This window comes from Danio rerio, chromosome 6 (assembly GCF_052040795.2).
Source record: "Danio rerio strain M-AB ecotype USA chromosome 6, GRCz13ab, whole genome shotgun sequence".
NCBI lineage: Eukaryota > Metazoa > Chordata > Actinopteri > Cypriniformes > Danionidae > Danio > Danio rerio.
This window is the reverse complement of record NC_141026.1, coordinates 31,479,427-31,950,000: the sequence shown is the minus strand read 5'-3', so window position 1 is coordinate 31,950,000 and position 470,574 is coordinate 31,479,427. Positions and strand designations below refer to the sequence as shown.

General features: G+C 35.9%; 10 protein-coding genes, 4 long non-coding RNA genes and 1 gene segment (V, D, J or C); 8 read left to right on the top strand and 7 right to left on the bottom strand.

Moving 5' to 3' along the window:
• Window positions 1–41,121: 41,121 nt before the first annotated feature.
• LOC141386294 (uncharacterized) lies at window positions 41,122–65,213 on the bottom strand. The gene is made up of 3 exons (XR_015493764.1): window positions 64,973–65,213; window positions 43,696–43,772; window positions 41,122–43,598 (listed from the first exon to the last, which is right to left on the bottom strand). It is a non-coding gene; the product is annotated as an uncharacterized LOC141386294 (long non-coding RNA).
• On the top strand, window positions 65,206–204,460 carry pex5la (peroxisomal biogenesis factor 5-like a). 23 transcript variants are annotated; one of them, XM_087257356.1, is made up of 17 exons: window positions 65,206–65,580; window positions 109,231–109,310; window positions 129,420–129,524; window positions 141,384–141,495; window positions 157,576–157,770; window positions 157,986–158,106; window positions 159,183–159,276; window positions 159,467–159,496; window positions 163,815–163,910; window positions 179,273–179,389; window positions 179,479–179,622; window positions 182,892–182,962; window positions 188,754–188,960; window positions 192,227–192,392; window positions 196,816–196,973; window positions 199,473–199,670; window positions 199,769–204,460. In XM_087257356.1, exons 3-17 carry the CDS (start codon window positions 129,456–129,458, stop codon window positions 199,785–199,787), a joined length of 1,797 nt encoding a protein of 598 aa, XP_087113482.1. In that variant the 5' UTR covers window positions 65,206–65,580; window positions 109,231–109,310; window positions 129,420–129,455; the 3' UTR covers window positions 199,788–204,460. The 23 variants fall into 23 exon arrangements, 14 of the variants coding, with proteins under 14 accessions (XP_087113482.1, XP_087113477.1, XP_087113476.1 ...); XM_087257351.1 differs by lacking the exon at window positions 109,231–109,310 and having other exon boundaries at window positions 157,989–158,106; XM_087257350.1 differs by lacking the exon at window positions 109,231–109,310.
• On the top strand, window positions 90,094–94,659 carry LOC147836379 (uncharacterized). The gene is made up of 3 exons (XR_015493766.1): window positions 90,094–90,434; window positions 91,871–92,205; window positions 92,260–94,659. It is a non-coding gene; the product is annotated as an uncharacterized LOC147836379 (long non-coding RNA).
• Window positions 204,461–206,193: 1,733 nt separating the features above from the next.
• LOC147836378 (uncharacterized) lies at window positions 206,194–209,379 on the top strand. Its single transcript, XR_015493765.1, has 2 exons — window positions 206,194–206,945; window positions 207,327–209,379. It is a non-coding gene; the product is annotated as an uncharacterized LOC147836378 (long non-coding RNA).
• usp13 (ubiquitin specific peptidase 13) lies at window positions 208,276–266,438 on the bottom strand. Of its 4 annotated transcripts, none has more exons than XM_087255657.1 (21): window positions 266,299–266,438; window positions 262,800–262,925; window positions 258,725–258,785; window positions 253,816–253,937; window positions 251,357–251,499; window positions 248,111–248,295; window positions 246,710–246,804; window positions 245,380–245,570; window positions 244,802–244,873; window positions 244,455–244,548; window positions 242,718–242,843; window positions 236,346–236,499; window positions 235,746–235,920; window positions 233,772–233,860; window positions 231,673–231,795; window positions 229,803–229,829; window positions 229,451–229,594; window positions 218,414–218,580; window positions 215,160–215,352; window positions 212,718–212,802; window positions 208,276–211,131 (listed from the first exon to the last, which is right to left on the bottom strand). In XM_087255657.1, the coding sequence occupies exons 1-21, from the start codon at window positions 266,407–266,409 to the stop codon at window positions 211,035–211,037; spliced, it is 2,580 nt and encodes an 859-aa protein (XP_087111783.1). In that variant the 5' UTR covers window positions 266,410–266,438; the 3' UTR covers window positions 208,276–211,034.
• A 1,318-nt stretch (window positions 266,439–267,756) lies between these two features.
• ndufb5 (NADH:ubiquinone oxidoreductase subunit B5) lies at window positions 267,757–274,131 on the bottom strand. The gene is made up of 6 exons (NM_001105596.1): window positions 274,011–274,131; window positions 273,533–273,618; window positions 273,351–273,417; window positions 273,202–273,263; window positions 272,972–273,078; window positions 267,757–267,998 (listed from the first exon to the last, which is right to left on the bottom strand). The coding sequence occupies exons 1-6, from the start codon at window positions 274,126–274,128 to the stop codon at window positions 267,878–267,880; spliced, it is 561 nt and encodes a 186-aa protein (NP_001099066.1). The 5' UTR covers window positions 274,129–274,131; the 3' UTR covers window positions 267,757–267,877.
• A 439-nt stretch (window positions 274,132–274,570) lies between these two features.
• Window positions 274,571–279,594, top strand: mrpl47 (mitochondrial ribosomal protein L47). 4 transcript variants are annotated; one of them, NM_001326393.1, is given in 7 exon segments: window positions 274,571–274,744; window positions 274,851–274,981; window positions 275,141–275,201; window positions 275,284–275,380; window positions 278,804–278,934; window positions 279,023–279,118; window positions 279,379–279,594. In NM_001326393.1, coding segments are annotated over 7 exon segments (750 nt in total). In that variant the 5' UTR covers window positions 274,571–274,619; the 3' UTR covers window positions 279,488–279,594.
• A 1,529-nt stretch (window positions 279,595–281,123) lies between these two features.
• actl6a (actin like 6A) lies at window positions 281,124–290,037 on the bottom strand. 2 transcript variants are annotated; one of them, NM_173240.1, is given in 14 exon segments: window positions 281,127–281,631; window positions 282,354–282,440; window positions 282,523–282,618; window positions 283,095–283,175; window positions 283,273–283,387; window positions 285,061–285,122; window positions 285,195–285,284; window positions 285,363–285,469; window positions 286,179–286,273; window positions 286,448–286,545; window positions 286,654–286,754; window positions 289,206–289,380; window positions 289,473–289,549; window positions 289,864–289,996. In NM_173240.1, coding segments are annotated over 14 exon segments (1,290 nt in total). In that variant the 5' UTR covers window positions 289,889–289,996; the 3' UTR covers window positions 281,127–281,550.
• Window positions 290,038–299,661: 9,624 nt separating this feature from the next.
• On the top strand, window positions 299,662–367,094 carry tmem131 (transmembrane protein 131). Of its 2 annotated transcripts, none has more exons than XM_087257349.1 (41): window positions 299,662–299,803; window positions 312,178–312,239; window positions 316,442–316,482; window positions 322,304–322,372; window positions 326,598–326,718; window positions 332,152–332,268; window positions 332,368–332,490; window positions 332,592–332,672; window positions 332,768–332,918; window positions 332,994–333,050; window positions 333,145–333,206; window positions 335,848–335,956; window positions 336,242–336,350; window positions 336,429–336,582; window positions 336,979–337,149; window positions 337,291–337,401; window positions 337,508–337,642; window positions 341,800–341,904; window positions 342,360–342,446; window positions 342,793–342,945; window positions 344,207–344,282; window positions 344,361–344,475; window positions 344,568–344,709; window positions 344,838–344,947; window positions 347,394–347,466; window positions 347,637–347,788; window positions 347,881–348,023; window positions 349,564–349,747; window positions 350,760–350,945; window positions 351,424–351,579; window positions 351,701–352,152; window positions 355,505–355,701; window positions 355,786–355,922; window positions 357,705–357,820; window positions 357,915–358,067; window positions 358,169–358,325; window positions 359,661–359,776; window positions 359,960–360,047; window positions 360,132–360,235; window positions 360,316–360,458; window positions 366,050–367,094. In XM_087257349.1, exons 1-41 carry the CDS (start codon window positions 299,683–299,685, stop codon window positions 366,308–366,310), a joined length of 5,400 nt encoding a protein of 1,799 aa, XP_087113475.1. In that variant the 5' UTR covers window positions 299,662–299,682; the 3' UTR covers window positions 366,311–367,094. The 2 variants fall into 2 exon arrangements, with proteins under 2 accessions (XP_087113475.1, XP_087113474.1); XM_087257348.1 differs by having other exon boundaries at window positions 357,912–358,067.
• An 889-nt stretch (window positions 367,095–367,983) lies between these two features.
• si:ch211-201h21.5 lies at window positions 367,984–374,927 on the bottom strand. Of its 3 annotated transcripts, none has more exons than XM_087255632.1 (6): window positions 374,870–374,927; window positions 371,891–372,082; window positions 371,629–371,808; window positions 368,850–368,961; window positions 368,545–368,681; window positions 367,984–368,466 (listed from the first exon to the last, which is right to left on the bottom strand). In XM_087255632.1, the coding sequence occupies exons 2-6, from the start codon at window positions 372,071–372,073 to the stop codon at window positions 368,107–368,109; spliced, it is 972 nt and encodes a 323-aa protein (XP_087111758.1). In that variant the 5' UTR covers window positions 372,074–372,082; window positions 374,870–374,927; the 3' UTR covers window positions 367,984–368,106.
• Window positions 374,928–375,209: 282 nt separating this feature from the next.
• bivm (basic, immunoglobulin-like variable motif containing) lies at window positions 375,210–386,054 on the top strand. The segment is given in 10 exon segments: window positions 375,210–375,248; window positions 376,344–376,909; window positions 379,305–379,434; window positions 379,510–379,605; window positions 379,807–379,911; window positions 380,996–381,090; window positions 381,307–381,439; window positions 382,515–382,598; window positions 382,679–382,775; window positions 384,208–386,054. Coding segments are annotated over 9 exon segments (1,509 nt in total).
• Window positions 386,055–387,190: 1,136 nt separating this feature from the next.
• Window positions 387,191–392,037, bottom strand: zgc:172121. Of its 10 annotated transcripts, none has more exons than XR_015492535.1 (10): window positions 391,833–391,869; window positions 391,519–391,598; window positions 391,380–391,447; window positions 390,540–390,712; window positions 390,337–390,416; window positions 390,101–390,262; window positions 389,660–389,801; window positions 388,328–388,533; window positions 387,785–387,858; window positions 387,191–387,684 (listed from the first exon to the last, which is right to left on the bottom strand). XR_015492535.1 is itself a non-coding variant. In XM_087255118.1 (9 exons), the coding sequence occupies exons 1-9, from the start codon at window positions 391,834–391,836 to the stop codon at window positions 387,620–387,622; spliced, it is 912 nt and encodes a 303-aa protein (XP_087111244.1). In that variant the 5' UTR covers window positions 391,837–391,869; the 3' UTR covers window positions 387,191–387,619.
• nme7 (NME/NM23 family member 7) lies at window positions 391,864–452,724 on the top strand. Of its 2 annotated transcripts, none has more exons than NM_130929.3 (12): window positions 391,864–392,156; window positions 397,329–397,430; window positions 397,516–397,682; window positions 401,187–401,297; window positions 406,035–406,085; window positions 406,266–406,473; window positions 407,504–407,609; window positions 421,597–421,661; window positions 422,533–422,601; window positions 427,280–427,381; window positions 448,781–448,888; window positions 452,629–452,724. In NM_130929.3, the coding sequence occupies exons 1-12, from the start codon at window positions 392,154–392,156 to the stop codon at window positions 452,659–452,661; spliced, it is 1,125 nt and encodes a 374-aa protein (NP_571004.3). In that variant the 5' UTR covers window positions 391,864–392,153; the 3' UTR covers window positions 452,662–452,724. The 2 variants fall into 2 exon arrangements, with proteins under 2 accessions (NP_571004.3, XP_087111103.1); XM_087254977.1 differs by lacking the exon at window positions 452,629–452,724 and adding an exon at window positions 448,972–450,283 and having other exon boundaries at window positions 391,888–392,156.
• Window position 452,725: 1 nt separating this feature from the next.
• Window positions 452,726–462,787, bottom strand: atp1b1a (ATPase Na+/K+ transporting subunit beta 1a). Its single transcript, NM_131668.3, is given in 6 exon segments — window positions 452,726–454,192; window positions 455,938–456,021; window positions 456,586–456,779; window positions 457,390–457,545; window positions 459,102–459,230; window positions 462,600–462,787. Coding segments are annotated over 6 exon segments (921 nt in total). The 5' UTR covers window positions 462,694–462,787; the 3' UTR covers window positions 452,726–453,928.
• A 126-nt stretch (window positions 462,788–462,913) lies between these two features.
• On the top strand, window positions 462,914–470,133 carry LOC147836377 (uncharacterized). 2 transcript variants are annotated; one of them, XR_015493767.1, is made up of 4 exons: window positions 462,914–463,149; window positions 463,527–463,616; window positions 468,051–468,119; window positions 469,287–470,133. It is a non-coding gene; the product is annotated as an uncharacterized LOC147836377 (long non-coding RNA). The 2 variants fall into 2 exon arrangements; XR_015493768.1 differs by lacking the exons at window positions 468,051–468,119; window positions 469,287–470,133 and adding an exon at window positions 464,795–464,877 and having other exon boundaries at window positions 462,930–463,149; window positions 463,527–464,684.
• The last annotated feature ends 441 nt before the right edge of the window (window positions 470,134–470,574 follow it).

Below are 470,574 nucleotides of genomic sequence, written 5' to 3'. Positions count from 1 at the left end.
TTTCCATGGACATGTCATCATTCACCAACAGTACCTCGAAGTACCAGCAGTGTGGCATCAATCTAGTCCAAATTACAATGGAAATATATGATCCATCATCAAACACAATTCTGCTACTTCAGAGATATCAAAGCCAACAGTCAAAGGATGAGAAACATAGCAGAAAGGCCTTATATTAACAGTAAATCTTACGTCTCTGCAGTGGTCTGCAAAATCCCATTCAATCTATTACATAAATTGCTGCCACTGCTCCTCCTGACACCCTGAAATATACTTCTGCATGGATTTCATTTTTCCCCCCTTTACAAACACTACACTATTTGACATCGCAGCTTTCAGTCAGATTGCTCAGCCATAAATAGCACTGTACATTTAATTTAGCGAAGCTGGCATCAATACATTAACAGTCTAAAGTTTAAGCAGAGCATCTTAATGGTTTTAAAAAAAATAACATTATGCCAGGAAAATACTTAAAATAGATTGAACTTTGCATTGAAACACATGCTCTGTTATTCTGTCACACATTGTTTTGGTCAATGTCAGTAAATGCAGTGATGGAGAATAATGGCATATGAAGGATAGGAGCAAAGATCCTCTACACCACAAGCTCATCACTTCAAATTACTCATCCAGAGTGAAGACAAACTTGGACTGGAGCTGTTCAATTAATAATTACACCTTTCGCCCCATCTTTAATGCATGATTAGATCTCATATCAAAGGTGGTATGATGAGAAAGCACACTAAAGGGAGAGAGGCCTAATGACATATACACCCTATAGAACCTCTTTATCTTCACTATATTCTTAGTTTTGAGTTGAGCAACTGAACGTGGACTGGAGGAGAACATGCACATTTTCATCCTCACTTCAAGCATTTATAAAAAACATGTGCATGTTTACAACATAACTGATGTGCTTTTCAGGCAATACTCTCATAAGAATTACGTTCAATCAACTTCATCATTTGCTGTTTTACTTGATTGTGAAAGTTGCATGTTATTCAAGTTCTTTGAACCTTGCTTTGAACTGAGCTTTGCCTACGTTGTTTTTCCTGACAGCTCAGAGCAGTGAAGCCATTACATAAAAGACAGCAGTGAATCCAGCCTCGCACATGTAATGCTGTTTTATGATGTCAGAGCTGCAGCTGTTCAAATCATTTCTAAGAAAAAAACATAAAAGTGGACAAAAGACAAAAATCGCATTACCAGTTCCCAGGAAACTGCAATATTTGGCACCTTGTACAATGTGATAATCTCTTCATGTCACATCAAAATGTAAGTGTTTTTTGGGGTGTTTTAAAAGTCACACAAGGTTAAAGTAGGTCTGTCTGTCTGTCTGTCTGTCTGTCTGTCTGTCTGTCTGTCTGTCTGTCTGTCTGTCTGTCTGTCTGTCTGTCTGTCTGTCTGTCTGTCTATCTATCTATCTATCTATCTATCTATCTATCTATCTATCTATCTATCTATCTATCTACATACATACATACAAACATACTGTTTCAACCACCCAGGAAACATTTGTAATCACCCAACAAGAAATTTCCCACCCAGAAAACAGCCATTTTTTTTACAACACTCTAGCCTTTTAACTAGTGTCATAATGGCATGTTTGACCTTTTGTCTAAAGGTTATCATTAAAACAAACAAACCAAAAAAACTTTTTTAGAGTAGTGTGAGGACCACTATTCACCAAGGAATTTGGACATAAAACTGTCATGACACCTTTATAATCATTACATGGCAAACAGGAAAATATACAAGAAATTGTCACCTTTCCTCTGTGATTTAAAGTATTGAGAGGTATGTGTGTACTCTCTGAGACAATATTTTGAAATTATTTTAAGCAAAACATAACTTGCCACCACAATATCAAAATAAAAATCACTGATCACACTTTATTAGGGTTATGTGCTCTTAGCATTTATGCTAGCAAATTGAGTTTTTACATCCGAAATCAGAAAAAGTCGGGACAGTATGGAAAACACAAATAAAAAAAGAAAGTAGTGATTTCCAAATTTATTTCGTCTTGAATTTTATTGCAGACAATATTAACACAAAATATTTCATAATTTGTCTAGTCAACTTCATTTCGTTTCAAGAGTTCACACTTAGCTGATGGCTGATTATAAAGCTTCTTTGGCATGCTGTCCCGGGAGAGAGCCCTGAGCTCATAAGATCCTCGAGCTCGGGGCTTCCTCCTGTTTGCAATGCGAGAGGGGAGTTTGAGCTCAGGTAGAACTTGAGAACTCCCCTGCTGTAGTAGCTAATAAACAGATGGTGATTGCTCTTAAGAGATAATTACTTACTAGGAGCATGTCTATAGTGGCAATTTGGATTAGTCATTTAACTTAAGTTCCTTGTTTTTGGATGGTGGGAGGAAACCGGGGAACCCGGGGGAAACCTACGTGAGCACAGGGAGAACATGTAAACTTTGCACAGAATTGTCGGCTGGCTTGGTAAGGACTAGAACCAGTGACTTTCTAGCTGTGAGACGACATTGCTAACCACTGGGCCACCGTGCCACCCATCTAGGGGTGGAAGGGGGGATTCTTCAAAACGAAGATGGCTGTTTAATGGAACTTAGGGTATTTATAGTGGCTTAGGAATCGTCTGATGGGTGAATCATAAATTAAAAAATGCTGGACCGGATGCAAGCAATCCTAAGTATGTAATCTTCTTGAAATTAGTTTATAAATAAACTTCACTTGTAAATATACATCCTTTCCTGTCCTTTAGACCTGCAATACAAAGTGCAGACTGTCAAGCAAAAGCCCTGGAGGTGATTTATTGTCAGCAGGGGTCTCCAAACTCAGTCATGGAGGGCCAATGTCCCGCTGAGTTTAGCTCCAACTTGCTTCAATATACTTGCCAGGAAGTTTCTACTATATTTAGTAAGAGCTGGATTAGCTGGTTCTGGTGTGTTTGATTAGGGTTGTAGCTAAACTCTCCAGGACACTAGCCCTCTAGGACTGAGTTTAAGCACCCTTGATTTACAGCATCCAGAAGGTAAGTGCAATGTAAAGGTAAGTAGGACTCAGGGAGGTTTATGGATGGTGAGATGGGGCGTTTTCCGGGGTGTGCTTGGTGCAGTCTGGTAAAGGTGAAGATGCCGTTCTAGCTGCTTGAATCTTGAGAGAGGGGGAGAGAGCTATTATTGTCTGGTAGGTCTGGAGTTGTAGCTTTTATCCTCTCCCTCTAATTGCTTGCAGGTGCTGGTGGTTGGAACCACCTGGTGACTTAGCATTTGTGTGCTTAGTTGATACTATCCACTGCAGGGGTGCGTGGTCTGTCACCAGGGTGAAGGATCGTCCTAGGAGAGAGTACCTCAGCTCCAGGACAGCCAACTTTATAGCCAGAGCCTCCTTCTCGACGACCCCGTATCTTAACTTTGCAGGGGACAAATTTTGACTCAGGTAAAAGACAGGGTGCTCCTCTCCCTCAAGGACTTGTGAAAGCACCGCACCCAGTCCGGAGTTAGAAGTGTCGGTCTGGAGGATGAAGGGACAGGGTCTGGAGTTCTTTTTTCTCCAGAAGGGACAGCTGTTCTCGCACTTGGTTGATGGGTCCCCCCTCATCCACGAAGGCAGCTATATGTCCCGATGGTTAGACCTACCATTTCAGGATGTTAACGTGATACAGCTGTTCCACGTGCCTTTGTCCTGGCTGACGAATTTGGTAGTTTAATGCCCCAACTTGTTCAAAGAACAAGTAAAGACCCTTCCAAGTAGCTAGAAACTTTGATGTTGTAGGGACCAGTACCAGTACCTTGTCGCCGAGATGGAACTCACAGGTTGAGCAGGATGGTCATAGAGCCTTCTCTGGGTGAGCTGAGCATACAAGGGGCATCACTCTGTCAATTCTCTTCCTCATGTTCTGTATGCGTTCAATGCCAGACCTGTGTGGGGCTGGGTTCTGTTCCCAGGCTTGTCCGGCAACATCCAGGAGACCGCGGGGCTGGTGACCTAACAGCGGTTCGAATGGGGTGAAGCCAGTAGAGGCTTATGAAACTTCACAGATGCTGAACAACATGTGCGGGATGATGAATACCCGGGCACGCCCATCCTCTGCCACCACTCGTGGTTAAGCATCTTCTTCAGGGTCTGGTTGAACCTTTCCACTAAGCCGTCTGTTTGGGGATGGTATACCAATGTCCAGAGTTGTTTTACCTTAAGGATAGTGGCGGTGGTCCGCCATTATCCAGGACATGAATAGGGTTGCCTGGTCAGTAAGGATCTCCAAGGAGATGCTCATCTGGCTACACAGAAGAAATAATTCTTTAGCTATCGCCTTTAATGTTGCTTTTGTGAGGGGCACCGTCTTAGGGTAGCATGTTGCGAAATCCATGATGACGAGGATGTGTTTGTGTCCCCAAGCGGACTGCGGCAGTGACCCTACTAGGTTCAAGTCAATCTAATCTAAATGTACCTCGATAATGGGCAGTGGGATCAGAGGGCTGGGGGGAGGCCAGTGTGGTAATGCTTTCTGGCAGACTGGGCATGTCTGGCAGTATCGTTTTACTTCTGCTTCCAGTCCATAGGGTGGGAGTGTACCAACACCAAAATTATGGGAACTTTGGATTTTGGTACTACCAGGAGCAACTTTTTCTCCCCCCACTGCTCTGCAACACAGTACAGCAGACCGTACTCTATGGTGAAGTAGGGGAGGGGGTAAAGTGCTGGTAATCTGTCCTTGTTGTCTATCACTCTCACTTGAGACCAACAGTTGTTTAGAGAGTTGCCATCTCTCTGTGCTTTGGCAAAGAAACCCCCAGCTGTCACCTGTTGGAACAGAACATGGTACAGGTTAGTTGAGGAATGTGCTGACTCAACCCCTGTGTCACTCTCGGTGACCATCAGCGCTGGTGGGTGGTCCCGTGATGATCGAGGCCGGGGAGGGCAAGGTGGTTTCCTTTTTCTTGCCATTGATGGCCGGGTAAGTAGGGTTGTAAAGCCTCGCCAGTCTCGTCCAAGGAGGAGGGGTACAGGGAGATCGTTATGTAATGTAATGTAATGTGTATTTATATAGCGCATTTATTGTGTATGGCCATACACCCAAAGCGCTTCACAATCATGAGGGGGGGGGTCTCTCCACACCACCACCAGTGTGCAGCATCCACTTGGATGATGCGACGGCTGCCACAGGACAACGGCGCCAGTGCGCTCACCACACACCAGCTATTGGTGGAGTGGAGAGACAGTGATAGAGCCAATTCAGTGGACGGGGATGATTGGGAGGCCATGATCGTATGGGCCGATAGAGGGACTTTGGCCAGGACACCGGGGTTACACCCCTACTCTTTCACGAGAAGTGCCATGGGATTTTTAATGACCACAGAGAGTCAGGACCTCGGTTTAACGTCTCATCCGAAAGACGGCGCCCACTGACAGTGTAGTGTCCCCTTCACTTTTACTGGGGCATTAGGACTCACTTAGACCTCAGGTTGAGCGCCCCCTGCTGGCCTCACTAACACCACTTCCAACAGCAACCTAGTGTTCCCTAGTGGTCTCCCATCCAGGTACTAACCAGGCTCAGCCCTGCTTAGCTTTAGTGAGTAACCGGTCTTGGGCTGCAGGGTGATATGGCTGTGGCTGTTACCACCCTACTACCACTGTGACTGGGCTGACTGCTATTGTGACCTGTTGTGAAGGAACATATTTTGTATTACCATGTAATGGGGATTATTGCTTTACCTCGTGGGCTGGCTGGCACCATGTTGTCCGGTCGAGAGGTAACCTTTGTCAGTCACATGCACATAATGCACCCATTTTTAAATTCTATTAATCTGTATTGCATGTTTTTTTTTAACTGTGAAGCAAACCACAGTGACTCTACTGCGAAGAGACAGAGCTAACTACTGAGCCACCAAATCATCAATAATCATTGGGGAGCAATTTACCAATTTAGGACAGATTTAGGAAAAATGGAATAAAATTTAAACATGTAGAAAAATCCATTATGACAATACTGTATGATGACAACGTGTTTAGCCATTTTGTATGTATGTTATGAACTTATACCTAAATGTTGTGAGGGGTGAGACTATTCAAACAGAGTCCATTATTATTCTATTTTGATTATCATGATATAAGCAATTGATAATGTAAAAAACGTCAGAGAAATGTAACAATGTACAAAAGCTTTTGTAACGTATTCAAAGAAATGAGAAATTGTTTTCTTTATGTGCTCAAGTAACACAATGATGTGACGATTGAACAAAGTTTTGAGAATTTAAATTCTGAAGAAATGTTCCAAAATGACAGAAAAAAACTGTAATAGAAGTCATTTTAATGGATACATGTGGATGGGGATTGGTTTGACAGAATTGTTGTTATCTGCAAGTGGAACTGATAGATAGATGTATAAAACATTCATTTTTTAGTACATGCTTATCATGCAAATATGCCCTTAGCTACAAATGCAGAACCCCCTAGTAAATTTATTGCAACCACTCAGGACATCCTAGCAATGTCCTCACAAAGCATAGCATAGCATGTGTGACAGACTGACTTTAATGCCATAAAACCTTGAGCTTTTAATACTAGTTCAAACATCAAAAACTCAAACTTTTAGAACGACCAACATTCTGGCAGACTGTCTCCAGCCAGCATCAAAGCTTGTCTTTGCAAACATTTTTAAACATAGTTAAACATAACTGCAGTCTTTGACTGGCTTTCAAAAGAAACAGCAAAAACATGGACATTCTAAGAAAAAAATCACTCATTCGACTGCGCTCAGTGCTTTTGGCCACACGTGTGCCTTTTTGCTATTCGCCCCATGGAGTCATTTTCTTTTTGAGGCAATGGAGAATAAAGACTATTCATACTGTATGAGGGAAAGCTGAATAACAGCTCTCACTTTAGCTTACGACCAGCATGAGTTCATTGTGACTGTCAGAAAGTCCAGGTGCCACATCCATCCAAGGCAACTCAACTGTATGTATTGAGCTTAGCGCATGATTATTATATCAATTTGGGTTAGTTACCATCAACAAAATGACCAGATTATCCATTATCATTTAAACTTCTCTCTTCCATGGCAAAATGATGCCAGAATTAGCTCTAATGTTGTCTGGAAATGGAGCTGAACAGGAAATAAGAGTGTGTGAAAAGGGCTTGCAGTGGCTAAATGGGAGAGCGCATAAAAAAGAGCAGGAAATTAGGTAAAGCTCATTAAAAGAGAGTGTTGCAGCTGGAAGATAAGCAGACTGTGACTTCTCTATTAGACAGCTCGTTACCTGGAGTTATCGAGCAGCAAAGACCAATCATATTGCATGCGGTTATAGTCTAAAAAGAAGATGGATTATTGTCCACAGAGACTTTGAAACAGAGAAACCGTTAAAGCGTCTTTGTGTGGATAATGCACATGAGGGATTCAGAAAGCTATATGATTTTACAGCTGGACTTCATCAAGGAATATTTGCCACTATGACACATTGTACCTGATCTGCAAATCTTTGAAACGCTTCACATTTGAATCTGTCTACTGTGATCACGGTAATATTGATAAAAACCACCATTTGCCAGCCAGCTAACTGTAACTAATCAGAACAGAAAGCTTTTTCATCAAAACAGGCACATTGATTTTTCATCACAACCATTTTTGTCCTCCTTCCCCATCCATCACTACAGTTATAATTATTGTCTTGTTTCCAGTCTCTCATCAGACTAAATTAGATAATATTTCAGTCCTCATTCTGCCAATGGAAAGATATTTTTAGTTCAGTGTTCAATGAGCACTATAGTGACTTTGTGTTCCTGGAATGAAAGTCTGCAGCAATATTTAAATGTACTGTTTATTTTGGTTGCACACATTGTTATTCTTCTCCAAGTCTAACTTGAACTAACTAAAAGTTATTCTTTAAGACAATCTGGGCAAGTTTATCTATTGATAAAAAAATAGTTTTTTTTGGAAATTTTTTTATTAAAAAAGATCATTTGCTCCTACTATTGAATTGGCAGTCCTTCTCTGTTGACATCAGTATGATGGCTTCAGCCACAATATTCTTAACCACGTCCCTCTTACTGTTAATATGCTATGAGGAAATTATGCACAAAAAGAAAGCTCAACCTAGCTCACTCAATATTTTTTTTTAAGTTGTAAGTTTCAACATGCTAAAATAAAAGTCTCAGCAACTTCCACTTCAAGCAGAAAAAAGTAACACTTTATTTGTATTAATTTCTTCAAGGTCGATTCTTGCCAACACTCAAATGCCAAAAAAACATGTTGGCTGTTGTATTGTGTCATGTTCACACTGCCGCAACTATTGGCATGAACAATAATTAATTAAGTAATTAATAATTCTCATGGCTAAAAAGACATTTTATGTGAGGATTATCTGGTCCCTGGTTAGATTACATCAGGTTTTTGCCGTTTGTTGGAAAATCATATCACATGCTTAGATGTTTCACTCCAATCAAAGCCAATTTAACACATTCAGTAAAGTGAAAACAAACTCTGGCCGACAGCAACAATAGGAGGAACACACTAATCCAACAAACTCATAAAGATTTGTTTTTTTGCCTTTATACATCACACTGTTGACTGTCAAATAGGTGATTTTAAATATATATATATATATATATATATATATATATATATAAATCATGTATAATTCTATTTTAAGATACATTTATTTCTCAATTGCTTTGGTTCGCTTCTCAAATGACAAGTTATTTATTTTTCATCACAACAGTAAGCTCAAATGTCTAAACAATTATTTTTCTTTCAGATTTGAAAAATTCAACCAAACTGCAGAATTTTGACATGTGTTAACCTGCAAATTCACATATTCCATTTTTGACTAGTGGGCGGCACAGTGAAGCAGTGGGTACGCTGTCATCTCACAGCTAGAAAGTGGCTGGTTCGAGCCCCGGGTGGGTCAGTTGGCATTTCTGTGTGGAGTTTGCATGCTCTCCCTGTGTTCGTGTGGGTTTCCTTTACAAGTCCAAAGCCATTCACTGTAGGTGAATTGGGTAAGCTAAACTGTCCGTAGTGTATATGTCCTGGTCCTCCAGATTGGTGCTTAAACGTTGGGCTAATGACCCACCTCCTAAAAATTAGATGTTACGAAACCCAACATGGTGTGACTAAATATCAACTTCGATATAAACGGTGCTGTATCTTGCATTGAATTTTGGTCACCTGACGTCACAACCTAAATCTAACCTAATATTAACGTCTTATGACATTGTGTTCCTGCAGGGCAATAACTAAATCTACTACAGAATAATACGTTTACTAACACATACAAATAACATGTAAATACATCAGGTTTTTATAGCGTAATTCTGTCGATTACTGACTACTATTAAGTACTTTTGAAAGATCTAATTTTACTCATATTTTGAGTAATATTTACAACAGATACTTTTACTGTACTTGAACTACATTTTTAGGCAAACAATGGTACTTTTACTTGAGCATGATTTTGCAGTACTCTTTCCACCACAGATTAGCAGTCAATATTAACAAAGCTGCAATAATAACAATAATAATATTAATAATAATAATAATAATGATGATGATGATGATGATGATGAACTGGTAAAAAACATGATGCTATCAAACAAACAGGTTTACTGATAAAATAAACACAGATTATTGTTTATGTAAGAGTTTCGCACTCTATTGTGTGTATGTATTTACAGTATTTTTGTAATAGTCATATTTCTATATCATAAAATTCTTGAACAATTTAGAGAATGTTAAAAATACTGAGAGAGAAAAAACTGATATTATAGATACATTTCTAGATATTGGCAAATAGCCTTTTTAGCCAGCTAGAGAGACAGCCAGCCATATAGTTGTTATCATGCAAAAATAATTAACATCTATAATTAATGTTACACAAAGTGGATGCCTGTTTAAATCAGACAGGAATCCACATTTAGCTTCCTTTTCAAGCTCTTGCAGCAGAGACAGAAGTCTCAATAGGCATCCAGGAAGTTATAAAAATGGAAACACAATTCTGCATGAAAGAATATGACCAGAATATAAGCAAATCATCCGAATAAATTTCATTTTTGTACAAAGAAAATATGCCAACATTCATTGTTTCCTAATTTCTCCACAAGGAAAAAAACTGATCCAAATACGGTCTTCTTAATGACTGCATGTGTTCACTGCTGTTTCTGTGGAAAGATTGGGCGAGAAAAGCATCCACAAATCTGCTTTATCAGCAAAATCCACCTAATGTCTGCTTTTTCTTCATGTTCAAGTTGCCGGTCCTCTCTCCGCTCCTGGTGGGAAATAACAGAAACAGATGCACGGTGCCAGTGTGAATTACAGATACAGCTCTGGATCATATCATCAGCATTCAGACGTTTTGTTTGTGTGTTTTGCATCCTCTAAGCCTTGCGATTTAATCACCCAGATCGCTTTTGATGCCTTTATACTTCAAACGCAGCCATGGTAATTTATCAGCCGTGAATGAGAGGTATGGCTCTGAACATTACTTTGACAGGCCAGGAACACAAGAGCACTGTCTGGCAGACACCCTCACATCTGGGTTAATTTGAGGTTATTTTAAGGACCTAATCATACGAACAAGGGCAGTATTTCCCAGTCAAAGCTATTGTCAAATATGGGTGAACAGGCCATTTAGGAATGAGAGCTGGAGGGTTTTCAAACACATTCTTATTAAAAGGTCAGCAGAGTCAGGACTGAGCTTTGAGAAGCGCTGTATTTAACATATGTCTTCAGACTCTCAGCAGTAGCTTTGATAAAGGTCAGCAGAAAGCCTCTGTGAAAATGAGTATCTAGGAGTTTCTCATCTGTAATGGGCGAAGGATGAAAAGGAATTCAGCGGGCTTTAATACGTTTTCATACATCACAGTCACGTTAACACAAAAATGGTTTTGCTTCTTGCAACAAATATTTGGTCATGACTCAGTTCTATTGTGTGGAAAACTCTTTGTAATTTGTACTGGGGCCGCATGAATAATTCTCATTTAAATGAATGGGCCTTCTGGAAAAGTACACTTTGACATACTTTTTAAAAGTATTCATTGTGGAAATGATGTACTTTAAAAAGAAATACTTAAGCATGAACTTAAAGGAAGAGTTCACCAACAAAATAAAAAAAATATCTCAATATTTACTCCCCCCTCATATGGTTTTAAACTGGGTTTCTTTCTTCTGTTCATTACAAAGGAAGATATTTGTTCACACTTTATTTTGATGGTCCGTTTGTTGAATTTAAGTTACATTGCATCTACATGCAAACTAATTCTCATTAGATTATAAGTAGACTGTTAGGTTGGGGTTAGGGTTAGTTGAAATGTACGTGCAAAGTAGTCAGTTAAATGCCTGTTGAAGCAACAGATATTAAGCAGACAGACTACTTATATTCAAATGGACCATCAAAATAAAGTGTTAACAAATATTTTGAAGAATGCTGGTTGCTCTGACCCATTAACTTCCATGGTGTGTAAAAAGGTTTATGCAAGTCAGCTATCAGCATTTTTCACAATATGTTATTTCATGTTCGACAGAGGAAAGAAACCCAAAGAGGTTTTGAACAAGTAAAGGCTGAATAAATCCTGAATTTTAATTTTTGTGTAAACTTTCTCTTTAATTTAATCCTAAATGCATGCTATATAGTGTACAGCACCAGTAACATCTTAGTTTAATATACAATTGTGGCTATTAATGAACCAATAACTACAAGTTAGCCTGAAAATTCTATTTAGCAGCTTTTTATTAGTGACAATGTAAAGGTTGCAGTTGGGTATATGTATTGGCTTGGAATAGGGATGCAGAAAAAGGAAAAAATATATAAGTACTAATATATAATTCAAATTAATATGTTGATAGTTTTATATTATATTATTCATTCATTCATTTTCCTTCAGTTCCTTTAACTGAGAAACACCCATACACACTCATCCACACACACATACACTACAGCCAATTTAGTTTATTCCATTCACCAATGACCTTCTTTACTGTGAGGTGACAGTGCTAACTACTGAGCCATCATGATGCCTAAATTATATTATATTATTCATTTGTTTCCTTTTTGGCTTAGTCCCTTTATTAATCTGGGGGAAGACCCACACCAACATGGGGAGAACATGCAAACTCCACACAGAAATGCCAATTGACCCAGCCTGGGCTCAAACCAGCGACCTTCTTGTTGTAAGGCGATTGTGCTACACACTGCGCAACCGTGCTGCCTATATTATATTATATTATATTATATTATATTATATTATATTATATTATATTATATTATATTATATTATATTATATTATATTATATTATATTATATTATATTAATTGATCTTTATCTAACTAAAGTTTTTGTCATATATAAATTTATATTTTGAATTTATAACATTCACATTCTTTTTGTCTTTGAAATTTAAGAAAAGTGTGAAAGTATGTTATTGAATGTGCTTACAAACATGGTAAACACACATGTAGTTTAGAACCATTTTTACTGAAATGTGTCATGAAAGTTATATAAAATGATAGTTTATTTGATTTATTATGTTACACTTAAAATTAATACAATACAGTTATAATTTTAAAGTTGTACAAAATTTAATTACAAAGTTTTATTGTATTTATTGTATTTTTAAAACAGTATTATTGCTATGTTACATGAAAATGAGAACTTTCATAAAAGACCAATGAATGTATTTTATACATCTCAAATATTTTTATACAGTTAACCAGCCTTTATTTTAGTTAAAATTATATTAAATACAGTTTTGAAGTAAACCGCAAGTGCACATTCGATACAATTTGTTTTATCACAAGGGTAGGTTTTATATTTCTATTTATTTTACAAAGATGCTTCATATTTGAACATGATTTTAAAAAAATGCTGATATGTGTTCTTTTAAGATCTTGTTGTATATTACTTTTATATATATATTTTATATAGTAACATATTTTGACATAATTTGCGTTGCTACTAGCTCAATTGATGTGCTTTGATTTATTTTATTGGGGTTTACTAGATTAATTTACTGAAAATTCGAACAAAACAAGGTATAAAGAAGTTTCAAATTAGTATTATTAAGGCCCTACATCCAAGAAAAGTTGGGATGTTTGTCTTTTTTTAGTATTCAAAGCAAACAACAAACACGCTTCATGTTTCATGTTTGACCATTGTAATCACAAAATCCTTCTGAAAGCATCCAACTGGTGTGATTTATAAATCCGCAACCTGTCATTCTTAACATAGCAGTAGCATAAAATCAGACATGCATGTAAAACATCAGAAGAAGGCCACAGCTGAACGACATTGTGCAATTCATTTCTGAATGTTTTACATGTGTTATGTATGTATGGAGATCAATTTATACAACATTTTCAATGCAGAAGCAAAAGAAAATCATTTGAACGTGACAACGGACATGCTGAGCAAAAAAAAAAAAAAAAAAAAAGTAATTTTATTTTGTAGTTTTTCACCACTTTCCACAAATTATGGGGCAAATTCATTAGAAATATAGCTTAGGATGTTGTTTCAATGCAATAATCCGACCTTTATTCACACTCACCTAAAATCTAGTTTCAGGGTAATTCTTCAACTATGGGCACTTTTATGTCCTTTGATCATATATCCAAAAATATATATAATTTTGTTCAAATTTCTCTTCCTTTGTCAAACTAACAATAAAACCTACTTTAAAAAATTATACCTTTCTATTTTTTTTTTTTTCATTTTATTCAACCTCATTTTAGGTGTCATAATCACTGTTTTCACCCTGTCACACACCCAACAATGAAAATAACATTTTAAAATATTTGTATTATTTATTTATTTGCAATGCTAATACCCTTCTCAGTTTTTTTTATACTGACACTAGAAAGCCTTGGCTTTGTGAAGGCAATCTTAACCATGAAAGCCTTTGTACATCTCTCATTGTCAATGCAATGGCTCATTTTAAGGGTCATTTACTAAATTATTTTACATTCTCATTCAGCTTTGCCTCATCCAGCCACACTTAGTTTGATAAAGGTGCAATCCACTTGAAGTATGTATAATTTCCTGTAATGGAACAATAATGGAAGAAGTGCTCATTCATTTCAAAGAGACGCTTATCATTACCTCTCATGATGTCATTGAGATCATGCACACATTATAGCTGGTGTGTAAGTTATTCAGATTGACTCTTTGCATGTTATTTGTGTGCATAGAGAGCTTCTCTTACTACAACTTACACTTATACAAGGACTATTTAACATGTTAAAATGAAAGTAAAAGGGGAAACCTTCTGACATTAATTAGATGAAAATATAAAGTTCTCCCCTCTCTCTTTTCTCATTTAGGATTGTGAACAAATAATATTTAAACAGTATGATGTGGAACTAAGTAGGCATAGAGAATTCTATTTAATTTATGATGTTATCACCTTAATTTTTTTATAACTAATTATTATTGATTTGTTTGTGATTGTCATATAACGGTTTTTCTTGATGCTTTTTAACTGATCATATTTTACCCACATAATAAAAAAAGAAAATAAATAATATAATATCATATGATTAAAAATTACAGAATTGAGGAAGAAGTGGTTAATTTTTTATTTATTTATTTATTTATTTATTTATTTTTTGCGGACAATGCAGTTCCTATCTGGTAATTCTGTATTATTTAACTCAGTACTCAGTATGATCATAAAAGCCACTTTTGAATAAAATACCACAAACCTGAAACAGTAGGAGCATATTTTACTTTATTTTTTTTTTATCGAAATATCTTTTTATTTGTTTATTTAGTAAACACAGCAATGTTGTGCTTGTTAAAAATTTGTATGATTGTACAATGAAATATTTCAGTGTGTAAAAACTGATAACAAAATAAAATAAAAATATTGTGGCAAAAACATTATTTATTTTTATATTTATTATTTCTTGACTAAGATATTTGTTTTATATTTAATATTTTTATATGCCTTTGAGAAGTTCAAGCCAGAGCAAAATTAGCATGTTTGAACTGAGAATATTTCTTTAAAAAGCAAAGAAACAAACAAACAAAAATGCATAAATTCATTCATTCATTTTCCTTCGTCTTAGTTCCCATTCAGGGGTCGCCACAGCGGAGCGAACAGCCAACTTATCCAGAATTTGTTCACGCAGCAAATGCCCTTCCAGCTGCAACCCAGTATTGGGAAACATCCATACACACTCATTCACACACATACATTACAGCCAATTTAGTGATCCAATTCACCTACTGTATCAACACAATCTTACGGCAATTTGTAACTTTTTGATTTAGTGGCGAATTCGTACTGAACGAATTAGCCACTAAACTTATATTTACGTTTCCTTGTGGGATCAGGCTGACTCTATATACCCAGCCTGATCTCACGAGAAAACGTAAGTATTTTACGTTTTGCCAGTTTAGTGGCTAATTCGTATGAATTCGTACGAGTTCAGTCGTACGAAATGGTACGATTTTTAAAAGGAGGCGTGGCACCTGACCCCACCCCTAACCCCAACCGTCATTGGGGGATAAGCAAATCGTACTAAATTGTACGAATTAGATTGTACGAATTCATACGAATTAGCCACTAAATGAAAAAGTTACGAATTGCCGTGAGATTGTGTTGATATACCGCATATCTTTGGACTGTGGAGAAAGCCAGAGCATTTGAAGGAAACCCACGCCAATTTGGGGAGCAAACTCATGCAAACTCCACTCAAAAAATAACTGCTTACTTTTGAGGTGTGTAACACTGAAGAAACTGTCACAAAAAAAAGTATAATAGGTTAACCCAGTATTTCTTACTTTACTTTTTTGTTGTTGGCCAGTTGTGGGTTAAACAAAAGAAATCAACACATTGAAAATGCTGAAAAAAAAAACACTAAAAATACACAAAATTATGTATTTTTTTTAAAAACAGAAACTATTTCCCACTTAATGAATATATTGCAGTAATGTGTTCTTTAACAAATGGCTGTCAGTTTGTGTTGTGTAATTAGTTAGTGTCACGATAGAAATAAGAATAATCACAGTTAAATTAGTCTCTTTGGAGAATTGCTTGCGCCTCAAGCACATCCACCTGTCTTTGACTGGCAAGAGTTCATGCTGTGATGCAGATGAAGAAAATGAGAACAGAGGAGAACAAATCAGCTCAACATTCCTGATCCATTACTGTGTAATAACCGTCAAAAATGTGACTGCAGCATAAATGGTAATTTGATTTGAGAAAACAATCATGTTGATTTTTCTCCACTCGTGTAGCGGAACAGGTATCAATTTTAGCCTGTAATAACCTCCCAAAAGTTTTGTAGATTTTTTGTTGCTGTGAAATCAGCATTGAGAGAGATGGAAACAGTGACTCACTCCTGCTGCGGTAAAAGCTGAGAGAACTGGACCCAATGAGACACAAATCCTATAGTGGTTTGAAATCCCAGTAAATGAATCAGATAGTTTTAAACTTAAAGTGCATATATGAACCATGAGCTGGACTGGTTTTCTTGTTATAATGGGAAAGATTGCATTCGTTTTTTTTTTTTTGTATATAATGAACCGGCTAAATCATCTAAATATATCAAAATTTTATATATAATTTAATTAGATTCAATTTTCATAATATATATATATATATATATATATATATATATATATATATATATATATATATATATATATATATATATATATATATATATACACACACACACACACATACATACATTTTTAAACCTAGAAGAAAAAAAACTGATTTGTTTATAGCTGTTTATTTACTTATTATGTTAAATATATTTAAATAGATACATGAAATATTTAATTGATTAATATCTTTACAATGAAAAAAAAAAAAAAAACTCAACATGCAGCACTGGTGCTCAGGCTTCCTTCACAGTACAAATATATCCAGTATAGGCAAATTGAATGAAGAATAGATTTGAATGATGTTAAGGACAGAGTTAAACATAGAACCAAGAAGATTGACACATGCAGTTATGGCAGATCGCTTGGCCTGATTAATTCTTATCCTAATGTGCACCTGATTACAATAAAGGGTCTGTATGAAAAATGTCATAAAACGACCCAATGCAAACAACTAATAAACAAATTAATTAACAAAAACATGCTGCAGTAAAAATTAATTGTAATGTCTTGGTAAACACTGGATTTACACAGGACTTGTATGACATGAAAAGTTAATAGTTTTGTTGTGAAACTCTGTTTATGAAAATTAGTGGGACTGAAGTTGCCAATAAATTCTGAAACACACTGATGTTGTCATGTGATTAATCTGGCCAATTGTGAAACAGCTGTGTTGTCATCAATGCTCACTTTGGAAAAACTTTGCGGGCTGAGTCAGAAGAGATGATTCCTCCCTGGATTAGGCAGATTCAGCTGCTTTCTCTCTAGAAGCTGTAGGAACAGATGCTCCCTCAGAGGACCTAGGCAGAATAGGTGGTTCCTTGGGTAACATGGCAAGCATGGATACTCCATCAGATGATGCAGTGGTATTACAGGGTTCCTCAAGGGACCCTTTGGGAACAGATGTTGCCTCAGGGCACCTAGAGGGAACAGACGCTTCCTGTGAGGCAGCAGCATCAACAGATATCCCCTCAGATGATGGGGTGAGAACAAATACTCCCGCTGGAAAAGGTGCTTCTTTGGGGGACACAGAAGGCTGGGTTCTTTAACAGAGAACCTGGTAGGAAAAGGTAATTTTCCTGTGGAAGTAATGAAATCAAGTGTTCCCCTTAGGGGATGGGGTGAAGGCACTTATCCCTGTAGGAATTCTGGCCAAAAGAGTTGGGTCTTTTGGGGATGTGATGGGCATAGGCCTCCCTCAGGGGACCTGCCCAGAATAAGTGGTTCTCTCTCAAAGTACCTGGCTGGAAGCAGTTCTCCATTTGCATTTTATGGAAGGTATAAGAGGTTCTTTCAGTTCAAAGGAGTTAAAAGGGCATCTATTATAAGGTAATGACATTTTAAGGGAGTCAATAAATTTATTTAATACTTTATTTAAAGGGATATAAAATGATAGAGTGAACTTGTCCAAGAGAGTTGCTTCCTCCAGTCATATGAAGTAGACATGATATGTTAGGTACAAGAACAAGAGAGTCACAAGTGCTTCTTGTGATGGCCTATTAGGCTTAGCTTTACTATGGTTCTAGAAGGGACAGGCACTTCCTGTTGTGAACTGGACAGAACATGTTTATTTTTTCTGTAGGATAAGACAGGCATACAATAAATGCTTCCTTAAGGGGATATAGTGGGAACAGGGCAACCCAGGCTAACTGAAAATACATGCCTCAGCCTACATTTTTTTGCAAAACATCAAATAAGTTGCACCAGGTACGTTTCATTGGACGTTTGAGATGACAACACAGTTCACCTGTCTACATTTTTAAAAATCTGAAATATGCTAGTTAGGGTACACCTTATTATGTTTTCGATGCATCCTTCTTCAACACATCCGCAAGAACACTAGGTTTGAGGACAGACAAATCATCAAGCAAACCACCGACCGGAACCCTCCCCTAAATCCAAGCAATAGTGCTTTTAAAAACAAAATTAAGAGAAAACTGCACTGTGACCTCATAGATTACCTTGATTTTACATTGCTTTAATCTCTGTTATGGAACTGTGCTTCACCAGATTCAAACCCAATCGTGCTGCATCAGAAGTACAACACCATAAAAAGTGAGCTACTAAGCAAACACCAGAAACCTGACCAAACCAGACTACACTAGAAATAAATTCTTCATATGGAGATAGAGATACTTTTATAAAAAGTGATATTGTATTTGAAACAATGTGAACAATATGCTGCGTTAACATGAGACAGATAAAAAAAATATCGCCGTTAATCTATTCTCAAAGTTGGGTTGGGAGCTGGGTCTATTGCACACAAGCTATGATGATTTTCACCTTGATATTTTAGTGGGGGTGTATACCTGAACGGTGAGCCTTCTTAAAAAAAAGTGCCCTTCCTAATCAATTTAGCAGGATGCCTAAATTTAACTGCAGTTTGGCAGTTTCACTTTAACTCATGAACATTTCATTCATTCCCCCGTGACAAACTGGGGTATTAGATGCAAATAAGGAGCCAATTGAAAAGAAAAAAAACTGCTGCATTTCATGATGTGTGTGTTTGTGCGTGTGTGCGGCCCTTTACTGACAGCCGCGTGTGTGGATCTTGTCGGAAAATATGGCAAAAGTCCTACATGACGGTAATAGTTTGATCACGGTGTTTACTTCAATAATTCCACTAATATATGCATACTCCACATGTCTTAATTCCATTTCTGTTAAGTTCAGTTATGACTTGTTGGATTAATGTGATCAAATCGCTGTTTGGAGCTTATGTAGGCCTACAGTTTAAAATGCATGTTTAACTAAATAAATAGTTAGTCAACACAACTACATCTTATTTAACATACGTTATTTTCATCACCAATTATCATAGTAGAACAGTTTCTCAAGCAGTTTGTGATGCATTTTGGAAACAGGAGATAAGCATGTGTGTGATGCCAGGCATTCATGCTAACTTCAAATCAACATGCTAAACAAGTTAACTGTCACAGCTGCTTGGAGTGGGGATAACTGAAATGGTTTATTAAAAATGATTCAACCAGCCTTTTATGTTGATTCATATTTTCCTTTCACAGCATGCCTAGACCGTGCAAGTGTAAGACAGAAATGTCCCTGCAAAAATTCTGAGAAAAGCTGCAATTGAAGTCAGGCATGGAAAATCAGAGAGATCAGTTGCCAAGGCCCATTCCCTCTGTGACATTGCACTGTGCAGATATTGTAAAAACTATACAGAAGCTTAGAGATGAAGAATCAACTGAGAACCCCCATGTAGAGTGCCATAATCAGAGTGTCCCGATAAGGAACAGGGGGAACTCTTGATGGAGTATTTGATGGGGGCAACTGATCTGTGCTATGTGTTTTCCCCAGAGAGGCTGCACTTGTTTTTTATAGTAAATATTTTATTCCACAATTGCTGTCCCCATGAATAAGACTCCATTGTTTAAAAGCATTTCTGTTATTGTTTTTGTGGCTTGTTCACCACTGATTGCCCAATGCATTATTTATGGGGAATAACATGTTTACTGTTAACTTGCTTTCAGGTCAAGAAGTTTGCATATCAGCTGGCATTGAAAAACAACTTTAAACATCTCCTTTAATGGACTTGGAAATCCATGGCAAGATCCGAGTGGTTGTCAGGTTATACCATTCAAATCTGTCTATTAGAAATGCACTTTTAGTTTTTTTCATGACGCAGACTTCAATTGTCCAAATGTAGAAATATTCTCCATGAAACCTGGAAATGTATCTAAGAAGAACAGCTCTGATGGAACTCACAATGTATTTAGAATATGTATGACATTTTCCAGACACTTGATTGTGTAATATCATGCTGTAGTACTAAGCAAGTTGAAGCAATGACATCCGGAAATTTTGTACTCTACATGCACTGGGAAATGTCATTCTTCCAGTCTTTGTTTTTCCATGGAAAGGATTCAATGCCGATGACACTCAGATCTTCATACTTTAGCCTACTGCCTAATAACTTCAGTCCCATTGACACCCCCTGCCAATGCATTAATGAAGTTAACAGCTGGATGTGCCAAAACTTTCTTCAGTTAAACAAAAAGAAAATTGACGTCATCGCAAGTGGGAACAGAGATGAGGTTCTCAGGGTGAATACATAACTTGGCTCTAAAGGTCAAACAATAAAAAATAAGGTCAAGAATCTTGCTGTTATTCTAGAGTCAGAAATAAGTTTCAGTAGTCAAGTCAAAGCAGTGACAAAATCAGCATACTATCATCTCAAAAACATTGCAAGAATTAGATGTTTTGTTTCCAGTGAAGACTTAGAGAAACTTGTTCATGCTTTTATCAGCAGCAGGGTGGATTACTGTAATGGACTCCTTACTGGCCTTCCCAAAAAGACAGTAAGACAGTTGCAGCTAAATGTAAATGATGTAAAAATCATTTACATTTAGAGTAGATTTTAAAGTTTTATTACTTGTCTTTAAATTACTAAATAGCCTAGACATGCTCACTGAACACAAACCTAACAGATCACTTTAATCTTTAATCTTTTTTCATGTTTAATATCATATAAACTAGATATTCCAAGAGTTTAATCAAAGCAGGGTGAATCCGCCTTCAGCCACTATGCACCCCCCCCCCCCGCCCCCCCGCCCCCCCACCCCGCTGCTGGAATCAGCTTCCAGAAATGATCAGATGTGCTCTAACATTAGGCACATTTAAATCAAGACTGAAAACACATTTGTTTAGCTGTGCCTTTACTGAATGAGCACTGTGCTACGTCCAACAATCACACTATTATTTTTATTCTTCTCTTTTTCATTCTTTTATAACTTGTTTTAACACATTTTAATCTGTTTTTAATCACTTTTATTATTTGTTTTTATTTTCTTATTGTCTCTTTTAATCATTTTTACGTAAATCACTTTGAATTGCCACCGTGTATGAAATGTGTTTTATAAATAAACTTGCCTTACCTTACCTTACATGTTGATATACATATATCTTCAACACTGTGCTACATCTTAACTGTTATTTTATTGATGCTTTTGTTTATATGATTGTTGTTTTTTATGTTTTCGACATGTTATTTTAACCCATATGGTGTTACAGATCCAGCCAAAGGATATTACTTTTATTCATATTTTATTCACTTCCATGACACAAGTTGAAAGCAATCTTTATTGCATGGATGTAGGGGTGAAAAGGGGTAGAAAAAGAGGAATGGTTAGAGAAAGATGGAATGAAGGAATCGGTGGGAAAGTGAACAATGGAAGTGATGGTATGCTGATTTGGGCACCCAACGATGATGGCCCAGAGAGACTCAAGGTGGGAAACCATCTCTGTAATATTTGGTGGTTAGAGTGATTAGGACCCTCCGATTCAACCTATGAGGAAAGGAATGGATAAAAGGAATGTTAATGAAAAACAGAATGAAATAGAGAGAGAGTGGGTTCAAATGAACCAGTTGAACAGTGATAGAGGCCTAATCTGCCTTAAATAAATTTAGGAAGTAGGTGATTGGATAAGATCTCAAACCTCAGTTTACAAGTTAACCCCATTTATAATAAAAGCTAAAGTGTCCACATCGGTCTTGGATTTTGTTTTTTACAACAGAATAATCTCTCTCACTGTAATTTAACAGGTTAAGCCATATTGAATTACCACATATCACAGAAGTTTCATGTTCTGCTTTCATGCAGTTCAGTCGCATTTCCTCAGTACTGTGTTTCTATGGATTCACAGAGGCAAATCATTAGGTGCAGATGTGAATAATTTCTAGCATTAACATTTTTCAGTCTGCACACATTCAGTGCCTGTTGAGGGTACATTAAATGTATCCATGGAGACAAATGCAACAGGTGCAAATCCCTTGTTTGTGTGAGCTGAGAGATCTCCCTGAACAGCCTCAGCTGATTTGTCTTTGGTGGAATTGTCTTGAAATGGTCCTTTTAAAACCAAGCTCTTGGAAGAGGCCCCTAATAGTATGTGGGCTGAAGTGGTGATGGCTTAAATAACTGCACCAGTATAGTGCGAGTGGTTTTTAGTTCTTTTTAATTTAAATTTGAGAAGGGCAGAGTGCAAAACACAAAGATTCAAGTGGAATCTGATAATTGCTGCTGGTGCTTTTACACACTCTCTAGTATTTCTCTTTTAATGTGTGTGTGTGTGTGTGTGTGTGTGTGTGTGTGTGTGTGTGTGTGTGTGTGTGTGTGTTTCTCTCTGTTTGTGTATGTGTCTGTGTTTTCATTCAGAACCACCCACACTCAAATGGTGAACTGCTGACGTGACTCCTTCCTGCAAAACATCTTAATGGACATTTATCTTAATGGACATTAATTATTTTTGGCACAATATTATCAAGATGTTCCACACAGATCAGCAAGAAAGGCTCACATTAACCTTAAAGGAATTATTTTTGCAAAATAGCATATAATATTGCAAATAATACATTTTAAATGGGATATTGCTATTGAAGTTATTTCGTAAAGATTACAAATATTAGAACATCTTGAACACTGACTTTTATGTTAGTCTTAGGCCACTAGGTTAAAGTACAAACAGTGTGGAAAACATGTCTAACAGTAGGTTTACATGGTTCAAATTGGCCTTGGGTTCAAACCTAAAGTATTTTTGAGAGTCTGCGCATATTCAATAGACACTTAAGAGAGAAGAACATGAGATGTGTTTTAGACAAAGCACAAACCTTCAGATATAGTAAATGAGCTCTTTGCCCTTAAAAAGGGATCACAAGAAGACATGCAGGGTTCAACCTCTTGAGGCATTACACAAGAGTTTATGCAATGCAGTCTCGTCACTCTCCAGCAGGTACAGCACTCATGCAAGATTAAAAAGAGTCTGTAGTTTGGCTAAAGTGTCATCCCAAATGAATTTTGTACTTAGGTTGAATTTTCTACTTATGGGTCAACATCTGGTCAAAGCTTATGCTGCTCAGGGCTGCCGAGACAGCCTTTTTTGCAACGTTGCACAGAAAGAGATGGTGTAAGCTGTAGGACATTTTACGCTCATTACTCTTCACAGTTTCTAAGTAGGATTCCAGAGATCCCAGTGCTGCATGAGTATTCCAATATATGCACTCTCAATATTCACACTACCAACCCTGTTCTGTTGATTTGTCTGGACTTTTTTATGCATATTTTGGGGTATTAATTAATTAACTATTAATGGAAATGCCAAGATGTGCATATAGTTTGAAAATGCACATAATTTACAGATTCAAAGTTTTACATATTAAGGTTACAGTAACATTTACCAAATAAATTCGAGCACATAATAAAAAAGTCAGATCATGTGATAAAAATATTTGGCTAAAATTAGCTTTTTGTCATTCTAAAATGCTTAGCCAAAGTGTGTCATCAAAAAACTGAAAATAAACTAAATAATAATAAAACAAGAAGTTGATGTGAAGAATATTGTGGCTGGAAAGGAATCCGCTACATAAAAAAAAACATATGCCAGTGAGTAAGTGAGTGAGTGAGTTAAGAATATTTTGTTACAGAACTTCAAAACAATGCTGTGTGCTGAGCTAAATGTGCTTGTGTCTACTTGTGATATTTCTTATCTGCTGAGAACATTTAGGAAAAGGTGCGTATAACAGTCTAAACATTACCAAGATTTCATTCATCACATAAAAACAAAGATCCTCTGTAGGGAGACACATTTTCAACAGTTGTATTCAATTGTGATGGGCAACATCGCAACTACAAAAAAAAAAAAAAAAACTAAACCTTACATCCTCTGACCAAAGGTCTTATTTTTGCTTCATTTAGATGCCTTAGGTCAGTTATCTACTTTTATCAGTTGAACTGCACTAGAGATCTAAACATGGGCTGAAACCAACTTTTTAGAAGTCTCTGTCTGCTCAGCTGCTTGCACACCAGGGTTGATTGCCAGCGTTTAGGCTTATTCAAATCAAACACACTCGCAGAGCAATCAAAAGTTCATTTTAAATTAACCAATTTAAATTTAAGTTAACTGAATAAGGAGTCATATGGACAACAAAGCGGCTACTGAAAATGGCCAGTGGCTAGTAATGTTGGAAAACTACTAGCCACAGTGGCTGGTAATTAAAAAAGTAAATCTCAAGCCCTGACTATACCTATATTGTACTCTTGCCACACTTAACAGCTAAGCTTTGATTTATTTGTACCATGAAGGACCTTTTTTAAAAATCAAAACAAATAAACGATTATTCAAATTTGTGCAAGACATTCTGCACATAATACACAGGTGCTATACAATTCAGTGATATTTCACCTCGACAAGCATATTCCATATCACCCCATCACACAAGTGTGTCTCCTCTTCATCTTCCAACTACAGGTATATAAAATATTTTTCATTAGTGGGAAAATAGTATTTTTTAAATTTTGCTATTTTTTTGGGACTGCTGCTTTTGTTTACTTTTTCCACATGACATTTAGTAACTAACTACACTCTCAAAAATAAAGGTACATAAGCTGTCCAGCCTGATCTCACAAGAAAACGTAAATATTTTACGATTTGACAGTTCAGTGGCTAATACGTACGAATTAGTACGAGTTCAGTCGTACGAAATGGTACGATTTTAAAAAGGAGGCGTGGCACCAGACCACACCCCTAACCCCAACCGTCATTGGGGGATAAGCAAATCTTACTAAATTGTACGAATTAGATCATACGAATTCATACGAATTAGCCACTAAATGAAAAAGTTACGAATTGCCGTAAGATTGTGTTGGAGCTGTCAGTAGGTGGTTCCTTTTCAAAAAGTACACATTTGTACTTACATGGTTTATATTGGTACAGGTGTATATTAGTACCTACAATTTTCAATAGGTATATATTTGTCATTTTTAGGTACTAGTATGTACCCTTGAGGTATTAATAAGAACCCTTTAGTTACAAACTTGTACCTTTTATAAAGGTACCACCCTAGTAACAGGTCTCGTACCTTTATTATTTCTGAGAGTTTAGAACCTATTACACCTTAATTATGATACTGATTGATGCAAAAAAAATATATTTTGTAAGTTCAATAATGTTCATTGTGCACTCAACCAACCAGCTGTTTTCTATAAATGCTAAATTATGTTAAGTCATTCACACTATAGTGTGTCACTTATCACAAAGACACAGACAAAGAAAGAAGAAATGAGTGTATGGCTACAGAGAACTTGAGCCAAGCACATCATTCATGATAAGACAGGACTAGTGTCAAGACTTTGCCACCAAAAACAAGAATAAACAAGACTGAAGTGGCAGAGTCCTGACACCAAGGGTTATGAAGTTTTTCTCAAAGTCCAGTTGTACTGATGAGGGATTGCTATATACAATATTAATATATTTGTGTGCCAATACTGAGAACATTACATTAAATTCACAGCAAGGTCTAGTATATGTAAGAAAAACAAATATATATTTTTGGCTTACATAGAAAGATGAAATGAAATTTCATATCTGTAACAGGAGTAAAAAAAAAAAAAAAGAATGTTTCCCATATATATATATATATTTTTTTTACTTCCATGAGTGAGCAAAATTGAAATGCAGCCATGAAAACTGACTCAGCTACAAAACCATATTATTTTTATTATTATTATTATTTATTTATTTTATTTATTTTATTTTTATTTGCATGCATACATTTAAGCCCTCACGGTTTTAATCAGGCTGTATGTTATTCAGTAATATTGTTAAGCTTTAACTGGATGAGTCATTTATTACATTTCCTACTTTCATTTGTGTCAAATGGCACTTAGAGCAAAGATTCAACATTACAGACAAGCAATCTTTGCTCACATATCCACCTTGGCAATAATAAATAAATAAATAAATAAATGGGGGGTGTGACACTGTCTGTCCCTCTGACAATTCTTTAAAATCCCCATCAGTCTCTGAGTATGCTGTTCTGCATGACCACACTGACTCATTCTTTCTAAACTGAACTATTCATTGGGCTACCTCTGCCTTAATAAAACATACTAGAGAAAAGTACCAGACAAATAAAGGCAGGTGTTTTCATAAATGCCTTGTGAGAGGCCAAAATGTTTTGACTTCAAAGGCACTAACCACACATTTAGTACACTGATCAATATCTTCTGAAATCAAAGTTTGAACATTGAATATATGTCATGTCAGGTTTAACAGTCAAAACTGAAATAAAGATGAGATGGCAGCAGTCCACCTACAGGAACATAATTCATAAACTGGCCCTACTGAGAAACTTAAAAGTGACAATGATTCATTAACACCAGAAAGACCTCTTTAGTCATTTTTTGGCTCACCTTCTCAGACTTTGTTCTAATACTTTTCAGTCATATTGTGTATTAGTTGACCTTTAATGCACTGTATGTAATAATGCTCAAAACAATGTTAAATACAAAAGTATTAACTGTATGTTTGTGTAACCACACGTGGTTCTACAAAACTCGAACAACTATTGCAAATGGGTTAGCAAATGAGTAATGTTAGGTGCATGAGTATTGTCATGGTTAATGATTAATAGAGGGATTTTAGAGAAAACGTAAAAGTTAAAATAAGGTTTGCGGTTGCAGTTTGGGTTACATTAGAGTAGACAATAAAGTTAACTGCATTAAGTAGTTAAGGCCACTTACATTTTTTTTTTCAAACTATACAATCCTGTTTAAATCTAATAATTAAAAAATTGAATTAAAATAATGATAATACTAATAATAGTAATAATAATAATAAATACATTCATTTTGATTAGCTAATGCATGTTTTAAATAAGAAATAGTTTAACTGCTATTTCTAAAACTGTATATGCGAGATATCAAGTCACTTTGTCATAAGTTTAAAATGATAAAGTGTGGGAAAAAAGTAAATATTTAGTTAATAATAGTATCAGATTTATCAGAAAATGGCCAAGAATAGTCATTTCCTTTCCATTTTTGTACTTAAAAAAAATCTAAATAGATTTAAGGCCACTTCACAGACAAGGACAATAACTTTAATAATAAAGACTATTTTAAATACCATTTAGTTATGTAAAATTAGCAGTTTATCTAATAAGTAGTTGAGTGATATGAGTGATATTTACACATTTACTGAAATCACTGTCAAAAGGATTGTTTTTAATCATAATCTATGCTTCCTTAAAAATTTTAATTGGTAGATAACAAAACTTAGAAACAGCTTAGAATAAAATAAACAAGATATTGGGCTTGGTGTGGGCATGTCATTGGGAATCTTTTCTTTCTCTCATTTCTTGTAGATAAGTCTTGGAAAAAAAGAAAAAAATGTTTACAAGGAAGTAACATCAGTACTAAAACATAATTTTCAATCAAACTATAAAACAATTTCCCAAGAACAGCAGATTTATTTGTTTGTGTCCTCTCCGGTGCTATTTTAATCTCACTGTTGTCAGACATAATAATCCAAGTTTATCCTTGCTGCACTTTGAGATGAAATATTCTGGGCTGAGTGAAGGAGGTCATTCTTTTTACACCACTGAAGCAAAACACAGTCTTCTGACAGCCCACCCGTGCAAATGTGTTTATTTTACTCCTGCTTTCGTTTCCCGCTGACAAGCCAGGTTTTGCATGCACACATTTGTGCTTTTTTGCTGCTGGTAGTCAGTTTGGAAGGTAGTGTAATGAAAAAGGAAAGAGGCTTTCACTTTTAAACATTTTATTTGCTTGACATTTCAGTGTTTACTTTGTTAGTTTTTCATGAAATTGGTTCCAGAAATCAGACTGTAATATTTGCCTTTAGATGACATTATATTAAATATTTCAACAGCATACCTCTTCACCGATTTAACCAGAGCTCAATTGGCAAACTCTCTCTTTTGGAATAGAATAGCTCTAGTCACAATAATAGAACTATTACCAAGGCTCAAGAGGCCTTGAGAGCTTCAGCAGGAGTTTTATAAGAACATACATCCACAGCTGTGATAATGTGCATCAAGCACAGTGTTTTTCACTGATCTTTGTGTAACTGAAAATCAAACTGGAAACCACAGGTTTCTAGAGGAGACAAAGTTATAATCAATACATTATGTTGTATTTGTCCTGAATATCCTTTAGAACCTACAAATCATTACAGCCGTGCATGAAGGCGAGAAGGAGAGCCATTTCACACAATTTTTTGAATTGATTGTAGTTACCAAAAGAAGGTTTGTTTGAATCTGAGAAAGACAATTCTCTATAAGATTAAAATGCCTTCCGAATTTGCCATTTGTTTGCAGTTTTAGCCATAGAATGTTTACACAAATGGTACATTCAGTTACTCCTGATATATTGTCCACCATTTTGTAATGGTCAATATGTTATCACTTAAACATTACTAAGTTTTACAAAATTTCACAACATTGTGCATGCAGATGTTGTAACACTAAGGGCCCTATCACAACAGACACCACATTGTTTAAATAGGTTTAAATGTGGTATAGGTGAATTGGATTAACTAACTTGGCCATAGTATATGAGTGTGTGTATGTGTGTGTGTTTGTTTCTCAGTGATGGGTTGTGGCTGGATAGGGCATCGTCTGTGTAAAACATATGGCAGTGTAGTTGGGGATTCACCCCTAAAAAAATCAGAGACTAAGACAAAGGAGAAATCGCTGAATGAAAATTAAAGGATTAAAATGTAAAAGATTGTTATAATACATAAACATAAAATTGCTACATCCGTTCAGACCTTATTCACATCAGGGGGCTTTGGTCGGATCAAACATTTTAGTCTCATGCACAAACAGATCTGTTTCCCCTCTAGTGAAGCGTTCTTTGAAGTGTTTGGAACTTAATTAATTAACTATATTTCATATATTCAGAAACTCAAAATAGAAAAACTAATGTGAGAAATCTGAAAAAGAGTGCTGAACAAAATTACAGATGAGAATATAAGAGGCTCATCTGATACAATTATTACATATTAAAGATGTGAAAATGATAAAAGACTGCTTCCATTCTATTTGAAGTCCTTATAACCTTGTCAATGTTTATTGTGCAAAATAAGCTAGCTATATGTACACAATATCCTCTACTTATGACAGTAAATAAAAAAAAAAGTTAACAGGTTTATAGACAAATGCAACAGCAGTGAAACTGTTTAATGAATTACATTGACACAAAAATTTCAAAGACGTGCAATGAACATACCTTCAGCAAATATATTCTGTGATTGTCGAAGCAATGCTTGGAAATTCATAAGAAAAATGAAAGACCATTGTGTGAAAGATCTATTAATTTGGACATTTGAGGTGCTTCATGGTGTAATTCCAGTTTATAGGTCTATAATCCCAGTTATGACCTCATCTAAATTGTGAAGTTCAGTCTAATGCTTCTTTCCATTTCACATCCAATAAACTCATTTAACTGTGTCCCATATAGGAAGTGAACATCTTTATGGCTGAACAAATTAAAAAAAAAAAGACTTCATTGCTATACAAAATATTGCAACTATTGTACTATTATATACAACTTGCCCAACATAGACATTGAGAAAACTGATTATAAGCATTGCACTCGTGTTCCATCAGCCTTCCAGCTCAATTTCACAAGGAAACCTAATTATTTTATGTATTGTCTGAAAAGTGCATTATAAGTAGCAAATTCATACAATTTCATTCATATAAAATGTGTGATTTTAAAAGGAGGTCTGCACCCAAACCCCAACGCTACCCTTCATTGAGGAATGGAAAAATTCTACTAAAATGTACAAATGAGATCAAGCAAATTAAAATGAATTAGCCACTAAATCAAATAGTCAGAAACTATTGCATTGGCCATTCTGACAGAAGAGTTTGTTTGACTGCCAACATTTTTGGAAGACTGTATGGGTGACGGACAAAGTAAACTGAGTTATTTAAATTGTTAGTTCCCCTTCGGTTGGGGAACTTCAGTGCTATACAGTGGATTTGATCTTGGGAAAATCCACGTATGGGAGGATACGGTTCAGAAGCCGCTTGTGTGAAAGAGTATTGAACGGGCCAATGAATGCAATGAATTGGCAGCGTAAACTTGCACAGGTGTGCTTCATTGCCAATTATCCCAGCATATAAGCACACCTGGAGCGAGCAAACGCCATCCTTTTCGCTTCAGAGAATTTCTGATCGAGTCGATGAAGGTTCCTCCTGCTGTGATCCAGCGATTCCGAGCGAATGAGAGCATTCTCCCGGTCCAGAGTGTGTACACGCAGCGACAGACGGTCGAGCTGGGTTTCTCCCTTGCCTGGCGTTCTTTGGGTCCGGTCCTCCAGAGCGGTGAGTATAAAGTTGCAAACTTCACAGAAAGAGCAACACAGTCGTGCAGCACGTCTTTTTCAGGACGGTGCCTCAGCAACTTGGAACGACCCTTCGTTCCTACAGGCCGGTGTACCTCTAGGAAAGGCATCCAGCCATGTTTTTGTTCAACAGATGCTTCCAACACGGGTTGGGGGGCCGTGTGTCGCGGGCATGCAGCTGCGGGCCTGTGGAAGGGTGCCCAGTTGCATTGGCATATCAATCGCCTAGAGCTGTTGGCAGTGTTCCTATATCAATCGCACGGGGGGTATGCGCTCTCGCCGCATGTCTCAGCTCGCCCGCCGTCTGCTCCTCTAGAGTCACCCGCGGCTGTAATCGCTGCGCGCCATTCACGTTCCAGGCACGCTCAACCGTGCAGCCGATGCGCTTTTACGGCAGCTGATACGATCGATCTGTTGCTTCCCCCGAGAACGCTCTATGCCAGTTGTTTTTTTCCCTGACCGAGGGCTCTCTCAGCACGGATGCCGGATGGCCTCGGGGCATGCGCAAGTGAGCGTTTCCCCCAGTGAGCCTGCTCGCACAGTTTCTGTGCAAGGTCAGGGAGGACGAGGAACAGGTTCTGCTAGTTGCGCCCCTCTGGCCCAACCGGACCTGGACATCAGAGCTCTCCCTCCTCGCGACGGCCCTCCACTGGCAGATCCCTTTGAGAGAGGACCTACTCTCTCAGGGACAGGGCACCATCTGGCACCCTCGCCCCAATCTTTGGAACCTCCACATGTGGTCCTTAGACGCGAGGAAGACTTAGGTAACATACCGAGTGCGGTGGTTAATACCATCACTCAGGCTAGAGCCCCCTCAGCGAGGCGCGCCTACGCCCTGAAGTGGAGTCTATTCACTGAATGGTGCGTCTCTCGTAGAGAACACCCCCGAAATTGCCAGATCCGTATTGTGCTCTCTTTCCTCCAAGAGAAGCTGGACAGCAGGCTGTCGCCCTCCACTCTCAAGGTTTACATGGAAGCCATCTCCGCTTATCATAACGTGGTGGCTGGCGGCACCGTGGGAAAGCACAACCTCATCATCCGGTTCCGCAGGGGTGCTAGGCGAATTAATCCATCCCGCCCCCCTCTCATGCCCTCTTGGGATCTCGCCCTCGTTCTCACGAGTTTACGCGCAGATCCCTTTGAGCCACTCGATTCAGTATCTCTAAGATTTCTGTCCCTGAAGACAGCTCTGCTGGTCGCGATGGCCTCCATCAAGAGGGTCGGGACCTGGAGGCATTTTCGGTCAGTGACTCGTGCCTGGAATTTGGGCCAGACTACTCTCACATTATCCTGAGACCCCGCCCGGGATATGTGCTCAAGGTTCCTACCACCCCCTTTAGAGATCAGGTAGTGAACCTGCAAGCGCTGCCCCCGGAGGAGGCAGACCCAGCCCTTTCCTTACTTTGTCCAGTTCACGCCCTGCGCATTTATGTGACCATACTCAGAACTTTAGATCATCTGAGCAGCTCTTTGTCTGTTATGGCGGTCGGCAGCAGGGAAGTGCCGTATCGAAACAAAGATTTTCCCACTGGATTGTGGATGCCATTTTACTCGCTATTAGCCACGTCCCCCGGGAATGCGTGCACACTCCACTCAGAGCGTTGTTTCCTTTTGGGCGTGTGGACGTGGCGCATCTCTAACAGACATTTGTAGAGCTGCGGGCTGGGCGACACCCAACACATTTGCAAGGTTTTACAATCTGCGAGTGGAGCCGGTTTCCGGTTGCTTATTCTGCCACGGTTAAGTCCCCACCCTGGGTGGACCCGTGTCTTCCCTCTTCGCTAACCACTTGTTTTCTATGCGTACTCCCCCTTCTTAGGGCTAGTCCATATGTAAATTCTGCCATCTTTCTCCCCTTGGGTAGCGGATGGCCTCCGCAGCGTCCTCCCTATCGGGATTGCACGCTTCCCAACGTACTGTCGTATTTTCCTAGAATTATCTAGAAGCTCAAGACTTCCCAAAAAAATATATCTAAAAATATAAAATAACGCTTGCTTGACTATTCCCTCATCGGGGGCGTTGGTAAGGTGCAGTCATTCTGGCGTTTTCCATAGTTCTCCCGTACGTGGATTTTCCCAAGATCAAATCCACTGTATAGCACTGAAGTTCCCCAACCGAAGGGAAACGTTGGAGGTTGCAGAAGTAACCATTCGTTCCCCGAGGAGGGAAACGGAAGTTCGATACTCAGTCGCCATAATGACTGTCCCTTAGCTGTTTGAAAGTCTCTTCAGCTTAAAAGGATGGCGTTTGCTCGCTCCAGGTTTGCTTATATGCTGGGATAATTGGCAATGAAGCACACCAGTGCAAGCTTACGCTGCCAATTCATTGAATTCATTGGCCCGTTCAATACTCTTTCAGACAAGCGGCTTCTAAACCGAATCCTCCCATATGTGGATTTTCCCAAGATCAAATCCACTGTATAGCACTTCCGTTCCCCTTCGATTGGGGAACTTCAGTGCCATAGAGTGGATTGATTGAATCCACGAAATGGGAGGATTCGGTTCAGAAGCCGCTTGTCTGAAAGAGTATTGAACGGGCCAATGAATGCAATGAATTGGTAGCGTAAGCTTGCACAGGTGTACTTCATTGCCAATTATCCCAGCATATAAGCACACCTGGAGCGAGCAGACGCCATCCTTTTCGCTTCAGAGACTTTCTGATCGAGTCGATGAGGGTTCCTCCTGCTGTGACCAGCGATTCCGAGCGAACGAGAGCATTCTCCCGGTCCAGAGTGTGTACACGCAGCGGCAGACGGTCGAGCTGGGTTTCTCCCTTGCCTGGCGTTCTTTGGGTCCGGTCCTCCAGAGCGGTGCGTATAAAGTTGCAAACTTCACAGAAAGAGCAACACAGTCGTGCAGCACGTCCTTTTCAGGACGGCGCTCCGACTGTGCGTTTCTGGATGCGGTGGTTTCCTGTCCTCGGATGATGGGCACGAGCACTGCGTTGCATGTCTGGGGGGTCCAGCATGTTAATGCGCTGCTCGCGGGCAGTTCATGTCGTCATTGCGATGCCATGACTGTTGCGCAGTAAAGATCGCGGCTAGCCTTTGCAAAAGGGCGAACCACCCCAGTTGTCCCCTGTTCTGCAGTGGGCACTCGGGCAGATCTGAGGGTTTCAGCGAGAGATAATCCGTCGCCCACGGGCCCGCAAACCTCCCGCTCCTCTAAGCGCTCCATCCAAGCTTCGGGCGGGGGAAGCGATCCGTCTAACAGATGGTAGCCCTTACGCCCGATGACACCGGAGACCAGACGTCCACCGCGGCATCGGAGGGTGGGCTTTTATTGTCCGATGATGATCCAGACCCGCTCGCCCCCTTCGGGCTGGTGAGCGCTGTCACTACGGATCCTGAAACGGACATGTTAGCCGTGCTTTCCCGGGCTGCTTCGGCCGTGGGTTGGAGATGGTTTATCCCCCAGCTCCGCGGCCGGACTGACTAGAGGGGCGTTCCCTTCTTCCCGGAGGTGCACAGTAGGCTCACGCGGTCTTGTAAAGCACTTTTTTCTGCTCGTGCTGCGTGTCCCTCCACCCTAACCACTCTTGACGGTGGAACAGCCAGGGGGTATGTGGCGATTCCTCAGGTTGAGTGTGCGATGGCGGTAAATACGCGCGGCGCCTCTTCTTGGCGGGGTCCGCCTCGTCTCCCATCCAAAGCCTGTAAGTTATCTACCTCCCTCGGAGCTAGAGCTTACATAGCTGCGGGCCAGGCTGCTTCCGCCTTGCATGCGATAGCCACCTACCAGCGCTACCTAACGCCGGCGCTGGCCAAGCTGCACGAGGGTGGGTCCAACCCAGGCTTACAAGCTTCGCACCGCCGCCGACTTAGCTCTTCGGACTACTGAGTCCGCTGCGTGTGCGTTGGGGAGGACGATGTCCACATTAGTGATCCAGGAGCGCCACCCCTGGCTGATATGCGCGAAGTCGCTGAAGGCGCCCGCCTACGAGAGCAGCTCCGCCCCCGCACACGCCTCTGGCGAAGCGAGCGTGTCGGGCACCTCGGAAGCAGGCAGCCCCCCTGCCCAGAACGCCGCTAAGTCTGGCAACGGACCGCGAAGCGTCCCTGGGACAGGCCATCTGGAGAAGAGGGAACTTGCTCTTTCCCCGCTGGAGGGCGGGGCCCCATTTCCAACGGCACTTTTTACTGCCATGAAAACATTATGAAAGGGCACTTTTCACTTCCCCAGATGTGACAGCCCGAAATCTGCCAGTCTGGGATGCTATGCTTTCTAGCTTGCAGATTCGGTGCGTTTCGCCAGTGGCTCACGAGCGCTGGGAGGACGGTCTCCTTTCTCCCACCCCTCGAGCCTCCCCTCCGGAGCTCGGGTTCGGAGTGAGAGCAAATATCTCACCTCCAGCTTTTCCGTGGGACCCGCGAGCTTCCCGGATCAGCACACCCACTCCGCGCTGCCCCACTGCTGGTACGTTAGCGATTGTAGCGATGAGTCCATTAGCGGGAGCTCTGCCTGCCTGGTTAGCGCGGGCCAGCTCTTCGCGGTGGCTCATACGCACAATCAGACTCGGCTATGCGATTCAGTTCGCGAAACGGCCCCCCAAGTCGCGGGTGTGTATTCACCAGGGTCAGCCCCCTGTCCGCCCCTGTCTTGCGAGAGGAGATTGCTGTCCTCCTGGTGAAGGATGCAATCAAGCCGCTCCCTCCAGCCGAGATGGAGAGCGGGTTTTACAGCCCACACTTCATCGTGCCCAAAAAGAGCGGTGGGTCACGGCCAATCCTAGATCTGCGCGTTTTGAACCGCTGCCTGCACAAGCTGCCGTTCAGAATGCTCACGCAGAAGCGCATCCTCCGGTGCGTTCGTCCTCTGGGTTGGTCTGCAGCATTAGACATGATGGACGCGTATTTCCATGTCTCCACTCTTCCTCGCCACCGTCAGTTTCTGCGGTTTGCGTTTGAAGGTCGAGCTTGGCAATACAAAGCCCTCCCCTTCGGGCTCTCTCTGTCTCCGCGGGTCCTCACCAAGCCCGCAGAGGGTGCCTCAGCGCCCCTTCGGCTCGCGGGCATCTGCATACTCGATTTCTTTACGACTGGCTGATTTGCCCTCTCTCGGAGCAATTGATTATGCACAGAGACAAAGTGCTCTGGCACTTCCACCTGTGGGGGTTTCAGGTCAACCGAGAAAAGAGCAAACTCGCCCCCATGCAGAGGATCTCTTCTCTCGAGCTGGAGCTGGACTCGGTCACCATGGCAGCGCGCCTCTCCGGAGAGCGCGCTCAGCTGATGCTGTACTGTCTGAAAGAGCTCGACAGTAAAATAGTGGTCCCACTGAAACTATTTCAGAGGCTCCTGGGGCATATGGCATCCGCAGCCGCTTCATGCCGCTTGGATTATTCTATATGAGACCACTTCAGCACTAGATAATTAATAAACTAATAATTACTGCGCTGTGTCGCCGCGCCCTCAGCCCTTGGAGCGACCCCTCGTTCCTACAGGCCTGGGTGTCTCTAGAACAGGCGTCCAGTCTTGTTGTCGTTTCAGCAGACGCTTCCAACACGGGCTGGGGGGCTGTGCGTTGCGGGCATGCGGCTGCGGACCTGTGGAAAGGTACCCAGTTGCATTGGCATATCGCCTGGAGCTGTTGGCAGTGTTCCTCGCTCTCCACCGTTTTTTTCCGGTGCTGGAGCGGCAACACGTGCTGGTTAGGACGGACAGTACGGCGGCGGTGGCGTATATCAGCCGTATAGGGGGTATGCGCTCTCGCCGCATGTCTCAGCTTGCCTGCCGTCTGCTCCTCTGGAGTCATCCGCAGCTGAAATCGCTGCACGCCATTCATATTCAGGCAAGCTCAACCGTGCAGCCGATGCGCTCTCACGGCAGCCTTGCGTCCTCGAGAATGGAGACTCCACCCCGAGTCTGTTCAGCTGATATGGGCGCGATTCGGGGAAGCCCAGATCGATCTGTTGCTTCCCCCGAGATCGCTCATTGCCAGTTGTTCTTTCCCTGACCGAGTGCTCTCGGCACAGATGCACTGGCTTACAGCTGGCCTCGGGGCACGCGCAAATACGCGTTTCCCCCAGTGAGCCTGCTCGCGCAGTTACTGTGCAAGGTCAGGGAGGACGAGGAAAAGGTTGCTGGTTGCGCACCTCTGGCTCAACCGGACCTGGATGTCAGAGCTCTCCCTCGCGATAGCCCTCCCCTGGCAGTCCCTTCGAGAGAGCACCTACTCTCTCAGGGACAGGGCACCACCTGGCACCCTCGCCGATCTTTGGAGATTTTAGACGCGAGGAAGACTTAGGTAACCTCCGATTGCGGTGGCTAATACCGTCACTCGGGCTAGAGCCCCCTCCCCGAGCGCGCCTATGCCCTGACGTGGAGTCTATTCACTGAATGGTGTGTCTCTCGCTGAGAAGACCCCCGTAATTTGCCAGATCAGCGTTGTGCTTTCTTTACGCCGAGAGAAGTTGGAGAGCAGGCTGTCGCCCTCCACACTCAAGGTTACGTGGCTGCCATCTCCGCTCTCATAACACGGTGGCTGGCAGCACCGTGGGAACGCATAACCTCATCATCCGGTTCCTCAGGGGCGTTAAGCGAATTAATCCACCCCGCCCCCTCTCATGCCCTCTTAGGATCTCGCCCTCGCTACACAAGCCGCGTCAGATCCCTTCGATCCTCGACTCAGTATCTTTCTGTCCCTGAAGACAGCTCTGCTGGTCGCGTTGATATCAATTAGAGGGTCGGGGACCCGGAGGCATTTTTCGGTCAGTGACTCGTGCCTGTAATTGGGCTGGCTTTCTCTCACGTCCTGAGACCCCGCCCGCGATATGTGCCCAAGATTCCTACCACTCCATTTTAATACGAGGTAGTGAGCCTGCAAGCGCTGCCCTCGGAGGAGGCAGACCCAGCCCTTCTTTATTGTCCAGTTCGCGTTTTGCGTATTATCCGGACCGCACTCAGAGTTTAGATCATCTGAGCAGCTCTTCGTCTGTTATAGCGGTCGGCAGCAGGGAAGTGCCGTACCGAAATAAGTTCCCACTAGATTGTGGATGCCTTTCTTTCACTATCAGAGCCGAGATGAGCCGCGTCCCCCGAGAGCGCGTGCGCACTCCACTCGGAGCTTCGCATCCTCTCGAGCGCGCGCACGCGGCGCCCCTCTAACAGACATCTGTAGAGCTGCGGGCTGGGTGACACCCAACACATTTGCAAGGTTTTACAATCTGCGAGTGGAGCCGGTTTCCTCAAGGGTATTAGGTAACCCTTGGTGATTGAGGAAACAATTCGGTAGGGTGTTGAAACACGCTTGCTGCGCCATTTTCCCTAACACGGAGATACGTGCGCCTTTTTATCTGTCAGTAAAGTTCCCCATCAGGTGAGCCCTGCAGATTCCTCCGTGGTCCCCAGCACTGACTCAGCGGAGGAGTCACTTGCTGGCCCACTACGTTGTAGGTCTGCCCGCTGGTCAGCCCGCGTTTTGGGTAAAGGTGCCTGCTATGCGTGATCCCCACTAAGCGATCCCATATGCTTATTCCGCCACGGTTAAGTCCCCCCCCCTGGGCGGACCCGTGTCTTCCCTCCCCGCTAACCACTCTTTTGCTATGCGTACTCCCCCTTTTTAGGGCTAGTCCATATGTAAATTCTGCCATCTATCCCCCCTTGGGTAACGGATGGCCTCCGCAGCGTCCTCCCTATCGGGATTGCACGCTTCCCAACGTACTGTCGTATTTTCCTAGAATTATCTAGATGCTCACGACTTCCCAAAAATATATCTAAATCCGTAAAACTTCTGTTGAAGTAGGATAAATTAGGGCCAGGGACACGTTGGAGGACCGAGCCTCCCATGATGTGGGTACGTCACGCTTGCTTGACAATCCCCTCATCGGGGGCGTTGGTAAGGTGCAGTCATTATGGCGCTTTCCATACTTCTCCCATTTCGTGGATTCAATCAATCCACTCTATGGCACTGAAGTTCCCCAACCGAAGGGGAACGTTCGAGGTTACAGAAGTAACCCTTCGTTCCCCGAGGAGGGGAACGGAAGTGCCATACTCCGTCGCCATAATGACTGTCCCTTAGCTGTTTGAAAGTCTCTTCAGCTTAAAAGGATGGCGTCTGCTCGCTCCAGGTGTGCTTATATGCTGGGATAATTGGCAATGAAGTACACCTGTGCAAGCTTACGCTGCCAATTCATTGAATTCATTGGCCCGTTCAATACTCTTTCAGACAAGCGGCTTCTGAACCGAATCCTCCCATTTCGTGGATTCAATCAATCGACTCTATGGCACTTCCGTTCCCCTCCTCGGGGAACGAAGGGTTACTTCTGTAACCTCGAACGTTCCCCTCCACGGGGAACGAAGGGTTACTTCTGTAACCTTGAACGTTATGTTGCATCATTTGCAGACATTCTTTATAAATTTTATTCGATTATATCATCACAAACTATTTATTGTTGTAAATAGTTATGCTGAGTTCAGACTGCATGATTTTAGCCTCGATTTTGACTCGCCGACAGGTTTTGAGAAATCGCTGACAAATGCCTGAATTCACAAGCTAATCAGTGCTCGTTCATGTAACAATCACACCGTGTGAACTATTAAAGACACGTTTTGAGAGAATCACAGATGAGTCGCTGACACCTGTCAGATATTTGACATGCTTAATATCTGGAGCTGTTGGCGATTCAAATCATGCCGTGTAAAATGTGTTCTGATTGAAAATAACATCAGCAATTACCTACAGACAAAGAGAGAGCAGCATATACAGCGCAATCTCATGGCAATTCCTAACTTTTTGATTTAGTGGCTAATTCATATAAATTTGTACAATCTAATTCGTACAACTTAGTACAATTTGCTCATCATTCATTGATGGTTGGGCTTAGGGGTGGGGTTGGGTGCCATGCCTCCCTTTTAAAATTGTACATTTTCGTATGACTGAAATAAGCCACTAAACTGACAAATGTAAAATACGTTTCTATGTGAGATCAGGCTGCCATACACTAATATGGGTATGTGCAGGCCAGCGGGAGGTTGAGGAGGAGAAGTGAAGTTTATTTGTAAACTAATTTCTAGAGGACCACGTGCTTATGATTGCTTGCAGCCCACCCCGCATTATTCATTATTATTATTATTATTATTTTTATTATTATGATTCACCAATCATACCAATTCACACCACTATAAATACTTTAAGTTCCATATAACAGCCATCTTCATTTTGAAGAATCCCCCCTTCCCCCGCTTACTCCTCCTCATTTCCTAGATGGGATACCAAGCCAGCCGACATTTCTGTGTGGAGTTTACACGTTCTCCCCATGTTCATATGGGTCTCCTCTGGTTTTCCTGGTTTCCTCCCACCATCCAAAAACATCCAACTTAAGTTAATTGACTGTACCAAATCGGCACTATAAACATGCTACTAGTAAGTAGTTATCTCTTAAGAGCAATCACTATCTGTTTATTAGCTACAGTACTACAGCAGTGGAGTTCTCGAGATCTACCTGTGCTTAAACACCCCTCTTGCCTTGCAAATGGGAGGGAGCCCCGGACTCAAGGATTTTATGACCTAAGGGCTCTCTCCTGGGACACCATGCCAAAGAAGCTTTATAATCAATCATCAGCGAAGTGTAAACTCTTAAAGCTCTTATTTTCGGTCTACGCTGTGAAAATGCAGAGTTCCACACAATTCATTCATGTTGTCCCAACACAAATTGATTAAGTTAATCTTTTAACAAATTTATGTGGATTTAACATAAAAAAATAAGTTATCCTAATAAATTCTCAAGAACTGTGTTGTTTCAGCTCAATTTAATTAGGTAGTTTAAACAAGTAAAAAAAAAATTTGAGTGTATTTAGACATAAGGAACGGAGGAAAAAACTAGTGTAAACAACTGAGTCAAATAAGAAAAAGGTCCTATTACTTGGTCACAGGTAATCCCCTCACCGACCAGCAGAGGTCCCTCTCACCAGAATTCTGAACTGTACGAAATCCATTCCCCACAAGCCCTCTTGGTACTCTGTTTGCTGGTCACCTGAAGCTTATATACACACACATATAAGCCCTCTTCTTTAGTCTCTGCAAAACTCCCACACTCTCTGGACTGTTAATTTGTTGCCAACTTGTACTGTTTGCCTGACTTTTGATTCTCTGCTGCCTGCCTCGAGTCTGTACTGTTTACCGATGTGATTCAATGCTGCCTGCCTTAACCATCGCCTGTCTCATCGTTTATGGATTGTTGCCGCCTGCCTACGACCCCGCTTGCATTCGACTTTAAGTGAGTGCTGTCATTTATTACTGTCTGCTGTTAATCAACATTATCTGTCGTCACTTTAATAAAGACTCTGCCAATGGATCCTTCTTCATATGACCCAACGTTATAACTGTACGTCAGTTGTGTGCTGTATAATGTGACGTGTAAAATGACAATCACTATAATTTGTATTAGCAATAATTATAATTTATTATGCTGAGTTAATTTGTCTATTTTATTGTGACACAACAACAGTTACTCAATTAGGAATTTTTGTTGTTGTTGTTATAGAAACAACTTGAGCAATCAGTAAAGCTACATATTAGCATGACCCCATATTCACTAATATAAACACTGTATATAAATTAGACAACAAAAGCTTAAGTAACTTTGCAAGCACGTCACAATAAAAGCTCAGATCTACACCAAATGATTTTACCTTAGGTCATGAGCTTCAACTGTAGGCCTTGAGCTTTAATGGAGGTGAACGGATGAGAGCCGAGAAGCATATTGGCACAGAAAGCCATTGAGGCAGTAACCACCACACATTATCAACTCAGGGTTGACCCAGCGAGCAGTATTACTATAAGTGGCAATATAAATGTAAATAAGATACTTCAACTTAGAGACTGGTAAAGATGGAAACAATTACTCAGTCCTATTACATGTGAAAATAAAAAACACAACACAGTTGACAATATGATTATTTCAGATTTATGGCTTCTATTATGATATCTTATGGCAATGAAATGTCGCGCACATTGATGTGATTGCTGCTTTGTATACCTGATTTGATCTCCCGATTGAAGCTAATTTTATTATACACAATAATCATGAGCCTGCTTTGCCCGATATAATTATAAGTCTTTAGAAAAGGGTTCATAGACAGTGGGCTTATAACCAACTCTCTCTCTCTTTTTCACATTATGGCTTATTGCTTTTGGAAGTATTACAACTCTAAAAGTTCATACAAAGAGCAGTCTCAGAAAACGGATCTAACTGCACTTTGGATGTGACCTAAAATTAAATAATTATATCCATGATGAAAATACATGAGGCATTTAAAGCACATTAAAATATTTATATATACTTGTGCAAGTGTTCATCCAAGCATCTCTGGGTTGTGTATACACATTTGTATCAGAACTTGTACATCAGGTTCACAAGAGTTAGAGATGAAAGACACTCGAGTTAAGTTATCCTCTGTGCTTACATTTGCTACCTTAAGATTTCATTTGGATATTCATAATAGACAGCTCCCGTGTGCATAAATGCTTCCTGGCACTTTGAATGCCTTCTGAGAGAGCTGAATACATGCAATTAGATTTGAAGGAGCGTAATAGGACATGCACTTCAAACCTGACGTTCTCTAGCAGCAGAGAGAATCTAATATTTTTTGCCTTTTGGGAGCTGTGAGAAGTTCCACTAAAGCACAACAGTCGGGGGATTATTTGTGAATAAACTGAAAATCTAGAGAGAGAATAAATGAATAATGTAATCCACATTTCTTTTAAATTTACACTTTTACAGAAAACACCATCTCAACTGTTTTTATTGCTCTGCAGTTTCTTTCAAGGCTGTGCAACACATTTAAGCATATGTTGAGACTTAGTTTAAAAACATGAAATAGAGGATAGTTCAGAAAAGTGAAATAACCAATTAACTAAATACCTACTAATTAACCATCACATCTTCTTTGCATTGAGTTGATCTGGTTGTTGATTTTGGCATGTGGAATTTTGATCCACTCTTCTTCAGTGGCTTTGGGAGGTTTCTTAATATTGAACATATTCGTGTATATGCTGATCCAGAGCATCCCAAACATGCTCATTGGGGTGATATGTCTGGTGAGCCTTAGGGTTGAAAATGCTGAATGTGAAGGTCCTGGGATGGTGTGGTTACATGTGTTCAGACATGTACAGTTTTGAGGCCGGTTGTGCAGAATGTACTGCCAAATTCTCTGAAAGACGTTTGCAAACAGCCAACACAGGCTCATTATGGATACGTACCCCATCTACATTCCTGGAGAGTGCAAATTATGTAGCCTGAGGTAAGTATGGCTGCATTTCATCTTTGAAATGAAGCTACGAGTCAGTATGATGACGCTGACAGCATATATTCCTTTTAGCGCTACCAGCTGGCCACTTACTTCTGTATGGACAGCTTTTCTAGTGTTTGCCCATTAACTCGCCACATATGCCGATGGACTTGGAAGCTCAGCTGACCGCAACAACAGGGTTCAAGTCCAGTGAAGAAGGGTTCCAGGAACCAGGAAAAACAAAAGTAAAAATAAATATATAAAGAACAGGCTGAAAATGTGGTAAAATCAATCGACTGCTTTTCTTTTTCTAGATTGCTTTTGAAAATACTATCGGTTGGGTTTTGGGATGAGGGTGGATAGGTGTGTGGTTCAGTTGGTCAGACAGTTAGTCGACAGCAAATTGGCCTGGTTGGCTGAAGTGTATATTGCGCCTTCTGGTGGATTTATGCAAGAAGGATGTGCGAGAGAAATTTGAGATAATCAGAAAGCATTGTTGGCGTAATAGCCTTGTGGTTAGCATGCTGAAATATAGTGCACTAGCACATCAGTGCGTCCCAAGTTCAAATGCCGGCTCAAAGACCCCCCTCTCTCTCTCTCCAACTTTGCTTCTTGTCTCAATACTGTCCTATCTAATAAAGGCAAAAAGGGCAAAAATAAATTGTAAAAAAAAAAGCATACACATCGGCCTCTGGTAGATTTACAAAACAAAACTGCAAGCAGACCTACCTCCAGTTACGTATTTCACTGTCCCCAGAAATTTAGACCTAGCTACGTATCCATAATAAGCCTGGGTTGGAAATGACCTATGGTAGAGAAATGCACATTCAATTCACAAGCAACAGTTCTGGTCGACATTCCGTCAGTCAGCATGACAATTGCACACATCCTCAACTTTCAACATCTGTGGCATTGTGCTGTGTGATAAAATGCACATTTATTGTGGCCTGCCTAAAGCACCCATAGGCAATGATCATGTTGTCTAATCAGCATCTTAATATGCCACACCTGTGAGTGGGATGGATTATCTTGGCAAAGGAGAACTGCTCACTAATGCCAAGTTCACACTGCTCAGTTTTCGCTGACCATCCTGCAGTATGAACACAGCAGCAACTGAATGCTACTCTAGATAGTCATGTGATCCAACAATTATGAAATTCATGCAGTGTGAAATGGAACTACACAGTGAGATTTCAGAAATCCTAAAAAAAAATCTTGAAATCCTAGGCTAAAATTGGAGATCATTTATGTGATATGTTTAAATCTGATGTTGCAATCAGCGAGACTTCAGACCATCACAGAGAAATGTCAAAACTGTTTTTTATTGTTTATTATAGTGGAATTCTGTGAGCAAAATTGCCAACACAGTTTTTATTTATAAATTTAACAAAATTAAAATAAATTGAAATTGAAATAAATAGGGCCTTTGTCTGCATGGAAAAGGTTCTAGATTTTTGAGTTCAGCTCATGAGAAATGGGAGCAAAAACAAGTGTTTCGTTTATATTTTTATTGAGTGTATTTATATATTAATTTATTAAATCATTGAATGGCTTTATAATTGTTGATTTATATTGTTCTCTTCATAAAAACAACAAAGCTTTGATTTATTTTTCTCTTTTTTTCCCAACTCTAGAGCTTCTAAATCTGTTTCTCAAAACCATCTGAACCAGATCAATTTAATTTGGAAACCAAGTAAAGGCAATCAAAATGCAATCAGTTTAATCTCCGTGTTATTCCGCAACACCAAGTAAAGCCCTCTGTTTCATCCAAGGGGTTTGATTGAATGGTTCAGTGCGGTCATCTGGAATGGTGACTGATAAGCACTAGACAGTTGGCCGGGCATAACTTGACCATAATTAGCATTAAGCGAATGCTCATTCACCCCGTACAACATTCTAATTTATGGATTGTGCAATAAAGGATCAACTGGTTGTGCAATAATTCCAATTACGCTTGTAATGCTGAGTCACTGAAGAAGAATAATGGGAAACCATCTGCTCCATGAGTACAGTAATGCACACAGTACATTAAAGCACATAACAGGAGAAGGTGTGAAGGAAGACTTCAATAATTCACTGCTTATTCAATTTGTGGAGGTTAAGTGGGTTAACTTTTATAGTTGGCAGTGCAGAAACCTTCAGTAATGCATGAAACACTGAAGAATGATCTGATATATACTTTCCAAGTGAAAAAGATAAGGAACCTAGGCCGCAGAGAGTTGATGTGCCACAAGACGAAATTGTCACCATTTCCTCTTGTTTAGATTCTCATTTTGTTATTCAAAACATTGAACATTAAATCACATCTTAAATATAAAAATGAAACTAAAAACTTTTAGATGCTCTGTATATTGACATTGTAGATATAAATAATTTATCCAGTGCTTTGGCTTTAGAGTCTCGTTTTTTGTCAGGGCCAAATATTGCAAGTACAAAAAGTTTTGATTTTCATGAGTTTCTTTTTTACATCATATTTGTGGAATGAAATGTTTTCTCAAAGAAGGTTACAACAGAATCTGTTTAAACAACATTATAGAGACTAAAACATCGTTCCTCACTGTGTCATTTCTTTTCTGATAATATCTTCAGGGTGAGACGAACAGACATACTGTAAATTGCCAATACATCAAAGAATGCTTGCTTTAACAAGAGTAACACGTATGCACGCACGCACACACACAAACACACTCACACACACACACACACACACACACACATAAAAAGTTTTTTACTGCGTGGCACTGGCAACTATTAAAAGTTTTTAACCATGACAGTGTTGCTGTTTGTTTGTTCTATCTTCATTTTTGTTTAGGCCTAATTGATTTTAATTATGGTCCATGTCTTCTCTAAATGAAATATATTTATAAATTACACACTGTCATAACAACACAATAAGGTATTAATGTCACAATAACACAATTACTAATTACAGTTTTTTCCAACTGCTTCTCAAAACTGCATCAAATGGCAAATAATACTATCATAATATGTCATGTAAACACTGTTGTTCTAAGTCTAAAGCTTTTTGCTTTTTCATAGGCTTATATCTACAATTCAATGCAATGTTCTGCAGTGAAAATAATCAGCTGAAAGGAGCTGTAAACACCAATGACATAGAAACAGAAAATATTTACAGTTTTTTTTACGATTGTTAAAACTCTAAAATAAAAATTTCCACATAATTTGCAAAATTGTACTCCAAGGAGCAAAACACCGCCACATATTTGCACAACATTACACACAATGTCTGATTGACTCTTTTTGTAAGACATTACACACAGTGATTTGTAAAAAACTACACACATTTCGACACCTTAGACCAGTGGTTCTCAAAGTGGGGGTCGGGACCCCCCGAGGGGTCGCGGGGCAATGAAGGGGGGTCGCCTGGTGATTTCCAAAAATCTATTTATTTTTATTAAACCATAAGAATTAACATATTTTATCCATAACTATACTGAAAATTAAAATAGTCGTTTATAGTTACTATATACTTTATAGTTACTATAGTAGCTTATAGTTACTAGTTCTATTTGATTGCGACCCCTGGGGTAATAACATTATATTACAGTTTTTTACAATTGCTATGACACTTTTATCAATACATTTAACAAGTTTCCTAAACTCTTAACACAATTAGCACAACATCCGTCTTCGTGGGCTATACAATTAACACATTTCTTGTTTTTTTGACACAAAATGCATCCAGTTAACACAAATTTAAAATGCTTTAACTTCTTTTACACACAAGCACAACCAAAACCAAAACAATGTAATTTTACAGTCAAATTTACAAATGCTTTAACACAGTATGTCAGAACAGATAACACCATGTTCTAAACAGAAATTATATTCTGTATAGGAAGTATAGGAAATAGCCACTATTGACCTTCTCCATCCATGCTGTCACAGAAACAGACCCTCCATCATTTCCAATGTTTGCAGACTGATTGCTAAATGAAGATTTGTGTGAAGGTGTGTCAAACCGGTGCTTCAGTGAATTCATACTGATCTTGGTAGTTTCTAATGGTTAGGAATAGATGGTTTCTATTTGGTTACCATAGCTAAAACAATGGAGTTTAGACTTCTTAAATGACATCCGTGTTTACTGTTTTGATAAATGGTGGGGAAAATGTGTCAACCCAATGAGAAAGGGTTTACACATCTGCAAGACCTGTCTTTTGTTCTGCTGGGATAATGATAATGAAAATAAAGTGGAACCTAGTTTCTTTAACCAGGTCAAAGCAAACAAGAAAAACTGTAAACCTGGAGTTCATTAGTACATACAGTACATATACAGTACAGCATTTGCATACACTGTGTCTAATTACTTTCAGAGAGTCATGAAGTTAGAGGCCAATCAAGTATGAAATTTTCAATGTTGACAAGGCTGGGGATGTCGCCGTAGGAAAAACATAATAGGCCAAAGGGCCGCAGTTTCGGTGCCGGGCCACAGAAGATATCAAGTATAATGTGGATGAGAACATTTGGCAAAAGACCGGGCAGAATAGAAGATTACTTTGTTATTTTATTATAATTGTGGTGCTTTTTCTGTTTGCAGTGATGTCCTTCTGCAAAAAAAGTCTGTACTGCAGAAATTCTGTGTCTGTATTTTTTTTGTACATAAACTGTTAATTTTATGAAGCAATTTTTTTTCTTCGTTTTGTATAGAATTTTTGCCGTAAAAGAAAGAAAATGCATGCATTAACTTAACCCAATGAAACAAAACTGTAATGAGACTTCAAATATAAGGGCAGAGCTGACACATAAACTAATGGAGTTTCTGTAATGTCAGCTGATGATAGTGTTTTTATTGTCAGTGTGTTCTGATTGACTGAATGTTTCTGTTGGAAGAGAACATGTGTTTGTGTTTTGAACAATAATTTCATTTTGAAACATGATTGCAGTGTTTTGTTAGACATGGTGTAGTGTGTTCGTTTATTATTGTATTTTGAAAAGTAGTTTAGAGGTTTCGTTTATAATGTGTGATTTTGAGCATAAAATTAACTGTTTTGCCAATTGTGTATTTTAGGTGTGTTGCTGCGTTAAGAGTTTAGCAAACTTGTTAAATGTATTGAAAAAAGTGTCATAGCCATTGTAAAAAACTGTAAAGGCAGCAATAGCGTCAGATGCATTTTGATTTTATAACATCAGGTTATACTTTCTGGCACATTTAAAGCACTGACACAAATTTAATTGGTGTGTCTGCGTCATTGCATGCAAGGTTTTTGTATTTATAACCACCTCAGAGGATATTGGGGGTCGCGAGTCACTGGCATTGTTATTTTGGGGGTCGCGGGCTGAAAAGTTTGGGAACCCCTACTTCCTTGTCATTACAAATCCCCGGATTGCCAATGACCACGATAATGAACAAATTAGATAAACACATCCACAAGGTGTGGAAGCACACATGTGCTAATTTGAAAATGCAGCACTCAGGTGTGCTATAAAAGGCAGCAAGTGAGTTCACCTGTATTCATCAAATATGGAAGGAGCTAGAAAAAGAGTGAAAATGAAAGGTGGAGCTCAAAGAGGAAAAGAAGGAGGTAGAGGAAGAGGAAAAGGAGGTAGAGGAAGAGGCCTAGGTAAAGGAAGAGGTAGAGAAGGACTTGAAGAGTTGATAGATCCTGAACAAAGAAGACGAGGACCAAATTTGACTTAAGAAATCCGTGCTACACTTATTGACCATGTTATCAACCATGGACTGACACTGATGGAAGCTGGACAAAGAATTCAACCAAATCTCAGCCGAATTACTGAATTTCTAGAATTGAAATAAATACTTGAAAAATTCAGTCTGCATCATCAGTGTTGTGCAGTGCTCAACAAGTTTATAGTGGGCCTATTTGTGTACATTCTCTCTATATCTCAAACTAATCTTGAAGAATGTGGTGGGTTTGTCACTATTTTGTTTTGTCATCGAAATGATCCCTTACATAACAATGTCTGCCCAAAAATGTAGCACATGCTATTTCCTAAAATTAGTTTTTTTTTTACAAATGTGTTTTTTATTTATCACAGCAGTGTGAAACTGTCTACAATAGTTTGTGGACTGTGTTGGTTAAATGAAAAATAATAGCATTTACACAAATATGTGTATATGTTTTGATTGAAATGTGTATCTTTTAACTGAAATGTGTATGTTTTGACTGAAGTGTGTCATTTTGCAAAAAAAATCTAGGAATTCTGCAAATTGAGTGTGGTGTTTGAATAATTGTGATTATATTTCGAAAAAAAGAACATGGTTTTCAAAATTGTGTGTAAACAATTGAAAAAAACTGTATTAGGCCAAACATTACTGGTCTATACAGTAGCATACAACAAAACCATAAACACACTGTATGCAAAAATGTAGAAAAAAAAAACATGTAAAGCAAAAGTGTGTTCTTTATAATACAGTAAATGACACAGTTGTGTCACAATTGCCATCAAGTCATGTGGGCAAAAGGTTGGCCCTCAAACACTTTACAGAGAAGAATTTCTCTGTTCTTTTTTAGAGGGGTAGGTACAAAACTACAAATTGTGGATGGGTGATGAACAAGTTTTTTTTTTTTTTTTTTTTTTTTTTTTTTTTTTTTGGACCAGAACTGTTGTTGACCTATTTATAATATTACTATACTACAGTAAATCAGTAATTGTTAGTGATCAGTTACAATTGTTTGAGTGCTTAAGCACAATTTTGAAATTAAGGCTCATTTTGTCAAAACACTAATTTACACATCCACACACACAAACAGCAGAACACATTAGAAATTTTGCAAAATGAAACACTTCCTTCAAAACTTTACAACATTATAACAAAACACAATTTTGACACCTTACAGAAACACACGCCTCATTCAATATGAATCTGTTTGCTTCATTTACACACTGCTGTTATCAATCTTAATAACTTGTATAATTTTTAACAGACTAATACTGATATAATCTGGGTTTCAGAGGTATTGCTATAAAGTACTGTATTCACCAAACAGTGATAGTCTGATAGCTAAATGCTAAATTGCATTATGCTAACAAACCATAAAACAATGTAAAGCTTATTTATTGAGCTTTCTGGTGATGTATACATTTCCGTGTAAAGAAAAAGTCATCCCCTGTCTCCTGTTTACCAATCTTCCTCACTTTCGTGCTTCCTCTTTCATACTGCAGCATTGGCTTACTAATTGTAAGATTAATATTTATAGCTCCTGTAAAACATTTATTAAAGACTACTATTTTTAGCTATACTACTGTAAACATGTTTATTGAAGACTAATAGTTTATACCTATTGCTTTTTTATTGTGGTTCCAGCTGACTGGTGTGTCTGCAGTTTCGCAGCAGTGTGTGTGCACACCCGATGGCTGTGTTTAACCCATGGTTCATGTGTGTGTTCATTTGAAAGCCTTTGCTTTAAAATGGCAAGGGAACTCCATCATAAAAAATATCCGTGTCAAAAGCATCCAATTGTGTTTAGTGATTTGCATATCACTGTGTGTTATGTTTTGCAAAAAGTGTGAAGCTGACAATGTGCTTACAGTTGTGCAGATTTAGCCTTGTGTTTTGCTCCTTGATTCTACAATTTTGCTTATTGTGGGAAAAGTTTAATTTTAGTGTGTTAGCAATCATGAAAAACTTTAATAAATTAGTGTTTCCATATTTGAGCAGTGTGTGTGTGTGAGATCTGGTGAATAAGTGTAACATTTTGATTAGTTGTGTTTCGAAAAGCATAGCAAGTCACTTGTTTGAAGTAGAGCATTGTGTGTACAGTTTTGAAAAAAGTGTTTAACGCAATTGAAAACGTATGCAAAATAGAGTTCAAGGCTGAGAAATAGCTTCTGATTTTGGAGATTTGCTGTGTAGTTTTGCATTTTGAGTGAGAGCTTTCTGAAATCATGTGACATGTAAAGATTTTAGGTGTAAGCAGTTGAGAAAAAACTGTAAAATAATGAATGTAAGGTTTGTTCATGACGGTAGAGCTGTTATTGTACCACCGACGATAAATACATTCTCATAAACTTTTTTTATGTTTATTATTCTCAACTAGAGTGTGAATTGAATGTTTAGAAAAATAAAATAAAACAATTATAATACATTCTTATTATTATTCATTTATTCATTCATTTTCTTTTCAGCTTAGTCCTTTTATTACAGTTTTTTCCAATTGTTTTCACACATTTTCTGTAAGCTGGTCTCATATTGTCAGAACTCTACACACAAATCACAAAACACTCATACATTGGGCAAAACCCTTCAATTCTTCTGCAAAATGAAACTCTACGTTCAAAACTATGTGATTTCTTTTCAAAATGGTATTTTGTTTTCAAATGACACACACAAGCCATCACTTCAATAGACAATTATAGGAACATTTGAACACTGATGTGCTTTATGTAAAACACTATGACCACTTCTTCTCCATTGATCATAATAACTTATGTCAGCCTTTTTTGTTCAGTGTTACACTTACTACAGAAAGTAGGCCTACAGAAGTGCATTGTAAAATGTTTCAGAGTAATATTTATATATAAAACACAGAAATACACGGTACCAAATATATTTTATTGTATTTTTCTTACAAAAACTGTGTACACAGTGTTCATCAACCAACACAAAGTTGCACATAACATGGTCTACATATACCATCAACATAAGTTTACTGAATACAGTTACAGTAAAAATAATTATTTTAAAAAACAATAAAAAAAATATATAAGGTATACTGTATCCTCTTTTCTTTTTTGGTCTGTCCAAGCAGCGGGGGAAATGTCACCTTGCATGGCGAATTCAGCCATGAAAAGCATCAACTGCTATAGCTTAGAGAAGGGTTATATGTGTGTCTGGGATTTCGGTCATACACTTTCCATCTCCAGGCAGAAAAACAATTCCTCAATAGGTTTGAGGAATGGAGAATATGGAGGGAGATAAACAACTAAAAATTGTGGGTGGGCAGTGAACCAGTTATAAACCAGATAGAATCTGATTTCTAAATTGAAATTCTGTGTGACAGGTGTTTACTCATGTGATGAGATAGTATGTAAAGTAGGGCAACTGACTTTACAATCGTGAATAACAGTGTGTTCCTTGTGAAAACAAGAGATATTCTGCATGAAAATTGCGCAGAATGCAGAGAATTGTGTGTAGTGTTTTGAAAAAAGTGTGTTTTAAACCTGCAATTTGAGTGTAAAGCAGGAATTGTGCTTGTAGTTTAGCAGAATTGGTTCAGGGGGTTGGTGCATCAGTTACATGTTGTAGTCATTGTGTGTGAAGTACAAGTAATTGTGTGTAAACAATTGGAAAAAACTGTAATCTGGGGTCGCCACAGCGGAATGAAAAGCCAACTTATCCAGAATATGTTTTAAGCAGCGGATGCCCTTCCAGCCGCAACCCATCTCTTGGAAACATCTATACACACTCATTTACACTCATACACTACGGACAATTTAACCTACCCAATTCACCTGTACTACATGTCTTTGGACTGTGGGGGCAACCGGAGCACCCGGAGGAAACCCACGTGAACCGTGCCAATTGTGCAGACCAAAATAGAAATGTGTTTGGAGATGCCAAAAAGTGATGAACATGGCTGCTTCCTGTTAACAGTCAGGTCTAAGAGATCTGATAGGTGTTTTTTTTTATTTTATTTTATTTTATTATATATTTTTTATTTCCTGGTCATATGATTCCTTGATGCTTGTATATTTTTAGCCCAAATAATCTGAGATATTGCACATTAAAATTAACCAACTCTAAACAGGAAGGTGCCGGGTTCATCACTCTTCGTAATGACTTTTTGTGACATATAACAAATTTGCAGGTGTGTGACCAAATTGATGATGTTTTCTCAGTTTGATTGTGTTTTTCTGTTTGAATTTGTTTTCTTAACTTACAGCACATTTGATCTCTTTCAGCCACCGTAATGTTTATCAATGGCTGTACAAGCACATTTTCCTTCCATTTATACACACCGATATCAGATAATGAAAGAAACAGGAGTATTATTAGGCAGAGCTTTATTGCTATGCTGTTAGTTTTATTTGTTTGCTTGTATTATTTGATGTTTATTGCAATATAATTGTTCTGTGAATAGCTAAATTTTTCAGCAAGTATATTTTACACTGCATAAAGCAGTAATAAAGTCCTAATTGCTCAGAGGCTGCTTTACATAACAGTCAGTGTTACATGCATGCCTTTACGCTGCATCACAGGGAGAAACATTCAGCACTCTTGGGGAAGCCAAAGCCATGAAAATGAAGGGCAAGGCATTGTCACAGAAACAGAGGGAGATTAAGAGGCTGTCAAATCTACCAGCTTTGACCAGTTCGAGTTTACATAATGATGTTGTCTCTTCTTTCTTCCCTTTGTAGCAGTTTCAGGTATTCCAGATGAGCCACCTTCTGTCCCCCTCTTTACTAATGAGAACATTCCCTTGTTATTTTCTGCCCCAAACTATGGTGTGATTGTGTAACATACATCTGCATTCAAACACTTAAAATTCAAGATGATGGAGTAACACTTGAACAAATCCTGTCTTAATTTGCATGGACAGCATACAGCTGTTCAAGACAGCATAATGAGCAGTAAAAGTACATGGCTTGAATCATCGCAATGATCACCTCCTTTCATTTTGTTTGTTAAAATAATTCAATAAACAATTAAAAAAGTATTTATATATTGCTTTGTCAGTTAAAAGTACTTTTATTGTGCATCTATGTTAACATGTATATTATTTACATTTACATTTAGTCATTTAGCAGACGCTTTTATCCAAAGCGACTTACAAATGAGGTCAAGGAAGCAATTTACACAACTAAGAGCAACAATGAATAAGTGCTATAGGCAAGTTTCAGGTCTGTAAAGTCTAAGAAGGGAAATATTAGTAGTATTAGTGTTTTTTTTTTTTTTTTTTTGGTACAGTTAGTGTGATATTCAGAGAGGCAATTGCAGATTAGGAAGTGTAGTTGAGATTAAATAGTTGAGTTTTTAGTCGTTTCTTGAAAGTAGCGAGTGACTCTGCTGTTCTGATGCAGTTAGGGAGTTCATTCCACCAACTGGGCAGATTGAGCGTGAGCGTGAGCGAAAGTGATTTCTTCCCTCTTTGGGATGGAACCACGAGGCGACGTTCATTCACAGAACGCAAGTTTCTGGAGGGCACACAGATCTTCAGAAGTGAGCGCAGATAAGAAGGAGCAAGGCCAGAAGTCACTTTGTAGCCAAACTTCAGAGCTTGGAATTTGATGCGAGCAGCAACTGGCAGCCAGTGCAAACGGACTAGCAGCGGAGTGACATGTGCTCGTTTAGGTTCATTGAAGACCACTCGTGCTGCTTATTATATATTATATTATATGTATATTATACATGATACTGTATGTAAGCGCATGACATCACTGTTTTCACAAAATCACCATTTTTACACAAAGACAATAATTGTAGTTTTCAGGAACTTTCACATTGCAACCAGTTTTTTTTTTTTTTACTTTTAATTTCCAGCCAACCAATTAATACTTTTACGAAAATTGAAAATTATTACTGTTTTAATGCACCACATAGCGAAGGAAAAGAAAATTAAATAATGTGGAAAGTCAAATAAAATTTGAAATAACTAATTTATTTGGAGTTGAGATTGGGAGGTCTAAGGCTAAAGTAAAGAAGAGTACTGTAACAAACAAAAAAATACTATGTTTAACCTTTCAACTTAGTCCATGGTAGTACAAATAACGTACCCTAAGGAACAGTTTTGTACCTGTGATGAAGGTACAAAATTGTATCAGCAAGCTACAAAAGTCAGCGGTACATTTTGGTTGTCCAAGGTACAAATAATGTTCTTAAAGATACAAACTACAGTGGTACAAATTAATTTTTTTTTTAAATTTTAAGTGAAGTTTATTAATAAACAAATCACTTGTTTATGATTGTTCTCAGCTGTTCCAGCATCAGCTCATGATCGATTATCCAATCAGATGACTCCTAACTCACTATAAATAACCAGAGTTTTCTTATCGCAATATCTTCGTCGAGATCTACCTGAGCTCAAACTCCCCTCTCGCCCTACAAATGACAGGGAGCCCTGGGACAGCATGCCAAACAATCTTTATTATCAATCATCAAGTGTAAACTCTTGAAAGTACAATGCTGTTCCATAAAAAGGTACTGCCCCAGTGACAAGGGTTTGTACCTTCCTTGGTACAACGTCTGAGAGTCTACCAATTTCAGAAAACACAGCATACATTTAGGCCTTATTTGGCTTCAAAAACAGGCACCATATAACCCACAGTCGTGTGAACCTCTCATCTTTATCTTTAATCTTCACTAGCACATAAAACCTCTTGTTAGAAAGTAATTTCGTCTTTCAGAGTTCATAATAGTTTAAAAGGTGATGATAATAGTTTGTTCATGTTTTAGATTGCTGAAAGAATTATTTGCTCCTTTGTTTTTTCTGACTTCTCTTTAGTTTTTTTGTGCTTCCCTCTTGCGTTGGTTTGTTTCTGAAAGGATCTTGTTTTAGAAACACTTCAATGTGCACGTCATGAAGTTTGTTGTTTCAAATATAGACATGTGGTAAGTGCATGTGAGCTCTCTGGGCACTTTTAGACGGCCTCGTAAAACAAAAACAGGAGGCAGCAGATTTTGTTCTTCTTGGCTTTGTGGCTGTTCATCAAGACGATGACAAGGTTTGATTGAGCTCAGTTCGACCATGGCTCGTTATTATATGTATATATTATTACGGTGTAATGTCTTGTCATGTTTAAAAAATTGCCAGTTTCTTCGTTTTCATTCTCCTGGCTTGTTGCAGGAGCAAGTGATATATCTTTGTAAACCAATAGCATCCAGTTGCGTGTCTAACTACCTATTTTGGTACCCTATTGTTGTGCTAGGTATCTTTTGCAAAGGGTACTCAAAAGTGGTAGGGTACTGTACCTTTTGACATTGGAAACAGCCATAAAAGGGTACTGAACTGAACTGTACCGTACCACTCAATAGAAACAGGCCATAACACCTAAACAAAATCATCAATCAATCAATCAATCAATCAATCAATCAATCAATCAATCAATCATCCACCCCCCCCCCCCCCCACACACACACAAATGCACACTTAAAGTTTTATAGGCCTGAGCAACAATCAGCCTGTATAAAGCAGCCAGATGATTTCCCAAGGCACAGCAGAGAGACAGATAACTCCAACATAACAAACATAAGGTTGTAACACTGCTGCTTGTGTGCTAAAGATCACCAGGCTACAGTAGATATTAAGATATTGACCTTTGGATAGTGTCATATGATTTAATTTCATGACTTTTGTAGTGAATGTTGGCGCTTTATCATCCCAATTTTCAATGGTTTTTATTATATGGGATTGATCAGGATATTCTTCAAAAAGTCTTTAGTCTTCCTTCAGTTTCATTAAGACAAAGAAAAGCATCCATTTTTTTTCACTTACTACCAGTATGTGTATATAGCCCTTATTGCTTAAAGTATATATACTCATACTGTATATACATACAAGTAGTTCCTTTTGTATTTAAGCACAGGAAAATAATAACCCAAACCCTAAAACCAAAAACAAAAAAGTTTGCTCTTTGGAAAATTGAATCTTTAATACTACACATTTATTTTGGATTAACTGAATCTTGCTGGCAGATGGTGGAGATAAAGATCTGGCTCAAGAAAGCTGATCTTATATTTTGTAAATCGGGAGATCATGTCCTGTTACTTCAGTGTAAGTGTGGCCCCAGAGAACAGCTATTTTTTGTCACCGTGTTCTGAAGGCTTCCCATGGGCCCGTTCGTCTGCCTCTCCTTAAAGCAGCTTTGCTTATGTTGACATAACCTCAGTCTTTGTAAACAAACACTTGTCCGAAGCAAAAAAAAAAAAAAAAAAAAAAACACACCAATGATTTCCGGGAAACAAATTTTGACAAGATTTTGAGAACGAACCAGTTACAGATTTGCTGAACCATAGGCTAAGCGAAAAGCTTTGTCCCTTAAGGCCTAGCCATTGCTTTGTAGTCATAACACTGGAACGCTCTATAGAAAACACTCCGAAATTAATCCCACAGCTGGCAACATGCCAGCATTTGCAAATTATAAAGTAGCCTCATTTATTGTCTTGCACTTTTCAGTGCTGTTTGTAATATATTTCATGTGTCTCTTGTAATATCTTCCTTTCAGATCCCTTTCACCTTAGCGCTGGGCTTTTGTACCTCAGCTGCTGTAATAAAGAATGTTGTCCCGACATGATAATTCATCATGTAGATTGGACTGTATATCAGGGTGTTCCTGTTGCTCGTGTTTAAAGTATCTGCGTTTTTCAGCTTGTGAGCAGAGCGTACAGCAGCCAACATGTATTTGTGCTTCCAGTGCAATGTCAAATATTGTTCGCTCTGGTCTTAAAAAGTTTTCTTACCTCTTGAAGCAGGCCAACAAACGTGTCACCCCATAATTAATTGCCGGTTGCTAAGGACTAATCATGACTAATTGCCTGTCCAATTTTGTCTCTCTATCACAGCAACATGTACAGGCTTGTGAGTCTTAGGGGACAGAACAGACGCTGTCGGCTATCAGAATGAACCAATGATGGGATTTTCCTCTTTGTGCTTCTAGTTGGATGAAAGTTGTTGATGCAGAAAGGTCAGTGATGTCATGCTGTTTTTCTTACCCTATCTTTTCATTTATTTTAAAAATACACATTCTAACTTTCATTGACTATATAGATAGATAGATAGATAGATAGATAGATAGATAGATAGATAGATAGATAGATAGATAGATAGATAGATAGATAGATAGATAGATAGATAGATAGATAGATAGATAGATAGATAGATAGATAGATAGATAGATTATTTTTTACTTTAGATATATTAATATGTACTATACTGTTATAGTATGTGCTATAAACAAAAAAGAACACTTTTTACTGTAGGTATGCCATTAAAACACAGAATCTTGTCCATTGTTTTACTGCAGGTATATTATTAAAACACAGAACATTTCCACTTTTGTTGGTATTCTCCTAAAAACACAGAAAACAAATGTTTTTAATATAAAAACTTTTAAATTAATATAAAATGTTTAGTGTTTTTTAACAGATGTTTAACCATCAAAAATGTGATTTATTTATTTATTTATTTATTTATTTATTTATTTTTGTGGACACACTGTCAATTAACGGAAGTTTTCTGTTTTTTAATTTGAGGTAAAAACTCTGTGTAATGAGCTGCCAGTACATTTTCCCGTTTTTTTACAGATATATTTTTTAAGTGTAACACTTATACTGGATGTGCTGTAAAATTGATGCAATTGTACTGCTTTCATAATGAAAAAGCCAGATTGATGCTTATGAATGCACATCCACCATATATGTAGAAATTCAAAAGAAAACAGTGATGTCCAGCCAAGAAAAAAATCATATTTTGTCCATTATTAAAATAGTTGTGCTTGGAAAATATGTGCTCTATGCTTCCACTGTTTCTTTTCTATAACCAAGGAAACCTTCTTGCTATGAAATGTGCATAAGAATGTCTGCTAATATAATACAAGAGAGAAAGTAATTATGTAATACACCCAAATAGCTTCACAATTATGCATTTACTTGGATGATACGATGGCGCTAGTGCGCTCAACACACACCAGCTATAGGTGGAGTTGAGGGACAGAGATAGAGCCAATTTAATGGACGGGGATGTTCGGGAGGCCATGATCAGTAAGGGCCGATGGATGGAAATTTGGCCAGGACACCAGGGTTACACCCCTACTCTTTTTCTTAAAATGTCATGGAATTTTTATGACCACAAAGTGTCAGGACCATGTTTTAACTTCTCATCTGAAACACTGCCCTCACTGACAGTATAGCGTCCCCTTCACTGTACTGGGGCATTAGGACTCACACAGACCGCAGGTTGACTGCATTGTGTATATCTTATTTCTTGTGAACTTTTGCTTTAAATTCACTTTATTCACATTGATTTCCACAGTATTTATTTTCTCTAATTTTAATGTCAATGCTTCCAGTTTTCAGCTTTCTTTAATAAATCTTCTTTTGTGTTCAACAGAAAAAGTAAACTCAGGATTAACTCATAATCTATCTTTTTAATTTTTCAATGTTTGTCTCTTGTATTTGATTACCAGCGATTCTTGTGCGCAGTTTCTATTATAAACTAGTTTGCTTTTTTTGGTCCAAATATTTTGTCAGTTAAGTATTTTAACCAAGTTTAGTGACTTTAGATTTTTAGTGTTTAAAACAAAATGATGATGTGATCCTTTATAAAATTCATGTGTTATACTATTGCAATGTTAAATGATTATTTTTTATATATATAAAGATTATGTTAGTTCAGGATGTTTAGTGTAGTTTTAGTGACATTTGATCATACCATTTTTTGGTGGGACTTTTTTTTTTTTTTTTGCGAAAAAATAAGATTAAGAGATTGGAGTTAGGAGAATGTGGTATTGTTTTTTATTATTATTTGTTTATTACACTTTGTTAAATTTATTTAAAACTTTCTTGAACACTGTTTTCATTCATGCAGTATTGAATTTAAAAAAAAAAAATATTTTTGATTTAATTCAATAGCCACTTGTTGAATACTGTTTACCTATAAATAAAAAAATAACAAATAGGGGGTGCTTATACACTGAACAAATTATTTTGACAAAATTGTTACAAACAATTTATATGGTTTGAATAAAAAAACAAACAAATTTAATTTAGTAATGTTCAACCTAACTTGTTTAAATTTAGACCAAATAAATTGTTTACAATCACTTACAGTACCTTAAAAATGTAGTAAATCCAAGGAATCATCTTTGAATATTTTTTTCCAGAGTACCACCCAGTTTTAACCAAAGCAAAAAGCTCTGTTTAAAATATAAAAGCATGATTTTGTGAAAACAAGACATCATGCACATTCATATGACATGCAAATATTTGAAACAGCAGCAATGGTAAACATTTTTTTTAAACAAAATGACATCACCAATACTGACTTGTAATCATACCAGCATTGGTGGCTTTTTTAAAGTGTATTTAATGAATAAAAATATAATAAAAATACCAATTCAACATAAGACATGGTGAATGACACTACAATCTGTACCCATTTAGGTTACAAATGACCGCATTTGCATCATGTTGAATATTAAAGTTTATAGATCAAACATACAGCCCAGTGTGTGTTGCAATTGACATTCCAGGAGTTTTAAGGACATTTGTCATAATGATGTTAAAATATGCAAGGGTATATAAATATGTGACTTTGCCAAAATGTGAATCTATTGACTTGAAGCAGTGCAACCGCGTGATGAGGCCTTTGGCCCTCGTTTTTATTGAGGAGACTTGCTTAATGAGGCTAAACATGGTGGAGGTGTTGGGCCATAATGGGGACGGATGCTGCTCTGTCTGGAAGAGGGGAGGCTGTTATTATAATTGATAGCCTTTGCCGCTCACTCCTATTTCAAAGTTCATTAGCAGCGCTGCACTCCGCACGTCAAGCATTCGCAAGGTGGCTTCATGGTTCTCTTCAATGCAAGAGAGATTTATGGACCTAAGATGGATCATCAGGGCTTTAAAAATACACTAGGAAATGAGATCATGGGCTCTAAATCCCTCCAGATCCAGTTCCCTCTCAGTCCAACTTCCATTTTGTTTTACTATCATTACTTTCAAATGAAGCAAAGCTGCCATTTACCCCCAGAGAAATACAAAAATACTTCAAACGCATTAAATGGAGCAGAAAGATAATAATAAATTGTCATTTAAAAACAGTGACATTGTTAACATTGCTTCATCACATGCAAAGACTTGAAGCAAATGATGGCAGGGGTATGTGTTAACACCCTATATGTACAGTATACACAATGCCTTACTGTGCTGAGGTGAGTGTGAGGAATTACAGACAGTTAATTATGGCTATGCCGGTGTGCTAGTGGGGAGGTCACGGGCCAACATCTGACTGACAGTACTGTGGATGAAGCCAATTGTGGCTGAAATTTACAAATAGAGTCAGTTTTTATGGAGTCTCTAAGTTTCTATTTAAAGCTCACCCCAAAGAAATCGGTTACTTCTATTTTATGTGCCTTTCAGGCATTCTGTTCACTAAACTGTATGTAAATTTAAACTACAAGACAAGGGTTAGCTGCTAGGGATTACCGAATAAGCTGACATGTACTTGCAAAATTGTTTGTACAGTTGAATGTCTGTGGGGAACCACTAAGACAAAGTGTTAGCAGATATTACAGAGAACGATAAAATGTACCTTCAAAATGTGCCTATGAAATCATTCCCTGATAAAACATTAAGTCATTGTCACATGTCTGGTGTGTCTGTGTTGTATTGTATCATGTGATGTTACTGTATGTTGTGCCGTAATCCCTTTGCTTGTGTTTGTCAGTGTCCTCTTTATTCTGTTTCTCGCTATTTTCTGATGATCATGAGTTCCAGTTGCTGTATCACCCCTGATTGTAATTTGTCTAATCATGTCCTGTGTATTTATACCCTTGCTTTAGTTTAGTTTACTGTCTGGTAGTGTAAACGCTCCATGTTCAATGAGTTTTTGTGTTCCTGTACTGAATGTTACTGTAAAAGACTTAATAAATAAAATAAATGTTAATTAGTTAGCAGTTGGAAATATTAATGGTGCAGAAAAGCTAAATATTTTTGTGCAAATTTTCAGTAAATAAGTATTATATATGGGCATCATGGTGGCGCAGTGGGTAGCAAGATCGCCTCACAGCAGAAGGTTGCTGGTTCGAGCTCCGGCTGGGTCAGTTGGCATTTCTGTGTGGAGTTTGCATGTTCTCCCTGTGTTGGCGTGGGTTTCCTCCAGAAGATCCGGTGTTCCCCACAAGTCCAAACAAAGACATGCGGTATAGGTGAATTGAATAAGCTAACTTATAACATAAATTTAAGTTCAGAACATAAAAGTAAATGTAGCTTCCTAAAGTTTGGAACTAAAAAATAATTGCATTTTATGATAAGCTGCGCCTTTAATATACGTATAGCTGCAGTTTAGGTTTTAAAAAACTCTGTTAAAAGAACAAAGTGCTATTAATGGCTCCCCTTGTAGTGTCTTAATGTTTAAATACTGATGAAAGCTGGTTGAGGGATTTCACAGAGTCTCACACAATACATAAAGAAGTAACAAGCACTAAAAGCAAGACCTGCTGTTGCTCTTGTCATAACTATTCATTTAAAGCATCAATGGCGAATGAAATTAGCTTTCAAACTTTGGTCTGGTAGGCAGACAGTATTCATTACAATGATATATAGTCCAAGAATCTCTCTTCCTTTTTTCGCTTAGTTACGTAAATTTTGACTCAGGGACAATTTGTATTGGGTTGATGCTTTCACTGTTTGTTTGTTTTTTTACGATCAATAATCTAGCAAGATCATTTGTCTTACGTTACACAGACAGTAGTACACAACTGGAAACAGGACAAAAGATCACTCAGATTAAACCTCCACAAGCACTGAAGAATCATTTATGATTTAGTAGTGCAATTATAGACAATATGAAACCAAGCTCTCTTTTTTTAATGAGTACAGGATGTCTACGAAATCCCTGCAGTGTACTGAGTTACAACTGACAATTAGACTGACAATTATGGGAGTCCCTCCTGATTAGTTTAATCATATCTGACACATTGAATATCAAAAATAAATAAAATATTGTGGAGTCTAAACTTGATATTGTTCAGGGAAAGTTCCTGACGAGCGGTGCTGAGTAGATTACTTACAAATAGTGTACAAATAGCCTGATAGTGATTATTCTACTATATGATTTAAACTGTAATTCTATGTCAGTTGTATTTTAAGTAACCTAATCTGACTACTTTTGAATTACTTAAGAGCAGCGGTAGACAATATCGGTTCGGGAGAACCACTGTCCTAGAGAGTTTTGATCCAGTTTGATAAAAACCCAAGCATTCAAGACCTTAACACTCAGACCTTGAACTTGCCTGATCTTGCCTATCCTTGCTTTAGACCAATAACATTCGTTTACTTTATAACTGCCATTAGCGTCATTATTTTATAGATTCTTGAGGGTATCTTTGAGTTCTTGGAGGAGTGAAGCATCTCAACACAAATACTGGGGTGCCTCAGGGCTCAGTTCATGGACCCCCTTTAGTCCCCATCTTCATACTATCACTGGAATATATCATTTAGAAAAATGCATTTTCATATCACTGCTATGCTTATGATACCCAACTCTACCTTTCTAACAAAATACATATCTTGTTAGATGAAGGACCGTCACCTTCAATTCAACCCTGCCAAATCAAAACATCTTTAGATTTTAGCCTATCAAAAGCTTAATCGCACCTTCTCCATCAAGTTTGGCTTCTTTCAAGACAATCAGAAACTTTTAAGACCACCCTTAAAACTGACCAGTCCTTAAAATTTGCCTAGTGTAGTATTAGAAATATTGGGCCTGTCCTTGTTGCACAAATCCTTAAGGTTCCACCAATAACTAGCACCTAATATTTTATCTCTATTCTATTTTTTATCTCTATTTCATTATACATTGTATGTTTTATTCCTTATTTATTTATTTAAAAAAATTAAGTAGTCCATAAAATGTAGCTTTAATCAGATTATAAAAATTACCGACTGACTGACTGACTGACTGACTCAATGAATACATGTAGTCAAATCTAATTAGTATTACAGTACATAATTCGTTCTTTTTGACAGACTTGGTGGTGTTGGCTGTTGGGGGTGAAGGAATGAGTAGTGTTATCTCAGTTTAGCACTAGCACTTTTTGTAGATAAATAAATATTTGCGCAAAAATAACCTTATTCTTCGTTTTATTTATGCAATTCAAGTGGCAGGAAATTAAAAGCAGAATACTGAAATCAAATTCATTAAGACCTAAAACCATAATTTAATAAACTTGATATAAAAGCATACATTTTAAACTAATTTAAAAATGTATTTTAAAAACTGTTTATGCTCACAATGATGTCACATCCGTGTTCTCTGTTTTTGTTTTCCCCAGAGCTCACTCAGACCTATTGATGTAACAGCATTCACTTTTTCCATTTGTCCTGGTTTGTTTGCAAGCTTGGAGTGTCACTGAGTGACATCAGTATTCCCATCCAAGCCTGGAAAACCCTTACTTGGAGCTAAACTCCTCTCAGCCATAAACCATAGATCTGTCACTGACATCACATGTCCGTATAACCAACAGCAGGCCAAACAAACACAGACAGCAAACACAGGTGGATCTTTAACTCTCATAAGGGATTAATGATGATGCTGTTTTGTTGACAGAAAAAAAAAACCCCTCTTAGACAGCTGCAGACTGATCAAGAGCACAATACTCACCAAACCCATGAAACCTCTCAATAGATTCAGTTGTACTATATTATAGCAGTACTGTATATGTAAAGGCTCTGGAATGGAAAAAAATATAGCCGGGTCTTACTTTTTTTAACAGCTAGGGATCACATTTATCATACTCAGAGTGTTGTAAAAAAAATCCTGCTGCTGACAATTTATTTGAATAAATGAAGAAATCTATTCTTGCCCACTCTTATACATATTTCATTAATCTAATCACCATTCTTTATTAACTGAACAGAGGGCATATTTTTCACTGACAATAAAGGAGCTGCTCTATTCTGTAGAAGAGATTCATACTTTATAAAGGAATTTTATAATTTTATGGTTATATACTAAATGTTTACTAATAGAACTGACATTTGTCCTGTGATATCATTCATTAGCACATAATACAGTACAATAAAAACATTGTAAGTTTAGCTGATTATTTCCAGTACACAGTTTTATATTGTGAAAACATTATTTTCCTTTTTGCACTAATGATGTAAGCCAGAAATGCATTTTATTATTTTAAAACAAACATTAGAAACAAGCATTTATTAATTGGCATGTTGTTAATAAGCTTGTTTATAATAAGTATTTCTTCCCATCAACACACTATTATGTAATAAAACAAATGGAAGTGGCGCCTCCTTGCTCCGAGGCAGAGAAGAACAGCACACGAAGAGAAAAATCGAGACATTCACCTGATTTAGTGTCTGGTTGAACAAAATAACCACGAGAACACCTGGACTGAGCATCTGCGCGTGCAGCGACGCTCCCGTGAATGACGGAACCGACTCCGCCTAAATTCTCTTGGCTGGAGAGAGGAGGAGACAGTCGGTAAGGAGAGAGAGAGAGAGAGAGAGAGAGAGAGAGAGAGAGAGAGAGAGAGAGAGAGAGAGAGTCTGATAAAGGAGGGAGGAATTGCTGAAGAATCAGACCAACTACGATAAAAACCCCTCAGAGCCACACTGAGGCTTTGATTATGACGTAGGCAAGATTCTCGAGCGTTCAGCGCATCCGTCGCGCGCCTCAGCAAGTTGGTGAAGAGACTCGCCGGCGCGCGTGAAGCTCGGAGCGGCTGCACTCAAGCCTCCTCACCCTATAAAGTGCGTCGGTGACGAAAGCAAATTCAGCACTTAGTCCACGAGACAGCTCCAGTGCGACGACTCCCCAAACTGGACTTTCAGTACTTTCAGAACACTCTTGCGCGCATGAACAGTAGAAGTCTCCTCATATTTCTTGTGTTCATCTAACTGTGATCTGGGACCTTTTTTATTCTCCACTAAATATGTACCAGGGGCATTTGCAGGTAAGACTCTGTTCATATCAGCACTTTTTATTTTACATTTTGTGTTTGCTGTTATTTTGTATTGTTTCAGTTCCACCGAATTGCATGTGATCAGTGCATAAAAGCACGTGCTGTATGAGATAAGTTGGATTTTATCCTTCTCCTGAAGAGGCTTGTTTGCTGTTGATGTGTATTGTGTTCATTCTAGGATATTAGATATGTTAATATCTAGTTGAAATGATAAGTTATGAATACTTATTGTCTGATAATTTTACAAAAAATCTAAGTTCTAGTGTCAGTGTAGCTAAAGGATGCAGATGACCAAGATAAGTAAAAGGCAAACATAAAAACTGTTTTCTTTTTTAAAACACTTGTGTTCTGAAAACAAGTCTGTTTTTTTTTACTCGTACATTGTGTAATATCACCACCAATAGTGAATTTCCCAACACTTTTTGTATCACTCTGGAAATAATAAATAGGCCTACACAGTTGAACTTCAAGAAGCAATCCATAAATCACATTATGTGGAAAATAAGACCCACCAGGGTCTTTTGAACCTCTATATGCTTTCAACAGCCACAATGGCGTTTGATTGTGTTATGTTTGATTAAGATCTCTTAATTATGTAACCACAACAATAAAGCTTGCAGCGCTTTGTCTACCAAGTCTTACAACTTCTAAGTAATTTACCAGCTGAATATTTTATGACTTCTATAACTGCTTCATGGGAAACCAGAGTAGTATTTTGATACTCTTTGTCCTTATGTCCACTGATGTGTCTTCAGTTACATCATATCACTCATATAGTGATTGCTTCACATGTATTATAATGAGAATAATTCTTAAAACGGGAAATCACTAAATGAATAGACACTCATGTTTTCATGTATATAAAACATATGTGTCCAATTAAATTTGAAACAATGTTCTTCCTGCAACTTTGTACAAAAATAATTGTTCCGGTGTGTTATTAATGTTCCAGGAGATAGAATATAGATGTGTTTTCAGCACAAAGGTAATCGGACACTTGATAAGAGTCTCATATGGTCCTATTCATAACTGTTCTCAGCGTGTTAAAGGCTTTTATTTCAGGCTTTTGGGAGTTAGGGAGAGTAAGATATCACATTTTCTCTGTCAGGTAGGGAGGTAATTTAAGAGGAAATGTTCTCTCTGTTCAAAGCAGATGTTTTATCTGTCCTTCACTGGGCTCTCTGCAGCTCCTCCTCCCTAAACAGACACACTTATCTTGACAGTGATGGCTCATTCTCTCTTGAAACTGTCTCAGCGTATATATTGTTTACATAGTTTGTGTGGAATGAGTATGGCTATTCTGCACTAGTGTCTATTCTGCACTAGAGTTTGCATTATGTACATTAAGATACATATAGTGATCCCATGAAAACTTCTTATCAAATGGTATATTTCATAGCAGGATGCAGGAAAGACAGAGTTGTTCAAAGCTATAGCATCAGCCACTAACAGATGAATATTCTTTTCTGATTTTTGCCATTAATATAAAACTAGGTTTTTAAAGTTGTATGTGGTGGAATGTTTGCGAGCAGCTTTGCTGTATTAAACATCAGCCTCTTACCACACTAGGGGGCATTGGAAATCAATATTTCCCTTTAATCATTTTCATAAACCATATTTCTTTCCGATTGGTGGAGTGTGAGTTTCATATTGACCAATACAAGATTGTATATTTTCCACAATATTTATATTTTGATGTTTAGAACAGCTATAATCATGAACTTTCACCATAACAGCTTATTATGTTTCCTATTTCAGGCTATTTTTAGATCAAACAACTTAACATTCATAACAATATTCATCATCATCCTATAGTATAACATTTAGTATTGATATCTCATACTGTACGAACTCAACGACACAAAGTCTGTGTTTCTTCTGGAACAATCAGTGCATTTATTGTAGTACTTGCAGATACATGAACTCCAAAGCAGTTTATTTTAAGGGTTATGTGACCTATTTAAACTAAATGTCAGCTCACACCTTACCTTAAATATAACAACTTGTTATAATTACTAAAAATAACTCCAGTTGCTTGGGTGATTCCTGCCCTTTAGAGCCATACTGCTGTTTGAGATTAATTTGCAAAGCAGTGTGTTGCGTTCTCTATCAAACATGGGCATCACAAATTGTCCAAGTGCAGCTATCCGTGTGCGTTATGTGTCTAGCTTCCCTTTGCTATCGCTGGAAAGCACCATGCTGTCTGGCCAAGATAAAGCACCTCATGACAGAAAAGCTTTTTACTTTCATATTCCTTTAATTAGCTGAGGCATCTTCTGCGTATTCAGAATTAAATAGAACATCTTTTGGTTGGTTGTAATTCTTGTTTCTCGAAAACCTGACTTGTCTCCTGTTCATTTATGTTTTCTATGGGATGAAACCCTATAGGATAAGACACTTTATTTATTATTATTTGTGCATAAATTGTAATGAATGTAATTGAAAAAATATATAGAGAGAGAAAATGAAGAGTTCAGATGCAAAAACCTTTAAGTGCCATTTGAGATTTTCTTCAAAAAATATAATTTATTTCAGTCTACTGTGTGTAGGTTCAATAGTTTCTCTTTCATGGCAAAGAATAAGTTCTTTTTAGGGTCTTCAAAGTGAAATAACTCAACATAAATAAAGGAGGCTGAGAATAATGCTCATTTTCTATGGACATTTCAGATGACGTTTTTGCATCTGAACTCTTCAAATATATTTGTTTACTAGTTATATTGGTCACACTTTATTTTGATGGTCTGTTTGTTGAATTTAAGTTACATTGCATCTACATGCCAACTAATTCTCATTAGATTATGAGTAGACTGTTAGGTTGGGGCAGAGATCGCGTTAACTGAATTATTTTCCGTCATTGACAGATTTTTTTTCAGCAGTGATGGAAAAATCTGAAGGTGATCCGTTATTTTGACGGATTATGCTGAGGGTGATCTATTGTAATTTGTAGCTAATTGTACCTCCCACTCTTGTCCAGTGGATGGCAATTGTCCTTGTTTTGTCTCCTGTTTGTCACCGCTGCGTATAGTTGCAAAAATTTTACAGCAGCTGAGTGTGAGAAGTTTCTTTAAACGGCCAAATAGTTGTGATATTAATAATAATGTTGAAAAAAGAGTAAGTGATGCAGTGGACGATGAAGAACAAATAGACAAAAATCCTCAGTCGCCGACAGCTGTTATGAGCCAACCAAGGAGGTCAGGTGCTTTGGAGTGCGTTGTGAGCACTACCAAACGCAGAGGGGTTCAGCCGCGCCCCTGGTGCAGAAGGAGCGCATGCTGTAGTATTTTTTTTTCTGGTGAAACGAGTGCTTGCAGGATCGGGAAATCCCACATTTAGAGAATACAGCAAACTTAGTTCTGATCACAGCCTTAGGAGAAATGTTTCCTCACTACAAAACGCTGGCTGAAGTGGCGCTAGTAAATCCGGTCTTTGGTCACGAGAAGTCGACTTTCCGAGGCAAAGACACAGAATTTAATGACAACTGCCTCTGCATCAGTCTCCCTTGATGCGTTTACTTATGCACAGGCAAGCACCCAGTTCAGGTCAACGCAGGAGGAAGATATGAGTTAAGGCAGATAACAGTTTTTGTTCATTTGTCAAATAAATAAATGAATAATTTAGCCTATATGATCGTCGTGCAAGTTCATTATTATAATAGTAGGTTAATAATAGCAATAATAATAGGTTATGACAGAATTTTTACAACCCTCTCTGTCAAAATGACGGACAATGAGAAAGTCTAACGCGACCTCTGGGTTGGGGTTAGGATTAGTGTAAGTTGACATGCATTTGCAGTTTCTTATAGTCAGTTAAATGTCTGTTGAAGGAGCAGTAGCAGCAGATATTAAGCAGACAGTCTACTAATATTCAAATGGACATTCAAAATAAAGTGTTACCGTTATATTTTAGGAACTGGTCACTCAAACATTATTTGGGAAGCAAGGAAGGTCCTCAATGGCATGTTCTAAAACCCCATCGCAGTTGTATTTTACATTTTGGTGAAGTAATGCCTAAATTGTATGATTTCATTCAAACATTTTCATTCAATCTGCTCACACAACAGTGATGGTTATGTTAAACAATATGCTTACTCATTTCTAATGCTTACTGATGAACTATATGCTTACTCACTGATGCTTACTCATTTCTAGTAGTCAAACATTTCCGTACAAATTATTATGAACAAGCCACCAATACATTGAACCCTAAATGATTTACATTATATTGAAATGGCTTCTTGGAAACCACACTTTTTGGAACCTTTTTTAAATGAGTGCAGATTAATTGTGTAAATTCCTGAATTTTGAAGACATCAAAACACTCCACTGTTTCTATTACTCCATGTTCTGAGATGTTCCAGTCTGTCATCATGAATGAATTGCAGTCTAATTTGTAAAACTTTTATTTAAGGATTAAACTTAGAGAAGAAAAGTTAATAAATTGTGTGGCAAATGTAATTTACTCAATCTTGGGTTGTTTATATAGCTAATTGAAATAGTATGAAGCATATAAAATGTCTTCAAGAAATAACAAATCAATAGAATTATTATTATAACTTTTTTTTGCAAAACAAGCATGGTACTATATTTTAAATGTCTATTTTAATTTATATCTATAATATGCAGTGCACTTAGTGAGTAAGGTAAGTTAAAGTAATGTGCATGGCTAACAATTGGCCATTACCCTCAACAGAGCCTCTACTATTTACTGGGCTCCCTCACCTCTTTCTTCAAACATATAGAATGATTTAAATTATTTGAATGCAATGTTATCCTCTCATTTTTTAAATTGCCTACCTAATGTGCACATTGTGGAGCTGTTGTGTTGTGGATAATCCCTTGGCGTGGCTTTTCCGTGTGAATAGAGACTCTGATTTCCCACAGGTGTGCAGATACAGTCCTGTCAGATGTTTTCCTGCCATATAGGCTGACAGGAATGGGATCTGTTGGTTTTTCATGTTTCATCTCAGGGTTTGACAGTGATGGTGCTTTTGGTAAGGAGGTGAGCAGTAGTTCATCTTGGGCTCTCGCCTCTCTGAAAAAGAGATTGAGATGTGCTTGTGTGACACCTCTGTGAGTGTGAAATATGCAGGCCCAAACCATAGCATGTTGAAGAAAGACGGAGACTCTCAGAGAACCTACATTTGTGACAGCTATTGATTTATGTGAGAGGGTCTCAGTGTGACCTTTTAGGGCCTTTCCCCAAAGAGAAGCCTGGGAAAGAAAAAGACAAATAGATTTAGAGAGTCAGTATCCTCTGAATATTAATGTAATGCGCATAGATTAATCCTTCATGGGCTAATGAAGATTAGATAAATAGGGTTACAAGCAATGCTACTAAGCATGTGATAAAATTACAAGCTAATTATAATAGTGCCCTGCCGGAAACTGCTGCATGCTTTAAAGATGTATAACAGCTCTCAGCATATTGTAAAAATGTCAGGAGAATATAGTGTAAGCTAGTAAAATCGATTCATTTCAGCTACTCAGGCATCTCTTAAAGATTTAGATTTTTGCTAAATAAATAGATGGCAGATTCAATACATAATGGAGCAAAGTTTTTTCCACTTATAGACTTTTGGTTGGTGTACAATAATATACTATTAGACAAAGTTATCAAAACAAATCCCATCCATACAGATCTAAACTAAAAACACTGTATTATGCACATCTGGCTATTTATTGGCTGTAAAGAAACACTATGCACACACAACCTTGTTGTTGTTTTAGAAATTGATAGCCTCTGATATTTTTTTTCATACTATGGATGTCAATACCCAGCAGACACATAATGTCATAAGACGTTAATATTATTTATTAGATTTAGGTCACCACCATAGGGCAGGGCAATATGGCAAAAATGCAATCTCATTAATTATTTTCCATATTGAATAACAATATATATTTTGATATACGCTGTTAATGCTTCCAAATATAAAAAAGTACCCCAACAATGACTGAAACCAGAAAAATTAGAGGGTCCATTAAATGGCAAAACATTTTCAGGGATAAATTCGGCCAAAAATTTGGTGCATCTCTATTATCAGCACATTTTCAGATTCACATTGTTGTACATTTCTGCTGTGTGATTGGCACTTACAGTGCATCCAGAAAGTATTTAAAGCGCTTCACTTTTTCCACATTTTTTTATGTTGCAACCTTATTCCAAAATGGATTAAAATAATTTATTTCCTCAAAACTCTACATATAATACCCCATAATGACATTGTGAGAAAAGATTTTTTTTAAATTCTTGCAAATTTATTAGTTGTAAAAATCCAATCCACCAATCAGGCCTGTATGGTAGAGTGGCTAGACGGAAACCACTGCCCACCTAAAAATTTGCCAAAAGGCATATGAAGGATTCTCAGACCATCAGAAACAAAATTCTCTGGTCTGATGAGACTAAAATTGCACACTTCTGAGTTAATGCCAGGTGTTACATTAGGAGAAAACCAGGCACCACTCATTACCAGGCTAATACCATCCCTACAGTAAAGCATGGCGGTGGCAGCATCATGCTGTGGGGATGTTCTTTCAGCAGCAGGAATTGAAAGATTAGTCAGGATAGAGGGTAAGTTGAATGCAGCAATGTTCAGAGACATCCTAAATGAAAACCTTCAAAGTGCTCTTTAACTTAGACTGGGGTGACTGTTCATCTTCCAACAGGACAAGGATACAAAGCACACCGTCAAAATATTAATGGAGTGGCTTCACAACAACTTGGTGATTGTCTTTAAGTGGCCCTGCCAGAGTCCAGATCTAAAAAAATTTTTTTAAAATATTTCTTTACATTGTCATTATGGGGTTATTGTGTGTAGAATTTTGAGCAAATAAATGAATTTAATCCATTTTGCAATAAGGCTGTAACATAAAAATAGTGGAAAAAAGAAGCGCTATGAATACTTTCCGCATGCACTGTAGATCATTATAGAGTAAACAGTTCCAGAGGTTATCAATGTTATTGACAAAGCTTATTGCGATTCGATATAGTATTGTTAATGGACAATGTTATTTTACGTCCAATAATGTTATGAAATGACATTCATACTTTGTTGATTTTAAATTGTGTTGGAAAATGACCAAATTCCAACATCGAGCCAACATCTTAAACCAGCATCATATTGATGTCAAATACTTACATTTATCCATCAGATATGGCAACCAAAATCCAGTATCTGATAGACGTCATATTGGTAACGTCCACACAACATCAAGCTGTAACACTGTAGACGTTGATATTTTGTTGTTTTTAGGTTGCATTGGAAAGTAACCAAAATGCAAGTCTATTTGACCTTGGACATCTATGTCGGCCTGACGTTGGGTTCTCACATCAACCCTATTTTAATTTCCAAAAAAATTGTAATGCTCCACGACGTTGGGGTACAACGTCTATCTGACGTCATGTTGACGTCCTGTGCCTGCTGGGTTGCTACAATCTTTTTTTTTTTTTTCAAAGTATTTTCTTTTGTGTTCAACAGAAAAAAAGAAACTTATAAAGGTTTGGAATCAATTAAGAGTGAGTAAATTTTCATATTTGGATGAGCTATATCTTTAAATAGCAGAATTGCAATATAGTCGAGTTTTATGGAGTATTTTCATGCTATATTAATCTCCATAATGTTAGAGTCAATTTTAGAATGGCAAACAACAAAGTAATAGGTGAATGAGACTTCATAGGAAAACTTTTGATTTAAGAGGAGAGTTTACCCACAAAATTGAAAATTACATCATCACTTACTCACCATTTACTTGTTTGAAACCTTTTTGAGTTTGTTTCTTCTGTTGATCACAAAATAAGATATTTTTGTTTTAAATCTGCTTGCTAGGACCCATTGAGTTCAATAGTATTTTTTCCCATTATGGAAGTTGATGGGTGCCAGCAACCAGCATTTTTCAAAATAATATTTTGGATTCAACAGAAGAAACAAACTCAGAAATGTTTAAAACTACACAAAGAAAATTAAGGAAGTAACTTATATTTTTGAATGAACTATTAATTTAAGTTTAAAAAATTACAAAGTTGCAAATACTGTATATTGTTAATAGACATCAAGACGCCACCTATATGCTGAAATTGAATTTAAGCTGAATAAATATGTGTCAATAACAAAAGAAGCACATAGGAAAACAGAGAGCAATAGGAAAACAACTGTTAGGAAAGTATCAGGTCATAATGAAGCAAATATGTTATTTAAACACTTCATAAGAACTGTTTCCCCTGTCAGAATGCAGGACAGGCTTTAAAAAAGAGCTTAATACATCAAAAAATCGTACATTTTAAGATTTTAACTGCTCACTGCACACCATTTTTAAAGTAGAGTAACAGGTAAGCTACTGTGTATTTATTTTATTCAAAGACACATGGACATAAATGTTAATGAAACATGTTTGCATATAGCTCAAGTGATACAGCTTGATGCATGCAAAGCCAAGGTCATGAGTTCAGTTCTTAGTGAACGTGTGTTGATAAAAAATGTATAGCTTGAGTGCAGCATAAGTTTTAGCATCTGCCAAATGCATAAATGTAATGCTGTAAAGGGGTTGTGTGACACCTTGTGTGTTATGACTACAATAATGTTGTATTTCTAGAGCTTACGCAATCAGTTTGTCTAGCTGTTTTGAATGCATATGTCGCTCTTGTATTCAACACAATAATACTACAATTCTGTTGATAAAGTCCGGAAGAAGGACAGTGTAATAGAGAGGGACATGTGGCAGGCTTTCAAATAAAATCAATACACCATCTGTCTCACTCAAGGTGTGCTTCTTCTTGACAGGGGGTATTTTTACATCACCGATGAGGAGGTTTGCGCTGCTGCTCTTTGAGTTTTGCTTTTCTAGCTCAACTATTCGAGCTAAACTCTTGTGGAGATCAACAAAAAAAGGACGAGGGACTATTTTGTCCTTTACCTGTTAGGGCTGATTAGGTTGAGTGTGTCACGTCTCTTTTGGACACTTATCAGAGAGGACAAAACTCAAGGCCGACAAGGAAAACAATCAGCAGGAGATACTTAGGAGGAAAAGAGTCTGTGGAAAAAGTGATAGCATTCACTTTACCCCAAGAGAATATGCAAGCGTTTTTTTGTCTCGTTTCAGCTCATGATGGTCCGTCTGACTCTATCACTTTTGTAAATAAAAGATGAGGGTCTTACACGTAAGCTGTTATGTAATGCATAAATAAGAGGATAATTAATATATAATAAATTAGAAATGTTCAAATTTCATGGACGGAGGAAAAATTGCAAGGCCAGTGAAAGACTTTCATCAAGGAGCATCTTCTGATGTGCTCAGAGCACAGCCAATGCTTTTGCAAATATTGGAAAACCATGAACCCAGGGTGCAATGTTATTCATGTTGTTCACTGTTGATGAATTTAAAGAGAGCATCCGATTATTGTGCTATTTTTGTAAGAGCCATGAATATAAATATATTTTAATACATGAGGTATTATAAAACCAACAAGGCTGATGTTGAGGGAATAGAAGTTTTGCACATTATAATTGACAAGAATCGCGTATAGTATCGTTTATGAGCAGGTCAGAGCAGAACAGTTCCTTTGAGCTTCAAATTTAAACTCATTGCTGGAAGTAGAACAGTTTCCACCGCCCCTTCAGTGTGCCTCAGAAGCCTATAGATACGATCCTTGTACATTCATCAGGGTGTTTGCTGTACTCATCAGCTATAGGCGTCATATGAGGCTCGGCATCAGGGAAGACAGGATGTGCTTTGGCACTGGATAAATTGGACAGACAAATATGGCCCCACATCTAATCTCTTTGAAGTGGCATCAGTGCTTGCAGGGGTGTACCAGCCAGGCAAACGTGACCCCACCCCCCATCCCCCACTTGTTTCTGTTTTTGTCTTTGTTGTTTTAGTTTTTTGTTTAATTTGGTTTATTCTTTGTTTATTTTGGATGTGTTTCCATTATGTATTATCCAAAAAATCAAATACTGGTCAAATACAGTTAGCATGTTAGCATAGTTGTTTATTTAACCTAGCATACCATATCGGTTTATGCTAGTTCATTTGTACATGTTGTATACCAACTTATTTTGCCTCATGTTAATTAATATCTTTATTAATTAAAATAGATAGTTGGATTTCCATAAAGAAGTATGTAAGAGTGAGTAAATGTACTTTTATGTTTACCCATTTGAAACTGATAGTTACAAAAGAAATCAGATTAGATTTACAGAATGACTATAGAACAAAAACATTTAATATTTTTGAGCAGTCACAGTCTTCTAGTTTTGCAATACACAGAGTATGGTTATAGTAATAAAAAGTAAAGTCTTGGTGTTAACAGGTCAGATTTTTTTGTGTAAAACAAAAATTGTACTTTTCTTATTTCTAAATGAATGTAGTAGTGTGTTATTTTGTAAAATTAATTTTCCCTTACATTAAATCAAATACCAAAAATGTCCCTCCTAACTGTCCCACGTTCATACTAGCTTTAAAAATATTTTATTATATACATTATTAACTACTGAGATGACAACAAAAATATATAATAATAATAAATATGATATAATAAATAAATCATGTAAAATTTGTTTTGCCCTCATCATATTTTAAGGCGGCGGCATGGTGGCTTAGTGGTTAGCACTGTTGTCCCCTTAAATAGAGACAAAGCTGAGGAAAAATGGATGAAAGAATTAATATTTTATGGCCTGCCAACACAATCTCATGGCAATTCGTAATTTTTAGATTTAGTGGTTTATTTTTGTATAAATTCTTTCAATCTCATTCAAACAATTTCCGATTTGCTTATCCCCTAATGACGGTTGGGTTTAGGAGTGGGGTTGGGTGCCACGCCTCCTATTTAAAATAGTACAATTAAAATTATACAACTTTGTATGAATTTGTATGAATTAGCCACTAAACTGATAAATTATAAAAAAATTACATTACATTAACTTACTGTATGAGATCAGGCTGTAAAAAAGATACAGTAGCCATTCATATTTCCTCCATCTATTCTCTCTCTTTTTCTCTCTCTCTCTCATTACTAATTAGCTGAACCAAGCCGTTCTGGAAACTAATCCACAGAGAGTAGAAAAGAAAACAAACAGAGACTGCTCTGATTTTTCAAATGAATGTTTAAGGCTTCGTGTGACACAAAATTGTCTTAAAACACTATTACGTAACATCTGGTCGAAATCAACAGCATCTGAGAGAATCTTGATACAGACAATCAAGATAATTGCTAGAGTAGAAGGTACGCTTAATTGCATGAAGTGAGAGCAGCGTAACTGAGGGTGTGGATGTAGTCAGATTTCTTCTTTTTGATGTCTGAAGATTTATGGTGGAGACGGAAATTTTATTCATCACTCAGCAGGCAGTCTTCAGCTGTAATTGAATAAAAAATGAATACTTACACAAGCCTGTACAGTATGTTGTAGAGGTTCATACTTTTTGGTTCTTTTTTTTTTTTTAAACACAAGACATGAAAGGGATACTTCATCTAAAAATTGTGAAATCACCCTCACCCTAACCTTTACAAGGCATACATTTTACTGGGAAATAGAAAATTAGTAGTTAAATAGTTAAATAGTACTTTAATCTTCTTATGCAAAAATCTAAATATTTCCATTTACTTTGGGATTATTTGTAAATAAAAAAAACCCCAATGATCATTCTGAAAACGTAGCCCTATATACGTTTCTGGAAATCATGAATTATGAAGAGAAAAGTACTTATGGCTTTATTTCATTTTTAAAACGAATGATACTGCGCGGTATGACGCCGTTCCTTTTCGCGCTTACCTCCTTATGGATGGCTTTCTCACTATTACCAGTTACCAGGACTTGAGACACAGAGTTGACCACGACAGCAGGGTTCGAGTCCAGTGAAGAACGGTTCTAGAAAGCAGATGAAACAAAAACAGAATCCAAAAAATTAAAAATAAACAAGTAGATAACAGGGTGAGAATGTGGTAAAACAATCTGTCAACAGCATGTAAACCATCAGGTAGCTGATGGGTTATGTGAGAACAGCAGGTGCTTATGGCACTCGCGAGAGAAAATTGAGATATCAAGAAGTGTACACAGCGGCCTTTGGTGGATTCACGATAACAAAAATAAAAAAAAACATAACCCCTGGGACGTATTTGGCAGTCTCCAGAAATGTAAGTAGAAGTATGTTTTCAGAATGAGCCTGGGTTGAATTATTTATGACAAATCAAATCAATTCTATAAATGAATCTACTTCTTAAAACACGACAAACAATATTGTATTATAATGACAGTTATAGCTACGTATAATAATAGTGTTATAAATACTTAATAGTGATGCATTTCATTTTTATAATGCACATGTTCATAACACATATATGATTTATAAGCATTAATTCGTCAGTCATGATTGTATTCAGCATGAGCTACATATTTTACTATTTTTCACAGTTTAAAAAGCAAAGCTTTGTGCAAAAAATAAATAGAAAAAAATTGACTTCATTCATCATCATTATTCTTCTTCATTGTATGAAAATGGGCTGTTTTTCGCTATTACAGTAATTATATAATACCAATACTTTTAAATATGCATTAAAACCTTTTACTCCTCCAAAACTGCTAAAGAAGCAATGAGTCGCATTATCTTCCAGAAAAAAAAGGACATCAGAAAAACTAAATCTGACTTTTGGCATCATCAAATGCATGGGACAGATCTTTGGACAGTGTTTTAGGATATTATGCTGTAAGCTGGCACTTCATGTCACTTCCTGTTAAACAGAGCAGCGCATGGAGAATTAGACCTCCATAAATATGCATATTAACCCTAATATCCCGACCAAAACAATGTTCTGCACTGCTATAACAAGGGGCATTTGATACAGAATGCAACATCAGCACTGTTTGCTAGGTTGGGATTTACCTGAATAGAGGGATTTTTAAAGACACTCAAGGATATATCAGCAGGGGGCAGCTGTGACCCAAACCCTCGCCTGGTCCCATCTGTTCCACACAAACCCACATGTGCTGAGGTCAAGTGGAGCTGGCATGATGAATTCCCTTCTCACAGACAGAGGAGATCATTCTACATGCTGTAGAATAGGGCAAAGGGCACCATACAACCCATACTTTACTGGCTTCTTTATGAAAAAAATGATGGATGTGACCACTTTTGACAGGACTGTATGGCAAACAGGAAGGACAGAGAAAGAGATAGGAGAGAGTTCATGGTGTAGGAGGAGTAGATGATTAGATAAGAAAAAAAAAACCAGGAAAACAATGTCACATGGCACAGCAAACTAGGATGAAGTGTTGAAACCAAAGCCTTTAAAACCCAATCAGCTGCCTACAGATGCAGTGTTTAGGCGGCCTGCTGATGCAAAGGCTGTTGCAAAACTTTGGCATCTGAAGTATTTTGCTTACTAAAATGTTTTCAAATTATAAGGCATCACATGTGTCCTTCATGGAGATGCCAATCCTAAGAACATTATATAATCCTGAAACAGTAATATACACTGCAGTTTTGGGCAAGCTACTTGAAAAACGAAGTGAGCTAAGCTATTAGAAACTCTTCTTAAAATGTAGCTGAACTACACTAAAAGCGACCCCCTGGGAAATGTAGCAAGCTAAGCTAAAAGCTACAGTACATGGCAAAAGTAGCTTAGCTACATCTAAGCTATTTTTAAAATTTTCATTTTTAAATCGAAGCAATTTATATCCAAGTCAATCATATTTAAATGATCAATAGAACTGCCAGTGAAACATATGAGGCATAATAGTTTGGTTTAGTTATTACTGTAAATAATATGCTGTACTAAACAGAAACACATTTTAGTATATAAAAGCTAAAACAAAAAATCCAATAAAACCAGGTGTTTAAAATGCTATAGTAATTTATAGTAAAGGGAAATATTTTGGAATAAGCATTATAGTGTATTTATATACTAAAGTATTTTTATTTTTTGAGCACAGCATCAGAAATTAAGTTATTAGATCGTAACATGTACTTCTCGAGCTATGGTCACGAGGAATCTTGCTTCAGAAATAACTCCTCTGCCTCAGTCATCTTTCCATCAAGCAAGTTTCACCAAAGGTGGCAGTAACGCACCGAAAACTTTGTTGTCGAACACCGTAAAACAAGAGGAAGAAGAAATCACCAGTCTCGCCATCATATGAATTTACTTTCATTGGCTAGACACTGGCCTCACAGCTCCTTGAATGTCGGTACCATCACTTATTGATCCGCAATCGGTAAATGTAGCTAGTGTGGACGCTACTGCGCTAACTTGACTAATAAAGTAGCTTCGCTACTGAAAAGCTATTTGATTTAGAAAGTTGAATAGATAACAGCCAGGACCATGTTTCTAGACCACAGCTCTACAGGTGTACTTCCTACCACACAAGTTTGCAATGATGCTTCCTAATGTTCATAGAAATGATTTTGGAGACACAGAATCATTAAACTATCTTTGTAATGATGGATCTTGCAGCTTTAGTTGACTAACGATGGTTTTGGGAAACATACTCCAGTGCTGCACTTATTTAATCACTCATGTTTTAAGAAAATGTTATCATAGATTTCATGTCAGTTAAGATAACTGCAATTAACAATGTAATACATTTTTTTAAGGTTTTTTGATGAACAAGTGATTAGTTTGTAAAAATTTTTATGTGTCTTAGCAGAATAAGAGTATTACTGAATAGCTGACATTGAACTGTAAAAATCAATTGCAAGTCAGTACAATTTTTTAAATGTGCAGCATCAGTATAGTTTTAATTCTTCCAAAATGATTGACATTTTTTTACTCATTCTAAATGTGTTCCATAGACGATACCTATTTGATAATGCCTTGTCTGAGTTGCACATTAAATTATCATACATATCATACAAGTCACTCCCTAAAAATCTATTGAGGTCTGTTAAAAAAACATGGCCAGGATGTTTTTGAGCATTGCAAATAGTAGCATATGTTTCTATTTTGGTCTGAAAAACACAGCCCATCGTGTGCCCATGCACCTCAGAACAGCTTATCCTCTTAAATCACTCATGGTCCTCAAATACCAAAGGTTCACGCACAGCCAGGTAGTTGTGTTTGTACCAACCACTGGTAATCCTCCACAAACAGACCACTGACAGACTTGGACTGCACACACATATGAGAGTTTGGGAACACAGTTGTATTACAAACACAGATGTGAGACACTGGCCTACATGCATGCTTCCAGCAGGAGCTCAGGTATGGAGCATGTGTGTTTCTGTGTCTGTGTGTGTGTGTGTGTGTGTGTGTGTGTGTGTGTGTGTGTGTGTGTGTGTGTGTGTGTGTGTGTGTGTGTGTGTGTGTGTGTGTACACTGACCTCTAACCACAGTCTGCCTTTACTGGCATGGGGCTCGACTAGTCCAGACACAGATGGGTCTCTCAGGTAGCTGATGTGTAGTATATATGAGGACTTTCTCTGTGGATTTCCTACTGCTGAAACAGCTTGTTTTCCCAGACAAACTCACATCTTTTTAAAACACACACACTAAGCAAATGTACAACACCATAAATCTGCAGATGCCCCAGAACTCATTTTCTTCCTTAAATATTAGCTGGGGGATTGTTTGATATCATTCATTGATTCATTTTCTTTTCGGCTTAGTCGTTTTATTAATCCGAGGTTGCCAAGTGGAAGGAACCGCCAACCCATCCAGCAAGTTTTTACGCAGCGGATGACTTTCCAGCCGCAACCCATCCCTGGGAAATATCCACACACTCTCATTCACACACAGACACACTTATACACTACGGACAATTTAGCCTACCCAATTCACCTGTACCGCATATCTTTGGACTGTGGGGGAAACCGGAGCACCCAGAGGAAACCCACATGAATGCAGAGAGAACATGCAAGCTCTACATAGAAACGCAGAGGCTCGACCCAGCGACCTTCTTGCTGTGAGGCGACAGCACTACCTAATGTAAGCAATGACCATAGACCCATAGTCACGGCCCTTACTGCTGATTCAGTCTGATCTCTTAAGGAAATGTAAAAGGATTTTGTTTTGTCAGTTTAGTGGCTAATTCATATGAATTCGTACGAGGTCAGTTGTACGAAATTGTACGATTTTAAAAAGGAGGCGTGGCACCCAACCCCTCCCCACTAACCCCAACCATCATTGGATGATGAGCAAATCGTACTAAATTGTACAAATTAGATAGTACGATTCAAATGAATTAGCCACTAAATCAAAGTTACAAATTTCCATGAGATTGTGTTGGCTGATTGGCTGCAGGTGTGTTTTGGAGATCGGACTGACACTAAGATTCAAAAGCATTTTTCAAAAACTGCATTAGACACTTTTTTTGGTTGTGCATTGGGCATTAATAGGCATTACAAGCATTAATGTACACTTTGAAATTTTATAAATAAATAATACAAGATACTGCTACATGCAAACAGCAACACGCAACGTTTGACAATGTTTACCTCAGGTACTGATTATGTGCTTTTTTGTGTTCTCAGGGTTACATTTTTGAGATCGGTCAAATATGTGCTCGCTGGTACATATGGTCATACCTGTCAACACTGGAATGTAAAAAAAGGGATAACCCCCACCCTTTTCTTCACTGCATAATTTAAACATTCTGATTAAAGAGCAGCAAATTAATATTTTGTTTAAATTTCAGATGTCAGATCCATAATGAATGAATTCGACTGCTTTGCTAACATTTTATGTTTTATGATAAAATTTGTTGTATTTTAAAGAAGACCCACCAAGATTTACATGTTTAGATACTATTATTATTATTATTATTATTATTATTATTATTATTATTATGTGTATATGTATGTTCTTCCCAAATCCCACTGATCTGTCCACTTTTGCTCGACTTCAAATCATGTATTTATTTAATGTTTATTGCCACCCTTCAAAGATTATATAATACATTGTAGAAAAAAGGGAAATTACCTTTATGGGATAATAGAGGAATTGTAAATTACGGGAGTATCTCGGGAAAAATGGTAGGGTTGACAGGTATGCATATAGCTGCGTTTTGTGTGTAAAATAAAATAAAACCACTGACTGCTTGTGTGGATGACTTTTCTCACATCACTAGTTTGTTTATTAGCTCACCATATATCTGACACCAGGGATGGTTCTAGAAACCAGGTAAAAAAAAAAAACTACAAAAGCAGTGTGTTAGAAGTTTGTGATTTATTTTATTTATATATATTTTTTTGTAGTTTGCTTTTGAAAACACCATTGGTTGGGTTTAGGGGAGGGGGAGGGTTGGTCAGTTTATATCAAGCTGATACATTATGCGCATTGACAAAATGACCACCTTCTCCCATAGATAGATGCGAGAAGTATGTTGAGATTTCCATAAATGTCCACAGTGGTCCCTGGTGAATTTAATGGCAGGTCTGAGTAAACATGCCCCAGTAACATATTTGAGATAATGCATTTGTCATAACTGTACAAGACACCCTCTGGATTTCTGGCCACCCTAGTGGATTTGTGATAACATAAACTGTAAGAAGACGTAGTACACATTACATATTTGTCAGTTTTCAAAAATGTAGCACTGTGCATATATTTCAAAATATCAAAAGAAAGTTTACCTCAGTCAGATCTTGAAAATAAAATAACTAGTAGCAAACATGAAGTTTAATTGATTATATATTAATCCTGGGCGAAGCAGAGGCGCAGTAGGTAGTGCTGTCGCCTCACAGCAAGAAGGTCGCTGGTGTTTCTGTGTGGAGTTTGTATGTTGGATAAGTTGGCGGTTCATTCCGCTGTGGCGACCCCGGATTAATAAAGCCGACAAGAAAAATAATGTTTATTAAACCTGTCCATTTCATAGCACGTGCAGTGCACTATTCTGTACTTCTTAAGGCTTTAAATGTTTCTGTCATGTGTCTTGTGCAAAATTGTATGCCACTGGAATCATGTCATGTTTTGTGTTGTTTAGTTACGGTGTTTTATATGTTGTTCTGAGTATTGGAAATAGTGATGTTTTTAAATTAATAAAGTTACAAATTAATATTGATTCTGGGCAGATGAAATGGAACTAAACATTCCACAGATAAACACCTTAGAATTGACTGTTTGGACAGCTAATGAGATGAGATGAGCTGATATGGCAGTAGGAATGTCTTGGCAGCTCACAATAAAATTTATTTATGAGGTTCATGATTCAATTAAAAATCAATTGATTCCAGTTAGCTGTCTATGTCACTTTTTTGGCAGCTGGATATGGATGCAATTACCCACAAAAAAAATTATTATGACCTTTTGCTATTTAATAATTGTTAATTAAATAATAGCAAAATAGTGTGCTATTAATTATGGATTCATCATAAATCTATTGTTGTAAGCAGGGTTGGGCTATTTATTTATACTCGTTTTTAATGTGTTGTATAGGTTGTAAGAGTACATGTTTTTTTATTTTCATCTTTAATTACAAAAAACAGCCAGCATTGTATTTTATTTCAAAAAAAGTCCTTTGAAAATTTTTAAAATTTCATAATAAAAAATAAACTATTAATGCATACTTTTTTTGGTTATGATAAGTATTTTTGTTAAACAATAACCTTTATATGGCATTTGAGTCTTCTATTTTCTGTCTGGTCTGCTCTGTTTCAGCGGAATAAAAGATAAATCAATTAAAAACAAATTTCATATAAAAGTATTTCTAGTAATCAATGCTAACCGGTTAATTCAGAATAATTTGACCCAGTGGTCTAGACATCTTCCCCATTTAGTTACTTAATACTTTGCTGTGTCAGCATTTATGACAAGCACTTCTGTCAAATACATTTCCAGGCAAGGCAAAGCCGAAGACAATTATAATCTTAAAACCAATTTGAAAGTTCATGTCTTAGTTTCACAATCAGTTTCCATTACTCTAAAGACATCCGACTATAAATTGGATGATGTGAGTGCATCTATAGAAATAGCTTCTTATACAGAGAGCAGTTGAGCATGGCAGATAATTCCTCTGGTGGCAGCAAGCTGTTTGTCAGCAAATAGACTAAAGTGGATTCTTGCCGCCAGTGTGGAACCAGTACATTATTGTTTGCTTAGTGGAACAAATTGAGTGGTAACAGATAAAAAGAAAATAACTCACATCCCAATGAGAAAAGCGTTAGAATAAACTGTCTAAAATAATTAAGGCAGAGGCTATTTACTCAAAGTTATGAAGTGAGACAAATTATATTTGCACCCATTTACCAGTAACACATTTCATAAGCTAATCTGTTATTACCAGTTTTATCATACTACTTTTATGCTAACATTCCATATATATATATATATATATATATATATATATATATATATATATACTGTATATATACTGTATATATAGTTTTAGTCCCAAGGATACAATAAACTGAGATGCAACAAAGGTGAAAGTGAAGACGCTGTAATCTTAGAAAATAACATTTACTAAAAATATATATGCATATTAGTTTGTTTGTTTATATTTTATTGTCCATTTTTTGGGTAAATGGCATAATGTCCTTACTGTTTATTCAAATAAAGAAAGTAAAAAGATAAACACACAAACACCCACATAATATATAAAACACACACACATAAGATATATAATATAAGGTAAAACTGCTGTTGTCAACACTTATTAATGATTAAAAGGATTTCTAAAGGTTCATGTCACACTGACAACTCAAGAAATGGCTGCTTCAAATTCAGATTTTTTCTTTAGAATATATATATATATATATATATATATATATATATATATTGTTAAAGATATATATAATAATTGTTAAAGAATCTCCAGCATCTGTATTGCATTCCACAGTAGCGTCTGTGGCAGTGGACATAAATTACTCACCATTATTGACAAGCTGAAAATTGAATCTGTAATCTTAGAGGATGACATATCAGTCATTTTAGACGGTATACTTTACATTCAAAAACTGCTTTCTTTAATTCAGTGTCACTTCCATTTTAATGTCAGCCACGTTTTTTGAACAGACTGTCTATATTTTTAACCCAGATGATCTCTCTCTGTCATGGTATACCAGTCCAACTAGCAAACCCTCAAGCAGCAGACCATGTCAATTATATCCCATCCTCAGGCACAGATCCTATCCAGCCTGGTCTGCCAAGGCAAAGGTCAGTCGTGACCAAGTCCTGGCATGAAATGATCAAGTCTGCAAAGCAAGAGTTCCACTGCATCATTTATTCAGTCTTCACATTAATATTTTGCATCTTCAAAATCTTCTTTTACAGTACATTTCTTTCACTTTTCATCTGTCACAAACCATCAAGATCACAATATGGGATTTGTCAAATTAAGGCGGAAATCATTATAAAAATGCAAATTAAATTTTGTAAAATGACACCGCCACTCAGGGAAGGAGCTTGTTAAAAGGATTTAAAGTACCATTTGTACATTATGTACATTTTTTTTCAAAGATTAGTTAGAGCTGGGCAATTATTCGAAAAGTAATTGAGCATCTAACATTCAGAACCTATCGATCTAATTTTTTTCAGGTCAATTTATTCAATAACTTTCCTTACCATGTGTGGGGTTATGTGACCCTGTTCTGTTAAGGCTGATTTAAACTTCTGTGTGCTGAACACATACATGCACATGTTTGCACTACATTGACGATGAATGGAAGCTGCACCAGAGTTGCCTTAAGACGGCATATTTTCCATTACGATAAAATTATTATTGACATTTAAATATTTGTTTACAGAAGATTCAAGAAATGCACTGTTTAAAATATTATTTACAGGTTATGCAAGAGTTTATTTAGAAGATATACTACTTTTCTAATTTAAAGATGAAAAACATTGAAAATTATTTATTTTGTTTCTAAAAGTGCAAGTTCAGGAGTTCACACTTAGCTGATGAGTTATCATAAGCTTGTTTGGCATGTTGTCTCGGGAGAGAGCACTGAGCTCAAGGGATCCTCGAGCCCGGGGATCGCTCCCGTTCACAGAGCGAGAGGAAAGCTTGAGCTCAGGTAGATCTTAAAGATCTTAAAACTCCCTGGCTGCTAAGGGAACTACTTGAGGAGGAAGGGAACAAGACAAGTTCCTGTTTTGCTTAATCTGTTATGTGTTATGTATATATTTGGATGGTGGGAGGAATTTTTTTTTAACCCAATGGTTGAGTTCAAACTTTTTGGTGCTTTGTTGGGTAATTTTTTAACCTTTATTTGGTTATATTTTTAATAACTCAACCAGTTGGGTTAAATTTTTTGAATTTCAACAGTCAACTGATTCAACTGACACAGAAACGGCTGTATTAAAATGCATACGTAATGTTGTTTTTGCATTGTAAAGTTTATTCAAGCTGTAACATTGCTGTAATAATATTGTTAGTATTTTTTAAATTACCTCTCCGCGTCGTGTTTTTTAAATCTGTTTCATCAGCATTCTTAATTATTAATGATACAAACGTGCACTTCATAGGCGATTTATATTAAATGAATAAAAGGTGTCTAGAACTTAAAATGTAATGAAAATAAAGTATTTTTAATAATTTTGAAAATTGCATGTTATTTATTTACATAGACATACTATTCAATTATTAGTAGTACTAGTAATAGTAGCAATAGTAATACCAGAATGGAAAAAAAAAAGTTAAATCATAAGCATGTGATCCTCTCAAAATTAGTTTATGAATAAACTTATTTATTTTCACTTTTTTATTAAAAAACTATAAATTTAGTTCTTAAACACTAACGTTCAATAAATAATCATACATAGTATCTTATTAAAAAAACATATTTACTGTACAAAACTTATCTGAGAATTATGAGAGCAAAAAAAAAAAAACTACATAAATAAAATAAAATAATTGTTTATTAATCGTAATCGAGTTAAAATGTTAAATTAATCTAGATTTTGATTTTGAGGCCAAATCGCCCAGGCCTAAGATTAATTAAATTTAGCATGATTACTCAAATAAATACTCAAAAAAAAAAATAGCTCTATACCACTAGTGTAACACAGCAGATAATGGGCTAAATGTGCGGGTCTTTTATAACTATTTTCAGGAAATGTCTGCTAACTGAGACTTAAACTCGGGAAACCCAAAGTGCAATGGCACTACATGACGACGCACTGTCCAAAACGGCTTTCGTCCCTTTGTTATCTTTAATCAAAATAACTTCCCCAGCATTTTGAACAACATGTGTGCCCTTCTTAGATTATGTATTTATTGACGTAAGGGCTGGACAATCTGTCACTCACATGATATTAACCTACAGCCAGCCACAATCATCCAACCACCAATTCAATTTCTGATGACATGCATTTTTGTCTCACTCAAGCAACTACTTCACTTAGAAACAGTATACATCACAATAGGAAAGGCAATATTAAAAAGATCTACATTTCTCTGCAAAATCTGGTGGCACAGTGGTTAACACTATCGCCTCACAGCAAGAAGGTTGCTAGATCGAGTCCTGGCTGGGCCAGTTGGCATTTCTGTGTGGAGTTTGTATGTTCTCCCTCTGTTGGCATGGGTTTCCTCCGGGTGCTCCGGTTTCTCCCACAGTCCAAAGACATGCTCTATAGGTGAATAAGCTAAATTGTCCGTAGTGTGCAAGTGTGTGTGTTAAGTAATGTGTATGGTTGTTTCCCAGTACTGGGTTGCGCCTGGAAGGGCATCCGCTGCTTAAAACATATGCTTAAAACAATTGTTGGTGGTTCATTCCACTGTGGCGACCTCTGAAATAAAGTCAAAGGAACATAAATGTAAAATCAGTTCGTTTTTTTCTAGCACGTTGGTGTAGTTGATTAATTTAGCGACTATAAAACAGTGGCTACTGCCAGACCAGCAACATGCCAGGAGCTTAACAATAAAGCTGTGCGACTGAAAAGAAGAAAGAGGATTAAAAACAATTACTAAATGTCAGTTTAGAAATGAGAGTATGTTTGCAGTGGCTTAGACATGGATGTACTGTACCCATGGATTGCAGACTGACACTCTAGCCATATATTGTATTGTTAATAAATAAAACAGCTGGTGATGAGCACGCTCTATAATTGCTACTTCAGGGGAAATACGTTTATGCCCAATCACATTCCAGCTTCATTCACTGTAGTTCAGAATTGCCTTGCATCACATTTGTGACCCGCCGCGTTGTTTTAGGAAATGGGGATGGATGGGATGATTATTCGGATCTCATGTAATCAAGACCATGGTACTTGTCTAATCTCACACCGAGAACTTGCGCTCCAGTGCAGCCTTGAAGACAAGTCTGACGAAATGGCCCTCCGATCTCAAGTCCTCGGCAGTTTCAGTGATTAGCTTATGCAGATTGACATTTACATGGCCACGGTAGAGCTCGCTTCTTACGCTCTCTATCAAAAAGGCACTCGAGTGAAAAACACAGCCTCGTAGCTCTTGCCTCTATCATTTGTCAGTCCCAAAATGTACTGTATGCCCCTCATCCCAACCTCCTGAGACTGATTGCCACCAGCACTTCATGCTTTTTTCCTCTCACTTGGAAGAATATTGCTGATGAACAGACGAAATCATGCCGTGCACATTTTTCATTTAAACTGATGGAGAGAGGGGCGGTTCCCCCCAAATTATGCTTGGCCCCCCTTGTTTCCCCACCAGCAGCCCAGGCGCAGTCTGATCACAGTGTATCTGTGGTGCGGAAGCAATTTAGGTGCATTTAATAACAGCGCCACATGAAGTTACTACTCACCAACTCACTGACCTTTACTTCCTGTTTAGATTTACGGTACAATGCCACTGGATTAAAGCACTGCCAATTTCACAGCTCAAATATAGGAGAAGCACATTTTGCAAGTTGCAGACCACCTTTTACTGTAGTTCATTGCAAGCAATGAACATTATATAAGTTTTTTTAATCACATGGTTCTGGTGACATGACAATTATAATTTGGGCAGGAAGGGCAGGAAGTAAAAAACTGAATGGGAGACAGAGAGTAAAGTCCATATTTTTGTGATTTATACCATTTCAAAGGAGATATAAATAGAAAATAACCACATACTGTATGTTGTGCATGATCCTTAACATAATAAGAAGGCCGAGTTTTTTACTGAACTAAAATATATTTGCCTTTCATCAAGGTGGTAGATACTGTATAAGCTATTACTTTACATTTACATACTTTTAAAAAAAAAACTATAGGGTTTGGAAGCATACTATGAATAATTACTTGAATTAAACTGTCATAGCAATTATATTGTTGCTGTGGTACAACACAACTGTAGTGATAAATAGTTTATTTTAAATATAGTTTATTCAGTTTTCTACGCTATAATTAAACACCATCACATGCACCACAATTTACACTAACGTTACAGTATTTATTTCAGTTTATCAGTTTACTGTGCTACAGTATTCTGTAGCATTCATTAGCAAATAGTTGTACACATTATACACTTGTGGTTCAAAAACATGTTTATTATAAATTACTATAGTTTTTTCCGCCATGCAGACATTTTCCAGACATCACAAAATAACAGATAAAAGCATACAAAAGTGTGGACGCAAAGTCTACATTATTATTTATTTATTTTTGTAAAGGGTGAAAAGTGCTCGTTGTGAAACAACCTATAGATCTATAAACATTAAAAGACATCAATGTTTTTAAATGTTTTTTTTTTTTACATTCATGTACCTTTCATTTTAAGCTTATAGTTATTTAGACGTGATGAACCAGGACTTCTCAAAATATAAATTGTTACATTTTTTTCATGTTGTTTAAAAAAAAGTCACACTGACTTTCTTTAATAATCTGCAGTAACATAGTAAATGCTAAAATGTTTGTTTATCACATTTATATGATTTTGTCTTTAGCCAGATGAGAATATTCCTATCAAATATTTTAAAAATGTTTTTTTTCCAATGGCCCCCCTGACTGCCCCCCCCCCCCCCCTAAATGTACTAAATATTATATATGTACTAAAAATATTTCCTAAAAATTGCAGTTAAAAAAATTTCAAACAAGACTAATTTTTAAAATACAAATTTATTGCACCATATGTCATTAGGAAAAATAGCAATCTGTTAAAGATTTAAAGTAAAAAAAATATCATTTATTAGACAAAAAACAAACTGGCCAGCACATTCAACTGTCCTCAGTCACAGTTTGGCCAGTTAAAAAAAAAAAACCATTAATTAAAACAATAATAATAATACAATAATAATTAATTCCTATTTATGATGGCATACCAGTCAAAATAGGATGAAAATAGGACAAATGAGCTAATTTGGGAGAAATTCTGGACATCTGTCAGTGAGGGGTGGGTCTTCCAAACCACCCGAACCCCCCTTGGCTACAGGTCTGAAAAGTTAAAACATGTTTTATGCTTATAGTAAACATGTTTTAATATAATTTTGGCTGTAAATGCGCACCTACTGGTGTTTCAGGCGCAGGTCAGATTTTCTCCAGGTCATAATTTATTTAGTTTATATTAATTTTGTCAAAAAATGATAATACCTATCCAGCTTCATCTGGAATGCATCCCAAATCACCCTCTGAAGTGGTCTCAGCGATTGGGTTTATATCCGATCAGAATAAGTGAGCAAACAGCCTCAAAAACACAGACTTGACAGGATTAGCGCCGTTTGCTGTTAAGTGACATCTGACGGCTGAGGACTCCGCATGCCATTAAAACCAATAAACCAAAAAAGTCAATACATATACAGGATGTCCACGCTAATGCGGCCAGTTAGCCTAGAACCTCAGGGGCAGATTTTCATCTGGTAGGACATAAGTCACTTAACGTTACCTGTTTGGCAGTCTTTATGAACATATGTTCAATATTTTGCGATAATGACGTCGCTGCCTGCCTTTTCTGCCTCCTTGCTCTTTTCGACCAACAGCGAAACTCACCATGGATGTCGCATCAAAGATTCAAATGTGACAATGTCACGTGTCTCGCGTCACATTATTGTGGCTTTGAGGCTCTATGGCAGTGGTCACCAAACTTGTTCCTGGAGGGCCGGTGTCCTGCAGATTTTAGCTCCAACCCTAATCAAACACACCTGAACAAGCTAATCAAGGTCTTACTAGGTATACTTGAAACATGCAGGCAGGTGTGTTGAGGGAAGATGGAGCTAAACCCTGCAGGGACACCGGCCCTTCAGGACTAGGATTGGTGACCCCTACTCTATGGGATTCGAATTACTGGCCAGAATTATTGAAAAATTACACTTTATTACAATATATATTGAATGCAAATATATATGATATAATAATATGATATAATATTAAATTACATAAAATAATTAAAAGGACAAATTCTGGACCTTTTGGCCATGGGGGGTGGTTCGAACGAACCACCCGAACCCCCTCGCTGGCTACGGGCATGAAGGGTGGTCCACAGTGTATTTTTAAGGCTTGGTAGTGTTATAAGATGCAAAGCAATCTGTGCTTATGCTTAATTTGTAGAAAATCATGTTTTTTTCATATATCTTACTTTAATTATATACTACTACTCCGCTTACATGAAAATGACATATACAATCCTATCATATTTCCTAGTTCCTCCGAAAGGTGGCTCTGATTGGTCATCTAACATAATGTGCTGTGATTCCAGGATTGGCTTCACGTCACCACGTCACGCGCTTTTGAGTTTTGAATCAGACAGATAATGAAGAGGACACAGCTGAACTTCACGCCTGCTCTTTAAAATGAAATCTAACAAGTGTCTTTCACATATATTAGCCAAATCCAGCACTGAGCTGGGAGAGATTCTTTAAGCTGTCCTTTGTCAAATGCTAGCTATATAGTTTTATTCATTCTCTGGAACATAATTAAAATGAAATTGTAAGCTTCTCTCTTTGTGTTGTGTCCATCGGAAGTCCAAATACAGAAACTGAACTAGCTTTGTGGAAAAGCAGCCATTTTAGCCTTCTGCTATAACATTACGGTGCCTCTGGCCACTCCCCTTCGATGTGCAGGGTGTATGCGTGTGGTGAATGCACATAACCTAAAGTGTTTGTGATCTCACTAGTCTGTATGTTTTTTTTTGTAGTGCCTAAACTTCATTTGCTGTAGGCTTTGCTAAGCTAACTCTGTAAAAGCCAATGTCTCTTTTTGCTTTGAGCATATAACATACAGAGATGCTGTTTATGTTCACACAGCTACATTACACATCAACTAAAGTTTAAAATATTATATAGTAGTGGATCACCTCTTTAAAAAAAAAAAGAAAAAAAAAAGTAAAATCGCCCATGGATAGAGAAGAACCTTGAGGCAAAGTGAAAAAGGGAGGATGAGCTCTTGTACAGGTTTGAAACTCCATCCTTTTGGATCAATGAGTGGAAGTTGCCCAATGGTCTGGGCTTCTGGTCTAAATCCGTCCAGCCATGTGCTTCTGGTGGGGGACGCCAGGGGCTTCTAGTGAATGGGGCATTCAGTAAATATCACATTACTGAGATGCCCCTGCAAAACAATCCCTGAGTACCCCATATTGATCTGGGCTGTTGGGCTTACGCACTAAACTAAACACTTTCACAGTTTTCTGGCACACAAGAGCTCTTGTTTCCAATCACTGTGCTATATTTAGTAGTGGCGAGGCTCCTATAGTAGACCTCATTCGGCCTATATGTGCTTCAGACAGTGTTTGGGTTTGTAATGGAAGTAATTTAACATCATTTGTAGTATTCACAGTAAAACGTGCACAATATTTCAATCAAATTGCTAATATGCTCCCCCAGTGGGTGGCATCAAACATGTGATAAACTTATTTAGATTTGAGCCATTCTTTGTTATATCAAGCATTTTTTAAAAATGTCCTTATGTCCTTTTTGCTTTTTTTTAGATGTTCTCTAAAGAAATACAAACAAACAACAGTCAAATTAAAATATGAAATGCCCTGGGTGTATATTTGTGGAGTTATCCACTGTTTAGTAAAGGGTTTTCTAAATGACAATTTTTGCCTGAGGTTTGGCGTGATATTACAGGACCATAAAACAAGGAAAATGGCAACTTTGTGTTATTTTTACACAGAGACAGGTCTATAAGTAAAATCTGTTGACTTTAGCAAGCTGTGTTGCATTATGTATGCCAATGAGGACACTAAGAATGGAAAGAAAAGCACTTTTCAAGTGCGCTCAGAGAGCTGTGTTCCGTGCAGTAATTTTAATAGAGGGAAACAATATGCATTTTTTAGCTTCAAATTTATTTGTTTTCCAGACATGTTCCTTTAAATTCAGTTCATATCAACTGTACTCAAAATGACCCACTTATGGTTTATGAAATTCAACAAAAATTTAACAACTTCATCCACATTGAGATCCCAATACCCTGAGAGGGCTTTAAAAATAGATCAACACTAAAAGTGTGAAAGTACATTCAAACATATTAAGTATGTCTATCATGTAAACTTTGCAAAAGCAATATTTTAAGAGTATTTTTCAAATATCTTGAGTTACAGGCATTGAAACCTCCACCTTTTAATTTGTTAACTATTATATTGCCGTAATGCACAAAAATAGCTGAAGTCAACAGGATTTATTGAGGAAACCTACAGTACCAAGCTCTATGTCGCAACAATGTAATGATGCAATCGTTATCCTGAAATCATTTTTTACTCCCCTGTTTATTTGGCTCTAAATCTTTTAAATCTTTTTCGTAATTTTGAAGTTATTGTTTTAAAGAGTGGGACAGCTGTAAGAAAGAATTACTAATAGCTTTTAATGTTGAATAAGGTTTGATTTTAGTTCTAACAATTTTAAGTTTAATTAATTATTTGTGATGTATCAGATTTTAGTATAAATAACACTGGTTAAGACCAACTTTGAATGTTGCCTTGAAATTTGGTAGTGCTCAAAAAACTTTAGATGCAGTATAACAATACAACAATGTATTACAGATATATTACAAATATATCTATACTTTATTTATTACACAGTTTAGAGTCAATTTTAGCTTGTCTAAAACTGAGAACAAAATAAGAGCAACAGTTTTCACATTTTCCATGCAATTTTCTAAACAAATGTTGATGGGCTGTCACAACCAACTATCATTTCTCAAAGACACATGGCAGAGAAATTGCCTGCTACACTAGTGTCTGAGTTGAGACCAGGCAGCAACTGATGAAATTCAAGGCAATTGACCAAAACAACAGGAGGCATAGAGGTGTAGTGAAATTTTTTTTAAATAATAATAATAAAAACTATAAGAACAAAAAAAGAAGATATTCTGGAAGTAAAGCCTAAAATACACTTTAAACCCAACAGTGAAAAATCATTAAATGGAAAAAGCATGATTGTAGACATTATTTTGACTTAAAACTTGAACTCACTGAATTATGAGTGAAGTAAGTTTAATTTTTGTGTCAGCTCTAATGTTTTAATTTAAAACAATTTATTTAATTTATTTGTCAAACATTTTTAAAATAAAGGTCAGTGCGATGCAAATTTGTTGGCATCATTATACTTTTCAAATGATCTTCTGTTTGTTTTACAGAAAAAAAAGACATTCAGTTTTAAAATAAGTAAATGATGGCAGAATTATTCTGTTCTTGAGTAAACTATCATTCAAACATATAACATAAATGGCTAAAAGTGTATTACAATTAGAAAATGATAGCAATTGAAATGACCGTTCAGTGTTCTTTCCATAAATCAATGTCCAGGTGAGTTGTCCTTGCTCCCGGTGCATTGGTGGGCATGTGAAATAGCTTTAATGAGTCTGTGGTGTCGCTTTCCTGGCGGAGAATGGCACTGGTGGTCTCGTGTGCAGCTGTGAATACATCCAAATGATTTCAAAGCAATCTGACGTGGTGCCCATGAAAACAGAGGGGATAAAGCCAGCACCGGTATCTGGCCCTCTCAGCATTACGTGTGAATGGTTTCTGCTCTCCTAATCTGTTTTCCAGATGTGTGGCTTAGAGCTGCCATATCAGGACATCAAGCTTCCAGACAAAGCTGCCCTGCTGCCAGCCAAGGCCAAGCCATTCAGCAGGGGTTATGACTAGAAAGCGCCCAGCTGGTTAATGCCGGTGTCTCAGGCAAAGCATAACACCCAATCAAAGCTGTCTTCCCATTACAAATGTGGAAGGGTTCAGGCCACTTTGTTACAGATGTCAGAGGGGATTATAATGAGATTGAGGCCAGCATGTTTGTGATAGCATGTACTGACTGTCGTATGGATTCTAATCCTGAGCATATTTCATGTCTAACAGGCTGTATGTGTTCATGAGACATGGAGTAACTGTAGGAACCAAAGGGGTCACATGAGATACATGGTTGTTTTTCTCTCATGGTGCAGATTTTATATTAACTTTAAACTTTTTTTTTGTGCTGAGCTAATCATATTTCTTGCAAGCCTTCACAAAATTTTTAGATTTGTTTTGCTATGTTTCCCATGTGGACCATTGGCCTTTATGTAGTCTTTTATAATGGATACTGTCCTTGTATAATGTAAGCAAAACCTGATTAACAGAAAAAGGCACTACTACAACGCTCTTTAAGGGGACCTCATGTAACAGAGGCCCGCTAGTGAAGTGCTGTGCAGGTAACCCTCACTCGGACCCACTCCCATGCAAAAAGTCGCCGGTTCGATTCCAGCTAAGATTGGGTTGGGTGGTGTAGGACCGGTGGGGTTACATTAGTGCCATGACCCGGATGGGAGTAAGGTTTAGGGGGTGAGTGTAGCAGAGGCCAGCTAGTGAAGTGCTGTGCAGGTAACCCTCAGTCCGACCCATTCCTATGCAAAAAGTCGCTGGTTCGATCCCAGCTCAGATTGGGTCGGGTGGTGTAGGACTGGTATGGTTACATTGATGCCGTGAACGAATGGGAGTAAGGTTTAGTAGGGTAAGTGTAGCAGAGGTCAGCTAGTGAAGTGCTGTGCAGGTAAACCTCACTCCGACCCACTCCCATGCCAAAAGTCGACGGTTCAATCCCAGGTCAGATCGCGTCAGGTGGTGTAGGACCTGTATGGTTATATTGGTGACGTGACCCGGATGGGAGTAAGGTTTTGGGGGGTAAGTGTAGAGGTCAGCTAATGAAGTGCTGTGAAGGTAAACCTCACTTACTCACCTAATAGAGCAACCGTCTAACTTCCTACCCCAACATTTCTCTTAAACCCAATACTCACATGAAACAATGTGCATTTTTGTGTGATTTGTGAGCCGTTTGAGGATCAACAAAAAAAGTCCAAATTGACAAGCATTTCTATACTTTAAGACATTTGGTCCCCACTACATGAGGAATACAAGTTACACACACACACACACACACACTCATGCATGCAGTACACACACACAAACATCCTTTTGAAATTGGAAAAAAAGTGAATATTCCCAGCTATCCCTCACAATGCCAAAAGCAAGTAATATTTAGAGCCCTAAAGGTGTTGTTGTGAGATATCTGTGTGCAACTCTCATACTCCATATTGATTAGAACGTTTGCAAAGCCTATTATAATTCATACAATGTGCGGTATGAATTGTGTATTTGTTATCTTAAGGGGTTATTTTTCTACCAGAACTCGTTAAATATTTTGCAGCTACAGAGCAAATATGGACTTTCTACTGCCAATAGTTGTACAGAAACACTACTGTGATCTGTGATGCACAGATGCTGAATGAAAAGGCACGCACTGCACTGTTTTTGTCTAAGTTTGAGCCAGTATGAGTTGTACAACTCTTGGTTGCCCCTCATGAGGGAATCAAACAACTAAAGTAGATCATCAAAACTGAGTGTGTTGCCCTTAAGCACTATGTTTTCCCCCTCACTGGCCCAGAGCTAAAACAGATATTTAACCATGGCATCTTAAATCTTTTATGTATCTTTAATGCAAGTTCTGTAGCTATCAAACTAGATGCAGTGTACACTGTTAGACCTTACCGGGTTTTTTTTACAGTAGAATACTGGCAACACTGTTGCCAGCCACTCACTGTAAAAGTTCGGTTACAGTAAGCAACTGGCAACGGTGTTGCCAGTTAATTACTGTAACTGAACCATTACAGTGAGTGGCTGGCAACAGTGTTGCCAGTTTTTTACTGTAACTGAACCGATACAGTGAGTAGCTGGCAACAGTGTTGCCAGTTAATTACTGTAATAGAGCAGCAGTGGTAACTAACTGGAAACTGTGTAGAGTTAATTACTGTATTGTAGTTTTACAAATCACAGCATTATACTGCATACACATTAATAGTATGTCATATATAGTTATTGTAGTGTTACTAAAATTAATCAGTATTCTTAGCTGTTATTTAAAAATAGAAGGCATAAAATTTTTCAGACAAATTTATTTTATTGTTTTGGCACCAAACAAATAAATAACAGAAAAAGTATAACAAAATTAAGAAATCAGCAGATATAAATATTGTCTTGCATATTGCAGGTCTGCACAGAAAGGCTGCGGTCACATTAACGTTTGAGCATGCAAAATTCTGTCATACTGCACTGCGAAGTGGAATTAAACACAGCGAGTAGTGGAATTAAACAAAATAATTAGAGATTGAAAAAGTAAGCCAGAGAAGTCATGTTTTGATCTTTGATTGGTCTCAAGCAATCACATGATGTGATTTCGCATGTCAGCGTTCTCCATGCTTGATCTTTCCAATGATACGAATTATGAAATTTGTCGCATGAGCTATCATTCCAGGTCTGCAGTACTCACATGCGTATGAATGGAAGTCTATAGAAAGAAAAGTGCAGTGTGACCTGGACTTTAGGCTGTAACTCTAATTAAACACACCTGATCAAACTAATTAAGGCTTGTTAGAAATCAACAGGTCATGTTGAAGCAGGGTGGGTACTAAACTCTTAACATTAAGTGGTTCCTTTTTCTAAGCAAATCACTGCAAATGTTTAAAACAAAAATCCTAATCCATTTCGAGATGTTAGAAAACCTCTTGAAACAGGACAAGTTTTGAATTATAGTTGATTGCAGGGAGTTTTATTTCAATCAGAATGTACAACTACTTTTGAATGGCTGTCAATGGCGAAACATTTTGCCCGTATATATGGTGTAATCTACCAGCAGGGGCAAACTGCCAAGGGCTAACCAACCAAATCCTCCAGGTTTAACCAATCTAAGCTGATTACAGACCAGTTCGAAACATGATAGCGGATGATTACTGGGTAATCAAGCAATCATGGCATCTCCCACATGACTTAAACTTTATTGCACCCCTTATGATTATTGCATGCTTGAGGACCTCAAATAGAAAGCTGCACCAAGCTGAAAAGAAGGAAAGAATATTTACTTAAATGTTAAATGCTGCTATTATAACACGTATCACTGCCACTTTTGCTTTTCGTGCCAAAGTAATGTGTATGTAATACAAAACTGTATACTGTTACAAATTATTCAAATAATGAAATCTACTAAAAGGGTAATATATATATATATATATATATATATATATATATATATATATATATATATATATATATATATTTACTTTATTGTGTCATAAGGAATTGCCATGCAATTCACGCAATTCATAATTTTTTAAGTCAAATGATCAATTTTTTATTCTTTATGCAGTGCCAGGGAAGTTGCAAGTGTTTTTTTTTTTAATGATTAATGATAATTGCATATGCCATTCTCTGCTTTGGCTAAGGTAAATGGGAATTTTATTTATTTATTTTATTTTTTGCTGAACCATATGTGTTTTAAAATGAGGTGGCAAACTAGAGTTCATTAACGCCATGAAAATTAACTCCCCTAAAATAACTGTTGCATTAATAAATATTCATGAAGTGTGTGCAGACTCAAACTGAACAACTAGATGTTGCTGGTGGATTTAAACATGTACTGTACAGTATCAGAGCTCTCTCTCTCTCTCTTATTTGTGGTCTAAGAAATCACATGGATCAAGGTCCCTGTTGACTCATCAGTGCTGCCAGATCTTTCTAGAAAAACAGCAAATAAGAAGAACAGCAAAACAACCCAAAAACTTAGCCCAACAGATATAAACAAAAACAGCGCAACTCGTGCCTACTGTATTAACTTTACAAACTAGATTGCTTGAGACCAAAATTGCATAATAAGCATTACGTATAATAATGCAAATTTCAAAATGCACTATGAAGTAGATATTAAACCATAAACAAAACAAAACGCCTTTGTGGATGATGGTTTTGCTATAATGGCTGAGCAAGCAGAGTGTTTAGTTGCTCTAATGAGAGACAACGGAACAAGGCTCTGGCTAGTGTAATATTGTGCCAATAGCAATTTCCGGAGTGAGTGGTTTTGTCTACACAAATTCTTCTGGTCATACTTTATTTTAAGGTAAACTCCTCGCTAATAAACCATTAACTATGACTTTTGCCACAATTAACTTCTAATTTGCAGCTTATTAATAGTTATTAAGGTAGTTGTTTATGTATTAAGTAGGATTAGGGATGTGGAATGACATTATGCAGAATATGTATGTTGTAAGAACTAAAGAACAGCCATTATCATAATTATAGGCATGTAATACACCACTAGTTATTAATAGTCAGAATTGGTGAAATCGAAGAAGACTTTTCAGTGTTTAAATGTGGTCATCTTTTCTAAAACAGAAAAGTGTATGTTGCAGCAGTACAGTATGCCTTTGCAGAACAATAAATTGTAACAAACTAAATAATTTATTACTGTCAAACAAATGCAAGGATACATATCAGAATAAAAATGTGTGTGTGTGTGTATGTATGTGTATGTATATATGTATGTATGTGTATGTATATATATATATATGAAGATTTGATGCTATGTACACACACACACACACACACACACACACACAATATATTAATTTGTGGCTTTGCCTGTTTTTATGTTTTAATGTGCACAATGCCTCATCCCATTTCAAAAGCTGTTTAGTTAAGCAATACTATTTGGATGATTTTGATTGCTTCCCCAGCAGGCACACAACATCATAACACGTTATTATTAGGTTAGATTTAGATCATGACGTCAGATGAACAAAATTCAATTTCTAGCCAGCGTCTAAGGACAAAGTTTTTTGACGTCCAATAACGACGTCAAATTACATTGATATTTGGTTAATTTTAGGTTGTGTTGGAAAGTGACCAAAACCCAACGCCTGATAGATGTCATGGTGGTAACATCCACACAATGTCAAAGTGTAACATGATTAGACATTGATATTTGGTTGATTTTAGGTTAATTTTAGGTTAGACATTGGATATTAACGTCGATCTGACATAAAGTTCTGAAGTCAACCCAATTTTCATTTCCAAACAAAATGCAACGTTCCATAGACGTTGGGGTGCGTTGGGGTACAACATAAATATGATGTCATGTTGACGTCCTGTGCCTGCAGGGTCTCTTGTTGAAATTACCTGCACAGACTGTTAAAATTTATTAATCTACTGTAGTGTGTAAACTTACAGCATTGACCTCAGGAACGCTGTACTATCATGTGCTACATTCTCTTATGTTTTGTGCCAACTGTGCCATATTACATTTTGTTATTTGTCATGCATTTACATCCTATACTTCTTCCTACTGCCTGTGCGAATGATTTATCCTACAAATTTTTATTTTATTTTCACATTCCAAGAGATACAGCAGCTTTTATGAACCTGTTTGTGCACCTCCACAATCACTATGACACACGCTGAACATGCCCAAACATGTCCTCTTTTACACACATACACATGTAGAGATGTGCAGGAGGGGTCATGAGATCAACACCTGCTACCTTGAAATATAAAACACCTTTGACCTTGTCCACCAATCAAAGGAAGCTGTTTGGCGAATAAAAGCATCTACACCACTAAGGAAAGAAAACATGTAAGGCTGTACCTTGTGGACATGTGGGCATTCATTGGCCATCTGTTATTCTACAGTAACTAAAAAAACTTACAATCCATCATATAACATCTGGTCAAAACAGAAGGAATCATTTGCACTGAAGATTGTATTGTTCATGTAGTGTACAGTCCAGTCCCAAAGGAAATCCAAAAACAAAAATTCTGATAAATAATGTTACATTGGATTTTCAAAGTGAAATGTCCAGCAGTGAGTGCTGCAAAAAACACGTTCAGTTTTATAGAGTGGTACAGAAAAGACACCAGAACCTGGAAGAATGATTCACCCTTGATTTCCCTAAAGATTTTCATATGGGGTTTTATAATTGGATTTTTCAGTTAATGAGTAAAATAATGTCTGTGGTAAGCATAACTTTAACATTTTGTTCTTCAAGAACAAAACTGCACAAACCCAAAGACTTTTCTAGTGACTTCTTGAAAGTGTATGTTTTATAAAACACACATATAATATAATACACATATTTTTATATTTTCGATATGAATGTATATGGTGGTTGGGGCAAATGTCTTTGACAGTGATTACCATTTCGAATTGAATGGAACCTTTAGTTTCTTTGTTTTATTGCTGAGCTACAAAAAAGCCAGCTGAAATTAAATGATTCATAAATACTGTAAATCAATCAGACTTTTGAAATTTAAATACTGTTAGCAAACTTCACAAGACATCTGCGAATAAATCAAATAAGCTTGAATAAAATATTCAGCATTGAACTTGTGTTATAAATGATATATAAATATAAATGTTATAAATTTTTTACTGCAATAAGTTCATTATAAAATGTTAAAAATGATACTGCATTAGTCAATATGATTCAAAACAATGTTTTTTAGTTATTTTTAAGGTAACACTTTATTTTGATGGTCCATTTGAATATTAGTAGACTATCTGCTTAATATCTGTTGTTACAGTTCCATCAACAGACATTTAACTGACTAAAAGAAACTTTGCAAGTATATGTCAACTTAATGGCTGAGCACTAATCTTAACTCTAACCCCAACCTACTGTAACAGTCTACTTATAATCTAATGAAAATGAGTTGGCATGTAGATGCAATGTAACTTAAATTCAACAAACGGATCATCAAAATAAAGTGTGACCATTTTTAAATATTAATGAATAAATAAGAAAATTACTCATGGCAAATTTTATATATAAAGCTTGACATATATTCGGCCCACAACCCTCAGTCAAGTTTGCTTTTTGTCCCTTTATAGGAAAAAGTTTGGCCACCCCTGATATGGAGCAAAATCTCAATGTACTGTATTGTTAAAGGTGCAGTAGGTTTTTTTGTTGTGCTGGTTGAAAGTCTCTTCACAGTCCAATAGTAATGATTACATTAAATTATATAAATGTATTTTTATATTCTGGGTAAGGCATAAAACAAAAAAATGTTCATCCAATTAAATAGAGTCAGACCGACATCTCCCATAATTCCTATAAGCAGCTCAGTCTGTCGGTCAGCAAATGTAGATTCGGACTTCAGCACATCTTTTCACACAGATCCGCCATTTGGGCGTGCCCCTCTGCTGAACAATGACAGCCTTCCTATAGTGTTTACCATGCTACTCTAAATATTCGCTTTGAAATAGCATGAAAGTGTGACTAAATAATTATTGTAATTCCTGCATGGCGCTGGCATTATAATGGCGAATGACATGAGCTAGTGGGTTGTCTGTCTACTGTTGTGACGCGGTGCGCGTGCTCGCGATTTCAAGGGGTATGGCTTTGAATCACAGCCCCTCCCTGCCGTCCAAAGATAATATGCTAAGCGGTTAGCATTTTGGCTGATCACCTACTGCACCTTCAAGTTATGTTTAGCACAGCCTTTAAAATTCTTTTTAATTAAAATCTTAAAAAAAATAAATAAAAACTTACATTTTTTTTGGGAGCATCATAACAAACCTTAATATGTGAAATAAAAAAAAATTATATATATTTTTACTTTTATTTAATGTTTAAAATGAAAATCCAACTAGATTCACTTTATTTGGTAAACAAAGCAAGTCTCTCATATAATATATATCTACTAATAGTTAGAAAATATTACTGTACAGACTGCATAAATTAAATGAACATTTTCATATTAGTTTATAATATTACTGTAATTAATTTAAAAACTGAATAAATATTGATTTACACACATTTACGCAAGTAAATAAACAGAATTAATGATGGGCTTAAAATCTGCGGAAAATCTGCGGATTTCGTGTGGGCCTACTCATGGGACTTGTACCTGAGTGTGACAAATGATGTGCTACTAAGCAAGTTTACTTATTGGAAGATCAGAAATATGGAGTTATGTTGTATTTATAATAAAAGTGTTTTCAGTTTCTAACTGGAACTACACCAAAAAAAATCATTATTAATCAATAATCTGCCAGTGTGTTTCATCATTTCTATGAACAGATATAAAAAATGTAGATGTTATAATGACCCAAGTGTTCATATGTGTGCAGGTATATGCATTCATTGATTCAATAAGCCAAGGTTGAAAAGTACCAACAGATGTTACACGCTTGAATGGGCTTTTCTGTGCTACAGAACCTCAAAGCAGCAATGGTCATGAGCATTAGAGACGCTTGGTATAGCATCATAGATCTAGGACATCAGCCGGTAGAGTTCTCTCGTGAGAATGAATTGGCTTTCCTGCCTTTAATAAGTCAAGATAGTCAGGCTAGATCTAGTGGAGGCAAGACAGTGAGAGAAATCCAAAAGCGACACAGAATAGGAACTACAGTAAGGTGAATTATTGTCCACACAAGCCCAATAACAGGGCAACAGTTCGTATCGGAATCACCCTAATCAGAACTGACTCTGAGGTGAGAGTGTGCTAAATTTAGACATTAGCTTTGTTCCAGAACCTGCCTTACTGACTATTGCATACATATTGTAAGCTGGTGTTTTGCTTGTCCCAATAGTTAGCATGAGAAGCTAGCTTGCAGTTAAGCTTATTAATCTATATTTTAAAGGGCTGAAACCTCGACAAATGTTTAGTGTGACAAACATGCTCATTTGAATAAACAATTGTTAATGCATCTGTTCACACAGACCAGACGTTTGGATACTGATAATACACTGTGTGCATGTGATAATGTCTGCAAATCTGGCCAAAATGTTAGCTAAGCACTGCAATTAGTTAAAATAGAAAACTAAAGTCATCCTTTTGAAATATTCTTGAAATTTTCCTTATTGGTGGATCACTATATTTTGGAACAGAAGTTATGTTGTGTGCTTGTGTGTGTGTTTGTGCTGCATGGTACATTTTCGTTGGCTATGACTAATCTGTCTACCTGGAAGTGTGCTAAATGCCCTGAAAAAAGACCCTGTAGAGAACTTATAAAATGTCTTACTCTGAGGTAATTATATAAATTAGCTGTCCCCTGCTCCGCTGAATGCTTTTACAGTTTTAAATAGAAAAAGACAGTTGGCATTTAAAATAGACATAAAGGGATGTTACCTGTTTAGTCTGACCCTCCAGACACATTAGATTTCAAAGCATTCTCCCGTTAAAACACCTTATTTCTAGAACATACAATTTCACAGTTAGTTAAGAGCCAGTATTTGTTGTGGTTATAATTCACTGTAGCTTTAATTGATGACAATCTTGATGTTTCAAAAGTAAATATCTGATCGTGGACCTCAAAACTATAAAATTATACATCATCTGAAAGCTGAATAAATAAGCGCTTGCTCTTCTTGCATTAATCTACCAAAGGCCAATGTCGACTGACTAATCGCCTGACTGACTGACCAACCATCAGATACTCCCACCCACCCCTTTCCCTATACCCAACTGATTGTGTTTTAAAATGCAACTTATTTTTACCATATTTTAAGATTTTACCACACCCTAATATTTACTTTTTTATTATATTTTTTGTTTTTTGTTTTTGTCTTACTTGCTTTCTGGAACCTGTCTGAGTCTCAAGTTCACCAATGTGCACTGCAAGAACTGGACAAACTGGTAACAGTGGAAAGCTATCCATACGGAGGCAAGCGGTCAGCTGCTAGCCTGAAAAGGAATGACATCATATCGCCCCGTAGTATTCATTTTAAAAATGAAATGCAACCATACGTATATCTGGCTACAATCCCAACCCAGGCTCATTCTGAAAGTGTAGTCCAGCGGACGTTTCTGGAGACCGCGAAATACGTCTTAGGAGGTACGTATTTGTGCAGTTTTTGTTTTCAAGAATCCGCGAGAGGCTGCTGTGTGCGCTTTTTTGTATCTCGAACGTCTCTTGCGAGTGCCGTTCGCGCCCGTGCTGTTCTCACGTCAACCCACCAGAGGCCGCTGTCTGACTGACCGAACGATTGACTGCACGACCGGCCAATCGGCTGACCCACCCTCCTCCTTCCCTAACCCAACCAGTTTTACCGATTGACCCGCCTGCCCGCCTGATTCCCTAAACCCGAGCAACAGTTTAGAAAAGCCGTCTAGAAAAAGAAAAGCCCTCATCTGTTTTTCGGATTTTACCTCGTTCTCACCCTGTTATGAACTCGTTCGCTTTATTTTTTGGATTCTGTTTTTGTCTTACCTGATTTCTGGAACCGCTCTTCCCTGGACTTGAACCCGGACGCCTTTGTCAACTCCTCCTCTCTGCATCTGAAGTCCGCCGATGGACACAATGAGCTGACCGAACAAACTGATTGCGGTGGGAAAGCCCTCCACACGGAGGTAAGCGGTCAGCCAGCAAGCGCGAAAGGGAACGGCATCACATCTCCCCGTAGCGTCCGCTTAAAAAAATTTAATGCAGCCATACGTACCTCCCAGGACGTATTTTGCGGTCTCCAGAAACGTCCATGGGACACGTTTTTAGAATGAGCATGGGTTGCATTATTCATGATCTCCAGAAACGTATATAGGGCTACGTTTTCAGAATGAGCCTATCTTGTACAAAAGGCTTGTAAAAACTTGTAAAAACAGCAACACTTAAAACTCCAATGTGCCCTATAATGTGTTCAGTAAAAAAGTATACAATATAACAATATAAAATAAATATAAAATTTTATCAGAATTATTATTACAATATTTATTGGGTGTCTGTACTATATCAGTATTGCATTACCTTTTGATGTACTACAATAGCTATGTTTCCATCCAAAAATGCGAATTAACTTTATGTGCAAAACTTGAATATTGCATAAATGACGATCCAACGAGTCGAGTAAAAGCGAAACTTCCTGATTATCTGGAGCCAAATATCAACAGTAAACATAATTTCTTAGTACCAAATAAATACCAACGTAAACGCACAACACCGTGCTATAGCAGTGGTATGACAATTTGCTGTATATTGCTCAGGCTAGGTACCCTTATTCAGGTAGAGATATATGCATGATGTAATTGTGCAAAGCTCAGTTTCTGTTCAGAAGAATGTGCCCCTAGCAATTCCACAGCATCAGATCATTGTAGTAATAAGGCGCTCAATGAGAACTGTCAAGCCCGGGAAAAGTTTGACAATGTGCAGCTCTGCAACTTTTTTGGTGACTGTGCACTCTTTCACTACTCTGCCTTTGTTAAATTCAGGGAGACCCCATAAATACACTGGCCATCTGTGAAAGTCAAAGACTGTAAGCTTGCAGAAAGGCTTTGCTCATCTGTCTTGCTAATGTGCAAGTGGATGCAACGACCTCAACCCCTCCCGCACCAGATTTAGAAAGAATAATGCCATGCTCCTCTGGTGAATTTTATTTTCAACAGCGCACCTGCCTGGCTCACGGCCCCCAGAGACAAGATTGTGGTTTAGTGGCACAATGATTTTTTTCCCATCTAGCAGCCAATGAGAGCAAATCTGTGACTAGCACTATGCTGACGTTAACAGTGTTAACCATGGGACGGTGAGGCCCAGTTTCTCTTTGTTGTAAACCAGAGGAAGCGTTTGTCATGACATTGTGAGTCTAGCCTTTCGGTAATGAGCTGAGTAAAACAGAGCATTTCAGTTTATACTAAGGTTATTAATGTGAGACAAAGTGTGCCATTTCTATCACCAAACAAACTTGCGAAAATCATTGCTTTTTAAGCAGTCTGACAAACAGTCTTGCTTGAAAGCCACACCATTGATTAAGCATCATGTGTTAGGGAAATCTAACCAAAATAATCCCTCAACAAGACTTCTGAGTTAGAAATAACCCTATCAACCCCACAACCAGCATCTAAAATGGTTGCTCAGTCAATCAACAGAAATGGAACAACAGTAATTTATAGTTTATTAGAACTTCTGTTTATCCGTGCATCAATAAACTCAGTGCTGCACAAAGTAAGAAATTAATAATTTATTCAGCATGGTAACATTATGTTCCCACTATACAAAAAGGTTCCATTAGTTTATGTTAGGTGGAGTATTTACTAAAATGAACAACGCTTACACAACATTTATTACTCATAGTTTACACATACTAATGCATTATTAAAATCCAAATTCATTCTTGTTAACATTAATTAATGCTGTGTTTTCATTAACTAAAATTAGCAAAGGTGAAAAAATACTTTAATGTATTGTTAGAATGCATTGATACAATCTGTTAACTGTTCTTTAATATAAATAGAAGCTATGTAGCTTAGGTAAAGGCAAAAATTCTCCAGAAGTTGTTTTAAGAGAATTGGCCCTAAAAATACATACATGCAAATAATAATATTTCTTTATATTTATATTACAGATTACTAATGAATGAGATATCTTTATGCCACCAGAGTAACCTAGTTTGCTCATGATTTGTGTTGTGAAGGACTTACTAGGTATACTTGAAACTTCCAGGGCTCCAGGTGACACCTAAAATATAGTCTTCATTATATTAATACCAACCCAGGCTCATTATTGATTTGTACCCCTATTTAAATTTCTGGAAACCGTGAAATATGTCCACAGATGTATGTTTTTTTGCATTTTTTATTTTTTACCAATCCACCACAGGCTGCTGTGTATGCTTTTTCAGACCTCAAATTTCCATCCGTGTAAAGTGTCATTCATGCCTGCTGTTTTTGTGTAAATCCACCAGAGGCTGCTTTTGACCTACTGACTGACTGACTGACCGACTGATTTGCCCAGTAACCCTCTTCTCTAAACCCAACCAATAATGTTTTCAAAAGCACTGATTGACCTGATCATCCCCTTCCCTAAACCCAACTGACGTTGTTTTCAAATGCAATCCAGAAAATGAAAAGCTCTTGCGGCTGCCTGATTTTTACTACATTTTCAGATCCATGTTCTCACCATGTTATTTACTTGTTTACTTTATATGTCATACCGCCAATAGCGTTCATTTTAAAGACGAAATGCAGCCATACGTAGCTCTGACTACATAATTCACGCTCCCCAGAAATGTGCATGGAGTACATTTTCTCAATGAGCTTGTGTTTTTTATACTCAACAAAGGGACAGACAAAGATGTACTTGGAGTTGTGGTGTATAAATACACAGACAGGAATTAATATCAACCTCTGTAGGTTTTGTAGTTGATAGGTTAACTATATATCCAGATAAACCTCAGTAAGAGCTGAGTGATATGACAGTACAATATATACACATTAAAACTGTATTTTAAACTTTTAGTATTCAGTTCAGCTTATGTTTATTGTATCTGTATTCTATGGCAACTTTAAAATTGACTTTATTATTGTGCCTACATTGTTTTTTGATTAAATAAATGGACCATCGCTAAGCATAAGAGACTGCTTATCTACTCTAAACTCCATGAACAGTAGTGTGTGTGCATTTCAGATGACCATGAACTTGAACTGTGTTTGTCAATAATAAAATGCTCATACTAAGGCTTGTTTATAGTTGCTTGGCTATGATATGAGGAGTATTTTAGCATCAACAAACGACACATTTAAGCTTTAAAGCTACCACAGGTTTCTCATGAAAAAGATGATTCATGCACATCATCAGGAAGACCTGAAAGACATGTTTTGTTGTCTCGCAGTGATACATGAGAAGCAGGATCAGAATGAGAATGATTCATTGATCTCTACATTGCCGGAAAGGAAACACAAGACTTGTAAGGTAATTTGGTTCATCGCACCTCAGAATGGCCTATATATTTTTCAAAGAGCACAGAATTGAAAAAAGAAAACCTGCACAGATGGAAAATGATGTATAGACTGACACTAAATGACAAGCTAAACGTAAAGATTTGTGAGTTAAAATGGGGATGTAGAAGCATGAATCGCATTGCTCTGGGACACATTCTTTATATGTGTAAATTCAATGTTAGACCTGTAGTTAATATATACCTCAAAATCCATATGAGATTCAAACACTTCACCAGCTCTTTGACTAATTCATTTACTCTGGTGTAATTCAATAAAAGACATACTTATGTTTTTCCTTAATTGCTTTGGTATAATAGCAGTTGTTGTTTATTGTTTAAAAAAATCAATTCTGAAATAGATTCTTGCAAAGTTGATGTGCGGGTGGCTTTGACAGGTATTAACAGCTTCACTGGAGACAGCACCAGCTCTTTCCACAATATAATAGAGCCACCTAGCAACCACCCACAATGCCCTAGCAACCATTTTCTAATGTCCTGTGCTAGGCGATGATGGTGGTGATTTTCTACAGTGAAGCACCACTCACGTTTTCTTTGCAAACTTTCAAAATGTAATGTGGAATGAAATTGACAGCTTTTTCAATCTGTTAGAAATGATTACACCGCAAAATCCCATTTCTAATAACAGAATCCCATAAGTGTTCTCAGCAGCAAGAAGATATCCATGTAAGCTGTTCCTGCTCTGGACAGACACATGGCAGTGCCAGACAACACAGCTTGCCAAATCCAGAGATTAACAGTCATTTGGAAACTTTTGGTTTCTCTGGTCTTTTACAACACACACAGACACGACTAAAGAGACTACATGTGTTTGTTTGTTTGTTTGTTTGTTTGTTTGTTTGTTTGTTTGTTTGTTTGTTTTTCAAAAATGAATATTCAGGTCTTAAAATTGTTTATTGTGCTCATCTCCATCTCTTCAAGTAAATAAAATATATTTCCCAAATTGTATATAGAACATAAACTGTATAATATATAAGGATTTACTATAGTGACAATCAAGATGAAATATTCTAAGCACATGATGATTTGACGATTTGATAGATTATATCTACAATCATTCATAAAATAAAATCAATATATTTATTTGGTAAAACTTAAGTTTAAGTAGCAACTCTCACTATTAACTATAGTGGCTTATTATTTGCATATTATTAAGATATTGGGTATTTATTGTTACTTATAAAGTATATATTCAGCATGATCTTATTCCACATCCCTAATCTTATCTAATATCTAAACCTACTACTTTAAGAACTATTAAAAAGCAGCAACTCATGAGTAGGGCCAGATAGAATCTGCTGACTTTTTTTTTGCTATTTTCTGCGCAGAACTTGCATGTTTACAATGCAAATGCAATTAGATCCACTAATTTGGAAAACAGGGCAGCGTAATGACGCAGTGGGTAGCGATTTCACCTCACAGCAAGAAGGTCACTTTTTCAAGTCATGGCTGGGCCAGTTGGCATTTCTGTGTGGAGTTTGTATGTTCTCAAATTGTTCACATGGGATTCCTCTGGGTGCTCCGGTTTCCCCCACAAGTCCAAATACATGCGCTAGAGGTGAATTGGGTGAGCTTCATTGTCTATAGTGTATTTGTGTAAATGAGTTTGTATGGTGTTTCCCAGCGATGGGTTACAGCTGGAAGGGCATCCGCTGCATAAAACATGTGCTGGATAAGTTGGCGGTTCATTTCGCTGTGACGACCCCAGATTAATAAAGAGACTAAGCTGAAAAAAAAATGAATAAATGAATGTATTTGGTAAACAAAGCAATTCTCTCATATAATAATAGATCTACTAAAAGACAGAAAATATTACTTTACAAACTGTATTGTAAATAAATCATATGAACATTTTTATATTAGTCAATAATATTGAATTAATTCAAATACTGAATAAATATAAATGTACACACTTTTACGCAAGTAAATAAATACTCAATGATGGGCTAAAAATCTGTGGAAATCAGCAGATTTCTGCATGCACAGATTCCGTATGGACTTAATCATGATTTTAATTAGGCTAAAGTCATGGTTAATGGTTTATTAATAGCAAGAACTGTACCTTAATATAAAGTGTGGCCTATTTTTATGTTCAAATAAGCTGTTTTCCAGGTGAAAAAGCTAATTTTATTAATTAAATTATTAATTACACTTGATCCCCAAAAATAAAGGTTATAACAAACACAAATGTTTTATTTATATCTATTTCATTCACTTATTGATGACATTTGATTAATACCTACAGTACCTGTGCAAATCTCATATTTATAAATTATTTCAAAAACTGTCTCATTTGCTTTAAGCAGGAATTCAAATGGTAACTCAGATGCTTTTTTTAGAGATGTACTTTTATGTCATATCCCTGATGTACAGAGAGAATTGAGAGGAATTTCATGTCTGTTCTGGAAATTGTATGTAATTTACACCATCAAGAGCATCAAAGAACATCCAAAAGCCTATAAGAGGCTAAGCCTCAGTCTCTTCCACGTGAACAGTGCCATCATTTAGACAACTCCCTATCCTATACCTTTACACCTTTAAGATCCAGCGAAAAAATTTGGTCTCGTGAGACACAGTTTGTAGGAAATGTTCTGACCTCAGGTTTCACATTTGAGGACAGCTTTTCTATCCAGAAGTGCACTTTCCCTTGGAGACCAAAGAAGATTCATCCTACGACTACTCCTGTGAGGCACCACTAGAGAGTATCCTCCCAAAAGCCAGAGGAGAAAGTTAGGACACCCATTAATTGGAGACCTTAAGACTTGGGCTGGCTAAACAATGACGATAATAGGCTTTGCTGCTACAGAACAGGGGATTTGAAAACAACTGACTGTTCAGGGCATTCGCAGAGTCCCATAATACATTCTGAAGGCTTCTGATCACCAAAAACTGGTCATGCATAAATAGGGTGTTGGATCATTACCTGCTCTCCGCCCAATCATTATTTTCTCATTAAACACCCAACAACAAATCATAAGGAGATGATCAGGTCACCCTGCAGAAATAAGTGGTCTCTTTGACTTTCACTGATACGTTTAGACAGGAAATGTGCAGTTTGCATATTGTAGATTGTATATGGAATTTCTTTAAGGGGTCAATTACAGGTTTTCTGTAATGTATATTCTCAGTAATGTACCATCGGCTCTGAGAAACGAGCGGTGCCTTTTCAATGACCATTTACACTGAATTGAATGCCCTTGTGGTTTCGTATAACACATACGAACATGCATACGCCCCTCAGGAAAGAGGCAATGCAATTCAATGCAATCTCCCTTTACCTTCCTCTCCCTCTCCTTCTCACCCCACCACAGTTTTTGCATGCTGAGGCATGAACCAATTATTTCACATAAATAGATTGGTTCCCATCCGCATGTTGTTTATCATTCTGGGTTAGTAAATTTGTTTGTGTCTCCATAATTATTTCTCCATGTAATATTTTCATTGCTCTCATTTCATTTTTTGATAAGATGGCACATGAAGCCACTCTACAGCTATCAACGGGGGTAATTAAAAAAAACAGACTTATATCTCCATGCGCAAATCAAAACACAAAGATGAAAATCTTAAATTACTTCGCATTCGCACCACCATGCAATTACTCTAAAATATTACAGCCATAACGAGTCTCAAGGGCACCCGTGGCGTTGCTGGAAGGTACAGGGCTCCCTCTACAATGAAATCAGCATCTGGCCCATGTAGAGGAGGGTGTATAAGGACAAAACGCAATTTAGTGAAATATTTAGAATGATATAAGTTCAGAATGACGGTAGCTCATCCTATGTTTTACTAGCATTTATTTTAAGCATTTATTAAAGAACTAAATAAAAATGCTGTTATCTGATTTTTGCATAATGTATAAAATATATAGCCTATGTATTTGTAGAATGGTTGTACTCATTTATAGTAGCTAGACTCATTGAAAATACATGCCTCAGCTTACATTCTTACAAAACACAAAATGTGTTGCTAATGTTACACATAGTTTTTCCCGTATTGTATATTGCTTTTATTTATTTTATTTTTGGAACTGTAGATTGGTGAGGCCAACATGTATGGTTACAAATCATAGACACCATTAAGTTGTTTTGTGATTTGTAATTGTTTTTTATTTTACAGAAAAACTGTAATCAAATGCATGCTTAAGTACGTTTTTTGCAGTTTTGACAAAAATGTTGGCTGAAGAAGTATGTCCAATGATCCTGTGTTCTATAAATGAGTACAACTAATCAACAAATTCAGATGATGATTCTTCATTGAAGCACGTTTATAAACACAACACTGATGACCCATGTCCCCAAACTATTCTTTTTCTTCCACTTGTTTTAATTACAGTTGGCAACACAACGTGGCGTCTTTCTGCTGTCTGAACATTGTAATAGGTAAAAACAGTTTTTGACCAAGTCTTTCTCTTGAATTAATGCTGAAAACTCAAAGGTGTCACAATGTATCGACCGGATCAGACATTCAGTCTCCACACTGGAATTTACATAAGGATCTCATGGCCGTGACGTACAGTAGATTAAAATTTTCTTTTCAAACTGGAAGAACAAATTTGCCTGAAACTATGCAAAAACAATCAATTTTCATCTTTTTTTTTTTTTTTAAATTTGTGTCTTAATAGTGTTTTTCGCAATGTGGGACACATATTTGAAAAAAAAAATGTGTTTTGGTGTTTCCTGATCCTTTAAATGCAAAATTTTATTACAATAAATTTTTACCAAAAACATTTTACATTTTACTTATGTACTTCTAGATGTAAACCTTTCTGTTTTGAGTTTTGTTTAGTATGACCAGTCATTGAGTTCACATAACTTAATTCTATTAAGTACAAAGAACTTTCAATGATAATTGTGTAAAAAATCCTTAAATAAATTCGATTGTGTTTTATGCAATCTCATAGCATTTCGTAACTTATTGGTTTAGTGGCTAATTCGTATGAATTCGTACAATCTAATTTGTACAATTTACGATTTGCTCATCACCCAATGACGATTAGGGTTAGGGGTGGGGTCGGGAGCCATGCCTCCTTTTTAAAAAAGCACAACTCGTACAAATTCATACGAATTAGCCACTAAACTGACAAAATGTAAAATATTTTCATTTCTTTGTTAGATTAGGCTGGTTTTATGTGTAAATTTTATGCAATTGTTCTTCCTTCAAAATATCTTTAATTGATTAAGCAACTAAATATTGACCTGTTTATGTTTTTTATTTAGTTAAATTATTAAATCCCTGTCCAACCTAAATGAAATTAAGACTCTCTAATCTACAAGTATACAAGTATTTTTATTATTATTTACTTGTTTAATTTTTTAAGATTTGTTTTGGTATTCATATATCGCTGTTACAGTAAAGTGTTTAAATAATGCCAATTAAAATTGAATTAAATATCCCAATTGTACATAAAATATCAAAATCAAGACCATAATGTACAAAATACACTTGCTCTATACCCCCAAAAGCTTCACACCCTATTTATTAAAAGTAGTCTACAATTCTTAGGTACTGTATGTTGTCTCATGCCTGATTTCTTCTCATTTTTAGAATGTTAGGCAGAAAAAAGTTATTGAACTTCAGTTAACAAGTCTTTAATTGGCTGACATGTACTGCTCTCAACTCTGTCAGATGTCGAAGGTGCTTTTGTGCACCTTAAAGTGCTCAGCTGGGGCTCTCTGAGTTTAGAATTAGCATTTAACATGTCACCAAAGAACAAAGGAAAATTAAGAAAAAAGGCTTTTACACGAAATCTGACCTTTAAATTGTTCTTCCATGGCTTTGCAAGTGGCAATGGTGTCTGTGCTGTAGTAGAGAGTTGCTCATTACTAAGATTACTAGAGCTATACAGTAAAACTGTAGTCCAAAGAGACTCGTGGAATGGACAATGATGCCACATAATAAGAGCTCTGTGAGTCACATACAGGAGAATGGCTGTAGGCAGTTGGGAGAACTCTTTACCGTCCACAACAAACGTCAGCACAAGGACATCTAGATGCCCGCTGATTACAGGAACTCAGTCTCTTCCTCCAGCAAGGAAACTCATGTGAATGTGAACTGCAACGTCTGATGGTCAGATCTTGAATGTTGCATGTCATGTAAATACTTCAGATGTCTGACAACAGATCAGGTTTACATTAGGCTAAATTGAATAGATCTGTCTAATATGATGGCAATTCTGTTTCAGCCTTTTATTACGCTATTAAAACAACACTGACTTTTGATTAGACGAATATAGAAAAGAGAATTCTATTTTGACATGTAAGTGAAATGTTTTCTATCGAATGACTATTCAGTATATGAATAGCCTTTGAGTCAAGCATACAATACAATTTGTCCAAAATAGATGATTCATAAAAAAATAAACAAATAAATCCATGCATCCTATGGGGCCACTTACACAGATTGTATCTAAGGCTATGTCCACACATGCATGAGTATTTTTTATACAGAGTTTTCCCATCTTCAATTATAAAAAATCATTGTCCACATGAGAATGTCAAAATAGACTATGATGCATGTTAAGGGCATGCCAAACCAACAGGCAGCAATAGAAGCCGTCTAATGTGTGTGAAATTAAAGGTGCTGTATGTAATTTTTAGACTCTTCTAAAGAAAAAAAAAACATAATATGTTTGTAGATATTTAAGAAACATGCCAAGTCAGTTGGCATGACATGAAGTCAGTTATTCTGGTTTTAAAAAGTGTTTTTCGAATGCATTCTCTTTTTTAAGCTTCCCAATGCCACTTTAGCCAATTATATTTCAGCACCCCGGGTTGCCTTAATGGAAAATCACATATCTCATTCATTCATTCAGAAAGGCTCTCAAAGCATGTGTCTGTGACCGAAATGCGACCTCCAGAGGACAGTAGCAGATTCTGAAATGAGATGCAGATTCAGAATTCCACATGAGGTGGTCATTAATTCAAATCAAATCCCTTTTATTGTCACATCATCAGCAGCATGTGTGCTATGATGAGTAAAAAGCTTAGGTGCTGGCTCCAGACAGTACAAAATAAAGACAGTGCAGATAAAAATGACTGTGCAAAATACAGACGGTGTTAAAAAATATTAAAATAAAATAAAAAAACAGGACATTGTAAAATTGACAGCGATATGTACAATGAAATGGTATCCACATAGTTGTAGGCAGTATTGTTTCAAGTATGGATTGGTTAAAGTGCAGTGCATGCTACATATTGATGGTGTGCAGTGATGGGTATGGAAGAGTCTTTGTGTGGTGTCTTAAGTGTTCATCAGCCTGATGGTCTGAAGAAAGAAACTTTCCTTCAGTTGGCTAGTGTGTGACCGAATGCTGGGGAACCGTCTGCCTGAGGGTAGCAGAGAGAAAATTCTATGGCTTGTTGGCTGCAGTCGCTGATGATTCTTTTGGCTTTCCTCATGCACCGCCTGGTATAGATGTCCTGGAGGGAGGGAAGCTCACCTCCTACTACGCGCCCAGCAGTTCGCACAATCCTATGTAGGCCTTTGCCATTGCTGCTGGTGCTGTTTCCATACCAGGTGGTGATACAGCCAGACAGGATGCTCTCCACAATGCAGGTGTAGAACGAGCGGAGGATGTAGGGGCTCATTCCAAACATCCTGAGACGCCCGAGGAAGAAGAGGCGTTGTGTCTTCCTCAGCACTGCGTCTGTGTGAGCAGTCCATGTCAAATCCTCAGCGATGTGTACTCCAAGAAACTTGAAAGTGCTGACTCCCCGCACTGGTGTCCTGTTGATGGTGATGGGGGTGTGTTCTCTCTTTTCTCACCGGAAATCCACCACCAGCTCCTTGGTTTTGCTGATGTTGAGTGAGAGGTGGTTTTCCTCACACCACTGCGTCAAAGTGTGCACCTCCACTTTGTTGACCGTCTTATCACTATCGGTGATTAGGCCCACCACCGTTGTGTCATCAGTAAATTTAACGATGACGTTGAAGCTGTGTTTGGCTGTACAGTCATGTGTGTACAGGGAGTGTGTACCCAGATCCTGGAGCTTCACCACCAGCTTGGCAGGCACTATGGTGTTGAATGCTGAGCTGTAGTCCACAAACCGCATTCTCACATTTGTGTTTTTGTTTTCTAGGTGAGATAGAGGAGTGTGTAAGGTGAAAGCAATTGCATCATCAGTGGACCGGTTATTCCTGTATTCAAATTGCAGAGGGTCAGTGTGAGTGGGCAGTACAGAGCAGATGTGCCTTTTAATCTTGTTGGTTCTCAATCTGGCAACCTGCGCTTGCGTTTGTTTTCATTTAGGAATGCAATGCTTAGTTCAACCACTGGGTATCAAACTTACATACTGCACCTTTTAAGTATTTGCAGGAGCACATTCAATTAAAAAAACAGTGGTGGGTTACCATCTAGCAGTGAACGACACTAAATACATGCAAAATTTGCCTCAATCGCACCTTTGTCGTTTGATGTCACCCCACTGTGATGCCAGTCAGAAAGGATAAAACAGAGCCCATTTTAACATCATGAGGCAAAAATTCCAACCTTAGTGTCCACACAACCACCCTGTTCCCAAAGTTTCTGAAAATCTTTCCACTTTTAAAAGTTTTCAGAAAGTGTCACTTTTAGTAACCCGATAATACATTTCTGTTTAAAAAAAACAGCCAAACCACATAAAAAACTGCGGTATTGAAAATGTTTATGTAGAAAGGTCTTTCCGCCTCCCTACTAAATAGCACATGCCTAGAATAGTACGAACAGCCCGTCTAAATGCATAGTGTTCATTAAAAATTAGATAAAAATACATAAAATTCTTACTTTGGTGATCTCCACAGTGCATCATGGCTGTTTTTATATCTTATGAGATCACAGAGTAATTCTACTTTAAATGTAATTGTTAGTGCTGCAACTGGTGTTAAAAGGAAAAAAAAACTTTTTGGTTGATATAATGTAAGTCTGGATGTTGGAAATTCGATAAGCCGTTTCCGATAGTGTTAGAGATTGAATTAGTTACTTAACCAATTTATTAATTTCACATATTCATACAGTGGCCTAGAGCAGTGGTTCCCAACCGTTTTTGCCTGAGACCCCTTTTTCCCACAGAAAATATTGTAAGGCCCACCTCAACATTTAATGATATCATTGCTCGTATAAGTTTGCAGTAAGGATGACAAAAAAGGGTCAATTTAAAAAAAAAAACATTTCAAACAAACTGTATGTTTATTACAATACCTAGATATGTTTATGCACAAATAATAGCCTAATGTAAAATATAAAGCCATTTGTAGCTTAAAAACATAAGCCTTTGGCCTTTAAATTGCCCCTATATTAGTTGCCAATTAGTTACCATTTTTTTAAAAAAAGTTTCTTGTCAGTAGCTGGGACGTCCCTCATCTCATTTCAGGTGTGTGTCAATTATTTTGCCTTGCGCTCAAAAAATGCTCTGGGCTTGTCGCATTATTGGGTATGAGTCTTCTGCAAAGGTCTTACTAATTTAGACGGCCTCATGAATTTGTTAGCAGGAATTTTGGTGCAGATAAATAATATAAATAATATATAAAATAATAATGCAAATAGTACAGATAAGCAAAAATGTGTCTGGGGACCTTGTAAAGTGGCGAACCTAACTGCTTTATATTTAGAGTAGCTCTTCGGTTCAAAAGTCGATTTCTTGTAGCTTGTATATTTTTAACGCTAATAATATGCACCATACGGCCAGGATATTGAAATAAAAAATGGTTTGCACATTTTGCAGCTTGTGTCTGTGTTTGCATATATTGTGTGATGCCAGCCTGATCTCACTAGGAAATGTAAGTATTTTGCGTTTTGTCAGTTTAGTGTCTAATTCGTACAAATTCGTATAAGTTGAGTCATATGAGAATGTACGATTTTAAAAAGGAGGCGCGACACCTAACCCCACCCCTAACCCTAATCGTCATTGGGTGAAGAGCAAATCGTACTAAATTGTACAAATTAGATCACACGAATACATACGAATAAGCCACTAAATTAAAAAGTTACGAATTGCCGTGAGATTGCGTTGGTGTTGCACATGTGCTGTCAAATTAATGTCACTCTGTTTTTTGAGAACCTAATTAGTTAAGCTATAAAACATTGACCTCCATCCAAAGCTGCTGTTGAGATTCTGTTCTATAATGTAATGATAATGAAATAAGGCTCTCCTTAGATTGATTTGTGTCTAAATCAATGAAACCAATTTCCCATTATCATCTCTAAAACTTGTAGTGTACTTTCCAGGTTTACTAACTTATATCTGCCTGTAGTATCTCTATAAGTGAGCTCTCAGTCTGTATAAAGTTGGTCAGAAATTATCCCAGATTAGCAAAAGAACGCATTCCATTTCTGTTTAGTCCCTGAAACGCTCTAATTAGATCAGCAGCACAAAGTGCTCCCAGCACAGGGGGAAAATTAAAATCATTAAATGAGCGGGAGTTCGCAGCATATTTAGGGCATTATTCTGTGTGCTGCATGACGTACTGCTGCAGCTGCAAATTGGCATAAATGACCAGCTTGAAGAATTGTTTATATTTATGAAACGTGACATGCAATCTCTCACAGCGTTTCCTTTTAATACCCTTTGTTGGAGGCAGCTGTGACTGTAGAGCCAAGTGGATTGGCATGTTGGGGTCAGAGGGTTGGATCAGGACACACTGGGTAATATAAACGCACCTCAGAGAGTGTCAAGGCAGTTTCAGCTCTGTTAGGTGATTGGAACGTGTGCTGATACATCAGTCTTGAACATTTAAAGGTGTCAGACAGTTATAAAATATGGCTATGCATCAGATTCACGATCTTCAAGCTGCACTGAAGAGGAATTACTTTTGAAAGGTTTTGCTCAGCGTTGGTCTAGTCATGCAAGGCAACAGCTATAATTCCTATTTAAAAATAAATATTGTATGAAAATTAATAATATTTGCTTAGTTTATATTGCATGTCTTTTTCACCAAGAAGGTTCATACAAATACTAATAAGATCAGGGCCTGATTAATATGTGTGTGGACTTTTACGATGTGGTCACATGTTGATTGGTCAGTTTGTATGTCTCAGTATTTGGTCACATGGTCAAGAAAGATACAAAATAGTTGGGAAACTTTACTCTGGTCTCTTTTCCAATACTGATCTTTTCCTGCTGTGCTCCTCTCTTGCTCTGGAGCAGGGGTCACCAACCCTGTTCCTGGAGAGCTACCTTCCTGCAGAATTCAGTCCCAACCCTGATCGAACACACCTGAACCAATTAATAGCACCTAAAGCAGCACTTGATAATTACAAACAGATAGGGCTGGGCGATTTAGCAAAAAAAAAAATCTAGGTTTTTTGTAAAGTTTGATCGATTCACGATTTCGATTTTGATTTTTTTTTTATTGTGTTACTAGTCTTCTCAAAACATTACAACAACATGACTGAAGTAACATTCTCTTAAAAAGTAACTTGAAAAACCATCTGGTTAAGCAACATTGTATTTTTGGCCATGTCATACAAAAATCGGTCAAGGTGTAAATAAATGTAAAACAAATTCACGAGTTAAATAGCGTTGCTGAAGATTTGAATAAGAAACATTTGTGTAAATATTGCACTTGCAGGAATACAGAGGTATTTTTGCAAGTTTTGCTAATGCTATTTTCATTTATTCCCCCTTTTAAATACTGATCATTTGATGAGCTTTGCTTCACTCTCTGTGTTATGCTGCCTGATCTGTCTGGTTTTCAACTAGGTCGGCTAAATGACGTCATGGGGGCGGGTACTTTCATTTTGACTGCTACAGTCCCTCACCTCTGCTCGTGTTCAAACCAAAAGATCAGCGCGGTTTTTCACATGGCAGGCTTTTACGTCCTTCATACATGTTGAGATCGAGTTTATCGACTTGATGAGGGAATGTCTTGACAATTCACACAGACGTGCAACAAGAAAATCCTACATGACTTCACGCTTTAACAGGCAGTCAAGCAGGTCGCACACTAGAAACGCCGCGACACGGCGCGCACATGATAGTTTAAAATATCACACACCAGACGCGCACATTCGCATGATATTTAACATGAAACTAATCAGATGGCGCTCTGTGGGCTGGCTGGAATGAGAACTGCTTCGTGAATCGTGGCTGGGCGGCGTCGGTGTGTGTACAGAAACCTGTTTAGAATTCTAAAATCCATGGCGTGGTGCTGTGCGGCACGTCACCGAGTGGCGCTTCTGGTGTGCTTCCTGCTTCATACAGAGAGTGAACCAAAACGCATTGGTGCCATTATAATGTATTAAATATATATATTTTTTAAAAATTGCGATTTCTCGATTTGATTCAAAATTAAATCTTCTTAAAACGTAAATTCGAATTAATCAAAAAATCTGAAAAATCGCCCAGCCCTACAAACAAGTGTGTTTGGTCAGGGTTGCAACTGAAATGTGCAGGAAGGTAGCTCTCCAGGAACAGGGTTGGTGACCCCTGCTCTGGAGTCTATCTTCTCTGAATCTACTGCTATCAGGCTCTCTTTGGGGCCTACACTGTAAAAAATGAGTTCCACACAATTCATTCATGTTGTCCCAACACAAATTGATTTAGTTAACTTAACACTTTTAACAAATTGATGTGGATTAAACATAAAAAAATTAAGTTGTCCCTATACAATCTCAAGAATTGTGTTGTTCCAGCTCATTTTAATTAAATAGTTTAAACAAGTAAAAAATATATATTTATATAACTTTCTGTTCTTTGTCTGTCTCTCCCTCTCACTCAGATAACTTTATTTTACATTTAAGCTGAGTACAATTAATATCATATGTTTTTATCATTTCATGTTTTATCATTTTATACAGTTAATTTGTAACTAATTTAGTTGTAATGACTATTGTCATTAAATTATTTAATTTTCAAGTATTTTTGAATTACTTTTGATTTAATATCAACACTTAATTGTTCCATATTGCAATACAATACAATCCAAAAATAGCAACACTCTCCCACATTTTTAGGTATTAATGCCCTTACTTACATTTTTGTAATAAGATTGTAGAATAGTTTGACTAGAAATGTAAAGTTTTTCACCATCATACTAATAATCTTTTAGTCATTTGGCAGAAATAGGTTGAACCGCTGTAATTAAATCCATTACAATAGTGCAATAGTTAATTATTAATTCAATATTAAATTACTAAGTATGTTCTCAATAGTGTTTTCTTTAAAAGTAACCAAGTTGCACTTTTTAAAAGATTGCAATATATTACTTTTAAAAATAAATTCCTGATGTTTTTTTGTAAGCCAGAGTAACTGAGTAACCCATTAAGTTACTTTCAAAAAAGAAACTGAAGAATATAATATATAACTTTTGAAAGAGTAAATTGCAGTAAAACACTGGTTTTCATGAATTTTCTATTCAGATATAACTCAAAGAAGGAAACCATATTTGGTCCCACTTTATATTAAGTGGCCTTAACTAATATGTACTTACACAGGAATTAATAGTTTGTTACAATGTACTTATTGTGTAAATACACGTATTTACTGTGTACTTATACTTGATTAAATACATGTATGTAATTACATTTATAATTAACTTTTGTAATTACATTTGTAAATACACTGTTGACCATCCCTTATACCTTAACCCACCCTTAAACCTACCAATGCCACCAAACCTGTCCATAACCAAACCTCTATCCGAACTCAAAATCACCACAAGTGTTCTCAAATACATTATAAACACACTAAGTACATTGTATTTATTTTTTGATCTAAGTACAAAGTAGTTAAGGACACTTAATATAAAGTGGGACCCCATATTTGAATTACAATTATACATAATTCATTTTTATATAAATAAATAATTTAATAAAGTTTTTAAATTATGTAAATAATGTATAATTAAACATTATACATTATCATGAAGCTTTTATCCAATGTGACTAAATATAAAGAGTAGACGTATAGAAACATTCAATCCAATTTGCTAATTTAGGTGTTCAAAATAATCCTTTATACAATTTATAACAAATTCTCTTAACAACAGTCAAACCTTTTTTATTGTTACCTTAACATTAGGCATTGTATGTTCTCATTCTTTATTAAACTTGGTTCATGATCATTTAGAAACAAACTATAGTTTATGTAATTAAATATGCATTAATTGATGTTAAATGTATAAATTAACATCAACCAAATTGTAAACACTTTATTTTAAAGTGTCCTTTTTACACATCTAATATGTTACACACCTTTATCTTAATTACACAGTAAGTTATTAATATAATGTTAATAAATATTAAACAAATACCTTTGTGCATAATTAAACTGTATCAAGTCACCGGTATATAAGTAATAATTCAAACGATATTCTTGTTTAATGTAAGTTTGCAAATCATCACATCATCACTTTGATTAACTTGACTTAATGTGTTATCAATTTATTTATTTGATGTATTTATTTTATAAATCAAGTTTATTGGGTGTTAAAAAGGTTTTAAATCCCAGTGAGGACGTCTCCAAACATGTGTCTCTTCGTTTTACAGCCACAGTTTATTTTTGTTACAGGGCCTTCTTAACGGTCCCTGTTTGTATGGACATGTAATATTAGGTGCAGCCCTGTGTTTTGTTCAGACATAATAGCTATTGGTCCTGAGTCTAGATGATTCTCAAATTGTGTCCAGTCAAATCAATTCAACATGAATGTGCTTTTTGAAGCCGAGGGCAGATCTGGTAAATGGACAGAGCCCTGCCAGGAGCCCAACGAGAGATGCATCAAACAGCCATGCATTATCCACACACTCCTGTTATGTAATCCACAGACTATAAGGAGCAAACACCAGCTCCGGACGAGTTCACCAGGTTGTGCCCTACTCAGATTTTTGACAAGAGATTGCCTTTTATATTTAGATGCTGTAATTGAATTGAAGTAGAGTTTATTTTTAGATCATTCATATTTATTTCATGACCATAATGTAAGAACACACTTCTCAGAATGATCTAATACGCCTAAATCTGCAAAATGGAGCAAAACAGCATTAAGCTGCTTACAACATGCAACATCATTAACTTTTTTTTAGTCTCAAAACTTGTGCCGGAAAAATGAAATGCCTCCTGCTGTGGAGGATTACCGGTTGTTGCAGAATTTCCAACTGACAGTCTTTCTAAGGAATCAACTGAAATTCAGATTTTTCCTAATTGCAGCTTGATAAGCAAATTAAAATAATAGATTAAACGTCAAAATTGTGAGGGAATGATACAGTAAGTAAGAATAGCTTACAGAATATTGCAGCAATTTAGAAAGGTGATGCATTTTGTGTGCAGATATAATTTTACATATAAAAGGTAGCAAATTAACTGAGTGCTGATAATTGCAAATAAATAATATAGTAGGATCAAAGTGTTACGAGGCAGTATAAGGTGTATTTTTACTCACCAATGAATCTATTAGTTCAGCACCACTGATAGCAGCTGATACCAGACACTTGTGAGATTATTTACACAGAAAGCTGTGGCAATAGCAGCATAACATTCATAACCTGTTTATTTCCATAACTCATTGACACACCTGCCTCCCAAATAATGACTTCAAACACCTGTAGTAGTTTTCAAAAACCTTTTTTTTCTGTCACCTGAGTTCAATGCAATGCAGGATTGATAGTTTTAAAATGTTTCAGACACAGTGGTTTCAATGTTTCAGTGATGCATTGCATTGATTAAAGTGTCAGAAAAGACATTTATGATGTTATAAAAGTTTTTTAAACATTTTGAATGCTCTATATATCAAAGAATTCCCAATATATGTATATATATATATATATATATATATATATATATATATATATATATATATATATATATATATATATATATATATATATATATATATATATATATATATATATATAATTATGCAACAGATTTGTTGTAAATGTGCTCACCCTGAGTTTTTTTAAAGGCATCAAGTTAAATAAAAAAATTATAATAAATTACATATGTACAATTACCTTAACAGATAAATGTGCATGCAGCTTATTTGTTCCTACAACCAATGTATAACTCAACTGAACAGTTTCACAACTGAACTGATTACAAAGAGACACCAACAGTTTAATTCCCATAATTAAATATTAAGTCACATTTTGCAATAAGGTTTTATTAATAATGGTATTTACTAACATGAATAAAGAATGTACTGTTAAGGATTTTTGTAAATTAGACAGTATTTAACTGTAAAATGAACTGTGTTTTACTGTAGAAAATTTATGCAGTATGTTACTGTATTTTAAAGTTGCATTGTAAAAGATTACAGTAAAGATATACATACAACTCTGTAAAAAATGTGCTGTAAATGTAAATACAGTACTTCTGTAATTGATTTACAGTAAGTTACTGGCAAACTGCTGTCAGTAAGTTACTGTAAATTCTACTGGAAAATGTTAATTAGTTTATTTGACAGACTGGCACAAATATGCAGACATCTCCATTTTCACGAGTTTCTGAGTTCTCTTAGCCTTCCGATCGAGTTCGCTCTTCCAAAGTAATCTGGAAATACTTCAGTGCTGCTAATACATTGTAAAAGGATGTCCTGCTTATTCAAATTACTTGATTAAACTAATTAAATTTAAACTCATCAGCAATGGATGATTATGTCATTAACAAGGAAAACAGTTTAATATAGTCTTCCCTGAAACTGTGATTTTTTTACTGTCATTTTATTTAGACTAGATTTTATTTTATTTAACAAACTAGTTAATTTTTTGGCACTCAAGCATATAGCGGACTTGTTTTGAAGCACTTCACCTCTGTTATTTGTTGTTCTTGTTTATCTAGTAGATAACAGATCATCAAAAAATACATTAAAGTTATATACAAATTATATACAAATTATACCAAACGATTCCTAGAGATGGGTTGCGGCTGGAAGGGCATCCGCTGCGTAAAAATATGCTGGATAAGTTGGCGGTTAATTCCGCTGTGGCAACCCTGGGTTAATAAAGGGACTAAGCCGACAAGAAAATTAATAAATGTATGAATACCAAACAAAATTTGCTTCAAAATTACAAATAATATTTTTGTTTGTGCCCGTCCACTACTCAACTCTGCGGTCTTGATTTGTTCTGCTCTGTAGAAAATGAGGATTTCATTAATGCTTGACTGTAATTGTTGTATCACAAACCTCTATCATTTGCTTTTTTTTACTTACAGCAAGTTCAGACAAATTTCAGAGTGTTTAATAAACAACCCTGTGCAGAACCCTGGGCAGAAAAATGTACATTTAGATTTAAAAGAAAATATATTTATATTAAAAAGAAATACACGTTTGATCCTACCAATGCCATAACAAATGCCCTTAAATAGTGTAGCCTAGTTATCAGCAAGCATCAAAGTTCACTGACATTGAAATACGATTTTAAAAAAAAAACATTGAAATTAATAAGATAAGAAATATTGTTATAGAAAAATTTGGGACTGCTTTGGGTTATAGCGATTGTCGTAGACATCACAGGATGACTGATCGCGAAGGAACATGTAGTCTGGCACATTTGTCACTCATGACAAGTCAAGATTTTGTCAAGACAAAATCATTTTAAAACTGACAATAAAAATTGTTTGATCTGACTGGGGCTTAAGGAATCAATTAACGAACACATTTTCCCCATTAACTAATGATAAAGAATAATAAATTGAATAAAATGAATAAAAACTGAAATACATGTATTGCTTTTTGTTTGTTTGTATTAGTAAATAGATGAACTACCACTATGGAACCTTATCTTCCAAACCTGTCTGCTAGACACTTAAATGGATTATTATGTAAAAATAATAATATAAATAAATAAACTATGATTATTTACTGTAGATAAAAAGCAAAAGTTTAAATGTTAAACCATGGTCAACAGAAAGCAAAAGACAAGGACAAAGAAGACAAAAACAAGTAGAAAAGACTTTTTACATTTTTAATCAAAGAACACTCACGCTTTATTTCAGTCTAGTAAGAAGCAGAAGTTTGTCAGCAGACAGTGTCTTGGTCTTCATTAATAGCATTAAGGTCTCTGGAGAGTCGTTTCTTGGGTCACGTCTACACAATGCCACTAGACCAGTAAGACACAATCACAGGCTGGAGTGAATGAATTGAGCACTTCTCGTTTTAAGAATGACGACAGAGCGATTCAGAGAGAGAGATTACTTTTCTTATCTCTAATGGCAGAGCCATGCTAGATTGGACAGTCAGGGAATACATTTGTTGAGAAAAAAAAAACAGATGACTGGAAAGTTTTAAGCTGTAAATTGGTTGAGTTCTTTTTTTTTTAGTGGAACAAGATTTTGCAAAGATGCAGTATTTCATCTTTATGAAATCTCAGGCTGATGTCACATTTCAAAACTAGAGAGTGGAGTAGAGCTGTGTTTAAGTGTTTTAAAAACAATTTCATATGGACAGATCATCAGATTCATTAGCCATGAATGAGATGTAAGCAATAAATGTTTCTCTACTGATTATGTGATTATGAGGTAGACCATATCAGCTGTTCACATGAAATATAAATAAGTATAATTACCTTTATTGAATTCCAAACCCATCCTGTATTATTCATTAATTATAATTATAATATATTTATTCATTTATCATTTTTGCTAGTTTGACACCCTTGGTGAAAAGCATCAAAGCAACTTTATAAAGCCCTAAAAAGTTTGATTATGATTTGCAGGCCTTATGGATGGAAAAAAAGCTATAGAATGGTTTGTTTTGTATGTTGTGTGAGTATATGAGCAATATGACATGAGTAGCAGTCTAAGTGGTCCACAGGCCGAGTGCCTTAGTGTTCCACCAGTGATGATATACAGCTATATCGCACTGCTATGAGTGGGAAATTGCATTTATACAACACTTCGACAGCATAATAGTATTTATAAGAGTTACTTTTTCTGTTTGTTTCTAATAAGTCTCGTATTTTCATTACTGCAGTTTAGTGCAGTAAAAAGAAAGAAAGAATAAAAGCCTGCATGTGTTTAGCGTTTTTCGCAAACACAACAGTAATCTGGTAGTGTTAGTTCTGCTTTGGCTTTTTAGGAGTTCATTTTTGTGATCCGCCAATTGCAACAGAGAAATACTAGGAAATCTCTCAAGACTGATGGCATTTCTTACCGTTCAGCCTTATAATCTTAAAATGTGAGCAAAATAACCTGTTTGTCATCACTTTAGACATTACGTTAGAGAATCATTCAAATACTAGCTCTAAAGCGAGGTTGGTGAAGTAGCAACGGTTTCTGCTGTTCTGACGTCAGCTGCAGATTTGTTTGAATGGTGAAAGAAAGTAGTTCCTCATACAAAAGGGTTTTTTGACTCTGTGTTTGATTTTCTTTTTTATATACATGATAATGCCATAGAACTGTTGTATAAATGTAATATCACAGTCGTAGCAGTGCGATGTGACTGTATTTTGTCACATCAAAATACAGGCCACTAACATGTTATTTACAAACCACAAAACAAATACAAAAGTTTTGTTTGCAGTCCATGGTTTGTTTGTTTGAAGGTGAAATAGAGTATTATAAAAACTTTATCTGTCAAGACAAAACCATGCTTGTTGGTTAAAACAGTAAAGAAATGAAAGCTTTAAAGATTGTAGATTTAGTGGCCTTTTGGAAAAAAAATTATCAGATAGAAGTATGGACTAATAGAAAGGACAGTTAGAAAAATAGACTACATTGGTTGTCTGTTGGCCGTCAAGTGGAGTTTTTCTTTAACCTGTTATCTAACAGGACCGTGGAGCAATAGGATGCAGTTTTTCCCAAGGGAGGCAGTGTTTAAATCCTCCAGAAATGGACTTCTCGGACTGGTCATACGTCTCTGTCACTTAGATAACAGCCGACCACTGATGACAGCCACACTATCACTCACATGACTACTGTGATACAAAACTCCATCAGACACACAAAAAACACATACTGACCCTCCATACGTCTGTTGTCATGTGTGGTTTTAGGCAGTGTTTAATTTTGCTGTGTGTCGTTGACGCTCAGTGTAAACATATCAATCTTTTAGCATATACATCTATGAGCCTTTAGTCACCGTAGGACCAATAATTTTTGGAATATGTAAATGTTCTGTCCTGACACAAGTCATTGTTGATTTCACTGTTGTAGGGGAAAGACTCTAGGGCTGCAGATAAGACCGTTGCCATGGTCCTGAAGGAGATTCCCAATAAGGCGTCCTCTGAAGGCAAACCCCTCCTCACGGTGACAAACAAGGTGGGCAGAACGACTGCAGCGGCGTGACAGAGGACATGCTGATGAGAACCAATGGCAAGGCTTTGACCATCACATGTCTGAGCTCTATCTTTTAGCCTAAAGATAGAACTAAAGAACAACAGAAAGAATCTGTGTGTCTTTGCTGTCATAAATGTCTGACTGACATCACAACAGCTCACACAGGCTTTTTCCATTTCATTCAGAGCAGTGTAAAATTGAGCTTTTAACACTGGGTGAGGGTTGTCACAGGCAATACAATGGGGACAAAAGAAATGGCTGCTTTAGGCACACACATGGATTTAAGCCATAGCTCTGTGTTTAGTAATGGAGCAGAATTTTACACAACAGATACCATATTAGAAGCAAAACATATTTTTCTCAGGTTTATGAATTTAGCATTATTTTGCATTTATTTTCAATAAATATATAACAGTATAAGATCGGTTTACCAATGATTAATGCCATTAACTACTGGTTAAAAAATGAGCACTGTTAAATGTAAAATTTTAGTATTGCATTTTGTAATGTTTTCATGTGTAAATTCACTTCACTTTTACTTCATTTAGTGTTTTAAATGGTTCTAAATGTTCTTTATTGAAAATGCCCTCTGTTTTATCTTATAAAATGCAAGATAACACTTTATTTTGTTGGTCCATTTGAATATTAGTAGATTTGTCTGCTTAATATCTGTTGATACTGCTCCTACAACAGACGTTTAATTGACTATAAGAACCCTAACCCTAACCCCAATCTAACAGTCTACTTTTAATCCTATGAGAAATAGTTGGCATGTAGATGCAATGCAACCTAAATTCAACATACAGACAATCAAAATAAAGTGTAAAATTCAATAAGTTATGTTTATTTATAATTATTCATATTTATAATAATTTATTGAACAAAATATTTAAAAATATCACAAAATGCCATTTAATAAACCTTTAATAATTTTAATGCACAAACAAGGTAGAAACAACAATATCTTAAAATTAATAAGGTGATTTTACAATTAAACACATACTCAAATGATACATGCAACAAAAATACAGTACATTATATTATTTCATAAATTAATCAATTAATCTATACAATCAATCAGTACAATCAATTTACAACTTGCATTAATTCATGTATATAGTCATGGCTTTACAGGAGCTCATCTTGTTTGTGTGGATTGTTCTTTTTTTTAAGTCTCTGTGTTGTATTGAAAAGTTTAAACACTTGCTGAACTATTTTAAATGACAGATGCTTCAATATGTTAGATTTGTAATCAGTCAAATCAATAGATCTATGACTCGAAGCCAACTCCTCTCTTTTGTTTTGTCTAAAATAACGGGAAGGTTAGTTCATTTTCAATACTTACCCCTTTACCACAACCTGTAGGTTCTTCAGTCTTAATAAACAACTAATGGACTGAAGTTGATTTACTGGCAATGTTTATTTGGATGTCATTCAGTTTATGTTAGGATATTTATGGATATTAGAATATCTATTAAAAGCCTGAAAAGGTTCTGTTGAGAAATTAACACTTCAGTCTCTTTGTCCCTAAACAATTTAATACTGTGGAAGTTTAAACACCTGCCATCACTTCAGGATAATTGCAGAACTTAACAGATAAACTCTTCGACTGAGGAGACAGACTGTATAATAACCCAGGAATACTACTGTATGGTGACATAGAAATTATTAATTTTTTTTAATTTATAAAAAAAAAGCTTATGGCCCCAATATACTTAAAACTAAACTTAAGAAAAGTGTGAGACCACAGTTTTGTTTCAGGATTTACTGAAAATATAAGAGATGCTGAAATGTTCAGTTTGACCATTATGACCACTCAAGGTAGTAATAAAAAAACAATGTTAAGAATTAAATATACAAACATTTATAAAAAGTTAGGGTACTATAGTTAAGGTTATAGTAAAGTGGTCAAAGCGACTGCCTCTGTAGTTAGTTTTACATTGCCAGAATCTTTACAATTTATTTTTTCAAACTAAATAAAGCTATGTATGTTCATACTGTTATTTATAACACTAATAAGTGCCTCACATGAGGCTATACCTCCCTCCATAACTGTGCCCCCTAAGACTAGCTAAACTGCTTCCAGGTTCCCTTGACAACAATATCTTAGAGTTACCGTGAGTAGGGAACCACACGTGACACAATTAGTTCAAGTTTTCCATGACATAATTCAGGATTTGCCCTCCGGCTACAAAACAAAGACATAAGTAAGGGAACAAATTGCCTGTGTTGTGATAAAAATAGCTGAGAACAACTGAGGGAAAAATCCTTTTTTATAAGAGTATTGATAAGAAATTCCTGAGAATTTGTTTTCCCTTACATTACCAATGAGTGAGTTTTCTCCTTTGCAATAACTGTAAAATTCAGAGTCTTTGGAAGAGGTAATCGGCTTTACAGGGCTAAATGTAGTTGCTATAAATGACAGAAAGTATAACAGCGAGATGGGACATCAGAAGCACAATGATTCTCAGAATAGTACATTATGCACTACATGAATAATCAAATCATAATTAAAGCCAAACTGTGTGGCCTTGATGTTCAAGTCTTGGCTGAATATGACTCTGCAATATTTATTGTTTGAGTTTATAGAGAGCCTCATAACTATATATCATGCTGTCAGACAGTGTATTCCATTAATAATGCTTTTATGTTGTATCTTCTGAGGGACAATTGTAAATGCATGGTTTCTTTCAAATGGCAAAAGAACATAAAAAGAATGACTGCAAAGCAAACCTAACGCGTTCACAATTTTAATGCAAACGAGAGTTCAAAATGTACGCAGAAATATTGCAAGATAACAATGTTTGAATTAAATAACAGCAAAGCACTCAAAAGACAAATTCATTTCTATTGACTTCGATTATTCATTAGCTATGTTTCCATCCAAAAATGCGAATAAACTTTATGAGCAAAACTGGATTATCGCATAAAAGTTGTGCGAATGAAGCAGCGTTTCCATCCAACGAGTCAAAGTGAACAAAATCGTCACTTCCTGATTAACTGGCGCCAAATATCAACAGTAAAAACTGCATTTGCTGCAGTAGGAGAAGCTGGATCTATCTTTTCTAACTGAATGCGCCTCAGAAGACAATCCTGACAAGCAGTAAGCGCGCAGTGGCGTTTGAAGGTGTCAGACGCGGAGCACAGGCGCTCTTGATTCTGGAGGTCATTAATAATATAATAACACTAATACTGAAATGGTAAGGCGTTTTATAATGACCAAAACAACATTTCAGATGTTTTACAATGTGCTCAGCCTGACGTTTTGTCCATTCACACACATTTTAAGCATCACATGATCTCTTTTAACAAAATCACATGACCTTTTTTAATGCGCATGCTGGAGTTTGTGCGGTAAAAGTGTTTCCATCGCAGTTTATGCACATCTTTTCTTATCGAATAAAAAGTTTATCCTACCCAGTTAGGTGCATAAGTTTTTTATGCGCATTTTCAAAATTTATGCGCATCATGGGCGTTTCCATCAACTGTTTTTTTATGCGCATTTGCAAAATGCGCATAAAATAGGTGGATGGAAACATAGCTATTGACTATTTCTGTGAGTTAAGTTTTTGCCAGTAGGTGGTGACAATGAGAATCATACATTCTGTAAATACAACATCACTATTGTGTGTTGCTCACACAATGATAACAGCAGTTAATGACAGCTGTTAATTCTGCAGTCTTTGGTCCTAATTAACATTAAAGTTCTGATTAGCATTAAGATTCCTCTGTATGTTTATGTCTGAATCCAATAACATGTTTTCTTGATTTATGTACACACTTATTCAATAAATGTTAAACATTATTTGATTACATAAATTGGGACACATATACATTTGCCGTTATATTATATATTTTAACCACATGAATTCTGACAAAACTTCTGATCCATATGTCACACTTTTACTGGAAACACTTAAGCAGATTCTCAGTCGTCCTCTGATAAGTTTAAATATACTGAACCTTTGCGAGTCTAGTGTACCAGTCCACCTGAAAACAAGTCTGATCAAATAAAAAAATACTATGTCTACATCCACGTCCTACTGATTGCCTACATGTTTTGCTAACAGATCATTAAGGATATTAATGTGTCGTTGGTGTAAACTTTTAAAGACGTTTGTGAAAGCAAGATGCACGGTTGTGTGCCAGTCTCACTTTTATTCTGTGGACATTTTACACCCCTAAACATAATGTGACACAAAACATAAGGAGATTGGTTGGTTAACCTGTCAGTTAGTCTTGACCATTCAAAGTGACCAAATTTCTCAGACCTTTTGTCTTTCAGTCTGAGGTATGGCTACATGAGACTACCTTCTACATTACTTTTGAAGAAATGCTCATTGAGAACTACAAGTGTACAAAGCAGTGGGCAGCCATTGCTGTGGTGTCGGTGAGCAATTGGGGGGACAGGTGTCTCAGTCATGGTATTAAGGGTGGAAAAAGTGCTGGTTGTTCCGATACCACCAACAATACTTACTAGTGCCAGGATTTGAACCTGCAACCTTTCAATCACAAGTCCAACTCCTTAACAATTAAACCCATGACTGTGTGTGTTTACAATCAAATTTCACATTTCATTTTAAGACATTGGCCCCATTTGCTTTTTATAGTAGTGTTATCTAAAGAGAAAAGTACAATGTCTTGTCTTACTCACATAGTCACCACAGCGGAATGAACCGCCACTACAAAAGCAATCTAGTTAAACCAGTTTTGAACTATTTGCACTGACATTAGTAAGTTTTTGTAATAAGATTTATCAATCATGCAAATATAATATAAGCAGTACGTGCAATAAATCCCTGTTCACACTGATATCACTTTGTAAAGAGACACGACACAAATATGCAAAGTCCCTACAAACACTTCCACTTGGGAATTTGTTTTCAAGAGTTAGCATTTTCAAGCACTCCAAAGCTGTGTAAGTTGTGTAAATGGATAGGCAAAAAGCTTTTAGATTTTTTTCCTATTTTTAGCTGATGGTGTGTAAAATCGTTGCAGATATGAATAGACATCAATTCCTGTTTTGGTACAATTTCTTGCAACTTCATATCTTCAAGTGTTAGTAGGTGGTCTGTAAATCTTTACACTACTAAAGAAATACAATTCAAATCTGTTTTCAACTACTTTTTCAACTGATTTTTTAATACAGAAGTTATAATGATCTCCTTTTCTAGCAAAATAGTCATCAAATCAGCCCTCCTTGTATATTGATGTTAGCTTTTATTTTGGGCTGTCTATTATCTGGCTTCTGGCAATGTGATATAATATATGAGGTAATAATTGTCTGCATGGAAGTATGGTTCCAAGTGCATTTCATTGACTGATTTTTACTCTTTGCATCACTACACTTTGGCTGCATTTACACTGCAGATCTTGATGGTCCGTACCGTTTTTTTGAGTATATCCGTTTTTTTTTGTTGACCCGCTTACATCATCTTTTAAAAGTGACTCGCGTCCAATTGTCTGCATTTACACTGCACATGGCACAGGCACAATGACCAGAAAAAAATAGAGTGTACACTGACTGACAGCTAATAATAAAAGAGCGCCCTTTTCTCCATTCCTGTATTTAATCTGTTTGCAGGGTTTAATTTTTTTTTTATTATTCTTTTTGACAAGTTGTTTTATTATAGTTTATGACAGAAAAAGTTCTCATTCTCTCTTCTTTTAATCTAGGCCTTTTTAAACCAGTAGACATCTTAGTGTAATGTCCATGGCTTAATTTATGCATGTGATGTATGCAATTGTTTTATATTAGTTTATATTGGTGAAAATTCGATCTACCTGCTCAAACTGCAAACACAAGGGCACAGAACTGATTCACATCGGATAAACTTTTACATATGAACAAGGCCTGAGTCTGATATGAGTAAATTGGAATCCATGTGATTTCTTCCTGCGTACACGTACATGGCCATATGCAATCTGTGCCACATGGGAGAAAAAAATCGGAATTGAGTCACTTGAACCATGCAGTGTTAAATGCAGCCTTTGTTATAACCACACAGAAGTTATACAGAGTCCAAAAGTCAGAAATCCTTGAAGTAGGATTGTAGCAACACACTATTTAATTGTGTCAATGCATAAAAAAGCTGAACAACAAGTTAAATTGCTTAATTTGAGGCAATATCTGCAAATGTAATTAAATGGTATATTGAGATATACAGTACATGTACAAATATCACATCATGTTTATTTGTTTAAGATATCATAATGACATCCGTAGAAAATACTTCTCGAACTGCTGTGTGTTTATAAGTTTCATAGAAAAATATTCAAAAATGTTTGTATTAACATAGGAAAATATGTGAAAAGAAAAAAGGGGAACAAAAGTTGCGACATGGTCAAATATGGTATCCCATACTTAGATTTTGTGCTCTGCATTTAACCCGTCCAAGTGCACACACACACAACAGAGCAGTGGGCAGCCATTGCTGTGGTGTCGGGGAGCAATTGGGCGACAGGTGTCTTACTCAAGGGACTCACCTTAGTTGTGGTATTAAGGGTGGAAAGAGTGCTGGTTGTTCCGATACCACCAACTATACTTACTAGTGCCAGGATTTTAACCTGCAACCTTTCAATCACAAGTCCAACTTATTAACCATTATATCCATGGCTGTGTGTGTTTACAATCAAATTTCACATTTCATTTTAAGACATTGGCCCCAAATGCTTTATAGATTAATGTTATCTAAAGAGAAAAGTACAGTGTCTTTATATGATATCATGTTTATTTATTAATTCATTTTCTTTTTAGCTTAGTCCCTTTATTGATCTGGGGTCGCCACAGCAGAATGAACCGCCTACTTATCCAGCATGTTTTACACAGCGAATGCCCTTCCAGCTGCAACCCATCACTTGGAAACATCCATACACACTCATTCACACTCATACACTACAGACAATTTAGCATACTCAATTCACCTACAGCGCATGTATTTGTACTGTGGGGGAGGGGGAGAGCACACAGATTAAACCAATGTGAACCACTGTGAATACTGGGAGAAGATGCAAACTCCACACAGAAACGCCAACTAATCCAACTGTGGCTCAAACAAGCGACTTTCTTGCTGTGAGGGGATCATGCTACCCACTGCACCACCAAGATGCCACCTCATATTTATATGATCACATAATGGTTTTCTATTTCTATTGTAAAACTATTATTATTACATTCTTCCTCTCATGTCTGTGCACAACTTTCAGATGACTCTTCACAAAATACTTAATTTTAATTAGCACCAAACTTCTGAATGCACATTTAAATGAAGATCCACCTAATGTGTTTTCTTCCCTCAGACAGAAAAATCATCAATCAACCGCGCTGCCATTTGAAATAAGCAAAGTGAGTTAATAAAATAAATCAACTGTTGTCACTACATTATCTTCTCTAATTACAAGAATGAGTTTTGTCCTCTTAATAATTCCTATTAATGTCAGCAACTCATTTGTGCCTGAAGTAAAAAAACAGTTTTAAACAGAATACAGAGGAAACTAATTAAGCAGTGGAGCCAAAACATTTTCAAAATTACGGCCCTTGTTCTGCTGGCATTCACAAGGGAGGAAGTTACGCTTTTATTATTAGACTTGAAGTGTTTTAAATTAAAAGTGTGCTCCAAATTCGGCTCACCTATAGTAATGAAACATCCGACCGGGAAATGCTGTTACATAACACAGCCTGACACTTCAAATGCTTGCTAATCAGCAAATCTGAGCTCTTAAATAAAAGCACATATTTTGTTTTTGTTGCATAAGATGTGAAGACAACAGTTGCAGTGGCATTATTTATTATACTTCTGTCAAACATGTACAAGGTGTTGTTAGAGTAAGAGTTCAGCCTGGGTAACATCAGGCATTCCAGCCAGTGAAGGAATAAATCTCCTCCCTGACACCAGCAGAGCCAGAGATGTCTGTGCAACCCAATTAAGACTGCTGGGTCAGCGTTCTGGCACACACTCTTACAACAGGAATGTTCTCCCAAGCGCTCTGGCCAACATACGCAGCATTCATGAATATTCAGTATTTGTTTCAAAGCTTCTGTTACGTTATTGTATGTAGTGATAACAATTCTTCATACAGTTGCTTACACAGCCTAAAAATACAAAATATAGAGTTGTCAAGCACTACATCAATTTTTTTTTTGTTGCTAATGGTTTATTTTTGGGCAACATGGTGGCTCAGTGCTTAGCACTGTCGCCTCCCAGCAAGAAGGTCACTGGTTCGAGTCCTCACTGGGTCAGTTGGCATTTCCACATCTCCACAGCTGGTGTGAAGTGTTTGCATGTTCTACCCGTGTGGGTTTCCTCCGGGTGCTCCGGTTTCCCCTACAGTCCAAAGACATGTGGTGTAGGTAAATTGGATAAAAAAAAGTATATGTGTGTGAATGAGTGTATACGGATTTTTCCCAATACTAGGTTGCAGCTGGAAGGGTATTCGTTGGGGGTCGAAGGAATATTATTAATTGGATGAATGATTAATTTTTCTTAAATCTTGATTCTTCTCAATTCTAAAAACTGATTCTTATTGGTTTTTGTCTCTATGACCTAACCTTAGCTTTGGACCAATTACAAAGACATCCGAGGGAAAATACTGTAAGGCAGCCCTCAATTAAGCCAGTCTAGATAAGGTCCGACGTTTTAATCAATTTATAGTTTATTCCAATTTGTGTGATAAACACACAACTGTCCATTAATTTAGGCAGTGTTGCTTGAAGAGTCTGTTGTTGTTAAGCCTGTGTGTAGGATATATGAATGTGACATGAAATTACATCAGTGCTTTTTATACAGCCTGCAGTTTTCCTAAAATAAGTATCCTTGCACTATTTTCAGAAAACACACAGCAGTTTCTAGCCATTGATTCATACTGGGAAACAGTCCCCATTAAGTATTAAAAATGTCCCCTTATTTTCTCACTCAGAGTAATGTGTTTGCAAAAACACCATAAAAAATCATTTAATTGAGGTGACTTTAGGATCAGCTGCTATTTACATTTGAGTACAGTTTTGGAGCATTAATACGACAATGGGTTACAGTATTTTTAATCAGTTTCTTATCTGAAACCTAACCTAACTGATTAATGTTTTATATTAAAACAATATTAAGCAATATTAACAGCAAAGACTGCTAATAAGATTTTAAAGTCATCTTGCACAATGCCTGCAATCCCACACTCAAATTCAGTTTAAGTGACATGAGTGACATGAGGCAGGACGTTGTTGTGGAGGAAAGAGCAAGATGTGTCTGTTTGTAAATACAGTATGTGGAAAATTATAATTGGAAACTTATTTCAGTATTGATATGTATTCAAATATGGGTAGTTTGGTAACACTACTATGTAGTTCTCCATATGTTCAGTCTGAGCTCATTCATTGTGTGAATGTTGATTATTATGTTTAGTTCTTTAAATGAAGCTGTCGAAACGTTTTGCTTTTCCCGGTTCAAATATCTGAACTTTTTCTGAACTGAAAAAGTAAAAGTATAAAAAAATTACTCAAAATGGCACAAATGATACAAAACTTTACTAAAATACAGTAACACGAATAGTTATATTTCATATTTACCTTCCATCCCTGCACTTCGTTCACACATGCATACACAAGCTTGCCTATATAGGCCTACTGTATATTGTCCTAATTGTTTTCCTAGTCAAATATTGGCTACTTGTGCATGTCACATAATACACATTCAGATATGGCATTTCCACAAAATGTTAGAAAATGTTAGAATTTACATGAACTCTAACTTGGAAACTTGTATATTTTCAAGCACCAAACCCATAATCATGTACATGAATCATGTACAGTTCTATCCTTTTTTTTTCTCATTTTCACAGGGGCTTGAACACTCTATACTTTAACACTCTTAATGCAAATGTTGTATTTACACAATACTTACCTGCTCTGATTATATCAAATATATATTTGTATCTAACTTTGTTTATATCAAAGTTATTACGAAGTTTATATCAAAGTTGATATTTAGCTGCACCATAATGGTGTTCCATAACATCTAATTTTTACGATGTGGGTTGTTAGCCCAATACTCAGCCCCCAACCTAGAGGACCAGGACATACACACATACATGGACAATTTAGCTTACCCAAATCACCTATAGCGCATGTCTTTGGACTTGTGGGAGAAACCAGAGCACCCAGAGGAAACCCATGCGAACATGGAAAAAACATGCAAACATTCCACAGAAATGCCAACTGACCCAGCCGAGACCCGAACGAGCAACCTTCTTGCTGTAAGGTGACAGTTTTACACACTGCACCACAGTGCCGCCCCTATTTGCATCATAACTGGTTTATATTATAATTCATTAATTTTATTTTGTTGGCTTAGTCCCTTTATTAATCCGGGGTCGCCACAGCGTAATGAACCGCTAACTTATCCAGCAAGTTTTTACGCGTTTTTATGCCTTTCCAGCCGCAACCCATCTCTGGGAAACATCCACACACACATTCACACACACACTTATACAAAACGGGCAATACCCGTAGCCTACCCAATTCACCTGTATCGCATGTCTTTGGACTGTGGGGGAAACTGGAGCACCCAGAGGAAACCCACTCCGAATGCAGGGAGAACATGCAAACTCCTCACAGAAATGCCAACTGAGCCGAGGCTCGAACCAGCGACCCAGCGATCTTCTTGCTGTGAGCCGACAGCACTACCTACTGCGCCACTGCTTTGCCCCGTTTTTATTAAAATGTTGAATATAATAAAATATGTATCTAAATTACATGCAAAAACTCATTCCTCAAAATCTATATGTAAATAGATTTACACATTAACATTAAGCCTTAGCTTTGCCGCTAGCTGACTTCCATATCTACACCTTAAGCAAATTTAAAGAAGGGAAGAGGAGTGCAAGAGGATGAAGATGTATATAATTAGAAATGTTCACCTCGGCTGGTTTGTTCAGCCTTCATGTCTTAAATGATGACAACAATAAAGATTATCAAAACCAATTAACAGATTAGTCTGTTTCTCGGGTCACTATAGGGTAATCTCCTTCTTTAGACAAGGATTTATTTGAAATATTTTTGCTTTGGCACAGCAGAATTTTGCTAGAATTCCCGAAAGAGTCTAACAGAGCCTCTGATGCAAACACAGACACATACTTTTACTAAGCTTTTTTTTTAAACTATATTTCATATAGTTAATATAATTGTGGTAAGAAAAATAATGAATTTATCCACACTGAGGACACAGATTAAGCATTGTAAATCTCTTTAAAGTCTCTGTCTCCAGACAAAGATATTGCATTTTGGAATAAGAGCTAGTTATGGCTGAAAATGTAGATTTGCTGTACTCATGCGCTGCCCACAAAAGTGCTCTCCTCTGACGAGACTGTGGCATGGCTGAATGAACACCATGAGAACAAGCAGATGATGATTGATGTGTTTTTTCCATTTTGTTAGACACAGGGCCACCTCTACGCCAGTCTCTCAAGAGTACATACACTCATTCTGTCACACGGTACACACACCATGCACTGATGAGGGGCTTTATAAAGACAGCCTCACACCTTGTCATAATTATATGCATACACAATTACTCTGTGCTCTCAAATAGAAAAACAAGCATGGCACGTGCACTATTTGTACCGGCCTTCCTTACCTCTGTTTAAGTGAGAACTGGAGAGAGAAATATACTTAGGATTAGGATGATTGTCAGAGGGGGGCAAGGTGAGAATTTTCACTTCAGTCCAGTGTTACCAATCACACACAAATAGTCAGGGTGCAAATAGAGGCTGGCTTCAGCTCAGGAAAACGGAGTACAGGAGGCCAAGTGAATGAATGTAGATCTCATCACACTCTTCTACTTGGTTTTTCAGCTGGTGAGCGAGCAACAAGAGAGTCGTCCCTTGCTGAGCCCTTCCATCGATGATTTCCTCTGCGAGACCAAGTGTGATGGTGCTGCCCGACCAGTAACCTCAAACACAGCAGGTACCAGAGACACTGACCATTCGGTTCTTCCTCAGCAATTCTGCTTATCCACTATAATGTACTCCAGTTCATTCAGTACAGCCTGCCTTAGCTTTGTTTCACTTGAACTGGCCAATCTGCTTGAAAAAGATGCCCATCAACCATTATCGTGCCACTACACAAAAACAGATACATCAGGGTATGAAATATTTAGGGGTTGAAAGTTATTACAATACATGTTACCCTCAGATTTAATGTGGGCAGGATACTGAATGTCCCTGCATGAACTTTTGTTTCCATTTTTTTATACTGTAAAGTATATACAATTTAGAAATTTAGCATTTAGTTAGCAATACATGAGTGTTGTTTTACCAAATATCAGCACAAATGCAACTGTAAGATCTTATGCAACAGTTCAATAACCAAGAAGTTAATATTATGTGGCATACAGCTTTGTGACATGCTGTAAAGTATTCGTTCTGACCACCAAGAAAAATAATATAGAACAAATCCACAGTTGCATATTTCCCAGAAACACTGTGGTTTCTTGTTTCCTTGTTAATCTCTTCCTATCAAATCAGTCTGATTGACACGGTCATAAAATACAGTGTGTACTATAGATTGGAACATTTCACTTACTGTATAGGCTGAATTTGAACAACTGAAACTAATCAAGGATAATAAAGGACTGGTTGATTTTTGATTGGGTAAGCTAAAATTGTCCGTAGTGTATGAGTGTGTGTGGATGTTTCCTAGAGACGGGTTGGGGCTGGAAGGGCATCTGTTGCGTAAAAACATGCTGAATAAGTAGGCGGTTCTTTCCGACCCCGGATTTATAGAGGGACTAAGCCGAAAAGAAAATGAATGAATGAATGAATGAATGAATGAATATATATATATATATATATATATATATATATATATATATATATATATATATATATATATATATATATACACACACACTATTATTGTTGTTGTTGGTCAAGAAATAATTTTTTTCACATGGATTCTTTGAACTAATCAAAAGTTAATAACTGCGAAGTAATAGAAAATATGACTCAAATGATTAATAATGATTGACTGGTTTGAAAATGGAACAAAAGATGACAGGTAACCAAGGAAACATAAATTAAACATCAATGCAACGGAAACAAACAGAACTTGACAAGGTCTTGCCAACCCCACTTTTGAATAGAAACAATTATTTTGTTGTCTATTCCTTTTCAGAAATGCACATTTCTATAAACATGAATAGGAGAAAGAGTGACACTCTAGAGTGAAACCAAACTAAAAGGCATTTGAGCTCAGAAAACACCACTGTTGACTTTGTCACAGGTGTCGCTCACTCACAGATGATCGAGACTCTGAGATGTCAAAAACACACTATTTATTTACAAAAACGCACTTACAACAAAAACAGAAAATCGGCACACAGGAATCACAAGGAGGGTTAACAATTCAAAACCAAATGAAGAACTGAACAAAATACAGAGGTATGAATACACAAAACATAATGAACTGAATACAAACAGGGGTGAGACACAGGTGGAAATGCTGAACACTAACACACGGCGGGAAAACAGAACAAAGGAATGATATGACGCAAACATAAAACACATGGAGCACGGCACAAAGGGAATCACATGATTAAATGCAACGTAGATACACCAGAATTGTGACAGACTTTTTGTTTCATGAAATTTCATGATATTCTCACATTAGTGAAAATAGTTGCATGGTGGCATTTCCAAGATGACTGCCAACGTGAATGATTTTAAAAGGGACTTTGTTTATTAATCTAAATAAATCATTTTAAATGAAGCCAATAAATTGCCCCATTGAGACAACAGTTATTGTGTTAGATTAGGGTGGTTCAGCTTGGCATAGATTGTGAGATTTTGGTCCAATTTTAGGTCAAATTCTGACTTGTGTGACTCTTCTTTGAATCGGGCCAAATTTTAGTTTTGTTGTTGGTCTTTTGTCATTCTGTGCTGTGTGCAGGAGAACAGAGAGACAATTAATCTATACTGTACCTACTGGCAATCAGATGATGACATGTCAGAAATTTTGGTCAACCCAGTTGAATCAGGACTATGAACCATTCATTCATTTTCTTTTCGGCTTAGTTCCTTTATTAATCTCGGGTCGCCACAGTGGAATGAACTACCAACTTATCCAGCACATGTTTTACGCAACTGACGCCCTTCCAGCTGTAACCCATCACTGGGAAACATCCATACACACCTATTCACACTCATATACTTCAGACAATTTTAGCTAACCCAATTCACCTATACCACATGTTTTTGGACTTGTGGGGGAAACTGGAGCACCAAGAGGAAACCCACGCCAGCATGGGGAGAACATGCAAACTCCACACAGAAATGCCAACTGACCCAGCCAGGGCTCGAACCAGCAACCTTCTTGCTGTGAGGTGATTGTGCTACCCACTGTGTCATCATGACGCCCCAACTATGAATCAAATGAGTTGAACTCATTCATTCATTCATTTTCTTGTCGGCTTAGTCCCTTTATTAACCCGGGGTCGGCACAGCGGAATGAACCGCCAACTTATCCAGCAAGTATTTATTCCAGCCGCAACCCATCTCTGGGAAACATCCACACACACATTCACACACACTCATACACTACGGACAATTTAGCCTACCCAATTCACCTGTACTGCATGTCTTTGGACTGTGGTAGAAGCCAGAGCACCCGGAGGAAACCCACGCGAAGGCAGGGAGAACATGCAATCTCCACACAGAAAACCCAACTGAGCCGAGGTTCGAACCAGCGACCCAGCGACCTTTTTGCTGTGAGGCGACAGCACTAACTACTGCGCTACTGCCTCGCCCATGAGTTGAACTTACTTTACCAATTGTGCCCTCACGGCACCTGTGGTACACTTCCGTGTTCACGAGACCAAGTTTCTCAATAACAAGAATGCAGAGAATGGACTAGCATTCTCATGGAGTACGGACCGTGCCCAAGTTACCAGGGAATATCGAACAAAGAACGGGTCCTGTGAGAAATGAAATGCTGTGATCTTCCTGTTGATCACTTGATCTCCACAAGTTTTACCAGAAAATAATTGAATGAATTTATCCAAAGAACATATTTCAAGGTATTTGTGCCTTTACTGAATTTTGTTGTGTAAATGCTTACTTTTACCATCTCATTTTACAGAGAAAAAGAAGTTATATCTCTGAAGAGTAACCAATAGTGAATATAAAACATTGCGCTTTCCTCCTCCTTTATTTAGCTGCAATGATTTCTGGGACTCATTGATTTCTGAGTGTCCATTGTTTTTTTGCAACATCAAGAACACATCCGGGTCTATTTATGCATCTCCTGTTTTTGCGATCTTGACTATTAGAACTAAACTTTGGTGGTTGACTATGACATAACATGATATTGCTAAGATGCAAAATCGCTTAAGAACTTATATTGCAAATCAGCCTCTGTGTCAATGTGGCATGCCCTTGCACTATAACACGCTATAGCAAATAAATAATTGAATCTTGTGTTCCAATGTTCATTTGTTATTTACAAATCCCCTACATCAAGAATATCATGCTGAAATTGTAGGGAAAATGTGCAATCTGAACAGGGTTTACTGAAGTATATTAATGAACAAAAGATATTTTAACAAGGCAACAAAGTTAAACTAGTCCCATCAGTGGTGCCTGCTAACACCACATATTGCTCATTCTTTGTTTGCAGAGTAATTCCTTTACAGATGTCTTCTGCATTAAATACAGTACAACTTCAGCACTGATTAGCAGATCATACAGACGCATTACTAAATGAGGACATAAGTACCCTCTTACTTCATGACAGCTGTATTACTTGAAGTGAGAGGCTGAGCGGCTAAAACTGTATTTATTTCACTTGCGTCCTGACTTGCCTACAACACAAAGCAATTAAGACAACCATTCCTACTCCCTATAGAATATCTTGTTTACTTTCTGATTGTGAAAACAACAAATTCTATTTACCAACTGATTGCATTTGGAGGATCTTTCGATTTACTTGTATTAAAGCAGCTGTCTGTTAATTACTCGGCTTCTGAATGTAATGCATTTAAAGGTACAGAAATTACCAGGCAGAACTTTCTGCAATCAAAATGTCACAAGGTACTTACTTCACAGTATGCAAGATATTCAGCGTGTCAAACAAACAGTGTCAAGTGATTGATTTATGTGTGTAAGAACATATAAATGCATAACTTGAAATGTGAAACCAGAGTCAACTGCTAAGTAAACACTGCATTGAAGTCACAGTCTTGTGTTGGTAGCACTCAAAATAAATTTGCATAATGCTTATTAATATTACCGCATACTTTTTATGCCTAATTAAACTAAATTCTTGGACTGAAATGTAAGAAGAATTTAAACGATTAGAGATACATCGTAGGCTTTTCAAGCAGTGTCTCTCTCTATAACAAGAATGCAGCTGATTATAGTCATTTATATTCAGGTCTTTAATGGAATCTCTTGTAATCTTTCAGAGGAAACCCTCTGAATTCAATTATTATTCTCAGCCAGATTCTCATGAGTGAGGTTTTGATATATATTTAATTTTAGCCCTGAAATAAAGGTTCAGATTTCTCAGACTATCATAACATCAAGGCGTCAGAACTCCTGGAGTACTTTCTTTAAAGCCCTATTACATTAACCCTCAATGAATTTCAACTATCCCATTTAGGTATCTAAGTTATAAGCTACTTCAAAAAGTGAGTGAACTCATTGTAACTTGGTACTGCGACAGTAAGTTGACTTTTTTATTTTCATTTAATTTTTTACATTTACTTAGTACTTTTAAGGCAACATGTTTACTCTCTTTTTGGAGTAAATAAACTAATTGCTTTTTATGGTCACATTTTATATTGGTCTTAACTAATGTGTACTAAAAAAACATAAATACATAGTTTTACATTGTATTTTTATTTGCTTAAATACATGCATGTAGTTACTTTCTGTAATACATTTATAATTACTCTGTTCACCATCCCATACATCTTAAACATCCCTAAAGCTATTCATACCACCAATCCTGTCCCTGACCTTACCACAAGTAACACCAAAAGTGTTCTGCAATATTTTATTATTACAGTACAAACAGGAAAGCATTGGGAGCAGAGAGAGGAGAAAGTTTGGCAAAGCACCATGAGGCAGGAGTTAAACTCAGGTTGCTGTGAGCATGTCAGTGCTATATTTCAGTGCACAGTACCACTAGGCTATTGGTGCCAACAATTGTATTTTAAATGTAAGTTGTTAAGAACACTTAATATAAACAAAGAGCAGAATCACCAAGAGGTGACACTCCAGTGCGATTTGGGAAACAGCCACTACATGCCGCTAGTGTCACGAGACGGCCATTTTGGAATGAAAATTCCAATAGAACAACAGCATTTTATAAGTCTGTAAAATAAACTACTAAAAGTGCTGATGATTGTGATAGAAAGTGTTGTATTGTCGTCTTTCAGGCTGTATCTCAGCTTTAATGCGCTTTTTAAATGAATAAATAAAAAACAAAGCAGCTGCCAGCCATCGCGACAGCAATACGATCCAATGAACGGCCGATCGCTTTCACTCCAAAATGGCTGAATCGCGGGGCTATTGCTGGGCACTGCTGTTGCAATGGAACCGTTTATTGAGTGTCGCCTCTTGATGATTCTAAGCTCTTTGACATAAAGTGGGACCCATTTTACAATGTTCAAATAAAAACAAATAGTGACATTGTTTTATTAAATAACAATAACTATAATAATTATATTTAACCAACAATGAATCAGATAATACAAAAGCTATAGAACGATTTTCTACTCATTGCACCAATTTCATTAACAAGTTTAAGTATTAATTAATGCATATTAATCTACTTTATTTTTTAACATCAAAACCACACTGTATTTTTTTACAGTGTGAAAAAAAAAACTGAATCCTTATTTTTTTTTGCTTTTTCTTGTTCACTCAACTTTTGAAACCATCAGCTGAACTGACCTACATCTATTTGTCAGTAATACAAAAACAAAAACAAACAGAAAAAAAAAACATTTAGTTGGATTAAGATAAGACTATTCGTTTTAGAGGTCAACTACTCTGTAACAAATCTTTTTAAGTTGTGCCAACTGAACATTTTTTGTCTGCAGAATGTTCGAGGTTAAAGAAGTAACCCTTCATTCTCCGAGGAGGGGAACGGAAGTGCTATACAGTGGATTTGATTTTGAAAATCCAGGTATGGGAGGTTTCCGTTCAGAAGCTGCTTGTCTGAAAGAGTATTGAACGGGCCAATGAATGCAATGAATTGGCAGCGTAAGCTTGCACAGGTGTGCTTCATTGCCAATTATCCCAGCATATAAGCACACCTGGAGCAAGCAAACGCCACCCTTTTAAGCTGAAGAGACTTTCAAACAGCTAAGGGACAGTCATTATGGCGACGGAGTATAGCACTTCCATTCCCCTCCTCTGGGAACGAAGGGTTACTTCTGTAAACTCGAACGTTCCCCTTCGGTTGGGGAACTTCAGTGCTATACAGTGGATTTGATTTTGAAAATCCACGTATGGGAGAACTATGAAAAGCGCCATAATGACTGCACCTTACCAACGCCCCCGATGAGGAGATAGTCAAGCAAGCGTGACGCACCCACATCATGGGAGGCGCGGTCCTCAAACGTGTCCCTGGCCCTAATTTATCCTACTTCAACAGAAGTACAGATTTAGATATATTTTTTGGGAAGTCGTGAGCGTCTAGATAATTCTAGGAAAATACGGGGCTTAACTGTGTTAATTTGGGATCGCCTAGTGGAGATCACGCATAGCAGGCACCTATACCCAAAACGCGGGCTGACCAGCGGGCAGACCTACAACGTAGTGGGCCAGCAGGTGACTTCTCCGCTGAGTCAGTGCTGGGGGCCACGGAGGAATCTGCAGGGCTCACCTGACGGGGAACTTTACTGACAGATAAAAAGGCGCACGTACCTCGGTGTTAGGGAGAATGGCGCAGCAAGCGTGTTTCAACACCCTACTGAGTTGTTTCCTCAATCACCAAAGGGTTACCTAATACCCTTGAGGAAACCGGCTCCACTCGCAGATTGTAAAACCTTGCAAATGTGTTGGGTGTCGCCCAGCCCGCAGTTCTACAGATGTCTGTTAGAGAGGATGCAAAGCTCTGAGTGGAGTGCGCACGCACTCTCGGGGGACGCAGCTCACCTCGGCTCTGATAAGCGAGAGAATGGCATCCACAATCCAGTGGGAAAATTAATTTCGATACGGCACTTCCCCGCTGCCGACCGCCATAACAGACGAAGAGCTGCTCAGCTGATCTAAACTCTGAGTGCGGTCCGGATAATACGCAAGACGCGAACTGGACAATAAAGAAAAGGCTTGGTCTGCCTCCTCCGGGGGCAGTGCTTGCAGGCTCACTACCTGGTATTAAAACGGAGTGGTAGGAACCTTGGGCACATATCGCGGGCGGGGTCTCAGGACGTGAGAGAAAGCCAGGCCAATTACAGGCACGAGTCACTGACCGAAAAAATGCCTCCGGGTCCCCGACCCTCTAATTGATATCAACGCGACCAGCAGAGCTGTCTTCAGGGACAGAAAGATACTGAGTCGAGGATCGAAGGGATCTGACGCGGCTCGTGTAACGAGGGCGAGATCCTAAGAGGGCATGAGAGGGGGCGGGGTGGATTAATTCGCCTAGCACCCCTGAGGAACCGGATGATGAGGTTATGCGTTTCCACGGTGCTGCCAGCCACCGCGTCATGAGAGCAGAGATGGCAGCCACGTAACCTTGAGTGTGGAGGGCGACAGCCTGCTCTCCAGCTTCTCTCTGCGTAAAGAAAGCACAACACTGATCTGGCAAATTACGGGGGTCTTCTCTGCGAGAGACGCACCATTCAGTGAATAGACTCCACTTCAGGGCATAGGCGCGCTCGGGGAGGGGGCTCTAGCCCGAGCAACGGTAATAGCCACCGCAATCGGAGGTTACCTAAGTCTTCCTAGCGTCTAAGGACCTCCTAAGATCGGCGTGGGTGCTAGATGGTGCCCTGTCCCTGAGAGAGTAGGTGCTCTCAGAGTGGGCTTCCCCGAATCGCACCCATATCAGCTGAACAGACTCGGGGTGGAGTCTCCATTCTCCAGGACGTAAGGCTGCCGTGAGAGCGTTTCGGCTGCACGGTTGAGCTTGCCTGAATATGAATGGCGTGCAGCGATTTCAGCCGCGGATGACTCCTGAGGAGCAGATGGCGGGCGAGCTGAGACATGCGGCGAGAGTGCATACCTCTCATACGGTTGATATACGCCGCCGCCGTACTGTCCGTCCTGACCAGCACGTGTTGCCGCTACATGACAAGAAAAAATGGTGGAGAGCGAGGAACATTGCCAACAGCTCCAGGCGATATGCCAATGCAACTGGGTACCTTTCCAGGTCCGCAGCCGCATGCCCGCAACGCACAGCCCCCCAGCCCGTGTTGGAAGCGTCTGTTGAAACGATAATAAGACTGGAAGCCTGTCCTAGAGGCACTCAGGCCTGTAGGAACAAGGGGTTGCTCCAAGGGCTGAGGGCGCGGCGACACAGCGCAGTAACAGTGACTCAGTGTGTGCGCTTGCCATGCGCGTCTGGGGACTCGATCGTGAAGCCTGTGCTGATGTGGTCTCATATAAAGTAATCAGAGCGGCGTGAAGCGGCTGCGGATGCCATATGCCCCAGGAGCCTCTGAAATAGTTTCAGTGGGACCACTATTTTACTGTCGAGCTCTCTCAGACAGTTTAACATCAGCTGAGCGCACTCTCCGGAGAGGCGCGCTGCCATGGTGACCGAGTCCAGCTCCAGCCCGAGAGAAGAGATCCTCTGCACGGGGGCGAGTTTGCTCTTTTCTCTGTTGACCTGAAACCCCAACAGGTGGAAGTGCCGGAGCACTTTGTCTCTGTGTATAATCAATTGCTCCGAGAGTGGGCAAAAATCAGCCAGTTGTTAAGAAAATTGAGTATGCGGATGCCCGCGAGCCGAAGGGGCGCGGAGACAGAGAGAGCCCGAAGGGGAGGGCTTTGTATTTCCAAGCTCGACCTTCAAACGCAAACCGCAGAAACTGACAGTGGCGAGGAGGAGTGGAGACATGGAAATACGCGTCCATCATGTCTAATGCTGCAGTCCAACCCAGAGGACGAACGCACCGGAGGATGCGCTTCTGCGCGAGCAATCTGAACGACAGCTTGTGCAGACAGCGGTTCAAAACGCGCAGATCTAGGATTGGCCGTGACCCACCGCTCTTTTGGGCACGATGAAGTGTGGGCTGTAAAACCCGCTCTCCATCTCGGCTGGAGGAAGCGGCTCGATTGCATCCTTCGCCAGGAGGACAGCAATCTCCTCTCGCAAGACAGGGGCGGACAGGGGGCTGACCCTGGTGAATACACACCCGTGACTTGGGGGGCCGTTTCGCGAACTGAATCGCATAGCCGAGTCTGATTGTGCGTATGAGCCACCGCGAAGAGCTGGCCCGCGCTAACCAGGCAGGCAGAGCTCTCGCTAATGGACTCATCGCTACAATCGCTGACGTACCAGCAGTGGGGCAGCGCGGAGTGGGTGTGCTGATCCAGGAAGCACGCGGGTCCCACGGAAGAGCTGGAGGTGAGAGATTTGCTCTCACTCCGCACTCGAGCTCCGGAGGGGAGGCTCGAGGGGTGGGAGAAAGGAGACCGTCCTACCAGCGCTCGGGAGCCACTGGCGAAACGCACCGAATCTGCAAGCTAGAAAGCATAGCATCCCAGACTGGCAGATTTCGGGCTGTCACATCCGGGGAAGTGGAAAAGTGCTCTTTCATGATGTTTTTATGGCAGTAAAAAGTGCTGTTGGAAATGGGGCCCCGCCCTCCAGCAGGGAAAGAGCAAGTTCCCTCTTCTCCAGATGGCCTGTCCCAGGGACGCTTCGCGGTCCGTTGCCGGACTTAGCGGCGTTCTGGGCAGGGGGGGCTGCCTGCTTCCGAGGTGCTCGACACGCTCGCTTTGCCAGAGGCGTGTGCGGGGGCAGTGCAGTTCTCGTAGGCGGGCGCCTTTGGCGAGGAGGAGCGGGAGGTCCGCGGGCCCGTGGGCGACGGATTATCTCTCGCTGAAACCCTAGGATCTGCCCGAGTGCCCGCTGCAGAGCAGGGGACAACTGGGGTGGTTTGCCCTTTTGCAAAGGCTAGCCGCGATCTTTACTGCGCAACAGTCATGGCATCGCAATGATGACATGAACTGCCCGCAAGCAGCGCATTAACATGCTGGACCCCCCAGGCATGCAACGCAGTGCCCGTGCCCATCATCCGAGGACAGGAAACCACCGCGTCCAGAAACGCACAGTCGGAGCGCCATCCTGAAAAGGACGTGCTGCACGACTGTGTTGCTATCTTTGTGAAGTTGCAACTTTATACGTACCGCTCTGGAAGACCGGACCTAAAGAACGCCAGGCAAGGGAGAAACCCAGCTCGACCGTCTGCCGCTGCGTGTACACACTCTGGACCGGAAGAATGCTCTCATTCGCTCGGAATTGCTGGATCACAGCAGGAGGAACCCTCATCGACTCGATCAGAAAGTCTCTGAAGCGAAAAGGAAGGCGGTTGCTCGCTCCAGGTGTGCTTATATGCTGGGATAATTGGCAATGAAGCACACCTGTGCAAGCTTACGCTGCCAATTCATTGCATTCATTGGCTAGTTCAATACTCTTTCAGACAAGCGGCTTCTGAACCGAAACCTCCCATACATGGATTTTCAAAATCAAATCCACTGTATAGCACTGAAGTTCCCCAATCGAAGGGGAACTGGAATGCCTGAAGATAAGTGAACAAAAAAAACTATTTGGCAGAAGCTTTTTTTGGTGAATATGCAAAGTTTTGCTCACAGAGCTAATCATTTTAACTTCATAAAAATGTTTTGATTTATTTTATGTAAAAGTGTTTTATGTAGTTGTAGTAATTTCAACATTTTCAAGTTGGAACTTTTACAGTGCAGTGAAATATTGGATGAAATGTCAGTAAGTCATCTCAACACATTGTTCTGTTTTCCAGCTTCTTATAAGCTTTTGAATTTGATTCATAATGAGGTTTTTGATATTTGCCCCAATGACATTCGGTTCTTTTATATCTAAATTCTCCTGAAACCATCATAAGTGCACAGATAAAGGCAATCATTGTGTAATATCTTCTTGACAGCTAATGGTGCCCCCTGACCTTGGTTCGAAGACCTTTAAAAGAGTCTTGACACGTTTTTGGTGTCCAGGTGGATCATTTTGAAATCATACAAGACAAAAGGATGTGGTGTTAACCTGGTTTCAGGTTTGTGCCAGATTTTAGAAAGTGTGCCACCGAGCCCTCAAGGCTTGGATCATGTATCCTCAGTGTTGGCATCTATGGTATATGCAGCAGTGACCCGCATTGACATTTAGCCACCTGGCAATGAAGTTCTCTGTTCGGCGAGCCAGAAGGGGAACAGGAAGGGGTACAAACTGTAAAATATGTCAGGAGCGTCTGTTCTTAATGTTCACGTAGTGTATAATGGAGGGTTCAACCATCTGAAAGTTTTATGCTTTAATCTCACCTAATCACAAAAGCTGACTACAATCCCTCTGAATATTGAATGAGTATGAATTTGTCTCAAACCTTCATCTTCGCAGCAGAGCGCAGTGTTCTGTGGAGCGGGTTCTTGCTAAAGTGTGTATATATACACTATATCAAACGCTCTTTGTTCTCTTGCAGAGGAACATGCAACATCAAAGATTATTTGACACAGGCCCCAGAGCTGTCGGAACTGCCTGCTGTCTTTTATTGCTGTGACCATGCAGGTAGATCAGTGCCTAGAGCAATAACCAAGTCTGGATGTGTATTGAATGCTTTTTTTCCTTCAAACTTTTGGATGATGTGCTAATTTTAAAGTGATAAAAACGTGCTAGTTCACAATTTATTTATAGTGCATAAATGACAATAACACATTTTTCTCAGGGTATAAAGGGATAAAGGACTCTTTCACATGTTAATTCCCTACTGTTATTGACAATCAGGCCCTTTTTACATCTGGTTTTGCTGTAAGAGGTGTTTCGTTTTTTGTTTTTTTTCAGTTGAATCATAAGCGGACAAGGCTAAATACTAGTGTAAACAGGGTCTGAAATATTTTAAGCTTGTCCACTCAAAATCGTATTTGATTGAATGTGTTTTGAATAATCACAAAACACCACCTGCTCTCTGCTTACTGACCTAATTTTTTAACATAATGGAACGAGTTGTTGAACCTCACAGCCACCAAGATTTTTTTTGTGTTCAAAAGACATCTAATAGATGTCCAAACACTTTGGGGCTTAAACAAAGCTAAATTTAGACTGTCCGTGAAACTCTAATGGTCATTAGGTAATAGATTTTTGGATAACTATTAGATTATCTTGTAAGCACAAAACACTTGCTGGGAACACTCTTAAACATTTTATTGCACTTTTGCAGTAACTTACTGAAACACTGTAACCAACAAGTTACCGCAACTGCCCCCTTACAGGAACTTGCCTGTAAATGTGTTTTAGGCGGTAGCAGCACCGCAAATTAACCTTACAATAAAATAGCCTTTCCGCAACTTTTTTTTAGAGTAAAATGCCTTTTAGCACATTTTAATTTTACAGTATGACAATTTTTACAGTATTTTTACTGTAATATATTTACATTTTACACTAGCAGTACAAATCCTTTGTTTTTGTATTTAATATTAAATATAATAAATTCCAGCCGCACAGTATGTAGCACGTTCGCCTCACAGCAAGAAGGTTGCTGGTTCGAGCCTCGGCTGGGTCAGTTGGTGTTTCTGTGTGGAGTGCATGTTCTCCCCTTGTTGGTGTGGATTTCCTCCGGGTGCTCTGGTTTCCCCCAGTATTATAAGTTCAAAGAAATGCGGTACAGGTGAATTCGGTAGGCTAAATTGTCTGTGGTGTATGAATATGAATGAGTGTGTAAGGATGTTTCCCAGTAATGGGTTGCAGCTGGAAGAGCATTCGCTGTGAAAAAAACATATGCTGGTTAAGTTGGTGATTCATTTTGATGTGGTGAACCCAGATTAATAAAGGGACTAAGCTAAAAAGAAAATGAATGAATGAGAAACAAATGAATAAACTTTTAAAAAGCCCCTCAAGATGAAGGTACTGGTTTTTATTTTTATGTAGAAAATAATCATTTTTGTAACTTTTTGATTCTTTTTCATTTGAAAGATATTTGCGTATTGTTGTACATCCTGTGTGTATTAAGCGATGTGCCTGCTTTTATGGCGCAAAACTAATGTGCTCTGCACTAGACTTTAGACCTGCTTTCAGCTGGTCAATTGCGCAGTCTATTTCAGTTCCTCAAAATAGCAATGTGCCAACAATGCGCCTTAACACACCTCCTTTCTTGACCGGAACACCCATGAGTCCACACAGTGGCGCAAATGGATTTACTATTTAAACAACATAACGCAAAACAGGAAAATTAGAATTGCATTGGTCTGAAAATAGCAACAAATCACGCCAAACACGTCTTGCGCTTTATTGCGCCAGGTGTGTGATAGGGTCCAAAGAAAATAACTGACAAATGGCAAGGGTAGATTTGGAACAAGTCCACAATCATTGAAAATAGTATACTGCACAGTGCTAAGACCAGTAATATGTAATAGCAGTTTAGTGTACAATTTGGCATCAGCATCTTTGCTTAAGAAATAAGATGGAATAAAATATTAGTCCTTAAGAACAGGATATGGATAATCAGCACATGATCATTCTCAGTCTCAGTGCTGCATGTGGAACTGCAGAGGAACTTTAGAAATATAAAACACCTAAAGAATGTGTACTGGTGTTCACTAAGGGGGTAAAACAAGACTCTTCCAGTTTAAGACAAACAACATACAAATAAGCCTTATAGTGGCAATTCCTACAATACTTCATAGGCTGTTTCAAATGCCAGTGGCTGATCTGCATGTGCACTGTACAGTTAATGAAGAGATGTCAAAGGGGCACAATACAGTAAATGAGACACAAATATTTAACAATACTCCAGTCTATACTGCAGCAGCAGAATGTATATGAAGAGTTTATTTGCAAGAGATAACTCAATTTTTACATATTATGTTTGTTGTGTATAGAAGAGTACACTGTCATAAACATGATTTATAAAAACGACTAAAAGTTTTTTGAGGTTTGAGTAGTTTTCAGACATCATGTTTTTACATTATGTATTAAAGATTTAAATTGCAAAAAAAAATCTACATTCATTAAACAAACAAAAAAAAACCTCTTCATACATCACCCTTTAAAATATAAGACTATAAGACTATATAAGATTGTTGCAGTTTCACTGGCTAGGCAATGGATGGAAACACAATGAAGAGATATAGTACTAAATTCCAACTCCTTATCTGCATTACATGGTTTTTACAGTGATTAAAGAAGTCATCTTTAAGACAGAACTTTCTGTATGAAATTTGCACAAAAATTATGGTAAAATGAAAGATAAATTCAGTGTAATGGTAAAGGGATTGATCAAATATGCCTATTGGTAGAAGGTGGGCAAAGAAATGTCATGCTCCCTTGTACAATAATTTGTAGTATTATCAAAATACAGCATTTTAATATTTTGTGACTGCTGTATTTTGTAGTTTATTTTAATAAATGTAAACTGAAGTATTTTGTATTTTATTTTAAAATATATTTCAATGTATTTTTGCCCATCCCTGAAAGTAATATTCAACTCGTTTAGTTTTGTCTTCATTCATTTTTTTTTTAGTGATGACATAAAACTCGAGTCTTCAAACACATGATTTTTTTACAACACATTTTTAAACAATAGTTTAACTAATTAATTTCTAATAACTACTATTTGTAATCAGAGTAAAGTGTCATTTAAAGACTTGACTAGGTTATGTTAACTAGGAAAGTTAGAATAATTAGTCAAGTGATTGTATAACTGGTTTGTTGTGTAGACAATCAAAAAAATACAGTAAATATTTCTTGAGGAGGCTAATATTACTGTCCTTAAAATATTTATTTATTTATTTATTTATTTATTTATTTTTAAACAGCTTTTATTGAAGACAAATGGAAAAGAAATAAGAAATATTATGTCTCCAGAAGATTTATTTTTGTTTTATAAGAAATACTGTGAAAATTTTCTTGGTTTCAAGAGTTCACACTTAGATATTGCTTGACAGCTGTAAGCAGGTTTGGCATGCTGTCCCGGGAGAGAACCCTGAGCTCGGAGATAGTTGAGCCCAGGGCTCCCGCCAGATCCATAGAGCATGTGAGGGGAGTACGAGATCAGGTGGTTCTCGAGAGCTCCCCTTTTTGTAAAGGAGAAAAGGAGGAGAAGGGGTTGGATGGGGGGTTTCTTCGGAAAACGTAGATAAGGGAGTAATGTCTAGCTAGGCTACTTATAGTGGGTTAGGATAGATCTGATTGGCTAACTAATGAGTGTAGATAGGTGGCCAGCTGCTGTCAATTATATCACGTGCTCCTCTTGAAATTAGTGTAAAAACTTCACTTCTTAAAGATCACTTTAAACATTACTTTAAACTAATTTTTTACTACTTATAACTACTTTAAATTAATGGGAGGGCAGAAAATTGACTTCAACTGTATCTGTTAAAGTTTACAAGTTCAAAAATGTGCCTTGATGTACTTGAATGTTAAGAATTTGTCATCCAAGTTATATAATTAGCGTGTTTATGAAGACTGCAGAGTGATGCATAAAAAAGACTGAACAATTGTTTAAGTAGTTTGTAATGTACAGTATGTTAAAGTATGCACCCTAAAAGTACAAGTAGCCCTTGCCCAGCCAGTTATTCTGGCCTAGAACCGCCACTGCTCTTGGTTCCTCTGTGGTGAAACAACCTTCATTAAATTCACTGATACCATCACAACTTTTTAAAAAAGTTACTTTTGCTTCTTTTTTCTCACATTTCCCCTAGTGTGTGTACTAACTTTTCACTTTGTGCACTTAACTTGAAACTTACTATAGGTCAGTGGATTCGCCCTTTCAGAAATGAAGTTTCTAGAGCAGGCCAAGAAGACACAATAGTGCAAGATTTTTATTTTCATTTTGTATCTTGTGTCCAGTACTGTCCTCCTCTCTGGACCTGCTGGATCTGAGTGAGCCTGGTGAGAGAAGACACAGCAAAGACAGAAAGAGCCCTCTTTCTTCTAAAAGCACACCGTATAGGAAGAAGCCAGATGAAACAGAGCTGATCCAAGTGGACATTGAACAGAGCATTCCCTGTTCCCGCACACCTGAAAAAATCTCATTGGACTCAGGTATTATAAGTTTCAGAGAATTATTTTATTAAAACTGTAGGTTCTGTAATAGACAGTACTTTACAGAGAGAAGAAAATTACAGGACATATGTTTATGTTGTTGCTCTTTTTAAAATGTGCGTGATGCAGATGCCACAAACATAGGTTGCATTTTATTTGGGCTATATTATGATAGTATATCTCTGTCTGAGGACATGGTCTCATTTTGTTTACAGCAGCAGTTCCATCTTCATTGGACAAATGGGAAGAGCTCAACCCACACCCAGAGCGAACTGGTAGCAGAAAGTGGAAACTTGAGAGAAGACGTTCATCAAAGAATTCTGGTGAATTTGTGTGGTAAGTTTTTGCACTAGAAAACAAAGTTTAATATAATTTGGACGATTTTTAGACAATGGAGATCAAATACAGAGAACGACCTATGATGTCCTATATGTTGAGGTCTCTGCTTAGCCCTATTTGAAGAAATTGTTTGACCCTAAAATTTATTTTATTTTTTCTGGTAATGACTGATTAGTTTTCCCAGAGATGGGTTACAGCTGGAAGGGCATCTGCCGCGTAAAACATGTGCTGGATAAGTTGGTGGTTCATTCTGCTGTGGCGATCCCGGATTAATAAAGGGACTAAGCTGAAAAGAAAATGAATGAATGAATGACTGATTAGTAGGTAAAAATATGGCAAAAATTAAACGAGTTCATTGATTCATTCATTTTGTTGTCGGCTTAGTCCCTTTATTAATCCAGGGTCACCACAGCAGAATGAACTGCCAACTTATCCAGCAATTTTTTACGCAGCGGATGCCCTTCCACCCGCAACCCATCTCTGGGAAACATCCACACATACACACACACACTCATACACTACAGACAATTTAGCCTACCCGATTCAGCCTTATCCGCATGCCTTTGGACTGTGGGGGAAACCGGAGTACCCAGAGGAAACCCACGCGAACGCAGTTAGAACATGCAAACTCCACACAGAAACGTCAACTGAGTCAAGAATCGAACCAGCGACCCAGCGACCTTCTTGCTGTGAGACGAACATGCTACCCACTGCGCCACTGCGTCGCCTATTAAACGAGTTTAGCAGCAATAATCAGCTAAAAATCCTAGTTTTGTTCAATTTAGTGGCATTTTTTGCTTTTCATATGCCTGACATTGTGAAAATACTCAGAAATTTTAGTTTTAATCTTTCTTCTTGCTACAGTCATTGCTGTTGTTTATTTTTAACCACTGAGTTTAAAACAAAATAAAAGGTTTTTGAAGTGCTTTGCTCATTATTATTATTATTATTGTTGTTGTTGTTGTTGTTGTTGTAGTTATTTAAAACACTGCATGATAGAGTTTGATGAATTGACCTCTAATTCTGAAGTTAACACCTATTTTGAACATTAATTTCTTCTAACATGATTCTAGGTCTATGGATTGCAAGCCACAGCTAGACACTAGCCACAGGAACTCCCTGGAGGTAAACAATAAAGTAGAGGCAGAAGCCGGGCCAGTAACCCAAGTAAGTGCAACACCAAGCAACACTTTTTATAAGACATAATCATCTGTACACGTGCCAGTGACTTTCACATGTTATTTCCCACATGTCCCATTGTTTGTAGTGCCACCAAACCTATACGTCTGTTTACAAGTGTGAATGACAACACATTGTGGAAGAGTCTGTGCTAACATCTAGAATTCTTCATTTTCAGCTCAACAGGCAATATGTTAGTGGAAGACATGTAAGCCTTTCTGTGCACTCTTTGTATGAATCGCTGAATGGTCTATGCATTTGCACCATGGAAACAGCATCACCACCAAATTCAATGCAAAAAAACGGCTAAACTATTCTGGCACTATTTGAGCTACATTCAGCTAATGAACTGAGGTTGCATCCTCAGGGAAGGTTACAGTGTACAAGGATTTATAAATTTGTTGTGGTGCTACAAGGTACAAATGTTACACGCTTCTTGCCTCATTGAAGCATGCAGGTCTGCTGTATTGCCATCTATCATGATTAGATCATTTAGCAAATTAATTATTGACTAGCCACTGGCCAATATCACCACTGGAGGTTGTACAATAAATCCCAAGGCTGCTATTGAAAAAATTATATAACATGAAATTAGACCAAATATATTGTGTTAAGCAATGGATGCCTTCTCTAGTGCATTTGATTTGTGTGACTGGCTTGTAGATTGGTGTAAATACACAAAAACGTATAATTCCACTGTACTGTTGAAAAGTTTGGGTCAGTAAAATGTAAGTGTTTACTTGTCTTTTTGTTTGTTTTGTTTGTTTGTTTGTATAATTTCTCCCATGCTCACAAAATTTCCCTTTATTTGATCAAATTATTAGAGTAATTATTAGAGTAAAAAAGGTCATTTTATAAAATTATTTGACAAATCTAAAACTACCACCTTAGCCTACCACCTAAGTTGGTGGTTCATTCCGCTGTGGTGACCCCTCATATAGTCATATGAAAATGAAAATGTCATTTATTCATGTGATTGCTAAGCTGAATTTTCAGTTGCTGGTTTTTCATTGTCAGTGTCACATGATCAGTAATTATATTTATATACATTTTATATTGATTATATTGATTTTAATAGTATACTTATATATAGTATACTTATATACTTATAGTATACTTTAATAGTATACTGTATATGATCAGTAATTCTCATATGCAGATTTGGATGTTTCAAGAAGTATTTTTTACTGCAAGCATGCATGTACTGCTTTATTTATTTATTTATCTTGATTGAATAAATTATAATTATACATGTTTGTTTAACAACAGAACTAGGGATGTCCAGAGCTGTTCACATGAATGGAAATTGGCCCCGATCTCGTGGTTTTAGTCTTGATTGGAATTTGACGTTACCTCTCGATCAGAACTCAAATATATATGTATACAGTATATACATATATTCTCTTTTTTTAACCTATCTATAGTTATGCGGTAAAAAGCACCTTGAAGTGGAAAATACAAGTATGTCTACAGTCTGGAGGTATTATAAAGTTGATGACGACAACACTGCCATAGCAAACTGTGAGATATGTAAACTTAGGATTGCCTGCCGGGTATTCTAAGTTGAGGTGCTATTTGTTTATATATAAGTCTCTTTTTATTTACTGTTGCACTAAAGTCCAAAAATGAAGTATTTATGTTATTTATTGCTTGATTGTTCAAGCTATCTTACAGAAGGGCTTTGTTTGGTAACAGAGTTGTAAAATTTTAAAAAGGGTGAATTAAATAGAAAATAAGGAACAGCTTGGATTGTTTTTTTGTTGTTGTTTTTTTTTTTTTTTGCTTTTATTCATTCTTTTTTTCATGTATTATAAAAGTATCAGATCGGGATTTGGTATCGGTAGATACTCAAAATCAAATGCTTTGGACTCGAGGGCAAAAAAAAAGATCGGGACATCCCTAGACAGAACTTTGCACCATTGAACCTTAATCCCTGCATGATGTACAGTAAGAAGTTAAGATAAAGCTGTCATGGATTTGTCGAGACTAGTCATGATAGAGCAATCAGTACATGTGAGCTGCATGGTTCTAAAAACATCGAGCTCAGACTATCTTTGGCCCATGAGGTGCAGTGGAAATGAAATGTGTAATGTTAAAGGCAATTGTTGCACTGACATAGGGCCTAACAGGCCACATTTAATGTAATTATACAGAGCTGCACCAGCACAATGAAGCACGACCAATTGTCCTTTTTGAGGCCCCCATTATAACCTCCTGTATGAAATCCATTTAACTTGGTAACCTTGGTAATTGATTAATCTCCAATGAGGCAGGTGGCAAATACTTCATCCTATTCCTTTGATTCAGCCTGCCTGGAAGGCTTTGTTATGCCGAGAATTGAATTGGCGGAAATGGAAGTTTTTCAGTGATAGCTCAGCACTTGACATTTAGACTGACCTAAGAACAAGACACAACGCTACATACAGAGGGTGAATTTTTAAAGGGTAACTCTATGATTATGTTATTCATTAAAATGACAAGCAACTTTAAAGATTAAGGGACACCGAAAACATAACACTATTATTAATGAAAATTCAACACAGAAAGCAGCCATTTTAATTTAGCATGATTAATTTGATTCAATGCAATTAAAAAGTAGCATAATTAATTATGCCATCTGGTATATACAGTTGAAGTCAGAATTATTAGAACCCCCAGAATTATAAGACTCCCTGTTTATTTATTCGTCAATTTTTATTTATTATTTATTAAATAAATATTGGGGCGAAGCAGTGGCGCAGTAGGTAGTGCTGTCACCTCAAAGCAAGAAGGTCGCTGGGTCGCTGGTTCGAGCCTAGGCTCAGTTGGCGTTTCTGTGTGGAGTTTGCATGTTCTCCCTGCGTTCACGTGGGTTTCCTCCAGGTGCTCCGGTTTCCCCCACAGTCCAAAGACATGCGGTACAGGTGAATTGAGTAGGCTAAATTGTCTGTAGTCTATGAGTGTGTGTGTGTGTGTGTGTGTGTGAATGTGTGTGTGGATGTTTCCCTGAGATGGGTTGCGGCTGGAAGGGCATCCGCTGTGTAAAAAACTTGCTGGATAAATTGGCGGTTCATTCCGCTGTGGTAACCTCGGATTAATAAAGGGACTAAGCCAACAAGAAAATGAATGAATGAATAAATAAATATTTATTTATTTGTTTATTTATTTATCTGTCAATCACTGGAAGAATTTGAAACTGCTAGATGGAAGATATATTGGTCAATGAATAATGAATTAACAATGAATGACTTTATTTTGATTAACTAACAGTAAAAATATAAATAAATACTATAATAATTGTATTGTTCATTGCTTGTTCATATTTATAAATAAGTAAATAGTTGAAATATCATTAACTAATGGTTCCTAATTGTAAAGCCTTACCAATAAAGTTTGTCATATCATGTAATTAATTTATTTAAAGAAACCCTTCACTTTTGGAAATAGTCTCATTTTACAAGTCACCAGCTAGGTAAGAAAGCTCTGTTGTCCCTGCGTCAGCCATAATCCTGCAGCAAAATCCCTTGATTATTACGTCAGAATGAGAGTATGAAAATGAGACCTAGAAAATAGCAACTTATCATCTTCTGTTGGTCTTAGTGGCTACATGATGTAACTACTGATAAGACAAGCTTTAAATAGTAAAATTATCAAATCTTTTGGAATATTTTGAGTGAGATACTAATGGTCTAATTCGATTCAACGATCTATGCGAAGCTAAGCTAAAAATGCTCCCGTCAAACCTGGAGATATGCTGTGTGGATTAAAAACTGTAAAACTCAATTGTTTAGCTCAATAGGACTTGTTAAATGAGCCATTTTTTTTTTTAAGTGGAGTGTTCTTTTAACAATTTTAATGGATTTCTAGTCCTTGCAGTAACCTAGTTAACAAAATATAACACAGTGTTTTAATCATGTTGTTAAGCTATCGGCAGAGGTATACAGGCTCCTGTTGTTTATGCCCATATGTCACCCTCTAAATTTGAAACATCTCCATATGAAGCATTTATGACAAACAAAACCGTTGAGGTCTTACTCTTGTATTTTATTTTGCAGTAAGCTTGATTTCTGTTGCTGTGTGCTTAATAAACACACACACACACACACAGCAGTGTAGTGGAAATGAATGGCTTTGCCGCATGTCAAGCATGTCTTCAGGTGTACAGTGTTGAAAATGGTGCAAATTTGACGATTTCTGCTGAGCAAAGGTCTCCTGCCATGCTATTTTCAGATTTGCATACTGAGAAAAATGTGTGAGGGCAGTGCACTGTGCATGACAAGCCAGTCCAGAGCCATTATGAGTGTGAGAACATTAAGTGTGGACAGCAGGACCTCAAAAGGGAGTGAACGTGAGAAAGAGAGAGAGAGAGAAAGAGAGAGAGAAAGAAAGAGAGAACGAAAGAAGACCTTGTGCTGTAATGATGGCATTTCTCCTTGCCTCTGGCATCAGAAGTTGGCAAGGGCAGGGCCTTTTCTCCTGTCAGAGTGACTGAGAGATGGCTGGACACGTTCTCTCTGACTGCTACTCTGTTTGCGTGTGTTTGACAGGGCCGATTGAGCAAAGAGCAGAGGTGGGGCAGCACACTGCTGTCCAGAAACCAGTCTCTGGAGGAGGAGTTTGAGAGAGCGAAGGCAGCAGTGGAGGTAAGAGAAGTGTCCTACACTGTTTTTATATTGACAATCATGAAAAACAGTCCCTCATAATCAGTGCTGGATAAAGTGCACAAATCTAAAGCGTATAGATAGCCCAATAAAATGACTCTTTCACTAAATTTAAATGCACTTACTGTAAACATTAAAAGTAAAAAGAACTTCTTTTAAAGCAAATTTAATTTACAAACTATTAGTAAATTTACAATAGTAAATGTGATTTTAGTCCCAAATGACTTGAAATTTAAATGAAGATAATTTGTGAAATGTCTCTGAAAAAACTATGAAGAGAAAAGCCTAGTATATGATTGAACACTATGCTAGTTACAGATTTTGACATCATGTTTAATTTGCAACACAGGCTCATTCTAAAAATATAGCCCTATATACGTTTCTGGAAACCGCAAATTATGTAGCTGCAGCTACATATGGCTGCATTTCGTCTTTAAAACAAAAGCTACGGGGCGGTATGATGCAGTTCCTGTTTGCACTTGCCAGCTGACTGCTTACCTGCATGTGGACAGCTTTTCTGCTGTTGCCAGTTTATCTGGTGGCTTGACGCGTACGGCGGTTGACTTGAGATGCAGTGCAGAGTTCAAGTCCAGTGGAGAACGGTTCCAGAAAGTAGGTAAGCCAAAAACAAAAGTTAAAAAAGTAAAATACACATGTAAATAACAGGGTGAGAATGTGGTAAAATCTAAAAACGTAATAATCACAATGGGCTTTTCTTTTTCTGGATTGCTTTTCAAAACAATCACAAACACTGCGGTTGGGTTTAGCCCCTTCAGACCTGAATTATGTTCCAAATTTCAGAAAAATGGGATGTCATGTGATGTCCATTGTAATGAACGCAGGGTCTGAAGGGGTTAAGGAAGGGGGTGGTGGGTCAATCCAGCCTGATCTCATGAGAAAATGTAAGTATTTTACGTTTTGCCAGTTTAGTGGCTAATTCGTACGAATTCGTACGAGTTCAGTCGTACGAAATAATACGATTTTAAAAAGGAGGCGTGGCACCTGGCCCACCCCTAACCCCAACCGTCATTGGGGGATGAGCAAATCGTACTAAATTGTACAAATTAGATCATACGAATTCATACGAATTAGCCACTAAATGAAAAAGTTACGAATTGCCGTGAGATTGTGTTGGTCAATCAGTGCTTTTTAAAACACTATTGGTAGGGTTTAGGGGAGGGCGTGTTGGTTCAGTTGGTGCTTTTTAAAATACTATTGGTTGGGTTTAGGGAAAGGGGGTTATCGGTCAGGTTGTCAGTTAGTCATGTAGTCAGTCGACAGCAGCTTCTTGTAGACTTACATGAGAACAGCTCGCGAATGGCACTCGCGAGAAAAAATTGAGATATGAAAAAGCGTACATAGCGGTCTCCGATGAAAAAAACGTAGCTCCTGAGACATATTTTGTTCTCTCCAGAAATGTATATAAGGGTACATAATCGAAATGAGCCTAGGTTGCTTGTTTTGGTTTGTTTAGATGTGTTGCATTTATGTTTTTATCTCAACCCAAATAGAGAACATTTTAATTCCATCATTTTAGCTTGTTTGGTGTGTAACAAGGTTTAAACCACAGTTTCACAATCATTCAAATGAACTACATAAAACAGACCAGTTGTAGAGTAATTTAACCAAAAGTGCCAAATGTAAACTTTCATGGATTTATTATTATTTAGAAATATCATTATTGAGGGAAATCGTTTTAATGTTGAAAAAAATCGTCTTGAAGTTACGTAAAGGTGTGCCTTCTGCTGCTGCTAAAACATAAATAAATTAATAAAAATTAATAAGACCTCGCCTTTGGAAGAGTTGGAAACCACCTGCTGTCACAAGTACAATGTGATGCTAATTAGCCTTACTCAATAATTGATTGATTATAATGTCATCGCCATCACTCAGGGAATAAGTTGGACCATATAATAACTTTCCATTGCTCAATGAGAGGAAGAAATAGGCCAGTCGTGCAGCATCAGGTGGCAGAGTAGAGTGTATTGTGCTTACAGAAACTAGATATGGGCTGATTCAGCTGGAGACCCTGCTATCCAACATCAGTTCCTCTGCTTCAGTGATCACAACCGCTGATGCATTGGAAGAAATTACTCTATGGCCTGTCACTCAGAAAAAAATAAATGGTGAAAAAACGGATAGTAATATTTTGGTTTTAATATTTTCAGTAGTACTGCTCAGATAAAAGAGTTGTTTTTTTATTCTAGACTGACAATATTATATTATATTATATTATATTATATTATATTATATTATATTATATTATATTATATTATATTATATTATATTATATTATATTATATTATATTATCATTAACCATAGGTATATTATAATCATATTGTTCAAACGGTATTACAAAAAGGTAACTTAATCAAAAATAAAAATAAAAAACTTACAAATATATAAAATATGTTTTAGTATATACTTTGCAGTGCTGACTGCACAAAAATTTACAAAAACGAAGTAATATCTTCAATACTTCGAAGACACTGGAAATATTACTGTACCTGTCTATTACCTGACTTTCTGCTGAAAGAAAGTAAAAAACTATGCCTAAAACTAAAAAATAAGCTTTGTGACACTGAAATAAAAATATTTGACAGAGTATCTTGACACTTAGGGCCTACTCACACTATGCCATCCGTACCATGCCCAGGCCCGTTTCCGGGATCGTTTGAGAAGTGTGAGTGCGCTGAATCGGGCTCAAGCACGGTTCACTTGGCCGGCCCTAGCCCGGTTGGAAGAGGTGTGCCTGGGCCCGGTTCACTTGGGCTTTGGCGCGGTACGCTTGTGTGTGAGTGCAAAACGCACCAAAGCCCGAAACTGAAAGCGAGACGTGACTTTTAAGGCACTGTTTCATATGGATTTATTAATAATTCTTACTGTTCAGTGAACGCAAACTGCCGTAGTTTATTAAAGACGCAAAACCTTCACTGCACGACAGCTGCGCGCCTTCAGCAGACCTCCTCATTCCTGCAGCATGAGGGCTTTATGATTGTTTATGAGCGCCAAAAGTGGTGGATCTGTTCGGCGAAATGTCTGACTGCATGTCCCCGCATTCCTAAGTACTGTTTGGCGAATTATTTGACGGCATATCAAATGACTGAAACGATATAACTAGAGAAATCTCCACTGTGCTGCTGAGTGAGAGAGCGCTTCTCACTGAACAGCGCAGCAGCGATGACGTAAGCGTGCCGAAGCCCGTTTGTGGTGTGAGCGCGGGCCGTCGGGGGAGACGGGAGGGGGGACAAGCGTGCTTTGGCCCGGTTCGAGGCAACTGTACCTAGTGTGAGTACGGCCTTCATGACATTTTAATGATAAATACAATTTGTACCACTGTAGTTGAATAAAATTGCACAAGAAAAATATTGTTGGCGCTGTAATAAAATGTATTTATACTGTTGTAGAATTATAGTATACAATACATTTTTCCACTTTTAATGGGAAATTTTAATGGCAAATTTCAACACAAATAATAAAATAAACAAGTAAATAACAGGCTGAAAATGTGGTAATGTGGTAAAATTTGAAAATCTGATGAGGGCTTTTCTTTTCTTCAAATGGTTTTGAAAATTGTTAATCGGGTTTAGGGAAGTGGGTGTATCAGTAAATCGGTGCTTTTGAAAACACTATTGGTTGGATTTAGGGTGGGTCAATCAGTCAGTCAGTGAGTCAGTCAACAGTCAGTCGACAGCGGCCTCTGGTGAATTTACATGTGAACAGCAGGCACGAATGGCACTGGCAAGAAAAATTAGAGGTCTGAAAAAGCTTACACAACAACCTCTGCTGAATTTGCGAAAACAAAAAGCGGTACATTTTCAGAAGGAGTGTGAGTTAACTAATTCAGTTTGCTCTACTCCAAAAAAGTGATTGATTCATGAAAATTAATGACAATCATGTTTATGATAGATTTATGACAAATCATGTTGTCATGACAAAGACTTATAATTTATTTGTTCATGTAAAGTTGTCATACTAAAGACATCTCAAACAATGTCATCTTTACATTTAAAAGGACAACTGTGAATGACATTTATTGACAGTCATAAGCATGCATACAATCTCAAATGTCATATATCATGATTATAAAGTCTTCATGACAGGCTTATGCACATCACCTTCAAGTAAAGTGTTACTATTTATATTTTATTTGTATTTTTGGTCCTGGACACAAAGGAATAGTAACCAGAACATGAATAAAATATTTCCTCAAAGTGTGATAAGACTACTTAGTACAGTGTTACAAGTCCTCACTGCTTAATAGTTGATGTTCTGATGAGTGTCTGCTATTGCATTACATGTGTTGCAGAGGTAGAGTGCTAAGGGCAAAAACATGGACATCTGTAAGAACAGATGAATAATGGAGGAGAACGAGGAAGGGCACATCTTAAAGTGAAAGCAGTGCGTACAGTACAAAGAATTATGCAATGGAGAAATTTTATTGTGCAGAAAATCATTGGTTAGCCTTCAAGACATTGTTTTTATGTAAGATAATGTTCAGTTTGTAGAGAGTTGAGAGAACTTGAAGTACAGTGTGTAAGTAGTGATTCTCAGGGCTCCAATGGGAACAAATGGAGGATTGATCGATTGCACCATCCTTGAGTTACGATCATTATGAGAACACACTGAGAGCTGTCCTTCTGCCTCCAGTCCCCCTATAAGAACCGGCATATATTTAATATGATTATTAGCTGAGCGGAGTCCTGAATTATCCAGAAAGATACTCTCTGGGACATTGAGACCGGTTTCCAATCATCTCATTTGTTGATGCTCTGAATGAAGAAATATCTTGGAGCCTAAAAATGAATTGAAATGAGGAAGAGTCAGGCCGGGCTGCTTACTGAGCGGTGAATAAAGATGCGAGATAGATGGGAAATGCATTTTACGCCCCGCAGTCTTAGGGGAGGACGCTGAGATGCAGGAAACAGAATACAACTGAAATTATGCTGCTCTATTTAGAAACAGGCAGACAGTGAGAGGTGAACGCGGGCTTGCTGGCTGACTCTCTGCTGGTCAGGGCCAAATATAACACAAAGGTGTGTTAAATGTAAGAATTTATGCTGAAAATAACAGTGCATTTCTGGATTCATGAATATAAAGGCGTATAAATACAATGTGCCTCCAAGGAACCCTTTTGAGAATTGGCATTTTGGAACAATAATAGGATTAATTTCACTGTGGCAAAAAAAAAAATGTTTTTTTTCTGTAGCACATGTCCAGTGCTTAAATGTGTCTTATTATCCTTTTCAGAAGATGGAGAAGATGTTTCAGTTGATGCAAAATGACAGGGATCGGTTTTAACAGCAGGACTTGACAGCTTGTCAATTTGGATTTTGATATGCTCAACAAACCAAACTCTTAGACCCCCGAAAAATGTGTGTTTTTGGAAAAAAAGAAGGAAATTACAGCTGCAGGAGCAATACACTCATCCAGTTTTAGGATCATTTCTGGTTGCAATTTACAATAAGGTTACAATATTTACTAATGCATTGCTTGGTACCACTAGTTGCTCTGTGAATTAACAAGAACCAACAAGGAACAACTTTATTTTCATTAACAAAGGTAAATGAAGATGACATTAACTAATAGAAGTGTAAAGAGTAAACATTTTTAAATAATAGAATTTTTAGCTTTTATTATACATTGTTTATATCAAAGGTTGCTTCTATATATATTATTTAATTGGTTAAAAACACATTGAAAATTTGTATTTTTGTATTTTTAACTAGCATTAACACAGATAAATACAATATAGGCTCATTCTGAAAATGTAGCCTTTTATACATTTCTGGAGATCGTGAATTATGGAGCCAGTAGTACGTATGGCTGCATTTCTTTTTTTTTTAATGAACGCTATTGTGTGGTGTGACGTCCCTTTTCACATTTACCAGCTGACCACTTACCTCAGTATGGACAGCTTTCTGGCTGTTACCAGAGAGGAGTCGACCACAATGATGGGGTTTGAGTCTGGTTAAGAACAGTTACAGAAAGCGGGTAAGACAAAAACAGAAGCTATAAAATAAAATAACCAAGTAAATAATGGTGAGAATGTGGTAAAACGTGGTAAAAATCAGACGAGAGCTTTTCTTTTTCTGAAATGCTTTTTAAATTTGTCGGTTGTGTTTAGGGAAGTGGGTGGGTCAATCTGTGCTTTTTAAAATACTATTGGTTGGGTTCAGGGTAGAAGGAGGGTGGGTCAGTCGATAGGTCAGTCAGTCTGTTTAGTCAGTCAAACAGTCAGTCGACAGCGGCCTCTGATGGATTTACGAGAGAACAGCAGGAATGAATGGCACTCGCGAGAGACAATTGAGATTTCAGAAAGCGTAGACAGTGGCCTCTCGTGGATTAGCAAAAACAAAAAATGCAAAAAACCTAGCTCCTGAGACATATTTGACGGTCTCCAGAAATAGAGGTACATTTTCAGAATGTGTGTGATGTGTATGTGCGTGAATGATTGTGTATGGATTTTTGCGAGTGATGGGTTGCTGATGGAAGGGCATCTGCTGCGGGAAATTTGTTCTGGATAAGTTGGCGGTTCGTTCCACTGTGGCAGCCCAGATTAATAAAGCAACTAAGCTAAAAAGAAAAAGAATGAATAAAACTGTATTGTAATTAAAGCATAAGACATTTGCATATTAGTCAGTAATATTACTGAAATTCATATAAAAAGTAAATAAATATATATTTTTACACACACCTAAGTAAATAAATAGACTCAATTATGTACTAGAAATTTGGGTGAAATCTTAATTAATATTAATACCATTGTTTAATATTAGTTAAAGCATTTAAAAACTAATGGAGTCATTTTGTAAACGTATTTGTAAGAGTTAAAACTGTCATTAAGAATTGTTAAGGATACTGAGGATATGAATGTATTAAGTTATATAGATTAGAAGATGTTTAAAATAGTTTCCTGAATATGTTGTTGACTTTATAAATACAAAAAACTCCACAGGAAGTTCTTTTTCAAAAGTTAGTGTAAAAGCTGCATAGGAATTAGGACTTAACTGTGTGTATGACTGTCACACTTAAGCCTTTTAATTGTTTGTCACGTCTGTCTTTGTGGTTTTCTAATTCTAATCATGAGCTGACCCTTGGTCTCATTAGTTTGTAATTATGAGATGAATATATTCGCATGCTCTTCATTTAAAGAGTTAGCAGCTGAGAGGGGTTCAGATCGTTCTTCACGTCCACCACTTTGACTTTTTTCTATTAATGAAGTGATTTTTCCATTTTAACCTGTTAGATTGATTCCTAAATCAGCAATACAACGATGAAAATTATTTGCTTGAAATTATTTATGATTTTTTATGATTATAAGTTCTTAAATCGTTTTGGAGTTATAAAAATATATAATATATATAACAAAATATATAAATTCATTCATGGTAAAAAAAAAAGACACTTTAATTTTCTTAATAATTATTTTGCAGCATCAGATCTTTTCTTACCATGTCTGGTCTGATTCACTCAAGGATCTAGTCTCTCTCTAAACTCTTTGTGATAACCTACTCTGTTTATTTATTTATCTTTGATGGTGGCTTTACCCTACTTTAATTAGTGCTTGAGTTCTCATCCTTTTAATTGTATACTTTCAAGGCACCTAAAACAGAATACATGAGGTAAACTTCTTTTTCATAACTTCAGTTTTTGCAGTTTTTTGATTCATGTTTACAGGCATTACAGGAAGTTAATTATGCAGATTTGTTACAAACCCACATAGATCTGTGCATTGTTCACATTTGAGACAAAGTCAGACACTACCTTCCATTCACAATGGCTCTTCAAACTTCAAACAAAGTTCTTTTTCATTTTTAATTTGAGACCAAAAGGAAGTTTGAACTCTTCAACACTCAAGTAGGTTGGGTTGTAAATGTGTCACGCTGCTTGCATGAACCCCTAAACACAATGATGGAAAGGACAAATTTATTAACAGCCTTCTCCTAGAGATGTGCCACCTTGGTCATGTCACATCTTAAATTTATTTATTTTATTGTATTTTTTGCCACGGACAAACAACAAATGTCACCATCTCTGTGCGCAAACTTCTAGAAAAGATGTGGAGCAATGAGGTGGGCTTCTCATCTCCTGAGGGACCCTCTCTGTGTCTTTAAATCTCTCCGTAAGTGATCATACAGATGAAGATACAACTGTACCAGCTCTGCTTCTTGACTCTCTAGTCTATTCATGTAACTACTGTTGTTTTAGCAGGAGATTGAATTGCAACACACTCACTGATTGAATTTTCATCACGGACCAATGGTAGCTCAAAGGGCTAAAACAAGCTCCCCCCAAAAGTTTGCTTTGGTGAGCTGTTTTGAACTGACAAAACTAAAAATAAAAATAAAAATCATTTATTTTGGTCTAAATGATATAATTCCAGCTCATTCTTTGACTGTGTTTAAAGTATATCAGGGTCTTATAGGCTCATTTATGGAAGCCTTAAGAACAGGGAAAATGTACTTTTACATTTTTCTGAAACTTGAAACATAATTCAAGTCTAAAGTGGTTAAAAAGCGACCAGAAATGGCCCAAATGGTCCTGGTATAAATATGAAATGAGTTGGGAATGGGGATTTGTTTTACCAAACACGAATTTTAATTATAAGGTGTAGATAAAAAAGTTCTGAATTGTCTGAAACGCAGCAATGGAATTACTGACCGCTTGTTTCTGGCACATGAGAATCTTCTACTTCTGGCATATGAGAATCTGTTCTTTTTATTTTAGGGCTCGATAAATTGTTTTGTTGTGTACATTTGTCTTTGAAACTCTGCAGAATATTTCATTCACAAACAGCTTAAACTCACCAATACATAAAAGAAATATTCAAAACTGCATAATAAGGCACATGTAAGACTTTATATTAAGTGGCCTTAACTGATATGTACTTACTGAAATTAATCATTGGTGCAGTGTACTTGTTGTGTAAAATTTGTGTTTTTACTTTACACTTATGCTTGATTGAATATATACATGTAATTACACTGTTGGCCATCCCTTACATCTGAACCCACCCTTAAACCTACCCATACCACCAAACCTGTCTCTTGTCTTACCTGTATCCCACCTCAAGAGCACCAGAAGTGTTCTGCAATACATTATGAGCACAGCATAAGTACATTGTATTTTTAGTGCAAGTACATAGTTGTTAAGGCCGAAGATATAGAGAACCATTTTTTTTGCCAACTGTCCCATGCAATTTTGCTTATAATGAAAACATTTTGTTTTAAGGATGTTCACACAAAATGTTTACACAAAATTCTAATTAAGAACCAATTAAGAACTATGCTTCTTCCATTGTGTCAGTAGCGATTAGCTTCCTGGCTTTTGTGTACCGTCCAAACAGAAATAAAGGTCTCAGACTTATGAACCAAAGGGCACTCTATTTTAGAAACAAAGCCCAATTAGACAATAGTTTCTCACCCTGGTGGAACAGCATGGTCTTGATCATGTGTCTCTTGTTTGAGAATGAGGAGGACTGAGCACTGACCCCCTCTGGAGCCCTCGGTGTCCCCGTTAAGGCTTCTGCCTTGGCCTGCTGAGCTCCTGACAACATCTCAGACATTTTTTGCACTTATAGAGCTGTGTCTCACAATCTCTCAAGGGACGAAAAATGCAGTGGAGGTAAAAGAAGTCTAAAGGAAAGATGCCAGTGTTGAATGACAGATAATGTCACAGGGGTGTTCAGCAATGCTTTTTCTGCGCCCCTTACACAGTAACAGCTTCAGGGGATGTCATAACACAGCTCTCGTTATTCTTCATGGATCTTTTCCAGTGTTTCTGACACATATTTCAATGAAGCGGATATTTTTAGAAATAGTCCAGGTGCTTCGCAATAAATAGGTGACCAGTTTTAAAGGAATAGTTCAACCACACACAAAAAAAAATAATAATACTTGCACTACACAAAAAAAAGAAAGAGAATTTTAAGTTCACACTTTTATTTGCAATTACATTGAGTGGTAAATGAAGCTTTCAAAGAGGCTCGGTGAAGCAATCATTTGGGTCTTGTGAACCAGATCAACCAATACATTCCATAACACTACAACTTCTAAGGTTGTAATTTTGACTATTTTAAAAATTTGTAATAACTTTGTTGAAACAGAACCCATATAATTTCAGTACCCTGACTTTTCTTAAAGAGATAGTTCACCCCCCGACCCACCCCCTCAACAAAAAAAATTACCTCGTCATTTACATTAACTGATAAAAGTCTTGTCACCTATACAAGTTTTAGGAACAACAAATAATAACGACATCTAGGCAAAGGCCTCTAGATTACATTTATTTGAACAAAATAAAATGCCTTGATTTTTAATTATTTAATAAGGAAATAATGTCTGAGTTTGCTTAGATAAAAGTCTTGTCACTTAACAGAAATAATATACAGTAAAAAATATAAAGTCATGTTGCAGTGGGAAAAGAATTAATATGCATATGCATATTAATATGCATCCACATATACTGCATCCATACATCTCTGCAATGACTCTTATTGACTCTTTACTTATTAATAAAGTCAACTGGGATGGCAAAAAAGCGTTCTTGCACGACTCCCAGAGTTCATCAATATTCTTTGGATTCATCTTCATGCCTCCTTCTTCATCTACTCCAGACATACTCAATAATGTTCATATCTGGTGACTGAGATGGCCAATCCTGGAGCACCTTGACCTTCTTTGCTTTCAGGAATTTTGATGTGGGGGCTGAAATATAAGGAGGAGCACTATCCTGCTGAATAATCTGCCCTCTCCTGTCGTTTGTAATGTAATGGGCAGCACAAATGTCTTGATACTTCAGGCTGTTGATGTTGCCATCCACTTTGCAGATCTCTCGCATGCCCCCATATTGAATGTAACCCCAAACCATGATTTCCTTTAACAAACTTGACTGATTTCTGTGAGAATCTTGGGTCCGTGCGGGTTCCAATTGATCATCTGAGGTATTTGTGATGATTGGAAAGCAGTTCATCAGATGATTCATCGGAAAAAATTGCTTTCTGACACATTTTCAAATGATCAACTAGAAGTCAAGTTATTCTTTATTGCTCTTACAACTGGGATCGACAACAAGACTTTTGTCAGGTGGTGTATTCCTAGAGTTTTAAATATTTATGAGTTTCTTTCTTCCGTTGAACACAAAAGAATATCTTTGAAGAACACGTGTTCTTGGCACCCATTCAATCCATAATAGCAAAAAATACTTGTAATTATGTTTTGTGTGTGTGTGTGTGTGTGTGTGTGTGTGTGTGTGTGTGTGTGTGTGTGTGTGTGTGTGTGTGTGTGTGTGTGTGTGTGTGTGTGTGTGTGTGTGTGTGTGTGTGTGTGTGTGTGTGTGTGTGTTTTCATTAAATATTTAGTTAAAGTTTGCTGGGCTATTTAGGGTTTTTACAGTATATCTCTTTTTATTTGAGTTTTAGTTGGTCTACTTGATATTTTTATTGTCAGAGAAGGAATTTCATTCCAGAGCGGAAGCACATTCTCAAATTTTGAATAAAAATTACTAAAACAATTAACCCTTACTGATTAACCTTAAAATACTGGTAGCATTTTTGTTTAAGGACCAATTCCTACTAGCCGGCTGGCCAGTTGGCATTTCTGTGTGGAATGCATATTCTCCCTGTGTTCGTGTGGGTTTCCATCAGGTGCTTCTGTTTTCCCCACAGGCCATAGACAAGCGCTGTAGGTGAATTGGGTAAACAAAACTTGCCATAGTGTATGAGTCTGTATGTGAATATGAGAATGTATGGCTGTTCCCCAGTACTGGGCTGTGGCTGGAAGGGCGTAAACCATATGCATAGTTGGTGGTTCATTCCGCTGTGGTGACCCCTGATAAATAAGGGACTAAGCCGAAGGAAAATGAATGAATAAATGAACTACTGGCTTATTACCTGACTATTAATAAGACATTGACTGCTTTTATTTATAAAGTATGATCTTATTCTACATCCCTAATCCCACCTAAACCCAACCACTGACTAAAATATCAAACTAAGCAAAGAAAGTAAATTGTGTCCACTTTTATTTTATGACAACCACAATAGCAAGTTACTAGAAAGCATTTATATAATTTAGAAATACACTGCTGAAAATTACAGTATACTACTGTAGATCAGCAAAGCATCTCAGATGTGTGCTGTGAAGGGTGTCCTTAACAAAGTGCTCTGGCTCTCAAAAAGTTCAGTCAAGCAGTGGGAGATAATGAGTCTTCAACTTTGACCTTTGACTAGTTGGTCTCTCTCTTTCTCTCTCTCTCTCTCTCTCTCTCTCTCTTTCTCTCTCTCTCTCTCTCTCTCTCTCTGTGTGTGTATGTGGAGTTGCTGGGGGAAAGAGAGGGAGGCTCATCCAATTACTGTAATTGGCCACTTAGTGAAGCTGTTGCCCATCATAAAACACGGAGGGCCATTTATCTCCTCAACAAAAGACGTGTCATTGAACAAAATAACATCTCATCAACTTTCAGTCGCACAACATTCTTTGAAAACCCTCATCACAAATACAGTCTCTGAGGGAGTCATGCCATGAAGGCTTTTGAAAAGCAGATCTCGCTCTTACAGCAGAGCTATTCAACTGAATATGAGCCATAATGAAGGGACGCCGGGGACTTGTGACCTGAATCGATTGGTAGGTGACTTCAGTAAATGCTCCCGTCACTTCTGATTTTATAAAACATAGCAGTGATGTGTGAGATTTTCTGGCTTTTGTGTAAAAAAGCATTTTGTGTTAACGTTTAAAAATAATCTAATCAATCTACGTCAAATTAAAGTGTTTCAGTGCACTCAGTTTGATGACTAATGCAATGAGAAAGTAATTTTTGTTTGATTAATCAAAGCCCCAAATGAGATTTCCAAATGTCCTAGATGGCTGAGAGCCGAATGATTGCTTGCGTGGCTGTGTAAGTCTCCTCTTGCCATCAATATTCATGCGCAATGATTCATTATTCAGATTGCTGAGCACAGAGAGTTCAGAGGCATGTTGATACAGATTTGAGACATTCATAAGTGCTGCACACCTGCAGGGACTCCACTAAAGACTGAGATTTAACCAGAACTTGATGCTGCTGAGGCCATGAAGTGCTCTTATGGACACTGTGGAAAGCAAAGGAATAAAAACAACATAAATATATCTTAGAATAAAATATATATGTTTAAGATTGCTAGCTTGCCAGTGGTGGAAAGAGTACTGAAAAATCATACTCAAGTAAAAGTACCATTACTTGCCCAAAAATGTAGTGCGAGTAGAGTAAAAGTTTCTTTTGTAAATATTACTCAAACTATGAGTAAACAGTTGCCCTTTTAAAAGTACTCAAGAGTGATGAGTAGTGAGTATTAGGTTTTGAAAAGTTTGCATGCAGTTTGTGCAGATAAGTGTAAACGTAACATTCTGTAGTGCATTTTGTGATCTTACCATATTCACTCCTTCCTTTGATTGTTTGCTTATTCTGTCCTTTATTCATTTGTTCAATCGTTTCTCCATTCATTTCATCCTTAATTCATTCCTTTCTTCATTTGTTTGCTAATTCATTCATTCGTTCATTCTTTTGTTCCTTCATTTGGTCCTTTGTTCATTCATTCCTCCGTTCCTTCCTTCCTTCCTTTGTTCAGTCTTTCCTTGAATCCTTCATTTATTTGGTCCTTCCTTTCTTCATTAGTTTGGTCCTTCCTTCATTCGTTTTTTCCTTCCATTCCTAGTTCCGCCCTTACTTCCATTCTTTATTGTGATTTCAGTCATCATATAGGCGACATCCTTCATTTTTCTCATAATTGACATGCAGTCTATAAACAGTCTCTTGGTCAGTGCATGTGATGATTTTGGACATCTTCTTGGACATTTTTATTGCTTGAGGTCTTGAGGTTGTTCAGCATGATGCAATTTACTTTCTGTGTGCGAATTGATTGGACTGGAATCGTGGGGCTGAATTCTCTACTTTAGCCAATCACCATAGACAAGAAAGATATAAAGTAGTGACTGCAGGTTAAAGAAAAATAGTGGAGTAAAAGTACCGATACAGCACAAAAAAATTTACTCAAGGAAAAGTAAAACTACTTATCAAATTGCAGTAATTGGAGTATTTGTAATTTATTACTTTTACACCATTGGTTTTATAAAATGGGAGTCATGAGCCCCGAGGGGTCACGGGACAACGAAGGGGGGTTGCCTGGTGATTTCCAAAAATCTATTTATTTTTATTAAACCATAAGAATTACCATATTTTATCCATAACCTACTGTTACTTTATACTATATAGTTACTATTGTAGCTTAAAGTTACTAGGTCTACTGGATTGCGACCCAGCAATAGCGTCAGATACAGCAGAGTGACTTTATAATGCCAGGTTGAACTTTCTGGCACATTTACAGCACTGAAATACATACAAAAAAAGTTAAATGAAGAATAGACTTGGGTCTATTGGAGTGTGTGCGCCATTTCATGCAATGTTTTTATATTTATAACCACCTCAGAGGAAATTGGGGGTCACAAGTCACTGGCATTGTTATTTTGGGGGTCGTGGGCTGAAAAAGTTTGGGAACCCCTGCTTTACACCACTGCAGCTAGCTTAACAAAAATCATGTACATGTACGAATTTGGTTTATTGGCATTTCAGTACCTTTAACCGTTTTGTACCCTGTGTATATTTCAATGTTGGTCACATGTCAGGTCATTTTTTATTTCTTTATTTTTTTGCTTCTGAAGCATTTCACCTAATTTAAAGCCTGCTGTCCATGATATAATATGGCTCCACCTGTTGCAATCTGAAATATATCAATTACGCTGAAGAGAAGAATGGCAGCACTGTTCCAAACACAGAGGAAACCATTTTCAATGGTTTTATTCAAATTTATTGATGTTTGACAATGTTTCATAGAATGAATGGAAAAAAGAAGGATTGCATTTAGTAATTAAAGTAAAAAAAAAAAAAAAGTTTTTTAACGGTGTATTCGGTTCTCAAGAGGTTAATGATTCTGGAGGTTGAAATGCAGTTTTTGTTTACAATATTGTTCATTTTGACAAATGGTATTGTAATCTCCACATTTGAACAGTATGTTAACTGCATCATTGTAACATCACCCAAAGTTTATTGTGCATCTCTTAAATTTAAAATTTTTATTTTTTTTTACAAAATTGCAGCTTATTTTATTTTGCATGAGTGGGTTCTGTTTTGTTTTGTGGGTTTTGGGTTTCTCTCATTATACTGACTATACACACTGTTGCTCGGCTACAATCCATTTTTTGTGTTTAATTTAAGAGGTTAAGGTTTAATGTTACACTATGCCAAAATGCCAAATATTGTTACAGTATGACTTTCATTTCTGACACTTTTTTTCTCTAATCTCTTTTAGTCAGACACAGAGTTTTGGGATAAGATGCAGGCAGAATGGGAAGAACTTGCTCGCAGAAACTGGCTTACAGAAAATGAGCAGCCACAGATTCCCTCCAATGTGTCTCCTTACGAAAAGGTAAGGAATATTAATATTGTGTTAAGCTAGTAAAATAAATAGAATGTAAATTTTAAGGTGAAATAACCTTTTCACTATTTCCTTCTTAGGGCTATTACTTCCACACAGATAACCCTTTCAAAGACTGGCCAAATGCTTTTGAGGAGGGATTGCGCAAGTCGAGAGAAGGAGAGCTGCCGAACGCTGTGCTTCTTCTGGAAGCTGCCGTTCTGCAGGACCCTCAGGATTCAGAGGTGAGCGAGCCGAGCGGCTTTAGAAAACAACAGTAAACCTGCTACTTCCATCAAATCAGCGTCTGCACAGCTTGAAAACAGAAAGCTACATGTTCTGCCAATCAGACCACCGTCACACCTTTCCTGCACACAGTGATAAGTGGTAGTTTGCTTGTTGCCCACATTGAACATTTTACAGATCTTGGCATGATTAGCCGAGGCAGGGGCTTTCTGTTCTCTCTCGTTTTCACTAAGAGCTCTGGATTAGACATCCTACATGACAGTGACTGATGGCAAACCATTAACACTCCAGTAAATGAGTATGGTTGCTTTTTTTCAGATGATTTAATGATGTAATAGTTCAGTTACATCCCAGAGAGGATTATCCCTCTTCTCGTGGAATTATCTCACAACGAAATGATTGTGTCTCCAAAATAGCTGAATGTCAAAAGATGATATTACAACGCAAATAGCAGGGAGATTTTGCGTCGGAAATATCATGAGTACACTACACTGGTTGAGTTAAAGGTGCTGAAGAATGAAAATCTATATATACTTATGCATAGCTGACTAATATATTCAGTTCAGTTTATGGAAATGACATACTGTGAGGCTCAAACATTTTAACTTTTGAAATGAGTATTTTGGTAGTTTAAAGTATATATATTGTTAAATTTACTGTGTACTTTTATAATAAGTCGATGTGTACAGTATGTTTGTAATGTGTATGAGTGTGAGTGTCAGGCAATGACATGAGCTGCTTGGGCATCTAAGTAGAGCTCATTAATATTCATGACTCTTCCAAATATGGTTAAAGTCAAGTATATCATATTAGGGTCAATTCCTACACTGTAAAAAAATATCTGTTAATTAACAGTTTCCGTATTTGGTATTTTTTGTTTATTTATAGTTTTGAATTGCATGTTGGGATGTTGATCTCTGCTCTGTTGACTTTTAATTTTGAAAATTTAACTCTACAGTTTAACAAAGTGACTTTTAGTGACGTTTTCATACTTTGAAATAATATATTGTATGATAAAAACAGGAAATGTCCTGAAAGTTTATTACAAGGCTTTTGTACTGTAATATCAATCCAGACAATATCCCCTTCAGACCTGAATTATATTCCAAGTATCTAAAAAATGTAAAATTATATTTTCATAGTTCTTGAGACTCCTATAAATGAGACCAAATTATAACAACAAAAATTCCACAATCTTTAAGTATATATGTTTTTGTCCATTTCAATGAATATCAGGTCAGAATAGCTGTACATCTTGAACATTAAACTAACATAAAATACAAAAAAGAAAACATATATAATTGCTGGTATAATCTTGAAAATTATTTTCAAAATCACGAACAATATAACATTTTTACTTCAATTTTGAGGTTTTTGTCGTATAGGTTGCCCCTTGTTTAAAACAAACTTTATCTTCATCTTCCTCATCACTCCACTTAATGTCTACATCTGAGATATTTCCATATGCCATATGCTCAAGAACTTTAAGATCTGTATATTCTGCATATGAAATTGTTTCAGCAATGAATTAGTACATTGATATAGTTTTTTAAATATATATATATATATATATATATATATATATATATATATATATATATATATATATATATATATATATGAATAAATTTTAATCAGCATTCCTGGAGATATAATGTTTGTAACAGATCTTGAACACATTCTTAATGGACAGACATATTTGAAAAAATCCTGATCTAAAGCTTGCATTTTTAAAAATATTTTAAACTTTAATTAGTGGGTGCAATCCCTCTTTTCTACATACAATCTATGAAATATTGGCAAATATATCAATAAATCTGAATAAAAACATTGTAAATATGGCTTATGTCTGTGTCTGGAGTGAAGTGACGCCATGCTGGTTTCAGTGTTGTGGATTTTTTACCGCCATTTGTTTGGATGACTATTCTCCACTCTCATAGACTGTAGGCTTTGAGATTGTAGGCACTATTGGCTGACATGTGATGTCCATTGTAATGGACTCAGGGTCTAAATAGGATATACCACTTTAAATTATTAAAAATGTTTCTAAAAGTTTTAAACTTTTGTAAGGTTAAATGTTGTTGGAAGAAAGATCAAGCTCCCATAATGCAATTCAAAAGGTTAAATAAAAAAATAAAAATAAAAAATGAACCACAAAAAGGTGTAGAGTTGAAACTGGACCTGTTAAACTATTTCTGTATCATTTTTGAACATGCTTATATGCCACTAACCTTCAATTTAGATATAAGAGAGCAATTTACCATATTGTATCAATGCATTCTATGGCACCTTTAAGAGCCAAACTAACCATGTTGTGAAATTCTATTTATAAGGCTCATTAATACATTTCCCATTGTATTCACAAACTGTAGCCTTGTCATGAGGGTTTCGCCAAGCAGTTTCCTCCCACACAAAGTTAAGAAGCCTATCCTCTAATAATTAGTCTTGCTCAGTGTTCATAACCCTTCAAATGTTTCATCTTAGAATAAATACTCAGTCTCACACTTAATGCAAGACACTGCTTGTGGACAGGGTATCGTTGTGTGTAGCTCGTGTATAGTTAGCACTATACTTTGTTATGTTATATTGTGCAAATGAGACATTGTTTAATAAATATTGAAGACTAGTTTATTGTTCCTTTTCTATTTGTTTTGTATGTTTGTTTTTATGAAGAGATTCTTCAGGTATCTCTTTTTGACACTTAGCAAATTCAGAAAATACTGTGAACATCCACAAACTAATAATAATTTTATTGAAAACTAATGTCCAGTATTTAAATAACTTGTTAGTTTGTCTGTGAAATAGACCCTGTATTGTAATTGAAATCTTACACAGGCTAAAAAAAAAAACAACAGAGACACGTTTTTAAGTTACTTTACTTTAAAAAGTGACATGTTGATTTCAGCTTATTTTATGATTATGGACTTGATAGTTTATTTACTTAATAATTTTAAGGCAACAGGGTTATTCAGTTTTCCATGTAAAATAAATAAATTGCAATGGTCCCACCTTAAACCAGCATTCCAAACTTCAGATATTTGTGAAGAGGCACTGTATAAGTACACGCAATGTGTCATCATCTCAAGAAGTGGCAGCACTAGTCCATTGAGCTCCTCGCTAACATTGTGTTCTCTGTCTAAGCCACGGGTCTTTAAGAGTGAATCATTTCCCCCAGGTTAGCACTGAAGCTCCTGCACAATAGCAGCTCTTCACCGGAGTCAAGGTGATAACCCCAATGCTCATTGTTCAATACCTGTTTTCTTTTCAGGCTTGGCTGGTGCTGGGAACCACACAAGCAGAGAATGAGAATGAGCAGGCAGCAATTGTCTCCCTCCAGAGGTAACGAAGTATGCCCGCATGAATCATATGCAAATGGTGTTTTTACATAGAGCCAAACCACTTATGAAGTCTAAGTGAATAAGTCTAAGTGAACACTTTGAGAGTGTTGGTAACTTTTCAGACCCAGCAATGTGTTCAAATGATGTCAAATAGGCGTTTAAACATAGTCATCTTAAACAAGGCTTAAACGAGATTAGACACAAATGACTGTTTGGTGGCTAGTCTTTTTTTTTTTTTTTTTTAGCCTTTTATTTGTCCAGACATGGTTTGGATGTCCTTTTTTTTTTAAACACACAAAGAATCAAGTTTTTTTCCAAACTCAGAAAAAAATTGTGTATTTTGTTGATCATAAAAAATTGCATATAATTACTACTACAACACTAAGATCAATCATAATCAGTAATTTATTGCAAACAGTATCAAGAGCAGTAATTATTTTTGTTACAATATTTCAAACCTGTTAAGTTGAAAAGAATTTAAAATCTAATATATTTATATATACACACACAACAGTTCTGTCTGGTTCTTGAATCTGATTGTCTAATAGACGTGCGATATTTTGCCAGTAACATCACACAAAGCCCTCTTCACCCTTCACTGTGTATTACTCTGCCCACACACAGCCAGCAACAAGCAGAGACGCTGCAGTTTGACAAATATTACTGTTGTTAGACAACAAAATGTACTTTTGAGGCTTTTTTAGACGAGAATGTAGTTGTTTAGATTGCAACTATGCAGTTTATATGTAAGAATATTGCCTATTGTAAAATATTTACAATTTCTGAGAGACAGCTCGTCGGCGGCCAAAGACGGTTGACGTTGTCTATCCACAAGATGGCGCCAGGACTGCATAATAAGCCCTTGCATAGAGTGTTTTTCTGAGCGCGAATAACAAGCAGAAAAACGGACGCGTCATGGTTTAAGGTAGACTGGATAGTCAATAAGAAGCTTCGAATAAGAATCTGGATTCAACCTTGTTCCTCATTATCGCAAACAAAACAGCAGTCTGGTAAGTTAGTGATTGCTCTGTTTTTTTCTAGGTTAATTATTGTGATATTGTAACGGTCGCTTAATGTGTAATATGCATTGTGTATAAAATGCCCCCCTAAAGACGACTATTTCTGTGTTTGTGTTACCTTTGAGATGTAAGCACGCATGTGAAAAGCCATCAGTCTACAGAGATTTCCCAGTATTTTCCTGTTGCAATCAGGATATCACAATAATTAACCCCGAAAAAGCCAAAGCAGAGCCAACACTACCAGATTCTGTTGTATAAATACAGCACTACAAAATACAAAAGAGAGAGATCAACTTAAAATGTCACTTTCCTGATTTATAATGATTTATTGAGCTGTAAAACATTAAAAATGTTAAGAAAATGCAGATTTTATTCTCTATAAGGACTTTTTATGCAGACCATCTTGTGGCGGAGCGTTAACCATCACTTTCTTTGGTCTGCTTAACCAGGCTGATGGCGGACGATGTAATGAATCTAGATATTTTAAAATAGGCACTATTCATATAAATAAAGTGCATAGTTGCAATCTAAACAACTACTTTCTCGCCTAAAAAAGCCTCGAAAGTACATTATGTTGTCCAGTAATCCTCAAGGGTGAAGGGTGAAGAGGCTGGACGAGTGCTGTTATTTGCATAATATCTTGCGGCTATCAGCCAATCAGATTCAAGAAACAGATAGAACTGTTGTTTAAATATTTATATTGTTCTTAGAGTATGAGAATAGTTGAATATAAAGTATATAACACAAATATTTTATTTCCAAGATTTTTATTTATTTTATAATGATCATGTATAAGCATTTATTATGAGCATGTTGGTACAACAACAACTGAAAAATCAAATGGAGTAGACCGAGTAGCATTCTGTGAAGCAATCCATAAGCAAAGCTTCTAAATTGTTTATTTGTGCATCTTCAGTGGCGATTCTATAATATTTCAAAAAGAGATAATGCACCAAAGTGAAAGTGAGGATTACAGAAAAATTCTGTCACTGGTCAAAATTGAAGGTTTAACATTATAAACAATACTGATATATTTTATGTGTTTTTATAACCCTTAAGGTTATGCACTAAATCAGATGTAACCTAACGATAATGAACCTAAAATACTCATCATCATCAATGTCAAGTCAAGATTAAGGTTAATTAAAAATGAATCCCTTCTGAACAGACATGGTATGCTGAGTAATGAAAGCAACATTTCCACATGTTTTTGTGAGTGTTTAACACAGAGAGGAATGTCAGACAGGCCTTGAATCGAACACCTCCATGTGGTTATCAGCGACACCAAATGAGACAAAGCTCTCTGCCATGCCCTCTCCTGCTCCAGATAAAGCACTACTGTAATAACCCGGTGATCCAATTAAAACTGCATTTCATAAGCACAGAGGCCTTTGGGAGATTACAGTCATTTTGGATAGAACAGACCAGCCATAATCTCATACAGTGTTCCTCTGAGCGACCGGGGTGAAAACTCCAATCTATGTGTGTTAATCACCAGTGACACTCAAAGCTGTGTTTTGGTACCGTGCATCCGCATCACTTCTCTGGTATTATCTAACTTAATTTAAAAGTGGTGTGTCATCTGTTGTTGCTACGTCGCAATCCACATCCTGTGTGTCCTAAACCGTATACAAAATTTGAACTAGTATGTTGCAAATTATAATCATGTTTTTCTTTAGTCTATTGATCGGTCTTCAAGTTAATTTTAGCATTTTTCTTTCAGATTTTAATATGAAAAGGAAAGCATGAAATAAAAGCTTCAGAAAATGTTGATGTTTGTCTTGAGCTGCTAAGTTGTACTGTACTTTATTTCCAATAAAATTGGAAGAAGATTCACAAACAGATTCAGTCGCTCACATTTCTTTGTATGATGCTGTTTGCATCTCCACCTTTTTGACAACCAAGAATTTGAAACTGCCAATTAGAACTTAGCAATTACAAAGTATCAGTACTCCCTAAAGTAAATGGTACATGTGAAATGTGACACAGTCGGCATCCTATTTGAATTGGATGGTTTGAATGGGAGAGGGAGTATATTCAAAATTAAACTGGATATGTAAAATAACTGTAAAAAGCAATTAGTTGACTTTTCTTTAAAAAGGTAAGTACATCCATTGGCTTTAAATTATTAAGTTGATTAACTGTGCATTAATATATAAATTGTTAACTTAACAGTTCCAATTTTACAGTTCTAAACAGGTTTACTAACTTTTTTAAAGGCACAATGTGTCATTTTTGCCACTAGAAGATGTGTATTTACAACAAACAAAGGCATATTATGCCGTGACTGAGTGTGAAATTATGGAAGATGTCGTCTTGTTACATTCTATCGCACTCCTGCAGAAATCCTGTTAATGATTCAGCATTCAAAACATATGATCATGGTTATTTGAAGCAGAGTAATGCTGCATTTACACCAGACGTGGATGAAGCATGAAGCGCGAGTGATTTACATGTTAAGTCAATGCAAAGATATGAATAGACATCCTGCGTAACATTTCACTCAAATGAGGCAGCACGAATGACACGATTCGCATGAATAAAGCACTACTGAAGCGAGTTGATCGTTTCAGCAGACATTCGTGCCTCGTTAACCAATCATGAACTTGTTCTTGTATTAGAGTAATTATGACGTAGTGCCAGTTGTTGGTGTCCCAAGGGGAAATCTTCTTGCCAACACCAGGCAACAGTTAATCAAACTGGGCTTGGCTCAGTTTGAAGAACTGCTGAAAGCCTCCTTCATCCAGATACATATTCTGGAGGAGTTGGTGAACTCACAAAGCTGGGTGCACTGCTAAAAAGATCTAGTGCACTTAGACACGGCGCCGAACGAATATACATTGTTTTTCAGCCTTCCTAAAACACATAAACACAGCTGTTCTCTCAATAAAATCCATTTAGCAACAAAGCTAGAGTGACCAGACAGATGAATCCTGGTCTATTGTAAAGTGAATTTGATGTGCAAAATGAAGCAAATTTGATGTGCGAATGAAGCAAGTACACTCAAAATGTTCCAGCATCTATTTGCAAGTGAATAGCGAGATTTATTCACGCTTTATGCATCTGATGTGAAAGCAGAAAGTGGTCAAAGCGAAACAAGAGAGCTACATAAAGAGAGGAAAGCAAAAGGGCCAAAAAAGCAGCTGAACATTTATATGCCACAGTTGATTTTTTCTGGATCTTCCAGTCATGATCAATGAAGTCGTGGGAATGAAGCAGCAGTGCTGTTTTATTAAGGTTCTGTTATAATGTTGCTCTATACAGTCTAGTAAACTGCACAACATATTAAAGCATCCATGGTGTTTTTTCATGTTTGCTGTAAAACCAAACAAGAAATCTAGGGTATATGACGTCATTATCATAGCAACAAAGGTCTCTAGATAAAATTGGTTATTTCTCTGCATTTGAACATTCTTCTTAAGAATTGAAATTATGTATGCATTGAAGTTAGCAAGATATATAATGTATATTAATATATATATTAATGAAACAATATTATATATTGTGCCTTTAAGTAAAGTCAATTTGTTGCTTTTAAGGCAATCTACTCACTGTTTTAAATAAAGTAACTAATAATTTTTTTAGTGATGGCTGTATTACTTTCTTTTGTTTCATACCTCAAAAGGGGAATTTTCAAAAGTGCCATGGTCACACTTATTGTACAAAATGTTTGCACATAATTATAATACATAATATATTATATAGGTGTTTGAGGAATAAAGTTTTATGAAAACAAGACAAAAGACAATATGTAACAAAACAAAAAAGTCATTAGTCATTGTTCAGGGGATTATACTGTGGACAGAAGAAGCACATTTGTGAGAATTCAAATACAATACAAAATTTAATCAAATTATCTTATTTACTTTAGTAAATACTCGTATTCATTGCAGCTGCTAATTTTTGCTATTAACTATAAAAGTTTAAAACTGTCATGTGGCAAAGTTCCAGTACTGAGATAAAAAAAGACACAAAGAATTTTGGGGGTACAATTACATTTAGTCAATTAGCAGTTGCTCTTATACAAATCGACTTACAAATGAGGCATTAAGCAATTCAACATGAAGAGGCAATACACAAAACAAGAGCTAATTATACAAAGAGACTCTTAGTGCTCAGAGAAATAAGAGAGTAAGGAGAGAGAGGGACTATTCTTACATACTTTTGTGTCTTTTTAAAAAGGTTAATACAGGTCACTGTTCACTAGCTTTAAAAGAATTATTACATGTATATTTAAATGTGAACTGAAAAAGAAAGTAAGTCATACAGGATTAGAACAATATCAGAGTAAGTAAATAATGTCCACTTTTTTTATCTGATTATGTAAAATCAAATTAGATTATAATGAAAATTTCAGATGGATTCTCATGTGAATCTAATGTGCACTGCTTTTATTGTAATGGACAACAAGAGAAAATGTTTTTACTGACTCTCATAAAAACAACCTAGTAAAAGCTTTTATTTTGGTGTCGTTACGTCTCCATATTCAATCTTTGATGGATCCGTCTAGCCAGTGTGCTGTACTAAAAAATCTCCAGATGTCACCCTGTCACGCTTGTAAAACACCAAATGCGGCTTCCATCCTAAACTAAGCAAGTGATTTATCTGAGTTTTATGGAATATAACTCCACGGCATGACACAAGCATTCACCCATGAATTAAAAGCAGCACTAATCAGGAAGCATCTGCCTCTCATTATGATGGCAGACAGCTAATTAGTGTCCATCAAAAGCAGCGGTTCTTTAGATGCTTCCCTGTTGTATGTGTGTGCAGGTGTCTGGAGCTCCACCCCAACAACCTCCAGGCCCTTATGGCTCTGGCAGTGAGCCTGACCAACACGGGCATGAGGCAGGAAGCGTGTGAGGCGCTGCTGGGCTGGATAAGACACAACCCCAAATATAAGCATCTTCTGAAGAGCCGCACGCACCTGCAGGGCTCACCTGGATCACGGAGACCCTCCTATCCCTGCCCAGTCAGCTGGTAGGCTTTCAAATCAATGCAGTTCATTGTGAAGAATATTCAGCGGCTACAAACTTTATTTGGATTGTGTGTAAACTAAACCTCGCAACTAACTTTACATTTATTCTTGTAATTATTTTTAACCAGGAGTTATTTTGAGTCTGACTTGAGGTTTTGACTTAAATTGTACCATAGGTCTCAAACTCAAATCCTGGAGGGCCGCAGCTCTGCACAGTTTTACTCCAACCTTAATCAGACACAGCTGATCCAACTAATCAGGGTGTTCATGACTCTTTTGAAAACCTCAAATATTTGGATCAGTGATAGGGTTGGAGCAAAATTGTGCAGAGCTGCGGCCCTCCAGGAATTGAGTTTGAGACCTATGGTACAATTTCAGTCAAAACCTCGTTTGAGTTTGAGACCTATGAATTATACAGCAACTACATTTTAAAAGCCTTTGTAAAAATCAAAATTGACTGTTTAATCTGGTACTCGTTATTATTTAGGTGAACAATTAATCAGTGCAAGTTAAAGCATTGGGAAAAAAATTGTTTTAGTTATCTAATCATTTAGATTAGCAGTCTAATCATTTGCTTTCATGCTTGGATCTTAAATGATGTTGATTTGAAGGCTTCAGGCACAATATTATTTTTTTCAAAAAAAATTTTATCTATAACAGTTTTTTATAAGTACAAAACTAAGCAAAAAAACATTTTTACAATCTACATTATGTTTTATACAAATTATGAAAAAAAAATACTAATAAAAAAAATGTAAACAAATTATTTACATAAGTGAATCAATAAAAAACGGGCACCAGTACATTCAAACATGTACCATATAAAGTAAATAATTTACACCATTAGGTTTAACTTAATTAAACTCAAAACATTGAAAAGAAAGAGTAAAACTGTCCATGAATCATAAGCGCCCTACTTTCAACTTTTAAAAAGATAAGCAAGGAAGAGGCTCCAGAACTCTTTAGAAGCATCTGCCCTTGCAAAGTTAATTTTTTCAAGCTTAAGAGCAGCAACCATTTCGGTATGCCATTTACGAAAAGTAGGTGGTAAAGTGGACTTCTAGTCCATCAGGCACAATATTCTTAACCACGCCACTCTTATAGGCCTACTCTTAGTTTGCTATGAAGAAGTGATGTGCAAACAAAAAGCCCCGTCCCAACACAATATTTTGTTTCAGTTAAACGTACATCAACATACTGAAATAAAAGTCTCAGCATCTTCCAGTTCACCTTGACTTCATTCATTCATTCTCTTTTCGGCTTATTCCCTTTATTAATCAGGGGAAGTCACAGTGGAAGGAACCAACTTATCCTGCATATGTTTTATACAGCGGATGCTCTTCTAGCCGCAACCCAACACTGGGAAACACCCACACACTACCATTCACACAAGTACACTACGGACAATTTAACTTATTCAATTCACCTGTACCGCATGTCTTTGAACTTGTGGGGGAAACCGAGGCACCCGGAGGAAACCCATGCTAACATGAGAACATGCAAACTCCACACTAAAATGCCAACTGACCCAGCCAAGACTCAAACCAGCAACCTTCTTGCTGTGAGGCGATTGTAATACCCACTGCGCCCTCGTGATGCCTATTCCTGGACTTCAAAGTTATTACATAACTCTGTACATGATCCAGTAATGTTTAACAAGCCCAAAATGGTTTGTCTAAATATCAGATTTTTGTCTAAATGAGAATTGTTTTTAAACATTTTATTAATCATTTCTCCCAATTCCACTCTATGTAATTTAAAGGTGCAGTAACTGACCTGCCAAAATGCTTACCATTTGCAAAATAGCTGTGAAAACACAGTCCTCACCCTGCCATCCAAAACCTTGCCTCCTGAAATAACGAGCGCACACTTTAAAGATGACTAGATCATGTCATTGGCCATTATGAAAACTTTATAATACTTTATAATGCTACAATTTTAGACAAAAACTGTATTATATCTAGCACGTTTTCCATTGTGTAGCAACTAATGTGATGTGACTAATGTGACATTGTGTGGTTTTATGCCTCACCCAGAATTACATAAAAATACAAAAAAAAAATACATTTAGATAATTTACTTTAATCATTACTATTGACTGTAAAGAGACTTTCAACCAGCACAATAAAAAAAAAAATCTGAAGAAAATCACCTACTGCATCTTTAACATGTTATCTCTAGATGTCTGGAGGTGTACAATAAATTAATATTTACATTTATTTTTGTACATTAAACTTTTTTATGTTGTCATGGCCAAATCACTGAATAAAAACATATTTAAAGGTGATTTTATTCTCCTGCAAGAGAAGGTCATAGGTCGCTGCAAAGTGTGAGATGGAATGGAGAGATTTCATAAGTCTTTATAGCATTTAAGATTGGTAAATTGAACTTTCTGCAATAATGTCCTGCTGATTTATTTATACACAAATACATTTTACCAACTTCATTCATTCATTCATTCATTCATTTTCTTTTCGGCTTAGTCCTTTTATTAATCCGGGGTCGCCACAGCAGAATGAACCACCAACTTATCCAGCATATGTTTTACGCAGCGGACATCCTTCCAGCTGCAACCCATCTCTGGGAAACATCCATACACACTCATTCACACTCACACATTACGGACAATTTTAGCTTACCCAATTCACCTATAGTGCATGTCTTTGGACTGTGGGGGAAACCGGAGCACCCGAAGGAAACCCACTCGAACACGGGGAGAACATGCAAACTCCACACAGAAACGCCAACTGATCCAGCCAAGGCTCGAACCAGCAACCTTCTTGCTGTGAGGCGACTGCACTACCTACTGCGCCACCGCGTCGCCATTTTAGCAAGTTCCCCTACATAATTTTAAGTGATTTGCATGTAAATAGTGACAAGTTGATCTTGTGTTAGAACCATTTTTATTTGTCCCTACACAATAACAATGCTAGGTTCAACACAATTCATTCATATTATTCCTAGAAAAAATTAAGTTAACGTAATTGTTTTTATGAATTTAAGTGAACTAAACATAAAACAATTAAGTTTGTCCTCCTCAAAACTGGTGCATTGTGTTAATTCAGCTTGTTTTGAGCAAGTTGTTTGAACAAGCAACACAAATGTTTTTGGTTGTACATTCAGATACCTCCTACATGCACCTCAATTTAAAATCTCTCTCTAGAGAGCTCTTTTCCTTTTTCTTGGCTATTAAATGGCAGATTTTGATGATGTTGCTGGTTAGGATGTCCCTGAAGGGCATTTCCTTTGTGTGTCTCTATATCTCCAGCCCCCTACTGCCAGAGGTGAAGGATCTTTACCTGGAATCGGCCCAGCAGAACGTGGACACCATTGACCCAGACCTACAGACTGGGTTGGGAGTGCTGTATAACCTCAGCTCTGAGTTCAACAAAGCAGTTGATGCTTTCAATGCAGCGCTGTCAGTGCGGCCGGAGGTAAATCCACCATAATGATCCCAGTGGCTATTTCTGATGTTTTCTGGATTGGAAAAATCCAGCCCTTTGGTGTTCTCAAACAGAGCTGTGAGGCAATGTCCTGTGAATCAATTTAATAATGTTGCTTTTTATTGCTCTTGAAAAACATCACTCTTGTGTTAGACTCTTAGAAGTTTACTGATCACAGTATCACTATATACCTGCTGAAGTTAAGTAGAGTTGAGTCTTGTTAGTAACTGAATGAGAGAACCAACTGCTAGAAAAGCTGAGTTTCTGCTGGAAGAGGCCAACAGGAGCTGTTCATGCTGTCGTCTATGAGTCCCAGCAGCCTAATATAGAGATCAGGACACTATACAGTCGTAAAGCGCTGTCCTTTAGATGGGATATTAAACCGTGAATGAGCAGGTTTTGCAGAGTTGCACTCCAGTGCTAATCAAATACATGTGAATAAGCTCATCAAGGTCTAGAGGTTACTAGAAACTACAGTCAGGTGATTTTATAAAAATACTCTAGGTCAAAACTCAGCAGGACTGTCTTGCCTACTCAGGCATTAAACCAAGTTCCTGATTTTCCGTGATAATATAAAATCATATAGAAATAAATAAAAAATATTCCAGATTGTCCTTTGGATAACCACCAATCTCCTCTCTACCAGTAAACTGGTGTTAGGTGGGTGTTCCGGTGCATTATAGCTGCTGGCACACATCAGGTGTTTAAGAGGATTTTGGCAATAACCAATTTTCACTATAAAATTGTAGCTTATTAAAGTACCTGCCTATTATTAAGATTTTGGTGGTTTATCAGGTTTACCTACTGTACTTTCTGAAAGTCTACTCCCTCCACCTACCAAGTATGGCATCATTTACACTGGAGAAGCCTCCGATATTTATTGGGCCCAGTCTTATATTTGATTTGAATCAAACCTGTCCTTTCAAAACTTTGAACTCAGATTGGGATATATTTGATTAAACAAAAAACAGGATTAGCCTAATCCCACCAGAAGGGTGGATTCAGTTGTGATTATTTTTTACTAAATAAACAAAATAAAATAATAAAGTTTTATTTTTTAAGTGAATGATCACAAACTTAATGGTTACTGATTATATAAATTCCTTCATATTTGAAGCATATGAAGCATGTCACATCTAATGAGCTATGGTAAACAACAACAACAAAACAATATCAAAGCCGTATTGTATTAGAACAAAGTAAAAGTGTTCAATGTTTGTTGATTGCAGTTTTTCTGTTTCTTTCTGTTAAAACAAACAATGCCTGTTTGTGGCCATTGGTATTTTGCCTACTGTACCTGTTGTTCATTGCTAAGCCAGTAGGCTACACTGTTGGTTACATCTACACTGTTGGTTCCAAATCCTAAAATTTGGTATTTTGATCACAGTGATTCCACCCAATGTTCCTTTAAAAACTTATAAAAGTAAGATAGATTAGTTAATCCTGGATAGTAAAACATGGGATTTTCAAATCCGGACCAATTTGATTCTAATAATTAAAAAGAAAAATAGGTAGCATGTTCACCTCACAGCAAGAAGGTCACTGGTTCGAGCCTCAGCTAGGTCAGTTGGCATTTCTGTGTGGAGTTTGCATGTTCTCCCCGTGTTCATGTGGGTGTCCTCTGGGTGCTCCGGTTTCCCCCACAAGTCCAAAGATAGGTGGTACAGGTGGATTGAATGTGCTAAAATTGACCCTAGTGAATGAGTGTGTGTGGATGTTTCCCAGTGATGGGTTGCGGCTGGAAGGGCATCCGCTGCATAAAAACATATGCTGGATAAGTTGGCGGTTCATTCCGCTTTGGCGACCCCAGATTAATAAAGGGACTAAGCAGAAAAGAAAATGAATGAATGAATGAATGAATGAGTTTTGGCGGTATGGTTCTGTTCTGGTATAGTATGGTTCCCATCTGTGCAGTAACAAAACTAGAAACTTTGCATAAACAATTACAATTAAATAGGAGTTCATGTAAATGCCATAGACATGAGGTTGATGACCATGTTATTGGTGGTACCCTAAACATATATCAGATATGAGCAAGGGGGAATTGGGTAGGATGGAGGGAGTTTAAAATTGACCCTTTACTAAGTCCCACCCAAAAACCTCCACAGACAAATCATGGCTTAGCAACCATACCTAGATGCTTGAGGTCTGTCAAGATTTCAAGCGAGGAAAACAAGCCAAACATTGTGGATATGGATTGTGCAAATCTGGAACTAGTATTGTAAAAGTTTGGATGGGGTGATAGAATTCTTTACCTTCCCGAAATCTCAAACCAAAGGGGAGAAATGCCAGGCATGGATCAAGCAGTGTGGGAGGATGTAAACACAGCACAATCCAGTCATATTTCCATCTGTTTCAAGCTACAAATATTTGGATCACACACATCAATCATAAAAACAGATATATGATTACAAACTGTGAATTGTGAGTACTTGCAATCAATAAACTTCATCTGCAGCTGTTTTTTAGTCATTGAAAGCCATCATGTCCCTGTCAGAGCTCCAACTCTGTGATGTTTACATCTGTCGTGTGGATATTCATCAGCAATTTAGTCAATAGTTAAGGTGTTATATAGCGCATAAGTGTCTGCTTTTATATTTGGTGTTGTTGTTGTTTTTCTTTTTTCTTTTTTTTTGCTTAGTTTTATATTTGGTGGTTAGAAAATCTGTTCTCTTAAATTTGTTCACCTCTGCGATTTATGCTTTGACTTTGCATTTTAGTTTATACTTTAATTGCACTTAATTTTAAAGTAAAATAGAATCTGTAAAAAAGCATACAAATGTACTGACAATTATAGGTACTGTACATTATTATTAGACGATGATGGATAGTATTCAGCACAAATCCATGCATTTCCCCTTTCTGGCTGTTCTTTCTATGAATGATTTCTGTAGAAGCACTGACCAGGCGTGTCTCTTGTCTGTTATTAACGCTATATTTTATTGCACAACAATTAGCCTATCTGGCTTTTTGGCTAAAATAAGAGAGCGAGATCACTTTATAATTTAAATCATAGTTATTAAATTATATTCAAATTTAATTAACCCAGCTTTTGGTGAACAAAGCTGTTAAATGGTGACTGCTGCTTGCACTGGGATTTAGGCTTTATATTTTGTCATGGACATACCCCTCTATGCATACTGCAGAACTTTTTAACCAAAAAAGACCTGATGTATGGACCTAAATAGGCCACCATGATTGATGTCGGAACTAGATTGGTACTCATGAACAGCTGACCATCAGCTGACGCAGGGTTGAGTGATGTGTCCTGCCTGAACTAACCCAATGCAATAAATGATTTATTTGCAAAAGACTGGACATGAACCTAAACAGCACTAATATGTGTACATCCTGTAACCCTTCAGTCAGTAAAAAAACAATCCTGGTGACCCACTTACTGGTTTATCCACTGGTCCAATGCTTTCATTCAAATATTCATTTAGTATTACTTCATATTATTGACTGCATTGTAAATTCAATTTAAGGTTTTTCAAAGCACTGATTGATCAGATAGGGATCTACTTGTCCTATCACTTTCTGTAAAAGAAAAAAAAACAAAGTAATGACTGTAGGTTGAAGGAAAGTGTACTCAAGTAAAAGTACAGATTTTAAAAACTACCTAGTTTAGTATTATTACTGACAAAAAATGGATTCAATTACACTAATTTGAGTATTTGTAATTTGTTACTTTACACTACTGTAGAGAGGTGAGCTGCACATAGCAGTGTTATATCATTGTTCACTGCAGAAGCATGCAAGCAGTTTGTGACAAGCTCCAGTTCGCCTGGTCATGAACCGGCTCTGGTTCCATTTTGGTGTAAAGATGTGTCAGTGTACTCGGCTGACAAACTGGGACTAAATCATACAGAATTGCTCCCCGAAGGCAGAGGGCAAAGAAGAGAGGGAGGGAAAAGTCACTGGAGGCTTTTAAAGTGTCTCCGAAATCTTTGAAACAGTTCATTTGAAACTTGAGGGGAGCTTTACCATTCATGAGCGCTGACTCCAGAACCCTGTGGGTCACCTTGTCCACGATTGATGCTTGCTAAGCCAAATTCTGTCCCCCCGTGTAGACTGCATTTACACTCAATCGAAAATCCTTCCCATCTGCTTGACTTGGTAATGTCTGCTTGCCTGCTGGGGGGCTCAGAGCGTGAATACGATGAAAGATAATAGCATTGCGCAAGAGAAAGTCTGATAGCAGGCTCTGTGACTTCTTTGTACAACTGTTTTATGCAGCGTCACCGCACATAAAGGTCAAATTCTTATTTTCATCCCTAAAAGAATAAGCAGATCATCGCTTAATGGTATTAAACATAGTCACATGTAATGGCGTAATCTGTCATGTGCAATGTGATAATTATTTTGATCCGTGACACTGAGCCGGAGGGATTTTTTGTGCCGTTGGTGTGTACAGGACTACCTGCTGTGGAATCGGCTGGGGGCGACGCTGGCTAATGGAGATCGCAGTGAGGAAGCAGTGGAGGCCTATACCAAAGCCCTGGAGCTCCAGCCTGGCTTCATCCGCTCACGTTACAACCTCGGCATCAGCTGCATTAACATGGGCGCTCACAGGTTTGTGATTAACACATGAGAAAAGTGTCATTCCCAACTTTTTGTTAAATATATAACATACTTTAATAATATAACACACCTTTCAAACAGAATCAAGCATCCAACAGAGCCACAGTATAAAATATAATATCATTTTTAGTAGAGGTGTGAACCTACAGTGGTCTCACGGTTCGGTTTGGTCACGATTATCATGCCATCAATTCAGTTCAATCCGATATCTCGGTGCATCACGTTGCATTGATGATTCTTTCCATACACCATACACCATATATATGAACTGGACCTTTAAAAGCTTAAGTACAAGCAACATGAGCATTTATAGCAAATAAACAAATGTAAATATCCCGCTCTCTTTATGAGCCCTGTTGAGTGAGTTCTTACACCCCTATGATTGGTTACACCTTCAACAGTAAGGGCTACGATTGGCTCTAGCGTATTCATCACTCATCAGTGTTCACCGATGCTGTAACTTCAGTGCCAGTGAAAGACTGTCCAGCAAACACACACGCAGTGAATTGTGCAGAGTTTATGCATTTTTAAGCAGTTGCAGTGTTTTAATTACTCGCGCTAGCCAGCGTTACCAGTAATGTTAGATTCGGCTACTTTTCAGACCCCCCTAGCGACAAATTTTCAAAAAAGCGTCTAGCAAAAATCTAGTGACTTTTTTTGCGTGTTACTGGAGATTTTTATAGAATTTCATGTGTCCATATTGCATATTCCCTATTTTTCTCAAAGAGCTTTGGGCCGCCAGCCCCTCCCCCGCCTCAAAGCTCTGACAGGCTGCCCAGTCAGTTTCTCCCACCTGCAGCCTGAGAGCAGATCACTCCTCTGCGTACCGACGGCAAATGATTTAGCACCGGCAGTGTGAAGGTATTTTCCTTGTGCAGTCAAACCGATCTGCCTCTTCTTTATTTTAGCAATTTAATTTCACCGTTTATTCTTTTCTTGAAACACAATTGCAGAAATTTTAGTGAGAATTTCAGAACTTGTCTGAGTTTATTACGTCTGAGAGATTACTGCAAATTCAATCCACATCTATACTGATATACTGTATTCAAACAGCAGTAAATTTATTAAATTGACATGCAAATAAAGCGTAGTGCAAATATAAATACCCCTTTATTTACCATAGGCTGTTAAATAAACAGAAATGGTAGAACATGATGACGTCAGTAATATGCAAATAATGTATGATGTAATCTAGTGACTTTTAGCAACTTTTCAGGCAGAGCTTAGCGCCTTTTCATTGAAAATAGTTGGCAACAGTGGCGCTCGCCTCCCTTGCCATAGTAAGCTACTGTGACATAGCGCATATGAGATAAATTAAGTCAGTACATAATACCTGGTTAGGATCTATTACTGAACCGATATCGAATTGTCCGCATCCACATCGCTGTGCACCAAAGAAACACTCCTAATTTTTAGCATTATTAATTTTTTAAAATTCTTTTATTATAAATAGCCTGGCTTTATTGCAATACAGGCTCATTCTAAAAACGTAGCCCTACAGTATATACATTTCTTGAGATCGTAAATCATGTAGCCAGAGGTACGTATGGCTGCATTTGACTTTAAACCGAATGCTACATTCATTTTCGCACTTACCAGCTGACTGCTTACCCCCGTATGGACAGCTTTCCCTCTGTTACCAGTTTGTCCAGTTAGCTATACTTGTGTGTTGGTAAACTTGAGATGCAGAGAGGAGTTGGCCTTGATGACATTCCAGAAAGCAGATGAGAAAAACAGAAGCCAAAAAATAAAATAAACAAGTAAATAACAGAGTCAGAATGTGGTAAAACAGGGTAAAAATCAGGCGAGGGCTTTTCTTTTTCTGGATTGCTTTTAAAAAAGTGTCGGTTAGGTTGAGGGAAGTGGGAGGGCGGGCCAATCTGTGCTTTTGAAAACACCATTGGTTGGGTTTGAGGAAGGGAAAGGGTGGAGGGTATCAGTCGGTTGATTAGTCAGTAAATCAGTCAATCAACAGTCAGTCAACACCGGCCTCCGGTGAATTTATGCGAGAAGAGCAGGCATGAATGACACTCACAAGAGAACTTTGAGATCTAAAAAAAGCATATACAGCGGCCTCTGGTGGATTTGCGAAAACAAGATCTGCAAAAAAACACAGCTCCTGGCACATATTAGGCATTCTCCCAGAAATAAGCCCGGGTTGCTTTATTGTCACATTGCTGCGGCCAATGAATTGTTTTGACCAATCAAACACAGCCTGGAGCATCCATACAGTAGTATGGATTCTGCAATGTACAGTAAGAGAACAGTTTTGTTCTGATTGGTCTGTTTTTCACCTTGATTTTACATTGACTTGATTAAAATGAGAGTGTAAACAATAGATTCTCACGGTATGCCATTTCTATGGACTGAAATCGCATTATTCAGCTATGCCTATAGGCATACCTTTAAATTAGTCAAGAAGTGGAAATATATGCTGGACGTTTCTGTACTTTCAGAAAAAACTTTTTATTTTTCATGTTGAACTTGCAGGGAGGCAGCCAGTAATTTCCTGACGGCCCTTGGTCTGCAGAGGAAGAGCAGGAGTCGTCAGCTTTCCCACCAGGTGATGTCTGGAAACATCTGGGCAGCGCTGCGGATCGCTCTCTCCATGCTGGACCAGCCGGAGCTCTTTCAAGCTGCTAACATCGGAGACCTGGATTTACTAATGAAAGCTTTCAACCTGGACATGTGAGAGAGGAAACCCTTTAAACATGGCCAACATCCAAAGTCCTTTATGAGACCAACTTTGTCAAAAAGCAACTTTGTTTCTTTTCTTTTTTCCGCAGAGCACCTTTACATTCCTGAGAACTGAGTGCTGGATGGTACTATTTTAATAGATTTGCACATCAGTTTAAGATTAAGAGCACAACGCCGGGTGAAGATTGTACAAGTATGCCTTAGAGAAAATATCAGCTAGTCCTGCTACAGAAGAAAATCTGTTTTGACTTGTAATTCTACGACTGATGAGACGAACGCGGACTATAAATGCGCAAGAACAAAACTCCAGATCAGTGACTTGATTAGACGTACTGTATTACGTAGACTTCATGCATTGGTTGAATTGCACTCTTTATTTGAGATGGCGAGGTTGTTTTATTAATTTGTTTATTTTTGGATTTTGGTGGCACTTGGTTGAACCCTGGACACTCCTCGCCTGATCTCTGCTGCATCTCCCCCTTTATTTCCTGGAGCTTGCAGACCAGATTTTAAAAAGCCTTACTTATTGTGCATGTAAAATAAGTTACTGAGATGATACCAGATAAAAGCCATTCCTTGCCATACTTTGACCTCTTGATAAAACTGAAACCGAAGTCTGCGTTTCATCAAGGTCTTTTTTTTTTTGTTTGTTTGTAAAACATACCACATCTTTGAAGTGTAGTAGGCCTACTGATTATTTTTCAGAATTCAAAGCAGGGAATTCACATATACTGCCCCGCAATATCAATCTAGATTTGACAGGAAAACAAGTGTCTTTTGTATTTTTGAAAAAAAATGCTGCCCAAAATCTAAGCCAAATATGTGTGATTATGACCCCGGGTTTCACAAACAAGGTTTAAGGCTAGTCAAGATTCAGTTGCATGTTTGACCTGTCTCAACTCAAAATAACTTGCAGTGAGATGTCTTAAAATACATCAGTGTCAGTTTTTTTCTCCAAGTGCACACCATTTATATATTTTTCTAAGGCCATTTTATTAAATTTGGCTTAAATAGCCTAATTTAACCAAGGCCTAGTCCTGGCTTAATCCAAGCCCTGTTTGTGAAACTGGGCCTAAGAGTTTTATACCCTGATGCTGCCATTGTTGCTCATTTATGCTGCCTTCATGTGCTATCAAATTTAGTATAAATATGACAGAATTGTACATGAAAAGCCTCTAAAGCTGCATTCATATGGAAGCTTGCTTTCGCCACAAATTTCAGACTTTATTCCTACTTACGCAATCTTGACATTCTGTGCAAACTGTATAAATTAGGAGTAAGATAAACCACATGAACTTCACATGTTAAAATGAGAAACATTAAATGTGGTTTCTAATATTTTTTTCTTGGGGAACCTTTTGTGATTCCATATAAACACATGAATCATATTGACCTGGCATATATGGCAAGCTGTTATAACATTTAACCCTTAAAAAAGGTGTGTTTTCATGGTAATAATTCTTATTTTTTTAGCTACTGTTTATTTAATTAAGTACCAATATTAATTCACTAGCTAGTGCTTATCTTTAGGTACTAGTTTTTATGTGTTACATACTAATACTTAAAATATTAGTGTCTACTACATACTATATTATACTACACACCTTACAAATGACTAATATTATCTAGTATAAAAAGTATTTGAATTAAATGTAACATTTAATTATTAAGTAGAAATATCAAATGAATACTTATTACAAAATATCTTTGAATATTAGTCAGTATTAGATTATATCCAGAGCAGAATAGTTCATAACCTAACACTATCTAATGAATAAGCAGTACCTATGCATTAAGTCATATTTTTATAAAAAAGAATGATATAATTGAAAGAATTTAACGTTATATCATCTTGCCATAAGGCATCTTCCATGATTCCTAATTTTATATGACAACATGACTTCAATTTCAATTTCATTTACACTTTATTTTAAAGAAACGCTCCACTTTTAAGGGTGAAAAATAGGCTCATTTTACAAATTTAACCGAGTTAAACCATCTATTTGGCCTATGTTCAGATCTGGCAGGAGCACTTTTAGCTTAGCATATAAGCAACGCAAGTTTATTTATACAGGGTCTGTGCAGGATCCTAAAGGTAATTTCAAAACCTTTTTAAGACCTTTTAAAGACATTCTCAGAATATTTTAAGACCTCATCGTCACTTCAAGTTCCAATCAGTATCACACCTTAACTTAATAAACAGTTGTTAATAAACAGTTGTAGTTAAATAAATCAAAGGAGCACAACCATGCAACAGAGAAAGATAAGCTTGGAAGAAACAAAGCTTGAAAGAATAAATCACACGGTTGTTTTAAGCAACAGGCTTCAGCCACTGTTTAAACTCGTCTTTCTCCAACCACTTACGCAAACACAAACTTACATTTTCTCATTTTGCCATCTTTTTAACTGGCTTCACATCACCTCCCCACATTTGTCGCAAAATTACGTGACATCACCCGAAAAGAGGAGCTTGGCTGCACGTGGCCCGGCCCGATCCAATCGCATGGATCGAGCACATTGTTTTTAATATTAGGAGGAAAATCAATATATTTATGCTTTTTTGGAGTCAAACACTTTGTACAACGCTTGAACAAAATTTAAGACCTCTTAAAAACGCGATTAACAATTTTTATACCTTTTAAGGGCCTTCATTTTCTCATAATTGATTTATGAACTTTTAATACTTTTTAAGACCCTGTCAAAGGACATTTCATACATGATGGTAATTCAAAGTGCTTTAAATAAACAAGATTAAATGATATAAAATACAACATCTATAAGATATAAAAATAACAAAGGATAAAAATTATTCATTCATTCATTCGTTTTCCTTTGCCTTAGTCCTATATTTTTTAGGGATCACCACAACAAAATAAACTGCCAACTATTTCAGCATATGTTTTTTTGCAGCAGATCATAGATAGAAATGATTAAAAACAGGTTTAAAAAAAAAAGAAAGCTTTCTGTGCCGTAAATCACTCAATCAGTTTAGAGTTTATCTAAATCAGATTAGAAAATAACAATTCTTTGATTAAAAATTCATTTTTTTAATTATTTCAAATCCAGGGAGCATGGTATAATTGCCTTAATATCATTGCGCCTACTGCAGCCATAGTATGACATCAAAGTTCCTTGATTATTATGCTGAAATGAAAGTATTGTTAGCCATGTATTAATCATTTTCCATCAGTCTTAGTACACGATGTAATTACAGAAGAGTCACGTTTTATAAATTATTTTTAAAAAAAAGAGTTTGTTTGAAGCGAGATGCTAATGGTCTAATCCGATTCAATGATTTATGCTAAGCTATGCTAAACGTGCTCCTGCCAAACCTGGAGATTCGGCTGAAAGGATTCAAAAAAAGTAAAACTCAACCGTTTAACTCTTATTTGAAAATAAAAAGGTGGAGTGTTACTTTAAGATGTCCTTGTTTCAGTGTAACTACTACAGAGTAATATTGATTACATGTACTTACTGTGGTTAGAATCAGGATGAGAGTTAGTTCTATGGTTAGTTGCATGCAATTATGCATTTATGAATTATGTAATTATGAATTGTAATTAACATAGTAAGTGCATAGAACACGTAACAAGGGCAACTTTAAAATAAAGTGTTCCTGAAATGTCCCATAGCAAGTGAAGGCAGCGTTACTATAGTTGATCTCTAGCTTGCATGACTTTTCATTTTGCTCATTAGCGTGAACATGCAAGTGCTTAATGTTGCTTGTGCGCCTCACAAAAAGTCAGTACATAGGCTAATGATTTTAAAATGCTATGCAAAACCTATTTTTCCCCTTCATGCAGCTGGAAGTAGAAGAAAAGTCTGAAGCACCAGAAAAGCTTACCTGCATTGTGACTTTTTGGTGTAAACTTGTGGGTAGAGGGTAGAAAATCTGCACTTTCAGATCAAGTCTGTTTAACTTTACGTATTAAGTATCTTACTTCGAAAGTCTTTGTGATTCAGCCCAGCTTTCATTTGTAGCGTCATTATTCCCTCACTAACTGCAAGAGTTGATCTCCAATATTTATGAAAAGAGCATGCAAAGCAGTTCAAGCATCCATTTTCAAGTGTTATTAATTTATGAATTGTTGTTCCATTTATTTATTATGTATTTCTTACTTCTTCTGTATCTGAAACTCTTTGAAAAGTCCTGTATATGCTATCAATACAGTTAGAACAGGCTTGTGCTTTGTAGCTGAATGTTACAGTAGACACTGTAGATTCTCTCATGCCTGAGGCCAAACCTCCCTTTTCTAGAACTTTGTACAATCTCAGGTGTGATTGTCTAGATGAATTTATGCTCCAGAAAAACTCCTGATGTATGACCGCATGCCGAATATACTTATTTTTTTGAATGCTGTAGAGGTATTTATATGCATGAACTTGACATGCCTATTTTAATCTATACCCTTCATTTCTATGACTTATATAGCACTGTAACCACAATATTTTGCATTTCAAAATATATATATATTGATCTGAAGAATATACGGCATTACCGTAAAATATTCCGAAATTAAAAGCGGTTTTTGCAATGCAGTGGGTACAAATCTTAACAAGACGTTCTTTGTAGTCATATATCAATATTGCAACAGCCAGATTTACTAAAGTCTTTAGAATTAGAGACTGGAAAATACATCAGCATTCAGAGCTGCGTTTCTGAATTTCTTCTTCTGAAACATTCTGAATGTTTGCCAAAGGCTTTAATAACTCTGGCACTGTATTTAAAGGGTAGATGCATATACAAAAGTTATCTTTTAAAATAAAAGATTGTTATAAGACTTTTGCATGTCTGGTTTGATGTCTTCAATCTTACTTTTATGCCAAAAATCATTAAAATAGTAAGTAAAGATCATATTCCTTGAAGATGCACTGTAACCAATTATATGTCAAGAAGTCATGGCACAAATGTTTATGTTCATTCATTTATTTTATTTTCTGCTTAATCCCTTTATTAATCAGGAGTCACCACAGCGGAATAAACAGCCAACTTGTGCAGCGTATGTTTTACGCAGTGGATCCCCTTCCAGCCGCCACCCAGCACTGGGAAACACCCATACACTCTTGCATTCAGACACATACACTACGGCCAATGTAGCTTATTCAATTCACCTATAACACGTCTTTGGACTGTGGGGGAAGCCGACGTTTATATGTTGCTCCAATTTATTAGAATCAGGTTTTGAAAAGTTTAACCTAATATTTGAGTCAGTTTGATGTAAGTTGAGATGACTAAAACATTTCGTTTAACTTAAAAATTTAAATTTTAAAAATTTATTTACAGTGTGTCAAACATTTCTTATCATAAAATAATTTCTTATTGTATATATATATTAAAATTTTTTGATTAGTAACAGGGACGGGCAAAAAATACATTCAAATGTATTTTAAAATAAAATTACACCAATTTTAAGTGTATCAAAATAAACTACAAAACACAGCAGCCATAAATGTATCGAAATAAAATACTGTGCTTTTGTATTTTAAAAATAGTACCTATTTGATCAATCCCTTCATCATTAAACTGACTCAGTGAAGTAAACAACTTTGCTCTGACACTTTTTTTACTTAAAGGGGAAGTTGTGGAATAATGGTTAGTGAGTTGGAGTTGTACCACAAAGGTAGCTTGTGTTTCTATTTGAGTTTAGTGTAAATTTAGCAAAAATTTCATACAAAACATTCTGTCTTGAAGATGACATCCTATGGTTTAAACTATTTTATGCCCAATGTGTGGCCAGTAAAATTGGCATCATCTCTATTCAATTATTATGAACCCTTTTAACATAACTTGTTATGACGCGTTTAACAGTCAGCATAATCTTAAATGCTTGAATGTATTTAATATTTAGATATTTTTTAAGCGTATGAACATTTATATGCATTTATATGTGTATAATATCATCTTTACATAAAATGACAAAAAAACGGATTACCTCTTGTGTGAGCTGTTTCTAATGCAGCGTCTATGGGGCTGAGAATAAATTTGACGTTATTCTCTTCTCTGGTTGCCATCGTCAATCTCACACAATTTATTTCCTTTTTCTGAAAGTCTTTATAACGACATTCTTGAGTTTTTCTTTTTTTATTTCAGCAGATAGGATTGTAAAAAAAAATTTTGTTGTACTCTTACATTCACTGCACTCTAAGTTTTCTCAATCATGATGACTTCCGCTACTGAGATACCTGGAAATGTAAAAAGGGTTTTTTCAACCTATTAACAATATTAGATTTTAAAAAGGCCTACAAAAAGAGTTCACTGTAATTTTTTGTTCACAAATTTTTTTTCATAAATCCATATTTTTGCAATTAATCTCTTCTATTCTCAATGAAAAAAACATGATTTCTAAAAATTACCAAAAACCCTACAAAATAAAAAAACGAAGTGTCAAAATTAGAAAAAAAATGAAAATATTAGCAAATAAACTCATTATATATATATATATATATATATATATATATATATATATATATATATATATATATATATATATATATATATATATATATATATTACTGGAGTTTTCAGTCTCATCTCACGAGAAAGTGTAAGTATTTTACGTTTTGCCAGTTCAGTACGAAATTGGTCGTACGAAATTGTACAATTTTAAAAAGGGGGCGTGGCACCAAACCCCACCCTTAAACCAACCTGTCATTGGGGGATAAGCAAATCGTACTAATTTGTACGAATCAGATCGTACGAATTCATACGAATTAGCCACTAAATCAAAAAGTTACAAATTGCCATGAGATTGTGTTGGAGTTTTTGGTCTGTCCAGACTGGAGTATTATAAAATATTTGTGTTTCATATATTGTGACATTTGGACATCTTTAGGCTGACAGCTTTCGTCTTCATGAACTATACAGCGCACCAGCAGATATCAGAGACAACCATCTGTTACTTTTACTGAAATTAAGCATAATTTCTACCCATACTCCAAGCATTGACTACCTTTTTTAAAATAATAAAAAATTCTGTTCTGATCTCAAGCTTAAGCAAATATTTGAGGAAGACCAGAGACCTTGTTTTTATGTCATCATATACTGTAGACTGCAAAGTATTTTACAGTAAAAGACAAGACACTGAAGTATTTTGATACAAAATGTGAAGCCATTTTCCTACATCCTATCAAATACAAATGACTATTTTGTATTTGCAGAACTTATCTGAAATACATGTATCATAAATACTGCCAATTCCTGATTAGTAATATGCATTTTCTAATTTTCTAATACATGGGTTTAGAATAGGCACGGATGGAGGGGATGTATCCCCACCAATATCCACCAATTACTGAAACAATTCCTTAAATTTATACTCAAAAGAATCTCCTCATCCACCACCAGTGTGCAGCATCCACCTTGATGACCATTTTCCACCAGACTGCACTCCACACACCAGCTGATTGTTGGAGAGGAGACTGAGTGATGAAGCCAATTATGATTTGGGGGTGGTTAGGAGGCCATGATGGACAGAGGCCAGTGGGCAAATTTGGGCAGGAAGCCAAAGTTAAACCCCTACTCATTTTCAAATTACATCCTGGGATTTTTAACAGCCACATAGAATCAGGAACTCGGTTTAACATCTCATCCGAAAGACAGCACTGACAGAGCCGTATAGAGTCCGCTTCACTATACTGGGGCGTTAGGACCCACACAGACCGCAGGTTGAGCATCCCCTGTTGGTCTACAAACACCACTTCCAACAGCAACCTTGCTTTCCCATGTGATCTCCCATCCAGATACTGATCAGGCGCAGCCCTGATTAGCTTCAGTGGGTGACCAAGTGAGAGTTGCAGTAAGCTAGTTGCCGAATGTCCCTACTAATAGCTTGATTGACTTCAAAAGAAAATAATGCTCCGTCAACACTTACTAACCTACTACTTAAAGGGTTAAAGTCAAACTAGCTATGAGTTCAATATAATACTTATAACCAAGGCTGTGCAATTAATTGAAATTCAGTTTCGATTTTGGCCTCCATGATTATGAAAAATAATAATCGGAATTAAAACAGTTCAATTGTGTTACACACCTCTCTAAACTTCTCTTCATTCATACCTCCTCAAAGCCAGATTGCAGTAAAATCATGTAAATTAGCTTTTGCAGTATGGGACGTCAGTCGTTAATTGTTATGGGTATTATTAACTGTTTATATTTTTAAGTAATTTATTCATGTTTTTTAAAGCTCAATGCGCAATGCATGAGCTTTAGGGATGTATTTCCCCACCAATATCAAGAGCAAATCTACACCCTTGTTTTAATATTTGTAAAATATGCCACATATCTTAACAAACCAAAAAGCAAGGAAAAGCTTATTTATTCAGATTTCTGTTTGTACACTGCAAATTGCTGTAAAATGCACAATTTTATTTGGCGGTAATACTGTCAAATGTGTAAGTGCACTTTAAATTGCCAATTAAGTTTTAGCTGTAGTTTTATAGTACAGTTGTAAGTGCACTTGTAAATCGTTAACAGTACTAGTTCAAAATTGCCAGTAATAATGTAAATTTTACAGCATTTTTACTGTGTAATTTGGCTTTTCCCTGTTGTGTCCAAATGATCTCTTCAATGTATTTGAAACTATGAAAATGCCACAGGTGAACAATTGTGGACTTTATTGAACAATCCAAACAATATGAGTCACAAGTATGTTTGAACAAATTTTGTATGAAGATTCCCACATTTGCCATGATTATGTGTTTCTAAACAATATATGGATCAGAAATCCATTTAAAAAAATTATAACAAACAAGTGGGCAAATTTGTATAGTAGCTACAGATTGATATTTTTTTTGCAAAAAATAAAATAAAAATAAAAACGTACCACATGACCTTCAGTTCCATGAAAAACAGAACCCGCTAAAGATCCATAAAAATTGCAAAATGTCAACTGACTAACCTCCGAGTTTAGTGCACATTCTGAAAAAGGCATATTTGAGAAAGGTGAGGTAAAAGCATCCACTTTCACAACTAATATTGGAAACAAAAAGAGATCAGGAAGAAAAATCGAGAAAATAAAGAGGAAAAAGGGTATGAATAGTCATTTAAAGTAAGAAAGAGAAGGAGAGAAAGAGTGAGAGGACCTCGGATGGATACAAAGACACTGAACTCCCAACATAACAGGTAGTGCACAATAGAAAGAAACATGACAGGGTACAATCTACAACGTCATGTGCAACATCCAGTTGAAAAGAATTAAGATGAACAAGCTCCACCTCAGCCTGAGCGAGAACATGATGTAAAATGTTTAAACTTTAATTCAGCCCTAAACTTCACACTCAAGCTCAAGGCATTATAAAACCTTTAAAAAGTTACTTGCCGAGAACACATTCAGGTTTTATCTGAAAAATAAAGGGTTTGAATGATGAAGGCAGAGCCAGGTTTGTCCGATATGTCATAAAGCTTGAGATTTGGTAAAACTGAGCACCAGTACATACACGTATCTGAGATCGTTTTATGTATGACCCTGCATATTCTTCTGAACTGCGCAGTAAGTCATTACATATTGCTTAGGTACAGGATAACAAATAGGTTTACATTCTTTAAGACTGGATGATTTTAAAGCATCACAGCCTTTAAACTGTAACATGAGCAAAGTAAAGCACTTGAACATGATTATGTGATATCAATGCATTTTCAGGTCAGCTATCATAGACTGACTGAAAGTTGTTATTGAATCTTAAATTGAATGTGATCATATTGCAAATATAAAAGTCTTTTAAAGGATTGGAAAATAATGGCATGTGCACGGATCAAATCCGATTTTTAGAATAAATATCTAATAGCAAAACCATGGACAACAGTCCAATAGTTCAGTAGACATGACTGTAAAAAAGTTTTTTTGTATGTGAATTTGTCAGATTATGCTACAGATTGATGGCAGTTATATCAAAAATCCTCTAAATATGAAAAAAAAAAATTATGTTTGGGTTTTCAAATACACATGAAATGAACTCTAATGAGTACAATAGTAACATTAAAGCCATGCCAATAAATGAAGCTCAGTGTTCTTCAATTATAATCAAAAACACTAAAGGGATATTCACCCAAACATTAATAAACATCTGTATGTGGCATTATTTTCTTCTTCAGCAGAACATTAACAACTTTTTTTTTTAGCCGACACTGATCCTTGGTGAAAAATAAAAATTTAACAGCTACTAGAGCTTTGAGAGTCCGAATAAAATACACAGTCAAAACTAACTCATACCCGTGGCTCCTGATATAGAGTCAAGGAGTCCATTTGAAGCAAAATGACTAGTCTTGGCAAGCTTTTTTTATTTCACTTTAAATTCACAACCTCAGCAAAACAGTCCTGAGCACATTCACCTCAGTCTGTAGTTTGAGCTTCCTACAGTGGCCATGGATTCATAAAAATGGATCATTTCATATCATAAGATGCCAATGTACCGTCAGAAGACATGTACCATTTTTTTTTTTTTTTTTTGCCTGTATACATAATTTATAAATATATCTTTCTTTTTTATTTCCAAGTCCATTGACTTGAATTTTATAAATCACCAAGGACCAAGAACAAATCTTTAGGATTCCACCAAAGAAAAGAGTATCCTACGTTACCTCTTTAATGACCTATTAGTCTAAGTACTGTAAATTAACAGCAAGTTTTAATTTTGGGTGTACTGTCCATTTAAAGTTCTCTTCTGCCTAAAGTTATAAAAACTGGACAAACATTTGCTGTTGGGGAGAAGACACTTGAAATATACTGTAAATTCAAATAAAGAATCAGTCCATGATGACACAATACGGACCGATCTGAATGCCAGCAAACTAAGACCAACCAAATAATGGCTATTATCTAATATTTTACCATACATGCCTGCAATAACAATGCTTTAGGTTTTTAAAAACCTTATTTGAAATCCATTCTGTTTTTTCAGACATTAAATTAATTACAATTTAAGTACATTCTGCTGAAATGGCAGTAATATTTGCAAATGCAGGCACACGTTATATTTAAAAAAAAATGTATGTATTGAAAATACTGGCACAGGAGCTTAAAGTATTTAAAGAGAAATATAACAAATAATCTGAGAATATATTAGGAAAATAATCTGCATACCTAAAATTGCACGCACCCCACTGTACCTTTAAAGCAGACGCAAGACGAACGGATAAACAAAAGTCAGACAGACAACACACACAAACACACATGCACACGGTTTCCCGCTGGAGCGCTGCTGTGGTTTGCGCCTCTGAGCGGGTTTTGGCAGGGACTGTGAGGTTCCTCTCTCCTTCTCACAGGTGTAAATGCTTTCCTAGTTTCCAGCAGTGTCAGTAGAGCTTCACACACACCTCTCTGGCCGAAAGGCTGTGCATATGGTTGTGAAGGTCTAGGTTTAGCAGCTTGACAGGCGCCGGTAAAAGTACATGTAGCCCAAGTCTTTAGGAGGCCTCTCTGACAAACATACTTTATGGTCATTGTAAATCAGCCATCTAGGAGAGTTGAAAAAAAAAATGAAAATCAAATTTTGAGTTGAATGTATTTACACTTATTTACATATTTATATTAATCGTTATTTACTACATTTGTTGTTCTTTCCCCATTTAAAATGCTTTTATTGCGACATTATTAAACATTTTTTTTAAATGACATTTATTTAAATTTTTTACATTTATAGTCATTCTTTCTAAAATTATATTCATCTTTTTGGATTCAAAAACATACATTATTTAGAGAAATAATTAATTTTTTTCTTAAATTAACTTTTAATTTCATTATTGTTTATATAATGTAATTTACAATTTAATGTTACATGTTACATGTTTTGTGGTCCTTGCCTACTTGGGCACATGGGCTTTATTCACCCCAAAGAGAATCCTATACACTGTCTCTATCCATATATATTACTATTCACCAATTAAAAATGGACACAGTGGTCAACAGATTTAATTTAGAATCGCCTAGCTTCAAACTATTTTCTACCTCTGAGCTTGCTGTAGACAGGCAATTCCAACATCACATTTCAAAATGACAAAAAAAGAAGTTCTGATCAACAATAATAATGATGAATGTTTATTATTTTCTTTCATATAACAGTTCTGTCTGGTTCTCGATTCTGATTGGCTGATATCCATGTTATATTCTGCAATAACAGCACTCGTACCACATCTTCACTGTTGTGTTTTATTCCCCTACATAGAGAGACAGCAGATCAATAACCTCACTAAAGTTTGACAAATACTGCAGCTGTTGGGCAACATATTGTATTGTTTAGATTGCAACTATCTACTTCCGGGGAAGAGCGGTTCCAGAAATTAGGTAAGACAAAAACAACAGGGTGAACAACAGGGTGAGAATGTGTTAAAATACGAAAACGTGGTAAAAGTAAGATGAGGGCTTTTCTTTTTTCTGGACGGCTTTTGTAAACCGTCGGTTGGGTTTAGGGAAAGTAAGTGGGCGAGCGTCAATCTGTAAAATTGGCTGGGTTTAGGGAAGGAGGAGGGTCAATCATTCAGTTATTCAGTCTGTCGACAGCGGCCTCTGGTGGGTTTAAGCGAGAACAGCACGGGCGCGAATGTCACTCGCAAGAGACATTTTAGAGCGGATTCGCGAAAACAAAAACTGCAAAAAAAAAAACGTACCTCCCGGGATGTATTTTGCGGTCTCTAGAAACGTCCACGGGACTACGTTTTCAGAATGAGCCTGGGTTGGATACTAACACCTAAAAAAATTCCATTTTGATTTAATTAGTTTTTTCTTTGCTACTTCATGGCAGTTCTGTTTTATATCATCTGAATGTTGTTTTTAGTGTCCCTGTTACAATTTAGTTATGGATTTAAATATAGAGCATTATTAATTAATAACTACACTCTCACTACACTAACGAATATTAAGAACATTTCAACTTTTGAAAAACATTTTTATTTATACATTTTCTAGCATACATCTTCACTTGCTGTTGACAGGCACAAATCACATGTTGTTTTAAATTGTTTTCTGCAATCAATCTGTCCGAAATCTGAATGTAACCAATAACAGCCTGATTGCAAATAAAAAACACACATTGTAATCAGCATACCTGCCCTCTTTTTTGATATGACACACATAATGGCCAGACATTGTGGATGTTCCCATGTGACTGATGAAAGCAAACAGTTCGTAACCTTGGAGAAAGAAAAGAAACCAACATCAGAAATTAAATATGTTTCCACACAATGGCTTTTCTTGTTTTTGTTATATTTAGGAATTCAATAGTTATAACAAAAAAAAGCTGCAGTAGTTTTCTAGATGAAGCAACTTTTTAGTATGAATAATTCACACCAGGGTAGGGTTGCACCAGCTGTTCGTAAGTTCTTTCTTAAACTACAATGTAAAGTCCACACTAGGGGCTTAGTAACTATTAGCTAGTTCGTAACTAAATTTGTTCTCACTTTGGTTGCACCATATGTTCTTAGGGCAAACCATAGTTAGTAGGTCGTAAGCTTCCCGTAAAGTCATGTGTGGTCGCATTGCATGAAGTAATGTACAATAAGAAGCATTTACATCATCAAACTGCTTTAAAATTCTGCAACTAATGCATCTATATATAACTTTCTTATGCAAATTAAATGATAAATGACATTTTTATAGTACATCACATAACAGTCAGTCACTAATAACAGATGATTCACATATACGTATGCATCGTGAGCTGTGAATGCTTGCGAAATACACAGGAAGTTATCAAAACATTAAATTTTTTTATATCCTACAAGTAGGCCAAAGAAAAAAGAGCAGGGAGAATAACTCAGTCATGAAGAAATTCTCATTTTAATTGATGGATACAGTTAACACAAAACACTCCTTGAAAGAAAATAAACTCTTTGTTCACAAACAGAAACAAAAGTGAGATTTGGGAGGATAGGAAGGCTGTGAGTAAAGGGAGATCAGGGAGCTCCTCAATGAAAATAATCTCGCTGTCATCTCTTTTCTGCCGTTATTCATGGGGGGGACCGTAAATATTTAGTTGAAATGTAGCGTTATGTTTGAACTACTGTAAGTTCAGTGGTGCAACACAAAAATACTTAGTAGTGCGTAAATTGTAACTTAGTGTCCCTTTAAGTGACAACTAGCCTATGTTTTAACTTGTGCACTGCTGGTGCAACTGACCCCAATGTCCTAGAAAAAAAAGACAATCTGGGTCACTTGAGCAAATGTGATAAAAACAGCGTTTAGGGATAGCTGACCTAAAATATAAAATAATGTCATAATTCTCCTTCAAGTTGTTTTATACTGTTTTTTCTTCTGTTTGATGCAAAAGACTACATTTTAAAGAATGTCTGAAACCTGTAGTCAATGATTTTTTTTTCCTACTATTGAAGTCAGTGGCTCAGTTAAATGGTAAACGTTCATCTTTGGGTGAACTGTTCCTTTAAAGGGATGGTCTGTCAACATTTATTCAATATTGTTTCAAATCTTTAAATCAAGCTCTGCAACCATTAATTTCCATGGTATTTGTTTTTCCTACTAAGAAAGTCAATGGTTACAGGTTTCCAGCATTATTCAAAATATCTTCTTTTGTTCAACTGAAGAAAGAAACTCATAAAGGTTTGGAACCAGTTGATTTTAGCCCCTTTCACACAGTGATACCGGTAAATTTCCGTAAAATTTCCGGAATGACTTTACCGGTAAATTTAAAATAGCGCTGATCACAGGCATAGACATTACAGAATTTTCCGGAAAAGACCATTCACACATTCATTCCAAAATACTGGTGAATTATGACATTGTTAACCAGAAATGTCATAACCAGCTAACCAGGTAAATGTGTCTAGAAAAAAATTCAAAGGCTTTTATTTTCAGAAACCGTGTGGACGTGAATGCATCTGAATGTTCTGATTGGCTGAAGCAGATGTCACACGTCAGCGCATTCTAGATATGAACGCGCTCTTTCCGGCAATCTTCCTTCTGCGTTCACTTAGCGCATCATTCTAGCAAATTATCGGTAATGTTACAACTTCTCTTTCTAGACAATAGCCAATTTCCCGGTATTTTCACAAAGGGCCTGTTTACACTTACAGACCTTTCCGGCAAAATTGCCGGTAATTTTCCAGAGAGGTCTGTATGTGTGAAAGGGTATATTGACTAAATAGTTTGTAATCATTCATTTTTGGGTGAACTATGCCTTTAAGGCAATATTTGAATGTGAATTACGAAAACAATGCTGTAAAAAACATTTGTGAAGTAACTACAAGATTATATGCGCACAGACGTGTGGTGTTTCTTTACAAAGTGGCATCACCATCTACTGGCCTGGCATGCATGATACAGCATTTTTAGTCACGGGTATCATTTTGACCATTGTTGTGTGTGTAAAAAGTGTAATAATGAAATACATTTTTAGGTTGCTGTGTAAACATAACTTCCATTTAAGTTGTTTCAAATGTTAGTACAAGCTAATTTTGCAACTTGGAAACATAGCTAATATGTAAAAACACCGTCAGTATATGTTTGCGGAATTCAGCATTCAGTGAGCACTTACGGCCGGGTCCGTCTCTGACTCGAGGGCTAGACAGATCCTGATCTGGAGACAGTGAGGAGTCAGTGTGGGCGTTGGCGTTTGAGAAGCTGTTATCATTCGGCTCTGTGTCTGCTGTGTCTGACATAGCTTCACTTTCATCCTCACAGTCTGGGTGTGTGAAAATCCAGTCAAGAGCTCGTTCCAAGTTGTTGTTCTGTTACCAGATAAGAAGAAGAAGAAAACCACATTTAAAGACTCTCATCAAGACTAAATATGGAATCATTATACTGTACTTCATTGTTACCACTGCATCTAAAAAAACAGTATTAGTGCTAGAGTGGTTGAGAACTTTATAAACGGTCCATTATTTATAATTTATTAACAGCCTAACTGGACAAAAAAGCATGTCAAGCGGTAATTTTACAAAAAAACATACTGAACACCAAAATTATATCCTCAGGCAAAGAGCCGTTTTTTAAATTGCTCAGACCAGTCAAAAGTCTTTGATTTAACTGAGGTCATTCTAGCGTGGTCAAAAGACCCATTTAGGCATAGGCACTAATCTGAAATAGCGCCGTGATTCACTGCAAATGCCAGCACTGAAAGCAAATGTGGCCTGACGCCCTCGTCTTTTCTTGGACAAATGTGAACGACGATGGTTGAAGACGTGCACTTGTTACTGCGCTATTATTGGCTGCTTGAGAGGCTATTTTTAAACACACACATGAACAGACATGAAAAACACAAATGCTTGACTTAAAAAACTATGTAAAAAATATTCAAAAGGAAGCAGGTTATACTTTTAAAAAGACTTTTCAAGAAGATCTGAAAGGTTAGACAGAGTATACAGTTCAAGAATATACATATATCTTCACTATATATAAACATATATATATATATATATATATATATATATATATAGTGCTCAGCATAATTGAATAAACACCATTTTAAAAATATATTTAATATTTTTGTCAATTTCTCAGTGAATATAAGCAATGTATTTTGGTGCATTTAAACAAAACAGATTTATTAAACAGACATATTTATTAAAATAATATTTTTGCCACCAATCATATTTAGAATTCAAGCAAAATATTGCTAAACAAAAGTACAACCTACGAAAAATTTCAACTAAATTTTTCCATTTTTTTGCTTCCCTTGATTTTTCCTCTTTTTTAAATTTGTATTTAATATTTTTCTATGACATAAATTTGGCTGTACTCATTTTTGAACCATTATCGTAAGTTAATTTGTTAAGCTGCAGATTTGGCTTCAGTACTGATTATTCTATAGCATATCCATAAATATAATATTGTATAGCTACCTAATAAAAATATGAATATAAAAGATAGATTTGTGAGGGGTGTAATTATATATGCTGAGTATATATACCTCTATTTAGGTCAAAATATATTCATGTGGGTCAAAGAAGTTAAATTTACAGAAGTGATATTATACACATAAACATTGAATATGACTATCTAAAGAAATGTTAGTGTTTGTGTGAATAAAATCTCAAAATCTAGGTAAAATAGTGCTCCAACTTCATTCAGATAAACGCCTATTCTGACCTGTAGTTAAAATAAATAAGAATACAATAGCAAACAAACAAACACAGTAAAAAATGTTTTTAAATATCTAATCATATGGATCTTGTTCTAAATATGAATGATTTTTTATATACTGTAAACTATTCAGTAATTCACTGTTAAATTGAATTTTATTGTACTATTTTAATATGCAGTTCATCAGGATTTTTGTTTAAAAGACAGCAAAAGAACAACATTTAATTATCATTGTTTTCTAATATTATGAATATCGTTACTGTCACTTTAAATCAATGCATTGTGCTTAAAAACTATATTCAGCCAACACAAGTACATTTTGATTGAATAACAGAACAAAATCCAAATCAAGAGCTTAAAGTTAATGTAAATCACATTTACTGTAGAAGTGTATGAACTTATAAACATCAATTATTATATGAAGGTATAGCCAAGTAGGCAATACTCAAATATTAGCCAAGTAGTTAAACAGACAAGATAGCTTTTCCTGTCTCACATACTTTGTCAATGATCAACAACCGACAAAACTGACCCTGACATGCTGGGACATGTTCAGCATCTGTATAACATGACAGTGTGATAATTATATTCCTCCATATAAATCAAGTCTAAATATGTCCAGCGTGTAACAGTGGCCCAAAAAAGTATTTGACGAATTATAAAAATGCTGCTGTTTAGTGCTGTGTGTGTGGGCTTGCATTCCTTGTACTTTATGCAGTACTGTGTTTATTGCATTCTTAAATTTCAACATGGTTTAAAAGAGCTTATAATTCCCATGTGGGGGGAAAAAGAATAGGTAACCAAGGCGTGCGACAGTAAGCTACAGCAAGTGAATGGTTAGATGCACTAGGTAGACGCCACCTTTCGCTTTTTGTTTTTCCTCTAATAAGGGAGCATATTTAGTGGCGTCAAATATGCTGAAAATAGTTTCTCTTTCACATTTTTATTTTTAATTAGCAAGCTTAGAGGGGTCTTGGGTTCTAGATTATTGTGGTTTTTGGTTTTGTTCAATTCTTTGCTTTGGCGCCACTAGTTTCTTTTTTCTTTTTCTTTTGCAACATTGTAAATAGCTTACGCACATTTGATGGCTTTGTTATTATTAACATCACAGTCACACATGCACCATGACCAATTTAGTTTATTCATTTCAACTATCACATGTATTTGGACTTGTGGGAGAAACCGGACCACTCAGAGAAAAACCCACGCGAACACAGGGAGAACATGCAAACTCCACACAGAAACGGCAACTAACCCAGCCGGGGCTCAAACTAGCAACCTTCTTCTTGTGAGGTGATCGTGCTTTCCACTGCGCCACCGTGACACTCAATTGTGTATATATCTATATATACTTTTAACAGTAATCATCCCTCCATAAACATTTTTATTTTATCTTTATTCGTAAATGGAAACGTCAGTCCAGTTTTATCATAGTTTTTGTCATTTAAAAAGTAAACTTTTTAAATTACAACAGAATCAGTGAAAGAATGTGGTTGACCTAGAATATGGCAAAAAATATTCATCAACTAAATGAACAAGCCACTTCAGAACAGTCCGAGCCACAAAAATTCATAATGCAGCACAGAGTAAGCACAAGTGTAGTTTATTCTAATGCACTGACATCAGGCATTTTTATGTGTGGCTTCAGTGTCCAGGTTATTTTTCTGGGCCACTGCATACATGAAGGAGAAGAAGCAGGACACCTACTGAGGCTTTGAGGGCCTGGATTGTGTGATGCCTGGGAAAGCCCATAGAGGTGAGGATGGAGATGCTCTCCTCTGGAGGCTGGTTGTCCAGTGCACTGGTTGTAGGAAGACTCGGACTGGGCAGATCTGATTCCATGTAAGTGGGAACAGCCAGAGGCTCAGCAAAATCTGTTGTTGATTTAACAAGAGACATAAAAACAAGAGTTGTATCACAGATCAGTAGGTCATTCTACAGCTAAATGTGGTTTAAACAGTGGACTCTATGCACAGCTAGAGTTTTAAAGCCAACGATAAACTTCTGGTGAAAGCTTAATGTGACTATTTTCAATTTCACAAGGTTGTTTTACAGCATCAATGTTGTAATGTAATTACAGTTAAATATACTTAAGCATTCATCTAGTTGTTTAAGCGTAAAACGAGATGAAAGATTGTTGTAACCACCAGCACCGTCAGTAGCAACAGGCTAGTGCAGAAATTACATTGTAAATAATGGGGATAAAATCAACTGTCATATTTTAAAGACATAGTGGGGGAAATGGATATTAATGCAGTGATTCTTATCTGTTCTGAGACCCACTTCATATTGTATATCTAACAGCCAGTAAACGATCTTAAACGTGACAATTTTGTAATGAAAAGACCGTTCACCGGAAGCCCTTGGAAATGAAAAGTCAGTGTGCATTTAGCCCATTGGTTTCATCATTTACATATGTGACAATTGCATTCAACATCGCAATGAACTTCAGTTACATTTAGATTATGGCAAAAAAACTAAATTATTAGTGATAATATTAATGTAATAATATGATTTTTGTTATTATTCAAATATTTTTACATATTACATTTTTTTACAGTATTCTCTATGATATTTTTCTTCTGTAAAAAGTCTTATTTTAGTTTGGCTGGAAGAATAAATAAATAAATGAAAATATAAGATCATTATATATATATATATATATATATATATATATATATATATATATATATATATATATATATATATATATATATATATCCTTAACATTTTATGAACAAACCGCAAATTAACTAATTAATCTAGATAATCATTTACAGTGAAATAAAATAATCTCAATACTTTAATTGGTTTACATTTTCTTTATCTTTATTTTTTATATTTATGAATTACAAAGCTTATTTATTTATGTTAGTGTTTTCTGCTGCTAATGTGTTTCCATTTAATTTATGTAAATTTTATTTACTTACTTTTGTTTTTTTTTTTTTTAATTCTTGCTGAGTGTCGCTGAGTGTAACCTAATTTCATTCTGCTTTACATCTACTGTGATGTTCAGTTTGACAAAATAAAGCAAACTCATAATGGCAAAGACAAAATAAATTATTGTTAGAAATTAGTTATTAAAAATATTAATAATTGTCAAAAAAATATTCTCCTCATTAAACAGAAATAAATTTTTACGAGAGTTCTTTGACTGTATAAAGCAGGGGTCACCAATCTCTGTCCTGGTGGGCCGGTGTCCCTGCAGGGTTTAGCTCCAACTTGCCTCAACACACCTGCCTGGATGTTTCAAGTATACCTAGTAAGACCTTGATTAGCTTGTTCAGGTGTGTTTGATTAGGGTTGGAGCTACAATCTGCAGGACACAGGCCCTCCAGGAACAAGTTTGGTGACCACTGGTATAAAGCATCAAGCTATTTTTTAAATGTTTTTTGCAGGTATAAATCATTTGACTCTTGCATTTAAATGTGGTTGCCACTTTTTACAGTGTGTGTATGGCCATAGTTATGACATCTAATATATCAGAACACAAACAACTCAGACAATTGATAGAGGGCTGCGATTCTGACAAACTATAGCATGGTCATTCAACCATTTATTCAGAATAAATTATTCATTTGGAAACAAAGCAAGTGAATATTTTATACACGGATCACTGATGCACTGGCTCACTCAATTTGTTCAAAAACATTTCATTTTGGAAGGAAGTACTGCAGTGTTGCTCTGAGACACACAAAAGCTCTGTCATTGGCAAAACAGAAAAATAAAACGACAATATTGTGTCCCAAATGTAACTCGCTCTTCTCTGTTAAAATGTTTTAAATTTAATACTGCCACTCTTGCTCATGTTACATAACTTGACAATATCATCTAAAACCCATACTGGGAATTTGTCGCTTTCATAGCATAAATTACAGGGCAATTCTAGCTGCCTTCATATGCTTCATCACACAGTGAATGCTTTTGGACTTGAAGAACATGCTTCTGGAAAAGTATTTTGTGTTTAAGCAACAATTACGGTATTACCGCAGACAATAAATACTGCAAATCTCTAGATGGAACAGAGTACATTACGTAGTGCTGTACAACCAAAGTACCTCGACTTCATACTGAGTCTAGGATGTGGATTTATTCACCAAATGTGCAAAGAGGATGAAAAATCACACTGGCTGCTCTTAAGATTACACAGATAAACCGGAAATTCAAATGAACAAGAGCCATGTAATCCATTCCCTATAGTCTGAATCTAATCCTTTAATGTTCAAGATCAAATGCTGTCCTCACACATATAAAAACATCACATAACACCACCATGTTTGACCACTAGCTACAACAAACTGACCTTCACAGATAAACACATTTTTAGAAAAGGATTAAAGGTGCCATGAAATATAAAAATGGCTCATTTTACTAAAATAACTGTTAATTTAATTACTGCACTTAAATCTTTCTAAGGATGCAGAGCTTTATTCAGAGAAAGTTTGATGTTTTAGCATGAAGTAAATCCAGTTTGCACACACTAGACCAGGGGTTCCCAAACATTTCAGCCTGCGACCTCAAAATAACAATGTCAGTTACTCACGACCCCCATTTTTCTCGAAGCTAGTTATAAATATACAAACGTTGCATAGAAAAGGCATATGTATATAAACCTGAGCATATTGACAACACATAAATGCAACAGTCTAATAACCATATATATATTTTTTTATAATTATTTATTCATTTAATTTAATTTAATATTAACCTCAAATATCGTATTTTAATGTATTAGAGTGCCATAAAGGTTGTCAGAAAGTTTAACCTGGCCCCGTTACATCAATCTGCTGCAGCTGACACTATTGCTGTGTTGCTATTCCAATGGAAAAAAAAAAAAATTGAAAGGCTGATAATTTTTTTATTTGTATGTTGTTGTTTCTTTAATGTAACTTTTATCTGTCATTTGTGGGTTATGAATAAAATATGATTATTCTAAGAGTTTAATAACATTTCTTTGAGTTTTGAAAATCACCAAGTGACACCTTGCCATTGTCCCATGACCCACCAGGGGGTCTTGACCCCCACTTTGAAAACCATTGCACTAGACACTGACTTTTTATCAATCACCAAGGACCATGATTTCACTTAAAATATTCTTAAATGTACAATTATGCAAAAAAAGTTACATATATATATACAAATAATTTGGGAAAAATATACCTCTAAAATACCATATAAAATGTGTGTTAATTGGATCTGGGTAGGTCACTCAGCCTTTCTCCAATCCCCGGTGGCTCAGTGCTTGTTGTGGATATTTAAAATTGAACTAAAACAAACGATTTTGACTGGCTAAGAATGATATTGAAAATTCAGAAATGTGCTTCAACTGGCATACTAGGAGCCATGGAAAGTTTAAAATAAATAAAATAATAAACAAAAGCAATTTGCGAATAAGCCTGTATATCTCTGCTGTTTTATAGTTAAGACACTAGAGACTTAGAGATGTTTTTATATGACCTTTTTGTATTTAGTAATTGCTTCTACTACTACTACTAATGATAATAATATTCAGTAATAATATTATTATTCAGTTATATTAAAAATTATTTTAAAAAATATTACTTTCAGAAAGCATTTCATAAAAGCGACAGTAACAAATTTATAAAGATGTAAATTTAAATGATTGCTTCCTTTCTTTAAAAATGTCAAATCGGATATTTATTAATTAATCCTGAAAAAAACTACTTAAATATTCAATATTGGATCAAATAATTTGTTTAATTTAAATAAATTATACATATAATAAAAATCACTTAAGTAGACTCATTTTCAAGTAACCTACTAATAATAAGCCTTGAGAAATAAATTAGCATTCATTTAACACTGAATAATGGAGTAATAGCCACAAATAATGCTTTTTAAGATTTGCAATTAACAGGAAAAATGTTTTTAAATTTAAAAAATTATATAATATTTTTAATTTTAAAAAGTCATTTTAAATTGCACATACTGCATTTCTGATTAAATAAACACAGCGATCTTGAGAGAAATTTTAAAAACACCTTAATAATTCACATACAACACAACAAAACAGTATGTATCACAATGCACTTTTATGAATTAGTCATACCAAACAAACAAAACTATTTGAAGTATGAATATACTTCTACTTTTTACATACACAACTAGAAGTTAGGATTTATGTTTTCCTAAGACCAGTCATATTTCACCTCCACAGTTCTCAAGAATTAATGCAAGACTAAAAAAGATCTGTGTATAACGCACCCCATATTAATAACCACTGTCAGTGGCGACTGTATAGGAGGAGGGCCAGCTGTAGCTGTAAAGCCACACAACTCTAGGAGATGTGAAGCTAATGGTGTTTGGCCCACTAGAGACTCTGCTTCTGTGTATGTCTGAGTCTGTTTGGGATCTCAGGTGGCTGCTTAACTGGGCCAGGAAAGAAAGGAAAGCAGAATTCCCAGCTCGCAGGTGACGCTAAAGTGCGAGGACCGTGTTTACTAGCCTGAAGCGCAATAATAAACAAGGGTGCCAAGCAAGAGACTTGAAAAACAACCCTGTGTAAAGTTGATTCAGCTCAGCGTGAGCATTCTAAGTGTGATGACATAAACGCTTAAATCCAAATTGCATTTGGATTAAAGGGATAGTTCGCTCAAAAATGAAAAAATATCTTTCCATTCAATAATTTTTTATGTGCATTTTGAAATATTGCATTAAATATGCTAAATAGAAAGGCCAAGATGTGCATGCATTTTGAAATATATGTGCACAATTGAGTAAGAACTGTTTATAAGATAAGAAAAAATGTGCATAATCTATGACAAAAACAGGAATCAATCCCAGAATTATAAAAACAGATCATGTGATAACAAATATAGTCAAAATTGCACGGCATTACAGCACAAACCAGCGGAGCGAACACATTGTAAAATATCTGAAATGTTGTTTTTGTCATTCCTGTCAAAGTCTGTGATTAAAGTTGTGGAGTATTATTACCTCTCAGAAAGTCTCTTTATCAGCTGGGGCACAAGTCTTAAGTTACATAAGAATAATTTGTTATTTTGTTATATATAACTTTGTTATTTAATGCCAGTTTATCAGGAGGTGACGATTTTGTTCTCTTTGACTTCTTGGGTGGAAAAAGTGCTTCATTTTCAATTTTTTTATACAATATTCTAGTTTTGTGCATAAATCTAATTTGCATATTTGGATGAAAATATCACTATTTACTCATCTTAAACTTATTCCATGACTGTTTAAGTTTATTTCTTTTGTTAAACATAAAGGAAGACATACTTAAGAAAGTTGGAAAAAAAAGTCATTGACTTCAATAGATTTTTCTTGTTTCTACTGTCATTGGCTGCATTTTTCTTCAGAATATATTGTTCAGAACCGAAGCACTGAAGTGATGTGAGTAAATAATTAGCAGATATTAATTTTTGGATGAACTTTTATTACCTTTACTTACAAATACTTTGGAGTCAATGAAAGTATGCAATTCTAAATGTTTTTTGAGATAATGGACAGCAAATATTACACTAGACTTTTGCAGTTTATATAATTTGAATGCAGAAATGTTACAATACGTTTCTGTTCAGGGTGACGCAGTGGTGCAGTACGTAGTGCTGTCACCTCACAGCAAGAAGGTCGCTGGTTCGAGTCTTGGATGGGTCAGTTGGAGAGTTTGCATGTTTTCCCTGCATTCCGGTGGGTTTCGTCCGGGTGCTCCGGTTTCCCCCACAAGTCCAAAGACTGTCCTGCAGTACAGGTGAATGGGGTAAGCTAAAACTGTCTATAGTGTATGTGTGTGAATAAGAGTGCATGGGTGCTTCCCAGTGATGGGTTGCAGCTGGAAGGGCATCCGCTGCTTAAAACATATAGTGGATAAATTGGCAGTTCATTCCCTTGTGGCGACCCCAGATTAATAAATAGACTAAGCCGAAAAAGAAAATGAAAAAATGAATGTTTCTGTTAAACAGGTCTATAATAAAAGGTCAGGTCTTTTCTGAAAAAAAAATGCAATTAACTATTTATTTTTACATAGTTGAGATTATAAACTTGAACTTTTATTTAAAGGGGTGGTCCAGGGTCTATTTTTTTCATTTTTTTTTTTTCATATATCATACTTTAATTATATACAGCTTCTCGGCTAACATGAAAACGACTTCCTAGTTCCTCTGAAAGGTCCGCCCTCAAGAGGGTCTGATTGGTCCGCTATCATAATGTGCTGTGATTTGCAGATCGGCTACACGTCACCAGGAAAAGTGTCACACCTCTAATATAAATATGAATACAAATATTTGTAGCTAAATTGTTAACAGAGCCAAACGGCATTTCCTGTTGTTTACATCCTTGCTACAACATACCATTAACGCTAGAAACAGTGCATGTAATAAATACATTTTAACAAATAAAAATACTCACAGGTTGTGGCTCACAATCCACAGCTTTTTCTATTATGGTTGAAGCTGCTCCTTTTTTGAGAAATTTTTTGCCGCATCCAGCACTGAACTCGGAAAGATTCTTGAAGCTGCCCTTTGTCAAATGCAAGCTATTTCTTTTTTTTTAATTCTCTGAAACATAATTAAAATTAAATTGTAAGCACTTCTCTCTGTGTTGTGTCCACTGGAAGCCCAAATACAGAAATTCTCTGCTGTAACATTATAGCGCCTCTGGCCACGACCCTTTGCTGAGTGGTGTGTACGTGTGTGTTGAATGCGCGAAACCTGAGAAGCTTGTGATCTCATTAAAGCGCATGTATTTTTTGTAGTCTCCAAACTTTGTTCACAGTAGGCTTTGCTAAACTATCTCTGTAAAAGCCAATGTCTCCCTTTGCATTGAACTTTGAGCATATTACATTCAGAGATGTTGTTCACACAGCTACACTACACATCAACTAAAGTTTAAAATATGATTTTGTAGTGGACCACTGCTTTAAGGGAGGAGAAAATTCTTGTTATCAATGTGAAAAACTTTAAATCAAACTGTATTTCTTATTTATTTAGTTTTTTGCAAAATTGTCTAATATTAGGGTGAGATTAAAATTATGCCATTTTCAAACAGAAAAGTTTGCATACATTTTGATCATTCATGTATCTGACAATATTTTGGGGTCTTAAAGTTGGTTAAAAATAATAATAATAAATTAGGTTTAATTTAAAAGTTTTTAAAGTGCACTTTGTTATGTATCCTAGCTCATAGGCATACGTGAGTAGCCAACAAACAAAACAACAATGGTGGACTATACAGCAGTCAATCAGTTATGCTCAAGATACTGAGCTACATTCTGGCCTGGCATACATAATACAGCTTTTTTTTTGTAGTTTTCACAAATGAATAATCCTCTACACAACCGTACATGAAACTTTAGCACACAACTTTTGCATCTTTATTACATTATTATTCTAAAACGCATGGTATTGTCGATAGTAAACATCCACCTTAACCTGATACAAAAGACATTGGCAAACAAAGTTGTTTTTACAGTTTTTTGATGTACAAAAGAGTACTTAGAGCTTCAAATGCTTACAGTTGAATCACTGAGGTCACATGGAATGTTTTGGTTGCTTTTCTGGACTTTGAATGTTTCGGGACCTTTGCTTTCAATGCATGGCAAAGGAACCCTATTTCATTTAAAATATCTTCATTTGTGCTCCAAAGAAGAACTAAGGTCTCAGAGAATTGAAACAACATCAGAGCAAGTAATAATTACAATTTTTATTTTTGGGCGAACCTATAAGCACTCCTAAATACATAGACATAAAAACTATAAATGCAATATTTAGCCAAGTGCTTGATTTCGGCTGTTGTTTTGGATAGTGATTTTCAATGCATTATCTGTGGTCACAGCAAAATCATTTTGGAGACACCTTAGCAAATACTGAAGTGATGCTAGATTGTTTTGAAAAATTGTCAACTTGAAGGCTCTATATGCAAAGGACAGCAAGTTCATCCGAGTTAAAATTTCTAAAATGTCTACAATGAAAGTCTTCCTTTCAAGGCAGCATATAATTAGGTGACACTGTCTTCTGCTCAATTACTCTTTCCCTCTCACTTCAGCACTGCACTTCCTACAAAAATGACTAATAAGATAGCATACATTTATTTCTGTCTCGGTTGTATATTTTGATAATACAAATAGTGACTACCATTATTGTTGTTGTTGTTATTAAGGTAAAACACTGTAGTTAAAAGCGAAAAAATACAAATAAAAAAAGTTTGAATAATTTAGGATTCCAAATTCCCATTTTTCCCATGTTTTAATGTGAAAATTTGATATTATTTAATAGAAAATGCACTAACATGCATATGTTTCTAGCAACAGAACATTAGATAAATTACATATAAAATTCTTGATTTGATCTTAATATATATATATGCTCATTGACCACTTTATTAGGTACACCTGTCCAACTGCTCGTTAACATAAATTTCTAATCAGCCAATCACATGACATCAACTGACTTGTTAATGCGGGAGGTCAGAACAGAATGCCCAGACTAGTTCGAGCTTATAGAAAAGGATCAGTCACTTGAATAACTTCTCATTACAACCGAGGTATGTAGAAGAACATCTCTAAATACACAATCTGTTAAACCTTGAGGCGGATGAGCTACAGCAGCAGCAGGTGCCACTACTGTCAGCTAAGAACAGGTAATTGAGACAACAATTCGCACAGGCTCACCATAATTGAACACAATAGAGCACCTTTGGGATGTGGTGGAACGGGAGATTTGAATCATGGATGTGCAGCAACTATGTGATGATATCATGTCAATAAGGATCAAAATCTTGAAGAATATTTCCAGTACCTTTTTGAATCTATGCTACAAAGGATTAAGGCAGTTCTGAAGGCAAAAGGGGGACCAACCCGGTACCAGAAAGGTGTACCTAATAAAGTGCCGGTAAGTGTATATATATATATATACAGCAGGGAAAATAAGCATTGAACTCGTTAACATTTTTCTGTGGTCTCGTTGGTCACCACAGTAGAATGAACTTATCCAGATTATGTTTTACGAAACGATGCCCTTCCAGCCCAAGTGTGCCGCAAGCCTACGTTTGAGTGAAGGTTTCGGCCGTTAGATCGCCCCCTGGGGGCTGGCTGCAGTACAAGTCATAAAGCCCGCCTCCTCCGTGTTAATGAAGGAGACTTGAGCCCAAATAAAAAAAAATATTACACTTGCAATAAAATGTCCAGAAAGATAGTTCTGGTCGATTAAGGCACTGGTTATTGTGCTGAAATAGGTGCAGATCTTCATTTTTGTAAACAGTTTGATTTAGCAGTAATTTAATGCTGGGCGTGTCATCGTGATTGACAGTTTCTCAAAGCAGCGCGTCTGAGCTTCGGCAGGAGACTGAAGTGTTATTATTCGATTTCTGTGTTATTTTACCATGACAAAATGAGTTCAGCAGTAAACTATAGTTTCTGACATACATGATCCTGGTGGAACACTGTTTATTCGCTAAGTTCAGGGCTTTTTTCGGGCTTTATTAGTTTGCTGATACACGCCTAGCCACCCAGATAGCAAAACACAGTTCCGGCTAGATTCTCGCCTGCCGGAGACTTATCTCTTAGAGCTCAGACTGACTAATGTTACCTCTGCTGGACCTACTTCGGAAGCCTGGACTCACTGCCCGATTCCAGTCCGACTCAATCGAGCCAGATGCGGCGGCCGAGCGAGCCGGCGCTGCCGCATGCGAGCCGGAATCAGCCCGCGACGCCGCGAGTAAGTTGTGCGCTGCGGCCTGGAGCTGGCGCGATTGAATATATAAAACCCTCATATTTGTTAACGTTATTACATCCATTTGTGTTGATATGACAGCAAACGCATGCTGAGAAGTTCGGGGGGCGTAGTTGATTTTACATAAAGCGTTTGATTGGAAGCTCGACTCTGCTCATTTTCGCGGCTCCTCCTCTGGCTCCATCAGACAGTCCTTCTGCGCATGTCTGGCTCCAATTTCAGCAGTCTTTTGCGACAGTTTGTGCCCGTCAAGCAGGCGTTTTGCCCTCAAGGCGTTCAATGGGAAAAAGGGCTGTCGCGTCGTCCATATTTTTTACAGTCATTGTTCCAGCCACAACCCAGTACTGGGAAACACCCATACTCTCGGATTCACACACATACACTATGGTCAATTTAGCTTGTTCAATTCACCTACAGAACATGTCTTTGAACTGAGGGGAAAGCCAGAGCACCCGGAGGAAACCCACACGAAAACTGGAAGAACATGCAAACTCTACACAAAAACGCCAACTGATCCAGCCGGGGCTGGAACCAGTGACCTTCTTGCTGCGCACCGACAGTGATAATCACTGAGCCACCATGCCACCCCAGAAAAAGTATTGAACACATGAAAAAGGGAGGTGTAGAAAAGCAGTGATAGCCCAGACAGCAGCAGAAATCTCTGAGCAGTTATTCAGCAACCATCTACCCTTCCTCATTGTAAATAAATGTTAGCTGCTTCAGTTCAGGATGATAAGGATGAAGCAAGAAGGAAAATCTTTTAAAAAAAATGTTTTTTTAAATTGTGCATTGTAATTGAATTATACAAACAAAAAAGCTATAAAGTGTGACAAAAGAAACACTTCAAAGTGTTTTTCAGATATAAAAAAACGTTTTCAGATATAAAAAAAAGCCCAACATTTCTAAACTAACAGGTGCATGAAAAAACTTAGTACAGTGTCTCTCTATAAGTAATGTTCAAATATGGAATAAGCTAAGAATATAAAAAGATATGCCTTTGTTCAAAACATGTCGGTTCAGTCAAGATACGCTGTCCTACCTGGCTCCTCCATGTGTGCTATTATCCAGTTAAAGGCCATCTCTGCTCCCATATTCCCAGTATAGTACACAGCCTTCCGACAGGCTTCCAAAGGAAAGCCCATCTCTGCCAGCTGCATCACAGATGATTCATCTATTTCTGGAGCTGAAGAACAATTAAAGATTCAAATTAACAACTCAAAAACTCATAACTAACATTGCAGATGCTGATTATGTTTAAAGTCAATTATTGTAGAACCTAACTGACTCTTTTAAGAGATCCTTTTAATATTGTTCATGGAATAGGTATGTAGCACATTCATACAATTTACACGTATGTAATGAATTCTGCATATTTAAAGAGTGATACTTACATTCCAAAGAGTTGTTTGTTGAACTGTCTGTATGCAAAAACAAGAACGAATTAGTACTAAGGAAAAGGGAAGGTTAAATATGCTATTTTGTTTCCATATTACATTACATCTGTGTAAGGTGAGCAACTTAAAAAGTAATTCATCACTAATTACATGATTTAAATTATATATCAATTACTTTTCTAATTACGTTGTCTGAAAAGCAACAAAGTTGTGCAATAAGGAATTTAATAACTTGACTTAATACTAAATGCTAAATAAATTGACTCAACACTATGCTTTACTTAAGCATTTGCAATTGACTTGATAAATGTAGTGTTCTTGAGTTTATAAGTAAATATATTTGTATAACCAAATAGTACAATTCCTCTGCTTTCTGAATCACTTTATATAGAAATGTTGAAGTTTAGTGTATTTAAGCAAGTTTATTGTACTAATTATTTTAACTGTAATTTAAAATACTTAAAAATAAAACGTAATCTTATTATTATTGTTTTTATTTTACATTCTGACATTTGGATTCAGTAATTTTGTGCTGTTTTTAAAAAGAAATTTCTTACCAAGGCTGCCTTTTTGATTAATGTCAATTTTGCGTTGTTGTTATATTTACTCTGAATATATATTTTTCTATTTAAAATGTATTGATTTAAAGTCTATTCAATATTTATGTTCTTTATTTTTTTATTCTTCTATTTTAAGGTTTTTTTAAGTACAACAGAAAAAACAAGCAATATTGTCTCAGAGTATACACAATTTGCAGGTAAATATAGGAATTGCCCTACATGAGGGTTCAGCTGTTGGGGATACAAAATGTAGTGTTACACAGTATGTAGACATCAAAAAGTCCTATAAGGTAGTGTGCCGGTCAGTTTCCATGAAAGATGCTGGATTTGGATAGAACACATTTCAGGTCTAAGTATCCAAGAAAGAGTTCCCAGGTAGCACAACATTTTTTTTGTGGGAAATGGACCTGATAAATCTGAGCCTTTCCAAGTGGATAACGGAGGCCATATCCATTAACCAGGTTCGAAAAGAAGGAGGTAAAGGAGATTTCCAGTTTTTTAGTATTAGCCCCCTGGCCACAGTCAAGCCTAGAGTAAGAGCTTGTTGCAGATGTTGGTGAAGGAGTGTTATGAAACACCAAAAATAGCAAGCTGTGTGTCTGGTTGGAGGGAAATATTATAGGCCTTGGAGTAAAAATCAGAAATGTTTGTCCAAAAACTGAACAAATCAAGGCAAAACCAAAACAAAAGAGCTGTGGTGTCCTCTGTAATTTGACACTTGTCACACATACTGTAGGTGAAATAGAGGGAAAATTTTTGTGTAATTTGGTTTTGGTATAGTGCTGACGACGCATAACTTTGAACTTAGAACTGGTGCCTACTGTTTACTGAACAGGACTGTACTGTAGTCAGACACTTATACCATAGTTCTCTGATATGTCAGTTCCAAGTTCATCCTCCCAAGCCAGTTTACATTTCTCATTAGACGTTGAGGCAAAGGTGTTAAACAATTCAACAAAATTTGAAATAAGATGAATAGACTGGGGAGCGTTCAAGAAGACATAAAAAACTCATGTTTATCACGCATACATTCAAAATTTTAGATTTCACATAGTAACTTACTTGCAAATAAAAAAAGTGAATGGGGTAAATTAAACTTTTCTCTCAACTGACTAAATGAAAGGCAAATCTCTTATGTTATTTATTAATCATATTTAAAACACACATTTTTGCCAACATTCTGCCATATTGCCAAGTCTTTACTTGCATATTTGATAGATTTAATATATCCTTACTGAATGAAATTGCTTCTTTTTTTCAGCTCAAAACGTAACCAAAGCACAGGCTTCAAGTCTACAGGTTCTCACCTCGGGTGTCTTCAGGAATGACAATGGGAGGTGTAAGATCAGGCAATTCCTCTTCTCCAGCCTGTAGACCTGTGGCTCTAAGGCGATTCAGATCCAAGAAATCAGGTACATCTACTGACATATCTGTAACAAAAAAAAAACACAAGAAAAGAAAAAGAGAGCATGAAATAGTAAAATAACTAGATGTGAAATGTGGCTCCAGTTTCCTCCACAGTCCAAAGACATGCACTATGGGTGAATTAAATAAGCTCAATTAACTGCAGTGTATGTGTGTAAAAGAGTGTGTATGGGTGTTTCCCAGTGATGGGTTGCGGCTGGAATAGCTTTCGCTGCGTAAAACATATGCTGGATAAGTTGGCAGTTCATTCCACTGTGGTGACCCCTAATTAATAAATATCTAAGCCGAAAAGAAAATGAATGAATGAATGAATGTGAAATCAGGTCTCTAATCTCCAGATTTGTCATGTTCAAAAGCAGTGTTAGACTACCCTCTGCTGGACAACAGAAGAGCTTCTGCTGAGCAAACCACACCTTGCAAACTGATATTATTTTGATGCAAGCAATCACGACCATTGCTCAACATGCATAACATGTGATGGTGTGAATTGCACAAGACAAGGCATGTGATAGGCTGACACAGCTGACAAATGACAACATGACATATCAATAAATCTGCTTCAACAGGAGCCAGAATCACATGGAATCAAACATCTACTGATCCAACATTTTGTGCATACATGAGTATAACAAAGTGTAGATTTAACTACAACTAGGGTGCAAATTACAGGGGGTTTGTTGGGAGTTGACCTCCCTTATTAAAGTTTAATTCCCTCTAAGGACTCAAAAGATGTATAAAAGAACAGCTCTTTAAATAGTGATAAACTGATTTTGCTCTGCTCTATACCTATAATAATAATATTTATATAAATATTTAATTCAAATAACAGATACTATAAATATACCTTTGACCACCCCTGCAATGGTTCATATCATTGTGAATACATAATCACCCCAGGCAGCCTATGCGAGAAAATGTTCATTCAGCAGTCTGAAACTGCTGGATTTAGAGCACCAATAGACACCATAAGTGTTCACAAGTAGGCATGCAGGGTATAAGATTCTGACAGTATGATAACCTTGGCTAAAAATATCACGGTTTCATGGTATTGTAATTACTGCTCTAAAATATGCTCTTTTTAAATGTATAGGTTAAAAAAAACTACTTTTCCCCCTATTAAACACAATATATTTTATTTTAGGATATACTTATACAATTTTTGAACAGTAAACATGTTAGACTAAAGAATTTAAATGAATTGACTTCAGCTGTCTTCATTATTTACAAAAACAGATTTCTTTACAACTTGAAAAGGCCTCGTGATAAGTAGATCTTTCTTTTCTTTGGATATAAAGTAAGCCTCTGCACTGTGTAGGTCCATAGCATGCTTGGATGGTAGTTTATAAGCTAAACAAAACTAAATAAAATAGTCAAAAAAACATGTTAAAAAACAACAACAAACACTTATATATACAGAAGGAACGGTATAACAGAAAATGTTATTGGTTTTAAAATCTTAACTTTTTCAAACCGCGGTAAACCTTGAAACCGATTATCGTCCTATGCCTATTCACAAGACACTTTTCTTGTGAAACAGGTGTTTGCATCTACATATAGCCTAAAAGCAAACTAAAATTAGATGCATTGTTTCTATTTTAACATACCTGCTCACACATGAATGTTAACAGTGAAATAATAAGTGTAATCCTTCATTGTCATGCGTTTATTAATGCAGGATTACAAACTTGTCATTGTGTGTTTTATATCAAAAATAGGCCATCTTTTAGAATCACACATCTGCTGAAATAGCCTATCAGAGTCAGAATACACTCAAAGTCAAAACACTAAAAACAGATAAGATGATTAATAAATTATATGTTATTAAATTAAGTATATAAATTTGGTTTACTGAAGGATGCTTTACATAAACTAACACTAACAAAGAAACTACCCTCGATGGTCAATTTATAATTCGCACCCTGACTACAACAATGAGAAATTAAAACACAACAGCAAATCAAGAGCATGTTTATGCACACACCTAACTTTTTAGGCACCCAATCGACACCAAATGTGAACTTCTTTAGCTGCACGATCATGTACTCTGGGAAAGTTGCAAAACGAGAAGTCCTGAAGAGAGAGAAAAATAAAATCTTTTAGTGCAGGTATTCACCATATTTACATTACTGGCTAAAAGTGATGAAGAAAAAGTATAGACAAACTAACAACTCACAGTAAAAGAATTATACACTTAATTGAATATAATATTATTGATATTTCAATGGATTAGCAGTCACTGTCCTCCTCATTCAGTCTGTACATTTTATTGCTGTCATATACTTCTTTAAACTCTTTAAGATGAAGTCAGAAAGTTTTGTCTCTGTCAGTATCTCTGTTGACTTTGAAATGGGAAATTGCAGTTATTTGCGGAATTACACTCTTCCTATGGATTGAGCATCAGCATGTCTCTGCAGCGTGGGTGAATCTAATATTTGCTGTGTGTGTTGGCTGTCAGTCACAGTTCTGGTGTAGATACTGTACTTTGTGATTTTACATGTTGACAGTTAGACCCAAAAAGTACTTTCACAGGAAAATGTCATTTAAACAAGAACTACATCTAGCTCGTTTGTGGGGAAAAATACAATAAATGATGCTAAATATGTTATTAAACTTAAAGATAGTCAAATCGAGCTTATATCACATTAAACTGTAAAAATTATTTTTAGATCTGTGCGAATTGTTATACTTGGTTCAGAAATTTATATTAGTATTGCGTGATGTCAATTTAGTGTGTATTAGCATTACATTTAGATTTCAATATTTATAATTGTCATATTAATCAAATTTTATATAAGGAAATTGTCCTTTTGATTTAACGAGCAAAACAAAGTTCCTAAGTAGCTCTTATTCTCTTTTACAATCTGCTATTTATTTCAGCTGCTATGATTAAAAGATCAATGACCTGCAGCTCTATGTGCAATAGGTGTGTGACTACGGGGCTCCTTCTGTATGTATACACATACAACATAATTATGCAAAGACAAACCTACTAATACCACTCCAATGAGAAAATATTATTACAAGCTTACAAGTTTTCTTACATGGTGTTTTATGTAATTATGAATATTATTATTTTTTTATTTATGTTGATAAACCAGATAAAAGAATACCCTTGATATCAAAAATGCAAATGCAAAAAACATTTAAAAAGCTTGATGCCCATTGGACATCCACACATTGAAAATTTAGTCATCCGAAAACTACAATTACAAATGTATACTGGATTTTTCCCTATAATGCATGCAAACTGCCCTGAGGTCAAAATGAGATCAAATAGACATCTAATGATGGTGTCAGGAAAAATAATACCCCTTTACTAGATTTTGACATGTTTTTTGACATTAATGTTAGATGTCAATTTGATGTAATTTTGACATCAAGGAAGTAAATTGACATCCAATCAATTTGTTTTTTACCTGTTTTTTTATAATGTTTTGTTATCAAGGTGCCTGCTGGGTATAAAAGCCAGAGATGATACTAAACTAAGAAGCGGTTTCTTCTTACTGAGCTGAGTCAAATTATCCAGATTTCTAGAAATAGCTGAAATTCTCATTAGAATGAAACACAAAACTTTTTGCAGTTATTGACAGGTGGTGTGTCTTGTATTATTCATGCATAAATTACTAAATCCCAAGATCAGGCTCTTAGTCTACAAAATTATTAATATAATTATAATAATAAATTTAATATTATTAAATATTACATTTATTTATTTTTATTTATTTATTTTATATTTATGTTCAAATTATTATTGATAAAAAAGTTTATTTCTATCTCAATACATGTACCATTACACCACTGCTCCAAATCATGGACATATAATGTATAGCATTATGTAATTTAAATATTGAGTATCATAAAAATTATTGTTGAACTAAACACTTTGATTTTCTTCTAAATTCAAGAGAATTAATTGTGAGTCATTTGAAGGTCTGAAAACCAGAACCTTGCTTACTTCACTCCGGCTGATTTGGCCTGCAGCGCAGAGCTCCAGAAGTCTGGCACATTCTCCGGCTCAGTGAAGGCTTGCAGACAGGCAGTGAAGGGCACTCTGGCTCTCACCACCTCTGGAAGGGGCCGCATGTTCTCCTCGGCTTCCTTCCGTTTACCCTCATATGCTATTAGCTCCTCTGTACAAACAAAACCATATGTTGATAAAACACCATCAGGTCTACATTCACACTGGATTCATTGATATTAAAAGTGATAGTTCACCTAAAAATTCTGTCATCATATAGTCACCCTTGACTTGTAATCAGTTAAACACAAAAATAAGATATTTTAGAATATCTGTAACTATTGACATCCATAGAAAAACTATCTATTAGTTTGCAACATTCTTTAAAATATTTTTTTGAACAACAGATTTGGAACAAGTCAATGGTGAGTAAATGATGACCCAAGTTAAATTTTTGGCTAAACTTTCATTTTAACTTTAAAGTTTTTATTCAAGTCAATAATAATATTTTCCATAAATGACCTAACTGCATTTGGTTTAAAATGTTCACAGTTGAATCAGGTAGGAACGGCTCTTTTAATTTTTTGAAGTCATTACCTCTGTTGCTGGCTGCCTCTAAAGGCACAGGAAGCTGCATAAGGTAGTCCACTCGCTGTGTGTATCGCACCTTCTGCGACTGACAGCACTGTGTTCGCTCCTCCACAATAAATCTGAACACGTCGCTGGGGTTCTCAGAGCCTGAATTGTTCCTCTGGAAAGAGCAAAACACAATATCACCTATAGAAAGTTCTCCATTATTGGCTTTGAAACAAAGTGGGTAGCATTACACTTAAATGTATAGTTCACCCAAAAATAAAACTTCCCTACCCTCAAGCGGTTCTAAACTTTTATGGATCTCTTTCTTCGGTTAACCACAAAACAAGATATTTAGAAAAATAATCAGAGGAATAAAATAAACACACAAGTCGATAGGTGTTTTTTTTTCTCCAGAATTCTTCATTATATCTTCCTTTGTGATCAACAAAAGAAAAGTAAACTCAAACAGGTTTTGAATGAGTGGAGAATGGGTAAATAATGACAGAATTAAAAAATTTTTGGGTGAACTACAGTATACCTTTGATTTTTCCTGCTCCATTAAAGGCACATATTAAGCTCTAAAAACATTTAAAGATGGACAATGCTCAATACCTTAGCAAGCACACAATGTCATAAGACATTAATATTAAGTTAGATTTAGGTTGTGATATCACGTGACCAAAACTCAATGTCTAGCCAGCGTCTAAGGATAATATTTTATTATATTGACGTTTTTGTATATTATTTTGACGTTATTGGACGTCATTATATTTTGACATTAACGAAGTCTAATGATGTTGATATTTGGTTGATTTTAGGTTGTGTTGGAAAGTGACCATAATTCAACGTCAACACCTTAAACCACAGGTGCCAAACTCAGTTCCTGAAGGGTCGCAGCTCGGTTTAGCTCTAACTCTAATTAAACACACCTGATCAAACTAATTGAGTCCTCCAGGCTTGTTTGAAACTTGCAAGTAACTAAAGCTGTGGTCACACTAGAGTTTGAGCATGCGAAATCATGTTGTACAGCGCTGCGAAAAGGGGCCGGATTAAACAAGGTGATTAGATTTTTTAAAAAAGTGAGAGATTTGTCTATGTTTTAAATTTCTGTCCAGAGAGGTCATGTTTTGATCCTTGATTGGTCTCACGCCGTCAAGTGATGTGAATTCGCAGGTCAGAGTTCAACAAGCTTGAACTTTGCAACGCAGTAAACTGCGAAACTTGACGCACAAACTTGCATTTCCGGTCTGACGCATTTGCATGCGTATGAATGGAAGTCTATGGGTGAAAAAAGTCCAGTGTGACCGCAGCTTTAGTGTTGAAGCAGGGTTGGAAAAACACTGTGCAGGTCTGTGGCCAACCAGGAACAGAGTTTGACACCCCTCTTTAAACCTCCTATTGACGTTAAATACTGACACTTATTTGTCAGGAATATCAACCTAAATCAGGGGTCTCAAACTCAATTTACCTGGGGGCCGCAGGAGGCAAAGTCTGGGTGAGGCTGGGCCGCATAAGGGATTTCACAAAAAAAAGTCCTCAAATGTCATTATTAACAGTTTTAATTATTTCTTCTGAACATGAAGTGTCCTGAACATTAATAGAACATTGAGTGAAGATTATGAACAGTTCTTCTGAACATGGCATCTTTTGCCTACTTCTTGCTGCCAGAGACTTGACAGCGCTTCTTCTCACAACTCTGAACCACATTTGGCTTTAGAGCGGGAGCAGTTGAGACCCTCAATATGGCTTGAAGATGATCATCAAGTCTAGACCTGCACTTTGACTTATTGAAGTCCTAGGGAAAAAAGTGGGGAAACTCACTCAAAACTTCCATTCCCTCGCCTAAAAAAAAGGCGTATATATGTATAAATAAAACACCCCCACCCCACTCCAGTCACATCAGTCTGTACCAGTCTGTATCTACCTATAATATCAACACAAGATGCAGGGCAGGCACGTGCACACATAGGGCTCAACCTGTGCAGAGCACATGCCCTTTTTAGTCTTGCATAGAAAGTGCCCTTCCAAAATGATCAAAAGTGCCCCCGCGACGCGACACACCCTCGGTCCCGCCCTTCAGTAGGTGCGCGATAACACCGCTCTTGAGTACGCGCGTGACAACACAGCTGATCAGAACGCGCGCGACAACGCGCATTGAGTGACAAGCGCGCTGTGTACGGATAGAATCAGCGGAGCGGGGAGCGCTCTCTCTCCCCGCTCCGCTGATTCTGTCAGAGTACAGTGGTCGGCGCGGGCCACAAAATATTGCACTGAGGGCCGCAAATGGCCCGCGGGCCGCGAGTTTGAGACCCCTGACCTAAATTTATTAAGCTGAGACATCATTAGACATTGATATTTAGTTGAATTTAGGTTGGACGTTGGCCTGGACAACGATGGGTTCTGATGTCAACCTGATTTTCATTTCCAAACTAAATGTAATGTCCCTATGATCTTGGGGTACAAGTACAACATCAATCTGACAACACGTTGACTTTATGTGCCTGCTGGGACATTACAGAAACACAATTGCCCAAAATTTTCCACATAAAATAAAATTGGGTCACAACTTACACTAATGTTGTTTCAAACCTGACTTTCTTTCTTTAAGTGAACTTTTAATTAAACTTTTAATTGAAGATCTTTTTAAGAATGATTTTAACTAACCATACAGTTGTATAGTTGCACTTTCACTGAAGACTGAAACTGTTTGATTATCAAAATTCTTCATAATTTTCCCTTACATTCAGAACAAAGACGGTAATGCAGGTTTTGCAATGGCTATAAGCAAAAAAAAAGATACAAAAACGGAATAACGGTCATATAGATAACAGTTCTACAAAAACAAATAGCAAAACTAATTCAACAATATATTAACATTTAAACATATTTAGGTACAACACAGAGTTGGCATTTAATTAAGATCATCGAGGTCATTGAACAGCAGTTTTGCTATTTTGGGTTCATACAGAAATATACCAGCCTTAATATACCAAGACTGAGACACCAGAGACCACTGAGCAGAGAACAAACCTGCTGAGGATGCAGAAATGCACTGTAAGGTCCCTTCACTGTTCACACGACTGATGCTATTTCACAGAAGGCACTGCTACAAATAAACCAGTCGACATTTCTGAGCACTAAACATTTCAGGAGACTATAGCTCTGTCTTGGTTTTATGTAGTTGACCTTCTTAGTTTATGTGTACTTTCAAGAACAAAGCAAATGTCACCAAAGATTAGGGTTTGATTCGTAGTATCGCATCAAAACAAAATATAAACATGTCAAGCTCTGTATAACCAGTAAAAAAAAATTTAAACTGAAACTTTTTCTTCTTTTGTCTTTTTTCAATGGTTTGTTCTATTAAAAATGATTCCTGTGTGCTTGCTTAAAAGTGTCAATTGTGTCTTTGAAATTTTGGTCTCTAGTGTCTGTTCTAACACTATATCCAGCTACAATGGTAATGAATGATGTATTATCACATCACTATTTTTTTTTTTAATTAGGTCAATAAAATATTTTTTTAATTAGTACACTTATTCAGCAAGGATGTATTAAACTGATCAAAAGTTATATTTTTAGGAATTAAATGTTTACAAATGATTCATATTTAAAAAATAATAATAATTTATTGCCTATTTGGTAAAACTTTATTTTGATGGAAGTGTTCATAAGACTGTTATGAAACCTTTATAATCAATATCATAATCATAAGTTATTTTAAGTGCATTGTTTTACATGCTTTTTTAATAACTTGACATAGACAAATACATCATAACCTGCCTTTGTCTTTTTCATCACAATTCAACATTACCAAGAAAACATGAATCATGTTATATCTTAAATAATGGTATTAATCTGTCATAAACTTGACTGTCATGAGACCATTATAATTAAGTCATGAATTTTACAACAGAGTTATTAAAGTTTTTGTTGACCTCAACTACAGTGGTAAAAATTGAATTTGGCATTAAAATGTAATTAAATATTAATGGCACTGTTCTAAAATTAGTATTGACACTTTTACTGAGAAATTTTAAACGATGACATATTCTTTTTCTCTGAAAAAAGTAATCAGAAAAATATTCATGACACAATTATAATGGCCTCATGACAATTATGTTTATGACAGATTTATGATAAGTTTTGGTGTTTTGATAATATCAAAACACCAAAACTGTCTTGACAAAGACAGGTTGTGATGTATTTTGATTTGCCACGGTGTCATAACAAAGCACCTCAAACAATGTCACCCTTGCATATAAAATGACAACTGAGCGAATAGGATGCTTTCACACTTGGTTCAATTGCCTGGTCCAAACCCAAGTTCGATCGTCGCCTCTTACCACCTTCTCGGCTGGTTTGTGTTCACACTGTTTTTTTACTTCTGAACCCCGGTACGTTTGCGTCATGGAGCTGCTGTTGTGTGTACAGCTGTTGCTAGGTGACAACCACAAAAGCAAAGCGCCAAAATGGAAAGACCTCCACACATCGCAGTCGTTCTGCTTTTACTGTATCTTTTGGTTTTGGACATACAGAAAGTGACTCGCGTCCATCCGGCACAAAAATTTTATAAATGTTCAGAACATAACGCGATGTCCGCAGAAGCTGTTAATGGAGGAGACAAGCAGACATTATCCTGCTTGGCACCAAAGTACATTATGTGATACATAGACAAACACATACACACACACAAACGAACGTTATGAAAACAATTTGTTTGTTGCACTGTCGGCGGTTCACTTCTGTTATTTGGTACGATTGCATTCATACCAGAAATAAACCAGACTAGAGTTTACATGAACCGTACTTCAGCCCACCTCTTTCAGGTGGACTCAGGTACAGTTCATGGGTATGCACCCGAGTTCTCTGACGTCAAACGAACCTGGGTGCAGACCAAAAGTGCTAGTGTAAAAGCACCCTTAATGACAGTTGCATGCATACAAAGAATCTGCTTCACATTCATGACCTATCACATCATATTTTAAAGGTGTCATGATAGTCTTATGAACACCCCTTCAGAAAAAGTATCCGCTTGTTAAGTGTGACGTCACGCGAAATGACTTTTGGGTCCAAGCGCAACATCAAACTGTATGGGGAGACCCACCAAATGGTAATAATAAACATTTACAAAGCGATGTAATACTTTCGAAAATCAAGATCACAATGTATAAATTCATGCCTAATATCCGATGGCCAGAAAGTGATTAATTATTGTTTTTTAATTGTTAAAATTTTGGTATTTGTGATGCAGCAAGTCCAGAGACTGTTGTGTACACCATGATTTTATAGAAAATTCACTGCAATGTGTGATAGGACTAAAAAGTGGCCATAGACGAATATTTTCTCACTTCAAATAAGTAACGGCTTGGTACTCCATCCGTCACCGATATGTCACGACTTAACAAGGGGAAGACCGTTTAATCATCAAATAATCCTGAAAAACATATAGGGCTAAATCATCAGATTCACTATTAGATCATTAGATTGATAATTAGAGAATTGTTTTCTTTCGAATGCTGAAAATTAAGCTTTGATATCACAAAAATAAACTGCATTTTAAAACAATAATAATCTTTCACAATATGAAACAAATAATCAAAAACGAATTCTTTTGGAAACCTTAAAAACTTATCAATCCCAAAATTCGGTATGAAAATAATTTCTACTAAACTCTGTTTCATCCACAATCATCTATGTTGCTTACATCCTAGAAAACTTTACTATTGAGCTGATGTCATCAAGCACTTATATTTTCCATCCCCTCCCCTCCTCTCCAAGCACCTGCCATACAGCAGTCATTTTGAACAATCTAATCAGTGTGTACATTCAGTAAATATGCTGAGAATTGGGTTTCTCGAAAACTTCAACACTATAGCTTAGAATATAACAGTTTAAGGGCATAGCTTCTGCTGTTGTTTGTTTTTCAGGCATGGAAAAGTGTCAAGCAATGGCTTTCATTCTGGCCACAGACCAAGTCAGAGGGTAACAGGAAGCATTATCTGTCCTGTGTAACTGATATGGGGGGTCTAATTTTAGCTCAGTTGAGAAAGTCACTTCAAGTGTGTGTCTGCCAGCAGAGTGCAGTCGAATGTGTCTCCTGAAACCAGAGCCTGCTGACAAGACTCAAAGTCCACAAACATGTCTGGGGAAATTCCAACCAAACCCTAGAAACCCTCTGAAAACGTCTCTCCAAAAAGAGACAAGCAAAAGAAGAAATTGTTTACCAAAAAATGTTCAAGCTGCTCTTTTAACACACAATCATACGGGTTTGGAGCGGCATGTGGGTGAATATGAAGGATTTTTCATTTCTCAGGTAAATTATTTTTAAAAAATGCAAAATAATCACGATGGTCAAGAAAACATTGTATTTTAACAAAAGAAGCGCATTCGTACCTCAACCAGGTTAATTAAGTGCAAGAGGAATTCATGGGCATCTTGTTGTCGATTTGAGGAGAACTCTGGATGTCCTTTACTGACCAGCGCTTTGAACATCTTAGGTGAAATCCCCCTTTGCTGCTGCTGCTGCAGAAGAAGAAAACAACATGATACATCTAGGCTCAGGGTCACCAATTGCACTGTAAAATGGCATCACTAAATCTGTTGAGTGGCATACTTAAACACTCTTAAACGGCCACTCTTAAAACTCTAACTTTAGGAAAAACTCTAACTTTTGTTTTTAAATACAGCATGAAGATAAAATAAAAAGTCAATGCAAGATACAAAAACATAATATGTAATTGTGAGTGAACATGGTCTCTCGATCCTGATTTTTCCTCAGAATTTTTAATTTGTGGTTTAATTATAAACTTACAACAATTTTAACTTTAAGATATAAACTCAAACTTGTAAGAAACACACAAATTCCATATAAGCAGACAATTCTATAAAATAAATCCACAAACTATAAAATCAGAACAGAACTTTCTTTTCTTCATATATATCTCAATGCAGAATTGCATGGGAAAAAAATGCCTTGGCTTTTTAGCAATTAGCCTATGTCTCACAGCTATGATATATAAACTGAAAATTGTGTGATGTAAGCTTATGAGTAAAGCTTTTTTTTTAATCTCCAGCAGTACAAAGCTTTCATAGGTAGGTGCCACATTGTGTTATTGCTTGTTTGCATAACATCCATAAACGTTACTCAACTTTATTGTATGCTGTTTTCACTTCAAATTCCTAATGATTGGCATCCAGGTTAATTCAAATAATTGTCCGTATGCAAGAACCATAAAAGCAAATTTACACTGAACTGTCAGACACCATAAACACCATAAACACAACCCAGTAAGAACCAGTTGAATCAGTGAAAACACTTGTCTGTTGCTATTGGGTGCAGTGTAAATAACCGTTTTCAAAGTATACTACGGTTAAAAAAAGTTTTCTGCCATACCGTTCCCAAGGTATTTGTAAGATTTTTTATTTCCATTTTTTTTCTAGTTTTTTTAGGACAGTATCTTTAGTACAGGGGTGTCAAACTCAATTCCTGGAGGGCCGAAGCCCTGCACAGTTTAGTTCCAACCCTGCTCCAACACATTTACCTGTAGGTTTCAAACAAGCCTGAAGGACTTAATTAGTTTGCTCAGGTTTGTTTAATTAGGGTTGGAACTAAACTGTGCAGAGCTGCGGCCCTTTTGGAACTGAGTTTGACACCCGTGCTTAAGTAGAACAGTATCTCCAGCAGAAAACAAATCCAAAGATGGCGTTGTTTTAAATTGTGAAAAAAAAAAGCAGCAGAAGTCAATGATTCAATTGAATTATTTAGCCAGAAATGTTTACTGTTCCAAAATATCTTAAATGATTCTCAAAATAAAATATATTGTGTTCAACGTGGAAAAAAAGTAGGATTTTTTTACCCAGACACTTAAAATAATATATTTTTGAGCAGAAATTACAGTACTGTGAAACCGTGATATTTTTATCCAAGGTTATCATACTGTCAAAACCTCATACCGGCCCATTCCTGGTGTAAATTGGCCTTAAGATTGTCTGACTGTCATATGTGTAAAAATGCAAAAAAAAAAAAAAAAAAAACATGCCAAAGGCTGCAACTGCTAATCTTGTAATTGTAACCACAGACGAGCCAACTTAATTAAGCCAAATATCAACAAGACAGACCAAGTCAAATACCTTGTGTTCTTCTTTCATCACCTGTTCAATAAGTTCTGATTTCATTGGAGGTTTAGAGTATTGGCCTGAGAGAAGTCCATGCCCAAGTTTTGCCCTTGAAAATAACCAATTTAGATGCCATGTATGAATCACGCAAACTTAAGATAGATATCAAATGCTGTTAACATTTCAAAATATTATCAATCAAACTTATATTACTGGTAATAAAGTTTGGCATAATATTGCAATATGTTATACAGTACTATAGGCGAAATTTAAAAAAATTGAAGTTTTAAAAATAAAAAATATAAATAAATAAATAAATAAATGTAAAATGACAATAAAAATTACATGACAAAAACACCTACATCTGTGTGTTGAAATCCTGAGTTGGATCGAGGGGTGAGTAGTCAAATATTCTCTGTAGGTTCCCAGCATACCTACAATAAATGCAATAACATATTGTCGAGAAAGGCACATCCATACTAAATTCATTGTGTAAAAACCATAGATTGAATATGGTTTAGAGTCTGGCACACACACATGCTTGTTTTTGTAAATTGTGAGGACATTCTGTCTGTTTACATTATTTTTATTCTGTACGAACTGTATTTTCCATCACCCTATCCCTAAACCCAACCCTCACAGCAAACTGTGAGCATTTTTACTTTCTCAAATAAAATAAAAATATCATTGTTTATGATTTATAAGCCTATTGAAAAATATAGACATGGGTAATGTCCTCATAAGTCACTTTCTCCTTGTCTATCAGTGTCATAAACTTTTTATTATACAAATTTGTCTCCCGATATTTCACACAAACATGCACACACACACACACACACACACACACACACACACAAATCAAACTGTAGTAAAGCAGGTTTTGTCATAAATGAAACTTAACACAATGGTAGGAGTATGTAGGAAGCTTGAATGTACTCACGCTCTCTGGAACTCTGGAATACTGAAAAGCACTTGCATAGTGGTGCTCAGGTAGCAGCTGTTGCCCAGGTTTTTGATGCCTGTATATCCTGAACCATAGACAGGCTTTAACTTTAGACCTGCCTCCTGAATCACTTCCCAGTCACTGATACGCGGTTGAACGTGGTTGTCTGTATGATGGCCATTCTCTGTCTGGAAGGTAAGCACAAGAACAATCCAAAAGGTTGAAAACAGAGAACGTAGCTTGATTTTGCTTTATCACTACACACACCTGCTGAGCATAAATGAGAACATGCATTTTTGAATATGTATAATTTGTATTAATTTATTATACTTAGTCAGTAATTTTGGTGCATTTAAATAAATCAATTTTATCAAACAGTTATTTCTATTAAAAATTGTTTGGTCATCTTTAGGAATAAGCAAATGAAAATTTACAAACTACAACTAAATGTAATATTTTTATGTTATTTTTCTTCTGTTTATACATTTTTTATTTAAGATTTTTTCCCAAATTATTTAACTGGGTGTACTAATTTTTGGACCTTAATCTTAAGTTGTTTTGTTAGATTATAGTTCCATTTTTTATTAATTGCAAAACATGTGTATAAATAATACACACATAATATAACTGACACAACCTCTTTTACTGAAATAGTGCCTAGTTAATAACTGAACTATAAATTTGTAATATCATTTTGTACATTCTCATACACTCTGCTCATGTCAATATGAGCTATGTTAATAAAAATCCTGTGATTCAGTGAAAATGTGAGATTGTCTGTAAAAATGTTCACAATCATTTTAAAAAAGGAAACAGTACATTGCAAGTATACTTTACTGGCTTATGTTCATATTTTATCAGAGCTTCATAATCAGTGCTGGATAGTAACAGATTATATGCATTCCGGATTATGTAATAAGATTTTAAAATGAAAGTACTTGTAATCAGGTGTAATCTACCCAACTCTACACATAATATATACCATAGCATAGTTACATTTGACATATTTGTAGTCTTAGCCTTCAGGTTTCACTGTATTAAAGATAACAGTAAACAGACTGTGGATCAACATTTTAAAAATGAACTTTTAATGAACTGTTTTTAAAAAAATGTGTAAATGTTAATAATTAATACCACTTGGATTATTATCCAGTTAAGCAATTACGCAAAGGAATGATCAAAAGAATAACCAGTTATTAAAATAAAAATTTACATTTAAGAACTTTTAAAAATTGTGATTAATACTCTTTACGTATCTTTACATAGTTAGATAGTTTTAAATATCATTTGATTTTGAACAATTTGTAAATAAAAAAATAAAACATACCCTTTGCATTTGTAGCATATCAATTCCGAAATGTAATAAATGTTCAGATATGTGAGGATCAAGTACTGCTTCTTCTTCATCAAAGGAATAAATATCTGCAAAAAAAAAAAAAACAGAAACAAACAAAAGGTGAGTAAATGATGAAAGAATTAGCAGTTTTTGCTAATTTTTAATATACACTCACCAGCCACTTTATTAGGTCCAACTGCTTGTTAATGTAAATGTCTAATAAGCCAATCACATGGCAGCAATTCAATGCATTTAGGCATGTAGACACGGTCAAGGTGATTCAAACTGAGCATCAGAATGGAGCAGAAAAGGGATTTAAGAGACTTTGAATGTGGCATGGTTGTTGGTGCCAGATGAGTATTTCAGAAACTGCTGATCTACTGAGATCTTCACGCACAACCTTCTTTAGGGTTTACAGAGAATGATCCGAAAAAGAGAAAATATCCAGTGAGCGACAGTTCTGTGGGCGCAAACGCCTTGTTGATGCCAGAGGTCAGAGGAGTATGGCCAGACTAGCTCCAGCTGATAGAAAGGCAACAGTAACTCAAATAACCACTCCCGAGGTATGCAGAAAATCATCTCTGAAAAGCACAACATGTCAAACCTTAAGGCGGATGGGCTACAGCAGCAGGAGACCACACCGAGTGCCACTCCTGTCAGATAAGAACAGGAAACTAAGGCTACAATTTGCTAAGGCTCACCAAAATTGGTCAACAGAAGATTGGAAAAATTTTGCCTGGTCTGATGAGTCTCGATTTCTACTGCGACATTTGGATGGTAGGGTCAGAATTTCAAACTGCCTTGTATCAACAGTTCAGGCTGGTGGTAGTGGTGTAATGGTATGGGGGATATTTTCTTGGCACACTTTGTGCCCATTACTACCAACTGAGCATCGTGTCAACGCCACAGCCTACCTGAGTATTGTTGCAAACCAAGTCCATCGCTTTATGAAAACATTGTGCCCATCTTCTGATGGCTACTTCCAAAAGGATTAAATGCCGTGTCATAAAGTATGAAGCATTTCAAGACTGGTTTCTTGAAAATGACAATGAGTTCACTGTACCCAAATGGCCTCCACAGTCACCAAATCTCAATCTACTAGTGCACCTTTGGTGGAACAAAAGATTCACATCATGGATGTGCAGCCAACAAATCTGCAGCAACTGCGTGATGCTATCATGTCAATATGGACCAAAATCCTATAGGATTATTTCCAGTACCCTGTTGAATCTATGCCACAAAATATTAAGGCAGTTCTAAAAGCAAAAGGGGATCCAACCTGGTACTAGTAAGGTGTGCCTAATAAAGTGGCCGGTGAGTATATGTGTGCGTGTTATATATGTAGGTCAACATATTTCCAAAAAGACAAACCAGACATGAAGAGACAGTTACCTGCTCCATCTGGGGTGATTGTGTTGAGTTTAACTGCCAGGGGGAAGTTGCTTTCTCTGTAGTGCTCAAGGGCATGTCCGTTCCCTCCGCTCCCATCAAAGAACCATTTCCCACAGAGGACAGAGCCATCCGTCAGGTTTAGCCACAGGTTCTCTCTCATTTCACACTTGGCACACTTCCATCCGCTAATAGGACATAAAGCATATTGAAGACATGGTGAGACAGGACAGAAACTGCTCGTATTGCAGTTCAGGTGATGCAGGTGAGGCTTTGTTACTCTATAATCCACAGACTACATGCTGCATTCCGTTCGTGCAGACAATGTCTGATTAACTCAACACATCAACAAATAAATTGGCTAGACCAATCAACTGGCTGCTATTTTTTTGATAATTAAAAAATGTAATCTCCTTTACTTTTTTATTAACTATTGCAAAAAATGTGATTGCTGTAAATGAAAAAAAGTTAAAATATTATATTAAAACATTAACATGAGATTTTTTTACAAAAATATATATATATTTCTAAAGCATGAATAGTCCTCACTTTAGATTAGGTCACAAAACTGCTGCATTAATAAAGTTGTGTTAATAAAGTATTTATTAACCTACATACGTAAGTAACTAATAATTTATGGTTGGAAAAATAAAATATATAAATGTTAATTTCAATAGTTTATTAATCATTTACTTACTCATTCTAAATTATCTTATAAAACACTAAATAAATAACCGCTTTGTAAATAATGCAATACTTAACTTAGTATTATGCATGTGATGTTAAGTCAAGAACACAGCATTTGTAGCTGTAGTAATGAACTGCTTACTAATGTCTATTATTAATGCTTTATAAATGGTTAATTAACTATTCGCTAATGCTTAACAAATGATGCATAAAGTGTCATTATTATAAAGTGTTACCCAAGTGTTTATTTAACAAATCTTGCTAACTGATCCATAAGCCTTATTAATCAGTAATATTTTTATATATCATTATATTACACACTCTGCTCTTTAGATATTGGCATCTGTATCTGTATGTGTATGAGACACTGAAAAAAGCTTTACAATTTTGACAATATTAGCATCCACTATTTACCTTTACATTTACATTTACATTTAGTCATTTAGCAGACGCTTTTATCCAAAGCGACTTACAAATGAGGACAAGGAAGCAATTTACACAACTATAAGAGCAACAATGAATAAGTGCTATAGTGCTTTACTCATTGAGTAGATGCTTTTATCCAAAGCAACTTACACATGAGAATAAAAAAGCACTCCTTATAAACAGAGAGCTGCAGTATATAAATGCTATGACAAGTTCAAGGTTTTTATTTTGTCCTGAGAGAAAAGAGTGTATTAAATCAGCTAATATCTGAGTCGAATAAAAATTATTTATTTGATCAAATTTGATTTATATAGGAACTTAACGATCTAGGTGCAAAGTCTCAAGCACATAATGCAAAAGCATTAAGGGCATGTCTGAATCCACTTTTGCTATTTTAAGGAAAGAAAAATACGCTCTATGCTTCAGCGCATGGTCTAACAGGGTTTGGCTTATTTTCTTAATGAGGTATGGGTGTGTTTTGAGAATAAACCAATCAGAGTCTCATCTCTCATTCCCTTTAAGAGTCAGTTGCATCGCGCCATGGCGCATTTGCTGTTCACATGGCAGTCTTTGTAATTGGAAAAACTGAATGCTTCACTTGCAGGAAAACCGTTAAACAGACCATCTGCAGCGCGAGGAAAAAGAACGAGCCTCTTCCAAACGACATCTTTACTTTCTCTTTCTTTTTCTCTCTTTCGTGGATAAGGAAACAGTGTTGTACGCACTTCACTGAAGACATCCATTAGCCTACATATTTAATTTTGTTTGTTAAAGGCAATGATTTGTTTCAAAACTATTTCTAAATTCAGTTCTAAATCCCAGCAAAAACAGGTGGATAAATCTCAGCTTGTTTTTATTAAAAAACAAATATAAATATGCAAATAAAAATAATAATAACAATAATAATAATAACTTTATACAAAAGCAAGTTGTTGTGAATAAACTGAAAAAAAAAACACAGAGACGAAGAAAGCATGGAGGCGGTGTTTTTTACATTTATGTAGAAAGTAATAATTTCTGAAATATTTTAATCCCTTAATTCTTTTTCATTTGTTAAGATATTTATGTATTGCACTACATGCTGCGTGTATTAAGCAATGCGTAAGTGAGGCGCACAACTAACGTGCTCTGCGCAGGACTTTAAACCTGCTTTCAGCTACATGGCGAGGCAGTTCCTCAAAATAGCAACGTGCTAACAGTGTGCCTTAACACGCCTTCTTCATAGACCAGAACACCCATGAGTCCACATAGTGGTGCAAATGGATTTGCTATTTAAACAATGTGGCACAAAATGGGATAATTAGGGTTGCGCTGGCCTGAAAATAGCAAAAAAACGCACCAAACACGTCTTGTGCCTCATTGCGGCGGGTGTATGATAGGGCCCTACGTCTAACTTCTTATCTTTTGCAATCATGTACATATTTGTTGGAGAAAAAAAAGGAGTGATATTTTTTCATTTGATCACATTTTGTCATATAAAAACAAGATTACAATTATTATTGATGTAAGTTATTGTAATGCAATATGTTAAAGTAACTTTAATGAATTTATTAATGTAATCCCAAATTATTATTTGTTAAATCACAGTCTTTTGCAGTTCATTAATATGCCTAAAGCTGTGGTCTTGTTTGGTCTTAAACTATTGAGTTCTCCAAGTCTGATACCAAGACTGAACAGACTGAATAAGACAGAGACATTCAAAAAATGGTCTTGAGGCTGGTCTAAAGTATTACTATTAAAAAAGACATTGTATGGCATCAAAATAGACTTTCTCAATGGTTTAATAGCTTGAAGTTCTTTTTTTAATGGATCAACAGTAAGACATACAGATTATACAATATCCAATCAGACCAATAAAAATTCAAAGTATCCTGCTGGGATTTTGTTTTAAATCCATACTACTCTTTAATGTAGTTAACAAACAGTGCATATTGCCTCATAGATGTCAATGCATTTTACTGTGTGTATTAATAAGTTCCAGCACTTCATCAAACATCAATAGCTTGTTTTGATATTATTCCACTTGGCGAGGATAGCAGACATATCAGATTTAACCGTGACCTGGAGAAAGCACCAGCAGTCTCGACTCTAAAGTGTTAGTCCATATGACTTCATATGAGTTCCCTTGTGACCAACCTGGGAGGAATTCGAACGCCATTATCAAGCTGTCTTAGACTTCTAGCATGTCTAGAAACTTGGATCTCCTCTTCCCATGAATCTGATTCCTGCTTTTTGTATGGAGATGGAGCATTGAGGACGGCGTCACAGGCTATTGTCACCTGAAAGTTAAAGCACATGTGAACATCATATTACAGCTGATCCATTGCTTAATGTGATATTACAGCTTAATGAGGGATGTAGTTACAGTTGCAATCAGAATTATTAGCCCCTCTGAATTGTTAGCCCCTGTTTATTTTTTCCCCAATATCTGTTTATCGAAGAGAAGATTTTTCCAGCACATTTCTAAACATAATAGTTTTAATGACTAATTTCTAATATCTAATTTATTTTATTTTTGCTATGATGACAGTAGATAACATTTGACTACATATTTTTAAGACACTTTTAAACAGCTTAAAGTGACATTTAAATGCTTAACTAGGTTATTTAGATTAACTGGGCTTGTTAGGGTAATTAGGCAAGTTATTGTATAATGATGGTTTGTTCTGTAGACTATCAAAAATATATAGCTTGAAGGGGCTAATAATTTTGTCCTTAAAATTGTTTTTAAAAATTTACTCCAGAAGAAAAAGTATTATCAGACATACTTTGAAAATTCTGCTTAAAGTTTAGTAATATTAATTATACCTTTAAAATTTAAAAACTATATTTATATATTTCAAAAAGATATTTAATATTTAAAAAGGATAAACAAATTCAAAGTGAGTTTAATACTTCTGATTGCAACTGTAACTACATTAACAAGACTTTTTTACAGTTACATTCACAAGACAGGATTCAGGATTCATCCAAATACATCATCGGACTATTTAAGTAATATATAATAAAGAAGCAATGTAACTATACACTACAAGTGTCTACAAAAACAAAAATGCGTATTTGTGTGATACTGGGTATATAATTGGAATAAGTAAAGTTGTACAGCATGAATACATTAAAGAAGTAATATTGTAAACAATTTTGTACTGCAATATATTAAAAAAATAAATTGATTCCTGCGTGGCAGAGGGGAATTTTCAGCTGTTACTATTGGGGATTAAATGTCACATATTCATTTAAAAATTGTTGCAATATTCTGATTTAGTTGTCAAATAAACACATTTTGTTATTATTGTTGAAAACAATTACAATTTTATTTTAATCATTTGTAGCGATCATTTATATTGTTTATAGAATCATGGTGAAAAAAACACTTGGTAGACAATAGAAAATTGTTAAATATTTTTTGCATTTTTGATTAATATAATGTAACCATGCTGAATAAAAATATACATTTAATTTAAAATGAATAATGCAGACTTTAAAGTACTGTTTATTTAGAGAAAATCACTATTTTTTATAAAACTTACCTGTAGTGTGTATTTCAAGTAAATTTTCTATAACTTTGCATTTTGTAATGTTCAATCAATTATAACAAATATAAACGTTTGATGTGAGCTATTAGCCACTTTTCTAACTTTGAGAAAATTTTAATCTTCTCAAATTGTAGTGTGTATTTCAATTATTTACATTCTACAATTATTTGTTTAAATTGTTTTAATTCTGTAATATTTATTCTTTTTTATTTTAAATCTGTATTATGTCAGCTTTTACCCCACTTTACTCTCTAGAAATCATAACAAAATTCTGTTTACAAAAAAAAAGCTCATATTGCTCTTATTATTTTCAAAAACATTTCTCAAAATGGCGACGCGGTGGTGCAGTAGGTAGCATGTTTGCCTCACAGCAAGAAGGTTGCTGGTTCGAACCTCGGCTGGGTCAGTTGGCATTTGTGTGTAGAGTTTGCATGTTTTCACCATGTTCGTGTGGGTTTCCTCCGTGTGCTCCCGTTTCTCCCACAAGTCCAAAGACATGTGGTACAGGTGAATTGGGTATGGTTAAATTGACCATGGTGTGTGTGTGTGTGTGTGTGTGTGTGTGTATGGATGTTTCCAGTGATGGGTTGTGGCTGGAAGGACATCCGCTGCGCAAAGCCTATGCTGGATAAGTTGGTGGGTCATTCTGCTGTGGCGACCCCAGATTAATAAAGGGACTAAGCCGAAAATAAATTGAATGAATGCATACATTTCTCACAATACAACATAAACAGCCAGATAAAACTGAACATTTTCCTTTAAACTATACTGCTTACAGTAATTCAGATCTAATTGGAAATAAACTTGTTTTGAAATTAAAGCTGTTTTTACTAGTGTACAACACATTAGAAGTGAGCGTAAAAAAGAAAACTTAAATCACTGCAACACAACATGACATCACAGCACACAATGAGAAAGATGAACAGTAAGCACATAAACTATAAGGTCATCTGCTGACAGAATAAAATGTAATGACAAGCAAGCACTGAAACTGAAATGGCAGATCAGGCCTTTGGCATGCAGGGCACAAATGGTGCATGAGCACACACTTTCACTAACCAGTGCAGGCAACTCCTCAATATTTGGTAGAGGGATCTCATAGTGGTCTGGAAATATGACAAGCTTGGCTTCATCTTCATACTCATAATCATCCCCGTTAAAATCACGGTTAAGCTCTAAATCTTCAGAAAAAGGAGGCAAAGAGAGTTATTTGTATTATGGAGCTGATGAGATAACCACACTCACAACAAGTGCTTAGAATGATCAAAAAATGTATTAAGAAACCGATAATGGTATTGCACAAAATGTACACAATCAAATAAAACTTAGCATTTCCCTTTTTGTCATTTAAAAACACCTATTAGGATTTCCTGATGACACGCAGTGAACAAAATAGCAATTAAAAGATGTGGATATTTGATGTTTTTTGCAGCTGACAAAGGCATTTGAGCCTCTCAGACACAAAATGTATAGGAGAAGAGTACTGAAATCATGCAAATTTACTAGTCAATGGCTTACAGGTTTCCAGCTTTCTTCAACATATTTTTTTTTTTGTGTTCAACAGAATAAAAATAATCAAACTTGTAGGCATTTAAATTATTTGATGAACTATCCCTTAAAGTTGACTGAACTTTTTTATTTTGCACATAGTTGATTTACTTAATTTTAAAGAAACTTTTTAAGTGAAGTCAACCAATAGCTTTTTACAGTGTGTTAGGGCTGATTTATACTTCTGCATCAAGCGCACATGTATGGTCCGGCACAGCTTTTTGCCTGACGGCAACGCTGACGCACACCTCTATTAAAATGTAACTACATGTTGCAACGACGCATAGCGCAAGCTTTGTGATTGGTTGGCTTGGTAGCTGTGACGAGTGTGGACGATGCTGACAGCGTGAGCCCAATTGAGCGAGTGTTTAAAAGTGCTGAGTGCCATGAAGAAGCTCCAGACATTTTGTGTTTACCTTATGATTAAAGTTGTTGCACGTCTGCCGGTTCTGCCTCTGAATGAGCGAGTTTAAGCTACTTTTACATTAAGGCAGCATTCAGAAAAAACAAAACACCCGTGAGGAAACTTGACACAGAAGAACGTAAAAGCCAAATGCCAGTTAGTTATTCAGAAGTGTTATTGCAGAGCAACACAAACAGCATGCAGAAGCTGTGGGTCATGACGATCACTTGACGCAGAAGTATAAACCGGCCTTTACTCTCAGGCCATTCAAGAATGTACATTTTAACATTACATTTTACATTTACCAGATACTTTTATCCAAAGTGACTTACAAATCGTAATTTAAAAAAGCACTTCAAATCACCAGAGAGCAGCATTATATAGATGCCATGACAAGTAAGTTTAGCAACGGTTTTTCTTCAGTAGAACATTAAAGAAAACTTGTAGCAAAAAAAAAATGAGGTCATTGGTGATTCTTAAAATTTTCTTCGATTGATTCGAATTTTTTTATTTGACAGATTTTGGAAAAACCGTACAAAAATACAAGTATCCCATACGTTTTGAAAAAAAAAAAACGTAGAGGATAAAAACACAATAAAGCTCTCGGCTTGTTTTCATTGCGGCCCTTGCTATTAAAAACATCATCTTCATCCACCATGCAGACTAACTGTCTTAATCAAACAACATCTTTTGATCGCATTTTTGAACCCCAAGTCTTTTATTTCCTTGATTGATTTTGGTCATTTGTTTCACATGATTGCACTTGTATAAAAAAAACATACACTAGACTTCTAAATGTAAATAAACAAATATTAAAATCCCAACCCCTAATACTATATGAATGCTGTTGCCTCACCATATGAAAAGAGTTCACCAAATATTCTCAAACCAAAGAGGACTTTTAGAAGCAAAAAACCTATAATGGTAATACAACATTAATTAGTGTGGCTCCTGATAATACACAGAGGGCTTATGACATGAAATAATGAGCCTGTACAATAAACTGAGCATTATTGGCAGTATCATTACCTTTTATTCATCAAATGTTGGAAATCTGTATATCTGAAATCTGTCCTGTACCACAAGTAACCTTGTTTTTTACATGGATTTGTAAACCTCTTCTTTAAGTGCACAATACAAAACAACTAGACAGAATCAGAATTGAGTGAAAGAGGAACAAACAAAACCATTATAATGGTATGAATTATAAAAGATTGCAGAGATCCATGTGACAGTTACTACTACAATACAATCCTCAACTTATTCAAATGATGACAATTATAATTATGACAAAACCTAAATAAATCCAAATATTTTAGGTAGAAAATAATCTGACCATTTTAAATAACAACACAAACTTGAAAGATTTATGAACTAAGCCTAAAGAACAAGCCCATATGCAACTATATTAAATAGACATTACAAATATTAACACCACACAAATCTGTTTATCTGTGGTTTTGTTCAAATTTTGCTCGAATAACATGCATTTGTGAAGTAATAGAAATTAATTTTTTAACCACGGTAATGCAACAGCTTGTGTTACTGGCTTAATAACAGTTTCATTAGAAATTATTTGATTAACTTACTGCTAAATGACATTATGAATGGTTCAGTAAATACTGTAAAATAACTCTAAAGTCCTTTAATCACAAGTGGACCTTGCTTGACCTCTCCTATATCATCTAGAATCAAAATGGTACATACATAATATAAATAGAGTATGCATAAAGCCAGAAACATTATAATGAAAAATCACCATCACCAAAAAATAAAGTTTCAATTAAAAACCATCTTCAATGATCAGCTGAAGATTAAAAATGAAATCACCCACATCTTGGATGGCCTGAGAGGCTAGGTGTGAATTACAGCAGATCTAGCCTGTGGTGGACACGTAAGTGTTCATAAGCTACTTTTCTTTTAAAATAGGTGTTTAAAGCCTTAAAGTAAGTTAAATATAGACTCATGATTTGGATTTAAAAAGACAGTAAAACAGTCAAACAAAAAGTGCAATCTTTCATAATCAACCATTTACTGGTACAGAAATGCAAACTTGTCACCCTTTATTTATTATTCACTCCCTATTCCTCAAAACACTGAAACACACGAAGATAAGTTTGATTATGAAAGGTATATATATATATATATATATATATATATATATATATATATATAGGTACACTATATATATATATATATATATATAGGTACACACACACATATATATATATATATATATATATATATATATATATATATATATATATATATATATATATATATATATATATATATATATATATATATATATATATATATATATATATATATATATATATATATATATATATATATATATATATATATATACTACCAGTCAAAAATTTTGGGTCATGTTTTTTTTTTTCATGTTTATTTTTAAAGAAAATTATTTTAAATCAATTATTTTAAATCATTTATTAAATGTAAAACAAAATTGTTGATAGGTTAAATACTTATTTATTACTTATTGTATGTATTTCAAATGAAAATATTAGTCCAGTCATTATTGCTTTTATTATATTACCATTAATAATAATTATTATTATTATAATAACAATAATTTATATTAGAGTGATTTCTGAAGGACCATGTGACTCGAAAGACTAGAGAAATGAAGCTGAAAAATCATCTTTAAAATCCCTGGAAGAGTTATTAAATTTAAGTATAAACTACTTTTGAACAGTTAATTTATAGTGCAATAACATTTCAAAGTTTGTACTGTATTTTTGGTTAAATAAATGCAGCTTTGGTGAGCAGGATAAGCTTATTTTAAACATTTAAAAATCATACTGACCCCAAACTTTTGACAGGTAGTGTACGTATTACACAAACTAACAATATCGAAAAAAGCTGACCCTCCTGATAATCAACGTATAATTCAAACACACTTCAGAGGGTGAGTATATAAAAATATATCACAATTTTTTTATTATTGATCAGCGCCACAGTTCATGGATGTATGGGGTTTCTGCTGAGTTTAACCATAATGGAGTAAACATTTCTCATGTGCATGTGGTGTGGTGTTGAGAGCTGTGAATATGTTAGAATTTCAAGAATGACAAAAGCATTTAGGTACAAAAACTACTATTCGTAACTTTAATTCACTAATAATTAATTACTCATACAATGAAAACTAATATTTTACATTCGATTGCTGGGTTTCTGTACCTGAATACTGTTCAACTTCCCAGAAACCCTCGATTAGTATTTATCTGTGCTTGCAGTTTGTTTATTTTATTTAATGCATGATTCAATCCACTGCTACAAAATTACCCCAATCAATTCAAATGAAGTAAGTCTTTTAAAATAGAGCTATTTAAGCCATCTGCGGAAATTGAATACATATCACAATATATAATCGCAGGCAGACTAAACGTTTTCAGTATTGTGCAGCCTCAATTATAAATTTTCTTTTTTTTTTGTTAACTGTGCATTTAGTGTGAAACATTGCCGGTTTAATTAAGTGACTGCATGAAGTAAACATCCAATTATATTTGTTTGTGCTCCAAGCCACAGTGATCAGGGCAGACATACTATCCTTCAGACAGAGTTGTCCAAATGACACAATTGGCAAAGCATTGCAGGTTCACAAAATGACTGGCATCTGCTCTGACGTATCGTCCTCAAACAAAGAAAGGAGGCGTTTATATTGATTGGACGCATAAGAATTCAAGGCTGTCAGTTCCTCTAACTGCTACGTCACACCGCCAATGGCAGAAGTGTGTCAGCATGAGGGCTTGATAGGGCACAGCAGCTGACAGGCACAGCCAGCCACTGTAAACCAACCCTCCATAGCAGAAGATTAGGCCAGGGCAAGCATGTGGCACTTTAGATTTAGAATGGTTACTAACTGCGTATACAAATAAATTAGATTAATATAGCCCCGGACGGTAATGACTGAGGCTGCTAAACATACAAATCTGAGACTTATACCAAAAGGACTGAGTTAGGTGTTTTACTTTAAAACAGACTTACCTAAAAATACTTTTCCATTCCTCCTTCTTGGTATGGCACCCCCTGCAGCACCTGTGGCTTTCTGTAATGAACATCAAGAAACAACATGGGTAATAAAGTAATATGCAACCTTAAAAACGTTTCTATGTAGCACAAACAAATGCTAAAATATGTTGGGATTGGACTGGATTCAATTCATGCACACATGAAAGCTTTAGAGAGGAGAGACTGATTGTTCCGTGCAAAGACTATGATGGTAAAATCAGTTGACTGTGGAGTAAATAGGGCTACGTTGGTAATGCTGACACACTCATGTAACCCCAAGTAGAACAGAAGGAGAACAGGGCCAGCTGTTTCTGCAGATCCAGACATGCAAATAGCAGCATGATGATTTCAAATCAATTCATATTACATTAAGCACATAACTAGTGGCAAACAAAATCAAAACTATGTTTTAAATTGTGTGTGTTTTTATTTGCCATGCTATATATTTTGGTCAAAGATGAAATGGGTAATTTAAGCATCAAAACAACAGAAGTGTAAAAAGAGCTTTAGCTTCTTTATTGCATTATAATTATAAATATTTAATTTTTACAGAGTAAAAAAAGTAATGATACATTTTAGTAATTTTTTAAAAGACACCCACTAAGATATCATTTGGTATAAAAGTTTATAAAAAAATCTGGTCTGGCATATTTAGAACAGAAATCATTTGATGACAATAAAAGAGACTTTGTGTTAAGTTTAAATCTTTGGCTAAGTTTAAATCGCTGGTATCTTTTAAACACAATAATATTACTAAATATGTTGTGATATTTTATTCTTTTTTAAATTTAAATACGTACAAGTCAGAATAAGCATGTTGTTTCATTCTTATTACATGATCATATCTGATTCACTCAGTAATGATGAAACATTGTCACCCATATTTTATTTCAACAAAAGTTATTTAGAAGATTAAAGCAGATGCTTTTCTTATTTAACAAGTTTTCTGAGTTTAATAAATAGGGCTGCACGATATTGGAAAAAATCTAACATTGCAGTATTTTGTTATTATGCGATGTATTTGCAATGTAAATACAATTTTACCAGATGACTTAAATATCTCAAATTGAAAAGAATCAATCATTTTAAATTGATTATGATGATTTTTAGGGGAGAGCATCTGCATAAAATCAAATAAACAATCAACATTTATTTATTTATACAGTTGAAGTCAGATTTATTAGCCCCCCTCAATTATTAGCCCCCGGTTATTTTTTTCCCAATTTATGTTTAAGGGATAGAACTTTTTTAGCACATTTCTACATATAGTTTTAATAACTCATTTCTAATAACTGATTTATTTTCTCTTTGCTATGATGACAGTAAATAATATTTGACTAGAATATTTACAAGACATTTCAATACAGCATAAAGTGACATTTAAAGGCTTAACAAGGTGAATACGCTTAACTAGACAGGTTAGGGTAATTAGGCAAAGTATTGAAACAAAAACTAGACTATCGAAAAAAATATCGATTAAAGGGGCTAATAAGTTTGACCTAAAAATGTTTTTTTTTATTAAAAACTGCTTTTATTCTAGCCAAAGTAAAACAAATAAGACTTTCTTCAGAAGAAAAGATATTATCACATATAAAGCTTCTTTGCTTATCGTTTGGGAAATATTTAAAAAGGAAAACAAATTCAAATATGGAGGGGGGGCAACAATTCTGACATCAACTGTATATATATAAACACAATTAAAATAAAAAAAATAATTAATAGATTATCTATATTGCAACAGCATTGCTTTTAATGTTATAAGCAGCCACTTTTGGGTTAGATTATTCACGTAAACATATAACGGCATATGGCTTGTTTGCATTATGCTTTGTTTATGCATAAGTTATTTTGTTATGTTATTTAAATCAGAAAGTTTTGTTCATTCTACAAAAAAAATCTATTTTACATTTACACAATATAAAACAATCATAAATATACTAAAATAGAGTTCTTTATTAATTAAGAAATTAATAAAGAGTGTTCTATCATTTTTCTGACTTTAACAGTATTCAGGTACAGTAACTGAACAATAAAATAAAAAAATATTCAATAAATTATTCAATATTATATTTACAAATGCCACAACTTATTAAGCCTAAGTCATAATATGGTCACAGGACTCAGTATCATATACAAATTATAAACTATAATATAGACTCAACATTGCATATCCTGCGATGTGACTATTGTGAATGATTACACAGTGATATCGATGCTAAAATGATATATTGTACAGCCCTAACAAAAAAAATATTTTATAAACATCAATATGTGAAAAAAAATCTTATAGTTCCCTCAATTTGTAAAAGCACAAAACAAATTGACTGTATTCCCTGTAAATGGCCAAATATTTCTTTATCATGATGCAATCCAGTACACAAATATACCTTATCTTTAAAACTCAAGAAAGATGCAGGTAAAAACACCTCTGAAATATCTTTATGAAGAGTGATTTCTTTTTATAAAATATAAATATAATGTGCTGGACGTTAAACAGCATCTTACACAACAAGCATTTTCAGCATATAAATTTGTTCTGCCGCAGCTAACACCTTAAACCTTAACATTACACCTGCTCTCAGGTCACTTCCATACTCTAAGCTGCTTTCAAATCCAAAAGTCAGCCCCAGCCTGCTAAATTGAATTTGTCAGCATTTTTGGAAGTTTGTGAAAGAAGTGTGGGGAAACAAATCTAAAAAAAAGTGATTTTAATAAGCTACTGTCAATATTAAAGAAATTGTTCACCCCACAATGATCATTTCCTCTTAATTTAATCACCCAGAAGTCATCCAACCGTCAGTTGACTTTATTTCTTCAGTAGACGATCATAGAAGATTTTTAGAACAATCCATGGTCCTTGGTTTCCTACCAAGACTAATCATTTCGCTTTACAAGCCCTCAGCGTGTCATCAGGAGACATGGCTATTGATTTGGAGTCGTTTGAATGTTTTTATTTTTTATCTAATTGAACCATTCACTAACATTATAAAAATCACCAAGGACCACAAATTCAGCTTAAAATCTTTTTTAATGTTCTACTGAAAATAAAAAAGTCACCTTGGATGACTTGTGGGTGAGTAAATTAACAGGATATTTTCATTTTTGGGTGAACTATCTATTTAAGGCAGCAACAGCTAATCAGTAATACCAAAAACTAAATAATAACCTACAATGACTTTCATATAAACACTGTGGTTGGGGGGAGGGGGTGCATTGCACATGTGATGCATGTAACTGAATTAGGCCAAATGAAAATTATGCAATATAAATATAATAAATTCAGTAAATGTGTGTTCCTCCTATTTAACACAGCTGTTTAAAATTCTGTCTGTGCTTTTATTTTTAGAGTTTCATTTGTAGTCCAGTGACTTTCAAATAAAAATAGAAACAAGAAACCCATTTGAAATAGTGTTTAATCACAAAGTCTACTCACACAGGTGTAATCATATTTTTATAATAATGTATTTATATATTACTAAAATATATATTCATATTTAAAGAAAATCTGAATAAAGAAATAATGATTGAAAATCGAAATAAGCATTAGTTGCTGCTTTTCAACCTACACAGCCCAAGTTTTTTTTAAATGTACTGTAATTTTGATTAGTTTGCACTTAAACAAATACATATGGATGTCCAGTGTAATGGTACAGTGTAAATGTCCATGTCAAATAAATCAAATCAATAATATTTAAAACGCTTTATGCTATGAATGTAAATTTTGTTTTGTAGATTTGTTTTAGCTCAAAATATTTTAATCTACTTCCCGCAGTTTCAACCTTGACCTAACAAGACTCTTGCTTGTTCTGAAAAAAAGAAAATTTGCAAGATAAGATTTTTAATTTATATTAATGTTTCCAGTTTTGTTGTTATCAGTAATGAACATTATGCATGCACTGAATTAGCAACGATGTGAGTCAAAATTACAGTAAACAACAGCCCAATAAAAGTTCTTCATCAAGATTTGACCTATATTAAACCTTAAACCACTTTTGCTTGAGTGTATACTTCCTTTTATAGTGCATAACAAGCCATATGTTGATGTTCTTACCTCTTTCACATGCCGCTTTAAGTGCATGTACACACTCTGTCCAGTTTTACGGTAATGTCTCTCCACGTGTTCTCTTCCAAAACCCAGGAATGAGTTCATACACACATACAGACCACCTTCTGATTCCTAGAGAAATAATGAAACCAGAATAAAGTTAAGTCAAATTGTTTAGAATTATCAGGTTCTATCTGACATTTTTGTCAAAATTGAGTTATTCATAGATTCTTATTAAATGGCAACTTATTTACGTGCTGTTTTTGTATATGTTGTTTACATTTTAAGACTTTTTGTTTAAAAAATAAAAAAGGTTTTATCTACAAAGTCGAACTCTAGCTTGGCTCTATAGGGTAGAGCCTTTAGCTCTCTGTGAGACCATTCAGCACTTCTGTGAGCCAACAGCATTTCGAATGCAAGCACGAAGACCAATCATGAATCATGAATTAAACTCATTTGTTCATTGTCTGTTTTCTTTTAAAGTCTTTAAATTTGCCTTGAAGCTTTGAAGAGCAAATAAATAAATATAATTCAATAATTCATATAAACTATGTCATTCATTTTAATTAAATTAAATTAACAGCTGCACTGGATGACATATTAAACACATCCTTATATGCTTAATTTGAACAACAAATAAACATTAAATAAATGTTTTAGAGAGCAACTCTCAAACATCAACATATTGTTACAACACCAATTTTGTTTTTATTATTATTAAATTAATAAGCAGGCTGATTGTATTTCTTAAAAAGTAAAGCTTCAATTAATTATCTGACAGACAGAACCTTTTAAATCCAAGCAGAGAATGACTTTTTAGAATTAGAAGACTCAACCTGCATTTGACCTGTTTGTTTTACCCCAACTTGCAAATTTAAGAGAACTTTGATAATTTACATTTAGTGCACTTTTGGGGTCTCTGTCATATTTTTGTATGAAAGAGAACCGTTACACACATATTGTTTGCTATATGGAATGCAAAAACTTTGAAGCTCAATATCTTAAAATAATTCAGAACGAGGACAGAACCTTTTAATTCTAAAGCAACAAAATGTGTGCCAAAGTGTTTTATTATTTAGTTACATTAACAGACACACTGTGTGAATATATAACCGCTATTATAGGGCAAAATCTCAAAGAGCAAGACACCTTCTTTTCACAAACTGCACTGAAATTTGTCATGTATCTGACATGTATTGGAAATACAAAATATGGACATTAACATACAATTATGGGTTATAAAAAGACAAAAGTGTTCAACAGTGTCCAAACATGTGTGCCTTTTACTTAAGGATTCAAAGAGTTAGTCAAGAAAAAAAAATTATATGGAAGTCAACGATTTTCTGGTTTCCAGAACATTTTTCAAAATATCAAAATGTTTTGTGTTCAACCTCAAACAGGTTGTGATAAGTGAATGCTGAGTTACTGATAAAATAATTGTCAGTTTTGGGGGAAGTATGCCTTTAAATTACTACTGCAATAACAAAGTTTCTGAAAGTTCTCCAATTCTGTTGTTGGACATGATAATAATGCTTCATCAGGTTTATGCTACCTACATAAAGATTGGTAAACTGTTTCTGAAAGAAATCTCTTCAGCTCACAAAGCATTCACTTATTAATATGATGATTTGTTCATGATTATTATCAGTGTTCAAAACAGTTCTACTACTTCATATTTTCATACAAACTGTGCTATAATGCCATACAATTACAATTAACTCATAATATTAATCAAAGTGCGTAAATGTCACATATTACCAAACATTTTCTTTTAAATAAATCCTGTTATTTTTTTATTTTTTTTACTTTCTATTCATCAAAGAATGCTAAAAAGTAAAAATAATTTTACCAAATTATGAAACAATAACAGATAATAAGAAGAACCTTAACAATTCATAACGGCAAGCAAAAATATTAGAATGACACTGAAGACTGGAGTTTTGATACTGAAAGCTCAATATTGAATAACAGAAATTAAATTACATTTTAAACTAAGTTTACACAGAAACAATTGTTTCAAATTATAATATAGTTCACAATATACATTTTTATTATATTTTTGATCAAATGAAAGAGCACTGGTGACCAGAAGCATTAAAAGCCTTTACACATGTAGTCTATATTGCAACAGCATTGCTTTTCTTGTTATATGCAGCCACTTTTGGGTGGTTATTAAGATTATTCACATAATAATATAACGGCATATGGTTTGTTTTTTTGTGTTATGTTTTGTTTATGTTATTTTGCTTAGTCAACGAAAGTTTTGTTCATTTTACAATCTTACTTTTACACAATATAAAACAATCATAAATAATAGTCAAACCTTTCTGAGAAAATTCTGAATCAAAACACTGTGATAAAGTGGCGGTGTGTGTTGGTTAGGGTGTTGAGGGGCCACCAGACTGAAAAACCTGTCACTTGCTCCTAGTGACACACGAGCTTCAACAGATAGTGTGTAAAAATAACCTGTCTTTTAGTCTGACATGATGAACTCCAAACAGCTGAGTCACCTTTAAAACTTTTACAGCTGAGAGACAGTTGTACACATTTATGAAAAAGTTCATAGCGTTCTACAAATTATATGCTATTACACATAATTTGTGGACAGTGTGTGTTCACTCCAGTACAACAACCCAAGATGACCTGGATTCTTTTTATAGGTTGTGTGTGGGACATGCTTATGTGCTTTTGAATTTACATTTAGGAAATCTCAGTTTTTACATTTATTAATCAAGCTTTATCTGGCGTTGTCCCTTAATAACAAAAAAAATGATGTGTAATAATGTACAGACATAAAGGATTATTAAAATTCAAAAATAAAAATAAATATAGGATAAATTAAAATGTACTCACTATTTACTCACCCTCAAGTAGTTTCAAACCTTTATGAGTTTCTTTCTTGGATTTAACACAAAAGACAATATTTAATGACGAAAACGTGTAACCACTGACTTTTATTGTAGGAAACAATACAATGGAAGTCAGTGGTTACAGGTTTCAAACATTCTTCAAAATATAGCCCAGCTATTTCTTGTGTTTAACAGAAGAAAGCCCATAAAGGTTGGAAACAAGAAAATGATAGACAAAATTTTGCTGTTTGGGTAAACTATCTCTCAACAAGTACACTAGGCGACTACATGTGGATGGGAGGATGTCGAATGCAAAACTATTGCTCTGACACGCCTTCAAAACATGACAAAAAATAACGTAATCCAGCGGTTTAGCAGACTTTCAGTGTTTATGTAGCTAATTACCATTATGTATGAGAATCTCGTACGGTATAACGCCATTTATATGAGGCGAACCTGCTCCCGCTGTAAGATGTAAACACCCGTGGGTTATTTATTTAATTCTGAAGGCTGTCACATAAGTTTAGCGGGAGAATGGTGGCTGATGATCCCCAGTTTCTCTCTTCTAATCGTTATAATGCAGTTTTTTCACGTGTTTGAGGGACGCCAGTTGTTGTTTAACGCTCATGCATGGAAGTATTTGACGCGATACTCACAGGAGAGTCGTAGGAAAAAGCGCACTCGCTCTTGAAAACCCTGTCTCCTGTCCTCGGTACTCTAATGGTGGGCATGTACGGGACCAGCAGCTCTCCCAGATCTGTAGCCATCTTCACATTCCTGCTGCTCGCACCACTGTGAGCCTCAGCCTCGGCGGAGCAGCGTGTCAGGCTGAAGAGGAGATCGGGCTATTTTTAAATCACACAGACCCGACATTCCTCATGGACCGACACTGGGATGTGACGACGAAAACATTGGGACATGCAAAGATGAAGGTGGGTGGAGGGGGGTGTGCAGGAGTGGGAAAACAATGGGTGTCCCCTTCGAGAAATATTCGGTATTTGACATTATTCACCCTGACGCCAAACGGTGGCGTTTTCAGAACTGCACACACTGCGTTTGATGCGTTTATTTTAGAAATCAAAATAGCGCCACATGCGTCAAGCTGTAGTGCTGTTTAATTGCTTGTTTTGTTTTGTTGTTTGTTTGTTTTTGATGTAATTTATTTTTTATAGTTTTCCATGAAAGAAATTAATTGTATGATCAATTTTACAGTTTGTGTCAACGATATTTAGTTATCAACCTATGCTATGGTATAACCTACATATGGGTGATTATAAAAGAGAGGGTAGCCTACATTTTGCGTCTCCAAGTTAAACCTACTTTTTCCAAAACAAAAAAAATATATGAAGAGTTGCATGACACATCAATTTTTCGTATTTATCATTTTGCATAATTTCAAATCAATAATTGATTGAGTGTATTGTAAATTATACATTTGCTGTCAAATTTCCAGTTTAAGGAAAATTTATGAATAATGCTTAAAAAAAACCCACAATTCGGTAATGAGTGACATATTATGTAAAACACATGTTGAAATTGATGTTTTAGACAACATCAAGTGTTAGCCGTTTTATTTTCTTCACTGATTGGAAGAGTTTATGAACCAAACAAAATTATTCCAATGAATGAGCACATTACTATAATAATGGGTATTATGGAAGGTGGCTTCTGATTCTAGTGGGACCTGACTGCAAAAGAAAAAAAAAAAAGAGAGAGAGAAAATAATCCCAAAATGTTTAGTGGCTATTTGTTTATTTGCAATCATGTGAATGCTTTAATTTTTTTTTTACTCCAATTTTGAACATTTGTATTAAAACAAATATTTTAGTAATACTTTGATTCCATTTTTTCTCGTGTGTGCTTGGCTGTAAAAGCAAACTAATTAAATATTTAAAAATAGGTTACTCTTTCACAAAAAAAAATGACCATAAGTGGACTCATTAGCATTTCATTCCATATCCAAGATCAATAAACAATGTCTGTATAGGTTTCCAGTTGGTCTGCTGCCATACTGCGATAAACTCTGTACTGAACAGATTAAAATGAATAGCGATGACAGAATTTCCGTTTTGGGGTAAACGGCAACAACTTAAACAATACACAATAGCAGTCACTTATAATAATTAGTTTATTAGTGCCCGAGGCAAAGAAAAAGGAAAAGACATTTCTAATAATAACATAACATTATACATTGTATAATGCCTGAATATTTTGGACAGGTCTACATGAACCCTCCTAATTATCAGGGGTTGACTTGATGCTGTTGTCGATGAGCTCCTTATCAATCGTAGGAATTTGGAACCAGGGTCCATCTCCTTTTTCTCTCATGTGTTGGCGAACTTCATTGTGCATTTTCCTGCAACAAACATATCGAAAGAAAAAACAAAAAGAGTTCAAACTATGCTACAACAAAACAAGATTGACATTCTACAACAATTTAAGTGTTCTGTAATTGTACATTTTCTTATTGATTCTTCCATATGTTTACCCTACAGAAGAGGTCTCTCTTTTCTTTTAACCTTCTACATGATTTATTAATGAAATGATGATATTTTCTTTACCTGATGGCACCTCACGCTCAGAATCAACTTGCATTGTGTATAGTGTGAATCACTTCAGTCTGCAAACTAAGTTGTCTTTTGCATGTCATGTTTCTCTTTAATGGACAAATACACTCACAAATATGCCAAAAATCACATTTAAAAAATGTAAAAAGGTGGAAGATCATAGCATGTGTATTATTAATTTAAATCCTTGCTTTAGCCACCTCAAAGTGACCATGATATTTCTTCTGTTAATTCGATGAATCAATCAACCATTCGTAAAGATGATGTTTTTCCCAATGCGTTTAACCACTCAATCATATTTGAGCTTTATATGGTTATTTTGTCATTCAACATGGAAGTCTTATACCGCTATATTAAATAATAGTGCATAAGTACATGAACTGGGATGAACCAAGTCACTAGTTGACTTGTTCTTCTTACATTGATGTTCATCAGCTAATAATATTCAGTGAGGGGAAAAAATACATTTAAAAAATGATGAAAAGGCTTGCAATACAATGTTTAGATTTTGAATTTTATTTACGGATATTGTAGATTGTGCCTCAAAAGTTTTTTAATAAAGCATTTTCTATTTCATTTATATATATTTACAAAATATTTCTGCACTTTTAATAAGGGTGTCAAGATCCTCCAAATCCTCGATTCGATTACATTTTCGATTCTAAAGGCACGATTCGATTCGATTTTTTGATTATGAATAATTAATTAATTGATGACCAATTAATTATTTGTAGCCTACTGTTTAAACTACCTGACCTGCATGGTCTTTGTTTTACCCATAAACAAATCATACAGTAAATGAATAAAGGCAAGTTACACAAATAATTACCACCTGTCAATCACTTTTTCTGCGGAACTCGTGAATAGGCAGTGATCTGTGTCGTTATAATGGCTTCGGTAAAAAAAGAGGCAAAACTAACAGGAACCAGCCAACAGTATCTGAGGTGTTCGCTAAAATGATTAAGTACAAGTGAAGCCTAGTTCACACTACAGGATTTTAAACATCAGCAGATCGCTGTACTGTTCACACTACATGACTTGACTTTGTGTCTTTTAATCTCTGTGGTGTTCACACTACGCAACACTCTGTGAATGATCCACAAGAGGGGGGGTCACACACTACATGATCTGACAACAACTCATTCCCCATCAGCTCATTCAAGCTACCAAACCACAGCCAATGAAAATTTGAGGGAGGAGTCATCAGAAAAAGCTGAACACTATTGGCTGCTTGTGTGCTGATTACATCACTGACAACGTTTCAAGCTTTGGAGAAAGAATTTAAAAACATCTCAAATCAGCTAATTCATCAGCGGATTAATCACTCATCTGCAAGGTTCCAGTGGATAGATACACAGAGAGTTTTTAATTTTTGTAATTGTATAACTCTTTGAAATAAAACTAACATATTTATAACACCCTGCCGTTTTCTAACTATCAGTGTATTTCTTTCTGACACTGTTATTTTTTTTTATTACAAAACAGTAAAGAACTGAGCATTTCTGCCTTAAATTACCATATTGGTTAAAATGACTGCATGCATGTCTGATACTTTTCACTGTGACTTTAAATATGTGTGCATTTTCTTGCCTAGCAATTTCCTGCTAACATAAACAAAACTTTCTGATGGCAAAAACATCAATTTACTTCAGATATCTTTCAAAACAGCATATTCTTTGCTGTGAAATAGCTCCTGTTAGAAAATTAAAATAAAAGCTAAGACCTTTAAGTGTTTTAGTATCTTAACTACATATTTATAGGCTGTATTACCAAAAAAAGATTATATTTTTAGGGTAATGGTGTCATTAAATATGATGCCAGACATTCAACGCTTAATTTTAATATCTCAATAATAGCTTTGAATGTAAATATGTTGTGACAATATGGCGTTTCACATGAGAACGATCAGAATGAGCAGTATGGTAATTCTAATAGTTACAGAATTCTAGTTCCACTGTTAATATATCCTACCCTCATGTCTGTGTTAACACAGAATGAAGCGAGTGCACCGATGCCCATTCTGACCAATCAAAGATGTTTCTGCTGAGCTCCTGAACACACAGGCATTCAGCTCATGCTGATATGCTCTCTCATTGGCTGCAGCTCGTCACTACATCTGACCACACGTGGGGTTGAGTCGGCCGACTGCTCTGGAATATTTAGCATGCTAAATGTTGGATTTCCGTCTGCGAGGTGTCAGCGAAGCGTCAGCGAGCCTCGTTGATGCGTTGTTCAGTAGTTCACACATAAAGAGCGCCGAGCGCCCGCAGATTTCTTCCCGATCATAGCCCGATCTGTCGGCGAGCTCGTTAACTTCCAAATCGGGCTCAAATCAGGCTTAAAATCCTCTAGTGTGAACTAGGCATGAGTAAAAGATTAAAGCAGTCCTCTGACTGCCTGGACCCGCTGTGTGTGCGTCTGTGTCTGTGTGGTCACGTGATGTGCATTTTCAGAGGTAGAGAGGAAGGAGGGCTGCTCAGAAATGCTACATGCCACTGTGGATGTTAAATCGTTGTCGTTCTAAAATGCCATTTAAAAACAAAGACAGTGTAAACAGGGCCTGAGTGTGTACTTTTCGCGAGCGGATTTGCAACGGGGGCGGGCGGAGGATCGCAATGCCGGTGTTGTCTATCGGACGAACCGTACGTAATACGTACATAGCAGAGCTTGCAAAACTGTGTTTTTTTTTGTCGACAACACGAACGTTGTCAACATAACTCACTGGAAATCCAAAATGCTTACACACCGGCGACTTCATTGAAAGAGGAGAGGGTTTAAGTTCTGTCGACGGGTCTCCTGCTTCTACAGTTTAACGAGCAAAAGTCCAAGGTCGCACTGCTACCTTTTCTAGGAACAGTCTTTAAATGCATTTTGCAGCGGGATGTTTGTTTCCAAAACAACTCCATGAAATGAATGACACTGGGGGAAACTACGAGAGCCCAGAGGAGCATTGGCGGATGTTAGAGTGAGAACCAATTTACACTGAAACAAACTGATGGAAACTATACATTCAGGTTAATCGATAAAATCGATTTTTTGTCCAGGCCATACATGAATTACCTCTATTCTCCTGTTAACGCATTACTGCATCCAGGCACTCCATCAACCCAAACCAACTAATAGTGCTAATATACAGTAGTCAACATTCAAAGTAGATCTAAACCTTTCATCAAAGTTGCCCTAAAACCATTCAACAACACCCATTCTTTTTGTAGGACAATGATGAAAAGCTTATTGATCCACTTCAAATGTTGACTACTGTACACTAATGTGAAAACCATGATGCCAACTATATATTTCAAACAGACATCTCAGATGAACAGTTTTTAATCTTTCAAGAGTCATTAATATCATTATCAATATACAAGACACCACGAGCTCAGACCCTGCATTTTTTTAACACTGTATTAACACGAATTTTAGGTGATCCAAGCGCAAGTGGTCAGCCAATACTCAATGGTGTTTCCACCAGTCATTAATCCATTTTAATACATAATTTGTGTTTTTATATTGCCAAATCCATTTTCTCTTATTTTACCACACACTACAAGCTCAGTGAATGAACTGGTAAAGAGTAGCATAGGTGACTCTAGTTCAGTGTTTCTCAACTGGTGGGTCACGACCCACATTTTTAGTGGGTCGTGGAGTGTGTGGTCAAAAAAACAACAGAAGTTTAATTTTTTACTTATTTTGCTTTTACTAGACTGTTATTTTGAAATGCGTGCGCGACAACCCTACCATTTGACATGTGAAATTTCATTTAATTATAGCAACATATGTCGAAGCACAAGTACGACCCCGAATATGTAAAGTATGGATTTACATATATTGATGACAAAAGTCATATGTAGTGAGGTGCTCTCATAAGAGAGCATGAAACCTTCTACATTAAAACGACATTTAGAAACCAGACAACATGTTTTATTAACAGTTCATAGTAACTGAACCTTTCCTTACCCTAACCACTGTTTACAGTATTTGTTGTTTTTACTTTGTAATATTTGTATACTTCGATACATTTTGTTAAATGACAGCAATAAAAATATTGTTTATTTGTAAGTCTTGGTGATTTTGATTTATCTGTCACTACTTGTGTATGTTAACCAAAAATACAAATTAATTATGATTTCCAAAATTGGATTATAGTTCCTAAAAATTTGGTCACGGCTTGATGTCCATGTAAAAATGTGGGTCCATTGGCCAATCCAGTTGAGAACCCCTGCTCTAGTTTAAATTTAATTACATCTTAAAGTGATCAAAAGTGGCTCAAAATAATTTAGACTCCATTTACACCAGTATTTAGTGTTGCACATCATTGTAATCGGTTTGATAAATATATGTCTAAGTATCCGGTTTAAACAGGGCCATTTTAAAAGCTTAAATCAAATGCATGATATGAATAAATAAACAATGCTAATAACAGCTATAAAGAGGGTGTAGAGGCTTGGACCCAAAAACATGAGTCCTTATGTTATGATAACTTTACTAACATCAACTTTAACTAACAATAGAGGTGACATTATTACAGTGCGCATTAATCTTTGTTTTAAGGAAAAAATTATCCGTTCATTGACAGTTCATTAAATGATATCAAACATGAACACTTCATATGTAAATTTTGTGAAAAAAAAAACCTTTAAAAAAAAGGTAAATCATATTTATGTTACCTTGTAAGTTATCAAATGAATATTTCTTATAAAATGCTAACAAAAATACAACATTAAAACAATTTGCAATTAATTAGATGTTAATGTGATCTTACCTCATTTCAGCCTTCTCTGTTTCCATCTGGATAAGTGCCAACATTTTCTCGTAATCCTTTACTGGGCTGTCATAAACGTAACGAGCAATCCAGCGGGTGATTGGATGCTATCAAAGGCAATGCAGACAACCAATGAATAACAAGACATGGCCCATTACAACAGCAACACAAATTTTTACAATTAATAATATGCTATTTTTGCAGGCATTAACAGTGTATAAGCAAAGTACCTTGTAGTATTCCCAGTGCTCTGGTTCATAGCCTTCAGGAGTCTCTGCTAACTCACAATCTCCTGTTTGATGCAATGTATAAAGCAATCAAGTTATGTCAGCATGTAAGCAATAAAAATTAAAACTGTCAAGAAACATCAGAAACTTACCAATGAAAACATTAACACTCGTCACAAACACTGCCATGGGGATGCCAGTGAGAAGGACATAAAACTTCTGCAGTAATGAAGCAAGAGATAAACAAAAAGAACGGAAATGTGTTATTTGACTAAGAATGTTCAGCATTCCTAATAATTTGCAACTAAAGTAGAGTAATTTTAAAAGGCTTTACCAGGAGTTTAAGAAACCTTTTATCATAGAAGGATGAGGGCTGGATCATAAACATCCGTTTACCATGGCTTCCATGACGGACAACCACTGAAAAACAATAGAATATGTTAAATATATGTACAAATGAAATAAAAGAGCAATTATACAGAGTTTTACAGTTAACCCGAATTAAAACCGCGTACAGTTATTAGCATTGTAATGAAAAAAATAAATAAAAATGTTGCATACAAAACAATAGTCAAGTTTTATGCTTGTCTGATTTCTTACGTTGCATGTACTTATACAAACAAGAATATTAATACTTTTGTTTGACAAACATATTAACTTTATGTCTATCTAAAAACGACGGTAAAGGATAAAGTTGGGATTATTTTGAGGCCAGCTTGTTGTACTCTTGACATGCTAAGCAAGGTCACTGCTAGGAATGATAGTCACAGAGGGACACATCGTTGCGTTTAGAAATAGTGACTATTCTTTACCTTGTTCTGAACGTGCAACGGCCCTGGAAAGCAGATTTGAAGACTGAGATGTTCGTTTCAGCGGGTTTAATCGGGCTGTAAAAGCAGCCGCTGAGCGGAATATGCTCATGCCCACCATGACTGTTGAGGGAGTGCGTGAACACCGGCTTCTCTGATTGGCTGATTGTCCGCAGAGTGAAGTCATGTTCGCCATTGATACTGAGGGCAAGATAAAAATTCAAAATAAAAGACGACTCTTCAAACGCTGGTTTACAAAATAAAACGATTTAAATGATTTATGTTATGAATGAGACATTTAAAGATAACATTTATTATAAAGAATCTACATGAGCAGTTATTGAATTTCAACAATAAGTAGAGTTTTGATTTAAACTTTATTGTGTTATTCTTGGTGAATTAAGTGTATTCATTGATTTTTTTGTCAAATAAAAAACTAAAAAACCAAAGAAATATTAATTTAAATGTAAAGCGTCCATGGTTACAAGCAATTTTTAATTTTATGTTAAATAGTTAAGTTACGTGCATGTGAAGAAATATGTCGAATACATCTTTCTGTCCACGGGGTGGCGCTGCTCGCTTCCGCTCATCGTTTTGTTTGACATTGTCAAGATGGCGGCGGCCGTAACAAGCCGCCTGACTGCTGCTGTCTGTAGACAATTTCAGCGTTTTGTCACAGTGTCTGCTCACGCAAAGCCACAATTTGCGACGTCCACATTTCAACCGTGTCATCAAAGGTACTTTGTTTTGCTGGTTGTATATATCAGTGCGTCGTTGACGGTGCATAAATGAGCATGATTTAGTACGTTACTAATATCTGTTTTCATGTTTTTGGCAATTTAGACAAGTGGCTGACTCGTGGTGGTTCAGAAGTTCTTTGAATAGCCGATCTCTCCACACAACGTGTGTCAGAAAAGGGCTGGATGAATTTTTTGACTTGCCAGAAAACTGGGGTGAAGAAACCGTAAAATCAGGTATCAAATCCTACGTTTCTATCAGTTAGCTGTTTCTCATACTTCAGGGTCCATACCTTGCACTTGGGAGACATACAGTGACGTTAGTAGTAGTAATCTTCCATCATCGCTTGATTGTGGTAATAATGTTGTCATACATTTGTTGTTGTTTTATCATAGGTGCTCCATGGACTGCAAAACAGCTAAGGGTGAAAAGTAACGAAGATTTGCATAAACTTTGGTAATTGAGTAGGATTTTTACAGTCTGAAGACTTAAGCAGACAACAGTTATGCTTATTGGCCCATATTTCTTGTATTTTCAGGTATGTTCTCTTGAAGGAAAAGCATATGTTACTCACTGTAGAACAGGAAGCCAAGCGGCAGTGTGTTCAGATGCCCAGTCCAGAGCGCATCAAAAAGGTATTAAAAGTTTTATTAAAATGTTCCGTGTCTGTTGGATAAATAATCCATTGAAAATAGCTGTACAGTGTGACACAGAATGTACATGGTTTACTGTGTATCCCATTGCATGTACGTAATCATTCATTAAGATTGGAGTCAAAAAGTTGTAGTTTTTTATTTTATTAGTACTTTTATTAAAGAAATACACATACAATTTTCATTTCTTTATTAAAATATCATCTTACAACTACGTCTTCTCTATGGAAGTAAGTCAGGGCCAAGAATCTAAAAACACTTGAAATTGTGACAACACTTGATTGTCAACCATTGTCAACCAAAATGACTACTTTTTTATCCATTTCTCAGTGAATATAGGCAATGTATTTTGGTGAGAGGGAGTAAAATCTGTGGCAGGGGCAGCTGCCACTAAATCTGCCACAGCTAAGTGCACCTGCCACAAATACCTGCCACTCTACCCATCACGACTAGAGGCAGCTGCCTCTGAACCTGCCACTGCTGGGGCGCGCCTGCTACAATTTTATGCGCCTACCACAAATACCTGCGACTGTTTTGTAAGCCTGCCACGGCACTGCCACAGTTGTACGCACATGCCATGGTTATGCGTGGTTGATACGGCACCCGCCATGGTTATACAGGTCTGCTATGGAACCTGCCATGGTTATGCACGGCTATGTGTATGTGCGGCTGATATGGAACCGTCACGGTTAAACCGTCTGCTATGGAACCCGCCACTGTAATTTGCGGTAGTCCAGAATGTGTTTTATTAAAAATCATTTTCTAACACCCTCACCACCACAACTTGGACACGAAACAACTTAATGCCGAAAAAGCACGCTCTAAATGTATGCTCTGCTGGTGAAAAATGGTGACTTAGAACAGTCAATATATCAAATAATAATCCAAAGGTGCACCACAATTTGAACTGTTACTTTTGTCCTTGTAACCCATTTGTTGCCAACACGGATTTTCTAGGCATACCGATAATAGTCAGATTTGAACGTTTGAACAGACTGCAGTCCACTACACAAGACAAATGCGTCCATTTGTGTTTTGAAATCATTTACAATGGATTGTTTTTTTAGGCTACAGTTGTCCCTAAACCTCTTCCCTTATTCCAAGGTCTTTTGCTGTAAGCTTAAACCTCTTTTATTGTGGATGACCTGAAATCAGGATATTAAAATTCCCTGATAATTCCAGCTTTTCCTGGCTGCACAGATGTCTTTTGCTCATGGTGTAGGCTATAAATCTAGAAACGCATAACAGTGTGGCCATTAACCGTGACGGGTTCTGTGGCGGCGCATATAACTGCAATGATTTCTGTAGCAGCCGCGTATAAAAGAGGCGGTCTCCGTGGCAGGCCCATATAACCGTAGCGGATTCTGTATCAGCCGCTTATTACCATGTCGGATTCCATATCAGCCGCGCATAACCGTGGCGGGTGCCGGAGCAGCCGTGCATAACCATGGCGTGTGCTGTGGCAGGCTTACAAAACAGTGGCAGGTATTTGTGGCAGGCACATAAAACCGTGGCGGATGCCGTGGCAAGCGCGCTCAGCAGTGGCAGGTTTAGAGGCAGCTGCCTCTAGCAGAAGTGGCAGGTATTTGTGGCAGGCGCACTTAGCTGTGGCTAGTTTAAAGGCAGCTGCCCCTGTCAAAGAGATTTTACTCCCTTTTCAGATTTTATTAAACAGATATATTTATTACCGTTTTTTTAAAGATGCTAGGACACATTTCTCAATACTTGGATCACAATTGCAACACTTTTTATAGTGAGCACAACAGAAGTCCATGTGGGCTAAACTGAAGATCAATTATCATTGTTTTGGCACAAAATGCATTCAGTGACTAAATCTCTTAAATTTCATGAATACTTTTCTCACTCAGACACAACAACTGCCAACAATCTTTGTACATACAGGACATTTTGCATATGCTTACATACAGTTTTTAAAATGTTAAACTTCTGTCAAAACAAGAACATAATGCAAAACTGAATTGGACAGCAAAATTCAACAGCCACATTTTCTTGAAACATATTTCAAATCTAAAAATGCAGTTTAACCAGCCAGATTAGCATTACTATTGTATCTTTATCAGTGGATGGTGTCTATACAAATTCTTGTATTTTGGAATTAGTTAAATAATAAAAATAAATAAACAACATCAAATACTGAAAAAATCTGCATCATGTCCGATTCATTCCAGTAACATATATTGCAGTTATAAACAATTTATATTGCAATTATAAACAGAGATGTGTCCTTGCTTTACACAAGAAAACCCTGAGGAATGCTACATGTTGTTAGTGTTTTTAGGTCATCATTTTGTGGGTGACAAAGTGTGTTTGTTGGCTGTCAACCAGTGCTAGTGTTCTAGAAGAATGAGTATATTTGAGACCTGAATAAAGTGTTCTGGTAGTTGTAATGCATTTTGAATGTGAAATAAACTGCTTTGCCAAGTTGAAAGTCAGTTAGGAGAATTTTGAAAAGCGACCTAAGTATTGAGAAATGTATCCAAGCGTCTGTAAAAACTGTAAAATAATATTTTAGTTACCAAACATATTTAGAAATTGAAATAATACAATTAAATAATTCAAGCAAAATATTGCAAAAAGTTACAACCTTTAAAATTGTAACAAAATTTTGCTTCTCTTGATTTTTCCTTTTTTTTTTTTTTTTAAATATTGTATTTAATATTTTCCTATAACATAAATGTGGGTGTACTGCTTTTTGGACCGTTATCGTAAGTTTTCTTTTTGTCATAAGCTCCAGATTTGGCTTCAGTACTGACTAATGTATATGCACAAATATAATATTGTATAGCTTCCTATTAAAAATATGAATTTAAAAGGTTTAGAAAAGATTTAAAGGTATATATGCTGAGCACTGTATATATAAATAAAATAATATCCGCCACTCCCTGAACAGCAGAACACAAGCTGTACATGTCGTTATTATTATTTGATGTTTGATACATTAATAAAGTGTGTTTTCTTTGAGTAGGTAAAACTAAAGCTTATTTATATTTAAGACTGCTTGAACTTTATTACAAAATTGTACACATGTGAATATGAATATAACTATGTGGTTGATACTGCAAAATGCTCTTGATATTACAGTCATTGTGATATTGCTGTTCAAAATAAAAGAGAATAGACTTTACTTGGACCCATTTAGCAAGCAGTCTTTTTAATAGCGTGTGGTTTATATACATGCTCCTGCCGAATGGGACATTTGATACACCCAACAAACAAAAACAAAACACTGCATACTGGCTTTTAGCTTGAATCTGCCCGTTATCAATCAAATCAAACAGTTTATTAAATTCCCAAAGGACATAAGTTAATCTCTTAGTCCTGAGGTGTTATCAGGGTGAAGGAGGACATGGATTCTATTCTATTCATTCTGAATTCTTTGGATAGGTTGAAAGGTCTATGATCCGTCTGGACACTGTTGTGAGAGAGCGTGAGGACGCCCTGCGCTTACTGCAGACGGGACAAGAGAAAGCCAGACCAGGCGAATGGAGACGAAATGTCTTTGGCCAAAACTTCTGGTAAGTAAATGCATTGTTTTGGCAACCGTTTTCTTATGAGTATACTTTGTGTTTAACATAAGTTACTATGAGCATGTCTGTTTATTAGGTACCGCTACAGGGAATACCCGATCCCCTGGTACCTGAATTCAAGATACAAAAGGAAGAAATTCTATGAACCAGCACACGTTTTCCCTTACACAAGGTATGTCTCGAATCTTAAAGGTGTGATATGGGAGATGAATTATACTTCAGAGCTTTTGCGTTCCCCTAACATCTATTTGTTTTATTAGGGGGCTCTGTAATAATCTTATTGTCACTATATTCATTCATTCTTTTATCACTTTTTCAAGTTCCATTTCTCAGTGAAATGTCTTTGCCTTTGTATTAATATTTCTATAAAATATAGATTCATTATATTAAGTTGTTGTGCAGTGATTTTATTTCTGTTGTGATGCATTGTAGGTTGAGAATTGAAAAGTACCTGAAGAGCAAAGTCCGGAAAGAAAGAAGAGAAAAGAGAAACCAAAAAAGGCTTGCTGCAATGTTTCAGAAAAAGACTGCACTTGCATAAGCCCATTGAACATTGTCTTTTCATCACATCAACTTTTTTATTATTTCTCCAGAATTACAAAATATGTTGTACAGTCAAATAATAAATTACAACTTGTAACAGTGAAACTGTCGTGTTTGGGTTTGTATTTACCTTGTATTAAGTAAGTTTTACTGAATATACAATTCTGAAGACTTGTGCTCAGAGTATGGATACATTATTGTGAACCCTCGATACACATATCAGTACGTCCTAAACATAATATGTCAAGTGGCCATTTTGGAAATGTGAGCAGCAGCACAATTTAAAATGGATCAGAGGATTTTGCCACCACCAACAAAAGTAAAATCAAAATTTGCGGTTTACTCAACTGGAGAAAGAAACTAGACAATAGAAAAACTAAGTAAAATGCAAGAACTGAAAAGCAAAGCTTACAGTGAGTGTTGGAGAAGTTGCTTTTGAAAGTATTGCATTACAACATTAAGTTACTCTCCAAAAAAGTAACTAGTTTTGTTACTTGGTTACTTTTTATGGTAAGTAATGTGTAATATTACTTCTGTTTTTTCTTACCTGGCTTCGGTTTGATCTCTTTTAGAACTTGCAGGGTTTTTTTTATTCATGGAGTAGCTATTATATTAACAACACACTGTATAATGTACACCTTCATAAAACCCTGTTCCTGGAGATCTACCTTCCTAGAGAGTTCAGCTCCAACCCTGATCAAACCCACATATACCAATTAATTAGAATTTAAACACACTTGAAATTACAGGCAGGTGTGTTTGATATGGGATGCAACTGAAATCTGCAGGATAGTAGATCTTCAGAAATAGGGTTGAGCACCCCTGCTTTAAAGCAATGTGTTGGCTACTTTTTGTCTTATTAGTAGGCCCCGCAGATTTTTAGCCCATCATTATTTCTGTTTATTTGAGTAAATGTGTGTAAATCTATATTTATTTAGTTTTTTAATTAATTACAGTAATATTGACAAATATGAAAATGTTCATTTGATTTGTGTACAATGCAGTTTGTACAGTAATATTTTCTTTCTTTTAGTAGATACATGAGAGATTTGCTTTGTTTACCAAATAAAGTGAATCTAATTGGATTTGCATTTTAAACATTAAATAAAAATTTAAAAGATATAAGTTTTATTTAATATATTAAGGTTTTAGTTGTGATACTCCCTTAATAATTCAGAAGAAACAGCCGCAGATTCTTTCTGGTCCAACTTTTTAGTCAATTAAAAATTAATGTCATTTAAAACAGTCCCTTTTTCTTGGATGCGTTTAAAATGACAATACATGTGTTGCATAAATACAATTCTCTCATTAAGTGTGTGATTCAACATGACTACGTTAATTTTAAGCAATTATTTTTAAAATACTAATTAAAGAAATACATTTTTTTTTAAGTAATGCATAACTTTTCTTGTTACTTAAAGTGATTACATAACTTGCATTTCTTGTAATGTTACCTCCAACACTGCTTACAGCCATATAGCGCACTCAAGTGTGAGACATTCTACTGAAACCTCAATTATTTGGCTTGTATTGACTACGTTTCTAGTTTGTTTAATCACTGACATGTTTCAGCACTTGCCACAATACTTTAGTTATTGAGCCAGAAACTTCAAGACAAGATAACTTCAGACCAGTTTAACAAAAACAATTTTATTCCTCAATCAGTTGATCCAGTTGTTAAAAGCATAACAAACATTTGTTTTCTGTGATCCATTTTCTAGAAAGTGACAAAGTGGTGTAAATTAAAAAAAAAAAAAAAAACAGTAATTGTCCCAAACATATTATAGAGGTTTCGCATATCCCCATAACCTTGTCACTGTTACTCTGAAATGAATTAGGTGGTCGGAAAAGTTTGTGTTGCCAAACTGGATATGAAAATATTGTGTAGAGTAGAAAAGAGTGCAACCATGTTAAACTGTTTAAAATATGGTTTGTTTGCACTAAAAATAACAGCAAGTGTCCTTAGTTCCTGAGTCCACTAACAAGGCTTTTTCTACTAGGTGGAGGTGTTATTTATTTTGATTTCATTTTCTAAAGGCAACCAGCTGTTGAAGGAACGTGTTAAGGGCACTTCCTGTCAACACACTGTTTGCCACCTTCTTCATACTCCTGTTTTGAAATCCACATTTGTTGGAAAGTTCCCTAAAAATGACACAAACGTTTGTCAGAAGTCATTATATTGTGATGTTAGGCGGTATGCTAATGGTGAACATCTTAACAATAACACTAGCTTTTTTACATTAAAAGTTAGCTACAAAAGAAATAGCTAGAATGAAGCATAAATGATTAGCAAATAAAGCACTTTTCATGCAGCACAAATCAATAATAAAACTTTGAGAAGTTGAGGAACTGAAGAGTTTGGCTGAGTCTCATTCAGCTACTGAGGCTGTGTACATTTGGCCACTGGTAAGGGCTGTATAGTATCGGTATTGTATAATAATAATTTTTATAATAATTATTATTATTGTATAAAAATATTATAATACAAATTTTTAATATCCTGCATCTTAAAGGGGTAAAACAAAATATAACAAATACAATAAAAAAAATAAACAAATGTTACCAGACTTTTACATTAATAAGATAAACGTTTTCAGGCAACATTTTACAAGAATGAAGTTGCTTTTTTTTCATGTTTTGTGTTCAGAACATTATTTAGTGAGCATCAATGTCAGCTCATTATTTGTTAAAATAATGACTATATTACAGAAAAGAAAATAAACAGGTAATTTTTAATTTGACAGTTTTTTTCCCTGAATGTTTCTAAATATTGTGAAGCCTCTCTGTATTTGAATGAATTCTCTTGGCCTCAACAATCATGCAAGTAAAATCTGTTAATGACAGTTGTAGTGAACATTACTTACCAGGGATGCAAGGATGGATCCTCCAATCCAGGCGCTAAATCGGCGCTCCACAGTTGTGTTATTGGCTATTAGCTTAAGACGCATGCTCTGCAGAGGACACACACACACAATTAACATTGCCATTAAAAAAAAAAAGCACTTAAGAGATCCGAACTGATGTGCCACTTACAGGTGGTGTCTTCTGCGAGAGTTCTCTGTTAAGTCTGTCTGTAAAGCCTTGAATGAGGGTATTTCCTCCTGTAACTACCACACTGCCATACAGACCCTGTTTTAAACACACATACACACACACACAGTCAGAAGATTAAAGGTTACATGAAATTAAAATGAAGAATTTTAGATGTTCGTTTCAGTTTGTCAATTTTAAGCATACCGATAAGTTAGTGTGCTCCAAAACCGTGACAAATTCACTTTTAGAAAAAAAATAAAACTTATATAAACATCCAAAGCTTGTAGTCTGTCACTTGCTTCTAAATGGATAAAAAAAAAATTTTTTACATTCTTCAGTTTCTCATCAAAGCTTGATCAATCAAGTTCTCTCTAGTATCTGACAGACACTTCACATTTGCTTTTCATTTAATGCACTTCATCTCAACCCCTCTCACTTACAGAGCGGTGATAAAAACTTTATAAAACATTTTTTTAATGGGAGGAGCTACTGTCTTCTGCACATGACCTTTAAATCACCTTGGTAGCAAAGATACAAATAATGTAGAAAGGGTATGAAAAGCAATGTTTTACCGGTCGAATGTCAATGTCACACATGCCAACACTGGTGGTCACAACATGGCCGACTCCTAACATGGTGTTCCCTGATAGACCCTGTGAAAACATTTTAGGACAGTTTTAAAAAAAGGGTAAAACATTGGCAATTTTAGAATTAAATTTAGTGCTATACTTCAAGGATAATATTTCTCACCTTAGCATTTGAAGGGTCAAAAAGACCCTCAGGTATCTTAAGTCTTTCCGCTCCAAAGTCACAGTTGTAGCCATTAGGCAGCTCATAGTGAACAGTGGGCATCTGGGCAGCCACTCTGAGAAGGGCAGATTGTAACAATGTGGTGAATTCCCCCATCATGGCTAATATATAAATAAATAAACATATTCAAAAGTTTAAATTTAACTTAAAATGTTATTGCACTTTACTAAAAAGATTGGGGTCTGGGAGATTATTTGAATGTTTTTGGAAGATAAGTCATTTGATCAAACAGTGTAAAAGACAGTGATATTGTTATACTGTTACAATTCAAAATGCTTTTTAATTGTATATTAAAATAGAAATATAATTTATTAATTTGAAGGCCAAGCAGAATTTGACGATGATCATTGATTTTATACTCAATAAACATTTTCCAATCATCATCAATATTGAAAATTTTAAGCTTAACACTGGAACTACTTGAACTACCACAGCCGCCATTCTGACCATTCTCATAAAATATGTCATATTGTCACTTCCAATGTATATTCAAATCTTCTATTGAGATAATAAAGTCATTTTAGAAGTCACTACCCTAAAATTATTTTATTAATAATTAAAAATATGATGTTTTGGTAATACAGCATATCAATGTATAATTATGCTACGAGACAACCCGTGAATGTCCGCACCTCACTTTCATTTTCACAAGCAGGGGAGAAGGCTTTTTTTGAGACACTGAGGCTAAATTTGTCCCAATTCTTTTTAGCTTGAAGGTGTAAGGCTAAAGGGAAGGGGTAGATAGCCCCTTTTTTCAGGACCACACTCGAAACCAAGGGGTAAGAAAATTTCCCAGAATACACCAGCCACCATACAACAGGATTGCTGCACTCGGAAGTTAGGAGATCCACAAATTATTATTATTTTTTTGTAGATGAATATGGCCACTGTGTAAATGCACAGTACAGTTACAATCTTATTGCAACATTAGATCCTTAAAATAACATAATAAAAGCGTTCAGTGATTTCCTGAATATAAATACCAAAAAAATAACACAACTGGAATATCTACAGCAGTCATAATCATCTGATCTCATGTGAAGTAAGAGATTTCAACGACATGATAATGTGTGCAGGTGCTGTAGTGCTGTCCCACTTCTTAGGGGTAAATTTTGAAGCCCTTCCCCTTCACACTCAGTTTTAAGGTAGGGGTACAAAAATAGAATTGGGATTGGGCCCGAATTTGCTGTTTTGAAAGACATATCTAAAGTAAAGATATGTTTATGTTAGCAAAGAGTTGCTCTATAATATATAATTACAGGTAAAAATACTCAAGAGTGTTTTGTCATTTTAATAAAATAGCAATGTTAGAAAGAAATATAAAGATATTTAGGAAAAGTCAGGGTATTATAGATATGGGGTTTTTATTTCAACAAAGTTATTCAATTAAACAAATAACAAATGGTCAAAATGACCACCTCGGTAGTTCTAGGATTAAGAAAAATTTTGAAATTATTTCCATAGTATTTATTTTTCTTACTATGGAAGTTATCGGTTTCCAAAAGTTCAATTTGGGTGAACTATCCCTTTAATATTTCCATGAAGACAGTCATTATGCCTTTCAGGTTTCACTTGTTTCTTTGAATACAAATGTTGATGGCATTATGTCATTTAAATAAATGTATTAAAAGTGCTGTATTAAAACATTGATTTATGACAAAATAAATCAACGGTATTGACCACAAGCTATTTAAGCTGTATTAGTGAAAGGAAAAAAACTGAGCTTACTGTTCATCATAGGGTGAATCTGACACCTGAAGCACAGAGGCCTGAAAATCCTGGATGACGGTCTGAAATCACAGATTGCAACATTTAAGATTTTCTTCACATATCTCCATTAATGATAGCTTTTCATAACTTACATTACACATATAGTTATGCCATGATCGGGTAACTTGAGGTAGTTTCTCCTTTTTCTTCCAACTAGCAGGAGTGCCTTCACGAACTGAATCCTTTAATGAAAACATAATGAAATTATTTGATTCAAACATTTTTATCAACTGAGAATCATAACCTTCAAAAGGCCTTACCTTTGATGCAATCATATAAGGAGGCACTATTTCAACACCTAACTCTTGAAACAGCTCTCTACATTGCATACTCATGAAGTCACCAGCAAGAGGAGACTTTACGATGCCTGGAAAATTATAAAACAGATTGCAAAATAAAAATTAAATATATATGCTCAGCATTAATGAGTACACCCCATTTTAAATATGAATATTTTGCTCCATTTCTAAGCGAACATAAATCATATATTTTGGTGCATTTGAACAAAACAAACTTATTAAACATATATTTTTAAATTTAATAAAATAACATTTTAGTCACTAAACATCTTCAGAAATAAAAATATAATACATTTAAATTCATGCAAAATATTGCAAAAAAGCGACAAAATTTATACCAAATTCTCTATATATTTTTGTTTCTCTTGATCTTTTTTTAATTTACAATTTTACAAAATAGTTTACTGTTATCTTAATTTATTTTGTTAGATAAGGTCCAGATCTGGCTTCAATAATAACTAATCTAATGCTTATGCACAAATATAATTTTGTAGTTATTCTATAAAAAAAAATAATTAATAAGAGATTCGTGAGGGGTGTATTCATATATGCTGACCACTGTATAAATATATAGAAGTCCCTTTTATTGCCATAAATGGATGAACTACTTTATTTATCATAAAATAATAATAAAAACATATTAAGTCCACAGATTCACTGTAAAACATCTTAATTTGGTGTAATATTTTGTATAACGCTCTAAAAATTAATAATTTATTTTACAAATTAAATTCTAGCATATTAATATTGAAGTCTTAATGTGTTGAATTGAATTACCTTGTTGTAGGACATAACCATCATGCACTGGAATAGCAGTAGTATGTGTTGCTCCGCTATCTAACACCAAGCCTGTGGATCGTCCATTGGCAAACCTGAAATGCTGAGTAAAGGATTTAACATTTTGAACTTTCAATATGCATAACATGGCTGTACATCATATAGAAATCATCTTTAATCATTCCTCTGCTTCAGTGCAAGCTTTAGCCACCTTTAAACATGACAATGCCTTTCACAAAGATGTATGCAACATTTTCAATGAAGGATACGCTGACAGCACAGCTGATTTACACAAGAAGAAAGCGGGAATGTTGTAATGCTCAAACATCAGCTCCGTCAGCTTCTCTCTTTTCGCTCGTGTGTTCCACTGCAGGATGAACAAATCAAGATCGCGTGAGTCAAATGAAGCATCCTAGCAGATTACACATGTGATGTTTTCTGCAGGTTCGAGTTCTATGCCATGATATTTACATACCGAGGCCTCTGACATCAGGACTGGATGCAGACCGGGCTGTGACTTGAAGTGCATTTTGTAGGTATGATCTAAAATGGCTTGAAAACTGTCCCAGTCCTCAACTTTAGAAAGGGAAAAAAACACATGAAATAGATGGGTATTTGAGTCAGTGAAAGATGTCACATAGCTTTTTTCAAAAGTGATTTGCTTAAAGGGATAGTTCACCCAAATTTCCTGTTAATTTACTTATACACAGGTCTTTAATGATGTAGGTGACTTTTTCTTCAGTAGAACATGAAGACTTTTGGCTAAATCTGTGGTCCTAGGTGATTCATATAATGGCAGTGAAAGGTGATTTGTTTTTGTTTTTTTAGATTAAAATAAACAAAAACAAATGAGTTACCATGAAATCAATTACCATGTCTTCTGATGACACAGGGAGGTCATGTGAACTGAAACAGTTGGTCCGTGCAAGAAATTTGTCATTATTTACAATATTATAAGCTTTAATCTACAACCTGTGTAAACAGTTCTCAGCACATGTGCGAATGCAGTCTTGTCACTTTTGATGATGAGGGCTGGTGATGCAAACACCAATATCCATCAACAAACTGCATCACCTGACCTTTCATCAAACATGTCCTCTCATGCTTGCATCATAATAGCTTCAAAGCTTGCATCAAAACTATTTGCCATGGTTATTGATGAGATTAGATTCAACTTTATTGTCAATACACATGTACAAAGACAAGGCAACGTAATGCAGTTAAGTCTAACCAGGAGTGCAATAGCAGCAACTGCAGGATTCAGATATAAGTTATAAAGTGCAGTTATAGAAATGGTAATATTTACAGATAGATGTACTATCAACATTATATACAGGCTGTATTAGCTATGAACAGAGATTTAAAATAAATGAATATATGTACAGATTGCTATTAATAGTCAGAAGTGTGCAGATAGATAAACATAATTACAGATGTACATGAACAGTGGGTATGTACAGTTCAAATGAATGAATCAGTATAATGTAGTGCAATGAATATGTGCCAATTTTAAATGTGCAAATGTTAAACAAGGCAGTGATTGTGAGGAGTCTAAGTTTTGAAGAGAGTGAAGGTGTATTAGGGCGGGCAAAAGAGTCAAAGAGATTAGGACTCATTTGTATGCGTTTATTTTTAATAGAAAAACTGATCACCATTCACTGCAATTACATGAATCCCCAGGATCATGGGTTCAGCTAAACATCTTTTTTAATGTGCTACTAAAGAAAAAATGCACTGGATGACTAAAACATTTAGTCTGAAACTGGCATTCCTGGTTTTTGGCTGAAAAAAAAAAAGTCAGAATATAGAAAGAAAACAGAAACAGTGCTTAGATTGCAATCTTGCTTTAGCACTTATTACAGCCCTACACAATTATCATATTCATTTAGAATACTTTCAAAATCACAATCCTTACAATTATATCCCTACTCTACATCCATCTCAAGTAAGCAGTGTATTTTAAAATTGTTCATTTTGATTCTGTTCGAAAGGGCTGAATGAAGAATAGGCATGGGGCGGTATAAGTTTCTGATTGTATGATAATCATGGATAAAAATATCACGGTTTCACGGTATTGTGATTACTGCTCTTAGTTCTTTTTATATGTCTGGGTAAAAAAAATGTGAAAATGTTTTGCCCCATTGAGCGAATACATTTATGAATACATATACATATTAGGAAACATTTATAATTTTATTTTATTTTAATTTATAAATTATAATGTTTGAGCAGTAAACATGTCAGGTTAAACTATTTAAATAAATCATTGACTTCTGCTCTCTTCATTAGTTTCAAAAATGCAGATTTCTTAACACATAAAAAAAACACATTTAAAAACCTTTAGACCTTAGGTGCGGCATAACAAAATTTTAGCTTTGACCTAAAACCTTGACTTTTCCAAACCACTGTAAACCTTGAAACCAATTATCATTCCATGCTTTTTGGAGAATGAATTAAAAATGAATTATGAAAAAATTAAAGTTTTCAGTTTTATCCTAGAATTTACTTAAGTGCATCCAAGTGTCTACTTTAATGTTTCAAACTACTTTGACAACAATATAAAAGGTAAAAACATGGTAATTCAGTTTAACAGTCATTCAGTACGACAGATATTTTGTGTAGAAATGAAGCACCATATTTATTCTGACCTGTATGTAACAAAATACATAAAAGAATGAAAATTTGTGCTAAACTCTATTATATACTAAAAATAATTTAAACGTCTTGCCTACACAAGATAAAATAAATCATGTGGTTTGAAGGACAATGACAGGTGGCAAAAATAAATATATTAGTTACACGATTAGAATTTTGAGGCCACACTTTTATCCATAAATAAGCCTTATTTGTCACCAAAATGTTTTCATTTTAAATATGATTGATATGGATTTTGTTGTATACAAACTATCGATTGCCATTTCAGTGAGCATTTTCTGGAAATGATGACAAATAATAAACATATGATGGTCATTATTGTTTTGAGGAAAAGAAAAAAATACAATTTAACAGGACACAAATAAAACTTACTCATCCCATTTTTGAGAGGTGACATGACCTCCATGCTTTCTCTAGGAACCCTGAGCTGGTTGGTGTCAATGAAGTAGGTGGTTCCGCTTTGCTTTCCTTTCTCCCCATCTGTTTCCATCGGTGTACTGCCATCTTCCCGGTCCAGAGTCACACCAATCACAGTAGGAAAATCAGCCTACAAATCCACAAAACAAATCTTATTTCTGCTGTAAACAAATACATTTTCAGCTTCACCTGTAATACATGTTTTCATCTCACTGCTCATACCTTGGGACAATCCTCTCCTGCATATCCAGCTCTCACTGAATACGAGCCCATATCAAAGACAAGAGCTCCAACTTCATCTTTGAAAAGATAAAAAAAAAACAGATGAGGTTACAGTATTAACACAAGTTAAGGTTTCTATACAATAAACTGGCAATCGTGCACACGAGTTCGTTAAAATACAAAACTCTTACTTCATATTATTTATATTTACAACACACAGCTAGCAATATATGGTGTATTCTGCATTATATACAAGATAACAACTTAAACATGGGCTCTGTTTTGTTTCCACAAAATAATAACAGAACCATGTCATGCTAGTTTGAAGGCTAGCGAGCTCTTAAACGTGGCGCATCCATTCATTTGATTCTCCCTCCAAAACCGCACTTACCTCCTCCGTAGACTCCGCCACTCATTTTTACGGCTGATCAATACCGACAGACGACAACTGCTTGATTTCTTAATCCAGAAGCTGAGATTTTAAGTAAGACTACGTTTTTTTCGATATCACAACAAAGGAAACGAATCAGACATCTTTGTCTCGGAGGGGATTACGGTGGACTGCGGCTGGGGTAGATTTAGCAGCGCCACCAAATGGCCTGGAGGAAGAAGTGAAAACGCAGACAGACCATCGCTTTGTAAGATTCACAAGTCAAATTTTAATGAAACTCGGAGACTTTTGTCTGTGGTTGTTTTTTACATGAATTATCTAAAAACTGAATAAATAAGCTTTTTATTGATGTTTGTATTGTCAGGACATGACAGTATTTAACAGTTTTTAGACAAATAGCTACTAATTAAAACTAAAAATCTAATCTGAGGCTTAAAAAATCTGAATTTTAAGAAATTATTAAAATTCAATCACTTTTGCTGGCATCTATTCAAAAATAATGTTTTTTATGGTGGGCAATTTTAAAAAGGTCTGCACGGAACAAAATCTTTACTATATTATTTTTCACATAAAACTTTTATTTTATATACACATTTATACATTCATTTATACATTTTCTTTTCAGCTTAGTCCATTTATTAATCCGGGGTCACCACAGTGGACTCAACCGCCAGCTTATCCAGCACGTTTTTACACAGCAGATGCCATCCAGCCGCAACCCTTCTCTGGGAAACATCCACACACACTCATTCACACACACACTCATACATTACGGACAATTTCATTCATTCATTCATTCATTTTCTTGTTGGCTTAGTCTCTTTATTAATCCGGGGTCGCCACAGCGGAATGAACCGCCAACTTATCCAGCAAGTTTTTACGCAGCGGATGCCCTTCCAGCCGCAACCCATCTCTGGGAAACATTCACACACACACACACACACTCATGCACTACGGACAATTTAGCCTACCCAATTCACCTGTACCGCATGTTTTTGGACTGTGGGGGAAACCGGAGCACACGGAGGAAACCCACGTAAACGCAGGGAGAACATGCAAACTCCACACAGAAACGCCAACTGACCTGCCAAGGCTCGAACCAGCCACCTTCTTGCTGTGAGGCGACAGCACTACCTACTGCGCCACTGCGTCGCCCACATATATACAATTATATACAATTTTATATTTTGATTATTCCCACACATATAGACATAAGACGTTTTAAATAGTTTTGTGGTCCAGGGACAGGTAATCATTCAAGTAGCACATTTACAATTGGATCTTACACAGTTAATGCACTGTGAGTTACTTTATTTTCAATATTAACAAACATGCATAAATACTGTAATAAATGACATTAACATCCGTATACAATATTCAGTGTAAAATGCTGGGTTCCACACAATTTTTTTCATGTTTTCCCAGCACAAATCAAATCTGTTACTTAATCGTTTTTACACATTTAAGTGTATTAAACATAAGTTTTCCCAAACACAAGTTTTCCCATGAAAAAAAAAAAAAGAACTGTGTTGTTTCAACACATTTTAAATGATTGGCTTGGAAAAAGCCTTTTTGAATGTTAATGTAAAGTGTGCATTTTTATTTTGTTGGGATTAAGTAAATTTTACATATTTAATCAATTAAAAAATGTTTGTTCAATTCATCTATATTTATTTGATTAAAGAAAAAAAATTTGGAATTATTTTTTATTATTAAATCTATCTTTTTGTTTTGATCAAAGACGCAATGTTAATTAATAGATTTTTCTCAATTGTTTCCATGGACATGGTAGCACTGTCACCTCACAGAAAGAGGGTCGCTGGTTTGAGCCTTAGTTGGATCAGTTGGCATTTCTGTGTGGAGTTTGCATGTTCTCCCCGTGTTCATGGGGGATTCCTCCGGGTGCTCCAGTTTCCCCCACAATGTGGTATGTGAATTGGGTAAGCAAAAATTGTCCATAGTGTATATGTGTAAATGAGTGATTGAGTATGGATGTTTCCCAGTGATGGGTTGCAGCTAGAAGAGCATCCGCTGCGTAAAACAGATGCTGTAAAATATAAGTTGGCAGTTGAGTCCGCTGTGGTGACCCCAGATTAATAAAGAGACTAAGTTGAAAATGAATGAATGAATGAATGAATGAATGAATGAATGAATGAATGAATGAATGAATGAACGAACGAACGGCTCAAGTGATCAAGTTTAGTTTAGTGAAGCATTACCCTATTTGCTTTGAATTGGATAAATCAAAACTTTTTGCAGATATACAAAGAAGGAGTATTGTCTGTGAACTGCCTAATGTGGGATGAAAAATGAAAAAAAAGCAGTAAAGTCAATCTGTAATTCAAATATCACAAAATGTGAAATCTAGCACAACATTTATTTTTCTGCATTTCTGAATTTGTTCTTACTGACCTAAATTTGCCCATATAATCATAATCCTGAAAGTCTTTGTAAATGAACCATATCCTTCTCCTTAAATAAAAATGACATCAAATGCTAAATAAATTTACCTTCAAATTCTTATAGGCTGCAAAGCAGTAGGCTTGTAAAATGTTGATTTTGTTGAATGACAATAAATATCAGTTTACATCTACAACCATTCAGTTTCTAGTATTATTTATCCAGTGAGATTATTGTTTGCACAAGAAGTCTCACAATGGACAGTGCCGAGCACAGATATCTAATCTCACCAGTCTCCCTGGAAAGTCATAAAATGAGACAGGCTGTTCTAATGATCTGTTCTAGAATGTACCAGTAGCTCAATGTGTCATGCTTCATCTAATAAAACAGGGGTAGCACATCTTGTCAGCTTTAAATGTCTATCAGCATGAACTACCACTTTAAATAAGGATATAAAACAGGAGTAGCACATTTTGTCAGCTTCAAATGTATCAGAGTGAACTATCACTTTATATTTTTATGCTTTTAAGTTTCCGTATAATAATTTAACAGAAAACTAAGGATATACTGTACATTTACTGGATTTTCTGTTTGTTTTAAATAAAGTCATCTTAAGAAGTTAATAATAATAATGACCTAAAAAATGAAGAAATTATATATATTTATGCAGTTAAAGTCAGAATTATTAGCCCCCCTGTTTATTTTTCCCCCCAATTTCTGTTTAACACAGAGAGGATTTTTTCAACACATTTATAAACAGAATAGTTTTAACAACTCATCTCTAATCACTGATTTATTTTATCTTTGCCATGATGACAGTAATTAATATTTGTGACTAGATATTTTTCAAGACACTTCTATGCAGCTTAAAGTGACATTTAAAGGTTTAACTAGGTAAATAGGTTAACTAGGCAGTTTAGGGTGTTTAGGCAGGTTATTGTATAACAATGGTTTGTTCTGTAGACTATCGAAAAATATAGCTTAAAGGGGCTAATAGTTTTGACCTTTTTTTTTTTTTAAACTGCTTTTATTCTAGCCGAAGTAAAACAAATAAGACATTCTTCAGAAGAAAAAATATTATCAGGCATACTGTGAAAATTTCCTTGCTCTGTTAAACATCATTTGTAAAATATTTAAAATAAGAAACAAATTCAAGAGGGGGGTGGGGGGTAATAATTCTGATTTCAACTGTGTGTATATTATATACATGCAAACAAACACATAATAAACACACATAATAAAACATTTTGCGGTTGCACAGGTGCGATTTTGAGATTTTCATTTTAGCGGGGATTAGCTTCTTATATATGGAGAAACTGATGGTGTAGAGAATAATAACAACAAATAACTTAATGTTAACAGGATGTGTATATTGGTATTACATTAACTTTCATAAGTATTTTACATATACATTCATTTTTCAGTACATTCATTTTTATCAGTATATTAAATATATTTGTAGAACCGCTTTCACAATCAGACTCTGTCCCACTTCAGCTGACCTTGCACCTGTAAACTGATACTAAGTTATTTTTCTGGATATCAACTCCTCCTGATAAAAAACACTGAGTCAAAACATTGAATAGTTGTTTTGATTTGGCGGTCTGCCATCTCCTTTAACAACTGAGACAAGATGGTCGAGCTGCTGAAGGAGCTGTGCTGGGAAAACTGTAGGAGTTTCTTCCAGTAAGGTCACAGTACTCACATAAATAAAGGTCTTTCCGTGTGATAGTTGGTAGGCCTTTTTAGTGGAATTTTATCTAGCTTACTAATTTAAGCTTGTCGACTGATAATGATGTGCACAATTTGTTATTTAGCAAAGATATTTCCTAGAATTTTGTGAAATTCCTTACTCTTCTATGTTACTACTTAGGTATTGATTTACAGAAATTATTTAAACTAAGTTTATTCATTCATTCATTCATTCATTTTCTTTTCAGCATGGCCCCTTTATTAATCCGGGGTCGCCACAGCAGAATGAACCGCCAACATATCCAGCATATGTTTTACGCAGCAGTTGCCCTTCCAGCTGGAACCCATCACTTGGAAACATCCATACACACTTATTCACACACATACACTACGGACAATTTTAGATTACCCAATTCACCTGTAGAAAATTTTTTTGGACTTGTGTGGTCAACCTGAGCACCCGGAGGAAATCCACACGAACACAAGGAGAACATGCTAACTCCACACAGAAACGCCAACTCACCCAGCCGGGGCTCAAACCAGCGACCTTCTTGCACCACATCGCCGCTATTTAAACTAAGCTTAAATCAATTTTACAAATTTTAAAAATAAAGTTTAAAAATAAATAAATACAACAATACTATTAATAATCATGAGGTGCATCTCTTGTAAATAGTAGCTACATTTGAAAATTCATGTATAACAGCCTATTTGTATTTTCTTATAAAATGAACTGATTTTGGAGCTTTTTTTTGATCTTCCAAGAATAAAATCCAAGGTTAAAAATGCAACTATTTTTCTATTTCACAATATTAAAATAAAAGACGATTTTCTAGATCTTCTAGGGGTATTTTGTTGTGCTGAATGTTCGACTCATGAAAAATAATTGTTAAGCTTAACCATAAACAAAAAAGAATATTATTAAATGTCTCAAAAAATATTTAAGAAGTATTGCAGATCAGCAAATAAGAATGGTGTAATTGCTGTTCCACTGTTATCAGTGCTTCCATAATGTGTTTTTTTCATCTGTCCAATATACCAAATGGGTTGAATAAAATGTGAGGTACAGCAACAACTCCCAAACATGTAAAAGTATTATTGAGCACACAAATAACAGAGGTAACTTGACTCTGGACTGCATGTTACAGCCACAGATGCATGTGTGGTGTGGTGCAGTGTCACTGAAAAAAAATCTGCCATGCACCCAAGGCTTTGAATGAGTACAGTACAGAACCCAGCCAACATTAATTTGTGGAGTGAAGTGATGTGAGTATTAAATATGGTTACCCAAATGCAAAATTGATCTGCTTTTAACCCATCCACACTGTAAAAAAAAAAAAGGGTTTCACACAATTCATTCATGTTGTTTCAACACACATCAGTTTTGGATACAAATTTAAGTGGAATGAACATAAAATAATCAAGTTTTCGAAACTGCAACATTTTGATTACAAGTTCAACTCCATAACTATTAGGATATAAATGCCCCACTGAACCCTTCAGTGTATTCATGTGGCTACTCATATAGGTTATTATACCCTGTCAGGGATGGACAACTTCAGTCAAGGCCACTGTCCTGCAGAGTTTACTGAACAAACACATTCAACACTTCAGGATCACAAAAAAGCCACAGGGTGTGTTTGATCTGAGTTATCTATTGCTTTAACAATGTGGGCCCCATAGGAAAGATCTTCATCCCACAGAACCTGGCTGGGCCCAGCCTGAAGGAGCGACATGGAACCATCCTCTTGCAGACCCACCACCTGCTGGAGGAGTCGTAAGTGTGGAAGGTCAGGACCACAACAACCTGAACGTCAGGCACAGAAACTGACTTTAGGGCATAGAATGAGAATGAGAATGAGCTTGTGCGGAAGATTGAAATGTACCATAGAAATAGTCAGGCTCTGAAACTCTTGAGAAGGGTTGAGCTTTCTTCTACTCTGGAGATCCCCTGATAAGAGATGATGGGTTGTTTCCCACAATGAATGACAGCGTCATTTTGCTGCGCCTTCAGTTTAGGCCAGGAATAGGTCTATCGCCGGGCCAAAACACCAAGGCCAGTCCTTGGAAGAGGTGCTAGAAAGTGCTCTGACTTGGGACTGGTCTACTGAGAGATATCAATGCCCTCATGACAGCGATTCTTGGAGAGTATAGCTACCAGCACAATTTACACAGTATATTGATGCAATGATTGGCTGGATTCAAACTCCATGAAAAAGGTCAATTGTGAAGTGTATCATGAAGTAGAGCCATAAAAAATGGTTTCAAATCAGTTATCAAATATAAACCCCACAAGTTTTAAGTGGTTTCGCTCTTTGGGTGGCTCGCCATCTATTTTTCTCCGAGCTCCCACCCCCCTTCTTTTGATTGAGCCTCTCAGTTACACTTGAAGTCAGAATTATAACACTTCCCCCCTCCCCGTTTATTTTCCAACCAATTTCTGTTTAATGGAGATTTTTTTTAATGAAGATTTTTTTTTCACACATTTGTAAACATAATAGTTTTAATAACTCATTTCTAATAACTGATTTCTTTTAACTGATTTCCTTAAAATGTTTTTTTTAATGTAAAACTGCTTTTATTCTAGCCAAAATAAACAAATAAGACTTTCTCCAGAAGAAAAAATACTATCAGACATACTGTAAAAATTTCTTTGCTCTGTTAAACATAATTTGGAAAGTATTTAAAAAAGAAAAATTCAATGGGTGGCTAATACTTCTGACTTCAACTGTATATTATTTAAGATGCATTTTATGTTGTATGAACTATCATATTTCTCAATTCTACAACACATAAATGCAAACTGAGGGAGAACATGCAAACTTCTCCCAGAAATGACAACTGGTCCAGCCGGTTAAACAAGCAACCTTCTTGCTGTGAAGCTACCGTGCTGCCCCAGCATACAATATAAATATAAATATAAATATAAATATAAATATAAATATAAATATAAATATAAATATAAATATAAATATAAATATAAATATAAATATAAATATAAATATAAATATTTATTCATTCATTCATTCGTGTGTGTGTGTGTGTGTGTGTGTGTGTGTGTGTGTGTGTGTGTGTGTGTGTGTGTGTGTGTGTGTGTGTGTGTGCGTGCGTGCGTGTGTGTGTGTGTGTGTGTGTGTGCACTGTAAAAAAAATCATGCCTATTTTAAATTATTTAGATGTCTCATTCCTATGTCATGTGTCCCAAATTACAGAGTTTCTGGAACAAAATATTTCAAGCTTTTTCATTTACATTAGACATTCCGATTAAACCAGATCCTGCATTAATTATATTTGGAGTTTACAAAGAATTTTTGAGACTCGGACACGGGTACAACAACAGTTTGTTTCATATGGATTGATCTCGGCCAAAAAATCCTATTGTTTTGGAAGAAAAAAGAAGTTCCAATTCTTAAATTATGATTGACAGAGATAACCAGAACATTACAGTAGATGTGGAAAAAATCTGATATACCCTAATAGACAAGGTTTTGTTATTTGAAAAAATTGGTCCCCTTTTATTTCCTTTACACAATCTTGTGATTAATATGTTGGATAGCACTGGTGGGTAGTTGGTTGGGGGATTTCATGTTTATTTTTTATTTAATTTTTTTGTTTAATTATTATTTTTATGACTGTTTTTATTTTTTAAATGTCTAATTGTTAGAACACAAGTTGTATGTTTAACAAAAGTGAATGTCTGCAAAAATTTCTAATAATAAAAATATTGAAACCAAAAAAAAAATGTAACAAATTTTTTAGCTCCTCTTTTAGTCATCTCAACTCACATCAATAAAATAAAACAAAAATATTATGTTAATCTTTGTATAACTTAAAAAGATCTGTGAAAACAGACTAAAATAAGTTAAATCCATATAAATAAATAGTTGTCTTGACTTTTTGTTATTCATTTGTACTGTGTGAGAGAGTGTGAGAGAAAAAGAGAGAGAGAGTGAAAGAGAAAGAGAGTGAGAGATAGAGGGGATTCTACGAAGCTCAAATGTAAACAATATTTGGATAAGGTGATAAAAAAGATCAAAACACTCATGTTTTTGGAGTGAGGTCACAAAGATGAAGTCATCATGTCTTTTTACAGTTCTCCATGAACTGAGACGCCTTTCTTCTCAATCATATGCAACTGCTATCAGCCTGAAACTGCCTTAAGTCAACAATTAATATTTAAACAGGGAAAAATATATTGATCCCCACCGATATACGCAGTGCTTGGGCAGGTCTTTTATCATTGATCATGCAAATACAATGCATACATGAAAAATCATTAATAAAAAAATTAGACAGGGAATAAAGATATTGTATAATGCAATGTGTAATGTACCTGATTAAATCAGTTGCTGCTAAGAATATTTTCAGTTTCATGAAAATGAATATGCTGAATATGCATGCATGCCAATTTTAATTTTTTTCAATGTTGACATTCAGTTGACATTTTTGATTTTTGAATGCAATTCTACATAATATTTATATTCACTTGACATGTAATTGGTATTCTAGGAAAAGATTATGAATATGTGCAGCTGGTTTGTGTGAGCTTTTTTACATGGGTTATGTTTTTCCTGTTCATAGGAGCTGATTTGCATTACGATCTTCAGGCTGTGTATACAGGCATGCTAAACAAATTATTCAAAAAACAATTCATGACCATTTATTCTGTCATTTTACGTTGTGTATAAAAAACTATGAAAAAAAGGAGAAATGCTTATAAAACAAAGAACAATTAATTATTATTTTGTAAATTGCAGTTTTTTAATAGAAACAACAACAACAACAACAACAACAATAATAATAGTGAAATATTAGGAAGTGTTTTTAGGCTTTTACACACAATACAATTCAACACTTATTATTTATTTGGTTAAATGCATGAATTATTATCATTGTTTGTAAATCTATGATTCATTAATGTATTTTATTATAAACTACAAATTATTATTATTATTATTATTAATTAAAATAGATACAAATGGAATTACATTTATTATTATCATTATCATTATTATTAATACAACAATAAAAATAATAATAATAATAATAATACAACAACTACTACTACTACTACTACTACTAATAATGAGAATAATAATAGAAATATCTTTGGTGTTTTTATGCTTTTACATATATTTTTATTTGGCTAAAAGCATGAAGTAAACATTGTTATTTTTACCTTTTTATTATTCAGAGTTTGCAACTTGAGGTTTCATATTTTTATTCCATTATAAATGTTTTATTATTATTATTGTTAATAAAATAATACAGCTACTATAAATAATTTAAATAATAAATGGAATTACAATAATAATAATATAATAATATAATAATAATAATAATAATAATAATAATAATAATATAATAATAATAATAATAATAATAATAATAGTAATAATAATTAATTATTTGTTGTTGTTGTTATCATTTCATGGGAATAACTAGTTACAGCCCCCCCCCCCCCCCCATCCCACAATCCCCCCCCCAAAAAAACTAATTTTAATAGCCTTTATGTAAGTGTAGATAATTTTAACCATTTTGTGTGTTCAGTTCAACCCTGTTAAATTTTTTAGGGTTGAATAATAACGGTGTTGATTGCAGAAAAATTGAGTCCGTCATACTGTAGTTTCTATCAGATCCTCCGGGTGTCGCGCGTGAGTGAACTCGTGAGCTCTGTTTATATGAGCGCGCACAGGACGCGCGCACGGCTAAAGAAACAGCAGCAGGATGGCGAGCAAGGACACAACACAGAGTTCCCTACATCCGACACGAACAAAATCAGCATGTGTTGGACTTCTGCGCCTTTTATTTATTGCATTTATTCACGTGGCACAGGCGAACAAACAAGGTAACCACCTGAAGCGTGTTGTATGTTTTCCACTGTGTTTCGTGAGTCTGTATGCTTGTACACACACCGCGGCTTCACTGCAAGCTAATGACTGTTAGCTTCGAGCCTTTGGCGTGTTAAAGAATTAAATAAATATTTAATCAAGCGTTATCCATCAGATTAAAATCACAGATCTGGCTTGGTTGGATGACTGTTCTAACCGTTTTTATTTTGTTGACTTAAAGCTGCTGGACAGTGTACAGAGACGTTAGTTTAGCTTGAGTATTAAAGCTAACAGGCTTAGTCATATTACGTTAGCGAGCACGCTGAACATGTCTGAAGTTATTCTCTCTTTGAAAACTAAACACAACAATGAATAATGTTTACAGAATGCTAACCTATCCATGACTGGTTTTCAGCTTTATAATACCTCTTAAACGAATGGTTCACTCGCTGCGCTGGTCACTAGTTCTTGTAATTAACGTTTGGTTGTTTTGGCTAATAAGTGCGGCAGGGGTTTCAACAACGAGTTTATTTTACACTAGATATAACGTTCGTGAGGTTTTAAACCTCGAAACGTCTAATAACGCGATGTTATGTGGACGTGTTAGTGGTAAAAGTAAAGTTTTAATGTGAGAGTTTAGTTCTGAGGCCCAGTCTGTCAGTCAGTGACATGTCAACTAACTCACAGAGGAAGGAGGAGGAGACTGCATACTGCAAGTTCATGCAAGTTTTTTTTTTTTTTTACTATATTTTATCTTGTTGCTTAGGCACAGTTAAATACTTGTGTGTTACTGCTTGTGAGTTTTGCAGAGATTTGTCACTAAGCAATATATTATATTGATACAGAGCTGTCTTATAGCGTTTAAAGTGATGGTTCACCCCACCAATAACACAATTAAATCACCATTTACCCACCCTTGCTTGTTTTAAACCAGCGATGTCCAAACTCGGTCCTGGAGAGTTTAGCTCCAACTCTAATCAAACACACCTGAACCAGCTAATCAAGAACTTACTATATACTAGAAACTTCCTGGCAGGTGTGTTGAAGCAAGTTGGAGCTAAACTCTCTAGGACAGAGTTTGGACCCCCCTGTTTTAAACATTTATAAGATTCTTCTGTTAAACACAAACAACACTTTTGGAAAATGCCTGAACCCTGAAACAATTGACTTTCCCAGTATTTGTTTTTTTCTGCCGTAGTCGCAGCTTTCTTTAAAATATCTTCTTTAATGTTCAACAGAAGAAATAAATTCAAAAATTTTTGAAACCCCTTGAGGGTGAGTTGTCATTTTTGGGTGAACTCTCCATATAGTGTGTCCATCCAGCTTACACAATAAAATATCTGAAAGTCTAATCAAAGTGCAGGACACGTGTGTTTACAAATGAAATAGTTAGGGTTACACTGATCTCTGGCACAGTTCAGATATGAACCTCCTATGACAGGGCAGTTGACCCGGTAAATGTAACTGAAACCTGTTTTTTTTTGTGTGTATGTATATTTTTATAATAATTTTGACTACTGTTTTATTAATGGCTGAATGTCATTTTACAATTTAATGTGTAGTTTACCAAATTAGAAAAATAATCACTCACCCTCACTGCATTGCTAAACAAGTTAGACTTTTTTGCCTCTTCTGCAAAACACAGAAAATACTTGGTTGGCAACCTAATAATCTTTTTTCTAAACTAAAATATAATAGTGATATATAAAGTAAATAAAAGAAAAATTACTTTTCTTAGAATAGCAAGATCCAATAGTGAAGTGATGGTAAAAGATGAAGTTTTTGTGCAAGGACTTTTTAGTGATCAGCTATGTGGCATTTTTAATCCACAACGTTGAGTATGTTTGCATTTTTTTTTTAAGTAACCTGTTTTACCAGTTTACATGCAAATCAATACAGGAGTAAACCATGTTTAGAAAATGAGGTCTTGGTGATGTCAAAACATAAGCATCCATGAATAATTCTCACATTATATTTGTCTTGTACGTGTAAAATACAGCATAAAAACACAATATTATATTTAAATGGCAGTCGGTAACCATTACATTTCCTCATCTTTCATGAGAGGAAATACTCACTGTGTCTAGATGTACATAAATATGCCTGTGATGCTTTCCGGTTACATATCACACATACACACTAAGATAATCGGATAAAATGCAGGTTTAGGTGTTTGCATGTGGGTGCAATATGGATAATAGGCAAAAATCTAAAGTTGTTTATAACCAGTTGGTGTAATTGGTTACAAAGTAACTAGGTACTGTAATTAAATTAATTATGCATAGTTTAAAGTTAATTATCCATTTTTGGTTAATTTAATTAGTGACTCATAATGCACTTGCATTAAATACTGTAAATAAATTCACCAGTTCTCTAGACATCAATTCAGAGAAGCAAATTCATTGTATTTTTTGTTATACTTTTGTATTTTCTGTTATACATGTGCCAGATTAAATGCTTCAACTAAAGGAGGTTACACATGCTTGTGAAACAATGAATTAAGTAGAGAAATTAGTCAAATTAAAACTTTAAGACAATTTTTGATAATTATGTTAAACTTTTATATTTTTTGCAGATTAATTCTCTTCCTTAACTAAATAATGTAATGTTTATTATTGAAATGCTTAATTATGACATTTTTAATTACAAGTTACATGCCGTCTTTGACTCTGATTTAAAGAATTGAATAGTTATTTTCTGTTGCCCTTGCCATTCGTTAAGATTTATAGTGATTGTGTAATTAAATTACTTTTCAGACATAACATTTAGTCGTTTCAAATTTGATTGATATAATTAGTACTAAAGAAGCTACAATTGCTTTTTTTGAAGTAGCTTACCCAACCCTATTCATGACCTTATGCCAATAAAGGAAAACATGTTTACATGATCACATTTATCGTTGTCCTGAACAGTTGCAGGTTCAGGCTACATAGTGTGTCTAATCTTGGCACAACCAGTTTGATGTAGGGTTTCATGGCAGTTCATGTGTGTTATATGTAATGGTGGAAAGATTTATTGAGCAGTTGTAACTATAGTAAAACTTGATATTTTTTTCTGACAATCAGTGATAATTAGTACAAAATGTGTCACTTTGTGTTCTCTCGCTTTCTGAAGTCAGCTGCAAGTTTGATTTCTTGATGACATCATGCACATCATTACTGACAGAAGGTGACAATTGTTTTTAAAGCAAAATAGTAGATAGTAGAGCAGTAGATAAAACAGATAGTAGAACAGACATTAGAAGGAAACACAATGGCTGTGTTTAAAATACTTTTTTACATAGTGGGGAGAGAACAGTCGTATGTCCAAATTCAAAGTTAAAAAAAAAAGTAGCTGGATAACCTGCTACTTCGAAAAAAAATTCTGAAGTGTACATACGATTGACACTTGTTTTATACCATGAGACTATGAAACTCTAAGGCAAATGAACTATAGGTCGGTTGTAAGATAATACCATTTAACAATCTTAACTTTTTATAACTTTGTTCTCTTGACAGTTTAATTATTTGGGGTTTAGAAAAAAAAAATTCCCTTAGTGTTTTAGGGGTCGGTCACCCTGAACACGATTTTTACATCTTTTGTATGGTTTACTAACAGGCTTGAACATTTTGTTCGCTGTTTATGCCCCCTATACATCTTGCATTTTAACCGCCTGCTGTGCCTCACATTTTTGCCATTGTGCGCTGTGCACTGGGTGAAAAAACTGCCTTACGTCGGTCAGGTTTTTTTTTTTTTTTTAATTCTCTAATCCAATGAAAGCAGGGGTGGGGTTTCCATTGAGTTGACTGCAGTTTTTGTGTTGTCAAGATGACTATGAAGACTTTTAAAGATGGAGGGAAGACTAGTGATCACTTTTTCAAGTTATCCAGAGCTGTATGACTTTACAAATCTTGAATATCACAATATTATTAAAGGGGTGGTCCAGAATATAATTTTAAAGTTTTGTTTTCAAGATGCAAATCAATGTGTGCTCATGTTTCACTAGAAGAAAATCATGCTATTTTTTCTATATATCTTACTTTGATTATATACTGCTACTTGACTAACATGAAAATGAGTGTCATATTTTCAAGTTCCTCTGAAATGTCCGCCCTCAAGTGACTCAAATTGGTCAGCTAACATAATGTGCTGTGATTCGTGGATTGGCTTCACGTCACGTCCCTACAAGCAGCCACTTTTTTGTTGTGTAAACAGTTAGTCAATCTCATGCCTGCTCTCTAAAATAAAATCTGACAAGTGTCTTTAACAGTTGCAAATAAGGTGTGCGCTTGGGTTGGGCCGATAGACGATGCCATCGTCCATCGCTGATGGCTGATAGACACCACGATGCTGAGCCGGCATTGCGATCTTCAACCCCACCCCTGTTGAAAATCGCGAAAAATACACGCTCATGCCTGGTTTACACTAATAGGTCTTAGTTTTTAAATGGCATTTTAGAACGAAAACGATCCACATCCACAGTGGTGTTTAGTATTTCTGAGCAGCCCTTTTCCCACACTACCGCTGAAAATGCACATCACATGACCACACACACACAGGCACACACATACACACACGGGCACACAGACACACTGTAATGCGCTCGAGACAGGGGGTCAAGGCAGCGAGTCAGTGGACTGCTTCAATCTTTCACTTTCACACCTGTACTTAGTAATTTTAGCTTACATCTCAGATAATGTTGGCTAGTTCCTGTTGGTTGTGCACTTTTTTTTACCAACCAAGTTTGTCGACGCCATCATAACGACACGGATCACTCTGCTCATTCACGAGTCTCGCGCAAAAAGTGTTAGACAGGTGGTAATTATGTGTGTAACTTATCTTTGTTCATTTATGATTTGTTTATGGATAAAACAAAAACCATGCTGGTCAGGTAGTTAAAACGGTAGGCTACAAATAACTAATTTGTTATTAATTAATTTGTTAATTATTCATAATTATTTTCCCGCGCCTATGACGGCTATGCCATCGTCCATCGCAATGTTTCATATTAGACATCGTACGATGCCAAATTGGTCTATCACCCAACCCTAGTGTGCGCAGTATGTGTGTTTGCGTGGTAAAAAAAATGTTGTGATCTGGCTGGCTCTGATATATTTTTTTTGTATTCCCCAAAGTTCATTGTAGGCTTTGCTAAGCTAACTTTGAGCATATTACATTCAGAGATGCTGTTTATGTTAACACAGTTACAGTACACATCAACTAAAGTTTCAAATATGATATCTTAGTAGTCCACCCCTTTAAACATAACAATTATAACACTATCAACAGAACACTTGCTCACAAAACTCAGCTGATTCAGTTGCTTGGTGACCAAAAAAGCACAACACGCTTCTTTTTTTATTGTCAACAAAAAAGGCAGTGTGGTGCACCTCACGTTTTGGCAACATAAAATCACAGATCTTATGTAGATCTGTAAAGGTGCTTGATCTTTGGCATGATCTTGGCCTCCAAAGACAGCATGTTTCTCTTCTTCGTATAATCCCTGGATTTACCTGAATAGTAGGGCAATCCAAAGGTGATTTTAGGGCTTAAGTAAGCATTTGCTCCTTGTTGATTATAGTTTATTTTGTTGCTTTTATGTTTGGCAGAATGTATGTGTTTTTTTGTGAGCAATTGGATATGATAAAATCAAATATGTTTAAGGTTTAGATACAATGTGTCCTTCTTAAGAACTCTGTTATCAAACTTCTGTGAATGTAAGTTCAGTGTTTTGTTGTACAGTTCACACACTTAATGTTTTAGAGACAAATTACAGCATAATAAAGCTGTTTCTCATTTCTTTCTTTTTGCCAGTTCTAAATTGGTCTAATAGGTACAAAGAGACCACACAGTGGCTTGAGCAGATGGGTTTGTGCTCTTTGAGAAGCACGTGTGAGTTGTTAAGTGTTCTCACTCTTCCCTGGAAATGAATGGACCACTATTTCAGACATTGTGTCAACCCACTTATTGACTTGAAGGAGAAACTGAGCACATGGAGTCCTTTTTTCAGCCTTATATTTACTATGAGATAAAAATACAGTTATCAATGAAATCACGCTTTCCGTGTGAAAACACTATACTCAAGTAGGGTTGTAACGGTATGAATTTTTCACGGTATGATAATCGTCTAAAACAATACCACGGTTTGATGGTTTCGCGGTATACGGTATGTTACAAATGTTACAAAATAATAGAACAGTGAAGCAAATTTGACCTTTTCCATATAATATATTTTTAGTTACTATAAACAACACCACTTACAATGAACAAATAAAAATAAGAAAATAATAAATAATGTGTCAAAGTCCAAATAAAGTCCAAATAAACATGGTGCAAATCCTCAGTAAAAAATAGATATAAATATTTACTATACTATAAATAGTTGCATAACGAAACTAGATTCAATATGGAACATCCTTAGGTTCTATGTGCCAGCATGGATTTGGATATGGTTGTATGCAATGCAGACAAACAGCTGCATCTTCATTTGCGTCTTTTGAAAACAGCAAGAGCAGCAGTTCGTCTTTGCTGTGTCACTGTTTTGTCATGTTTCTGTGCTGCTGTGCATGCAAAAGTACTTAGTATGAGAATTATTTCATGCAAAACTTTTTTTTTTGCGTTTTATTTAGCCGCGCATAAATGTATGCCTTTCTCTCATTCCGTGTTGTTCAAAAAGCTTGGTCCACAAACAAAAGCGAAACCTATGCTTATTGGTTGTGATATAGCGACTTTGAACCAATCTGGGCATGGAGGAGGGACAATGCATCAATGTATCATGTCTGTTTGTCCGGAGACACAGTGACGAGTGTTTTTTTGTCAAATCAGCGTTGTCAAATGTTGATGACGTAACCGCACTGATTCCGGAGCCTCTGAAAGTCCGCGAATGTTATGTGAAAGCTCTGGAAAGCTGAGATTCTCTTCTTTATGCCAATCTTTGAATTGTATGAATCGGATCAGCGGATCAAAAGTTATTAAACATTTAAGAGCAATACTTATTTTTAGCCGCGGGCGGCTGTCTCAGTCTTTAAGGGTTAAAACCGTTGATATGCAATTGTTCATGGTATGATAATCGTGCACGTTCAAATCGTGGTAAACCGTCATACCGGTATATTGTTACAACCCTATACTCAAGTATTGGACTAATGTCTGAAGCTCTGGGAACTTTGGCTGCTTCCAATAGTCAAGGACTGCCCACGCTGCTGTTTGAGTGACAGGTCACCACCCCTGATGTTTAGAGTTATGGAAATATTTGCACAATAACAGCTAATCTGTACATAATTTATACACAAACATCTCAAGAAGTTTAAGAGCGCTGTAGGAAATGTATGTAGGCTTTGTTGTGAGATTCAGTTCTGTTTTTTTGGCGCATTTCTACATTTATTGTTTGAGGATGTACTCACACTATAGGCAAGGTTGATTTAGGGTGCTTTCACACCTAGACTTTTGTTTCGGAACCTGTCTCATTTGCCCAGTTAGGGCAGTTCGTTTGGCATATGTGAAACCCCCAATCGCGCTCTGATCTGCACCAAAACAATCACTCCGGGATCCCTTGAATGAGGTGGTTGATAAAAATGAACTCTGGAGCGGATTGATTGTTGTGAGAAAGTGGTACGATCCAAGCCTGATTATATCAGTGTTTTATGGATATGTAATAGGCATACGTCTATATGAAGAGAGAACGAGTGATAATCTCCCGGAAATCGCACGTCTCCCTCCCGGTCCTCTCATCCTTCTTCGCTCTTCAGGCACGTCACGCGCACCTTGTCAAACACCACAGGTGTGAAAGCACCCTTAATATGAACATGGGTGTGATTGTGCCCCTTCTTTTCTCCCCCGACAGCCCACACTTACACTGAATTTTTACCTTTTAAGCCCAAACGCATTTACATCATTTTGTTCAGTTTAAGTTCAAGGAATTGAAATGGTTAATGCTTGATCAAGAGATGTTCAATTGCTGTTGCATAATTCTGTTCGTGTGTGCTAGAGCACACAGTGTTCTATATTTTGCAGGCCTAGATCTTGCTCAATAGTTCAGTTTTCAGTTTGAAGTTCTAAAATTGTACAAGTGGTTCTTTGATTGTTTTAGCTTTATAGGTTTCTTTACAATGCTGCAGTAAAATAAAATTGTCTCATAACAGCCTAAACTAAACTCTTGTATAACCAAAGGTATGTTTGGCTAAAAGGAGTTAATCAAAGGTGTTGCACTAAAGCAAGAGTTTCATGAGTAGTGTGGTGTTTTTGCTTATTCAGCTCCACCTGGCTCTATGCAAAACCCACTGTCAGAATCTGGCACTCAATCGTCACAATGCAGCATTCATAATTGTCTTTTGGTGTTTAAAACAAGTGTGTGGAAACCACTGTTGTTAAAGGGAACTCTAGCCTTAGCTACATTTGTTTGCTGTCCATGTGACTGTTGACTGTGGAGTTGTTAGCATGTTTGACCAGGCATAAATTTAAGATCCACTATACAAGCTCTTCAAGAATAGGGACTTGTTACATAGGCTAGGCCTGCACAATGTATGTTTTCAGAATTGATATTGCAATATGTGAGTCTGCAATAGTCACTTGGCAGGATCTGCAACGTAAAGTTGAAATTCTAATTCAATTCAATTCAATTCAGCTTTATTTGTATAGCGCTTTTACAATGTAGATTGTGTCAAAGCAGCTTCACATAAATGGTCATAGTAACTGGAACAGTGTGGTTCAGGTTTTAGTGTTTTAAGTTCAGTTCAGTTCAGTTTAGCTCAGTTCAGTGTGATTTAATCATTACTGAGAGTTCAAACACTGAAGAGCAAATTCATCGATGCGTAGCTCTACCAATCCTGAACCATGCGAGGCAGTGGCGACAGCGGAGAGGGAAAAAAAACTTCACCTGATGGGAGTGAAGAAAAAAAACCTTGAGAGAACCAGACTCAGTTGGGCACGACCATTTTAATTTCTCCGCTGGCCAAAAGTCTTGTGCAGAACTTCATTCGCCGTGGTTTATGCTGGAAGATGGCCTCAATGAAGACTCGTCTGTCCCTGGAGCGTCGCTGGAATCAGACTCATGTTCTCCACTCCCCACGACCATCAGCGCAGCAGCAGCTCAGGATATGGCCTGGTCCCGGATATGGAATCCTTGGGATCATCACGTCGCTGGTCTTGGATCCAATCAGTGACTCCGCCTAATCTGAGGACCTCGGGATGAGTATCCCCAGGTGAAAATAGAGAATAAAGAGAATAATTAGCGTAGCTGCTGTTCATAGTGTATATAAGCAAGATGTAGAAGCCAGTGTGGAACCCGCTAGGTGATGCACTGAGTGTATGCTTTACTAAACAGATAGGTCTTTAATCTAGTTTTGAACTGGGAGAGTGTGTCTGAGCCTCGGACATTACCAGGAAGGCTATTCCAGAGTGTAGGAGCCATGAAAGAGAAGGCTCGACCTCCTTTACTTGATTTTGCTATTCTAGGTACTACCAGAAGCCCTGAATTTTGAGATCTTAAGGAGCGAGTTGTTTCTAGTTGACCAGAAAATGCAGATCACAACATTGTGGAAGTCTGGCAGAGTTTAATATTAGAAAGTTTTCACTTGCATTTAGGCCTTTGTGAGCATTACAAGCTAATGTAAACCATTTGGGCTCAAGAAATTATAATGCTTGTAGCTAAAAGGTGAATTAATTACACAATGAAGACTAGTGTTATTTTGCATTTCATTAGACTTCCCAGAAACCCATAAAGCACTGTGAATTTGTATTTATCTTTGCTTATAATTTGTTTATTGTATTTTATACAGATGTGCTCCTCTACAAAATCATCCGAGTCAATGTAAAATTATGATTTTTTTTCAAATAGTGTTATTCATGTCTTTTGGTAAAATTATACTCATATGGTAAAACTATTTTTTTTCTGCAATATATATATATATATATATATATCACAATATCTTTCAGTATTTTACAGCCCTAATGTAGATCTCCTTTAGTTTTTATTATTGACTGTCTTTTGGACCTTGTGCATTGTACAGTATATCATTCCTCTCACCTCTCTGTGTCTTAAGAATAGGTATTGTGTAAATATGGTAAGGAACCTCTGATGTGTAAAAAACAAAACGTGCCAGACTCTTTCTGGCAAGTATCTTGTATAGCTCTTATATATCTTAAAGCTCTACTCGCACATTATGAAATCTAGTTGTGAACCTGACATCTTTTTAAAATTCCCTTACCATTGCAGTATTTTCCCACATGTTTATCTGATAATTTCATAGCTGAACACTGCAATACATGGTCCATATTGAAGTATTACTGAAGGTTTTTCAAAACAAAATTTGAACCTTAAGGCTGTGATGATCTTCAAGTAAAATTGATGGTTGGTTTGATGTAATTCCATACAAAATCTGGTTAAAACAGTGTTTAATGTTGCTGTACCAAAGTGTGCAAACAATCTTACTGGTTATTACTTCCTGTCTTATGAAAAGTTCCAATACTAAAGCTAACATGGTTAAAGTGCATATAGAGTCTCAGTTTTGTCTGTCATTATGCATGGCAACAGTATTTATGTTTCTGCTGTAGTCTCTTTTTTTAATTTTGTAATGGTTGGCAACCAGCAATATGATGCAATATTTATTGAAAATAAGGCTTGATACCCTAGTAAGTTGGAGTGTCATCCAAATAGTTACATTATTGTCATATTGCAACACCCCTATTTTTAAATGTTAGCGATGCAGCCCAGAAGTATAGATTGACTTCATTCAAAAGTGAAATGAAGGGAAATGGTCCAGTTGACAGATACTCAACCCAAAAATGAATGTTTGTTGATTTAAATGACTCTGCACTTCACCAAGTTAATTATATGACATAACATAAAGTGATGTGGTGAGTCAAGGGATGTGTTTGTTGTATACCTCTGAAAGCATATACGAGGGGTGTTTTGAGCTTCATGAGCATGACCAGCCTCTATCACTATAAACCTTCCTAGAGTTACAGAACTGCAGACTAATAATAGCCTTTTGAGTAGACTGACATGAAGGCGAATATGAGAACTTCGCAACTTGTAGAGGACTTGCCTTTAGCCATCTGTTGATCTGGGAAAAATAACAGCTTCTGCTTAGGGAGCTTTTAATGTAATTTTTTTATTAAATAAACACAAGATGAATTTCAGTTTGCGGTGATGACCATTCAGGAATTTAGTGTTGGCTTAACTTGTATTTATAGTTTTTAAGGGTGTTCCGATATTGTCATTCTGACATTATATGATGAGTGGCATAAAATGACAATAATATAATTTATCACAATATATTTTGGTGCCATAAATATCGTACAACACAAAATAAATATTGTGAAAGGCCTAGCGGTGATAATTTTTTTCTGTCTCTTATGCTGGTCTCATGGTTTGGTTTAGTTATGATTATGTCTTTGGTTCCATTCGAAATCTCTGTATATTGATGATGCTTTCATACACAATTTTATATTTCACATCACAACAATTCTTGTATAAAAAAAAAAAGTATAAATATGTTTGTATATTATTTGTAATACAATTTTGTCCTCTAATAGAAGCCGACAGAAATATGTTTGCATTTATAGCAAATAAACAAATGTAAATAGAAATGTTAATGATTGGTCAAAGAACATGTCTGTATCGTGGTGCACCAAAGAAATTATTAATTTTGACACCCCTAGTCCTTGTTGTGAGTAGCCTTGAAAATGACAGTTCACCCAAATATTTTATCCCTATTTACTCGTCCTCTCTGGTGATTTCCTACCAACATTATGTTTCTGTTGAATGCAAAAGAAAATAATTTGAAGAATGTTAATAACAGGGGGCCATGAACTTCTGTATTGGAAAATATACTATAAAAGTCAGTGGCTACCAGTTTCCAATATTTTTCGAAACATTTTCTTGTTTGTTCAAGGGAGGGACAATTTCAAATAAGTTTGAAACAAATGGATGGATAGTAAATGATGATTGATTCAATCATTCATTCATTCATTTTTGGGTGAACCATACATTTCAGTAATTATTGTTTTTTCCAGTTTGAAAAATAATGGTATTATATTGCAAAAATGAAGAAGTCATTAACCTAACATCATATATCAGACTGACTTGACTAGTTGACCACATCCATTTCTGACATTTCCATTTCTGTTGTCCTAGTTTAGTGTTTTTTGCTCTCCAAAAAGCTTGTTTCCACGAAGCTGTGGCATCTCCACAGTCCTCAATCAAGAACTCACTCAAGACAGCGAATGATCACAAAATGCCTGTAATGATTCCCTGTCTCTTCAGTCTTTTGTGTTGCCTGATGAGTGGTTGTGTCCAAATCTGATATACCCCCCGAAAGCCACTCGTACATAAAGAGATGTCAAATCATCAACCTGCATGGCATTGTTTGCTGATATTCAATCCTCATGGGAATTTTCTCTGTCTTCTCTACAGCTTTCATACAGTCAGACAACATCCTGGAGGTACTACACTTTGGGGATGGAAGCCTCTTGCAGGTACGTTTTTGTGTTCATGAGAGCGGATAGCATGAAATTCCTTAAGTATACTCTGTGACTCATAGAATACCACAAACACTGATGCTGTTTATAAATGACCAACACGTTTTGGTTGCCACTTATAATGGAATAGACTCTGGTACCATATTTAAAGAGGCTAAAAAGAGTTTTAGTAGGGCTGCACACAACATTTGATAAGTCTAATGTTGTGATGTTTTGTTTTTCTGCAATACATATTGTGATGGGAATACAATTTCACCAGATAACTTGAATGAGTATTTAAAAAGAATTTAGATTAATTTATTTTAGATTAATTTGGATTGGCATAAAATATAATAAATAATCTACAAGCATAGATAAATAAAATAAAGTATTAAGTAAAATTTAAAGTATAAAAGTAAAAATAAAATAATCAATGCTTAATGGTTTTCTGAGGAGTCTTAACAGTATTCCTGACCAGTAATTGAATAATTAAATTTAAAATAATGCTGCATAGACTTCAATGTATAAAGAATTCAGTATGCATTGTTATTAGTTACAAACAGCACAATGTCTTATGTCTGAATGCTTTTGTAATCCTAAAAACATGCAAATGATAAACTATCATCCGGACTCAACATTGCATATCCTGCAATGTGACTATTGCCAATAATCACATTGTAATAACGATGCTGAAACAATATATTGTGCAGCTTTGCATCACAAATGAAGTGTTGTGAAGCTGTTTGTTCCGATAAACAAACTGATTATCGTAGGATTCACAAAAAAGATGTTCAAGTTTTCCTGCTAAATCTGTAGTTAGTAATTTAACATAAGATTAAAATACAGAACCACAAGAATCATTTCTGTTTTAATCCGTTTCACTTAATCTTTTTGTAATTTATGAGTCACAGAGTGCAGGTAAATATGGTTTATAAAAAAAAAATATATATATTTTTTTATATATATATTGTAATAACTGAAGTATTTTAATGCTGAGTGTTTGTTCTTAGCTTTTTAAAAATATAGTTTTGTAAGAAATGTGACTACTTTTACATGTGTGGCAAAAATGTGATTATTTCCAGTGATCATATTTGTTTACTTGAGATTTTACTTTACTTTCATTATCAAATGTTTCATCAAATGCAAAGCATCATTATAGTGCTGTAATCGGGTTTGTCTTTGCTGCATTGCTTCATCAGCAGCAGTGTAAATCAGAGGCTGATGAAAAGAAAGAAAAAATGTGATTAAAGGGATAGTTTACCCTAAATTTAACGTTTACTAATTATTTACTCACCCTTGAGTGGTTTCAAACCTTTGAGTTTCATTCTTTCTTTAAGACTTTGAGTTTTTTCTTCTTCTGTCGAACACAAAAGAAGTTATTTTGAAGAGTGTTAGAGACCCGTAACCACTGAAATCCATCGTAAGATAAACAAATATTATGGAAGTCAATGGTTACAGATTTTCAGCATTTTTCCAGATATTTTCTTTCGTGTTCAACAGAAACTCAAACTGGTTTTTGGCAATTGAAGATGAGTAAATAATGACAAACTTTTCAGGTTTGGGCGAACTAACCCTGTAAGGTGTTTATATAGCATTTTTTGCTATTTAATTTCTGATATGCCTCATATTTTAATGATGATTGTTTAGATTTTAGTCTTTACATTTTGTTTTGCAGTATAAAAAACTGATTAAAGTAGCAATATGTCATATTTTATGCTTTAGTTGTTAGTTATTCAATGAAACCTTTTATCTGGAGCTGCTTCTCTTTGTTAATGGATATGAGGAGTTACAGGTGCTGGCCTACAGTAAAGTAGGGATAAACCTGACAAATCCCAAACATTTATTAAAGGATTACAGTAATGATTCTGGATAAGACAAAAGCACAGTTTAGAAACTGGATTCATGATGTACTCTCTCATTCAATAAATCTAGTTCATTTTAAGGAAAACTGTTACATATTGTAGCTTACAATAATGTGTGTTGTGGAGTGCCACTTACTAAAGTTGTCTGTAATTTAGTTTTTGCTGAATTTTTGTAACCACTTTAAAGCCGCCTTTATTTTTTTCTAGTACCTTATGTCATTCTTTGCAGTATGATTTAGGCTTAAAGATCCCATGAAAATAAAAAAAAGTTTTATTATGCTACTTTTAAGGATATCTGTTAGCTAGTGTGCTTCAAAACAGTGATAAGATCCACTTTTAGAAAATATAAAACTCATAGACATTCAAAGCTTTCAGTTTGTTACTTCCACCTAAATGGATCAAGTTTTTTTTCACGTCACTTTATTCTTTAGTTTCTCATCAAGTCTTGACCAATCAAATGCTCTTTAGTATCTGACATATACCGCCCCTGCAAGACACTTTTCATTTGCTCTTCATTTGATGTGCTTTATCTCAACCACTCTTGCAATTGAGGCCCTGTTTTACACTATTCCATTTTAGTTTTAGAACAGTGTTTTAAAATGAAAACGATCCGCGTCCACACTGGCCTTTCACCCAGAGTTTCTGTACAACTCTCCGTCCACACTATACTGCTGAACACGCACTTCACGTGACCACACACACTCTGGCATGCACTGTATCGTATGCGCGAGTCTGAGCTCCAGCAGTCAGTGGGTGCTTTGAGGACATCTACCTAAATAAGAGCGGTGCACGTCGGACTGTTCATCAAAGATTTACTGCTTGGATGTAATCTCACTATATTTGTTAAACGTGATATTTAATTATTCTTGTTGCCTATATCTAATGACATATTCTCCGACTTTGGTCATTTGAATTTATTACTTGCTCTCAGGTAAAGTGTTTTGGCTTAGCGCAAAGATAAGTTAATTAGGCTACATGTAGTCTACATTGATTCTGCACATTTGAATGATTGCTTACATTTATTTCCCATAATTTATCAACTTATTGTACTTTTATAATAGCCATTATTGATTATTAAAACTGATAATCAGCAAAAGAGAGGACGTGTTTTGTATTTGCAATGAAAAAGAAAGGAAGCAGTAATGTGATAGGCTCTGTTTTAAATATGCATACAGTGAAGATGATGATCATGAATATGTAGCTACACGACACCTCAACATTTTTGGTGTCTGTTAAGTTGTTTATTAAAATGAAAATAGGCAGTTCCTTCAATCATGTTTTCATTTTATTGATTTTATTTTATTCATTTATTTTATGAAAATGAATCGACTTATGCAGGTGATGTGAATGAGGCTAAAGAACACCGTTCCTTTTAAAGTTTTACCCGATATGTCCTCGAGAGTTTGTTTTTCAAATCAAACTTGCGAAGTCTGAACTTACAAGGTGAGGTTGCAAGACTGAACTTTGTGTAGGCAACTTGATATTGAGAAAAAGCCCCAATCAGAGTCAGGCAAATGTCTGCAGCCCGGCCTTCGTTTTTAGATGTCTCCGTTTGTCTCCATCTACTCTAACACAGAACAGCAGCATTTCAAAATGAAAATGGCCTCTTTGGTGTTTTCAAAAAGCTCTGTTTTTGGTGCTTGAAAACTCTGGTGTAGTGTGGATGGATGGCGTAACCGTAGCAAAACTGAAGCGTTTTACAACTGAAACGTATTAGTGTAAACAGGGCCTTACTGAAAGAGCTGTGATAAAAATGTAAACCTATTGGCTGTTTTTTATTTATTTTTTTTAAAGAGGAGCTACTCTGTCCCACTCTTATTTCATTTTTCAGTTGCGATTACATCAAACATCGAATAAAAAGCACGTTTCTAAGCACTTCACGTGACCTTTAAAAACAGATGTGACAACCTAAACAATGCTTTCAGATTCATTTTAATGACAAACTGTCCCCAAATGTAAAATGTTTAAGCCTTTTCGAAGGCATAGCTTTAAAAAATAATGTGACAAGGAACTCTATGACCTTATGGTTTTATGGGGTTGGATTTTTGTGGAAAAGTTAGGGTTTATAAATAGACCTACTCCCTTTCTGAGTGTTTCTGCCTTATTTTAGGCCTGCAGAAGTGAGTTTGAGTGAGAATGTCTCCAAGGCTCTCTTTAGAGAGACACTCGCTATACATGAACAGTAACCCATACATTTTACAGCAGTAAGACTTGTCCAACATTAAGACTTTAACACTTTAGTTAGACACAATTGACTTGGACCTTCTGTTATTTTGACTTGTTCTGTTTCTGCTTTTGTTGTTCTGCATACTGTTTCTAGATATTTCAGTTTCTAATTTAATTTTTTTCTTTCTACAGACAGAGTCTGATATTGACCTTAGCTCATATCGTCAAAAAAGGTAAGATTCATCAGCTGTACATGCAGGCATTTTCTGCATACATCCAGATATTTCCTGCATACATTGTTTTGTACATGTTTTACTCGCATGTGCTTTGTATTAGACTTTCCAAGAAACATCTGCTCAGTGCTTAACAAGACATGCAAACAAAAAAATTCCCAGAAAACTATGAGACATTCCTGCTCTCGAGCAAATAACTCAGCAGCCAAATAATCAGACTCTCTTTGCATTTGTTACAAAATCAGTCATATATGACAATTTCGGCTGAATCGATAAGCTTTTCATTGATTTATGGTTTGTTAAAATAGGACAATATTTGGCTGAGAGATCTATTTAAAAAAAAACTGGAATCTAAAGTTTAAAAAAAAAACTAAATACTGAGAATACTTTAAGGTCTTAAAGTAAAAAAAGGTTGATAGATCACTGTAGAAAAATGTAAGGCCCTTAAAAAGTATTTAAAAGTCTTAAATGCTATTTTGCTAGGTATTACATTTTATATCATTTTTGATTATGCAAAATGCTAAGTTTGCCTGAATTAAGTCTGCGAATATCAGGATGCTGTTTAGTTTATGAAAGCAATGAAATCCTGCTAGATTTGACACCATGCTGCTTTGTTTACTGCAGTAACCAAGGCAACAGAATTATTTCACAGCTCTGTAGGCGCCAACCTGCTGAAACAGCTAGATTTTTATTCAGTATATAAAAAATAATTGAGTTTTGGATTAATTTCTTACATTAGTATATTTATTTATTATACTACAAGTTAAAATCTCACCAGTGTTTCTGGTTGAAAAGTGGTTTTATGGTCTTAAAATGTATAGAAAAAGTCTTAAAGGTCTTTAAAGGTATTGAATTTCACTCTCTGATTCCTGTTTATACTCTGTCAATATTTAAATTATTTTGACTTAAAAGAAGAATTGATACTTTTGACCATAATAAAAAAACAAATACAATGTTTTGGACTTTTGCCAAAAATATAATCATGCAAGATGGTTTTGCTGTCTAGTGTCACATTTCAAACTTTAGATAATTTCTGGGTAGTCAATGGCATTCACTTGACTTAATTGTCTTACAGCAGAGTGAAAGGAATGGATGTATCAATGATCATCATGTCTTAGCTTTGGCATTTTAAGTACATCAGCAGTAATTTTACTCTGCAGATCAGAGTTCAGGTAATTACTCGGTAACTTCATTCCTGTGAACCCCTCTCATGGTGAGTTTACGAAGTTATGCAACACTGCCCTTTTTGTTTGCAATTAGAGCTTGAAGAGCAATGGATCAAGTCATTATTCTTTTAAGGATCAATTTTAATGTTCACGTTTTCCCTGATGTTTTTATTTTGGACACTTCTCTTGAAATAATTCCAGTTGATCAACTTTTTGTGTACTAGGTGGCCTGTTCATTTGTTCAACCAATCAAAGTTTTCCAGCTTAAGGGCTTGGCTAACCTACTCATCAGTGTGTGTGTATGTGTGTGTGTGTGTCAGCGGTGGCTGCTTCTGATTGGCTGATTGTCTGTGTTATGACTCATGTCAGCTGCAGGAGGACACACCCTCTGTCCACACCATCAACATGTTGAGTTTAACATGCAAGTGTAGAGTAAGTAAGAAATGGGGAAGCAAAACACTTTTTTTTCTCAAATGTATAGCTTTGAGCACTAGTGCTAACAGACAGTCTTTGTGAGACTTTTTCAGTTTTATTTATTTATTTATTTATTTATTTTTCAGATATAGCACTTAACTTTGTTTCTACTGATAATGGTGTTTTTATTGCAGCCCTTCAGGTTTTTTATATATAAATAGCAGACATGCACACACAAACTGCGGCTGGGAAGTGGTTGACACTATTTTTGCTGCGTTAGGGACTTTGTCGCACCTCTTTTTCTTTGTGGTTTTTGCCATCAGACCAGTTAGCCTACTTATGTTTTGTGACACATTTGAAGACTACGACTGATCACACTACACAGAACCATTGCAAGATATGCTGGCATGTTCTGCATGTGTGGTTATTTCACGCTTTAGTTCTTCTCAAGTTTATTTTGGCTAAACTGTTAAGCCAGAGGTCATACTTTGCGCTAATTATTTGGGTCTAGCTTCAAAATAATCCACATTAGTTCACTACAGTCAGTGTTTGTCTTTGTGTAAGCTGCATTTGAGAGATTGACAAGATATGTGCTGTATTTCACTCAAACACATGTCTCTTTCTGTAAATGCACAAATATGCTGCTAGTCTTGCTCCACAGAGATTATGTCCATATTCAAGTGCAATGAGTAATTGCTCTGTCACTCGACACTTACATGACATCAGAGCCGTTATGTATTTATTTAGGTTTTCATCAAGCATGCATATTTATATAGGATTTAAAGAATATTTAATGAGTTCTACTTAGGGCTGTGCAATTAATCGAAAATCCGATTTCGATTTTGGCTTCAAACGATTATGAAAAAGCATTAATCGAGATAAACGATTATTGCATCATATACCGCCCCCTTTCCAGCTGTACACGTGTTGCTCTTAAAAGCGCCGCGTTCTTATGTGTGTGTGCGGCACGCGCACTCAGTCAGAAGCATGCGGCTGGTCAGCATTCGGTCTCATTTGCACACTGAGACGAGCAGAGGAGCGCAGACATCTAAAGTCATCTTAACGCGAGCGCTTTAATGGTCAAATAGGTGTCAAAACGCGGTGTTAAGTGATTATTCATATTAACCCTCATTTGTGTAATAATCAAACGAGTTGAGGATCAAAAGACACGTGAAAGAGAAACCATTAAAGTGACAGCGCTATATTCCTGCTGCCACCTGTTTTTATCATTAATCAAACAACAAGGAGAACATCCCTCACTGCTCTTGACTCAAATTTTTTTTGTAGCTAAAGTGTTTTTCGTAGGGTGAAGAAGCTTAAAGCACAGTTTGTTTCATATTTTTATTCTATTGTATTTATTTCTCTTTACTTTGCAGGGTGAAAAATAAATATGTATACAGTTGAAGTCAGAATTATTAGCCCTCCTGAATATTAACAACCCTTTTCCCCCAGTTTCTGTTTAATGGAAAGAATAATTTTTTTTAACTTATTTCTAAGCATAATAGTTTTGATATATCATTTCTAATAACTGATTTCTTTTATCTTTGCTATGATGGCAGTACATAATATTTTACTATATATTTTTCAAAATACCAGCATTCAGATTAAAGTGCAATTCAAAGGCTTAATTAGAGTAATTAGGCAAGTCATTGTATAACAGTAGTTTCTTCTGCAGACAATCAAAAAATATATTGCTTAAAGGGGCTAATAATGTTGACCTTAAAATGGGTTTCAAAATATTTAAACCTGCTTTTATTGTAGCTAAAATAAAACAAATAAGCCTAGAAGAAAAAATATTATAGGAAATACTGTTAAAATTCCTTGCTCTATTAAACATCATTTGTGAAATATTTATTTAAAAAAAAATTCTCAGGAGCGCTAATAATTTTGACTTAAACTGATAATCGTTTTGAATAATCGTGATTACGATTTTTCCCAAAATCGAGCAGCCCTAGTTCTACTGCTGTAGAAGTCCTTCAGTGCTATTGTAAGGCTCTTAAACTAAAACCATACTAAACTAGAACAAAGACACGTGTAAAAAAAAAAAAAAAAAAAAAAAATTTAGGCAGATTATAAAAAATGCTAAAAAAAATACACTTGTCAATTTTACTATAAATTGAACTAAATTAGCAATGATAACTACTAGGGCTGCAACAACAAATCGATTTAAATTACTAAGACTTTGGCAACAAATTTCATAATTGATTCGTCGTGACACAGAGATATTTGATTAAAAATGCTTTAATTGAGCGCGGAGCGGAGTGAATGCACTTTGCCTCTGTTGTGCACTTATGCCAGTAGAATTCGGACGGAGCAAAAAAAAAAGAGCGAAGGTAATGAGCGAAGGAAAGATACATAGCGAAGGCTGAGAAATCTATGCAACCCTAGTCATCCAAGGTGTGGGAGCATTTTACACTAAATAAACAAAAGCAGCATGAAATGAACATTTCAAACTGAGCTTTGGTGCATTGGGTGGTGCTGAGCCAGAGAAAGTGGTCATATTATCACAATTATGCAGTGTTTTTAACCACCCAATGCTTATTTTATGGTTTAGACATGCAAATACACACAAGTACTAGTAAAACAGTACATTTAGAGTTTGTAAAACATACAGGAAAGTAGAGCTGCACAATTAATCGAAAAAAGATCGCGATGTCTATTCGACCAACGAGACTATCTTTATCCAGCATTTCTACGATTCTACCAATCATATTTTCAAGTTCAGGAGAGAAGCAAAGGCGGCTGCACGAGTCTTTTAATTGTTTCTTTTCACCTCCAAATGATGTTGAAAGAGTCACATACTGTATTTATAAGGTATAATTCACCCAAAATGTCATTTTTTCCTCATATAAGGCTGTATTCGCGGCCGGGAAATCACACGTGACGTGAGCTGCTTACCATGAGCTGATACCACAGAGAAGGCGGGCAGGCGCTCTATGATAGACGTGCGCGTGTCTACTTTAGTGAACAGAACCTGCATATGTGCGTAACAGGTAAAGTTATTAATAATATTGAGTTTGTGGCACAGAGTGATGGTTTGAGAGCCACGCGCGAAGTATGAACAGCACGTGGCAGTGAAAATAAAACCGAAAGCGTGCACACCATTTAAATAATCATATCGCATTTTAGAGTTATGATTGCGACAAGCATTTGATATGTTTTTTCTTTCATAGCGAACACAGTTGTGCATGAAAATAAATGTTTACAGCGTCAGTATAACTACTCTAGCCTATTTAATGTTGATTTTACCAGTGAATTAAATGGTCTTATAATGTTGTCAATGACAGATGACAAGCATAGGCCTATATCTCAAACATAATTCAACATCAGAATTATTATAAGTTGGATAGAATTATTTTTAGAAACCAGTAGACCTACACATAATATTATTGTTGTTGTTTAACCATGTTTGAGAAAAAACAAGAATAATTGCAGACTCTTATTAAGCTTTATTTTACATTTATATTTAAAATAAAAAACGTATGCGTATAACTGAGTAGGATAAACTTTTATTCCATAAGAAAAGATGCGCATAAACTACGATGGAAACACTTAATAAAAGTAAATAATTAAAATAATTAAGTTGAGGCTAACTAATTCCCTTTAACCTTCCCTGTCATTTAACTTTGTTTTTTTCCTATGTTTTCAGTTGACAAAATGAGCAGTTTTTGCTTCAGTTTGAAGTTTTGAAGTGACTTTGCAAACGCTAAAAAAATCCTCGATGACATCCATGGCTGTTATCTGTTCAAAACAATAATAATACCTTTGGCCAATAGCAGGGCACACCCTAAAAATCAATGAAATCTCACCCGAGGGACCATATCATTATCATAGATTCATTTCACTATTTACTCTGCCAACAGCAAACACCCCCCCCCCCCCCTATGAAAGCTAGTACAATGTGGAGGGTTGTTAAAGGCGTGCGACTCACAGCTATATTCAAATACACTTGAAAATTTAGATTTTGATCCAAATCTAAGGCTTTTCTGGAAGTACCTGAACTTTAATGTTAGGTGTAAACCTGATGCTTCCATGCCAGACAAAGCCTGTTTGTTACTGCTTATGTGTAAGTGTGGGTGTTTCTTGCACTTTGCCTAAAGGGAAATAGAGAGGCAGCATTTGATCCTTTACTGGCCTTGCAATTTTTTTTAGGGGCAGACAAATGAAGCGCATTGAATTCCAAGAACTGTTGAATCCCCCTATGCCCCCCTCATTTACAGTGTGTCATCTTTGTTTTGCAGTGCATCCTCTCAGCGGGGGAACAGTAGGCCCATACGCTTTGAGCCTCCAATGCTGGACTTTCATGAACAGTAAGTGACCTCTCAACTGGTTGACACATATGTCACCGTCTGATAGTGTCATAAGGTATTAAATGATCTTTTCCCCAAATGTCTTTGCTGAAGGAAGTAATATATTAGTAAGTTCTTGAATTCTTGAGCTACATATGTAACAGAACACTGATCAGACCATTTTCATTAGGTGACCTAATCCAAGTAATGCCCGGTGGTTTCCTTCAGAAGTTTGTCATTACATGGAATGTTTTAACATCTGTTCTGCTGTTGTTATAGTTAATGTTTTATGTGCTTTAGTTCATGTCATTTTAAGTAGCTGAGTGCCAACACCCATTTCTGCCTCATAAGATGCATCAGTTTTATTAGCTCACACCCCAGCATGTCAGGTGATCCCTACAGCCTCTGACTCAAAGTACGTTCCTTTCAGATGTGATCATTTGTTTGCTTTATAGATCAGTTCAATTTTTAGCCTGGAAGTATTGGCTATTTAGAAGAACTCACTTGGGAATTTGTAATGGGTTTTTACAAAAGCCATTGTGGATTTATGAATAAAATAAAGTGCATTACATTTATTGAAGAAGCTGCTTTTATTTGATTTGTTTCACAGTTTAAATAGAGAGCATTACAAAGGAGGATGAACATTCTATCAAAAGCTTTATTTCAGGGCTGTTTTGAAGCAGGTATTCTATGTGCACTACATAATTATCATTTATGCAGTTTGGAATGCACTTAAGTGCGTGGAAGAATAAAACTGGTCCTATATTGTCTTCACCAAGTCATGTGACTGCCAATGCACTCCACTCTAATCTCACAGCCCAAAGTAGATGTACTGCTCCTACTCAGATCTCAGGAAATTTTTTAACATAAATTTTTTCAAATTAATTTACAGTACATATTTTTCAAGCCATTAAGTTGCTTAAGACAGTATCGCATATTATTGTGCTAACCTGTAAATAACTTAATTTAAATAATGGATTCACATCTAGGCATGGGTCGATAACTGTTTTCAAGGTATATCGCGGTTTGGAAAAGTCAAGGTTTTAAAACTGCTCAAATATTCTGCTGTACTGTTCCTGTGGTGTATGTAAGATTAATTTGTTTGTGTTTTCATTTTTTTTTTAAAAGTTCTTTAAAGTTTAAATTGTAAAGAAATCTGTGTGTTTGAAACTAATGAAGACAGCATAAGTCAACTATTTGTTTAAATTATATCGCCTGACACGTTTACTGTTCCAGAATATTTTAAATGTTTCTCAAATTAAAAGTTACTGCGTTCAAAAGGACGTTTTTGTTTTTTACAGAGACATTTAAAAAAGGGCACATTTTAAAGCAGTAATTACAATACTGTGAAAGAGTGATACATTTATCCAATGTTATCATACCGTCAAAATCTTACACAGTCCCCTGTCTATTCACATCTCTGTGATAACATTTTTTTTTTAAACTTTTGATATTTCTTGATTGATTTTGTTCTGATTATTTTGTTGATAAAGAGTATGAATGGCATGGTAATTTATTATTATTATTATTATCTATTTTTTTTACTTTTTTGCTTATAAATTTGTAGTCTGACATATTGAGGCAGTAATGAGTACACATTTAACAAGATTACATTTTTATGCCAGGATCTATTGCACTTCAGATCCTCTGCCATAGTCTTGTTGAAGAAGAAGTGAATATCTATTCTGTCATTATAAGCTCATTCTGTTTTTAATTGTGGCATGTGGTTGTCCAGCTGAAATAAATGTTGCTTATTTCTACAAATAGGCAATATGACAATCTGGGAGGCACAGAACAGGTTTTATTTAAAGCTTCTCTCAATATAATCAGCAGGATTAAGCTTCTTTAGAATCTGCACAAAATATTGTTTCAGCATTGTTATGGGAATGTGTACATCCACAATAGTCAAATTGAAGGATATACATTGTGGAGTTTAGATTATAGAACACATGAGATTTGTGGAGTCAATGCAGAGTTTAGACCAAACAGTGACAGTTTATTATTTGCATGTGTTTTTAAAGCCTGTGACTTTGTATTTCAAGAGAGTTTAACATATTCAAGAGAAAGTGTTATAACCTTTGAAACTTTATTGAAGATTACTTATATTGAATTAATTGTATAGTGAAGATTAAACAGTGTTATTTTACATTTGATTATTTGGTTTCTGTAGCTTTAATTAATAGTGCTAGACTCCTAAGACAACCATAAAGCATAGTTTGTTTTACTTTTATCTTTGCTATCAGGGGGTTTATTATAATGTTAAAGAAATCATACCAATCAATCTAAATTGATCAGTTCTTTCTAAATAGAACCATGTACAGTGTCCAGCATATATAAGTACACTCCTCACAAATCTCTCTTTTCATATTTTATTAGGAAGCTATACAATATTATATTTGTGCAAATACTATAGATTTGTCAGTACTGAAGGCAAATCTGGAGCTTATCTAACAAAATAACTTATGATAACGGTCCAGAAACTAGTACACTCAAGTTTATATGTTATAGAAAATTATTAAATACAAATTTAACAATAAGGAAAAATCAAGAGAAGCAAAAAAAAAAAAAAGTTGAAATTGTGTAGGTTGTAATTTTTTTTGCAATATTATTTGCTTAAATTCAATTGAATTATCTTTCAATTTCTAAATATGTTTGGTGACTAAAATATTATTTTAAAAAGGAAATCTGTTTATTAAATCTGTTTTGTTCAGGTGCACCAGAATACATGCCTATATTCACTGAGAAATGGATAAAAATATTCATTTTCATAATGTTTGCTCAGTTATGCTGAGCACTGTAAGCCATTTAATGAAATTGTATTCATATCACAATTGAAGATAAAGTAATGTAATGTCAGTTTTTTGTAGCATTGTGTTTCCCTAATTAAAATGCTCAGTTTTACTAATCAAAGCGAAATCACTACAAACTTATTTTTACCCCTAAGTAAAAACCAAATTAAAAGTTTGCTTGTGAGTATATCACAAAAATCATTTTTCCATTACATGGTATGTTACGATGGGACACAGAATGGCTCACTTCAGCCTCTACTGCCATGAAATCATCGTAAACATGACATAAATGCACAATATAAACCAGCCCACAACTCTGAGGCAATGGATGCTACCAGTGGAATGAAGCTTCTGTGCAGCTGCTGCCGATTGTTTAAATATAGTGTTTGGTGTTTCGTGTCGTCAATCCAATGACGCTTGTTGTGATGCTGGACATGATGATTCTTTTAGACCAGTCGGTGTCAGCAATGTGTATGTCATGTTTTGGTAACAACATGGCTTGCTTAAAACCTCACACTTGAGGTGCTACAAAAAAGTACTACTGTAGGTACAGAACATAGTTTAAAAGCCCTCAAAATAGATCAGCACCAAACCTAACGGCCCCATATCATGCAGTGGAAATCGACTATAAATGAATCCTTGCCAGCTCAATTTGTCTATCTTTTAATATCTTGAACTTTGTTTTTAGCTTGATCTTTACTGTGCGCTTATGTAGATGTACAGCTTCTTTACAGCAGTATTTAAACTCCATAACCTTAGACCTCAAGCCAGCATATGACAAAGGGAACTTTTAAGATGGGCGAGTGGCACTGAGAGGACTAAATCTTTAGAAAGAGAAAAATTTTTTAGAAAAATCTTTTTTTCCATTCTATAGGTTATATCTTGCCTAGTTTCCTATTCCACTCCCTCTCCACACCTCTCACATGCTCTTCTTCTCACGAATATGGGTGTAAGAGAAGGTTCTGATGGTGTTCTCATAGATGGCTTTATTCATTCCTCCTACTATTTACACTCAAGATTGGCTTAAACAATTCTGATAAAAGGATCCAAAGGTCCAACTTTATGTATATTCTGCAAGACGCCATATCTGTGAAACATACTTTTATTGGACTGTCCAGCCTTTAATGGAAGATAACATATTTTACTCCTTTCTTTCTAAAGGACTTCTTTGGCAAGAGATTACCAATACAAAAATAGGAAATTGTTTTTCATGTGTAAATATAAAGCTTTATCATTTGAAAGCGTTCTTCTTTATTAATTTTAGTTTAAGATTTTTCTATTTGTTTAAATGTATGACACAGTTCATGGCTTAAAAATAGCCCCAGCTGCTAACATTGCGTAAAAAAATCTCTAGTCACCGGTTTACCAGATTAACCATCAAATTTTAGAGTTTGAAGCAGTGATTGAAGAACTGCTTGATTAACTGCTTGATGAATATTCTTGTCTTTTATCCACAGGCCAGTTGGAATGCCAAAAATGGAAAAAGTTTACTTACACAATCCAAGTTCAGAAGAAATAAGTTTAATATCAATATCAGCAACAACATCACATTTTCATGCATCCTTTTTTCAGAATAGGGTAAGTATGCTTTTTATTTGTATTTTTATGATTATATCATTAACTTTTATTTATTTTAAGTTTTTTTTCCCAATGGAGTCTTTTAGTCTGCATTAAATTGATTGACATCACCATTTCTCAAAAAATTGTTGCACTGTTCTTAATCAAATTAACTGTTTTTCGCATTGATAATATGATTTTTTCTTGAGCGTATTAAAGGATTTTTATGAACCGTGACATAACACTGTAGACCAGAGTGATGACTGCTGAAGACCATTTATTTTTTATTGTACACTATTACAGTTCTTACACTTTTACCTAGCAGAACTTAGGGCCCCGTTTACACTAATACGTTTTAGTTTTAAAACGCATAAGTTTTGCTACGGTTGCGCCATCCGTCCACACTTCGCTGGAGTTTTTGAGCGCCGAAAGCAGAGCAATTTGGAAATGTTGGAGAGGCTGTTTTTCATTCTCAAACGCTGCTGCTCCGGGTTAAGGCTGATTTATATTTCTGCGTCAAATGCACGCGTATGCTACGGCGTTGACGCATAGCCCTTCGCCGTGGCCGTCGGCGTCACTGACGTGCACCTCTCAAAAAATGTAACTACAAGTTGCAACGACGTGTAGCGCAAGCTCTTTGATTGGTCGGCTTGGTATCGCTGACGAGTCTGGGCGGGACCGAAAGCCGCGCGAATGGCGCGAGCTGGGCGCGAGCCCAGTGGAGCGATTGTTTACAAGTGTGGAGTCCTGTGATGGAGCTCCGGATGTAAAGTTTTGTTTTGTGTTTACCTCATAGTAAAGTTGTTGCACGTCCTCCGGTTCCTGTCTCAAAATGAGCGATTTTGAGCCATTTGTACATCCAGGAAGTGTTCAGGAAAAGCAAAACAGCAGCAAAGAAACTGGACACAGTGGAACATGAACACCACACTGCCAACTAGCGTTTCAGAAGTGTAATGCAGACCAACAGAGACAGCGCGCAGAAGTATAAATGCACAGCTACGTGCGTTACATGTGCCGATGGTTACGCCGGTCACTTGACACATAAGTATAAACCAGGCTTTAGTGTGGATGGGGAAAACAGAGACATCTGAAAACGGAGGCGGGGCTGCAGACATTCGCCTCTCTGATTGGGGTTTTTTCTCAATTTCAAGTTGCCTAAATATAGTTCAGTCCTGAATCCTCTCCTTGTAAGTTTAGACTTTGCAAGATTGGTATGGAAAACCAACTCCCTAGGACACATTGGGTAAATCTTCAAAGGTAACAGTGTACTTTATAACCTCATTCACATCACCCTGGATATGTTCTTTCACTTTCTTTTCAATAAAATTAAAACATGATTTACGGAACTGCCTATTTATATAAATGTTTACATATTTGTATGATCGTCATCTTTATGGAGTCAGGTAAGACTCTAAAGTAATTCACGCAAAGGACACGATGTACACATGCGTAGTCAAATTCACGTGTATAAAATCAAATTCATGTGCGTAAAAGTTTTATGTTTGGAAAAAAAATTCACTTGCACAAAATAAAAATACATTTTTATAAAATACGTTTCACAAATGCAAAACACCATTTCCAAATGTATAAGAGTGTACAAACAGTTTTGAATGTTTAAATCTTGCGAGTTCATCCTGAATAAGTATGTGCAAATCCCCTTTCACTTACGACTCCCCCTGGATACGTGTGTGTGTATTTTTGAGACTGTCTTGGCAGAAGCAAGCAACTCGCACCTCTCAGCCAATCAGATGAGAGCTGTAGTCGGTGTCAACCACTCTGCGCTCCTTTTGCGCAGTCTGTTCCTCTTCAGCATGGCGAATGGAGAAAGAGATGTGCAGGGTTCAAGCAAGAACTAATAAATTCCCTGACTTTCACTGACTAAAAACTTAATTTACATTAAATCAAATGAACGCAAACAGGCTGCTGTTGCTCTTTAGTTGCCTAATATGTAAAATGTACCCTATCATTCTGTAATAAATATATAAATATATCTCCTTTTCCCAGCAGTTGAAAATCGGGCACAAATAGGGCTGGCTAAAACCCCTCTAGTCTGAGCTGTAGGCTTTATTTGACTGAATTTGATTGACTGATGCAGCGACTCTGAACACAAAACAAGTGCTGTCCAGTTGAATATTCTGATTTGCTGGTGGTCAAGGACATTATAGCCTAATAAAATAAATGAGTAGGCTATTGTGAAAGCGGTATGATATTTTAATCTGGTTGACCTTCTTTCAGCATTAAATGCTGTCTTTTCTGCAGGAGTGATTAATGTGGCATAATTTCCCAAAGTCAAGATATGTTTTTAATTGTTTTATTTTGTATTTAATAATAATAAATATCACTTTTATCATTATCATTGTTTTCATTAGCCACACGTTATTCTGTGGGCAGATTAAAATCCAGAATGGCATCAAACATGTTTGAAATGATCCAAGAGTGTTATTTATATTCTGCATATTACTAAAGAATAACAGCAACCTGTTTACTTTCATTAGATATAATGTAAATTGAGTTTTTAGTCAGTGAAAGTCAGGTAATTTGTTAGTTCTTGCTTGAACCCTGCACATCTCTTTCTCCATTCGCCATGCTGGAGAGGAACAGACTGCGCAAAAGGAGCGCAGAGTGGTTGACATGACTACAGCTCTCATCTGATTGGCTGAAAGGTACAAGTTGCCTGTATCTGCCAGGACAGTCTCAAAAATACACACACACCTATCCAGGGGGAGTCGTAAGTGAAAGAGGATTTGCACATTCTCATTCAGGATGAAATCGCAAGTTTTAAACATTAAAATTTTTTGTACGCTCTTATACAAATGGTGTTTTGCATTTGTAAAACGTATTTTATGAAAATGTATTTTTATTTTATTGCATGTGAATTTTTTTTGAATATGAATAAATATTTTACGCAAGTGAATTTGATTTTATGCACGTGAATTTGGCTACGCATGTGTACATTGTGTCTTTTGCGTGAATTACTTTTGAGTCTTATCTGACTCCATACATCTTCACTGTATGCATATTTATAACAAAACGGAGGCTATAACATAACTGACTACTTTTTTTTCTCATTGAAAGTACGAAACATACTCTCTCTTTTGTTGAATATCAGTTTTAATAACGAATAATGGCCATTATAAATGTTTAACGTACAATTAGTTTAAACATTATAGGAAATAAAGGCAAGCAATCAGTCAATATGCAGAATATGCAGAAACTCTGGGTGAAACGCTAGTGTGTCCGCAGATCTTTTTCTTTCTAAAACACAGTTTTAAAACTAAAACGTATTAGTGTAAACGGGGCCTAAGAGACAAAACAAAACAAAAACCTTAGTAACCCTAAACCTTTGAAGATAATTATTTCAGAGAAACCCCAAGGTGTGACCCTCAAAGAGAGTTGTGACTTCCTGTCAAAAAAGCAAGCACAAAAGAGCAGACAAAATCTTCTTTTGGTTTGTGTGCCAGCTGCTGGATGTGTGTGGTAAATACCACATTGTCTTGTGTGGCACTGGACTTGACAGAAATAACCATCCAAGCTCACACCACAGCTCATTTGATCAAGATCTTAGTGGTGAAAACAACACCTTCTTGCTTTGTAAAGTTTTGATGCGTGAAGCAGTCACTGACCATTAAACTTGCACACATTTATGTCAGTGAAACAGCAGGACGTTGGCCTCGCTGAAACTTCTAATTAAAGCTTTTAAAGTGTGTGTGCTCACACTTCAGGCGGTTATAAATTAAACACAACCCACCTGTTCCTGACACCTGCATAAATCAGTTCCTCTTTGCCCTTGCTAACGGCCACGCAGCCTCCAAATCAGCAGTGTGCTTGCTTGTGGGTACTCAATATTTTGCGCATATGATTGAAATTAGGTGATGCTACATCCATGTTAATTTACTACGGTTAAAGGTGGTTGAAAGTGCTTGTGGTCACATTGGGTTTTGTGTCCAGAAAACAAACAACTAAAATCTTTGTGTAGAAGCGAGTAACATACAAGCTGTGTGTCAGAAGTCTGCAATAATTGAATATGATCTGGTTTTTTGAAAGAAGTCCTTTTTTCTCACAAAGGCTACATTTATTTGGCGAATTATATTGTGACGATTTAACAAAATAGCTTTCTGTTTGAATTTAATTTAGGGACAGTTTATTTAATCATGCGAAGGATATTTTCAGCCACTGTTCCAGTCTTTAGGGTCCCTTCAGAAATCATTAAACTATTAGATTTTATGTTCAAGAAACATTTCTTATGTTCTCTCTCTCTCTCTCTCTCTCTCTCTCTCTCTCTCTCTCTCTCTCTTAGTATAAGTAAAACTATAAAATAAAAATATAATAAAATAATAAAAATTAAATATATAGTAGTAATAATAATAATTATTAATATATAATAAATATATAATTTTCCAAGAGACAATAACAATACTTATAATGCTATGAACAGTGTCATTTTAACTGTCATGGAATCTTAAAGAAATGTAGAGCAGAATCTGTATAACTTTTATTCTGGTCTTTAAAGTTTTCAACACTAATTATAACCATTATTAATAATTCAGCATCTTTAATAATTGAGCACTGTCACATATTAGAATAATTTCTTGAAGTTCAAATAACACCGAAGACTGAAATGATGGTTTGTAAAAATTCTGTGTTGCAAGTTATTTGAAGTTGTACACAATAAGACTGTTGTGCTGTATTTTTGATTAATTCCATCTTTGTAGATAAGACTTTTTTTTTTATAAATAATTTAAAAATATGAATTATCATAGTTTTTTGACTTATCTATTTTTACTAGTAACAACAGTTAAGTAAGTAATTTGTAATATTTTGTGTAAATTATTTATTTATTTTTTTGTTTACTGTGTAAAGCTTATTATATAAAATGTTTTTGTACTTTACTTTGCATCACTATTGCAAATAACAAACTTACATGCTAAAAATTATGTAAATGGCCCCTAATATATAGTTTTATCCATTTGTTTTTTTTAATGAATATGTTTATTTTCATTTAGTATTTCTAGTGTATAAAAGCTTAATAACAATTTTGCTTTTGCTTGATACAGTCTTATGATCTGAACAAAAACTGCAGACAGTTTGAATGAAAACTTAAATCTAATTTCTGATAGCAGATAGTGCTTGTAGAAATGCAGAAAAAAATGTGCTTAATGCTGAAAGAACCTGAGGTTTTTCAATGTTTTTATCATTATAACAGTATCCGTTTCATTTGGAATTGTGAGTAGAGTGACTACACTAGGGTCACCAAATAAATCTTATGGTTGACCCCTAATGGGTGTCTCGATCCCCAAGTTGCTAACCATAATTTTATGTGTGCATATGTGTTTTTTTTATATTATTTTTTTGTTTGTTTGTTTTGTGAATTATCAAGCTAACAATCTTAAGTTGTGTATGTAGTATTGCATGCAGCCTTGCATAGATCTAACACATTGCATCATTTATCCACAGATAATTCCACCTGGAGGCAACACCTCATTTGATGTGGTGTTTCTAGCTAGAGTTGTAGGGAATGTAGAAAATACCTTATTTATTAACACATCGCATCATGGAGTGTTTACATACCAGGTACATTCCACACACACTTAAAAGCATTCTATACTGTACGAGTAAATAAAGTAATCTCGTGGTTTTTGTTCAGAGGATTTGACTGTTATTTGATTTCAGGTGTTTGGTGTGGGCGTCCCCAATCCCTACAGACTCAGGCCCTTTGTAGGGGCAAGAGTTCCAGTAAATAGCAGCTTCTCCCCACTCATAAGCATCTTCAACCCACACAGTGAACCACTGCAGGTACGCAAAACAGCTCAGTGTAGCGTAGTGCTAATAAATCATCTTCTCTTTTACCAATGGGTCATTTTGATTCTTTTAAAATCATGTTTTTATGGATTCAGGTTGTAGAGATGTACACCAGTGGAGGAGACCTACATTTAGAGCTGCCTACTGGACAGCAGGGTGGCACCAAAAAATTATGGGTGAGCAGACCTTTTATTCACTCAGCTGTGCTCATTATTGTAAAACATTGGTGTGGTGCAATTCGTTCTCATGTTCTGAATTTCCTTGATTATAGGAGATCGCTCCTTTTGAGACGAAGGGTGTGATGAGAGCCAGCTTCTCCTCTCGAGACGCTGACAACCACACAGCTTTTATCAGAATAAAAACAAATGCGTCCAACGAGGACGAGTTTATCATCCTCCCTGTGGAGGTTGAAGTCACCACAGGTCAGTTAAAATCACTCTTTTGATAGTGCCATAATAACATTTAAAATACAGTGACTCATTTTTGCATCTTTCTAGCACCTGGTATATACTCCTCCACAGAGATGCTGGACTTTGGTACACTTCGATCACAAGGTTTGCTTTTCCCACTAAATGGTTAGAAACTGTATGCCAGGATACTTAAACTGTTGGAATACTAACAATTCTCTGCGTCCTTTTAATTTTACAGATCGACCAAAACAACTGAATTTGCATCTGTTAAATTCAGGAGCAAAAGATGTGTCGATCATGGTAAGTTGTATGGCTTTAGTCTTAAGATCACTCCAAGGTGATGCCAAAGAACTAGTGGCAGACAAACTAATTGTGTTATCAAAGTTGCATGTGAGCACACCAAACAGACAACAGGCGACTGAAATGAGAATGTACATTATGCACCTGTTTGAGAAGATGTATCTTTCCATACTCTCAGGTGTCAGTAAGCTCTTTCAGACATACAGCCTTTAAAAAAATGGATCATGTGTGAACAGGCCCTTTTTGTTAATACTGGTAAATTCGTTCCGGCAATTTTCCGGAAAGAGAAACAGTACCGGTAATTTGCTGGTATGTTACTCTGTGTGAACGATGAAGGAAAATTGCTGGAAAGAGCACGTTCACGTTTAGAACACACTAACGTGGAATGTCTGGCCAATCAGAACATTCAGACGCATTCACATCCGCGCCGCTTATGAAAAAGAAGCCTTTAAAAAAGTCTCTTTCCAGACACATTTAGCTGCTAGTTGTTAGTCAGATAATGTTTCTATGGTTATAGTTAATGCCAACTGTGGGAAAAAATGATCACTAAAATGCTTATGATAAACTGCTGTGAGTTTACGTGCAAGCCCTGCGTTCAGCTTGTTTCAACGTGTGAAAGTGTTCCTCCATACCTTTATGTCAATGTTGTTCACAGTACTTATCCATCCACAGAATATGTAAAGTAGTCAAATGTGTAAACATTTAGCTGCAGTTCTGCCATTGGAAGTCTCTGGGACAAAAGCAGCTAAAGCTTTAAATAAAAGTGAAACCAATAATTAAAAAGTCTGATAGAGACCATTTCTGGTTAATGATGTCAGAATTTCATGGCATTTTTAAATGGCTGTGTGAATGGTGTTTTACGCAAAAATTCCAGAACGTCCTTGCTTGTGTGAACAACACTTTTTTCAATCTACTGGTAGTCGTTTCAGAAATTTTCTGGATATTTACCGGTATCATTGTGCTAAAGGGGCTAGTATCTGTATTGTTCTACAGTAAAAAAACAAAAACTAGTCTTGCACACATACAAACCACAAAGCTGCATTTATGTGCCATTTTCATAGTAGTTCTCACTCACCACAGATGTCAATGTGTCTGAGAATCTGACATTTTTGATATTTAGGAAATGTGACCATGTCAGCCAGCGGCTTTGTGCTCCCTTAAGACTTTTGCTTGGTTTTGTCACTTTGGTTTGTGTTCTCATTCTCAGTTTGGCTTTTACCAATGCTAATGCTAATTCTACATGCTGAATCAGGCAAACTTCCTTCAAAATCAGCTCAATGAGAGGCAACGTGTAGAACACAAACACAAAAAAACCTAGCCAAAAAAACGTTCTGCTTGGTTAGTCCTTACATGGCTATTTATACACTATAGTTCAGTAATTACAGCTTGTTTATTGACCTTATTCTCCACAGACGAGCTGGCGCTGCCCTTTGAATCTTTTTGGCACGAGACTTCCGGTCTCATTCACTTCCATTCATTTTTAGACATTAAAAACTGTTCGTTTCGCTGTTTGATGTTGCAAACTGATAATTCCTTGTTATATTATTCTACTTGGTCTGTGTAGTCATGCAAACATTTGTTTGTAGAGCAAGTAGTTTGACCGTTTTCTGCCGTTTATTATTCCTTGTCATTTCTCCCATAGGCGACTGAAACGGAAGTTCTAAGACAATCGCGAAAACAGGCGCACTTTCGCATTTTAGAATAAGGTCAATATTCTTTAGATGAATTTAGATCTTTAGCTCCCCATGCTATTTATCTGATTTAGAAATACACAATACATTACATAGAGATTCATAAATAATGGGACGTTGAATAATTCGAAAATAATGCTTAGGTGATGCTAACATGATAGCAAGCGGAGTGGCTGTTACACCTCAGGTGTGCATTATTTTCTAATCTTTTAATGGACTGGAGTAAATCATTTTGCTTTTACTATAGTTAAGTCACCTAAGGAAACAGATGTTTCAGATTGTTCAGATGTTGTATTTAAAGACATTTATTTGGTTTTGTCCTCAAACTGCTGTTGTGTGTGATGCTTAAGCCTTCAGTTATTGTTTGTTTTGATTTCTTTTGATGTTTGACAGTTGTAGGCTGTAAAACGACTGAAATCATTAAGTGTAATGATATCATACTATAATGCAGTAAAGACCTGTCTGCAGCTACTATATATGTGCTGTTATCTGGAAATAATTGCACACTGTAGAATGACACATTCAACACACTGTAGTATACAATTTAGCTAATTATTATAGAAATATTTTTCTCAAGACATTCATTTTTGACCCTGGTCCTGATTTTTGTTATCAGTTTGCGATTGTTTCAAGACAAGGGATTGGTCAGTGAATCCTACTAGACTCGCAGGATATGATTATCTGCTGATACCATCTGTGGCCACCCGGAACAACCATAATTATGCAGATTCAAAAAACCATATAATATACTGTTTATGCATTTAGGAAGCTTTTCTTTATTGCATTGTTGAAAATAAAAAAACTTTTTCAGTATTATTTGACTGTTCAAAACATCAGCATTTTTTTGAAAGCTAAATCTTTTGTAATGTGTTGTTGCTGTCATTTGGTGCCTGCTTGCAGAATAAAAGTAAATATTAACATTAATGTTCTTAATGTGTTTTGTGTTGCAGAGTGTTAGGCCAACTCCATCGAACGAAGCTGTCACAGTTGAGTTCAAGCCAATTACATTAAAAGCTGGAGAGAGCCGATATACCAAAGTTGCAAGTATTAGTTTTGATGGTGAGTACTACTACTATTTCTTTTTGAATGGCATCACTTTTTCCCCCTGGAAATAATATCTGTCAGTTTATCAGTACATCAACTTTTATTAATATGTCAGCAGGGTTAGAATGGTTTTAAGGTAGACAATGCAATGTACTTGATTAGTTTAAAACATAGGTCTTTTTGTAGTGTTCCAATTAGTTTTCATTAAATTATTTATTTTGGGCACCTTTATTAATTTTTAAACATTGACCAAATAGTTTGTTTACAGACAAAATGTTCATGATATTTGCTGTTTTTCAGCTTCAAAAGCAAGAAGATCAGACCAGTTTTCTGGAAAGATCACAGTGAAGGCAAAAGAGAAAAGCTACTCAAAACTTGAAATCCCTTACCAGGCTGAGGTTTTAGAAGGGTAAGTGGTCAGTTCACCAGCAATATGTTTAGGGTTTTGTTTACTAGTTTACATTGCGTTTATGCTCACCATTTTCAGGTACCTGGGCTTCGACCACACAGCCACCCTGTTCCACATCAGAGACAGTCCTGTAGATCCAGTGGACAGACCCATCTACCTCACCAATACCTTCAACTTTGCCATACGCATTCACAATGTGTCACTTCCCGAAGAAGCCAAGACTATGTTCAATGTAATCTATTTTTGAGCTGCTTTTTAGATTTTTGTCAGCAGAAAACTTTTGAATGTTAAACTAAGGTAGCTTTTGTGACTTTGAATTTATACTTCAACTATTCAGGCGAGTGTTACAAGAGTCTTACAATTATAGAAACCATTTAAAGAAAGTGCATTTAAACAGTGATGAGGTGCTGTATGTGTGTTTTACCTTTGGTCGTGAGGAAGTTTTATAAATATTCATCATTTTAAATACTGTACCTCTTCTTTGTGAAATGTTCAGTTAGTTAATGTGTTTTGACAAAAAAAAAAAAAAAAAAAAAAAGAGTAGTTAAAATGCAATTTAGTTAACTCAGATCTTCTTTTAAACTAAACAAATAGAGATTTCATTCATTTATTTTATTGTTTTTTACAGGTGCATAATTTCAGCACTCCAGTACTCATCCCTCCCCATGAGTCCCGCTACATTTTCTCTCTTCTTTTTCGACCAGTACGACCCTCCATTCACATCGACAGCAACATCCTCCTCATCACCAATGCTTCTAAATTTCACCTGCCAGTTCGGGCCTACACAGGCTTCTTGGAGGTAATTTAGGACGAGCCAAAGTGTGGCAAACAATCGTTAATGTAACCTAATTCTGAAGTTCATGCGTTGTGAATTAATATGGTCTTGTGCTGTAATTTTAGACATGAATCTCATGATTTGTCTTTCTCTTTTATTCAACAGCCGGTTGTTCTTCCTCCCTGTCTTCAAGAGCACATCTTAGACTTTGGTGTTCTTAGTGCCACAGACACCAGCAGTTTGGTGTTTGTTGTGGTCAACAGCAATCCAATTGAGGTACAAGGTCATCACGTTCAGTACATTGTGTGACGTGATGTTTGGATAAAAGCAGAAATGTCAATATGGCTTTTTCTCAATGAATACATGTTCTCTGTCCTTCCAGTTGGAGATAAAGTCATGGCTGGTGACAGGAGACAGTCTGTCCATGGAATTGCTTAACACAGAAAGAGGGAACAGAAGTATAGCACTAAGCAGAATTCAAGAGCTGCAGAACACATCAGCTGCCCAATACAAAACTGTAAGTGTGCAGTCTTTGCCTCTATTACCAAATCATGTGATTAAACGCATTTCAGATTCCTATTCTGTTCAACTTAAATCAAGATAAAAACAATCACAGTATGCAGACACTCTGTTGGCCTTATTCTGCAGTGTGGAAGTGCGCTAGTTTTTGCAATTTGTTTTAAAATTTCAGAAATGACTAGGAATAGTACAGGGCAGAAAATGGGCAAACAATTTGCTCTACAAACAAGTGTGTTCATGTCTATACACAGACCATACAAAAATATAATAAGAAAAAATCAGTTTGCAACATCAACCAGCAAAGCCAGCAGTTTTTAATGTCTGTAAATCAATGGAAGTGCATGAGACCGGAAGTATTGAGCCAAAAAGATTACAATGGTGGCTCCTGAACGTCAAGAATAAGGACAATTCGGCAACTGAAAAGTAATATGTATTTTGAAGGCTAAAAATAGTTTTAAAGTATTTTTTATTTATTTATTTTTTAATACATTTGAGGTTATATGTGTTTTGTCTTTTGCCACTTTGTCTTATGTATAAATGTGTGTGGTTAAAAAGTGTGATTACAAAAATCTGTGCTAGTAGCTGTAATAATAATAATACTAATTCCTTATGTTTTTCTTTAGACTCAAAGCACTTTACACATTTTTGGGCGTAATGATGCGCCGTTTAGAATCTTGCCGGAAGTAGTTGGTCATCTGGGTAATTCTCGTATACTGATTTTCGAATTTTATGAATACGGATATACTACTCTGCTTGCATATTGATTTTATACCATGTAAGCCATATGCAGCCAGAGTCAGGACGTAGGTTTAACGTCTCATCCGAAAGACTGTGCTCACTGAGCGGTATAGAGTTCCATACTGGGATGTTAGGACCCACACAGACCACAGGTTGAGCACCCCCTGCTGGTCTCACTAACACCACTTCCCATGGTGTCTTCCATCCAGTGTACTGACTGGGCACAGCCCTGCTTAGCTTCAGTGGGTGATTATGTGAGAGTTGCAGAGAGCTTGTTGCCAGCTACCTGTAATACTGCTACTATTACAAGTGTTGTTATGAAATAAGTCAGTGGTTCTCAAACTGTGGTACTAGTGGTACGCGGGCTTCCTCCTAGTGGTACGCGGAGGAATCGCTGAAAAATGAAAGAAACAATTAACACTTTTAATCCTTTAATGCGTAATATAACATTGATGTGATCAGCATTGGCTGCTTTGTGAAGCGTACGATCACAACGCTGTGCTTATAGTGTTTACTTTAGTGCATTGTGTCATAAGCTGCTGAAAATCAGTTTCCGAAGTTTAAGAATTGATTCTGAAGCGTGATTTGACTGACATAAAAAGTGGCCAATCACAGTCGACCTTGTCTAGTTGCGTGAAACGTAAGGCCGGGACAAAGGCTTTCTGTGTTGCAGAGACAGAAAAAACAACTTAAAAACAAATGTTTTGTTGGAGTAATGCTTCTCGGATGTTTTCACTACAGAGATGTCTAGCCGAGTAATTAAACCGCGGACATATTTCCTGCCTATTTGATAATCTTCATACACGTTTTGCTCTACGACAGCCAGTCGACTCGCCTCTGACCGGTCACTCCTCTAAATACATTCTGAATGGCGGCGCGGGAATGGAGGTATTGCGCAATTACTCATTTCTGCAAATGTGGCGAGTGCTTTATTTTAATACGAGAGCGCATTCAAGTGCTCTCATGATCGCGTGTGTGCTCAGATAGAATACAATCGCGATCTTTCCACTATTAAAGTAGACATTATTTATCTTTGCTCCTTAACTAAATTTAGTCAAAAGTATTCAAAGTTATCAAATATTTAGAAATAGATTGATACATGATCGATGACAATGCTAATGGTCTTCTTATTTGGCTGTGTTGTGAAGTGAAACTTTTAGCAAAGGTGGAACATTTTTTATTTCTTTATGACAAAATAATTATGCTGGAAATGTTTCTGGATGAGGTATTTGTGTGATTTATACATTTAGCTGTTTTCTGATCTGTCCTAAAGCATTACAGGTCAAAGCAATCCATTGTTAGCCTACTTATTGTTTATTTATCACAATTTACAATAAGGCTCTTAAAGCACTGCTTTGATAAATGTAGTGTCGTCATATTTCAAATACCTCAAGTAAAATAAAGTCATTTGTTTTATTTTTTTACTGACAGTGTACTTGTATTTTTTTACGTTTCTATTTTAGATTAAGATCAAGTGTAAAATAAAATCTACATGTGATGTACAGCTATTTAAGAAACAAATTTGCCATATTGTAAAGAAAATAGTGTAAAATATGTAAATAAAAGGCTAAATTTAAATCTTTTTACCATATACTTTAATTTAACCTTTCAAAGCTTAAAAATATATATTTTTAAAAATGGGCAAAACGTGTCTCTATGGCCTTAAAGATTATTTGGTAGTTTTACCAGTGCTATTGAAAAAGATTAATTGTCATGAAAGGAAAAATTGACTATACTTCCTTTGTTAGTGCAAATTATACATGTAGCTTTGGGATGTAAGCAATCAAACCATTAAATCAGGTTTACACTTAAAAAAAAGTGATTTCATAATGAAAATCAGATTTTTTTTCAAAAGTAACCAACTAGTACTTTTTAAAAGAGTAATTTGTACTTTTACCTAATATTAGTATTATTTACTAAAATTTTTGTTATTTTAGCAGTGTAATAATATTTTTACTTGAGTACAAAAAAGATTTCACAAGCACTTAGTGCAGGTTTATTATATTATTAATATATGATTAATAAATATTTTTTTTAATGGTTTTTATTTGTATCTATTCCTATGCAATATTTTATGGGTTGCTGAGAATACATTTCAGGTCTTCAATAAGCATGTCAGTCTTGAAAAAAAAATAGGTGCTGGAATTGATTTTCATTAGGCTGTGCCTGTATGAACCCTGTCATGTACATTTAACATTTATTTCAAGATTTGTCTGAAAGTGTAGGAATATGACATATAGCCTATATTTATAAGGTCCAAGCAGCACTTCCAGCTTTTGATGAATAGGCTACTATGAATACTTTAGATTTAAGTACAGCAGTTTTCTTTTTACTTTTTAAGAACAGCGCCATTTTTTATGAACTTTTAAAAGCACATTTTAACTAAAACTTTTTTTTTATCTGCAAGCACAGTTAATGTTCAGACTATTTCAAATGTTTAGTGTGACTGACAATAATACATATTCTTACTAATAGGAAGTAATCTGCATCGTTTTTAAACTGTGCACACCTGTAGCTGCTTAATTAGGCTTACGACGCTATTTTTTAATACTGGTTAAAAAATAGCGTCGTAAGGTGGTACTTGGAGAGACGATTTTTTTCTAAGGTGGTACTTGGTGAAAAAAGTTTGAGAACCACTGAAATAAGTTGTTTACATTTAGCTATGAACAATATAAACACAATACAAAATGTGGAACAATTTTGTTAGTTTAGTTAAGTAAAATTGCACACTTCTGCTAAATTTTGATAAACATTTTTTGTACCTTCTCTGCCCAAACAGTTGTAAATGTTTTATCTCTTGTGGCCTTTATTTATGTAGGTGAAAAGACAGATTTGAAAGATTGAAAGGGAGATTGGAAAAATAATTGATAACCAAAGGAAGCCATACATGGCTATCTCAGCGTCTTTGTGTGTGTGCAGGCAGTCATATGACTTCCGGTGGAATCTTTGCATGTCCACACTTGTGAAAATAGCAGAAGTGTCGCAAGATTTGTGGTTTTGGATGTCTGCAAGCACAAAAGTTCTTTCAAATGATTTAGTTTTTTTTTTCAGAAAATAGTGACTTCACAGTGAAGGTTTGAGTTAGAGTATCGTCTTTCACACATATTGCTACAGTTTAGAGAGGGTTATTGCAATTTAAAGGGATTATTCCAAATTGTGAAATTTAGTGGCCCTCAGTGTTAAAGACAAACAAACGTGCTTACGTCCATCTGCTGAAAGTATTTGAGAGGAAAGTTGACATTACCTGGAAGATAATTCATTGCATATTCCTTGTAATGCTTTTCATATTTTTAATGTAAATGTCTGACTCGGGTCAGGATTCAGTTTTTTCATGTTGTTGCAATCCAGTATGCATGTGCATTTGTTTAGGAAAAGCAGGTGTTCATAGCTCTGTATTGCATATCTGTTTCTTCACAGGTCATTTTAGCCTCAGGATATTATGCAGCTTTTAAAGTCACTTTGGTGGCTAAAGCTCTAGAGGGAATTTATGATGGAGCCGTACACATTACAACAGATTATGAGGTATGTTTGTCATCCACAATATGTTGTTTCTATTACTTTTTTCCAACAAAATTGTTGTGCCATAGCTGGTGCTAGGTTTAATGTTGATATAATAAGTTGTCTAATCTTCATTTTCCTCATCTGATTATGACTCACAGGATGAAAATTAAATTGTAACCATTTTCAATGCATCTTTTCCTCTCATTTCTTTATTTAAAATAAATAAAATCTTAATAACCACATAAAACTATGCATTATTTTTACAAACAAAAATAAGCAGCATACAATTTAAGACAAAATGCCAGTTATTGACACTTGTGGTTCTTAGTTTAAGACTAGCAGATTTCAGAAGATATAACTGCAGTAGCTTTTCAGATTATACTCCTGCAACAAGTCTGGCCGTGAATGAAATGTAAAAGTGAATTGTGTTTTTAGGCATGCTTTTTAAACCTTCAGTTTAATTGTGTCTGTTTCAGATATTGACAATCCCTGTTAAGGCTCTTATAGCCGTAGGAACATTAAGCTGTTCACCCAAACATATCATTCTTCCTGATGCATTCCCGGTAAGTTTGCAAAAACAAAGATGTGTATGCTTTACATTCTTGTTTCGTCTTCTTTTTTTAATGATTGTTTTAAAAGTACCTGTAAAACGAGTACCTGTTTTTTGATATCTCAACATCATAAAGATACTTCTGTTGTCTGTGTAATGTGAGGATGTGATTCATTCCTGCTTTTACGCCCAGGCTCTGTTTAACCGCCACTCCCTGTGTCCAGTGCCATGCGCTAACATGACCTGCTTTGCAAACCACTTTTATTTTTGAACGACAAGAGACCATTCATTAGCTTTCAGACCATTTCAGAGTGGTTTTCATCAACTGTTTTTTACTCTGTTTTTTTTTTTGTACGCAGGGGAAAGTAGTCCACCAAGGGTTGAGTATACAGAGCTCATTCTCACAGAAAGTAAGGCTTCAGCAGATTCGCTCTCTCACAGAGGACGTCCGGTTTCAGTACAAACGAGTTCGCAATAATAAAGTGGAGTTGGAACCCAGGCGAAAGTCCAAGGTGCCAGGCCCTGTACACTATAGTAAATACACCCAGACTTAAAGGCACAATATGTTATCTATAAAACACTGGAATAGTGTAGATGTTTTAATAATTGAAGTGCTTGCATTATCCCAAAGGTTTTAAAGAATTTTAAAAACCTGAAAAATAAGCTATTTTACCTAGTGATTCAGGCTGTGCTCAGTTTTGCCATGTTTATGATGTCACACATCCTTGATAACCCTCAGTTTTTATAGAAAACACAGATGCTTTAATTTGTTGTGGACTACACAGAACAGCTTTACAAAAAAAAAATATAATAATAACATTCATAAGCGCTGCTACTTTCCTGAGTGATTCCCACCTGAAGCTGTGAACTGTGGCATAATAAAAGCTCTGCTGTTTTCGGTTCATGTCATGCTCTCATAGCAGTTGCTTCTTGTTTCACTGATAATTTTCAGCGTTACTCTGATTCATACTTCCATGAAGGTTTTGAATAAGTTTAAGTTTGCGAAGATAAGTTTTGAAAACTTTAGCTCAGTGGTTCCTAACCTTTTCTTTTGCCTGTGACCCCCTTTTCCCCCAGGAAATATTGTAAGGCCCCCTCCACATTTAATAATAACATTCCTCATGTAGGTTTGCAGTTGGTGTGACAAACAGACTGTTTTCAAACAAATGCTATGTTTATTACTGTATCTAGATATGTTTATGCACAAATAATAGCCTAATGTAAGATATAAAAGCAAAACATTAGTGGGCTATTTTTATCGGGTACACCTTGCGGTATTGGGGATGAGTCGTCTGCAAATGTCTTATTAATTTGAATGGCCTCATGCATTCATTAGCAAGAAATTTGGCACAGATAATGCACTGTGGCTAGGTCAGAGACAAATTTTTTGGTCTGCCAGGGGATAAAATGAACAAAGGCAACATGATCTTTCTTCTAATTGTCCACTGCTAAAACAATTTTAAAGTATGACATGACCCCTCACAGAGCTCGCCGAGGTTTACTTGTGGGCTGGGACCCCTCCTGTTAAGAACCGCTGCTTTAGCTCATTCACGAACAAGACTGTAGGATGTAATGAAGACCACAGCTCCAATGATTCCACACTCAGTCATGGTGTGATCAAACTACACCTTGTTTGTTGTGAATATACACCCTCTAGTGGCGAAAATTACATATTGTGCCTTTAAATGCAACTGCTCAGCTACAATAATACAAAGTAGACTCATTTTTATTTCTATTTTAGTAATTGACACTTGTTTTTTACTCCTTTTTCAGATAGCGAACATTTATTTTGATGCCAGCTTGCAATGTGGCGATCACTGTTATGTGGGATTACCGTTTGTATTGAAATGTACACCACCTTTCTGCATTAATTTTCTTGGATAAGTTGTTGTCTTAGTTATTGTTTAATAATTTTTTTCTTCTTCAGCGGAGTCTAGGCCTCATGGTTTAGTGATGCAGGAGGACATGTGGGACGCTGATGTAGATCTCCACCAGCGGCTCCTAAAAAGATGGCGAGAGCTCAAGGAGCAATCAGGCCATGAGTGAGTCTGATGGATATGGCTTTAATCCAGGCTGAGATAAACACACACCGATGCATGTATTATATCTTTATGCGATTGTCCTGTTTGTGAAGGGTCGAAGCCTTCTTTGAAGTGGACACAGATCTGCAGAAAAATGTGCAGGCCAAGATTTCAGCAAAGCTCAAATGGCCCTCGCTGCTCAACTCTACCCTACAACAGATCCATTTTCCTCTCACAAACACAAACAGCTCATCTGTAAGTATATACACACATATTTCACTGCCCCTTGTGTTTTTGTTTTTTTTCTGTATTAGCCGCCTGTTTGAGTGTTTTATACTAAAGCACCCCCTAAAATACATTGACCTGAACTTTTGTATTTTAAGGAGGAAGAAGTGATTCTAGAAAACTCTGCTGATGTCCCAGTCTACGTTCAGGTTCTTCCTCTGGCTTTATACCCCAATCCCTCAGTGTTCACAGGCAAACTTGCTGACAGGTAAGATTTCCCACTTTCTTTCAGGAATGTTATAGCTTATGGTTTTTAAGAATGTAGTGTATATATAGTAAAGGTTATTTAGTATAAATAAGGTTTCAATTTATATAAATAAAAAATATTATTTAAAACTCAAAGTATTACAGCTAGTTGCCATAGAAAATGTATTTTACTTTTGCTTAACTTCCTAAGATGTGCTAGAGTGGAATATTCTTAAATTAATACAAATAAATAGAGTGGAGGAACTATGACTTAAATTTTTTGGAAAAACTTGGAAGCCAGTTAGCAGTTTTTTAGCAGTTTAGCAGTTCCGGTTCCCAAAGTCCATGGCTTTTTTTAAGTGAGATTTTAGTTAAATCGCTTAAATAAGGTTCATGGTTACCACAAACTCAAGATGCTTTTATGTTTTATTTTATGACATACAACACATCAGTTACATAAAATTCTTGATTGTTTTAAATTGGTTACATTTCGTTGCTAAATGGGACTCAGGCAGTCCTGGAGACTACGGATGCTCAAGATAACTGATTAACTGGTGCATTTGTAACCGATTAATGGTATGAGTTAAACATTTAAAAAATGTTATTTTATATATTATTAAAGTTTGGCTGCATAATGGTCAATCACCAAAAGCACTTTTTGCATTGAGAAGGGCATTTTTAAGTGGTTTACTAACAGCTGTGAGTGTTTTGCGCGGTGCTTATGCGCCCTGGGTGCCTTATGTTTGGCCGTTGAGGAAAAAAAGAGCGTTAGGTCAGTCGCGTCTTTTCCATTCTTCTATCAAATGAAAGCAGAGGCGGGGTTTCTGTTGAGGTGCCTGCATTGTTGGTGTTGTCAAGACGACTGAGAACTATTAATGATGGAGGAGAGACTTGTGGTCGCTGTTTCAAGTTATCTGGTGCTGTATGACATAACAAATTTTCAATATCACAATGTTATTAAACACTAAAATTATAAAAGCGGGCGAGGCAGTGGCGCAGTAGGCAGTGCTGTCGCCTCACAGCAAGAAGGTCGCTAATTCGAGCCTCGGCTGGGTCAGTTGGCGTTTCTGTCTGGAGTTTGCATGTTCTCTCTGCGTTCGTGTGGGTTTCCTCTGGGTGCTCCGGTTTCCCCCACAAGACATGCGGTACAGGTGAATTGTCCGTAGTGTATGAGTGTGAATGAGTGTGTTTGAATGTTTCCCAGAGACGGGTTGCGGCAGGAAGGGCATCCGCTACATAAAAACGTGCTGGATGGGTTGGCGGTTTGTTCCGCTGTGGCGACCCCAGATGCCGACAAGAAAATTAATGAATGAATTATAACAGCATGGACGGCAACACAATAGACCAGCTGATTCAGTCATTTCCTAGCGACATAAAAGGCGACACTGACACTGCTTACCGGTGCAGCCTGTCTCTGTAGCTTTTCGCTCTACATTTGCAAAAAAAAGAATATTGAATGTTGTTCTCTATCCATGATGGTACTTGCAGGCATTTGATAGACTTGTCACCCATGCCTCATTTCTGTCATCTATTCATCTACCTCTAAGATAAGCGGGCTGTATGCACATGCGAGATACACTTATTTAAATATGTCTTATGAAAATACTATGTAGGCACATTTATTAAACATACAGTACACGTTTTAAAACTTTTACAACAACTGTAAAGCAAAGCACATGTATTTCCTTTGTAAAACCAAAACAAACTGCACGTAGGTCTATATACAGATATGTTTATTGCTTATTTGTATTTGTTTATGTAGCGTAAATATATTATAATAACCGAGAGAGTAAATCTGTGTCATGGACCATATTTTCAAAAATAAATTTGAAAAGTTGTCAGAGACAGGGTGGTACTGACGTAACAAGCAAGGCACTAAAGTCTTGTTTATAGCCTAATGTTAGCTTTTCAATTACCCAAAAGTGATCAAATTTATATAATCGCGGGGTGATTATCAGGTTGGACAAAACGTGTAAGTGTAATGAACGGTGTTTGAACACAGAGCTTATTATTTGCAATCTTCAAGAAGCCTATGGAAAAATCCTATAAGGATTTCATAGAGTGAACCAGTTTTATGTGGCGTCATAGTTCCTCCAGATATACATGAAAAAAAAAAAAAAACATAACACAAAATTAACTTTAAGTTGAAAACAGAAAACGTATAGGACTGTTTAATTATAATCCTTTTGAAGTGTTAACAACACTGGGAATGTGCCCTGTCTGTCCACCTAAAGTGCACCCCAGTCACCCAAATTTGATAAAATGGTTTATTCTTTCCAAACAGAGCAATTCAAGTCATCTGGTGAAAATGTCTGTATTTTTCCATATCCCAGTATGCATGACAAAAAAAAAATCACCACTTTAATACATATAAAATATATGTATTTGAATATTTTTATTTTCAAATATTGTGGAGCCCTGCTATTCTTCATCTAACATGCTTTATACATGTATTTTTTTTTTTAAAGGTTTCCTCTTGGAAAGTTATCAAACATAAACCTGGACACAAATACACTGGAATTCCTGGTCCAGAAAAATCATGTACGTGTAAATTAAGAACTGACAATGACTTTATTCTGTGATTAAATCAGTAATTGAATTTTTTTACTCTCCAAAATCTTTCATGATATCCAAACATTCAAGAAATGCTGGACAGTGCTTGTTTTGTTTCTCTATTCTGCTTATGGTTTCTGGCTTTGTTTGTTTGTTAGTCTTCAGTGATGAAGAGTTCCACAGGTTTTGTTGAAGGATCGACACGGCCCTATGTATATAACATGCTCCTTATGCCTGGGGAGGTAAAATCCTTCAATGTAAGGTTTAGACCCACCACCAATCACAGTGTCTCTTCTCTGCTTGTCGTCAGGTAAGCTTAGTGAGCCAAACAAAATAGCTGAAAAAATAACAACAACATGTAAATTAATGTTGTTAAAATACAGTAATGTTGTGTTTGCACAGGAACAACTTGACGATCGTAGACTTGATCATGGTTCATGGTCAGGGCACCACAGAGAGTCTGAGATTGGCCGGTAAAGCCCCAGGTCTCGGCAGCTCTCTGAGGTTTAAACTTACCGAGTCATTCCTTAAAGACTGTTCAGAAGGTGAGTGAGAAATCTAATTAAATCAAAATTTTACATCAGGGTCATGGAATATCATGGAATTTTTGTCCGTTCAAAACATTGATTTTTTTCCAAATTATCAAATATTAAAAATTTTTGTTTCTATTTATCAAAATCTCATTTTTCTATACCATGTATTTTATGACAATAATTACGCGTATTGTTATAGTTTCATGGCTGTTTTATGTAGTTAGGCTGTTTTACAGCTACATTTGATTCATTTCTGGCATCAACTGTCAATAATTCACTTTAAGTCAAATGTAGTCAGCAAACTGTACTTGTTATTTAAGGCCAACAGGTTGGGATAATACACATTTTGGGGGCTTTGGCTTTAAAATAACCACTTAGAAGACTGGGGACTCTATTTTAATGTTCTAGGTGCAAGGTCTAAAGCACATTGCACAAAAGCATCAAGGGCATGTCCGAATATAATTTTGCTATTTAAGGACGGAAATTACGCTCTGCATGGTCTAACAGGGTTGTGCTTATTCTCTTAATAAGTTATGGATGTGTTTTGATTATAACGGGTATTAAACCAATCAGTCTCATCTCGCATACCCTTTAAGAGTCAATTGCGTCACGTCATGGTGAATTTGCTTTTTACATGGCGGATTTTGTAAGTTAAAAAAATGGACACTTCACTAGCAAGAAAACTGTTAAATCTAAACTATTTCTAAATTCAGTTCTAATTTCCAGCAAATTAATAAATGAACAATAATCAAGAAGTGTGGTCAAAAACTGTATACAGGTAACACACGTCCTATTCTCATGCCCCATATAGTAATGCAGACGTCTCCAAAAGTCAAGGAGGCAGTGTTTTAAATATTTATGTAGAAAATATTTTTTTTACTTTTTAATCCTTTTTTTTTTCACTTGTAAAGATGTTTGTGTATTTCTGTACATCCTGTGTGTATTAAGCAATGTGTACGTGTTTGTACTCGCATACGTGCACAACTAATGTGCTCTGTGCTGGACTTCAGTGCAGCTTTCAGTTGTTCTGTGGCACAGTCTATTTTAGTTTCTCAAAATAGCAACGCGCCAACAGTGCACTGTAACACCTTCTTTCTCGGCCGGTGCACCCATGAGTCCACAAATTGTCACAAATGGTAAAATGTTGCACAAAACTTGAAAATTAGGGTTGCCCTGGGTGTTAAAATAGAAAAAACTAAACATAAAAATTTGTAAAACTACTTTTGAGCTATCAAATATGGGGGAGTGAGCACTTCACTGCAGTACCTGATTTAAAAAAAAACTTGAAATAAAAAATTCATTGTTGCTCACAGAGTTTACAGTCCTGCAAAATAACATTCAAGCCTAAACCATTTTAATATTATGCAAAGCACAAAAAGCAGCCTGTTTTTTCTATTGATTTATAACTCATGAGAGTTCAACTTTTTGGTCATTGAAGTTGATATTTGGCTTATAGTGGGGGAACCCTGTTCATTGATACCAAATAATTTCCAATCGTGTACATTTCTTTTTACTTTTGCTAACCTGAACGTGTATCTTTCAATTTTACCAGTTAAAGCCAAGGAACCAAACTTCACTCTTCGAAGGACTTTTAGGCTGGAGAATACGGGCCTGCTTCCGATTCACATTCGGTCTGTGGAGATCAGTGGCAATGCATGTGAGGGTTATGGCTTCAAAGTTCTCAACTGTGAAGAATTTGCACTCAAACCAAACACTTCGAAAGACCTCATCATACTGTGAGTGGTTTCAAAAGTGGCCTTTTAACTGTATATGTTATATTTAGCTGTTACTTTTGTGTTAAAGTGAAACAAAATTTCTGCAAGCATTTACTTACCCTTTTGCATGTTTCAAACCTTTGAGTTTTTTTTTTTTTTCGGGTTAACACAAAATAAGTTATTTAGTAAAATGTTGAAATCTTAAATAAAAATGTAATGTAATGTGTGTATTTATATAGCGCACATATTGTGTATGACCATACACCGAAAGCGCTTCACAATCATGAGGGGGGTCTTTCCACACCACCACCACCAGTGTGCAGCATCCACTTAGATGATGCAATGGCAGCCACAGGACAACTGCGCTAGTGCGCTCACCACACACCAGCTATAGGTGGAGTGAGACAGTGATAGAGCCAATTCAGTGGATGGGGATGATTGGGGAGGCCATGATGGTTAAGGGCTGAGAGGGTATTTGATCAGGACACTGGGGTTACATCCCTACTCTTTACGAGAAGTGCTATGGGATTTTTAATGACCCCAGAGAGTCAGGACCTCGATTTATCGTCTTGAGACATCGCCCACTGACAGTATAGTGTCCCCTTCACTTTTACTGGGGCATTAGGACTCACACAGTTTGAGCACCTCTTGCTGGCCTCATTAACACCACTTCCAACAGCAACTTAGTTTTCCCATGTGGTCTCCCATCCAGGTACTGACCAGGCTCAGCCCTGCTTAGCTTCAGTGAGTAACCTGTCTTGGGCTGCAGGGTTAATTTGGCTGTGGCATTAACTTCCATAATATTGGTTTTTCCTACTCTGGAAGTCACTGGTTACAGATATTCAGCTGTCTTCAAGATATCTACTTTTGTCTAGTGAGTAAATGTTCGTTTTTTAGTTGAACTATCCCTTTTAATATATTTCAGAATTTCTAGCATTTGTGTTTTATTGCCTTTTATGCCTTACTAGATTGGTACCATGAATAGAACTTGGATACAAATGTTATACACTCTTCCATCTTGTGTTGAATACAGGTTTACTCCAGATTTCACATCATCCAGAGTGATCCGCGAGCTGAAGTTGGTGACTGCTGGGGGCTCAGTGTTTGCCTTTGTGCTGAATGCCTCATTGCCATATCACATGCTGGCAGTGTGTGCTGAGATGCTTCCCCGACCCAACTGGGAGCTTGAGCTCTACATCATCGTCTCCCTCGTTATGAGGTCTGATAGAAAATATTTCAACCTTTGTAACATAAACATTACAAACATTGCAAATTATTTTATTAATTAACATTCACAATAATACGTTAATAGTGCAAAAAATGAATTGCTCATCTCTGGTTAATGATGTTTGATGTTTTAAAGGGATGATTTACTTAAGTATGAGTAAATGTTGATGACTTGAGGATGAGCACATGTTGACATTTAAATTTTTTTTGTAAACTATCCCTAACATTAACAGATTTCTATTTTAAAGTTTTATTTTAAAAATCTGACTGAGTTCAATTTTTTGATATTGCATTTGATCTATTTAGACCTAAAATACATTTTTCAGGTCATATGTTGTTTTTTATTTCATTACTTTGATTTTTTTTCATTCAAATTAGGTAAATTTTTGATAAATTTTTGACAAATGTGTTTGTAGCTGCATGTGATGGAATTATATTTAAATATTAACTGATATTTAATATTTGTCCAGCTCCATGTTCCTGCTGGTCATCGCTACAGCCTATCTGGAAGCCCAGGGAATATGGGAGCCTTTCAAGCGACGGCTGTCTGTGGAATCCAACTCTCCCATGGAGACTGGAAAACCATTTGATCTCAGGGAAATTGTACGAATTCAAAGTGATCCAAAGTACGTGAAGATATTTTTGTATGATCTATAAACTTGATAAATAAATCAAGGTTTGATTTCTGGTTTACTTCGGACCATCTTTGATGAGGCCTTTTACAAATGTGCATTTAATCTTTTCCAGCTTGAATGATTTTGCTGACTCAAACCAGAACTCGACGAGAGGAATGTACGGGTCAAGCATAGGTGGGCGGGCTGGGGGTCGGCAAAGTGGCTCACACTCTAGTTCCAACAGCAACGGTGTTTTGCCAGATAGCAAGCCCAGATCTGGCTCAGGCCGCTCTGGATCTATGCAATCCTCTTCCACCTTTTCACTCAAAGATAATGGTCCAGGACTCAACCAGGTGACTAACCGAAAAGCTCGAAGTTCCAAACAGCAGCAGCAGGGCTCAGGCCTTCTTGAGGATCTGCCAAGTACAGGACCCTCACAGTCTAACAGCGCAAGGGTCAACAGTACAGAAGATCAGGATTATAATCGACTCCTGGTAGCCATGGATAAAGACCTGGACAGGCCTGAGTCTCCTGCCATTAATGTGTCTTCAGAGCACAATTCACAACAGTCTTCACAAAACAAAGGTAATAAATGACAAAATAGACACAAAATAGATTAATGTCTAGAGCACACCAAGCTGATGACAAAGAACTAGCAGTGAAGAAAACTGTGCTGTTGCCTTAAGGCTTATTTATACTCTACGTGTTCGCTAGTTCACTTGAGTGCGCATGGCGTCTGTAACATCATCGCAGTCTTTGCGGAGGTTCACTTTGAGTGCGCGTGACATGATTTCGACTGGTGGGGTTAGGGTTAGCGCACAATTTTGTTTTAGACTTGAGCAAACAGTTCGTGCGGTAATGCATTTCATTTGAGTTGAATATGAATCACTTTGAAAAGATTTTGTCTGAAACAGTACGCCTGTACAGACATCTTTATGATTCATCCATGCGTGATTGTAGGGAGAACCAGATGGCCAATTATTCTTGGCTAGAAATTGCAACAGCCGTGGGAAAGGTCAAAAGATTTTGTTTAAAAGTTAAAAAAAAAAAACTTGAGTTTGTTATAACCAAAAAGAGAAGCCATGGTTAAAATGGAGGCCCATGTGATTTTGATAAACAATTACAGAATATGTTTTTCCACCATTCATAGGTTTTACACTGATGTATATGTTAGAATTTTGAATTTAAAACAATTTAATAGTTACAAAAAAACTAAAATGAATTAAAAATAATTTTGTTTGTTATACTTTGATAACTGGAAAAGAATATTTGAACCTATCGTATTACTATATTCTGATGGCCTGTTTTTCTAGGCTTTATTGTTGATAATGGTTAGGAATGTTGGACCTTTATTGCCTATTTAGCCAGCCAGACATTAATGTGTGAATTGTGGGTTAAATAAAATAAAAACATCAGTATTTTTTAGTAAGTGTACTTTTTTTTTTTTTTATTCTTTCCATAATAAAAAATATATACATTTTTGTAGAGCAACCTATGTTTTATTGTCATTAATATTTTAATAATCTCTAATAGGTAGAAAAGTCTGAAATATGAACAAAAGTAAGCGATGCATTAAAGTTTCCTTTGTCCGCCCCCCGTCATTTTAAAGAATATAACAACGATGAATGCGTCAAGTATAAATGTTATAAATGTTTAAATGTATAAATGTTTCGTGAGGTGCACGCACAGTCAAGAGAGGTCTGTGATGCAGTGCCAGGAAAAAGTATAAATCAGCCTTTACATGGACTACATCTGGTCCTATCTGGGCCAAAATGCTGCATGTGCACACACCGAATAGATGACAGCCAACATAAACACACCTGCGTGAGAGGATCTTTCCACCCCGCAGGTGGCATTATTCTGTATTATCATTCCAAAAGGGAGCTCAGAACTTATGCTGCACACATACAAACATGAACAATGCTGCGTATACATATCAAATATGTCTGATAATCCATATTGTTTCCAAATATTTTGCAAATGCGAAAAAAAATGGCTGCTGTGCGTTTCCTCTTGACTTGATTTTTTTCGCTTCGTTTTGTCACTTTTGTTCTCGTGCTCTGATCTTTCACCAGTGGCCGATGCAGATTCTACATGGTTAATATCTCCCTGGCTACGTTCACACTGCAAGGCTTAGTGCTCAAATATGATTTTTTTTTTTCTCTTAGATCTGATTTTTTTGCATGGCTGTTCACACTGCTCTTATGAATGTGGCCAATATCAGATTTGCAGTGTGAACAGATCATGATCCTAAACTGACCCGCATGTGCAAAAGTACATTACGGACAGCACAAAATGTCTAATTATGCACACGTGTGTGCTGCACAAGTAAGCACGTTGTCAGATCATGCTTATATGATTATTACCCTTTTCACGGACAGACGTGGTGTTTCATGAACTTTAGAGGATTGTTCTGCTACTACTAATGTGCATTTTGGCATTTGAGACCTAAAATAAGTCTCCTGTGAAAGAAAACACTGATCATTTGTGATTTATGACAACCGCGGCACGTGGCGCTATGACCACCGGTGTATTTGAACTCATCAAGGGGTAATGAGCAGCCGCAGACTGAACTGTGAAGGCAGAGTTGGTTTATCTCTGTTTGCAGAGTTATTTAATTTTACTTTGTTATAAACAGCAGACAGAAGGGGGGTTTGGGTGCTTGAGCACCTGGCCTTTTTTTCTCTCTGAGAGAAAGTTCTCCCTCCTTTGCACACAGATCTCCTATACGCAACACCTACGATGCTCTTCGGCTTTGTGATCAACCTGTGCCTCAATCGTTAACCAGATTAGTTAACTAGCACCAGTTATGCCTTCAAAATCTTTTTCAACATGAACAACCAACTTTCTGTGGTACAGTAATTGCCCTGTGTGCTATTCTACTGTGCTGCTGAGGAGTAGATCATGTTTGCAGCACAAAATGATGATGCATGTCGCTCAAAGATTATGTAAAAGTCACATGAAATCCGACATAACCGTTCACACTGTGGTCACATTGCAAAACATCAGATTTGTGTCTCCTTTAATACTACATATGAAGTGGCACAAATCTGAACTGATAAGATCAGATTCCATGTGGTTTGGACTGTTCACACTGTCATCACCTGAGTCACATGAGGGGGAAATAATCAGATTTAATCAGAGTAACCACATTTGCCTGCAGTGTGAACGTAGCCCCTGTGACATGAGGCTCATGAGAGGCTGCGTGTGGAACTCAACAAGTAAACTAGCTTGACAGATGCTCACCAACATACCAACCTTGAACACACCAAACGCACTTCATGTGCCTTTTTTAACAAATAGCTGCAATCATTTTGCGTGCTGCTTATGCGCACCTCGCGTCTTAACCACCTGCTGTGCCTTGCATTTTTGATTTTATGCACAGTGTTCCCACATTGAAAAAACGTTGAGCGGAAAAAGCGCTAGGTCAGTCACCTCTTTTTCATTCTTCAATCAAATTAAAGCAGCATCAGGGTTTTTGTAAAGGTGGCGGCAGTGTTTGTGTTGTCAAGATGACTATGGAGACTTTTAAAGGTGGAGGATAGACTTGTGGTCACTGTTTTGAATTATCTAGAGCTGTATGATTTTCCAAATCTTGAATATCACAATATTATTAAATATTAGAGTTATGAAAATATCAACAGCAACTCTTGCACACAATACACAGCTGATTCATTCATTGCCTAGTGACATAAAAAGCACACTGCAAAAAAAACAACAAAAAAACAAAACAAAAAAAAAGTCAGTGTAGTGTGCTTCACCTTCTCTAAATGGAAAAGCGTGTTTGGTGGGATCGGCCCGTAATGCTGTCCTACCATTGTCCGAACATTGGCTTGGTGCGTCCTGGGCTTTACCATTCTACTTTCTGTGCAGAGTGTTTTTTATTCTCCTGAGGAGAGTGCAATTTGCTAAATGTATGTTCATTTCTGTTTCTCAGTGCTTGAATCAAAAGGGAAGAATGAAACAAAAGTAAAGAATAAAACTAAAGCGCTAAAGAAGAAAGAGGAGAAAGAAAGGAAAACAAAGGGAAAGACTCAAGGGGAGGATTTTAAAGAGCCCTTGGCAGACAATGACGACAGCTCCTCCACTACCACAGAGACCTCTAACCCTGATGTGGAGGCCAATATTAAAGAGGTACATGTGTGAGACACGCTCACCCAAACAAAAGCCAACTACTTTTCAAATGCACTCTTTGAATTAAATTGTCTTCTCAATCAGGAGCCAGTGAAGGTGAAAGGAAAAACTGTGGCAATAGACAATGGAAAAGAAAGAGAAGAAATTACTCCCTCCCCTACTAAACCAAAAAGTAAAAAACAACCTACAACAAAGAAGGAGAACCCTGTGGAAAAATCCAGGTTTGTTCAGAGCTCCATCACTGAATATTATCTGTAATGTCTGTCAAAAGTATGAAGGCCCTGATGTACTTACGGCACAGTTATTTTTCATTTCTCATTTCTACTTCACTTCAGTTCTCAACAACTTGGTCTGTATTATAATTGTGTAGTTCTTCACTCAGGCTTGCGTAAAAAGAGCCTTAATACCAATACTTAATTTGAAAATGGCTTATTTCTAAAACAAAACCAGGAAATAAAAGTTTCCTTGATCAGCGTCCACCACACATTTTCAGTTTTCCAAGAACAGGAGGTTACCAATCAATTAATAAAAAAAAAAATTGTAAAATCTCTGAGCGGTCTTTATTTTGTGCAATATAACATTATGGGTCAACAATGTGTAAAAAACAAACAAACAAACATGTAGCTACAAACATAAATCGTATGAAACATCAATATCCAGTTTACTAACAACACTGACATTCAGTTCACTATTATGTGCCAAGCGAAAATGTGTTGCTTCTGTCTCCCGCTTTCCTGATTCATTAGCTCATCTTTCATCTTCTAAAGATCTCTTTTGATCAGGCTCATTATCAGATTTACTTGTGGTTTAAAAAATAATATATGCTTGACTGCCTCTAGTATTTCAAAAATACAAATATTATTTATGTAGACTTCTATGCCAATATTTATTTTCCTTGCTCAATGCATGCAAAACAATGATCACTGACCAATGAGAGGGATTGCAAACGTAAACACATATTTGTGCAAAGCACTTCTGACATTTCCCCAAACAGGATCCGGCAAAATCCAGCTCAAATTAAGCACTGCTTAATACAAATAATTTTCTTCAGCTTAAGCAGTTTAAGGGTTATAATGAAGGAAAATCAGTATTGTAAAGTGTCTCTGATTCAGGAATCAGAATTTCAATGATAAAAACTTCACTTTTACAGCCCTGTGCTGAGATTGAAGGCGCAAGTGGGCATTCCCACATAGTTTATGATATTACAGCGAATGAGTTTTCTTGCTTAAAAAACATTGTGGAGGTAAAACTTTAAATATAAATGGAATCCGTACATAAAATCCTTAATTACAAAGATGAACAAGCAGTACTCTGGCATTGCGGCTATTTATCTGCTGCAAACGCTGCTCTGTGTGCAGAAGCTGAGAGAGGATCACATGAGCGCTACTGATGCTTGTTTTGGCTTTCGCGCACGAAAGTCGCTTTTCATTTTCATGAAGTTAAAGGATTATCAAATTGGCAACATCTGGTCATCAACCGTTTGTTTCTTGCATAACAGAAAGTTGATAGAAATCGCTAGCTAGACAGAAATGATTGGTTGTTTGTTGCTTTGTTATTGCATGTTGCAAGTTGTGTGAATGGGGCTTAATCATGTTTTCACTAGTGTCTTGAAAGTAATAAAAAGAAACTTGGAGTAGAAGGAAATGAAGCACTGAATCAAACCTTCCTAATATAATCTTAGAAGTATATAAGTATATCAGGGCCTTCAGAATTAGGGCTGGTTTTTATGCAAGTATTCATTGGGAGCTGCTAGATGCTCTGTACACTCACGAATGTCATGTAATTTTTTCAGTGGCAATTAAAGGGGTTTACCAAACTCTAACTTTTTTTGGCTTTTCTTATATAAAATATCACACCATTTGTTTATTGATTTTACTTGAAATGTATTGTGACCTTAATATGAGAATATATTATTTGTATTAACGTCAACACAGATTGGTCTTTATATTGTCCATTCACGTCTGTCAATCTTGGTTTAATGTAATTGTGTTGTTTCTACACAGTTCTTTAGAGCTCCCCTATGTGACACCACTGGAAAAACAGGACAAGCGGAAGAACTTCAAAACACTTGCCAGTACAGCAATTCCTGGAGTATCCAAACCACGAGCTTTGAGCAAATGTGGGTGGTCAGATTTAAGCTTTTACATCTGATTTTTGAGTCTCAATAAACTCTTAAAAAAATAACTACTGTGTTTTACTGTCTACCCAAGTAGTCAATGCAAAGATGGGTGATGACCGGCCATCTCCACTTGGAAAGTTTGTGTCTAATGGCTCCATGCCAGAGTTGGGTCATAGCAGTGGATCAGAAGGAGAAAAAGAGTCTCCTCCACCAGAATGGGATGTTCCTCTCAACAAAAATGGCAACCGTAAGTCACGAGGCTGGAGTTTTAACCTGACCTTCATTATTAGTTTGTAATTTGATGTACTCTTATCTCAGGATTTGAATATTTGTGTTGCATGTCATCAGAAGCAGACAGTCTCCAGCAGATATCTATGCAGACCATGCATGCAGACCCCTTCCTGAAAGGACCCAGTTCAGTCATCAACAGAACCTGTTCCCCACCTCCAACCTCCCCCAGCCTGGTGCCTCATGGAAGCTACAGCAGCATGATGCACCCCAGCAGGTAAATGCAATAATCCTGTTTTTATGAGAGCTCATAGCCTTGTGGAAGAGGTCTGTGTCTATATAAAAACCTGGGACAACTAGCTGACGTTGAAGAACCAGTGATGCTGAAAAACAACTGTGTTGTTGTGGCCTTGTGTCTGCATGCACATGCTACATACTGAATCAGGCATACTTTCTCAAAAATGAGCATGATATGTGGGACAGACTAGCATGACAGGTGCTCACTGAAAACACAACACTGCCCAAATAGCTGATCTTTAGGCAACCCATGTTTGAGTCACTCCAAAAAATTCTATTTATCTCCAGTCATGTCAAAAATAAATCTTTCAAAAAAGTCTTTTTATGTTTTCATAAGGATGGAAAACATTTAGCACAGTGGGTAAAATAAGTGTTGAACACATTACCGTTTTTGTCTGAAAACATGTTTCTAAAGCTGCTTTTGACTCTAATTGTTTAGCAGATGTCAGTAACAACTAAAGTAACCCATATATACAAAGGAAAAAAATAGAAATTAAGTTTTTCGTAACAAAATGAAATGGGGAAAATAGTTGAACACATGAAGGGAGGTGTAAAGAGGCATTGAAAGCCCAGACAGCAGCTGAAATTTAGTAGTTAGTAGTTTATCTCTCAGTAGTTAGAAAGTAACCCTGCTCGTAAGTGTAAAATAATATTAGCTGCAACAACTACATTACCAGATGATGATAAAACCAGGTTGGAAATTTCAGCACGTCAGTGATCCCAAACACAGCCAAGGTAAATCAAATGGTTTCAGTGAAAGAAAATAAAGCTGCTGGAATGGCCAAGCCAATTACCTGATCTGAATCCAATAGAAAATCAGAACTAAATATCAGAGCTGATAGGCAAGACCCACAGAGGTGATTTCTGTTGGATTCATCAAAATTTGAAGACTTTGTTGAAGTATGAATAAATCACACTTGAGTAATATTTTTGACTTCATTCTCCATGCATTAGGTGTCTTTAAGCTGCCCTTAACAAATTTAAATTAAACAAATTTTATACAAAAAATGTAATGCATTTCAGTAGTTCAGTATTTTCTCCTTGTCATTCCATAATCACACAACTTTTTTTGTTTAGTTTTATTTATATGTTGAAATTGTTCAGGTTTTTTTTTTTTTACCAAAATCAGGGTAAATTTTATGCCAACAGCTTCTTTAGAAATATATTAATCAGGGAAAAAAAATCAATACTTATTTTACCTGCTGTTACTGCCATCAATGCATTTCCTGACCTGTAATGTTTCTGAATTAATTCATGCTTTTAAAATTAATTATTTATATATATCAATTTTATTACTTATTTATTTTTTTAATAGTGAAATTAATTTAAAGAAGGCTCCAGGGAATAAGCTCACCAAGTCAGCCTCTCTGCCTGGTCAAAATGGAAATCCAACTTTTGCCGCTGTGGCTGCTGGCTACGATAAAAGCCCTGGTGAGTTTAACTATTAATTATTGATGACTATGAATAAACTTTGATCTATTGGTGCACGGATCTGGAATTATAAGTCTGACACGGTTTACTGTTATTTTAACTGATATTTATGTTTTTCAAAGTGCCCCTTGGCACAAATTTACATGGGAATGTTTTACAAATTGCGTGCTCTTGTTTTCACAGGTGGCAGTGGCTGTGCTAGTAAAGCTGACGGTTTGGGGAAGGTGGCACTGCCTCACATGACATCAGTGGAGAGTGACGGATCTGACAGGTGCAGTGCCTTCATAAAACATTGCTTCTTTTTGTTATCTGTTCATTTACTAGTATAGTTAAAATGCTATTGTTCATGTTTTAGCTCTGGACTCTGGAGCCCAGTAGACTCCACCAGCAGCCCCAGTTTTAACCAAGTTAATGCTTTCTCTGCTTTTGGACCAAACAACCCACTCAACCTCTCTGGAGGTATGCAAAAACAAGACTTTTCAAAAACAAAATATTTGCTGTGCCAAAGTATACAATATCATGGTTATTCTCTGTATTAGTTTTCAGAGGCATGACTGTTCCCAAGAGTTCAGAATCCCAGCAGAGTTGGCCTGAGTACACTCCAGTGTCTCCATCCATCTGGGATACAGAGACTGATAATTCCTGGACCACCATCACTGGATCCCCAGCCACTCCAACAACTGTAAGAAACCTGTCTGTCTGTCTCTCTGTCGATTGTCAAATTACCTTTTTGTCGGTGCCATTAGCCTAGTGGATAAGTGCGCCGTCATATAGCACCATGGTGCTCAGGGCGACCCAAGTTCAATTCCCAACTCGAGGTCCTTTGCGACCCTTCCCCTCTCTCTGCTCCAAACTTTTTTCTGTCAATTCTCTGCAATCTTCTGTCCCTTAAAGGTTAAAAACCCCTAAAAAATAATAAAATGAAATAAATCACTTTCTGCCACCAAGATCACTTCTTAGACATCTTAAATCCAATAAACAGCATTTAATACTTATGTCAGGGTGCATATACTGCACCCCCCCCCTATGTTGTTTCTAAACCCGTTAGTGAGCAAGGGTGTCATACGTATGCAGCAGTTACAAATACTAGAATGCTAGTTTTCCTATATTGTGCTTAACACATCTTTTAATTTAGGCTTTACCTCATAAACAAAGTAAACACTCCTCCATGTCAGTTTGATTTGTTAGAACGAACTCAGGACTCTCAAGCTCTTGAGGTTCTTAAGGAAGTTTGCTTCTTAAGGGAATTGTTTCTAGCCTCAAACAAGCATGCTTAAACTCCCGTGACTGATTCTGAATACTGTAAACATTGCTAGTCACAGTTTTTATGTGATCTTTACTCAGTTTTTTAAAGTGGCAAACATAAGCACTTATAATGTAATATCACGTTGCAGATTTTTTGATAAATACCTGTATAATGACTAATGAACTAAAAGCTTTTGTTTGAAAAATGACATTTGAAATCTATTAAAAGCATCATAGTGTGTGTACGTAAAACGAAAATGAATTGTTAGTTTTATAAAGTGAGGTGCTTTATATTAGTGGTGTAACGGCAGTGGTGGGAGTAACGAATTACAACTACTCGCGTTACTGTAAGTACATTTTTGGTGTAATTGTACTGTCATGAGAAGAATTTTAAGCCTGTAATTTTACTTGTACTTGAGTACAAATTAAGCTGAGTAATCTACTTCGTTACTTTTAAAATCACAATTCGTTACAGAGTATTGTAAATAAATTAATATTTCAGCCACGCACTGACCAGCATTTCGGTAGCCAGTAAAAAAAGCTGATCTTAACGGACCAATGAAAAGCCTGGTACATTATTTAAACCGAAAAACAAGTTCAGGCTACTGCAGATTTACGTGACCGTCATCATACAGTCACAAAGTTATCAATTGACATATGGAGATTTAAGACAGAAGAAATGAGGAAGAAATAGCAGAGGATGAATGCCCATGGCCACACCTGGAGGAGCTGTTCACCTACAGGTATATAGGGAAGAAAGGGGACAGCTGTGCTGATGTGAATAGCTATGTTATCATCTAAAATGCTAATTAAATATATGCTCAAAACTGGAATATCGCATAAAAGACTGCAAATAAAACAGCGTTTCTGTCCAACAAGTCAAAGAGAACAAAATTGCCACCTTCTGATTAACTGGCGACAAATATCAAAAGTAAAAACAGAATTTGCATCAGTAGGAGCAGCTGCGTGAATATATTGTCTTCATTTAATAAGTGACTTACGCATCAGAAGGCAATCCTGCACGCAGTGAACGCGCGCTGGCATTTGAAGTACGAGACACGGAGTGCAGGCACTCTAGACAATTCTGGAGGTCATTATATTATTAATATAATATAATACTGAAATGGTTGAGGCGGTTTAGAATGACCAAAACAACACTTTAGATGTTTTACAATGTGCTTAGCCTGCTGGTTTGTCCATTCACACACATTTCAAAAGATATGCGCAATATAGCGTTTCCATCAACTGTTTTTATGTGCATATCCAAAAAGCGCAAAAAATAAGTGGATGAAACCTGCCCTCTGCTGTGCCATCCGGCTTACACAGGGTTTCCGTGGTGTCTTAAAATGTCTAAAATGTAAACATCTAAATTTTAGGCCTTAAAGTCTTAAATTCGCTGTTCTAGATCTGAAATATGTTTGCACAGATCTTATTTTTCCGATGTACATGTAATGCTACTCCTAATGCTCATTTAAATTATTTTTTTTGTTGTTGCTGGGTTTCGTAGTGGTGTAGTTCTTTCTTTCACTAGTCCTTTTGTAATTTGCAGTATTAAAACTACAAATAAGACCAGCATGCAATAGCTCCGTGCGCGCGGCGAATGTGACGTCATCGCCGTGTTTGCAGAGGTTCACTTTGGACGCGCGCGACATGATTTCGGGTGAACAGTTCGTGCGGCGCCGTGCTTGATTTGAGTTGAATTTGAATCGCTTTGAAGAGATTTTGTCTGTAACAGTACGACTGTACAGACATCTTAACTATCCGACCATGCGTGATCAGCATAGAGATAACCAGATGACCAATAATTCTTGGCTAGATATTGCAAGTCATGAAAAGGAAGTGTTTTGTTAAAGTTTGGAAAAACCAGGGGGATAAGTTTGTTACAACAAATAAGAGGCCATGGCAAAAGTGGAGACCCAGGTGGTTTTAAGATTACAGAATATGTTTTTCCACCATTTATAGGTTTTACACTGATGTATCATTTTGAAGTTAAAGCAATGTAACAAAAATTAAGTAACAAATTAAGTATTTGATAACTGGAAAAGAATATATGAACCTATCGGCTTACAGTATACTGATGCCCAATTTCTAGGCTTTATTGGTGATGATGGACAGGATTGTGGGACGATTATTGCCTTTTCAGCTCATTAGTAGAGGACAGAAACTAGCCAGACAATAATGTGTCAATTGTTGAGTGGGCAAAAAAATTTTTTTTGCTATTATTCTTGCCAGAATAAAAAAATAATAATTGTAGAGAAACCCATGTTCTGTTGTCATTGATATTTAACTTTAATAGGTAGAACTGTCCGAGATATAAACAAAATTGAGTGATACATCAAACTTTAATTTAAAAAATCTTGAATAGTTAAACTTTATAATCATTCATTAATTTTCTTTTTGGCTTAGTTCCTTTATTAAACTGTGGTCGCCACAGCGGAATGAACCGCCAATTTATCCAGCATATGTTTTACACAGCGGATGCCCTTCCAGCTGCAACCCGTTCTCATTTACAACAACAGACAATTTAGCTTACCTAATTCACCTAAAATGCATGTGTTTGGACTGTGGGGAAAACCGGAGCATCTTGAGCAAACCCAGGCAAACGCGGGGAGAACAGGCAAACTCCACACAGAAATGCCAACTGACCCAGCCAAGGCTTGAACCAGCGACCTTTTTGCCTTGAGTCGAGAGCGCTACCCACTGCCCCACCCCGTCACCCAAGTTTGTAATCATAATAAATTATAAAAATAATGAAAAATAATTATTTTAAAAATCTTGAATAATATTAAAGATATGACATAATTCTGGAAACGTATTACTTCTCTGTTTATCTGTCTGACTTTACAGTGAGGTTTCTTTTGACTGACCCCTGATGTTTTAAAGAATATCACAACGACGAACGCGTCTAGTATTAAAGCCTCATCCATTTCGTGAGGTGCGCGCACAGTCGGCTGAGGTGTGCAATGCGGAGCCAGGCGAAAGTATAAATAAGCCTCAAAATGTTTGTTTCTTTGTTTTTTTGTTCCTGCACTTCAGTGGTGCATCTAACCTGTCTTCAGTACGGTTCTATTTAAATAATTTTATTTTACCACAAATTTTGTGTTTTTGCATTTTTTCTTGCATGCTTTTGATATTGTGATATAGGTCTTAAATTTTATACTTTATAGTCTTAAAGAGGTCTTAAAAAGTCTTAAATTTGACATTATGATATCTGCAGAAACCCTTTTTTTTAAGACTTAATCTATAGTCTATAATCTGAAAAAAAAAACATTATGGTAAGAAGACATAACTTAATTTGTGTGATATTTAATTAATAATAATATGTTTAGGCACTAGGCAGTGTTGTTCTGTGGTTTCTGACGGTTCAGTTCCCGAATTAGGTAATTAACAAAGTTTCTCCATAATTTGCAAGTGTTTTTTATTTTATTTATTAAATCATCTATTGATCGTACAGATAAAAGAGGCATCATTTGAAATAATAAAAAGTCGTGCATTTGTGCATATTTCTGTTATCTTTATACTCAAAATAGCAAAACATTGTTTTTGTAAAATAATCATGGTGCACAGTGGGTATCACTATCGCCTCAAAGCAAAAAGTTTGTTGGTTCAAGCCCTGGCTGAGTCAGTTGGTGTTTCTGTGTGGAGTTTGCATGTTCTCCCCATGTTGGCGTAGGTTTCCTCTATAGGTGCTCTATAATTATAATCGATATTTAATGCTGTTTACATAGTTTTAAAAGTGTTTATAGAATCTTTAAATGTGTTATGTAAATTGTGTTTAACTGCCTGGATCTTGTCTGACTCCGCATTTATGGATAATTCCACCAATACCGCCAAGCTAAAAAAGTAATTTGTAATTTTGTAATTTGAGTAGTTTTTACAAAGAGTAATTTGTACTTTTACTTGAGTACTTTTTAACACCAGTACTTTTACTTGTAATTGAGTACAATTTCAGCAATGTAACAGTACTTGTAATTGAATACAATTTTTTTGTACTCTTACCACCACTGGTAACGTATCATAAATCTCCCAGTTTGGATCACACTACGTATTTTGAGTCACAGGTCGGACCATTTTTTGCATCTGCAAAAGAGGAGTATACAAATGTCATTTGCTTTTCATTTATTACAAAAAACAGTAATGCAAGAAACCTTTGATTTTTAACAGACATAAATAAGAATGTCATTTTAATAAAAATAAAAATCAAGAAATATCCAGCTGAATAATAAAAAGTAAAATATTTCATTCTGTGAAAAAGGATTGTCGCTATTGTTGCAGACAATGCTAAATGTATTATAATTATAATCTTGTATAACACATCATATTTATTTTTTAGTTTCATTTTCAATTAATGATTCAATAATTCACTTGATGTACCGTTTTTGAAGAAATATTGAGTGACATTTTTGTTGTTTGTTTGTCATCACCTATTGGATAATGTAATTGCTACAACTTTCAACACCGTCAAGATGCATTAAACGGTGATTTTAATCTTTACCATAAACATCAATGTTTATGTCTGAATTATGAAAATTCTAAACTATATACTTGTGTGTTATTTGATTGTTTGTAACTTTGTAACTGTTGAAAAGTGTAAAAACTTCATCTCTCTCGATCAAACACAGGTTTGAATGCAGCGCATTGAAGGACTATGTTGTGTGTGTTGTTTAATTGTGCATCTATACACTGAATGCATTAATGCAGGCTAAACAAGTAAAAACAGAAAACATCTTTAATAATCTAAAAAAGCCTTTAGATGCCACCACAACTGCTTTTGTCGTTGTTATATTTTACAGGAAAGCCAAAATTCTTTTAAACGTGAATGATATGGGGGTTCCGAGAAGTTGATTGTGATCTGTACAGACCAAGGATCAACTATGATCCGTTACATAATTGTATATAATCACTTTCTAATTATCTTATAATAATAAATATGCTGACTGTATATAGTAGTAAATTTCTTTAGGCGAGTAGTGTAGTTTTAAAAGTAGTTCTGTGAGATGATGTTTTTCTCTTTCTCTCCAACTTTAGTCCATTTTGGGGAGCGCACGCAGTCCCTGGTCTTTCAGCAGTTCCATCTGGTCCACTGGCAACGACTCCACCCTTCACTCCTTCAGTCCTCCTGCAACATCCACCCTCCCTGACCTGGTCAGTCACACTGCACCTCCCACACCTGCGCCAAACGACATGGGCCGCACCTACAATCCCTGGAGTATGGGCTGGTCTCCCTCCCTCAACCGCTGGAACTCTGAGCCCTGGCCAAACAGCCCAGACAACAACAATGGCATCTAAACCACAACTGCCCCAACGAGCTAAAGAAAACGCTGTGGTTTCTTATATTATTTTATTTTTCCTGGTTTAACAGTATGTTGTACGCCAAGATCATTTTAATGATTGGTAAAAAAAAAAAAAATTGGAATTCTGATGGTACAAATTTCCACTGGAAATCCAGTGTTTCAAGTCCCCTTCGAAATTCAGACATATTTATTTTATTAGACTGTCCTAAATTGCCTTAAGTTCAATTTTTAACTGAACGAAAGATTGAATACATTGAATAAATTCTATTGCCCTTGTAGGGGTGTTTTTCTTTATGGTTTTAGAGATTCCTGTTTTGAGTAATACTGCATTATTTGGAATTAAAGTATGAGGTGCAGTATTAATGTATTAAAATGCAAGAGGCAGTGTTACACAACCTTAAAATAAGCACTTTGCGTAAAACCCCACTCTTACAGTTCTGTTATCTTGGTTTAAGAAGATTTAATGCATTTTAAAGCATTTTCTGGCCACGTTTCTTGGTTGATTTAATGTTCAGAAAGATTCAAGTGGCTGCTGAGACTACGATTACCATTGATTTGAACCCCTCTAAGTCAAAGCCAAATCGTTAAACCATTGAAAATTTGAGATTTTTATGTTCTTTTAATTGGCCTTCGCTTAAAGCGAAAAGCTTCATTTGCGGAAATTGGCTTTTTAATTTGAGGGAGCTGAAAGAACTTGAAATATGTTCTGTGCATCATTTGTCACTTTAAGAGTGAACGTTTGGTCACTTTGGTTGAAATAAAAACATATCAGGCTGGAATACGGACTTCTCTTTTTATTTCTGTTTCAATGGGGTTTCATTCACCCAAGTGTGAATCTTGTTTAAAGTCTTCTGTCCATCTTCAGAATACAATTGAAGCTACTGTAAAGCTTGAGAGGTTCTGTATTTTGGCGGAAATTTTAATCCAAGTATTAAAAACAACAAAAACACGTTCATATAAATCAAGTCTATTTTATATGAACAGATTTACTTAGGTTTTTTTCTTGGATATTAAAGCAATTATCAAATGATTCATATAGATAAATTTATGGTGTATGTGGCGATTCAAATAATACTTAAAAATCTCTGCTTTGGAATGATATGACGGTGAGTGAAGGATGATGATTCTTTTAACTTCACTGTATTATTAAGAGTCAGAGATATTTTGTTTTGCATGTACAGTTGAAGTCAGAATTATTATCCCCCCTTTGAATTTATTTATTTAATATTTCCCAAATGATGTTTAACAGAGCAAGGAAATTTTCACAGTATGTCTGCTATATTTTTTTCTTCTAGATAAAGTCTTAATTGTTTTACTTCGGCTAGAATTAAAGCAGTTTTAAATTTTTTTAAATACTATTTTAAGGTCAACATTTTTAGCCCATTTAAGCAGTTTTTTCCCCCCGATAGTCTACAGAACAAACCATCATTATACAATAACTTGCCTAATTATCCTAACCTACCTAGTTAAGCCTTTAAATGTCACTTTAAGCTGTATAGAAGTGTCTTGAAAAATATCTACCAATGTCTAAACAGACATTGTGGAAAAAATTAAAGGGGGGCTAATAATTCCGGGGGCTAATTATTCTGACCGCAACTCAATATGCACTGCATTTGTCTCCAAAAACAAGTTCTTTATGTGCTTTATATGAACCATCAAAGATCACAGTTTCAGCTAAAAACCTTTAATGTTTTAAAGAATTATAAGTACATTAACAGCAAGTTTTAATTTTCAGCTCACATCTGAAGATTGAAATCTTGTAATACAAAAGCACTGCAATGAGCTTTATTTCTATGCTATTTGAAAAGAAGCATTGAGCATTGAGCTGAACTTTTTAAGGTCACATGTCCTCATCACAAAAGCAAGATGGCCTTTTTTCAGTGTATTGGCTGCGTCCACAATCATCATGCCTCGTCCCAGTTCACCTCGTACCTCCACACGTACAGCACACCGCAAACTCTCTGTGATCACACTGCTGTCCAGACAGGCTGCCACAGCAAAGGCATCATAGGGGACAAACCCTTTCCCAAAGAGCACGTCTTTGTTGTTGCTGGAGTTAAAATCTCTAGAGTAGGCCCAGCACTTGGATGTGATCTTCTTTATGAATTGAGCAACTGATGTTTTCTGATTAACCAGTTCCTCAAAATACTCCTGGAAACATACGAAGCTCAAAATTTAGATGGTGTGTAACATTTGAATAGGTTTTTGCACATGATGGATGGGTCTTACCCAAGATAGTTTGTTTCTGCAAGTAAACTCCCAGGTTGCGATGTGTGTCGGGCAGGTGTATTCCTCCAAGACTACATAAGCTGATTCAGCATCCATCCTGAAATTAAACTCTGACGATGGCGTCATATTCCCCTTGCCTGGAAGATAAACAGGGTCCAGTTTGCATAGATGAAGCTGTTTGTTAAGAGTCCTGACCTGTGCTTCTTGGCTCTGACTTGATATTTATGTAATACATAATCATTGATAGTTACAGTACAGTTACTCATTCAGGGTGTCCAGTTTTTATAGAGCAGCAGTTTCCTTACCTTCCATGTTACCGCCCATTACATACAGATCCTTGAGTTTCTGAGGGAGACCGGGATCTAATCTAACAGCCAAAGCCAAGTTGGTGAGTGGACCAAGAGCTATGAGAGATACCTGTGTGTCAGTGAACAGACAAGTGCATTCCAATGTCATCCACAAGAGGGCACCACACAGGAGAAAAGATCATGTTCATTTCCTTTTTAAATGTTCTCTCTGTCAATGCTTTTCAACCTTTCTTTGATGCATCTTAATATTTACCATCATCACCATTAAACTCATGAATGAGACATCTATTGAATGCGCATGGCATCATCATAAATGTTTTATTCAACTTAAAACTTAAAATCTGTTCCGCTATCACCTGAACCTCTGTGAACAAACCTGGACCTGGTCTTCTCTTCACCACAACCCAGGCCTGTAGCCAGTGGGGGATCAGTGGTTTAAAAAACTCACTTCCCCACTGACAAAGTCTAGAATTTGGCCACTATATGAGTACATTTGTCCCATTTTTGACAGTATGCCATCATAAATTGTGAAAATAACCAATAAAAAGGATAAAGACAAATTAAGTTTTTACTTATTTAAATTTACAAATTCTGACTGAGGAAATGAGCTGGTGGCCAGTTTGTTACTTACCTAGAGGCTACAGTTTTTAATGTTGTTGTTGTTGTTGTTTTTTTAATTAGTTTTAATGAATTTCGAATTGTTTAATGGTGCAAGGTTGCAAATCTGTATTTAAAAGATTTCATACTTCACCATTCAACAAGGTAATGCAGCAAAGATTAATACCTAAAATATCGCTACAGTGCAGTATTTGAACCTATAGTTTAATAGAAATTAAGGTGAACAACTGCAAAAGCTTCACTTTTTGAGAAAAAAAAGAACCACCACTATCAATAGGCTGACTACAGGCAGTCACACAGGTGAGTGGGCTTGTGAAACCACCTGTAGAAAACACACTCTTTCATCTCACTGACACTTGCAACAGTTTTGCACATTTGCACCCTACATTTTCTTACAACAAACAGGCTACTATTAAAATTGTAATGTATACTTTATTGAGAATCTTATTAATCAGTGGTGGAAAGAGTACTGAAAAATCATACTCAAGTAAAAGTACCATCACTTGCCTAAAAATGTAGTGCAAGTAAAAGTATCTGTTGCAAATATTACTCAAAGTATGAGCAAAAAGTTGACCTTTCAAAAGTACTTAAAAGTAGTGAGCATCACACTAAACGTAACATTCTGTAGTGCATTTAGTTATCGCTCAGCAGGCACACAATGTCATAAGATGTTAATATAAGCTTAGATTTAGGTTGTGATGTCAGATGACCAAAATTCAATGTCTAGCCAGCATTTAAGGACAAAGTTATTTTGATGTCTAATAATGGCGTCAGATGACGTGGATATTTGGTTGATTTTAGGTTGTGTTAGATAGTGACCAAAATCCAACGTTGAGCCAAATCTTAAACCAACGTCCTGCTGACCTCAAATACTGACATTTATTAGTCAGGTGTGGCAACCAAAATCCAACATCTCATAGACGTCATAGTGGTAACATCTACACAACGTCAAACTAACAAAATTAGGCATTGATTTTAGGTTGGACATTGGACACTGACATCGGCCTGAAGATGGGTTCTGATGTCAACCAGATTATTATTATTATTTTATTATTATTTTTTTTCAAACAAAATGCATTGTCAATCTGATGTCATGTTGAATTCCTGTGCCTGCTAGGTGTTAAAAGCCATTTTGGTCATCATACAGTAAACATCCACCATCTTCTCATCAGTGACATGCATCTAAACAGTCTCTGGGTCAATGCATGTAAAGATTTTGGACATCTTCTTGGACACTTTTAATGCTTCCAAACAGTTTGCTGCAAATATAAAATCACCCATGTTTTGAAGTAGTTTATTATGATGAGATTAAACCTTCTATGTGTGATTTGATTGGACAGGAATCACAGGACTGGTTTTTCGAATCCCCATAGACAAGAAAAAATAAAGGATTGACTGCAGGTTGAAGGAAAGTAGTGGAGAAAAAGTTCTGATACAGCACTATAAATGTACTCGAGAACGTAAAAGTACATGTTTTTAAAACTACTCAGTTGATTACAATTTCTGAGGAAAAACTACTCAATTACAGTAATTTGAATATTTGTAATTTGTTACTTTACACCACAGTTAATTATTAATTTCAATTACCTAATTTCTTTTTAATACTCAAAAATTTCAGCCAGATACGTTATTTTTTAACCGTAGCTTAATGAAATGCAAGTTAACGTATTGAAATACAAAATTTATTTTCAGCTTGCACTGTTAAATCATTTTAAGCCCATCTTTTGATATAACATTTTCTACATTTAAAATAAATACATTAAATATTGAATAATATGTATGTATTTATATTTATTTTATTTTTATTATTTAAAAAATAACATTGTTATATAGTAAATAGAGTCGAATCTTAGAAGAAAAGCAGTCAAATCTGATTAATGGACGTGTAAACTAAAATAAAGCTGCATTAAGGCTTTCCAGGGTTAGATGGATAGATAGATAGATAGATAGATAGATAGATAGACAGACAGACAGACAGACAGACAGACAGACAGACAGATAGATAGACAGATAGAAAAACTCACTAAAATAAATCATCAACTAAAAGCAAATTAATTGTATTTATAAGTGGAATAAACATGCTTAAGAAATTAAATGTATTTAGATTTAAGTCAACATTTTATAAATACACAGGGTTATTAAAAAGCTAATTTCCTACCTGTCCTGGGTTTTCATTGACCAGCCTTAATATGGCATGAACCGCATGCTCTTTCTGTATCAGCTGCTTCCAATCCTCAGAGTTCTTCAGAACGCCTCCAAGCCCATCTGTGCCAAAGTGATCTTTCAGTGGCAGCTCTGGCCCAAGTAAAGGAGCCGCAGAACCTTTGAATACTGGAATCTGATAGAAAACGGTACAAAACATGCCATCTTAATGTTCCTTTCATCTCTGTTTTTGACATTTGCATTTTATTTAGACTGACCTGGGTTTGTTGACAGACTGTCAGGACCCGCATTACATTCATACACACATTGTCTACATTGGTGTTCCCGAAGCAGCAGGTGACGCCCAAAACCTTCACATTCGGAGCTGCCAGAGCAACTATGATTGCCAGAGCATCATCTATACCACAGTCTGTGTCGATTATCAGCAGCTTCTGTGCCATGATTTAATTCTACAAACATCAGTCAGGTAAACACACTTAATCACACACAGCAAGGGATTGGGAAGTTACAGTGCTCAGCATAAACGCGTACACCACATTTTAAAATAAAATCATTTTATCCATTTCTTAGTCAATAATATATTTACCTGCATTTGAACAAAACTGATTTACTAAACGTTTATAAATATTTTAGTCACCAAACATATTTAGAAATAGAAAGATATGCATTTAAATTAAAACTAAATATTGCACAAAAAAGATCAAAACTACATTGATTTTTCATCTTGATATTTTTTATTTGATATTTTCCTCTAACATATACATTTGTGTGTACAAATTTTTGATCTGATATGGTAAGTTTTTTTCAGTTTGGCTCCAGTACTGACTAATCTAATTTATAGGTACATATATTTTATTGTAAAGCATCCTATATAAAATATTAATTTGAAAGGCAGATCTGTGAGGTGTATATTTATATCTGATGAGCACTGTACACACATGGAGATTACTAACCATAGTTAATTTGTTACTAACCACCTCAGTTATTGGTCAATACATTTAAGACATCAAGTAAATGTGTTCCAAAGTAATGTGTAATCGTGTTTAATGTTTTTTTGAAAAAGTAAAAAATTATTATCAAAATCTGAAAAACTCAATCATCAGATCTGTTTGAGTTTCTTTTTTCTGTTAAACACAATAGAAGATAGACCAATGTTGGAGCTATTGACATCAATATTACATTTTTTTTTCTACAGTGAATGTCAGTGGATACAGGCTTTAACATTATTCAAACTATCTTTTTTTTTAGTTCAACAGAAAAAAAAACTCATAAAGGTTCTAAACCACTTAAGGTTGAACATTTTACTTTTTGGGTGAACCGTCCCTTTAACTATATTAAAACCTTTAAACTTCAGAGCTGCCTGTTTGGAATAATCAACAAAGTGCTGCAGTATTATTATACTGATTTAATTATATCTATAAAAGTTGCTGCTAAAATGTTAGCTGCAGATTTGCTTCTGTTTCTGGGTTAAGATACTTGCTCTACAGACCTCAGTTGTACAGTAATTGTGCAGGGTTTAAAAAGTCTTCAAATGTCTTAAATTTAAAAAACAAAATTTTAGGCCTTAAAGTTTTAAAATATTGTGTTGTAGGTCTTAAATTCTTAACTTCTTACTGCTTTTATTCTAGCTGAAATAAAACAACTAAGACTTTTTCCAGAAGAAAAAATATTATCAGACATACTGTGAACATTTCCTAGCTCTGTTAAACATCATTTGGGCAATATTTAAAAAAAGAAAAAAAAAAAAAGAATCAAATGAGGGCTAATAATAATTCTGAATTCAACTGTGTAAGTATATATATATATATATATATATATATATATATATATATATATATATATATATATATATATATATATATATATATATATATATATATATATATATATAAACAGAGCATATCCCTTTACATGACCTTCTATTTATAAAAAACCTATTTACAGAAATATGGGGGAGTAGACATAATATATATAAATAGATATGAAACTTAAGGTTTTATAATGGAAACGCATTAGGTTAAATAGGAGTTATATTTAATTATATCCATTATATATAGGAGTGATATTCCTTTGGACAAAAATCCAACAAATATATGATTTTGATTATTCAAGTAATTTTTCAACAATAAATTTACTTTTAACAATGCTAAACTTGTCATTTAAAAAAAGAAACATTTATTTTTATTTTTTCTGTTTTCTTGACACATTAAAATTTGTGGCTAAGAAATAACTACATCAATTTTTTTTCCCCAAACTTCCATTGGCCCAATCAGGCTTTAGAAAAACAAACCTTTGTGTTTAGCCTAGTATGAGTGTAAAATTTCATTCTTAATGGTCTTGAAAGGTTTTAATTTGACTTGATGAAACCTGCAGAAACTAAACTCCGTTGTGGTACTGATGACTTTCTATCAGCTTGAATCTAAATACATTACATACTAGTAGATGTTTGTGCTAATGAGTAGTTTAATAGGTTACCATAGTTCAGAATCTGTTGAGTAGGTTATAACATAGTATATGATATTTTCTAAAAAATAAATAATCATCAAAATAAATTAATGTGATAAGAGCTATATTATACTGTATTGCACATGTAATAAAACTAAAACAGTTCTAACAGTGATTATTTTAAACAAAAATATTTAATATTAATTTTAAAAAGTTACTTTAGAAAAGTTACTTTATAAAAATGGAAAAAATATATGAAGAGTTCAGATGCAAAAACCTCTAAATGCCATCTAAAATTTTCTTGTAAAACAAGGGATTTTATCAGGCTCCTCTGTGTAGGTTCAGTAATTTCCCTTTTATGCCATAAAATTAGTTATTTTTATGGTCTTTAAAGTGTAATAATTCAACAGGAACATAGGAGGCTGAAAAAAATGCTACATTTTAGTGGAAATTTCAGACGCCACTTTTTTTTTTGCATCTGAACTCTTCATATTGTGACAAGAGATCAAAGTTCACTTACGCAACTTCCTAACAGCTTCTTCTTGAAAATTATTTTGTAATATTAAAAGTAGTTAAAATACAATAACTTTTAAGAATAATCTAACTTAAAACTATATAAATATGAACATTTCAAAATAAACTGCCAGTCTGTACTCAACTCATTATCATCCAATGTTACTTTCTGCAGGTTGTCTTAAACTAGAAAAATAAAATACTTGTAATAAAAGCATATTTAACAGGTATTTTAAAAAATTATATGAATTATTACTAGACATTTGTTGCTCACCTACTCCAGTATCGCACCTGCCTAAGGATTCTGTTCATTGAGAAGCAGTTCAGTTCACTTTCCAGACAACCACGCTCTACTTCCCCTAAAAGATTCCAACGAAGGAGGTGGAACGCTTTTTAAGATTATCTACATTTACAAACCTATTTGCCATAACCTTTAATGTTTTATATAAACATCGTAATCTTTACCCATGGAATATTGCGTTATACATTCTGAAATTCCTCGACACATAAACTTTGTCAATAAATCATGCATTGGCAATTTCTATGCTGATCTACACCCCTGTCGTTGGAGATGGTATAGTCCGTTGAAACACAGCTAGGCAGTCAGAGAGGTCGCGCAGCGCATTTTATATAAAATATTCCTGCTGAACTTGCGAGGTAAGTGCATGTTGACAGTTTTTATTATTATTTTAAACGACTAATTAATGAAAGAGAAACATTAGCATCGTATTATAACGCATTTTATGTAAAAAATAATTATTTACAAGAGACTATTGATGGCTACATTGATGCTGCTTAGCTGTTGATATTCGTTATCTGGATAATTTATATGGTGTCTTCGGTAACGTAGTTTAAACGTCTAGCTACTGCGGCCATTTAATCAGTAATCTTTTCCTAAAATATTGCCCGACCGTCATCGATTAAGAATGACCTAAATGATGTTTGTGTTGACGATGAGGAGGGTGATGATGATGTATGTGAAATTCAAGCATGTGTTACCATCAGCTTTAGTCTATTGAAATGATGAAGCTGCAAGCTGCTGTCAGTCTCAGATGATACTGGCCCATTATTTTCATCCAGTTTTTCTTCGATAGCAATTTCTGGCCTGCGTTAGCACCATATAATCATCAATAATCATGGTGATGAAGTAAATAGTGCCATACCACACCTTAGTTAACAAAAAACGCCTTTCTATATTTTGGTTGTTATATTTGTTGACATGTGCGTGACTGTAGTTACTCATGTTGCAGTTCAGATGTTCAGTTCAGAGACGTTTTAAAATATTAATCGTATTTACGAATCATTGTGGCATGTTCTGTAAAGAAAACCACTGAGGGAAACAACAGGCAAGAGAAACACACAACCTTAATGACTGAAAAGATAATATTTGTATACTTAATTTTTTTATCAGCCTATAAAATAAATATAAAATAAAATAATATAAAGTCGCCTATAAAATGCTTTTTTTTTACTTTAAGTCAACAAAAATGACTAGTTTGTCAAAGGTAAAGCTAAGTTTAGCATTAATATATTTAGATTTTAGATGAGTAAACAATGGTGATTTGTGTTGCGTATTTTTTTCTGAGCGAGACCATTTACTCTAAAACGACTTCAAATAGATTGAATAAATTAGTGTAGTGAATTGTGTTATTTTAATTGTGTCACTTATTCTTTTATCACTTTGTCTTCTTGCTATTATTACATTACACTGTAATTTTATAGTTCTGTTTTCTATTTTGTTCCTAATTGTAGTCGGTGGATTATTTTGGGACTGAGTCATCATATCTGCGGTACACCTGACCTGTTGGTTATTCTCTTAACCATCATCCCAGTTCTCCATTCAATGCCTTACACTGTGGAAAGTGAAGGCGCCAAGGTATCCGCTAGTACAGATCAGGAGGCCCCATCACGGGCCCCGGGACGAGAGGATGAACGTGAGCGCAGCTTCCTGAGCCCCATGATGCGAGATGCTCTGCGGGTACGACGGGCCTCCAGCGCAGAGCTCCAGCTTCCATGGACGTGCCCTGTAACCCACTCCAGGGAGAAGTTCTACACCGTCTGCTCGGACTATGCCCTGCTCAACCGAGCTCGACCAGTTATCACATCCGAAGATGCATCACAGACCAATCCTGACAGCGGGACATCATTAGCCAAGAGCAACACAGCAACATCTTCTCAGAGTCACTCAGGGGGAATAAGCGTATCTTTAGATGGGAACTGTGATATGGAGGTTGTGTCCTCCAGCAACAAGCCTGTGCTGGCCTGGGAGATTGACACCTCAGATTTTGATGCCGTTTTAACCCGGAAAGCCAGAACAAGTACGTTTCTGTCTAAAATAATCACACCTACACATCCACATATACAGCGGCTAAAATAAGTATCGGACATATCACCATTTTTCTGTTGGTACTGTTGATTTGATTTTTTTCTCCAGATGTTGGTAAAAACCAAAGTAATCCATACAAACAAAACAAACTAATTAGTTTAGAAATTAGTTTTGTGTAATAACATGAAATGACACAAGAAAAATAGTGAGAGAAAAGTGTAAAGATAGATAGAAAGACAGACAGGAGCAGAAATCTCTGTTTACAGAAACCTTATCAATTAATTTATATTTCCTGCTTCTGTTCCAACATTACACACCTTCATTACTAGACGATGAAGATGAATTGGGGGTGGAATTTTCAGCAAGATAATGTTTTCAGAAAAGAAAGTAAAGCTGCAACAGTGGCCTAGCCAACCACCTGACCTGAATCCAATAGAAAATAAGAAATAAAGATCAGAGGCAATAAAAAGCCTTTTATACACTAAATACATTTCACTAGTACATTGTTTTCTCCTTGTGTCATTTCATTTATTTTTTTTTTTAATTCAGTTCAATTTAATACTGATGTCAGTAAATGTGTAGGTGTAGAGGTCATTGATTTAAATGACATCAGCACATCACTAGTCTCTCACACTGCTCTGCTGTGATCCTGATCTGCATTTCTACAGTCTCCTCCTCAGTTTACTGATTGTAGGAGTTTAATTTCCTTTATTTTGTCAGCAATAATCTTCCAGAGATTTTCAGTCAGGTTTAGGTCAGGACTCTGGGCATGTCGTTTTATTATTTAAGTTTTTTCAGTTTCTAGAAACTGCTTTGCTATTATGCATAACAATTGCTGGCTGTTTGGGCCACTAAGGAATCACTTGTTGCTAAAGAAGCTTCTGATAAACATTTGCATGAACCTCTTGCCTGTATTTGTATAAAAGGCCATTGTCCTGTCTTTTTTTGCATTTATGTTTTATAAATTACCAGCTTTTTTTGGTGGACCTTTATGATTTAGTGACCTTGTAAAGTTGCAATATCCTAGAAATATTTTAGATTTGGAAGAACAATTTCTTTCATTATTGACCTTATTCTTCAATGAGGAAGTGCGCTCGTTTTTGCAATTGTTAACTTCCAATTCAGCTCACAATGGGAGAAATGACTAGGAATAATAAACCGCAGAAAACGGTCAAACTAATTGCTCTACAAACAAGTGTTTGTATGATTATTCAAACAAAGTAAAATCATATAATAAGTAAATGTCAGTTTGCAACATCAAGCAGCTTAACAAGCTGTTTTTAACATCAAAAAATGAATGGAGATGAATGAAACCGGAAGTCTCGAGCCAAAAAGATTCAGATGGCTCTTTCCACAAATGGCTGTGTAAATATAGCTGAAAAAGCCTCATCCCATTTGGCCTTGATCTGGATAACTTGTCTGGGGGTTTCACTGACTGTCTAAGATGGTGAGCAGATCTAAAGTCAGTGAAAACTGGAGGGTTGGCTGCCAGTTAAATAGGCTTTGTCAGACAATTATGAATTTATCTCTGGGTACCAGATTAACATCAATAACTGGGAAGAATCAGAAATCTTTTTTTTTTTTAATAATTATTTTTTAGGGGTTTTTACCTTTATTATAATAGGACAGTGGAGATTTAGAGACAGGAAAGTTTAGAGAGCAGAGATAGGGGAAGGGTCGGCAAAGGATCTCGAGCTGGTAATTGAACTTTAACTGGTCGCCGTGAACACCTCGGTGCCATGTGTCAAGGCTCTAACTACAAGGCTATTGCCGCTGATAAAAGTATTGATGCTTAGCGAAGATGCTTAAAAAATAAAAATAATGACCCAAAATTCAGGAAGTTAAAGATTGCACTCTAATTTCCAATGTTATTAGGGTTATTTGCAAGTGGTTGAGCATAATAATGCCAGGAGAATGAGCTCATTCTGACCATCTGCTGTATTTATATAACTCCAAAGATGATGTCACTGGCACGGTTAACTGTAAAACTTGGATTTAAATGCATACCAACAAGCTTCATTTGCAAATAATCTCAGGTTCAGAGTTTATGGAGAGATTGTATTGGACTTTTGCCATCACTCATTGATTAAATGCTGTGTAGAGATTACAAGAGTACAAGATTGCTGATCTGAGAAATCTTTACCAAGACAAAGAACACAGAACAGATTCAGACTGATAATCAATCTCTCAACTAGTATACTGAAGCTAAACACAGAGCTTACTTTTATCCAAACCCCAGTCATTTTCACTGTATTGTAAGAGACTCTTATGTATTCCAATGAATCATGTATCTACTACTTGATGAGTGAGTGTAAATTTAAACCAGCACGAATATAAAATAAATTATTACAGTGATATTAAAAGATTGCATTTGTGTTGTTTCTCAGGTAATTTGAAGAAATTCAACACTAAGAAAATGAAATCATCTGACAGGCCAAGCAGAAACCTGCAAGATGTCCCGCCACAAGCCTCTCTAGATGAAATCAAACAGAGAAAAGTGCTGGACCTCCGTAGATGGTATAAACATATTGGAACTAGATATGAGATCTAAAAAGTACGCTTTTTTTTCATGCGTTTTCTCTGATGTTCAAGGTACTGCATCAGCCGACCACAGTATAAAACATCATGTGGAATCTCTTCACTTGTTTCTTGCTGGAACTTTCTCTACAGTACTCTCGGAGCAGGCAGGTCTGTGTGTTCCTAGCTGACATTTTTGGCTAATTCATGAAATAATATTATATGAGACTTGCTGTAAGCTGTTCAAAACTATACTAAGGATTATATTTTTTGGCAAAAACATCACATTCATTGAATCTGTTCTTGTGTTCAGATTTTTGGCCTAATCTAGTAGAAAATGCAAAGAGTAACCTTAAGGATTTTTTTGTTCAGTCTCCCACCTATTTCTCAAGAAGAAGCTCTGCATATACTTGGATTTCAGCCTCCGTTTGAAGATATCAAATTTGGACCATTCACTGGCAATGCCACTTTAATGAGGTTAGATCGCTGCATCTTTTGCTCTTTTTGAAAAATAAGCTTTTGTGGTTTCTCAAAATGTGTTAAAATATACATCTATTGCTGTTTTAGATGCTACACTACTAAACATGTACTTTATGGGCATTTATTTGATGAGAATTGCAGGGAAATATACATTTTCTGTTTTAATTTTAATCAATTTAATTCTAAGTCGTTTTTATGTACCTCTTGTTAGTGCTTTGTACATTGAGCATGTTATATATATATATATATACACCCCTGATAAGTTGATAAGGGAATAAATGAATATTTATATACAGTTGAAGTCTGAATTATTAGCCGCCATTGAATTTTTTTCTTCTTTTTAAAATATTTTCCAAGTATGTCTGAAAATATTTTTTCTTCTGGAAAAAGTCTTATTTGTTTTATTTCGGCTAGAATAAAAGCTGTTTTTAATTTTTTAAACACCATTTTAGGGACTGTTATACAATAACTTGCCTAATTACCCTAACCTGCCTAGTTAACCTAATTAACCTAGTTAACCTTTAAATGTCACTTTAAGCTGTATAGAAGTGTCTTGAAAAATATCTAGTCAAATATTATTTACTGTCATCATGGCAAAGATAAAATAAACCAGTTATTAGAAATGAGTTATTAAAACTATTATGTTTAGAAATGTGTTGAAAAAAAATCTTCTCTCCGTTAAACAGAAATTAGGGAAAATATAAACAAGCGGTCTAATAATTCAGGGGGGCTAATAATTCTGACTTCAACTGTACATCTCATCAAGGTTGCATTAAATAGATCAATACAGAAGTAATATTGTTAAATGTTTTTACAGTTCAATAAATCGTTTTCTATTTGAATATTTATTCTTGTGATTTGAGCAGGATTATTCTAATCTTCCGTGTTACATGAACTTCGAGAAGTCATTCGAATATGATGATTTAATGCCTAAGAAACATTGAGATGTGCTGCTTAATAATTTCAAAATAACAACAGGAAGTTTTTTAAACAATGTTAAGGCCTTCACATTTAAAATGATTGTACTCATCCCAAACTGTGTAGTGTACATGATCTATTTTTATTTTTGTTATCGATGCAGATGGTTCAGACAAATCAATGATAATTTTCGTGTTCGGGGTTGCTCATATATTCTGTACAAGCCTCATGGGAAGCACAAGACAGCAGGAGAGACAGGTATGTGAACATCAAATACTTTTTCTTTCTAAGAAAATCAGAGACAACAAAATATTGCTTCATGCTACATATTGTTTTACAAAGCACATTTTGATGCTTAAACAGCAATTTAAATGTAAAATTTCCTTAATTTATATAGTTTATCTATTATAAAATCATATATTGTCAAAAAAATAAATTGCATGCATGTTGTAGAGCATGTTTTTTTCTTTGTAGCCGAGGGGGCGCTCATGAAGCTGACACAGGGTCTTAAAGACGAATCCATGGCCTACATTTATCACTGTCAGAATCACTACTTCTGTCCTGTGGGCTATGAAGCTACTCCACTGAAAGCAACCAAAGCATACAGGTACAGCATACAGCAAACCATTTCACTGCTCACTCGGTTCAAAAATTGACATAATTCTAAAAAATAAAGGTAACAAAACATCTTTTGTAATCTAATAAATGCTGTTTATCTGTTTCTACTAAACAAATAATACAGAAAAAAAAGTTTTTAACATTGTTAATAGAAAATGTATCTTCAACAAAAAATCAGCACGGTGGACTGATTTATGAAGGACCCTGAATTAATGATGCTGAAAATACAATCACATATCTATTTTTACAGTCATTTATTTGGTGAAATAAATAAAATACAAAAGACTTGTATTAAGCACTAATACTATTACTTTTTTCAGAATTTTCATCAAAAAGATTTTGATTAAAACATTTTTGTATTTGAAAGCATTTTTGCACAAAACATTTTTAAAATTCACGGTAACCACACACTTTTTACGAGGAATGTTCACCCAAAATTGTAAATTCTGTCATCATTTCCTACCCTTCCCTTGTAACAAACTATTTAGAGTTTATTCATTCATTGATTTTCTTTTTTTAGTCCCTTTATTAATCAGGGGTCGCAACAGCGGAATGAACCGCTAACTTATTCAGCATATGTTTTACGCAGCGGATGCCCTTCCAGCCACAACCCAGTACTTGGAAACATCCATACATGCAAACTCCACACAGAAATGCCAACTGACCCAGCTGGGGCTCGAACCAGCGACCTTATTGCTGTGAGGCGATGGTGCTACCCACCGTGATGCCCCATTTTGAGTTTATTTGTTCTGTTAACCACATAAAAAGCTATTTTGAAGAAAGCGGAAAAACTGCAACCATTAAATTCTATAGTATTTTGTTTTTTTTCCAACAATGGCACACACAACAAACTCAAACAGGTTTAGAAATACTTGAGTCAGTTTTCATTTTGGGGTGAACTATTCCTTTAAACAGTAGTGTAAAAGATCAATAAGTTTAAGCAATGAGTTCTGGAATAACACAATGTAAAGTTATGAAAGTATTAACCTCTATCACATTTTTAAGACCTTTTGTCTTTAATTAATAATGAAGTTTATTCATGTTTTAAATTCAATTCTTCATAGGGGACCACTGCCTCTTAATGAGATGGAGCACTGGATTCTCATTGGTGAACCAAGCCGGAAACATCCTGCAATCCACTGTAAAAAGTATGGTTCACTCTATGGATTTCTAGTCTTTGGTAACATTATAAACATTATGCCCACATTCTAACTTTATTTTTCATCAGATGGGCAGACATCGTGACGGACCTAAATACTCAGAACCCAGAATACTTAGACATTCGCCATATTGAGAGAGGCATACAGTATCGCAAAACCAAGAAGGTATGTCATTTATACGAGTCAATAATGGCGGAGCAACAGAATAATCTGACCCAGTTACCTTTCCATAACAATTTGATTGCTGTCATCAGTGTTGGGGTAATGCATTACTTGTAACATGAATTCTGTAATTAGATTATTTTTTTATTTTAAATAACTAGTAAAGTAACATTCATTTTTAATTTCCAAGAAAACATCTGAGTTACTTTTTCTCATTTATTGACTAACAGCTCCCCTGACCCATTTGTTGAGATAAATCAGGATTAAGTGCAGATGTTTGCTGTGTAGGAAGAGTAAACGTGCTGTTTACTGTAGTTCTACCTTAAATGTGAATGTCTCACTTGCACAGATTCAATATCCTTCAGTTACCTTAAAATGAGAAAAGTCTGTGAAGTGCAAACTTGGGATATTCAATGCTGAAGAGTGTTTTGTTTTATGTATCCTATTTTTTGTGTACATGCAGAAAAGTTAGTTTGAGCTGCTCTTCAACTGTACAGATGTGAATTTACATTTCCTTTAGTCTGAAGTTTATTCACTTCACTTTAAAACATTTTAAACTTTTAAATTTGAACTTTTTCATATTTTACAAACAAGCAAGTGCAGCCCAGATGAAAAAAGTAACATAATGCATTACTTTCCTTTTTTTAGAATAACAAATGTAGTCGGCGCCAATAGCCTAGTGGTTAGTCCATCAAGACATGGCACTGAGGTGCTTGGGGCGACCCAAGTTTGATTCCCGGTTTGAGGTTTTGCCAACTGATCCATCCCCTCTCTCTGCTGATCACACTTTCCTGTCTGTAATCTCCACAGTTCTGTCCAAAACCCCAAAGAAAATAATAAGTAGGATATTTATTACCATAAAGCACTGTAAAATTGTAATATATTACTTTTAAAAGTAACTTTTCTCAATGCTGATCGTCACTTGGAAATGCATTTACACCCTGTTGTCTGTATCCATCAAGTTAATCATGAGAACAATTTGATTGCTTCCTGTCTAATCATCTAGACTTGTTGTTGGTTCCTACTGAAACAGAATATTCATTTGGGAGTGGGGCTTTCTTTTTGCACATCATTCCCCCATAGCAAACTAAAGGTAAATGGGGTAAGGTTAAGAATATTGTACGTCAGAAGAAAAGGACCGCCACTCCAAATGTGGAAGCAAATTGTCAGACTCTTTAAATGACGATTACCAAAACAAATGTTTGTTTTTTCAGTTGATAAAGCTGTACAGATGAATTGTTCACCTAAAGAATAACAATGTGCATGAGCAAAATAAACATTGTAAATTTGGATTTTGAACTTTGAAATATATGGCCTTGTACGGAGATGTTGTGGCTGGTTCTAATGTTTTAGCTTATCTGTGTATGCTTCTAAGTGTTACTTTGCGGAATATAGTTTAATACTTCCAATAAGGTAATTCTTGACATTTCTGTAGGTTGGAGGCAATCTGCATTGCATCATGGCCTTCCAGAGAGTGAACTGGCAAAAATTGGGACCATGGGCGCTGAATCTGGAAAACCTGAGGCATGATCTCCATCATCAGGCTCCAGAACACAGAGGCCAAGCTTCCACAGAGGACAGTTCTGAGGAGCGAACGGTGAAACGCCTGGGTAGGTCTCTCAGCACGGGGAACAAGCCTGAAAATGCCTGGAAGCGTTTGTCCAACACAGCCGAGTACAGGCACAGAGGCTCTCCAGACAGTGACCTGGATGAAGACATCACTGACTAAATATGAAGGGCCAGGTGGGTTTCGACACTTTTATTCAAGATTATTAACCTTCCAGGTTATTAGCTATAGTTAAAGGTTACAATCCGGTATGAGGTTGTGATGTAAGAGTTAGTGCTCAGACTGGTAAACTTAAAAATAGAAGTTTGACGCCGATAAGAATATGGGATAGAGCTCTTGTGGAGGACATCTGTGAAATACTGACAGCAATGTGAATCAAGTTACACTGGCTTTGGTGATGTGCAGATAAATAAAGGTTTAAAATACTATGAAATGGCTTTTCGGGAAGAGGTTTAAGGATTAGTTCACCCCTAAATGAAAATTGTCATCATTTACTCATCATGATCATTTTAAAACAGTTTGACATTTGTTAATTTTTGGATTGAAAAATTAATATTTTAATGAAACTAAAAAGATTTCTGAATTCTGATCCCCAAACATGAACTGGTAAGTCTATTAAATAGTCATTCTGTGTATCAGCCTTTTAAGTTAAATTACATTAGTAAGTACTAGTGAGTATTACACTTTGAAAATAATCTGACAACACATTAATATATGTACCAATATTATGCATTGATGCAGTTGATGCATTGACATGGGAAAGCAAGTTTAAAAATTAAAAATTGAACCCTGACTAACAAGCAACGAGTGTTTAGCAGTTAGTGCCACAAACCAAGCTCATTCATCACTGAGGGAATGCGTGCAATTTTTTTGTGCATGTACTTGAAAACGTAAAATTTTGTGGTGCATTTAGTTATTGAATAAGTCCATTTGGTTATTTTAAATCGTCATACAGTTGGCATCTTTCATTTTCGGATTAGTGAAATACAGTCTCTCAGTCGTCGTGTGTAACAATTTTGCGTCTTTTTGGACACTTTAAAAATGCAGCAAACTTAAACAGTGTGGAAGTGTACAAACATGTAAAATGTCTGTGTAATGGAGTCAGTCCGTCTGATGCATTTTCTTTTTAATAATTTGATTTAACCGATAATCACAGTGTTATTCTATGTAGCCAAATGAAAGCTTAATATGGCTTTAAAACGGTTTGATTTATGTATTGTAAATACCTAAATTGTTATAGCTACCTTTTGTTTGTTTTATATTGGTTTATTAATTTAATGTGATTTTATTATATTCGATATTTGTACATCTTTCAATTATTTCAATATAGCTTAGGCTATTTTATCAAGATATGACACTATTGTTTTGAGTCTACAAAAGTGGACTTGTAATTTGTAAAGTTGTATGTCTTTCTGTTGCATTCATATTTTGTATTAATCTTCAAAATAAATAAAAAAGAAAGAAGCCGCTTGCGGTATCAACAGAGCTGTCAAGCAAGCGCTCTTTTTGCGTGGTTTCTCACACACACACACACACTGGCATCTAATGCGCACGCACAAACACATCTTTTAAACTTGACAAAAACTCTTGACAACCTTTACTAGCTGCTGTGTCTTTAATATGGCGTATAGATTATTATGCGTTACTAAAACATCAAGGAGGACGCAGCAAAGAAAAGTCACTTATAAATTAAAACTTTATTTTATGCAACAGCCTTACATTTAAAAGGGAAACAGGAGGGTGATCATAAGCAAAAAGACCCCAGCCTATAAAGCTAGATGTTTTCTTTCCCTTATTTATTTATTTGTTTGGCGCATGTACTCGTGTGCGATCGGAAAACTAGTGTAATAACGGCATGCAATCTTTACCAAACTCGGGCAAAGTCCGCCTCTTCTTTCACTCTTCCCCGAAGCCCCAGCTTGCCCTCTTTGGCCCAAGGTATTCGGCGGGCTAAAAAAAGCTGGCTGCTGGCCCCGAGAAAGCCCCACTTTGGCCCGATCAGGCCCCGGAAGTGACAGTGGAAACGTGACTGGCATTAGCTCGCTAGCTTTAGGCGCGATAGTGGAAACGCGGCTGGTGTAGAGAAGAAAAAATAAAGTAGCAAGTCTAGGGACTGTAGGTTAAAGGAAAATAGTGCAGCAATAAAATGTTCTTGAGTATACATTTTTTAACTTGGTAAAGTAAAATTACTGAGAAAAACTACTCAATCACAGTAATTTGAGCATTTATAATTGGTTGCTTTACACCACTCTTAGTGCAATGATGACCATAAACATGAGCACAATAAAATAATAATACTATTTAATGGGTTTGGAATGGGGTTGAGTTAATGATGACAATTTTCATTGTGGGGTGAACAAACCCTTTAAGTTGCTTGTAGTTGAAAATGCTGCTTTGTTTAAAACATGAAACAAGTAAATCATGCAGATATCTGCAATGAAGGTATGGTAACATTTATTTTTAGTTGAAACTCAGTTGCTTCAATCTGAATCCACGCAATCATGAATTTCATGCACGGACGAATTAACAAGTCCCTCTGCATATTTTGCAAATGTTTGAAGTTGGGGAAGTTGAACATAATAAAGCTGCTTTGCTTTATACAGTGGACAGTTTTTGCCCACAAGATTTAATCAAAATGTGTGACCAGTTACCATGCTTTAAGTATACAAAAGTCATAAAGTAAATATTTGATTTTCAATCGCATCATTCCATTTTGGTTATATGCTATTTATTGGATTTATATGATACTGATGGTAGGATTATCTTAGGTCAGTGTGGACTGAAAAAATGATTAATCAGCCTAAAGTGCTTGCAGAATGATCTGAATACTTCATTAAAGACTGCTTTACTATTTTATGAACACAAATGGCTTTATTAGTGTAAGTCTAAAAATACAAACTAAGTCAAAGTTCTCAGACTGTTGTGATCATTGAATATTTCAACAGATCAGACAAAGGTTAAAGCGAAGTGACATTGTCCAATAAGATGGTGTCATTTTATTGTAAATAGCAACTTGGACTACAATCATGTTGTTTTTGAAATGCTGTAAGCTAAGACTGCATGACTGCTTTCATGTTAAGTGCATTGTGATTTGTGTTCTTCCTTTAACACAGCAACATCTGATGTATGATGTTCAATGTCTAATCACCACAAATCTCATGTCAATCTAATGTGTTGGTATTGTTTTTATTTATAAATAAAATATTTATACATGTTCTTACACATCTGTGCATTATTTCTGAGGCAGCTGGGTGTGTTAGGTATCAGCTTGTTTCTTCAGTCATGGCTGTACATGGAGTTGTTTGAGCTCCGTTATATCAGCAGGACGGACACGACAGCAGCCTCCTGTTGACAGAGATCGGCTCTCCGGTGAGTCAACATGAAAGAACAAGTCATACGATAAGTTCACAGTTAAGCTTATTGACTGGTACAAAATAATACCAACCGATCCATAAAGCCCCTTGTGCTTTCCATTCAAGGCTTAAATTGGCAAATGACGTCCGCATCTCGGTTTTCCATCTGAAATAGTTTAACAGTGACAGTACAGAGACAGTTTATTTGTGTTACAATCCAAGTCAATTAACAACCACAACCTAGGGCTGTTTTATTGGAAATATATATTTTTTACATGACCCCCCCCCCTATAGAATTTTTCATTCTATAGCACTTCTACAGTGTAAAATGTGTCGAAGCAGCTTAAAATAGATGGAGAAAAAAGCCATAATATTCCAAAGTTTGGAAACATTCCAGCATATTAAACATTCAGGAGAGTAGTGGTAGAATACTAGTGTGTACTTCTTGCTCATTTAAGACAGATTCATTCAATTTAATGCAGATCTCACTGTTGAAGTTTGGTTCAGTTACATTCTGTTCAGTTTAATACAAATGTCACAGTTGAAGGACGAATCACTAAAGCTCCACCAGCCCCAATAAAATATTATTATTAATATTAATAAATAAATATTACAATAAAATATTGATAACCTACCCAGTCGTGACATCCCATCCTTCTCCGCTGTTAGGATAGACCACCCAGCTCAAATCTGCTCTTTTGTGGGACTTGGCTGACTCTAGAAGTGGTTTCACCAAAAGAGCAGGGCAACAGTTCACCCCGACAGCAACCAGCTGTGTGGACCTACATGCCATCTCAACCGCTTCAGAAAATCTCCTCCCGCTAGAAATACTATTATTGTCCTGAAACAGATTAATAGCTGTGTCTAGCACACTCTCAATATGTTTATGGATGTTATCATGGGCTATCTTAACATGTTTAGGGATTCTGTCATCATTTATGACCCCTTCACTTGGTCCAAGCCTAAAGTTTGTTTCTTCTGTTGAACAGGAAAGAAGATATTCTGAAAAATGTTGGAATGTACTAGCCGTTGACTTCCATTGTATGTATTTTGCTATTAAGCATGTCTATGACTTCCAGTTACCAACATTCTTCAAAATATCTTATTCTTTGATCAACAGAAGAGTGAAACTTAAACATGTTCTGCACACATTTGGTTGGCTCAACACACTTTGTTGGGGTTAAAAAGCAAACAAAAAATACATAAAACAATTTATGTGGACTATACAGGTAAAGTCTAGAAGTGAGACATCTCCGGCTGGAAGTTAATGATAATTATTTATATTAAAATGCAATTACCGTATAACAATAATTACCGTTTTTACATTACTGTAAGCGTTGCATTTAGGACTGAGGTAGGAGTTAATAAAACACAATTTAATACTTAATATATTCATATGAATAATACTAGGGATAATTACGGTGAGGGTTGGGTAGACATTATTAAAATACAACTATTGGGTAATTTAATAAATGATATAAATAATTCTTGTTAACTTTTGGCCGCATACTCATACCTTCTGATAATTCACTTTAAACAAATCACATAACTTTTCTATACCCCCAGATGATTCTGTCATTACCCCCTTCCTTCAGGTTAAGAGTCTGGGGGTCATCTTCGACAGCATCCTTTCATTCACTGCACATGTTAATAACGTCACCCGGTCTGCTTATTTCCACCTTTGAAATATAAATCGTTTACGTCCTTTCCTCACACCTCATTCAACTGCCATTCTTGTTCATAGTTTAGTCACATCCCCTTCAGACTGCTGTAATGGCCTCCCTAATAAAACCCCTAATAAAGTACAACTGGTACAAAACGCAGCAGCCTGTATAATCACAAACACCCCCTCTCTCTGTCACATCACACCCATTCTACAACAGCTACACTGGCTTCCCATCTTTATCAGAATGAATTATAAAATACTTCTCACTTTTAAAGCCATCCACAATCTTGCTCCTCCATACCTGACTAGTCTTGTTCATTTCACCACACCTTCTCGAACACTCTCTTCTGGTCTTCTGTTCCCACTGTCCGCCTTGCCACCATGGGGAACAGAGCCTTCAGCCACTCTGCTCCTCAGCTTTGGAATTTACTTCCTCCTGATCCCTGTAATCTAAACTCTCTTTTACAATTTAAAACTTAAACAACATCTGTTCAGAACAGCCTACTCTCTTTAACTAAACTGCACTTTATAAAAAAATGTTTGTTATTCTTTTATACAAAATATAAACACATTTATATTGTGTTTTTTTATCTGACTATTCTTGCTGTCCTGTATGGTGACCTTGAGTGTCAAGAAAGGTGCCTTTAAATAAAATGCATTATTTTTATTATTAACGACATCTGACTATCCTTTAATGTGCTAATCACAATTGAGGCAAAGCATATGCATTAATATGAGTTACCTTACAGGAAAAAGAAAGCCAGGCTTTAGTTTCTGGAAATTCTTTGAGTACTTTCACCAAAGCCTCGGCTTCTTTGAGGCCAGGAATAGTCTCCATGGCAACAAGATCAGCTCCTGCTTTTACTAAGCACTGGATCTGTGGACGGTGCCAGTCTTTCAACTCCTAAGAGAGAAAACATTCACTTGAAATTCTTATGAGCTGGCACAGCTTGGACAAAGAGCTTCATCTCACATTACCTCCACTGTCATCTTGTCCTCATAGGCTCCTGTGTACTCAGATCCATCATGTAGAAACGACCCATATGGACCAACTGAGCCTGCAACCAAAGGCTCTCTTCTATCTATGATAGTATATAAACATATTCAGTTTGGATAAATATATATATTTTTTGTATAACTGGCGGGTTTCTACATTTTTTCCACAAATGATAAGCACACACCTGACATGGGTGATTGAGAGATGAATTCAGAGACTGTCTCTTTTGCCAGCTGAACTGCTGACATCATCATGTGCTGAGCCTCCTCAGGTTGAACACCGAGATATTTCACGAATCCCTCAATGCTGGCCTGATACGTAGCTGTTGTTATGACATCAGAACCACTTTGAAGATATCTATTTAGAAAAAAGTCAAATTATACATCATTATCTTTGCCACTAATCCATGACAAACGGTATAATATTTGGAGTTCAAATTAATGAAAGCAAATGTTCAACTGTCAAAGTCTGGGATTTGTTAAGATGTTGAATAATGCATTTTAAGCACACTTAGGCTGGGTAGAAACTATGTAGTACACAACGTAATATTGTGAAATATTATTAGAATCTTTTTACTTTTATTATTAGAAATTTTATTCTATTTTTACATTTAAAGATGTAATTTATTCCTATGATGACATCTGATTCTAATATACTGATTTGATGCTAAATAATCAACAGAAACTAGTCAACAGAAAGTTAAGAAGAACACAATTAACTTGAAACATAAATACTTTTAAAGGTTATTGCATTTAATATTTAAAAGTATTGGTACTTTTATTCAGTTACATTAAATGTGTAGTTTCCTAAATTTAGTCCTAAAAATAAGTGCACTGCACGTCTGTATTTTTATCAGCACCTTGATAATTATCTGCCACAAGGACAGTTCTGAAAGCAAAAGGTATATACTCATAAAAACACTATTTTAAGAGTTACATGTAGTATAAGTAATGTTAATTTTAATGGTTTACATCAGATATAAACAACGTTCATTGCTTAACAGCACAAAGAAGCTTGTAATTACCTGTAATGGACATCCTTAATAGCCTGTGGATCTGTATGCAGAACTCGTGCACTCCACAGTGGATCTCCCTGCAGTACACAGTACGAGTTTACCATTAAATTACTGACAATAGGTCTGTGTGTCATAATAACTAATTTACCTGTAACTGAAATCCACTTGCTTCGAGTTCTGTTGCTAGACCGCCATCTAAAATGAATGGACTGGAATCCATTTCAGCTGCTGAAATGAGTGGACATACCTTCAGCTTTAAACATTAAACCATTTTATGGAGAGAGTAAAAGACCCTTGTCTTGTATTATATAATGCTTGTGACATTTTAAGCTAAATCTAATGTTAGAAGGATATTAAACCGTCTAACATTTAAATATTTTCCACATAGCTCGAGATATTATTGCATAGCTCAGCAATGAACACTGAAGCATAACTAGTGTTAAAAACCCAACCATAACAAACCCATGTGCGCGCGCGTCAGTTGGCGGTAAAGGTCAGAAACGAACGCTTCCGGGTTACAGTGAGAATCGAACTAAGCAAAATATTCAACCCCCAGTCGTCTGTTTACTGAGTAGACTTCACAAATAGAAGTTGTCTTAATGTTAAAAAGGCTACGCGTTAACTGGGAGTCCGTTTCATTGCTTTATTTGTCATTAGCACGTTTGATGTTGTTGCTATGGTGATGGTGGCACATAACAGCGAGGATAAAGGAAGACGACCCACCTTCTCTTAAACAACAAACAACAGTCATTATCATTATCCATTTAATAACAAAATTCACACATGGTAAGTGGAAAATATTTTTACTGAGTTTTTAGATATGTTTGATGAAGAACTAAACTCATAGGATCATGAATGGTTATTTTAGTTTTAGCGGAAGTCATTTGCTTTTTAGCAATTCTTATTTTTTATTGTTCAGTGTCTCTAACGTACTGAGATGAACAAAGTCACAAAACCCACTATATCAAATATGTGTTGTGTGCACTAAATATAACAAATGCAACGTGCTAAACATCTCATGTGAACTGTAAGTTAATCTAACTTAGTTAATCGAGGTTACAAAAAATAAACTGGAAACTAGTTGGCTGTTTAAAGTTTTGTTAAATGAAGAATGTTTATCATGATACACTAAACAAAACGGTGTTTATAAACTTGGAATATTTGTATTGTTTTGACATATCAAACGCTGTTATTTGGTCCACCACTTGATGTCACTGTTTTCCTCCAGAAGAAATAGTTATTGGAGAAGTTGCTTTCAAAAGAAATCTCTGGCTCCTGACTGAATATGGTTTGGTGGACATTTGTAAGTTGCTTAATTTGTTATGTATCTGAAAAGTAGTTGTGTGGCCTCAGGCTCTACAACATCACAATGAAATGAAAGACGCCATATTCAGTCAGAAACTTTAATGTCAGTGTGTGGAAAAAAACATGCTTTTTTAGTGTCATTTCCACAACAGACTAAACCCTGTTATTCTGTGGGTAACGGGATATCTTCGCCATCGTCTTCTTTCTCTGTTGTGCACCTACACTGTTTATTTTCCAATTCACATTCGGTCTCCTTAATAGTGTACATTGATCCATCTCCACGCAGACAGCATGAAATGTTTGCAGTGATAGCATAGGGCCACAGCAGGTGTCTGAGAAAGTCCAAGAAGGGCTCTTGAGAGGAAAGCCCTACTTTTCACTGTGTTAGAGGCGGTGGATAAGCCTAGCTATTTCCAGTTAATTCTGCCCAGGTTCATTTACAGGAGTCAGTGATTTAGCTCTTATAGAATGTTCATTTAGATCCACCTTAAAGTGTGTTCAAATCATTTTGGTTTTATGATACAAAACCGTTAGGATGCAGTTTGTAATGGGAACATTTAAAGAAAAGACCTTTAGTCATTCTGAATAGACATGCATATGTACATTAAATTTGGCACAGGCAAATGTGGACATTTAATAGCAGTCCATGTTATGTACCTTACAAAATAATCTTTCAGACTAGAGAAATGAAACAACGTGACCATGGAAAGTAGGATAATTTTTCAGGATAAAAATTTCAGTGACCTTTATGATTGTCTTTATTGTAGTTAAAATAATGTTTTAAATTATTTTTACTGTTTTTTTTTTCTTTTTAAATATCGTTTGCAATTACTCTGAAACCTTATTATATTATATTATATTATATTATATTATATTATATTATATTATATTATATTATATTATATTATATTATATTATATTATATTATATTAAAATGAATTTTAAGTTTTGGTTCTTTATAAACCTCATTTACATTCACACTGAAGCCAAGCAAACGGTATTATATTATATTATATTATATTATATTATATTATATTATATTATATTATATTGTATTGTATTGTATTATATTATATTATATTATATTATATTATATTATATTACTAATTATTAAGAATCTGTAACAGGACATTATTGCCTCATTGTTGCTTGTTGTAAAAAATTAATTTGGTGTTTATTGGGGTAAAAAAACGAACATTCAATCATTTATTCATTCATTTTCTTTTCGGCCTACTCCCTTTATTAATTTAGGGTCACCACAGTGGAATGAACCGCCAACTTATCCAGCACACGTTTACGCAGCGGATGCCCTTGCAGCTGCAACCCATCTCTGGGAAACATCCATACACACCCATTCAAACTCATACACTATGGACAATTTAGTCTACCCAATTCACCTGTACCGCATATTTTTGGACTGTGGGGGAAACCGGAGCACCCAGAGGAATCCCACACGAATGCAGGGAGAACATGCAAACTCCACACAGAAACGCCAACTGACCCAGCCAAGGCTCGAACCAGCGACATTCTTGCTGTGAGGCGACAGCACTACCTACTGTGCCACTGCGTCACCAACAAACAAATAAATTAATTACATTAATTTACATTTTTTTTCATGTTTCAGGACATTAGATGAGATGGTTATAATCTGTGCTAATAAAGAAATAATCTTGACAGCACTTAAAACAATGTCTGAAACTTTTAACTTTGGCCCAAAACTTAATTCTAGAAATTACAATGTGACTCGCTATAAGCTCTTAATGTAATGTATGGCTTTTCCGACCTGTGGGGCAACGTATTTGTACAAAGAAGGCTGTTGCTTGTCAGTATTATCTCTGTCACAGCTGACTGAGGGGTAAAAATAGCCCTTGTTTGGGGAAGAGGCCCTGTTCTGTCGAGCTCTCTATTACGTTAAAGGCATTCTCATTGAATTTGTGAGGAATGATAAATTAGAAAGCATTTGCGCTATCCTGCAGATGCACTAATGATCTGTTGTTCAATTAGTTAGTAATGTAATTCCATGTTAGACCTCAGTGTTGACATTTTGCCTCTATAATTAGCAAGCGTGTGGCATGGAGAATAGATGGCATAGTGCCTTGAAATGCAACATTAAAGCATTCTAATAGTAAAATACACTGCAGATGATTCTATTCAAGTTATTAGTTAATCTAAATATTAAATTAGTTATGGTTATCCGTGACTGTCATAAACCCGCATTTCTTTTGCTTGACTTGATGTTTAGATTGTTGAATAATGATCAGATCATTCAATAAATTATGTCTATGCTGCTTGTGTGGTTAGTACATGCTGAATCAAATGTACATGTGATATGAATATTTGCCACATGGTGGCGCTCTGCCGAGGACAGATCTCTCCAGCTGCCCACTCCATGTTTTGTTCAAGGGCACCTTTAAGTTGGTATCAAGATGACAAACATCAGTGGCTTAATCGAGAAAGAGCATGAACACAAGCATGATTTGTTTATCTTAATAAGCTTTTACATTCCTTAAATTTTGTCATTTTTTAGGTTGCAAAAAAAGTCTTAAAGTTCTCCCTCTTATAAGTCTATAATCTCTGTCATAATCTCTTTGGGTTAGGACATTGTATTAAGACTTTAGGTTGTGTTTATGATTTTATTTATATGACAAAAAGCAAAAAAAAAAAAAAGGGTCACTAAAAATATATTTTTTTTATAAATTTACTTCAAATGAGTTCATATTTTGTTGTATTATCTGTTTTGTTGTGCAGAGGCTTTCCGGTGCAATGAATTGTTATTAATTCCATTTTTATGGAAGTTACAATGCCCATTTTAGATTGAGTTTTAGGTAGTATGTAATAATGTATTTTTGCTTTGTTTGATTTTGCAAACAGCTTGGTCTGACAAAATTATATAAATTATTTAAGAAATATGGAAGATAGCTTTATTACTTGCCACTGTAAGTCTAAAAAAAAGGTTTGTTTTATCTTGATTTATTTTTTGAATATTTATTAATTATTATTTCATACATTGTAAAAATTCAGGGTTCCACACAATTCATTCATGTTGTCACAACACAAATCGATTAAGTTAACTTAACACTTTGAACAAATTTATGTGGAAGGAACATAAAAAATTAAGTTTTCTCAATGAAATCTCAAGAATTTTGTAGTAGTAGTTTGAACAAGCAAAAAATTTGAGTGTACGTTGCAATTTGTTTTGTTTGAAGATGCAGCTGTATACTACAATAGTTTTTAGGTGGCCTTATTTTGTTTTTGTAAAAACAAAATAAGATGAAAATCATCTTTTGTGAGCTGTTTGGACAGGACTGTGTGTAGGTATAGTGTATCCACAGTCATATTTGGGTGATATAAATGCAATAAGTCTCTTTTTTTTATTATTATTATTTTCTGATGTTAAAATAGAATCCAAATCCCTCCCATTTTGAGGCCCATCGCAACGTGATGTAGGAGTGTGGTTTCTCTGCCCACAGAATTGATTGGCCGCTGTGTATTAACATGTCTCGGTCCATAGTAATGCATATAATCATATCAACAAGACAGGACATGCGCAAAGCAACTGGGGTTAAAAGATCTGGTCAGCACTCTGAGATCATCAGTCATCATAAAATGTGATCAAGAATGAGTTTTACAAGTTTAAAACGTTTTTAAAACAATGCATGTTTGTAAAAAATTACAGCAATTTTTACCGTCTTTACTTCATCACCACAGCCGCATGTTAATACTATTATAAAAGAAGATGCTTCAATCTCGGTTTGTGGATGTTAAATCAGGTTTATTTTTGTACTTTAACATAATGTATTTTGTCACATTTGCCGTGCAAAGTTAAACGTGGTCTGTGTGCGTGCATGCGTGCATGTGTGTGTCTATGTGTGTGCGCTTGAACTTTGTAACAACATTGTGTGTGACTTATCGAAAGGCTTGAAATAACTCCACAACACATACATCAAATAATCATTGGGAAAGTTCTTACTGTTGTATTTTTTACAAACGTTACGTGGGATCGTCTTCCATAATGTCTGTCACTGTACTGTTTATCTAATGCAGCCGGAGGCTAAGGCACACTCTGACAGGCATGTGGGAACAGTGGGTGGGGAGAACCAGCATTAAAGGCAAAGACAACAAAAACAGCTACATTGTGTTCAAAGCAAAAAAAAAAAATCCAACATTCTGAAAGGTATGATAAATAATCTGATTTGTGTTTTGAGCTGAAACTTTACAGACACATTCTGGAGACACAAAAGACTTATCTTAAATCTTGAAAAAGGAGTCAAATGCATGCCCTTTAAACAAGTTGCAATGACTTTTACAGTATATAAGCTATCATAATGGTTATATTAGCGTATATTAGCTGTTAGGATTATTGGCTTGAGTTTCTCTGTTTGTGCATTTGGAGCATATTTTCAGCAGCAGTGTTTCCAGCAGCTGGATAATGGCTCCCCATTTGCAGTGAATCTCCCCAGGGAATAAGAGAGCTGATTTAAGGTCTGAACCTCTGACTCGGCATGTTACCAGACTCAGCTGCCCGTCTGTGTTGAGGGTCAAAACGCGGCTGTGGGGACTCCCTTGTCCAAGCGTTAGGGTCAGATCAGTGACATTCCCCTGCAAGGCCTGGCTTGACTGTGTGTTTTGTTGTGTCTGTTGTGTTATACACAGGAGGAGCGCTTTGCTTTTCTGGCTGAGTGGTACGACCCCAGTGCGGCTCTCCTGCGGCGATACCAGCTGCTCTACTACCCTAAAGATGGCTCGGTGGAGATGGTGTGTTTAGATTTTAGAACCTGATGTTGACGATTGTTTCTGATGTTTGAGTCTTATTTCACTTGCATGTGTTTCTCTCATGTAGTTTGATATGAAGAACCAGCGGACCTTCCTGCGGAGGACCAAGTTGGATGAGCTTCAACCAGAAGATCTGTTTGTTGGAAACCGAGTGAACATCTTTTCACGTCAGCTGAACCTCATAAGTTATGGGGATCAGTACACAGCCAACAAGCTGGGCAGTAAGAAGGAAAGGTATTTCATCACTGACCACCCCTGCTAGGCAAGACATAGGGACATTCAGACCAAGAGCGATAACTTAAAAGCTAGAACTAGAACTTTAGTGGCTTATTTTAGTAGTCACAAAAATGAAACTATATATACACATCAAACTATCAAACCAGCACATTTGTGTTTCTGCAAGAACCAATGAGCTTTGTTTTCACATATCAAGCAGGTGTATTTGAGATTCTGATTTTCAATGGTGGGAAAATCTTTCAGATGCTTGTTGCACAAAGCTACACTCGAAAAATAACTTTTGCTGTTTGCTAAAACTACTAATTTAAAATTAGTTGAAACAACACAATTCTTACTTTTTTGGTCAGCTTAAAGGGGACCTGTTATGTTTCTTTTACAAATTTTAAAATAAGTCTCTGATATCCTTGGAGTGTGTATGTGTTAAATATAATGTTATTGAATATGCCCTTTTTTATCCTAATTGGGCTATTTTGATGACTGTTCCTTTAAATTCAAATAAGATCGTGCAGCCAACACTCTTTTTACTAGTGGGTGGGACTACAAATGCCTATGTGTCAGCATAGTGGCTGATTCAAAAACAAGACTAACATCATATCATATGCTAATGAGGCATATCATCTCTAATGGGCAGGACTTTTCCTCTCTGACGATACAAAGGGAGAATTTCAATCAAAGTGTTTCTGCAAACAGTTTTTATGAAGTGTAATTCTGAAAATTAAATTACTACATTTTTACCATTAGAAGCTGATTATGCTCACAGAATTTTGCCATATAACTGTTTAAACCCCTTTGAAAACTGTTTTTTTTATTTTGCATAATAGGTCCCTTTTAATTGCTTTATGTTCAGTCCACTTAAATTTGTAAAAGATTTGTGTTTGACAACATAAAGAAATTGTGTGGAAACCAGAATTATTTACAGTGTGGATTGGGTTTTTACCCAGATAACTATGCGTTTTCAAACCCTAGAAGGTGGGTTGATTTCGTTCGGGTTTTTTCACCTTGGTAACTATACGCTACACAGCAAACCCAAACTGGACGAATAGGTGAGTTACGTGACATATATAAAAATACAGTACATCAGCTTGCAAAAGAGATTGTAAGTTCATGTCTTAATCCCCTTGTCAAGTGTTTTCCTATTGTTATAATTAGTGGAGGAAATGTAGAAACTCCAGCCAGCAGTTATGCAAAAACAAACATTATCCAATATATATGATTCAGCAAAGCCACTCCCAGGCCCTGTGTGTCTTTTTTGCTGAAAAAAAAATGCTTTTATACATGGTCTTTTGTTGCTAATAATTTATTTACATTACAATTATTTAAATTTTATATTATGTGTTCAAATAATTTTGAATTGTCAAATAAAATTAATAAAGACTTTAAATTGAAACTAACATTTAAATATTAATAAAATATAAAATGACATATAAATGAGCTTTAATATATAAGGCTTGGCGAGGCAGTGGCGCAGTGGGTAGCACGTTCAACTCACAGCAAGAAGGTCGCTGGTTCGATCCTCGGCTCAGTTGGCGTTTCTGTGTGGAGTTTGCATGTTCTCCCTGTGTTCGCGTGGGTTTCCTCCGGGTACTCCGGTTTCCCCCACAGTCCAAAGACATGCGGTACAGGTGAATTGGGTAGGCTAAATTGTCCGTAGTATATGAGTGTGTGTATGTGTGGATGTTTCCCAGAGATGGGTTGCGGCTGAAAGGGCATCCGCTGCATAAAAACTTGCTGGATAAGTTGGCGGTTCATTCCGCTGTGGCAACCCCGGATTTATAAAGGGACTAAGCTGACAAGAAAATGAATGAATAAATATAAGGCTTTTAAAATGACCAATTTTAGCAGTTTGTGAAGCTACATTATTAATATCAGTTGATTAGTTGTCATTGATTTAATATTTGCTTTTATAATATAACTTTTGCTGCATCAACTGTGTATATTTTTGCTTTGTAAATGTATTTATTTTTATAAAATTTCTCATAATGATATATTTTAATCTTCAAGTGTATTGTGAGATATGAATCAAGCTGTTTCGCTCACCCGTTGTGTGATTGGCTGTTTGCTACAAATGTCACATTTTCAGGAGCATTTGGTCCAGAGTTAATCAACAACTCTAGATTAAACTCTAAGTTTCAAAGCACTTAACCTGACCTTAACCAGGTTTTCTCAACCCAAAACTTACTCTGCAACCCAGAGTTTGCTCAACTCATTTTATGCAACAGGCCTCAGATTTGGTTATGTCAGTTTTCAGTTGTTTTTTTTTTTTTTTTTGCGGCCTGAACTAACCCTTTAACAGTTGTTATGTTGATTCAAAAGCATCAAGGTTTTTTTTTTTGCCTAAAAAGTTACATTCCAAGGACAGTTGTTAACCAAAGCATATTTGAATATTAAAAAAAAAAAAAAAAACTTTTATGTCAAAATAAAATCTATCTATATGATTTATGTGCTTTATGTCCCAAACAAAAAGGACTGTAAGTCATTATTCACTATTAAACCCCCTTCAGTAAGCTTGTTAACCACAACAGCAGGATCATCGAGTTGAACTGTTCCAGATCAGTCTGGTTCATAAATGATGAAAGTCAGATGGGTTTTGAAACAAGCTGACAAAAGTACATTTTTGGATGACTAACTAACCATCTGTTTCATTTTCACAATATATTTTTTATCATCTTCCTGTAGTGTCAGACATTGTTATTAACATAACACAGTGCTCAACATAAATGAGTAAACTTTTACTTTGTACTTTTGAAAATTAGTATTTTTACTAAATAGTATTTAGAAAATTTGTATTTTTATAAAATTTTCAGTGCATTATTTCTGCTCAAACACCTTCTGATGTCTTTTTTTTATAAAATGAAATTAGGATGCTCTTTGCCCCTCATGTAACTCAGTGTAAGATTTGAAAAGATTTTGCCGGCTGTTGAGTCGGACCATATGTAGTCCCCTGTCTAATGCTTAAGAGTAATTTTAAAATAAAGATATGAACAATTTGCTTTTTAAAGAAATTATATTTGTTTAAATATACTCTGTAGTTTAAATATACTCTGATTAAACTGATCACCCCATGAACCTAATTTGACTATAAAGGGACCTAATAATATTTAATCAACCACCCTGTGGCAAAATCAGACAGCAGCTGTCGTTACTTTGTTCTTGAAATAATTGCCATTTGCTGTGTATTGTGTATTTTCCTTTGTCCTTGTTTAGTTCTTAAAAAAATTAACAAGAGTTAAATTTGGTGGTGCTGAATAGCTGCAATATGTATGGTGGGGTCTTTGTTCATTTGTGCAAAATTTTGTTCATTCAAAAGAAAAACATTAACAAAATGGAAGCATCATCATATTTATGATCATGATTTTAACACACCAAAACCAATTACTCTAATAAAATTGAGAAAAACACTTAGATTATACTACTACTTCAGCGTTCAGCTTCTTGCTATTTTGTTTCAACAATAGCACACTTTCTACTGTATACCTAACATCTGTTTTGTGTCTTCTTCAGGACTTTGGCTATGATTAAGCCGGATGCTGTCAGTAAAGTTGGCGACATTATTCAGATGATTTATGATGCCAACCTAATCGTCACCAAAGCCAAAATGACTAAACTTACATGGTAGGTTTTGCTTAATGATAGCAATGTTGGCAGCTGCCCCTCAGCAAAATTTCCCAAGTACATTTTAAAATCTTTGTTTTTGAACAATTTGTGTAATTTGGGATTCACAGGCATGTTCTTTTTATTCACAGTTATGAATTATGCATTATGGGACCTTGATCTCTGCTCTTTTGACTTTTAATGTTGAAAATTCATCTTTGCATTTTAACAGTGTAACTTTTATTTACAATTTAGTTGTTTGAAACAATGTATTGTAGCAGAAAAAATATAAAAAAGTAGAAAAGTGCTGGTATTTTATTACCAGGTATTTGTACCATAATTTAAATCAACCCAGGCAATACATCACATTAAAATTACAACAATGTTTATAAAGGTCACTTTTTCAAACTACTTTTCATCATTAAAAGTTGTTGGAGGTAAGATCAAAGTCATATTATATAATTCAAAATCATAAATTACCAACAATAACAACAACCAAACTTGAATCACAAAATATGGAAAACTGATTGTTTATCTCTATGTTTACAATGGAAGTACAAAGAAAGGAGGCACTGGGAATTTTTGCTTAAAGCAATTTAAGACCAATTATGCTAATGAGGCATTTCAGTTTTAAAGTAACCCAAGAGTGAATTCTCAGAACTGGTAATGGCTCAAAGTCACATGCTCAGGAAAAAAGTATATCACAGCAAAACTCAAGCACTGCCTGCTCTATATGTTAACCTGTTTATCCCTGGCATACGCTTGTTTTTGTCTAAACCTCCTATTTAGAGGGCGAGTTAAGAATGAAATATAACAATTCCACACAATCTGTGGTCTGTATCCTGAAACACTTTGAAATGTAAGACTTGCAAAGAGCAGATCATCTCATTAGTAGCCATCTTTACACAGTAAAAGAAATGGATTATATTTACAGTACACTCATGAAATTATTAACTTGTAATAATTGGTTGTGAGAGGGAGGGGTGAGAGAAAATATATTAGACATGATTTCCTAGGCCTGTTTTTAAGGTCAGTATATTATTTTAAAGAGTTGTGGTAAAAGGGTGCTGACAGAAAATCTATTTTTTTCTAGCTGTAAACAGAAATAGAGTGTACAAAGAAATGGGGAGTTACTGAAATTCCAATGTTCCTCGAATAATAGTGTGCCCTTTAGCAAATCAGCCTCTGGTTTTTGTTCTTTAGATTAGAGAAGTCCTTAAGAGTTAATCTGAAGACATTTAGAGGGCTTCAAAGGGCTTAGTGACCTTGCCTGTTTAGAATTCAGAACTACAAAGCAGGTAATAAAGAGAGTGTGAGCCAGAATGAGACCTTCAAAAATCAGGTTATCTTTGTTCATTGCTAAAACTAGCTAAAATCTATTGTTCCTCCTGAAGATATGTTTGAAAGAAAATGGTTGGAATTGTCAATTAGATTAATGTAAATACCATAGATTGTAAAGTGCAACGATATCTTATTTAAATAATATTGTAGTATTAATTGATGCTTTCATTTGAACGATTGTTCATGTTAGGTTTAGTCAAATCTTTTTTTTGTAGTTTTCTGTTATTTTTTCTTGGAAGTTTTAGTGTTAAGGGCGGTTCACACCAAGCATGATAATTATAACGATAATGATAGGGAAATAATTCGAAAAATCTAAACATTTTTCTGTATGAAAAACAACACCAGAGTTTAGACCAAAGCTATTGCGATAAAGATGTAGAGAAGCAATATCATTGCAATAATTAATAAAAACTAAAATTACCCTGCTAATAAATGATAAAACACTATCAGCCAGTCTGAATCCATTACAAAATAAAGCGCAATTTAAAGCTACAGCCGACATTGTGGAGAAGTTCACTGCTTGATGTTAAGCCCTCTTTTCAATGATCATTTTAAGATAATGACTTGAAGGCCGTTGGTTGTACCATAGGAAAGAATAATTAAAATTGAAATATAAAAATAAAAGTACCTTAGATATTTATTATCATTTTTATGTATTTGTTTTGCCTCCTTTTAAGATGCAAAATAAAAATAGTTTTGTCTTTACATGGCTCGAAATGAACATTTTTACTTGGTAGCACCGGTGCTCCTAAAAAATTTAGGAGCACTCACCAAAAATGAATGAGCACCGCTGCCAATTGTATATTAAGGGATTTTTTGTATTTGAAAACAACATCAATGAGGACTAACAAAAACCCGAAACAACTGTCTAACTATTTATTTTATGACTTATTGATATTTGTGCAATAATTCCAAAATGAATGTCTAATAATTATGAAATATTAATAAGGACGAAAATGACAATATTACTAACAATGAATTACATTTCTCATTATCGTGCTGCCTTGAGTGTGCTTGAATGCGAGTTATCTGCTATAAAAATGTTACATTTTGAAAAATAAATGTAATTGTTTGCATCAAACAAAAATGAAGCATTGCAGTAAGAAATATTTATTTTGTCCTATTGTTTTTATTTGCATGTCAATTTAATAAATAATATTTTTGCTACAAAACAAAGGAAAAAATATAAAAAATCATTCAACTCAATGCTGAAAGCTGCAAAATTAGTTAGTAACTAAATAGTAAAATAATATACATCTCACAAAACAATGGACAAAAGAAAAGAAGAAAAGTCTCACTTCTACCACTCTTTAAAAGTTTTGGTTTCGGTTTGTGTCTTTTAAATGCTCAGTCTCGTTTTGCGCTGCTTTATATTTTTCTGTGTTTGTGGAAAGCAGGTGAGTCAGCCGGTCCAATATATAAGGGAAGCACAGCAGGATTCTCGCGATGATCACCAGCCCAATACCGTTCTTTGTTATGAGCCGCAGATTCAGCGAGTTTTGGGGAAGATGTATACAGTGTTCGATTTTACATTTAGCCAACATTTTCGCTAAACACGCAGTCTGACAGGTCCTATCACAAATGGACCTGTCAGACAAAGTGCGCTCACTGTAACGTTAATTTTGCTGAATAACTGTGCTTATCACTGGGTGACAAGTTGTTATAACACGCTGAAAGCATTATGTAAATAATATAATATGTAATCAATATGGCTGCACGGTGGCGCAACGGGTAGCATGTTCGCCTCACAGCAAGAAGGTCGCTGGTTCCGTGTTGACGTGGGTTTCCTCTGGGTGCTCCGGTTTCCCCCACAAGTCCATAGACATGCGCTACAGGTGAATTGGGTAGGCTAAATTGTCCATAGTGTATGTGTGTGAATGAGTGTGTATGGATATTTCCCAGTGATGGGTTGCAGCTGGAAGGGCATCTGCTGCAAAGAACATATGCTGGATAAGTTGGCGGTTCATTCCGCTGTGGTGACCTCAGATTTATAAAGGGACTTAGCCGAAAAGAAAATGAATGAATGAATGTAATCAATATAGCTTATCTCTAATACTCCACAATTACCACTTTTTGTATCGCTTTGAGCAATTCAACGGTTTTAGTTAACAGTAACAGCACTGGCTTAAGCTTTAACACTTAACAAAACCTTTTATTGGAACTTGATAATCTTTACTAAGCAATAATAGCTTAATTGATTCTGTAGATCTCTGAAATGGTAAACTATTGTATATTTGTATTTTGCTCACCCATCAGAGAGACAACATTTGACAGTGACTATGTTTACACGGACATCAGTAATTGAATTTTGAATTTGCCATAATATGAATAAGGTGTTTACATGTGTTGCTTTTTGAATGTTTCTTTCATGATCCAGTTTACCTGTTATAGCACATCATTTGATTAATGTCATTGTGTCGTCGCTATCCACATTTCTTCTGGAGTTTAGTGTAGTTTTGGGTGTATTATTTTTAGTTTGTCAACGTTTGGCACTTTTACTTTCACTCAGGAACATTTCATGCATGCCCCCCGTGAAAAAAGAGATATTAGGTGCGAGTATGAACTGCTGGAAGTATGAACAACTCTGAAACTCTGAAATGATAACGCACAGCAGTGTCAATCAGCCATGTGTGTATAGACCATCCTGTCGCAAAGTGCGGTGAATATCCTACACAACGATGCTAGTTTGATTAAAGAGTTTAAATGTCTGTACTGCACTTCAATAATGCCACCAAAATCTGCATACTCTACATGACTTAATTTCCTTTTTGTTTAGTTTAATTTTGACCTTAATCGGATTAAATTAATCATAAATCACTATTTACATGGTAGACTCTTAATCAGAGTATTGTCTTAAGCATATTAAAATTGGTTTATTGGAATCTATGTAAACATACTCTGTGTTTATCTATGCAACCAGTGGAAAATGAAGATCTTGTGAATATAGAATTCAAAGCGTACACATTTGTCTTTATGTCTATATGCACGTGATTTAGTACTACATTTTTTTGGAGAATGAAACATGCTGATGACTAGTCTTTCCTTTTCCTCTTGAAATATGCTGAGTCCGAGAGTTTCTCCGATAGACTGTGTTGTTTTAGCCTGGTCAGGTTTTGCTGCTTTAACCTGTCCTCAAAGTAGCACACAGCTGTTCATTGACAAACAGTCCATGTTCATGAAGATGTTTAACTTTTTGCACAGGCAGGTTTTCTCATTTCTTACGCTATAGGTGATGTGTCACCAGATTAACATCTGATATAATTACAGAAGTTGTATTAACATGAACTGCACACTTTATAAAAAAATGAAAGGCACTCTTTTCTCCTTAGATTCATATGTAAATGCATATTCAGCTAAAAGATAACAGGGATTGGAGATCACTTATTAACTCTGTGGACTTTTATGGTTTTCTTACAGGAAGCAGGCAGCGGACTTTTACATGGAACATCAATCAAAGTCTTTTTTCAAGTGAGTCTTTTCTGCGTCAATGATTGACTTTTGTGCAGGTGCTGCTTTTGAAGGAGACTCTGACACCTAAATCGCAACTGTCAGAGTGACTTTGCCATGACTTTGCATGTTTTAACCACAAATTTGTTCATTAGCAGCACATCAATTTTGACAAAAACAGTTTTCTTCTTTTAACAACAGTAATCTGGTGCAGTTTGTGAGCTCTGGCCCTGTAATTGCTATGGAGCTGATGGGGGACGAGGCGGTGTCGACTTGGAGAAAAGTTCTAGGCCCGACGGATTCTGGTGTGGCACAAAAAGAGGCAGCGCATAGTCTAAGAGGCCAGTTTGGTACAGACGGAACTAAGAATGCAGGACATGGTTCAGACTCATTGGCATCTGCTGCACGGGTAACCAAAAAAAAGCAACTGTTAAGAGGATAGGGTTCCCACAAGCCCTTGAAATTCTAGAAAGTCTTAAGAGAGAGTCTTGAAGAAAAAAGTTCAAGTCTCTACATACATAGATACATGTCCTCAAAAGTGCTTCAATTTCTTTTGTGGAAGAAGTTTTCTGGCGAAAAAAAGTTCATTATCTTTCCCTCACTTGCATTATGTGTTACGCACAACATACTTTGTTTTTGTACTTAGCCATGACTTTCACATGCCTATGACTGAATGAAATATTTTATTCAATACAATGTTAAATTGCTTTGCTTGATAAAATAATGTAAACACATGAGTCAAAGAAAATTTTAAATGCATATTCATATATCTTAAAATGTTGTGGTTACGTGAGCTTAGCTCCTTTTAATGCAATCCATGCAAACATCAATAACAGATCATCTGAGAATATAGTATAAGATGTACTAAAATTCTTACATTTTATGCAAAACAGAAATACAACACATAGAATATCACATCTCTGTCAAATGGGCAAAATAAATTAACATTCATTCATTCATTCATTTTCTTTTCGGCAACCCATCACTGGGAAAAATCCATACACACTCATTCACAAACATACACTTCAGACGATTTAGCATACCCATTTCACCTGTAGCGCATGTCTTTGGACTTGTGGTTGAAACTGGAGCACCCAGAAGAAACTCACGCAAACACAGGGAGAACATTCAAACTCCACACAAAAACATCAACTGACCCAGCCGTAAATAAATATAAATAAACATTTTTTTATTTTTTTTTATTTTTTCGCATGTTTGTGTTTGACACATGAAAACTGTAGAAATATATCTTACAGGGGAACACAATGTAATCTTGCTCTCACATTAAAATGTGTCACACAATACTTTTTGAGGGTTTTGGAATTTGAAAAGCCTTGAAAGGTCTTTGAATTTGAAGCAAGGTGTGGGAACCCTGATAGCAAATACTAAAAAAGTTTAATAAAAAGTGTTTCATTCTATCCGTACTGCTTGCCTTTTAGGAATTGGAGTACTTTTTTCCCTCCACTGCTGGTCACGGCCTCTCAAACACAGCCAAATATTCAGACTGTACCTGCTGTATCATCAAACCTCATGCCATCTCAGAAGGTAAACCCAAACCCAACAGACCCTGCGAATCACTCAACATGTCTAATCAGTCTTTGAAATACCATATTGCAGATGAGATGTAGCTTGGTTAAATATTTGCTATTTAAATGTGCTGTTTATAGTATATTATTAACCAATGTCTTCTCGAAAGTGCACATTATCATTCATCAGAGGAACTATGACGCTATTGATGATATGGCAAACTACATCACTGCTGTCCCAGTTAGTCACTTAGGCTGGGATACTCTCTTGAATACTGGTCCAGGAGCTCCACTAATCATGGCCCCAAACCTTATCACACAGTGTATAAATCTAGTGCTATTAGACATTTCACTATGCACATAAAAAATTTGCATTGTAGATATTTCCACAAAATATTACAAATCTGGGAATTTTATTACCAGTCTTGGAAAAGTAATATCTAAAACAATTCATGTTATACATTCATTATACAATGCATTTCATTATACAAATAATTAATTAGTTTATTATTTTTATTTAATAGTTGTACATCAATACTGTAAGTTGATAATTTTGTTGGACTGTATATGTACTATATGTTATTTTGTGGGATGCATACATGCGTATATGCATTTATATACACAGTTGAAGGCTAAATTTTTAGCCCTCCTGTGGAATTGCATTTCTTTTTCAATTTTTTACTTGTGCCGTTTAACGGAGATCTTTTTTTCTACACATTTTCAACATATAGTTTTAATAACAAATTTTTAATAACTGAAATGAACTAAACTTTTGTCCTTACAAACATGACAGTACATAATAATTAACTAGTGATTTTGTAAGATACAAGCATTCAGCTTTTTAAAGGCTCAACTAGGCAAATTCAGCTAACTAGGTAAGTCATTGGTAGGCCCACACGGAATCTGTGCGCGCAGAATACCGCAAATTTGCGCAGATTTTTAGCCCATCATTGATTCTGTTTATTTACTTGTGTAAATGTGTGTAAATTTATAATTATTCAGTTTTTAAATTAATTTCAGTATAATAATTAACGAATATTAAAATATTTATATAAAAAGTTTACAGTACAGTTTGTAAAGTAATATTTTTTGTCGTTTAGTAGATGTATTATATGCGAGACTTGCTTTGTTTACCAAATAAAGTGGATCTAATTGGATTTGCATTGTTAGTATTAAATAAAAGTTAAAAAGGTATTTTTTTTACTTCATATATTGTTTTAGTTATATGCCTATATGAAAATACTCCCAAAATCATTCCACGTAAATTAGCAGATTTTTGACAAAATTTCTCAGCTGAAATAGCAAAAAAATATATGCAGATTCTGTTTGGCCCTAGTCATTGGACAACAGTAGTTTGATCTGTAAAAATCTTTGTTAATCTAAAAAATAACTTCTTACAGGGGCTAATAATATTGACCCTAATTACAAAACTGCTATCATTAAATATTTAACATTAACATTTTTTTATAATATTAAAATATTATAGAAAATATTGTGAAAATGCCCTTGCTCTGTTAAAAATAAAATATTTGAAATTTGAAAAATTTCTCAGGCAGGCTAATAATTTAGCATTTTTGTATATATATTTGTCAGCCCAATAGTATTTTACAACTGGATAGATTGTTTTGATATTTAACCTAGTTTTACATTTGATTTTACTGGAAGTAAAATAAGCATACAAATAACCTGCGCTCAGTAAATCTGATTACATTCAGACATTCCTGGCTATTTATATTCTGTACAGCACTTTAAGGTTAAAATAATGTTTTGCTGTTGATTAATAGCCATTTCATTGCAAATTGCACAATGCTTTATGGTTTGCGATATCTGTTGTGCAATTTAGGGTTATTTATTGTTATTTTATTGTTTAAATGTTTAAAACTTCTTTTTCAAAAATGCAGAAGTGCAGTTCTCATGAATGAAAGGAGCAGTTAAACTAACAATGGGGCTACTTCAGAGTCCTTTGGTCCTTCCGTGATTGTCTTCTGCTTATATAACTCTCTCCATCCCCTCTTGGCGTACCGTTATATTGCTAGTTATATGTTGATGAGTATAAAACCCCCAAAGCCAGTTCGTACTCTTATTCAAGCCTTCGCTCTGGATTTGTCCAAATCCATCTCCTGATCCCTGTTCATGGAGCATGCCGCCAGGGCACTGACCTGTGAAATCTCAAATCCTCTCGATAGGGCTGAGGTAGATATTTCACATAGTGCTCGTGGACTAAGCAGGCCCCAAGTTGATTTTGTACATTGCTGTAGGCTGATTAACCTGGAGGGAATGTTGCACGTACACACACATACACACCAGAACCTGAACAACAGAATATCCCATCAGTCCTGAACACGCATACAAAAAAATGCATGCTTTAAAACTTTCTTGTCATATTGCATGAGTATAAAAAACTGCTTTCTATAGCTTCAGATGTTGATTGTATACTGCATACTAATGCTTTAAGCTAACTGTTTCTTTTTAGGACATTTGGACATACAGTTTGGTTTTCGTGAATGAGTGGGAAACAAAATTATCAGTTCGTACAATATTTTAAGGGTTAGGTCACTCTAAAATAAAAATTCTCTTTTAATTATTTACTCTCATGTCTTTCCAATCCCCTAAGTCCTGTCAGAACACAAATTAAGATATTTTAGAGGATATTTGAGAGCTCTCAAATACTCCATAAACAGCAATGGTCCCAAAACACTCCAGTCCAGAAAAGGAACCAATAAACATTTCATGTCACTTCAGTGGTTCAGCCGCATTATACGAAGCACCAAAAACACATTTGTACTCTAAAAAAAACTCTGCCTATATTTTCTATCCTACAGTACATCAGGTTGACAGGATGCACAATTACGGCCAGTATGATGTCAACAGCAGTGCAACATGCAAGTGTCGTATTGCCCATAGTAAATGTGCATACTGATCTGATATAGAAAACATTGGTGAGCAAAGTTATTTTAATACAGATTTTTTATCCACAAAAGTGTTCTCAGAGCTTTATTTGATTACAGTTGAACTGCTCTAGTCACATGGAAAGTTTTGAAGATGTTTTAAGTTCCATTTTGAAATGGAAATTTCATTTTGAAAATTTTTTGACCATGGCTGTTTATGGAGGATGAGGGAGCTCTCTGATTTCATCAAAAATATTATAATCTGTAATCTCAAGATGATCGAAGGTCTCTTTGAGAGGTCTCTCTTAAAGGGGATTGGAATGACATAAGGGTAATTAATATTGTTCATTCATTCATTCATTTTTTACCGCTTTTCCGGGTCACGGAACCGCAACTTCCCTCTCCCCAGACACTTCCTTTAGCTCTTCGGGGAAGATCCCTAGGCGTTTCCAGGCCAGCCGAATGACATAGTCCCTCCAGCATGTTCTGGGTCTTCCCCAAGAAGTCCTCCCAGTGGAACATGCCTGAAACTCCTCCCTAGGTAGGTGTCCAGGAGGCATCTGAAACAGATGCCTGAGCCACCTTAGCTGAGTTCTATCGATGTGGTGGAGCATCGGCTCTACTCCCAGGTGACAAAGCTCCTCACCCTAAGCGTGCGCAGTGCCACCCTGCGAAGAAAACTCATTTCGGCCTCTTGTATCCAAGATCTTGTCCTTTGGGTCATGACCCAAAACTCATGACCATAAGTGAGAGTTGGAACGTAGATAGACCGGTAAATTGAGAGCTTTGCCTTTCGGCTCAGCTCCTTCTTTACCACAACAAACCAGCACATTGACCGCATTACTGCTGCTGCTGCTGCACCAATCCTTCTGTCAATCTTACGTTCTGTCCTTCTCTCAATCGTAAACAAAACCCAAAGATACTTTAACTCTTCCACCTAGGTTAAGGTCGTTTTTCCAACCTGGAGATGGCAAACCACCTTTTTCCGGTGGAGCACTATGGCCTCAGACTTGGAAGTGCTGATTCTTATCCCAGCCACATCACATAATCGGCAGCAAACCACCCCATTGAAATTCTGTCCATAAAAATTATAAACTGAATTGGTGGCAAAAGGCCTGATTCCAACATGGATTAGAAACAAGTGTGACTTATTGCCAGCAATGCAAACTCCTACTCTGTTCATACAAGGATGAGACATCCCTTAACAGAGCATCTCTGACCCCATACACCCCAGAGCACCCAAAACAGAATGCCATGTGGCACACGGTCAAATACCTTCTCCAAGTCCAAAAAACACATTTGGACTGGTTGGGCATACTCCCATGAACCCTCGAGCACCCTGGTGAAGGTATAGAGCTGGTCCATTTTTCCTCCTGTATGCTAGGTTCAACCATCGGCCGGATCCTCCTCTTCAGTACCCTGGCATAGACTTTCCCAGGGAGGCTGAGGAGTGTGATCCTCCTATAGTTGGAGCACATCCTCCAGTCCTCCTGCTTAAAAATGAACCTCCATGCGATAATGTAGAGACGTGTCTGCTAAGACAGCCCCACAACATCCAGAGACCTAAGATAAACAGGGTGAATCTCATCCACCCCCTGCTGCTTTGCCACTGCAGAGCCTGCAAACTACCTCAGTGTGCTCAACTTGGGTGATGGGTAAGTCCACCCCTGCATCCCCAGTCTCTGCTTCATGCATCAAGTTTTCACTGTGGTTATGGACGAAATATGTAAATTCCCCATACAGATTTAACTTGAGGGATACATCACAAGCACTGATCTATAAGGGATATGTGATTACAAGCTGTGCAGAGCAATTACAAGTGACAACACGCTATTAAATACCTATTTTGCAAACTAAAGAAAACGAGGCAACCATATTAATCTCAATTACAGCTTGTGTAGTAAGGAGAAATACTTACAGGATCTGGAGGACAAAGAAACAAACTGTGTAACAGTTACTGACAAAGTCCCATATATCAGTAGACTTTGCTGATCCTTCCTTTAATAACAAACAGCCGGTGAATCCCGCACTGCAATGTAGGTTATTGTATCACTCAAACAATAACATGTCAGTAACAAACACAGCACATGGTTGGCTATATTGTGGTGGTGTTATAAAAATGAACTTTAACCCTTTATTCCCACAGCTACGTGTCTAGCCATCTCTTAGTAATAGTAATCTTCGCGTCAAGATCAATCTCGTGATCCCTCGCACTCCGCTAATGTCTGAAGGGAAAGGCGCATTCACGTTTTACCAGATCCGGCAGTTCATATTTGGTATAGTTTGATTTGAACAGGCAAAAGATCCAGGCGAACTACGAATCTTTTAATTGACTCTGAGTCTAATCTTTTATAAAATACTCAATATTTTTAAACAAGGTGCATTTTAAAATTTAACCCTCAGCTGGATGTTTTCATCCACTTAGAGCTGGCTCTTTAAACACCTTATGATATTATCCAACATGAAACATATTGAACACACCTAATTGGAACTCTAAGATTAACAAAAACGTTACGCAGGGTTATGAAGATTGACTTATTGAAATATAAAGGAAATATGAAGTCACTGGTCACACTTTTAGCTCAAGTATAGCTTCATTTGGCCTGTTATTGTGTCAACCCTCTATTAGTCAGTTTTCAAACAATCAAACACCCACACTCCTGCAGTGCGTCTGTTCGCTAGACCTCCCGCATAACTGCTGGAAACCAGTGATTTAAAGAGGATTGCATCTTTGATCTCTTTTTTGATTGGTGGGTTGAAGGCGACCAGGTTTGCAAAAGAAGTAAATAAAAATAGCCAGTAATGAAAGTTCCTGCTGAGAGAGCTGGTACAAGGCTCAGGCCCGGATTGGCTAATCGGGAGGACCGGGAGAATTCCCGGTGGGCCGGTCCGTTTTTCGGCCGCGAGGGCCGGTGTCCCTAGCTGCAGAATCTGTTGCTCTCAGCAGTCACACTTTTTAAATTTATTTATTTACTTGACCACAGCCTTTTTATTCATTATTTTACCGCAACTCTTCTCTTTTCACCTATTTTAATGATTATAAAACTCAGTTGTGTCTCCTTCATAAACACAGCTATTGTGGTCTAGCGGTTAGCACGTTAGATTACGACGCGGTAGACCCGGGTTCGATCCTCGTAAGGGTAACTTATTATTTTTATTGTTAAGACATATAATACTGTTAGGGTTGTTGAACATTAAAAGTTCTAAAGCAGCTGTTTTCTCAAAAAAAAAAAAAAAAAAGACGTGATAGTGTAATTAGAAACTGATTTGGAAATGACCTTATTTTAATATAGTCAGTCGTGAACTGAGGTGGGCCGGTCTGAGGCTTGAAACTCCAGGGCTGAAAAGGTGTCCCACTCCGGCCCTGACAAGGCTGTTATTACGCAGATTATGCAGCAACAGCTCTGTTCATTTTTTCAGACAAAGCTAAAATGCCATCCAAATGCTGCTATCTCGACAGAGCTGGTTCTGTTTCTGTAGTTGGGTTTCCAAAAGACATGACACAAAAAGAGAAGTGATTACAATTTAATTTTAATTATGCTGCAGAGAATAATAAAAAATATACAGCTAGCATTTGACAAAGGAGAGCTTCCAGAATCTCTCCCAGTTCAGTGCTGGATTCGGCTTAAAACTCATTCAAGTAACAGCTCCAACAAGCAGAAGCTGTAGATTGTGAGCCAAAACCTGTAAGTATTTTTAATTTGTTAAAATTGATCACAGTGTCAAGCGTTAATTGTATGTTGTAGCAAGGATGTAAACAACAGGAACTGCTGTTTGGCAATGCTAACAATTTAGCTACAAATTCATATTTATCCCTCAAACCACTGTAAATACACACAATCTTTATCACTGCGCTGCAGTGTCTCTCTATGTGGAAGCTTTCTCTTCATTGTAAATCTTAGTTAATGAACTCACAAAAGATGTGTGAACGTTTCATATTACCTACACATGCTTTTTTCCGAATATATGCGAAAGACAACACATTGAGTTTGGTAAAAAAAAAAAAAAGATAGCTCTCCTAACTCACAAGGGTCGAATCCCACATCTTGCTCTTTATTCTTCTGTCAACAGTGTCACTTTATATTACAGAAAAATAACTTAATTTGAGCATTAGGGAAAAAGAAAAATAAGTATTGGGCCCGTACTCATGTAGTTCTCATATTACATGCGTCTACAGACTGTTTACACACACACACTCACACACACACACACACACACACACACACACACACACACACACACACACACACACACACACACACACACACACACACACACAGACACACACGAAATGGCGATTCTCTCTTAAAGGAGCCTCACCCTATTTTCACTCGTTACAGACACTTATTAGATTTTATTTTAGAGAACTGGCACAAAGGTTCATCTTTTTCATTTTCTGTCTGATTAAGGCTCAAACAGATACTGCTCACAGCTACTCTGATTGACACTATTTACGCAGCAAAATCAAAGCGTGTGCATGTGGAGGTGTGACTCTTTACTGGTGATGTGGAGCCGATCTGCGAATCACAGCACATTATGTTTGATGATCAATCAGAGTCAATTGAGGGCGGGCCTAGGAAATATGTCAGTCATTTTCATGTTAGTAGAGAATCTGTATATATTCAATTTCAAAGTAAGATATATGAAAAAAATAATGTGATTTTCTACAAGTGAAACATGAGCACACATTGCTTTGCATCTTATAAACACAACCAAGCCTTAAAATTACATTCTGAAGCACCCCATTAACAAGCAGCTATACAGGTATAAAGTAAAGAAAAAAGTAATTTTTAAAAAGAGTTTTTTAAGTTTCAATCACTGTTATTAATGTTTAAAATGCAACGTATTCCTATGATGCATTGAATTTTCAGCAGCCACAGAAATATGTTTATAATCTTATTATTCTATGTATATTTTCTGTATCTTTTGACTGGTTTAATGTTTTTATTTTTTTGCTGAATGCACATAATGATATCCAAAAAACTAACAAAAAAATGACTTTTGAACTGAACAGAAATCTGCTACTTTTGTCCTGTGTGACCTTGCTTTGTTATGTTATATAGCATGCGGAGTGACAGTGCATACTGTATCTGTAGGTAAGGTAAAGGTCATGTTTCCTTATGCCAGGCATATATTCAAACAAGCAGCATAATATAATAAATGGCTAATAATTTACTCAAGCCTATTGTCCTATTGTCCCTATGTATAGGGTCATATCTAGTTTGTAGTGCATTTTTACTCTCCAACTTTCACTGTTCCTTTAATATATTACAATGATAACAAGCTAAATCTATACACTTCACACTGCATACTAGGTTAATGTTGTCCTCAAGGTCATGTTACTTTAAGAGTAAAATGGCTTAAACTTTTGGCACTGTTCATTAATGTGTTCCTGAGATTCACGTCTTGTGGTTCAAAGTCTATAACGGTAAAGTTAGTTGTAGATGAAAGCATCTGAGATTAATGATATTAGACTTTTGTCGACAGATTTTTTCGGCCAGTAGAAAAGTCACTTTAAGTTTAATGTTTCAGAATTTATTTGTCATTCAGTCAGTTCATCATTTTAAGCTAAAAGACATCAGCTGATAGAAAAATCAGTCTGCTTTGTTTTGAACCGACTCATGACTGGAATAGACAACTGTGTTGCCAGGCAGTGCTGATAGCATTGCCTAGCAACAGGCTTGATGGTGTCTGAGTCTGAACCTTTAGGGTCAGCAGTGGTGCCAAGGGAGCTTTTGGGTGTGAACATGTCATTTACGTGGCTAAGGGAAAGTTCTCTAGGGCATTTATTATTGTACAAATGAGATGTAATCTGTCAGAGGGCTCTGTGTGAACGCCATTTGATCTTTTCTCTCTAATTTATTTTAAAGGGGTTGTCCAGAGTGTATTTTTAAGGCTTGGTTGTGTTTATGGGGTGCGAAGCAATGTGTGCTCATGCTTCATTTGTAAAAGAATTACGTTATTTATTTCAAATACCTTACTTTAATTATATACAGCTACTCTGCTCACATGAAACGACTGTCAGGTTTCCTAGTTTCTCTGAAAGGCCCGCCCTCAAGAGGCTCTGATTTGGTTGGTTTTTAATTCTGCGTCGAATGATCGGTGTGACCCATGGAAACTGCCTTGCATGTAGCTGTGCATTTATACTTCTGCGTGCTGTTTGTTTTGCTCTACAATAACACTTCCGAAATGTTAGCTGGCAGTAGGTTTAAATGTTCCTCTGTGTCAAGTTTCTTCGTGGGTGTTTTTTTTTTTGAACATTAGCTATTTTTCCATCCAAATATGCGAATGACCTTTATGTGCAAAACTGGATTATCACATAAAAGATGTGCAAAGCGAACAAAATCGTCACATCCTGATTAACTGGCGCCAAATATCAACAGTAAAGACATAATTTGCTGTGGTAGGAGAGGCTGTGTCAATCTTTTCTTCATTTAATAAATTACTTGCGTTTCTGACATGCCCGTTGAAATACTCGGTTATGCGCATACGTTTTTTTATGCGCATTTTCAATATTTATGCGCATCATGGCGTTTCCATCAACCGTTTTTTTATGCGCAAATGCAAAATGCGCATAAAAATAGGTGGATGGAAACATAGCTAGTGTAGTTACATTTTTTGAGAGGTGTGCATCAGCATCTGCGTCAGCCATGGCGAGGGCTATGCAATGTTCCGGAGCATACACGTGTGCGGGACGCAAAAAAATATAAATCAGTTTTAGCCGTCTCAGTTTGAGCCTTTATCAGAGAGAAACAACAGCTGAAATTTATGCCTGCAGTACTCAGTCTACTACAGTCTTTCATATATATATATATATATATATATATATATATATATATATATATATATATATATATATATATATATATATATATTCAGGTTATAAGCATGTGTAAGTTATATGAAACATTCATATATCTTTTGCGAGTTTGTTATTTGAGATGTAACGCAGGGACAGTGGCTGATTAGAGAGAAACTGCATGCTGTTTACAGGATAAATATGAATTTGTAGCTAAATTGTTAACAGCGCCAAACAGCATTTCCCATTTTTGTATATCCTTGTTTACCTCCTCGCAACAACATATCAATAAACTATGCTTGTAATAGATCAATTTTAACAAATAAAAATACAGGTAGTGGCTCACAATCCACAGCTTTTTCTATTATGGTTGAAGCTGCTCCTCCTTAGAGGAGTTTTAGCTGAATACAGCACTGAACAGGGAGAGGTTCTGGAAGCTGTCCTTTTTTAAATTCTAGCTATATCTTTTTCTTATAATTCTCTTGAACATAATTAAAATAAAATTGTAAGCACTTCTCTCTTTGTGTCTGTCCTTTGGAAGTCCAAATACAGAAACAGAACAAGATCTGTGGAAATAGCAGCACTTGGACGGCATTTCACCTTTCTCTGCTATAACAATGCAGCACCTCTGGCCAATTCCTTTTGCTAGGCAGTGTGTATGCATGAAACCTGAATGGTTTATCATCTCATTAACCCAGATGTATTTTTTTGTAGTCCCCAAGCTTTGTTCGCTGTAGGCTAAGCTAATTCTGTAAAAGCCAATGTCAGCCTTTACATTGAACTGTTTTTGCTCTTTTCAGCTATTTAAATAAGATTTAAAACACATTTGATTAATTTTAGCATATTTATGTTTTCTTTTTAAACATATTAAAGAAAACTAGCTAATTAAATTTCTTTGTGTCAGACTGTGCAGAAAGTTTGGTCTGCACTTCATACCCATAATGCCTTTCTGTAGCTTAAACAATAAAGCTTGACACCCAAGGTTGTGGGTTTGATTTCCAGGCAAAGCAAGAAATAAATATAGTCTTTTAGAGCAATGTTGTTGTTTTGTTTTTTTTAACCTAAAATAGCCTCTTTCACACACTAACAATGTTTGATTGTTGCAAAATTACCAGAACAACTTTACCGGTAAATTCTACAATATACTGTTCATGCACAGCAGTTCTACAATTTAATGGTAATGTTACGACTTGTCATTCTGGAAAATTGCCAAATAATCAAAATTCACTTCAATTAGCTGGTCATTTTCTGCAAAGATCTGTATGTGTGAAAGGGGCTATTGACAGTTGGACAGCATAAGCAATACAATAGAATAAATACATTTTAGAATTCTGGAATAAGAATTTTAGAATTCTAGAATAAGAATTCTCAACATTTCCTTCATTTACAGTTATTTGGTTTTCAGAAATGTGTATGTAGCTCCTCTTAAGTGTAAGTAGCTCCCTAAGTGTATTATGAGGATTACATTTTTTTTGACAGAACTATGTTATATACTCTGATTGATTGTTAATAATGTGCTCTGGAAAAATAAGTGTCAGTGTGTTTTGGTACTGCTTACTCCACTAATATTGAAACCATAAACCCTTAAATCAGTTCTGATGGAAACATTCCCCACTGTGCCTTTTATTAATATAATCTCTTGGCTCTCAGCCCAGAGGAGTGGATGTAGAGATTCACTCTCGTGTTATTTAGAGCAAAGTCTCTTCTTTGAAGTCACTCCTTCATGATCTTGTGAACTGTTTGTTGGCCTTTAACTTGACGTGATCATATTGGTTAACAGAAGGTCAAAAGTCTTACTTGCCACTTAACAACATATAGTTCTTTAACTGCAAGGACACTCACCCTAGAGCAAGGGCACATAGTCGATCGAGCAGGATCATGTGATTTCCTAGATTACTGTTACTTAGTATTGAACTTCAAATCTTTGTGCTAGCATCCAACTCCTTAATCATTACACTCCCTTCTAATTATTAGTTTGCTCTTAGAAGTCCAGATTGTGTTTCCATAAGCTCTTAGAAGTCCAGATTGTGTTTCCATAAGCATATGAATAAACCTTGCACTTGCTTTGCTGTCCTAATAGGAGTGTTATTTTTTTCAAAATTGAAATATAAACTTTTTAATGAAACTTGTGATGTTTAAATAATATATATATACTATATATTATATATATACTAAATATACTATATATATATATATATATATATATATATATATATATATATACTATATATATATATAGTACCATATATATATATATATATATATATATATATATATATATATATATATATATATATATATATATATATATTATATATATATATAGTATATATATATATATACTATATATATATACTAAATAATAAATATATACATATATATATAATGTTATAAATATAAATATAAATTTTAACTTGACTTTAAATTTCCATTTAATATTCTGTTTGTAATTATTTATTTTTTAATCTGTTAGGATATATGTGAAATACATCCAAGTGGTTCTTTTCGCAGAAAAATGGAAGACGTGGAGTGTAGGGTTTTTGTATTAGACAAAAGGGTTTTGTTCTAGGAAAACAACCACTAAGATGTACTTTGTTATGAAACATTGTTCTGAGATGTAATAGTTTATTAATTCTTTAAATATAGACAAAGCTGAAAGAAACAAAAACAGCTGAATGGAGCATGCACAAACCTACCTTTTATTTAGTAACAAGATGGCTCCAAACTGTGAAAAACGATGATGCTGTGAAAGTACGAATGTGTATGTGACGTCTAATAAGACATGCTTGTTTTATTAGATTCAGTGTTTGTTATCTGAGAATAACTTACCTTAGAATATAGCAACTGACCAATCAGAATCAAGTATTCCGGTCAGCCAGTGTAATAAAGTGTATTAAAGGGCTATGAAACCCCCCTGTCTCTGCAGGGTGTTTTTACAACCCTAGTTTGAAAAAAGTCTGGAAAGTGGGTGAGTCCAGCTTTTTTTTTAGATGGGAGTGTCAGGGGAGGGAAAGAGGGAAGGGTTTGCATAAAAATGGGAGTTTTCTGTTCGAGCATGCACCGATTTTCAAAGAGGCAAAACAACACACACAGATGCAGGGGGAGAAAGACAGTGACTGAGGGCCTACTCACTCTATGCTATACAAACTGTGCTCAGGCCCATTTCACGGCTTATTTGAGAAGTTTGAGTGCGCTGAATTGGGCTCAGGTTCACTTGGGCTTTGGCGCGGTATGCTTGTGTGTGAGTGCAAAACGCGCCTAAGCCCAAAACTGAAAGCAAGACATGACTTTTAAGGGGCTGTTTCATATGGATTTGTTAATCATTCTTACTGTTCAATGAACGCAAACTGTCATAAGCGTTCCCAGGCATGCCCAAGGGTGCCCAGGCCTAAATGAAATGTATGTGCGGGCCGTCTGGGAAGACTTTGGCCCGGTTCAAGGCAACTGTACATAGTGCGAGTACACCCAATGTTTACATGGACATAAGTAATCAAATTAATTGCCAAATTCTTAATTTGTCAACTTTAACTGCAGTGTGGCACGTGCAGTGTGGTGCTGATTGCTGGTCTGGAAAGACTTGGAAGTCTTTCTCATGAATTAATGCTGAAATTTCAAAGACATCACATTGTACCCGCCGGTACAGACATCCAGTCTACATGCTGGAATTCACGCAAGGATCTAATTGCCGTGACATAGCTTCAAAATTTATGGAAGAATGAATCCGCTCGAAAAAACGCAAAAACAACCAATTTTCATTTTTTGTGAAATATTTGTGTCCTAAGAGGTCAGGACTCTGTACAGGCCAGTCAAATTTCTCCACATCAAACTTATTCAAGTCTTCAATATAGTAATGTTCCTCTGGCAACCACCAAACTCAGAATCGACCATTAGATAGCCAGACAGCAAATTCGTCACTATAGAGAACACGTGTCCACTGCTCTAGAGTCCACTGGCAGAGTGTGTTATACCATTGCATTTGGTGATGTAAGGATTGGATGCAGCTGCTCAGCCATGGAAACCCAATCTATGAAGCTCTCTACTTACTGTGCTTGAGATTGAATTCTTGGATTCACTGAACTTCTGATAGTAACCCATTTTTTTCCACAAATATTTGTAGAAGCAGTCTGTATGCCTAGATGCTTGATTTTAGACATGTAAATATGAAAATATGGAACACCTGAATTAAATGAGCGGTTTGCCAAAACTTTTGCTAATACAGTGCACGTTCATATATGCTCAATGTGTGGAAAATTCATGAAATCTTGAAAACTAAGTCTAAAGTGAACATCTTTCATTTAGAAAGTTTTATTTTTTTACAGCATTGACAGGAAAGATCCTTAAATCAATCATAGAAAATGGGTTCGAGATATCTGCCCTACATATGGTAAGTATTTTAGTTAGGTTTGTATTATATTTCTGTTTTAGCCAGTGTTGCCTATAAGAATTGAACTGTACGTTAGAGCTAATTCCCTGTTTTTGTATGTGCTTGTTTCTAACATGTACATTAGCTGTATGTTCCAGTTATTCATTTTAGTTAACTTCCTAAATGAAACATAAACCCATTTTATGGTTATTAGACCAGCTTAAAAAAAAATCAAAGTCCGTCTATGAACCAAGGGCAAACACAATTATGTTTTCCCTTTGGTGTAAACTGACCCCATCATCGACCATGCAATCTGTGACCAGATCAGTGGCCTCCCACATCTCCAAATGAGTTCTCTGCTGGCCAATTACAGGGCTTTATCTCTGTCACATGACACTGCTGAAAATAGTGTCCAGAGGATGCCCCTGGGCTAGAGCAGATCAATGAAGGTTTTGTTACTATTAGAAAGCTTGTGTGGTTAGGGCTTTATAAAAAGAAAGTCAGACCGTTATAATGGTGTGTTAGAATGGTGGGTCTGGAGATTTTTATTTCCAGTGTGTTGGACAGCTCTTTCAAATGCTCCATTTTTAAGTCAGAAATACAAAATTATTAATTTATTCATATTGAATGTGAAACCGTTTTGCTTTCCTGAATGATGGGAGTCTTGTCAATTAATAAACGTCCTACTGTAAATGTCCTTCTGTCTCTTCAATTTAAACTATTTACATATATATGTGTGTGTGTGTGTGTGTGTGTGTGTGTGTGTGTGTGTGTGTGTGTGTGTGTGTGTGTGTGTGTGTGTGTGTGTGTGTGTGTATTCAAGTCACAATGTCTTTTGTTAGTGTGTTATTTTGCCTTTTGAATTTTGACTTGGTTTTCCATTATTCTACAGTTCAACATGGATCGAGCAAATGCTGAGGAGTTTTTAGAGGTTTATAAAGGGGTTGTAGCCGAGTACACTGTAAGTATATGTTGATTTCTGTAAATATATCTGCCCAGGGTGAACCTGGTGCCATGCCAAAGTTTCAGTCATCACTCAAAGTGATCAATATGCTTCTTTCCTGTTATATGTTTGGCAACATGTATTGAAACCCTAATGCATTTGCTAATTTATAGACATTTTCAGTTATACATTAGTGTTTCTGTTCTGATTTAAAAGGCCTATGCTTCATTAGGTGAGAGAGAGAGAGAGAGAGAAAGATAGAGGATATTGCCTTTACTCTTTCTATTTACTCCATTTTTAAAGGAAAACTCATCTACTGATCTGTAGAATTACTAAAGTTGAGTCACTGTGAGTTGGCTTTTGACCTTTTGTTCCATTACAGTTGATCAGATAAGAGAGACAAGATTGTTATATATGTAGCACAAGATATAAATCTGTACTAGTGTTACACTTTCTGCAGTCAGTTACAGTATAACTGAACCCATCTGCCACGATGGTTAAGTAAAGCTGTGGTTAAGTGAAGTGTCAATTTTTTTTGTAAATAAGCACAAACCAGAATCCAATAATTAGTTCAAATAATCTATTTTGACATATGTTATTTGTTCAGTCGTTGTAACAGGCTGTTGTAAAATGTTGTAAAAAAAATCATATTATTTGTTCATGCTTTTCGATACCATCGAAAAGTTTCCTTGGGTACGGGACCCCTTGAAGAAGCCCCCCGCCATGCATAAAACTTTAGTTCTGCCACTGGTAGGGACACTATTGATCTTACATTTACATACCAAACCACTTAACCTGTGCATAACCTTAACCGTATTCTCACGTCAGTAGCAGCAAAAGTGTTTTGCTACTTATCCTGTATCATATGAACACAGTAAGTATACTATACCTAATATTGAAGTTGAGTAAACAGTAGTTAATGACTACTATAGCTACTTTATCACATGCAGTATAATTAATTCAATCTAAAATTTCCCTTTTAAACTTAGGCCATTTGAGTGCTTGTTCAGAGCCAGAGCTTAGTTACAAATAGTTTTAGATTTTATCGACACCCAAAGCACTAGCTCTGATCTAGAAAAAATGCTTTTTAAGTAGCAACACAACATTGCTGGGCTAGAAGTAAGAGCTGCTGGTGTCAGGGGTTGTAAAGCCCCTGGGGTTAACCTAACCAACAAGATGACCAGAAACCGTTTTGACCACCATTTTTGAAATAGCAGCATAACACAATCCCAAACATGTTATTCTTGCTTGTAATCTCTGTCTATACAATTTATGGGGACCTCTAAGAACAAGTTATTCTTGCTTGTAATCTTTGTCTATACAAACTGCGTTGGGCTGCACAAACAAGTTATTCTTGCTTGTAATCAACATACAGTATATATAAATTACGACTAGCTATGCGAACATGTAATGTAATGTGTATTTATATAGCGCATTTATTGTGTATGGTCATACACACAAAGTACTCCACAATCATGAGGGGGGTCTCTCCACACCCCCACCAGTGTGCAGCATCCACTTGGATGATGTGACGGCAGCCACAGGACAACAGCGCCAGTGTGCTCACCACACACCAGCTGTGGATTGAGTAGAGAGAGATTGATAGAGCCAATTCTGTGGATGGGGATGATTGGGAGGCCATGATGGGTAAGGGCCTATGGAGGGAGTTTGGCCAGGACACCAGGGTTACACCCCTACTCTTTACAAGAAGTGCCATGGTATTTTTAATGACCACAGAGAGTCAGGACCTCGCTTTAACATCTCATCTGAAAGACGCTGCTCACTGAGAGTATAGTGTCCCGTTCACTGTAATGGGGCATTAGGACTCACACAGACCGCAGATTAAGCGCCCCCTGCAAGCCTCAATAACACCCCTTTCAACCGAGTTTTTCCATGTGGTCTTCCATCCAGATACTTACCAGTCTCAGCCTTTCTTATCTTCAGTAAATAACCGGTCTTAGGTTGCTGGGTGCAGAATTACTGCCTGATGTTTGTGAAAAACAGAAATACCCTGATGCACAAGGTGGCACTGCCAACTTTTGACACTTCCCTGTTGCACAGAAGAAGTAGTCAACCACATGCTTTTTTATTTATCACAAACTTTTCAGGTCAAAAGTTTGCAGGAAAAAGCTACAAGCCATTAAAGAATATTAAGTGAAATTACACTCACCAACAAATTTTAATTTGCAATATTCATGTGAACGGCTTAACCATTTTGTGCTTGAGAACCACCAAGTCCTGTTTTAGCTCCAGTCACATGGACAAAAGCACCAATCTCATTGGTCCACCAGTTTTTAATGCTGCACGTCAAACTAAAAAAAATAAACAAAAAATAATAATAACCAGATGCTTTATTTATTTAATTACACTTTTAAGACTGGTGTTTTTGTGTGTTGGTGTGCACTTTTACATTGGTGCCCTATGTTCAGTCATGAAGCATTAAACATTAGCAATAAGCCATGAGTGCAGTTAAAGGAGTTCATTTCTACTTTATTTTTAAGCTCAGACTGTATTTGTCTATTAGTCATTAAGAGAGGAAGGGGAACTTGCTGAAACATTGATTATTTACTTTCTTGCAACTGCATGCACACATCTCTCCTTCATACCCCTCTATGGGCTGAGAATACAAAAATATACAATTGTTGCCTCATAGCAATTTCCCTGTTTTGGCTACAGAGTAACCTCACAGTATGTGAAAATTCAGTTCATGGGAGCAATCTTCATGTTCCTGTTTGGTATTTTTATTTAATAAAATGGTCATTTATTCTGATAACGTCCAAGCAAGTCTTTAGAGCAAAACATAAGCCATTTTTGTGGTTCCGGGTCATTGAAGCCCAAGGCTATTTTGGAGTACAGGACCTTGTCTGTTGCCATGAAAACTCTCATCAACATATTGATTGCCTCACATTTGCCGAAACACAGACTGCTTGCTGCAGGTGCAAAGTGCCCATGAAACATTTGCACTGTGTGTTCCACCATTCTGAGATATATCAGTGCAGTTAGTAAAATAGCTGAATTCTCTTACTCTAGCTGCTGGAACAAAGTGCACTAGTGCCAAATCTTATCGTTTACTGCATACAGCAACTCACAATTCTTCCTTTTTTCTGCTTCAATTACACTCAAGTTATACATATTAGGTTATGCAAAGCTTCAGTTAAGTATAATGTAGTGAACAGTGATACTGCTTAAGATATTTAGTACCATATTGCCATGTCATCACTTAATGACTTGTCCTTATGTTCCATAATATATCATGTATCCTTTGGTTGGAATTTTATAGTAACCTAAAATATGATCTCTATGACCTTGCCTTGAATACAAATAAATACAACTAATTGTACAGTTGAAGTCAGAATTATTAGCCGGCTTTTGAATTTCTTTTTCTTTTTTAAATATTTCCCAAATGATGTTTAACAGAGCAAGGAAATTTTCACAGTATGTCTGATAATATTTTTTTCTTCTGGAGAAAGTCTTATTTGTTTTATTTCGGCTAGAATAAAAACAGTTTTAATTAAAAAAAAAAACATTTTAACGTCAACATTATTAGCCCCTTCAAGCTATGTATTGTTTTCAATCGCCTACAGAACAAGCCATCCTTATACAATAACTTACCTAATTACCATATCCTGCCTAATTAACCTAGTTAAGCCTTTAAATGTTACTTTAAGCTGTATAGAAGTGTCTTAAAATATATAGTCAAATGTTATTTACTGTCTTTGTGGCAAAGATAAAATAAATCAGTTATTAGAAATGAGTTAATAAAACTATTATGTTTCGAAATGTATTGCAAAAAATCGTTTCTCCATTAAACAGAAATGGGGGAAAAATAAACAGGGGGCTAATAATTCAGAGGGGCTAATAATTCTGACTTCAACTGCATATTTCTTAATTATTGTATTATATTATTGCCATATCTTTGCTGTGCTCATACTAGGTTGCAGAGGTTGCAGTAATATAGACAAGGGTAATAAAATATAGATTTCTTGTGAATGGGAAGGTGCTTTGATGCTTCGCTATCTTCAGCGTTTAACGATAACCTACAATCTGAAAAATAAAGCTTTTTATTATTTTGCATCTGTGGCTTCAGGAGTCTCTCCATTGCACAAATTATATTGAGCTTAAGAACTGTTTGCTAAAATGTTTTCCAAAAATCCCAAAGATGTTCTTCTTGGAAGTTTTATTATTAGGAGTACAAAGCAGTTACTTTTGCATTTTTACGATGATATAGTTGAAGGAATTTATAGCTTTTACAATTGTCGTTTTAATTTAATTGTTGTTTGCTGATCTCATAAACGTTTGATTTTTAAAAAAAAAAAGTGTATGTGTACAATCACAAAAAGTTGCTTGTACATTGTTTATAGGTTTAACTGAAATTTTTAATGTGAATATGAAAAAAGGAAACCATTTAGTGGCATTTTAGTGGACCCCTTCATTCAAAAGCCACTGCATCAAACCAGATTAACAGAGAATGGGAACTCATCTAGTTGCTAATAACCTGTTCCAAGAACAATAGCAACAATTGTTTGCTTTGACATCCTTTAATTTATATATTTATTAAGAGGCACACTGGTAACTTGAGTCCTCCAGCTGCTCCAATGTCTTCCCAAGGTCTGTTCAGATAATAAGCTCTTTCATTAGTACAGGCACCACAGGTAGACCCAGGGGAATTGTTAACTCTTGAATGCTTGTGTTGCAGAAAATGGTGGACGAACTTTGCTCTGGACCTTGCATGGCCCTGGAAATACATGCCACAGATGCACCAAGAACCTTTCGAGAGTTTTGCGGACCAGCAGATCCTGTGAGTGACAACACAGTTCACTTTCACACAATGCTATCATGTGTATTTTATCCACAAGCACAGCATTAATAGTTGAACTCTCTACTTTTAGTCATCTTTTAGTTCACTTGAAGGTCATATGAAGGTTTTCTGAAAATTACAAGAGGTACTTCAGTCTCGTGGACTTTTTTTTTTTTTGCTTTGTGTAATCTGTAGTGCTCCTGAAGGAGTATCATTTGCACCCTAAAGCTAAAAACCTGCTTTGTGTCTGCATCTGCCAGTCGAAATGTACACCGCATGAAGGTTTCGTCTTATATGAAAGATTAGTCTTTCCACTCGTGTTGCACGATGCCTGTTTCCACTCTTGGTGGCCACCGTTCTGCCAACAGAGATCGCTTGTAAACTGCAGGTACCAGCTATGATGTACAATAAGATAAGAGTTACAATCTCTGCACTTTCAAGTCTTTGGGTTAAGGTTTATACGCTTTATGCACAGTACTAAAAGGTTTGATAATAATGTGGACTTTGTCGTTTTCAGTGTAGTTTATTGTTGATTTGGTTTCCTGTGAATGAGTGAACTGGTTTTGGTGCGGACAGTTTAGATTTCAGTGTTTCAGTTAATGAACCAGTTAAATCAAAATGTAAGTATTGTGAATGCGATGAAATGATATCCTATAACAATATTTTATTATAAAGTTTAATAATAAATTAATTATTATTAAATAGCACATTCAAATTAAAAACCTTTGGATATATAAAAAGGAAATTGTCCTACCTTTGATACGCAAATCACTGTGACATGATATTTGTGACGTGCATTGTGACAGAGTTTGTGACATGAAGCAAAGGCTAGCAATTCTGTTTAGGCCATAATCATAAATTACTGTTTCAGTATGCAATATAGTAACTCTTATCAGAAGTGAGCACACTGATTTGGGATGATAATAAAAATAATACTTTTTAGCAGCTATAATCAGAAAAAAACTTAGATTGCTGTGTAATTTTATGAATATATATTTTTTTACTTTTTCAATTGCTCCTATTGATGGTTATCGATTTCAATTACATTTTTGTACAAATTAAATCATACAAATTCATATTAAATTATCTTCCTCGCCAAATCTTTTTAGTTTTTAGCCTGCTGAAAAGTCAGTGCTCTTTTGACACTTATTTTACGTGCTTCTGTGCTTTTTTTCAGCTAACTGTAAATTAAAAATAAAATGTTGTTTATTTTATTGTACAGTTTGTAAAAAAAATACTTGATTACATTGGATGATATGAATATGGACATGTGGGCGAAATTAAATGAAATTCGACTAAATTATTCACAGGTTATGCCTTAAACAAGCAAATTCTTGCATGCTAGATATTTGTTTTTGACAAAAACGGTGTTGATATGCTAACATGGCTTAAATGTTTTGACCTTTGCAAGGTCAGACAGGATTGCTCAATTAGAGGTTCCGGAAAGAACTCTAGAGTTCTCCACTGATAGCACACTGCACAGAGGGGAGCAGAAAGAGAGGGAGAGCGTGAGAGTGTATGGATGGTTTACAAACACTCTTGCAGGCTGTATATCAGCATTATTGTCCTCTGCCTCCCCAAGTGTTCTGCATTTGACTTATTCTCCTACCTTCCCTCCTCCTTTTGTGGTGGATTTGTGGCTGCATGTCTGTGGTTTATAAACACTGTCAGTATGATGTGTAAAACATAGTTATTATGCATGATTTGGGGAGAAAGACTGGTGTGGATAGTGTACCACTGTTCTTGCTTTGCAAAAATAAATAGGTTATCATCCATTCCTCCTTATTTACTAAATGAAACCAAAATGAGCACACATACAATATACCATGTGCTGAGTGAGATCGGATTTTGTTTGATTTTATTGTTTCAATTGTTTACATTTTTTAGATACTGTTGTAGCATTTATTGTTTTACAAGTAGAGCTTTTGTTGCTTTATTCACATGTTTATTTACATAGCTGATGTTTTAAAATGCTTAAAGTTATGCATAATATAAGGTTTCTATTGTGGTTTGGGGGGTCCCCAACAACAGGTTGATATGCATACTACGTTAAAAAAGTACTATCATTGCCTACTAATATGCATTTATTCATACCTAACTATCACAACAATATGGTTTGTTCAGCAACATCTGCGTGTCTTTGGGTGCTGCTAATCTGAGGTGATTGGTCTGATGACGCAGACTGCTGTGAGTAATTGACTGCATGCAGCGCAAGTCAGAAATGGAACGCCCATTAAAGCTTTTCAATTTTTAAGCAAGCAGCCTGGGTATGTGTGTGAGTACAATGCTGGAACTTATTGATAGGCACTGTAGTTTGTACAACTGTAGCTAGTACAACTGTAAGTAATAGCAACCATAAGCAATTATTATTAGTCAACACATTTCTGCACAACAATAGAAATGTAACTACTTTGTTAAAGGTGCACTCTGCTGTATGTGCGCTTTGGTCAGTAAAGAAAAAACACTCCCTTGTGTGGGAAAAGTCATTGAAATTAATGATTTTCAAAGCACAGGGCTTTCCGCTTCCAGTGTGAAAGCTGCTTTAAGGCTTTTTTTTATGTAAACAGCCATTTGACAGATGTGCATGACCTTCATGCTCATGTCTTTTCAAGCACCGGTTCCACGAGCACTGCATTTTTTTAGACACCGTGTCAAGTTAAAAGAACAACTTTTAAATGGAGCACCACTCTGTGTCCATTCCAAGGCAGCGAACCATTCTAAAGAACTCTGAGGTGGGGTAAGCGGTGCAAGTTTTTGTTAACAGGCACACAGTGGCTGTGTTCAGATACCCTCATGCTCCATGCTGAACTTTAAAAAAAATCATTTCTGAGCACTGCGTTTCACAGTTTTTGATGCAAAGATGCGTTCTGTGTAATTGACATACAAGCTGTGTGAACCAAACACAACGCATACAACTAAATACATATTTTGCTAGATACAGAGAACAAGAAGGCAACCATTTTAATCACGCTTACAGGTTGTAATTGAGTGGAAGAAGAATATATTGTGATATTGTTATGAAAATTGACTTTATACTGATACCTCACAGCTTCGTCTTCAGGCAGTTAAAAAAAGATTTACAGTACAAAAAGTACAGAATCTTCACTATCTCATGCAATCCGATCCCCTGGAATCCACCACAGTGTTTGAGTGAGGGGGCCTCAAGTTTTCTTGGGTCTGCACGCACAACACGTGGGCGGGCAATGTTAAGATGTCACCATGAAGTGGCTCAAGCTCCTTTTGGAGTGTGACTGTAGCGACTCTGAGTTGATTGCTTATTTTTAAGAGTCAAAACTTTTGCGTTTACTTTCAGCTGGATTTTTTCATCCACTTAGACACTGCATGAAAAGTTGTTTTCAAAATTCCATAAAAGAGGCACTTTAGAAACAAACCAAATGCAAATTAATCAGTCAGCACCACTGCTAAATATTTTCTCCCTAAAACACCCCTAGTTTTTGTCACAAATATTTAATACAGTTTTATAATAATACAGTTTTTCTATTTATGTTGATTTTTGGTGTAACAGGGTTTGTGTAAAGCAGAGATGCCCAAAGTAGGGCCCATGGGCCAAAGGTGGTCCATTGTAACCTTCGATTTAGCCCAACATCCCATCTGAGAGGAGAGTGTGAATGATAGAGAGGGTTGGGTGAATGCCATTTACACAGAGATGGTCATTTCTAATTTGATGTAACTGAAATTAAATGTTGTAAATATATCTGATTTTTTAAGATACTGTCACTCGACGAATAGAAGACTATACAGAAGACATTGTTAAGCAAATCAAGCCAAAAATTAGGGTAATTCTGTTATAAATTAGATTGGTTAGTTTTTACTGAAATAAGTTCACTATAAAATGTTAAAAAAAATACTATATTAGTTAATATAAAGCTGTGTTTCCTAGTCATTGTTAAACATTATTAAATAAATGAGGAAATTACCCATGGCAACTATATTTACCTTTGACACACTTTAGCGTAAATTAAGTTTGGTTTTTGGCCCTTCATAAGAAAAAGTTTGGACACCCCTGGTGTAAAGTAAGAAACACATTTTAGCTGTTTGAAAACATAGTCAAGTTAAAGGTGAATGCTACCAGTTAAAGGTACGTGACTGACCTCACAGTTCTGGGCCTAGTCTTTAACATTGAAAGTCAAACCAGAATTCAAACTGAGCCAGGATAAACCATTAACACTTTGAGACTGCAGGATTGTGTGAACAAAGGAAAAAGAGAAATACTTTCAACATTGTTTGTGAAGGATTAGTAGTAGTTCATAAAGAGAGGATAATACTGTTCATTGCTGTTTGAGTCTCAAGACAGGCGTGTTTTTCTTTCATTTCTGCCTTAAAGTTTTAAAATCCTGCACAAACATAAAGATTACATTAATTTGGATTGGAATGTGTAAAATGTGGTGAGATCTTGCCAGAGCATCATAAAGTTTGCTGAGAGCAAGTCAGCTTTTTATGACATCTTTTGCAGAGTTTGAGGATCTGTATGGTGGATTTTGGAGCAGAAGGTCGGTGTTTGAAGTCATAGTCACTCTAGATTCATCATGCTTCACTAGCCACTCTTTTGCTTGGTGACCTCCTGCCACACCCCAGAGGTTTTCCCATTACCAAACACATGGTTATGCCTACCAAATAGTAGCAAAATGAGAATGTCTGTGAAATCAGCAGAGTTTATTTTTTAATTAGAGTAATCCTATATTGGGGAGCTGTACACTGACAGAAATAAAGGTGAGCCGTCACTGGGGTGGTACCTTCTCAAAAGATACAAATTTGTACCTAAAAGGTCCATATTAGTACCTCAAATGTACATATTAGTACCTAACAAGTACAAAAATGTTCTTTTTAAAATTTATAAGTACTAATTTATACTTTTGAGTTACAAATATGGACCCTTAAGTACAAATATGTACCTTTTGAAAAGGTACCACCCCAGTGACAGCTCTTGTACCTTTATTTCTGCGAGTGTAGCACAGACTCTGTACATCAAATAGTGGACAAAACAATAGGAACATGTCAAACATTGTTCCAGTGATAATGAAGGTTAACATCATACATGCTTTGTTTGGCAGAATTTAGCAAATGTTTGCCATATAAAGAAAGTGAGATATGAGATCAAGCAGACTTGTTTTGTGCCTCACTGGCATTACAGTTCAAGAATTTTTTGTACAATATTGGTAATAAACCAATAATTATTTTAATGTTATGGATAACAGCTGATTATTAATGAATAAATCTTTACTATAAAGCTCTCTGGAGTATTTTATACTTTGAGTATAATAAAAGTAGTAATAAAGTACTGGATACTTTACCAATAACTCTGTCAGATGTCAGATGAATTATTAACAAGGATGCCTAAATCTCTTGTTGCAATTAAAGTGACTTTTAATTTGTTTTAATTAGGACATTTTAGATTTTTTTAGTCAGAAATTAGATATTTCTAAAAACAAACTGAAAGTATTGAAATACAATAACGTAAATTGTATTCTCTTTTAAAACTTATGCAGTAATCTTTGTTTTATGGGTGCAGATCTTTACATCCTGTTTATAGAGGTGAAAAAGAGCAAAGAGGAAAGTGAAAAAATGATGGATCTTGTTGACTCTAAGTTGTAAACTCAGGTCAAGTGTTGGGACATTTTCCTTACAGCGTTCCATCATATTATGAAAGTACTGTTCAGTGTAACTTAACGCTCTGACTCAAGTGTCACAGTGTCTTTCCAGACAAAACTCCCTTGAACCAGTTACAAGGTTGTTTCCGATGTGTGAATTCTTTGAAATTGAATTCTGCTGTGTTCCTAGAACAGACCAACCTTATACAAGAATTCACTCTCAGAGTTTTGTGTCAAAACCTGCTGTTATTGTCTGCCTTTCTGCATTCTTTAGCGTCCTGCATGTGGCTGTTTGAATATGAAGAACTCCAAATGGACTTTTGTCCGAGGCTTAACAGAAGAAATTAGCCATTTGTTTTCTGTGTGAGAACACACCAAGGTCTCGTTCTCTTAGTGGTGCTTAAGTCTCATATAGTGTTGGACTTCATGAATAATGTATTGTGCCGACAGATCGTATCAACTGACAAAGTTCAACTCAATGCCTGTCAATGACTGACTGGCTTTCTGCTCCAGGTGCCAAAATACCGTAACTGAAGCTCCGCTTAGTTGGAAACGAAGGTAACCCAGTTGTACCCCGGTAAACTTATACAGTGGGAATTTGTCACAGACAATGGAGATAAGATAAAGATTTGATGTTAGGACGCTGTGTTTGCATACTTCAGACAAGAGCATGTGGACTCAGGACAGTTTGTGTATTCATGTCCTCCAAATATATCAAACGTAAACACAATGTGTAATAGAGGAAAAGTTATGTTTTTAATACTGCTCTACAGCGTATGGGGAAGTTTGTGAAATATCTTTATGTGAATTCAGTTCTATTATGTTTGTAATCTAGCATGCTAGTGTGGTTTTCTCAGTCAAGGCCTGTCTACACAGACACACAAAGCACAATTGACATTTGTCTCACGTGTTTATTGTAGTTCTGTTATATCTGTCTGTGAGAAATATGATAGGCCAACATGTTGTAACCTGCAGATTAAGTGCAAAGACAATTAACAACAATGAAGTTTTTGCTGGATTATGGGTGTGACATGACATAAATCACTGAAGTAGACTGGATTTTCAATAGAAGTTTCTCTTGTGCTTAAACAAAGCACTGTTAAGAAAGGCTATATTGTTTCTGGTTAGAGCAGCTGGATTTAGAAAAAAAACTTGTTTAGATTGCATCACTATTCAGAGATTATTAATGGTTTTGAATAAAAGTCTCTAATGTTCACTAAGGACAAGAACACAATAAAGTGAAAGCAGTAATACTATAAAATGCTAATAGAATTGTATTATTATCATTTTAAAAACTGTTTTAAACTGTGTTTTCCTATGATTACAAAGCTAACTTGTCAGCCCCAATTACTCTGATTTTATTAGTATCACTTGATCTTTCAAATACTGTAAAAACATTTCATCTTATTATAAATGTTAAAAAAAAAGTCTGGCTATTTTGAATATCCTCACTTTTTTCTTGGTTGAATAAAAGTATCACATTTCTTAAAAAGACATGGGTAAGACTTAAGTTTAAGTATTCTTAACGATTCTCACTATTAAATAGTGGCTTATTGCCTTCCCATATTAAGATATTATTTTTAGAATTTAGAAAGGATATATTCTGCATGATCTTAATTCTACATCCATAATCCTACATTCTAAACCATCCTGGTTGCATTAAAATTTTTAAGCTGAATTAAATTAACCTTATGAGTCCATTAAACTAATATTATGTTAAACTGACTTAAAACTGCAGGCTTAACTTAGTTTACTAAGTTACAATTACTGTCAGGACTAATTGTTCATATTCATTTTTTCAGTGTACCTAATACACAAACCTAACTACTAACTTAATAACTATTAATAAGGAGCAAATTAAGTGGTTTATTTAGTCAAAATTATAAATGTTAAAGGTTTGTTAGCAATAAGGTTTAAAAATTTAGGCAAGTTCAGCTTTATTGAAAAGCTGATTGGCACCATATTGATTGTTATGATTTATACCATTTGTTTTTACACATTTGTACTTTGTTCTCCTTTTACAGTTCTGTATATCCACTACCAGTTTGGGGTCAGGAAATTTTTTTAAATGCTTTAAAATAAGCTTATCCTGTTTAAAAAGGCTGCATTTATTTTATCAAAACTTCAGTACAAATTGTAAAATTGTGAAATTTGTTTTGCACTATAAAATAACTGCTCAAAAGTAGTTTATCGTGTAATTTAATAATGTATTCCACTGATTTTTAATATAATTTTTCAGCTTCATTATTCCAGTCTTCAGAGTCACATGATCCTTCAGAAATGTTGTTGTTGTTGTTGTTGTTGTTGTTGTTATTATTATTATTATTAATGGTAATAGTAATGAAAGCAATAAGGAGTAATAATTTTAGTTGAAACTACGTACAATATAAAAGCAGTTATTTAAAATCTGAATAATCATTAAACAATTTAAAAATATTTTATCATTTAGTATCATAAACAATTTTTTTATTTATTAAATAAATGCCGCCTTGATGAACAGAATAATTTTTATTATTTAAAAAATAAATAAATAAAATTTTGACCGGTAGTCTACTTTTTTTGAACTATTTAATTTTAGAAGATCAAGTTAAATTCGATCAGCTTAAATTTTTGATCTGGATGTGGATGTCTTACAATGCAGCATAATTGTATTTGTGTTGTACCCTTGATATTTTGTTTCCTAAAAATTTGTTTAAAGTGTTTCATTTGAAACCCTGACTGAATTAATTAGCTTTCTAAAACAGCACCTGCCCACTCATATTTCCTGTAAAGCAAATGGTTCTTCCGTCAGGCTTTAAGTGTGACCTCTGATGGTGCTAGGTACTAGCATGTGGTGGGTGCTGTAAGCATGTGGGCACAAAGGCAAAACTGTGGGGACCTGTAGTTACTATAGTGTTGCTCTCTTAGGAGGCTCCAGTGTCATCCCACAGCATCGACTGCAACTTAATTAAGTCCCTCTTACATCAGAGCAGCACCAGGAACAGGCAGTGAGTGAGCATGTGACCAGGAATGAACTGGAACTGCCTCACACAATCTGCCCATCATCTGGCACTAAATCAAATCTGCTCCCACCATTTTCTTTTTACAGTTTAAGTCAGAGTTATTAGCCCTCCTGAATTATTAGCCCCCTCTATATTTTTTTCTCCCAATTTTTCTTTAAAGGAGAGAAGATGCCATGATGACAGTAAATAATATTTTACTAGATATTTTCAAAACACTTCTATACAGCTTAAAGTGACTTTTATGGTACGTTTCCACTGAGTGGTACAGTATGGTATGGTATGAGTCACCTTTATCAGGCTTGCATTTTCACTGCTAAGTGGGTACCAATGGTTCACATATCAAAAGTGAAGCACTTCTCACAAAACAGATGCTTTATACACGGTAACACTTTACAATAAGGTTTATTAGTTATGGATTAACTAACATGAACTAATCATAAACAACACATGTACAACATTTATCAATCATAATTAAACATTTACTAATGTATTATTAACATCCAAGTCCATGCTTGTTACCATTAGTTAATGCACCATGAGTTAACATGAACTAACAATGAACTACTGTATTTTCATTAATTAATGTTAACTAACATGAACAAATACAGTACTAAATGTATTGTTCATTGTTTGTTTATGTTAGTAAATGCATTAGTTAACATTAACTAATGAACCTTATTGTAAAGTGTGACCTTATACACATAAATACTTGTGTATACATTTCTATTACTAACCTTTCTATAAATACGATTTGATTATAACTGCAGACCAATGATGTGTGAAATAGCCTACTGTAACCTCTGCAATTATATAAAATAAATAAATAATGGAAAATATATGAACACATACTGATCTTTATTTTCTCCGAAATGTTACCAATTACAGAAAAACTACACATAGCAGACATTTTGGGCTCTATTTTGACGATCCAGACGCGAAGTTCAAAGTGCAGGGCATGTCCAAATCCACTTTTGCTATTTTAAGGACGGAAAAATCCACTTTGCGTTGTGGCGCATGGTCTAACAGGGTTGAGTTATTCTCTTAATGAGTTATAGCTGTGTTTTGAGAATAGATCAATTGGTTTCATCTCCCATTCCCTTTAAGAGTCAGTTGCGTCACACCATGGCACATTTGCTATTTACATGGCGGACTTTGTAAGTGTTAAAACTGAACCCTTCACTAGAGAGAAAACAGTTAAACAGAGCATCTACAGCGTGAGAATGAGAGATGAGCCTCCTCATTCTTTACTTTCACTTTCACTCTCGTGAATAGGGAAACGTGTTGTATGCACAGACATCTATTATCCTATACATAATTCATTTTGTTTGTTAAGCGCAAAAATTTGTTTCAAAACTGTTTCTAAATTCAGTTCTAATTTCAAGCAAATTAATAAATGAACAATAATAACGAAGTGTGGTCAAAAAATATCCAAATACACATGCTGTGCCCCATGTGGTCTAAGACCTGACAGGTGGGCAAATAAAAGCTTGTTTTTAATAAATCAAATATAAATATGGATATACTAATAATGCAGCTAATAATAATAACTTTGTACAAAAGCAAATTGTCATGAATAAACTAAAAAGCCCCCCGAGATGAAGAAGGCATAAAGGCAGTGGTTTTTATATTTATGTAGGCTAGAAAATAATAATTTTTGAAATATTTTAATCCATTAATTCTTTTTTATATGTAAAGATATTTGCGTATTGCTGTAATCCTGTGTGTATTAACCAATGTGTTAGCACGGCGCACGACTAACTCACTTTACGCTGGACTTTAGACCTCCGCTAAGCTAGTCTAATGAACAGTGTATTTTAGTTCCTCAATATAGCAACACACCAGCAGTGCACCTCAACATGCCTCCTTTTTTAGACTAGAACACCTATGGGCGCACACGTGAGCGCAAATGCATTTGCTATTTAAACAGCGTGGTGCAAAACGTCTAAATGACAATTGCGCCGAACTGAAACTAGCAAACAACAATTACTTTGTGCCCTGCTCCGCATTGCGGCGGGTGTATGATAGGGCCCTTAGTCTTCATTTGGCTTCAAAAACAACATTCAACGTACAGATAAAGTCAGAATTATTAGCCCCCCTGTTTATTTTTTTCCCCAATTTCTGTTAAATGGAGAGATTTTTTTTATTACAAATTTCTAAGCATAATAGTTTTAATAACTCATTTTCTAATAACTGATTTATTTTATCTTTGCCATGATGACAATCAATAATATTTTAATAGATATTTTTCAAGACACTAGTATTCAGCTTAAAGTGACATTTAAATGCTTAACTAGATTAGTTAGGTTAACTAGGCAGCTTAGGGTAATTACGCAACTTTGTTATATAACCATGGTTTTCTCTGTAGACTATCGAAAAAAATTTAGCTTAAAGGGGCTAATCATTTTGACCTTACATTGGTGTTTAAAAAATTAATAACTGCTTTTATTCTAGCCGAAATAAAGCAAATAAGACTTTCTCCAGAAGACAAAATATTATCAGTCATACTGTGAAAATGTCCTTGCTCTGTTAAACATCAATTGGGAAATATTTAAAAAAGAAAATTCAAAGAGGGGCTAATAATTCTGACTTCAAATTTAACTGCCACAGTCAGTGCAAACCGAGTTCATAATAGTCCAAAAAGTGATGATAATAGTTAAACATGACAGTTTGTTCATGTTTAGGTTGCTGTAAGAATCATTTGCTCCTTTGTTTTTTCCAGCTTTATTCATCAAGACGACAAGAAGATTTGTTTGAGCTCTGGTCAACCATGGCTCATTATTATATGTATATATTATTACAATTAAAATGTCTCGGCTGAGTATTTAAAACATAGCAGTTTATTTGTTTTCATTCTTGCTTGTTGCACGAGAGAGTGGCATATTTCAGTTAACCAATAGCGTTGGTCTAAACTATGCGCGTCTACCCCCACCTTTTGGTACCCTTTTGTCATGCTAGGTACCCTGCGTACAGTATGGTTCACTTTTAGGTACCTGTTGACAGTTAAAACAGCCATAACAGCATACCGAACCATACCGTACCACTCAGTGGAAACTGGCCAATAAAGGCTTGACTACCTTATAAAACCAAACTCAAACCAAAAGTGCTTTATTTGTCGGTACTCTTCTGGGTAAGAGATTCATAAAACTAAACAACAAAATCATGAGTTCAAGGCACTTGAAAAGTAAGTAAAAAAATTAAGAAGCGAAAAAAGTTAAAAAGCTTTTTGAGTGCCTTGGATTTATGATTGCGTTGTGTAGCTTGAGTTAATTAGGTTAGCTAGACTACTAGGGTATTTAGGCAAGGTATTGTATACAGTGTATTGTTCTATAGACAATCAAAAAGTATTGCTTAGGAGGGCTAGTATTATTGACCTTAACATTTTTTTTTTTTTACTTAATAAAATTTATTTTATTCTAGCCGCAACGCAACAAATAAGACTTTCTCTAAATAAAACAAAATATTATAGAAAATACTGTGGAAAAATTCCTTGCTCTATTAAACATCATTTGGGAAATTTTTGAAAATTAAAAAAATCACAGGAGGGTTAATAATTCTGTCTTCAACTGTCTATCTGTTTCATGTTTGTGGTTTGACCTGAAAATGATTTGCCAGTAGCCAAAACATTTTATGTATAGCTAGACAAATTTATTTGTCCTATTTTCAGTCCAGCTTAGCGCTGTAGACTTTGTTGTATGGACTGTGCTCACATTATCATGATTTTGCAGGCAAAAGGTCCATTATCCTCTGTGAATAGACTCTTTTCACATTTCCGGGTTTCTCAGCCGTGGAAGTCATCATACTGTAGTTGGGTAAGCTTAAAGAGCAGTGAATGGGTGACTCAGGAAGAGTACTACAAATACATCTTTGCATTACAATTAGCTCAAATAACAAAAGAAAACTTTCAAAAAGAGATGTGAGAGCCGTCTGTACCATAGACACTGCATTAGAAACACCTCACATAAGCATTAACTGTTTTTTTTTTTTTATTTGACGCAAAGATGATAAAATACAAAGTAAAGCTTTAATAAATTAAGTTTCAATATTTATTTTTGTACACAAGAAGAAAATTTTTTTAATAACTTTAAGATGCTAATGACCATTAAACGTGCCATCACCATCTTTCGAACAGGGTCTTTAGTATAGTATGAAGCACAACTCACGTAAGAGTCATCTTTAAATCACGCAGCTTTCTGTAGAGCAAGATGAACATGGTCTTGGGAAAACTTTCACCTTCAGGTGAAACCACAAGCTGGTGGGACATCAACTAATATTGTTTACACCAGGCTGTTCATCTTTGTTATATTGCGTGTCAGGTCTTCAAGGTGTGCATTTACTAGGGGAAAAATGAAGTATTGCCATTAGAAATCAGCAAACAGTTTTAACAGTTTTCTCTGAGCCCAAAGATGTTCTTGAAGCCTTTTGTATGGTTACAGTTGAACCACTGAAGTCACACTGAATGTTTTAGAATATTTTTGCTTCCTTTTCTGGACTTGAATGTATTGGATTATTGGAGAGTCTGAGAGCACTCGGATAAATGTAAATCATCTTAAATTTTTTCTGAAAATGAACAATAGTTTTAAGGGGTTGGAACAACATGAGGGTGGGTAATGCATTGCTGAATTTTCATTTTTGGGGTGAACTAATCCTTTACGTTTAATGCCGTGAAACTACTGTATTTGGACTGCAACTTTGAATAAAGCAGTAGGATACTTGGTTTATTGTCATTTACCTGATGCTTCTTATTTAAATGGCTTTGAGTATGCAAATCCCAGAAGCAATTGTCTTGTCACCACCTATGGTGTAGTTTTTAGTTTGCAGTGCATTTGGTGAATGCAGAATTGTGCTTATGTTACTATTAGTACATTACTAGTGGTTATTGTCAGAGTTTGGCTTCAAGGCTTTTAAAAAGTTGACAAATTTTCATACAACTTTCACAAATGTTCTAGCCTCTCAGTGAGTAGCGTATCTACTTACCCCTATTTTGTATCTGAACAGTTGCTAGACAAAATGAGCTTGCATTAGAAAAGAATAGGAACTAGAAGTAATTAACTGCCCTTAAAATCTTATCCTGAAACCCGATCTTTAAGAAAGCCCTGTTATTGAAACCAGAACTACTTGTATGCCTTTGCAGACTTTTTGACATTTTAAAGTGTGCAGTTTTGTTGTGTTGTAGGGATTTGCTTGAAATGAGGCTGTTATTTGCCTTAAATGACCCATCTACGCTTAAATTACCCATCTAAGGCCGTCGTAAATAAAAGAGCCAGTGTCTCATTAGTTACCATATATACACAAAGCTAATCAGCATGAAGATTGCTTTTTTAGTTTTAGAGTTTAGAGGCATTGATGGTGGGGGTGTGAAGAATGGGGTTAATGTAGCCCCATTAAATAAATACTTTATTTTGTTGATTTAATTTTTTCCAATTTTGGATTTTGTAACATAAAGATGGTCAAAGACAAAATTGTTAATAATAGAGATGCATATTTACTTGGTAATCCAACAAAATGACAGTTTTCACCTGAGATGAGGAGCCAATGTGCGGTGAGGTGAAATGGCTTCAGAATCTTACAAATATATATATACACGCATTTTATCAGTTTTCTCTAACTTTCAGAACTAATAGGTCTAAAATTATAAGCCATTTTCACTGTAAACATCAGCCACTTGCATGCAGTTAAAGTCAGAATTATTAGCCCCGTTTATTTTTTTTCCTAATTTTTGTTTAAAGGAGAGATTGTTTTCCACACATTTCTTTTCATTTTTCATTTATTTCTAGCCGAAATAAAACAAATAAGACTTTCTCCATTCCATTTCTCCGTTAAACATCATTTAGAAAATATTTGAAAAAATATATATACATTAAAAGGGGGCTAATAATTCTGACTTCAACTGTGTATGAGGCGACTGTGGAAAAGTTTGTTCTGCTAACACGATCTAGATGCTCAGATTGTCTTTCATCCATTGGTCCAATTATGGCTAGTTTGCCCATCTAATGTGAATTTGTCCCTCTAAATTACAGCTGTTGGTTTTTGCCAAATGTTTTTTTAATGGCACAATGAGTCCTTTTAGTGTGAGAAAACAGCGATGTAAAATCATGTCACTCACTTTTCGGGAGTACAGGCATTATGTTAACAGCGAGAGGAGGGTTTGTGAGGTAACAGTTTTTTCCTTCTCAGTCTACACAGACAGTGTTACGTCAGTGTGTCCTCTCTATTGACATTGTGTTCTGTGTGGAGGGGTGAGGGAAGTGTATGTGCAGTGTGTCTGGCAACGGCTTTGTTTATAAAAAGAACACACACGCAGTATAAATGTTGACGTCAAACAGCGGCCCTCAGAAATGAGTATCGCAGTCATACAAACCTGCCAATTTGATCAACTTTCCCAAAGGAGTTTCTTGAGACTGAGAGGCAGTGATAGATAAAACTGGCTTTCTTAGCTTGTTTGTGCCTCTTCAGCGCATGTAAGCTGTAGTCTCTGTGTGAGCATTGTGCTTTGTGAGTGTTTGGATTCGGCAGGGCTCACTAAAGTGACATTTAAGCTCAATGGCTGCAGGTCACTTACGGGTAACTAACGCAATTAAAGCGAACCAGCTTTGGCAGAAATTCTCACAGCACTTAAAATGAGCCTCGCTGAGACTAAGGGTATGTGTGTCTGCATCTGTTTTTGGTTGTGGACAATTCAAATGTACGAATTTACATTAGTTGGACTAAAATGATAGTTTCATTAGGTCTTTTACAAATAAACAATGTAAATGCCTGGTGTTTTGATGAAACAATACAAACAATACAACATTACATTCAAAAGGGTTGGCAAAAAAAATATATATTTATAGAAATGAATAGTTTTATTTAACTTTAATGAGTTCTATTAAAACATTTTAATTGTAAAATTTTTTAAAGATTTTTAAAGGCTGAAGTATTCTGTCTGAACTCTTTTCCATCACAGAAAATAAATTACATTAATAAAATACAAGCCATTCTGGTACCATGTGTAACTTCAAGGTTTTGGAAACAATAACGCTGTACTTGTAATAATGTATAAAACAATGAAACTAAAATAAATACAAAAATTTTTTATGAGTAAATAATTACAAAATAATACAAAAAACAACAAAGGAAAGTTGCAGCTTCTCATTTTGATGTCTTGTCTGAAACTAATTTAATTTATTTATTATTTTGCATGCTTTAATGTTTCAAAGAAAAAATAATTGTGAAAAAATAAAATCAATTTAATGAAAACAGGGGAAATATGTATTTGTCATTTACAGTCAGAGATTTATTGATAAAAAAATTAAACACATATTAGGGCTGCACAATATATTGTTTCCGCATCTACATCACAATGTGTGCATTTGTAATAGTCTCATCGCAATATATGCAATGTTAAGTCTGAATTATAATTGACAACAAGCTTACGTTTAACCATGATAGAGAAAAGGTTTACTATTTACATGTGTTTTTAAGGCCTTTGTTGTTTCTTGTTCAAATATCTATATTTCAAGGTAAAAAAACAAGGCTACACTGTAAAACCTAAAAAGTTAAGGTAACTCAGAAAGTTTGAGGAAACCGATTGCAACAAACCATTTAAATTCAAAAACTAATCCTAATGAGTACTGTGAACTTACATACATTTGAGTAAACGAAGAAATTTGAGCACAGTAAAAACCAATAAATGAGGAGAACTCAAACCAGCTAAATACTGTTAAAGCCAAAAAGTAAAAGGTTAAGGCAATTCAAACCGTTTCAGTTAAAAAGCTAATCTAGATGAGTACTGTGAACTTACTTCATTTAAGTTAAAGTAATAAGGTATTTAATTAGCACATTGCCTTCGACACTCAAATGAGTAGAATTAACTTTCAGTAAATTTGGAGTTAACAACACTCATTTCATAAAGTTCTCATAAAGTTGACTGTTAGGTGTTACAGTGTACCACAATGGCAGAACATTTTGCTTGTTTGTAATAAAAACTCTTAATATTTGAGTTATTTCTTCTGAAGGATATAATAATGCAGTATTTGTACTTAATCCAATTAAAATATTTGGACAGAAACGAGACAATGCAAAGAAAGGCCTTTTTTGCATTATTACTGTACTAAATAAAGTTAGACTGCCCAGAATACTGCTAAATACACTCAAAAAAATATATGTTTTACTTGTTCAAACTACTTAAGTAAAACAACACAACTATTGAGATTTCATTGGGACAACCTAATTTATTTATGTTCAATACACATAAATTTGTTAAAAGTGTTAAGTGAACTTAATCCATTTGTGTTGGGACACCATAATCAATTGTGTGGAACCCTGCATTTTTACAGTGTAGAGCTATTCATCTTAAAACTATATTCATATCGCAATAATTATTACAGAAAAAAAAAAATATATATATATATATATATATATATATATATATATATATATATATATATATATATATATATATATATATATATATATATATATATATGTATGTATATGTGGTTGAAGTCAAAATTATTAGCCGCTTTAAGCTGTAATTTTTTTTGATAGTCTACAGAACAAACCGTCGTTATACAATAACTTGCCTATTTACCCGAACCTGCCTAGTTAACCTAATTAACCTAGTTAAGTCTTCAAATGTCACTTTAAGCTGTATAGAAGTGTCTTGAAAAAATATCTAGTCAAATATTATTACTTTCATCATGGCAAAGATAAAATAAATCAGATATTAGAAATGAGTTATTAAAGCTGTTATGTCTACCTTCGTTAAACAGAAATTGGGGAAAAAAATAAACAGGGGGGCAAATAATTCTGACTTCAACTGTATGTATGTATGTATGTATGTATGTATGTATGTATGTATGTATGTATGTATGTATATATGTATGTATCTATGTGTGTGTGTGTGTGTGTGTGTGTGTGTGTGTGTGTGTGTGTGTGTGTGTGTGTGTGTGTGTGTGTGTGTGTGTGTGTGTGTGTGTGTGTGTGTGTGTGTGTGTGTGTGTGTGTGTGTGTGTGTGTGTGTGTGTGTGTGTGTGTGTGTGTGTGTGTGTGAGTGTGTGTGTGTGTGTGTATATATATATATATATATATATATATATATATATATATATATATATATATATATATATATATATATATATATATATATATAAACGTTTTAAGTCCTCAGAGATATGTGTTTGATAAATGAAAATATCCCTCAGAGTTCGGTGTTATTGCTCCAAATTGGAACTTGCTCATTACAAAGAAACAAACAAACTTGCTACTATCAATTCACTTGCAACAATGACGTCAGATTATCTCTATTGTTAGAAAACAATCACAAAGCAGACATCTTATCTTGATAAAACGAAAGGAAGGAAAGATATACTTTACTTCATGTGCCTTTTCAAAGTCAACAAGATAAGCATAATAACTAAGCAGCGAGAGCTTTTAAATACGCCTTAACGTGCTTAAGAACGGAAATCACACGTTACAGCCCATCTTTATTTGAACCAAAACACTCATTTTACCCCAGACTTTCTCTCATGACACTGTGTGGTCCAATCATTTTCAGTCTTTGTTCAGCAGTTTCCAGGCCACTGAAATGCAAATCCACAGATCAAAATGGAGGTGACATGATGGGTGCGACCAAGGAAAGCCTATTTATTTACATTTAGATAACACTTCCCCCACCGCCAGAGACTGGGAGTTAAATTTCCTCCTGGTGGAGATTAACAGAGGACAGTAGAGCCTCAGGGTTTGTGTCCTCGGGAACATTTCATTTCATCACGTTCCATTTTAGCTTTAGCCAACTGGCCAGCTGAGCTCTGAATGAGAAGCACATGTGAGCGCGAATTAAAGGCAAGAGCTGGTGCTATTCCAACATTCTGCTGAAAGGGCAGTGAAATACAAACTCGGAGCAAACTCAGCCAAGACCCCTTGAACTTCTGTCACGGTGTAATGGCAGATCAGGAGCATTTTTACACTTCTATAAAGATGCTCATGTATTTTTAAATGGCTGTCTGACTCCGTTATACTGTATATCAGCAGTAGTTTGTTGTTCAAGTGTTATCTGGTATTTTTTTGCTAGCGTTTTGCTGTTGTTGTTGATTTTTATTGTTTTTCTCTATGACAGCAGGCCCAGTGAAACAGAGCAGTCTGTTCTTTGCCAGCCTGGTGTTAAAGTCAGGTTGAGACGGGCTTGACCAGAAAAAAGAACAGTTGCTCGGGTTTCACACAAATAATGGCACTGAATTTAAAATTGCTTTTTTTATTCTGTTGTTCTGTTCAAAAACTATTTAGGACTGCATTAGATGACAGAAAAGTATTGAAGCATGTTTCTATCCCAGAATTTAAAAAGTAAAATAAATACAATTGATTTAAGCTTTATATATATATATATATATATATATATATATATATATATATATATATATATATATATATATATATATATATATATATATATATATATATATATATATATATATATATAATTTTTTTTCTTTGCTTTTTTGTTGTGAATTTATATTTTCTTCTATTCAAAGTCTGAATTACAAAATATAAACTCAAATTAACACACATCCCACCCTGCAAAAAACTATTTCAAAGAGACCCCCCTCCTCTAAATGTAAAAAAATGAAAAATAAATAAATCATCATTAAAAATATATAAAAATAGCTCATTTTTAACAGGTTCTATTTTGCTAGAATTTTCTCTAAAGTTTACATTTACCCTGACCACCAAGGGCTCAAATGTAATTGATAAATCAATATGAGATGTGGTCATAGCTCCAGAAATCCTCAATGCAGCTGTTCTGACAGTAGTGATTTGTGAAATTTAAGACTTACTATATTACTACCTGTGATACACCAGCCTGATCCCACGTGGAAACATAACTATCATGCTTTTTGGCAGTTTAGTGGCTTTTTACTAGGCCCAAACGGAATACGTGTGCAGAAATCTGCAGATTTTTAGCCTATCGAGTCTGTGTATTTACTTTTGTAAATGTGTATACTTTAATATTTATTTTTTAATTAGTTTCAGTATTATTATTGTGATATTATAATAGGAGTATGAAAATGTTCATATAAATCATTTACAATTCAGTTTGTAAAGTAATATTTTCTGTCTTTTAGTAGAGACATGCTTTATTTACCAAATAAGTGGATCTAATTGGGTTTGCATTGTAAGCATTAAATAAACGTTTAAAAGGTATTGCTTTTTATTTAATATGTTGCGTTTTTAGTTTTGATACTCCTAAAATGTTTCTGCATATATCTGCAGATTTTTTTTTTTTTTTTACAAAATTCTCTGCAGCAATAGCAAAAATTGTCTGCAGATTCTGTTTGGTCCTACTAAATAGTACAAAGTCATATTAGTTCATTTGTATGAACATGTGTTTTTTAAAAGGGGGGTGTGGCGCTAAACCCCACCCCTAACCAACTATCATTGGGAAATGAGGTCGCAAAAAATTCCTACGAATTAGCTACTAAATCAAAAGGTTATGACTTGGCGTGAGATGCAGTAGCACTAGATATACTCTCTGCATGAGAGTTCCTCCATAATTTCCATTATATTACTTTTAATTTGTGGGCATCGCAGAACCACTATAAACCCTGGATTCTGGTGGCATGAAAATGTCAGTATTGCTATAGAAACCAAACTGTTAAACATATTCTTGTGAAAAACTCTATTTTTAATGTTATCAGACAACAATTTTTATCTGGAGAGACTTTAAATCATATATTTTAACATGTAAATCCTTCTAAAATTCAAAAGTAAACCTTAAACTCTTTCAGATTTTTATCTTATATCATTACTAATATTTATGTATTTTATCTTGTATTTTGAAATGTGGATGACTTTTAATAGCTAGAATATTATTATAATTATAGAAATGTGTTATATCTAAAATGTGGCAAACTTTTTTTTGTGCCATGACTTGTGCCATAGAAGCCGATATGGCAATTCTCTGTCTCTCCTGGTGGCATGTCTGAGTTAAGATTTCAAAATGATGAGAAATCACTGCAAAAAAACTAAAATGTTTAGTCTTGTTTCTACTCTAAGAATTTCTACTCTAAGAATCTAAGTATTCTTTAATAAATAGGCATTTAAAAAAATCTTGTTTTCGAAAAGAAAGCAAGTTCATTTTAACCAAGTTTTTCCTTATAGGAAGTTAAACAATCTACCATTGGGGTAAGCGGAATTAGCTTGTTTTTAGATTATTTGTTTAGGGTTTACTCCACTAGCAGATTAGTTTGCTTGTTTTAAGAAGAAACTCATTTTGACTTGTTTTTGTTTTCTTTAAACAAGTCATTTTTTACTTGTCTATAAAACGCCTCTTGATTTAAGAGTGTTTAGATATATGAGCTAGACACAAGACAAAAAAAAGCTAAGTAAGAAAAAGTAACTGTCTGCATTGTAGTTGCAAATGTAAGGTTGTGAGGAAGTCAGAATTTTGAGACGGTCAGAATGACCTTTTTTAAATATTATTTGTCAGGAACACACTTTTATAGTACAATCTTTTACAGTAAGTCTGAAATGTCCATTTGAAGGCTGATTTCTTTATGTGTGCCTAATATAGACATTCTTGGAAGTTGATGTTTGAGTGACTTGAACAAACACGTGCAAGTAACCCGATGCCCTTAACAGAATGTGATGTTATGTGATCTGGCACGAGTCACCATAACAACACACGCATCATCACCTGTGCTTTAATCCAGCTGCTCTGCTAAAGGAAACGCTGCTCAAAGCTTCTGCCCCATTGTTCAAACTGTAACCCATCACAGAGCTGTCGTTACAATATGTGTTTTGTTTCCACACAGGAAATTGCACGCCACCTTCGGCCCAAAACTTTACGAGCCCTGTACGGCAAAAACAAACTGCAGAACGGCGTTCACTGCACAGACCTACCAGAGGACGGGATTCTAGAGGTGAGCTCATGCAAATCCCATTCAAACTCAGCGTTACGCAAGAGCCACACAGTCACGTTTTTGTCTTCGCTCTGTGACTCTAGTGTAATAATATGAAATATTTGAGGATCCCACAAATGAAGGGCAAGGACAACATGGCATCCAGGTCTCATGACTGACCTCAGTGTCTGACAGGAAGGGAAGCAGAGGAGCTTTGGTAGAAGGAAAAAAAGCCATTGTTATGCCAGCGAGTGGGTTTGGCCCGGTGGACGTCATTGTTGTCCACAACTCCTGATCCGTCCAGCCTCCAAGCACAAATGGTCCCTTGTTAATCATTTGCCTGCTGACCGACTCAGCCATGACATTCCAAGAGCTCAGGCCTCACAGAGAGACAGCCACTGCTGTAACAGGCACAATTCAGGGACAAGTCAATTGTTTGAAAGTAAAACAAGATGGTGAGCTGATGCCGAGACCCGATGAAGTGCTTAAAGTGTGTCACACATTAACATGAGTTTTGTTTTTAAATATAGACGCTGAATAGGGTATAAAAATTAACTAATAGTTATCACCGAACTTTCCCAGTTGAATAATTGGATTAAGAACGTTTTCTGAAATGTTATGTTGAAATATGTACATTTGAAGACTTCTCTAGAAAAAAATCAGAACTTTGGAGAGCGAGTAGTGTTTACAGAAGGAATTTTGAGATTTTCACTACATCATTTACAGCAGAGATGCCTAAAGTAGAGCCTACGGGGCCAAAGTTCACCTATGGTATAATTTGATTTAGCCCACCATCCCATCTGAAAAAAGACGGGGAATAATGGGGAGGTGGTTGGGGCGTATGCCTTTGACAGTGATCGTCCTTTCGAATTTAACATAACCGTTTGTTTCTATGTGTTATTGCTAAAATACAAAAAAGCAAACTGAAATTAAATGATTTTATTAAATACTGTAAACGAATCAGACATTTAAAATGTTAATGCTGTCATCTGCGAGCAAATCAAATAAGCTTGACTAGAGTATTCAGCATTAAACTTGTGTTATAAATGAAATAGTTTATGTTTTACTGTAATAAGTTCATTATAAAATGTTTAAAGTGATACTGGATTAGTCAATATGATCTAAAGCACAGTTTTCTAGTTATTTTTAAATATTAAAGAATAAGTTAGAAAATGACCCTTAGCAAATTTAATATAAATGGTTTGGTATATATTTCAGGGTTCTTACACCTTTTCCAACTTCAAATTCCAGCACTTTTTGAAGCATTTTCAAGGTGCACATTTGTGCTTTTTTTACTGGATGTACTTTTTCACATTTAAACCCATTGTGCTATTTAAAAAACACAATATGACCTTTTAACTTAATTTGTTGAATACTTTGGAACAAAATCTTCAGGATAGCTCACCCAAAAACTGTAAAAAAATAATAATAATAATAAAATAAATAAATAAAAGTTCTGATCAAATGTGCCATTATTTGTAACTTTAGGTAGTTTCTTAAACAAAATCTGTCCGTACTGTTTTCATTCTCTCGTACCCAGACCTTTACATTTTTTCAGCTGTAGCTCACTGTCATTAGTGGAAAGGCATTGACTAAGTGATTGACAGCTGATATTAACAAATCCATTTGTGTTCAAGAGCAGTGGGCCAATCGGAAGGCGGGGCAGGCATTGCAGGCTTTGTTTCCTGCAGCAATTTAACATGTCAACTGTTTAAACTATTTCAGAGTGCTGCGTTTGGCATTTTTAGTACAAAAATGCATTCTGCGTGAATGTCTCCTAAATACGGTCATGCGTTGGACATTTTGCAATGAAAACTGGTCACACGGCAACAGTTTTATGGAATCGCATAAATGCTCCCAAATATATTTTGGGCTCGCATAAATAAAATTTTGGGCGCAAATGCATCCAAAACGATCACAATTTTAAATTCAAGCAGGTTCGAGCACTTTTAAACATCAAGCATTTTCCAGGATTTCCAGCACCAGTACAAACCCTGATATTTGGCCCAAAGCCCTCAGTCAACTTGGTTTGGTTTGGGCCAAACCCCTGATTTGAACAATACTGTAGAATTTTTGTAGAATAAAATGTATATAGTGTATATAGTCTAGCATATTATGCATATTTTGTATAATCTAGCATATTTTTAACTCTTTAAAAATGTTTCAGAATATGAATAAAAGTGTAAAGTTTGGTTTTAGTGCTGCTGAAGTTGAGATTTATCACAATTCAAATGTATAAACTCATAGAAAACTCCAAATGTCCAAATTGCAACAAGCAAATATAATTAAAAGAAAGCTGATAAATCCATACTGATAATAATCAGATTAAACCCTTAGTTGTAACAGATAAACTTGAAACTGTGGAAAAAGAAGTTTTTATATTTTTCCTCAGAAAGGCGAGATAGAAAGCAAAGAATTCTGAGGAAAGTTAAACTCAGATGCGTCTAAAATAAACCTATAATTATGACATTTTCATATGCTTATCTGTGAAAATTACATTTGAGTTCAATTTTTCCTCAGAGTTCTTTCATTTCTATCTCGACTTTTTTAGGGAAAAGATAAAAACTTACATAATTCTATAAGTCATAATTATCAGAGGTCATAATTGTGAAAAAAAAGTTGCAATTAAATTTGTAATAAAATGAACAGAATCTTTCCATTCAGTGCAAAAGGATCTTTGTTGAGCATTTTTAAATCACACTAAACACTTCACTCTAAATGCCTGTTGACACCAAAAACAATGTAGTTTGAAGATCGTTCAATTATAATAGTAGAGTCACAAAATAAAAACGATAAATTAGCCAATCAGAAGCCATAATCTGCACAAGCACTTAGAATAAACGGTGATATTGTACACTAATGTGGACACTAAGATACAGGGTTCATACGGTCATGGAAAACCTGGAAAAGCCATGGAGTTTTGACATGGAATTATCCAGTCCTGGAAAAGTCATGGAAAACAGATATCTGTATACTTGAGTTTAGGTTAGTTGTCTTTACTTCTTTTTTTTTTCCTTGGCCAGTCACATACGCTCACACTATTAGTTGGGTAAACACTATTACACTATTAGTGTAAACATTATCTAAATCAGTTTTACATAGATATAAATTAAAACTAAATAAATTGCTGCGTGTTTTACGATACGCTGTAATAAATTTGAACATGCACGGTTTTTCTTTTACCACGCATATGTAGACATTGCATGAAACATTTGGTCATGAAAATTTACTTGAAAGTCTTGGAAAAATCAGAGAAGTTATGAAATTAGTAGTTTAGTAGTTGAAATGTGTATGAACCCTGAATATAGTTATCTTCCTCGTTGTTCCTCCATGGAACCTTTGTTTTTAAAGTATGTACCCAGCAAGCATTTTTTGTTTTTAAAAAATGTCTAAGAGACGTCTAAACATAGTGGTCTTGGCTAAAACAAGGCTAAACTTGGGCTGTCTAATAGACGTCTAAGAATAGACCAAAACTAGACGAGTCTTCAAACAAACGGAAATGAATGACTACACATATGAAGTCTGTCTATTTGACCACTAGTCTATTGGGTTATTCTTAGATGTCTAACAGATTTTCGCTGAAGTTTTGCCTTGTTTTAGCCAAGCTGTCTACGTTTAGATGTCTATTAGACGTCTATTAAACACAATTGTTTGCTGGCTAGTGTATACCATGTTATTTGACAGCTGTTCAGTTTTTGCAGTTGACCTTTTGCATGTTTCATTGTGTAGTAGATTGAATTTTGTGAAATTCTCTTTTGCAGGTCCAGTATTTCTTTAAGATTTTAGATGGGTGAAGCAACTGTGAGATGGAGATGTCTATTCGGCTGTGATTTCAATAAAGACCACTTTGACAATGCCTCAGTTGTCTGTCCATTTATTTCTTCTTAGGTCTTACCCAGATTTAAATAACATTACAAGAGCAAATGCAACTCCTGACAAGTGTTCTGACGTCCAACGATGAACATTAAACACTAACAAAACATCCTATTACACGGGGTACTGCTTTGCATTTGACAGGTTTCTTTTTTAAAAACCTTTGACCAGTGACTTTGGTTTTTTGGATTCATACATTACACTCTCCTGCTGAAAAAAATTGTACAACTGCATAAATATAAAATTCTTCCACCATGAAAATGGCTAAAACATTCATTAGAAAGTAACACCACGTCACGTGATGCATCCAGAACAAAAAAAAACAAAACAAAAACCAAATAAAAAAGCACTGAGTTGCCAAGCTGAACACTGGCCACTTCAGTCCTCCAGGCGAGACACACAGCTCTACACTTAATAGTAAAGGAAAAGATAAGCCTTACACAGAATTGACATTAGCCCCAATTTCCCAAATTGAAAGACGATCGAATAAAAAGTCAAAATGTGATGTAAAAACATTCCCCACAATCAATGAAAAAGAGAAGAAGAAAAGCAAAGGAAATGATCGTTTGAACGGAGTGCAGTCACTTACAAACACACACACACACACACACACACACACACAGAGACCTGGGGAGTTCAGAGCGTACCATGCCAGTATTTTCAGTTTTTAAGTAGACGATTATGCGCATTCACACACTCTCTCTCTCTCACACACACACACCTTGGACCGCTAAGGCTTTCTCACATAAGACAACAGAAATTACAACATGGCTTGGAAAGGACCACTGTATGCGACTACTGCACTGCACACTCCATAAAATATAAAGAGACCACACGAGGCAGAAATACTCAGGGGAAGGAACACTGCTCGCTACATCAGTAGTGGAATTATAATTTACAGTAATAAATGAACGTCCCATGGCTCACGGAATATTCTCATTTACAGTAGAATAAATACTTTGCTATTGCTACTCTTCCTGTAATTTACATCCTAACCCTAGACATGCAGAGAAAGCTAGTGTAAAGCGTACAGATTAAGTGTAGGTCCCGTATGTTACGAAAGTTTGTTCACGACTGTGTTTTTTTCTTTTTTCTTCTCCAATTGAATTTGCACTCGTCTCCGTTTATTCGTCTAAATTATTGTGTTTTGAAATGGGCAGAATAAAAGAGCTATTTTCACAGCTAAGGTCATGACTTGGTTTTGATGGTGAACTTGATGTCAAAACGTCCCTGAGAACGGTCCTTCTCGCTGTAATCGATGTTTTCTCCGTATACTTTGCATTCCACGCGCACGTCCACGTCTGTAGTGATGTTGTAGAACTTGATGGCCACCAGAGGCTGGAGGTACTGCGGCTGAAGCAGTTTCCCGTAGTACGGATAATACTGGAGGGGGAAACCAGTCCCCAGTCCAAAGTATTTAATCTGCCCGAGCAAGTTTGCTTCCTCTTCTCTCTGTTGAAGAAAATAAACTAGCGTTAGATCATTCTCTGAAGCACTTTGGAGCTTTGCATCGCTGTGATTGTTTAAGAACTATAACCATTGAGTTGATTATAGACCATTTCAATGTGGTTATCGTTGGCTCATCGACATTTCCTGTTTGTTATCAAACTACTTCAGAACTGTAACAAGAAGCAATTCAATCATAACGTTAAAACAGCTATCAGAACATTATCAATATGGGGCTCATTTTGGATTCTCGGAAGCTCTAGAAATTAAACGTATGAAACAGGAAATAGATTGGCACCATTGTTTTTGCTTACATCCCACAAAATGGTCTATGCTAGCATCTACACCAAAAATGCAGATTACTGCAAAACTAAAAAAAAACTTTTAAATTTACGACTTTTTAGTAAGATCAAAATAACATTTCTGAGGGGAAAAAGGTTGGAATTTCTGTAAACCCACAATAACAAGAAATAGAATGACAAATCTGATAAGTTTGAGGTGTTAGATAAGAAAAACACATGTAAAGCAAGATGGAAGTGTCTCTATTACTACTTATTGATTTATTTGTGGCAAAAAACAGCTTTTGTTGGATTCTGTTAGTGTTTTAATATCAATTAACAACACAATATCATTTTGAAATTGATTTCAGTAATGATCCTGTGAGTCATTCTCTTAACATTATCGCTTTTTTCACAAAATCTGAACACTTTACAGATGTCCTGTTGTGTTTTTTTGTGAATGGGCCTTTTGAACCTTAATGTTCTGTCTAAAAATTGGTAAAATGGTGCTATAGGCCATTTTTAAACTGGTAATTTTTTCAGAAAAATGGTTCTACAATATTACGTCTAGTTGTTACATATATAAAAGTCTGTTAGACAAGAATAATTTTAACCAAAAAATAAATATTATATAAATAAAATAATATCATTATTAGTTATGTTTCCATCCAAAAATGCGAATGAAATTTATGCGCAAAACTGGAATATCGCATAAAAGATGTGCCAATAAAGCAGCGTTTCCATCCAATGAGTCAATCAGAACAAAATCGGCACGTCTTGATTAACTGGCACCAAATATCAAATATAAAAATGGAACTTGCCGCGGTAAAAGAAGCTTTGTTTATTTAATAAATGACTTGCGTCTCAGAAGACAATACTGACACACAATGAACGTGTGGCGGCGGTTGAAGGCGTGAGATGTGGAGCACAGACGCTCTTGACAGTCCTGGAGTTCATTAATAATATTATAACACTAATGCTGAAATGTTTAAGGCGTTTTAGAATGACCACATCAACATTTCAGATGTTTTACAATGTGCTCTGCCTGCTGGTTTGTCCATTCAGACACATTTTTATCATCACAAAATCTCTTATAATAACATTACATGACCTTTTATAATGCGCATACTTGAAATTCGTAGTTATTATGCATCTTTTCTTATTGAGTAAAAAGTTTATCCAACTTAATTATGCACGTTTTTATGTGCATTTTCAAAATGGAAGCTGGAAACATGGCTATTGTCTGAACTACAAGACTTTGTGCACGCACATGTAGTGTCAACTACTTCTTAAACTTTATTTTCATGAATCGAGGCATTGATTTGATTCAAAATACTTTACATAAAATCAGTGAAACTTTAAAGATGTAAAGGAAATTGTTTATCTTTCTATTTTGTACACACATCCTCACTGTAAAATTATAATGAACTTTTTTTTTTTTAAATTCGACTTTAACTGAGAATTGTTTCTTACCTTGCTTGAGCAGTGGATTGGAATCACATTGCCCTGAAGTTTTGGGCGAACTGCCTCTGGGATACTTTCGTTGGATGCTGGTGGCTAAGAAAAGAGATTGACAGTGAGACCCAACTGCACAGGTGAACTAAAAGCACTTGATGTATACACAGTAGGCACGGGACGGTAACCATTTTAAAGGTATACCACGGTTTGGAAAATACAAGGTTTTAAAAACGCCAAAATTTCCTGTAACACCGTTCCTACGATATATGTGTGATTTATTTTTGTTTATTAGGACAACAGTATCTCCAGCAGAAAAGATCCCCAAAGATGCCATTTTAAATTTGCTTTTAATATGTGTTTTTGAAACTAATGAAGACATCATTAGCAGAAGTAAATTTAAATTAAATTCTTTAGCCTGACATGTTTACTGCTTCAAAATATTACAAATGTTTCTCAAAATAAGATATATTGTGTTCAGAGTGGAAAAAAGTAGTTTTTTTAACCGGACATTTACAAAGAGCATATTTTAGAGCAGTAATCACAATACCGTGAAACCATAATATTTTTATCCAAGGTTATCATACCGTCAGAATCTTATACCGGCCCATGCCTAATACACTATAGTAAACATATATACACATCTGCTAATGTTAGATAACTCACCCGTGGCATGAAATTCACGATCCTATTGAGTTTAACGATGAGGCAGGGTTGGCCATCGTCAAAGCCGTAATTTTTTTGCTTTTCGTCTTTTTGGCCTGAGCACTCGCCCAGCCATTCTCGTCTGAAGCGGCAGGCCTTCCTCACGCCATTGTCGCTCTCCAGTTCTCCACGGTCTGTATAAAATTGGGGTTTATCTAAACAAGAAACACATTACAGTTTTTTAGTGACTACCACAACTGCATTTCCTTGTCATTACAAGAACAGTGCTTGGGCAAGCAGGACAGCAAAATGAGTCAAATAAAGGCCCAATTGTCTACCTAAGCAGTGAACTGTTAACTTGTGAATAGAGCTCATATGACACAGATCTGAGGAGATCACCTTCTGAACTGTACCCTTTTAAAACGACCTACTTCATGGTAGAGCTATAGATACGTTTTAATGTTTTCAACTAAAATTAGAATGTAGAAATAGATTGTATTTGCCCATATGTTTAAATGACAATAGCATTTTGGGGGGGTTGAAAAGGAAAGCTTTTGTGTCTGATTTTTCTAAATGCCAGTTGATTATAGGTAAGTCATGCAAATGCGTATAGGCAAGCATGAGTACTTGACAACCAAAACATCTGTGATGAACTATAGGATTCAGTGCACAGACTATTTGTAATATTTTATTAATATTGACAGTTGTCAAGGATTTGAAAACATTGTCGTCTGTGCACAACACTGTTCAAAAATGCTGGAAAATCTTGGATGTATAAAAATGTGTGTATAATATACATATATACAGTCTTTGAAGTTCTTGTACCTCCACAATCTTCAAATTTGGTGTTATCCTCCTGGATATCTTTATTATATGCCTTAAGAAACGCATCAATATGATTGACATATGGCATGTAAGTTGATTCGTCGTTGATATTGTAGCTGATCTCGGCTTTGTCCGGGCGTGGGGAGTGTGATAATCCTGTAAGTAAAGCAGAAGAGTTAAATGTGGCCCGACAACTGCTGTTAACCACAAAAATGAACATTTAGCATTCATGAACTTCCCTCCAGCTCTGAAAGCAGTGTATACCTACTCTACCAATTCTCATGGAAGTTCACTATTCAGATTCCCAGCTTGGCAGTAATTTTCCACCAGCTTGAACGTACGGCTACTGAGAGGCGTGGCATGCGGGGAGCCAGTCAACAGAAGCCTTATATTGTCTGTAATGGCAGTTTTTGTTTCAACAGGCTGGCAATGACCTTGGTGCTTGTGCTGCAGCTGGTGTGAAACATTTGAAAGTTTCAGGGGCACTCTTGGATAGACCTTTAAGACTGTGGTTAGAGCTTGAGAGAGTCTCCCAGCCTTCCCCTCCTCCTCTCCACAATCTCACGTGCTTCTGTCACACAATGGAAACTTTTAGCCCCTAAGTGGGAGGCGGGACTTGAACGCGGGCTGCATGTCTTCTCTACGTCCGGCCTGCTTCACAGCGAATAGCTGCACACCATGGAGATCTCCTCTTCATTTTAGACTGCACTGTTCAAGGGCCGCCTCTCTTAAAGGGGAAACGGCGCTGCTTGGCAGAGAGATTAATGCTTAGGGCCCTTTGGAGCACAGCTAAATGTAATGCCAGGGCGGGAGTGTGCACTATGCAAACATTCACTGGCATGGCTGGTGTAGCCAATGGCTGGCAGTGGAGCAACAGGCAACCTTACGGGGATTATGGAAACTGCAGCACACAATGCTCTCCACTGTTACTTTTCCAAAGTACTTCCAAATTGCAAAACATTCGTTTGTGTTCAAAACAAGATCAGGGATCAAATCAAAGCATGTTGTGAAGTATTTCAGAGGTATGTTGTACATGCAGAAATGCAGACAGCATCAGAAACACTTCAAGGACTTGCAATGTGTGCCAATGAGGAACAACAATGCTGTCAGAACCCAAACGGGAAGCCTCGTCAGTCTAGCTGGGAGTGTGAAGGTCAAAATGGCTCTCTGTGTGTCTCTCTCCTTCTCCTCCCTCACACTCCTACCACCTCCACCCTCTTTCCCTTTCTGAGATCAGACAGACCTTTAACGTCACAGGGTTTACAGAAACTTTTAGCACTGTGGAACAATCTGTCTATCAATGGGAATGTTGTTCTTTCCAATTTTCCATATTAAGTGCTGAAGAATAACATAGATGCCCATGATGGAAAAGTGAATGTTGTCAAGCAGGTGACAAACCTCCAAATACACTATTGAGGTGTATTTGTTAAAACAAGACTGTTATGTGGAATAAGATGTTAAAATATCTTCCGAAGTTGTGTACAAGAACATAATGATAGCCCTGATGTTAGTCACAATTTTGAATAACACAACGCTGTCACATATAGTACTTATCAGAAATCAGACCAGACAAAACAACTATTAAAGTACACACAGATCACTCTGTATCTGTTCGGGTTGGTGATTCATTCTTAGAGCTTTCAAGTACAGATAGTACTCTGAACGCTTTTGGGCATGTAATATCTTCAACATCAACCAATCTGGTTAGTTACCTGGGGGTGCAACCCTGTCCTGGTATGTGGGCTTGTAGTTGCTGAGAGTCAGGAGCATGGCCTGGATGGTGCCAATGAAAATTCCAGCCAAGCAGCCGTAGAAGATTACGTAGAAGATGAAGATTTTTACTGCAGAGAAAACATGAAGCATCAAGTCAATAGGATGTTTAAGTGCACAAACAAGCAGAAAAATCACACTGAGTTTATATAAACAAAACCAAATCTAAAGTTCTGTAGAACAAAATCCTGTTAATTTAAAGTGTGCTAAACAGATTATGTTGAATGAGGTATAAACTGAATGTTTGAAGTTGGCATGAAATATTCAAACAAATTTCTAACTATTTTTTAAAGTGTCAGTGATTCATTCACTGCCACTCGAAAAAATAAATAAATAAATAAGAAATTAGTCAGACATCTGCAATCATATCCATTTCTTTAGAAACAATCAACTGAAAGCTAGCATTCAGGTCTGTCTCCTTACAATCACCCAAGTTTTTATTCTGTTTTCCAATAATACATTTAATTCAGATGGACTTTAAAAAATGAACACAACAAGGAAAAGATCTATAGGCTTGGGATGATAACCGTTTTCAAGGTATACCACGGTTTGGAAAAGTCAGGGTTTTAAAATTGCCAACTTTTTCTGCTATTTTTCAGTATCTCCAGCAGAAAATATACCCAAAGATGCTACTTTAAATAGTAAAGAAATCTAGGTTTTTGAAACTAATGAAGACAGCAGAAGTCAATGATTCATTAAATTCTTTAGCCTAACATGTTTAAAGCTCCGAAATATTATAAATGTTTCTCAAAATAAAATATATTGTGTTCACAGTGGAAAAGGTTGTTTTTTCAGCCAGAAATTTAAAAAGAGCATATTTTAGAGCAGTGATCACAATACCGTGAAATTGTGAAACCGTGATTTTTATAACCAAGGTTATCGTACCGTCAGAATCTTATACCGGCCCATGTTAGATCTATCATTTTATCTGTTTCAGAAGAAACTGTATCTGAACTGCAGTGAATAAAGAGTAACAAACTCTGATTAGTCACTCTTAAAAATCAAGTTTTTCTTTTTGTTAAATAACTTTGATCATTCAAAAAACTTCTTTTTTTTATTTAACTTTGATAATTGAATTCAATTTTACTGATCATAAAAATAAATGGATTTATAAACACTAACATCTTTTTAAAACATGGAAGCTGGCTGCCTTTGGAGCCTTTGAAATTTATGCAAAGTTGCCAGTCACTGAAACATCCCCAACTTTCCTGTATGAAGAGCAGCGACAGCAGCTTCAGTCAATCTCACACATTACTCATAACAGCAAGTCTAAGAACTCACATGTCCCTCTCTGTCTGACGCAACAGAACGAGACCTGCAGAATAACATTCCTGTCTGTCAGTTACTGTGCCAGTCTGTGGGCTTCATTGAAAGGGCCCCAAAACAACCATTTCAAACTGGTCCCCTATAGACATAAGCAGCAGGTTTGTGTGTGTGGATGACGAAGTTAAACTTCCTTTCCTTCAACGTTGGCAGTAAAACTTTGCCGCCACTTAAATCTACAGGAAACACATTCAAGTTTGAATATGGTCCCACAAACAATAGATTCACGTGCCGTAGAGATTCGGTGTGGGCAGAGGAAAAAGCCTGACCCTGAGGGTATAAATAATAGGACCTCTGTTTCTAAACTCCTATGATGTTTTAAAACCTTGTTAAAGCCACATTCAAGAAGATTGAGAGTAAGATTAGCCACATGCCAACAGTAAAGGCAGGGCATCTATTGGCTGTTAACTGTGTCATTCATTCTCTCTCACTTCTCATTGGTTTACCTGAAAGCTTTACTCAATCGAGTAACTTAAATCATGTAAAACAACACATTTAGTTGTATCCTGTAGTCTCCAGCCAGTGTTTTGGGGGCAGCAACCTGAATGACGCAATACAAAGGACGACTTTTCATTAGCTTATACCAGTAACAACGCGGTTAAATCGATACAATAAGCCAAAAATACTCTTTTAAATGAATAATACGAGCTTTAATGAAATCATGCGCGTCAGTGGAAACGTTTCCTCTACTGCTAACATCCCCTTTCTCTAGCTCTCTCCAAGCTCGTACCATACGGTTTGTTTGGCTAGCTTTTGCCAACTTTATCAAACCAGTCAAACTGTAAAGGCTCACTGACTGAATCTCTATTATTTTACGTGAAATTTAGGAAACAGTTTTAGACCTTCCTGGTAAGTATAAAACGAAACTTCACACGGATAGAGCTTAGCTGGCTAAGCTACATGTGACTGACTCCCTCATACTCCACATGTGTCAGACTCAGACACATATTTCCTTCTGTTTCACTACTCAACAATGTGCATTTCACAACCTGTGTATAGTCTTATTAAATGTGAAAACTCTATTGTTCTAACGCGAAGGTTATGCAACTTTTCATTAACAGGCATTCATTAATGAAGGCAAATGTACATGTCAATTTTCCATCTGATAAAACACACTAACGTTAAGCTGATAACATATTTACAGATAATATAGATTTACACAGAAAGAAGGACGATGAATGGGTACTGAACATCCAGCTTTATGACATTATCATTAACTGCAGGCCATAAAGTTACTGGCCAAATCACATTTCAGTCACCTTGAGGATAGAAATTACATAGCCAAACATGCTAAGGTCATTTTATTCATGCCTGACACTTGAAGCTTTAATGTAATGTGACTCTTCGCGGTAAAAGGTTGTTTCCATTCAAATCAGAATCATTTTTACTCTGTTTGAACTCTGTTTAACAGTTTGATAGCAGTTTAAATGAACCCATCACTGCAGGTAGTAACTTTGAAATCATTTGATGCTTAAAAAACAGCAAAGTCACTAAACTCATGTTTCCATGAGTGGCTGGAAAACAGTAACCCTCATTGAAAGACAGCTAACGTTAACATTATGACAGTCCTAAACTAACGTTAAAATAACATCCTTATCACGACCTTCAAAAATGACAATCTCTTCACCCACTACGGACCCAAACGTTAACATTTGCCGTTAATCAAGTCATTGTTCAAATGTTACTAGACGCGCTATAAAAAGCACTATTTTCCTCCCTTATGACATTGTCATTTACATTTTTACCACTCCGTGGCTCGTAATATTCACAACTCTGTTCATTTATTACACGTCTATAACGCTGTTTTGTCTATGATAAATCATACAACACACCGCTCTTCTGTTTAGCCCTGTATGTAACGTCAGTCTTTTAAAAGTGGCAATTAACTTACCATTTGCGTATGATAGCAAAACACAAGCGCGAGTTTTTCCAATTTGAAAACGAAAGTCACGACTCAGTCAAATCAAACAGGTGCCGAGCTTGTCCAAAGTCAGAACACACGCCGTTTCTCCCGTTTTTAACGTTAAGACCTATCGATATTACTACCTTATACAGAAGGAAATACAACTTTATTCCAAGAGAACAGGCGCTGATGAAACAATCTGGAGAACACTTACGCCAACTACAGCCTGTGCGTCCTAAAAACTCCTTCTTGTCAGAATTCCAGATAAAGGACTTCCAGCCACCGTCACCATCTTTATTTGCGGGCATTTTCGGTATTTAGTTCCCTTTTTGGTGGTGTTTAAATGGGCCTTATGGACTTCACAGCGATGTTGTCCCCTTCCTTAATGTTGTAAAAAAGGACAAAGTCGTACCCGGTACCTTTGCTTGTACTCACTCAATATATAGTCAGAGCCAGTCTCCGCCCAGTGGCTCTTTTTAATAAGTTACCTTCAAAAGAGGGAGGGCAGATATTGACCAATCACAGGCCGCTTTGCTTTTGCGTAACAACTCGTAAACGGATGGAATTCATGCTCGCATGTGCACACAGTTCAGCACTGACTGTATCTTTCAAACTCCAAACTGTGTTCTTATACCTCAAAATTACCTTCTGACTGGTCACATACAGTTTGAACCACAATAAGGCACCACGGGGCTTTAAAGTTCTTATTCGTTTGTGTGATTTCTGGAGATGTAGGCCCGCGACAAGGACTGCGAATGTTTCTAGTACGTTACCACGGTGATTCTGCGTTTTTAAAGTACCATTTAGTATCATATAAACATCATAACGCATACATTTCATACACAAATGGCATGGTATTTTCATTTGACACCAATACTTAATATAATATTGTTGCAATACAGAAAACCAAAAGCAACACGAGTGATCAAATAAAAGTATTCTTTAGAAATCATAATTATTTTATAAAAGTACAGATGGCGCTATGATTCAAAATATAGTTTCCTCTATTTGCACACCTTCATTCCTTGATGGTGTGTGAGGAGCATAAATGTGTGTATGAGGTGTGTTGTCAAGAGGAGGAAACATTTTGACCTGCTGTGGATTACTCGAGTTCAAGAATGTGATTTGTGCTCCATTCAAGGTCATTTGTGGGAGGCAACAGGACCATGAACCCACCTACACTAAACCTGTACACGAGCACCGAGCCGTAGAGATTCAGTCTCTCAATAAGGTGTTTGTGAATTTAGGTCGTTTTCTTCGTTTTTCTTTCACATAATCTATAGACAAGCTTCAACAAGTGTTAATCTTTGCAGGTATTAGGGACTGCATACTGGGATTACTGGTTCATTCATTGAGTTTGGGGGTTGGTTGACCCCAAAAACTCTATACACTGTAATTAAGTTGAATTCATCAGTTAAATGTAAATACTAATCTACTTAGCACATATATAATACAAGAGGATGTTAAGACAATGTATACATAAAAATGTAATCCCATAATAAATCTGCAGTAAATAATCAGTTAATAGGTGCACGCATTGTTGTTATGGGTGGGGAGCCTCTAACATGTACACACAGGTGTTTCTACGGCATCAATATTGGCCTAATGTCTATATAATAGATAATGTCATTTGAAGCTTAACCAAAGTACATTCATTTAGAAAAGGATGAATCACACCATGCTATTGCAATGGTACAGTTGAGCTAAAAATCACAGATCAATTGATGTAACATCATTTCAGAAATAAAGGTCCAAAAGCTGTCACTATGGGAGTATCTTTTCAAAACGTACATGTTTGTATCTAACCTGTCCACATTGGTACCTTAAAGGTACCCGAGGGTCACTTCTATAATGTTTTGGTATATGTGCACTTTAGGCACTAAATTGTACCTTTAGGGCACACATATGGACTCTTTTAGGATCAAATTGTACATTTTGAAAAGGTGGAACAGTAAAAATGTATATATTTTATACTTTTCTGTCTTTATAACAGAAAGTTTCTTGTACATACTGTAAAATTATCAACACTGGACATTGGATTACATAGAAAAAAATATATGTGTGATAAAATATTGTGCAAAGACTACTGAAACAAAAGATTCATAAAAGTTTTGGATCAACAAATTATGCAACTTTGGGATGGACTATGCAATTTACATAATATAAGATAGAATATCATGTTAATTTCTTCATCAAATACAAAAAAAAAGGGATTTTTCAAAGGCATATTAAACACAGGTGTTCACTTCAATATTGCCAATTACTTTTGTGAGTCAAAGAAACATTAAAATATTGTAATGTTCATCATTCAGAGCAACATATATTTTCATGTATCATCTTATTCTGAGCTGTAATTATATATATATATATATATATATATATATATATATAATTACAGTTTAGAATAAGATGTTACATGAAAATATATGTATACACATACAGTGTGAGCCATTTACATTGATACACCTTAATAAACTTACTGGGAACTTCACAAAAAAAAAAAAAAACAATGGTGTGCTTGGTTTTAAATGTAACTTTATTTTTTATTCTATCACCAACTATTCCCATTTTATTAAGGTGTAACCATATAAATGGCCCACCGTGTATATATATGTATGTATGCATGTATAAAAAAAAACACGTGAGCGTACTAAATTTCTAAATATTTTAAGTGAATAAAAACTTTTCAATAATTAATGTGTAAAACCTGTTGTTTTATTAAATATTGGCTAAGAAATAGAGATTTAGAACATTTGGGGCTGTACTGTGGTATTTCAATATGTCTTGTATTTAACTCTAAATATGCCTGGCAAGACTTTTGGCTCAGAAAAAAACAATGAACACATTCTAAAGTATGAAAACATATTTAAATCTGTATTACATTGTTATTGTTTTCATGCTTGAAAAAACCTTTTTTGTCTTTGACCTATAAACATTAGACTGTTTCCTAAGTCCCACACCCAAAAAGTCTTACAAGAAGCAAAAGCGTTTTGTATTTCCAGGCTATTGGCAAGTCCTCTGGGAGGTGCTGCATTCCGGTATAGGTTGCTGATTGAATGTGGCAGGCGCATGGACTGCCAGACCCCACTTCATCAACAATGTCATACCTGTGCAACGGCACGGAAAGATGGCATCTTCTTCAGCATGCTCGTCTGTCCCCCCTCCCTTTGTCACTAAATAAACTCGCCATTACTTTCAACTTCAAAACAACTCTTTACAAGCTGACAAGCTGAGGTGTAGATAGTGCTGAGCCCTTTGATGCCTGAACTATTCTTAGTCGTAAGAACCTTTTTCAGTCCCCTTACTCTTACAGCCAGTTTCAAACTGAGGACCATTTGAGTTTTCTTTATTTGTGCACAACATAGTTGTGATGCCATTAATTATATCTGACATAATAGTCGCAAAGACTGCCTGAAGCTGTAGACGATTTAAAAAAGCGTGAAGTTCGTGGCCTCTTTTTGTGTTTATCTTACTGACGCTGACACACATTGGCAGTGGAGAGTATGAATGGTGATAAGGGTTTTTCCCCTGGCCTCTAATGTGCCTTAGATATCTCTCAACATCAGCTGACAGCAGAGTCAAAATTCACTCATGTAAGAGTTACAGTACATGGCAAATGAGAGGGTGATGGGACATTTGTTTTTATAATGCATCATTGGTTTTCTAATTACCATCTCTCAAGCTGGGGTGTCTGTTTAGAGCTGTACAGAGAGTCAGAGAGTTATTAAAGCTTTTGAAATAAGCATATTTTTTTCAAATGTACTTTTTGAAAGACTTCATGTCAGGCAAAACATTGCATCATGATTGTGTTTTGGTGAAGCAGCAGACTTCACTAACCAGCACATATATGTCATATTTACATAGAGGCTTTGCTGTGGAATGTAGCTCCAGTCTGGAAGCTTGAACATTTTGTATATTTTAACGACCAAATATATTCAACATGACCAAATATATCTTGTATCAGTGTAAACAGGGTAACACATCTGAGTGTTTGAGCCACTTCTTGTTGCACGGATGAGTGGGGGTCATCTAAGAAGTGAAATCCAAAAGCTGAGGAAAAATTTGTATTCTTTTGTTATTTTCTGGACAAGCTATTACTAAAACAAGTATTACGCATGTAACATTATGTAGATTGTTATTTTTATGAGATGAAGATCAAACTTCAGAAATAATTCTAAAATGCTGATTCCTTATTATCATTAATGCGATTTTGTAGATACTATGATAGTTTTACAATAAGTACAATTATTGAGCAAAGAAACAGAGGTATTTGAGACAGAAATATTCTGTAACATTAGAAATGTTACTTTTGATCAGTTTATTGAGTTCTTGCTTAATTTAATTAATAATTTATTTACAATCTTGTTTGATTGGATCAATTTTATTATTGGACATAGCTCATAATAATGTCTTAATGTTCTATCTTTTCAATGTTATTAAGGCTTTTATTCAGAACTGTCAAGTTCAGTGTGGGCTGCTTCATTTACTGCTGTGTGTTTTATAGGACACAGTATACATGAATGCAGACCTGTGGTCAGAATGGATTTATTAATTGGATGCAACAGTCATTTAGGCTACTGTGTTGGGTGACAGTAATATGCATTATAATATTCACTAATACTAGTTTCTCTGATATCCTCTAAAAATAAATGATGGCTAATTTAATTATGCTTAAACCTAAGGTATTTATTCTTTATATTTAGATTTTATACCTTTTTGTGTGCAGTGTACAGTAGCTTTTTGTGAATGTATATGGTCTACAAAGTTCAAAGAAGATCAAAGTCCATGATAAATAGAGTTATTGTTCCCCCAAAAGAAAGAACTGATTCTGAAGTCCCTGAAAAAAGTTGTTAGTAATTCCAGTCTTTCTTCCTGCATAAACCCACGCAGGTTTGTAACAAATTTGAATAATGCTAGCCTATAGTCGAAAGCAAATTCCAAATGTTGAGGAAGTTTAGGCTGCTGTAGAAGTATTACACATTAAAATCCTTATCTGAAATTTGTAACAAACAAAATAAAAAACTCACTACTCTACAAAAGATTCAGATATGTTATATTGTTAATTTCTTATGCACTAAGCAATAAATGCATTACAGTTGGACCATTTGACCATTTAAAACAGAGAAGACTCTTGTAAAGAATAAATTTAGAGAGACTCTCCTTTTTACGCTGTGAAAAGAGCAAACTTTCTTCAAAACATTTTTTCAAAAGAGCGTTTTTATATTAAGAGAAAATGACATGTATTTTTATATTGCATAAGGTAATACAAGTAAGAATTTTAAAAGATCTGCTAAACAGAATAAGGAACCTTTAAAATAGCACAATAATTGTACATGTACATCTAGAATTAAATCTAATTTAAACATTTTTGAAAAAAAAACACAAACCTTTTTTTTTAAATAAAAGAAGGGTTATATTAGTTTTACAGTGTATTTACAATTGCTCAGCAACCTGCTTAATCAGGTCTGAGAAGAAAAGAATACTTTTATATCTAAATATATAGAAAATAATATACTGGTTTGCTTTTATATGGCATATTATAATCATTACTTACCAAAGTCCAAAACAATGCAGTGTATTGCTTAATACATATGTTATTTTAATCAACTGAGAACTTGTGAAGAGCTTTAAAAAATGTATAAACATGAATTCCTTTACACTAAAGGTCTGCTGCAATATGAAGCATCTCCTGAACTGCAGTGGGCTACATCACAACAGAATTGAGAAAAAGCAGGTATCGTTGAGCATTTTGCCAGTTTTTTTTTTTGCATTCTGTCATGTTATGTGATGTTTATTGATAGTTTAAATTTAATTTGGTTTGTCCGACTATCACAGAGTTTGTTTGAAGCTGACTGAAACCCATCTTTTCAGTACTGTCTGTCTACTTACGATCTGCCATCCAAACCTGAAGTTTAGATTAATTTAAAAAGCACCAACAAAGCAATTGCACCAGAGTCTGTCTTAGAAATAGCCTTAAGTTACAAGTCACCATTTGAGTTTTAACCATTTTGGAATTCATTCAACTGATATCTGCATCGTGGGGACTTTTAGCTTAGCTTAGCATAAATCATTGAATGGGATTAGACCATTAGCATCTTGCTCAAAAATGTCCATAATAATTTTGATAATTTTTCTATTTAAAGTTTCCCTCTATTGTAGTTATATTGTGTACTCAGACCAACAAAATTCCCAGTGATGGGTTGCGGCTGGAAGGGCATCTGTTCATTCTGCTGTGGCGACCCCTGATTAATAAAGGTACTAAGCTGAAAAGAAAATGAATGAATGAGACCAACAAATAAAATGAAAAGTTGCAATTTTCTAGGTCGATACTTTTACGCAGCACCTGAAAATAGTCCGCAGCTTGGTGATTAACACTACTGCGTAATATCATTATGCCTGCTGCAGCCATGGCATGACAGCAAAGTTTCTTGATTATTACGCCAGAATGAGAGCATAGTTCCTATTCGGCCTAGAAAATAGCAACTTTTAATGTCTTCTTTAGTACACAATGTAACTACAGAAGAGTCAAGTTTTAAATAGTAAAAGTATCAAAACTCTTTTTTTATTTATTTAAACAAGATAATAATTATTGATAAATGATAAAATCTGAACATGCTCCTGCTGCCAGAGCCAAAGATCATCTAAATGGATTCAAAAAAGGTAAAACTGTTTTACTCTAGCAGAGTGTTACTTTAATTGAACAGAACATGGCAAGTGCGAACTGCCCTTATTTACTTTTGTCACAATAAAATGATATTTAAGTTCTTCAATCAATCAGTGGTGATATAACAAACATTTAACCTAGATGTTGTGTAAGTTGAGCATCGCTGGAAGCTATTAGGTGCTACTAAGTTTCTATCACGTACATTTATTCTTCTTTTTCACCTCATGTTTCTGTAAGGTCTTACTGGTGCCAGCAGGCCAGCGGGGGGCCAAAACTCATCTTTCTTCACACAATTAAAAGAGCAATCTAGGAAGAGTTGAAGAGATATTCAACCCAGCGCAGGCTCCCAGTGAGGGACACCGCCTGAGGGAAGTGCAGGCCAGACTGACTGCATAATCAATATCTATCCTGCTCCAAAAAAAACGGCACGCTATTTTTTCACGCATGCAGTTTGCTACCCTATTTTCCATAGCTTGCATCCAAATTCTTTGTACATTTTGCTTGCAGTGAATGCTGATGCAGTTAGCCATTGTAAAATGTAAACACACACAGTTGGCTGTTCATTACTACTGAAACACACACCCTACAAAAGATTGTTACACATTTTAATTGTAAAATGATACTGCATCATAATACTGCTCATACATCACTGGAGATTTAACAAAAACTCTTCTCCTTCGGCTCAGCTAACTTCACATGCTCACCGGCTGCTCTACAGTGACATGTGAGAGAAGCAAAAGTCAATAATGCACTTTTGACGGTGCAAGTGCTTCGATTGGTCTTGGCATGAAGGTAACACTCACCCATCTCTACTGCAAGCCATTGATAGGTGGAGACCACATATAGATCCCGCCCTTGAGTGGTGGTTGTTTTAATGCAGGCCTCTGGTCATCCAGCCATGTGAAAAGACTGTAGTGATATGCTCTCTAGAGGTCAGAAAGGATGTCACAAGGTCATAGTCAATGAAGAGAAGTGAATAAAAGTGCTTTTAAAGGCCACTGTCAACGGTTTATAATGAGGAACCAAGATTTGTAAACATAAGATCATTCTTTAGAAACTCAAAATATAAATAATATTAACCCGTAACATTTGTTTGATGCGTTAATTAAGCATTTTAGGTAACTTTGGCAATTAATGGTAATTGTGTTTATATAATTTTGATAACACATTAAATTGTATAAAATGCTATTTATACCTAAAAATATATATAAACATTTAAAAATATATAAGCGATTAAAAAATATATAAACATTTAGGTAACACTTTACAATAAGGTTCATTAGTTAATGCATTTGCTAACATGAACTAATCATGAACAACACATGTACAGCATTTATTAATCATAATTGAACATTTACTAATGCATTATTAACATTCAAGTCCATGCTTGTTAACATTAGTTAATGCACCATGAGTTAACATGAACTAAAAATGAACAACTGTATTTTCATTAACTAACGCTAACTAACATGAACAAATACAGTAGTAGATGTATTGTTCATGGTTTGTTCATGTTAGTAAATGC

Bases quoted from the DNA above. Each gene is read 5' to 3' on its own strand.
- pex5la (XM_087257350.1), top strand. From the start codon at position 65,560: ATGTACCAGGGGCATTTGCAG. The intron at 159,277-159,466 runs GTAAGTGCAACA...CTTCATTTTCAG, and splicing joins AAGCCGGGCCAGTAACCCAA to CTCAACAGGCAATATGTTAG. The intron at 196,974-199,472 runs GTTTGTGATTAA...TTGAACTTGCAG, and splicing joins ATTAACATGGGCGCTCACAG to GGAGGCAGCCAGTAATTTCC.
- usp13 (XM_087255657.1), bottom strand. From the start codon at position 266,409: ATGGCTACAGATCTGGGAGAGCTGCTGGTCCCGTACATGCCCACCATT. The intron at 212,803-215,159 runs GTAAGTGCTCAC...TCTTTCTCCAAG, and splicing joins AGTCAGAGACGGACCCGGCC to GTTACGAACTGTTTGCTTTC. The intron at 211,132-212,717 runs GTATGCTGATTA...CAACTCTCCTAG, and splicing joins CATATCAAAAAAGAGGGCAG to ATGGCTGATTTACAATGACC.
- ndufb5 (NM_001105596.1), bottom strand. From the start codon at position 274,128: ATGGTGGGCATGAGCATATTCCGCTCAGCGGCTGCTTTTACAGCCCGA. The intron at 273,079-273,201 runs GTACTTTGCTTA...TGCCTTTGATAG, and splicing joins AGCACTGGGAATACTACAAG to CATCCAATCACCCGCTGGAT. The intron at 267,999-272,971 runs GTAAGATCACAT...TGTTTGTTGCAG, and splicing joins ACAGAGAAGGCTGAAATGAG to GAAAATGCACAATGAAGTTC.
- actl6a (XM_087254920.1), bottom strand. From the start codon at position 289,888: ATGAGTGGCGGAGTCTACGGAGGAG. The intron at 289,381-289,472 runs GTATGAGCAGTG...GTGGATTTGTAG, and splicing joins CAGGAGAGGATTGTCCCAAG to GCTGATTTTCCTACTGTGAT. The intron at 286,546-286,653 runs GTATGTAAATAT...TTCATCCTGCAG, and splicing joins TCCTGATGTCAGAGGCCTCG to TGGAACACACGAGCGAAAAG.
- tmem131 (XM_087257348.1), top strand. From the start codon at position 299,683: ATGGCGAGCAAGGACACAACACAGAGTTCCCTACATCCGACACGAACA. The intron at 344,283-344,360 runs GTACACCACCTT...TTTCTTCTTCAG, and splicing joins ATTACCGTTTGTATTGAAAT to CGGAGTCTAGGCCTCATGGT. The intron at 352,153-355,504 runs GTAATAAATGAC...TCTGTTTCTCAG, and splicing joins ACAGTCTTCACAAAACAAAG to TGCTTGAATCAAAAGGGAAG.
- si:ch211-201h21.5 (XM_087255632.1), bottom strand. From the start codon at position 372,073: ATGGCACAGAAGCTGCTGATAATCGACACAGACTGTGGTATAGATGAT. The intron at 368,962-371,628 runs GTAGGAAATTAG...ACTGACACACAG, and splicing joins TCAATGAAAACCCAGGACAG to GTATCTCTCATAGCTCTTGG. The intron at 368,682-368,849 runs GTAAGGAAACTG...TTTATCTTCCAG, and splicing joins AATGGGCGGTAACATGGAAG to GCAAGGGGAATATGACGCCA.
- zgc:172121 (NM_001114888.1), bottom strand. From the start codon at position 391,590: ATGGATTCCAGTCCATTCATTTTAGATGGCGGTCTAGCAACAGAACTC. The intron at 391,448-391,518 runs GTAAATTAGTTA...TGTGTACTGCAG, and splicing joins CAAGTGGATTTCAGTTACAG to GGAGATCCACTGTGGAGTGC. The intron at 390,441-390,539 runs GTGTGTGCTTAT...ATACTATCATAG, and splicing joins CTCTCAATCACCCATGTCAG to ATAGAAGAGAGCCTTTGGTT.
- nme7 (XM_087254977.1), top strand. The intron at 397,431-397,515 runs GTGTGTTTAGAT...TCTCTCATGTAG, and splicing joins AAGATGGCTCGGTGGAGATG to TTTGATATGAAGAACCAGCG. The intron at 401,298-406,034 runs GTAGGTTTTGCT...GTTTTCTTACAG, and splicing joins AAAATGACTAAACTTACATG to GAAGCAGGCAGCGGACTTTT.